At 50.3% G+C, this 523411-nt stretch overlaps 176 protein-coding genes across 176 annotated transcripts; 92 read left to right on the top strand and 84 right to left on the bottom strand.

The window, feature by feature from the left end:
• Nucleotides 1–2846: 2846 nt before the first annotated feature.
• Nucleotides 2847–4925, top strand: PtrM4_115960 (CypX, Cytochrome P450; the record flags this gene model as incomplete). The annotated part of the gene is made up of 4 exons (XM_001934970.2): nt 2847–2984; nt 3102–3389; nt 3499–4335; nt 4428–4925. 4 exons carry the CDS (start codon nt 2847–2849, stop codon nt 4923–4925), a joined length of 1761 nt encoding a protein of 586 aa, XP_001935005.1.
• Nucleotides 4926–4967: 42 nt separating this feature from the next.
• On the bottom strand, nt 4968–5681 carry PtrM4_115950 (Gly-zipper-YMGG multi-domain protein; the record flags this gene model as incomplete). The annotated part of the gene is made up of 1 exon (XM_001934969.1): nt 4968–5681. One exon carries the CDS (start codon nt 5679–5681, stop codon nt 4968–4970), a length of 714 nt encoding a protein of 237 aa, XP_001935004.1.
• Nucleotides 5682–6037: 356 nt separating this feature from the next.
• Nucleotides 6038–9423, bottom strand: PtrM4_115940 (Alpha-glucosidase, family 31 glycosyl hydrolase; the record flags this gene model as incomplete). Its single annotated transcript, XM_001934968.2, has 3 exons — nt 6038–7929; nt 8069–8728; nt 8811–9423. 3 exons carry the CDS (start codon nt 9421–9423, stop codon nt 6038–6040), a joined length of 3165 nt encoding a protein of 1054 aa, XP_001935003.2.
• A 3732-nt stretch (nt 9424–13155) lies between these two features.
• On the bottom strand, nt 13156–13765 carry PtrM4_115930 (redoxin; the record flags this gene model as incomplete). Its single annotated transcript, XM_001934966.2, has 2 exons — nt 13156–13706; nt 13759–13765. The coding sequence occupies 2 exons, from the start codon at nt 13763–13765 to the stop codon at nt 13156–13158; spliced, it is 558 nt and encodes a 185-aa protein (XP_001935001.2).
• A 1122-nt stretch (nt 13766–14887) lies between these two features.
• On the top strand, nt 14888–16681 carry PtrM4_115920 (rubredoxin-NAD(+) reductase; the record flags this gene model as incomplete). Its single annotated transcript, XM_001934965.2, has 4 exons — nt 14888–15107; nt 15158–15847; nt 15896–16530; nt 16580–16681. 4 exons carry the CDS (start codon nt 14888–14890, stop codon nt 16679–16681), a joined length of 1647 nt encoding a protein of 548 aa, XP_001935000.1.
• Nucleotides 16682–18488: 1807 nt separating this feature from the next.
• PtrM4_115910 (SPS1, Serine-threonine protein kinase) lies at nt 18489–21895 on the top strand (the record flags this gene model as incomplete). Its single annotated transcript, XM_066108193.1, has 2 exons — nt 18489–19841; nt 19907–21895. The coding sequence occupies 2 exons, from the start codon at nt 18489–18491 to the stop codon at nt 21893–21895; spliced, it is 3342 nt and encodes a 1113-aa protein (XP_065961378.1).
• Nucleotides 21896–23114: 1219 nt separating this feature from the next.
• PtrM4_115900 (Mpv17-PMP22 multi-domain protein) lies at nt 23115–23704 on the bottom strand (the record flags this gene model as incomplete). The annotated part of the gene is made up of 2 exons (XM_001934963.2): nt 23115–23521; nt 23623–23704. The coding sequence occupies 2 exons, from the start codon at nt 23702–23704 to the stop codon at nt 23115–23117; spliced, it is 489 nt and encodes a 162-aa protein (XP_001934998.1).
• A 972-nt stretch (nt 23705–24676) lies between these two features.
• PtrM4_115890 (Glucos-trans-II multi-domain protein) lies at nt 24677–25802 on the bottom strand (the record flags this gene model as incomplete). The annotated part of the gene is made up of 3 exons (XM_001934962.1): nt 24677–25171; nt 25221–25665; nt 25720–25802. 3 exons carry the CDS (start codon nt 25800–25802, stop codon nt 24677–24679), a joined length of 1023 nt encoding a protein of 340 aa, XP_001934997.1.
• Nucleotides 25803–27113: 1311 nt separating this feature from the next.
• Nucleotides 27114–28494, top strand: PtrM4_115880 (putative protein phosphatase 4 core regulatory subunit r2 protein; the record flags this gene model as incomplete). The annotated part of the gene is made up of 4 exons (XM_066108192.1): nt 27114–27123; nt 27179–27224; nt 27279–27327; nt 27379–28494. The coding sequence occupies 4 exons, from the start codon at nt 27114–27116 to the stop codon at nt 28492–28494; spliced, it is 1221 nt and encodes a 406-aa protein (XP_065961377.1).
• A 1491-nt stretch (nt 28495–29985) lies between these two features.
• PtrM4_115870 (Lipocalin-5 domain containing protein) lies at nt 29986–30555 on the bottom strand (the record flags this gene model as incomplete). The annotated part of the gene is made up of 1 exon (XM_001934960.1): nt 29986–30555. One exon carries the CDS (start codon nt 30553–30555, stop codon nt 29986–29988), a length of 570 nt encoding a protein of 189 aa, XP_001934995.1.
• A 937-nt stretch (nt 30556–31492) lies between these two features.
• Nucleotides 31493–32656, bottom strand: PtrM4_115860 (uncharacterized protein; the record flags this gene model as incomplete). The annotated part of the gene is made up of 3 exons (XM_066108191.1): nt 31493–31849; nt 31910–32468; nt 32493–32656. 3 exons carry the CDS (start codon nt 32654–32656, stop codon nt 31493–31495), a joined length of 1080 nt encoding a protein of 359 aa, XP_065961376.1.
• A 734-nt stretch (nt 32657–33390) lies between these two features.
• Nucleotides 33391–36134, bottom strand: PtrM4_115850 (HisD, Histidinol dehydrogenase; the record flags this gene model as incomplete). The annotated part of the gene is made up of 3 exons (XM_066108190.1): nt 33391–33420; nt 33488–33645; nt 33695–36134. 3 exons carry the CDS (start codon nt 36132–36134, stop codon nt 33391–33393), a joined length of 2628 nt encoding a protein of 875 aa, XP_065961375.1.
• A 649-nt stretch (nt 36135–36783) lies between these two features.
• Nucleotides 36784–38120, top strand: PtrM4_115840 (MhpC, hydrolase or acyltransferase (alpha-beta hydrolase superfamily); the record flags this gene model as incomplete). Its single annotated transcript, XM_001934956.2, has 4 exons — nt 36784–37393; nt 37444–37627; nt 37677–38025; nt 38115–38120. The coding sequence occupies 4 exons, from the start codon at nt 36784–36786 to the stop codon at nt 38118–38120; spliced, it is 1149 nt and encodes a 382-aa protein (XP_001934991.2).
• A 684-nt stretch (nt 38121–38804) lies between these two features.
• Nucleotides 38805–40505, top strand: PtrM4_115830 (Tannase domain containing protein; the record flags this gene model as incomplete). The annotated part of the gene is made up of 2 exons (XM_001934955.1): nt 38805–39313; nt 39359–40505. The coding sequence occupies 2 exons, from the start codon at nt 38805–38807 to the stop codon at nt 40503–40505; spliced, it is 1656 nt and encodes a 551-aa protein (XP_001934990.1).
• Nucleotides 40506–41006: 501 nt separating this feature from the next.
• On the bottom strand, nt 41007–42275 carry PtrM4_115820 (glycoside hydrolase family 10 protein; the record flags this gene model as incomplete). Its single annotated transcript, XM_001934954.1, has 1 exon — nt 41007–42275. The coding sequence occupies one exon, from the start codon at nt 42273–42275 to the stop codon at nt 41007–41009; it is 1269 nt and encodes a 422-aa protein (XP_001934989.1).
• An 844-nt stretch (nt 42276–43119) lies between these two features.
• PtrM4_115810 (PutA, NAD-dependent aldehyde dehydrogenase) lies at nt 43120–44711 on the bottom strand (the record flags this gene model as incomplete). Its single annotated transcript, XM_001934953.2, has 4 exons — nt 43120–43607; nt 43655–43945; nt 43999–44353; nt 44406–44711. 4 exons carry the CDS (start codon nt 44709–44711, stop codon nt 43120–43122), a joined length of 1440 nt encoding a protein of 479 aa, XP_001934988.1.
• Nucleotides 44712–45698: 987 nt separating this feature from the next.
• On the bottom strand, nt 45699–46352 carry PtrM4_115800 (DUF4360 domain containing protein; the record flags this gene model as incomplete). The annotated part of the gene is made up of 2 exons (XM_001934952.1): nt 45699–46132; nt 46187–46352. The coding sequence occupies 2 exons, from the start codon at nt 46350–46352 to the stop codon at nt 45699–45701; spliced, it is 600 nt and encodes a 199-aa protein (XP_001934987.1).
• Nucleotides 46353–47819: 1467 nt separating this feature from the next.
• On the bottom strand, nt 47820–49626 carry PtrM4_115790 (Ada3 domain containing protein; the record flags this gene model as incomplete). The annotated part of the gene is made up of 2 exons (XM_066108189.1): nt 47820–49195; nt 49371–49626. 2 exons carry the CDS (start codon nt 49624–49626, stop codon nt 47820–47822), a joined length of 1632 nt encoding a protein of 543 aa, XP_065961374.1.
• A 1101-nt stretch (nt 49627–50727) lies between these two features.
• Nucleotides 50728–52526, top strand: PtrM4_115780 (RING-finger-containing ubiquitin ligase; the record flags this gene model as incomplete). The annotated part of the gene is made up of 3 exons (XM_001934950.2): nt 50728–50731; nt 50786–51409; nt 51460–52526. 3 exons carry the CDS (start codon nt 50728–50730, stop codon nt 52524–52526), a joined length of 1695 nt encoding a protein of 564 aa, XP_001934985.1.
• Nucleotides 52527–54183: 1657 nt separating this feature from the next.
• On the bottom strand, nt 54184–54912 carry PtrM4_115770 (uncharacterized protein; the record flags this gene model as incomplete). Its single annotated transcript, XM_066108188.1, has 2 exons — nt 54184–54668; nt 54804–54912. 2 exons carry the CDS (start codon nt 54910–54912, stop codon nt 54184–54186), a joined length of 594 nt encoding a protein of 197 aa, XP_065961373.1.
• A 1718-nt stretch (nt 54913–56630) lies between these two features.
• On the bottom strand, nt 56631–57155 carry PtrM4_115760 (uncharacterized protein; the record flags this gene model as incomplete). The annotated part of the gene is made up of 2 exons (XM_066108187.1): nt 56631–56982; nt 57130–57155. The coding sequence occupies 2 exons, from the start codon at nt 57153–57155 to the stop codon at nt 56631–56633; spliced, it is 378 nt and encodes a 125-aa protein (XP_065961372.1).
• Nucleotides 57156–63423: 6268 nt separating this feature from the next.
• PtrM4_115750 (uncharacterized protein) lies at nt 63424–65076 on the bottom strand (the record flags this gene model as incomplete). The annotated part of the gene is made up of 6 exons (XM_066108186.1): nt 63424–63738; nt 63799–64205; nt 64382–64444; nt 64506–64688; nt 64722–64871; nt 64926–65076. The coding sequence occupies 6 exons, from the start codon at nt 65074–65076 to the stop codon at nt 63424–63426; spliced, it is 1269 nt and encodes a 422-aa protein (XP_065961371.1).
• A 13320-nt stretch (nt 65077–78396) lies between these two features.
• PtrM4_115740 (Trichoplein multi-domain protein) lies at nt 78397–80836 on the bottom strand (the record flags this gene model as incomplete). Its single annotated transcript, XM_066108185.1, has 5 exons — nt 78397–78402; nt 78492–78556; nt 78930–79373; nt 79409–79923; nt 79980–80836. The coding sequence occupies 5 exons, from the start codon at nt 80834–80836 to the stop codon at nt 78397–78399; spliced, it is 1887 nt and encodes a 628-aa protein (XP_065961370.1).
• A 1537-nt stretch (nt 80837–82373) lies between these two features.
• Nucleotides 82374–83744, bottom strand: PtrM4_115730 (uncharacterized protein; the record flags this gene model as incomplete). The annotated part of the gene is made up of 1 exon (XM_066108184.1): nt 82374–83744. One exon carries the CDS (start codon nt 83742–83744, stop codon nt 82374–82376), a length of 1371 nt encoding a protein of 456 aa, XP_065961369.1.
• Nucleotides 83745–100810: 17066 nt separating this feature from the next.
• On the top strand, nt 100811–102333 carry PtrM4_115720 (uncharacterized protein; the record flags this gene model as incomplete). Its single annotated transcript, XM_001934949.1, has 2 exons — nt 100811–101007; nt 101085–102333. 2 exons carry the CDS (start codon nt 100811–100813, stop codon nt 102331–102333), a joined length of 1446 nt encoding a protein of 481 aa, XP_001934984.1.
• A 10057-nt stretch (nt 102334–112390) lies between these two features.
• On the top strand, nt 112391–113704 carry PtrM4_115710 (uncharacterized protein; the record flags this gene model as incomplete). Its single annotated transcript, XM_066108183.1, has 1 exon — nt 112391–113704. The coding sequence occupies one exon, from the start codon at nt 112391–112393 to the stop codon at nt 113702–113704; it is 1314 nt and encodes a 437-aa protein (XP_065961368.1).
• A 33-nt stretch (nt 113705–113737) lies between these two features.
• On the top strand, nt 113738–117202 carry PtrM4_115700 (uncharacterized protein; the record flags this gene model as incomplete). Its single annotated transcript, XM_066108182.1, has 1 exon — nt 113738–117202. The coding sequence occupies one exon, from the start codon at nt 113738–113740 to the stop codon at nt 117200–117202; it is 3465 nt and encodes a 1154-aa protein (XP_065961367.1).
• Nucleotides 117203–120121: 2919 nt separating this feature from the next.
• On the top strand, nt 120122–120847 carry PtrM4_115690 (uncharacterized protein; the record flags this gene model as incomplete). Its single annotated transcript, XM_066108181.1, has 3 exons — nt 120122–120209; nt 120483–120667; nt 120713–120847. The coding sequence occupies 3 exons, from the start codon at nt 120122–120124 to the stop codon at nt 120845–120847; spliced, it is 408 nt and encodes a 135-aa protein (XP_065961366.1).
• A 189-nt stretch (nt 120848–121036) lies between these two features.
• Nucleotides 121037–121453, top strand: PtrM4_115680 (uncharacterized protein; the record flags this gene model as incomplete). The annotated part of the gene is made up of 1 exon (XM_066108180.1): nt 121037–121453. The coding sequence occupies one exon, from the start codon at nt 121037–121039 to the stop codon at nt 121451–121453; it is 417 nt and encodes a 138-aa protein (XP_065961365.1).
• Nucleotides 121454–123093: 1640 nt separating this feature from the next.
• On the bottom strand, nt 123094–124211 carry PtrM4_115670 (uncharacterized protein; the record flags this gene model as incomplete). Its single annotated transcript, XM_066108179.1, has 3 exons — nt 123094–123757; nt 123813–124075; nt 124131–124211. 3 exons carry the CDS (start codon nt 124209–124211, stop codon nt 123094–123096), a joined length of 1008 nt encoding a protein of 335 aa, XP_065961364.1.
• Nucleotides 124212–124440: 229 nt separating this feature from the next.
• On the bottom strand, nt 124441–125387 carry PtrM4_115660 (uncharacterized protein; the record flags this gene model as incomplete). Its single annotated transcript, XM_066108178.1, has 4 exons — nt 124441–124473; nt 124524–124985; nt 125059–125132; nt 125180–125387. The coding sequence occupies 4 exons, from the start codon at nt 125385–125387 to the stop codon at nt 124441–124443; spliced, it is 777 nt and encodes a 258-aa protein (XP_065961363.1).
• A 1187-nt stretch (nt 125388–126574) lies between these two features.
• Nucleotides 126575–128269, top strand: PtrM4_115650 (uncharacterized protein; the record flags this gene model as incomplete). The annotated part of the gene is made up of 2 exons (XM_066108177.1): nt 126575–126814; nt 126893–128269. The coding sequence occupies 2 exons, from the start codon at nt 126575–126577 to the stop codon at nt 128267–128269; spliced, it is 1617 nt and encodes a 538-aa protein (XP_065961362.1).
• A 304-nt stretch (nt 128270–128573) lies between these two features.
• Nucleotides 128574–129548, bottom strand: PtrM4_115640 (DDE-3 multi-domain protein; the record flags this gene model as incomplete). The annotated part of the gene is made up of 1 exon (XM_066108176.1): nt 128574–129548. The coding sequence occupies one exon, from the start codon at nt 129546–129548 to the stop codon at nt 128574–128576; it is 975 nt and encodes a 324-aa protein (XP_065961361.1).
• A 4331-nt stretch (nt 129549–133879) lies between these two features.
• Nucleotides 133880–135271, top strand: PtrM4_115630 (Fungal transcriptional regulatory protein; the record flags this gene model as incomplete). Its single annotated transcript, XM_066108175.1, has 1 exon — nt 133880–135271. One exon carries the CDS (start codon nt 133880–133882, stop codon nt 135269–135271), a length of 1392 nt encoding a protein of 463 aa, XP_065961360.1.
• A 306-nt stretch (nt 135272–135577) lies between these two features.
• Nucleotides 135578–138112, top strand: PtrM4_115620 (ABC-type uncharacterized transport system, permease and ATPase component; the record flags this gene model as incomplete). Its single annotated transcript, XM_066108174.1, has 2 exons — nt 135578–137726; nt 137781–138112. 2 exons carry the CDS (start codon nt 135578–135580, stop codon nt 138110–138112), a joined length of 2481 nt encoding a protein of 826 aa, XP_065961359.1.
• Nucleotides 138113–138473: 361 nt separating this feature from the next.
• PtrM4_115610 (nitrogen permease regulator 2) lies at nt 138474–140342 on the bottom strand (the record flags this gene model as incomplete). Its single annotated transcript, XM_001934945.1, has 3 exons — nt 138474–139678; nt 139734–140234; nt 140288–140342. The coding sequence occupies 3 exons, from the start codon at nt 140340–140342 to the stop codon at nt 138474–138476; spliced, it is 1761 nt and encodes a 586-aa protein (XP_001934980.1).
• A 622-nt stretch (nt 140343–140964) lies between these two features.
• Nucleotides 140965–143414, bottom strand: PtrM4_115600 (uncharacterized protein; the record flags this gene model as incomplete). The annotated part of the gene is made up of 7 exons (XM_001934944.2): nt 140965–142439; nt 142489–142636; nt 142689–142799; nt 142852–142947; nt 143009–143119; nt 143174–143285; nt 143344–143414. The coding sequence occupies 7 exons, from the start codon at nt 143412–143414 to the stop codon at nt 140965–140967; spliced, it is 2124 nt and encodes a 707-aa protein (XP_001934979.2).
• A 3951-nt stretch (nt 143415–147365) lies between these two features.
• Nucleotides 147366–148502, top strand: PtrM4_115590 (uncharacterized protein; the record flags this gene model as incomplete). The annotated part of the gene is made up of 2 exons (XM_066108173.1): nt 147366–148193; nt 148383–148502. The coding sequence occupies 2 exons, from the start codon at nt 147366–147368 to the stop codon at nt 148500–148502; spliced, it is 948 nt and encodes a 315-aa protein (XP_065961358.1).
• A 285-nt stretch (nt 148503–148787) lies between these two features.
• PtrM4_115580 (LysU, Lysyl-tRNA synthetase (class II)) lies at nt 148788–150551 on the bottom strand (the record flags this gene model as incomplete). Its single annotated transcript, XM_001934941.2, has 3 exons — nt 148788–149971; nt 150021–150191; nt 150239–150551. 3 exons carry the CDS (start codon nt 150549–150551, stop codon nt 148788–148790), a joined length of 1668 nt encoding a protein of 555 aa, XP_001934976.2.
• Nucleotides 150552–152749: 2198 nt separating this feature from the next.
• Nucleotides 152750–154135, top strand: PtrM4_115570 (Tdh, Threonine dehydrogenase and related Zn-dependent dehydrogenase; the record flags this gene model as incomplete). Its single annotated transcript, XM_001934940.2, has 2 exons — nt 152750–153105; nt 153154–154135. The coding sequence occupies 2 exons, from the start codon at nt 152750–152752 to the stop codon at nt 154133–154135; spliced, it is 1338 nt and encodes a 445-aa protein (XP_001934975.2).
• Nucleotides 154136–154877: 742 nt separating this feature from the next.
• Nucleotides 154878–156254, bottom strand: PtrM4_115560 (MBOAT-2 domain containing protein; the record flags this gene model as incomplete). The annotated part of the gene is made up of 1 exon (XM_001934939.1): nt 154878–156254. One exon carries the CDS (start codon nt 156252–156254, stop codon nt 154878–154880), a length of 1377 nt encoding a protein of 458 aa, XP_001934974.1.
• A 3046-nt stretch (nt 156255–159300) lies between these two features.
• On the bottom strand, nt 159301–160726 carry PtrM4_115550 (Acyl-transf-3 domain containing protein; the record flags this gene model as incomplete). The annotated part of the gene is made up of 3 exons (XM_001934938.2): nt 159301–159968; nt 160016–160643; nt 160691–160726. 3 exons carry the CDS (start codon nt 160724–160726, stop codon nt 159301–159303), a joined length of 1332 nt encoding a protein of 443 aa, XP_001934973.2.
• A 1294-nt stretch (nt 160727–162020) lies between these two features.
• On the bottom strand, nt 162021–163202 carry PtrM4_115540 (uncharacterized protein; the record flags this gene model as incomplete). The annotated part of the gene is made up of 3 exons (XM_001934937.1): nt 162021–162871; nt 162926–163078; nt 163136–163202. 3 exons carry the CDS (start codon nt 163200–163202, stop codon nt 162021–162023), a joined length of 1071 nt encoding a protein of 356 aa, XP_001934972.1.
• Nucleotides 163203–163420: 218 nt separating this feature from the next.
• PtrM4_115530 (putative frg1 family protein) lies at nt 163421–164278 on the top strand (the record flags this gene model as incomplete). Its single annotated transcript, XM_001934936.2, has 2 exons — nt 163421–163791; nt 163846–164278. 2 exons carry the CDS (start codon nt 163421–163423, stop codon nt 164276–164278), a joined length of 804 nt encoding a protein of 267 aa, XP_001934971.1.
• A 2782-nt stretch (nt 164279–167060) lies between these two features.
• Nucleotides 167061–168488, bottom strand: PtrM4_115520 (uncharacterized protein; the record flags this gene model as incomplete). Its single annotated transcript, XM_001934935.1, has 1 exon — nt 167061–168488. One exon carries the CDS (start codon nt 168486–168488, stop codon nt 167061–167063), a length of 1428 nt encoding a protein of 475 aa, XP_001934970.1.
• A 1043-nt stretch (nt 168489–169531) lies between these two features.
• On the top strand, nt 169532–170679 carry PtrM4_115510 (NADH-cytochrome b5 reductase 3; the record flags this gene model as incomplete). The annotated part of the gene is made up of 3 exons (XM_001934934.2): nt 169532–169576; nt 169654–169981; nt 170030–170679. 3 exons carry the CDS (start codon nt 169532–169534, stop codon nt 170677–170679), a joined length of 1023 nt encoding a protein of 340 aa, XP_001934969.2.
• Nucleotides 170680–171566: 887 nt separating this feature from the next.
• On the top strand, nt 171567–171851 carry PtrM4_115500 (uncharacterized protein; the record flags this gene model as incomplete). Its single annotated transcript, XM_066108172.1, has 1 exon — nt 171567–171851. One exon carries the CDS (start codon nt 171567–171569, stop codon nt 171849–171851), a length of 285 nt encoding a protein of 94 aa, XP_065961357.1.
• Nucleotides 171852–174560: 2709 nt separating this feature from the next.
• Nucleotides 174561–176482, top strand: PtrM4_115490 (PTR2, Dipeptide-tripeptide permease; the record flags this gene model as incomplete). Its single annotated transcript, XM_001934932.1, has 2 exons — nt 174561–174794; nt 174854–176482. The coding sequence occupies 2 exons, from the start codon at nt 174561–174563 to the stop codon at nt 176480–176482; spliced, it is 1863 nt and encodes a 620-aa protein (XP_001934967.1).
• Nucleotides 176483–176967: 485 nt separating this feature from the next.
• PtrM4_115480 (Mei5 multi-domain protein) lies at nt 176968–177863 on the bottom strand (the record flags this gene model as incomplete). Its single annotated transcript, XM_001934931.1, has 2 exons — nt 176968–177057; nt 177111–177863. 2 exons carry the CDS (start codon nt 177861–177863, stop codon nt 176968–176970), a joined length of 843 nt encoding a protein of 280 aa, XP_001934966.1.
• A 331-nt stretch (nt 177864–178194) lies between these two features.
• On the bottom strand, nt 178195–179681 carry PtrM4_115470 (DadA, Glycine-D-amino acid oxidase (deaminating); the record flags this gene model as incomplete). Its single annotated transcript, XM_066108171.1, has 5 exons — nt 178195–178258; nt 178317–178419; nt 178503–178726; nt 178810–179046; nt 179137–179681. 5 exons carry the CDS (start codon nt 179679–179681, stop codon nt 178195–178197), a joined length of 1173 nt encoding a protein of 390 aa, XP_065961356.1.
• Nucleotides 179682–180368: 687 nt separating this feature from the next.
• PtrM4_115460 (C6 transcription factor) lies at nt 180369–182982 on the bottom strand (the record flags this gene model as incomplete). Its single annotated transcript, XM_001934929.1, has 5 exons — nt 180369–181089; nt 181136–182462; nt 182537–182603; nt 182658–182728; nt 182787–182982. The coding sequence occupies 5 exons, from the start codon at nt 182980–182982 to the stop codon at nt 180369–180371; spliced, it is 2382 nt and encodes a 793-aa protein (XP_001934964.1).
• Nucleotides 182983–183480: 498 nt separating this feature from the next.
• Nucleotides 183481–184874, top strand: PtrM4_115450 (L-alanine-DL-glutamate epimerase and related enzyme enolase superfamily; the record flags this gene model as incomplete). The annotated part of the gene is made up of 3 exons (XM_001934928.1): nt 183481–183808; nt 183862–184636; nt 184685–184874. 3 exons carry the CDS (start codon nt 183481–183483, stop codon nt 184872–184874), a joined length of 1293 nt encoding a protein of 430 aa, XP_001934963.1.
• A 623-nt stretch (nt 184875–185497) lies between these two features.
• PtrM4_115440 (UDP-glucose pyrophosphorylase) lies at nt 185498–187263 on the top strand (the record flags this gene model as incomplete). The annotated part of the gene is made up of 4 exons (XM_066108170.1): nt 185498–185650; nt 185741–186322; nt 186392–187126; nt 187192–187263. The coding sequence occupies 4 exons, from the start codon at nt 185498–185500 to the stop codon at nt 187261–187263; spliced, it is 1542 nt and encodes a 513-aa protein (XP_065961355.1).
• Nucleotides 187264–187866: 603 nt separating this feature from the next.
• Nucleotides 187867–188902, top strand: PtrM4_115430 (nuclease PA3; the record flags this gene model as incomplete). The annotated part of the gene is made up of 3 exons (XM_001934926.1): nt 187867–187933; nt 187984–188450; nt 188498–188902. The coding sequence occupies 3 exons, from the start codon at nt 187867–187869 to the stop codon at nt 188900–188902; spliced, it is 939 nt and encodes a 312-aa protein (XP_001934961.1).
• Nucleotides 188903–189184: 282 nt separating this feature from the next.
• Nucleotides 189185–190433, top strand: PtrM4_115420 (Glyoxalase-2 domain containing protein; the record flags this gene model as incomplete). The annotated part of the gene is made up of 2 exons (XM_001934925.1): nt 189185–189223; nt 189333–190433. 2 exons carry the CDS (start codon nt 189185–189187, stop codon nt 190431–190433), a joined length of 1140 nt encoding a protein of 379 aa, XP_001934960.1.
• Nucleotides 190434–190639: 206 nt separating this feature from the next.
• Nucleotides 190640–191379, bottom strand: PtrM4_115410 (FabG, Dehydrogenase with different specificities (related to short-chain alcohol dehydrogenase); the record flags this gene model as incomplete). The annotated part of the gene is made up of 2 exons (XM_001934924.2): nt 190640–190685; nt 190748–191379. The coding sequence occupies 2 exons, from the start codon at nt 191377–191379 to the stop codon at nt 190640–190642; spliced, it is 678 nt and encodes a 225-aa protein (XP_001934959.2).
• Nucleotides 191380–192586: 1207 nt separating this feature from the next.
• On the top strand, nt 192587–193114 carry PtrM4_115400 (uncharacterized protein; the record flags this gene model as incomplete). Its single annotated transcript, XM_066108169.1, has 1 exon — nt 192587–193114. The coding sequence occupies one exon, from the start codon at nt 192587–192589 to the stop codon at nt 193112–193114; it is 528 nt and encodes a 175-aa protein (XP_065961354.1).
• Nucleotides 193115–193144: 30 nt separating this feature from the next.
• Nucleotides 193145–193591, top strand: PtrM4_115390 (uncharacterized protein; the record flags this gene model as incomplete). The annotated part of the gene is made up of 1 exon (XM_066108168.1): nt 193145–193591. One exon carries the CDS (start codon nt 193145–193147, stop codon nt 193589–193591), a length of 447 nt encoding a protein of 148 aa, XP_065961353.1.
• A 450-nt stretch (nt 193592–194041) lies between these two features.
• PtrM4_115380 (uncharacterized protein) lies at nt 194042–194816 on the top strand (the record flags this gene model as incomplete). Its single annotated transcript, XM_066108167.1, has 2 exons — nt 194042–194428; nt 194499–194816. The coding sequence occupies 2 exons, from the start codon at nt 194042–194044 to the stop codon at nt 194814–194816; spliced, it is 705 nt and encodes a 234-aa protein (XP_065961352.1).
• A 374-nt stretch (nt 194817–195190) lies between these two features.
• PtrM4_115370 (uncharacterized protein) lies at nt 195191–197226 on the top strand (the record flags this gene model as incomplete). The annotated part of the gene is made up of 4 exons (XM_066108166.1): nt 195191–195276; nt 195329–196120; nt 196171–196407; nt 196455–197226. The coding sequence occupies 4 exons, from the start codon at nt 195191–195193 to the stop codon at nt 197224–197226; spliced, it is 1887 nt and encodes a 628-aa protein (XP_065961351.1).
• An 856-nt stretch (nt 197227–198082) lies between these two features.
• On the top strand, nt 198083–199393 carry PtrM4_115360 (uncharacterized protein; the record flags this gene model as incomplete). The annotated part of the gene is made up of 1 exon (XM_066108165.1): nt 198083–199393. One exon carries the CDS (start codon nt 198083–198085, stop codon nt 199391–199393), a length of 1311 nt encoding a protein of 436 aa, XP_065961350.1.
• A 270-nt stretch (nt 199394–199663) lies between these two features.
• On the bottom strand, nt 199664–202315 carry PtrM4_115350 (Tymo-45kd-70kd multi-domain protein; the record flags this gene model as incomplete). The annotated part of the gene is made up of 1 exon (XM_001934922.2): nt 199664–202315. The coding sequence occupies one exon, from the start codon at nt 202313–202315 to the stop codon at nt 199664–199666; it is 2652 nt and encodes an 883-aa protein (XP_001934957.2).
• A 541-nt stretch (nt 202316–202856) lies between these two features.
• On the top strand, nt 202857–204256 carry PtrM4_115340 (CLTH multi-domain protein; the record flags this gene model as incomplete). Its single annotated transcript, XM_066108164.1, has 3 exons — nt 202857–202977; nt 203033–203160; nt 203234–204256. The coding sequence occupies 3 exons, from the start codon at nt 202857–202859 to the stop codon at nt 204254–204256; spliced, it is 1272 nt and encodes a 423-aa protein (XP_065961349.1).
• A 703-nt stretch (nt 204257–204959) lies between these two features.
• PtrM4_115330 (uncharacterized protein) lies at nt 204960–205354 on the bottom strand (the record flags this gene model as incomplete). The annotated part of the gene is made up of 3 exons (XM_001934920.1): nt 204960–204973; nt 205024–205230; nt 205279–205354. 3 exons carry the CDS (start codon nt 205352–205354, stop codon nt 204960–204962), a joined length of 297 nt encoding a protein of 98 aa, XP_001934955.1.
• A 24-nt stretch (nt 205355–205378) lies between these two features.
• PtrM4_115320 (uncharacterized protein) lies at nt 205379–206092 on the bottom strand (the record flags this gene model as incomplete). The annotated part of the gene is made up of 1 exon (XM_001934919.1): nt 205379–206092. The coding sequence occupies one exon, from the start codon at nt 206090–206092 to the stop codon at nt 205379–205381; it is 714 nt and encodes a 237-aa protein (XP_001934954.1).
• Nucleotides 206093–207402: 1310 nt separating this feature from the next.
• Nucleotides 207403–212765, bottom strand: PtrM4_115310 (RpoC, DNA-directed RNA polymerase, beta' subunit- subunit; the record flags this gene model as incomplete). The annotated part of the gene is made up of 3 exons (XM_001934918.1): nt 207403–207418; nt 207486–212341; nt 212409–212765. The coding sequence occupies 3 exons, from the start codon at nt 212763–212765 to the stop codon at nt 207403–207405; spliced, it is 5229 nt and encodes a 1742-aa protein (XP_001934953.1).
• A 640-nt stretch (nt 212766–213405) lies between these two features.
• Nucleotides 213406–215064, top strand: PtrM4_115300 (WD40 repeat protein; the record flags this gene model as incomplete). Its single annotated transcript, XM_001934917.2, has 5 exons — nt 213406–213475; nt 213544–213605; nt 213656–213885; nt 213935–214532; nt 214579–215064. 5 exons carry the CDS (start codon nt 213406–213408, stop codon nt 215062–215064), a joined length of 1446 nt encoding a protein of 481 aa, XP_001934952.1.
• A 255-nt stretch (nt 215065–215319) lies between these two features.
• PtrM4_115290 (Atrophin-1 domain containing protein) lies at nt 215320–217304 on the bottom strand (the record flags this gene model as incomplete). Its single annotated transcript, XM_066108163.1, has 5 exons — nt 215320–215530; nt 215905–215989; nt 216144–216336; nt 216393–216895; nt 216947–217304. 5 exons carry the CDS (start codon nt 217302–217304, stop codon nt 215320–215322), a joined length of 1350 nt encoding a protein of 449 aa, XP_065961348.1.
• A 626-nt stretch (nt 217305–217930) lies between these two features.
• PtrM4_115280 (uncharacterized protein) lies at nt 217931–218511 on the bottom strand (the record flags this gene model as incomplete). The annotated part of the gene is made up of 2 exons (XM_001934915.2): nt 217931–218104; nt 218164–218511. The coding sequence occupies 2 exons, from the start codon at nt 218509–218511 to the stop codon at nt 217931–217933; spliced, it is 522 nt and encodes a 173-aa protein (XP_001934950.1).
• Nucleotides 218512–220878: 2367 nt separating this feature from the next.
• On the top strand, nt 220879–224038 carry PtrM4_115270 (PTC1, Serine-threonine protein phosphatase; the record flags this gene model as incomplete). The annotated part of the gene is made up of 2 exons (XM_066108162.1): nt 220879–221035; nt 222474–224038. 2 exons carry the CDS (start codon nt 220879–220881, stop codon nt 224036–224038), a joined length of 1722 nt encoding a protein of 573 aa, XP_065961347.1.
• A 595-nt stretch (nt 224039–224633) lies between these two features.
• PtrM4_115260 (ran-binding protein (RanBPM)) lies at nt 224634–226815 on the bottom strand (the record flags this gene model as incomplete). Its single annotated transcript, XM_001934911.2, has 5 exons — nt 224634–224764; nt 224824–225381; nt 225431–225805; nt 225852–226075; nt 226124–226815. 5 exons carry the CDS (start codon nt 226813–226815, stop codon nt 224634–224636), a joined length of 1980 nt encoding a protein of 659 aa, XP_001934946.1.
• A 974-nt stretch (nt 226816–227789) lies between these two features.
• On the bottom strand, nt 227790–228518 carry PtrM4_115250 (INO80-Ies4 multi-domain protein; the record flags this gene model as incomplete). Its single annotated transcript, XM_001934910.1, has 1 exon — nt 227790–228518. The coding sequence occupies one exon, from the start codon at nt 228516–228518 to the stop codon at nt 227790–227792; it is 729 nt and encodes a 242-aa protein (XP_001934945.1).
• Nucleotides 228519–230499: 1981 nt separating this feature from the next.
• Nucleotides 230500–234074, bottom strand: PtrM4_115240 (RpoB, DNA-directed RNA polymerase, beta subunit- subunit; the record flags this gene model as incomplete). Its single annotated transcript, XM_001934908.2, has 2 exons — nt 230500–230665; nt 230719–234074. 2 exons carry the CDS (start codon nt 234072–234074, stop codon nt 230500–230502), a joined length of 3522 nt encoding a protein of 1173 aa, XP_001934943.2.
• Nucleotides 234075–235281: 1207 nt separating this feature from the next.
• PtrM4_115230 (FHA domain containing protein) lies at nt 235282–236300 on the top strand (the record flags this gene model as incomplete). Its single annotated transcript, XM_066108161.1, has 2 exons — nt 235282–236242; nt 236293–236300. 2 exons carry the CDS (start codon nt 235282–235284, stop codon nt 236298–236300), a joined length of 969 nt encoding a protein of 322 aa, XP_065961346.1.
• Nucleotides 236301–236548: 248 nt separating this feature from the next.
• PtrM4_115220 (uncharacterized protein) lies at nt 236549–238133 on the bottom strand (the record flags this gene model as incomplete). Its single annotated transcript, XM_066108160.1, has 3 exons — nt 236549–236851; nt 236877–237936; nt 238054–238133. The coding sequence occupies 3 exons, from the start codon at nt 238131–238133 to the stop codon at nt 236549–236551; spliced, it is 1443 nt and encodes a 480-aa protein (XP_065961345.1).
• A 3332-nt stretch (nt 238134–241465) lies between these two features.
• Nucleotides 241466–242584, top strand: PtrM4_115210 (uncharacterized protein; the record flags this gene model as incomplete). The annotated part of the gene is made up of 1 exon (XM_001934905.1): nt 241466–242584. The coding sequence occupies one exon, from the start codon at nt 241466–241468 to the stop codon at nt 242582–242584; it is 1119 nt and encodes a 372-aa protein (XP_001934940.1).
• A 2995-nt stretch (nt 242585–245579) lies between these two features.
• On the bottom strand, nt 245580–250406 carry PtrM4_115200 (BaeS, Signal transduction histidine kinase; the record flags this gene model as incomplete). The annotated part of the gene is made up of 6 exons (XM_001934903.1): nt 245580–246034; nt 246088–246718; nt 246770–246934; nt 246983–248601; nt 248651–248721; nt 248776–250406. The coding sequence occupies 6 exons, from the start codon at nt 250404–250406 to the stop codon at nt 245580–245582; spliced, it is 4572 nt and encodes a 1523-aa protein (XP_001934938.1).
• A 965-nt stretch (nt 250407–251371) lies between these two features.
• On the top strand, nt 251372–251587 carry PtrM4_115190 (uncharacterized protein; the record flags this gene model as incomplete). Its single annotated transcript, XM_066108159.1, has 1 exon — nt 251372–251587. The coding sequence occupies one exon, from the start codon at nt 251372–251374 to the stop codon at nt 251585–251587; it is 216 nt and encodes a 71-aa protein (XP_065961344.1).
• Nucleotides 251588–252571: 984 nt separating this feature from the next.
• PtrM4_115180 (uncharacterized protein) lies at nt 252572–253418 on the top strand (the record flags this gene model as incomplete). Its single annotated transcript, XM_066108158.1, has 2 exons — nt 252572–252644; nt 252694–253418. The coding sequence occupies 2 exons, from the start codon at nt 252572–252574 to the stop codon at nt 253416–253418; spliced, it is 798 nt and encodes a 265-aa protein (XP_065961343.1).
• Nucleotides 253419–254480: 1062 nt separating this feature from the next.
• PtrM4_115170 (uncharacterized protein) lies at nt 254481–254712 on the bottom strand (the record flags this gene model as incomplete). The annotated part of the gene is made up of 2 exons (XM_001934901.2): nt 254481–254558; nt 254644–254712. 2 exons carry the CDS (start codon nt 254710–254712, stop codon nt 254481–254483), a joined length of 147 nt encoding a protein of 48 aa, XP_001934936.2.
• Nucleotides 254713–256258: 1546 nt separating this feature from the next.
• On the bottom strand, nt 256259–257245 carry PtrM4_115160 (Mug, G:T-U mismatch-specific DNA glycosylase; the record flags this gene model as incomplete). Its single annotated transcript, XM_001934900.2, has 1 exon — nt 256259–257245. The coding sequence occupies one exon, from the start codon at nt 257243–257245 to the stop codon at nt 256259–256261; it is 987 nt and encodes a 328-aa protein (XP_001934935.2).
• A 663-nt stretch (nt 257246–257908) lies between these two features.
• Nucleotides 257909–259326, bottom strand: PtrM4_115150 (BcsA, naringenin-chalcone synthase; the record flags this gene model as incomplete). Its single annotated transcript, XM_066108157.1, has 3 exons — nt 257909–258423; nt 258492–259135; nt 259193–259326. 3 exons carry the CDS (start codon nt 259324–259326, stop codon nt 257909–257911), a joined length of 1293 nt encoding a protein of 430 aa, XP_065961342.1.
• Nucleotides 259327–262199: 2873 nt separating this feature from the next.
• PtrM4_115140 (uncharacterized protein) lies at nt 262200–265617 on the top strand (the record flags this gene model as incomplete). Its single annotated transcript, XM_066108156.1, has 3 exons — nt 262200–262342; nt 262390–263017; nt 265504–265617. 3 exons carry the CDS (start codon nt 262200–262202, stop codon nt 265615–265617), a joined length of 885 nt encoding a protein of 294 aa, XP_065961341.1.
• A 3072-nt stretch (nt 265618–268689) lies between these two features.
• On the top strand, nt 268690–269145 carry PtrM4_115130 (uncharacterized protein; the record flags this gene model as incomplete). The annotated part of the gene is made up of 1 exon (XM_001934896.2): nt 268690–269145. One exon carries the CDS (start codon nt 268690–268692, stop codon nt 269143–269145), a length of 456 nt encoding a protein of 151 aa, XP_001934931.2.
• Nucleotides 269146–269488: 343 nt separating this feature from the next.
• Nucleotides 269489–270379, top strand: PtrM4_115120 (uncharacterized protein; the record flags this gene model as incomplete). Its single annotated transcript, XM_066108155.1, has 1 exon — nt 269489–270379. The coding sequence occupies one exon, from the start codon at nt 269489–269491 to the stop codon at nt 270377–270379; it is 891 nt and encodes a 296-aa protein (XP_065961340.1).
• Nucleotides 270380–271046: 667 nt separating this feature from the next.
• On the top strand, nt 271047–272233 carry PtrM4_115110 (DnaJ, DnaJ-class molecular chaperone with C-terminal Zn finger domain protein; the record flags this gene model as incomplete). Its single annotated transcript, XM_001934895.2, has 3 exons — nt 271047–271115; nt 271165–272190; nt 272231–272233. The coding sequence occupies 3 exons, from the start codon at nt 271047–271049 to the stop codon at nt 272231–272233; spliced, it is 1098 nt and encodes a 365-aa protein (XP_001934930.2).
• Nucleotides 272234–273093: 860 nt separating this feature from the next.
• Nucleotides 273094–274355, top strand: PtrM4_115100 (uncharacterized protein; the record flags this gene model as incomplete). The annotated part of the gene is made up of 2 exons (XM_066108154.1): nt 273094–274308; nt 274350–274355. The coding sequence occupies 2 exons, from the start codon at nt 273094–273096 to the stop codon at nt 274353–274355; spliced, it is 1221 nt and encodes a 406-aa protein (XP_065961339.1).
• Nucleotides 274356–277087: 2732 nt separating this feature from the next.
• On the top strand, nt 277088–279808 carry PtrM4_115090 (histidyl tRNA-specific guanylyltransferase; the record flags this gene model as incomplete). Its single annotated transcript, XM_066108153.1, has 6 exons — nt 277088–277101; nt 277198–277287; nt 277450–277581; nt 277749–277793; nt 277850–278216; nt 278273–279808. The coding sequence occupies 6 exons, from the start codon at nt 277088–277090 to the stop codon at nt 279806–279808; spliced, it is 2184 nt and encodes a 727-aa protein (XP_065961338.1).
• A 548-nt stretch (nt 279809–280356) lies between these two features.
• Nucleotides 280357–281282, bottom strand: PtrM4_115080 (DUF612 multi-domain protein; the record flags this gene model as incomplete). Its single annotated transcript, XM_001934890.1, has 2 exons — nt 280357–281001; nt 281070–281282. The coding sequence occupies 2 exons, from the start codon at nt 281280–281282 to the stop codon at nt 280357–280359; spliced, it is 858 nt and encodes a 285-aa protein (XP_001934925.1).
• A 311-nt stretch (nt 281283–281593) lies between these two features.
• Nucleotides 281594–283097, bottom strand: PtrM4_115070 (zf-RING-2 domain containing protein; the record flags this gene model as incomplete). The annotated part of the gene is made up of 2 exons (XM_001934889.2): nt 281594–282976; nt 283032–283097. 2 exons carry the CDS (start codon nt 283095–283097, stop codon nt 281594–281596), a joined length of 1449 nt encoding a protein of 482 aa, XP_001934924.2.
• A 456-nt stretch (nt 283098–283553) lies between these two features.
• PtrM4_115060 (Metallophos domain containing protein) lies at nt 283554–284865 on the top strand (the record flags this gene model as incomplete). Its single annotated transcript, XM_001934888.1, has 3 exons — nt 283554–283704; nt 283760–284244; nt 284290–284865. The coding sequence occupies 3 exons, from the start codon at nt 283554–283556 to the stop codon at nt 284863–284865; spliced, it is 1212 nt and encodes a 403-aa protein (XP_001934923.1).
• A 757-nt stretch (nt 284866–285622) lies between these two features.
• PtrM4_115050 (dienelactone hydrolase) lies at nt 285623–287935 on the top strand (the record flags this gene model as incomplete). Its single annotated transcript, XM_001934887.1, has 3 exons — nt 285623–286528; nt 286575–286945; nt 287002–287935. 3 exons carry the CDS (start codon nt 285623–285625, stop codon nt 287933–287935), a joined length of 2211 nt encoding a protein of 736 aa, XP_001934922.1.
• A 1030-nt stretch (nt 287936–288965) lies between these two features.
• PtrM4_115040 (bZIP-1 domain containing protein) lies at nt 288966–291542 on the top strand (the record flags this gene model as incomplete). Its single annotated transcript, XM_066108152.1, has 5 exons — nt 288966–289271; nt 289538–289921; nt 290011–290496; nt 290575–291345; nt 291468–291542. 5 exons carry the CDS (start codon nt 288966–288968, stop codon nt 291540–291542), a joined length of 2022 nt encoding a protein of 673 aa, XP_065961337.1.
• A 621-nt stretch (nt 291543–292163) lies between these two features.
• Nucleotides 292164–293890, top strand: PtrM4_115030 (TOA1, Transcription initiation factor IIA, large chain; the record flags this gene model as incomplete). Its single annotated transcript, XM_066108151.1, has 6 exons — nt 292164–292208; nt 292258–292359; nt 292764–293048; nt 293286–293746; nt 293801–293823; nt 293874–293890. The coding sequence occupies 6 exons, from the start codon at nt 292164–292166 to the stop codon at nt 293888–293890; spliced, it is 933 nt and encodes a 310-aa protein (XP_065961336.1).
• An 857-nt stretch (nt 293891–294747) lies between these two features.
• On the bottom strand, nt 294748–295949 carry PtrM4_115020 (DNA repair exonuclease rad1; the record flags this gene model as incomplete). Its single annotated transcript, XM_001934884.1, has 2 exons — nt 294748–295739; nt 295793–295949. The coding sequence occupies 2 exons, from the start codon at nt 295947–295949 to the stop codon at nt 294748–294750; spliced, it is 1149 nt and encodes a 382-aa protein (XP_001934919.1).
• A 147-nt stretch (nt 295950–296096) lies between these two features.
• On the bottom strand, nt 296097–296493 carry PtrM4_115010 (UPF0197 multi-domain protein; the record flags this gene model as incomplete). The annotated part of the gene is made up of 4 exons (XM_001934883.2): nt 296097–296142; nt 296191–296245; nt 296298–296327; nt 296385–296493. 4 exons carry the CDS (start codon nt 296491–296493, stop codon nt 296097–296099), a joined length of 240 nt encoding a protein of 79 aa, XP_001934918.1.
• A 335-nt stretch (nt 296494–296828) lies between these two features.
• Nucleotides 296829–298293, top strand: PtrM4_115000 (Transcription factor involved in chromatin remodeling, contains bromodomain protein; the record flags this gene model as incomplete). Its single annotated transcript, XM_001934882.2, has 3 exons — nt 296829–297325; nt 297382–298207; nt 298264–298293. 3 exons carry the CDS (start codon nt 296829–296831, stop codon nt 298291–298293), a joined length of 1353 nt encoding a protein of 450 aa, XP_001934917.1.
• A 2637-nt stretch (nt 298294–300930) lies between these two features.
• On the top strand, nt 300931–302924 carry PtrM4_114990 (NupC, Nucleoside permease; the record flags this gene model as incomplete). The annotated part of the gene is made up of 2 exons (XM_001934880.2): nt 300931–301328; nt 301382–302924. 2 exons carry the CDS (start codon nt 300931–300933, stop codon nt 302922–302924), a joined length of 1941 nt encoding a protein of 646 aa, XP_001934915.1.
• A 3808-nt stretch (nt 302925–306732) lies between these two features.
• PtrM4_114980 (uncharacterized protein) lies at nt 306733–306834 on the top strand (the record flags this gene model as incomplete). The annotated part of the gene is made up of 1 exon (XM_066108150.1): nt 306733–306834. The coding sequence occupies one exon, from the start codon at nt 306733–306735 to the stop codon at nt 306832–306834; it is 102 nt and encodes a 33-aa protein (XP_065961335.1).
• A 2615-nt stretch (nt 306835–309449) lies between these two features.
• PtrM4_114970 (PutP, Na+-proline symporter) lies at nt 309450–311600 on the top strand (the record flags this gene model as incomplete). The annotated part of the gene is made up of 5 exons (XM_001934879.2): nt 309450–309851; nt 309898–310000; nt 310051–310569; nt 310622–310671; nt 310722–311600. 5 exons carry the CDS (start codon nt 309450–309452, stop codon nt 311598–311600), a joined length of 1953 nt encoding a protein of 650 aa, XP_001934914.2.
• A 342-nt stretch (nt 311601–311942) lies between these two features.
• On the top strand, nt 311943–313767 carry PtrM4_114960 (F-box-TPR repeat containing protein pof3; the record flags this gene model as incomplete). Its single annotated transcript, XM_001934878.2, has 3 exons — nt 311943–312278; nt 312334–313593; nt 313765–313767. 3 exons carry the CDS (start codon nt 311943–311945, stop codon nt 313765–313767), a joined length of 1599 nt encoding a protein of 532 aa, XP_001934913.2.
• A 536-nt stretch (nt 313768–314303) lies between these two features.
• Nucleotides 314304–315737, bottom strand: PtrM4_114950 (uncharacterized protein; the record flags this gene model as incomplete). The annotated part of the gene is made up of 1 exon (XM_066108149.1): nt 314304–315737. The coding sequence occupies one exon, from the start codon at nt 315735–315737 to the stop codon at nt 314304–314306; it is 1434 nt and encodes a 477-aa protein (XP_065961334.1).
• Nucleotides 315738–316305: 568 nt separating this feature from the next.
• Nucleotides 316306–316623, bottom strand: PtrM4_114940 (uncharacterized protein; the record flags this gene model as incomplete). Its single annotated transcript, XM_001934877.2, has 1 exon — nt 316306–316623. One exon carries the CDS (start codon nt 316621–316623, stop codon nt 316306–316308), a length of 318 nt encoding a protein of 105 aa, XP_001934912.2.
• Nucleotides 316624–317452: 829 nt separating this feature from the next.
• On the top strand, nt 317453–319252 carry PtrM4_114930 (WD40 repeat protein; the record flags this gene model as incomplete). Its single annotated transcript, XM_001934876.1, has 1 exon — nt 317453–319252. One exon carries the CDS (start codon nt 317453–317455, stop codon nt 319250–319252), a length of 1800 nt encoding a protein of 599 aa, XP_001934911.1.
• A 1322-nt stretch (nt 319253–320574) lies between these two features.
• On the bottom strand, nt 320575–323595 carry PtrM4_114920 (BaeS, Signal transduction histidine kinase; the record flags this gene model as incomplete). The annotated part of the gene is made up of 3 exons (XM_001934875.2): nt 320575–320715; nt 320779–322999; nt 323078–323595. The coding sequence occupies 3 exons, from the start codon at nt 323593–323595 to the stop codon at nt 320575–320577; spliced, it is 2880 nt and encodes a 959-aa protein (XP_001934910.2).
• Nucleotides 323596–323711: 116 nt separating this feature from the next.
• On the top strand, nt 323712–323858 carry PtrM4_114910 (uncharacterized protein; the record flags this gene model as incomplete). Its single annotated transcript, XM_066108148.1, has 1 exon — nt 323712–323858. The coding sequence occupies one exon, from the start codon at nt 323712–323714 to the stop codon at nt 323856–323858; it is 147 nt and encodes a 48-aa protein (XP_065961333.1).
• Nucleotides 323859–325633: 1775 nt separating this feature from the next.
• PtrM4_114900 (uncharacterized protein) lies at nt 325634–326243 on the bottom strand (the record flags this gene model as incomplete). Its single annotated transcript, XM_066108147.1, has 2 exons — nt 325634–326040; nt 326099–326243. 2 exons carry the CDS (start codon nt 326241–326243, stop codon nt 325634–325636), a joined length of 552 nt encoding a protein of 183 aa, XP_065961332.1.
• A 3461-nt stretch (nt 326244–329704) lies between these two features.
• Nucleotides 329705–330511, bottom strand: PtrM4_114890 (SPRY domain containing protein; the record flags this gene model as incomplete). Its single annotated transcript, XM_001934872.2, has 1 exon — nt 329705–330511. The coding sequence occupies one exon, from the start codon at nt 330509–330511 to the stop codon at nt 329705–329707; it is 807 nt and encodes a 268-aa protein (XP_001934907.2).
• A 3867-nt stretch (nt 330512–334378) lies between these two features.
• Nucleotides 334379–334686, top strand: PtrM4_114880 (uncharacterized protein; the record flags this gene model as incomplete). Its single annotated transcript, XM_001934870.2, has 2 exons — nt 334379–334482; nt 334560–334686. The coding sequence occupies 2 exons, from the start codon at nt 334379–334381 to the stop codon at nt 334684–334686; spliced, it is 231 nt and encodes a 76-aa protein (XP_001934905.2).
• A 693-nt stretch (nt 334687–335379) lies between these two features.
• PtrM4_114870 (RNA-binding protein Puf family, translational repressor) lies at nt 335380–339775 on the bottom strand (the record flags this gene model as incomplete). The annotated part of the gene is made up of 3 exons (XM_001934869.2): nt 335380–339366; nt 339516–339558; nt 339654–339775. 3 exons carry the CDS (start codon nt 339773–339775, stop codon nt 335380–335382), a joined length of 4152 nt encoding a protein of 1383 aa, XP_001934904.2.
• Nucleotides 339776–342148: 2373 nt separating this feature from the next.
• PtrM4_114860 (Tymo-45kd-70kd domain containing protein) lies at nt 342149–343393 on the top strand (the record flags this gene model as incomplete). Its single annotated transcript, XM_001934868.1, has 1 exon — nt 342149–343393. One exon carries the CDS (start codon nt 342149–342151, stop codon nt 343391–343393), a length of 1245 nt encoding a protein of 414 aa, XP_001934903.1.
• Nucleotides 343394–344323: 930 nt separating this feature from the next.
• PtrM4_114850 (GlcD, FAD-FMN-containing dehydrogenase) lies at nt 344324–346155 on the top strand (the record flags this gene model as incomplete). Its single annotated transcript, XM_001934867.2, has 3 exons — nt 344324–344501; nt 344553–345830; nt 345884–346155. 3 exons carry the CDS (start codon nt 344324–344326, stop codon nt 346153–346155), a joined length of 1728 nt encoding a protein of 575 aa, XP_001934902.2.
• A 602-nt stretch (nt 346156–346757) lies between these two features.
• Nucleotides 346758–349097, top strand: PtrM4_114840 (DUF1421 multi-domain protein; the record flags this gene model as incomplete). Its single annotated transcript, XM_066108146.1, has 2 exons — nt 346758–347834; nt 348006–349097. 2 exons carry the CDS (start codon nt 346758–346760, stop codon nt 349095–349097), a joined length of 2169 nt encoding a protein of 722 aa, XP_065961331.1.
• Nucleotides 349098–350660: 1563 nt separating this feature from the next.
• PtrM4_114830 (uncharacterized protein) lies at nt 350661–351052 on the top strand (the record flags this gene model as incomplete). Its single annotated transcript, XM_001934865.2, has 2 exons — nt 350661–350852; nt 350906–351052. The coding sequence occupies 2 exons, from the start codon at nt 350661–350663 to the stop codon at nt 351050–351052; spliced, it is 339 nt and encodes a 112-aa protein (XP_001934900.1).
• A 2226-nt stretch (nt 351053–353278) lies between these two features.
• PtrM4_114820 (RNA-binding protein Puf family, translational repressor) lies at nt 353279–354757 on the top strand (the record flags this gene model as incomplete). Its single annotated transcript, XM_001934863.2, has 1 exon — nt 353279–354757. One exon carries the CDS (start codon nt 353279–353281, stop codon nt 354755–354757), a length of 1479 nt encoding a protein of 492 aa, XP_001934898.1.
• A 1126-nt stretch (nt 354758–355883) lies between these two features.
• PtrM4_114810 (uncharacterized protein) lies at nt 355884–356834 on the bottom strand (the record flags this gene model as incomplete). Its single annotated transcript, XM_001934862.1, has 2 exons — nt 355884–356550; nt 356617–356834. The coding sequence occupies 2 exons, from the start codon at nt 356832–356834 to the stop codon at nt 355884–355886; spliced, it is 885 nt and encodes a 294-aa protein (XP_001934897.1).
• Nucleotides 356835–357612: 778 nt separating this feature from the next.
• Nucleotides 357613–357795, bottom strand: PtrM4_114800 (uncharacterized protein; the record flags this gene model as incomplete). Its single annotated transcript, XM_001934861.2, has 1 exon — nt 357613–357795. The coding sequence occupies one exon, from the start codon at nt 357793–357795 to the stop codon at nt 357613–357615; it is 183 nt and encodes a 60-aa protein (XP_001934896.2).
• Nucleotides 357796–358845: 1050 nt separating this feature from the next.
• On the bottom strand, nt 358846–360129 carry PtrM4_114790 (Daxx domain containing protein; the record flags this gene model as incomplete). Its single annotated transcript, XM_066108145.1, has 2 exons — nt 358846–359988; nt 360028–360129. 2 exons carry the CDS (start codon nt 360127–360129, stop codon nt 358846–358848), a joined length of 1245 nt encoding a protein of 414 aa, XP_065961330.1.
• A 1814-nt stretch (nt 360130–361943) lies between these two features.
• PtrM4_114780 (AraJ, Arabinose efflux permease) lies at nt 361944–363677 on the top strand (the record flags this gene model as incomplete). The annotated part of the gene is made up of 4 exons (XM_001934859.2): nt 361944–362189; nt 362243–362541; nt 362592–363639; nt 363672–363677. The coding sequence occupies 4 exons, from the start codon at nt 361944–361946 to the stop codon at nt 363675–363677; spliced, it is 1599 nt and encodes a 532-aa protein (XP_001934894.2).
• Nucleotides 363678–365261: 1584 nt separating this feature from the next.
• PtrM4_114770 (uncharacterized protein) lies at nt 365262–365524 on the top strand (the record flags this gene model as incomplete). Its single annotated transcript, XM_001934858.2, has 2 exons — nt 365262–365323; nt 365440–365524. The coding sequence occupies 2 exons, from the start codon at nt 365262–365264 to the stop codon at nt 365522–365524; spliced, it is 147 nt and encodes a 48-aa protein (XP_001934893.2).
• A 468-nt stretch (nt 365525–365992) lies between these two features.
• PtrM4_114760 (uncharacterized protein) lies at nt 365993–366811 on the top strand (the record flags this gene model as incomplete). The annotated part of the gene is made up of 2 exons (XM_066108144.1): nt 365993–366416; nt 366474–366811. The coding sequence occupies 2 exons, from the start codon at nt 365993–365995 to the stop codon at nt 366809–366811; spliced, it is 762 nt and encodes a 253-aa protein (XP_065961329.1).
• Nucleotides 366812–367276: 465 nt separating this feature from the next.
• On the bottom strand, nt 367277–369868 carry PtrM4_114750 (uncharacterized protein; the record flags this gene model as incomplete). The annotated part of the gene is made up of 1 exon (XM_066108143.1): nt 367277–369868. One exon carries the CDS (start codon nt 369866–369868, stop codon nt 367277–367279), a length of 2592 nt encoding a protein of 863 aa, XP_065961328.1.
• Nucleotides 369869–369972: 104 nt separating this feature from the next.
• Nucleotides 369973–371036, bottom strand: PtrM4_114740 (uncharacterized protein; the record flags this gene model as incomplete). Its single annotated transcript, XM_066108142.1, has 2 exons — nt 369973–370888; nt 370945–371036. 2 exons carry the CDS (start codon nt 371034–371036, stop codon nt 369973–369975), a joined length of 1008 nt encoding a protein of 335 aa, XP_065961327.1.
• Nucleotides 371037–371385: 349 nt separating this feature from the next.
• Nucleotides 371386–372421, bottom strand: PtrM4_114730 (MhpC, hydrolase or acyltransferase (alpha-beta hydrolase superfamily); the record flags this gene model as incomplete). Its single annotated transcript, XM_001934857.2, has 2 exons — nt 371386–372242; nt 372298–372421. The coding sequence occupies 2 exons, from the start codon at nt 372419–372421 to the stop codon at nt 371386–371388; spliced, it is 981 nt and encodes a 326-aa protein (XP_001934892.2).
• A 392-nt stretch (nt 372422–372813) lies between these two features.
• On the bottom strand, nt 372814–373858 carry PtrM4_114720 (GlcD, FAD-FMN-containing dehydrogenase; the record flags this gene model as incomplete). Its single annotated transcript, XM_001934856.2, has 3 exons — nt 372814–373311; nt 373363–373416; nt 373469–373858. 3 exons carry the CDS (start codon nt 373856–373858, stop codon nt 372814–372816), a joined length of 942 nt encoding a protein of 313 aa, XP_001934891.2.
• Nucleotides 373859–373907: 49 nt separating this feature from the next.
• PtrM4_114710 (GlcD, FAD-FMN-containing dehydrogenase) lies at nt 373908–374546 on the bottom strand (the record flags this gene model as incomplete). Its single annotated transcript, XM_066108141.1, has 2 exons — nt 373908–374008; nt 374060–374546. 2 exons carry the CDS (start codon nt 374544–374546, stop codon nt 373908–373910), a joined length of 588 nt encoding a protein of 195 aa, XP_065961326.1.
• Nucleotides 374547–379644: 5098 nt separating this feature from the next.
• PtrM4_114700 (uncharacterized protein) lies at nt 379645–381867 on the bottom strand (the record flags this gene model as incomplete). The annotated part of the gene is made up of 1 exon (XM_066108140.1): nt 379645–381867. The coding sequence occupies one exon, from the start codon at nt 381865–381867 to the stop codon at nt 379645–379647; it is 2223 nt and encodes a 740-aa protein (XP_065961325.1).
• Nucleotides 381868–382097: 230 nt separating this feature from the next.
• Nucleotides 382098–383087, bottom strand: PtrM4_114690 (uncharacterized protein; the record flags this gene model as incomplete). The annotated part of the gene is made up of 1 exon (XM_066108139.1): nt 382098–383087. The coding sequence occupies one exon, from the start codon at nt 383085–383087 to the stop codon at nt 382098–382100; it is 990 nt and encodes a 329-aa protein (XP_065961324.1).
• Nucleotides 383088–383126: 39 nt separating this feature from the next.
• PtrM4_114680 (uncharacterized protein) lies at nt 383127–384479 on the bottom strand (the record flags this gene model as incomplete). Its single annotated transcript, XM_066108138.1, has 2 exons — nt 383127–383966; nt 384000–384479. 2 exons carry the CDS (start codon nt 384477–384479, stop codon nt 383127–383129), a joined length of 1320 nt encoding a protein of 439 aa, XP_065961323.1.
• A 2284-nt stretch (nt 384480–386763) lies between these two features.
• PtrM4_114670 (uncharacterized protein) lies at nt 386764–387650 on the top strand (the record flags this gene model as incomplete). The annotated part of the gene is made up of 2 exons (XM_001934854.2): nt 386764–387373; nt 387424–387650. 2 exons carry the CDS (start codon nt 386764–386766, stop codon nt 387648–387650), a joined length of 837 nt encoding a protein of 278 aa, XP_001934889.2.
• Nucleotides 387651–388537: 887 nt separating this feature from the next.
• Nucleotides 388538–388771, top strand: PtrM4_114660 (uncharacterized protein; the record flags this gene model as incomplete). The annotated part of the gene is made up of 1 exon (XM_066108137.1): nt 388538–388771. One exon carries the CDS (start codon nt 388538–388540, stop codon nt 388769–388771), a length of 234 nt encoding a protein of 77 aa, XP_065961322.1.
• A 1110-nt stretch (nt 388772–389881) lies between these two features.
• Nucleotides 389882–390513, top strand: PtrM4_114650 (uncharacterized protein; the record flags this gene model as incomplete). Its single annotated transcript, XM_001934853.2, has 2 exons — nt 389882–390136; nt 390232–390513. 2 exons carry the CDS (start codon nt 389882–389884, stop codon nt 390511–390513), a joined length of 537 nt encoding a protein of 178 aa, XP_001934888.2.
• Nucleotides 390514–392383: 1870 nt separating this feature from the next.
• PtrM4_114640 (Atrophin-1 multi-domain protein) lies at nt 392384–393226 on the top strand (the record flags this gene model as incomplete). The annotated part of the gene is made up of 2 exons (XM_001934852.2): nt 392384–392575; nt 392630–393226. 2 exons carry the CDS (start codon nt 392384–392386, stop codon nt 393224–393226), a joined length of 789 nt encoding a protein of 262 aa, XP_001934887.1.
• A 1245-nt stretch (nt 393227–394471) lies between these two features.
• Nucleotides 394472–396514, top strand: PtrM4_114630 (HET domain containing protein; the record flags this gene model as incomplete). Its single annotated transcript, XM_001934851.2, has 2 exons — nt 394472–394704; nt 394759–396514. 2 exons carry the CDS (start codon nt 394472–394474, stop codon nt 396512–396514), a joined length of 1989 nt encoding a protein of 662 aa, XP_001934886.2.
• Nucleotides 396515–404555: 8041 nt separating this feature from the next.
• PtrM4_114620 (uncharacterized protein) lies at nt 404556–404834 on the bottom strand (the record flags this gene model as incomplete). The annotated part of the gene is made up of 1 exon (XM_066108136.1): nt 404556–404834. One exon carries the CDS (start codon nt 404832–404834, stop codon nt 404556–404558), a length of 279 nt encoding a protein of 92 aa, XP_065961321.1.
• A 1898-nt stretch (nt 404835–406732) lies between these two features.
• On the bottom strand, nt 406733–407048 carry PtrM4_114610 (uncharacterized protein; the record flags this gene model as incomplete). Its single annotated transcript, XM_001934847.2, has 2 exons — nt 406733–406903; nt 406953–407048. The coding sequence occupies 2 exons, from the start codon at nt 407046–407048 to the stop codon at nt 406733–406735; spliced, it is 267 nt and encodes an 88-aa protein (XP_001934882.1).
• A 190-nt stretch (nt 407049–407238) lies between these two features.
• PtrM4_114600 (NtpF, Archaeal-vacuolar-type H+-ATPase subunit H) lies at nt 407239–407849 on the top strand (the record flags this gene model as incomplete). Its single annotated transcript, XM_066108135.1, has 6 exons — nt 407239–407241; nt 407290–407328; nt 407380–407413; nt 407466–407474; nt 407525–407625; nt 407685–407849. 6 exons carry the CDS (start codon nt 407239–407241, stop codon nt 407847–407849), a joined length of 351 nt encoding a protein of 116 aa, XP_065961320.1.
• A 486-nt stretch (nt 407850–408335) lies between these two features.
• Nucleotides 408336–409766, top strand: PtrM4_114590 (LipA, acetyltransferase and hydrolase protein; the record flags this gene model as incomplete). The annotated part of the gene is made up of 8 exons (XM_066108134.1): nt 408336–408519; nt 408572–408579; nt 408626–408858; nt 409018–409145; nt 409192–409426; nt 409479–409601; nt 409655–409689; nt 409741–409766. 8 exons carry the CDS (start codon nt 408336–408338, stop codon nt 409764–409766), a joined length of 972 nt encoding a protein of 323 aa, XP_065961319.1.
• Nucleotides 409767–410338: 572 nt separating this feature from the next.
• PtrM4_114580 (arrestin) lies at nt 410339–411776 on the top strand (the record flags this gene model as incomplete). Its single annotated transcript, XM_001934844.2, has 2 exons — nt 410339–410659; nt 410712–411776. The coding sequence occupies 2 exons, from the start codon at nt 410339–410341 to the stop codon at nt 411774–411776; spliced, it is 1386 nt and encodes a 461-aa protein (XP_001934879.1).
• A 1647-nt stretch (nt 411777–413423) lies between these two features.
• On the top strand, nt 413424–416954 carry PtrM4_114570 (Tymo-45kd-70kd multi-domain protein; the record flags this gene model as incomplete). The annotated part of the gene is made up of 7 exons (XM_066108133.1): nt 413424–413583; nt 413639–415019; nt 415794–415935; nt 415996–416157; nt 416212–416538; nt 416601–416677; nt 416729–416954. 7 exons carry the CDS (start codon nt 413424–413426, stop codon nt 416952–416954), a joined length of 2475 nt encoding a protein of 824 aa, XP_065961318.1.
• Nucleotides 416955–417986: 1032 nt separating this feature from the next.
• Nucleotides 417987–418205, top strand: PtrM4_114560 (uncharacterized protein; the record flags this gene model as incomplete). The annotated part of the gene is made up of 1 exon (XM_066108132.1): nt 417987–418205. The coding sequence occupies one exon, from the start codon at nt 417987–417989 to the stop codon at nt 418203–418205; it is 219 nt and encodes a 72-aa protein (XP_065961317.1).
• A 547-nt stretch (nt 418206–418752) lies between these two features.
• Nucleotides 418753–419191, bottom strand: PtrM4_114550 (putative sterol carrier protein; the record flags this gene model as incomplete). Its single annotated transcript, XM_001934842.2, has 2 exons — nt 418753–419120; nt 419176–419191. 2 exons carry the CDS (start codon nt 419189–419191, stop codon nt 418753–418755), a joined length of 384 nt encoding a protein of 127 aa, XP_001934877.1.
• An 821-nt stretch (nt 419192–420012) lies between these two features.
• Nucleotides 420013–421998, top strand: PtrM4_114540 (HET domain containing protein; the record flags this gene model as incomplete). The annotated part of the gene is made up of 1 exon (XM_001934841.2): nt 420013–421998. The coding sequence occupies one exon, from the start codon at nt 420013–420015 to the stop codon at nt 421996–421998; it is 1986 nt and encodes a 661-aa protein (XP_001934876.2).
• Nucleotides 421999–422246: 248 nt separating this feature from the next.
• On the bottom strand, nt 422247–423425 carry PtrM4_114530 (methyltransferase; the record flags this gene model as incomplete). Its single annotated transcript, XM_001934840.2, has 1 exon — nt 422247–423425. One exon carries the CDS (start codon nt 423423–423425, stop codon nt 422247–422249), a length of 1179 nt encoding a protein of 392 aa, XP_001934875.1.
• A 1368-nt stretch (nt 423426–424793) lies between these two features.
• Nucleotides 424794–425819, top strand: PtrM4_114520 (DUF1421 multi-domain protein; the record flags this gene model as incomplete). The annotated part of the gene is made up of 1 exon (XM_001934839.2): nt 424794–425819. One exon carries the CDS (start codon nt 424794–424796, stop codon nt 425817–425819), a length of 1026 nt encoding a protein of 341 aa, XP_001934874.2.
• A 7781-nt stretch (nt 425820–433600) lies between these two features.
• Nucleotides 433601–435254, top strand: PtrM4_114510 (Glyco-tranf-2-3 multi-domain protein; the record flags this gene model as incomplete). The annotated part of the gene is made up of 4 exons (XM_001934837.2): nt 433601–433665; nt 433742–434588; nt 434711–435040; nt 435102–435254. 4 exons carry the CDS (start codon nt 433601–433603, stop codon nt 435252–435254), a joined length of 1395 nt encoding a protein of 464 aa, XP_001934872.1.
• A 5512-nt stretch (nt 435255–440766) lies between these two features.
• On the top strand, nt 440767–441973 carry PtrM4_114500 (uncharacterized protein; the record flags this gene model as incomplete). The annotated part of the gene is made up of 2 exons (XM_066108131.1): nt 440767–441267; nt 441563–441973. 2 exons carry the CDS (start codon nt 440767–440769, stop codon nt 441971–441973), a joined length of 912 nt encoding a protein of 303 aa, XP_065961316.1.
• Nucleotides 441974–443465: 1492 nt separating this feature from the next.
• On the bottom strand, nt 443466–444793 carry PtrM4_114490 (SrmB, Superfamily II DNA and RNA helicase; the record flags this gene model as incomplete). Its single annotated transcript, XM_066108130.1, has 2 exons — nt 443466–444255; nt 444441–444793. The coding sequence occupies 2 exons, from the start codon at nt 444791–444793 to the stop codon at nt 443466–443468; spliced, it is 1143 nt and encodes a 380-aa protein (XP_065961315.1).
• A 1381-nt stretch (nt 444794–446174) lies between these two features.
• On the bottom strand, nt 446175–447093 carry PtrM4_114480 (mitochondrial F1F0-ATP synthase g subunit; the record flags this gene model as incomplete). The annotated part of the gene is made up of 3 exons (XM_001934833.2): nt 446175–446442; nt 446512–446596; nt 446832–447093. The coding sequence occupies 3 exons, from the start codon at nt 447091–447093 to the stop codon at nt 446175–446177; spliced, it is 615 nt and encodes a 204-aa protein (XP_001934868.1).
• A 466-nt stretch (nt 447094–447559) lies between these two features.
• Nucleotides 447560–450814, bottom strand: PtrM4_114470 (MFS-1 multi-domain protein; the record flags this gene model as incomplete). Its single annotated transcript, XM_001934832.1, has 1 exon — nt 447560–450814. One exon carries the CDS (start codon nt 450812–450814, stop codon nt 447560–447562), a length of 3255 nt encoding a protein of 1084 aa, XP_001934867.1.
• A 519-nt stretch (nt 450815–451333) lies between these two features.
• On the bottom strand, nt 451334–453293 carry PtrM4_114460 (Amidase domain containing protein; the record flags this gene model as incomplete). The annotated part of the gene is made up of 8 exons (XM_001934831.1): nt 451334–451409; nt 451459–451498; nt 451554–451742; nt 451793–451997; nt 452044–452448; nt 452501–452635; nt 452683–452958; nt 453012–453293. The coding sequence occupies 8 exons, from the start codon at nt 453291–453293 to the stop codon at nt 451334–451336; spliced, it is 1608 nt and encodes a 535-aa protein (XP_001934866.1).
• Nucleotides 453294–454087: 794 nt separating this feature from the next.
• PtrM4_114450 (UhpC, Sugar phosphate permease) lies at nt 454088–455820 on the top strand (the record flags this gene model as incomplete). The annotated part of the gene is made up of 5 exons (XM_001934830.1): nt 454088–454206; nt 454259–454366; nt 454425–454500; nt 454555–454831; nt 454961–455820. 5 exons carry the CDS (start codon nt 454088–454090, stop codon nt 455818–455820), a joined length of 1440 nt encoding a protein of 479 aa, XP_001934865.1.
• Nucleotides 455821–455981: 161 nt separating this feature from the next.
• Nucleotides 455982–457981, bottom strand: PtrM4_114440 (putative nucleoporin nsp1 protein; the record flags this gene model as incomplete). Its single annotated transcript, XM_001934829.2, has 3 exons — nt 455982–456324; nt 456375–457503; nt 457558–457981. The coding sequence occupies 3 exons, from the start codon at nt 457979–457981 to the stop codon at nt 455982–455984; spliced, it is 1896 nt and encodes a 631-aa protein (XP_001934864.1).
• A 462-nt stretch (nt 457982–458443) lies between these two features.
• On the top strand, nt 458444–460089 carry PtrM4_114430 (uncharacterized protein; the record flags this gene model as incomplete). The annotated part of the gene is made up of 4 exons (XM_066108129.1): nt 458444–458510; nt 458559–458969; nt 459020–459312; nt 459397–460089. 4 exons carry the CDS (start codon nt 458444–458446, stop codon nt 460087–460089), a joined length of 1464 nt encoding a protein of 487 aa, XP_065961314.1.
• A 770-nt stretch (nt 460090–460859) lies between these two features.
• Nucleotides 460860–461084, top strand: PtrM4_114420 (uncharacterized protein; the record flags this gene model as incomplete). Its single annotated transcript, XM_066108128.1, has 1 exon — nt 460860–461084. One exon carries the CDS (start codon nt 460860–460862, stop codon nt 461082–461084), a length of 225 nt encoding a protein of 74 aa, XP_065961313.1.
• A 1176-nt stretch (nt 461085–462260) lies between these two features.
• On the top strand, nt 462261–466507 carry PtrM4_114410 (BaeS, Signal transduction histidine kinase; the record flags this gene model as incomplete). Its single annotated transcript, XM_066108127.1, has 7 exons — nt 462261–462777; nt 462830–462940; nt 462990–463265; nt 463318–465932; nt 465981–466112; nt 466165–466476; nt 466505–466507. 7 exons carry the CDS (start codon nt 462261–462263, stop codon nt 466505–466507), a joined length of 3966 nt encoding a protein of 1321 aa, XP_065961312.1.
• A 1716-nt stretch (nt 466508–468223) lies between these two features.
• Nucleotides 468224–471452, top strand: PtrM4_114400 (HepA, Superfamily II DNA-RNA helicase, SNF2 family; the record flags this gene model as incomplete). The annotated part of the gene is made up of 5 exons (XM_066108126.1): nt 468224–469195; nt 469252–469812; nt 469865–470117; nt 470170–470802; nt 470851–471452. The coding sequence occupies 5 exons, from the start codon at nt 468224–468226 to the stop codon at nt 471450–471452; spliced, it is 3021 nt and encodes a 1006-aa protein (XP_065961311.1).
• A 1260-nt stretch (nt 471453–472712) lies between these two features.
• PtrM4_114390 (Tymo-45kd-70kd multi-domain protein) lies at nt 472713–473156 on the bottom strand (the record flags this gene model as incomplete). The annotated part of the gene is made up of 2 exons (XM_001934824.2): nt 472713–472730; nt 472869–473156. The coding sequence occupies 2 exons, from the start codon at nt 473154–473156 to the stop codon at nt 472713–472715; spliced, it is 306 nt and encodes a 101-aa protein (XP_001934859.2).
• An 874-nt stretch (nt 473157–474030) lies between these two features.
• Nucleotides 474031–476224, bottom strand: PtrM4_114380 (HET domain containing protein; the record flags this gene model as incomplete). Its single annotated transcript, XM_001934823.1, has 2 exons — nt 474031–475440; nt 475487–476224. The coding sequence occupies 2 exons, from the start codon at nt 476222–476224 to the stop codon at nt 474031–474033; spliced, it is 2148 nt and encodes a 715-aa protein (XP_001934858.1).
• Nucleotides 476225–476813: 589 nt separating this feature from the next.
• Nucleotides 476814–477599, top strand: PtrM4_114370 (uncharacterized protein; the record flags this gene model as incomplete). The annotated part of the gene is made up of 1 exon (XM_001934822.2): nt 476814–477599. The coding sequence occupies one exon, from the start codon at nt 476814–476816 to the stop codon at nt 477597–477599; it is 786 nt and encodes a 261-aa protein (XP_001934857.2).
• A 1507-nt stretch (nt 477600–479106) lies between these two features.
• On the top strand, nt 479107–482743 carry PtrM4_114360 (CheY, CheY receiver; the record flags this gene model as incomplete). Its single annotated transcript, XM_001934821.2, has 3 exons — nt 479107–479193; nt 479245–482388; nt 482438–482743. 3 exons carry the CDS (start codon nt 479107–479109, stop codon nt 482741–482743), a joined length of 3537 nt encoding a protein of 1178 aa, XP_001934856.2.
• Nucleotides 482744–484043: 1300 nt separating this feature from the next.
• Nucleotides 484044–486218, bottom strand: PtrM4_114350 (ArsB, Na+-H+ antiporter NhaD and related arsenite permease; the record flags this gene model as incomplete). The annotated part of the gene is made up of 4 exons (XM_001934820.2): nt 484044–484265; nt 484327–485238; nt 485290–486059; nt 486113–486218. 4 exons carry the CDS (start codon nt 486216–486218, stop codon nt 484044–484046), a joined length of 2010 nt encoding a protein of 669 aa, XP_001934855.1.
• An 825-nt stretch (nt 486219–487043) lies between these two features.
• Nucleotides 487044–488904, top strand: PtrM4_114340 (uncharacterized protein; the record flags this gene model as incomplete). Its single annotated transcript, XM_066108125.1, has 4 exons — nt 487044–487181; nt 487248–487389; nt 487457–488128; nt 488177–488904. The coding sequence occupies 4 exons, from the start codon at nt 487044–487046 to the stop codon at nt 488902–488904; spliced, it is 1680 nt and encodes a 559-aa protein (XP_065961310.1).
• Nucleotides 488905–489920: 1016 nt separating this feature from the next.
• Nucleotides 489921–491574, bottom strand: PtrM4_114330 (ATPase; the record flags this gene model as incomplete). Its single annotated transcript, XM_001934818.2, has 2 exons — nt 489921–491494; nt 491544–491574. The coding sequence occupies 2 exons, from the start codon at nt 491572–491574 to the stop codon at nt 489921–489923; spliced, it is 1605 nt and encodes a 534-aa protein (XP_001934853.2).
• Nucleotides 491575–492108: 534 nt separating this feature from the next.
• PtrM4_114320 (DUF2029 domain containing protein) lies at nt 492109–493505 on the bottom strand (the record flags this gene model as incomplete). Its single annotated transcript, XM_066108124.1, has 4 exons — nt 492109–492694; nt 492745–492887; nt 492936–493361; nt 493410–493505. The coding sequence occupies 4 exons, from the start codon at nt 493503–493505 to the stop codon at nt 492109–492111; spliced, it is 1251 nt and encodes a 416-aa protein (XP_065961309.1).
• A 1317-nt stretch (nt 493506–494822) lies between these two features.
• PtrM4_114310 (uncharacterized protein) lies at nt 494823–495391 on the top strand (the record flags this gene model as incomplete). Its single annotated transcript, XM_001934816.2, has 2 exons — nt 494823–494825; nt 494879–495391. 2 exons carry the CDS (start codon nt 494823–494825, stop codon nt 495389–495391), a joined length of 516 nt encoding a protein of 171 aa, XP_001934851.1.
• Nucleotides 495392–496322: 931 nt separating this feature from the next.
• PtrM4_114300 (HET domain containing protein) lies at nt 496323–498636 on the bottom strand (the record flags this gene model as incomplete). The annotated part of the gene is made up of 2 exons (XM_001934815.2): nt 496323–498151; nt 498267–498636. 2 exons carry the CDS (start codon nt 498634–498636, stop codon nt 496323–496325), a joined length of 2199 nt encoding a protein of 732 aa, XP_001934850.2.
• Nucleotides 498637–500593: 1957 nt separating this feature from the next.
• On the top strand, nt 500594–502330 carry PtrM4_114290 (ThiF, Dinucleotide-utilizing enzyme involved in molybdopterin and thiamine biosynthesis family 2; the record flags this gene model as incomplete). Its single annotated transcript, XM_001934814.2, has 3 exons — nt 500594–500939; nt 500987–501200; nt 501277–502330. The coding sequence occupies 3 exons, from the start codon at nt 500594–500596 to the stop codon at nt 502328–502330; spliced, it is 1614 nt and encodes a 537-aa protein (XP_001934849.1).
• Nucleotides 502331–502354: 24 nt separating this feature from the next.
• Nucleotides 502355–504055, bottom strand: PtrM4_114280 (penicillin binding protein; the record flags this gene model as incomplete). The annotated part of the gene is made up of 2 exons (XM_001934813.1): nt 502355–503560; nt 503618–504055. The coding sequence occupies 2 exons, from the start codon at nt 504053–504055 to the stop codon at nt 502355–502357; spliced, it is 1644 nt and encodes a 547-aa protein (XP_001934848.1).
• A 2321-nt stretch (nt 504056–506376) lies between these two features.
• Nucleotides 506377–507587, top strand: PtrM4_114270 (uncharacterized protein; the record flags this gene model as incomplete). The annotated part of the gene is made up of 2 exons (XM_001934812.1): nt 506377–507167; nt 507224–507587. The coding sequence occupies 2 exons, from the start codon at nt 506377–506379 to the stop codon at nt 507585–507587; spliced, it is 1155 nt and encodes a 384-aa protein (XP_001934847.1).
• Nucleotides 507588–508087: 500 nt separating this feature from the next.
• Nucleotides 508088–509513, bottom strand: PtrM4_114260 (cutinase palindrome-binding protein; the record flags this gene model as incomplete). Its single annotated transcript, XM_001934811.2, has 2 exons — nt 508088–508206; nt 508256–509513. The coding sequence occupies 2 exons, from the start codon at nt 509511–509513 to the stop codon at nt 508088–508090; spliced, it is 1377 nt and encodes a 458-aa protein (XP_001934846.2).
• Nucleotides 509514–510208: 695 nt separating this feature from the next.
• PtrM4_114250 (SbcC, ATPase involved in DNA repair) lies at nt 510209–514129 on the top strand (the record flags this gene model as incomplete). Its single annotated transcript, XM_001934810.1, has 1 exon — nt 510209–514129. The coding sequence occupies one exon, from the start codon at nt 510209–510211 to the stop codon at nt 514127–514129; it is 3921 nt and encodes a 1306-aa protein (XP_001934845.1).
• A 1099-nt stretch (nt 514130–515228) lies between these two features.
• PtrM4_114240 (uncharacterized protein) lies at nt 515229–515555 on the top strand (the record flags this gene model as incomplete). The annotated part of the gene is made up of 3 exons (XM_066108123.1): nt 515229–515325; nt 515374–515430; nt 515482–515555. The coding sequence occupies 3 exons, from the start codon at nt 515229–515231 to the stop codon at nt 515553–515555; spliced, it is 228 nt and encodes a 75-aa protein (XP_065961308.1).
• Nucleotides 515556–517880: 2325 nt separating this feature from the next.
• PtrM4_114230 (RING-finger-containing ubiquitin ligase) lies at nt 517881–518500 on the top strand (the record flags this gene model as incomplete). Its single annotated transcript, XM_001934808.1, has 3 exons — nt 517881–517996; nt 518053–518235; nt 518287–518500. 3 exons carry the CDS (start codon nt 517881–517883, stop codon nt 518498–518500), a joined length of 513 nt encoding a protein of 170 aa, XP_001934843.1.
• Nucleotides 518501–519861: 1361 nt separating this feature from the next.
• On the top strand, nt 519862–521187 carry PtrM4_114220 (HLH multi-domain protein; the record flags this gene model as incomplete). Its single annotated transcript, XM_001934807.2, has 1 exon — nt 519862–521187. One exon carries the CDS (start codon nt 519862–519864, stop codon nt 521185–521187), a length of 1326 nt encoding a protein of 441 aa, XP_001934842.1.
• Nucleotides 521188–521662: 475 nt separating this feature from the next.
• On the bottom strand, nt 521663–522998 carry PtrM4_114210 (DUF1446 multi-domain protein; the record flags this gene model as incomplete). The annotated part of the gene is made up of 4 exons (XM_066108122.1): nt 521663–521733; nt 521793–522494; nt 522623–522814; nt 522890–522998. 4 exons carry the CDS (start codon nt 522996–522998, stop codon nt 521663–521665), a joined length of 1074 nt encoding a protein of 357 aa, XP_065961307.1.
• Nucleotides 522999–523411: the final 413 nt, after the last annotated feature.

Raw genomic sequence — 523411 nt, 5'->3', positions numbered from 1 at the left:
GCACAATCCACCGCGACCCAACTGATCGAACAGCGTTGGACAACAGAACACACGACATCAGACCAGAACAATACAATCGATCCCAATCATATTATTATACTATTATCCCCGTCTTTGATAACCCATCACAATCTGACAAAACTACATTAAAACGCCACAACAGCATAAGCTCTTTAAGGACTTCTAGCGCCTCGCCTATACTAAGCTGCTGTCTAGCGCGTTAGCGGACAATCGCAAGATCCTTGAGCCCGTTAAACCCGTCGTCACGCGGTAGAACTCGTACTACTTATGCTTTAAGCGTGCCGTAAAGCTGCAATTTGTAGTCAACGCCTACGCTACTCACTATATACAGCGGGTGCAAAGGGAGGACACATTTACGCAAAGTCGCGGCAATAAGCTGCTAGTTGCGCAGCCGTAGATACGATTAGACGGCCTTATAGGTGCTAATTAGGCAGTAATTACAGAGTATATAGACATTTTAAAACTGCTTAAGACTGCTACAAAGCGCCTCGAAGGGCGCGGTAAAAGCGACAGCTTTAGGGCTATTACTAAGATAATTCTAATATTTAAATACCTCCTTACCTACTACGAGCAGCGCGTTAATGCGTATAAGGCGGTTAACTACAACGAGCACAATAAGTCGCCTAAGGATTATATTACAATTAACTTACGCGCAGCTTAGCAGAAGGCCGATAACTACTACTCTAAGCTAGACAACTCGCCCGCGTACTACGCTGCTACAATACTCTATCCGATGTATAAGTACTACTGCGATAAGGCGTGGGCTAGGAAGCCTAACTAGCTCGAGGCTAGCAACGCTAGCTTTTAGGCGCTCTAGGCGCAGTACAACACCTCACTACGCGCGGTAAGGCTGTTAGTAGTAATCCTAAACGATATAGACGACGCAATCGATAGTATACTTAATCCTAGTACTGCTAGCAGCCTTACTAATAACGAGAATAAGTTTAAGAGGTAGAAGCGCAGCGAGCTAGCAGCTAAGAGAGGTACAGAACACGCAGATAACCCTATTAAGTACTAGGTGAGCATGCGCAATTGCTACCCTAGCCTTAGTAAGCTTGCGCTTAACGTACTCTCTATCCTAGCGTCGAGCTGTAAGTGTGAGCGCCTGTTTAGTAAGCTAGGCGACTTCTTAGAGCCGCGACGACGACGTCTAGGACCTCAAATTCTAGCGGCAATACAGTGCGTACGACGGTGGCAAAGAGCTAGCCTCGGAGGCGACGACGAGGTAGTAGAGGAGGAGGCAGCAGACGACGACAATATGGAGCTTTTGTGCGGGCTGGCGACTTAGGACGACGAAACTCAACACTAAGGCTAGCGCTAGTATAGGTTATTAAGCCGATCAATCAAGCCTTAATCAAGCTCACAATCTTAGCTTGTTAGCCCTAACAATCCAAGCTGACGCTCTCAAAAAACGAGCAATCCAATCTGACGCCTCAGCTTGGATTGGCTTGATTGTTGACAACTATGAACACTACGAAGAAGCGGGTTCTTCCAACAAGAGCCAGGAACTCTAGAAAGAGTTACGAGGCGTGTTAACTAATGAGAGCTATACGCCCAACGAGAGTTTTAGTAGAGCTATTGAGATACTCAAAGACTTGCGAGAAGTTGGGCTGGGTAGCTTAAAGGACGAGGAACGGCTTGACTTCGACAAAGAGACGCGTTGGGTAGTAGACCTCGATAAACATAGCATCTAATACTTACGCTATCTTTCTACGTGATGTCACTTCCGAAGACAGTAGCTATGATGTGATCTGGCAAACCACGTAAGCACGCAAAGCTAGCCATTCGTCTAGGCATTGAGTCGGGAGATGACGAGTTGGGGACCATTGTGGTTCAAACTCAAGAACAAAATAGTCCATGGCACCGGGGATGAGAGTGCAAGCGCCTCGCTAAGCCGTGATCAATTTTTATGTCAACGCCGGTGAGGCAAGCACATTCTGAGTATCCTAGCGGGTGCAGACAACCGAGCGTCACTGGCGGTGACAAACCTGGTGCCAGAGTGGACGAATGAGAAGTTCCTGTGACGATGGCCGGCAAATTGCCGCCTTAGAGGACATGACCTGTGCTTTTATTGCCTGTGAGTTTGTGCTTACGGCTGCCCGTAGAACTGAAGCAAACTGAATGGTTCCTTCCGGTCGCATCCAACCCTGAATATCGTCTGGTGCCCTGGCGTTATCTTGGTACACGATTGAGCGCTCCGTAATTTAGCGTTTATAGATTGCGTCTTAACATCTCGACCAACAATCGGAGGCTCTGGTGAGGGCTTGGTACAGGTGATCTAAGGGCATGTCTGGCTGCGTAGCTGTGCCGTTGCCGTAAGTAGTGCAGAGGGGGCCCGCCACAAAAGAATCGTATCATCCGGAACCGCGAGTTCCGGTGTGCGTCTTAACAACTCGAGCAAAATTGGCGGTTGTGGTGAGGGCTTGTCTAGAGGGCTGCATAGCCCGACTGGGCCGTTGCTGTAACTAGTGGAGAGTAGGCCCGCCACTAAAAAATCGTATCACCCGGAACTTGCGGATCCGGCATCATCGATACGAAGGTGGTCTGAGCTTATAAATCCGCAACAACAACAACAATCGCAGAGCATTGATCCACGGATTCAAGGGTTGATTGATCACATATAGAGAGGCCTTCACTACCCCTAGGGGCTTTCTCTACCTTGACTTAACGTAGCTCCCATTGCAAACACATCTCAGGCCGGAGCCACAACAAACACCTCCAGCGTCCTAGCACTCCGCGAGATACCACCTGACCGTCGACCACTCCTGATACATACCTAGGTACTTTCTCAACTACAACCATTGCCTGAGTATACCTAAACGACTATGGGCTCCCTATCCGCCGGACTGATCACATTGACGCTTCTGTACGTCGCCTCCCGACTATGGCACCTCAACTACAACTACAGAGTTGCACGGGCCGCGGGACTACCTGTAATTATATGCCCCTATGATCCCGACAGTGTAAGTGGTTCAGATTTTCCTTCACTTACACGCGAATGTTGAAAGGACAACCTTCACTCATTCTCGACCCCTCTTTGTACCTATAGAGAACCACCAACACTAACTGCACTTACCAAGACTCTCCATACTATACTCTGCGTACCCCTCCGCCCGATTCTCTGCAGCCTTCTCCCTGGCCCTATTTTCGCCATTGTTGAGCTTACTATCTGGGGGTGGGAGTTCCGCGATAAAGCAGCCATCCACGAAAAGCTCGGTCCTGCTTTTATATTCGTTACTACGGGACGCAACCGGCTTGTCTGTGCAGACCCATCTATGGCTCACGCTATCATGATGAAGAGAAAAGATTTTGTCCATACGTATATCACAAATAAGGCTATGGGTTTCCTGGGCGCGAACATCATAACTGTAAGTCAACGTCTTTGACTATTGTTTGCTCCTGTCAAACTCATTCAAGGTCCAAGCCGCGGTAATTGTTCTTCTGTAGCATTTATTAACGAAAAGCCATCCACTTTAGGCCAAAGATGATTCTTGGTCACGCCAACGCCGCATTGTTGCCCCAGCACTGAATGAACGCATTAGTCAGGACGTCTGGACAGAAAGTACGGAACAAGCATCTTCCCTCGCCGATACACTTCACTTGCCATCTACCACCCATTCACTCGAGAAAAGTTCAGAGGCAGTCACTGGCGTACGTACAATTGCTATGAATGTTCTGGCTCGGATTGCCTACGGCTATAATAAGCCCTTTGCTGCATCCCAATCTTCAGACCTGCAAGCTGCAAACTTTTCGTACGTAGACGCCATCGAACTCTGTACCCAGTTTCTCGCTCTAGCAGCTTTCATCCCTGGCGGCTTGCTGAGGCTACCCATCATGCCTCGTCTCCTGCAGACAATAGGCGCTGCAATGAAGCAGCTGCCTGAACTCACGCGAGACATGCTTGATCAGGAGCGCAGTAAGGGTAGTTCCACTCCTTCAAGCGGACGGTCCACCATCATGAGCACGCTTGTCCGCCTTTCAGACCAGGGGAAAGACCAGGTTTCAAGCGGAAACTCTCTCTTAGTGGAGAAGAATCAGCAAACAACTGAGGCCAGTACTTCCGGCAGTTCCTATCTCACGGAGGAAGAAATCGCAGGAAACCTCTTCATCTTTACTGCGGCAGGTTTTGACACTACCGCTAACACGATGTCTTACGCCATCACCCTCCTCGCGGCCTGTCCAGAGTGGCAGGCATGGATCCAGGCCGAGATCGACACTGTGTTTGGGGATACGCTGGGCGGAGTAGATGGGGAGAGTGCCTTGCCAGAATACGCAACTGCATTCCCAAAATTGAAGCGCTGTTTAGCCGTCATGGTACGCTAGAACTATCTCACTCATAACTTCTTTGGAGCCCTCAAGTACAGCCAGTTATTCTACGTTACATTAAGCTGACATTATACTCTTAGTTGGAGACTCTTCGCCTCTACCCGCCCGTAACCCTCTTGACGCGTTCCACCACTACACCACAAACGATCCAACTCGAAAACTCATCTACGTCTTTCCATCTACCGGCTCCAATTAGTGTCTACATCAATACGGTAGCTCTGCACACGTCGACTTCTATATGGGGCCCGGATGCGCTGGAGTTCAACCCTTCACGCTGGCTTCGACCCGTTTCTGGAGAGGGTGCAGAGCTGGAAATCATGACTCCACCACGCTGCACTTATCTTCCTTGGTCCGTTGGTCCCCGTATCTGTCCAGGGCAGAAAATGGCACAGGTAGAATTTGTAGCTGTTATTGCAACGCTCTTCCGCAAATGTACAGCTCAGCCAATAGTTAAGAAAGGAGAAAGTATGCAGCAGGCGAAACAGCGACTACTCGATTTAACGCAGGATAGCCAGGCTGGATTGACTTTACAGATGAACCGACCAAAGGAGGTATCTCTCAAATGGACAAAACGATAAGAAGTCAGGTAGCTTTAGATCAATGGTTAGGGCTCAGATTGATTATGTACTCCTCACTTCTATCTTCCTGGGCTTCCTTCTCTCCTTCGTTTCCCTGCCTGCGCTTCCCTTTTCCTCCTCTAATCTTCTCTGCTGTTCAACCTCGTTTGCAGCACGTCGTAATGCCTCCGGATCAGGTATTCCATCCGCCTCATCCTTCACTTCCTCCTCCATCTCGTTATCAATTATCTTCTCCTCGCCATCATCCTCGCTCCCTTCTTGACCCTCCTTGTCATCTTCCTTGTTATCTCCCTTGTCCTTCTTCTGTCCTCCAAGCTTCACCCAAGGCCCATGTACACCCCCAACCCCCGCGCCAACCAACGTGCCCACAGCCGTTGTAGGAATCGTAGCCACAGTCCCCACCAGCGTGCCAACTACTGTGCCCAGGCCAGCACCAACAGCCATGCCAATCCCTCCACCACCAATGCTTCCCTGGAATGCGCCTGAGCTCAGCATACGTGCCTTCTTCGAGTTGCCGTGGGCTTCGATCTCCTTGTTGTACGCATCTTGGAGGTATTTTTCGCGCTTAGCGGGGTCTTTTATCGTATCGGCAGCGGAGCGTAGTGACGAGGCCGTCTTTGCCGAGTTAAGTGCCGACTCGGCGGATGCAGCGGCTTCTCTGAGTTTATCTTCTGGGCTGTCGGATTTGGCGGCGATGTCTTTAAGCTCGTGTTCGGGAACAGAAGGGCCTGGCTGGTTGAACTTCCTGGGAGGCATGTTGGGTGATGGTTAACCGATCAAAGAAGTATTAGAATATGTTAGCAAAATCTTTCGCTGGGAGCTTTGGGAAGCCATCAAATGCTTTCGAAGGTGGCATCGTCCAAGCTGTGCTGCAATGCAGCTGTGACGTCACTCGTCGCGACTCCGCATTTCAAAACTTGGAAGACGCGTAGGACAACGCGTCAATGTTCTTCACTTTACTATGGTCGAACTTCACTTAAAATTTGACAATAAAATTTTGAGTATAAATAGATTTAGCTCACTAATCAAATTATTATCTTCCTGTCATTGGATGCCGTAGAAATAGCGTTCATCGCCCAACCATGGTTCACCCGACACGGAAACAACACGACTTATTCCCAGGTCAGGGTCCAGCCATTCTCCCAAGCTCCCTCACATGTCATATCTTCCAGACCCATAAGCTTCAATACTCTGCTAGTCTGGTTGTAGTTCATGTTTGCCGCATCAATGATCGCACCGTTGAGCTTGACTTGCTGAGCAGCTGGAGCGCCTAAGATCGTGATGTTGGCAAGCGCGTTTTTGTCCTTGTATTCGCCTTGAACATCAACCTTCATCTTTCCGTCCACGACGTTAAATGTGATATCCAGGCAGGACTCTGGCTCAAGAGACTCGCCATCATCAATGTACAGGCTACCAGATGCAGTTCCTGTGCTGGAAAGTGCGACGATGAGACCCCAAGGATTTTGACGTGATTCTGCAGTAGTGTATCCAGGCTCTTGAGTTGGTAGTACCGACCCGCCGCGGATATAGACAGGAATATGGCCCAAAGGCGCTGATATGGTAGTGTTGACGCCGGCTGCGGCCTGAACGCGCTCACCAGAGTACCAATCGAACCATGTCTCTCCATCTACGATACCCGGGAAAACACCTTTGACGGTGTCGGCCTGTGGCTCGAGAACAGGTATGACTAAGATGTTGGGACCCAGCAAAAATTGTGTGTCAACACCAGCAAGCTGAGGCTCGTTGGGGAACTCCCATGCCAACGCTCGCATAACCGTGGATCCCGTCTTGTGAGCATCGTTGAAGAGGGTGTACATGTAAGGAAGCAGAGTGTAGCGGATATGCATCGCAGTCCTCGATGCTGAAGCTACAGCCTCCCAACGGTATGGCTCCTGTGGGATAGCGGACAGCACGTTGTGGTTGCGATAGAAGGGGAAGAAGGCTGATAGCTGCATCCAGCGGGCGCAAAGCTCCATATCAGTGTTCCCGTTGAAGCCGCAGGTGTCTACTCCGAACATGGGAATACCAAACAGGGAGAAAGATAAAGCCTGAGGAATGGAGAAGAACATGTAGGCCCACTTGGAGGCGTTGTCACCACCCCAGTGACCTGCCCACTTGCCACTACCAGCAAATGTGGAACGTCCGATGATGAACGGACGCTTTCCAGGGAAAACAGAAAGGAGACCTTGATAGGTAGCGTTGATGATCTGGTGTCCAAAGAGGTTGTGAACATCGTACTCTTCCATGCCATTGGCATGAGTCGCATTAGGGCTGACAGCATGGACAGCTAAGTCAGCGCCGTCTTGTACATGGTTTATGACGTAGGGAGGGTAGTTGATGTCTCGTACACCGGGTGTAGGCGTAGAGCGAAAATAGCTGGTAGTGGAGACCGTGGGGGTGGGGGTGGACGACACTGCCATTGCCGTGGTTGTCTTGGTAGATAAGGCCTGGCTCGAGGCAGCAGCTAAAGCGGAAGCAGCTTCGGTCGAGTTGGTGATGTTGAACCCTTCAGGGTAATCGTAGATGATGTTGCCTATCTCACCCGGAAGCGAGAATGGCGGGTGAACTGGGTTGAGGGTGACGCTACCTGTGCCGCACGAGCCGACACAGAACGAGGATACCTCACTCATATCAAGCCAGAAGCCACTGAATGGCACCTCCTTGTACCATTCGGCCATTTCTTTGATCCACCACGAGGCACCGTTAGAAGACATCCAATCGGGGAACACGGTGTAGCCGGGCCAGACAGCACCAATGTAATGGCTCCCATCAGGGTTATTAAGAAAAACGCCTGAGTTATTGCCACGGGTGTAGGTATCGTACGCGTCGCTGGCATTCTGAGGGTTGGGTATATAGATGGCCGAATCGACAATAGGAACAAAGTGCTGGTTGTTGCCGTGGAGCCACCCAAAGAAGTCTGCGACCTCAGATGCAGGAAAGGACACAGGATCAACGGTGAAGTCTCTGTACTGATCCATGTAGTCGATGTCGAGCCAAATGGTCTCTGTGCAAGTGTTAGTAAGATTCGGGTACACGCTGTGGTACTGATGTTTGGATGCATTCACGAGGGCGTTTTGTTGAACGTGGCAGGATAGGCTCATCACTTTTGCACCCGACAGTGGGAGAACACTGTAGAGACTTACCCATCGGAATTTCGAAAGCTCTCAAAGTCTCAACGATCTCTCTCAATTCAGTCCAGTTGCGGTATCCCCATCGGCACTGATGGTAACCGAAAGTCCAGTACTGCTGCATGGCAGGCAGACCGACTGCCGACCTCTGGTATTCTTTGGTCACATCTGGCTGCGAGGGTCCGTCGTAGAAGAACAGATCGATGGCACCCCCTAGGGTCCTCCATGACAAATGGTCAGGCTTTAGGACAACTTCCATACCATGGGTATTTCGGTAGTAGAGACCATGGGAACGTGACTCGTAAGCGGAACCTGTGGGCTTATCATTGCTTCCGACGCTTGGCTGTTGGATTTTAGATTGCTTCAGGGGTACATTGCTGGCATTGCTGCCTTTCTCGAAGTAGCGTGTCTCCAAGTAGAACGGATGACTGCCGTACAGGTTGCGGTCGATTGGATCACCAACATCCGCAGCATAGATGGTGGCCGTGAAGTTGTTGTTCAGACGGAGGCCGTGGATACGTTCGCCAAGGCCGTAGAGGTTATAGTCTTCTGGCAGACTGTTGACAAACTCAATGAATTGATTCTCATAGATGAGCTTGGAACCCTCGGTAGTGAAGATAACATCTCCAGTGGAGTGACGGCCAACATTGAACCAAAACGATGGCTCGTTTCCCCCTACACATCTGTTAGCAAGAATTCGCATTCTCTCTGTGATAGAGCTTTTGGTAATGACCCAGCTCACATAGTAGCTACTTACAGTCGAACTTCAGGTCCGTGTCTTTGTAAGAATCCTCGGCTTGCGGTCGCGGAATAAGGTCTTCGGGGACCATCCACTGGGATTGATTCTTTGCACCAAGGTATTTTGGCACAATGCTGACGGTCAATCTTCCCTTTGCCTGGTATTCAACCTTTAAGTCAAGCTCCTCGATGTCAGTACCGTAGGCATTGCAGGCCTTTCCAGCTAGGGTCAATGTAGCACTAAGACCACGGTCACTCTTCTTGAGGTCGAATGCCTTGTAGCCTGGGCAAACTTCTTGAGCATTGACGGCTTCGGGGTCGTAGATGTTGGGAATCTGTTGGAAACCTTCGTCCACCAACGGAGGAAGGGTAAAGACTGATCGGAAGGACGTCGGTGTGCCAGCGAGCGTAGTGCTCCAGCCACTTTCAGAGGGCGAAGGTATCTGGGCAGTTGTCAACGCCAAAAGAGACGACAAGAACGCAAGGCCTGAGCGCGACATGATGTCCAGACTCAGTCTGTCAAGTGCTTTCTGAAGGTCCTTGGGCAAGCTTGCGTCTGGGAATGCCCATCGAAGCCATGCTGTCTTCTTATACTCGTTGGTTTCGCCAAATGCAGCGTTCTCCGGGTCCATATTGAGCTATGGGTAGGTTATGCAGTTCCCCGCATGGAGGTAACTTAATGACGCTGTATAACGGGTACAGCAAGAAAGCTACGTGCAGGTTGCGTACATGCACCGTGCGTAAGCATGTTGCCGTAATTGGGTGATGACGAGTCGTCGCGCCGACATTGGACGAATGGGGATGTGCGGAGCGCGGTTCGCGGGACAGGCAAGCAAAAGTGCGGGGATCGCGAGGCTCATGGAGCGACGCCTTTCAAGCTTCGATGCTTCCAGGCTTGGCTTGAGGCTTGAGGCTTGTGCAGATAGCGCCTGGAAGAATCAACTCACAAGTCTAGCGTAGAATTGCGGCACAGAATACGATAGCGCAAGAATGACGATTTCGAAGAGTGGCGGCATCTAGAATATCGCGAGGATGGGGCCGGTTCGGGAATCTAGGTGATAAGCAATGATAGAAGCTTATATATACAGGTGTGGTGATGATTAAGAGATTTCAATGTCAAGCAAATGCAGGTTGTTGCGGGAAATTCATTCGTAGTTGTGGTTAGCCTGTTGGATTGGACCTGTCAACCACGTACCAAGGTCGCTGGTAGTTCCTACCTACGACCCATTGTTGCTATTACTTCTTGCAAGTCACATTTCCCGGAGTAGCAGGCGCCATCGGAAAGTATTTCGGTTAGACTAAATCTGTGTTCCTTGCAGCGTGGCAGCTCAACGGGTTCTGGGCTGATGTTTGCGTGACGCCAACATTGTGGGGTGCATATAAGTTTCCCAGCAAGAACAGAAAGTTAACATCCGACCCCGAGAACTCCCCTGTGAACAACTGACTAGCTTCATGATGTAGTGTGGGAAAGCTCATGAATGTTTGAGGTTTGAATTCGCTCATTACATTTAGTTTATAGAGGTACAAGATAGTATGTGGTCGCGACAGTGCAGTTGTCCTGCAGTCTAATACACTTCGCTCGCATTGTATTATAGACTGCAAGCAGTCTTACTCGTCTCCTAGCGTAATTCCCACATGCTTCCTGCGCGTTGCTATAGTTTGTGGTCGCACGCTCTCATTGGCTGAATGTCGGCACGCGACTTTTTGTGGCTTTGCGCAAGCGTCGGATATGACACCCCCAGCAAGTCACAACTTTTGTTGTGGACTTGAACTTCGCATGTCTTCGCGATAGCTGGCCTGCATGGTCTTGTCTACAAAGATCCATGAATGCCTCCACCTCTGCTTGTCACAGCCACGAATGTACACGGACTAGCCTTTGGATACCCAGTTTGGTCGCAATGTATCATCACAAAGGCGAATAGCTCGTGGGTCTACTATCCTCACTCCGTCGACCAAAGGTATCGTACTCGTAGGGAGTGTATTCACCATCCTCAGAAAGATAAAGTCCGTCCTCTGGCAACCAACTCCGAGACTCATGTGTATTTCTGGTCAGTGTGCTAAGCGCAGACGCGCGTAGAGAAGCCCGCACAGAGGCCCGCAAAGAGGCTCGCGTTGAGTTCCGTCCCGAGTTTCGCCCTGAGCCTCGTCCTGGCATCGCTGTTATTGACGGCGTAGGTGAAGTATCGCGCCGTGGCGGGGGAGTGTAAACAGTTGATGGTAGACGGAAGTTTGCATTTGTTGGGCTAGGAAACGCTGCGGAGCTCGGATGTAAATGTAGCCCCGGAGTCGAGTTATGCAAGCCGGGTGAAAGAGGCGCGGGCATGAGACTTGGTTCAAGGTGTGTAGGCTTCTTCTTAGAATGAGAGAGCGGCTCCGGGAATGTGGCTGTTGTTGGTGTGCGCGCAGGACTACGTGATAGTACTGACGGCGTCCCGGGCTCGCCTATGATATCCTGATACCAATCATAGGAGCGAAAACTAAGTCTAGGGCTTGGTGGCGGAAGATCAGGAAGGGGCAGCTGGGGCGCTATGCTGTCCACGATGGGGCTCGGGGGTGCCGAGTCGCTGATGGAGCTAACATCCGATATCGATACAGTGTGAACAGATCTGATCTCTGTCTTTCGCGGATATTGGGCTAACTCGTATTCTGAGTTTCGCTTCTTCAACTCCGGTGCTGGTACTGGTGCGGGTACTGGTGCTGACACTGGGGCTGGTGTTGGCGTCGGTGCCGGTAAAATCGAGATGGGTAGTGTATTTGTGACAGGAGGAACGTATTCTTCGAATCTGTATCGTGGCGTAGGAGCACGTGACGGAGTGCTGTGCCTGGGCGTTTCGGTGGCTCGAAGTGCATTGACAGCGTTCATCATATCATCATCGAAAATCATGCTCTTGTTGATGTTCACGTTGACAGCATACAGCCTCGAATCTGTCGGAGCAGTGGCTAGCGGAACTCCGTTGAGTGGAGGTAGAGGCAGTGCCTTTTCGGTCGAGTTCCGCCCATTGACTTGATATGTTGACTGCGGCCTCCTGTGCCCCATCTTCTCCCTATTTGTTTTGGCGAAGAAGTCCGGTCCCGTATTCATGCTACGCTGAAGGTTTAGCGCTCTACTTTGAGGACTGTTTGGTAATGAAGCCACCAGGGTCTTCTGGTCAGTTGCACTCGAAGTAGACCTGTGACGATTGCCCGAGGATGCTTCGGTCGATGGGAGACGTTCTCTGCTTCCTCGGAATCTTCGAAACCAAAAGCCAAAGGTTATCAATAGTGCGACCACAGCCACAAGTCCTACACCGACACCGATTGCTGCCCCCGTGCTTAACTGTGAGGTTGGCTCTGGGCCCGATCCGCCAAAAGGGGCAGCATCGTTGAGGCCAGTACATTTGGCACTCGAGCATATTTTGTTCGCTGCGCAGTCGTTATCTGTCGAGCATGACTCTAAAGCTGCTGTAGAAGAACCCATGGGGCTAGATTGGATGTTTGTGTCGATTGTGCTGGGGCTGGGGCTGGGGCTGGGAGTCTTCGTCTCGAAGACAACGAAAGAAAAATCAGAAGCGAAATTGGTGGGTAATGGTGTAGGTGAAGTATCGGCACTTGAAGGATCGGGTGTAGTGGTTGAATACCGTAGTGTGCTGAATGTAGAAGGCTGTCTACGCGATGCAGTAGACGTAGTAGTCTCGTCTCGCCGTCTGGTGGTAACGATTGTGGTAGACATTATGATTAAAAGAGCGTGTTGAACGAGTGTAAACTAGAAAAGAATGGATCGGCACGCCAATGGTATGGCCGGGTATCGAAGTTGCGCAGGCGTCTTTAGGTAAAGATGGAGAAGGAGACAGTAGTATGGAACGTAGGTATATGAATGAACGTGGAGCTAGTAGAGATAGATGCTGACAAAGTGACGAAGGGACGAAGGTCCTCAGTCGAAAGAGTCCTCGCGACACACCATCGCTGTGCAGGGCGACGCGGGTTAGACCATATCTTGTAGGGTCCGGCAAAAGAGGCTAAAGTTTATTGACGATGCACGCACGGCGCGGTTGATCCACGTTCGGTTGGTGGTTTGACGATCCTTAGTGCGCAAACCAACGTCGCACCCCGTCAAACTTTCGCCCCAAACAATGTCTTTTTTCCATGACAGATGACATAGAAGAGTACGGCAGTACAAAAGAAAGCGCTCAATACGAACCGTAGGAAGGCGCAAATATCACATAGTGCACTCTCCGCATCTTGCGACGATGCAGATTCTTTGTTGTTCCCCTGGACTATCGACATGCCGGACACGGCAAAGATATTGAGTCCTGAGTCACGTCGGGCGACGCCTCCAAATATGGTACCCATGCAGTTTCAGGAGAGTAAAACGGTACCTGCAGGTACTATTTTCTGCTTCCAAGCCACTCTACAACTTGCCGTGCGCTCGCATCGGGAGGAAAGACAGGGTACCAGACGTTTACAATGGTCCCACCCTGGATAGCGAGCGCACATCTCTTGACCAGTGTCTTGTCCTGCCAGCGGAATGTTGGAAGTTTCAGAGTGTTTGCAAACTCGAGGTTCTCGTCCGAAAGCGATTCGTAGGGAAGGCGCAACCGGTCTTTGGCCTCGTTCTGGTAAGCAGTAGACTGGGTGGATAGGCCGAACACACGTTTTACGCCGAGTTTGCGCAAATGATCCATTTGATCGCGGAAGCTGCAAGCTTGAGGTGTGCAGCCTCGTGCACCAGGTATCGAGTTCCAATCGTCTGTAATCGTTTCACCACGCGCACCGGTACGTGGATAACAAAAGACGATGGTCAGGTCAGAAAAGGAGGAAACATCTAGTTGGTCGCCTGACGTTGCGAACAGGGGTACCGAGGGTACCCTGGCTCCGGTCAAGTGCGAGCAGGCTCCGTCATCCTGGGGTATGGGTAGATTCGAAGGAAAGGTTGTGTCTGTGCTGGGTCAGCGAGCGATCGGTCTTATGAGTACCTGCGTGCTACTGACGAGCCATAACTGCCGATCGTTATGCCGGGCTTTAGTTTAGCTGCTCACGCGTGCTTCTTCTATTAGCTTCTATAACTCATCTACGACTGAGCTAAGATGTAAGAGGCGTCTTCAACGTATGTTGAAGCAGCTTGCGCAAACCACAGGCCTTCTGCACAACTCGAAAGCTGCAACTTGGACACAGATTTTGGAACAAAATGTCGGCGATCTCAGTTCCAGAGTTGAATCAAGACCCGAAAGGAAAAACGTCAGCAGGGTTTGAGTTTGGTCCCAGGTGGATGCTCTGCAGACTGTTTGGTAATGTGGTGGTGTGGTGGTGTTTGGGAATGGTGGTGGGGTAAGCAGCTAAAGGTCCAATGTGCAATCCAACAGTATTGCTTTGCTGTCGGAACCGGGAGGCTGAGTGAGAGAGTGAAGAGGGTGTGAAGACATGTAAAAAAGCACAGATATGGCTCTGTTGGAATGTTCGAAATGGCTCAATTAATTGCTTGTTTGTTCTTGGACTGGCTGGTGGTGTGGTGGCTTTCGGAATGGTGGCGGGGTGTTCGGAAGGAAAGCCGAGACCGAGTGCCTCTGGGATACGCCACGAGCGAGCTATCACGTTAACGGAAAGATGGGATAGCGGCCATGCCCTACGCACTCCATCTACAATACGAGTACGGGCCGAGACATGAGGCGATTTCGAAGAGAACCGCATACATGTTCTGAAAACCATACTTCAGCTCGGCCATCACTTCTGCCATCTGTTCTATATTTCTCAAGTTAGCTCAGATGTGCCACACTTGCATTGCCAGATTGGTGGACAGAAATACTACGGAAATTATTCGACGGTTGAGCGATTAGGCGCCACAAAGTGGCGCCATATTACCACCGCAGCCTAAGATGAAAAGGCGGAGAAAAGCATCCAGACTCGCGTGCATTGGTGACATCATGAGTAATCAGGGCCCCCGCTATTGGCCAACGCGCAGCTGCCATGTGTACGGGGAGCTCTTCACTTCCACCGCTATATACAATACAACCGTTAATGAAGCCGTTACGGATCTTACGGCCTCTCCGTACTACACTCAAGTTTCACTTTAGCCCAACCAGCCGTCTACAAAGAGCTTCATTCATATCAACGACCGCAGCAATGGCCCAGGAGTTCAAGCTCAAGGATGTCACATCCCTACAGATGAAGAATGGGGAGAAGAAGGAGGTCGAAGTCGAAGGCGTTGAGGGCGGAAAGGTACTGCTGCTGAAGGTCCAAGATCAGGTTCATGCTACAAGCTCAAATTGCACACATTACGGGGCTCCCCTTGTCAAAGGTGTATTGACACCAGAGGGTCGATTAACCTGCCCATGGCACGGAGGTACGCGACACCTGCTCTGCAAGCCAAAGGATTTGACTAAAACAACACAGCTTGCTTCAATGTCTCGACCGGAGATGTTGAAGACGCACCTGCTCTCGATCCCATCGCGAAGTACGAAGTAGTCGAGAAGGATGGCGCCGTATATGTCAAGACGACACAAGAGGCGCTCAAGGCCAACCGGAAGTTCCTGAATATCAAGTGTTCATCAGTGAGCGAAGACAAGGTGCTCGTCATTGGAGGTGGTTCCGGTACGCTTGGTGCAATTGAGGGTCTACGAGGCGGTGGATACACTGGCAAGATTACCGTAATCTCCAAGGAGGGGTACCAGCCCATTGATCGAACCAAACTGTCCAAAGCCTTGCTGGCCGATATATCGAAAGCGGCGTGGAGGCAAAAGGAGTTCTACATGGACGCCTCTATTGACATCATCGAAGACGAGGCCAAGAGCATCGACTTCTCTGGCAAAACGGTATCGACCAAGTCAGGAAAAGAATACGACTACTCAAAGCTGGTCCTGGCAACAGGCGGCACGCCCAGATGGCTCCCTCTTGACGGGCTAAAAGGTGACCTGGGCAACGTCTTCCTCCTCCGCACTCTACCCGACGCACAAAACATTCTCAAGGCTGTTGGAGATAATGGAAAGAAAGTGGTTGTCGTCGGCAGCTCTTTTATCGGTATGGAGGTCGGTAATTGCCTTGCGAGCATGAAGAACGATGTGACTATCATCGGCATGGAAGAGGGTAAGTTGTGCACATGCCTTGGGTGAAGCAGTATTGACAATATCACAGAACCAATGGAGCGGGTGATGGGTAAGAAGGTCGGTGCTATCTTCCGAGGTCTGCTCGAGAAGAACGGCGTCAAATTCCAGATGAGCGCAAGTGTCGATAAGGCGACGCCATCAAAGGACGACTCATCAAAGGTTGGTGGTGTGCACCTGAAAGACGGCACTGTATTAGAGGCCGACCTTGTTATTGAGGGCGTTGGTGTTGCGCCCGCGACAGAGTACCTCAAGGGCAACTCGAGTGTGACTCTGGAGAAGGACGGATCACTGAAGACGGATGAGTCGTTCGCAGTCAATGGGCTAAAGGACGTGTATGCCATTGGCGACATTGCAACATACCCCTATCACGGCCCTGGCGGCGATGGGTCACCAGTCCGGATAGAGCACTGGAACGTTGCGCAGAACGCCGGACGTTCAGTGGCTCACACGATCAATAACCCGGGATCCAAGCCGAAGCCCTTTATCCCGGTCTTTTGGTCAGCCCTTGGATCGCAGTTGCGGTACTGTGGTAACACGGTGGGTGGCTACGATGACGTGATGCTCCAAGGCGAGCCAGATAAAGCATCATTCGTCGCCTACTACACAAAGGGAGAGACGGTTGTTGCGGTTGCCAGTATGATGAAGGATCCCTACATGACTCAGGTATGTTCCCAGCCAAGTTTAGATGTTTCGGGCGCTAACAGTATCCCAGGCGGCCGAGCTCATGAGGAGGAAGGTGATGGCGAGCAAGAGTGAATTGCAAAAGGGAGTTGATATCATGGAGATTGGGCTTCCTAACGAGATTAAAATGTAAAGCAGTCCAGGCCGAGTAGGCGGTGTAGAGGAAACTCAATGCGAAGCAAATGTAGATATGCGCAAACGAGAGACTGTGAGGCTATCCATGCAAAGGGAGGTCATGGCAGATGATGGCGGGGGTGGAGGATGTGTGGCATGGCGGCCGAGTAAGATGAAGGAAGCGATAGTAGTATTTACAGACGGTGTGACGTCAATCAGCTCGTGTTGTACAGGCTCGGCATGGAAGGTTGGGATGGCGCAAGTCTCGTAACGGTGCTCGGGAGGGTGGGTCCAGTGTTGCACGCGGGCGCCAGGTAATTTCCGAAGACGGGCCTAAGGCTTTAGGGCAGTCCCAAAGCAGATATTTGTACACACACTAGACGGCACGAGAAACCTCGTTCTCCCTGCATGCCATCTGTGCGTTTGGGAGAAGTCGAAACGTGGACAGGTGAGGGGGGGGAGAAACACAAAATACAAGAGACACATGCAGGGCACGTATGTCCGTCTCCCTTGCCGCGTCGGCTGACAGCGGACCAAGTATTGTCTTGTGGTCGTTTGGGCGTCTCGATGCCCTACTGTACAGTACCTTTGAGACTCTTGTGCCAGACGGCATCATGGACAGATGACGCCCAGGGGAAACCATGTGTGCTAGACGCTGCGCATGGCGTCTTGACGGCGGGCGAGGCCTTGGTACAGTGCTGGTGTTGTTGATAATGTTGATGTTTTTGCATGTTGCATGTTGCATGTTGCATGTTGCTTTTACGCGTCCGTGGTACGGGGCCTGCATCGAGGATAGGCGCACAGCATCCAACTATGTAAGTATATCGAGGGCACAGCGTTCTGCTTTCTGCAGGCCAGCCAGTTCGCGCCTGCGCCTGCGCCTGCGCCTACGCCTGGCAAGGAGAGCATAACGGGCAATTTACGCGTGCCGGGTCGGTGCTGTGTGAAACAAGCAGTCATCCCTGCTACGCCTGTTTGGGCGCTGCTTGCCGTGTGGACAGTGGACATGTAGCCGCCTGATTGAAGGGCGGGCGCGTCGAGAGAGAGGTGTCGCTGCGTCGTTGCAGAGTGGGCGCAACGTGCAATCTGACGGGCAGAGAGTCGCAGTCGCGCGTCTTGGATTCCGCATTTCGCATCTAGCAGACCAGCACCAGCATTTGGCTAGCTAACTAGTAAGTAGCGACGACGTCGATGCTTTGGCGGGCTGGTATTGTGCCGGGCCCTGGTCAATGATGTGCATCTGCATCTGCCTCCTTTCCCAAGCCACAGCCTTTACCGAAATTACCATACAGTCCAACCTCAGCCGCGCCTTCTCTCCTCTCCACTCACGTCAACCCAACACGTCCAGCAGTCTTTCGCCGCGCCCGTTAGATAGCCGACGCGCGCTGTCGACACAGTGCAGCACGTCGACGTCAACCTCTGCGCCGGCAAGCCTAGCAGTAGCGGAGAGCATCGCAGCCGCAGCCGCAGCCCCAAGGCCTCTTGTCTTGTGCCCGACCAACAAGACGGAACGTGCATGTGCATGTCCCCAGGCCTTGTATGTAACTCGATCCTCCCAAGACCGTCTCAGTCTTGCCCTCGGCCCACACGGCTTCGCAAAAAGCGCCGATTACTTGAACGCGTGCGCGCGCAGTCGATGCATCAGTCGAGAGTCGGCGGGAACTAGAGCGCCCTCACATCCCCGCCATCGCCCATTCGACAACTCAACACCGCCAGTTCGAAGCAACTGCCAGCGCAACCTGGGCCCGATAACGTAGCCTACCAGTCGGTCTGCTGCTGCACTTTCCATTTCCCCAACACTCCAAACCACTTTTTTCCTCGACACCATGGCCGCCGTGGCATCGCAGCCACCCCATGGTCAGCAGTACTATCAACAACAGCCGCCCCAAGCACAACCCTCCGCAAACGCCCGCCGTCATTCGCGTCGCCCCAGTAATGGCGCGTCGGCCAGCACGCCAACCACGCCGCAGAATCACAACTCGCCCGCTGTCTCCAACACGTCGAACATGACGACGCCGAACAACACTGCGACTGCCTCGGCCGCCAGCGGCCCCATGCCGCCGCCCAGGACGTCGTCACACGGCACCCCATCGTCTGGCGCCCCTACAGGAAGCTCTGTACCGGCCGACCGCATACGCGACGAGTCATCACAGTCACGCCGACGAACCAAGGAGGGCAGCCCCCGCCAGCAGGGCGCCTCCAGCAGGTCGCAGCCATCCCACAGTCGTTCCGCCTCGGCAATTGGCCAGACGCCCGTTGGAACAAACCTTCCCCGCGAGGAAAGCGCCGTCATTAACCGCATAGTTGTTTCAGACACACAGGAAGACATTGCCCGCGCACAAGCACGCCAAGGAGACGGCGTCCATGTCACGTCTGGCGCCGACCTCACTCCCATCACCGGCCTCAGCCTGGTTGGCAGCGAGGGCGTCGACGACGGCGGTCGCGGCGCTGGAGGAAAGAGCAGACAGGACCACTCCAAGTCGGAAAATGCGAAGCGATCCAAGTTTGGCAACTACATTCTCGGCCAGACGCTCGGTGAGGGCGAGTTTGGCAAGGTCAAGATGGGCTGGAAGCGAGACAGCCCCATCGAGGTTGCTATCAAGCTGATACGACGGGAAACACTCGGAAGCAACTCAAACCGGTTGCAGAAGATTTACCGCGAGATTCACATCCTACGAGGCTTGGACCACCCCAACATTGTGCGTCTGCACGAGATGGTGGAGACGGAGCGCCACATTGGCATTATTCTAGAGTATGCTTCAGGTGGAGAATTGTTCGACTACATCCTCAACCATCGTTATCTCAAGGACGGCCCCGCGCGCAAGCTATTTTCTCAGCTCATCTCAGGTGTTGGATACCTCCACCGCAAAGGCATTGTGCACAGAGATCTCAAGCTTGAGAATCTGTTGCTCGACCGCAACAAGAACATTATCATCACCGATTTTGGTTTCGCCAACACCTTCGATCCCAACGACGAGCTCAGCGAAGAGATCGAGTACAGGCTAGGTGACAAGGACTACATCAGGTCACTAGGATTGGAAGGAACCGACGCCGCACGACGGGGCGACCTCATGCAGACAAGCTGCGGAAGTCCATGTTATGCCGCACCCGAGTTGGTTGTCAGTGATTCACTCTACACCGGCCGAAAGGTCGATGTCTGGAGTTGTGGTGTCATTCTGGTATGTCTACCTACCTACCTACCTACCTACCTACTCCTCTGCGCACACTCACTAACACACTGCAGTACGCCATGTTGGCTGGCTATCTTCCCTTCGATGACGACCCAGCGAACCCGGAGGGCGACAATATCAATCTGCTTTACAAGTACATTGTTTCCACGCCTTTGACGTTTCCCGAATACGTTACACCACACGCTCGGGATCTTCTCAAACGCATCCTTGTACCCGACCCACGCAAACGAGCGGATCTGTTCGAGGTAGCGCGTCATAGCTGGCTTGCGGACTACTCGCATGTTGTTGGATTCATTACCTCGAGCAACACCAATGTGGCAGAAGCCCAGCAAGCTTCTGTGTACTCGAGTAAGCATTCACCAGATCATGGGAACACGGATGCTCTTACTAAACCCGTTGCAGAAGACACATTCGAGCCACAGCCCGCACTCGCAAGGAGTGCTTCGGTTCGCGAACCCGCAAAGCCACACACATCTGCCTCTCCTGCTCACGGCGGGCTGCAGACGAAGCGCGAGGCTATCAACCAGGCCCCTTCAGAAAAGCCAAAGACTACTCGCGACACGAAGCGCCGGACGGTCCAAGTCGAATATGTTGCACCGTCGTCCCAAACCACACGTGGCGAGACATTACCCCCCGCCGAACCGACGTCGAAAGCACGCGGCAAAGAACCAGAAGTGCCACACACCGATGGCTATCAATCCGCTTCAAGCGCCAGACCTCCCCGATCTTCAGGCGCGACTTACACGTCAACCAGGAGACAGGAGCCTCAACGGTCTGTTTCCGACTACACGGCATTTGGTAGTGCGCCCCCATCTGCTACTCGCCCCTCGACGAGTGGCGCTCTGGGTCCCTCAAGATTACCATCCCGAGGAAACTCGTACGGACAGCCGTCTGTGGCCACCGTGGCTCAGACGAACGCTGAAGGACGCTTCTCGCAGCCCAAGGGCAAGCAATACTCCATCTCGGCACCGTACGCACAACAAGAGCCTTCCGAGGCTGCAGAGCCACCTACTATTGGCCCGTCCAACTCTCAACGAGTGCAGTCCATGCAACTTGGGCCACAGGGCGCAAAGATTTCTCACAGACGGTCCAACACTATCAACGAGACCCTTGGTCGTATGACGTCCATGTTCTCGGGTCGTCAGCCTTCCTACACTCAGGATCCCAAGGAATCCTTTACATCGCAGGGCTCATACGGTTACCCTGAGGAGAAGAAGCAAAAAAGCTACCCTCCTACTTCCATGGCAGGGCCCATGTCCAACGACAATGTCGCAATGGCGGCCCCCAGGCAGAGCACCGAATCAAGCCGCCGAACTTCGTTTGGATTCTCTCGGAAGAACACGAACGCTGGTGACAACCCCAAGTCTTCTCGTCGTTTCTCACTTCTTCCGTCTTCGCTTTCCAGGACATTCTCGTCTCAAAGAGAAAGCTTGCCAGCGCAGCCTTCTCATGAGCGCCGCGGTTCCAGCACTCATCCTCGCGCTAGTTCGCGTCCTGGCGGTATGCCTTTTGGCCGCAGTGCGGAATCCAGGTCTCCTAGTCAGAGCACCCAAGGAAGCAACATGCCCGGCTTCTACGATGGCCAGCACGACAGCAACTCGAGGATCAGGAACCAACATGTCAATGCTGCCGGGCCATCTTCCGCGCCTCCAAACCAGACCCAATTCAAGGGCTACAACACTTCAGCGCCCGAATTCGATGAAAAGTTTCCCAACCCCCGAGAAGCGCATCCATCTGCGCAAGGAAACCGACCATACCGCCACCCCACCGACGACTCGGAGATGGGTGAAAATGCCACAGCTGGACAAATGTCACAATCTCAGCAGTCCAGCCAAAGGACACCCTCGAACCCCTACCCTCATGGTATGGGAGGCGAGGAGCTCAGCCAGCAACAACAGAGAAAGGGCGTTCTCCAGAAGAGCAGACGCTTTGCTGATGCATATGATGATCAAGGCAGCAGTAACAAGGGAAGCTCTGGTAGCTCTAAGAAGGTTATGGATTTCTTTAGGCGCATGGGCAAGCAAAGGACAAGCAGCCGATAACGCATCCGGCGTTTTGGAGAAGAATAGTTTTGGCAATTGCAGCGCAAAGGGCGAGGTTGCTGATGTGTTGGATCATCGTTTGCGATACAGGTCGCGAACGAGATAAACGTGTGCATGGTGTTTTAGAGCGTTCAAGGCGCATGGAGGGGGCTGTTTTTTCTTCTTCTTTTCTTCTTCGACCTTTTTCTTCATCTCTCTCTCGTCTCGTGTTCGCTGGATACCATATATTCAAGCACATGCATGCGGCCCTTGTCTCGTAACTCTTTTCTTTTCACACAAACTCTTTCTTTATTCTGCTCCGCTTCTCTCTCTCTCTCCCATGACCAGCAGCAGCAGCGTGGCGATGCTGAGGTAATATTGCATTAGCAGGCGTTGTCTATTTTGAACAAGGGCACAAGCTTGAGTGTGGGTTTCTTGTGCCTTGTAATCTTTTACCTCCCTCCCTCTCTCCTCCTCTCTCCTCTTGTTTCCGGGGAGATTTAACTGGGGAACCTTAGCTCCTCTTTAGTCTAGCTAGTAGTAGTGTAGTGTAGTGTATACAAGGATGAGTGGTCGGTGAATGGACATGTTTTGGTCGAGGGACTGATTTTGTGATGATTCTTGTCATTGCACAACGTGATATCTACTGCTTGGTTTATGTGTAGCGAAATTACAGCATGTTCTTATGGTTTTGCTGATGAAGGATTTACATAAAGAATATGCAGGGGATGATTGAATATTATCATCGTGATATGCGGCCTTGTTGTCCATCAAAGTGTTACACTTGGAACAATGAAGGAATTATTCCGTGTCTTCGCTGTTGATAACCATCGCCAAGCCTAGAGATGCGTTGAAGTAACATGAATAAGAATGACATGTTACCATTTTCAATTTACATTCTATTATCTTACGACATAAAAATAAATAAATGTACCGTCATGAACACGTAGTTGGAAAGCATGTCAATATCATGAAAGAATTACATCACGGCGTTGATAATCCTGTAGGTTAGAAACATGACAGCAACACATATTTCGACAGCAACACATGATGAAAAGATTGAATAAACGCATCGCACAAACTCTACACTATACCACCTTACTACATCTATACCCCGAGATAATCGCAAGATAATCCCCCCTTTCCCAAACAAGTTGACGCAAAAACCCAACCCCCTATATCCAGTCTAAAATGCCCGAAGCAAATCGCCCAACTGACCCATCGTACCACAGCCAAGGATTTATGAAGGAGGCAACTGACCACCCTCCTTAGTCTGACCAACCGGCAGCATAGGCTTCGTGCCACCACCCGAGTTCAAGAAGCTGAGGTAGCAGTTCCAACCCAGCGAAATGATATTCACCACCAACACCCTCATCTCCGCAGGCACGTACTTGAAGTTTGTAAACTGGACCCACGGCCACACCATCAGGTTCTTCTGGTATCCGGGTATAAACGCGTCTTTCAAGCGCTGCACGGGCGAGTTGCCCTCCATGTAGGCCATGGTGGACAGGAAGAGCGTCATGTTGACTGGGGCGAAGAGGAATTGATCGCAGGCGACGCGGGCAACGATGGTGCCGTTTTTCGACGGGAGATTGACGCGGCGGACGAGGAATTCAAACCATTTGGTTGCTGCGGGGCCGAAGATGACTGCAATATTACGTTAGAAAGGGGGTGTAAAAAAGGGGGTGAGTGAGATGCGCTTGGGAAGAGGGCGGTGAAGGGGAAGATTTGGGGGGGAAATGCAGTACCTCCGCCGTATGCGGCCATGCGACCTGTTCTCATGAGATCTTGGTTGGCAAACCCGCGCCTCTCTACTCCTTGTTGGGCCATTGTGTCGCCTGTCGCGAAGAGTACCTGTTGCGTGTCAGTCTCCTATCCTCGACAATGCTTCCTCAAACATCTGGTGCAGGCTTATCGGTCCGCCCACACTGCAATTGAGTCGCGTCGCGAAACGAACGGTCGAGGAGAAGAAACCGAAGGCATGCATACCGCGGTAGTGATACTTTGCGTCATTAAAGGCGCTGTTCGGAGCTTTGCTTGGTACCTGTCGCTTTATCAGTTCCAATTCGACACGCTCTTCTCATACACATGCTACGCACCAACGGAACGCCATTTTGCAATTGATAAAAAGCTGATGGCTTGAAAGGGTGGAAAGATGGATAAATATATATAGTTGAGGGTGATGCACACCGCCAGAGTCAAGAGTGGAGATGTAAGTGAAAAACAAAGTTCGATATTGTGGAAAGAATGTTTGGAGAGCTTGCGGGACCGATGATGTCGGTAGTGCAGCAGGGTCCACGCACCAGGGTTGGGGGCTTAGCGTTGACCCCTTGGTCCCCACCCACAGTCTCGATCGTGAACAAACTTTATGCAAAGCCGTCACAGTCGCGTGCGACAAAGTGCAGGCCTCCTCATGGACCACGTGGACACGATGTAATTTCAGACACGAGCATATTCTAAACGGAATTCGATTTCGCGCTCGCTTTGTTCATGGTGGGGTATAATATGAACAGACAACTGGTTACAAAAAGACCGAAGATGGGTGTACAGGTGGTCGTGGAATGAAGATGAAGGAAAAAAGTGCAGTCATGGTATAACCCGCTGTGTCTGCTGTGACATGGAACCCGAACCAAACCCACTGCTTTTCGAGTTGTCCGCAGAAAGCCCCAAAAGTATGCCTAGAAGAATGAACGCCAGCCCTGCTGATTTCACCCGGGTATGATCAGATCTATGCTCGCAGAACGCAGGTATCCAAGAAGTCATGTCGTAAATTTTGCGTAAATTGGGAATGTGGAAAGGCGACTAGTCAATCTCCATCCGTTGTGATGGCGCTGGCCCGCTCAATGACGGCATCTCGGTGGCGTATGCCTTGTCGCTGTGGACGATCTTGTCGTCGTTTACATGGGGCTTCAGACCCTTGTTGAAGTTGTGGGTGCACAGGCATGCAGTGACAATGGTCAAGACGAGGAGTAGGATGGTGAGGATGGCAAAGGCAGTCAACGACTTGCGGGCGGGTTTGTAGTCCTCCTGGCGATGGGCGTCGGCGACGTACATGCGGATGAGCTTGAAGAGGAAGTAGCCCAGTGATAAGAAATAGATGATGATGATGCCAATCATTCCGGCAACAGACTCGCGGCGGACCCACCAGGCGGCGAGGAACAGGAGGAAAAATGTGATGCCCAGGGCCGCTGCGGTAAGGGCCAATTCGACTGTCTTTGTGTTCTTTACGACGACAAGGAACTGGACAGTAAAGGCAAGGAAAAAGAAGAAATCGAACTTGAGAAGAGCAATGTAAATCTAAGCTGGTTAGTAGGGCAGCGATGAGTAGGACGTGTGTAAACCGTACCTGGTAAGTCAGATAGCGCCTCTTCAGGCGGGTGTCGGCACTAATGCGCTTGTAGATGGTCCATGCAAATTCGTCATAGAGCTTCCAGGCCTCAAAAGCAAAGAGAACGGTCGCAACGGCCATGAGCACAGGCAGCGCGATCAACATGGGCTTTACATCTTTCCAGAAGAAGCGAGGGATAAAGGCGCTGTTGTTGAGGTCGTCGGCCGCGTCTCTGATCTGGTCGAATTGAATGCCGGCATAGACGAGAATGCCGATGTTGTAGATGACAATGCCAATGACCTGAATGGTGTTCTTGAGACGCAGGGCATCCCACACGAGTACCAGCTGGTAGATGTAGCCGAACATGAAGACGGCAAGAAAGGTGGGAATGGTGCGGGTTTCGCTTGCTCCTGCACCCTCTGCGGCAAAGTGTATTTGTCCCTGGAATTTACCAAAGACATATCTGAAGTCTGTTAGTCAGGTGCGACATTTGAGGTAGCAGTCTTGGCACACGTACGATTCTAGGGCGAGACCGACGGCGACCTGGAAGATGGCCGTGAGCATAAAAGCCCAGGTCCAGCGCGTGTTGGGGATATACATCCTGGGAGGACGTCGGACTGGTGGCGGCAAGGTGGTAGGAAAGCCTTCGCGATGGTGATACCCGCCGGGCTGGGTGTCGACGGCGGGATTCACTGGGTAGGGGGACTGATAAGCCGTGTTTGCGTATTGGGGGTAGTTGCGATTGAGCGGTTGGCCTCCTAGGAGGGATGCGCGTGCCTCGTGTGGTGAAATTTTGGCTATGATGGCAGCCGCGAGCGGCGGCTGAAGCGTGGGGATATGGATATAGCGAAGGTTTGGTGGAGTGAGCTTGGTTTTGGGGCTGGGCAGTGTGCGACCAGTGGGTGTCACGACAAAGCGGTTTGCAGAGCAGCCGGGATCAAGGTGAGACGATGGATGCGCGCTTCAAAAAGGACTGAAACCCGGCACGTCGTTTTGATCGGGGATGTCTGGACACTTGTTGAAAGGGCGCGCGGCTCTGAAACTAGGGACGGCTTGGCTGGTGCGGAGAGGCCGATGATGCAGCTGGGCGTGGGCGGAAGAGCGAACGGCGGCGGGATAGTGGTCGCGGGTGCAATGTGGGGGGTTAGTAGTGAGTGAGCGAGCGAGCGACGATTCAGAAAGAGGGCAGTGTTTTGGAGGAGAGAAGACTTTAGGCGCAGTTTGATGGTAGCGGTAGTGTGGTGGATGGTAGCGCTGGTTGCCGGTCAGCCCCCCCCCCCCAGGCCCTTGTCTTGTGCCTTGTGGGGACGACAGCTGGGAAGGCTCTGGGCTGAAGGTGGAAGGGGGCCGTCGCCGTGGGACCCGCTCGCTGCTCCGTGTTTACACGCTACAAGTGCAAGCATAGAGAGAAAGCTATAGGAGCTGACAGCAAACGCGTTGTGCGATATTGCTTGCACTTGCTTACGCGCAACATGTCCATGCTCAAATCCGCTTCACGGCAGACGGCCTCCCCGTGCCTGCAGCGGCGCAGCCTGGGAAAGACTGCGCCCCCCCACAAGCCTCTGTCCATCAGCCGGCACGCAAGTTCGCCTTAGTGGTCAGATGCTCGCAAGCCACACTTGATATGCGGCTGCGGCTGCCTCTCATCATTCATCATCTTATGTGGCGCAGCTTCGGTCGCGCTGCGGAGCCCCAAGCAACGACTGACCGACCGTCATCTTGGGCCTTCAACTGCCTGTCACCCAACGAGGAAGCCGACCAATAGCACCACAGTTGGGCATATTTGAGGGACGCGCAGCACAGAGCAGCCCCGTTCAACGTCCACACCACACAGGTAGACCTGACATCCCGCCGTCCGCCCACGGTCGCGCTATCGTCGCGCACTCAGCCAGAAGCCAACGCGCCCCGGCCATGGCGTCTGGTAAGTCAATGGATCACTCACGTTCATGCACGAACTGACTGACACGTCCCGGCAGCAGAGTCCATCCTTGCCACGGCTGCCGAGCATGGCTCGCTCGACTCGTACGTGCTCACCCGCAACAGACATGCCGGCACAGCTAACACGCCTCACTACAGCGCAGACTGGCCCCGGACCCTCGAATACATGCTTGACCGCCTAGATGAGGTACCGGTATATGATTCAATGCACCAACCCACGTCTAACCCCACGCCCTAGATTGTTGCCGACTTTCCCAAGCCGCCCGCTGATTTCAACCCCAACCCGAGCCCCACGCAGCAGACTACCGACCTCCCCTCACGCCCAAATACGTCCAATGCCCTGTCGAGTCAAGACTCACATGTCACTGACAAAGAAAACGCCCCGCCTGCCACTCCACCGCGTCCACCCGTGCCTTCCTTCTCTGCCGCAACCGAGTCACAGAAAGTCCCACAGGAGATTACCACCTTCTACGCGTCCATACGGGCCACGCTCTCCAAGAACTTTGCCAAACACCCGCCACACACCATCCAGAGACTAGCCGAACTCGTGCTGGAGCCCAAGAAACGCTACCAATACCTCCCACCCTACCTTCGCGCTCTCGACCGTGTCGTGTCCGTCTCTTCCCCCCTCACCGTCTTTCCTCTTCCGCAAGCTGTACTGCCTACGGCTGGCGGGCTGCTCAATGGCACAGCATCCACCACTCCCCAGACGGTACCGCTGGGCTCTGACGAATCCTTAGGCGGCGCTCTGCTTACACCAATTCCATGGCTGCAGAACCGAGGTCAGAATGAGCTGATATCAGAAAGCACAGAGATGGTCGACGGGCCGAATGGTGCAGGCAGGATTGAGACTGTGACCGTGGGCATGCTGAGCGGTGGCCAGCGGCCCGAGTCTCCCACTTCGGTCGCCCAGATTGCTTCGTCGCATCCCGACGGTGAAACCCTTCCCTCTACCGGACCAGTCACCCAGGGTGAGCTCTTACGCCAGGAACAAGAAGCTGGAATTGTGCTCAACAATCCACACACCATGACAACTAGCCCGACAAGGACAACATTCGGCGAGATTGAAGGTGCAAGTAAAATCATGGAAACAATCGAGGGAGAGGAAGAAGTGCCCCATGCGCGCGGTCCCGAGATCATAGGCATGGAAGACACAGGTCCGCAAAAGCAAGGCAAGTTGAACATTGAAGGCGCCATCGGCAGGCCGAGTCTCCACAAGAGCCCGGAGCCTGTAGAACCAGCAGAGACGGATGCCAAGGACCAGGCGACCAAGGAAGGAGCATCCGGGAAAGTCGATGAGGCAACTAAGAAGGCGAAAGAGGGACAAGACGTGGAGATGAAGTCGGATGATTAGGCACATCCGTACTCTTCTCACTATCGAGCACACGTCATCTCAAACGCAGACGGAGCTAACATTCTGAGCATGCTGAAGGATTACATGCGTTCTTAGTGACGTCCGTCCTATTGCCGTACCACCCAGCCAACCTCGGGGCGCCTGTGTACAGATGCACAGCTTGCCATCAAGTACAATATACTTGACTGCGAATGGCATCATTACGGCGAACATGTTCTTCATACAGAGACGCCCGTGGAACATCATGTCCATGCCGCAGGAGCATGTAACTAGCTCAGTAAAACATGACTGCAAGAAAAAGGCCACGATCCAAGCTGCCCACGGTAATTGTTACCGACATCTTGATCGGGCATATCAAATAGAGCAATTAACACCAAATCTCTCGCCTAATTTGTCTATGGACTTTGCATATTGATACCTATATGTCGCTGAATCTGTCAACGGGCGCCCTCTGCCCGCTCCCATCACATATGCAACCCGCTGATCAAACCCAACATCTCACGATCTCCGCGAGCCGTATTGTAATCCACCAGTTTGATCGTCGCGCAACTGGGCATCTTCAGTCAGATCAGCCCGTTCACGGCTGTCGGGACGAGGCGAAACACGTCGTTGTCACAGCCTCCAGACTCTGGTTTCATATCGCTGCCCATGGTCTTTTGTGAACACGCAGGCAACAGCATGAACTCTCGTCACATGCGGCTGCATGAATTCGAGTTGATCTCATGGGGTTTGATTGCTCCGTCGGAACATCTGCGGGATTCGCGCAATGTTATGTGATTGGCACGTGACAAAGGTACGTAGTGAATTATGCACACCCGATGACGGGCCATACGGCTTCAATGACATGTCGCTGTCATCCGATGTATGGCTCGTCACCTTTGGACCTGAAGTTTCTTGTATCAAACTCCCATTTGAACCACTCTAGGTTTTGACAACAGTGTTAAGCCACGCCTGATTCGGTTCGTGGAAAGGTCCAAACAAGCGACCTTCCTAATCCCGGGTCCGAGGTATGCACCTGCCATTTTCGCCTACTTTTGGTTTGGTCTCAAGTACCTAGGGCCACCGCGCATTCACATCGGCCAAGTCAAGATCGCCTTCCTTCAGTATATGTAAAATCTCTCAAAACCAAACACGCTAGGTGTCATTGGCTATTTATGCCCCCGAGTATTCCAATGAGGGAAGTGCACGGGTTTTGTTTTACCGCAACGGGTTAGTCTGGCCCGAGAAGGTAAATGAAATGTTTCCGCAGGAAGGTCCAACGAAAGAACGTAAGCAAACGAAAAAAAAAAGGGAAAAACAAAAGAGATACGAACCGCTAGAATCGAGAACTGGTGATTCCCATGTTTGCATAAATGACTGGCTGGCAGCGAAACATGGTGGATCTCAGTAAAACACTGACATGTAAGAAACACACTGCATCTCGTTCATGCCATGGATGAACGTTTCTGCTCCAGTCCATCGATACATCGTCTTTTCAACTTCCCTCCTCACCTAATCTATCTTCTTCCACCAAAGGAAGCCTCTGTTGCCACCTCCCCTCTCACTCCCAATCCTCAGATACTTCACCACCTTGCCCTCCTCCATGCGGTCTATAACCGTATAATTCCTGCGCTGCCTGTCTCCAACCATTGTCGGTACGTTCGCTACAGTCAATGGCCCATGGAAGACCTGTCCACTTGTCCCATTGGCCGGTAGTTCCATGTTGACGCTCAAAGGACCTGCATAGCCGATGCTGTGTCTGCCGACCTGCGCCCACTGGGCATCCGTCTCGTTTGGTTTGAAGGGAAAACTGACGTTGGGCCTGAACTCAGGCTCTGTAGCGGTGATTGTAGCGCTCATGAAGCCAGCGGCAGTGTAGATGAGGAGGCCGACGGGGTTTTTGCCATATGTCGAGTCTGGAACGGGGACATTGTTGAAAGTGGAGGAGGTGTTCATAAGAGAGTATGTTCCAGCCAAGGTAGCGAGAATGGTGCTTTCTTGGCTCGACTGCTTGGCAGCAGCAGAGCATGATACGGCTGAGGCCAGAGAGGTTAGGGCGACGATGGGCGTGGTCATGTGCATGGTAGCGAGATGGTGTGGAGTTACAAAGACCCGTTATTAAAAGAGGAGATTATGTGTAGCGTCTGATCTGGGTCTATACGGACCAGCAGCCTCACCTCTTTATACACTCAACGTTGCTGTTGCCAGGACGGCCATCACTGCGCATTTGGGATAGGCCTCGTGGCAAGGCTGTAGGGCATAAAGTCTATATCTCCGATATGGAGCCGTTGAGGCTTGCAGGCAGCCATTTGGTCCGAGGTGTTAGTAGCACTCGTGGGCAAATCGTGGATGGGTGGCCATTCGGTGGCCGTTTTAATCTTGCTGCGGCACCTGTCATAATACTCCGGCAAGGAAACACTGGTTTCCGACATTAGCGATAACCTTGCGGCTTACGATCACCGGGATAGTTGCCGCCTGAGGCTACCCTAACTTAAGCAACGAGCACATATTGTACGCTTGCGCCTCAAACTTCCTCTTGGTTTCAATCGGCGGTGTCTTGGTCGCTGCAATTCTCGGTTTGGCTTCGGTGCGCTCCAGGGCTGCTTTACAGACGCTACGACATGGGTGACATAAAAACATTGGCAGTGCGGGGAAGCACCTAATAGGCAGGTCTGGCGCCTACACTGGCCTCCTTACACTCGTATGTCAAGTATTTTATGTTACACAGGTAGCTACATATATTAGTTTGGTTTGCTTTTGCAACCTTATCGGCGCACTGTCACATCTTTAGGTTCCCCCACCGGCAGCCGATTGTCCGCAACATTCGCATTGGTATTATTCAACCATGGCTATTCCGCCCTGAAACTTCCGATTGGGTGTCTTGGAAATAAAAGCATTAAATATTACTGTGGTTTGGATAGATCTTCCTTTCGGAAACAACACTCCGTAATCCCAATAGAAGACCAACTTATTACATCGTGCACCCAGCATTATCACACCCATCTCGTAGAAAAGCATCTCATCGAGTCCTCCATCCACTAGTGTCGACAAACTCCCACCCTGCTCGCATAGTCCATTTCCCAGGCTGATGCCCTACTCTGAATCGACGTTTGAGCTTTTGTGGAGCTCCGTCATGAGTCTTTAGTGGAATAACCTGGCGAAAGGGGCGAGGCTTCTCTATCAAACCAGGCAGCAAGTCGAGAATATCATGGGTCTTGAGGTTTTCGGTCGTAAGTGTAAGATGGGTGATGCCAGTCGAGCGATAAGGCTGTAAAATGGCGTTCCTGGAGAGAGCTTCTACGTCTGCTTCGGTGCGGACGGAGACGGCGTTTTCAAAGCGGACGCCTACGTTTTTACAACGGCGCTTGCGCTTCGGCTGCAAGTTGTCGGCGTCGTCGTCGTCGTTGTCGTGGGATGTTGAAGCAGTGGATGTAACTTGAAAGTCATTTTGTTGATCGGGTTCAGTAGCCACCGTTGAGCTGGATCCATGACGCCGCTTTCGATCGCAGATTGCACCGGCACGCTCCATTCGACCCATGAACCCACCATCTGCGTTATCGTAGTATTCATGAAGCGCACTAGTCGCGCTGTACAGCTTTCTCAACCGGACATTCTCAAACCGAATGTCTCTGTCGGATGGACCCTGCTTCTCTTCCCAAGCCAGCTCCATTTCAGAGAGTGCCTCGAGTTCAATGACCAAGTTGGCCAACAACCGCTTCCTATGGCGGTAGCTGAAATCTGTTGTATCGCAATGGATGCGGCCGGACATCGTCATCCGGTATGTTTTATAATCATCTGTCCCATGGGTGGCAAGCTTCCATGCAAGTGAGCCGCCATTGGCAAAGGCGATGTCCTGATTGGTCTTTAGGCTTGACATGGCAGTCTCCACAAGACACATTGGACAGTTGGACTTGATGTAGCGGTCACGGTAGGCTGGGTGAGTAGGATGTCCACATAGCACGGGGGGAACTGGGCTTGGCGGCTCGTCCGACAGGCTATCTCGCTCCTGAGTCCGCTACTTCTTCGTCTCTAGGCTGGCTTGCTCCTTGTCCTCGGACGCTGTGGTGTCGTCCTCATGACGCTTTCGTTTGCCCAAAGTAGTAGAGCTCTTGGTCCATGAGGCGTGTACCCTTGCGATAATTTTCGCTATACTCAAGCTGGAGAGTGTGATTGATGAAGTCATGTTGGAAAAGTGGGCCTGAAAGGTGTTCAATTTAAATTGAAAATTCATTTTAAGGAACCTTGTGGTGTAGAGAGAACGTCGGTTTGGAGCAGGGTTGCAGTGGAGGGGTTGCGATAGAGATAGCGATGAGCAGAGGAAGTAAACTGTTTGTACAAACGGGTGCGTTGGTAAGGCTTTTGATAAGCTAGTGACTGACCCACGGAGAGGAATTTCGTGCTGAGTCGCGCGTGACATAGTCACTTGCACGTATTGTACTAAATCCTGCGATTACAGTGAAAGTGAAAGGCACAACCACCTCGCTTGCAAATCTCCAGGCCTGCGTAGACAACTTGCTCCGTGACAGGCTGAACTATACGACATCTCCAGGGCTTCTCTCTCTCTTTTCTGCTACTCGGTACCGCAAAACTGCGATCCTATTGGATAAAATGATTGTAATGAAGCGTCTATGAGGAGGAGAAGAGTCGGCTTACAGTGGCCGGTTAGTATTACCATCTGTTTGCTCCTACACATTCCGGCAATCACGCGGCGAAGCTGCCGTTCGTCGAGGATCACACACAGCGATGTCGTCAATAGAGACTAGTGAATATGCCTTATCAATAATGGTCAGATTCCAGGGTCTTCCGGTACTCCAAATGCTTATTGTTGTCATTGAATTCCCCCAAACTACCACGGGGCATCTCTAGACAATGGCCGACGCTTGCAACTACTACACATGTACTATCAAAAGGAAACTTCTACCATGCCGCCCAGAGCTTTTTGATAATCTATGACCGAATATTGAAAGGCAAACCGAGTAACATTATTCTATGCGACGCCCAACCGTAAACTTACAGCGCGACGGTGGGCCTCTAGTTCTTCGACACGCGCGAGCTCCATCACAGCTGCGCCCACATTTTCCAGACCTTGTCTAGTGAGATGGGAACTGGTGATGTGCTTGACATAAGATGCCAAGTTTACACCTGAGTATTGCTTTGCGTATCCGTATGTTGCTGCATTTTGTTAGCGAATTTCAAACTTGACGTATGGGTTGGCACTTACGCAACGCATGGTTGACACCGGCGGAGTAGTCACCAACACTTTCCGGTGTCCATTCGCCGATGAACACGCTTCCAGCATTCTCAACCATTTCTGCAACCTTCTCCGCCTCGTTGACTTGGAGGATAAGATGTTCTGGCGCGTACTGGTTGCTTAGCTCCATGGCTTCATCCATCGTGCTTACGGCGAGTGTAAGCGAGTGCTCGATCGCGCCGCGGACGATGTCCACGCGCGGTAGAGCAATTGCCTGTTTGTGTAACTCATCCTCGATTGCCCCGAGCTGGGATTCATTCAGTCCAACTGCGATCAAGATGACCTGAGAGTCCACGCCATGCTCGGCTTGACTGAGTAGATCCGATGCGACAAACGCGGGATTGGCAAATGCATCAGCAATCACAAGGACCTCACTGGGTCCCGCCGGCATGTCGATGCTTACTCCGGCATTTGTGTCGTTGGAAACGTGCATTTTAGCTGCTGTAACAAATTGGTTGCCAGGGCCCAAAATCTTATCAACCTTGGTCACGCTTTCAGTACCGTATGCCATGGCCGCAACAGCTTGTGCACCTCCAGCAAGTACGATAGACTCTGCGCCAACTTTATGAGCAACGTAGACGACTTCTGGGGTTACTTGACCGTTGGATCGTGGTGGCGTAGCCAGAACAATCTTCTTGCAGCCAGCAACCATGGCTGGCACACCAAGCATGAGCGCGGTGGAGGGAAGTACAGCTGTACCGCCAGGTATATACAAACCTACCCTTTCGATGGGTCGAGCAAAGCGCGAACATACAATTCCAGGCATAGTCTCCACCCTAAGTGGCTTGTCTTCTTTCTGCGCAGCGTGGAATTTACGAATGTTCTCAAACGAAACATCGATGGCTTTGGCGGTCTCAGGGGCCAGTTGCATAAGTTCTGGTGGGAAAGGTGCTCTCAAGACGGGCGAGGTCAACGATGTAGCTTTCTCAAACTTGTGCGTATACTCGAGTAACGCAGCATCTCCGCGCGTCCTGACAGCCTCGATTATGGGTCGGCATATACCCAGAATCTTTTCGGATGAACGTTGTGAAGGTCTTTGCAATGCAGCGCTGATGGTCTCTGGGCTCTCGTTTGCGGTTACGTATCGCCTCATAGTGATGCGGCCATTCTTTGTACCTGCCGGGTCGTCTTTGCTCTTGGGTACCGATGCAGCCTCCTTGACCATCTCCTTGGTACTTGAATCACTAGTAGTTCCCTGTGTTGTCGTTGCTGCCTGTGCGGCAAATGCGGGCTTTGCATCGCCCTGCCGCCTTTTGACCTTGATACTCTTCGCATCCAAGTTTCGCTCAACATCTTCTAATGATACACCAGCAGCTATGCATTTGGTCAGGGCAAAGTAGAAGAGATCAGCTGCTTCGAATGCAACGTCCTCTTTCGTGTTGGCGTCGCAGAGCTCGGTAGCCTCCTCTAGTATCTTTGCGCGCAAAAGCTGCTCATCATTGAAGAGGCGCGCAGTATACGAGCCTTCCGGGGCTGAGGCCTTGCGACTCTGCAGTGTCTTTTGCAGTTTTGACAAGCCACTGTACTCGCCGAAACATGTAGGTGTTGCCAGATGGCAAAAGCCTCTGCCTTGTTGTCGCACCACAAACTGAAGGCAATCGCTATCACAGTCGAGCGACAAAGATACCAGCTCCTGTACGTCGCCGCTGCTTTCGCCCTTGTACCACAATCCCCGCTTTCGACTCTGGTATACCCCACGTCCTGTTCTCAGACTTTCGGCGACACTCTCTTCACTGCTGTATACGAGTCCTAGCGCGATACCCCGCTCGTCAGTCACGAGTGTGGTAAAAAGGCCGTCGGGCCGGTCGCTCGTTGCGTTGGCCATGATGAGCTTCGCGACACTCAATGCGCCTCCTTGCTTCGAAGGGTCGATGGTGAGATTTTCAGCGGATACGATGGGGATTGCTGACAGTTTCGCTAGTCTTGATACAGTGTCCACATTAGGTTGCGCAAAGGAGACGAAGAATCCGGGGCGGTCTGTCCCATAGTCCTTCAGCCATGCCTCGACAAAATCAACATCCTGCACCTGGTGGGCGTAAATATCCACATGTGTCCCTGCTATAGCCTCTATGATTTCTTCCTTTGTGTTTCCAGGCAAGCATAGGACGATCCTGTCCTGGTCTATCTTCCGCACCTTGAGCTCGTCTAGTTGCTGGCGAGTAACGAAGACCTTAGCGGCGCCGGCATCGAGAAGTGAGAGAACATCGTCCATGGAGGTGATTGAAGTGACGCCTAGGTAGTTGGCAAAACGGCCTACCGATCGCTTCAGGTGATCAAGGGCCTGATCGATAGTCGCGTCCGTGACTTGGATAAAGACATTGCCGACGTATGATAATGCCTGCGCATCAAGACCCTGGGTAGATTGTGTGTACGTAGCCAGGTCAATTGCAGCCACCAGTGTCGGAGCCATGTTGTGTATTCGTGTTGTGACGACTTGGTATGATTAACGATTTCCCACCAAGTAGCAAAGGTGAGTTGTGAGTCGACAGTAGAAAAGTTCTAGACTAGCAGCTGCCAAATCGCGGGGCCTATTCCGATCTGCCCCTCTGATGACGCCACCACCATGGCCCCCCGACCCACCTCACGCCTCGAGCCTCAGCATATTGCTACTTGGCTGGCTTGTCGAGCTCATAGGAACCATTTTGATCAAGGGATCCAGTGGTACCTCTTATGCATGGCGTCCTTTGCTATAGATTGTAATAATCGCCCCGCCTTTCATTACTGGTCGAGTTTCTCCCTCAATCGTCAACTTGATGCTATCAATGCAGCAAATGCGCCAGGATATGCAAAGGTCTAGTCTAAGCTTGCAAATTAGCTCACTGGATTAATGATCATGAAGCGGAGTTTCTTTACATTTCAGATAGCCTTTACATACCTGCATACACCAGCTCGGCCATAACGATCCCTACCATCCGGTGCTTCCGGTACCGTTTGTCACAACACCACTCAAGTACTTCCAGCTACAGATAAAAAGCTCCATTTCCGAGTTCCAAATCACAGACTTACTCCTCTTCTCATACCTCGGATACGCGGCCGCTAAGTTAGCCTCTGTTGCAACCATGTCGTACTCCCCTCCAGCCTCAGCCAAGCCCTTTACGCTAAACATCTCGGACCAAGCAATCTCGGAATGGCGTCAACTACTCCAGCTCTCCAAGCTCGCACCCGATACTTTCGAAACTCAACAGGAGGACCGCCGCTTCGGTGTGACGCACAAATGGCTGTCCGAAACCAAGGACTACTGGCTGAACAAATACGACTGGCGGGCGCAAGAAAAGCACATCAACTCTGTGCCGCATTACAAGATGCAAATTGAATTTGTCCATCTGCACTTTACTGCTCTCTTTTCTGAAAACAAGGATGCCGTTCCCATTCTCTTCATGCATGGTTGGCCTGGAAGTTTCCTCGAGTTCCTGCCAATGCTGCAGTTGATCAAGACGAAGTACTCAACCAAACATCTTCCGTACCATATCATAGTACCTTCGCTACCCGGATTCACTCTTAGCACCATACAGTCCAACAGTGACTGGACCAATAAGGACACTGGCCGCATCTTGAACCAGCTGATGTTGACTCTTGGCTTCAACAAGTACCTCGTTCAAGGAGGAGATGTTGGTAGTTTCGTAGCACAGGTCATGAGCGCAACTTACGATGGTTGTGTTGGTATGCACCGTAAGACATTCTCCCTACCTCATATGCTGTAACGCTGAGATTCGTACTAGTGAACATGCTCCCTACGGCCGGCAAGCCAGACGAGAACACTCCTTTATCCAACTTGGAAAAGGAGGCATTAGCGCGGACCCAGGCGTGGGAGCCTCTTGGGATGGGCTATGCTATAGAGCACGGTTCGAGGCCGAGCACCATCGCCAATGTACTCTCTTCCAACCCGCTCGCAATTCTTGCATGGTAAAAGCCCTGCTACCTACTGAGAAACATCTGTGGTAACATTAATCAGGATCGGAGAGAAGTTTCTGGAATGGACGGACGAGGATCCCTCCATCGATGAAATTCTCACCAATGTTTCCCTTTACTGGTTTACCAACTGCATCACTCGATCCATTTATACATACCGCGAACTATTCAGGGGTGGCGTCGTCAACATAGATGAACCAGCCAAGTCTGACAAGCCATTGGGCATTTCCTGGTTCCAATTTGAATTCAGGCCGATTTTCGAGAGTGTTGCGGCAAAGAATCACAATTTGGTCTTTTACAAGCAACACGAGCGCGGTGGCCACTTTGCGGCTTTGGAACGTCCGAACGAGCTGTTTGAAGATGTTGAGGCGTTTGTTAGCAAGGCCTGGAAGGTATGAAATGGGTCTAGTTCCGAGTAGCTCTGCACGCGCAGCAAATGGCTGACGTGTCCAAGACATGGTCGTCTCATGAGCCCGCGAAGCTGTAGGGACATCCGATATACAGTACACAGGCGGCAAACAAGGGTAGCACGGATGCGATACTATAGCCAAGGACGTGCATAGGCAGATACCTAAGGAATAAAATATTATCCCGCTTTGACCACCCTAAACTAGCTTAACGTCCGTCAAATGCACCTCTAGGGCAATTCACACGACAACTGCATGGAACCCATAGACCCGCCTTTCATGGGCACGCTAAGCGGCGTTTCTCCACACATTGGGGTCGTTTCGCCGAAAATGACGCACTCCCGACCCCATGATATCCCCCGTTCCCCGACTGCGACCTCGAGTGGTCGGGGTCATTGCGAGGCGCCTGCATATGTGGTCCTCCTCCCCGCTTTCCTGAGTCCATCAATCTTAGTGGTTTGCCAGATGCGCACCATGACTTTTCGGCAGTTGCGTGCGGCCGAATTGATGCTCGACTGGCTCTAGCAACGAACTTTTTTGTATTCGCCTCGGTACATTTGCTTGTGCCCCAGTTTTTGGTGGCTTTTTGGCGTGGTTTGGCGCTGAGATCTAAGGCAGGTCCCCCGGTTTGTACTATTCATTTAACCGCGCTTGCGATGGACCATGATTGGGGTGCCAAAATGGTGCAAATAAAAGGAAGACTAAATCCGAGAACATGGTGACGAGCCAGTCTTGTTACTACTCACCATCAATCTACTGTCAAGATGAGACTCCGACAATCACTACAGACTGCACTGCTATGTGCGTCTTCTGCGCTCGCAGCTCCTCATGGACCAAGTTGCTCAGCACCAATTGGTTTCTCCAAGAAGTGTGCCGACTTCGCCTCTGATCTCGTTATTGAGGGTGGTGTTGTCAACGGTTCTTCCTTCGTTCCTGCTGGCACAAACTTCAGTGTACCCATATACGACCCAACATGCAACACTGGTCCGCCCCAATCAGTCCCCATCACAAGGGACATGTGCCGAATTGTGCTCGAGGTCTCGACTTCTGCGCGATCGGGCTTCAAGATGGAGGCGTGGCTTCCGACCAACTGGACTGGCCGGTTTCTCTCCGTTGGCAACGGTGGACTGAATGGCTGCATCTCTTTCGACGACATGGGCTACACAGCTGGCCTCGGGTTTGCCTCCGTTGGAACCAACAATGGCCACGACGGAGGCGGGGGTTTGCCGTTCTACAACAACGCCGATGTCGTAGAGGACTTTGCATATAGAGCGTAAGTAGCTAAAGATTCCACATGGAACTTGTCTAACCATTTCAGCCTACATACTGGTGTCGTAGTCGGAAAACAAATCACCCAGGACTTTTACGGCAAGCCACACGACAAGTCGTTTTATCTCGGCTGCTCAACAGGAGGACGACAGGGTTTCAAGTCCGCACAAGACTTTCCGGACGACTTTGATGGCATCATTGCTGGAGCGCCTGCTGTCGCTTTCAACAACCTCACTTCCTGGAGTGGACACTTCTACCCCATTACCGGTCCTTCGAATTCTTCAACGTTCATTCCGCTGCCATTATGGTCGGTTATTCACGACGATGTGATGAAGCAATGCGATGGACTTGATGGCCTTGTAGACGGCATCCTCGAAGATCCTTTGATGTGCCACTACGACCCATCAGGCCTGGTTTGTGCCGAAGGCAGCAACTCTTCCGCGTGCCTTACACCAACGCAAGTCCAGACCGTGAAGAAATTCTTCGCGCCACTAGTCAACGATCAAGGAGACCTGGTTTACCCGCCTATCCAATATGGAGTTGAGACGGAAGTAGCTGCCTTCCTCGCAAATGGACAGCCATTCCCTTACACAACTGATTGGTTCCGCTATGCCATTTACAACGACCCCAACTGGGATCCAGCGACTCTAGGCCCCAAAGACTACGACTACGCTGCGAAGCTCGATCCCTTTGGTATCCAGTCTTGGAAGGGCGATCTTAGCGCTGTGAGGGACCGCGGCGCAAAGGTGCTACATTGGCATGGCCTAGCCGACGCCATCATCTCGAGCGACAACAGCCCTCGCTACTATAATCACGTCCGCTCTACCATGAACGCAACAAGTGACGAGTTGGACAAATTCTACCGCTTTTTCCGTGTCAGTGGAACTGGCCACTGCCGTGGAGGTAATGGTGCTCATGCCATCGGACAAGGCGGTGGGGAGATTAACGGCTATGAGCCCAGTAACAATATCCTCATGGCACTGGTGGACTGGGTTGAAAAAGGCAATGCTCCCGACTATATCATGGGTACCAAGTTCGTAAATGATACCGAGTCTCTTGGTATCGAGCTCCAGCGTGCGCACTGTAGATTCCCGAGGCGCAACCAGTACAAGGGCGAGGGCGACCCCAACCTCCCCGAGAGCTGGGAGTGCGTGAACACCGACGAGGCTGTTTCTTGGGAGGTGGCCCAACAGTAGATTGGTGGTAGACGACAAGAATATACTATAGTTAGTCGTTTAATATTACACGTAATATGTAATCCTGCAAAATCAGTATCTTGTGCGTCATCTTTTGAGTTCTATACTAATCTTTAGTTCTTCAATCTCAACGGTAGACCTAATAGTCTAACTTCGTGATAACTGCAGAGAAGGATGACCGCTCGTACTACAGTGCGTGTGTAGAGGGGCCAAAAGGGGTTGGAAGTATCTATAATGCTTATCAGATAGACTTGGAACTAAATTTCCGGCAAACAACCGGCTTACCGCCTGACAAATTTACAGGCCAAGAATGATGCCTCTACATCACATGCAAAATAATCATCACGAAGAGCAGCAATTCCGGCTTCTTGATTCAAGGATCAATTGAATAAAAATGTGAGGCGGTCTAACCATCTCAAGAAAGATATGTAAGTGAAAAATATATACTCTAGAACAATCATCTTCGTCTCTCTCCACCTAGACGGAAAAAACTTCTAACATCTAAGCAAGCGCGGAGCAAAGCTCGTTGTAAGCAGGCTTAGCCGAGAAGTTACCGTCGAACAACAACGGGGTAGCGGCAGCGCCAATCCACGAGTTCTTGTCGCTGACACCCCAAACGGTAACACCAACACAGTTCTTCTGGTTCAGGCAAGCGTCAAAGGCAGTCTTGTAGTCGCTTGAAGCTCCACCCTTGATGTCGAGCTCAGTCATTGCGCACTCAGGGGCGGAACCGCAGAGAAGCTCCATAGCAGCAGGGACATCAGACATGGGCCAGACACCAGAAAGATGGGACTGGGAGCCGATACCGTCGATGGGAACACCGGCGGCGATCCACTTCTTGACGTGCGAAGCCATGGCCTTTGTCTTTGCGTAGCCGGGGCTGTCGAGGTTGTAGTCGTTGATGTAGAGCTTAGCGGCTGGGTCGGCGGCTTTGGCAGCGGCGAAGGCGGTAGCGACGAAGTCTTCACCGAGAACGTTGTAGAAGACGGAAGAGCGGAAACCACCGTCTTCGGCAAAGATCTCGTTGACTACGTCCCAGGCGTAGACCTTGCCGGCATAGGTGGTCATCATCTTCTTGATATGGGCGACCATGACCTCAGTGAGCTTGGTCTTGTCGGTGATAGAGGAGACCCAGGTAGGAAGTTGCGAGTGCCAGACAGTGGTGTGGCCACGGACAAGCTTGTCGTTCTTGGTAGCAAAGTCGACAAGGAAGTTGGCACCGGAGAGGGTGAATTGGCCCTGGGTGCCTTCGGTGGCATCCCACTTCATGCTGTTCTCAGGGGTGACGCAACCGAAGTTGGCCTTGACGATGTCGGCGTTCTTGCCGGTGCCGAGAAGACCTTGGTCAGTGGCGACACCGAGGTACTTCTTGCCCTTGGCCTTCATGGCAGCATCGAGGTTGCACTTGGCGCCGTTGGCACCGTTGCCGGCGACGTTGGGCGCGGGGGCGGAGTTATTGGCGGGAGAAGCAGCAGGAGTGGGTGAGACAACCGCAGCAGGCTCGGCGATTGGCAGAGTGGCGTTGAAGGTAGGAGTAGGGGCAGCCGGGGCACCGGTGCCAATAGGAGGGACTGGGCCGGCTCCACCACCAGCAACACACTGGCTGTACCAATCGTTCATCTTGACACAAGACCAGCCCTCGGCACAGCTGCTCTCACCCTGGAAGGTCTTGCCACCGCATTGTCCGTAGGGCAGGACAGCTGCAAGGACAGCAGACGAGGATGACAAGCCAACGACGGCGAAGTAGAGAGGGGAGCTAGTGAAATGCATGATTGAGATGTTTCAATCGGTTCGGTTTGGTTCGGTTCAAAGGGGTTGGTTGGAGATGGACGAAGTAGAGAAGCAAGCTTCTGTATGGATATGTTCAAGAAAAGAATGTCAGGAAGCAAGCTCCCAGTAATAGACAGAAAAGAATAGAGATGGTACGAGAGGTGTCTGAAGGAACGACTGAACGGATGAGTGATGAAGAAAAGTGAGTTGAGTCGGGCGTCCAATCCATCTTATACTATCGTAACATTGCGGGAGCAGACAGCCCTGCCCGGTGGGTCGCAATTTGTGGTGGGCGGATACACCCTTCGAGTTGTTGTTTCATCGCATGTCAATCCAACGAAACACTATCCCTGGTCCTGATTATTCCGTCTCTACCTCGGGAAAACACCCACTTTTACCGCTCTGTTTCATACAAACAAGAAAACAAGCAAAAGGTGTGGAGACGGGTTGACAGAACCATTACGTTCCTGCGTGTATAGCCACCCTATGCGTTCATGCGATACTCTATCTTACGCACGTCCAGGTGGATTGTGGACAATCAAAGCTGAGCGGCTGGCCAGGAACTTCATGCAGTGCGTGTTCACGCTCGAACCCGCGCGCGCTTGCGTCTGCCAAGACGCTGCCGAGTCGCAGATAAATGACAGGCCAACTACTTCTGGACCGAACACCATGCGAACGGACGTTCGTTTTGTTAGCCACCGGGCCTTCTGTGCTTCATCATGTTCCGGATTCCTGGAAAATCACGCGTCATGAGCAGATGTCAGGATGGTTAAGCATCGTAAGCTGATCTTATTTCAACTAAGATATGGCCGCTCTTCTTCTTGTTTCATCATGACTCGCGAATCTACGACTTGTACACGTGAATGACGCGGGCGTTGCAGTACGCAAGCAGACCCGTTGTGCCCCACTCTCCACCGATTCCAGACTCCTTGTGTCCACCAAAGATAGCCTGGGGTGTTGGCTTCTCAAATGAGTTGACAAAGACTGAACCGGCTTCTAATCGTCGCGCAACTTGGCTCGCCTTCTCTACGTCAGCGCCCCATACACATGCGCCAAGGCCGGTGTTGGTGTCGTTAGCGCGTGCAATAACCTCCTCAAGATCCGACCATGGCTGTGTAGGCACAATGGGTCCAAATGGCTCTTCCTGGATGATGCGGGAGTCGCTGGGTGGGTTGTCGATGATTGTTGGCTGGATGAAGAATCCCTTGCCAGACTCGACGTCTGGTGCTCCGGCGGCGAATCTGTAGCCCTTGGCTTTGCTGTCTTCAAAGAACCCCTTGACGCGTTCGTATTGCATTTGATTTTGCACGGGCCCAAGCATAGTGGTATCATCTAGTAATGTTAGCGGCCTGTCATTTGAGTGATACCATCAAATTTACCTTCTGCGTTTCCGACCTTCATGTTCTTAGTAAAGTTGGTCATTTCCTCCAGGAATTCTTTGTAGATAGTCTCGTGGATGTAGATGCGCTTGGTGGCTACGCAAACCTGGCCGGAGTTCTGGAAAGCGCCCATGACAACTTGTGGTGCAACCTTCTTGATGTCGACATCGGGCATAATGATGGAGGCGTCGTTTCCACCCAGCTCGAGAGTGACGCGCTTAAGAGTCTTTGAGCATGTTGCCATAACCTTCTTTCCTGTCGCGATGGATCCAGTGAAGGAGATCTTGTGAACTGAAGATCTGTTAGTTACTGCTCATACGAAGACGGAGACTGATGGAACTTACTATCAGGGTGCTCACACATTCCAACACCGAGCTCATTGTTGCCACCAACTACCTGGAGGACACCGGGTGGGAGGATCTCCTGGGCCAGCTCAACAAACTTGAGAGAAGTGTATGGGGTGAATGGGGAAGGCTTGACAATCATGCAGTTACCAGTCAAGAGGCAGGGTGCCATCTTGCCGGCAGATAGGATGAGGGGAAAGTTCCATGGGCAGATGGCACCGCAGACACCCAGGGGCGTGTACTCTGTGTACAAGGTCTTCTCGGCGTCTTCGATCGTCTCTGAAGGAATGTCAAGGCTGGCGTGGTACAAAAAGTAGTCGCCAGCTCCCTTGACTTCCATGTTTGCGATTTGGCTCTGTTGGTACGTCAGTATGCGATGACTGTGAAGTGGATAGAATACTACATACCGGCTTTCCATTCTCCTTGCGAAGTAGGGTGAGAAATTCTTCGTGGTGTTGCTGGTATAACTCGGCTATCTTGACGAGGGCCTCCTTCCTCTTCGCAAGTGGGGTATCTCTCCACGCAGGGTATGCTTTCTTTGCTGCTGCGACGGCATCGTTGAGATCTTGCTCACTGGCGATAGGCACATCCCAAAGCTCCTGGCCGGTTGAGGGGTTGATACCGTGGTGAATCTGGTCGGATCCGCGCTGCTTGCCGTCTACAATGTTGTAGAACTTTTCAAAGTCGAGGGATGAAATCTTTCCTGGAGACATATTTGCGGTTTGTAGAGTTCGATGATGTAGGGTTTTAGAGTTTGGTCGGCTAACGGGCTGACAGGCGATGGCGCCTTTAAGCGTCTCGAGGAAAGACCCGGTGTTGTTGCCACCCAGGGGCATCCCAACGCTCCTTCGATATCCTCGGCAACAAAACTTGCTGTGAGTGGACTGCGGCAGTGGGTTTGTAATGGTAGGCGCTTTCAAAATCCTTGGCTACGACCCTTGACCCCACTTGAGTAGCAGGATCGCGGGGCTCTGAGGAGTAACTACACCTTGTATCAAGCTAGCCTCGTATTATCCCGTCCCTTAGTAAAGTCCCTACTCGGCAACTTGCCAACTACTGACTCGCCCCAGTTTCCTAGGGCTGGAAGCTACCATAGGCCTGCCACGTGTGTGCCGCGACCACGAGCCGGTCATCTGTTGCCATCTCGGACCGGTAACCTGGGGTCTCAGCTACTCTTCTGTGTTTGATCAACCTCGTGCGGACTTTTTCGTCCTAATAGTGAGGCCCCACCCGGTCAACCTCGGGCATACTGGGAAGTGGATTACCCTCCGTACTAAGATATGTAAACGTCGCTAGATAGGGCAAATACCCAGCCTAGCGCTTGGCGAGTCGACATGAGGAATAGTCGTCGCAACACGGACGTTTGTGAATAGTAAGGCGTGTACCTTTGACCCTGAAGACCCTCACGGTGGACCTGTGAGACTCGTCTCGCCCTGTATCAACCGCGTTAGCGCAGCGGGTGGACACGGCATATGCATCTAGTGGCCTTCATATCTGTCTTCTTGAAAGATGGCGAGTACATGGTAAAGAAAAGGGTCAGAGTAATAGGTCGACGTCCGGAGATTTGTTACATGTTCTGCAATGCGCACGTGTGTCAGCATGTGCCCCACACGCAGGGTGCACGTTGAACCAGCCTCATCGGGCAAAGCGAAGTGGTTTTATTTCTACAGAATTCCAAATATCTACTCTCACCGCCTAGCTTAGCACTTCTTCCATCGAACATACAGATTCGACGTGAATCTCCCGGCTTCTCTCGTCGAAGCAAGCACTCCGTTGGCAGGCGTAGCCAAAGGCGTCAAGGCAACCTCGCTGTTGACATTGAACATTGCATCCCCACCGCAGGGGGACCAGACTGCTGCTGCAACGTTATCCTGCTTGTAGTATCCCCCATGGAAGGGACCGCTGAGGCTCAGCGCTGATGAAGTTTGGTCCTGCGATCCAGAGAAGTAGTATGTGGATTTCACAACACCTGTGACGCCGGTGTCAAGATCACCCCAACCTGAGTAGTCGGCGCTGAAGACAGCGAATGAGAAGCCTGGACTGAATTGTAGGGCCAGGTTGATTTGGCAGTTCTTTCGCGACTCGTCGGCAGTTTTGTCAACACCGACGCGAGCAGTGAATTGCTTGTTGAAGTCTGAGGGTTATAGTTAGTATAGACACAAGGTAGGACCTGGAGAAGAGAGCTTACAGATGGGTAGTGTGCCGTTCTCGTTCCATTCGATATCGATACTGCCTTGTGGACAGCCGGATCCAGCAGAGACAACGTTCTTGATGCTGAATGAATCTGGCGCCTGGTATGTTGGAGCGGCAACCGCTACTGCCGCAAGGGCAAGTGTAGCAAACGTGTATTTCATCTTGGAGACGTAACGATATAAAGACCTTGGTAAGGTTAGGATGGATCAAGTATCTCAAGGCAATGATGTCGATGCTCAATGCTGACACAAGTGCAATTCGGTATAGACCTCCAACGAGCGGGTGACCGTGACTTTATATCTCGACGTAATCATTGGAGTAGGAGAGCTAGAACATTGGCACCAGAAGGGTTCAACAAACCTCACTATAGATATGGCTTCACACTAATCATCCGGTCTTGCGAACAGCAAAGAACACATTCTCATTGGTAGTGTTTTTATGGCGGATGGCGAGAATTCAGCCACTCGCTACCAACCGAGAACCTTGCCTTTATCTACCCTATCTCTCTCTCGGACATTGCGACGAACCTGGTATGGTTGCCACGAGCGCGATATGAGATCTGTCCACCGATATTGCTCGTAGACATAGCCGGGACGCAAACGATACGACAGCCCTTGAACGCAGGGTATTGTTGCTCTAGAACCTCCAAAGTCTGGGGTAAAATGCAAGCGCTAACGAGACTGCAAGCCTAATTATAGGTGGTTCTTGGACTGAAGCACAAACGTGGCGGAAATTGTATAAAATATATTGAGAGACCTGGTCGAGGGCACGAACCAGAACTGTAGCGGTTGATTGTAAGCTGGGCTCTCCGGGAACGCTTGCTTACTTTAGCGAGCGAGCTGGATCATTAGACCTTTTGTGTCAGCAACTACTGAAAAGAATTTGTTAGCGTTCGTATACTTCATCAACGATCATCTCGGTCGTAGACTAGCCCTGTGCACATGTGTTCGTGCTATATGATTGTTGGGCTGGAGTGTGCTAACAGTCCACCCTTGAATATGGTGCTTTCGAGACAGAGGTTGTGCGAGGAGAAGTGGGGTTACCGGTAGGGCTTCGAGTTGCGGTAGATATAGGCAGGGGCTGGATAAATACGTTGGAAGCTGCGACGGGTGAGATACATATACGCGTCCCTTTGTAGAACAATTAAACTCCGAAGTATGCGCGGCATTGCTCCTGATGGAACTGGGGTTGTAAAAATAACGAGTATACACAGGGATAATCTGTGTAAGGAAGTCGTGAGCATATGGGTAGTCTTGACTGAATGCGACTCGCTTGCGAGATATGCTGTATAACTGTATGAATATTGCATACATCTGAAGTAGACCGTGTACTGGTTAATGATATCGTGTGACCAACCCGCCATCTAACGCCTGATCCGTTTGCCTAATGTCCGTTTGCAACCTCCGAAGTTGCATGGAATACCGGTACCTCATAATGGACCACAAACGCCAACACATGCCAGGCAGAAGACCATGGCCACCAGGCCAAAAACACATGATAACCACACCGATTTCATGGCAGAGTGATGCCTATGGCGCTTATCAACTAAACGCCGTCTACTGCTAACCTTGATCATCACTAGATTTGCTAGGAACTTGAGCCCTGATTGCCCTGATTGCTTCAGAGTTCTATTCTTCGGCTTCTGTGTTCCAAATCTCCACCTCTCTGTTCTCCAATTCCTTCATCTTCTCCTCTCCGAATATCGTCTCAGTCGGTAAACCGGTCTTGCCGAAATTGACAACAGGTCCGATGGTGTTGATCCATTGTTGTCTCCTTTCCATGAGTGTGCGAATGGGCTCGCCAACGCCCGGTCTTGATATGCCAGCGTTTGCCACAGGATGGCTCCCACCTCCAGCACCACCAGGCCGCTTGTTTTGTTTCTTGCCTTTGCCGATGTTGCGGTTGCGCTTGAGGTAGGCGGCGTTGAGTTGGTTGTCGAGATCGTCTGCTATCGTGTTGTACTCCTGCTGAGCTATGCGCTCTTCGGTGAGCTCGAGGAGACGTTGTTTCCGCGCGCCGTTGATGATGGATTGTTTGCGCAATTCTTCTTGCAGGAATCGAAGTCGTGCCGCAACCTCGTCATCAAAATGGGCGTCGAAGGATTGTGATTCTGCATCTGCATCTGAGATTAAGCCATAGTGCTTGAGCTCCATGAGCACACGGTCTTCCATGCCCGCGTAATCGGTACGCGCATTTTGCGAAGAAGCCTTCCAGCCAGGCTGTACGAGGTCTGGAAGTTGAGCTGCCGCGGGGAGCGAGTTCGTATTGGTCGCGTCTGCCTGTGTTCCTGCTCCTTCGTCGATGTCCATAGCATCTCCGTTTACTCCATTCTGCTCGTTGTGACTGTTTTGATTGCCGCGTCCTTCTGGTCGTAACGTAGACAACAAGCGCGACAGTAGGGGGCCCGCAGAGACCTGGTCTGTCTCGAGATTATCATCCGTTATGTCTTCTGCTGCACCCCGAGGGACGTTGGGTGGTGGGTGTTGGTCGTTGGAGTCAATGTGCATGGCCCCGTCTTCTTCAGCCCATATCTCTTTGTAGTGTCGCTGGCCGCGCCTAGGCAGCACAAACGGCCCTACGCGATCTCCGCGCTCCTTCAAAAAGGCAACATCCTCCTCGGTGAGCGGGCGAATGTACGGCTCGACGTAGTTGGCAAAGACGGTGGCATTGACCTGCGATGGCGGCTTTGCGTTTGAAAAGTCCTTGTCTGGCGGAGAGCCAGCGATTTTGTCGCGGAGATCCTCCTGGGGGAACTCGGCGACGCAATATATCTCCTTCCTCTCCTCGATTGACATGCCCGGGGTGACTTCGCGAATGTGGTATATGGTCGGGTCATCGAACTTTGCGGGGTCAGGCCCGAAGGTCTGGAATTGTGGTACGGCGGGCGCAGGCGCAGGCTGGTGGGAGACATCGGAACCGCTAGGTGATGGGGCGTCGGCTGGGCCAGTACCGGTAGCAGAGGGCGGGGCTTGGGATATCGGGGACGAGATGGCCGACGAGTTGTCTGCGGGCTGAGTCAGAAATGTGTCGAAGCCTCTGACCTTGAGCTTGACTATCAAGCTGCGGCGTCTGCGAGGCATTGTGACAAGTGTGGTGGAGGCGGTGGTGAGAGTGGTAGCAGTAGGCTCTTGCACAAAGGCAGACAGGAACAGAATAGCAATCGCTTAGTGGTGACTTACCTTTTGCGTCGCCTCCATCCTGCCTGGCGACGCCATGGGCGCCTATGACGGGTGGGTGCTTACTGTCGTCGTCTTGCTTTGTATTCACTTTCTTGAGCTTGTGCTTGCGATCGCGATCCTCGCCAGCCTTGTCCCTGTCTCTTTCGCGCGGCGCCCTGTTCTTCTTCAGGCTCATGAGCTCTCGCAGTGCGCCCTCGGACTGAGTACAGCGAGCCTCTGCGTTCTTCATGACCGTCTTCTCGACGTGGTCGCGCATGACGAGAAGCTGCTTGCCCGAGGGAATCTGGGAGCCATTGCCGCCACTCTCCAGCACCTCTTCGACAGTCGTCTCCGACTTCTTCAGATAGGAGCTCAGGCGGTTGCCAAAGTATGCCGAGGCCGACGACGACGACGATGTCGACGAAGCTTCGACCGAAGCGCGTACATGAGGCAGCGGCGTCGTATTGCGGCTGCGTGGCGTCTGCGAGGGCTTGGAGCCGGGCTTCGTTGCCTTTCCCTTGCTACTCAGGCCGGTAGGCGCCATGTTGGTTTGTCCCGGCGACTATGGAATGTTGGGGTATGCGGGGAAGACAAAGACACGCCCACGGTGTACGCAAATGACTGGCGGGAATGGGCGCGGGAGGCGGTGCAGCAGTAAGTTACAGCGGTGCGACGGCGCTCAATCGTCGTCGTTGGTTCAAGACACCATTACAAAGTGAACAATGCATACAAGAGCGATGTTTGTCGTCACATGGCAGACGGAGTGAATGTGGGCATGTACGAGAGTGATACGAAGACGTCGTTTCGCATATACGCTTTCATGGGCAAACCAGCCCGCCCGTGAGTAAACAACTGGCTGGGCACTCGCAGGCCGGGGCATACTAACCTATTAGGTGCGCCAAGTCGCGCTCCATGCCCACCACCCACCGAACTCTCTCAAGACGTCATTTCCTCCAAGACAATATCATATCATCTAATGCCCTGCCCTGCAGAGACATGTGTGACTGCTGAGATGATGGTTTGTTCGCCTCACACCCACCATAAGTGGCGCAGACATGAGTTGTTAGATGCGCCACCGGGATCAAGCTTTTTGCTAAGCTGTGGCACTGGCACAACCCGGCGCTTTCACAATTGAGCCGGGAGGGGCGGCTGTTAGTACCAGCCTCTACACCTAGCCACCCCATACTTGATCCATCGTCTATCGTCCATCGCCGCCGTTATCGTCTGTCTCTCCATCCTCACTTTGTGCATCTGTAGACGTTTTTTTTGACCACCGCCACTCCCGTTTCACAACCCTCTGCTAGTATGAACTGACATAGTCGCGCAACCACACGGCCCCTGAGCATCCGACCATTCGTCGTCCAGTTCGCGCGCCAATATGTGTACGTCACACAACTTTTGTCGCATCGCTACCACACACTGACGGTCCTACACAGCTGCCCAACGCATCGGTATCTTTACCATCGACTTCCCGGACCCCCGGGTTATCGACTACAACAACAACCAGTTCATCACGCTCAACGATTCCGTCTCGTTTCAGTACCGCATCCTCAATAATATCCAAACCCTGTCCACCAAAGGCGTTGATTCCGACCAGGATCCTTATGGCATTCTCTTTGTTCCCGACCTCCAATCGACCGCGTGCAAGGAACAAGAAGCTCAGCATGTTCCTGCGAATGCGACGCGCAGGGCAAATCTGCCCCAAGATAAAGATTATGCCCTGATAGCGGTTGCGCCATGGTTCTCCGCAGATTGTACCAAAGAATACTTCGCCGCTGCCCGAGCACACACCACCAAAGCCTTCTTCACATACCAACCCGGCGAGAGTAATGCGAAACCACCCGTATTGAACGACGCCACATGGGACCTGCAGGATGGCGGCAGCTGGCAGTCAGCCAATCAATTCCCAACATATGCCCTGTCTTCGATAACTGGAAACAATGTCATGGACCAGCTGGGTCTTTACTCGGGAAACCTAACCGATGCGCCATACGGCGATCAATTAGCCAAGGTCTACGATCGTACTGACTACGTGCGCCTGTGGGCGACCGTTGGTACTGGTGAGCGGACCACGACTCTTTGCCTCGAATCAATCTAACAATCCTATTAGACTCCAGTGGCCAACTCCCAAGTCTGTGGGTATTTCTTGTCATCGTCCTAGCCATCCTCCTCGTCGCTGTCAGCATCACTTCCCTCGTCATGCACATCATCCAACGAAGACGCCGAAACGACCTCCGTGAACGCGTTCTCAACGGCCAAGTCGATCTCGAAGCATTGGGTGTAAAGCGACTTACGGTTTCGCAACATATACTTGACAAGCTGCCCATACACATATATACTGCCGGAGCTGCGGGTGAGCCAGAAAAGGCCATCGATTCGCATGCCCAGGCTCCACATCTTGGTGCTCCGTCCACATCCGTAGATGCCGAGACTGGTAGGAAGGCACCACCGCTGTCCCGCCACTCGTCCGCGCCCACAGTTCCTACTACTGGCATGTCCGGCTCTTGGTCACAGCCTACTTGTCCTATCTGCATGGACGACTTCGAGGCCAACGAAACACAAGTTCGCGAGCTCCCATGTCATCACGTCTTCCATCCCGAATGTATCGACACTTTCCTCCTCAACCACTCATCACTATGTCCAATGTGCAAGCAAAGCGTATTACCAAAAGGTGCATGTCCAGTTAAGATCACAAACGTCATGGTACGGCGTGAGCGGCATATTAATCGTATGCGAGCCCGTAGCGCACGTAATGCAACTTCACAAGCAGCTTCACAAGCAACTTCAGTGCCTGGTACCGCTCCTGTATCATTACCACTACCGAGCCGGCCCGCCATAGCTCTCGGGTCGCTTTCTAGTCGAATAGGCGGAGCGATAACAGGGCGACGCATCTTTAGTGCACCGGAGCGGGCCCAGTCGCGTCCACGAGACATTGAAATGGGAACTACACCGCCACCGGAAGCTCTGTTAGAACATCAGTCGGCAGGAATGCCACCTGCCCAACCACCATCACCCAATAATCAGGCCTGCTCACCCACTCAAAACCGGAGAGAATGGGCACGTCAAAGAGCCTTAGCCATGCTCGGACCTCGTCATGCACCGATCAGCGATGCAGAAGAAGAAGAAAGAGTTCCAAAATGGCGCCGTCTAGTCCGCAAAGTCTTCCCTATTGCTTAATTTCACGACATAGATTATTGCCTCTTGTTTATATCCCCGTTACGATACCTCAGCATAGCTTGGCGCAAACCACTTCCGTTAAATTTTACATACAGTACGGTGTTATCGGCGACTTTAGGGGTCACCCCTTGTTACATTATCTTCTTGCTCATCATTCGGGATGTATAGGAACTACTTGGGAGATTGTTGGACACTCTCGTTACCCAACTCTTCGCAGTCCATAGCGCAGTGGGTTTCTCGTTTCTGGAACTAGCTCAGACATATTTATTGCCTTGTCAATGCTCTTGGATATTCAATCTCTTATTCTTATTCGTATTCAAATGCTAATCAAGTCTAAGTGTTCTTATTTCCTATCCTTACAAAAATAACCAACATACGTAGGAGGGGTATCAAAAAGACGTTAACAAAGCCGATTACTTCCTTGACTAGTCAGAATCCACCAAAAATGGCAAAAACATACAACAGCGGGGATTCGCTAGTGGTCACCCACCTAACTACTAATCCGCCGGTATCTTGCTTAAATAGGGCTGAGCGAACGGGAAGCCTTGTTGTCACTCTGTTTGCGGTATCGCAGAAGACGTAAACTCGTTTCGCAAGAAAGGAAGGGCCCCTAATTAATGCCAGGGTCAAGGACGCCTCTTTCTCGGCAAGTAGAATGATTAGTGTCCTAGCCGCGTCTGGTTTTGCTGCTAAATTAGTACAGCGCTTATTTACTACCGCATAAACTGGAAAAATGGAGGTTTACTAGGCTCATTTGGGAAGTGCGCGGGGAGCCGATTAGATAGATGGGAAGGCTTAGTTTATCTCTATTTATACCCACATCTTCCTCTCCTCTTATTCGGGGTGGCAGAATACATAGAGGTGACGGGAGAGAAGTGATCTAATCAAACCCCTGTCGCCGCCTCTAGAAGGAGCCTAGTAAACCTCTTTTTTTCAGTTTTTGCGGTAGAGGCTATTGGAGCAATCTTAGCCCCTAACTGCCGCTACTAATACCATGTGCGCCTTTGTCTAAGTGCTTGCAAACAGAATCGAGCCATCGGCTAGAGTGCGTCCCCTATTAAGTACGTGAACTGTCCACACTTGCCCTATACACCTTGGTTGCTATCGTGAGCTATGGAGACATTTTCCTCTTCCTTCGAAGACCTCTCATTCAGCGTTTCTAGCTACGCAATCGTATCTAATCTATTTCAGCGCTTAGGCATTCATATAAGACTGCTTGCTTTAATCTCCTTCTTCGCTGTATACCAATCAGGCCAGTTTTTAAATATGGCTTTATGACATTACCTTTATCTACCCAGAATACCCTACAGCTCCTATGGCAACAGCCACCATAGCTCATACTCTGTCGTGCAGCATCTAATGAAGCCGTAATGTGATGAATACATGTAACTGCGTGAGCAGTGTCGGGTGGAGGCTGTGGATCAACGATTGTATTGCTATCTGTTGTCGTGTTGTGATGTATGTGTACAAGAGCTCTCGGCTCAGAGGTAAGTGCACTTGCCCACCGGGCAGTGGCTGTTATAATAGGATATCATGTGACTCTAGTCACGTGGTTACAACACACAGTTCAATTCAATCCCAACGCATATGTCAAGATTGTCTCATTCACTAATGACGCGGCTGGCCGACCTTTCTGCTATGTTAACCACCCGTAAAGCTAATGTCGAGTGTTATTCCGTATCCTCCGCTCCAATCTAATTGCCGTCTGTCTGATGTTCTTCCGCGTATAATAAAGCGTCACCAGCGCCACTATCAGTGCCGCTAGGGGAATTCCAATGCCAACACCGAGCGTAATTCCATTGCTCTCCTTCTGGTCGTTTCCCCCGGTGGGATTTGGAGAAGGAGATTCTGTCGCCTTCGGTACTACCGTATTGGACTGTGAACTTAGATCCGCCACCCTGACGCTGGTAGTGAAGGACTCTAGGGTAGCGGATGCGGTTTCGGATGCCGTTACGAAATATGTGGAGGTCAGCGTAGAGATGGTGTTTGAGAAGCCGGAGCCACATTTAAACACTAGGTAATCATTTGCAGCGATACCAGTCTCGGACCATGCGAAACATTGCGGGGTAGGGTCGTCGGTGTAAAACTCGTGGTTCAAGGTACCGTCTAAACAGTTAGAGGAGCGGGAGGGGTAGATCTGGTCTACGGAGATTGTACCAATTAGTCGATGAGTGAATGAGTTAAACGCTAGACGACAACCCGATTTGTGGAGCTTCTAAGCTTGACAGCAGGATAAGCACAAAAGGGAAGACGGATACTAGAAAAGTCCCAACATACACGCCTCTGATCCCGATTCGAGATAGACTTTAAACACGGAACGAAGATAGCTTGAAGGAAGAATCAAACAAGTGCTCGTTTTCAGAGTGCTACTATCCCAGTGCTGCATTGCATTGGCGCTATTGGGACAAGACTGAGGACTGCCATCGCCAGGCGAATAGGGAAATTGGCGCAGGGAGCAGCCAGCTTGAGTTTGGGGAAAAGAGATAACAAGAGCGAGTAAAGCCGCTGCCCTTGAGAGTGGAAGTCTTGGGCGAGAGGAGGTTCCGCGCATAATCAGTAATCGCGAGAGGGTCGGGTATCGTTACTTAGATATGGAGCCTTCCCGAGGTTTTTTGGATCACCGCATTCATTTATCGGTACCAAGTATGCACCTTTATCCATTTTTACATTCTATTCTAGGCGTCGATGGCGCTCTGGGGGCCATTATATTTCCGTCGAATAGATGTTGCTACAGCGTCGCGTAGAACATAGCCACCGCCCATTTCTTGGACACCTGTAAGCAGAGACACATCGAAGAGCAAGAAACCAATCATAAAAACGCTAGCAATGCAATTGTGGCTTCACTCTTTCAGGCACTAACCTTCTATCCGTTTCCTTATTAGGTACTATTAGTGCGGATACCTCGAAAACCGGTGTAGCGAAAGCTGCTATATCAGTGTACCTATTGATTATCATTACAGTAGTGCTGATGCATTGAAAACTGGTGTAGCGAAAGCGCTTCTATTCGTACCTCTATTGGGTGTTATCGGTGCTGATACTAGGGTAACGAGATTCAGACACTATCAGCTGCAGGGTAATCAATCGATTGAAGCTATCTATCGCTACACTGAGGTCACGCCATGTATGCAGTGTATGGACACGGTAACAAAAAGCATAAACTCTTAAGGTCTACATTTGTGAATACATTAGAGTATGTTCGTGACGTAAGAATATCAAATTCATTACACACAGTACAGGCTGCATCTAAGAGCATAAGCGTCATCACCGTAGCCACCAATAGTGTCGCACTGAAAAAGTGTTGAGGCAGGGAGCAGGTAAACAATCCGCATTCGGCGGAGGAGAAGGTAGTTCATGTTGTAGAGAGAGAAGTCGACTACCTATCAGTAAACGTTCTAAGCTATTAAATACTTACTCTAGGCCTACTAACTAACTCCATTATTACGTGCCTAGTTACTACACTGTATCTTCCTCCCTAACACTCTAGCTTGGTCCCTTCAAGCTGCCGACTTCCCTTCGAGTGCCTGTCACAGCCGCTCTGCCAGTCTTACCTCTCTAACCCTCATCTTTTGCTAGGAGTAAGAGATGAGGCTTACTACGAATCGCTGTCGCTCTCAATCACCGGCTCCCCTCTCCAGTTAGTCTTAAGAATGTTCTCCTTTGTGACTGCATCAATAGCTCGTCGTGGCGCATTATTAGAAGTTCTGTTAGGTATGTAGGTCTTGCTTAACCCATCTCCTTTGTAAGTCCCGCCAATCAGTCAGTCTAGCTTATCTTCTTCCTTAGTTAGAATTTCTTAGGGTGCTAGAGCTGAAGATGGCGCTTTAATAGCTATCAGCTGGAGATCAGATGGCGGGGCATCGGCATGTGATTATGGGGCTACCATCCTAATTTTAGGCGAGTAGTGTAACGGGCTAAGTCCTAGGTCACATGACTAGGCCAGGCCTAGTCGCTTCCTTCCTTCTATCACTCCTTCCCCCAGCAGACCGTACGCCGTGCGCCAACCCAAAAAAAGCGGGATGGCCGCCCACTTTCCTCTTCTCCTCTTCATCTCGACTGTGAATAGCATCTGGATTAGGTAGCTGGAATACAGTACCTACAGACCGTTCACAGGTAGAGCTTCAACCTCCCTCTCAGGATCTCGTGAGCGACAGTGCTCGCTAGTATTTTGAATCTCTTCAGCCGATCAACCATTACTGTGCTGGCAAAGGGCGCTCCATGCAAGTCCTTAAGGCGATAATACCCCTTCTCAGCGTTTGCTTCTCGCACCTTGTAAGGCCCCACCCATCGCTGCTTCCACTTCATGTCTGAACTCATATCAACAGCCTTCTGTGCGTCCCAGATTAGTACTAAATCGCCCACTACAAACGCTTTATCGGCTTCCTTTGCCTCATTCCTAGCTTCCACTACTTCTCGCCGAAGCCTCCTCGTCCGGTAAACCGCTTCTTCTAAGTTCTCCCTGCGGAATTAGAGCTGTGTTGCGCGCACCGCAAGCAAATAGTCCAGAGTTCAATCGGAAGTAAGATTTTGCCCAAGGACAAGCTGAGCTGGAGAGTAGCCGATAGGCCGTCGCAGCGTGACGCGCTCTGCCCAAAGGATAGCAGACAGATTCTCTACCCATAAGTCGCCCATCTTCGTCAGACCATAGATAAAGCTTTAATGTCCTCGTTCAATAAGGCCTTAGCCTCTAGAGTTATAAGCTAAAGCCTAGACTCGGTGGATGCTAAATAACTCTGCCAGTGCTTCAACCACCAACTTGTTCTCGGATCCTCCATCCACAGAAAGCTTGACTGGCACGCCCCAGCGACAGCAGATCTCTTCGAAAATAAATCGGGCCACTACTTCTGCAGTGTAACCTCTCACCGCCCTAGCTTCTGCCTACCCCAAGAGATATTCGCGAGCTACAATCAGGTAGTTTCTGCCATGGTCTTTTGGCATGTAGGTGATGTCAACGGTCCACCAAGCCCATAATGTAAGAGAGTATGTTGTATTTAGCTCAGCTTCCTTTCTGCTTCCCTTTATTTACTAACACACTTTGCAGGGACTAAGTTTACATTATAGAGAGAGAAGCTAACTAGCTATTAGTAAACGCTCTAAGCTATTAAATACTTACTCTAGGCCTACTAACTAACTCTATTATTACATGCCTAGTTACTACACTATAATAGCTTGGTAATGCACTACGCGTAGTAGTTAGGCAGGAGTGTCAGTGTGATGGGCTAGACCCATGTATGCCTACTTGTAGGCTGAGAGAGAGCAGCGCAGTCATGCCTCCTACATAAATATCAACTACGCAAGCTGAATCACGTTGATTCAACTTGTGCATGCCTTTTGCGCACGCGTGGTGCATGTAGTTGTGCCGCTAGTCTTATAGACTCACGCCCGCTACAGGTATTATTAGTAAAGGAAGCATCGCTAGCTATGTATAGGCCTATATCTCCTCTAAGTTGTAGTGTAAGATGCTTTATTACTAAGAGATATAGAAGGAATTAGTCGGCAGCGTCGTAGTACTTCAGTCCTGGATTTAAGAGAAAGCGGGCAAGCCGCGACGTCGCAAAGGTAATGTTTAGTCTAGTAGTTATAGCTGCGAAGAGGAGTAAGCCTATCTTACGCTAGTATTTATTAATCTCTAATACGGAGGCGAGACTATCTCTAGGTTATAGTTTAGTAGTTGCGATTAGCGTATTGTGTCTAATGTTAGTATAGTTAGCTAGTCTACTAATCTTGTCTACATAGGCTACCTACGACAGCTAGATTATCCGCGCTTTTTAGTCTTAAATAATCTTAACGTCAAGGAACTACTATAAGTCGTTTCCCCTAGTAAAGAGGTATCTATCCTAGAGGCGCTTATCTACTGTTGATACGGCAAAGGTGAGGTTGAATCAAGTAACGGTCGTTGCAACGAGTTGAAGTAGATGGTTATGATTGATTAGAGGAGGTGGGCTGCAGCTCGCGTACGAACTGAATCCCACCCCACGGCACGGGCCACGCACGTAGTCACGTGCTCTCCACGTACGTACTGTGGTGGAGCAAGTGGGAATGAACGGACCCGAAGGGCGCTCGGACAGTGGAAACCATATGGGATCGCGAAGGATCCCATCGGACATCACTCAGACACCTACACACACTCTCTCTCAACAATCTAATCTCTAATACTTACATCGAGCACACGTTCCTATAGGAAAATCCTCCACTACATATAGCGACCGATTAAAACTTAAACCTCTAGCTTCTTAACCTTACGAGGGCTGCGCGTAAACTGTTTGCGCACTCTTCTAACAGACTTTCGTGATAGCAATATCTAGGAAGTTTGTAACTAGCATATTTTTATGAAAACTAGAACCCTAAAGGCTAAGACAGCCTCGCGGTACGGATACTAAGACTAGAAGTACAGCAGAAAGATAGTTATTAATAAGAAAAAGATAAGAAAATAGTATAAGAGCAAAGTTAAGAGTTATTTAGATTCTAGAGCAGAAAGAGAAAAGCTGTATAGTAACATCTAAGAGGTGTTCGAACTGCGAGAATAGACGCGCAAAATAGGGCGGTCCTAGGGAGAGTAGCAAACCCCTAAGCTCGGCGCGAGAGGCGGCGAGGAGTTAGGAGTTAGCTAAGCGCCTTTCGGACAGGAGCTAGGGCTAGAAATTAACACATATTCGCCGCGTCACGGCCGAATACGATTTGGAAACACACAATAAGCGGTTAAAGATGCAACTTTAAGAAAGAAGATAAGCTAGCAGTGCTAGCGGAGAGTTTTAAAAGGTACTTAGAAAGTATAGGAAAGTTAGTAAGCGACTAGATAAAAGAGTTATTAGTCGCGCTTCTGAAGAGAGAGCTACACTAAATAGTATTTAATAAAGTAACGGTAACATCTTTGTGCACAACCTTTTTAGCTATTCTATTACTCTTGTTTTTTATACAACACTAGTTCTTAGCTTAGCGCCTATAAGTAGCGGCTAAACTAGTAGTAGTAGTAGATTAAAGAGGGAAATTAAGCGACAGCCTATAACTAATCTTCCTAAACAACGATTAGACACGTTAGAGTTCTTGTCGTTTAGACTAGAGATTCCGCCGCCGACTACCCCTTAGAAGAGTAAGCGTCCTACCCTAAGTATGCTAGATTACGACGTAGAGATAATAAGTGTCCCCCTTACTGCGGGCCCCTTAACGGAGTTAGCGAACTCCCCTTAGATCTATACCCCTGTAGACCCTTAGCAGCTAGTGATAGCCTAGGCAACGCAGGACGATAGCATAACGAAGGTTCTTTAGATAATAGCGCAGTCTCTAACAAAGCTAAATAAGACAAGCTGAAGCTCTACTCTAGTCTATGCGTCCTAGCTGCCTCCGTATCCTGTAGACAGTGTCCCAACGTTCGACGGCAACAATGTTACCTTGTGTCACGGTAATCACCCTAATTCCCTGACACCTGAACGGCTATAGACGCTAGGTGCTCCTGTAAGCACCCGGCACCTATTGATTAGCTAAGAGCAGCACAGGCCCCGCGCTAAGCGCACAGGCCCCGCTTATATCTGCTCACCGCAACTTGAACCTGTTCTGTTTCCTTACGCAACGTCTTGTATCTATACTAGATATTAACTACGATTAATAAAGAACTGTAAAGACTATCTTCTGTCTGTGTTCGACTGCGACGTAGTCTCCCGTGACATTACGTTGCGTCACACTAACTATGACTACTGAGGAGCCAAACTCTGCTTTACAGCTTATACTGCAGCAGATTACTAGCCTAACGGACACTCTTGCTAAGCAAGAGGCGCGTTATTATAAGGAAATAGCTGCTATACGTAAGGACTTTAAAGAGCGCCTTAATATAGTTACGCAGTTAGCAAGAACCTTGCTAAAAGCTACTTTCGATAAGACTAAAGAGAAACTAGCACCTAAAGGCACCCTAAAGTCTAGGAATAGCTTGTCTCTAACCACCTAGACCCTACCTACGACCTAAACTCCCGCCCCTAATAAGAATTTGAGGTTAGAACGACTACCTAACCCCCCTGCCTTTAGTAGCAAGAAGAAAGATCTCCTACTCTTCCTTACTAAACTCTGCTATTGTCAGATATTCACTCTCATCTGGAATACTGATGAAATGGGTAATAATCGGGATGATATTGATGATTGATGGTGTTGTGGTTCTGTCTACGGTTGTGGGCACACCTAGGGGGTGCCAAGCCTTCCTGTGATCCGATTAGCTCTCACAGATGCTAGGTTGCGCTAGTCTAACCTAGCGTCTGTACGCTCTCATCTTTAATAGTGCTATTATCTAACACACCCCTTTAGCTTAGACGCTCTTTACGCTTATAAGCTAGGCACTTAGTCCTACTTAAGGCTTACTACGAGATATTTAAGTTTTTCTTGAATTTCTTCGAGTAGTGCTGAGTTTCTCGCCAGGATTTCCTCAGCGGGGACTAGTCCTAGTTGTTCTAGGAATTCTAGCTATTTATTTAGTAGCAATAACTTGGTAAGACCGTCGGCGATCACATCCGCGGTAGGCGTGTACTCTACGGAGATCTGGCCTATCGACACCTCTTATCTAATCTAGTAGTTATTGTCAGAACGCAGGTCTACACCCACTACGCTATGCAACTAAAAAGGTACGTATAATCAGTGAACTCCTGATCATCGTGGTAGAATAGTATATATTGTACACCTCGCATTGCGTAGGCCTAACAGTTATTTATATCGACATGTCTAAGTTTAGTTTAAAGCTTTAAGACCTCCTTAGTAACTAGGCGAATAGTCTATTTATTATCGCATTAAATAGTAATACTAGGGGTGTTAAGCTCGATGTTTAGCTCCTTAAGGAGACGGGACAGGAATAGAGCTTCCTTAGCTACTTAAGATAGGGCGAGAAGCTTAGCTTCTATTATTAATATTATAATAGTGTCTTATTTGTTTACTTTCTATGCGATAAGTCTATTAGAGAGCTTAATCGCGTAGCTTTATAAGCTCTTCCTATCTAGGATATTATTAGTAAAAGAGGCGTCGCTAGCTATCTATAGTCTAGTGCCTCCTCTAAGTTATAGCGCGAGGTATTTTATTGCTAGTAAATATAAAAGAGCTTAGTTAGTAGCGTTATAGTGCTCTAGTCCTAGATTAGAGGGGAAGTAGGCAAGCTACGACGTTATAAAGGCGATGTCTAGTCTAGTAGTTATAGCTGCGAAGAGGAGTAAGCCTATCTTACGCTAGTATTTATTAATTTCTAATAGGGAGGCGAGCCTATCTCTAGGGAGTAGCTTCGTAGCTGCTATTAGCGTGTCGTATCCAATGTTAGTATAGTTAGCTAGTCTACTAATCTTATCTACGTAGGCCGCCTACGATAGTTAGATTATCCTTAATTTATAATCACTAATAATCTTAACGTTAAGAAACTATTATAGGTTATTTCCTATAATAAAGAAGTACTTCTCCTATAGGTAGGTAATGACCTACTAGGCGGATTGCTCTATGTCTTTATATTATACTAGTATAATACCGTCTACGTAGAAGAAGATAATAATGCCACCTTTAATAAGATAGCAGGGCTCGTATAGTACTTCTTAGAAACCAAGTTCTTTAAGAGTGCTTATAAACTCTTTCTACTAAAAGAGTAGGGATATACGTAGTCTATATAATACCTTATTAAGCTTAAGTATACTACCTAGCGTCTAATAGCTACGTAGTATTCTTATAAATTCTTCTTAGTCTATTATTATATACACGAAGTCGTTTACTACGTCGTATTATTTAAGTTCTAGATCGTACTTCGCCGCAATTGCGTTAGTATTCAGAATAACTAGCTTATAAGTGCTGCTGCGTAGATATCTTACGATGTAATGTTTTACTACTAATTAATATAGATAACTAGTTATACCTTACACTTAAGTAGTTAGTAATACTTATTAAGTTTATAGGTGTATACCTATATATAATCTAGAATTTATTATCTTATTTACTTAATTTTCTTTATAGGGATCTCGATCCATAAGTTTATTTAATAGTAGCTTACTAGATAAGACTATTCTACTTCTTTAAATAGTTCTCTTATTAGGTAGTCCTTAAGCTTGGTTTAATATATTAGTAAAGATAGCAGCTAACTACGATAGGACTTTAAGCCTTTATCGAGTATTCTTACAATTATAGCTTTATCTATAGCTACTTCTCTATATTCTTAAAGTTTTCTAGCCTAGGTACTTACTATAAACGCTGCTACCTATATGGTAGTTTTAGGGGTTCCTTATTAATCCTTCTTATATAGCAATACTCCTGCTATTAGCTGCGCAAGCAACGCTGCGAGTGGCGGTGTCGCTAGAGGTATTAGGTAGCTATCCTAAATTTTCCTCCCTTAATAGTATCCTAGCTAGTCGCCCTCGCTGTCCTAAGCGAGTAACTCCTCTAGTAGACTATCCTTATAGAAGGACTTTGTCTCTAGTTACTGCGCTAGTTTTAGTAGCTTAATAGTCCTTACGTATATCGCGATTTCTTCTAGCGTATTATGCATAAGGTTATCTATTAGGTCTTTAGTTTTACTATTAAAAACCTACTATTCGTTAAAGACAACGTCTCTAGTGCCTATTACTTTAGTAAGTAATAGTATCTAAATTCAGTAGATATTTAATACCTAGTATCTAACTAGGTATCTAATTTATACCTTCAGGTCGAGACGCTATAGACAAGACTTTCCTCTATAAGTATTATCTATTATAGCGAAAGCTTTGTAGCTATATACCTTAAGATAAGTAAAGTTTAGTTTTTAGAGAGATATAACTATTCTATTACTAAAAGCTACTTAACATGGTTGGCAAGCGAGCGGCCCACGCAAGCGAGCGGCCCACCCCACCAACTTTTGCAACTTCAAAGCGATACATCTCAACAACGCGATAATATTATTGCTAGATATTAATACAGTAGATTACTCTATATTAATAGTATTAGTGTTGCATGTGCGTGAGTTGTGCCCAGTCTCCTTGCACCTGGTGCAGCGCCTTTGAGCCCGCTGGCTGACGCCTGATCGTGCTCCTCCTTGACGCTCTTCATGAGCAATCTGCTGGTCAGCCTCATTTTGAGCCAGTATATCCTCTCCAGCTCCTTTTGTAAGTACTCCATGCTTCTGTATACGCCTTTTAGAGCGCCGCCTACGCGCTGACGCTGCGCTGTTGGCTTTCTCAAGACTAGAGATCCAATCCCGCATTAGCTCAGAAGAGAGCATCATCACCTCAGCGCCTTTCTTTAGCTAGTCAATTGCTATAATAATTAAAGCTGGTGATGAGCTCTTGTGCTGGCGCACGCGCTCACGTATAAGGCTTGACTGAGCCTCAAGCTCACGCGCGTTGCTCGGCGTTTGAGCTACCCAGGGAGCCTCTGGTAGAGCTGCTGGAGGAGTAGGTGTACGCAGCTGTACATCTACCTTTGATAGAACAGCCTCTAGTTGTAGAGGAACAAGGCCTGCGCCGCGGAAGGCTGAGCAGATGTTGGCTGGCGTGAAGGCGCGATTGAATGCTATCTTAAATGCTGGCAGAAACTCTAGCTTGGTGATGTGGTTGATGTGGTTGCGCATGAGGCTCTCCACCTCACGGCTGTACGCGCGCTTCAATGGCGAGAAGCAGCCAACATCAAGCGGCTGGAGTAGGTAGGATGAGTGAGGTAGCATACAGAGCGTGTAGATGTTGTTCTCTTTGCAGAGCTCCTGGAACGCTAGAGATTAGTAGCTCTTATGGCCATCAACAATAAGCAGGCGACGCGCGCCTATGCTACGAGCCTGCGTGTGAGCGTTAAAGTGCTTTAGCCACTCAACTCTAAGCTTATTATTCGTCTAGCCATTGTCGCTGACTGCGATCGCCTAGTCGCGTAGGATCTCAGCTTCCTCGTACCAGGCTGATAGGTGGTACTGGCCAGCGAAGATGAGGAACGGTGGGACTGACCAGCCAGCAGCGCTGATAGCAGCAATTAGCGTTACCTACTCGCGATTGCCTAGCTGAAGAGTCTTCGGCCTACCTCTCCTTTCTGCTCCTATTATAACTAGCTGCGTTGTAATCTTGCCTATTATAAAGCCAGCTTTATTAAAGTTGTAGACGTCCTTATCGCAGATGCTGTACTTAGCTTTTGTCTCCTCTACAAGCTTAAACCAGGTCCTAATTAGGGCTAGATCCTCACATAGAGCTCTCTGCCTATCGTACGCTTAGTTAAAACACGTCCAAAGACTGTCTGTACGCTTGACAAAGTTGGCTAGCCACTTCTGCCTAACCTGGCCAGCGCCGCGCGCAGCTAGCAGCTTATCAGCCATATCACGTATAGCTGCGTAGGTAGGCGCAAATCCACGCTGATCTAGCTGAAGTATATGGCTGATAATCACCTCCTCTTCTCTCTAGGTAAGCTTCCTTGAGTTGGGCTGGCAATCTGCGCGCGCAGGCTTACCAGCGCGTCGGCGTCGGAGCGTCGTTCGGGGGACTTCAAATGTCTGCGCAGCATCTCTTATAGACTGAATTTGGCTTCTATTAATAGCTGAGATTGCAAGGTGTATATTAACCTCAGAAGAGGTTGGTGGGGCTTGAATTGGGGGAGCCATAATAGGGAGGAGTTTACAAGGCGCAGAAAGTTGGTGGGGTGGGCCGCTCGCTTGCGTGGGCCGCTCGCTTGCCAACCATGTTAGCATAGCTTTAATAGTCTTATAGAATCTTCTATCTTCTATAGTGTCTTCGCTAGGTCTCTTACGCTTAGACCCTCTTATAAAGTATCTTATGGCTTCTAGTAAAGATAACATAGGTTCTTTAAGTTCTATTCTATCTACTATATTAAGTACTCGCTTATTATTAGATAAGGCTATAGGAGTTAGCTCTACTTATTTTATAGGCGATGTATCCATTTATTCTATAGGAGGTAGCCCTATCTCTTCTGCAGTTAGTGGTTCTACCTATTCTATAGCAGCTTATTCTATTAGTTATATAAGAGTTAATGCTATAGGAGTTAGTTCTATATAAGCTCGTTAAGTAGGAGTCAGATCTTTCCTTAGTCTTCCTCTTAGTTTTCAGTCTATTATAATGTTCTGCGTTCCTTTTAGTCTACCTAGGATATTCTATAATCGTAGTTCGACTTTTCCTCTAGGAGTGTGTTTATTTATAAATAGATAGCTTAATCTTAAAGTGTATCCTAGTTCTAGTAAGTAGAATTTAAAGTACCTATTTATTATCTTAAAATATCCTATAAATACACTAATTCTGCCGCAGTCTACGAGCTTATTATGCCGTTAATCTACTAAGATTATATTAGGGTTAATGTAGGAATAGCATCTACTCCCCTATATATAGGTATAGTTAATTAATAGAGTTTTTCCTATAAATGTCTCTTTAGGGTTAACTTACGTTCTATTAATCGTAGGTCTTATACTTATACAGTTTCGTAGATATACGTCTACTTCGACAGCTTTATCCTGGAACTTAATTATCGCCCTTATGTCGGCTTCCGTAGTTTAGATATTTCGCTTAGCTAGTCTATTCTAATTTAATAACGTAAATATAGTAGGCCATAGCTCTACTCCTTATATAACTCTTTATTCCTTAACTTATTATAAGAGTTCTAGTGCGTTATTAGTCCTAGTAGCTTTAACTTTCTCGTTAGCCTAATATTTAATAAAGATCTTCTAGGCTCTAAGTTACTTTTATGCGACTCCCTTCTACCTTAATAAGATAACCTAGTTTTTCCGCGTGTAACTATTAATAATAAGGAGAAACTATTAGTTACCGTACAGAGATGTTAGAAAAAGTCCTATTATATTAAACTATACTAGAGCTAACTTCTTAGCTTTATAGTCTTTTACGTACTTAGATATGCTATTCCTTATCTTTATTAGGGCGCAGAACTCGCAGATCTTCGTCTTTTCTAGCACTTAAATCTTCTTCTTAAGGGTTATAACTCTATAAAGTTTAGTGATCTCTATAGGTCCTAGGTGTGTAAAGCGTCTGTGGTATAGCAAGTATCTCTCCTTTTTACTAGCCTTAAGTTTAGACTTATCTAGTGTGTAAAGGTGTCAGATATTCACTCTTATCTGGAATACTGATGAAATGGGTAATGATCGTGATGATATTGATGATTGATTGTGTGTTGGTTCTGTCTACGGTTGTGGGCACACCTGGGGGGGTGCCAAGCCTTCCTGTGATCCGATTGGCTCTCTCAGATGCCGGGTCACGCTAGTCTAACCTAGCGTCTGTACGCTCTCATCTTCAACAGTGCTATTATCTGACACACCCCTTCAGCTAAGACGCTCTTCACGCTTGCAAGCTAAGCACTTAGTCCTACTCAAGGCTTACCACGAGATTTTCAAGTTTCTCTTGAATTTCTTTGAGCGGTGCCGAGTTTCTCGCCAGGATTTCCTTAGCGGGGACTAGTCCTAGTTGTTCTAGGAATTCTGGCCATTTGTTTAGTGGCAATGATTTGGTGAGACTGTCGGCGATCATATCCGCGGTAGGTATGTACTCTACGGAGATCCGGCCTGTCGACACATCCTGTCTAATCTAGTGATTGTGTATGTCGACATGTCTGAGTTTAGTTTGAAGCTTTGAGACCTCCTCGGTGACTAGGCGAATAGTCTGTTTGTTGTCGCATTGAATAGTAATACTAGGGGTGTTAAGCTAGATGTTTAGCTCCTTAAGGAGACGGGACAGGAATAGAGCTTCCTTAGCTACTTAAGATAGAGCGAGGAGCTTAGCTTCTGTCGTTCATGTTGTAACAGTGTCTTGTTTGTTAGCTTTCTATACGATAAGTCTATTAAAGAGCTTAATTGCGTAGCCCTGTGAGCTCTTCCTATCTAGGGTATTGTCGGTAAAGGAAGCATCGCTAGCTATCTATAGTCCAGCGCCTCCTCCGAGTTATAGCGCGAGGTGCTTTGTCGCTAGTAGATATTAGAGGACTCAGTCTGCAGCGTTATGGTGCTCCGGTCCTAGGTTAGAGAGAAAGCGGGCGAGCCGCGACGTCGCAAAGGCGATATCTAGTCTAGTAGTCACAGCTGCGAAGAGGAGCGAGCCTATCTTGCGCTAGTATTTGTTAATCTCTAATAGGGAGGCGAGGCCGTCTCTTAGTAGTAGTTCGGCAGTCGCTATTAGTGTGTCGTGTCTAATGTCGGTACGGTCGGCTAGTCTGCTAATCTTGTCTGCGTAGGCCGCCTGCGATAGCTAGATCGTCCGCGCCTTTCGGTCTTAGATAATCTCGACGCCGAGGAACTATTATAAGTTGTTTCCCCTAGTAAAGAGGTATCTATTCTAGAGGCTAGCAATTGCCTGCTGGGCGGATTGTTCTATGTCTTTATAGTATGCGAGTATAATGTCGTCCACGTAGAAGAAGATAATGATGCCGTCTTTGATAAGACAGCAGGGTTCGTACAGTACTTCCTAGAACCCGAGTTCTTTAAGAGTGCCTGTGAACTCTTTCTGCTAAAGGAGCGGGGATATGCGCAGTCTATACAATGCCTTATTAAGCTTAAGTATAGTGCCTAGCTTCTAATAGCCGCGTGGCATTCTTATAAATACTTCTTAGTCTATTATCGCATGCACGAAGGCGTTTACTACGTCGTACTGTTTGAGCTCTAGGTCGTACTTTACCGCAATTGCGGTTAGCATTCGGAACGACCAGCTTGCGAGTGTTGCCGCGTAGGTGTCTTGCGATGTAATGTTTCGCTGCTAATCACCGCGGACGACTAGTCGTGCCTTGCACTTAAGTAGTTAGTGATGCTTGTTAAGTTTGTAGGTGTATACCTACATGCAGTCCAGGCTTTGTTGTCCTGTTTGCTTAATTTTCTTTATAGGGATCTCTATCTATAAGTTTATTTTATAGTGGCTTGCTAGATAGGACTGTTCTGCTTCTTTAAATAGTTCTCCTATTAGGTAGTCCTTAAGCTTAGTTTAGTATGTTGGTAGAGGTGGTAGCTAGCTGCGATAGGGCTTTAAGCCTTTGGCGAGTATTCTTACAATCGCAGCCTTGTCTATAGCTACTCCTCTGTATTCTCTAACCTTTCCGGCCTAGGTACCCGCTATGAACGCTGCTGCCCATAGGGCAGTCTTAGGGGTTTCTTGTCGATTCTTCTTATCTAGCGATGCTCCTGCTATTAGCCGCGCGAGCAACGCTGCGGGTGGCGGTGTCGCTGGAGGTGTCGGGTAGCTGTCCCGGATTTTTCTCCCTTAATAGTATCCTGGCTGGTCGCCCTCGCTGTCCTAAGCGAGTGACTCCTCTATTGGACTGTCCTCATAGAAGGACTCCGTCTCTAGTTGCTGCGCTAGTGTTGGCAGCTTAATAGTCCTCATATATGTCGCGATTTCTTCTAGCGTATTGTGCATAAGATTGTCTATTAGGTCTTTAGTCTTGCCATTAAATACTAAGTTTTCGTCGAAAACGACGTCTCTAGTGCTGATCACTTTGGCGAGTGAAGGTATCTAGATGCGATAGATGTTTGATGATCGGTATCTAACTAGGTATCCGATCTATGCCTTTAGGTCGAGGCGTTGTAGGCGCGACTTCCCTCTGTAGGTGTCGTCTGTTATAGCGAAAGCTTTGCAGCCATATGCCTTAAGATAAGTAATGTTTAGTTTTTAGAGAGATGTAACTATTCCGTTGCTAAAAGCCACTCGTGTGAAGAAGACTTCGTATAGTGTCTTCTAGTGATTATTGTAGTTTAGGGTTCTATTATAGAGATAGACTACGGCTCGAGTGATTTCTAGCTATGGTTCCTAAGAGAGATTAGCGTTAAGTCGCATTGCGCGTGCCTTCTCCTTGTTCACACCCCCTAAGCGCTCGGCTCCACCGTTTTGTGCCTGTGTGTCTAGGGCTGAGGGCTCGACTATGATACCCTATGTTGCTAGCCATCGCTCGACATCTAGCTTAACGGTCGTAATCTTATTATCTGACTCGATGGTTTTAACGGAGATATTGTAGTGGTTCTTTATAAAGGAGAGGAACGTTGTGAGTAGCTAGATAGTTAACTTAGCTATCTAGTTGTCGGTAAGGTATAGGTCCTATTAGAGGCCTAAAAAACGATTAGTAATAAGCATTTAGCTCTTCTCTTTTGTGATCGCCTGGGCTTCGTATGTATAGAAGTCGATAGCGAGTCGCTCTCCTAGGCCTTCGTCGTTGGTTCGCGGTGAGCGTCGTATCTGTCTCTTAGACTTAGCTCTTCCGCAGGAGTTGCATTGTACTATCGTTACCCCTTAGACTCGCACCCCCTTAGACTACTGCACAAGGTGCTCGATTGCTGCTAGTCTTAGGTGGCTAAGTCTCTTGTGCTATAGCATCGCTGAAGCCTTCTTTGGTCCTCTCTGCGTGCGTGTTGTGATAGCTCTTGTATGGATAAATGCCTAGGGTAGAGGACTGTACTCTAATACCCACTAGCCAAAGGTTTCTAAGAGGTTGCTAATAACTTAATCGTCTAGTCCTCGTAGGTTAGTCGGGTTTAATTTAGTATCCTACTAGATTCCTCTCTGCCGTAGCAGTCGGAAGGAAACTAGATTGCATATAATCTCTGGGCAGATTGCCACATCTCGCAACACTAGCTTTGTTGTCCTATGCTGATCTTGCAGCGTGATATCTGTGGTCCCGTATCCCTATATCTAAATCTTTATACTACTAGCCTATATATAGTCTCCTAATAATAACGGGCGATAGTTGTATATCCGATCTAGATTGTTTGTGATGTAGCACGTCGCTCCTAAATCGAGAATAAATAATCGTGCGAGAGGGTACGTGTGCTCAGCTGTCCCACTCCGTGCGATAGTAGTGAGCGCGGCGTCTACATCCGTAATCTTTTAGCCTTCTAGTCATTCGATTAGTGACTGAGAGAGATCTGGGGTCGGTGTATGTAATTGCTTCAGCACTAGTGTGCGAGTACGGGGTCTGCTTTATCCGCGGATTAGCCCTTAAAACGATGAATCATGTATGCGTCTGAACTTAATAAGCTCGCTTATTGTCTTATTAGGTTGCCACTATTCTGGGACAGTCTCTAGGTAGAGATAAAAGCATGTTCTGATGCTATAATATTGTCCACATGCTTAGCATTGCACTCTAGCAGTAGTGAAAGAGTCTTGTTCTAAAGATCCCTTAAGCGTGGACTTTATGCTTCTAGCTTGTACGTTGGTATTAGGGTCTACCCTAGTTTAGCGTTGTTTACGAGGACGTCCCTAGTACGTTATTAGCGGGGTCTGCCCCGGTTTCATTTTTGTCGATAGCGCAGATTTCGAACTATAAGGCGTCCCTAATAGCTCCTAGTCGAATTCACCGCCAGCAAGAGTTAATCTATATAGTCTATCGTAAGCTGCCATAGCTGCTTTGTGCTTCCCTAATCTAAGGGGATAGTTTATCATTATATGCTCTCGGAACCGTTTCATCATCTCCTTCTAGCTCATGCCTACTGCCCCACAACTATTATCCTAAAAATTGGTAGCCTATATAGGTGCAGTTTTATTAACAGCTGCCAGGAAGTCTTTTGTTGTTGTGCTAAGCTAGGATAGCTCGGGGACATTGTACGTCTCCGCGTGGGTTGCGGCTTAGTTATACTTAGCCAGCCACGTGTCCCATTGCGCCGCGCTTCTCATGGGCCATAGGGCCGCAAGATAGCGCTCGCGTGCTCGGTCTTTCTCAGTCTCGTCATCAACCCCAACGGTCAGTTGTAGGTTAGCAATCCACTCGCGTAATGTCTTGTCTAGGAGACAGCATGTGCGTAGTAGGTGTGGTAACAAGCTTAATTAAATCAAGGTTATCATATGTTGGAAGCTCGATTGCTCCTTTTTGTACCGGTGTCGGTCGCTCTTGTACTGCTCCATCGACATACGATAGTACTCAAGATCTTCTTTAAATGCCTTTTGCCCGCTGCTAGACAGCTCGCTTAGGCGCTCTGGTTCTCCAATGCCAGCAGCTGCTTAGTATTCAGCGAATACTGGGATTCTAATGTCTTTTAGCTCCCGTAGGGGCTGAGTGGTAGATTTTAGGTTAATCTTATCCTAAATATTGTGCGCTACGCAACGCGCTTGTAGTTGCAGCATCCATCTGGTGTAGTCTAACTAGTCGCGTAAAGTCACGATCGCGTCGCGGGTGGTAAATGTGGTCATTTTGGTAACTAGGTAAAGGTAGTGAGACTCTTAATTGTCAGATATTCACTCTTATCTGGAATACTGATGAAATAGGTAATGATCGTGATAATATTGATGATTGATTGTGTGTTGGTTCTGTCTACGGTTGTAGGCACACCTGGGGGGGTGCCAAGCCTTCCTGTGATCCGATTGGCTCTCTCAGATGCCGGGTCGCGCTAGTCTAACCCAGCGTCTGTACGCTCTCATCTTCAACAGTGCTATTATCTGACAAAAGGACTTCTAAATCTAGGGCTAGTGCATAGAGTTCTGTGCCTAGAAATACTATCTCTTAGTATCTATCTATAATATATAACACTACGTAGAGACTATTTTCTATATTTGCTTTAATAATCATGTTCTTTCCTAGTTTAAAGGACAGTGTATAGGAATTAAAACAACCCTTAAGGCCTGCTGCGCAAATTCGTCTCTCTAATAATAAATCAACTTTAAGGTAAGGTATAAGTAGTACATCTAAAAGCTATATTAAAGATCTATCCTTCTATACTATTTAAGCTTCTCCTTTCTAGTCTGCGTATAATTCTCCCTTTCTAACCTAAACAAGTCTCTACTTAATCTTAGTTATTTGTCTAAACAGCGAGGGTGAGTTAGACATATATAAGGAGGCGCTGTGATGGTTTTGGGCCGTTGACCCGCACAGGCCACCTGCCAGATGCCTTAGCGTTGTTTTGATGTTCGCGCACGAGCCACCTGTTTGGTGGCCTATGCACACCCCCACTTAGATATATTCCGCGCAGAGCTTCTTACAAGCTCTGCACTGCAATTACTTTGTAATTTAACACAGTTTTAAATACCTAACCTATGTGAGACTCTTACACGTAATTGCAGTCACTGAACACTAGCCTAACGGTGCGCCTCACGAGAAGCGCCTCGTCGAACAAGTCATAAACCCTCTAAGGGCTCGTGACTCCCCTCACCCCAAGATCGTGGAACTCCCCACTAAGGAGACATCGCGCGATACTCGCCCCAGCACTACAGAACACCAAAATCCTGCCCTTAGCGTCCCTCGTTTTATGCGAGAGACGGCCGTAACTATAAACCGCTCCCGTATAGACGAGAGCTACAGGAACTTAGCCCCTAAACAGCCTTCGCGTGCGACGGCGCCTACCTCCTAGACTAAAGAAACCCTAGAGCGTCGCGCCAGCGGCCTCCCCTAAGCACACAGCAAGAACAACCTCTTCGACAAGAACGTACGCATTCTAGGACGCTACCCCTCCCTTAGCCACACCGATAGTGTATAGCAGCTACTAGACATTTCCGACAACTTTAACGACAAGCTTCTAACCACAATTACTACGCGCAAGAAAGGCGTAGCCTTTATAGACTATCGCGCCGACTTAAGCAGCCTATTAGGCATACGCTACTTATTAATAAGCGAGCAACGCCGCTACTTGCGCTAGTCTTAGGCCGAAGTCGACACTAATTATTTTTTTAAAGCGTAGCTCTCACCTAGACCCACCGCGTCCTTAGAACCCCTAGTGAAACACGCCTACGAGCGTGCGCGATTCGAGCGACAGCCCTCTACGTCCTACGTCATTCCTCGCGAGGATAACGTGACCACTTTCGACCTCTAGAAGAACGATGCGCAAGGCAACCCCTAACGTAAAGATTCTCTCTACACTACGCCTATTAGACATATAAATAGTAACTAGTCTAAGGCGTTAAACAGACTATATAATTAAATCCGCGATATATAGAGAGACCTTAGCAACGAGCGTAAACACAGCGATTAGTTAGGCGAACAGCTTCTCGCAAGAGACAAGGTTATTAAAAACCTTTACAGCAAGGATTAAGAAACCTAAGATATCCTTAAGAGTTATAAGGGCGACGTCGCTAACACATAGGCTGTCCTTAAGAACTGCTAAGACTAACTTTAGTCTTCCGTCGCTATAGTTGCACGCCTAACTAAGGAGCTTTGTGACGCGCGCGGAAGCGCTTACGAAGACTACTAGTAGGCCTAGAACTAGGCAAAGAACCTCGCCGCCCGCAAATTGGCCTACAAGGATAAATACCGACAGGAGCACGACGCCTACTAAGCCACATTAGAGAATATAAAGGAACTCTAGGCTAAGCTAAAACAGTCTATAGCTAAGGTTTCTAGGTTAGCTAGGCGCAGCCACACAGGCCCTTCCCCCCTAGACTTATTAGACTTTGAAGGCGACGATGCCAACAGTCCTCTACTAGCCCTCTCTCGCCGAGGTCAGCGCGGCACTTAGTCTACGAAAAATCGATACTCCAATAACGAAGAGTACGATCACCGTCGCCACCCTCGCCTAAAGAAACCTAAACCTAAGGCATTCTCTAGTAATAGCACCACTTCCGCCGACTATCTTAAGTGGAAGATAGACGTCACTAATTAGTTTGCTAATTATCCCTACGAGTTCGCCTTAGAAACTAAGAAGCTTAGCTACATCCGCTAGAAGACTAAGGACAAGGCTTTTAGATGCCTCTAGCATAGGTACCTTAAACCTAGAGCTAAGTTCGCGTATAGTAATAAGGCTTAGTCTATCCTTAACTCTATCTATAAGTCGCTAAACACTAGCATCGAAGCTTAGTCTTAGTATAAGAGCTTAAATTATACTATAAAGCCTACAGAGTCTATAAGTAAGTATATCGCCCGCTTTAACGTTGGCACCTTAGCCCTTTATTAGCCTAACACCCTTAAGATCTAGTTTATGCGCAACTAGCTGCCTATATAGTGGCGCGACATAACCGCTATAAAAGTCTTAGAGTCTAGCTTTACCTACCTTAACTTCTATTAAACCCTTCGTCTCCTTAAATAGTCTAACCTATAATAAGCTACTACAACTAGCAACTGTAGAGGAAATTAAAGTTTAGGAGGTAGCGAGGGCGGTAGAGTAGGCGGCAATAAGTCTACTCCCTCTAACGGACCCTGGAACGGTGGATCTAGCTTAGGATCTAGCCCCTATAGCCGCTCTAACATCTAGGTTAAAGTCCTCTATTACTTAAAATATTATTTTAACTATCTTAAGAAGAATTACACTTTTAAGGCTACTAGAGGTTACTGCTCTAAGAAGCTAGTCCCCTCTTTTAACTCGTACCCTAAAGTCTAGGACGCTCTTAAGAAGGCTATTACTAATAATAGCGTACCTATTAGAGAGCTAGCCCGCCCTAAGGTTAAAGGCGCCGCAGCTAGCGTTACCTCTACCTCTCCCTAACCTTTAGAAAATATTTAGTCTCTAGCGATAGTCGCCCCTAGAGACCTCCCTAGCATAAGAAGCTACCCCTAGTATAACTACTAGCACACCCTTTAATTCCCCTTGCCCCTTCTGTCGAAGACAGCGAAGAAGAAGAGGAGTTATATCCTAACTGCTTTGTCGACGATTTTTTAACCCTAGCCTTTTCCCCTACTATAGAAGCTAGCTCTAACGATAAGTCTAACCTAGATCTAACCCTCTAGGTAATTACGAACTGTATTAAGGCTTTAAAATAATAGAGCTAGACTAGATCTTAGATTACTATCTTAGCTATTGCTGCCGCCGCTATACGCGGTAATAAGTATCAGCCTTTAGTAGGCTAGCAATTAGTCTTTAAAGGAATTATTTCTTCTTATCGCTCCTCTCCTTAACACGTCGAAATTATAGGTAACACTAGTTGTGCTTCTCTCTTTATTGATTCTTCTTATGCCCGCGCATATAAATACGACCTTATCTCTCTCTCTTAGCCTGCTACTCTAGAACTCGCTAATAGCTCTCTAGTGGCAGGCGTTACCTATATAGCCTAGGTAACTGTTATATTTAGCACTCACACTAAAGATGTCTTAGCCTATATCACTAAACTCTCTAGTATCTAAATAATCTTAGGAACGCCTTAGTTCTAAACCTATAAACCCTAAGTTAACTAGAAAGACATGTCTCTAAGTTTTAACTTAGAGCACTGTCTAATTAACTGTATCTACGATTACTAACCCTGTCACACTTAGAGCAGCTAGCACTATAAGCAACCTCTCCTCTAGGTCCTTAACCCTTGCCAGAAGGTTGCTCGTTATCTTAAAGCACCCCCACTAATTAATGTAGCTTTTATCTCTAGCCGCGTAGCCGCGGTAGCCGTCTGTCACGACTAGGACATTTGTATCACCTCTTACGATAAAATTAGCCACATCGCCGAGCTATCTAACAAGAAATAAGAGGACACTTAGCACCTACGTGCTGCAGGAGCTAAAGTGCTCCTAGAGGATTACGAGAAGTTCCGCAATAAGATAGAACGTCCGCACATAACAAGACAAGAAATCCTTAAGTAATTACCTAAGGTCCTTTATCCCTTGTACTAAGGCTTTAACCTTAAAGAAGCGGACGGGCTCCTAGAGCTCTAGGGTAACCCTAAATACAAAATTAAACTTAAGCTCGATAATACTAGCTAGCCGCCTAAGCCGTTATTTTAGCGTCTACGCCTAATGTCCTAAGATAAAGCCTGAGCGGTGAGACTCTATATGGACGACATGATTAAGAAAGGACACGTCGAACGCAGCACTTCCGCCTAGGCCGCACCCCTTCTTGTTGTGCGCAAGCCAGGTAGAGGCATCCGCATATGCGTCGACTATCGCGGTCTGAACGCCTACACTGTTAAGAACCGAAATGCCTTACTACTAATCTAGGACATGCTTGCTAAGCTCTCAAAATCGCGATACTTCTCTAAGGTAGATGTGATCGCCGTATTTAATAAAATACGCATTAAAGAAAAATATGAACATCTCTCCGCCTTTATTACGCCCTATAGACTATACTAATACACTGTTATACTCTTCGGCATGTGTAATAGCCTAAGAACCTTCTAAGCATACATTAACGACGTCTTACACAAATATCTTAATGAGTTCTGCATAGCTTACTTAGACGATGTAATTATCTTTAGTAAGACTCTTGATTAACACGAGAAGCACTTAGTATAGGTAGTCTCTTAGCTCGCAGACGCTAGATTGCCTATAGACATTCTTAAATCCGACTTTATAATGACAGAGGTTAAATTCCTTAGGCTCATAATCACCGCCGACGGTATTAAAATAGACCTAGACAAAGTCAGCGCTATTTAAGACTAGAAGCTTCCGCAATCTCTAAAAGATGTACAAGCCTTTTTAGGTTTTGCTAACTTCTACCGCCGATTTATACGCGGTTTCTCGGATATCGCAAAACCTTTAACGCATCTTACTAAGGGCGACCTTAAGCTATTTAAGATAACTAAAGAAGCTAAGCGCTTTTTCCTCGCACTAAAAGTCGCCTTCTGTAGCGACGTAGTGCTCGCCTACTTTAACCCTAACCTAAAGACTATCGTAGAAACTAACGCGTCTAACTATGTGTACGCAGCAGTGCTCTCCTAGGTCTAGCTAGACGGATTAGTCTGGCTAGTCGCCTATCTCTTAAAGAAGATGTCGCCCACAAAGTGTAATTACGAGATATACTGTACGACAAGGAGCTCCTCGCTATAGTCTGCGCCTTCGAGGAATAGAGGCTAGAACTCGTAAGAGTTCCTAAGGCGGTAGAAGTGCTAACAGACTATTGTAGGCTTAAATACTTCCGCTCTAAATGCAATCTTAATCGTCGACAAGCCCGCTAGGCTAAGTTCCTAAAGGAATTTAACTTTCGCATACAATACCGCCCTAGTAAACGAGGTACTAAACCCGACAGCCTTACCCGCTGGACAGGAGACTTGCTAGACTTAGTTACGGACGACCGGGTCTAGCACTAATGCTAGAATATCCTAGGTTCTAACTAATAGGGCGGTAGCTATGCCGCTGTACGCCTCGCTAGAGTATGCCTAGGCGATAATTCTTATAACCTAGGCTCTATCCTTACACTAATATAAGAGAGCGGCGAAGGCGCTTTACTATCTACCTCTATAATATTAGTAGGGTTAGCCTACTTCTCCCTAAAGGGCACCTATGACCTATATAACGACATCGAAGGAGCCGACGATCGCCCCCTTAACGATGTCCTCTTAGAACTCTGCCTTAGTAACCCACGCCTACGCGATGTAAAGACAGCCCTCGCTTCTAATAACCGCCGTATCCTACATTACTTTATAGCAGAAGGTATTTAGATAGAACTAGCCGACCTAGAAGCTAGCAACGACGGCAAGCTATTTATTAGCAACGGGCGTCTTGTCGTCCCCTTTAGTGAGAAACTCCGTACGAGGATTATCGCACACATCTACAATAGCCTACCGGGGGGCTACGGAGGTCGCACGACGACGTACTAACAAGTAAGCTAGTGGTACTACTAGCAGGGCATAACGAACACAATTGCGCGCTTTACTAACAACTGTCTAACCTGTAAACGCTCTAAGGTTAACCGCACCGCTAAATATAGTTTGCTTTACCCGCTGCCTGTCCCTACTTAGTACTAGGACGACATATCTATCGACTTCATCACCCTACTGCCTAAGTTAACCTGGTGTGGTCACTCTTACCAACACATTATAGTCGTGGTTGACCGTCTATTAAAAAATAAAGAAGTTCATTGCAATAGAAAACCTAGAGGTGCCTACAGTTGTTGACAAGTTTATAGAATACATCTAGAAAGAGGAAGGATACCTAAGGACTCTTATATTAGATCGGGGCCGCTAATTCACGTTATATTTCTGGAATCGCCTGTGTGCCCAGGTGGGAACGCACCCTAAACTCTCTACCTCCTATCACCCAGAAACCGACGGTTAGACCGAGAATGCAAACGCCGATCTCAAACAATACCTAAAGGCGTACGTTAACTACCTACAGACGGATTAGGCCTAGATATTACCTTTAGTAGAATTTAAAGCTAATTCGGCTATTAGCACAGCTACTAGGTTATCTCCGTTCCTCGCTATAAAGGGACGCCAACCGCGATCTAGACTAGAGCCCGCTCACCTTCTGCGCCCCCTTAACAACCACCCTACTATCGCCTAACAGCAACGGAACGCTGATGCCCTCGCCTAGCGTATTAACACAACGCGCACCTTCCTACAACAATAAATCCTATAGGCTTAAGACAAGATAAAAGAGTTCGCAGACGCGAACTAATACCTAGCACTACGGTTCAACGTAGGTAACTAGGTGATACTAAACGCCCGCTATATTAAAACCAAAAGACTAGTTAAGTTACTAGACCACAAGAATATAGGGCTATACTAGATTACTTAGGTTATTAACAATATAGCCTACGAACTAGACCTCCCTCCTTAGCTTAAAGCTATCTTCCTAGCCTTCTACCTATAACGTGTCTGTGCGCGTGATGCCCATAATCGCGTGCCGCACACCCCACCAATATCGCGACGACGGCAAAGTTGAGGCTGTGCAGCCACGTACAATAACTATTATCGCGAGATTTTCCGGTGTATTGATCTATAGACGTAGCTCTACAACTTTGTCTATCTATATTTTGCCGGAGTATTGACGGCCCGGCCGCGTCGGGTGGTTGTTGTGGGGGAGCCGGTGCAGCCACCTCAGCCAGAGTGCCACCGCCAGCACCACCCACGCGTCGTTTTTTTGGCTGTTGCTTTGCAGCGGGCTTTGAAGCCTTACGCTTGCCCGATTGGGGTTGTTGTATAGCCTTTGCAGCGTCGCGATCGCGTCGTTTGGCGTCAAGTTCGGCAGCCTTTACAGCCTTGGCTTCATCCCGCACCTTCTTTGCCTCCTCACGCGCCGCCCGCGCTGCCTCTTTGATCTTAAGTTGATAGATCCTGTTGTTCTCCTTTGCCTCTTTCAACTCTATCTTATCAAGTAGCTCTTTCTCCTTCTCCTTCTCCTTCACTAGCTGCCTGAAGCGGGCCTCTCGAAGCTTGCACGGCGACCACCAAACTGCCCTGAATGGAACGCTTTTCGCTGCTGTAGATCTAGGGGAGGTTCGTGCCGATTGCGGGGCTTCTGGTGAACGTGTAGCGCCGCGCGCAGTGCGTCCTTCTCGTACTCGGCGATCTCTTTGGCAGCCTGGAGGCGGAGGAGTATTTCTGAGAGGTTGTTGGCCGCAATAGAGCTCGGATCGTAGGCCTGATTAATGAGGTTCGTGATAGTAGCTCTACTCACGTTCACTAGTGGCGGCGGTGCTGTTAGTGTTGACTTTCGGAACTTTTTAAGTACTACTTCGGGATCTATAGGAGCTATCCCAGTGGCTTTAAATGCCTTCAACGCGTGCTTCTTAATGAAAGAGGAGTCCCAGGCAGGCTTGAAAAGACGGTAGAAGTCATCCTTCCTCACAGCTAAGAGACCGTGGCTCGCCTGGAGGTAGTGCTGCAAGCTGAGTGAGTACGCGGCTGCCAGAGGTTTGAACATTACCACATCGAGTGGCTGCAGCGTATGGGTACTATGGGGGGTAGTATGAGTAACATAATATTGTGGGCGATCGCATAGTCAATAAACTCCATAGTAACGTGACTCCCATGGCCGTCAAGGATGAGTAAGCGTGTGTGATTGCCGGCCTTCTCCTTCGTATGGCGATCAAACACCTGTTCGAGCCATGCCAGGCCTACCTGATCATTGGTCCACCCTGAGGGACTTGAGGTAACGTAGACTGGATCGTCAATTGCGATATCATCAACCCATCTGGCGTACATGTTGCCCGAAGTAGCTTCGTATATAATCGCGGGCGGTAACGTACTCCCATCAGCACATATAGCAGCGATAACAGTGATCCAATCTCTGTTGCCGTCCTGTATCACTTTCTTAAAGCCCCCAGTCTCATATTTCTGCTTACTAAACACTCTCTTACTCCTCCCCGTCACTCCAATAAGGAATCCCTTCTCATCCATATTATATACATCCTGCGCCCGAATATGGTGCTGAGCCATTTTAGTAGATAGTAGATCAAAGTACGACTCGTACTTGTATACAGAATCAGCCCGGTGGCGATTGCGGTCCAAACCAGTTGACCAACGTGATATAATCGCGTCGGGATGACGGTGAAAGAAGCGCGTCACCCAGCTTTGGGAGGTAGCCCTTCCGGCTATAGCACTAGCAAAGTTCTGGATCATAGTCCTCGTCGGTGGTAAGCCAGCCTCAGTAAGCTCGTCAATGTGCTCTAGAAGCTGTAGCTCCTGGTGTGGGTGAAGGAGTTGCTGATTACGTGATTTGGCTTCATTTGAGCCCCGGATCTGTTGATGGCGTCGCGACAACGTAGAGCGATCAACACCAAAGCGGCGCGCAACCTCAGAGTATGTAAATTTATCTCCGGGATCACGCGATTCAATAGCTTCAATCGCAGCGTTGATACAACTCATGGTTGTGGAGTTATGGGTGGTTGAAGTGGTAAGGGCGGATTGGTGTTGATGTTGCGGGGTGTGCGGCACGCGATTATGGGCATCACGCGCACAGACACGTTAGCTCCTACAACTATACGAGGACGACGCCTTACCCAGACAACCTCGTCTAGGCGATGCCGCTCCCCCCAAAGTCCACCTTGGCAACGATGGAGTCACAAAATACGTGGTCTCCTAAGTCCTAGACTCTCGCATACGACGCAATCTCGTCGACCTTTATATAGGTGAGCGTGGATCGCTGCAATATAAGGTGGAATAGGTAGGCGACGATTAGTTAGAGCTATAGCAGCCCTACTATAACCTACGCAGCTATCAAGAGTTAGTCTAGGACTTTTACAGCCGCAACTCTAGCTAACTAGGACTACACGCTACATTTTATAACTACGATAACAACGGACAGCTCGCTATAGCCTTGCTCCAGCTACTAGATAGCAAGTACTTAAATAAGTTTGCGCCTTAGTCGGAACTTTGAGCGCTTTTCGGGGGGGACGTGTGATGGTTTTAGGCCGTTGCCCCGCACAGGCCACCTGCTAGATGCCTTAGCGTTGTTTTGATGTTCGCGCACGAGCCACCTGTTTGGTGGCCTATGCACACCCCCACTTAGATATATTCCGCGCAGAGCTTCTTACAAGCTCTGCACTGCAATTACTTTGTAATTCAACACAGTTTCAAATACCTGACCTATGTGAGACCCTTACACTTTAGTTAGCTGCGCAGTTCCTTAAAACCGTGTCTTATAGAGTACTGCACCCTAAAGACGACTTAGAAGTTAACGCTATAGATAGGCGCACGAAGGCTAGTCGACTAGCGAAAAAATAGTGGGAGCGTGAAGCTCGCCTTGGTAAGAAGCTAGGCATGCCTTGGATAAAGAACAGTTGGACCGCGAGCAGCTATGAAGATATAGACGTCGAAGAGGAGCTAGAGGTGCTAAGGTATAGAGCCTAAGTAGAGATCGACGACTCCTAGGTGCCTAAAACTCAGGTTTAACAACGTCTTGACACTCTAATAAGCAACGAGACGCGCGAGAGAGATAGTTGGAGCGCCACAGTAGACCACGATATTATACCTACACCAGCGCCTGTTCTGAAAGCCTCTTGAGCCTTCGCACCTGTGACTATACTAACGACCGAAGACCTTGCGGTGATAGCCTAGAACACAGCACCAACGGTACTTGCAAAGGCAATATAAAACTAGGAAGTCTGCGGGATCTAGCAGCTCGATTTATTAGCGTCTCCTAAAGTAGCTGCGGTAGTGACTAAAGCACTTAAGGAAGCGCGTAGGCCGCGTGTGCACTTTTAGGTTAACAAAAAGCGCTTAGGAGAGACAATAGAGATCTAACAAGCTAATAATAATAAATCTAATAACGAAAAAGCTAATAACATGATCCATGGGCGAGCGGCGCACACGGGCGAGCGGCGCACCCCACCAACTTTTGCAACTTTAAAGCGATGCATCTCAACAACGCGATAATATTATTGCTAGATATTGATACAGTAGATTACTCTATATTAATAGTATCAGTCTTGCATGTGCGCGAGTTGTGCCCAGTCTCCTTGCACCTAGTGCAGCGCCTTTGAGCCCGCTGGCTAAGGCCTGATCGCGCTCCTCCTTGACGCTCTTCATGAGCAATCTGCTGGTCAGCCTCATTTTGAGCCAGTATATCCTCTCCAGCTCCCTTTGTGAGTACTCCATGCTTCTGTATACGCCTTTTAGAGCGCCGCCTACGCTCTGAGGCTGCGCTGTTGGCCTTCTCAAGACTAGAGATCCGATCGCGCATCAGCTCAGCAGAGAGCATCATCACCTCGGCGCCCTTCTTTAGCTGGTCAATCGCCATAATAATTGAAGCTGGTGATGAGCTCTTGTGCTGGCGCACGCGCTCACGTATTAGGCTTGACTGAGCCTCAAGCTCACGTACGTTGCTCGGCGTTTGAGCTACCCAGGGAGCCTCTGGCAGAGCTGCTGGAGGAGTAGGTGTACGCAGTTGTACATCTACCTTTGATAGAACAGCCTCTGGTTGTAGAGGAACAAGGCCTGCGCCGCGGAAGGCTGAGCAGATATTGGCTGGCGTGAACGCTTGATCAAATGCTGCCTTGAACGCTGGCAGAAACTCTAGCTTGGTGATGTGGTTGATGTGGTTGCGCATGAGGCTCTCCACCTCACGGCTGTACGCGCGCTTCAATGGCGAGAAGCAGCCAACATCAAGTGGCTGGAGTAGGTGAGATGAGTGAGGAGGCATACAGAGCGTATGGATATTGTTCTCTTTGCAGAGCTCCTGGAACGCTAGAGATTGGTGGCTCTTATGGCCATCAATAATAAGCAGGCGACGCGCGCCTACACTACGAGCCTGCGTGTGAGCGTTGAAGTGCTTTAGCCACTCAACTCCAAGCTCATTATTCGTCCAGCCATTATCGCTGACTGCGATCGCCCAGTCGCGTGGGATCTCAGCTTCCTTATACCAGGCTGATAGGTGGTACTGGCCAGCGAAGATGAGGAACGGTGGGACTGACCAGCCAGCAGCGCTGATAGCAGCGATCAGCGTTACCCACTCGCGATTGCCTGGCTGAATACTCTTCGGCCTGCCTCTCCTCTCTGCTCCTGTTATAACTAGCTGCGTTGTAATCTTGCCCATCACAAAGCCAGCTTCATCAAAGTTGTAGACGTCCTCATCGCAGATACCTAGCTCAGCCTTTGTCTCTTCTATCAGCTTAAACCACCTCTTTATTAATGTTGCATCCTCACAAAGAGCTCTCTGCCTATCGTACGCTTGGTTGAAACACGTCCGAAGACTGTCTGTACGCTTAACAAAGGTAGATGGCCAGTTGACTCCAACCTGCTCTCCACCACGCGCAGCCAGCAGCTTATCAGCCATATCACGTACAGCTGTGTAGGTAGGCGCAAATCCACGCAGATCTAGCTGAAGTATATAGCTAATAATCACCTCCTCTTCTCTCTGGGTAAGCTTCCTTGAGTTGGGCGGGCAATCGCGTCGGGCAGGTATACCAGCGCGTCGGCGGCGGAGCGTTGTTTCGGCTACGTTGTAGACTACTGCAGCAGTACGGGTACCTTGGATCTGGTGCGCATTAATAAATGAGATAGCAAGCTGAATATCTGCTTCATTTGATAGTAATTGAGTAGCGCTGCGTTGAGCCATTGTAGATTAAGATCAGTAAGGTGAGTAAAGTTGGTGGGGTGCGCCGCTCGCCCGTGTGCGCCGCTCGCCCATGGATCATGTTAGTAATAAAGACAGTTTAATAGAAGTAGTCTAGCAATTGTATAACTAGGGTTTTAGAGATACTTATGTAGTGGAGACTAAGAGCTCTTAACTAGAGGTTATTACGAAAAGTATTCTAACGCTGCTGTATCTAAAGATAGATCGTAGCTAAAAAATTAACTAAGTAAGAGTGAGGGAAGCTAATAAGCTCTACGATTTCTAAAACTACTAGATTAGTAACGAGGAAGATAGCTACGTTGAAGCGCAATTAAGAATGCCCTCTAAAACGCGACTAAAGGGCGAGTTATAGCAGCAGTAGTATTTAGTGAAAGGATAGTTGCTAACATGCTAGGTGTCTCTCTATGGTGGTATAGGTCGAGCGCTTATTAATATAGGCTCGCAGCTAAACGTTATACAGCTTTCGACAGCGAGAGCGCTAAATATCTATATTACTAAGCTAGATTAGTTAGGTCTGCCTCCTAAATTGTAGCAAGGCATGATAACCGCCGATAGAGAGATAGACTCCTTTATAGGTATAGCTTATTTAGTTCTAATTACAGTTAGAGGGATTATAGTACTAACGCACTTTTAGATTGTAAGATGTTTACGGAGAGCAATTCTTCTTAGGACACTATAGTGCGCAACGGCGCGTCTCTAGATATAGTTTAACACTATTAGTTAGACAATTTGCTATATTAAGTTAATAGACGGTCGGCGTAAAGTTTCTTTTATAGGGTGTGACCTAGCGCCTACAGCTAATGCGGCGTTAATTAAGTAATAGGGAAAAGGATAGCGAGCGCGCTTACTAGGGAAGTGTGCTTGGCGGAGGAGTATTGCCTAGAACTTATACTAAGTAATATGCGGGTAGCGCGCTAGTTTGCGCGTATACCTAAGTACAGATAGTTGTTTGGGGAAGAGCTAGACCGCTAGGAAGGGGGAAAGTTAGGGTAGGTGTTGTCAGCGGAGGAGCAGAGGTCCTTCGAGGAGATAGTAAGGTAGCAGTTTCGTCTATCGCGTAATAGGTTATTAGGGGAAGTAAATACCCTGTACAAGAGAGTCGCCGATAAAGTAAAGCCTGTAGATATACTAAGAGAAGACGCACTAATAGATCCTAGGCGTAAGGACTAGAAGGAGCGCGCAATAGCTTGTTAAGCCGCTCGAATAGCACTTAGAGGACTAGATATTAGCCTATTTAATTACCTTTTCTATGTCCGTACAGCAACGTTTCTAAGAGGGCATTAGTTAAACCTAGAGCGTCTTTAAAAGATAAATATTGGCGAAGATCTCTGTCTAAATAAGGTTCACTTAATCTAATAGCTTATATTCTAGCGAGAGGATGCGCTAGCGTGGGAGTTTTAGTATATGATGTAAATCTACGAAAATATACAGCCTCCGTACAAGATTTGGACTTTTCCGCACACTACGTAGCAAGAGAAGAACTTTCCGTTACTAAAGAAGCTTATGCTGATTGTTGTTACGGATCCATAGACTCGCTCGGCCCATGGCCCCCATATCGATAAGATTCTTATCTTATCGGACTAGCGCCTTGGCGCCCACAGCATAAGTTCGGGCTCACAACGTAGATAGCTCGATAGCTTGTATCTTGTCAAATCCAATCTTTCTTGATCGATCCCTCACACTGAGAGGATATCTTGCCTATTATAAAGCCTGACTTATTAAAGTTCTAGGTGTCCTTATCTACAATACTATATTTCGCCTTCATTAATTAAACTAGGCTGAACTAGGGCCTAATAACCGCTAGATCCTCGCAGAGAGCTCGCTGGCGATCGTACGGACGGCTCCAGCGCGTGCGCAGCTTAGGTGTACGTCGTATGAAGTTGTTAACCTAGTTCTTGCCTACAGGCTCGCCGCCGCGATCGCGCAGCAGTCTATTAGCCATATCTCGTACGTGTGCCTTCGAGGGCGGTATTCCACGGAAAGACTCGTCGCGTATACGCTGTACAATTACCTCCTCTTCTAGCTTTGTAAGGCGCTTTGTATTTGGCTCATAATCGCGTCGAGGGCGTCGTCCAGCGCGTCGGTCAACAAGCGTTCTTCGGGGGACGTTATAGGCAGCCGCAGCGCGTTTATTGCTTCGAAATTAATGTGAATTGATATCTAAGATAGCAAGCTGTAAATCGCCCTCAGTATAGGACTTTTGCAATTGATGTGGTTGCGGCATTGCATAAAGTTGCTGCTCAGGCGCGGCGATTGTGTTGGGGTGGCGACTCGGTTGGGGTGGCGACTCGCTTGTGAACCACGTTAAGGCTAAAGGCCTTAGTTAGCTAAAATGCGTTATCAGCGAGGCCTACCTAAGAAGAAGCAAGAGATTAATAGAAAAGAAAAGAACCTAAGCTTTATTACTCTTAAGCTTCTTAGCAAGCTTAATAGCTATCTTACTAATATAATTAGTAAAGTCTTAAATAGACTTGCGACGAACAGCAGCGCAATTAAGAATAGCAAGACGCTTAGGCTTTTGAGCAGACGAAGGACTAGCAGAAGGCTCACGATGAAAAAAAGGATTATACTTATCCTAGCGAAAGATGCTCGCCTTCTAAGTAGGCGTAGTGTAGACAGCCTCGCCAGAGAGATTAACATAGTCCTCCTCTTTCTAAGAAGAGCAGGCATAGTATTTATTAATATTAAAAGCAATATCCTCCTCTTTAGAGACAAGTTAATTATTATTATTATTAGACACAGGGGCCTTCTTAGAAGCGCGAGTAGATAGACGCTTAGACTTAATGCGATTATTAAGCTTCTAGATTATCTCAAAGACGACATTACAGTACTTCTCAATAATATACTAAACAACCTTGTTAGCTACACACAAGCTATTAATTAACTAGAGTATTACTTATAAAGGGAGCGTTCTTGCGCTGCTTACGCATGCCTTGCTTTATAGCAGCGTAAACGTTACTAGTAATTAACTCGTCGCTAGGAATAGCATTAGCTAATCTAATTAAGATTAGGGACTAAGCGCGAAACTTATACTAGAGCATATATATAGCTCCTGTAGGCCTCGCAGCGACTGCTCTTATTATTAGCCTAATTATAATAAAGCCTATTACTATTATTTAAAGCCTGCCGCGTAACGCAACGCTTATAGGCGAACTCGCGAGGAGCACTATGTTACGAACCTGTGGGAAGGGGCACGGCGGTTAAGTTAAGGAGCGTCGGCGGGATAGCTGACCCCTCCATATGTGACACGGGAACTTAATCACGTGACCTCCTCGGCTTGGCATGCACGAGGAAAGGTCTTGGCACACTCCTCGTACATACGCCACCGAGGAGTACTCCTCGCGCGTCAGCCACCGAGGAATCCTCGGACTCCTCTGAGCGAGGACAGCGAGCACCATAGGTATATAGCATTAGGCAATGAGCTTCTATAGCTCATTGTGTTCAACTTCGAAATCTAAGGATTAGTACTTGATTCTCAACTCCCCGTATATTACATCGATCTACCAATCGTGCTATACACCCTCGTGTCCATCGCATCACTCTATCCCCGAGAACCAACCCAAGATCATCTTCGGACGACCTTCACACACTAGCTTAAGAATTGTATTACTTCTTAATAGACGAGCGGGAAAACGGGCTTATATTATCGTTAATTAGAGAGGCGGTGCGGCGATGAGACTCGGGCCTAGAGTAATTACTAGTAGTAGAATAGGGAGCGCCAGCTAAACGCGAGCTACTAGAGGTAGTAATTTTAGAGTTGCGAGCATATTTAGTATTAGCTTATTAAGCAGCCTTACCGCGAGTAGTCCTAGGCTGTATTTTTTATTAGTATCTTGCTTACTTACTACTACACAACTGCTCAAACTTACTATAACTAGAGCGGCGACGACGAAGACAAGCAGAGAGAGCGAAGGCGAACGAAGGCGAGAAGAGCGGAGAGTATACTATGCAGGAATGCGAAGGAATAATAGTGCGGAGCAAAGGCGATAGTGAGGATTATTATAATAGTAAAGTAGAAAATATAGAGTAGCTAAGTAAAGGACTAAGCTATAGGCATTAATATTAAGGATTAGCGCTAGCCTAGCGGGGGCAGCGCTCTTAGCGTTGCTAGTACAATGCTCGCTAACTAGTTTTTAGTATAACAAAAACTCTCTAACTATTTATAGCGCAAGGATTATTAATTATTACTACGCACCTTACGGAAGTCTTTAGAACGCAAGATTAACCGCTTAACCGCAAAAATACTTAGGACTAGGACATTAACTAATACGGACGTTATTTTTTAGCAGGTTTCTACACACAGGAGCAGAAGGTCTAGGATAATATAGCCTGTCTAGGACGACTTTTTAGACCGCTATATAGTTGGCGATCGATCTATTTTAAGAGACTAGTTAAATCTACTAGAAGGAACCGAGCAGCCGCACATACTAGCTGCGAACACTTGTTTTTAAGTATTTTATAGGAACAGAAAGGAGAACTTATAATTATATAGCAGGCATATTTTTTTTTTGAAAAAGCTCGAAGGAACAAGGTGTGATAGTTGAGAGCGACTAGAGGAGCAGCTATTATGCCTATAGAGGGGCGCGCCGGTTAGTGGCGGACTTACAGAGGATTAAAAAGATAGAGGGGCACCACGATAAGTGATCTAGCTTATGCGAATAGCAGTCCAACTTTTTAAGACGGCATTGGACTAGGGGGTGTGTCGCGGAAATAGACTTAATGTTGGACTTTAGATGATCACGGGATCGGATCGGGCCTTTGAGTCTCCGGATCCGTGCCAAGGGACTGATCTATTATGTACAAATACCAGACCAGCCGTCTGATCTTTCTGATCCTTAGAGCAATCAATGATCCCACTCTTGAACGAATCTGATCGGTGTCATCCCAACTATCATACTTCTTTTATTAGTTTAGTCGCTTACGCTATAGTAGCGAGATTAAAGCTTACCTCTAGTTAATAGATAGTCGTAATATATGCTCTTTATACTTATTATTATATATAGGACTTTACGTTAATAGCGTTCTTAAGTTTCTTACCTTACTTCTTTTACTATGAAGTAATAACATTGCTACTATAGCTATTAAACTTGATAGGGTTAGTATATATAAGGTAATTTTTATCCTTAGCTTTAAAAAGGAGCTCCTTATCCTCTCTATTAGTAAAGGCGTTATCTAAGAGACTAAGAGTATCGTTAGTTTATATACTAATAATGCTAAAACCTATAGTAATTCTTGCGTTAGTAGCCTTAGAGATAAGGAGGTATAGGTTATACGTAGACGTCTCTATATTAAGTATCGTCGTGTGGTGTTTAAAGTATATTAACTACTAGTAGGCACCTACTTCGGCGATAATATATAGTGGTTTTACTACGACTATAATAGTTCATTACAGGTACACTTTACAGAGTTGTATAAGTAGGTCTATAATAATAGTGCGCTAGAGGTAGTTGTTAGACTACGTACACGCCTACGTAATGTCTTAGAGCTATAACTTTATGCCTATTTAGATCAATACTAGTCTAAGAGTAATAATAATTTTCTAGCTTACGCGTTGTATTGTAGGGCTTTAGGTAAGTATAATCTTCTTACTATTATTAGCGTAGCTTTATATAACTAATCTAGATTTCTCGTATAGCTTATTAGTGGTCTTGCCTTTTACTTTATTAATAATGTAAGACTTAAAGATCTAGATCCCGCTATGCTTAGCTAGATTAAATAGCTTAAAGCGGAAGACGCTGCGAGTAATAAGAGCTTTAATCTCTATCGTAGTTAATAGCTTAAAAGGTTCTCTAGGTGTTGTAATCTTACTAGTAGTGCGTAGTCTCCTAGCTAGCACTATGTCGTCTTTCTTGCGCTATATAAGGTTAGCAGCGTGTGTCTTTAGCTTATTCTTAGAGCCTTTAGGACGGCCGCGTTCTTAGCGTTATAGTAGCTCTTCTAAGGGAACAAAGTTATTATTATTACGCTAATAATTGCTGTGCTGTTCCTTATTACTATGCTATTCCTTATTAGGTCGCGGGAGATTTATAGTATTGTCTTAATAATATAGCTCGATAGAGGTAATACGGAAACTTACTTATTTCTTATAAGAGTTAACGATAGTAGTAGTCTAGTTGTTATTTAGGGCGATAAGAGTGTGCGGGCTAGTCTATCTAAGGCTTTTACGCTACACCTTAATGTTGCTCTATAGCGGTAGTTCTAGTACTTATATAATAATATTGTTTAGTCTATTACGGGTACCTAGAGCTTTATTAACTTATTACTTTGCCTTAATCTTCTAGACTTCTGCTATCGCTTTGCGTATTGCCGTTGCGCGCGCGGTGATTAAGGGAGATAGTAGTGATGTCTTAGAGAGACGTGGATAGGTGCTAAATACTAGCAGCGTTAGTATAAGTTCTTTAGGTCTAGCAGTATTATTAATAGCCTTAATAGCTATCTAGAGGATGTTATCCTTCGTTATTATAGATGTACTAATATTAGCAAAGATAACTTTAAACGCTTATTGAATAGTAGTATAGTAGCGTTTAATTTTACTAATTAAGTAATAGGCTTTAACTAGTACTTCGTAGACTTCTATTATTATTATAACGGGGTTCACAAGTGAGCGCCCCACCCAAGTGAGAGCCCCACCAAACACCAGCGCAGCGCACCCGCAGCGACACAGCACGACACCACAACAAATTACTATACTATACGCAATACTATAGGATTATTTAGAAGCGTCGCTATTATCTACATCCTCTATTTCTGCCTTACAAGTGTAGGAGTTATGCCTAGTCTCGCTGCAACGGCCGCAGTGCCTTTCTACGCGCACCCTCTTCGCAGGCGTCTCGCCGTCCTTATACCTACCACCCTCCTTTTTAGCAATTAGGTTAGATACTTTACTAACTGTTAGAGTCTCCTCTGCGCGTATATACCGCCTTTTGCGAGTCTTACGCTTTGTAAGCGTGTTAATAGCGTCTTAAAGGCTGCTTACTTCCTCTCGTATTAATACTATATTATAAGCTATTTGCTAAGCGTCTTTAATTAGCTGCTTAACCTGCTTATCTAATAAGCTTGCTAGTAACCCTTAGTAATCTTAAATACAATTTCGAATTAGCGTAGATTGCGCCTCTATCTCGCAGGCGTTGCGCGGTGTTTGCGCCTCCTAGGCGACAGTGCCTAGTGTAGGTAGTGTTGGCGTACGCAGCTGCATATCTAGCCTTAATAGCACAGTGTCTAGGTCGTATAAGACTAGCCTTGCACTTTAAGACCTTGCGCGAATATTCTCTAGTGTAAACGTCTTCTTATAAGCTGCTTTAAAGGCTAGTAGGAAGGTTTCCTTATTAATATAGTAGATGTGGCTGCGTGCTAAGAGCGAGATTCTATTGCTATAGTAGCGCTTTAACAGCGAGTAGGGGACCACGTTAAGAGGCTGTAGGAGGTGCGATAAGTAAGGTAGTATGCAGAGAGTAATAACATTATTCTCCTTACAGTAATCCTAAAATTCTATTAAGCAGTAGCTCTTATAGCCGTTAATAATAAGTAGCCTATACGCCCTAGTAGAAGACGCCTTTGTAAAAGTATTAAAGTGCTTAAGCTACGTAAGCGCGCAGCTGTTGTTAATCTAGCTAGTAGGAGAGACAGTAATAATTTAATCGCGAGGTAGATTAGCGAACTAGGAGGTGATAAGGACCTTCCCTATAAAGATAAGCAAGGGCAGGATAACACGCCCTATCGCAGAGACGCCTTATACTAGAGTTACCTACTCGCGATTGCTAAGCTGTAGTTTTTTCTATTTCCTAGGTTTCTCTAAGCCTATAATAATAAGCTAAGAGGATATCTTGCCTATTATAAAGCTAGACTTATTAAAGTTCTAGGTGTCTTTATCCGTAATACTATATTTCGCCTTTATTAATTAAATTAGGCTAAACTAGGGCTAGATAACCGCTAGGTCTTCGCAGGCAGCTCGCTAGCGATTATACAGACGGCTTTATTATGTTCGCACTTTAGGTGTACGCTTAATAAAGTTATTAACCTAGTTCTTGCCTGCAAGGTTTCTACTACGCTCTCTTAGTAGTCTATTAGCTATATCTTGTACGTGTGCCTTCAAGAGCGGCAAACTACGTGGACTCTCTTTAAGTATACGCTATACAATCGTCTCCTCTTCTAGCTTTGTAAGGCGCTTCGATTTCAGCTCGCAGTCGCGTTAAGGGCGCTTCCTGTGACGGCGTCGCTGTATCGTCCTTTAGGGAACGCTGTAGATTGCCTTAGCGCGTTATAGGCTTTTTACTTAGTTACTTTAAATATTAGAGATAGTAATCTGTACGTCGCCTTTAGTATAGAGTCTTAGAGCTTAGTGTTGTTGTGACATTGCGTGTTGTCGCTGCGGGTGCGCTGCGCTGGTGTTTGGTGGGGCGCTCACTTGGGTGGGGCGCTCACTTGTGAACCACGTTATTAGTATTATTAATAAACTCTTTGCTTATAAAGTTTGTGCTAGCGTTAGTCGCGATAGTGTTAGGCGGTCTAACGTATATGTTAATCTACATAGCGCGCAGCGTGTCTTATATTATACTTACTTTTATGTCTATAAGAAAGCAGGCGGCTTAAAAAGCAGTTGCTTTGTCAACGGCATAGAGGACTAGTTTACTGTTAATATATATAATGTCGACGATAACGCGGGAGTTAAAGTCGAGGTTGTCATCGCGTAAAGTAAAGCGGAATCGGTCTAGTGCTTTAGCAGTGATCTAGCACTAATAACAAAACTTATTAATCTTATTAATTAGCGTCTTGTTAATGTCGTTGTAGCCTACCTTAACTAAGACTTTATAAAGGCGTGCAGCGGCTAGATGTCTAAAACGTTAGTAGAGTTACTAGAGTTCTCCTTTAGTGAGATAGTAAGTAGTAGTCTCCTACTTATTAAGAAGAAGCTATAGATATCCCTACTTGCGGATAATTGAATACTCCTTAGACTAATAAACTAGCGTATTATTAACGTTATTAAAGTAGATACTATAGCAGTCTATATTATTAAGATAGAGTAAGAATAGTGTGTTAGTAAGTATTATAGTCAATCTAATTACTCTAATAGGTGTCTAGACGTTAACGTTGCTAATAGAAATATACTCTAGGTTTTTCTTAAATTAGATCTAGTGTTAGCTAGTAGTTAACTTATTAATCTATAATAGTTAGATGCGGTGCAACGCTATAACCTATTACTTACTTACTATAGATACTCTAGCCGCGCTAGTGTTTAGTATAATACCTTAGAACTACTGATGCCTATACTAGTAATTAAATGTAAAGAGGTAGCTTGCCTCTTTAGTAATGTTATTACTAGCGTATAGATTAATCTTCGTAATTGCGTAAAGAGCGGCGGCGTTATCAAAGTTATGTACTATTATTCCTCTATTAACTATACTATAGGTAGTAGTAAAAAACTAGTACTTTGTATTAAACTAGTCATTATTAAAGAACGCGTCAAGTTCTTCGTTTATACCGCTATTATTATTATTGTTATTAAGATTAATACCCTTAAACTACGCAAGGAAAGGTTCGTAATCTATATTAATGTTGCGAGTCTACACGTACGTCTAGAAACATTATTATACTTCCTTTTGCTCCTCTCTAGAGTAACGAGTTAACTAGTAGCCTAGCTTACTACAGACGTAGCACTTTTTATTATTATAGCGCTATATATTATTATTATACTGCAATTAGGGTAAGCTAAGTTGGAAGCAGGATCTTCCGTAGTTATAGTTATAGGATCTTTTACCTTAGCCTTATGCGCTATAGTTGCGCAGTCTATTATATTATCTACTATTGTTATAGTAATAGTATCTTACTTACTAGATCGGTAGGCGATTAGCCCGCTAGAGAGTTTAATTGCGTAGCCCTAAGAGCTTTTGCGATCCAGAATGTTATCTATAAATAATACGTTACTAGCTACCTATATAGATGTACTGCTACCTAATCGTAATGTTAGCTACTTAGTGTTAGATAGGTAGAGTAACACTCGATCCGCAGCCTATTAGTGTTCCTAACTTAGGTTAGCCAGAAATCTAGCAAGTCTAGACGTTGTAAAAGTAATATTTAGGCGTGTATTAATAGCGGCGTAGAGAAGAAAGCTAATCTTCTACTAGTATTGATTAATCTTAGACAAGGTAGCTAATCCTTCTCTAGGCATAAGCTCGCTAGTCGCTATAGGAGTATTATAGAACATTATCTAATTGTCTACTAGTCTATTAATCTTTTTATAGTAGGTAACCTAGGAGAGGTAGATTAGTTATTTAGAGTAGTCCCTAATTATCTTAATCTTAAAGAACTATTATAGATCGTCTCGACTAGAAATAGAGTATTACTGCTTAAGCTAATCTATTACTTCTTAAGCCTTCTCAGATTAATCCTTACTATAGGCTAGGATAATATCGTCTACGTAGTAGAAAATAATAATTTCGTCTTTAATTATATAGTAGGGCTCGAAGGGTATTATCTAGAAACTAAGTTAAGTAAGCGTTACTATAAGATCCTTCTACTAAAGGAGTAAAGATATTCTTAGCCTATAAAGAGCTTTCTTAATCTACAGTCGGGTGACAAAAAGAAAGAGACTTTTTAAAAGTTAACTTTTTCTAAGCTCTATATCTAAAGAACTAGACTACCTAGACTAATACGTCTTGATTTTTTAGAAAGTTAAGAACCTTCTCGTTAGGTAAGGTTACTATAAGATATACTTAGTAGGCAAAATAAAGCTAATCGAAGGCAGTAAAAGTAGAGTTCAAAAAGAGCTAGAAGAGAGTTAGGTATAACTTTTTACTGAGCGTATGAAAATTTCTAAAAAAAGTTCCTAAGATACTAGCTTATATAAGCATTACATGAGCAAATCTCTTTCTTAGCTTTCTTATCTAGTTAATTTTAAAAACGAAGAATAAAGAGAAGTACGCTAAAAAAGTACGCTAGAATTACGTAATAATCTACTGGTGTTATTCTATATATCTTTCTCTTTCTACTTCCAAATTTTCTCATCTCTATTATCTCTCTATGTCTCGAGAGCTTTCTAAATTCGAAAAAGAAGTTTATACTCTATCTTTGCGAAAAAAATCTACAAGTACTGTTAGTACTATACTAGAAAAGCCTTTTAAGTCTATTCATAATACTTTACAACGTATTAAGAAGAAGAAAAGTCCTATTCTACCTCTTTCTACGCCTAAACTAGGCCGCCCTACTAAGGTCTCTAAACGAACTACTCGAGTAGTTAATAGAGACCTAGAAAGAAGTCCTAAGAAGACAAATAGGCGTATTCCAGTAGAGAATAATTTAGATTTCTCTACTAGAAGCCTACAACGCTTATTAAAAGCAGAGAAATACTCAAAATCTCTAGCTAGAAAGAAGCAGCTTTTAAACGCAGAAAAAGCTACTAACCGCAAGAATTACGCTAAGAAGACACTTAAAATTCTTAAAAATATAAACTTTAGCAAAGTTATATTTTCTGACGAGTCTTCTATACAGCGTGGGTATGGTGCTGGGCAAGAATACGTTAGAAAGAGAAGAAATAAGCGACTTGGAAAGGAACAGGTCCAAACAATCAACTCAAGTGAGTTTAAAAAAAATCTAAATAAGCTAAAATATTCTTTGAAAAATCTAGTATTTTTCTAGGAGTTAAGCACATTTTCATCTAGCTTACTAACAGAGATATAGCCCGCGATATCTCGATAGGTGTTTGGGGAGCTATCTGGATAGGTGGAAGATCTAAGTTACACATAACTAGATCTCTACAGGACTCTAGAACATTTACAAATACACGTTATATACGAGAAGTACTTGTACCTATTGTTAAACCTCTATTCAAAAGAGGTAAGTAAGAAGTCTTTCTTTCTTACTTTAAAAGACTATATCTTTTTAATTTCTTCATACTGTTTGAAACTTTCTTTTTATTCTTAAATTTAATAATTAATTCTATTTAGGTTGGAAATTTAAGCAGGATAACGCCAAGATCCATAAAACGCCAGCAGTTATCTCTTGGTTCTCCAGGAATAAAGTTCCTCTTTTCGAGCATCCTGCCTATAGCCCAGATCTAAATCCTATAGAAAACGTTTGGAGCTTACTTAAGAATAAGCTAGCAAAAAGGCCTAGTGCCTCTTTAGGCATAGGTAAGAGTACTAAGGCAGTAGAATTGTTTAAACAAGCAATTCTAGAAGAGTGGGAGCAATTACCGCAAGAGGTAATAGATAACTGTATTAGGTCTTTACCTAGGCGTTATCTAGCAGTAAAAGCAGCTAGAGGTTGGTATACTAAGTACTAGTAACTAGCTTTGGCTACTTTAATATAAAAAAAGCTTTAAAAACTTCTTTTTAGCCTTACTCTTGCAAACACAAGTAGAATAACTTCTAATTTGAACGTTGTATAGATCTATACGTACTAAGTAGCATATAAGAGTTTTAGCTAAAAGGATACTGTAGATAAAAAGTTATACTTAGATTTGTAGCTTACTTTTTTCTACTCTTAAACACTACTAGAGTTACTCAGACGTAAGCTTACTTAGCATCTTTTTTCAGTAATTTATCCCAAAGAAAATATTCTTAGCTTTCTAGAGAACTAAAAATTATTAGTCTAGCTAGTCTAGTTCTTTTGATATAGAGCTTAGAAAAAGGTAAATTTTAAAAAGTCTCTTTCTTTTTGTCACCCGACTGTATAAAATAGTGCCAGACTTCTAATAGCCCTTTAGTATCTATATATGACCTCTTAATCCAATAATACGTAGACGGAGGCGTTAGTAACGTTGTACTATTTTAGTTTAAGTTTATATTTAGCAGTGATTACTATAAGTAGTTAAATTAATCAGCTAGCTAGAGTAGCGGCGTAGGTGTCTTAAGAGGTAATATTACGCTGCTAATTACTCCGTATAACTAATTTAGCTTTGCACTTACTAAATTAATTAGCTTTATTAAATTTATAGACATACACCTATATACAGTTAAGGATCTAATGTCCTTTAGACTTAGCTGCTTAGTAAGGTACTTCTTCCTATAAATTAGTAGCTTTATAGCTGTTAAGATGTGCACGTTATGCTTCTTTAAATAGCTTTCCTAAATGATGCTAATTAAGATTAGTCTTAGCTATTAGTGGATTAGGAAGTTATAATTAACAGATCTTACCTCTTTTAGCGAGTAGCCTATAAAGTTATACCTTATTAATCAGGCCTCTATTATAAGTGCCTATAGTCCTTACCTTTAATCTAGCTATAAACGCTGTAGCCTATAGAACTGTTTTAGATAACTAGATCTTAGGAGTAGATCGAACATTTCTACTTATAAACTAGGCGAGCAGGACTACTAGTAGAGGTGTTAATAGAGGTGTTAGGTAGTAATCTTAGATTTTTTGACTATTGTAGTACCCTAGCGGATCTTCTTCCTCCTCTATAGTATTAATGCTTTCGCTGTCTTTATAAAACGACTCTATCCTAGTATCTAGGATTAGTAGTAGGAGCTTAATAGTCCTAACGTATGCTACGATCTCTAAGAGAGTGCTGTGTATAAGGCTATTTATTAGGTCTTTAACTATCTTATTAAATATCATATTTTTGTTAAAGATTACGTCTCCTGTGCTAATAACTTTAGCGAGTAATAGGATCTAAATCTAATAGATATTAGATAATTAATATCTAACTAGGTAGCTTACCTAGGCTTTTAGATTAAGCTCCTGTAGTCTTAATTTGCTTCTATAGGTATTATTAGTTATTATCGAAACGCAAAAAGACTAATCTTTGAGCGTTACGGCTAGAGAATATATAGATTTCTGCGACAGTTATCGTAAAAGCTTTACACCTATAGGCTTTAAGGTATACTAGGTAGGGCTTCTTAATTAATATAACTATCCTATTCACTAGTAATACACGCGTGAAGAATACTTTATAGGGTATTTTCTACTAGTCACTATAGTTTAGCGTTTAATTATAGAAGTGTACAGTAGCCTAAGTAATCTCTAGCTAGAGTTCCTATAGTAGATTAGCGTTAAGTCTTATTATACGTACCGTCTTCTTATTTACACCCCCTAAGCGTTTAGCTCTACTATTTTAAGCTTAAGTATCTAGTGCTAAAGGCTTAATAGTAATACCTTAGCCTCTAACCTATTGCTTAACGTCTAGTTTAACTATAGTAATCTTATTATTAGTTTGAATTACTTTTAAGGTAATATTATATTAGTTTTAGAGGAAAGGAAGAAAATTAGATAGTACTTAGATAATCGATTTCGCCGTTTAGTTTTCTGTGAGATAGAAGACCTACTAAAATCGCGAGCATCTATTAGTAATTAGTAATTAGCTTTTCTCTTTATCATAGGATTAATTCTTATAGGAGTAGAAATTAATAGCGAGCCTCTTTGCGGGTCTCTAATTATTATTCCGTAGAGCGCCGCTAATCTGTCGTTAGATTTTCGCTTAGCTACACGCATCGCACTGCACTGTCGTTACCTTTTTAACTCGCACCCTCTTAGCTTACTAGACTAGGTGCTTAATCGTTGCTAGCCTTAAGTATCCTAGTCTTTTATGCTAGAGGAAAGCAGGCGCCTATTAGGGTCGCAAGCGCGTTTAGAACGTTTATAAGTAGGCGTGTAAGGCTACTTTATCCTCTAATCTATTTAGCTAATACTCTAGTACCTAATAACTATATAGCTCTACTAGCTCGTAGACGGTTAATTTATCTAATCGCTTAACTACTATAGGATCTAATTAGGTATCCTACTAGAGTCCTTGCTTTCTTAGTACTCTAAATAAGACAATATTGCAAAGGATGTCTAGGCAGATTACTACGTTGTAGAGCACGAGCTTCTCTACTCTCTATTTATATTTAAGCTATAGGACTATTAATCTATATCCCTTAATCTAAATCTAGCTATTGCCTGCCTATATAAAATCTCTATAGATTAGTAGCTAATAGTTATAGATCTAATCAGGGTTATTCGGCATATAGCACGTCGATTCTAAGTTAAAAATAAAGGAGTTACTTGGTAGGTATTGGTGCCGATTTAGTGAAGATATAGCAGAGAATATAGTATTAATCTTGAATATCTATCGTCTATTTAGTTAATTATTTATAAAGTTAAGTGTAGGAGTTTAAGATTACTTAAGTCTTAGAGTATAAGTCCTTAGGCGATCTTGGGCTCTTAGGAGACTCTAAAACTTAGCGTTGTATTCTTGTCTAAGCTCTATAAATTAGGCTATTCTTAGATTAGGTTCTTACTACTCTAGAGCTTTCTTAGTATACACGTAGAAGTAATTATAGAAAGCATACCCTATATTATATACTAGATATTTAGGGCCTCTAGCGTCTACGATTATAGTTTTACTAGGCATAGCGTCTGCTTTAGCGGAGTTACTATAGGCGTATAATCTTACGCTTTTACCTCTTCCTCTTAGAGGGATTAAAGAGCTTAGAGGTTCGAGATCGCCTTCCTCTATAGCTGTACGTTAATATTAGGGTCTACCCTATTTTCTAACTTAAGAGTTTCCTATTTCTATATAGTAGGTGTCCCTATTTACGCGCTAGTTAGCGTTACTATTCGTAGTAAGAAATACAAATAAATTATCTACTATAAAAGCTGCCTTTTAGCTTTAATTTCGCGTAATTAGATAATTTAGTATTATATACTCTTAGAACCGTCTTATTATGTTCTTCTAGGTTACCCTAGGTTAATCTATCCTATTAGATTAGAAGGTTGCTGCCTATATTAGGGCTATTTTATTTACTACTAATATAAAGTCTACAGCTACTAATCTAAACTGAGTAGTATTAGGTACTTTAAGTGTCTCTGCTTTAGTCACAGCTTAATTATACTTAGCGAGCTAGTTATCCTAGTTATTTACGGATTAAGGTAGTTTAAGAGCACTGTAGTATCGCTGTCGCGCTTGCTCTTGTTTAGTTTTCATAGTAATGACTACATAGGCTCGAAGGTTCTTAATCTAGTTTCTAATTAATCTATCTAGCGGATAGTAGGTGCGTTATAGGTGAACCGCAATAGTAGATTAAATAAGGATTATAATATGTTAGAGATTAGTTATCTCAGTCTCATATCTAGTGTACTTTATTTTATATTACTCTATTTTAAGTTTGTAGATCTTAAGATCGTCCTTATAGGCTCGTTATCCCGCTAAGGATAGATCTACTAGTCTAGTTAGATTAGCTCCTATAGGGAGTCTAGTTAATAGCGCGTAGTCGGCGCACTCTAGGAGCTCTAGAGGGAACGGCTCTATTAGTAGCAGCTTTATCCTATTAGAATTAACCTGTTTCTATATATTGTAGGTGACACAGCGCGCTTAGAGTTGGCTATACTAAGCGCGATAGTCGTGCTCGTCGCGTAGGAGCACTGTCGCGTTCTGTTAGTTAGCTTAAGCGGTTATAGCGATTTAGTTGTTAGATTATTAGTAAGGCAGATAAGACTCTTAATTGTTAGATTGTGATGGGTTATTAAAGACGGGGATAGTAGTATAATAATATGATAGGGATCGATTGTATTGTCCTAGTCTGATGTCGTGTTGTGTTGTATTGTGATCCAACGCTGTTCGATCAGTTCTGTCGCGGTGGATTGTGCGCGCTGACTAATTTAACTGATCCACATAATCCACCGCTCCAAACACCCGGATTTTGTCCACCACCCAAAATATGCCCATATTCTGACAATAGACCGCGCGATCGCCGACTTTGCCTATCACTCAATATTGTTACTTTCCCAGCCCTAGAGGCAAATTTCAAAACATCAACTCCAGCAATTGCATTCTGCGTACGACAGGCACTACAATGGACGATAAAGCCAAGGAATTTCTGGCTAATGTGGAAGGCGGAATCGTGCCAGTGACATGTCACGATGATGTCTTGCGGATCGCATACATTTATACCGATGAGGGGCTGTGGGACGGCCAGGGCGTATTCGATGTTGTGGAGAAGCTGCACGCGCATGGCTGGTCTTTTGGTGAGGACGAGCTCCGCTTCAATCGGTGAGCTACATCCTCATATGAGAATCCCTCATACCGATGTACCCAGCACCTGCATGTGTGTGACTAAGATAAAACAGTACCTTGGATATATTTTATCTCGCCCAGATCGCAGCAGCCTACTACCACTGGACCGACCAACTAAATGGAGACGACCCTCTCACCTTCTCAGACTTCGACGCCTTCTACACTGCGCACCATGCCCTCTTGAATCCCACAGCCTGGCGCTCCTACTACTCCACCGCATTCCTTACCCAACCCAACACAGCACGCTTCTACCGCATGCCCGACCTCCAGGATCTTCCGGACTCGTCCTCCCCACTGTGTCTGCCTCGTGATAATCCGGTATCCAAACACGTCCTAAAGCTCCCCCGCTGGGCTTATACTGTGGGGCGGACTTGCCACAGGCAACCGTTCCTTCCATTTGACACGATTACTGAAATAGCCCTCCGCACGCTTGACACAGCCTTGACACGCCTACACGCGGCCTACCCCAGCACACCCCCCTTTTCAGAACCACATGCGCGCTTCTGGCTAGACGAGTACTACAAACCTCCCATCGCAGAATCGAAACAAGAAGCGTTGTCCACGAACACCAACACCCAGCTGGAGGGAGAGGAGAAGATCCCTTCATCCTCAAGCCCTATATCTGACCCATCGCCTCGCAAGGACAACCGCGAAGCATGGGGGCCCCATCATTTTGGGCTCAATGTCGCGTCGGGATTGTATGATATACACAGTTTGGAAGCACAGTACCTCGCACAGGTTTCTTCGGGTAAGATTGTCGAACCAGAACCTAGCAAGCCAGTGTTTTTCTGGTGTGGGATACCGGATGGAGGGACTGCAGATCAAGCGTTGCAGAGGGGGTGGCAGGAAGAGATTGGGAGTGAGGAGGAGGTCGAGTTCCTAGCCGCTGTTGCGATGGAGGAGACAGCCGGACTAGGAGCTGGAACAATCAAGGTGGATGAGTTGGACTGTTCAATCCGGTCACATATCCTACTAGCGGTCATGCAGGCTGCGTTGGTAGAGAACATGCAAGAGAGAGAGCATTTCTTGGGGGAGCTGGAGAGGCGGATGGTACAAAGGGGGAGGATTGGTGAGGAAAGAGCAGGGAGGTGGGTTAGGGAGGCCTTGGTAATTATGGTGCCTTATGTACGCGTGTGGCAGGGCAAATGGCCTGGTGCAGAGAAGAGAGGGGAAATGCTGCGCCGGATCTTGGTGGAGAATCCACTGCTCTTTGTACGCTGGAAGTTGTCGCCTGTTTTAAGGCAGTTCGCTTTTGACGACGCAAAAGTTGACTGTCTCGGCTGCCAAGCGGCGTACTGTTAACTACTGCCGAGATCCCTTCACCCGGGTAGTAGACAACTGTTGGCATACCCTACTGGTGAATGTAGTCGACAATCGTGTAGTATCTACTGCCTAACACGGGCCGATACCTGGGTGGGCTCAAAGCAGAACTTGTGTCGCAGGACCGTGAATCTTGCTAATGATCAAAGCTGCTTTTGAACGGCTTTTGGTATCCGCAGTCGACCTATCCAGACGCGATTGACTGTAAGCTGTCGTGGAATTCCACCGTCGCGGTTTACCACGCTGCGATGCCGCTTACATGTTTGATTGGAATTCCCTTCTCTGGAAATCCTCGTAAGCGGCAAACCCTACCTACAAAGCCTCATGATTTGCTGACAGAGAGGGTTAGGCATCTAGCGCTAGGCTACCAGAGATAGCCCCCCACAAAACTGACGTTGTATTCAAAGGAACAACGGCTAATGCGACAGCGGCTGGGGATATCCGATCGAAAGCCATGAACATGACATCCCATCATGACAAGCACGGAAGGCAAGGGTGCAAGCGACGATTAGTATGCAAGGGGGGTGGGGCATGTCACACTCTGTCAGGCAACAGCAGGGATGTTATTGGATACGTAGCTCATTAGCTACAAGCGGCTAGAGTTCGTCGGAACCCAACGAGTCGCCCAGCATGCATCGCTCTTTCCGAATGCCACCCACTTTTGATCTCCTTCCTCCAACTCATCAAGCCGCCTCGATCCGCCCGTCACAATCCTCATCAGTCAGGCTACCCATCGACGTCGATGCAGGCATGCTCGACAATCCACGCAATTGCCAAATGACATTGACATCGCTTGATACTCTTCATATCTCTCGACAAGAGCATTTCCACAGCTTTCTTGATGACTGCGAGCAAAATTGTCGCGGCAAGGACGACGGAAAAAAGCTATGCTCCTATCCAGGTCGAGAATTTTCCAAACTGGAGATCATAGGAAGTGGAGCTGAGGGTCTAGTTCTCAAATGTGAGGTGCCACAGGGGGGTGACCCTGTCGCTTTAAAACTGGTAATCGGTGGCCGAGGAAGTATACAGCGGACTCTGAAAGCTAGCAGTTCTTTAAAACCTCAGAACGTACTCCATGGCCTGCGAAGAACGAGGCACTTTACTACGCATCATGTGCGCGCAAATTGGCACGCTATTCAAGCTCAACAAAAGCCACACCTCGCCTTCCGCGTTTACCCTACGCGAAATGGGTTTCCGAAAATAACGATATGAAGGGGAATTCCTTGTCCGATGTCATTCTTACACATCTGTCAAACGCTCAACCGGAGCCCACAGAGCGTGACGATATACTAGAGGTGCTAAAAAACATGTGCGCATTGGGTTGGGTGGCGTTTGAGACGGATCACATCCATGGATATCTTCGACAACGCTCACGACGGTCATATGCTTTTGATGGCGACATTGTAATTGGAATTGTAAAACCATTTTTTGGTATCAACAATGACATCTTGCGTGGACAAGTCTTGGAGAGAGAGGTGTTGGGGAGGCAAATCCTGACCACGTGTCTGATGAGGAGATTTCATGGGTATTGAGGGAATACGAACATCGGAATTGGATCGATGGCTATCTAGTAGATGGTGGAGATGCTGACGTTCATGAAATGCCTCGGATACTGAGCTGCCATGGTGGCTTTCAGCGACATTGGGCATCAGTATTCTGTGAGCTGATCGTGTCCCACAAGCAGAGGATTGAAAACAATATGAGTGGTGTCGCATCCAAGACAAGAACGGAGAAGTTGTAGAGTAATGTATCTTGCGCAATTAGCTCCTGCCCTCTCGCGACGATCGCAGGCACTCCAACGAATATGCCTAGGCGTCTTCTTTGCGCGGTCCATTTTCTTGCACTTAGGACTTGGTGGGTGCTCCTGTCACGAAGGTTGGAGGTCGTGCCGAGAGAGAGGGGTTAAGGGCAGTAGCGATGGTTGAACATCACCTGAGTCTTTCTATGTAGAATTAAACAAAACAAAAAAATTGGAATGTATTTCGCTATAATACTAGTTAGTGTCCCACGTCTCTGGCACAGAAACGGAGGAGATGTACTAATCTTGGCACCATACATGTCATGTAACGGTTCTAGACCAGTACGTACTGTTCTGTAGTTAAGTTAAGCCCTGCAGTACAACATTTCACTTATTGACTATTAGTGTTGCTTACTGCGAACTTCCAGTCTTCTTGTATCAGCACAGGTACGGGTTGTACGCGACGGAATGCGCAAGGCTTGAAATTTGAATACAAGATAGTTTATTAACCAAATCCTCCTATAGCTACACTCCGATTCCTAGTGTTGAACATATCAGAGTGCCCTGGCTCTATGCACTCAGCAGGAGGGCTTCGCTGTGCTTAATATGCCTCATTCTTCTATGTCTGTCATTGCGCTATTCAGAGAGTACCATTTCCTGTCGGTCTATGCGAGAACGAATAGCACAGTCTTCTCACGTGATCACTGATTAGGACGATAAGTCAACACCAAATCCAATTAATATAGAAAGGAAGGTAACACAGCAACTATATAGTAGCATAAGCCTAGTATAGATTAGATTCTATAACAAAGGCAGATAGAGACTTACTATTGTGAGGGATCGATCAAGAAAGATTGGATTTGACAAGATACAAGCTATCGAGCTATCTACGTTGTGAGCCCGAACTTATGCTGTGGGCGCCAAGGCGCTAGTCCGATAAGATAAGGATCTTATCGATATGGGGGCCATGGGCCGAGCGAGTCTATGGATCCGTAACAACTATAAATATACCTTACCATAGTCGCGTAGAAGTGCTTCTACTAGTAAGTAAAAGTGTAAGGGTCTCACGGGATCAGATAGTTAAAACTGTGTTAAATTACAAAGTTTTTGCAGTACCAAGCTTAGAAGAAGCTACAGCAGAATTAAATACATAGTAGGTGTAAGGCAGACATCGCGCATAGAAGGGCAGACTGGTTGGATAACTCTTGGATTTAGTAATAGAGACAACAGTAGACAACCTCTCTAAGAAGAGAGAGAGTCTACTCTATATAGTAAGAGAAGGAGACTCTAAGCCTATAGTAGGCTAGTGTATATACTAGTCCTAATAAGGACTGGTCTATACGCTAAGCCTAGATAGGACTAGTGCGTAAGGAAGAGGGTTCTGTCCTTACATCACTTCTCAGGACTCTAATAGGACCTATACTTTACTAATAGTTAGATAGCTCAGTTAATTATCTAGCTACTTATAACGTTCCTCTCCTCTATAAAGAGCTACTATAATATGTCTATTAAAACTATTAAGTTAGATAATAAGATTACGACTATTAAGCTAGATATTAAGCGATAGCTAGCAACACAAGGTATTATAGTTAAGCCCTTAGCCCTAGACACATAGGCGTAGAACGGAGGAGTTAAGCGCTTAGGGGGTGTAAATAAGGAGAAGGCACGCGTAATATAACTCAACGCTAATCTCTCTTAGGAACTATAGCTAGAAATTACTTCGGCCGTAGGCTATTTCTATAATAGAACCCTTAACTGTAATAATTACTAGAAGACACTATACGAAGTCTTTTTCATATAAGTTAGTATAAGTTAATCTTTTAGATAAAGAAGTAGACAAAGAAGTTTATATTTTTAAGGCTTTTCTAGCAACAGAGATCGCAGGAATCTAGATCCCCTAGATATATTAATAAGCTATCCGTAACCTAAGGTACATAAATTGATAGAACGCAGTAGTAATAGAGGAGATAATCTTACTAATCGAAAATAGAACCTAGGAAGAAGTCTTACTAGTAAAAGACGCGAATATAGTTAATTTAAAGTAGGTTTTTATAATTAAAACTAAGCTAGACGAGATAGTTAGACAATTTAAGGCACATCTTATAGTAAGTAGTTTTACCTAAGTACACAGAATTAACTATAACGAGACCTTTGCACTAATAGTTTGTAAAGATACTTTACGCCTATTTCTGGCTATTATCGCAGTAGAAGACTTAGAATGTTTTTATTATAATATTAAGAACGCGTTCACTAAGTCTTATCTTAAGGAACGAATCCTTCTTAAGCTACCTAAGGGAGTTTACGTTAAGAAAAGATATATCCTAAAAGTACTCTAAAGCCTTTACGGACTAGAATAGGCTACGCGAGACTAGAATTTATTAATAAAAAAAGAGCTTCTTATATAAGGATTTATACAAAGCCTGATAGAACCTTATATATTTATTTATAAAGAGAGAGAGATTTAAATCCTAGTCTACGTCGATAACGTCCTTGCAGCGGCAAAGGAGCAATCTTAGACTAAGTAGTTCTAGAAGAAGCTTTCTAGACGATTTAACGCCAAGAACCTAGGGAAGGTACATAAGGTCCTTAGAGTGCGAGTTACGAGAGACAGAAAGCACTAGACAATCTTCCTTAACTAAGAGTAATACCTATATATAGTACTTAAAAGTTTAAAATATTAAGTAAGAAGCACAAAAATAAGAAGATCTTATCTGCTAATTACACCTTATTTAGACTAGCTACTAATAATAACACTTGAATTAACATAACTAAGTACTAATAGAGAATTAGAAGCCTAATATTAGCTATAGCTCTTACACGTCTAGAAATTGTATTTACCCTTAGAAAGCTAAGCTAATATATAAGTAATCTAGCAGAACACTATAGCTATGCACTAAAAAACCTACTATAGTATCTTCGATCGACAGTCTTAATAAAACTACGCTATAGACTAGGGGGAGCACACCCGTAATATGTTATATACTCTAATACTAACTAGGCAAGCAATATTATAGACTAAAAGAGTGTTTCTAGAAGTACTGCGATGTTCTATAGAGGCCTAATATTATAGTCCAGTAAGAAGTAACAGTTGGTTACTATATTAAGCTGCAAATCTAAGCATATAGCACTATTAACATGCTGTAAGTAAGGCTAGTAGATCGCTTAAGTGTTTAGAGACCTGAGGTTCCTAAAGTATATTAGAAAAGATACTAATAAGGTTTAGATGCTAGGAGATAACTAGGGCGCTATTATACTTATAAAGAACTCTTATCTCTATAAAAGATTAAAGCATATTAATGTCTGCTATTACTTTGTCTAAGAGCTAGCTGAGTAAGGCAAACTTAACATAGGCTATGTGCTGACTGTAGAGATAGTTGTAGATATAATAATAAAGCCTTTACAGCGAGTTGTATTTAAGAGATTTAAGAACTAACTAGGTGTTGTCTATAGACTAGACCTGTCCTAAGGGGGAGTGTTGAGAATATCTAGGTTTAGTCTAGGGTAGAAGGTGATTGAGAGTCACGTGATATGCTAGTGTAGCAGGCACTGCCTAGTGGGCAATAGCACCCACCACAACAGCAAAGTCTGAGAGACACTCAACACGATAGTCAATACAATACGTTGCAGCCACCCCGCCTTATCCCTCCTCCTACTCGGTTATCCATAGTAGTCATACTACTAGAGGGACCTTGTTCCAATACATCTATTATATCTAGATACCCTTACTTACTGAAGTAATTAGTACTAGAGACGTTGTTTTCCACGGAAACTTAGTATTTAATAGTAAGACTAAAGAACTAATAGATAGCTTTATATATAGTACGCTAGAAGAAATTACTATATATATAAGAGCTATTAAGCTGCTAACACTATCGTAGTAACTAGAGATAGATTCCTTCTACGAAGACAGTCTACCTAAGGAGTTGCTCGCTTAGGACAGCGAGGGCGACTAGCTAGGATACTATTAAGGGAGGAAAACTTAGGATAGCTACCTAACACCTCTAGCGACACCGCTACCTATAGCGTTACTTACGCGGCTAATAGTAAAAGCATCGCTAGATAAGAAGGATTAATAAGGAGCCTCTAAGACTACCCTATAGGTAGTAGCGTTTATAGTAGGTACCTAAGCTAGAAAGGTTAGTGTGATGGTTTTGGGCCGTTGCCCCGCACAGGCCACTTGCCAGATGCCTTAGCGTTGTTTTGATGTTCGCGCACGAGCCACCTGTTTGGTGGCCCATGCGCACCCCCACTTAGATATATTCCGCGCAGAGCTTCTTACAAGCTCTGCACTGCAATTACTTTGTAATTCAACACAGTTTCAAATACCTGACACATGTGAGACCCTTACAGTTAGAGAATATATAGCAGTAGCTATGGATAAGGCTATAATTATAAAAATACTCGCTAAAGGCTTAAAGCCCTATTATAGTTAGCTACTACCTCTACTAATATGCTTAACTAAGCTTAAGGACTACCTAATAGGAGAACTATTTAAAGAAGTAGAATAGTCTTATCTATTAAGCTACTATTAAATAAACTTATGGATAGAGATCCTTAGAAAGAAAATTAAATAAATAAAATAATAAGTCTTAGATTATATATAGGTATATACCTATAAACTTAATAAGTATTACTAACTACTTAAGTGTAAAGCACGACTGGTCGTCTGCGGTAATTAGTAGGGAAACATTACATCGTAAGATACCTACGTAGCAACACTCGGAAGCTAGTCGTTCTGAATACGAACTATAATTGCGGTAAATTAAGACCTCGAGCTTAAATAATACACTAACGTGTTTCCCATGCGAGTCGGCAACCCAAGCGAGTCGGCAGCTCTCCCCCACCGACACGCCTGCGCGACGACGCCGCGCAACACCACAATAATATTTTATGCTGTTCGCAATAGTGAATTATACCTTAGATTCTTCGCTATTATCTGCATCCTCTATTTCTACCTTATAGGTGCGGGAATTATGCCTAACCTCGCCGCAACGGCCGTAGTGCCTCTTAGCGCGTACCCTCTTCGTAGGCGTTTCGCCGTCCTTACGACTACTACCCTCCCTCTTAGTAATTAAGTCTAATACCTTACTAACTATTAAGGTCTCGTCTACCCGTATATACCGCCCTTTACGGCTCTTACACTTTATAAGCTCTTCAATTACGCATTATATACGCGCCTATTCCTCCTATAGCAACACTATATTATACGCTATCTACTACGCGCCTTTACTTAGCTGCTATACCTACTTATTAAGAGAATTTGCAGAGGAACCTAGGCACCTTTGCATCCTCTGTCGAATAAGCGTAGTCTAAGCTTCTAGCTCTTTAGCGTTATACGGCGTCTTCGCCTCCTACGCAACGTTGTCGCGCTATAGTAGAGTTAGCGTACGCAACCTTATATCAAGCTTTAATAATTGTCAAAACGCAAAAAGACTAATTTCTGAGCTTTCCGGCTAAAGAATATATATATTTCTGCGACACACCCCCTAGATTACTAAGCCACGCTTAATAATCTATCTAGAGAGAAATATCACAACAAATTCTCTGCTTGTCGGGACATGCGCGTACAGCCAGCCCGGCGAGTTTTTCCGGGCCGGAAGCTTGGACCACTAGTTAGACCAAGCTTCCTGCTTAGCTCGCAACCGTACATATCGAGATCTCTCCATCTAGCTCTTACTTACTACTAATTAAATACTATACACTTTGTTCGTTGCAACGACTGCTAGTATTCGACACCTTTGCCGTGTCAACACTGCTAATAATATCTAAAGTCTCTTTACTTATTCCCAGATAAGAAAGTCTCTTAAGATAATAGAGGGGGAAGACTAAATAATATATTCCATAGACTTAATCGTCTCTATGGTGCTGCTCGCTTAAGGTCACCCACCTAGGTAGACATCCGAAAACTAGTAGCTTAGGCAGCGGAAACCGGACACCGGGCTTATAACTGTCGAAACGCAAAAAGACTAATCTCGGAGCGTTCCGGCTAAAGAATATATATATTTCTGCGACAATAATACTACATCTAGGTTAAATAGAACTAATCTAGCGCCTCTAAACCTTACGCGAGCGTTCTCCTTAGTAAACATCTACTCGTAGGCAGCTTTAAAGGCTAGTAGGAAGGTTTCCTTACTAATATAGTAGATATAGTTGCGCGCTAAGGCTAAAATACTATCGCTATAAGAGCGCTTTAGTGGCGCGAAGCAGGCGACGTTAAGGGGCTGTAGCAAGTGCTACAAGTAAGATAGCATATAGAGAGCAATAATCTTATTCTCCTTATAGTAGTCCTGGAAAGCAAGCGAGTAATAGCTATTATAGCCGTTAATAATAAGCAGCCTATACGCTCCCATAGACTTCGTATACGTATTAAAGTATTTAAGCTAGTTAAGCGCTAGATCGTTGCTCGTCTAGGTATTTAGACTAACTTAAATAACCTAGTCGCGTAGTATACCTAGATTAAACTAGGTGGGGATTAAGACCTTGCTAGCAAAGATAATAAAGGGTAAGATACGCTTCCCTGTCGCGCTAACAGCTTATACCAGAGTAGTCTATTCGCGATTACTAGGCTGTAGTTTCTTTACTTTCCTAGGCTTCTCTAAGCCTATAACTATGAGTTAAGACGTGTCGCGGAAATGGACTTGATGTTGGACGTCGGATGATCACGTGATCGGATCGGGTCTTTGAGACTCCGGATCCATGCCAAGGGACTGATCCATCATGTACAAATACCGGACCAGCCGTCTGATCTTTCTGGTCCTTAGAGCAATCAATGATCCCACTCTTGAACGAATCTGATCGGTGTCATCCCAACTATCATAAGACGTAATCTTGCCTATTAAGAAGCCTAATTTATTAAAGTTCTAGGCATCCTTATTAACGATACTATACTTCGCCATTATTAATTAAATAAGCTTAAAATAGGGTAGTATAAGCGCTAGGTCTTTATAGGCAGCTCGCTAGCGATCGTACAGACGGCTCTAGCGCTTCTTAAGCTTAGGTATACGCTTAATAAAGTTGTTAACCTAGTGCTTACTAATAGGCTTCCTACCCCGCTCTCTAAGTAGTCTATTAGCTATATCTCGTATGAGAGCCTTCGTTAGCGGTACGCTACGTAGACTTGCTTTAAGTACGCTCTATAGATTCACCTCCTCTTCTAGCTTTGTAAGGCGCTTTGAGTTTAGTTTATAGTCGCGTTAGGCGCGTCGTCTAGCGTGTTAGTCTTAGATCGTTATTTAGGGGACGTCATAGATCTTAGCACCGCGTTTTACACTTTAAATTTGCTTTAAATTAATATTAGAGATAGTAAGGTATATATCTCCTTCGTTGTAGGACATTTAGACGTTGCGTTGTTGGGACATTACGCGTTGTTACTACGAAGGCGTGTTGGTGGGGTAGAGCTGCCGACTCGCTTGGGATGCCGACTCGCATGGGAAACACGTTATAGTAAATGCCTTTATGTATTTAATAATAGACTAAGAAGTATTTACAAGAATACTACGCGGCTATTAGAAGCTAGGCACTATACTTAAGCTTAAGAAGGCATTATATAGACTACGTATATCCTCGTTCCTCTAGAAGAAAGAGTTTATAAGCACTCTTAAAGAACTTAGTTTCTAAGAAGTACTGTATAAGCCTTACTATCTTATTAAAGGCGGCATTATTATCTTCTTCTACATAGACGACATTATACTCGTATACTATAAAGATATAGAGTAATCCGACTAGTAGGTAATTACCCGCCTATAGGAGAAGTACCTCTTTATAAGAGGAAATAACCTATAATAGTTCCTTAGCGTTAAGATTGTTAAAGATCGTAAATTAAGGATAATCTAACTATTATAGGTGGCCTACGTAGATAAGATTAGTAGACTAGCTAACTTTACTAACATTAGACACAATACGCTAATAGCGACTACTAAGCTACTCCTTAGAGATAGGCTCGCCTCCCTATTAGAGATCAATAAATACTAGCGTAATATAGGCTTACTCCTCTTCGCAGCTATAACTACTAGACTAGACATCGCCTTTTGTCAGAATATGGGCATATTTTGGGTGGTGGACAAAATCCGGGTGTTCGGAGCTGTGGATTCTGTGGATCAGTTAAATTAGTCAGCGCGCACAACCCACCGCGACCCAACTGATCGAACAGCGTTGGACAACAGAACACACGACATCAGACCAGAACAATACAATCGATCCCAATCATATTATTATACTATTATCCCCGTCTTTGATAACCCATCACAATCTGACAATTAAGAGTCTCATCCGCCCTACCAATAATCCAACAACCAAATCGCTATGACCGCTCAAGCCAACCAACAGAACGCGACAGTGCTCCTACGCGACGAGCACGACTATCGCGCTTGGTACAGCCAACTCCAAGCGCGCTGTGTCACCTACAATATATGGGAACAGGTCAATCCTGATGGGACAAAGCTGCCACTGATGGAGCCGTTCCCTCCGGAGCTCCCGGAGTGCGCCGACTACGCGCCATCGACTGGACTCCCTGCAGGAGCCAATCCAACTAGACTATCAGATCTATCCTCAGCGGGACAACGAGCCTACAAGGACGATCTTGAGATCTACAAACTCAAAATGGAGCAATACAAAACAAAGTACGCCAGATACAAGACTGAGATAACCAATCTCCAACACATTATGATCCTCGTCCAATCTACCGTCGCGGTTCACCTACAGCGCACCTGCTGTCCGCCAGATGGATCGATCAGAGACTGGATCAAGAACCTTCGAGCCCATGTGGGCATCACTATCGAAACCGAACGAGAGCAAGCGCGACAGCGATACTACAGTGCTCTTAAACCACCTCGATCCGCGAATAACTGGGATACCTGGCTCGCCGAGTACAATCAAGCTGTAACTGAAGCGGAGACACTTAAGGTGCCTGATACTACTCAGTTTAGATCAGTAGCTGTAGACTTTATGTCGGCAGTAAACAAAATAGCCCCAATATGGGCAGCAACCTTCCAATCCAATGGGATGGATCAACCTGGGGTAACCCAGAAGGACATGATGAGACGGTTCCGAGAGTATATGATGCTGAATCATCCGATCACGCGAAACAGAAGCCAAAAGGCAGCTTTTGCAGTGGATGATCCATCTGTATTTCTTGCTGCGAACAGCAACGCTGACCAGCGCGTGGATGGGGACACCCACCATGTGGAAACGGGAAACTCTCAAGTCAGAAAACGGGGCAGACCCCGATATCAACGTACAGCTATAGAGGAAGGCGATCGCGAACCTCCAAGCTCTTCAATCCCTCCAAGAGGAAGAGGCAAAAGCGCAAGATCGTACGCCTACGGTAACTCCGCCAAAGCGGACGCCGTGCCTGGTAAAACTGTGATCGCAGACGCCAGAGGCCCCAAATGTCCAGCATGTGACATGGGGCATGCCCTCCGTGATTGCTTCTACGTGTATACTGAGAAAGCTCCGGAGTGGTGGGAACCCAATCCAAGAACAGCCCAATTCGTGGAGCTCAGACGAGAACATGACGCTGAGTTTCAGAGTCTCCTGAGAGCCCAAGGTCGCCCAAGGACTCATACTCCAAGACTTAAGCAGTCCCAAACTCCTACACCTAATCTTATTGATGATTGACTAAATGGACGACAGATATCGAAGATCGACGCCATGTTCGCCGCTGTATCCTCCCTATCGAATCGGCACGATTACCCACTAAGCAACTCCTTCATCTTTGACTCAGGATCGACGTGCCATATCACGAACAACCCCGATCGGATCCACAACTATCGGCCACCGATCCATGGAGATTTCATATGGGCAGGCAATAGCCAGATTTGGATCAAGGGATATGGATCAATAGTCATACAGCTTGAACATAAACAGAGAGTAGAGAAACTCGTGCTCCACGACGTAGCAATCTGCCCAGACATCCTCTGCAATATCGTCTCATTTAGAGTACTGAGAAAGCAAGGACTCTGGTGGGATACCCAATCGGATCCCACAGCGGTCAAGCGATCAGATGGATCAACCGTCTGCGAGCTGGCAGAGCTATATGGTCAATGGGTACTGGAGTATCGGCCAAATGGATCAGAGGACAGAGTAGCCCTACACGCCCACTCACAAACGTCCCGAACGCGCCGGCGACCCCAACAGGCGCCTGCTCTCCTCTGGCACAAAAGACTGGGACACCCAGGGCCAGCAGCGATCGAGCACCTAGTCCAGCAAGCTGAGGGGGTGCGAGTTAAAGGGGTAACGACAGTGCAGTGCGATGCGTGTGGCCGAGCGAAAATCCGACGACAGATCAGCCGCGCTCCACGGATCAATGATCAGGGACCCGCAGAGAGGCTCGCCATTGATTTCCACTCCTATGAGAATCAATCCTACAACAAAGAGAAAAGCCAATTGCTAATTACCGATAGGTACTCGCGATTTCAGTGGGATTTCTATCTCACAGATAACCGAACGGCGAAATCGATCATCCGAGTACTATCCAATTTCCTCACTTTCCTCCAAAACCAATACAACATCACCCCAAAAGTGATCGAAACCGACAACGAGATCACCACAGTCAAACCAGACGTCGAGCGATGGATCAGAGGCCAAGGCATTGCTGTCGAGCCTTCAGCACCAGATACTCAAGCTCAAAACGGTGGAGCTGAACGCTCAGGGGGTGTGAATAAGGAGAAGGCACGCACAATGAGACTTGACGCCAATCTACCATGGGAACTCTGGCCAGAGATCACTCGGGCTGCTGTACACCTCTACAATCGAACGCCAAACTACAGTAACCAGTGGAAAACACCCTACGAAGTATTCTTCACGCGCGTATCACTAGCAAATGGGATAGTCACGTCGATCAAGAAGCCCTACCTAGCATACCTCAAAGCCTATGGGTGCAAAGCTTTTGCGATGACTGATGATACCCACAGAGGCAAATCAAGACTACAGCGGCTTGATCCAAAAGCCTGGATCGGCTACCTAGTTGGATATCAATCATCCAATATCTATCGGATTTGGATCCCATCACTCGCCAAAGTCATCAGCACAAGAGACGTGACCTTCGACGAAAATACAATATTTGATGGGACAATTGAAGACCTAATGGATAGCCTTATGCACAGCACTCTTTCAGAGATCGCAGCATACGTTAGGACTATCGAGCTCCCACCACCGATCCCAGACACCGGGACGGAGTCGTTTCATGAAGACGACGAAAGCATCAATACCACAGAGGAGGAAGAAGATCCGCCAGGGTACTACAATGGTCGAAAGATCCAAGATCACTACCCAACTCCTCCATCAACACCTCCACCAGCAGTCCTGCTCGCCCAGTTTATGAGTGGAAATGTTCGATCCACTCCTGAGATCCAATCATCCAAAACAGTTCCATGGGCCGCAGCGTTCATGGCTGGATTAAAGGCAGGGACTATAGGCACTCACAATGGAAGCCCAATCGACAAGGCACAACTTCACCGGCTACTCGCCAAAGGAGTCAAGATCCATCAATCACAACTTCCTGATCCACCGACAGCCAGGACTGATCTTGATCAGCACCCTTTAGGAGAGCTATTTAAAGAAGCACAACGTGCACATCTCGACAGCCACAAAGTCACCAATTCGTGGGAAGAAGTACCCTACCAAGCAGCTAAATCTAAAGGACACCAGATTCTAGACTGCATGTGGGTGTATGTCTACAAATTTAACAAAGCCAATCAATTCATTAAGTGCAAAGCTCGATTAGTTGTGCGGGGTGATCAGCAGCGCAATATCACCTCCCAAGACACCTACGCCGCTACTCTAGCTAGCCGATCATTTCGACTACTTATGGCAATCGCTGCCAAACACAATCTTGAACTAAAACAGTACGACGTTACCAACGCCTTCGTCCACGCATCGTTAGATCGAGAGGTCTACATGCGGATGCCAAAGGGTTATCAGAAGCCCGGCACTATCCTACGGATCAAGAAAGCTCTTTATGGGCTAAGAATATCCCCACTCCTTTGGCAGAAGGATCTCACAGCGACGCTCACTCAACTTGGGTTCCAGATTGTACCCCACGAGCCCTGCTGTATGATCAAAGACGGAATCATCATCTTCTACTACGTAGACGATATCATCCTAGCCTATGGCAAGGATCAATCCAAGAAGGCTCAAGAAGCAATGGATCAGCTCAAGCAGCGATACTCCATCACTGGTGGAGACGATCTACAGTGGTTCCTTGGGATCGAGGTGATCAGGGATCGATCCAAACAACTGATCCACCTCTCCCAGGTTGCCTACTATGAAAAGATCAATAGACTAGTGGACGATCAGACAATCCGCCACGATACTCCTATGGCGACCAGCGAGCTCATGCCCAGAGAAGGACTAGCTACCCCGTCTGAGATCAATCGATACCAGCGGAAGATTGGCTCTCTCCTCTACGCCGCTGTCAATACACGCCCGGATATTGCTTTTGCGACGTCTAGACTAGCCAGATTTCTCGCCAACCCAAGTCAGGAACACCAACAGGCTGCGGATCGAGTGTTACTCTACCTATCCGACACTAAGTGGCTGGCATTACGATTGGGTGGCGGCACCGCTATGCAGGTAGCCAGTGACGCATCATTTGCAGACAACACTCTGGATCGCAAAAGCTCTCAGGGCTACGCGATTAAACTCTTCGGCGGGCTGATCGCCTGGCGATCTAGCAAGCAAGATACCGTCACTACTTCAACAACTGAAGCAGAGCTCTTAGCACTCTCACAAGTAGCCAAAGAAGCGATCTTTACCTCACGATTGATCAGTGAACTTAAGGTTAAGCTACCGAGTCCTACGATCACTATCCAATGCGACAATCAACAGACGATCCGTCTTGTAACTCAAGCAGTATCAAGACTCACCACGAAGCTCCGACACGTAGATATCCACAACCATTGGCTCCGACAGGAAGTGACGAACCAGAGGATCAAAGTAGTATACACAAAATCCTCTGAGATGATAGCTGATGGCCTCACCAAAGTACTCCCAGTAAACCAGTGGACGGGCTTTCTGATCCAACTAGGGCTGGTCGAAGTTAGGGATCGAGAGCCACACAATCAGTCACCTGTTGTAGAGATCCAAGCTCAATTAGAGCAGCTTAGCTGTGGTTAATCCAGCTCAAGGCTCTTGAGCTGAGGGGGTGTGTCAGAATATGGGCATATTTTGGGTGGTGGACAAAATCCGGGTGTTCGGAGCTGTGGATTCTGTGGATCAGTTAAATTAGTCAGCGCGCACAATCCACCGCGACCCAACTGATCGAACAGCGTTGGACAACAGAACACACGACATCAGACCAGAACAATACAATCGATCCCAATCATATTATTATACTATTATCCCCGTCTTTGATAACCCATCACAATCTGACACCTTTACAACGTCGCAGCTCGCCTAGTTTCTCTCTAATCTAGGACTAGAGCACTATAACGCTACTAACTAAGTTCTTTTATATCTACTAGTAATAAAACTCCTTACGCTATAACTTAGAGGATGCACTAGACTATAGATAGCTAGCGACGCCTCTTTCACTAATAATACCCTAGATGGGAAGAGCTTATAAGGCTACGCGATTAAGCTCTTTAATAGATTTATTACACAAAAAGCTAATGAATAAGATACTATTATAATATTAATAATGGAAGCTAAGCTTCTCGCCCTATCTTAAGTAGCTAAAGAAGCTCTATTACTATCTTATCTCCTTGAGGAGCTGATTATCTAGCTTGATGTTACGGATCCATAGACTCGCTCGGCCCATGGCCCCCATATCGATAAGATCCTTATCTAATCGGACTAGCGCCTTGGCGCCCACAGCATAAGTTCGGGCTCACAACGTAGATAGCTCGATAGCTTGTATCTTGTCAAATCCAATCTTTCTTGATCGATCCCTCACACTTGACGCCCTTAGTATTACTATCTAATACGACAATAAATAGACTATTCGCCTAGTTACTAAGGAGGTCTTAAAGCTTTAAACTATACTTAGATATAGTAATATATATAATTACTAGACTAGATAGAAGGTGTTGATAGGCTACATCTCCGTAGAGTATATACCTACCGCGGATATAATCGCTAACAGTCTTACTAAATTATTGCTACTAAATAAATAGCTAGAATACTCAGAGTAACTAGGACTAGTCCCCGCTAAGAAAATCCTAGCGAGAAACTCAGCACCGCTTAAAGAAATTCAAGAAAAACTTAAAAGCCTCGTGGTAAGCCTTACGTAGGACTAAGTGCCTAGCTTATAAGCGTAAAGAGCGTCTAAGCTAAAGGGGTGTGTTAGATAATAGCACTATTAAAGATGAGAGCGTACAGACGCTAGGTGTCAGAATATGGGCATATTTTGGGTGGTGGGCAAAATCCGGGTGTTTGGAGCTGTGGATTCTGTGTATCAGTTAAATTAGTCAGCGCGCACAATCCACCGCGACCCAATTGATCGAACAGCGCTGGACAACAACACAACACGACATCAGACCAGAACAACACAATCGATCCCCATCATATTATTATACTATTATCCCCGTCTTTGATAACCCATCACAATCTGACACTAGGTTAGACTAGCGCGACCTAGCATCTGTAAGAGCCAATTAGATCACAGGAAGGCTTGACACCCCCTAGGTGTGCCCACAACCGTAGACAGAACCAAGACACAATCAATCATTAATATCATCACCATCATTACCTATTTCATTAGTATTCCAGATGAGAGTGAATATCTGACAGTAACATTGCTTAGGTGTAGGATTTGTTTGCCCTAAGACCCCTCTGCTATTACCTTAACTACTCTATATCCTTGTATCTAAACTCTTAAGTTGCTAGCCTAAACATAATCTTTTATCGCAGGCGGGCGTATATCTTTAAGCCTTAAGAGGTTATTACAGATGTACGTCGTCGAGCTAGAATCTAGGATAAATGCATCTTTTGATAAATATCCTTAATTACTTGCATTAAATGCCGCTTTTATTATGCCCTTGTCTAATCTTAAGAACTCGCGTCTATCTAGTTAATTAGTAACTAAGTCTGGTATTTGTGATGTCTTAATATAGGGTGTAATCGATCGTAAGGTAGATGTAATACGAGGTCACTTAGATTATTAAGATCTTTTACGCACTAATACTCATAAGCTTAGGTTATAGTTAAGTTTATACTATACTAGTTCTATAGTGCCTTAGTTTAGCTTAAACTATTTAGGTGCTTATCTATTTATATAGTAGCAGTTAGAGATGCTGTATAGCTGTTTATAAGTAGGATATATGCCCTTAGCTGTCGCTATATCCCTCTCTATAGATTGCTTATTCTTTCGTTTATTTAATAGCTTTAAGTTTCCTTAGCCTTAATTATTACTAGATAGCGCTCTTATTTCTATACTAGAGACGTCCCTCTATATATTTAAATTAGATTTACCGCCCGCCGCGTATAAAGTCTCTACTACTAAGAATATACTTTTTAGCTTTCCTGTTATTAGATTATAGAGGCTTGTATAATCGTAGAAGAGTTCATTGACCTCTCCCTTTTAATAGCTTTCTTATTATATCGTAGCCCGTAAAACGCTATAGTCTAGGTTAATACTAATTTTAACACTAAGCCTAGGAAATTATCTATTATAGCTTATTTTTACGTAACCTTAGCTACTGCAAGGGTTTCAGCTTAAGTCGCGGCCTAATCGTACTTACTTAGCTACGCTTCCTAGTTTACGGGTGTTCGCATTAGCTTAAGTGCGACGTGGTATCTTTCTCGTACTTACGCCCTTTCTTTATCTGCGTCTACTCTAACTATGTCTTAGAGGGCGGTTATCTATTTGCGCAATATTCTATGCTTTGTGTAGCAGCTTAGCTGTAAGTATAGTATTACTAAAGTAAGGATATGTTTAACTGTCTTAGAGATTTTATTCCTCTTTTTTTAATAGTCCCTCTTAAGTATCTTATATAATTTAATACAAAGCTTATAACGTGGTTGGCAAGCGAGTCGGTCAGACAAGCGAGTCGGTCACCCCACCAACTTTAATCACCTACTCTATCTCAACACATAATGCCTCCACGCCGCGCTCCTCTTGTGCCTTCAAATGAAGCAGATATTCAGCTTGCTCTCTTATCTATAGATTCTGCCCAAATTCAGAGTACGCGACGCGCTGCTACAGTCTTCGATATCCCAAAATCAACCCTAATTGACCGGCGCGCTGGAAAGCGCGCGCGACGCGATTGCCAGCCTGACTTAAGGAAGCTTACCTAGAGAGAAGATGAGGTGATTGTTAGCTATATACTTCATCTAGATCAGCGCGGGTTTGCGCCTACCTACGCAGCTGCACGCGATATGGCTGATAAGCTGCTGGCTGCGCGCGGCGCTGGCTAGGTTGGGCAGAAGTAGCCAGCCAACTTTGTTAAGCGGACAGATAGTCTTCGGACGTGTTTCAACCGAGCGTACGATAGGCAGAGAGCTCTCTGTGAGAATCCAGCCCTTATTAGAAGCTGGTTTGAGCTTATAGAGAAGACAAAGGCTAAGCTTGGTATCTGCGATGAGGATATATACAACTTTGATGAAGCTGGCTTTATAATGGGCAAGATTACAACGCAGCTGGTTATAACAGGAGCAGAGAGGAGAGGCAGGCCGAAGACTCTTTAGCTAGGCAATCGCGAGTGGGTAACGCTGATCGCTGCTATCAGCGCTGCTGGCTGGTCAGTCCTACCGTTCCTTATCTTCGCTGGCCAGTACCACCTATTAGCCTGGTACGAGGAAGCTGAGATCCCACGCGACTAGGCAATCGCAGTCAGCGACAATAGCTGGACAAATAATAAGCTTAGAGTTAAGTGGCTAAAGCACTTCAACGCTCACACGCAGGCTCGTACTATAGGCGCGCGTCGCCTGCTTATTATTGATAGCCATAAGAGCCACTAATCTCTAGCGTTCTAGGAGCTCTGCAAGGAGAACAATATCTATACGCTCTGTATGCCTCCTCACTCATCTCACCTACTCCAGCCACTTGATGTTGGCTGCTTCTCGCCATTGAAGCGCGCGTACAGCCGTGAGGTGGAGAGCCTCATGCGCAACCACATCAACCACATCACCAAGCTAGAGTTTCTGCCAGCATTTAAGATAGCATTCAATCGCGCCTTCACGCCAGCCAACATCTGCTCAGCCTTCCGCGGCGCAGGCCTTGTTCCTCTACAACCAGAGGCTGTTCTATCAAAGGTAGATGTACAGCTGCGTACACCTACTCCTCCAGCAGCTCTACCAGAGGCTCCCTGGGTAGCTCAAACGCCGAGCAACGCGCGTGAGCTTGAGGCTCAGTCAAGCCTTATACGTGAGCGCGTGCGCCAGCACAAGAGCTCATCACCAGCATCAATTATTGAGGCAATTGACTAGCTGAAGAAGGGCGCTGAGGTGATAATGCTCTCTGCTAAGCTAATGCGCGATCGGATCTCTAGTCTTGAGAAGGCTAACAGCGCAGCCTTAGCGCGTAGGCGGCGCTCTAAAAGGCGTATACAGAAGCACGGAGTACTTATAAAAGGAACTGGAGAGGATATACTAGCTCAAAATGAGGCTGACCAGCAGATTGCTCATGAAGAGCGTCGAGGAGGAGCGCGATCAGGCCTCAGCCAGCGCGCTCAAAGGCGCTGCACTAGATGCAAAGAGACCGGGCACAACTCGCGCACATGCAGCACTAATACTATTAATATAGAGTAGTCTACTATATCAATATCTAGCAATAATATTATCGTGTTGTTGAGATATATCGCTTTAAAGTTGCAAAAGTTGGTGGGGTGACCGACTCGCTTGTCTGACCGACTCGCTTGCCAACCACGTTAGTCGTTACAATCTTCCTTATATGCCTCTTGTCCTTTATCTAAAAGGTCTAATATTCGCGTTAGTATCGTCGGGATTTACGAGGCAGATATTAAAGCTTTAATTAACTCTTAGGCTAACGCTTATGCGTTGCCTCTTCTAGACTAGATTATATTAGATAATACTGCTAATGCATTGCTCGTGTTTATTAATAGTTCGTATTAGGAGATACCTAGAGGTAGTAGAAGAAGTAGTCGTAAGAGAGGCTGCTCTACTCCTTCTAGGTCTATAAGAGCCTAAATGCCTTAGGATTAGTATTTTATCTTAAGTTAGCGGTACTATAGGATCTAGCTCCTTAAGTCTAATAGGATGACTGTCGCGTCCCTTTAGCTCTAGTTTAATGTTATAGTTGTTTGCTTCGTAGAGGCAGTGAGACTCTTAATTGTTAAATAAGATGAGATTTTGTGGTAAACTAATAATTGTTGATCTCTTGTCCTTCACGAAGTTGAGGGCTACAGGGGTATATATGTCGTTAGATCCGAGTTAGGCCAACGTAGGATTTGGGCTTTACAAAGGGGGTCTTATCCCTTGCCTAGGGGCATTAAGCCCCTCGGAAGGGTTTTTACCCCTTGCCTAGAGCCGAAGTAGGATACCCCTTCCATCTGACAATTTGATAACTCGTCTACGCTAATTGTCCCCAAATCCGGTATCTAGAGATATACATAGCCACGTCAGCGATAAAGTCGCATTCATGCGGCGTCTTTAGAAGTGTTGCCATTGGATAGCTCGAAGATTGGTGTAACGTCCCTCCCTGCGTGCTGGGACAGGAACATCATTTTCGCATCCTAACTCTCTTTTCCTTTAATACTTAGAGTCGCAGTCAACGTCGTATTATTCTTTAGGTTTTAAAATGATGTAGTTGATAGGCGTATAACCTATTGTGGCAGTTCAGATACTACATTGATTGGTTCATGGCTGACTGATAACGTATCGTTGTCTAGCATCCCTGTCATTCACTCGTATGTGAAATCCAGCACTATACTCTCGGGTAGTGACTAAAGATTGTATCTTGAAAATATCATGTTCGAGAAAAACAAGGCTATTCCAGAACCTTGATATCCATGCGGCGGGTTGGACAAACACTCTCATACCCTGACCTACACAACGGCATAGATTTTCCAGCAAACTTCTCTCCGCTCATTCTGTAACTAGTACATAACCTAAACATTCCCACGCGTTGGCTGCGGACTCCTCACGGCCGAAAGCCCACTAGGCCCCGGCGTGTTCGCAATCGGCAACTCTGCACTGTTTGAATGCGGGCTACTGGGCGAGTGCAAAGGATCTCGCGGCGGGGGATAGTACGTCTGCTGCGTTTCATATTCATGCGCAAACGGAAGAGGCTGAATCCATTCCGAGCCGGGGCTATGGTGTTGCTGTCCTGTGCCGTAGCCGTGCAGCTCTGACGGCGGACGTGGCGAGCCTTGCGGGTGGGGTGAGTACATCGTGCTACCCTTCGACATTGAGAAGTGCTTCTCCCCAGCGGTCGAGAAGCGGTTGTCCTGAGCGGTCGAATTGTGCGCTGTATTTGTTATTGGCTTGGCTAGCTTGCGACGAGATCGGAGGTAGAGTGCGAGAGCAATGATAGCGATTAGAAACACTGCGCCCCCGACTGCGCCACCAGCAATGGCTCCTACGTTAGAACTGCTTTTAGACGAGGGGACAGTACTTGCTGACAGCCCCGATGTCGTTGGTGTGGAAGAGCTCGCTGGAAGTGACCTTGTTGCTGTGCGTGCGAGCCCGGCATAAGTTGTTCCGAAGCCAACAGCCAGTGCGCTTGTAGCCCATCCGGAGGTTGGCGACTTCAAGGTGGCTTTCCCATCGGTACTTCAATCACATGTTAGCGTACGGGAGATGCGTCTACATTTTCTCGGAGACCCACTCGCCACCGATCACTGCTGTGACGATGCCAGGCACTCTGTATTTCACCACATCAGCAGCAAGAGCGTGGTATACCGTCCCTTGTTCTATGCTTTCTTGTCCAGGAAACAGTGTATGCTGCCCGCCGATGGTCGCCACGTCGCATCCGGTTTTGGTTGAGTTGGTATAGAAGCCGCTCGTGACGATCATCTGTGAATTCTTGACTAAGGCGCACGATGCCCATGCTTTGCCACCAGACCATTGCTTTTGTTGGGAGTATGGATACTGTAAGCCATGTTAATGGAATTTACGCAATATCATACAATTGACATCGACGTACTGGGATCCATGTGAATGATGGCAAAGACAGAATGTAGATATCACCGAGTGCTGTTTCGTCGGAAGCGATACCTCCATACATGTATCTTCTCGAAATTAGCAATCCCATCACAAATCAAGCCCAGAAAATGCACTGACATGTTGTAAGAGGAATGATCCTTCGCCCAGACCGTATTTGCGCAGAAACCACGTCTCTTCCTGGGAATGTCATCATCGATGCCAGCGGTGGCAGTTTGCGTATACCAGCGGGAATTGGCAATGTCATAGATCTGAATCTGCTGATTTTTTGTTAATATTTAGTCTTATAAAATTTAGAATGACAAGTCACCCACACTCATATCTGTCTGCGATCAGGTTAGCAACTGCCATTGTGGACGGGCGCATGAGAACATACGTAGCTGACATTACCGTTTGCCAATGTCTCGCGGCCTCCGAAATATATCAGCATGCCTCGACTCCCGGCCGTGATGTACTGAAGCGTCCCCTCAGCTCGTGCTATCCCCTCAGTGTTGTTCGTCCAAGTTCGTTTGGTCATGTCGTATGAAACCAGGCTATTGAGCATGAGGGGCGCCCCGGCCCAGTTAGGTACCGTTTTGTTGTTGAGATAACCGCCATAATACCATGCAATCCCCTCCTCTGTGACTGCGGACCCGCCAAAGGCCGGCCACGAGATCTTTGTCTGCGAGCCATCAAATGGTGACTGACTCCATGTGTTCGAGATTGTATCGTAGTACCACAGCCCGTCGCTAAAGCTATTGACGCTTGCGTTGTTATACTCGCCGCCAAATAGGTAGAAGAGTTTGTTGACCTGGTCAGGCCACAACACGCCTCCACTCACAGAGGGTACATTCGAGCCCTATTGTTAGTTAGTGCTGTTGTCAGAGTACGTCGAGAAAGTGAAGTATCTGAAGTATCATCTCGCATCATACCTTGGAGAGATTGCCGTAGAGAGCTGGCGCACCCTCGCTAATGCTGGCAAGGTCTCCGTAGACTAGCCGGTCGTCTTGTATAGTAAGTAAGTCTATCCAAAAGTTTCATGGGCAGAAGTACTTGTCTCCGGCTGGCTATCCAGATTGACCCCAGTGCCATAGTATACCAGACCCCCATCTACATACACCTTGGAGTCGATTACACAGGTTTGATGTTGGTGACGTCGACAGAAGTCCTTGATAGGGTCATGTATGATTTGGTCTGCAATGACCAGGCCGCAAAAGGCGGAGAAGATTAACAAACGAGTCGCGAGGACGCAAGGAGACATACTAATGATCAGTTAAGCGATGCAAAAGTTCGGGCCAAGGCTTGCGCTCGCCTTATATAGGTGATACTGCGAACTTCCGAGTAAGCCATCACTATGCAGGTCGCACGCATCGAGACTATCGGAAAGTCACGTGTGCTCGTCGTCCGTGTCTGACTGGCTTGGCTGAGAGATCGGCGTATGTCTAGACTCAGCCTTGAGGCTACAAGCATTGAGAAGGTAAAGTCTCGTGCGCATGTACCAGTCGCCAGTCGCAAAATATCCGAGAAGAGGCAGTGTTCTCCTAGCCTGCAAATGCTGCGCGACGGTTCGCAAAAGCGAGACAAGGTGACTTCTGGACGGAAAGCCCATCGAATCCTTTTTATGTCTAGTTCTCCATATTGGTAGCCATCAGGCCTTCCATGGCCCTCAAAAGATGAAAGATCCGGTACGTTTCTCAACTCCAGGCTTTGCAGTCGATCATCTTGACACTCGTCTCCAAATCTAGATCGCAAGAACATAACCCCCAAAAACGCTGCAACGTACGCCTTGAGAGTTATGTGGAAGCTAGACTAGCTTGCATGTCCTTTCAGCTGAACTCGTTTGAAATAACCGCATCTGGACGATGACACTGGAAATATGCCATCTTTCTCCCTGACCTGCGAACGATGCCTCGTAGCAGACTTGTAAGAACGTAGTGGGCTTTCGAATGCAACAGGTTGTTGAAGATATTCAGGCGCGACCATCTTTATGGTAGAGGTGGAGGAAGGACCAGCTAGTGGGATAAGAAGACGTCGAGTCATGGTCCGCACGGGCCGCCATGACGGAAGTGGGGCTGTGGAAACACATAGCGCCTTCAATAACGAGGACCTCGGGAACATTCAACATGCACCTCATATCCGATGACGTGTGCTGTCTTGCGACGTATCGCAGCTGAACACCATTTCGTCAGCCACACGGCGCGACAAAGTGGATTACAGTACACACCCTCCCTCACAATATTGTGGTTTTCGAAATACCTTGAGCCGCCTGGATCTGGTTAGCTTGGTGCCCAAGAACATCAACTCCCATAGTAATTTGTTAGTAAATTAATGCAGCAGCCGTTTCCCACCTCCAGAAGCCCATGAAGCTAGTCCTGTACTCTAAATCGTTCGTGTATAGCGTTTTGTTTGTGTGGAGCTTGTTGCGAGCTCAATCTAGCTGCTGTTGGGATGCCGCCCAAGCGCCAGCGTAAGCCGAAGCAGCCATTCGATCAAGGCGTTAACCCGTCCTCCCAGAAGCGTAGAGCGCCAGCAACTAGACAAAATCCTACCCATTTAACGCCTAAACGTGTCCGCCGTGAGGCGCTGCCGTCGCCTCCAGCGACTGCCCCGCCGCGCCGTCAAAGCCCGTTGTCCGAGCCTGAGCTGCAAGCCACCCAAACAGCTGCCTCCGCGCAAGCTGAAGATATCGTTGGCGAGGATGAGGATACTTTCGAGGATGGAGATGGCGATCCGCTGCCTGAGGATGAGGATGAGATCGCTGCTAAGGGCGCTGCCGGTAGTGTTGAGGATGAGGGAGAGCCAGCGTACCGACGTCAAGAAGGCACTCCATGGCTGCCTCGCTCATCGCAAGCGCTAGAGGATGAGGTTAATCCTGTACTGCGCGTTAGGTGGAGGGCTTGCCTTGGTGGTGATATGGAGAAACACTTTATTCCTGAAGCTGCCGATAGCGAGCACGGCGTACGGCTGTACTCGCTGCATTTCGACGACCTATGGCAGTGGGTAGATGACGTTGTTGCAGAATTACGGCCAAAAAGAGCGAAGATCTCATCTGTTTGCACTGTTGTTTACCCAGCTAAGCAGGCCAAACGCGAGCGCGCGATAAAGCGATTGCGGCGAGGTGTTGATGCAACGTGGAATAGCTTTCAGCGCCTTGTTGTAGAGGTTGATAACTATGTCAGCGAGCCAGTAAACGTCGATTTCGAGCTCATCTTGGCTGAAATTCCAGGGGAGCAGCAGCCGTTGCCAACGGTTGTCGACGGTCCTCGTCGACGCACCGCAACGGTGATTCAAGAGGAGGGGCTTGCTGGTGTAATAGCAGCTGAACAAGCAGGTAGCGGGCATGCTATTGCTATCCGGGATAGATGGCGCTGTACAGATACCCATTGCGAGAACTATCCTTATTGCTGCTGGATGGCGCCAACAGCGAGGCAGCCAGCGCGCTTCGAAGATCACCTCTTTGTCAACGGCAACATTATCTCCATGTGGGCAAGAGCAATTACAGCGAGAAGGGCAACGTACGATGAGCCATCTGATGATGTACGGCTTGCAATTTTGAGAGCAAAGGACCTGCGGGTGCATGAGAAAACGCGCAAGTTGCGGGCGGCTGGAGATGGCGACGATGATATCAAAAGCTTAACAAAACTGCTCATCGTTGGACAGCTTGAGCGGATGAACAGGCAACCTCAACAGGAGTCTAACTTGCAGGCAGCTGCACCAACGATAACAAGAGCTGAGGTATCTAGTGCATCTCAGTGGGCGCCTATCCGATATGATCATGAGCAGGAGATTAACGAGCATACTAGTAATTTCTTTAACTACCTTAAGTTAAAATTTCCTACAGTTGGAGAGGACATTAACGAGCTTTATAAGACTCTTGTTATTGACGGAGCTATGGATATCAACCTCTTGATGCAGCCATCTGGTGATATCTTGAAGTTGTGGACGCAGCATTTCAAGCAGCCTCCTGGCTGGTTTTTCACGCTACAAAACACTGCAAAAGAATGGCAAGCTGGGTACCAGGGTCTCACAGATCGTAACTGGAGACGAGTCGAACGTTGTAAGAAAAGAGAAGAGATTGCGCGCAAGAAATTGGTGGTTGAACCGTCTAGCAGTGTTGTGGAGGATGATGGCGAGAATGCTTGAAGCTTAGTGGCCTGAGCGTTTTTGGTGACAGCGGCCCGTGCCCGCTATAGTGTTGAGGTTTTTCAGGCGTTTCAAATGCGCTGCAACAATAGTCTATTTGGATAGCCCTATGTACAACACTACAACGTTATGCGATTATAACAGGTTAACTTCCTAAGATAGTTCTATATGTATAGAAATAGCTCTTATTTTTTTAGAATTATTAAATCGCTTTTGTGGGTTGCGCATTAAGGTGTAATCGTTCGCATTTGTATGGTATCATCTACCTATAGAAACGTACTGTGGCATCCATTTAAAAGCACAATTAATAGGGATAGCCACACCTATGGAACCAGCTTCTGCAGTTAATATTACAGCACACCAGCTGCGCTGCATACTCAAGAAAGACCCCAAAGTCAATGAAGTTCTCCGCTTGCGCTGAATTCCTTTTCATCCACCCCTTGAGCTGCTTAAAGCTCTTCTCGATGGGGTTGAAATCTGGTGAGTATGGCGGCAGATACTCAAGGAGTACTCCAGCACTTTGGCAAAGCACCCGTACACGCTCTGATCGATGGATGGAGGCGTTATCAAGCACGATTACTGAGGCTGGCCCTGGGTGAGGATTGCAGAACGGCAGCACTTGAAACTCTAAGAAGTCTTCTAGGATCTCAGATGTAATCGCGCCTTGAAAGATCTTATAGCTTATGTAGCCATCTATCGTCATGGCTGGCAGCAGCGACCACCGTTCTGATCGCCTGAAGCTGTGTGATAGCTCCACCGGCTCCCCGATTGGAGACCAGCCATACTTGCGGTCGCCCGTACGCTCATTGCAGGCGCTCTCGTCCAACGCAACGATCTGCTCCGCCTTATAGTGTTGCGCCATCCTGGCAAGATAGAGGCGGCGGAGTGGCTCACTCTGCTCCTTTGCCCGCTTTGTTGCAAGCTTGCGAGACCATCTCATCTTCTCTAGCTCTCGGTAAACGCTCGCAAGGCTTATCCTAACGTCGTACTCGTCGTACAAGAAGTCCCTCATCTCATCCATGTATGCGCCCGGTGAGCCATTGAGGTATGCCTGAAGGCCTTCGCGCTGAGCTTGCCGGAGTATAGATGGCCGCCCAAGTCGAACGCAGCGCGGCGGATAAGGCACGCCCCAAAACTCTAAGCTCAACCTCAGCTTTGCTACTGTGTTACGGCTCGCACCTGTAGCTCTAGAGATGGCTCGATCACTTTCGCAGGCAGCAATTCGGTCGAGGATAGCCTGGAGAACAGCGGGCTGCAAGCGGTGGCCGGTGCCTGGCATCGCGATGAGATGGGCTCGAGAAAATTGCAACACCAAAAACGCGAGTCAGTAGAGGCGATCGCAGCAAACAATGAACTTCAAATACGTTGTGGGTGTTAGAAAGCGTGGCTGCATCGATTTACTAACAAATTACTATAGGAGTTGATGTTCTTGGCCACCAAGCCAACCAGATCCAGGTGGCTCAAGGTATTTCGAGAAACACCCATAACCGGAGACATCAAATCATGCAACGCGAGTCAGCAAAAACAAAGTTTCGAGAGATACACAGCACAAAAGAAGCTTGGTTTGAAAGTATCAAGAAGATTATCGATCAAGCTCTTGTCCTGGCAGACAGCAGTGCGCCTCTAGAACTCCGCCTCCTGACACCAAAATCAGGGCCGGGTTACGATGCAGGGTCGTGTCTCGATTTCGTGTTGACACCGATCGAAGAAGTCCATGACATGGAGTACATCACAGTATCTTACTGTTGGGCCCAGCCTGCTAGTATAATTCTCTGGTTACTCCTGATTACCGAATTTGGGAGTCACCGAATGCGACCTCTTCGCGGCCACTGCGATGCCCGAAAGGAGTTTTCCATCGCGCGATACAATTTGCACGGCATCGGAGTTGTCCATTCATCAGGATCGATCAGGAATGCATCAATCAGTCCGACCCCGAGGATACTAAGAAACACCTCCAGGTTATGAACAGATAACGTAGGACTCATAATAAGATTATAATAACTAAAAATGTTGAGAAAGAATGACTCTCTCAGTCATGGCATGTAAGTGTGTCAATTGCTAACTATACAAAGCTCGGCTAATATAGAGCGGTGTGGGTCACGTGACTTAGCGTCCTCGTGACAGGTGACCGGAATATTCTCAACACTCCCCCATAAGCCGATCAGCTGTACCCACTACTTTGTATAGGTCTTGCAGTCAAAGCTTCTTCTCCCTTTATATGCTTCCACTGAACGCCTTGCATGCACTTTCCAACACTCCCCCAGAAGTGCCTTGTCAACAAGAATGAAACCTCCCTGTCACCCTATAGTGGCCGTTACGTTGCGAGTCCCTCAAGTAAAGTGAGGTATCGGCCGAGTGAAGAGTTGAGGAAAGAAGGTCGAGAAAGAAGGTCGAGAGAGAAGGTCGAGAAAGAAGGTCGAGAAAGAAGGTCGAGAAAGAAGGTCGAGAAAGAAGGTCGAGAGAATTTTCGCGTTTGAAAATCAAGGTAGAATCGATATCACCAACATACCGACTCTCCCTCGACTCCTACGTGAGAGTCAGCGCTCCCTCAGCTTGGTACTCCCAGTACTCTAGCTGTGTACGCTCTCCTCTGTCCCAGCGCTCCCCAGCTTGGTACTCCCAGTACTCTAGCTGTGTACGCTCTCCTCTATCCTAGCGCTCCCCTAGCTTAGTACTCCCAGTACTCTAGCTATGTACGCTCTCCTCTCTTGTTGTCCCCGCTCCGTTCCTCCGCTCCTGCCTCCTTGTCTGTGTCCTATTCAGGGCTCCAGACCCTAACACCCTTATTCTCCCCCATCGTTATATAAGCCTTTGCTTCTTTGCGTTTATTTAACGAAATCCTTTGGAAAGAAGATAAAAATCGATCGAGAAATCGGGTGGGGGTAGGTGGGTAGCGTTCGAGAGAGTAAAAAAACTTCGAGCACCGTCAAACGGTAGGTTTTCGAGTTTAAGGAATTGAAAGTAGCTGTCGAACTGTAGCTACTAGTTTAAAAAGAAGGTCTCGAAAGGTTACTATCGATAGGCAGGCAATTCGAGTTGTTTTCGGAAGAATCGATGGTTACCGTCGGTAGGTAGGTATTCGAATCGTTGTCAAAAGGTTGGTTGAAAAGGGATAGAGCAACCATTGCTCTCTTCGACTCGCGCGTCGGAATTGGGTATAACTCGCCCAAGGTATCTTCGAGACGCTCCCAGCTTCTCCGGACGATAGTCCATTTTTCTTCGGACTTAATACCCTTCGCGGTAGCCAGGGCGACGGCCCAGTGTCTTCAGGACTTAATACCCTTCGCGGCAGCCAGGGCGACGACCCAGTGTCTTAGAATATAGAAGGCGACGACCTCCTGGGTTGTTCTGGCGTAGACACGCATATACCAGCTTGCTGCCCATATCGAAGAAACGACACTCCGGACACTCACAATGCACACGCAAGCGCGTAAGCCGGGCTCATAACCTGTTGAGAAAGAATGACTCTCTCAGTCATGGCATGTAAGTGTGTCAATTGCTAACTATACAAAGCTCGGCTAATATAGAGCGGTGTGGGTCACGTGACTTAGCGTCCTCGTGACAGGTGACCGGAATATTCTCAACAAAAAATAGTCTTAATACTAGTTAATTGACTAGGAAAGGGTGTAATAAGAATTAATGGATCGCGAGAAAGAATTCATTCTTAAGATTCTATAGTTGTATATATTAGTCTTCTTTATAGAAGATATAGATATCTCTAGTGTAGATGTTTTGTTAAATTCAGGGCTCTTACGCTCACGTCACATGTACACCAAACAAACTCCCATTTGCCATACTGTCTCCACTCATGTGCCTACCTGCCTACCACTTTTTTTTTACACCTGCGGTCCATGTTTATACCATAATATCGAGGCTGTGTTCTTACACTTCTCTTCCGTATCCCGAAACGGTATTTATGTGGCGTGCTTACACAGCAAGTAGCCTACATACGCAGTGCCGGATTGGGTAATGAGATGGCCTCAATCCGGTCTTTGACAACTGGCACTGGCCGAATGGAGGTGGGGGTGGGTTTGCAGGCGAAACGTGCCGTTGGTGGAAATGGATGTAGGAGGGTGCATGGTGGGTCAGAGGGAGGGTGGACCAGGAGCGGGAGCGGAGTCGACGGGAGTGGGAGCAAGAGGATGGCTTCAGTAGTGGGATTTGGGCCTTTGCAACGAATGTTTCAAGGTATTTTAGAGGAGAGGAGAGGAGAAGATGAGGAGATCGAAGAGCATCTACTTCCATCGTAGGCCAACCTTTTTTGTATTTCTTCTCTCTCGCGAGTATCAAGTCCATGACTTCAACATCACCCAGCAGCCTCGTCTTACAATACATGACGACTATCTATGCGCGAGGCTTATCTCTAGCCTACAGGCCTATTTTACTGAGCCACATGCGGCATCTCACTGCTTTCCGAAGATGCCCCATTCGTTCACAGTAGGTAACTGACCAGTACCGCCGCTTGCCCTGGTGCACAGTTACTTCGTGAGTCCCACGTGGGATCATGCAGGCGTGATGACTCTTGTCGAGTGCCGGTGATGGGTAAAAAGAAGTCGGTCAGAAACAGAAAGCTATTTTGGGCTCGGGGTGTTACTTACCCGAATAGGCTTAGCGGTAGTAAGCGGGTGGTGTGCTTAGGGAACTCTAGCTGCTGGTGAAGGGATGGATGTGCGTGCCGTGCCGTAAGATGCAGATGGCATCATGTCTTACTTGCAAAAACGGCACTAACGGAGTGACCTTTCCAGTTTCTCCATTAAGTGAGTTACCTTGGTTGCTGCGCCTGGTGGAGACGTGCCTCGTTGCTACTGAATTCTAAAAAGGTCATTGCTACGTTGCACGATTTGCGCTCAATCTGCGCTCAAGACATGCTCGGAAGAAGCATGACTTCCCAAATCTACCACGCATACAATGCTGGTTAGGAAGTTTCTCCATCTGTGCACCGTTTCTGTACACGAGGGTGTGCTGCCAAGTGGTGCATGCAATGTCCTGTCAGCATAGCGAGGCTGACGCAGCACAGCATCATTGGACGTCGAATCTGCACCACCACTAAATTGTTCTCTTCTCGCACAGCCGCCTTACTCTTGCATCACAAACACAAGATTTTATGTCACGAATCCTTGTAGAACAACTAATCTAGCAGAAAAACATGCAGACTGGGGCCAAGGAAGCTGCAGATGATAGCCCGGTCCGCCAGGATGAGACTCTGCAGCCAAAAGCGCCATGAGAACCAGGTCGGGTGGCCTGAAGAGTGGTCCAGGTACAGTGCGCGAGTGATCTAAGTGGTTTAAATAACCATGATAGATGGGCTGTATGCTGCGACGCACGCGCTTCACATGCGGTAGATCTTGGATCTCACCTTCAACCACAACGGCGGGTTTTCAATCCCGGTAAATAGTATATGAGCCATTTAATATATAATGGCGGTGGGGTTCAGCGTACACAGATAGGCAACATCATCACATTTGGTAGCACAAGGCTCAGCTTACTTTGCTACCCGACACCGACTCTTCCATAAAATCTTTACATCTTGTCAAGCCAATGTCTGCTTCTCTAAAACCAGCTCGTTGGCGTACACCTTTTATTATCAAAAACAAATCATCTACTCCAAACATGTCCTCCCCTACTTCGACACCGAAACCGGCGACACCGTTGAACCAGAAGAAATTGAAACTCAGAGCTTCGTGCGATTCTTGCGCTGCTTCCAAGGTTAAATGCAGTAAAGACCACCCTATTTGCGCACGCTGCTTTGCCAACAACACACAATGCGTTTATGGTGTCTCGAGAAAGCATGGCAAGCCGGGCAGATCCAGGAAGAGGAATCCGGATGGAACGCAGTTCATCAAGTTCTCAAAACAGCGCCTGTCCCCTGACAGAACCGATTTCTCCAAGTACACTCTCCAGTCTGAGCATAGCCTTCCACAAACAGATCTGGAGATGGGTACAAACTGGGCTTCGGACTGGTCAACAACGACACCAAGTTTACCAGCCACGCCAGACTTTGGCATTGAAGCCACCCCCGAACCTTTCTATACCAACCTTGACTCATCGGAAATTGGGTTTATGGACCCTGCATTCCTATCAACGGCACAAGTCAAACCAAAAACGACGCAAATCGCTCAGCCGGATTTGGTCCTTGGAGACCAGTTCGCAAAGACACCCTTGGAGCAGCTTTGCTCCCCAGAGCCGCAAGCTCGTGACGCATATATGGATACAAAGGATTTGAAACCGCTGAGATACACATACAACGATACGATGAGCACAGCACACCCACACTCCTTTTCCTCATCATCCACAATACACACACCCATGAGCCAATCCATGGGATCCTACGACCCTCCACAATTTCTAGCTGACTCCTCAAAACCTACACCGCATTGCTGCTACACGTTGGCCTATTCGACATTCCAGAGCATCAGTATGCTCGGTACAGATACATACCCAGTCCTCAATCAGGAAGCCCTTACATCTGATCTTTCGACAGCAAGACTCGCTATAGACAGTGTTTTGCAGCTTGTTCGTTGTCCATGCTCGTCGAATCCACACCTTGCCATGCTTTACTCAAGCATAACGAGTAAAATTCTGACATGGTGCCGGATAGCCGGCGGTGTAGATGGAGCTATTCCTCTGAACTCCTCTGTCACATCAACGTCACAACAGATGGATTCCGTCTACCATGTCCCATTCTCACAACCAGAGTTCCCAAGCTCGTTGATTGGAGCTGGTAGCAACGAAGGAACGAACTACGCTCTGCAGGATATGCATGCCCAGAGACACAGATTTGACGAGCTAGAGCGCCAGAGACATAGAAGACAGATGGTACTCTACGAGCTGCGGAACTGCGAAAAGCTAGTTGAAGCACTCGTTGAGTGGAGGGGAAACGGAAGATCTTGTGAGCAGGCAAAGTACCTGTATGGTATGCTGGGTGCGTGGCTAGAGAGGGAGTTGCACAAGACGGTGGAGGAGATCAAGGGGGTTGAGATACCGCATATAAGGGCAGGTTAGTTACTATTTGACATCAGTGATGCATGGAAGGGTTTGTTGGAGCTTTAGCGATTAGTTCAAGATGGGCTTTTGATAGCTTTTAGGGAGTTGTATCTAAAAGGTTTTGCTGTAATAGATCCGTGTAGATGAGTTCAAGCTCCACAACCCCGGGTTTCCCCAGTGCACGTGGCGCATTCACATGCCTCGGCTCAAAGCTGCTCCATCACTCATCGCGCTCACATGCAAGGTACACCATCTTGGAGCTTCTCTCTTCCTCTTGCCACCACGACATGATAGTCTTCCTGGGAAGCATGTCCACGGTCTACAATGGCCGCCCAGTCCACGTTGCGAAAGCCTCATGAACCTCTCATCGCCCTCTATGACCGCTATGCCACACTCCTCAAGTCCCGCGTCCGAGACGCATCGAAGCTCACTAAGATATTGTCAACCATCACTCTACTCTTCACGATAATAGGCGCAGGATATGGGGGCAGGACATGGTACAAGAGCCGGCGCGCAGAGAAGGAGACGGGTCGCCGCCTACTGAGGCGGAATTCCGGGCTCAAGAACAAAGATGGCTCGCGGACTATATACGTGCCCTATCGCGACTCGACCTCCAAGGTGGTCATTCACCCTACCAAGCAAACTACATTCGATGCGCATCGAAGACTCTTTCTCCAACCCCCGCGCGCTGCCCGCATGGCAGATGCGACATCGAGCGACCCGCAAGCGCCACCACCGCAGACGAAACCGGGCTTGAATCTTGCCTTTTTGCACCAGTTCCTCAGCTTGTTGAACATCATGATACCGAGATGGAACAGCAAGGAGACGGGTCTGTTGGTCAGTCATAGTGTCTTCTTGATGCTGCGGACATATCTCTCGCTTGTCGTAGCACGGCTTGACGGAGAGATTGTACGAGATCTTGTGGCAGGTAACGGCAAGGCATTCCTATGGGGAATAGTCAAATGGCTAGGTGTTGGCACCTTCTCGTCATACACAAATGCTATGATCAAGTTCCTGCAGAGCAAGGTCTCGATAGCCTTCCGCACACGCCTTACAAGATACATTCACGACTTGTATTTGAACGATCACCTGAACTACTACAAACTGCAGAATCTGGATGGAGGTGTAGGTGTTGGCGCCGATCAATACATCACCCAAGACTTGACACTATTCTGTGCGAGCGCAGCATCTTTGTATTCCAGCTTAGGAAAGCCGTTTGTGGATCTCTGTGTCTTCAACTACCAGCTGTACAGATCATTGGGCCCCTTGGCGTTGACGGGCTTGCTGAGCAACTACTTCTTAACCGCGACAGTACTGCGGAAACTTTCACCACCCTTTGGCAAACTGAAAGCTGTCGAGGGACGACGAGAGGGTGAGTTTCGTGCTCTCCACTCACGCCTCATTGCAAACGCCGAGGAGGTCGCTTTCTACGGCGGTGATGAGATGGAGAAGCACTTCCTTGAACGCGGTTTCAAGGATCTCAAGCACTGGATGGAAGGCATCTACAGCCTAAAGATCCGATACAACATGCTCGAAGACTTTGTGCTTAAGTACTCATGGTCTGCCTTTGGATACCTCGTTACATCTCTTCCAGTCTTCTTGCCTGCTTGGGGAGGTGCCGACGGTACAGCCGAGCTTCCAGGAGGCGAGAAGACGCATCGCGAGCGTAGCCGCATGAAGGACTTCATCACAAACAAGCGCCTCATGCTTTCTCTTGCCGATGCTGGTGGGCGCATGATGTACAGTATTAAGGATCTCTCTGAGCTTGCAGGCTACACATCACGTGTCTATACACTAATCAGCACACTACATCGCGTCCACGCCGACGCATACTACCCTCCGCCCGGCCAGCGTCCGGAGCTTTACTCCGTTTCCGACATTCAAGGCACCGTTCACAAGGGCTTTGACGGCATCCGTCTCGAACACGTCCCCGTCGTCGCACCAGCCCTCCATCCAATGGGCGGCGAAGAACTCCTAGAATCCCTCTCCTTCATCGTCCACTCGGGCGAACACCTCCTCATCACCGGTCCGAACGGCTGCGGTAAAAGTGCCGTATCCCGCATTGTCGCAGGTCTATGGCCCGCATACCGCGGCCTCGTCAGTCGCCCCCGCACCATCGGCGTAGACGGAATCATGTTCCTTCCCCAAAGACCATATCTCTCCACCGGAACGCTTCGCGACCAGGTCATCTACCCTCACACTGACGCTGACATGAAGGATGCTGGACGCCGCGACTTTGAGCTCTCCCAGGTACTCGAGGAAGCCAAGCTAGGCTACCTACCTGACCGAGAAGGCGGCTGGGATACTAAGAAAGTATGGAAAGATGTGTTTAGCGGGGGTGAGAAACAGAGGATGGGTATAGCGCGGTTGCTGTATCACGAGCCGCGGTATGCGTTTGTTGATGAAGGCACGAGTGCTGTGAGCAGTGATGTTGAAGGTTTGCTGTATGAACGCGCAAAGGCGAAGGGCATAAGTATGTTTCCCCAAAAGTTCTCTTATCGTACACCCAACTGACCAATTTCTCCAGCTTTAATCACCATTTCCACCCGTGCAAGTCTGAAACGCTACCACACCTACACCCTCACCCTCGGCATGGGCGAACATGGAGACGAATGGGAGTTCCAGCGCATAGGCACACAATCAGAGAAGTCGAGCGTGGAAAAGGAACTCGCTGAGCTGAGGGAGAGGCTGGAAAAGGTCGAGGGCTGGAAGCAGAGGAAAGAGGAGATTGAGAGTGAGTTGAACAGGGTGTGGGTGGAGAAGGAGGGTGAGGGGGATGGGGAGGAGTTGGCGCCGCCACCGTATCTTGAGAAGGAGGGCGATGGAGAAGCTGAGGGAGGTGAGGAGGTTTCTGCATAGACTTAGTATATGCCAATCTGCATGTGGATGGCGGGTTGTAAGATATAAATATCTTCAGTATACATATCACCGTCCGGTTACTGTGTGATGTCACATCTTATGCCATTTCGCTAATGTCGCATTTTCTATCCTTCTAGTTCACTGTGACAGCTCCCTGGTGGTAATAATAGATGAAACAGAGGGCAACAGACTCAAAGCCTCGGACAAAAATATCAAACACAGCGCCACGCGATCCCGTCGACTTTCCATGACAGCGACCATCGCCAACTGTCGGCTGCCCATGAACGCTCAGCCAGTCCGCAACCCGCTCCTTTTGCGTCCCCACCGGAGAACGGCGGAAACAAATGCGACCGTCTCGTCCTCATCTATGCACAACCACCCCAGCCCCCTCCCCCATGCCTCTAACTTTGCCCTCAACAACCCGCTCCGGCATCGCCAACTCAGTACAAATCTCATCGAAACAATGCATACCATCCAGGAACCTCAGCAGCGGCAACCCATTCTTATCACGGTCGTTCATCAGACTATCCAGCGTCTGTGGTTCGTCCCCTTTATTCGGGTTGAGGTGCTGCGGGTTAGATTGTTGAGCGTGGTAAGGAGTCCCCGTCGGATTGGAAGTAACACTTGGCCTATGAAGAGAAAACGATGGATTAGGAGTGTGGAGACTGGGCTGTTGGAAGTTTGGTTGGGAGGCGTGATGGACACGCTCGTTGTTACCGCGGATGGTAGCCGTGTCTGAGTCGCGGGGGTGAGCGGGCGATGTAGCGGTGCTTGTTTGGAGGCTTGTGGGTGGGGCTGGGGGGAGGGCGGTGGACGTTGCTATGGCGTATTTGTGGACGCGGTAGAGGAAGCCTTTTATGATGCCGAAGGTGATGAAGCGGCGGACGTCGATGCCGGTGAGTAGGTCGAGGTTCTCTAAGACCCAGTTCTTTAGGGTTAGGCCTTGGCGGAGGGATGTGTAGAGCGTTATTAATGTCTCGTGACTTGTCTTCCATGTGTTTTCTTCTTCGGCCTCTTCTTTCTTCTGTGCGGCGATGTGGCTGTCAAATTCGGAGACTTTGAGTGTTGAGCCTACTGTGTCGCTTTGTTGTGATACGGAAGACGCCATGGATGATATTGATCCCCGGCCATCGCCACTTCTTTCTGTAAAGTCGCTGTCTAGGCGTGTGGTCCTCGCAGTGGAGCCAAGATGCATCCTCGGTACACTCACGTAGCGCATACATTCTTCTTTGACTTCTGCATCTACAATGAATCCGCCAATTTCAGCCGTTGGGGCGTAGATTGCACCGAAGCTGAAGATATCCAAGAGCACCAGACAGCCGTAGTATACGAGATGCTGTATGGCACGCCGCGTCAACGAGAGATCAGTGTCCGCGAGCTGCGCAATATGGGCTATTGAGTTGACACCATTGATATAAGGGAGTATTCGATTGAGAGTGAGGTCCGGAGATACTGGTTGCTGGAGGCTTGAGAGGGAGATGGTGAGCAAGGGTACTTGATGGGCGAGTATAGGTGGAGGAGGCGGCCGTGTGGGAAACAACTTCAAGTTGATGGTATTCGAGTCGTCTGTTTACACTCAGCATGTTGTTCTTCATCCGCAAACTACGTGGGGAGCATTTACCGATAGGTATCATACACTCTGCGTAATTATTCAGATCCTCCAGCACCATCTCACAGAGGGCATACACCTTGCTTCCCCCGCCTACTCCAAATTCGCCAGCACTATCGTCTGGTATAGCATTCGTATACCCCCCCTCGTCGTCCCAAACCCCGACTTCTTCCTTGCTCAGGAATCCACCCTGCTCTTCCAATCCCCTCAGTAGACGTCCCAATTTTCTCACCACCTCGCCATAGCACGCCCAGTCGCGTTCATTCTCACCAATCACAATGGCGAAGTTGAAAATGAATTCATTCCTGCTGTATTTGCCCTCGCGAATACACACTGGATATCCAATGACGCGGTGATGGTTGACGCAGAAGGTGAGTAGGCGGTCGCAGAACTGCTGTGTGGGTATGAGGAATTGTGTCACAGAGGAGAATGTGAACAATGGTGTAGTCATCGCAGATGGGAGGGTAGAGGGTATAATGGCGCCCGCGGGGACCTGGTGCATAACGCGGTTTCCTGGAGCGAGATCAGCAAAAGTCAAGACTAGGTGGTGTGTCGCATTACTATACCCTTTTCATGGTGAAAGCGCGTGTAAAATATGGCTTCGATTGCACGTGTAGGCATTGGGGACTGTAGGCGGCGCTACCAAAGTTTCCCGTGGACTACATGGCGAATGTAGAGTTGGAGAGTCGTCATGTGGGGAGCGTGAGATGCGCGTCCGATGTGGTGGTCTGTGCACGATCGCCCTATTCTCTAAACCATTTTGTCTTCTTGAAAAGGCCTGGCCCAAAAATTGACTCAATGTTGGGTCTTCATGTGTGCTGCAAGTAGTGCACGTAGGTGTATACACAAGTTGGTTCTTGACAATTAATGCATAGGTAGGTACGTCATTTATAGTACACCATATCCCCTCTCCATGGTGAAATATATTTGTAGTCAAATGCAAATCACTGCAGCGAGAGACAGTCATTACATTGAATGAGAACGTGGTATTGATTATATAATGTGTCGTAGCTTCATGAACATGACAAATATACTTGCTCGTGAAGGTGTACATAGAAGTGAAAATGCAGAATCCGTAATCTACAACATGGAACTACAACATGCTGGGACCAACAGATGCGCATATTGAAAGAGCGTTGGGGGTATAAGGCGAAAACAAAATAAGGTGGTCCATCCAAACAAGACTCGTGAAGGGGAAGGACCAGGAGAATGACAACGTTACTGGGGACATGGTGACTGTGCGTTAGGCGTTGATGATCAGGTTCCGCTGGCTCGTATCCTCGGGATATGCCCCAAAGACAAATCGATATAACTCGCGCAACCACTTGAACGATTCGCTACGACCTAGCCATTGCACTGATCGCCCAATCTCAAGTGCCGTTAGCCTCCGGAGTGGTTGAGAGTGAATGCTCCGTAGCGTCGGGTCTGTGAGTACAAGCTTCCGATAGTTGTCAAATAACTGACTTTGCCATGGGTCGGTTCCAAAACTGTTCGAAGGCAGAGCACGAATGAAGTCCGGGAGGGGAATCTGACGATTATAGCCCGTATTGATGGCCGCCTTCATGATCAACCCTTTGAGGCGCACGAGATTGGGGTCCTCACGACCGGCAGTAGCGGTAGAAGAAGTATGTGCTGAAGCGTCGGAGTAGGTAGAAAGGTTGGACGAAGCGGATGACCAGCGATCATGAGTGCGTGTCATGCCGGCTTCTGGACCGAGAACCAGGATGTTCGGCACGTTAGGCTCGTCTGCTGGAGAAAATTCCTCGCGATCATCGAAGATAGTAGTTGGTGTTTCCGGCTGCATTGGGGTCGCCCTCCTTGCAGAAATAGCAGAATGGTAAGACTCGTTCACACTGGAAGATCGTCCAGACCGTTCGGAGTATGTCCCCTGGGAGCGATGTGACACAGACTCACGGCCTACCGAAAAGGCGTATTGTGTCGGTCGTGGGGTGCCGCGATCGGGTCGTACCTGTGTCCAGCCTTCACGGAACAGGTCGCACAAATCCCAACAAGCCTGGATAGCCGACCCCAGTAATTCCTCGTCAGCAGGCTTACCATCCCGGCTGTTTTGGCGGAGACTGAAAAGCATCTCTGCTAATGACCAGCATGCGTGCAGCAATGAATCTGTCTCTTCTGGTAAGGAAGTCCTTTGCTTCATCAAGCGGTGGCATAGCGTCAAGTAAAAGTCGAGTGTGCGTTCACGGAACGTTTCAGGTAGTGTGCGGTCGTGGGCGTTGTAGAGGTGATTGTTGAGCTCGAAACTGACCCTAAGGACCGAATCTGACGCCTCATCACCGCGTTGTCGCACATCGAAGAGGGCCTGGCAAAAGTCCCGGCACAGTTCAAGTGTCGGCCGGATCTGTACTGATGGGTCCTCTTCCCGACTTTCATAAAGCTTCTGGCAAAGCCGCCAACACGTCCTCCAGGCGTGCTCTTGCATATCAGGGCTTCCTCCAGAATAGTGGAACATGCGAGTTCGGTGATGCTGGCTCAATTTGGCTAGCGAGTTACATAGTGTCCAGCATTCGTCCAGAGCGCTTCGAAGGGCTGCCAATTCCTTTTCTGTTTCCTGGATACCGTGGATTGCCTGGCCCATGGTCTGCGTGCCGATGGATATTGATTCGCCGTCCTGCGATTGTGAAGACTGGCTGTCGTCCTGTTCGATGACGGAGCTTGCGGAGGAATCGAGAGTAGCATTGTCTTCATACTCTGCAATATCTGTGAACGTTAGCTAGCCTGTTGAGGTCATCGTTCCGTGCAGACATACCAGCGAGGTTGAGGCTTTTGCGGATACTGCGTCGCCGGAGATCTTCCTCGAAATCTTGTCGCGTTTGTGCACGTGGTGTACTACGATCTGGGGCAACCGAGTTTGAGACGGCAGTATCAATTGGAGTCGTGTAGGTCGAAGAAGTGTGCTGTTGGTGGTTAGCCATAGTGTTGCTGTTGAAGACGGCAGGGACGACCAACCTTGTTGTCGACATCGGGTAGCATGTTGGCTTCTGGTGTTGACGGTGATACAACAGCGGTACTATCCGATGTGTTTGCGCTAGACGACGCGCCAGACATGCTCATTCGGCTCTGGCACCCACGTCAGCCATGCTATATGTTCAGAGCAAAAAATAAAACTTACGAATTGCTTGAAGCTATCCGGCGCGTGAATGACGGATGGAGGGGCATCGTCCGAGTCTGCCCTGCGCACGGTGGTGTTGAGTTTATGGGTGTGTGGCTGTTGCACATTAATTGAGTGCTTGTGGGCGGCGCATGAAGCTTCCAAGTCGACTACTCACTTTTGTCTGCCCATCCTGGCTCACCGGACTCACAATGTCGTCAGTGGCGGGGGAACGAATGTCACTCATGCCATCTTCGCTCGGGTGGTCTTCTTGCGCATCGTCCTCGATCTGTGGTGGGGTCAGCCCCGCCTGTTCCCCATATTCATCAACAATCTTGTCTACCTCGGTGTGGTCAGTATGGCTGGTACCGTTGCTGTCCACGGGCGATGGGTCCACAGTCGCTGGGTATGGGCTAGGCGGTGGTTGCAGGTGGTCGGAGGTATGTCCCGAGGACCTTGGGAAGTCCATGTTAGCCCTCAATTCACACGGCGCTTCTGGCGAGGGCAGCCCACCTATTTGAGAAGACATGCGCAAATGTGCCCGGCGAACTGGGCGAGTCGGTGTAGGGGCTGAATGCCGACATGGACTTCAGGCCACTAGGGGAGGGCATAAGCTGCGTTGCGGTGGCCATGCCTCACAAGACTCAACAGGGAGTCACAAGAGGGACTGCGCCAGAACTGCGCCGGATCTACGCCGCGGTACAGGGCAAGATGGAGAAGCTGGCGGTCGAAAAGCCGGCTGCCTATTGACCAGAGGGTCGCTGTTTGCAAGGCTGAGCGGCGAGTCACGAATCAAAGGGGAGTGAGCGGCGCGAAAGGGCGTTGGGGGGGGAGCGAAGAGAGCGCTTGCGTCAAGGTTAAAGAAAGACGGGACGAGGCTTATCAGAGCAGGCCAGCTGCGGGAAGAGGCTCAATGGGCGGCGTGTAAAGGGTGTAGTTGTTTCAAGACCGCGACTCTGCCTCGGTGGAGATGCTCGTTCAGCAGCCAGCAGCAGCACAGCGGCTAGTAGCGAACACGCTCCGCCGTGCACCATGGCCGGTGCCCGCTTACACCTGTCCCTTCACCACAAACTTGGCGCATCAGACGAATCGCCACCAGGTGTGGGGCTGGGCTCCCAGGGTTGAACTGCAGCTTAAGCGCCCAAACACGACGCTAGATTGCGGGCGTGCTGAGCGATGCCGCGCCGTGCGTGCCAGAGACACGACGCTGGGTCTTCTAGGAATAGCATTTCTGGAAAAGCCATGGCTGGCCTTTTGGGTTCGGTACGACATGTCACATATCCGCTGACAACACGTGAGCTTCCGTTGCCATCAGACAGATGCTCGCGAACGACGGCATCCTGATTCCTCCCGGGCGAATGATTGTCGGCTCGCCCAGCATTAGCTGCAGTGAGAGAACGCTGCTGCAGAGGGGAGGGCCAGGGCTAGGCCTCCATGACACGCTAATGCACCCTTTCTCAAAGAGCTATATCATGTGCATTGAGACAACAAGTGTGCGGCACAGCAGTGAGCGAGCCTGACCGTTTGCTCCGTCTCCAGTTCCGGCCCCATCGACATCGACGTGGCCGGCTTCCAGCAAATGGTTATCCCCTCAATGTGATGGCTATCCCTACTCGCGGGAGACAAAACGCCCACACATGGCATGTCAAAAAAACTCTGTATCGTCGTGGGCTCATCTCCAGATTCTACGAGCATGTCAACATGCTCCGGTTACCATGTGCTCGGATGCCCGGCTTGGCCAATCACTCGATCAACTTTTTCACCTACGACGCAAAAGCACGCGCTTTTCCCTTTTTCCAGCCTACCACGATCTACACCGCGCGTATCTCCAGTATTCTAATCCTCTAACAGGCAGCTCCCTTGTGGCTTTGTCACTGCCCTCTTTTGTGCGACCTGTGCCGCTGCCGCGTTAGACATTAGCCGCGCCCAAGGCATGCCAACAAGCGCCCTGGAGCACGGCCGGCCGGCTTTCGACCAGCAGGAACAATCGCCCAATTTACTGCCAGGAAGCTACGGCCGGCATAACTTCCTCTTTGCAAAACGTTGGTGGTCGACTACAACCCAACTCATCCATGACACCAACCGCGTTGAATCCTTGGGAACTCTCAACAACATCAAAGCCAACATCAACATGTGCGCAAGGCAGCCTAACTATGAGTAATAGCCATGCTTTGGAAGCTGTCAAACCAGGCCCCACTCGTTGATGCCTGTGTAGGCAACCGAAGCAACCCCGCTCTCACATCTGGGCGCTTACTGTCATGGTCTCTTTGGCGAACACCTCCACCACCAACGGCACCTAAACTTGTTCGGGTGCCAGCATCCGCATAGTTCTACAGTCATCCTCGGAACACATTCGGCCGCCTGAAAGCGATCCTCATTAGCGGCTACCACGCGGTTCCAGTGTGTCGGTATCATGGCTGCCCCGAAGGCCAAAATCTTTGGCTCGTGTGTGACTTCCAGTCAGAGCACTGCTGACAAAATATAGGAGTTCTGTCACTGTATCGACCCAGATAGCTTTTGATGGCAGTAATGCGAATTCGTGCGTAGCAGTCAAGTTAGAACCACCAACAAGCGTGAGTATCCCCCTCACTTTGCCTCATATGCACGCATTTCCAATTTGCACTATCAGTCAGAATGTCATCTTGCAACTCCCAACAAGCGGGGTTTCCGGCCACCAACAAGGTCGTGATCCGGTTGGCTTCGCTTCTCAAAATCAGGCTAGGCTGACATGTTGTGAACAAACTTACTGTTAGCCGACTAGAAGGCGGCGTACAACACGAGATCAACACATGAAGCCACCGATCTATGCATGACATGGTCCACGGCATCAAATTCTCCGGTGGGCTTAGCTCTGAGAGGCCTACTCCTTCCGCGCCGGGTGCTCCTGTAACCTCAATCAGCCCGCCAGCCCTATATGGCCAGATAAGGCTTCGTCGCAGTCTGCCTTGGGCGAACAATCTGCATATACAGCCATGTGCGACTGACGCTGTGTGCAAGCATGGAAACTCACTGTTTCACCACATTTTAGGCGATTAGAATTCAAGCCTCTACCGAAGCCATGGTCAACAGTGCATGATGATGAGCGTGTTATACTTATCGTCAGCGGCTGGACATGTTGTCAATTTGTTGTTGGCTCATTCAGGCCTCATGCATTTACTTCACCATCACTGATACACCTTGTCTGGCGCATTACCCGATTGCAGCAAGTCACACTGTCTGCTTGCCTTGGTTGTTTAGGGCGTTTCAGCCATACGATAGTCTTCGCATTGCTATACTCGATTTGACAAGCCCTTGAAGTAAGTGTAAGGTACCAAGCTTTTGAATATTCGAGCATTCTTTCTCTGTAATTTCTATGGTGGAAGACTTTCCTCCAAAGTCTCTTAATTTTTCGTGTCGATTTTTTACACCAAGGAGAGTCAAACGATGTTGAGCACATGACCCTTTCAAGGTGACTATAGGGTCTAGGGACAGTCTACCTGGCTTTGGCCCCGCTTTGCATCCAAGGGAGTGACAGTCTTCAGTTCGAAAGCTTTCATTAAGGTTACTCCTGCAATCCCTGAGATGGTAGCGCATTATGTTCTGGCATCATCTGAAGCGGTGGGCGGTCACAGACATAAGGTACTCATGACTTTATTCGGATTGCTATCAAAGCACAGTCTGCGCAGAACGTTTTTTCCTCATTTTATTTCACACGATTCTATATATCTATCGCTTTCGAGAAATAGTGAAATCTTCTAAAAGGCACTTTTGGATGATGGTGTGCTGCGTTGATGGTGAGAAGCAAGCGAGACCCACGAGTAATGGTGTTGTTGTAGCCGCCCGGCTCGAAACCCCGTCTCCGAATTGATCACTATTGCGCAAGCCACTGCATCTATGGGATTTCTACGACGGTTGAACGTGTCTTTCAACCCATTTAGGCGTTCTACATTTACGTATTGTAATGAGTGTGGAATCCGTTTACATTTGGTGACCACCCACGTCGCGCCACCAATTGACAATAGCGCTGATCACCTCGTCTTGCCCCGGTCGGGACGTCAACTTTGTAAATCGTAACCACTACGAGATTTGTGCCGTCTTCACGACCTTCCTTTTCATGCCCGACGCTGCGGGGCCAGGCTTCACCGGCGCCGTATGCGGATGGTTTTCAGTCAGCCTCTTCAGCTAAGCCTCGGCAGTGACATTGATGTAGGTCGAAATATACACCAAAGCAATGTACATATGCGCTTTATGTGATTCTTCATATTTCTTATTTCTCGGTTTCGATTTCTCCCCGCTGCGTATGCCAATTGCCTGCACAGGCTCACGAAGGAGTCAGGATGCCTCTTGTTCGGCCCCCACTACCGCCACGCCCGTCCTCAGCCTCAGCAAGCCAACAGACGACGGACTGTCCTCCTCTCAAACCATGTTCACGATCCTCTTTCGTAGAAGGACACAAGGATTGGTTGCAAGTCGTATCTCCTAGGGCCATCCCAAACTTTGACATTTGTCCCGATTGCTACAACACTTCCTTCCGCAACACACGCTATGGCTCCCTCATGCGTGTGGGCCCTGCCAAGCCGGCAGGAATTTCATGCCAGTGTGATTTTTCCTTGAGTTGGATCAGAATAGCGTACATTTGGCTATACCGACAAGGCCAGCCAGACCTAAGTTTGCTGGGAGCAGTAGCAGGCATCCAACCCGACAAGGACGGCATCTGTCCCAATCTCAATCTCGAAGATGCTCAAGTAAAGCAAGGAGGAAAACCTGCCGTAACACGAACGTGGTACTGTCTCCGCGACCCACAAAGCGGCGCGCCAGTGGAAGAACTCACGGCCTGTTCCCATTGCGTATCCAATGTCTCCACCATCTTCCCCTGTCTCTCACGTATCTTCGTCCCCGTAGCAAATGGCCAAAGACTCCTCGCAACGTGCGATCTCATGAGCCTAGGCGACGCCCAACTGCGTAGTCTAGAATACCTCGACCAAATCGCCAAAACAGCCGCCTCAACTCTCGATACCAAAACCCGTGATCTCGGCCCTCTAGTCGAATACATCAGAAAATGGGGCCCTGTACCCATCTGCCGCAAAGGAAAAGAAGTCTTCAACGAGAAACGATACAGTCTCCCCACCACCGTCCCCGAATTCACCGCCTGCGAAGAATGCTACCATAGACACATATTACCACTCTACTCCGAATCACCTAAACCCGCTTTCCTGTCCCACATCAAGGAAGAGGGGGTGAAAGAAGGCGGCTTCATGTGCGATTTGTTTTCTCCGCGACTGCAGGGTTACTTCAACGATGCAGTGCGTACAAACGACACCGATACTTTTCGCCAGAAACTCATGGCTAGGAACGAGAGGATGCGCGAGATTAAGATGCAGCTTGTGAGAATGAAGCAAGAGTGTCAGCAGTTGAAGATGCAGGGGAATATGCATATGAGTCAGATGAGGATTGCGCAGATGCAGGCTACGAGCCAGAGTACAAGTTGGATGGCTACGGGATGGATTGGGCCGCCGGTAAGTTTGTGTTCATGTTTTTCCAGCCATCTTGTTGTGAACTGACATCTTGTGCAGATTGATTGGAGTGTGACGAATGCGCATATGGCAAAGGCGAATGAAAAGAATATGCAGGCAGCTGTTATAGAGGATAATATGACTGCATTGGAGAAGGAGTGGAATCAATTTTGGCAGTGAGGATATTATGCGATATACGACGGATACACAGCAGCTTTGACTGCTTCAGAGATAATACAGAAACCAGTAAGCTGTACTTCTGAGAAACGCACACGTAGTCTAGAGAAGAAAAATTAAAGGCTTAATATATTCACATTACTCTGTTTATTTCAATGTAATGTAATATAAAGTCACCCACGGATCAAAATGTTTCACGACAACAGAGAACGAGCAAGTATGTGGTGAGGCAACATGTTATTCGTCGTAATTTCCATTAATTCGTCGGCAAGACGTCCCTGACGCCTTTTACTTCTTCTTGGAGATACTCACAACGTTCCGAAGTGTTCCAAAAGGTAGAACATCGGCGATTCGCTTCTTGCTAGCAAACAGCATGACAAGTCGATCTAACCCGCAGCCCCAACCACCCGTCGGTGGCATACCCCACTCCAGTGCCTCGAGATAACTCTCATCGATGGCTCCTCCACCCTCAGTGTGAAAGTCTAGCTGCTGCATAAACTTCCTGCGCTGCTCAAATGGCGAGTTCTCCTCTTCGTATGCATTGACGTACTCGCGACCATGGATGAAAAGCTCCACGCGCGAGGCAACGCGTTGTCCAGTCGCTTCGTCAACAAATGACTTTGACAGCGGCGAGAGGGCTTCTGGATGTTGAGTAATGAAGGTCGGGTTCTTGCAGAGAGGTTCGATATACATCTCTGCAAGCGCATCGAGTAGCCGTGGGAGAGTTGGGTTTGGTGGAATCGCGAGATCAAGCTCGTTGAAGAGCTGGAGAAGTTCCTCGGAGGCATTCGGTGACGATAGATCTGGCAGTGTACGACCGCAGGATTTCTCAATTGTAGGTATAAACGGCAGTTGTGCGAAAGGATGTGTGAAGTCGATGTCTTCCGGCGCTGCGAGTGTCGGGAAGTATGTTGACCTCAGTGACTCAATTGCAGTATGAAGACCGTGTACCAGTTGTTCCGTTCTAGCGACGACAGTGGGTAGTGTTGCTCCGACCTCGTAAAATTCGCACGTAGAGAATTCCGGGTTGTGTGTGTTATCCACGCCTTCATTCCTGAACACGCGACCAATCTCGAAAATTTTGTCCTGCCCTCCAATGATCAACCGTTTCAGATTCAACTCAGGTGCTATCCTGAGTCTGATTGGTGTGTTGGACAGCTCGTTTGCGACAGTCTCGAAAGGTCGCGCGATTGCGCCTCCAGCGTTCACGTCGAAAGTCGGAGTCTCCACCTCTAGAAACCCACTCTGTATAAAGTATGTGCGCACATAGTCGTATATGAGCGCCCGGAGTCGGAGCACATCGCCGGGTTCGTCACTGGTAAGAGCGTGGATATGCGGTCGTCGAGCGAGCGTTTCAGCATCGTCGATCTTCTCCGGGAGATGATGCAGACAGGGCGCGAGTACTTGGGGCACGTCGAGGGCAAGGATTGAGAGTTGTCCAGTCAATGTCTTTGTAGGTTTGCCTCTGATGGCTATGATGCGTTAGCATTCATGTCTAGGTCTACTAAAGCTAGTCCTTACAAATCCAATCACCAATGCGCGCGACCTTCTTGAAGTTCTTAAAGCTCTCGTCAAGGTTCTTTTGTGGTGTGAGCTTCTTCAACTCTACCATGGCCTGCAGCCGTTGTGTGTCGCGTTCAATATCAAGGAACATCAACTTGGAGCTAAGCAGCCGGACTGAGCGCACCCTTCCTGACAATGTCAGAATCGGAACGATGCTCACTGGTGATGTGTCCTACCGAACACAGACACGATGTCCGCCTGCGTCTCCTGTATACCATCGTACTTTGCGTTGAAGTCGCGAACCGATAGATTTTGGACATCTGAAGAATGTACAAGCCTTGGGTGATATTTACCCAAGGGCTTCACCTTCTCCAGATGCTCAAGTCGCTTCTGTTTCTCGACATCGTACGGGCCAGTGTATGCACCAGCAGCTACACTTTGTGTGAAACGCTTCTGCAGAGCGAGATATGCGCGCGCATGTTCTGGCCTTAGAGGTCGGCTAGCCTGTTGGAGGTACGGCCGAAGAAAATTCAGCGCTGGTCTGCTCATGGTTCCTTGTGCTTGTTAGCTACTAGTCGCGTCCAATATTCTGATAAAGACGAGAATTTAATTTCGATCAGTAAAGGGTATGGTGAATTCAACCGCCCGAAGGCGTCATTCGCAACGGTTCTAAGGTTGTTTTGGATCATCATTTTGAAAAAGTGGGCTGCAGTGTGCTTCGTGGAATTTTGAAGAGCTCAGTGACAGGTGCTGGAGTTATAGTACCCGGCGACTGAGCTCATAAAGCTCGCAGAAGTAGCGGAAGATATAGAATGCTCAAACGTACCTTTCTGAAGAACATGCCCATCCCTGGAGAGATGGTCACTGGCATGTGGTTCGGGTTGTGCAAGGTGAGAGAACTTCTCACCATGGTACACCGCCGAAACTTCACCTAGCGCCCGAAGTTCCGCCGTATAGCGGCCAGCAAAGACCACTTGGGCCAGTCTACAGTCACGTGAATCATTAGCGTGCCAAGCCACCAGCATATACTTAAGCTGACCGAACCCCGTCCCCTTCGTTCGAAGGCATACTTACCTTCTTGCGACTCACTGAGCTCAAGCATTCAGTGGTCTGACAACGTCGCCTCCATTGCACAGCGGGGTGTGGTGTTGTCATGAATCTCCTTCGGGGGCTTCAGCGGGGCAATTTTTGCTGGTCTGCCATTGTGGCTACTTTTTCATTGATTCCATTGCTCTGGCGATGTGTCGAGGAAGAAGATTTGACTTTGAGTACACAGAAAAGATTTTTAGCAGCAGATTTTCGAACGCAGTGTAGGTGGAGCCTATTTGTTTCAATCTTGCTAAACTGCTGGAGGCTGATGAGCTACCGCTCATCCTCACCATTGCAGACCACGCATGCTCGAGCCAGTGAGTCGCAAGAAGGTAAGTATGCCCTCGAACGAAGGGGACGGGGTTCGGTCAGCTTAAGTATATGCTGGTGGCTGCAGCGCACCTGGGCAAGGCACCTGGGTATTAGTTTACAGTTGTAATGGGTGCGGGTGACTATTGAGGAGCTATAGATACGTTGCTAGTGTAACGCGTGGAATGCTTCGCGGTTTTGCGGTCGTGGAGACGCAGTGCGAAATATCGGTGAAGCTGACCGAGCATTACCTTCTCTCTATCATGCATTGCGCATCTAACACGTACTGTCAGCGCGACAATCGATTTGCCATATATAGTGTTTCTAAGAGGCGCGAAACCCGTGGTATCTGTCCAGCTACACCATAAGTCCTCCGCTGTTCGCATTGGAGCCAGACCCGGACAACTATACCCTCTCCCCGCGAATAAATACGCGTAAAGCCACCGAGTATGTGCCAGGCGAAGCACCGCATATAAAAAACCCACTGTCGCTCTGGACGCTCCCAATTATTACTTTTTACTTTTTTGGTTTGGCCCAACGCGAAAGAAAAGCCGTGTACCTGCATTATTGGCCGTTGCCCAGCCCGCTCCTGTACGACATTCCATACCTCGAGCCTATAGCATCATCCCTACTCGCGCAGTCCACCATCATGGTCCTCAGTCTGGAGTATACAAGTCTCTGCACTGCCGTCTGCTCAAACTCCTCATTTTCCACCTCGATCTTGACGCCCTCCTTTTCTCCCGAGCACAGACTTCGCATCCTGATCACTGTGCAACCCACGACTCATTCAGCTTGACAACATCATAACATAACGTCGAGCTGACCGAAGGCTTACATATAGACAAAACTACCTAGGTATAGCACTGCTATATGCCGAAGATGCCGTCCCGACATTGCTCGGTGTTCTGGCCAAAGCTCCCTTGTCTAGCTCCAACGGTGAACGGCCTGCCCCGCCATGACATCGCCATGACGCCTTTCTAAAATTCCCATCGCCAACGTCGATCTGAACGAGCACATGGCAGTGCCACATTTGCATGTTTCAGCTCGCGTAGCGGACTTGTACCCCTCCCCAGCAGATGATGACGTTCAGCTAGCCCCTCCAGGCGCATGTACAAGGGGCAGATTATCTGGTGGTTCGCGGTAGTTGTTGGCTGGAGACTGCAGGTTTAACGTCACTTGTGGCAATATGTCATTGATATGTCTTTGTGAGAAGTCTTCTCTAGGCGCACTTCGTGTGTTATATAGGAGCGCCAATTCAGCTTTCCTACAAACTCTTCTACAATCTCAATCTCCTCCTTGAAAACTCCATACCCTTAGATTTACAGTTTCCCACACAAAAGCCGCCCAAGATGATGTCCCAAGCAGCCATGCAGGTCGAAAAGGCCGTTGGACATGGTGACAATGCCACCACCGCACAGAATGTCACCAACCCTGGCAACGACCCCAGCACCGCCGACAACTCAGAGTCTATGAAGGCTCTTGCGTGGTATGGCAAGAACGATGTCCGGATAATCGACACACCAAAACCCAAGGTTATCGAGCCTCGCGATGTCATTGTCAAAATCACCGGATCCACAGTCTGTGGATCTGACCTACACTTGCTTCACGGCGCCGTCGTGGAGATGCAGAAGGGCGACATTCTCGGACACGAGTTCTGTGGTGTTGTAGACGAGTGCGGATCAGCAGTCACAAAGTTCAAGAAGGGGTATGTTAACTTGGTATTCTCTATATGAACAATGCTAACAAGTTATAGCCAGCGAGTTGTTGCGTCCTTCCAGATTGCCTGCGGTGACTGCTACTACTGCAAGCAGAAGCTGTCCTCGCAATGCGAAAAGACAAACTCCAATACCATCGAGAACGCAATGTACGGCGGCCGAACAGCAGGCATGTTCGGATACTCCCACTTCACTGGTGGTTTCGCGGGAGGCCAGGCAGAATACACTCGTGTTGCCTACGGCGACGTGAACCTGCTCGCCCTTCCCGATGATGTCCCAGATGAGCAAGGTCTCTTCCTGTCCGACGTATTGGCTACATCATGGCACGCCGTTGTTGACACTGGTGTCAAGAAGGGTGATGTCGTAGCCATCTGGGGAGCTGGTCCCATCGGACAAATGGCCGCAGACTTCTCTCTCATGAACGGCGCATCAAGAGTCATCATGATTGACCAAAACTGGCGCCTAGACTTCGTCAAGGCCAGATACCCCAACATCGACACCATCGACTTCTCTGCACTTGGCAAGGGCGAATCGGTCACTAGCAAGCTCAAGGAGATGTGCAACAACCGCGGCCCCGACGTCAGCATTGAGTGCGCTGCCGGCGAGTACGCAAAGGGCTGGGCACACTACTTCGAGATGATGCTTGGTCTCGAGACCGACACCAGCGAGCTCATCAACGAGATGATCACTAGCACACGAAACATGGGCCGCTGCGGTATCACCGGTGTCTACGTTGGCTTCACCAACCACTTCAACATTGGTTCTCTCATGGAGCGCGGTATCCGTCTCATCGGCAATGGACAGGCCCCCGTACACATGTACTGGGAGTCTCTCCTCCAGATGATCCAAGAGAAGCGCATTGACCCATCAAAGATGGTCACCCACCGTGTCCGTCTCGAGGACCTTGACAAGGTCTACTACAAGTTTGAGAAGAAGGAGGATGGCATGCAAAAGGTGTTTGTGGAGACAAAGTGGAGTTTCCCGGCGTCCGAGGGCAGCCCCAAGTTGACCAGGTACTAAGCTGTCGACTCATGACGAGATGAAATAATTACAGTGTAATGTAAAGATGAAGAACGATAATTCAATACCCAATTATGATTTATGATTGTCTTATTTCGACGTGCTGCAGTGTGTGGAGATAGATACGTGGTGATCTTGTGTGTTCCACTTCACGCACTGATAGAGGTTGCGTCAACGTAACGGTCCATGCTCATCATATCAATTTCCCAGTATGGCTTTAGCACACGCGTCTGAGCTTTGGCACTTGCATACGTTAAATGATGCCATGCTGGGTAAGATTGAACGGAAACGTCCTCCGACCGAATCGACACTGCACTGCGTACCATGGCGACGGGTTTTGTTTCTTTTGCATAGTGATCTGGTGACATGTATAACTCTTTAGGAAGCATTCCCGTGGTACAGTACTAAGCGATCACTTTGGTGCCACAAAATAGATAGGTTTAAAATATGTATCGACCAAGACGGTTCAAATGAGGGCGTGTCATCAACTCCATGCAAATTTCATGGCAAATTGAAGCACAGATACATGCCGGAAACCAACATCCGAAAAACAACTAGGAAATCACACCAAATCAATTCTCCGCCTATATAAGATTCAAGTGCAAATATAAGTTGTGGGGCATACTACTTTTACTTTCTCAACCCCCATGGTATTACGCCGTGTATGAAAAGACGCCATACTCCATGTTGCCTACCCCAACGTTCATGCTGCGTCTATAAAAACAACCCCACCGCCTAGCTCCTACTCAGTCCTATTGCCCTTTGCCAGCGCCACTTGCAGGTATTCGAGTCGGAGTCTCTCGATCAAGATGTCTGTCCGCTGATCCCGTACATGGTAATACATTGGAATAGACCACCCAAACCAAATTGCGACCCAAAAGTAGCCAGCCGCATATTCCATGCGGACCACCCACTCTGCATCCTCTTTGAACTGCCATCGCTTCGCCGCGTATACTCTCACGCTCCGGTACAAAGGTACAAAAGCAGTCTCGGTGATGATGGGTACCATCTGGGCCACGTACCAGAATGTGATGGCCCAGATATCGGCCCAAGGAGCCATTTGCCAGCGGACGGCCGTGTGCATAAGCCCGGATAAGAAGAAGACGGCTGTATTCTCAGTCAGGCGGGTTGAGAGTGTTCCGCGCTTCATGGCCAGCCAGCCTCGCGTGACGCATTTGATGTGGCCGTTGAAGGAGTGGTAGATGAAATTGTGCCAGTGGCGGCTCCAATAGCTCCTCACCGACCACGCATTCTTGATGTTGCCGAAGAGAGACAGAGACCATTCCTGGGGCTCGTCAAGATAGGTGACGAGGAACAAGATGGCGAAGACGCTGTGCCAGGAGTCGTATAACATGATACTTCCGAAGCACCAGTCAATCGTATCCTCGAAGTTGCAGTAAATCTGGTACAGCATCTTGACGGTGGGCGAGAATGTGTGGTTAGTGTCTTGGTATAGTATCATAGGGGACCATGTCGATTCGTATTTCGCGAGGGCAAGCTGAATAACACGCAAGACGAGCCATTTGACGATGTGATAGCGCACAAGCTTCCAGCGCGTGTATCCATGGCTATGGCCTTCCGGGATGGGCACACCATGTGAGATGCGTGTGGCAGTTCCGACGTGCTCATCGGTTTTCTTGTCAGTGATCGTGTACTTCATGTCGCCGTTGAAGGGATCCGACGCTACAGGCAAGTACTGGCCCTTGTTCTGAGCAACCTGCACATGATTGCGATCACACAGGACCTTGCGAGCCTGATAGAACCTCTCTTTCACTTCTGTTCGCTTCAGCAGGCCACTGCTTCGTCGCCCCCACTCTTCGCGATTCAAGAGTGGCTTGAACTCCAGCACGCAGATTTCGTAACTCGCGTGCGAGAGCCAGATGATGCAGGTCCGTGCAAATGTGTCGTTGATGAGGTAGTCGTGCGAGACGTGGTCACAGTATCGAAATGCGTACCATACTGGTATGGCGATGATGCACATCCATACCTTGCGGTAGATGCTCTTGCTTGGTGGGAATGCGAGGACGAAGGTGGCCAATGTCAAGGCGGCAAGGAGGCAGGAAAGGGGGAATATGGACCAAGTCCAGGTCCAGTCGTCATGTGCGTATTCGCCTGGCATATTGATTGTTTTGTGTTGTAGTGTCAAATATGGCCAGGTATTGCTAACTATTAATGCGAAGAAGTGAAATATCTTGTGTGATGTTGTGTTTGAAACGATGAATTGATTTAAATAGAATTTCTGGGATGTGAGGGTTTAGGATTCATTATCGTGAACCATAGTTGGCGAAAGTTTCCAAGTGGGGATTGTAAGTGTGGTTCGTCCAATACACGGCGCTGGAGATTCAGGGTGATGTTGAGCTGTGGTAGAGTATTACTGGGTGGCGAATGAGCAATTTTATGTGAGAGGAAATATTAGTTGCATCATTACTATGATTGCGCGTGCGCGCGTGCCCTTTTTGCTTGAGTTTTCCGTCACATCTGGTGAGGCGATGCAGGCGCATTCACTGATTCACTGCTCGTTCCTCACACTTGACAAGCGCATTTCAACCAAACAAGTGTTTCATCCCTAGCAATATTCACATATTTTCGCACTCGCCGCTTCTAAATGTGTGGTTTCAGGGTCTAAGTTCATGACGACTCTTAACCGCTGGGTAGAGCGGCCATTTCTTTGACGATTCTAGCCAAAGTCGCTTCAAGTAGGCGTGGCCGAGTTAAAATTGAGAAAACAATCAGGCGGGAAGTAATCAGAGTACTGACCGATTAAGTAGACTAAGTACAGCAAGTAATAGAGCGATGGTAAGCATTCCATTGTAAAGCCCAAGTATCTTTTTCATTCTGGTAATCCAAAGTATACTGTGTTCAGAAAATCGGGTCGGTTCTCAAGTCCCATGGGTCAGTATAAGGACAAAAGTTTCGACATCTTTGCCAGACACACTGTGTGCATCTCTTATCGGAAGTGACTATCACTACCATACCTACTGCCACGCCTGCGTTTATTTCAAACCGAAATATTCTCATAATATCTCGCATGCAAACTGTTGTATTCCCCAAAGGGACTATCTCGATGTACATCGCTATACTTACCCATACTCCACAACATCCTCGTGACACCTTCCACGTACCACCTTACTCTTCCGATTACGTCTTTCTTCTTACAAGCAGTAACCACAATCGTTTTACCTGCCAATCGCGGATAAGCGAAGGGCTCGTCGATGCACGATGGCTTCCGCTTATACTTGCGGGGAAGATCTACTTGGGCGTTGTGGGGTACATGAAGTCGTTTCACGACGGGATTCGTACCTGAGGCTAGTACGCTAGTGTGTAGTTACACGATAACCGTTAATCGGAAAATTAGGTAGTTATAACTACCTGAATTTTACACCGCTCCTACCCTGCGACCGATGTCTTCTCTTCTTCGCTGACCCACCCACCCTCCACATTACGATCGCTACCGACGCGAAAGCGTACGTACGACGTCACTCTAATACACCGAGGGAAACTGTTCCTTAGCGGCTGTTGGACATGGTAGATTATCTGTTACTAAAACACCGCAGGCATACCTACTTTACTCAGCGCTAACGTGCTTACATGCAAGGAAGAGGCCAAAAGGACCTATTCCATTATCCGCTAGTTCTCCCGGTGAAGGTGGGTACAGCCAAACGGAAAGTTCCAAAATATTGCAACTCGATGTGCAACACACGATAATTTTCAAATTACCATGCTCCACGTCGCCAGGGTCAGCTCAAGTTCAAATCTCGACTACGGAAGCATGTAAGACGGAGAGTAAGACAAGCGAGAAACCGAACCTCAGCTGCATGAAAAAAAGAGGCATAGACTTGATGCGCGAAGCGAGAAACAAGATAAAAAGCATACCACAAGCCAAGGCAACTGAAGATACACAGGTAGTCACAACCCCCCACGACAATCCCAGGGTCCAAAAGCGTACAGGCACGTCAAGATCGAGGCCCTATCAGCCCCAACCCCCTATGCATCCCTGCACCATGATCAAACTACCTGAACCTACCTTTTTTGCGCTGGTTGCTGGCTGCCCAGAAAACGAGTGCCGAGTGAAGAATAATTCCGTCTTGTCACGGCCAACGCATGAACAACAGCGAACCCACCTTCCCTCCCAAGCCGCAACCCGGACACACCGGCTACACGACCAACCCAACAAAGGCAGGTAAAAGGTTACGCCCACAATACACACTACGGTTCGCCGGCACAGCCACCTGCGCCCGCCAAGGACGGCCAAGGCCCAAGTGAAGGAGCTTAGAAGGCAGCTGTACCCCCTGGCGCGGCACTGTGTGTGTGTGTGTGTGTGTGGCTCGTGATATGCAGCAGTCCAGAACGTTTAGCGGCGACATGTTGTGAGGTGTGATGGTGCGGATAGATGATGGCGCGTTGACGCATGAAGGTCATATCTAGCAACTGTGGCGGCAGATCCCGAGGGATGGGCATGCGCGCTGATGTCATTGCGTCATGGGTCGGCTGCAGAGCCCTGGTTGTTTGCTAGTAATGCCGGAGAGGATTTTTGTTGTGCAGGATTGGAGTGGGGTGGGCATATGCATGGTGCATGTGCAGGTTTGTTGGTGTTGGCTATCGACATCGACGATTGATCTAATGTTTATCCGGATGGGGGCATGCTTTGATACGAATTCTTTGCGTGGGCATTTGGGCTGTGGTCCTCTTTTTCTCGCGATGGCCGCGGCTGTTGCGAAAGTGCTTATCGGCCGTCGGTGTAAAGGCTAAACTCTGGGCTGCAGTCGGCGTGAGGTTTGTTTGCGGCTCCCAGGCTCTACCTCGGAACATGCAACATGGATCGGCAGGAACGGTCAAGGGGCTGAAAATGTTTGTTTTGATCTATTATATGTTTTGGTAGCTGAGCTTTTCTTTGTACAAGGTGTCGTTGCGTGCTTGTCCTGGCTGCGCAGACCGTTTGCTCATCGGGTCTCTATGCGAGTTGCCCAGTTCTTTAATCCATAACTCCCTGAAATGCAATCTTGACTGGTATCCGCAAATGCTGTACCCGAACATAGGAAATCGTAACACTAGGAAAAACCAAATAGAAAAAACCCCGGCGCTGAAATTCGATTATCGCTGAGAGATAGGAGGTTCTCGTCTGTATGCTCCTATTGATATGTTGTGTGATTGTTGTGGTTTGCCGTTTAAGCCATGGTTGCTACACCGTGCTTCTCATCCTCGCTCTTCTCAAACATCATGTCCTCAAGCCATTTCGTAGCCCTGGCGCATTGTGCATCGACGTAGGTAGTCCAGAGATGTGCGATGGTGTATTCGACGACGAAAAAGAGGGGAATGGCCATGGCCCACACTAGCCAGTTGGTAGACCTGGGGATCCAATGCTGCACGCCCTCGCCTTGACCATCCTTTGGCTCTTCGACGTAGTATGGCGCGGTGCTGAATCCGTAGATCAATCGTGCGAGGCCGACCTTCATGACGGTTCCGTGCGTGAGGTAGACGGCGAAGCTATTGCGACCGACCCACATAAACAGCTTGTTCGAGAACATGCTCTGGAGAGAAGGAGATAGCCAGATTCCGGTAACCATGAGATCCCATCCGATGGCGGTCCAACGCTTGGGGTAGCTTGCCGCGCCCTGGGGGATAATGTAGTCTCCAATGTTCTTGAGCTGAACCGACCACGCGGACCATTCGGCGTGCTCTCCGGGGTAGCAAGCTACATACCAGCCAACGATGATGAGGAGAGTGGCCGCAACTCGACGGGCCTTGACGCGGTTGTTGACGAAATCGCGGAAGCCCTTCTCAGAGCCCAGGTCGCAGAGAATGACACCGTAGAGGAACTGGCACTCGAAAGTTTCTAAAGTTGTTAGACATGTACTTGAATGGGGAGGTAGTAAGACATACCCTTTTCAGGGCTGGTACGCATCCAGTACCAGAGGAACAAAACGACGCAGGTAAAGAGGCGCATGCGGACCTTCATGAAGACGGTGGCGAACAAAAGGACGTAGATGAGGAAGGCGCCCTGGAGCAGAGGAAGGAGAGCCCACTGATGGTCATCGTATTCGTTGTTGGCGCCTGACCATGATGTCTGGAAGTTCTTGATCAATCGCGGGATTTCGGTATCGAGACCACCGATGTTGGTTGGAACGGAGCGGCGGAACCAGTGGGAGTCGCTGCGGTGGGCGACCTCGAAAGCACCCAGCTGTGCGAAAAACCATGCAATGAACAAAGCAATGGTCGCGGGCATGATTAGACGGGGTGGACGACGGAAAGCCGACTTGCCCAACGTCTCCAAGGCGGCTGGGATGTTTCCGGACTTTGCTTGTCGGAGTGGTTTGATGGCGCATACATATCCGGTGAGGAAGGCGAACATGGTTACACCGATTCGGCCCTGGAATGGCAAGCGGATAAAGGGCAGCTGCAGTAACTGAGGAGTGGCATTCTCGCTGTCTCGTGGTGACCACAGACTGTAGTCCCAGGCCCTGCATAAATGTGTTACGACGACCCAGAACGAGGCTACTCCGCGAACGCCCTGCTTAAGTTTAGACCGAGTTGCATAAGCGTAGTCTGAATACGAACCTCGACCCACGTAACGTTCTGACGGTTATTCGACATCTTGCCTGGGCCTCCAGCTGGTTCCAAGGGAGTTGCAAGACTGGAGATGGTGGCACGGGCAAGCGACAACGGAGCCTTTGCAATGAAAGACATACGCATGCAGACGACTGAACGACTGAACGACTGAACGACTGAAGATTGGAAAGGTAGGACCCTGTGTCAAAGGTATAACAACACTCAGCGATGGTAGGGAAGCAAGAAAGGGAAGGAAAAAAGAGCGATGGTGACGACTATAGTAGCTGCATTGGTGGTGGATAGGATGGGACTAAGAAGGAAGTTAAGTGCATGGCCAGGGTGTAAGCAAGTTCCCCCATGCGAAGACGGCATCTCGGATACCTAGTCTTGGCATGATATCGATCTGTCGAGCAAGGACAGCGGCTCTAGCTGGTGTCATTGGTTTGGGGGCTGGAAAGGGGAACAAGCGCCGAGCCAACATGGGTGGCCGCGTCATGAAGGTCGGCGGGTGGTGGAAGCAGTCCCCACCCGTTTCAGGACTACCATGGCTTGGCAGTAAGCCGCCGCCTGGATAATTGGCCGTGGAAGTGGCAGAGATTGGGCCCAACGGCACCCGGCACCGCCAAACACATACAACATGTCTCGCTGCTGTGGCGAGCGAGTGTCGTACGCCCGCCAACTCCAAGCCGAGAAAGAGGCTAGATTGTGGCGCAAGGGTGAATTAGAATGCAACTGCGACCACGGGGTCTTATCACTGGTCTCACTACGTAGCTAAACCTCCCCCACGTTTGGCCTGGCGTCGTCTGCAGGTGCGAGGGTGCGAGGTGCCCCAGGATTGGCCTCGATTTAAGCCAGCACCAGCAGCCTCAGGACGGATGCGATCGCCCGCGTAGATTACCTGGTACCGCTATTGTGCGTGTTTCGAGGCCGCGCAATAAGTCAATCGCGGATGAGACAGCGATCTACTAGCGCCCTTTGAACCACCTCTGATGCGTAACAGACGACGCGTTGCTGTTATGCGCTGAAAGGGGAGCCGAAATGAGCCTCTTTCCGTCTCTTTTTTCCTGCTAGGATCCTCACTGCATCAAGACAACAAGCTTTGCCACTCTCCCGCCTACATGTCTTAGCGCCCTGCGTCACGAGCCACAGCAACTTCTGTCAACGTGCAGCTGCTCAGCCAGCTAGCGGATGCCGTGCGTCTCTAGGCGCGCGTAGATTTAGCGGCAAGTATACGAGTTCCACGCTTGGCACCTTGTTAGATATTGTACAGTATACCGTAAACATCACATAAATTAGCTGCGTGATGTCATTCTACATGTCCTCCACTACCACCAAAGCTTTAATGGTTCTTTTCAACTATCTCCTTGGCAAACGCTGCAAAGTCCCGCTTCTCGTCTACCTTTTCCCACAAATTAGGCTGCGTAAACACTGCCAATGTGTTCCTGGCCACCTTGCTCCCGCCAGCTCCAGCCGCGGCACCCCTCACAAAGTGGGGCACGGCTTTGAACTTGCCTTTGGTGATAATCTCAAGTGCTTCGCCCGTTTGGAAGGCGAGGCTGTCGCGAGGGATGCTGACTTTGGTGATAGCTCCGGTCCGCGAGTGTATATATAGACCTGCCTTGGGGTCCGGCGAACTGCCAAGTTCTTGGAGTGGTGAAAACGATGCACCTGTTTGCGGTGGGCTGACAGCTTCATCAACAAACATGGCCGACGTGAGTCCTGTCAGACAGCCGTGATCGAGGTGCGTGGCACACCAGTCATCTTCGTCGCCGCTGCAAGGTTGGGGTGCCGACGCGGGACTGGGGAAGTAGTGCAGTAGTCTTGCCTTGGTCGAGATGCTCGTCTTGACCACATGCTCCAGGTAACCTTTTTGATAGCCTTCGATATTGGCTTCGGCGTACTTGTCACATGCTCGCGCCACTAATGCGGCTATGTCGATGATGAGAGTGCAGAGTTCGCGAAACGTTGCCTCGAAACCCGGCAGGAGTTGCTCGGACGGCCACACGTTCGGTGCCGTGTACTCTGGGAAGGACGGGTACTTCTCGGCAACTGCCTTTTGCTGCTCCTCAAAGGCAGTAGCGCAGTTGACATAGTACGACCCTTTCAAAGTATCGTACCTGCCATCCTTGAGCGTCTCCTTTCCACACGACCAGCCTACTAGCCACTTGGAAGCGGGTGATTCAAGCTTTGCTGCCCAATCATTAGTTCTTTTCTATAATTATCATTAAGTTTGGGAATCATTACCCAGCTCATCTTTTGGTAGGTTTCCAAGGGCCGAGGCGTAGGACAGTAGTCTGTGCCGCAGTTCATGGAACTTTGACGGGAGATCCTTCACAACTATAATGCCCAAGCTGGAGGGTCCAAACGCTTCCTCGAGCACGGAGAATTCAACATTGCCTTGAAGTGATCGTCCATCAGTATCACACTCAATAGCATGGGAATCACCCAACTTACTGTTCTTCAGGTCCTCAAGGCCTACAGCAACGGCGCTTTGGCTCACTGCAGCTTTAGCGTTTGCCATTTAGTCTTTCACAGATTGCAGTGCAGTGCAGTGCAGTCCAGTATGCAGGCGTTGTATGATGACGACGATTGATTGACTATGTAGCCAACTCTGCCACTTTATCGTGCGCGTAGTGTGCGAAATAGTCCACCTCGAGTGCACCTGCCTAATTTGCCTGGGCCTCGGCCATCGCCGAACTCCAGCTCCGACAACCAAACAACACGACTGCATCCATCACCATGCCCAAGGCACTCCACTTCAAAGGCGACAAGAAGGTGAAGAAGAAGAGGAAAACAGCCGAGCCGTACGACGCCGACGATGCGCGCTCCAAGCAGCTCACCACTAACGCGCCTGCCGAGGCTGAGAATGACGACTCCTGGGTGAGCGCGGAGGCGCCAAGCGATATTTCTGGCCCCGTTGTCATTGTTTTGCCCACCGAGGCGCCGAGCTGTCTAGCATGCGATGCAAATGGCAAGGTCTTTACCAGTAACCTGGAAAACGTGGTCGAGGAGGACCTGGCGACGGCCGAACCGCACGATGTGCGCCAGGTCTTCGTTGCGAATCGCGTCGCTGGTACAGAACAAGTGAGCTTCAAGGGACATCATGGAAGGTACAAACACCACCGAGGCCTCAGATGCTTCATAAACATACTAACAACATATAGCTATCTTGGCTGCAACAAATTTGGCATCCTTAGTGCCTCAGCAACTGCCATTTCGCCCGAAGAATCCTTCATCATCATCCCCGTACCTGACAACCCCGGCGCCTTCTCCCTCCAAACTGCGCGTGACAAATTTCTCAGCATTGACGAGTCTTCTACAGACGGGGCTGAGATTCGAGGCGACACAGAACATATCAACTTCAACACCACGTTTCGCATCCGCATGCAAGCGCGCTTCAAGCCTCGATTCAAGGCGAACAAGGAGGAGAAGGCTAATTTGAAAATCAGTCGCAAGGAGCTGGAAGACCAGATTGGACGAAGGCTCAACGATGCCGAGGTCAAGAAATTGCGAAAGGCAAAGGTAGAAGGCAATTTCCATGAGACAGCTCTAGACATGAAGGTCAAGTCCAGTCACGACAAATATGCCAGTATGTAAGTATGGGCGGAAGTGTCATCAATCACATGTCTCCCTCGTAAACCTCTACAATTGCCATCATGCACTGCAACAGGGACATCCCAACGGGTCAAACAACGACGACATCCTGGTCACACAATGGCGGTGCGCCATCGGTTACCATGCTGTACCTGCAACACTGCACAGCCACGCCTTCATGCGCCAGGGCTTGGATGCAGTTTCGAAACCTCGTACGCCACAGGTTCGTGCCTTACCAAGCCTGGGCACCCGCTGCTCCCAACCGCCGATCAAGAATTGCGCCCAGTATGTCGGGAATTTTTTTTCTGCCTGGGCAGGAACTGTTTCGGGTCAGGCATTGTATGCATGGCCTGAGGCTCTTTAGGAGGAAAGTGCTCCGCCGCCTTATGTCTTGGCATTGTAGTAAGATTTGATTATGTTATTACACGTTGCATGCGCCACCATTCTCACTCGTTCCTTCCTGTGGAACCATAGACGCTGCAGAGGGGAGCTAGAAAGTACACTTGACTTGAGCTAATGCGATTAACGTGCAGTTCCGATAGGCTTTCTCTGATTGCCCGTCCTTTCCTCTTTCCTTCGTTTTTTTCCTCAATAACCTTTCTTTTCCAATAATGGACTTACGTGGCCAGCCTTTACATACCATACAGACAATAAAAGTTCCCAGAGCCAAGCCCAAACCCATCTCAACTCAACCAACCGTCCGCGTCCGCGTCTGTGTGGACCCAGCACTCGCCAACACTCAACGCGCGTTCCACCAAGGTTCATCCCTCATCTTTCCTCTCCCCATCGCACGTCTTCATGCGCAATACACAAAAAAGCATCGCTTTCCCATGTCATGCATGTGGTAGACGGCCCGTCTCCCCCCCCCTCCCCCCTACCTACCCAACTTTAGCTATCCCATCCTGTCCTTTGATGTCTCACCTGAGGCGTCGATCCCAAACATTGCGGCCCGCAGAGCTCCCGCGCTAGATGGGCCTTGGCGGCCATGGTTGCCCAGAGTGGTGCAGAGCTGGGTACACCGTTGGCTGCCTCATGTCTGCGTTGTAGGTTGGCTCTAGGGAGGTGTGTCGGTTGTAGGTGGGGCGCTTGGTGAGGGTGGTGGTGTGGGGAGTTTAGGGATGAGGGTATGGGAATTGTGTTTGTTGGTGGATTGGGGTTTGATGGGAGAAGTTGGGTCCATACTGAGGTGTGACTTGAGCGGTTTTGAGCGCTTCGGTGGATGATGTTCTTGAGTTAGATGTCATGTGGAGATGATTTACGGTGGGTGGAGATAGATGCTCGTAGTGTTCTAGACGGCGTGTCTTCCTCCCTCTTAATGAGTGGATCGCTGTCATAAAACAACAAATTACATGTGATTGTTCTATCGTTTGTCAACCACATGTGGCAATACCGTAACGGCGCTGTCATTGTTAAGCTTTCTGTATCCACCCTGAATGTAAAGATCTTTCGATGACGTTTTAGTCATATACCGCTGATGAAGATCACCACTTGCAACACGCTAGGATATTAAGGTGGGCGGAATGTCACTTGGAAGTGGATATAAAATATGTCTGTCATCTCTCGAGATTCGTAATATACGGCGGGTTGAGTAATTTGCAAGTGGACTCCAATTTCGTACACATGTATACCTGGACATTGCCCTTCGCCCGATTATTCATCCTTTATTCATTTTCCTTTTGAAATGACCTCCCTAGAACCCCCGCTTACCTAGATCTGATCCCAACCCGGGACCCAAAGTCTTCGATGATTCGTACTTGTCCCACTGGTCTCCACCCAAATCTTCTTACCCTTACTATTCGTGAAGAGGACCGCATGTATATTCTTGAAGTTCGCACTCTCCGCACTCGGTAACCTTTTCCCTTTCCACTCTTCTTCTTTCGTTGGCCTAAGATCATCGCCCAGGGGAGTCATCCACGTATCTGGATCTACACGGGAGAACACCTTGCCCTTTTGCGGTTGCATACTCGATGGAGGGAGAGGATATCTTGAATGCTCTAGAGAACGGATTAAGGGCGTTTTCTCGGGTTTTGGCAACCGATCTTTATGTGCTTTAGGTACTGTGGCCGTTTTGATGTCGGGCTTCTTTGTTTTAGGAACTTCATAAAATATATAATTTACAGTGGGTGGTTGTGGCCGGGGCTGTTGACACTGTGGCAGTCGAGGCTGCACTTGTGGCAATTCCTTGCTACTATGCTGCTGCGTCTTGAAGGGGTGCATGCCTTCCTTTTGCTAGTGTTGGTACAGGGAGTAAGGGTTGCAAAATGACATGTAAATGTAGTGATGAGTGCTGCGTATCTTCTTCTTCGGGCGCTTCAGTAAATACACAATGACTTCCAGAGTCTAGAGGATGTGTTTTTATCTACAAAAGAGAACTTTAGGTATGCTTTTCATACGGCGATATAGTGTGACCAAATCGAAGCATCGTGAAGAGGATGTGTATTCCAGTCGATCTTTTTCTCTTCCGGTGCGTGTGAAGAACTCATCGAAATTGAAGATATGAATGAAGCCATAGTTGATTCCAGGGCTTTGAATTGATAAAGACGTCTGTATCATTCTTGATATGCATACGAAAGCTGAAGCTATACGTGAAGACTAGATGTTTGTGAATATGACAGTTACAAAAAAGAGATTAGTCCTAACAGCTATAACAGACATGCGTGAAGATGTCGCTGTAATGATAGAACCTGTGAAACTAATCTATCGTCAGCTTCCTGAGTACAAGGACCATTGATGCTTTCGGGAGGTGTACATACCCATTCTTCTTCCATTCTCATGTTCTAAACACTCATTCCCGATATACGCCACTTTCTGCTGAATCCCCAGATCCACAAGTCTCGCCGACGATGTTCTGCTCACTATCTTCTTCTGTTGACTTTCCCACCTTCTTTATGGACCTCTTTTTCTTCTCCTGTGCAGACCAACAAACGTGCAACATTGAGACTCGTGCATGACCATGGCCAGAAAAGTATGCCTCCTGGGCTTCTTTAATTATCTTCTCACGTTCACGCAGCCCCATGGCTTCCTCCGTCAATGCCATGTTGTCCTTCACGTCGTCTTCTGTCTTGTTCTGTGCCCTGTTCATCGAACGCTCAAGGGCCATCCAGCTCACCCTGAAGCAGCTTGTATCGTACTTCTCACAGCCATCGGGACTGGCCCAGGTTGATGGGCTGTACCTACGCGAGCGTCGATTCCAGGTCAAACGATGCCTACGCTTCTCGGCAGCCGCATGTTCGTTGTGGGGCTGGGTAACGATCTGGTCGCCATCGGACGGAATAAGGGTTGCTTCCGGATTGATGATTACTGACTTGCAGCAACGAGGACCGAGATGTGACATGCGCTTAGACTCTGATTGGGGCATGTTGTGGGTCGCATGCTCATGATTTGGAGTGAATGTAGATGTTGGAGTCGCACTCGAAGTCTCAGACGCCTTGATGACGGTAGTAGAACGGGTTTCGCCATCATCGTCATCACTGTCGTCACCGAATGCCTCAGCGAGCGCCTTAGAGGGTTTTTTGGAGAAACTTTGGGGCCTAGCCAGGATCTTGTTGATAGCTTCCAGCTGAGCCAGGCTCTTTTCAATGGCCTCCAGCTCAATGAGAATAGTGTTTTCAGTCCCGGGCTTCTCTTCTTCGTCCTCCGACGGAAGCGACCATGATTGCGATCTTTTCTTCCATATGTGCGTGACGATAGCCCAGCCACTATCATCCTCAGGCGAGATATCCTCTTTTGGTGCTGGGATCACGATCGGTATCGACGCGGTCGACTCCACTTCCTTGGTGTCTTCGAGAGCAATGTCTTCTTCTGGAGCATCTCCCACATACTTGTATCCTGGGACCTTGCAGCACTCGTCCGCTGCTAATTCCCACAGATACAGCGCTTCATCGATACCCCAATATTCCATCATATCCGGATGCTCATCACGTAACCTCTCCAAGGCCTCTACCAAGCGGCAACATTTGATTTTCGCACCCCGCCACTTCCTCATCCAAGTTTGATGGTCAGCGTACATCCCACCATTTTCAGTCTTCGGTTCCGCCATCTTAGACTTGAAAATACCGCCGCGGCTGTCCAGAGCAGCTTGGATCCCCTTGATTTCTTCGATGTGGCTTTCCAGTGCGCATATGGTACAAGCGGGCGCCGCGGCGATTGGCGGTACATTAAGGTTGGGCACAGGGAAGTATCCGTGACAACTCGCTTTGGTGGCTGGTGCCATTGCTGTTTGTGAGTTGCGATTTCGTCAAGGCTGCAAGACGTAGCACGGATAGATCCTGCGGGTTTGATTGAGCACGAGTGTTATGGTGCGAGCTGTGTCGAGTGCTGCGTGCTATCGTAGGTAGATTCTAATACGGTGTGAGTCGTGCTCATGTGTCGGTTGCGAGGCTTTGACTGATATGGGGTAGATAGTGAGAGAGAGGGAAGGATTGGATGAAGAGGTCTTATGTACTCTTGTGGAAACAGGTAGAAGAGACAATGTAGTGAGTGCGAGCTAATATTGCTCGTCTCTCACTGCGACGCTCCGCTTGTGGGTAAGAACAGGGTCCGGGTCTAACCAATCTTGTACCAGTCTTTCCATACCTAGAGACGTACCACATATTGCGCCCGCAGTCATCGGCAAGAGAGTGACGTTGTACTTGCTCGGTTGGTCGTTTCCCGTTATCTCTGTGAAAGGCGTGCCAACGCAGTGAACTCTTAGAACCCATGAGACTGAGTAAATGAAGCGCATTTTTGAAAAACGGAAATATATATCGTATTACCGCTGAGTCTATAAGGCCTGAGACAACTGCGATCCAAGCACGTGAAGGCCATGGTAACCGCACATGAATTATCGACTTTATTGGGCATGGATCATTCCAATGCGGGGGTCAGCGAGTATGAAATAAGGGTCGTAGTATCACGACTTGACCGAATAATCGCAAGATGAACGGTGCTCTCTGTCGGCAGTCACGGTGCTGTAGGAGAGGTTGAGTTAGTGAGGTGATTTCCTTTTTTTTGTTATTTCGAAACAGATGTACAGAGATACAGTTGCAGTAACGAGATGGAATAGGACGCGAATTTCTTAGAGGGCGAGCATGATAATGATGAGCGTGAATGAGATCGGGGTTGTCGGCATGTCAAACAGTGATGACGTTTGTTCTTGGCGCTAGCTTGTAGCGAGCTCAATGCGCCCGCGTAGGAGGACCTTGATAACGCCGCTTATTCTTTCACGCACCTCAATCCCACCTCAATCCACCTTCTATCGTACCAATTCGTCTCGCCATGTTTGCCAGACAGGTATTTCGTCCGGCCAGGACGCTACAGCAGGTATGCGACCCCATTGTTAAAGATTTGCGATAAATGAATTCCCCCAATCTTCGCGCTTGATACTGATCCCGGGTTAGCAAGTCCGCCGTTATGCTTCTGAGGCACCCAAGAGTGGCGGTAACAATGGTATCCTTTACACAGGCATTGGCGCTGCTGGTCTCGCTGGTGCCTACCTGTACATGAGGGGCGGCGACTCGCCATCAGGGCAGAAGGGTAGTGCGCCACCATCAGAGGAGGCCAAGAAGATTCCTTCATCCAGCGGGGACGCGAAGAAGGCCTTTACTGGAGGCGACCAGGGCTTCGTGTCGCTCATGCTGGAGAAATCCGAGGTTGTCAACCACAACACCAAGAAGCTCCGCTTCAAGCTACCCGAGGAGGACATGGAGAGCGGCCTGCCTGTTACTTGTATGTTTACTTCTGAACGATCGATATATGCATACTAATATAGAAAAGCTGCCGTTATCACCAAGTACAAGGGCCCTGAGATGCAGAAGCCCGTCATCCGACCCTACACACCCATCAGCGACGTAGACCAGAAGGGTAGTGTCGACTTCATAATCAAGGCCTACCCCGGTGGTCCCATGTCTGAGCATATGCACGCTATGGAGCCTGGCCAGCGGCTGGACATTAAGGGACCAATTCCCAAGTTCCAGTGGAAAGAAAATCTACATGAGCACATTGCTTTAATCGCTGGTGGCACCGGTATCACACCCATGTGGCAGACCGCACGACACATCTTTCGCAACCCCCAGGACAAGACAAAGGTCACCCTCATCTACGGCAACGTCTCTGAGGAGGACATTCTGCTGAAGCGCGAATGGGAAGAGCTGGAGAACACATACCCTCAGCGATTCCGCGCCTTTTACGTCCTGGACAACCCACCAGAGTCATGGCAGGGCGGAAGGGGCCACGTCACCAAGGAGCTACTGAAGACTGTGCTACCGGAACCAAAGGAGGGCGAGAAGATCAAGATCTTCGTGTGCGGACCACCGGGCATGTACAAGGCCATCAGCGGTGGCAAGAAGAGCCCGAGTGACCAGGGCGAACTTGACGGTATGCTCAAGGAGCTTGGTTACAGCAAGGACCAAGTCTACAAGTTCTAGATGTGTGTAGAGATAGATGTACGATACACAGAGTAAACTTAGGAGGGCGTAGCAATATACCATGTCCTCAAAAGAAACAAAATCTACCTGCACATCCGAGCTAGTACTATACGTCAAGTTCCTATTAGGCTTCATGCTGAAATGTCATATCCCGTACACGCTAGACCCCGTTCTTTTCTTGCGACTAAGTACTAACAAGCACCACCTAGGAAGAGGATATCAATCACAGTTTGAACAGATTGCGGATTCTCAACCTTGCTTACTAACCATTGGTCCGGTAATAACGACCATGATCAAGTCATGACGTTATTCAATCAACTACCACTAGGGATCACTCATGAACAGGTACCGTATATTACAAGTTGCCGGCTTTTCCGCAGTATACCCAAGTAAAGCTCCCGATCTTTTCGACGCCGACGCTCATTGGACACCCCTCAAACGCAACGCTCACTCGAAGATGCGAAATCCATCTGCACGACGATATTAGCAACCATTAGATTTATAATACCCGAGCTTTAGTCATGGGTATCACAGTGTCTCACACAGCTTTTTCTCCACTTTCCATGGTCTCAACAATCATTGGCTTCGTATCTTTCACCTTCACACTAGCCACGCTCCTAAGAGTATCCTGGTCAAACTTATCAACCTTTTACGCTGCACCCGAGGAAATCAAAGACATATTATTGAGTTTGCAATAAGGTCTATTAGAAGAAAGGCGCCATCTAAAAAGAGTACGAAAGAGGTTGCGAAACGTCAAAAGAGATCAAAGCCATGGACCCGGCGCACGCAGTGACTCAGAAGGCCACGACGGAAGCAACAGTCGGCAGCACATGAGCAGAAAAAGAAGACGTAGTAGCGGGCAAGCGAGGAGCGGCAAACGCAAACCCATGTATTTCGACCGCGACATCCAAAGCATGCGCTCCATTGGCGCAAAAGATGCTCTAAACGTAATGCGTGTTACAATCCGCGATCTCACCAAGAAGTTTCGCGACCTAGAATATCCCTTTCTCAAACCTGAATACCAGGTCCGCCCACAACAAATCCCATCTTATCAAACCCCAGCCCACGCAAGCGAAGAGTCTCCCTACTCAGCCCAGTACTATTCCCCCAATACCAGCTACGAAGATGACGATAACGACGCACCTCGCCAGCACCAACCGCTTAGGCCTTGAATACACAAACTGTGACATACATCGGCGCTGTTTGTGGGAGAGGTGGCGAGTACGGTGGCGAATATTGGCAGGGATGTGTAGGATTTGATGGGGTTGGTTGAGGGGGTAGAGAGGAGGTTGAATAGAGTTATTGGGGCTAGAAGAGTTAATTGAGATAGTCGCGAGTAAGTGATACTATGTTGAGTGCTTGAAGTTGCGCTGATGTTTTAGGGCTGTAAAATCTGATTTGCGTGGTTGTATGCTAGTTCAGTCTAGATACGTTCAGTCCGTTCTTTCAAACCTCTAGCTTGCCATCTACATCGTTCAAACCAACTGTCCATGGGTCATTATCGATCAGTATCACAATATGCAGCTTACGGGTTGTATACGCCATATTGATGGTTCGGCTGTGGATAACTCGGTAGGCCCTACTATGCCTATGAGAGATATATAGGATTTCAAGTGCAGGTGCGATCCTGGTAAGGCGACATAATTGCCTGTTATGAGGTTACCAGGCCATCATCGGGGACTATATTTAGTCCTAACAACGTTGATGTACGCAATGAACCAGTTGCATTGAACTCTAGGCTGGTGGTTCAACAGAAGCTTCAAACACGCGTAGGAGACGTTGAGGTTGTGTAATCGAATGCATTATTCGGAGAGAATGTCATCGGACATGGTAGGGTAGCGTGGTGGTCGTTGCTCACGCGAGGAAGACATACTGAGTGGAGACCGACGAGTGCGCTTTTTACTGTTCGCGATAATACTCGGCCTGCTTACGTCAATTCTGTGTTGTATAGTGGACCTCTTCGTATGTGTGCATTCACAAAATGACTACAAGCACGCCATGGGCAAGAAAAAAGCGACATTTTTTCGAGATCGCGGCCAGTGCGCTGAAGGAAAATGTCGATTTTTCTCTGGACCATGGCGTGCGAGGGATGCGTATGTGACATGCTCCAAGTTTGTCAGATGAAGCTGGAAAATACGAGATCTAAGCCGAGGTAGAATTGTTGAGAGATGACAACAATCTGGCCAAGTTTAACCTGGAGAGCAAAAGATAGAGGAAAGCAGGACATACCGTTTCGTTCGGTAGGTGGAGGAAGTCGTTTGGCCGTTGAAAGGCCGGTAGGATCACCGATTACCGAAAAAAACGAGTCATTCCGACAGGACATTTGTGGTGTACTGACATGCGCACACCATTTCTAATGTATGGCGTTCTCTAGGACGTCTTAAATAGGCTCTGGATAGCTATGCTGTTTGGTTGTGTATCAACTGAGATCCTTTATGTTGTGAATGTCCTGTGCGCAAGACAGGAGTACACATACGACCTGCGACCCGCAAGAATGAACAGTCGGGTCGCGTGATATGCCGCAAGGAGAAGTTACTTTATACGATGAGTGAAATGGACCGATTCATGGGAGAGGGCGTCGCGAGAGATTCCAAGAGTAGACGCTAGAGAATCCGACCTTGAATGCGCCAACATGCCATCGGAGTGCACAATTCGTCTCACTGCACATGTTGCACCCAACCTCGTATTCTATTCACTTGAGATATCTAGTGGCGGACTCGTTATCTGGAGGAACCAATCCCATTCCCACCGAGTTGTTGGACGGGTGGACAATGGAACGACCGAGGCCGGGTATTCTACCGTCTTCGTCGTGATGACCGTTGCATGAAACTGGCGAATATTGGACCGATCGGGTGCCACCGGTTGAACGCATTCGATATCTCCAAGAGAACAGAGGGGATTGCCAGCATGGGACCCTTAACCAAGGACCAATTTCCAGATGGACGGGAGAAGCAACTGCGCCGCTCCAGTGGTTCGGTGCCGGTATCCGACCGTGGCAACTTGACAGGTGGACCTGTGCAGTGGGATGGTTGGTATGCATCATGGTGTGCCATCCGGTAGCGATTAGCGATTAGGCTTTCAGTACGGGGCCACCGAAGATAGCTTGTGTGGTGTTGGTGAGCTTAGGGCCGGTTCAAGAAGTGATAAGCTGCTCCGAGACACTTGGAGGACAAGGCAAGATAGGGATAGTGGATTAAGCACTATCGCCCAGATATCGGCCGGGACCAATCATGTGAGTTCAATACGAGTTGCGCAGGGACGAGCATGTCTTCTATTGCGGGCCTTCTCCAATGAATCGGTGCGTGTTCCTGGATAGAAGTTCTGGAATACTCGCAACTTTTTCTTCGGTACATCGTTGTTGCAGCATGCCCAGCTTGCACGGTGGATGATGAGGTAGTTGGCGCAGGCTACATGCGGCGGCACAGGCTAGGGGCGGACATGCCTCGGCACGTGGTTGGCTCCGTTGCTCCACCCCACCCGCGCCAAGCGTCGGCAAGCCCGCTATCTGCAACCCAAGACTCCCTCTAGACCTGGGCAGAGGCTCGTCGCTATCGGCGCTGGCGCTTGTATTTCTTGAAATAATTTAAACCGCCTACTATCATGCCCTCTCCTTCCTTTCTAGGAATGATCTGCCGCGTCCGCCACCACTCGTGCACCCGCTTCGGCTTCCTGCGATAAGCTCGCGTGCTGACAGCCGCGGGCAGTTGCAGTTGCAACAACACCATGTGAGCTTTCGCCATTGGACCCTGGGTCATATGAATCACGGCCGGCGTATATGAATGGCGTGCTCGCCCGAGTCGTCTTGAACCTACCCCTCTCGTTACATCCCTACCCACCTACCTTGTCTTGTCCTGCACTGCAATCGAAGCAGTTCACCAAGTATGAGTGCTCCACTCGACCAGGACATGTACGCTGTGGCAGAGGCCCACCAGCCCAGCGTCGTCGACACCAGTGCAACAGAGAAAGCTGCTCTGGCAAAGGAGCATGATGTTACATCTTCGCTGCCTGACGAAGATGGCCGTGAGCCAACAGAGCAGGAGCTCAAGACGCTCCGCCGTGTCAGTGGAAAGATCCCATGGACAGCCATGACCGTCACCTTTATCGAGTTCTGCGAAGTAAGTTATTATCCAAGTTCTATTATTTATATAGTACCAGAATACTAACCTATGATTAGCGTTTCTCCTACTATGGAACAACTGCAGTCTTCGTCAACTTCATCCAACAGCCGCGACCATTCGGCTCGCGCACTGGAGCTGTAGTTGAGAGTTCATCGTGTTACGATGCACCCGGCTGGAGCAAGGACGCCTGTCTACAAGCTGGTGGTCTCGGCCAGGACCAGCAAGCTGCCACCGGTCTTACCACTTTCAACCAGTTCTGGGCCTACATCATGCCCCTCGTCGGTGGTTACGTTGCTGATACCTACCTCGGTCGTTACCTCACCATCCAGTACTCCATCGCATTCGCCATTATCGGTCACATCATTCTTATCTGCTCCTCTATCCCTACCGTCATGGACAACCCCAAGGGCGCGCTCGGATGCTTCGTCGCTGGTCTCATCATCATGGGTATCGGAACCGGTGGTTTCAAAGCCAACATCTCGCCACTTCTCGCTGAACAGATTCCCCAAACTCGACCGGCTGTCAAGACCCTGAAGAGCGGCGAGCGCGTCATCGTTGACCCCCAAGTCACCTACTCCCGCATCTACCTCTACTTCTACATGATGATCAACGCTGGATCCCTCAGTGGAGGTATCGGTATGGTCTACGCTGAAAAGTACATTGGTTTCTGGCTCTCCTACGCGCTCCCGACCTTCATGTTCTTCTTCGCACCCATCGTCCTCATCGTCTGCAAGAAGAAGTACATCCTCGCACCGCCTACCGAATCCGTCCTTTCCAAGTCGTTCAAGGCCCTCAGGCTCGCCAGCAAGGGATGCTGGTCCGCCAACCCAGTCGCTACTTACCGCAACTTCCAACGCGAGGACTTCTGGGACCGCATCAAGCCCAGCCACCTTGGAGCCAGCGCCCCAGCATTCCTCCAAGGTGTCGATGATGTGTGGATTGACCAAGTCGCACGTGGTTTCAACGCCTGCAAGGTCTTCTTCTGGATGCCGCTCTACTGGCTCGCCTACAACCAGATGGTGAACAACCTCACGTCTCAATCCGCGACTCTCCAGCTCAACGGTGTACCCAACGACTTGATCAACAACTTGAACCCGCTAACCCTCGTCATCTTCATCCCCATCATCGACAAGTTCGTCTACCCCGCCATCCGCAAAACCGGCTTCCAATTCACGCCCATCAAGCGTATTGCATGGGGTTTCTTCATCGCCTCAGCCGCAATGGTCAGCTCCGCCGTGCTCCAATACTACATCTACGAGCTCTCCCCTTGCCCCAGGACCGAAGTCAACAGCTCCGCCGCCTGCAAAGCCCCCATCAACGTCTGGGTCCAAGCCGTCCCCTACTGCCTCGTCGCCTTCTCTGAAATTTTCGCTTCCGTCACTTCCCTCGAATACGCCTTCACAAAGGCCCCCGAGAACATGCGTGGTCTTGTTATGGGCGTTAACCTTGTGCAAAACGCCTTCTCTGCCGCCCTCGGTCAGGCTCTCGTTCCGCTTGCAGAGGACCCCCTTCTGATCTGGAACTACACCGTCGTTGCTGTCTTGGCATTCGTCGGTGGCATTGGCTTCTGGTTTACATGGAGGGGACTTGATGCCCGCGAGGACGAACTCAACATGATTGAGGAGTCGACCTACAAGGGTCGTGCGCCAGTCACCGAGACTGAGCGCGATCATGCCCATTCTTAGATGAGTTTGATGTTGTTGTAAATATTTGAAGTAATGGATGGAGAATGATGAGGAATATATGTGAAATATGGATAGGAATGTTTGAGAATAGGTCTTATGATACCCCAAAAATGCATTTGTCGCTCACTTAATTATAATTCTTACTTTGATCCCTGATGTGAATCTTTTGTTTGGAATCCAGAATTTGTGTGAAAGTGGAGAAAGGACGATCGCACTCAGATGATCGGTCTTTGGTAAAGATATAGATTTGTATTATGTCCTAAACTAAACTAGGTGCGTAAGAGGCTGTACTCATAAACAAACATTCTGCAAATGTTAGTTATCATATCGTGGATAAAGATATGAGATTCCACTTACAGTTCGTGTTAATTCATCTTATCGCGTTACTCATATTCAGGCTGTAGAGCCTCCATCCCCCTGACTTACCCGTAAGATAAAATCTGATATGCGATTTGTCGGAGTCTTGGTACTCCAGATCGATATACTCATCCATCCCACCTTTGCGCCTCCTTGCTGTACCCAATGAGCTTGAGATCAATGTTGAGTGTCTTCAGCATCATATCCATGGTAAACGACTAGACGCAAATTAGTACTGGTACCGTTCCTGCCATGTCTCTGCAATACTCACATCATCATCCGCACACTTGAAGGTCTCCTTCTCTTCCTCTCCCTTCTCCCTCTCACCATCCATCTCGGCATATCGATCATACGTTTCCTCCGACACTTCGCCGTTCCCCTTTGCTTCTTCCATTTTCTCTCGTTCTGCCTCCTTCTCCTCCTGGTCCCACTTCAATTGTCGCTCTTTGGATTCCTTCTCGCGCTCCCTCCATGCGCCTACCCCGCCCATCCGGTTGACCCGGTCTCTGGTGCTGCCGAATAGCTCTTCTGCTGCCGCACGACTCGCCATCCGCCATTTATCTACGAGCACGACTAGGTCGTCGTCCTTGGTGGAGGTAGCGAGGGTTTGAGCTTGCTTGAGCATCTGTATTTCGTTGCGCAATTGCATTATCTCACGCGTGAGGGAAGGTTTCGAGGGTATCTTCTTTGGGGCGACTCGCGAAGGGGTGGAGAAGTTTGGGCGTGATGCGAGAGGCTTCGAGATACGCGGCTTAGAGGCTACCGGCGTCGCTGGGACCTGGCCGGGAACTGCTGCATTAGAGGATTGCTGTCCGCCATTGCCGCTGGAAGCAACATATTTGGGAGCCGGAATCGTCGCGGTTGGGGTCATATGTGCAGAAGCATGAACATCAGGTGGGTCAGGCGATGGCGGGTCATCGCCTATGCTAGGCTTCAGCGGCGTGCGAAAGGGCGATTTGAACGGCTTCTGGAGCGTTTTCGCAGCTTCGTTCAGCCGGCGACGTTTCGCTTGCGGTGTCGACATCTTCGCAGCTGTATGGGCATTGGACTGCTGTGAAATCACTTGCAGGCAGGTTTCGGTGGTTGATGTGGTGAGTGCTGCTTGGAAAGCGATGTCATCGGACCCTTCTCGATTCCGAACTTAAGGCTTGGCAAATCGCGCTGTCACGCTGTCACGTGCGCGTAATACTCACAACACACACGCTGAATCGAGAAGGTGCCATGTTCGAGCACACTAGGAACTCAATTATGTAGAATTTTGCGGCGCTCTATTCTTTTCCAAGACTATGCCATCTTCACTGCTTGGAATCTACTCGGCCATCTCATCAATCTACCCATGGGCGATTTTACAAGCCTCAGAGTTTAGCTCTAGGCTCTAGAGCCTGCTTAACAAGCTCTAGCACGCGCTCTGCAGTCCCCCTAGTTGATATTAGCATGGAAGCTCGCTCACGAGGAACCGAAGAAAGAATATACATACCATGAAGACTGATACCCCGCTCCTGCATGCCCATAGCAATGCACAACAGGAACACTCCACTTCCCCTTCTCAGTCTCGATTCTTGGCCCACCAATACGCGAAGCTGGTAGCCGGTCAACACAGTCCTCCCCAACCCTATTTTCCCCTATATCCGGATAGTTTGTAAGAAAAGGAGGGGATACTCACGTCTCAACCCAATATTTCTCGCAATAACCTGTAAATCTTCTGGTTTCCCCAGCTCAGGGCAAAGCTCACAGCACCTCTTCATGATATCCTGGCCGAGCTCCTCGTCCCACTCATCGCTCCAGTCGTTGTCTTGGCGACTTCCACCAAGGATGACACCGCCGCCGAGGGGACGCGGGAAGACGTATGTGGTTGTGGGATCAATTCGTTTGGGGGAGCGAAGGTACCTGTTTTGTATTATCAGCGATGATATTCGAATGGATAAAAAGGATCGGAGAAGCAAGAAGTTCCAAGCAAGACGTTATCGTACTTGACACGCTCGAATTCGTACATTCGGGTTATCGGTTTCTTCGGCTCGGCAACGAGGAGCGTTTGCCCGCGGGTGGGATAGAGATTGGTGTCACGGATGTCGGATAGTCTAAGGGAGCCGAGACCGGTGCAGTTGATGAGAAGTGTCGTGGAAGGATGATCGGTCAGAACTGCCGAGACAGATGTGTAATGGCGGCGAACGAGTTTTACGCCTTTGGCCAAGGCTTGAGCCTGGAGCCTATCTTCACGTTAGCATAGCTCCTATACCCAGTTTGTGGGTTGGCGACGGTAGTAAGGTACTACTAGATCAGTTGAGAGCACAACGTACCACTGCAGATATACCTGCGTATTGATCCGATATGTTTGTGGGAACTCCAATCCAAACACAGCATTTTTGGGTAACTCGTTCTCAGCCAACGTTCTCAGGCCACCAACAAGTTGATCATACCACACCTTCCCCGTCCCCTCGCTCAGAATCCCAGTCTCTTCAATTGACGCATCAAAAACAGCCCACATACTCATGCGGCCAATTCCGTTCTCATTACCACCGCCATTGACGCCGTCTATGCTTTCTGTCTCACCAGCTCTCGACGATTGACAGCCAAATACGTTCTTTCCATCAATAAGCTCACCGAAACGCTTGAAGGTTATCTCGTCATATCGTTCAAGGGGCCCATTGTCGTGGGCCATAGAAGACCAGTTTGCGCCTGCCCATGGTGATGTGTATTCTATGGATCGGTCACCTGGGAAATGCTTCGCGACCACGGTGATTTTCGCGCTAGGGTAGGTGTGAGACAGGACAAGTGAGGTTGTCAGGCCGACTACACCTGCACCAAGGATGAGAACATGATGTTGGTCTGAAGATGTAGCCATGTTGGTGGTGGTAATTGAGACGATTGTTGATCGATAAGATGCTTCGTAGTTGTGGTATGTGAATCTGTCGAATTGTCGCGAGCTTGTAATCGACTTTGCTGAAATGAACAAAACGATGGTATGAATTTGTGAATTGACATTGCAGAGGCTGAGATTCTTATACATCAGGCCATCGGAGTAGTCTGCGCTCGTATCGCCAAGCTATTCCGAGTTCCCTTAGCCTATTCCGACGGTAAACGGCCCAACAGATAGGAAGAGTCACAGGAGCAAGTCTACATATGGAAGCAGGAAGACGGTCGTACCAGTACGTAAAAAGTGTGCACCCCATTGAAAAGACCTGTTAAATTGTCAAGAATTATCGTGTGTGAGCAAAATGTGAGATGCTTGTCGTGAGCTGAGTTGACAGCACCGATAACGCTGTTGCCGAGATCGGAACAGCCTTTCCGTTGAGTGCCAAACCCACGTAGGCAGGTGCGCGCCTCTTATGATTAGGAACTTAGTCAAGCACATCTGCATGTTAAAAGACCCGTTCAAAACAAATAATGGGTATCATTGCCAAATAAGCTAGTGAGTGTTGTATTACGCGACAACAAGATTCAAGCCTCCTCCCTATTAAATCGCAAACGCCTTTTTGTATTGAACCTCCTGCCTAGAAGCCTTGTATCGGATATCGATGTATTAAATATCTCAGGCAGTCTGCTTCATGAACCAGTCTGAGCTCGCATCAACCATGTAATTTGTGATGTTCGACTCATTTCCAAAACCACCGTCTGAGATCTGCATGTTGCCGTCAGGGGCAGCGTAGCTCGTAGGACCATCTACTGTCACCGGCAACCTAGGCATGTTGAAAAAGTCAAAGACGTCAAGATACTCCAACTCGTTCTGTGCTGGCGTACGAGCTGGTGTAACGGATGATATCTTTAGATTTTGGGTGCTGTTGAGTTTGGGCTGTCGGGAGATGAGAAAGTCAAGATCAAAGGCGCATCGACGCATGTCTGCCAAGATCTTGACTGTTGATGGTGTCACGCGTTCACCGTTCGCGCCTGTGGGGCTTTGCTGGCTCTCCTGGTACTCGGAGAGAACGCGGGCAAGTAGGCTTGCGTAGCGAGTGCCAACCTCCCAATACTGGCCCATCTCTCGTAGAGTGCTGACGAGGAGGTTGATCGACTGGTCGACACGGTGATCAATCGTCGACCCATGGACGAGGAGAACACGCGCAGCGACCCAAAGAGAAAACGCAAAGGGTGGGCCGAGTTTACTCAGTAGGCCATTGTCGCGTACAGTAGCGCATAGAGTGGTAATGTTCTCGACGGCGCTGAGGCACCTCTGACTGGCGCTGAAAGACGGGGTGAATATTGGCGATCGATGGGTGGGGTAGGCAGCGGACGAGTGCAGACGGATCACGGTGCTAGAAGAGTCAGTACATATAGGTAGTTTAGCGCAACTGAACTCACGTATGGAATGCTGCATGAAGCATGACCAAGCCACTGTCTAGACTGTGACCCATTCCTGGTTTTGCGAATAATCTTGCCGCATTGCCAAACTCCTGGGGCAGGTTGTACTTCCACTCCTCAATGGCATTGTCAAGCTCCCGATATTCGCCTTGCCAGGACTCGACGTCTGACAACGACGTGATATCTACTGGCTTCTTGAGGAACTTGTGTATCCGTGTGAGGATTCCCAGGATTTCCACATAGTATGAAAAGGAGCCCAAGTTTTCCGGCCGGTTCATGCTGTAATCTGACCTTGTCGAGGTTTGGAACCACCTGGTCTCTACGGGGACATTGCGTGCATACAGGTCGTCGCGGCAAGGCAGTCGGCGATCAATTTCCTTCTCGTCTAGTGCAAACTCAAATGCGGTCGCAACAGTTGCATATCGATCGAGGACATATATCATCCAGAAGAGCCTGCGTCGGCTCTCTTCCTCTATCCAATCTTTCGGCTCGGGCAGTGTCATGGCCCTCAGTGTGTAGATTGATGCGAACTGGGGAGCGACGGTTGGTGAGTAACTCTCCACCGATAGACCCAGCTGCACCACAGACCGGGTAATGAGAGCGAGTAGGTTCCAACCTGGGGGTCCATTGGAGCAGCCAACAACGTCCAGTGCAAGAATGACAAGAGCCTGCAACGATTTGACCGAACTGTTTTCGATTCCAAAGAGCAAAACCTTCTCCTTTGAACTCTTGTGGTACCGCGCGCGCTTTTCCGCGGTTAGACGCGGGTCCGTGGAAAACTTGACAGTCGTCGCGACGACTGCATGCAGAATGATTCTGTCTGCTTCCTCGAGCGCCGCATCCCCGAATAGAGAGTTTAGTGTAGTCTGTCTGTGGAGAATTGGACACCATGTGTTGATGTGCTTGAAGAACAAGTCGACTAGTCCGTACAAAAGATCATAAGGTGGGAAGTCGGCATCGGATTGGCCCAGAGTTCTTGATATGGTGGGGAGGAATGGGTCGTTGTACGATGTGTATGCGTCTCTTGAGAGGCGGCTTCCCACACCGCCCATATCCTCGTGCTGATAGCCATTCTCTGTAATCGAGGGGGTTCGCCTGCTATCCGTGACGCCATTTCCATATTGACTCTGTATCGCGTTCTGCGAGGGAAAGGTGGGCTTCTGAATGAAGAGAGCCGTCTCGGGACGAGGGATGTGGGGCGTTTGTATGACGGGCGGGCTTCGAAAGGCAGCTACCTCTTGCGGAGAGGGACCAGAAGCAGTGACTTGGTTGTTGGAAAGATGATTGATCTGCGACTGCTGCTGCACAAGGAGGGCTTCGAGCTTGTCTGCGATGCGACAGTCAGCTTGCGATGATACGACACATGGGTCGACCTCATGCAGACCTCGGCACACGACTTACCAAGTCGCGACTCGAGTTCGCGGCCGTATCCCGCTCGGAGACCTGGCTTCTTGCGAGGAAGGTAAACCTGTCGGCGATTCAGTTCAGCTAGCAGTTGACGTCAGTAGCACGAGCAGCTCACGCATGCCGAGTGGTTCTTCAAGCACCACGAACACGCAGGCGCGCCCCTGTCGCATTTGACTTTGCGCTGCTCTACAATAGCATTGTTAGGATAACCATGTTTTCGGCGCCTTTTTCGGGTGACACGTACTGCATGTTTCACAGCTTACGGACAGAGGTCTCTTTCTCTTGTTCGACGTGCCGCTCTGGCTCCTGTCGTTGGCGTCGTCGTCGCTGGAGTGCTCATCTCCGCTCCAATCGTGCGCATCGGCAGGTGAATGGTTGGAGAGCTTCGCAGTACCGTGGGGGCTTCCCGTTTGCTGCTGGGTAGTAGCTCGCTGCTCCATTGTGAAAGATGCACCTTTGGATGCGAGCTCTCTCTGCCGAACTTTCGCGCGCAGCTGTACCGAGGAAAAGCCCCGCCTACAAGCTTTAGACCCTTTCCCCAGATATGGTAGCTACGGGCTAAATGTGTGTCCGCACGCTTTCATTGGTGGCCTTGGGTGGGACGCTGGCATTTCGGTACAATGCTTACAATGCTCATGTGCAGAAACGCGGTGCTCGGTCTTGTCCTGCTTTACCCGACATGGCCGACAGCCTCTCTAACCCGACCGCGCTCCACTTGGCTGCCCCATGTGTAGTCAAGGACGCCTTCTACCCTCGTTGTAGGTCGCTGCGAGATGGACCGAGCCTGCTTCTCGGCTTGCTAATTCGCATACGATCGTCCTGATATATGATAATGTAGTGCCACCATACAGTACTGTACGCCGTGCACATAGTTACCCCTCTTTCGCTATCTGCCATCTCTTGACTTTCCCACGAGAACTGCTCTTCTCGATATTGCAATGCCTTCTTCTACGCCTTCTGGCAGCGTGCGCCCGTTTCCTACCATCAAACATGTCCGCACATTCATTACACAAGGCCCCGGAAGCGGCGGAGACTACCACAATGTTGCGGGCGGACATTGGCTGATTGACAGCAAAATCTCTACCCCCATGAGCCAGTATGAGGAGTATCGCAAGTCGAGAACGAGCTGGGGAATCAACGTCCTGGGCTCTTTCTGTGTGGAGCTTGAGGCCAGTGATGGCACTAAAGGCTTTGCTACTGGCTTTGGAGGGCCACCGGCATGCTGGCTGGTAGCTGAGCACTTTGAGCGTTTCTTGATCGGCCAAGGTGAGCCACCTCCAAATGCGCAGTGTCTAGTATGAAATCTGACGATAGTGTAGATCCCAGAGATACAAACCACATGTTTGAGCAAATGTACCGTGCTTCCATGTTTTACGGTCGCAAGGGTCTCCCCGTCGCCGTCATCTCCGTAATCGATCTTGCCATATGGGATCTCCTCGGCCACATTCGCAACGAACCCGTATACAAGATGTTAGGTGGATCAACTCGGGAGAGGCTCAACTTCTACTGCACTGGTCCTGAGCCAGCAGCAGCAAAGGAGATGGGTTTCTTCGGCGCAAAGGTACCACTACCTTATGGACCTGGCGAGGGTGTGGAGGGTCTTAAGAAGAACGTAGAGTTCCTGACTAAGCACCGTGAAAGCGTTGGGCCAGACTTTCCTCTCATGGTTGACTGTTACATGAGTCTGAACGTACCATATACCATCGAAGTAGTCAAAGCGACTGAGCATCTCAACCTGAACTGGTGGGAAGAATGCTTATCCCCTGACGATTCGGACGGCTTCGAGCAGATCAAGCGCGCTCATCCACGCATGAAGTTCACCACAGGCGAACACGAATACTCGCGATATGGTTTCAGAAAACTCATCGAGGGCCGCAACCTAGACATCCTGCAGCCCGACGTCATGTGGGTCGGGGGTATGACTGAACTCCTCAAGATTTCGGCTATGGCTGCTGCATATGATATCCCTGTGGTCCCTCATGCAAGCGGCCCATACTCTTACCACTTTGTGGTGTCTCAGGCCAATTGCCCATTCCAAGAGTATTTGGCGAACTCGCCGGATGGCAAGTCCGTCTTGCCTGTCTTTGGCAACCTGTAAGTTCTTACCTGTGATCTATTAAAGTTTACGCTGATGATTTGTAGCTTCACCAATGAGCCCATCCCCAGCAAGGGCTATCTCGATGTCAAGACTCTCGATCTCCCTGGTTTTGGTCTCGAACTGAACCCTAATGCGGGATTGATCGACGCCACTCGTATCCTGAACCCTGCGCCACAAAAGGCGTTGAAGCCTGCCGAACCCGAGAAGCAGACAGAAACAAATGGACAATCGTGATGTGGATACATGAAGGCGTTTGAGGTTTCCGTGTAAATTTTCGGTTCGGGCTTCTGATGTTCATGCATTGCGCCGGTGCTGCAAACGTTTCTTTTTTTTTTTCTCAACTCTTTTGTTGGGCAACAAGAGGGATCTAGACAGACTGTGTATGTCTGCAAATGGCGGAATAAACCAGGGTAAATACTATTCATGGCAGCACCTGGGTGACATAAAATACTGGGCAGTGTATGCCTCACCCAATGGACGTGTCTGGCGACTACAGTGGTTTTTTTACACTAGTATGTCCAGTATTTCATGACATCCAGGTGCGGGACAAACAATATTTCATTGCAGAGCTGTAACTCAAAAAGTTGTGAGACGATAGTCGTCTACCTATAATTAGTGACGATTTGCGGGTGCTGACGATCTCGGGAGGCGCGACCTTGTCCATGTGCGGCAACGACGCACGCCGAGTGGGGCGACACGACCGTCAGAGCTGAGCTATAGTCGATTCTTCGTAACGCGCTGTGGGTCTGAAGCTCTACATATAACTCTGCACGCCGTTTTCAGACTTTTGAGTTCAATTCCAGTTCTCGATTCCATTATTCAAATTACCCCACTACTACCCCACTTATAACACCACCATGGAGGCCATCAAAGACACAGTAAACAACGCGCTTGAGAAGCTCAACATTGGCGGGGGCACCCAGGGAGCAGCCCCAGCGAAGGAGCCATCAGAGGAACAGCTCAACGAGCTCAAGTCAAAGTACCAGAAGGCTGGCCAGGAGCAAGTATTTGTATGTATAGGCCTGCAGATGCATACGAGTCTTGAACACCATGAGATGCATACGAGTCGTGAACCATGAGATGCTAACCATAGGACGCAGGCCTTCTACGACAAACTCTCTGCCTCGGAGAAGGCGACTCTCTACGAGCAATTGAGCAACTTCAACCCCGACTACATCAACGAAATCACCGAGCGTGCACTCCACCCCGCCCAGTCCGAAGCCACTGAGACCAAGCTCGAACCTCTTCCAGAAAATGCCACATCCTCGGTCCTTGACTCTTCGCAGGGAGATCTCGACCAATGGTACAACAGCGGTCTGGAGCTGATTGCTGAGAACAAGGTTGCCGTCGTGCTCATGGCCGGTGGTCAGGGCACTCGTCTTGGTAGCTCCGCACCAAAGGGCTGCTTTGACATTGGCCTGCCCAGCAAGAAGAGCCTGTTCCAGCTCCAGGGTGAGCGCATCAGGAAGGCCGAGATGTTGGCCGCGAAGAAGCACAACAAAGACAGCGTAACCATCCCATGGTATGTCATGACTAGCGGACCTACTCGAGGGCCCACTGCAGACTTCTTTGCAAAGCACGACTACTTTGGTCTGAAGAAGGAGAATGTCGTCATCTTCGAGCAGGGTGTTCTACCGTGTATTTCAAACGAGGGAAAGATTCTACTAGAGAGCAAGTCAAAGGTATGTTTGCAGCAACTGCACTTCCCCTAGCCGTCGCCAAGTCCTTGATATCGTACTGATACTGTGTAGGTTGCGGTTGCACCTGATGGCAACGGTGGTCTCTACCAAGCCCTCATCCAATCTGGCGTCGTAGCAGACATGGGAAAGCGTGGTATCCAACACATTCACGCATACTGTGTCGACAACTGTCTCGTCAAGGTTGCAGACCCCGTCTTTATCGGCTTCTCTGCATCCAAGAACGTCGACATCGCTACCAAGGTCGTCCGTAAGCGTAACGCTAAGGAGTCAGTCGGTCTCATTCTCCAGAAGAACGGCAAGCCAGATGTTGTTGAATACTCTGAGATCTCAACCGAAGACGCAGAGGCCAAGGACTCCAAGGACTCTGAACTGCTCAAGTTCCGCGCTGCCAACATTGTCAACCACTACTACTCATACAAGTTCCTCGAAAGCATCCCGGAGTGGGCAAAGAAGCTTCCGCACCACGTTGCGCGAAAGAAGATTCCTTTCGTCAACACCGAGACTGGCGAGACGGTCAAGCCAGAGAAGCCAAACGGCATCAAGTTGGAGCAGTTTGTCTTTGATTGCTTCCCCTTCCTTACTCTGGAGAAGTTTGCTTGCATGGAAGTAAAGCGTGAAGACGAATTCTCTCCACTGAAGAACGCCCGAGGAACCGGCGAGGACGACCCCGATACTAGCAAGCAAGACATCATGACCCAGGGCAAGAAGTGGGTTCAAGCTGCTGGTGCCACTGTTGTGAGCGAGGATCCCAAGGATGGTATCGAGGTTTCACCGTTGATCTCCTACGTAAGTCCCATATCCTACCTGATGCCTAGACTTGTAGACCGTATTGTATACTGACTATACAACAGGGCGGCGAAGGCCTCGATTTCCTCAAGACCAGGTCCCTCAAGGCCCCGGCAGTTATTGAGTCTGAAGATTAGAAGCGCTCCGGACCGAGAAACACGTTCCTTTTTGCATGATAGCACGTCTCACATGCAACAAGAACGGTCGATGGCACTGGACTGGGAAAATAGATAGACACGAATGATATGAACCTCACGAACGACGTCTTCGAACTCCATGAAATTCCTCTTCAATGTAATAAAAGATGACTAGCAATCTTCAGAGAAGTCAACTACACACACTTAGTATAGACATCAAGTAACAGAAAGCTAGGTCATTGCGGCTGTGAAACTACATCTCAAAGCTTATCCATCTCAAAAACCTTCCCATGGACCTGTTGAAAAAGTTGCAGTATTTAGACAAAAGATTCGATCTGATCCAGGTACAAAATGTTCGCGGCTTCATGAGAGCACCGTGTTGAGTGCAAGGACCAAGGTGGGGAAGGTCGGGTGTCCCGCTAGCCTGCAACGATCTCCACCAGCCGGACCCTGGCGCGTCATCGCAATGCATCACGCGTCGACTGAAGAGCATCTTGTCTCTCCAGGCGCACGTTTCAGCACCTCGGCGCTTATGCCGCATACTTGCACCTACATCTAGCAACTTCCCTACTATACTTACCATTTTGTATATACTCAGACGATATGTTTATCAGAGGCGTTTTAACAGGAGCGACACTCCTAGCTGCCACTACAGCATGGAACACCGACGGTACATCGATGTCTCAAGCCTCGAGCAATCCTGACGCTGACTTCTTACAGTTCATAATCAGATTGGCTTCATGGCGGAGACTTTCTTCACGCCTCAAACAACGTTGATACTCGCCAAGATTCTCGAACCCAAGTATAACGGCTCAGTCGGGCGCGCTGCAGCATGGGCAGATGGGTACGCGCATACCAGCGAAGGCCATTTTTCTTACCAGTGGCATTGGATAGACACACACGATAATCAACCCGAATCGTGCCACCTCGACTATGTCCGCGACTGTGCGAAGGGAGGGTGCGTTGTTAGCGCTATTGCGAACCAAACGGGCATATTGCGGGAATGCATAACTCAGGTCCAGGACGGGAAGTTGGCTGGAGGCACCAATCTGACGTGTTCTTATGCGTTGAAATGGGTGGCTCATTTCCTTGGGGACATTCACCAGCCGCTGCATGCCAGTGGACGAGCTGTCGGTGGTAATACGTACAAGGTGGTCTTTGGAAACCATTCGACCCAACTGCATGCTGTAAGTCTTGACCCAGTGCACTTTCAGACAGAAGCTTACAGTCAAAGGTCTGGGACGGTTTCATACCATACTATGCAGCCGAAGCTAGCCATCCGTTCTCGAACCAGTCCCTAGATCCTTTCTTCGCCGATCTCGTTACCCGCATTCGTAAAGATCAGTTCTACTCGGCACCATACATGTGGCTATCTTGCACGAATCCTTCAACGCCGATAGATTGCGCGACAGCCTGGGCGAGAGAGAGTAACAAGTGGGACTGCGATTACGTATATAGTCGCGTACAGAACGATACCGATCTTGGGACAAATGGGTACGCAGCAGGAGCAGTTCCCATCGTGGAGCTGCAAATTAGCAAGGCTGCGCTCAGGCTGGGTACATGGCTTAACAAGCTTGTGGAGGGATCTATAGAAGGATCAAAGTATGCTACGGATGAACAGGAGATCATCGAGCTATAGGACAGCAATCCAAATTATGATTGATGTCTAGAGTCGTACGCTTACTGTTTACACATGGGAAATGGCATACTCAACCAGATTTGTCTATAGTGCGCATACCAACACGGAGATGGCATATGTCAGCGAGTGGCGTTCGTGGTCCGACTCGGAATCCATGTGGGGTCCCATCTCACTTCCCCACATTCCCGGAGATACTGATATATCTTATATTTCCATCGCCAGAAGCAAGCACGATAATAGTTTGCGCATCTCATTTCGTCAAACACAAGAGAAGTTTCCAAGATGGCGTTTGAGGACATGAAAGACAAAATTACTCCTTCAGTAAGTCCAATTCACTGCCCCACATACCTCACTGGTGTTGCCACCTACTGCACTATATCAAATTTCCCAGGAATAGACCTCACCTATCAAAGCCACTAACAATACCCAGAATCATAGCCGTGAGACATCACCAAACCGCGGCTCTTCGGTCCACCAATCCATTGCAATTCCTAAACCGTGCAAACCCCTCCGTCAATGGCAACATGAACAAAACATCGACCGTGATGCCCAAATCAAGCTTACAAAACTGGTACACATGCGCTACCAACATCCCAATCTTGATGAAATCAGCACCTTTCTCCGCGACTTCGGCATGAGCGTCGCAAAACAAGTCGACGAAAAAGTATGGTTCAAAGGCTACAGTGACGACCAATACGTCTATTACGCGCGACGTGGACCCAAAAAGTTCCTGGGTGGAACCTTTGAAGTCGCCAGCTACGCCGAGCTAGAAAAAGCCGCAAAACTGCCTTGCGCAGCAAGCGGTATCCAAGAACTAACAGATGCACCTGGAGGCGGGTCAATGGTAACCCTCCACGACCCAGAAGGTTTTCCCATAAACCTGCTCTACGGCCAGACGAAAAAAGAAGCCGGACCCTACCCAGAAACACTGATTACGAATTACGAAAACAACAAACCGCGTATCGCTCGCTTCCAGCGCTTTAAACCAGGACCGGCGGCTGTGCATAAACTAGGTCATTACGGTCTTTGCGTCACGAACTTCCAACAGGAAATGCAATGGTACACACGAACCTTCAATATCGTTCCCACGGATTTCCTCTACATTAACACGCCCGACGATCCATCCCAGCCCCGCAAAGACGTCGCCATCTTCGCACACATCGACCTGGGGCCAGACTACACCGACCACCACACCATCTTCCTGTCCCAAAACCCGTCCGCGCACGTGCACCACTCGTCCTTTGAAGTGCATGACTTTGACACGCAGAAGTTGGGGCATGAGTGGTTGGCGAAGAAGGGGTATGATAGTGTGTGGGGGGTTGGGAGACATATTTTGGGAAGCCAGCTTTTTGATTATTGGTGGGATACTACGGGTTTTATGATTGAACATTATGCGGATGGGGATTTGGTGAATGAGGAGACGGAGGTGGGGTGGGGGGAGGCGGGGGATGAGAGTTTGGCGGTTTGGGGGCCAGAGGTTCCGGGGTGGTTTTTGGAAGGGGTAAGGCCGGAGGAGAGGTCTGTGTTGTGAAGTTGGGAGAGGGATGTCGATTTGTTTTTTTGTACAGGGATGGAGCGTGTGTCTATTTACCATTTTTGAACTTTACCCCAGCCAACATCTGTAACCCCATCGTTCGCGTAATACCTTCCACTGACCTTCTCTCCCTCTTCCTTGCTCCCTGAACCGCTCAAACCACCATTCTCATCTCCCCCCTCCCCAACACCCCCACCGCCAATCTAACCGGAATCCTCGCCCCCTCCTCCAACGTCTTCGGCGGCCTCCCTACCAAATTCCCCATATCACTATCCACCCACCCCGGACAACAACAATTAATCCTCACCCACTCGTTCTCCCTCGCCAGCACCACAGTAAGCGCATTCACAAGTGCCTTGCTAACCTGATAAGATTTCGGCGGCGCTCCAAAGCCAGCAGCTTCCTGACTGTTAGATCTAACAGAGCTGACATATTTGTCGGCTAAAACGTTAATATCTGAAACCGTCTTGACTGAGTGAAAGCGCGATTGCGTAGATGCAGGATAATTTGAGAGAGCCGATGCTGTACTACTAACGTTTACGATGCGTGCGCCTTGTGTGTCCTTCATCTTTCCCTCGTGGAGGAAAATTTTGCATATAGTTTTCGTACTGTGGTAGTTTACATCAATTGTTTGGGCGGCTGTGTCGGCGGTTTCATTTTTGTTGTTGTTTATGCCCGCGTTGTTGATGAGGACGTCGATTTTCCCGGTTTCCGGCAGCGTGGTTCGTAGGAAGGCATTGATAGAGGCGATGGAGGTGATGTCTAGTTTAGCATAGTGGATTTCGTTGGGGGGGATGGCCGAGATGGACAGGGCGGTGCCGCTGCGGGATGTGGCGTATATGGTAAGAGGGCGTGGGTGTTGGGTTTTGGAGAGGAGGTGGATTATTCCTTGGCCGATTCCGCGGTTGGAGCCGGTGACGACTATGGTTAGGGGTGCGGGCATTTTGTGCACGTTCTGGGTGGTTTGGTATGGTGTCTGTGGTGAAATGACTTTGAGTTTTTATTGGGATGGTTGCTTGTTTATGTTTACTTGTGGAAGTCGTGATGTCAACACAGTCCATGACGTAGGGATCATCGAGTTATGTTGCGGAGGTGAAACAGATTGGGAATGGATAAGAACTGCACCGTTGTTGAAGATCGGAATACCAAGGCAATTGAATTCTAGAAATTGTAGCTGTGCCATGAATTTAGCAAGTGAGCGGAGCATATTAACCTGCTTTACCTCTGTCTCTGGTGAGATGCGGCTAGCCGAGAGATGGTTTCGACGTCCATCTTCATACCAGATATCGTGGGATGGAACGCTAGGTAGGCGCTTCATCATAATAAAGGGTGCACCTAGAGCTCTGTTGGAGATCTTGTCACAACTGTTAGCATCCGGGACTAGCATAGTCATACGCTTGTAGAGATGCTGCATCAAGGAAACCTCGAAGTCCAAGTTGTGGGAATCGCCTAGCTGCCAACGAGCTGGTGTACCAACAGCAGGCATCTTAATAGCAAAGTCCTCATCTTCACCTCTAATGACAACTCGTAGAACGACAACATGGTGATAGCCGCCTTCGAAATGTGCTATGAGCTCTATGTCTTCATGCTAGATGCCATACGAGTCCCAATAAAAGATAACGTCCTTGAGCTTTCTTACTAGATTTTTCTGAACATATTCCCAACTATGGCGGTATAGCTACTTTTTGCTTGTCACATTTTCGGCTTCCTCTTCCTTGACCAAGTAGAGACGCGGGGGTGGAACTTGGACCAATACAGCGAACTGTCCATAAGTCGAGTTCGGTTTAGTTCCTTGAACATGCAACGTTTTAGAGTAACCCAGGCTACATCAAGTCTTTTACTGTCTCAGAATTGGTTGTTCTGAGAAAGAGTGAAAGCGAGATATCAGCTGATGCCACACATTCACTACCTATTCGCTGCGGGGTAACCGGTTGACTCACTTTGGGGTCCCATTAGCGATAAGGTATGGCACTAAATATTCTTAACTGCCGTTTAATACATACCTTATACACCCTCAACCACGCATTGGACTCTACTGCCTATTGATTTGACCACCCATCGACTCGACCGCGCCTTGTGTCTACCGCAGACCCAATCCCGCATCGAGTCAACTGCGCATTGACCGAACCGAACCGGGTTCATCTGCAAAGATGGTCAGAGGACGTACAGACCACGGATTGGATTTACCGTACCTACATGGGGAGAACTATAAGGAAGCGTACCACCCACTCATGTCGAATGTCATGACATGCAAGCGAAATCAGCAAGGCTATCACTGCGCCATCTGCCACCAGGCTGTCTCAAAAGAATTCTATGAGCACCTACATCTTGCATACTGCATAGCCATAGTTACCGATATGAATGATCGAGGAGAGGCACAACTCCGTACCTGTGGTATACGACTTGCAGTAGAGTCGCCAAGGGGATGTGGAAACCATACATATGCACAAGGCTTCAACCTTATCTTCAAGCTTGCATGGAAGCACCAAGCGTTTGAGATGCCCAATTTACTCCCACACAACCTTCCGGGCTTCGTATACCCCGAGCGAGCTTCTGGGATGATGAAAGGAATGCCCAAGGTCAGGGGTATGACTGGACAACTGTCGCTCAAGTCCACAAAGATGGACATCGCGAAGGTTCAAAAGAGTGCTAATGAATTAAACCTGATTCTCTACTAGAGTCACACAGCCACTAAGGATATCCGTGGAATGGATTCCGGAGTTGATAATGTTATCCCGGCTCCTCAACATTTGGGTCAGGAAGCCTCAGCGTTTCCCTTCAACCAGATCCAGCAGAACGCTCTGGCTCGATTTGGGTTACCCCAGACAATTTCAGAGGACACAGAGGAGCTGCTGTGCAGAATGGCTGGCATACCCATCGAAGCCCAGCAGTCGAAAGCAAAAACTGTACCAGTCAAGGCTGTAATAGAATTGACAGAAACTGAAGTGCAAGATCCTGAAAGCTGGATATGCTTTGAAAACAAGAAGAGACAACAGGCACAGAGGCTGCATCGGGCACGGCTAGCGCAAAAGGAGAAAGTGTCCAAAGAGAAAGAGAGTGTCCCAGCTCGCAAGAAGGGTCAAGCTAAACAGGCCCAAAGCTCCAAATGGAAGTGTGTTCAGAAAGCCAAAAAGTGTAGTTACAGCGTTGTTTAAACAGCCGCGGCAGAGAGAGTAGCCATGTAGAGATAGGGATGGCAGGAACGAGGGCATGTTGTGCTTTGGCAATTCTAGAGGATTGGGTTACAGCACAACCCCCACCTGTAATATAATTGATCATTAAGAAGTAATTGGATAGGGCACAAATGGACAATGTTTCAAAGTACACCGTCTGTTGTCCCTGCCTGGGAGCAGGGTCGCAATGGCCCCGCATCTAATTAGATGAACTGATAGCTGTAAGCTCTTTCCTAAAATGAATCCGATTTCAACTTCACCTTCTGTTTCCCATTTCCAATCTCTTTCTCAATCACCAACCTACATACCAATTGTCTTCTTACTCTTTCATCAACATTGCGCATCTACGCGCGTCTGGACTCCTCATCCAGTTCCGTTCGCACAGAGTATCCAGCACTCACCCTAGCACCAGTCTCAATTGACTCAGTCGCCATGTTCAAGCCGCCCCTCCAGCACACGCGCATTATTGTCAGAAGCCCCATTTACTTTCCTAAGCGAGGCCTCGAGTCAAGTTCAGCATCAGACCATACCAATCATGTCAACCAAGTCGTCAACGAGTTCCAGGCGGCACAAGGAATAACAAACGCCGGCCGTGTCATCAACGAGATATGCCAACGCCTTGCAAAAGACAGGCTAACAACTCAGACCGAGCAGCTCATCTGGCTGGCGAGGTACTCACTTGATGCATCAGAGGCACATAAGCACAACGTCGACGGTAATGGCAAACCGGCCGTCCAAGAACAGCCCAAGATAGCAGACAATGGCAAGCAGCCAGCCACGTGCGAAGAAGACGACAAACAAGCCAGGGGGGTTGCATCTGTATGGGCGCACTTATGGTCAGTAGCACCATCGTGTTCGTTTCGTGTACATACTAAGATGATATTAACAGGTGAACGTCGATTCATTACCTGGCCTCACAGGCCACGAAAAGGTCATAGTGGGGCATCACTGTGGCTTTGACCAGATGTGTTGGAAGTTATGGGGGCCACAGAGAGGCATAGGGGACATATATAACGGGCTGCATAAGTACAACGGATACGAGATACGAGGCTATACGAAACATCTCAACTTGGTGCGGGGCAAGGGTCTAATATGTCTGTGTGGGTCAGGAAAGATAGCTGAATCAACCCTCATCCTAAGGAAGAAGCCAAGTAAACTTCAAGGAAAACTCATGGACATATATTCAGTGGCCCAAAGTATAAAATGAAAGACTTGAATCATTGAACAAGCATGGGCAGGCTGCAGGAAGTGGCAGTATCATTGTCTGTTCCTGTTCCTGCCAAGCCTTCGAGATGAGTGGATCTTAGGCTTCGAGGCTGTGTGAGCGATGACGCAGCCTCGCCTAGTACGCCTCAAAGTAGTCACGACCAATTACATGGCAACTTCCCCGATACTCCGTGTCATAGCGCATGCGCTTCTCTACGCGTCGAAATGCAATACAGGCTTCTAGTCCCCACATTAGTCTTCTAGTCCCTACATTGCGCCCCATTCCTTACTGTTCATCTTCAGCGACCTTACTCGGCTTGTTTTCTTTGCTATTCGCACCTACGATACCCTTTTCTTCCTGAGATAGCAATTATCATGTCAAGTTCACTTGACCCCACCAACAATGACGCGCTTCACGATAGTGCCCCACCAACACAGCAACATATACAAACAAATGCTCCGTCAGTAACATCACACTTGGATCTGAGGCTTGGATACTGATAACTGGAGTAGTATACATCTAGATGCGACACAAATCCCCGCCTATGAGGCGTCAAGTGCAACTGAGCCTCCACCCGCATACACAGAGCTCCCAGGCCAACTCGAGAATCAGGAGCTGGGCACCAATGCGGTTGTCGCAGAAGATGGGCGTGTTAATATCCGCATCGACCAAAAGGGCCGTGGGCTTTCGCGGCTCATGGTCCCCCACATTCAGCGTCAACTCACACAAGCACAAGATACCCCCGAACGTCCTCCTCCCTACGTCCCAGAATTCCTTGGTGGTGCGCCAGGTCAACGGCCTCCACCCCCTTTGAACGTTGTTATACAAGTGGTGGGATCCCGGGGCGATGTTCAGCCATTCGTCGCTCTGGGCAAGGTGCTGAAGGAGACATACGGTCATCGAGTGCGGTTAGCGACACACCCGACGTTCAAAGACTTTGTCGTGGAGAATGGTCTCGAGTTCTTCAGTATCGGCGGCGACCCGGCCGAGCTCATGGCCTTCATGGTGAAGAACCCAGGTCTGATGCCAGGTTTTGACACACTCCTCAGTGGTGATATTGGCAAGAGGAGAAAAGGTATCGCAGAGATCTTGAGGGGAACATGGAGATCTTGCATAGAAACCGGTAATGGTCTTGGTGTAGACCCTCTCCAGCAAACAGTTGAAGAGTGGATGAATGTCGAGGAGCAGCTACCAGAGCATCTAAAGAAGCCCTTCGTTGCTGACGCCATCATCGCAAATCCCCCTAGTTTTGGTCATTTGCATTGCGCCGAGAAGCTGGGGATACCTCTTCACATGATGTTTACGTAAGTCTAGTATTCCGTTGGCTGACGGTCATACACTTACACGAAAACAGCATGCCATGGTCACCTACGCAGCAGTTTCCTCATCCCCTCGCGAATATCCAATCTACAAATGCAGACCCTAGCATCACAAACTACATGTCATACATCATGGTCGACATCCTCACGTGGCAAGGTCTGGGGGATGTGATCAACAGGTTTCGCAAGGAGAGCCTTCGCCTGGATCCTATAAGCGCTGTTTGGGCCCCAGCCATGCTAGCAAGACTCAAGATTCCCTTTACATACTGCTGGTATGTCAAGATGGTTCGAGACTAGCAACATAGCTAACACTGTCCAGGTCACCCGCACTTATCCCCAAACCAAGGGATTGGAGCAACCATATCTCAATTGCCGGCTTCTACTTCCTCAACCTCGCATCTAACTACACCCCTGACCCGGAACTCGCAGCGTTCTTAGGGGCAGGAGAGCCACCTGTTTACATTGGGTTTGGTTCCATCGTGGTGGACGACCCAAATGCCATGACAAAGATGATATTCGATGCTGTCAAGATTACTGGAAAGCGAGCCTTGGTTTCCAAGGGCTGGGGTGGTTTGGGTGCTGATGACCTCGGTAAGCCCGATGACGTCTTCATGCTTGGGAACTGCCCACACGACTGGCTGTTCAAGCGTGTCTCGGCCGTCGTACATCACGGTGGAGCTGGAACTACAGCAGCTGGCATCGCGACCGGTAAACCTACCGTGGTTATTCCTTTCTTTGGAGATCAAGCTTTCTGGGGCGCTATGGTTTCGAGAGCAGGAGCAGGACCAGACCCCATACCGTACAAGGAGCTTACAGCCGAGAAACTTGCAGGCGCCATCAATGAGGCGCTTAAACCTGAGTCGCTCAGGCAAGCGCAGGAGTTGTGTGAGAAGATCAAGCAGGAAAACGGAACGCATAAGGGCGCCCAGTCTTTCCATCAAATGCTCAACTACGAAGAGATGCGATGTGCGGTCATGCCAGACAAGCCTGCTGTGTGGAGGCTCAAACGAACTCAAGTAAAGCTGAGTGCCAAGGCGGCTACCGTTCTGGCTCAACAAGGCGAAGTCAACTTTTCCGAAATGAAGCTGTAAGTTTTTTGACGACTGAATAGAATGTATCCTAATTCTCGCAGATTCCGACCTCGCGAATATGTTCCGGACGAAGGCCCTTGGGATCCTGTTTCTGGTGCAGCATCCGCCTTGACGGGTACCGCCACATCCGTGATGATGGGAGTTGCTGATATGCCCATTGAGACACTCAAACTTCTCGGCATTCACCCAGATGCCAGGAAGAAGAAAGATAAAGAAAAGTCAACGGGAAGTGAACCTTCCTCAATCAAGGAAGGAAGTAGCAGCGAGCGGCCGACGAACTCCAGAAGTGCGACGGAAACGACCCAAGGTTCAGCAAGAAGTGAGGCGACTACACCTACAGCTGCTGATGGTGCTGCTGATCTCGCCCGTATTCAAGCCGACCATGCAGCAGCCACCAGTCCTGCACCTTCTACCACGCCAAATTCCAGTGCTCCGTCTGGTTCAACGTCTAAATTCAATCTAGCGCCCAAGCCAGGGATGACCGATAACGTCGACTCTGCAGTGGATACTGGAAAGGGATTGGCTCGTATCGTTGGTGCTGGCTTCAAGTCGCCAATGGACTTCTCGTTGAACGTTGCCAAGGGATTCCACAATGTACCTAAACTGTATGGAGCAGAAGTTCGACAGGTCGATAAAGTCACTGACTTCCAGAGCGGCATACGAACAGCTGCCAAGGTAATTCAAACTGCACTATTGCGCCTGAAGCTCGCTAACATCAAGATAGCAATTTGGATTTGGGCTATACGATGGTATTACCGGCATCGTGACCGATCCCTACAAAGGCGCAAAGAAAGAAGGGGGCATCGGTTTTGTCAAGGGCGTTGGGCGTGGTATTATGAGCGTCCCATTCCGCGTCATGGGAGGTGCATGGTCAGTTCCTGGCTATGCCATGAAGGGCCTTTATCAAGAGATGGTCAAGAACAAAGGAAAGGATGTGCAAAACTACATCATCGCTGCACGTGTCGCGCAGGGCTACGAGGAAGCAGCCGGGGTTACGCAAGAGGAACGAGATGCAGTTGTAAAGATATGGGCCGACGTGAAATCTGGTATTAAGAAGAAGAGGAACCCCGGAGCTGAGAAGATGGACTCACTGCACTCACTCGTACAGCAGAAGAAGATCAAGCAAAACGAGCACTCAGCAAGACTCACTTCGCAAGCCAATGCTCCCGACGTTCAACCATCAACGCCAGGAACCTCGACCCAACAAGGCAGCTTGGTCGGCCAGTACCCCGATCCTCCAAGAAGACGCGGTGTTGAGCCTGAGATAAGATCGACGATGCCTAGCTGGCGTCAACAAGAAGCTGAACGGACACGCGCATTGAGACGGCAGGATACTGCTACTTCTGGAAGCGTAGCAAGCGCACCGCTCCAATCACCTCAGGCCGAGCTCGAAGCCCAACTCCGGGCCGAAGAGGAAGAAGACCAGCGCGAACTTGAACGAGCAATTGCAGCTTCTGTTGCAGAGTCTTCGCGCGGCAATGCCGAACAAGACCAACTTCTTGCTTCTGCAATCCGCGCTTCAGTTGCAGAACTTGAGCGCGCTCCCGCTGGCACAATTGCGTCGCAGCAAGATGAAGAAGAAGCGTTACATCGAGCTTTGACTGCTAGTTTGGAAGAAGCTCGAAAGGCCAACGTTACCGACGAGGAACAAAGGGCACTCGAAGAAACACTGAGGAAGAGTCTACTGGAAACGAGGGTTCGCCGTCAGCATGGAAGCGACTCGGAATGGGATTCTGATGCTGACACAAAAGAAGGCGAAGAGTACCGACGCATTATAGCAGAGTCGAAGGAACTCGCGCATATGCATGCGAACCACGCAGAGGATTACGCGACCTCTGCACAGGGGGCGCAGCAGGAAAGCGGTATCATGGACGCTATGAGCCAAGCCATTGCTGCTTCAACTGACGGAAGTACCGATGTGGGTACCATCGCTTCGCCACGAGAGACCCATTATGAAGACGATGACGCGGACTTGCAAAGGGTCCTTGAGGAGAGCGAGAAGGCCGAGACTGAGAGGATGCAAATGTTGGAGAAACAGCAGACTGAAGAAGACATTGTCATGGAGTATGTGCGTAAGCAGAGTCTACTCGAGGAACAGCATCGGCAGCAGGTGATGCAGAGGAGAGATACGAAGGGTGAAGGAAGTGGTGCTGCATCTGGTATGTGAGAGATTGACGTAGCTGTTTGAGGGATGGGGTGGTTTCTGTGCATGTTCATTTTTAGTTGTGTTTAGTGATACCCTGATGAGCAAATGCCTGTCTCTATCTTCCCGCCTGATGCCACCTGAACAAAAAAAGAGATCTATATGCTTCTCCACGAGTATTACATGGTAGTACTTCCCAAGATATGATACAAAAGAAAGGGAAAAGACCAACACAGAACGGGTATATCAAACGCCGGACCACGCCCCAAACACCCAAACTAGCAATCAATCAGTCTACCCCGGCGGCATCCCCATACCTGTCAAAACCCTAAACCCCCACCTCAACCACGTCTCCCTCTCGCCGAGCACATTCTCCAATTCGTCCACCCTCCCCTCGACAAACTCAACCTGTCTCTCAAACTCGCCCACGACGTCCTCAATATCCTCTACCTTCCCGCGTAATGCACTAATCTCATACTCGAGTTTATCCCTCACATTCTCCAGCTCACGGAGACTAGCCATGAGCTGACCGCGATTGTTCGTAACCGTCGCATGAGTATCTTCGCGCAAACTATGGTACGTGTCAAGGCGGGGATAATAAATACTTTCCAGCGTTTCGATATCGGCGTCTACGGATGAAGAAAGTTGCAGGACCTCTGAGAGGCGTGTGTGGACCCAATTTTCGTCTTTGGAGGAGAGACGAAGGAGGTGGTTGTGTAAGCGTTTGAGCTGTGTGGAGTGGAGGTTTTGGGAGACGTGGCGGGCGGTTAGGGCAGCGGGGGAGGTGTCGTCTGGGGCGATTGCTTCTTCGGTTTCTGGGTCATTGGCGGAGATGCTAGACCAGCGGAGGACGGACTCTTCGGCAACGCTGAAGGAGAGATGGCGGGGCCACCAGTCGTCGTTGTGGGGGGTTTGGTATAGGTTAAATTGATCGCCGGATTGGGTGCGGCGGAGGAGCGGGGGGATGGCGTTTGCCTCGTCGACGGGGAGGTTTTCGTTGAGGTCAACGCCGTGGTAGATTGAGCCGGCGACGGAACTTGCAACCGTGTGTGGTTGCTCGGGCTGGTCAGAAATATCGCTTTCTGCAATGGAACTCTGTAAATTTGATGCGTGACGACCGCCAGACGTTTTGTTCGTAGCGTTGAGTGATGTGACAGATCCGCCAGGAGTCTCGGTTAGGGCTTTTGCAAAAGCTGGTTCTTCGCCGGCTGTACTATGAGGTGACATGAGGGAGTATGGGTCGTCTGAGTGGCCTTCCTCGTAGTCCATGGATGGCCGGGAGTCTGCATACTGGAGCTGTGAGTTACCACTCTTTGTGCGATATAGGCCATGTCGACCATGATCGTCGCGAGATAGTTTGCTTGCATGAGTACGCAGGCCGACGGCGTTCTTTATGTGATGGAATCCGCTACCAGACTCTAGCTTGGCCTTGATTGCAGCTCGTTTCGAAGAGGGGTCTTTAAAGCTCTCCTTCTCGACACCTTCAGGGGTAAACGTCTCTACCTTCTTTAAATCCGACGAAGCAGTATCACGCTTTGCTATACCTTGGTGCTCCGTTATCTCCCTACGGACTGGTTTGGGAGTATGGTCATGCTTGTCGGGCGAGGCTGAACGTTCCTCCCCACCGGGTAGTCGGTCGAACATGCTATCTCCTGATGCTGTTTTCCTTGGTTTTCCATGCCAAAGCCACTTGGCATGTTCACCTCGTACAAGTTCGGCGAACTGCTCGATGTCTACAGTTTCAACCTCGGCGATACCATCTTTCTGGCCAGCCCCGACAATGCCCATGACCATTTCACCACCCTTACCTCCCAACTCAGCCACCGTTGACTTGAAAGCTCGAGGAACAGCCCAGCCCTCTTTGCTAGCCGCCTTTGCAGAGGCTCTTCGCAGCTTTTCTAGCGTATGACGATCGAGAAGCCGTGTTCTCGGCAGATGTTGCGACTTCTGGAAATGTGAGATACCGCGCTGGGTAGCTTCGATATCGAAGACGTCTTTGGCGACTGCAGCACCGCATGCGCTCAGTCTGTTGCGCGCGCCCATCAACATGCCGAGCAAGGCTGCGACCGTGGTAGGACCGAGAATGCCGTCATGGGGCTCTACTGTATAGTATTCAGACCCAAAATCTATCCACCAATCGTTGATAGCTTTTTCGGTGACATCGCACAAGAGTCCATCCGCGTACACTGATTCCAGCTTTCCAAACAAGACGAGTGCAACCTGACAGAGCTTCACAAGCTCAATGACGGACGCATTGAAGGGAATCTTCTCGCTTGTGCGATACAACTGGTGAAATTTGGCCTGCGTCGCACCGCTGGGAGGTGAGAGCTTGATGCCTAGCCGACCCGAGCATCCCAATCTCTTCAAGTTCTCGTTGGTCAGAAACAGCTCACGACACTTCTTCAGATCGCCCCCAGGGACAGGAATGACGGTAAGGGATGACGGGAAGCCACTTAAATTTGTGATCATCAGGGCGCCATATGGCGTGTCTTTTCTCCGGGCATGGTGATCGGTTAGGGATTTAAAATACAAGCGCATCTGCGGCGACCATTCCTCCTCATTCTTGGGCACGCTGATGATGGTGGCCAGTACGGTATCTTCCGGATTGCCCGTGTACGTGGTGATAAGAAAGGTCGGATGCGTGCGTGAACATGCCCATTGCTCAACCAAGTAGATCTCGTAGCCCTGAATCTTCTGGCGACGCGCAAGGACGTGGCATGAGGTTGACGGGTCCTCCTCAATGTACCGCGCGGCCACCGAGTCGGTCAACACGAAGCGCTGATGTCCATTCGGCGACGTGGGAGACATTATCCTGGCCTCTCCCGGCATCGTCTCGAAGGTAGGAGCGTTCGAAGGCGGTGGTGGACGGCACTGGGCTGTGGTCTTGGAGTCGATTGACGTCTGTAGCGACGGCATTTGCTTGCGTAGCTCCTTCTCTGTGTGCATTGTCGCCGGCGAGGTCGGAAGCTGGTACGCCATGCTAGCGTGTAGAGGAGCGGATTCAGGTGTAATATGGCCAGTACACTACGGGGAGCTGTGAGGGCGCGCTCTTCATCGTAGAGAGGTAGGCGTCGAGTCTCGCCGACGCCCGAGCGCGAGCCAACGGGCAGAAGGCGACAAGATGAGCAAAAGTGAGCCGGATCGCACTTTATGCATGATTCCAGCAGTCTTCGGTCCCGCGCTGCATCTGAGAGGCGGACGATTTGGCGTAAAGGGAGACGTGTTGTACAGATATGAAAGCCGGCCATGGGTGGACGTTCGGCCTTGTTCCTTCCCCACACGTCATGTCTCGCCCGCGGCCAACGGCCATGCGCAACACACGACCGACTCTTACTCTTCAACTCTCCATATCCGCCCATAGGACGGCCATGGACAGCAACAAGGCTTTTTGCTGGCCACACATCCGCTATTCACTATCAGCTGACGCTCGTTCCACCAGCCAAAGCCTATCATAACCACGGCCGACTAGACGGCCGTTGCCGACACCATGGACGACCTCCGAGAACAGATAGAGCTGCTGGAGAGCAGCGCAAACCTCTCGACAAGCATCGACGATGTACAAAAGACGATTGATCTGCTCACTGCAGCTCGTGCTAAGATCGCGGCAGGTGAGCAGCTTCGGATCGCTCTCGGAATGAAGCTTGCTAACCAGCACACGACCAGATCCTAAGTTGGCGCCCTTGACCCTGGCAAAGCTCCAGGACCCGTTCAAGAAGAGTTTAGATGTTATTCAGAAAGACTTGAAGCCCATATATGCCGGCCTTAACAAGTATGGAAAGGCGCTAGACAAGGTACGACTTTCCATGCGTCTCTATATGTTGAATAGTCGCATTCACGGACAATACGTCTGACGTTCACCCCTAGAAATTCAAAGACAAGCCTCTACCATCCCCCGAGAATGACGCCCTGTCATCGCACCCCTCGCTCATCAACCGCGCCATCGCCATGCACCTCCTCCGCGAAGGTCAGTTCGACGTCGCGTCCACCTTCGTTGAAGAAGCCAACCGTCACCCGCCACGACCTGAGCCCACACCCAACAACCCAGATCCATACATACAGGCATCATGGGAAAAGGACCTCGCAGAAGGAACCTTCAACTCGGAGAGGTTACAGCAGCAATTTGCAGACATGTACAACATACTTCACCAACTGCGTGTAGAGCGAAACCTTAAGCCAGCGATACAATGGGCGCGGGAACGCAGCGAGCTCCTAGAAGCTCGGGGCAGTAATCTTGAGTTCGAGCTCTGCCGCCTTCAATTCGTCTGTCTCTTCGACCCGCACAAAAACCAGGAAGCCGACGACGACGACGATGCCATGTCCGACAGTGAAACGCCCAGCGGACCCCTCGACGCCTGGGCCTACGCCCGCCGCGAATTCGCCCCCTTCCAAAAGCGGTACCATCGAGAAATCCAGCAACTCCTGGGCGCCATGGCATTCTGGCAAAACATTCAAGACTCGCCCTACGCCCGCCTCTTCTACAATAACACGGCCTGGGAAGAAGTCGCCCACTCATTCAACCGAGAATTTTGCTCCCTCCTCGGCCTCAGCGCGGACTCACCCCTCTTCATCGCCGCCACCGCCGGCGCTATTGCCCTGCCCTACCTCCTCAAGATGCAATCCATCATGAAGGAGAAGCGCACGGAATGGACCACGCAGGACGAACTCCCAGTCGAAATCCCTCTACCCAGCCAGTACCACTTCCACTCCATCTTCGTCTGCCCTGTCAGCAAGGAACAAAGCACTGATACTAACCCCCCGATGATGATGCCTTGCGGCCACGTTATAGCCCAGGAATCCCTCGATAAGCTCAGCAAAGGCCAAAGGTTCAAATGCCCGTATTGCCCTAATGAGAGCCATCCGAGAGATGCGAGAAAAGTGGTTTTGTAGGACAGCTGCCGCGACATGATGTGGCACACGGTGACCCCTGCTCATCGCCGGTCGCTCAATGGACATGTATTGTGCGTTTATGTGTTATGCTTGTTTTCTGCGTGTAAATGTTCCACCCGCTGACGAGTCCTGCACAAGACTGTGGGGTATGTGTCCGGCGACGGACGGTTCGTGTCGCCATGAGCCACCCCGGGAGTGTCCATATCTTTCGGACCGTTTGGATGATGCGATGAATTGGAGTGCGTTGTTTTATTAAGCCTTATACGTCTTTCCTCTGTCATTTTTTTTCTATGGCGCGGTTCGCTGGATAGGCGTGTCTGGTGTCCGGTGTACAGATGGACGGGTATCTATGTTTTCCCATCATCAAAGTATTATTAAATACGGTAGTTATAAGTAGCCGATAATCACTATCCCCATTATCTCATCTCGCAGCCGCCGAGCCTTAACCCCACCAAACACTTATCTACTCTTTTCTGTCTTCGCCATGTCATCTGGGGTCGTGTTACTCAACACATACCCTTCTCACACCTTCTGTAGTAAAATTACGCTGCCTACAACTTTCAAAGACTGTAAGCTCACTACCCGGTGGCATCTGCAACCGTCGATGATCAGTCTCCCCAACTCCATCGCGGAAAAGTCAAGCCAATCACCAATGAACATGAGAATCTCCCGGCTCTCGGAATCCTGAGGTGTTGAGACCAAATTAATCGTGCGTCACTGCTATAGTCAGCTACCTGCTTCGTAAATTCTCACATGGGATATCTTACAATTCAACTGACCCAGGGAACTCGATAGGCCAAGCATTTCCTCCAGTGGGTCGGATGCAGCCGCAGGAATGCCGGCATCTTCGATTTGTTCACAGCGTTGTATATACGCGTAGACGTCATGCATCATGTCTGTAAACTGCCTATGCTCAGGAACATGTGCTGATGCTGTTCTGTAGCACTCGAGGTCATCAACTGACAGGAACGTCCCTACTAACCGTTAGAATTGAGAACCTGATAACTAGGGCCGCTACTTACCCCATACGTTATCTTTGAATGCTTTCAGGATCTTGGGCTCCAGGCGGTAGCGCGGTTTGAGTGACAACAGGGTCATCATGATCACAGGACAGATGTGGGCTTAGATGAAACAAACGGCAGATAACCACTGTGCATTGTTGATCTCCTCGTCAGTTGGCACTTCTGGTGTCTCCGTGAAGGTTTCTCGGAGCTGTTGAACACGGAGAAAGAGCCGGTCTCTCTCCCTAACTTCGGCAAATGGAGGATATAACTTGTATAAGCCATGATCAATCAACTCGGCTAGCGTAGTTGTTATGATCGCATTACTGGATAGCGTGCCCTGTGAGAGATATTCGCCGTGATAATATTCATGTCGCAATTTGCCCGTACTTCCAATGTTGAACGCTTCGAGTAACACGGTAGCGGGTAAGAACGCTCCTCGCGGTGTCTTTCGAGTATCCAGACTTGTGATATATATTTTCTCTGGTGGTGAAGCTGGTCGATCAGTCTCCTCTCGCCATATGGCGTGTTGGACAGCGAAGAGAAACGAGTTCGTCCATGACATTAGGTTATCGGGTGTACAACTCTTCCACAACAAATGATTCTTAAGCATCTCCGCGGCTTCTTCCCTGTCTCGACCTAAGATGTCACTCTGGTCTATGCCATATCTTATCGCAGACGACGTGACACATGTATCAGTGGTGGTGCCGCTGGATCGAGGCGAAGAGGTGCGGAATAAGTAATGAGGAATGCAGTCAAAGTATGCTGAAAGACCTTCTAGTTCACCAGAAGGCATAAACAAGGTCGTGTGCAAGGGCACATAATATTGTGCCATTATGGCTGCAAGGCTGAATCCGCTCTGTGCAGTGGAGCAAGGGAAGCTTCTACGAGGAAGAGAATGAGAAAAAGAGAATGATATGATGGCTTGGGAGGGACGGTATTCACCCGGAGTCATAGTAGGATTGCGGGGTAAGCCATGCACTTCACTCGTACATGTACATATTGTGTCTTATCACGTTGACCGCCACTTAGACATTGCCGATCACTGCCGTCTTCTACTCCAACGAGAACCGATTCTCAATATAGTATCATAAGCATGCCCAACATCAGCTTAGTACCATGGTTATTCTATTGCGATTGGGTTAACAAACCCGATGCATATCACGTCATTACATCTCCTTCACTCACACACAGAGCAAAACTACACAATATACGGCTGATTCGACTTTCATCAATTTTCTCAATTATCCATTCATTCAGCGCATAAACTGCCAGAAGAACATACTCATCCATTCTCATTAAAAAACGCACAGACAGTGTCATCTTCTCCCATTTCACATATCCCCCTTCTCACTGTCACATCTAGTCCATCTTGCGCGTCCACCATCTGAAACAAAAAACAAAACATACTATCAAAAAGAAAAATGCCCTCAAGATATCGCACAATTTATGCAGGGCAAAACAGACTGAAAACTGGAAAGAGAACAATCATATATATTTTCTCGTCTTGACAAGACTCGGAGATAGACTGAGATTTGAGAAGAATAACAGGCTCTTGCGAAGAAGAGTCCCATGGTCTTGTTTGTGTAAAAGAAAAAGAAAGACACAAGACCCCAGATATAATGCCCCAAAAACGCCATCGCAAGTTTTTTTCAGCCGGTGAGATCTCCCCTTTCGTATTAAGAAGCAAGAACGCCGTAATGTGTAGTCCCCGCAAGATGGGGCTGTTTGTATGCAGGACAGGGAAAGGATCCAATCTTGATGCGCAGAGAAAAAGCAGGTTTTTGGGTGCCGGACTTTGCGGGTACGGCTTGTGTAGGTAATAGACGGCTGGTGTTGTACAAATTTGGTTTGGTTTCGTGTTGCAGAGAAAGACTAGTTTGCCTGGGCGGACGTGGGCCTACTCAAAGGAACGACCACATTGCGAACTGCGTTGAACTGCCGTACGAGACCAGCCGTGTGTTGGGGGGGTGAAACGGTAGAATCAGGTGGTTGAGCTTTCGACGAAGGGGGATAGCAGGCAGACAGAATGGACAGCTTGCTCGCTCGACTTCACCAAGATCTCACCCAAGATTCTCAAGGAAAGAGAACAGATTTTCATACAGTACAGTGAAGAAAGAAGAGTTCCTGCACCAACATATCCAACTATTGCTTCGGAGATCTGTAAGATGATTAGCGTATGCTTCATAACAAAGAGAAGTCTACAACTATGACCAAAGGGTACTTACGTTGGGGAATATGCAGGCCCTGGAGATGTCGGGCTGTACCGGGGTGACGTCGGAGAGAAGGATCCTGCCGGGCTCGTTGGCGAGTAGCGGGGCGAGGTCGGGCTGTACTGGGGAGACGTTGGCGATGTCGGGCTACGACGATCGCTGGTGGCTTGGTACTGTGGGCTGGTCGGGCTGTACTGAGGTGATGTCGGACTGTACTGCGGCGATGTAGGGCTGTACGCTGGGGATGTCGCTCCTCCCATGAACGTTGGCGACGTCGGACTGTAGTTGGGTGATGTAGGAGAGTATTGAGGCGACGTGGGCGAGTAACCAGCCGGAGACGTGGGCGAGTACGACGGTGATGTAGGCGAACCGTATCGCGGCGAAGTTGGAGAGTAGTGTGGGGACGTAGGCGACGCCATGTAACCCGGCGACGTTGCAGCGAAGCGCGGGCTGGCGGTTCCTGGTGAAGTAGGCGAGTAACCAGGCGAAGTGGGAGAGAAGCCTGGCGAGACAGGGCTGGTAAATCCTGGAGACATGCCGGTAAAGCCTGAGCCACCTGGGCTTCGCCCTCCATCATAGGGGCTGAAGCCACCGCTACCATAACTACCTCCATACGCAGTAAAGCCACCTTGATCGTCACCGCCACCTGCAGCAGCCATAGGCGAGAAGGACACTTGGTCGTATCCCCCGCCCATACCCATTCCTCCTTCATACGTAGGAGAGCCTAAGTCGTAAGGCGTGGCCGCACCGTCACTCAGATAGGTTCCTGCACCAGCGGCACCTCCCATCATCTTGGAGTTATCCTCGACCATGGTGAGAAGCATGCCATTGTCCATGACAACATCGAATTCTCCAGTACCCATGGGCGCGAGTTGACCCAGCATGATGTTCTCAGACACACCGCGGCAGTCATCGAGTTCACCAAAGCCAGCAGCTTCGAGAAGAATCTCGACAGTCTCTTCGAACGAACAACGCATGAGTGCTCCAGTGTCGTTACGGTTGATGCCGTGACGAGTGATGGCCATGAGGACACCACGCTGGCACATAATGTCGACGAGCAATGCCATGTGACGATGGTTGACATATGAACCGTCAAAGGACAAGACCATGCCCAATTCCTTAAGAAGACCAGCTCGAGCTGCCTCAATACCAAGCACAGCAAGGATTTCGATGAACGAGTTAGAGTACGTGGTGGTAGCATCCACACCTGGAATTGACAGTACTTCGGCCAAGGCGGTACCGGTGGTGTCGAGCACCCACTCTTTGCACTCAGGGCTGCTCTTGGAGTGCAAAAGCGACCCGTCATCCCTCTTCTTGGTGACGCAGTGTTCACGGATAAAGGCACGCTCAACACCGGGTACACCACGTAGAGTGACATCGTCGAGAAGATGCTGCTCAAGTTTGCGCATCCATCGTTCGTCTCGCTCGTCCTCATCCTCGTCGTCTTTCGTGAGGTTTTGATCCCAAATGAAACGCACGCGCATAACCTGCTCATCTGCGTTCTCATCACTAAAGATAACAGCGAGGTTGGGCTTGAACTCCTCCTTGATCTTTCCAGCAACTTCGCCGATAGTGATACTCTTGTCCAGCAACTTCTTGCGGTCGAGGATGATACGAAGCAGCCATTTAGACTGCGATTCGATGACTTCGTCCTCTTCGGGTAGAATGAAGTAGGACTCAACCATGTCTTGGTCATCTTCCACTCTAGTTGACTGAATATCAGGATCGTAGTAAAGCTCGACAGCCTGTGTCAACGAGCGCAGAGTTGTAAGCTCAATCGTACTGCGCAACTTCTTGGCATCTCCTTGGTCGGCCTTCTTGTTGATTTGACGGACAAGCATAGATGGTGTCTTGATGTTGGCGGCGACGTTGAGAATTTCCTTGAGACGCGGTACACCGAGAGTGACGTTCTTGGAAGACACACCAGCAAAATGGAAAGTGTTGAGTGTCATTTGCGTGGCAGGCTCACCGATCGACTGTGCAGCAAGGACACCGACCATCTCACCAGGCGCAACAGCGGCCTTGAGGAAACGGTCTTCGAGCTCTCCCAGGATGTATTTCAGGGCCTCCTTGTTTAGGCGGTGCTGAACAGCAAGCTTCTTGAAAGCGAGACGAGCTCGAAGATGGGCTTTGAAGAGTTGAGTCGCGCTGTTTTGCGCTTCTATCGACAGTTCATCGGTACCACGAATGACAATCAACCGGTCGAGTGTTTCGCGGACCTGCTGAATCGCCTCAATAGGAGTGAGGTTGCTGACAGCCTTTTCCGGGTTAATGCCGAATCTAGCCTGAGCAGATCGGATCATCCGCTGGATGTTGAGAGGCAATTGGAAGCTATCAAGCTCTTCCTCGTTCAATGTGTCGCGAAGAACAGCACGATCGTTCTTAATCTGCTCAAACTCTTCGTCGAGAGCTCGCTGTACGTCCACGTCACCTTGGAACATGGGAGAGCCCTCAAGCTTCCAGACAGGAATCTCGGGCTGATCAGTAGTTAACACATCCAGCTTGTACGCAGCCTCGAAGTCAGCATCGGAGCACATGATAGTATCCATGGACTGTTTTTCGATATAGGCACCGTCAAGACCATCTTCACCGTAGATGAACTCAACAATGTCTCCCATGGAGTTACGAACAGTGCCATCGTACTTGACCATAACGTCTTCGAGGGCCTTGACCAAACGACGTTGGATATATCCAGTCTCGGCTGTCTTGACAGCGGTATCGATCAAACCCTCACGACCAGCCATAGCGTGGAAAAAGAATTCGGAGGGTGTGAGACCACGGAGATAGGAGTTCTCGACGAAACCACGAGATTCGGGCGAATAGTCGTCTTTGGCGAAATGTGGCAATGTCCTGTACTTGAAGCCGTATGGAATACGCTGCCCTTCCACAGCCTGTTGACCGACAAGGGCCACCATCTGGGAGATATTAACAGTGGAACCCTTGGAACCAGAAACGACAGTCTGGACAACGTTGTTGAAGTCCTTCAAACTTGTCTGAGCCGCAGTACCTCCACCTTCACGAGCTTCGTTGAGGAACTTCTGGACCTTGGACTCAAATGTACCACGAATTGTCATACCGGGCATAGGCTCGAGCTCATCCAAAGTTGCTTGCTCGATGATCTGTTCCACCTTTTCTCTGGACTTCCGGACTTCATCGGCAATCTTCTCTGAAGTCGCAGGATCCGGAATGGTATCACCCACACCGAAACTGAAGCCGTGGTGGAGCAGCCACCAGTTGCAAATACGCTGGCAAGCGTTGAAGAATTTGACAGCCGCGTCAGGGCCAAGTTCGTTGAAGATGATGTGAATAACACCACCTGCCGAAGCACCAACAATCTTCTTAGTGACTTGCCCATAGATCAGCTGACCACTCTTGATCATTAGACTCTTGTCCCGGATATCATTCTGCGGCGAAGGTGAAGAATCATCCTCCTTCTTCTCAATGTTGACCTCTTTGGGGAAAGCCATGCTCACGAGCTGCTTTCCGGTCCAGAGAGGCCGAGGCTTGAGAATGGCAGGCTCTGGAACAATGCCATCCCAATCAGGCACCCACATGAGAATGGGCATGACTTGTTCGATACCGATGAAGTTGTCACGACGGCTCATCTTGTAGACACCGAGAAGCGTGTCCTGCACGATACCCATCAAGGGCTGATTCTTCTGGGGTGATACAATTTGCTTCGGGACCATGCACAAGTTCTGGACCTCAGCACGGGTCTCGTCGCTCTGAGGAACGTGGAGGTTCATCTCGTCACCATCGAAATCGGCGTTGTACGGAGATGTGACCGAGAGATTGAGACGGAAGGTGGAGTAGGGCATGACCTTGACGCGATGACCCATCATAGACTCCTTGTGAAGGGAGGGCTGACGGTTGAAGATAATGACATCGTCGTCGTTGATGTGGCGCTCAACTTTCCAGCCATATTGCAGCCGCAGATCGTCCAGGTTCTTGTTGTGCTTGAGGTCGAGACGGGCGCCGTCGGCCTTGATGACGTAGTTGGCACCAGGATGCTGATTTGGACCGTTGCGTACCAAGTTTGTGAGTTTGCTGATGTTGAACTTTGTGACGACTTCGGGGTATGTGAGAGTTCGGGCAATGGATCGGGGAACACCGACTTGGTCCAGTGACAGGTTAGGGTCACCAGTGATGACAGTACGTGCGGAGAAGTCGACACGCTTGCCCATCAAGTTACCACGGAGACGGCCCTCCTTGCCCTTTAATCGACCACGGATGGTCTTTAGAGGACGACCAGACTTTTGCATGGCCTGTGGGACACCGTTGGCATCGTTATCCATGTATGTCGCAACATGGTACTGGACAAGAGCTTCGAACTCGGCAGTGACGTGCTGAGGTGAACCCTCTTGCTGGCATTCGGCGACGCGACCGTTTGCGCGGATGATGTCACCCAGCTTATACGTCAAATCGTCCTCTCCACGCATACCCTGACCAGTACCGTCGACGGAGATACTAGGACGCACTGGCGGCGGAGGTACGGGCAAGACATCGAGGATCATCCACTCGGGGCGCGCATAGTCAGCGTTCAGGCCAAGCAGTGCTAGCGTGTTTTCCGTCATAAGCTTGAAGATGGTCTGAGCTTGCTTGGGGGTGATGACTTCTTTGCGGTCGCCTGAGCCATCATCATCTTCCTTCTTCTTCTGCTTCCAGGTGGCGGTGAGCTTGAGACCATCTTTGCGAATGGTGTCAGGCTGTGCACTGCCGCAACCACCGTGAGGTATCTTGGGGATCTTGTCCTTGCCACTGTCGGGGCCGTCAGCGTCGCACGTGCTCTTTGTCCGCGACATGCGCCAAATTTTGTCGAAACGCTTCTTTGCGTCCTTTGTCTTGGTAGCGGCAATCCAATCGGGGTGGTTCTGATGTTGCAGTCAGTATGTGAAATCACGCGTCTGAAAATGTCTGTCTTCACGCAGGAAGACTTACAAAGTCAGCCTTGATCAGGCCACAGGTGTGGCACACAGTCTCGAGGAGCTTCTTGATCTTGACGACGAATCCAACGTGGAAGACGGGCGTGTGTAGCTCGATGTGGCCAAAGTGGCCGGGGCAGACCTGAATGTCTTCTTTGCACGTCGAGCAGTGGTACATGCGGTCGATGGTACCGAGCTTAGGGTCGTTAAGGCCCTGCTCACGCGGCTTCTGTTTCTGCTCGTCCATGGTCTCAGGGTAGATGATATGGACAACGCTCATGGCCTTGATCTCCTCGGGCGAGAGCAGACCGAACTGGATCTCTTTGATGGTCCGGAGCGGACATTTCGAGACTGCTGGCACGCCGGGAGCCATGTTGGCGGTGTTGAAGGAGTGTGGCGAGTGAGGGAGTCGCTGGACGCCGTTCTATCGGGCGTCGGTCGCGGTGGCCACGGGGGGCGCTTCCTCGGTGTATTAGGTAGTAAGTAAGGCTGCCGTCGTAGCAATGTCGCCTGCTGTGGTCGCGGGCCGAGAGTAATGGGTGCGCGCTGCGCGCTGGAAGGATTTCGAGTTGGATAAGGGCGCCTGCAGAAAAAGGGCTGCACGGGGGGCCGGGGGCTCGCTGGCCGTGTCGCGCCTCGACGCGAGAGGCGAGCGCGCGTATTAAAAGCGCCCTATTGAGCACTATGGGGTTCGACGGAGAGAAAGACGCGCTCTGGGAATGCAGAACGGCCGGCGGTGATGGCGGGGTGGTGGGTGGTGAGGGAGACGTGCTGGCGAGACCGTCTTCACCTACTCAAAGGCAGAAGGGCTCAAAGGGTCTTGGCACCAGCTTTGGCCGCTAGTGCGTATGCGGACGGCGGAGCCTCATTCCAGTCCAAGCCCGCGGATTGCCCGACATGGGCTTTTGCGATTCCCTTCACTCTGCGCGCATGGACTGTATAAGGCGCGTCGGCGAAGATGCTGCACATTGAGCACTCTTCTCTGCACACCCCGCCGCCTGCAGTGCGCCATCATGAATTTATCCTTGGTTGACCCCTTTGTCCTTGCCCAGGACTGCCCCGATGTCATCACCGGTCGTCTACGTGAGTTTTGATATTGATATAGATGCACCATGTCACGCTTCTGCAGTACAGTGGCTCACAACGCACAGGCAGCGGCCATTCAACGTCAATCCGTTTCAGCCACCGCGGCGACCTGCTTGCATCCGGACGTGTACGCAAATATGGCCCCTGGACATGTGACGTCTGCTAATGGCACCGCAGCACGACGGCATAGTAGTCATATTTGACATTGAGACCAACGGCGTCGCGCGCAAGCTCCGAGGCCACACGCGCCAAGTTCAGTCGCTCAGCTGGTCGACCAACGACCGCTACCTCCTCAGCGCAGGCCAGGACTGGAAATGTGTATTGTGGGATCTGAAGGATGGCTCACGGGTGCGCACTGTCCGCTTCGAGGCAGCCATCTTCATAGCGGAGCTGCACCCCAAGAACCAGTAGGCGCACATATCGCACGTCCCAATGCACTGTCTAACTTGTAGCTAGCATGTGCTTTGTGGCCGCCCTCTTCGAAGACCAACCTGTCATTGTTGACATGACCGACCAAGTCCCCATCAAACACTCCCTGTCATCCGCGCCCCACCGAACCGACATTGAACGCGAGAATGCCTCTGAGAAGCAGACGGCTCAGGATGCGAAGCAAACGACGACTATGACTCTCTTTACTCCGACTGGCCAACACATCATCGCTGGTACAAACAAGGGGTGGCTGAACATTATAGATACAGAGACACACCAAGTACGCTACTCCTTCAGGGTTACCACAAACATCATTGTATACATCCGCTTGACGCCCTCAGGCAGAGACGTCGTGCTCAACTCTAGCGACCGTATTGTCAGGACACTCCACCTCCCCGACCTCAGTGACCCCAAGTTGGACTTTGACACTCTCCAACTGGAAGTCGAACACAAGTTCCAGGATCTGGTCCAAAGGCTCTCATGGAACCATGTCTCGTTCAGCCCTACCGGCGAATACGTCACTGCTTCTACCTGGATGAACCACCACATCTACGTCTGGGAGCGTGGACAGGGAAGTCTGGTTAAGATCCTCGAAGGCACCAAGGAGGAGTTGTCTGTAGTTGAGGTACGTTCGTCGGATACTCACATCACACATGTGCTAATGTTTACAGTGGCACCCCTTCCGTCCCTTCGTCGCCGCTGTCGGAGTAGACTCTGGCCGCATCTGGCTCTGGTCCATCCTGCAGCCCCAGCGTTGGTCTGCCCTCGCCCCCGACTTTGTCGAAGTAGAAGAAAACGTCGAGTACATTGAGCGCGAAGACGAGTTCGACATCCAGCCTCTCGAGGAGCTCCACAAGCGGCGTCTAGACCAAGAAGATGAAGAAGTTGACGTGCTCACAGTGGACCCTGTCAAGGCTTCGGGCACAGAACTTGGATCAGCAGTAGGAGAGGCAGAGTTCAGGATGCCCGTATTATTGGATATCGAGGCTAGTGATAGCGAAGATGAAGTGGTAGCTGTGGGCGCTGGTCAGTTCCGACGACGTACTCCTGGTGCCGCAAGAGAGTGGATGAATGACGATGAGGTGGCAGTCAGCGGCGATGAGGCACGCAGAGCTAACGGTCATGCAGTTCAAAACGGTACAAAGAGGCGGCGGTGATGAATGAAGAATACACACATGGTAGTGTGGTATTACAGAAGGAGGGATGGGTAATTCATAGGTACGCAAAAGCAATGCATCACATCACATGACCGAGGTTTCACTTTAGCCTGTTATACTTCAGTGTTCGACCACAGCTCACACAACTTAAAACAGTAGCCTGTTGGTATATATTACATTTTTGGTATAGTATCCTCAGCGACTATCTACGTTGAGGTCCTCCTCGCTCACCCATGTGCCCATCAAAGTGAGCTATCAAACACGCCTTGGAGCCCACAACGCCCTCAGAATCTTCAACTCTTCCATAATCTCGTCAAGCTCCTCCGGTCCTTGGACCACGACCATTCTCTCGTAGATGGATGCCAGGCGGGAGCGGAACTCGTCATCCTCATCCGATTCTGCTTCAGATGCAGCATCGTTCAGGCCTAGCCCAGCCATGTTGGCGTTGATGCTGTCAACATTCGTACTAGGACCTGTGAAGCCCATGGGAGGTGGTGCCGGCATGGCGGGGGGATTGGACACAGGCAGAGAGGCCAACATGGTGGCGGAGGCGCACCGCATTGCCGTAGAGGAGGTGGTGGCGCGTGGGAGGGAGGGAAGAGGGCGCGAGGGCAGGCATGGGCTCGATGGCCAGAGCGAGAGGAGACCGGAGGGGGAGCGGTGGATGGGCGGCAGTTGCGGGACCGGGGGCATCGGGCTCGCGGAGATGGTGGGAAGAAAGTTCGCCGAGGCAGATCGTGGTGCCAGCGGCTGCGGCCGGTCTGGGGCTACAGCGTAATATTAGCTTTTGTTTCTTTCATGTCCAGTTCGGACCTGGAGGAGGACATGGAAAGAACTTACTATCCGGTGGATACCTGCTCCGCGTCGACGACGACGACGCCATCGTCGCCATCGACGCGGAGCGCAACGCCGCCCGACTCCTCTTCTGATTCAGCTCTCTCAGAGCCGGCGGGAGCCTGTCGACCCGGGGCAGCGCCGGGTTCAGACGACCCGGACGACTGCCCCCGAGTGGGTCGACAGCCCGCTCGGCTCGAGAGGCCTCGTCATTGAGGACGGGATGTGGCATCCTATACACAAACGGTCAGTCTCCGTAACAATGAGTATCCAGATTTTCAGTCCAGATAGGTTGGCAGTGTGGTGGGAGGAGGTGGTTGTAAGGGCAGCGTTGTGATAGTGGCAGTGCTTTGGATGCACATACTCAGGCCTGGATACCTCTGTCTCGGTCAGTAGGTGCCGGACGGCTAAGTTAGTCAACCGGCAAGGGATGTAGCCCTATGGTTTGTTAGCTGAAGTGAACTGAATGTTGAATGGAAAGACTAATTAGTTACCTTATCGCAGCCGAGTTCGCGGACATGCTTCCTTGCCACATGATAGTTCTCAGGGCTGGTATTTATCCAGAAGGCAAAGAGAGAGAGGTGAACGTCAGCAATGGTCTGTTCGTAGAGCTCTTTTGTGAGACGTTCGAGATCGTTCGACGAGAGAGTGACATGTAGGGATGCTGGGCGCGAGTGCTGGTAGAGATTGTCGCTAACTTCCTCGGGATTGGTCTCCTCTGAGGTCTCCTTTGCCATATGGGCTTCGAGAGATCTGAGGGCAGCTGCGACATCAAAGTCTGCTCCGTACATGCTGGCACCATCGATGGTGGTGGTGGGCTTGACCTTGAGCCTGGTAGAACGACCGAAAGTGATAGAATCATCGGGTATGGATACTTGGGGGCACTGGACTTGATCTTGACCTTGCCTTCCGACTGTGGCTTGGTGACGACGTTCGAAGAGACCTTGGTGGTTATGTCTATCGTCATCTTGATAACGAAGTGCATCTTGGAAGGTGACTGCGACTTTGTCAGTTTGGGTGTTTGCGTCAGTGAATGCACTATACTTACTTTGCTCTCCGATTTCGCCCTCGCCTATGCTTTCGTGCGATGATTCAGTCTCATCCTCGAAGATGACTGGCTCGTGATAGCGCTCAGTCGTTGCGCTTGTGTCGTCATCCTCGTGGTCAGCGCCCGCAATGGAGGCCAGCTGGGTACTGCTGCCTGCCACACTGGTGCGGCTGCGTCCGAAGAGACTTCCAAGGTTTCGGAGACTACTCGAGCTCTTCAAGGAGTGCTGTCTGATAGAACCTTCGCCGTCACTCGAGCCTTCACGCATATTAGGTTGACCGTAGATCGAAGGCACTCCAGTCGTCAGATACACCCTCGCAACTATGCTGGCCTGAAGCTGGGTGTGAGGGAAGTCCATAGCTGTTGCAATGCTGTACTTGTGATGCTACTGTGGTGATGTGCGGAGCGTTGCTAAGTAGAGTTTTCAGTGCGAGGTGCCGTTGCGTAGAGTAGAAGACGAAAATTCAGAGGTGCAATTGTAGACAGCAAGGCGCTAGCGCGTGGAGCAAACGCGTGTTGACGCATAAGTGAGAGTGAGTGCAATTGCAAGTAGCCATCGCGTTCGCGAGCAACAAGTGGGAGTGAAGGTGAATGCGAGTCAGGAGCTGCTATAGATTGGATTCCATCTAACGTACAAAACAGCGTATGAATGACATACGAGGAGTCAACATGAGTATCAAGAGAGAATAATAATAAGACTAAGAGGAGCAGAAGATAATTGTAAAATGAGCAATGTGCAACGGGCACTCAGTATTTGCCCGTTCATGAAAGTGGGGCAGACTGGCTCCTCGCCCATGGATTGGCGTTGATTGCAGCAAACGATACCACCTGACATCTTTGTGCATCTTTGGATACACCTGAAGAACTATCTTCAGAATTGCTCAGACCAAAATTGTTGTTGTTGACAAAAACTTGGTATTGTCCTGTACGTCTGAGAGGGCAGAGCCACCACGGCGCGTCGTACAAGGCGTTGCCAGTTACACCTTAGGTAGAGGGCCAGCTCAGGAAAGCAGTGCTGGGACCGACTACACCGAGTAGGTTGTTTCCGGTGTGATAGAAGCTGGTGGAAATCGAGTTTGGTGGAAGCCATCCCACAGGAACGTAGCGCAACGCACCCATAGCTGTGTCGATGTAAAACTCCAGGGGCTGCTCGCTGACCTGTATATGTCTGTCAGCTGGCTTTCAATGCTGGCCATGGAACGATTGGCAAGGCTTACAGTATACAGCTTGGTGTCATCGTCTACGAACATGATGGGCAGCTTAGGGTCCCACCATTGGTTGTAAGGAGTGGCAATTGCAATGCCATTCTCCAGTCGAATCGCATAGTTGACAAACGTGCAATCAGCCGCATCACCATCTCCAAAGTTGTTGTCACTGCCTGTAGTGGCATCGGGACTGCACCCTGCGGGAATATCGACCCGGAGACTGAAGAACTCGGGATGATTAGTCTTCGGGTGCCAAAGAGTGGTAGAAGGAGAAGGAGGAGAAGCTCGAGTCTGGCGTGGGCTCAATACCCAGGCATCGGCGAGGCCAAGCGTAGCAAATAGCCAAAGATCAGATCTCATGTTGAAGTAAAGGTATAAAGGAGTGTGATTGAGATGGTAAAGCAAGCGAATGAAATCAGCTCATGATACAAGATGAGAGGAAGACCAGGATGAGTCTCATTTATGATATGACGAGGCATGTTGATTTGTTTACAGTGCTTGATCGAGAATGACAAAGGAATGAGGTGTACAACATGATGGTAGGCAAGTTATAGGAATACAACACCTCCCAACTTGCCGCCCATGGACTCACTGTGTCTATGTGACCAGAGTGAGCATGAGCGGTGTGATCTCGTTTACCTGGCAGACTCCCTCTTACCTATACACATGTTTGGAGTGGTCCAACTTGTAGTTGTCAAGATTTCCAGATCATACAAACAACTGTCAGAGGGTGTGGTACCACACACATGGAATGCGGAGGGTCAATATTCCGATTGCCATTGACTGCATTCCAGGTGAAATCAGGTGCATGATACCACACTGTTCCTCAGGCAACAAAAGGGCAAGTCAAGCGGAAGGATGGGCACTACATCCTTTGGAAAAGTATTGTTGCGATATCACGGCACTATCCGGACATGTGTCAAGGATGTGTTGGTGATGGAACGTTGACGCGTCAGAGATTTAGCAGGTGGAGCCTTCCCTTCTGTCAGCTACGACGGCCCCGCCATATTCCGCATCCGCCGTCTCTGGCTCCCGCAAAACAAGGCACTGAGCTCGGGGCATACCTGTGTCGGACAAGCTTCTCCTGCATGTCGGTTTTTCTTGGGCTTCGTCTCGGCGATCTTGATCCTCGAGTCGTCCCGACGTGCTTGGCGAAAGCGTGCAATCATAGGCTTTCCCTATCAACTACCCGACCGCGCAAGCACAACAGCTCATCGCTTACCATGACCCCTCACGCGGGTGCATCTGGCTAATCTAACCCGTGTCCCAAACACGCTTACGGCTGCTACAACTGGCATGGCATTTGCATGTCTGCACCAGTAGCTGCATGGATCAGCTTGCACGGCGCTTATAAACGTTGCACAACACCTCATCCACAACGGTTTTCTGCCGCGAACAAGACCAGCCATACCCACTTTTCAACAACACTGATATTGCGGCGTAGACGCCCCTCATGACTCGATTTGCACTATTGAGGCCTAGGTCGCAAAGACGGACAACTTGTCTACTGTTTCTTCCGACCACTCAGGCCTGCGGAGCCAACTTTTGATCAGCGAACTCTTGACCCTTGCTCAGCCTGAGCGTCTCGGGAACGAGCACCACAGGAACCAGAGGAGCTGAATGGCGGCGAACCAAAATACGAGAACGCTCCTTCTTCTGGCCGACCATTTGTTCGGAACGATCTGACCACATCCCAGCGAGCATGCCTAGCTGAGAGACCCGCAGGCTGAACTCGTGGCCTGCAAACGTGATTCGCTACACAATGCACCAGGAGCCGCTATGCTTCCACCCCAAATGACCGCAGCAGATCCCAGCCGTTCTAATCCTCACCCTATGCTGGCTTAGACCCCCAGCTTCCCAAAGTACGAGCGATGCGATTCCGCAGGCGCTGCTCTATATGAATTTGCGGCGTAGTCGATGCATCCTGTTCCCCGCCCACCAATCAAGCACTCACATTAGCGCTCCTCTGTGTTGGATTGCCAATCATTCCCTCACTTAGCCGCATATCCAACGTCCCTCATCCTCTGGGAATTTGCCATGCCAGGTAGAGACGGTGGGGTCAGGACAGCGGCTCTCGAGTCTTTTCAACGCGTTTACTCGAACGGCGTAGCTCCACGTTGCCACTACTACAGCTTGAATGCGCTGACAGGTCGCTTGCTTCTGTAATCAGTGTAGTACGCATCTATGCGGCGCGGATGACGCGTGTGTGGTGCCCTCATATACCAAACTGTAGCCTGCAGGCCTCATGTGGCACCGCTGACAGCCCTTTGTTATCGCTCCGTTTCGTTGAGGGGCGCAGTATTTTGCTCTGATCTACCCATTCTGACCGGAAACCATTGCTGTGCCGCAATATCACTCTTTCCGTACTCGCATGTGTAGACGGGTGCTGCCTTCTTTTACATCCTTCGCCGCTGCCATTCCCGTGTTTCTTTTCCTACCGCGTGTTTCAACAGACCCATACCATTACGCCCACTCTTGCTTGTCACAACTTGGCGTTGTAACACCTTGATAGATATGGCTACACTCTCTGTGCCGTCACCCGGTCTAGGCTCGGCTTCATTGGGCGGCAGCATTCACAGACCACTCTCCACTCACGGCCTGCCAAAGCAGCCTCGTACCATGTCATCCGAACGACCGCATCGTTTCTCAGCAAAAAGTTACCCTCCTCCCGCCCTCGTCCACACTCCCATGACACCAAGGTCGTTGGGGCCAATGTCGCCGCCACCAATGTCCGCAAAGTCGTTTGGCACCTTCATCGACTCTGAGCCGTCCACACCAGCCTACTCACCACGAATGGACCATGGATGGGATGACTCTTCGGTGGTCTTGGTCAGACCCATGTCTTCGTCTTCTGAACCTTCCAGTCCTACAGAGCCTGTATGGCGTATGCTGCAACCACTTCCAGCAAAGGCTCCAACCAAGCCCAAGCCTAGCTCCACCATTGTTCAGCCCAAACAACCCGCAATCACAGCTAGAGAGATTTCGTCAAACACATCGATTGCATCACAGCCAAGGCAGATCAGTCACATTAGTCATCCAAATCAGTTCAAGCTGGCAGACCTATCTCAACAAGACTATGTCTCGGACCACCATGACAGCGCAAAAGAAGAAGAGAAGAAGCAAGAAGATCAAAGTTCCGGTACACCTACAACAGCGACCTTTGGGGGCAAGCTAGCATCCAAGATGAAACTGATGCTCCGGCGCAAGAACACAAATGCCAAGAAGAAGGAGAAGAAGAAGAGGGTATACGAAGAGGTTGACAAGATTGAGGCTGTACATTGGACTGAGATGTAATATAATCTTTCGCGTCACAATACGGCGAGTCTCTCGCAACGTCGAAGAACGTCGCCGCTGCACACACAATGGAGCAAGCAACCGGCTTGTACAGAGAACATTGGAAGTGAAAGCTTAATACACGGGAGACCGAGGCCAGAAGAAGGAGGATCTCCTATCACAGTAAGAGGTGCCCATCATTTTCGGGAGAGATAATAGTGCTGCTGGATCATCATGTGTCTTTTCGGCGTCCATGGCGGGTACCACTGTTTGTTTCCTTTGCTTGGGAGGCGTTTGAACAACTTGTAACAAGAATTTAACAAGCAAGTAATGACGATACCCCTTACAACATTCTATCATTAGCTGCAATACTATTCTACTCGTTATGCTTGTAACGCTGTGTCTCTCGTCAAAAGCGCGCAACTTGTCGCACAAAGTAGCATTTGTTCGATGACATGTCGTATTCTGTGACTCTATACATAGCTTTCGGGAGGCTTGCATCAGAGAAACGGTTCTTCTGCACGACATGCTAAAAGTGTCTGAGGCCTTCCACCAGGCGCTACCCGCTTGCTCCACACCCGTGGAAAAAAGAGGGCGATCAAACTAGCGCAACGCACAGACCCTCCACCTTCCTAACATCGACAACACGCAACAACCAAGAACAACACGTTCCTCCTCGTTCACTCATAAAAGTCCCGGAACGGGATTTCAACGGCCAAAAATGTTACCAAGGCGGGGGGGAAGCGCCGTGCGGCTCAAGTCTGCAGCGCAAACACGGCTAACGTCCCGATTACGCACACCTCTGGCGCCTACAACCTGGTCTTTTCAGCCGCATGTAGAGCAGTCGGGGCGCGTAAGGACAGATGCTACATCACGTGCCTTTTCACAAACACGACTTCTGGGGCGGCTCCAGCATGGCAGGACGCAAGAAAGAGCTATACCGTTGCAGAGGGGGCCGAAGAGTCATCAACAACCCAGGATAGACCCAACAACCAGGCTTCGCCAATCTGCGTTTCCAAAGAAAACGTTTGTTTTCCTTGGTACACTAGCTGCCATTGCATACTTCTTCGTCGAATTCAAAGACTGGACAAATGCCGTCTACGCAGCCTACAGCCCGCAAGACGATGGAGGAAGGCTGGCATCAGCCCTCCATTTCTACAGCAACACGGATGAAATTCAACACCACCTGGACTACCACATCCCAGACCCCGCCGCGCCGTTCAAAAACCCCGAGGCTGCAAAGTTTATATTCGACGACCAATTCGAAAGACTCTGCTCGGGCTGGATGATGACAGAAAAGGATGCAAAAAGGGGGTATAAAGGCATGCCAGGCGTGCAAATGCCGATAACCCACGGGTGCCGCATCCGCAGCAACCAACCGTGTGAGGACTTCTTCTCCATGGGCACGAGTCCCGGTCCTGGGGGCGAGAAATTGTGGAATTACTGGACTATATTCGATGGCCACGCGGGAAAACTCACGGCGTTGACATTAACTTGGCTGTTGATTCCACGCGTTAGTTCTGCACTCTCAGCCTTAGCATCCACAGCATCCAGCCCAGAGATTGAATCCGCGCTGAAAAACGCCTTTCTCGCTGTCGACAAGAGTATCATGGACCGCGCCAAAACAGCCGCAAACTGGTTCCCTGCCGCAAACGCCGTTGCCTTCGCCGCCCTCACGCCAGCCTTCTCAGGCTCCTGTGCCTTACTCGCCGCCTTCGATCCGCAAACCTCCACCCTCCGCGTAGCCTGCACCGGCGACTCGCGCGCCGTGCTCGGCCGTTGGGACCCAGAGTCTGCCACCTACACAGCCATGCCCCTCTCCGTCGACCAAACCGGCTTCAACGAAGCCGAAGTCCAGCGTCTGAACGCCGCCCACCCAGATGAACCAAACATGCTCGACCCAAACTCCGGCCGTCTCCTCGGCATAGCCGTAACCCGCGCCTTCGGTGACCACCGCTGGAAATGGGATAACGAGAGTGTGAAGACCGCTCAGCACAAGTTCTGGGGTCCCGCACCGAGACCGGGTAGTAAGACGCCGCCGTACATGACTGCGGAGCCTGAAGTTACCGAGACGAAAATCGTACGTGCGGGTGGGACCGTCACTGCTGGCAAGGCGGAGGAGGATAAGAAAAGCGATTTCCTCATCCTAGCCTCCGACGGCCTCTGGGACCGCATCTCCTCCGACCACGCCGTGGAATGTGTATCCCGCTACATCTCCGCGCGCGCCCGGGGCTCAGGTTCCGTGCGCGCAGACCCGGTTCTGGCGGCCTCACCGCCGGCTTCTTATGCCATGGCCACAACACTAGACGACGGCGTCACGTGCGATCCGGATAACGAGAAGGAAGTCGATTGGAAAGCAACGCCCGAGTTCTTCGCTATCGAGGATGAGAATGCGGCGGTTTGTCTGGCGAGGAATGCGTTGGGTGGGACTAGGAGGGGACTGTTGATGGGATTGATGGCTATACCGAGGCCATGGACTAGGAGTGCGATGGATGATACGACTGTGCTTGTTGTGTTCTTTGATGAGCTTGGGATGGATGGGCAGGCGAAGAAGGGCGGTGTTGTGGCTGGGGAGGTGGAGGGGAAGAAGAAGAAGTGGTGGTGGCCTTTGTGAAGTGGATGAGTGTAGCATCCAAGGACGACATTGGGGAGATTTCATCCAGGGGGGTATTTGTGGCACAAACCCCAATTAGCACACGGAAGCAAAACAACTGATAAAGAGTATCATTTCCCATCCCAGCTCACACATAAGGGAGCTTCAGTGGACGACACATGAAAATATACCAAACCAACCTCCTCCATCCTCCAACCTTACAGATACTGATAACAGAGTAGTGATGATGAACCAATACAACCCTCACTCAACGCCCCGTCCTAGCCCTATGCAAATGCCACGAAACCGCACAAATAAGGACAAGGGAAATGATCAAGCCCATGACCGACGCGATAATAACCTCGACGCCTTCTCTGTGAGTTCGCGGTGGACAGTCAGCAGTAGGTGAATCCTACTCCACATCACCAGACCAAGTGTTTCTGCGCCGAGCAGGTAAAGTGGGCAAAGAAAGTATCAAGACCTTACATCCGGCGTTCTTCTGCTTAGGAGGAGACCACAAGAGCACAGCGAACTTTGTTTGGTACATTCGAAGCATGTTTCCCACACTCGTCAGATATAGCGATGTGTCTATGCGGTCCCTTGATACTGGATTATACTATTGTAAGTAGTCACTTCGGACGTTGATGAAGGCGCCGGGGCCGCCATCGTCAGCGAGCTCAGCTACCAGGGCTTCGGTTTGTTGGATTAGGCGCTCGAGCGCGGCTGAGGAGGATTTGCCTAGAGAGACTGTTTTGGGTTTGTTAGCGGGTGATCCAAGACTGAACTGTAGGATATGCAAAACGTACCTAATATCGCGCTATTAAGCTCCTCCGCCACCGGTGCGCGACCAGAGACTTCTAATAATGGCGCCAACATGCTTTCTCGTGCATCAGGGTAGGCGATGAGTGCGAAAGTATCCTCGAGAGCCTTCTTGACTTCCCGTCTGGGGTCGTTTGCGAATTCGGTTCTGAGTTCCATGCCATATGTAATCGTGTCATTCGTTGCTCGTGCGATCTTGGTCTCTTTGTCTTCCATGTCATCATCGTCGTCTAGTTCATCGTCTTGGTCCTTGTTGTCCCAGCTCGGTGGTGCGTTGTGAACGCCCAGCTGCTCATCTAGCTCCATCTCGAAATCATATTCCTCCGTCGCTGTAGAGTTCCGCTTATTTGTTGCAGAAGGAGCCGATCGCTTGGAGGCCCTGCACTGCGCTGTCATTTCACTAGATCGTCTGATCATCTCGATGAACTTTCGGCAGCGAAGTTTGAAATATATGTTCTCGTTGTCCCGAAGCACAGAGGGATAATATGCGCTTGTGTGCTTCAGTGCCTTGTCAATATCGCCATCGAGAATCGCTGTACGTATTTCTGTATCTTGTTAGCAGAGTGAAGTCGTAGGAGAGACAACAAAACACACTTTGCCGGTTCAGTGCGTCCAAGTCCTCCACTGCTGTCCGGTAAGGGATAGTCTCATCTTCGCCATTCGCAAGCGTTCTCGCCTCCTCAACAATCTCATCCGAGAAAGCCCGCGCAGTCTCCACGTAGCCATCGTGAGCCAGATATTGCCCCACTAGTTGATGTATCAACGCGTCCTCGCTGCCGCCTGCATAAGACTCAAACTTTGTCCGAGCGATCTCGGCCTGTATAGCTGCCTTCTCGTCGTGCACCATTTTGTCGATATCGAAGTTAAAGGGTTCTTGACCAAAGTTTACTCGTACTGTTTCACCTGGCTTCTTCATGCCTACTGTGGGGTAATAAGGCATGTTCGGCTTCAGATCCCGGAAAGCGGTGCCTAACCCTGTTAGTGCTGATTAGGTAGACATGCGGTGAGCTGGTACCTAGCAGATGCCCATTCTTTGTGAAAAAGGCGGTGTTGGTTCGAAAGTTGATGCCACAACCGATGATGTCCAATGTGCCAAACTTGGGCCCATATGACCTCCCCGAAGTAGTGTTACTGAATACCTGACCATCATCACCATGATATGCATACGAGTCCGGTTCCCAGCCTGGTATCCGGCTCAAGGCAACCTTTGGTCCGGAGAAGCCGATTCCGATCATTCTCCTATAAGGGAAGTCAGCAGGCATTCAACGCGGTTCCCCATGTACATACCCGTCCTTTCCTTTGGAGATGACGGTAATCTCAAAGTAATAGATGCCACACTGCCGAGGCATTGGAAAGTCTGCTCGCACCGCTGCTGCCTCATCGTGTGTCTTCTGCGTGCCCGAGAACTTGGCTAGTCTCCCACTCTCCTCGAGCTCCAGCTGATTGAACCGGTCTCCATCATTCCACCTTGTCGGCCAAGGCGCCACTGGCTCATCCACAAATACCGGTGCGCGCTCGACAACCTCATGCGTGAGACCTCGATGTGAAGGTGGTATTTTATGTAGATTCACGCTACTGGAGCTCGTTGAGAGTGACCCCGCATTGGACGAGTGCGTCGACTTGAATTCGCGATGCGCGGTCAACTTCGCCTTGTGCGCCTCATGTAGCTTCTCTGCATGCTTGGACCCTCGGAGATATGAGGGCACAAAGAAGGGAGGTACATCTTGGGCAGACCCTCCCAGACCCTGCCAATAGCCAGACTGGCTCGAGTAGGAAGGCAGTGGTCCGCCGCCCCTTCCGAAGCTTGTAGACATGTGGCCGTCGGCGTCGATGGAGCGTGAGAGCCGATTCGCATGCGCTGCCGCGGAGTTGTTGACAAAGTGTGAGAAGGGTGTGGAGCGCGCAGGCTGTTGGAATGAGTTGTTGCTGCCGACTGAACCAGCAGCGACTCTGGCCCAGCTCTCTCTACGAGCGTTCATAGCGATGGTGGCGCTGTGTGCAGCTGGCTGTCCGCGGTGACGTTCGGGCGTGACGACGGTGAGGCAAAGGCGCAAGAGTCGCGAACGAGAATGGCTGGTCTGGCGATTGCAGCGAGCGGCGAGACTTGAGTGGGTTGGAGACGGCAAAAACGCGTGGGTTGGTACTGATGCGCCGAGTGTACCGTATGCGGTACTCTGTGCTGGCAGTTGCCAACCGGTAGAAACGGGAATCAACGACGGCCTGGTTCCTGTCCAACTACATTCACAAATACATTCATGGTTCCATTTGCAGAAAGAGTTGCTTTGGGCTCAAAAGCTGGCGACGGGGTGCAGTTCACGACGTGCGTCAGTCGTTGTCTATGGTCGGTCGGTCGTTTGGAACCAGCCGAGCTATCGGTGACGATCCCCGCAGTCGATGGCTGCGATAACGCCATTCACGCCATTGCCATCACGCCCGGGTCACCCTGACGCAAAATGGCAGCCTCTGGGGACAATGTTACGATTGTTTGAAGATATTGGAGCAAAATGGTCAGTTTCATATTTCCATCACTTTATGCCGGGTGCTCTGATAGTACATTCCCTATGCAAATCACACAAAGGTACCACGAGCAACACATCAAGATGACAGTGAATGGTATACAATACTCTCGCTTCTCATCCATAATTCTATGCAAAGCCGCGTCTTCCCCGCTAATTCGAGTGATATCGGTATCCAGTACACGTGTAGTCCCATATTAAGACCGTGCTCCCGCACCCTCGCGCTATGCTGCCAGTGGCAAGCTAGGAATTTCCGAGTCAACGCCATCGAACAAACATGCAATGCGCTCCTCCAACGCCGAACAGGGTCCCAGAACAATGATTGACATAAGAAAATAGTCTGCAGTGAATAAAGCAATAGTAAACCGTGACATGTGCAGCCAGTGACGTGTTGTCGATTAGGGGTGGGTGATGTGAGTCTAGGAGGCTGACATGGCTCAAGCTGGAATGGGAGCTGGTGAGCTTTCGAGGCCGTTCATCGGCGTCGGTATTGGCGTGCTGTCGCCGTTCATGCCGCTCTTGTCGCTGATGGCACTACTTTCGTCCTTGAGCTTGGAGTCGCTGGTGCCAGTGGTGTCGCTCTTGACGTCGTCGGCGAAAGCAGACCCGCGGCCTGGCTGGTAGGTAGGTACTTGCCACAGGACGCCGGTGAAGCTGCGAACTTGGAAGCCCTTCTTCTCCCATCGACGGCACTTGGCGCCTGATCGGTCAAGGGCACGTAGTCGCTCGTTGATGGCGCCTAGGTTAGCCTTGGGGCCAGCCTTGTTGATGGCTGCTGGTGCAGCAAAGGGACCTTTTGAGTTGGGGTCGTTGATGATGTCTCCCATCTTCTTCCTCTTGGGCCCAGGCTTGGCCTTTGGTTGTTTGGGTGTGCCGGCGTTGGAGCCAGCCTCCATCTGCGCAGCACTCCGCTTGCTCCCAGGCTTGGGGCCCTTCCTCTTGGCCGAGGGAGGAGCGAGCGACGAGGGTGTGCTGGCGTTCATGTCTGCGGTCGAGTCTGCGGGAGTGGCAGCAGGCGTAGGTTCGACAATCTGGGGCGTGGGTGTTGGTGTAGATGCCTTGGCTTCCTCCTTGACGGCGGGCGCGGGCTGGTGCGGGAACTGACTTAGGGACTCTGGTGACAGCTTGAATGTGACGACGAGTGTCTTCTGTGATTTTGTGGTCATGTTCGCGTGCAGCAACGCGGTGGTGATGAAGGCTCTCTGGGGGTGGGTAGCAGAAGACTTGGTGGATGGCTGCGCGGGTGGTGTGAAGACGTTTGCTTGCAGCGGTGAGTTTAGAGGCCAGCAGGTTTGCGTATGTGTCAGCTCAGGCGTTGGTGCAGCGGGCTTGACAGCAAGTCCAGGTGTCGTGGAGCAGATGATGCGCGTTGATACAAAGACGCAGGCACGGGATGAAGATGTGTATGGTAAGGGAGGATGGGTGGTGAGGGCTGCCGCGAAGGCAAAGAAAGGGCTTCGGCCCAGCTGGGGTGGTCGGCTTGCCAGATCATATTGGGCGGAATCGCTAAAACGTTCTCTCTCTGTCGCGCTTTGCAAGAGGTGAGGCCCCCTTGGCCCCGATCATCTCACGCGCTAACCCGATTAGACATATGGGATATCCGGCGCTGCAGTTATACATGTTCAGACGCATGGAGAAATATATTTGCTCGCAGCAACTTGATTTGCACTGTTGTTCCAGCACTTGCTGTGCCCGTGATGATGTTGGCGCTCTGCCAAAGGGGTCCGTGTGGCCTTGCTTTGTGGCATGGCGAGCTAATTGCGCGTTCCAATTCCTGAACGGCGGTAGAAGCATCGCGCATCCACCCATGTGCCACCAACGCAGTTTTTTCTTTCATCCGACACGGCCAAAGACATGCTGCAGTCTGTCCACATTCGGTCGCATGTCGCAATTAGGGTTATTTTGATTCTGCGTCTAGAACGCATGCTTTGTGTCCCACGGCCGCCTTCGCCGCCGAGCCTGCCTGCCGTCTTGATGTTCGTCCAGGCCGTAGCCGAACAGCCCGCGACGCTTTTCGAGGAACTTCGCGGACGAGCGTCAGCGAGCCCATGGCGCTGACTCTCCGGCATGCCTCCCTGGTAACGACGAGACTGTGACGGAAAGAAATCGGCCCAGAACCACCAGGTTGCATGCCGTTTCTCTCTACGCCACGCATGTCACTGTAAATCAATCCCAAAAGCCAGATAGTTGGCCGACTTGCTGTTGGCGTCGCTTCCAGCCCAGGTGGTTTCCATCCAACCACCGCGCAATCTCCGTCCATCGTCGGCTGCACCACGAGCGGCAAGCCAAGGCCCCTTTGCTCCCTGTTGAGCGTCCGCGATCGTGGCACCTGCCATGACCCACAAGCAGGAACGGTGCTCCGTCGTAGCCTCGTATGTACGGGAGCCTTCTCCTCCTCGCAGTCTTGGATTCTTGGTCCCACGCACGCATCCAACCCCAACCACCGACTACGGATGCGGGGTTCAACATTTTGCCCTCGACAAAATGCCGCAGCCTTCCATGGCAATGCCCATACGGAACCGCCCACTGTCCGCCAAACCCACTGCACTCGAAATGCAGACTCCGCAATGCCCACGTAGTACCCCAATGCTCCCTGCCCACCCCAAGGTCGTATGTTGCTACTTTGCTTGGACCGCCGAGCGCCCTAAAGGCAGAGAGTGAGCGGATGCAACTACTCATTAATGCAAATGCAAGGCGAGGGCATCAAACGATGCAGACCCTGTTTGTCCGACGAGCTTGACTGGCCTCAGGAGGAAGGCGCGTATCATCTGACCGAACAGGTAGGTGCTTCTCCACACAACTCCGCACAATTTCCATAACCCTCTTTGTTTTCGAAACCACCTGCAGTTTCAACCATCCAGGTTTCAATACCATCAGTACAGTGATAAGCAATGCTCATAAGACTACAAACACAAGTGCAAACTCAAAAAAAAGGCATTATTGGATTTTATCTAACCACACATGTCTTTTCACCGCCTTTGGACGCGAGGAAAACATCTTCATAAAGGGTGTGGACTGTTAGATATTTGTACCCTATTTCATCGCAAAAGGTAACGCCAGGATACCTCTACGGCATCACATTTCCTCTCAATCTGCTAGCAAAGACCAACGCCATAACAATGCAAAATGACTAGTCCCACAAACAATCTAGTCGCGCACGCTGAGTCCAGACCGGTCCGTAAACATGCGTGTGGCAATGTTCATGGCGAGAAGCTCCTGGAAGAGCAACTTGGCCGCGTAGGGAATGTGGATTTGCGAGATGCGCGTCTTGTTGTGGCAGGGACGGCATTCGTAAAGGTTCTTCTTCAGATTCCTGTACAATCGTTAGCACTCTGATTATATGGCCATGGGGAGCAATCAACTTACGCAATAGGGCTCATCAGGCCACAAATGTCGCACACATGCACCGTGTACGCATCCGAGACCGTGAAGAGGCGCTCCTTCAAGAAAGCAGCAGCACCGTGAGCAATCATACAATCACGTTCCATCTCTCCGAAACGGAGACCACCATCCCTAGCACGACCCTCCACAGGCTGGCGCGTCAGAATTTGTAATGGTCCACGAGCACGAGCGTGGATCTTGTCGTCGACCATATGCCTCAGACGCTGGTAATATGTGGGGCCCAAGAAGATTTGAGTTCGCATCTTCTTACCCGTATGGCCGTTGTACATGATCTCAAAACCACGCTTTTGGTAACCAGCATTCTCGAGTAGTTGAGATACCTGATCTACAGTGACATCGGTAAAGGGTGTGGCGTCACCCTCTTGTCCTGTGATGGCGCCAACCTTGGAAAGCAAACATTCGACCAAATGGGCAATTGTCATACGGGATGGAATGGCGTGAGGGTTGATAATCAAATCTGGCGTCAGACCCTCCCTGGAGAAAGGCATGTCCTCTTGTCGATAAGTGATACCGATAGTACCCTTTTGACCGTGACGAGACGCAAACTTGTCACCAATCTGCGGCACCTTGGTTGTCCTTGTACGGACCTTGACGAATCGCAGACCTTCGGTATTGGTAGTGAAGAGTACCTGATCGACGATACCGTTTTCGGTGCTACGAAGTGGTGTCGACACATCGCGCTTGGTGTGAAGAGTAGTCTTCTGTCCAAGCTCCGCTGCGTCAGTTGCAATGGGCGCTGTCTTTCCAATGATGATATCATCACCAGAAACACGCACACCAGGAGCAACGACACCGTCGTCGTCGAGCTTGTCGTATGTGCCACCCTTCAGACGTAGAGTATCGGCACGCGTAGGCTTCTCAAACTGCTCTAGAACGTTGACACCAATGCGCTTCTCTTGCTCCGTGTATGCACGGTAGAACAGACTCCTGAAGAGACCTCGATCGATACTGCTCTGGTTCATGATGACGGAATCTTCTTGGTTGTATCCACCATAGGTAGCAATGGCGACAATGGCGTTTTGTCCAGCAGGCAGTTCACGGAACTTGAGGTACTCCATGGACCGGGTTGTGGCCAACGGCTTCTGAGGGTAGTAGAGAACGTTCATCATCGTCTCCATGCGCAGCGCAAAGTTGGTAAGAGCCACACCCATGGCTTGTTTACCCATGGCAGATTGGTATGTGTTACGAGGCGATTGGTTGTGATCCGGGAAAGGAATAATACTGGCGCAAATACCCAGAATCATGGCCGGGTGGATCTCGCAATGCGTGTAAGAATGGATACGAGGATCAGGCAGGGGCTTGAGACGGCGAAGACGCTGGCTGCCTTCCAGAGAGTGGTCGGTCATAGGCAGGCCCATCTTCATTTCTCGCCACTCTTCCAAGTCTTCTGGGGAGAACGTTATCATGGCAGTCTCTTCTTCTTCGGCGTCAAGGTACTCGACGACACCATCTTGGATAAGCCCTCTCCAACCGTAGGTGGCCTGTTCGACTTCCTCCTCACTCCAGCCCTGTCGCTGGTTGGCCTCCATTTGCTCGGACTTCAGTTTGTTACTAATCTCCTTTGTGAAGATGAGATGGTTGCGGTTTGGCTTCCGGACGTCGTTCTCGACGACGAAAAGTGGTCTCATGACACGACCAGCGTCTGTGAAAATCTTGAACTCTCGATCACGAATGTCACGAATCAGACTCATCTCGTAGGAGAGAGTACCGTTTCGCCGCAGTTCCTGCACAACAGTGACGAGCTGTTGAGCGTTGGAATGAACACCAACCCATACTCCGTTGACGAAGACCTTGGTCGCGTCTGGACTCTGGTTTTGGTCATACTCTTCTAGAAGCTGCATGTTTCGCTGGGTCATGAAGTCGACAATGGGTGTTGCGTCGCTACCGACACTTACGTAGCACATCAGTGACAGGTTCTTGACCAAACCACAAGCCTGTCCTTCAGGGGTTTCAGCAGGGCAGACGAGGCCCCAATGGGAATTGTGAAGTTGTCGCGGCTTGGCCAGTTTGCCGTCACGACCTACGGGGGTATTCGTTCGACGAAGATGGGAGAGTGTAGACGCATATGTGTATCGGTTCAACACTTGCGATACACCAGCCTTGGCCGAAGCAGCCTTTTTCTGGTCACCCCAGTTGCCAGTGGCAAGGGAGTACTTGAGACCGTTTGTGATGGTGCTTGCCTTGACGGCCATCTGGACGTTGAAATCCTGGTTGTTCTCAACGCATCGCTGGAGGTACTTGTAAACATCCTTGGTGAGCTTGAGGAACAGAATACGGAACAAGTTGGCAATCAAGGGTCCCGCAAGATCCAGGCGCTTCTTTCCGAAGTGATCACGATCATCTTCGTCGCGTCGACCCAACACACACTGCAATAGTCGATGGATCATGTAACCGAAGAAGTAGGCTTTGCGGGTGTCCTGGCCCTCCTTTTGGGAAATGTGAGGCAAGAACTCGCGCTGCATGATATCCCTCGCGAATTTCAAACGCCTGTCTCTGGTTCCAGAGTTCGCGCCACGCTTGGCGATGAAGTCCAGAGCCGTCTCCCTGTCCTGCACGACTGAACCCTCCTCAATACTGGGCTTCAACAGCTCCAGGGTTTGTGTGTCGTTACGGTCGAAGACGATGTGGCTCAGAATTTCCTCGTCGGAAACGATTCCGAGCGCACGGAAGACAATGGCCATTGGCACATCCGCCTTGATGTAAGGGAGGGTGGCATATGCGAAGGGTCCGGGTATACGCTTGCCGGGGCCAGCGAGCGAGTTCTCAGCCCACTTGATGTTGAAGGAGGAAATCAGGCGGGTGCCCTTTTCGACTGCACTTCGAATTTCCGCTATCCATGGGATAGGACCCTGCTTCTTTCGGAAGACCTGTACAATGTTCGCTGCGCTGCGCTCCTGGGCGATCAGCACCTTCTCACTACCGTTGATAACAAAGTAACCACCCTGATCGTAGGGACATTCGTTGAGCGCGAACAGATCAGCATCCGACTGAGCTCGCAGGTGGCAGAGCTCGGACCTCAGCATCACAGGCAGCTTTCCGATGAAGACACGGGCCGCAGCGCCATCATCCGACGACATGTTCTCGCGCTCCCACCGAATTTGGTTCTGCCCTCCTGTGTATCCACCCTCCATTTCCTCATCGTCGTCGGCGTCCGGGTCACGTCCTTCGCGGGCGACCATGACACGGTTCTCAATGTCGGCCAACATGGCGCCCGAGTAGGTGAGGTTGCGCAGACGCGCCTCGTGGGGGTATAATTGCACCGTTGTGCCATCGCCTTCCGTGTGCGTCGGGCGCGCAAGGTAGACGCGTCCGAATTTCATTTCATAGCGGCGTTTAATAATCGGATTGTCCTCCTCATCAGGGTTGTAAGGTTGGTTCTGCTCGAGGATCACGCTGCCATTCTCTTTTACAATGTCTTGTATTGTGTTTCGGGTGAACTCGTCATATGAGTCGAGTTGTTGCGAAACCAGACCTTTTGTGTCAAAGAAGGAGCTGATGACTGCCCAGCAGTCCTCGGGCAGGACGCGGTCTTCCTCATCCTCGTACTCGTCCATGCCCTCATCGTCGTATTGCTCATATTCGGCCATGGCGGCGATAGTGTGTATTATACGCGAGGTGGAAAGAAGGTGGTGGGAGGTTGAGGTAGGACGTGTAGAGTCCTTGTCTCTGTGATGGTTGCGACAGCCAGGCGGCGAGTGCTTCTCAAAGGAAAGTTATGCGCTAGTGGCGATACGGTCTAGACCCGGCGTTAGCTTTCCCATGGTTCCCCACCTAGGCACCACATTCACCATTACACACTTCGTACCATCCAAGGTTGAGCTGCAGCAGAATTCAAGTCCAGGTTATGGTAGTGACACTACAGCTTTTACGAGTACCAAAGTTGAGATGAGATTGACTCAAGACTTACATTCACATGTGATCATGCACATGCTCTGGCATCACTACTGGTAATAACGTTGAACACGTTGTGGCTGTGAAAGTTACCAATATCGCAAACACACCTACAAAGGCATCTCATGTGCATGCGTCTCCTGGCTGCCGCGGAGTAGAATGCATCATTCCTCGCCCCGGAACAGACCCCGAGTCGCCCCAAACCCCTCGGATTTTATTGACAGCTATTTGTCTAAAGTAATTGGTCGATGAGTGGCTTCACCGGAGTATGTCATTTTATCATATGCAGCCTTACGGAATTGCGTCCGCAATGGTACAGCAACCGCGGCGAGCCTTGATGCAACCTTCCTAGAACGCCAACACCGGTTTCTCTCATCAACCTGTAATTTCGAATTATATCAACATTGACCATTACCACTAATGCATGTTATCATTTTACCATACTCATGAGTCAGTTGAAACTTGAACGTCAAATAATGTCGCGCCTCACTCGTTTGCCCCCCCGTCTCGCAGGAGGCATGCATGCAGGGAGTGCTCAGCCTCTCACCGCAACATAGGTTGCCTCACCGCCATAGTTGACCAGTTTAGATCTCTCCCACAGTTCTTCTTTCCAATTCTAATCTGATCAAATATACCATGGATCCTTTATCGATCACAGTCTCTTGCGTCACATTGGTGACGGCGGTGTCCAAAGTGACATATTCATTGACGGGCTTCATCCGAGAATGGCGCGACGCTTCCCTTGATCTCAAAGTTATCTCCCAGGAGCTATTTTCGATGCAAATTGTGATTGGGAATCTCAGGAATACCTTCGTAACAAAAGAGTCTACGCTACCATCCAACCTCAGAGAGCAGATACTTGGTATTTTGAAGAGCTGCATTCAAGTTGTAAGTGGCATTGAGGCCTCTCTCACTAAGCATGCAAAGTCAAGACTAGGAAAAGGAGGTTACTGGACACTCGGTGGGGGCAAGGAGGATATGGCGAAGCACCGATCCAGCCTTGAAGCACACAAGTCCGCACTAGAAATCACACTGGAGCTCGTGTCCATCACCATTAGTCGAGACATCAAGAAAGATACGACTCAGATCCTGAAAGAGATGGCAAAGCTACGTCGGCAATTACCAATTGATCAATCTCTATACCGGCACTCAATTCCCCATCGTGCGCCGAAGAGAGAAACGGGCAATATCAACAGCTTCTCCGAAACATATCAGCACGATGATGAAGCATACGTCAGCGGCTCCAGCTCCGACATGGAAAAACCGGAAACCGACATCCGCACAGTCTCCATTGTATCCCGACCTTCAATTTCTCAAGTCTACCGAAAGACTGGATACACCCACACCAACACATCAACACCATACATACAATTCACCCCCTACTACCACCCCCAAACAAACACATCAACGCACTTCCCACCAACCACACTCTACCTCCCCGCCAACATAAACACTATCTATCTCGGCCGCTACAGCAAAAGCAGGAGCCAGGAGCAAAACTTTGTCGGCTTTGCATCCAGAGTCGTCAGCAGAGTGCACTGCGATATATGGTTCAAGGAAGGGAAATGGTACATTAGAGACAACAAGAGCTTGGCAGGTACATGGCTGAATTCTGGGCGGTTGAGTGAAGTAGGCAGGATGTCGAAGCCGTATAGATTACGAGATGGTGATGTGCTGCAGTTGGGTATGGATTATCATGGCGGATATGATGCTGGTGGCTTTAGCGGGGAAGGCTATCAGGATTTGAAAGAGAGTTGGAGACATGTCAGGATGGTTGTTCATTTGGGTCAGCGCTGATGATGATGATGATGATGATGATGAGAAGGGTGGTACTCTATGGTGAACTGCTAGTGTATTATTTTACTGCATTGAGCATCTAACCAAATAAGAAATTACTACATGTTCATATGCCTATCGAAACGTCCATTCCCCCAAGCGACCTAGCGTCGACGGTCCCGATCGTCCCGGCGATAGCGATCCCGACTCCTCTCCCGACGGCTGTCACGATGGCGATTTGGACTGCGACTTCGCTCTCGCCTACGGGCATTATATCGTCCATCATCGCCGTCTCGACGTTCTCGCGTCGGACTTCGACTTCGCTTCCGCTTATAACTATCGTCATGGTATTCCTGTCTTCGTTCTCGTCTTCGGGTATCGTCTCGTCGCGTGTCCCGACCGCTTTCGCGTGGGCGCTGTGTTGTTGTGTCTTTGGGAACATCTCGATCAGCCACCAAGTTGTCAACAACCGAATCCGACATGATCTGTCGTCCAGAGCCATCACGATATTGCTTCTTCTTCTCGAGATTGTCAATACCACCAAAACCACCAGCTGCACGTCTCCTCTTCTTGTTGGTGACATCTCGCCAGTCATCGGCGATTTTGGAGACGGATTGGGAAAAGTCCACGTGTATGCGGTGATCGTCGATTAGGACACCGTCCATTTTGAAATAGGCTTGTTCGCAGTCCTTCTGGTTGGTGTATTCGATGAAAGCGTACTGCAGGCTGTCCCCTGTCTTCTTATCCCTGATGACCTCGCAGCTAAGGATCTTACCGAATCTCGAGAAGATAAGCTCTAGATCCTCGTCCTGTGTTACTGGGTTCAGTTTGCAAACGAACAGCACGTTCTCAGGTGGTGCAACTTCGGCGAATGGTAGATCGCCGACCATCTCAAGTGTGAGGGCTTGTGCACGCGCCTCACGTTCCCTGCGAATCTTCTCCAGCGCTTCCGGGTCCTTGTCCTCCTCGAGATTCTCATCATATGCGACACGGACGGTGGCAAGTTGCGCAGCTGAAGGTGCAGGGCTTTCGGGTGGCTCAACGAGGCCGGTGGGGTCTTCATATGGATCATCAAGAATAACGGTATGCAGTATGCGAATGTCTTTGAGTGGATGGCCCTTGTCGTCGATGTATGCCGTGTTGATTTTCTCTAGCGTATCAAATCCTTCTACGACAGTACCGAATATCGCAGCCTTGCCATCCAGATAGTCAATGTTTTGTCCCAGCGTTATGATGAATTGACTGCCTGCAAAGCGCTCGTCTGGGTTGTCGGGATTCGGCGCCGTAGCCATACTGACGGTGCCCATTTCCGCATGTTTGAGCTTGGGTTTAAACTCCGGCACAAAGGTCTTCTTTGCTGTTTGTGCAGGGTCAAGCAAACCCCATATGGAGCGGCCACCATCACTGTCTTTGGAATCGGGGCCGATGGGGTCGCCGGTCTGGAAAGAAAAGTTTGGTTGGACGCTATGCACAGGCGCAAAGTTGTAATACTTGACTTTACAGAGCTTCAGAAAGCTAGAGCGACAAGTTGTCAGTGTCTGTTGTGTGCTCAGCTTGGGAAGACAGAGGGATCAAGCCTGCAGGATGCGGCTAAGAGGACGCGAGGCGCGCCTAGAGATTGAATCGACTTACTTCTCACAGCATTTTGGCGCATCGTCCACCAGCAGATCGATGGTAATGTCACCGAGCGAGGTTTCTAGAAGCACAGACATGGCCCGGGGAATGTGGTGCTGAGAGCACAAGTGTTTGTCGCAACTGTGAGAGAGTTGAGCGCGACAGCCGTCGAGCGCGTAACTTTGTCGCTTAGTCATCATGACGTAGCGCCTAAAAGAGCCTAGCCTCAGGTACATCCTTCTGTTTCCCACCTTGAGGTCTCGCAAGCTGCTCAGGCAATACTCCTTAGGCAACGTGCTTCCGCATGCCTCACATCTTCCAGCAAAATGAATGGTCCTGCCAAGTTTCCATTATCCACACCTTGGAGAGGTTCCTGATGCAGTTACAGCGTGCAGTTGCAGCGTACAGCGACAGCTCGACTTGAAGACGCGCCATGGAATGCAGGATACCATGGCTGTCAAAGCTTTGTGTGAAAAGTGTAAGACTAGCTAGAAAGAGCTTGGAAGGTCTGCATGAAGCGGGCCGTTGAGTGTCACCCGTCATCGCTGATTGCTGTACGCTGCCATCCCTGCTCAAAATTTCGGAAGCCTGCTGCCTTACCTGCATATCGATCCGAATTCCCCGGACCCGTTATGCAGAAAGAGCACTCAGCTGTACCAAGTGTCGGCGACGATCGTATCGGGTATACCTCCCCGTTAACAACTGCTGGATGCTGGACATGGGCCTTTACTTCTCGCTCTGACTGTACCCCTGTAATGGCGATAGCTCAGATCTGTGAGGTCTCAGCTTGCTACTATAGCCACACGTTCTATTAGTAATTACACTAGCAATGATCAGCTCTGATGTCCATGGGCAGAGATTACATTGGATACCAATCACGGATGTGGTGACACTGGCCGACGTCCATCACCTTTCTCGTGCACAGTTACGAAATACTGTATACAGACATATCCAGCAGCAACGGGCCCACGAGCCTCGCATTGCCCTGTCATTCTACCCTATGAAAAGGGACTACTTCTATGCCAAAGTCGTGTAACACAGTCCAAACGCCAGAGAAGGTCTAGGCACATCAAGCATTGGTCCCACGATCAATATGGACGACTCCTTAGCGTACCATCTGTGGGAATTGCGTGTTGACGTTTGCTTACTTCTTGGCGTTGGCGTTTGCTAAACCTATTGGTCTACTGCATGGAGGGGTTCTTCACTTTCTCAACGTGTGCACGCAAATGACTATCCCTATGTGGAGATTGCAACCATGATAACCACCACTATGAACCTCGAGGTGGTAAGACATGTGCGCGTCAACCGGTCATTGATCGAAAAGCTTTTGCACAGGTCTTCGCAATCTTTTGAGTCTTTCCTGGAAGTGTTACCGTTGGTCGGACTTGGATGTCAATATGAGAACCCCTGCTATGGCGAAGGACAACTGCGTTGCCCAACGCGATCCGGATTTGGGATAGGACCCGTCGGAAGACTTCCTAGCCTTCCCCGTAAGTCCGTTGTTCGTGGAGCTGTCAGAAGTAGTTGCGGCACGGTGCACCATGAAAATGATGCACAGGGCTTTGCAGCCATTAGACCGTTTAGTCCAATCCCTACTCACCGCAACCACATTCAACCATGAAGTCGGCTTCATCAGACGAAAAGCTTGTAGATGATGTATTCATGTTGTTGATCCTGAGTGGTTTTCGCTTACAGCAATCTTATCAAGGATTGTTTGCATATGCATCGAGGATCTGCAGGTACGTTTCATCCCAAGCCATACGGACATGGAAGCGGATGGTTTAACACCTATGACGTTCCCTGAGAATGGCGATCACAGAACCTGTTTAGACACATCCCACTCCGGTACCTACTCCGGGTAACCTACCTATGCTGACCCCTACATGTATTACTATTGTCATAGCGTTCGCATGGCGCAAGTCAGACGCCTCAGATACCTACAGCAACCCTGGACGCCTCGTACACTCGTATTGGATGAAGGCACATCGAATTAAAGCCCCGAATCTGTGCCCCATCTCCCTGCTCCGCGGTCGTACGATGCAGGTCGCAAACATCTGACTGATTGTGAAGACATCCGCCTGGTTGAAGGCACTGGCGCAGTGCGAACGAATGATTGCTTGCATGACCGGGCCATTTGCTGAAGCCTCACATTTCTCGCATAGTGCGGATGCATCACTATGTCTCATGTGTGGCTGTCAAGAGTTCAACACACCCCGAATACGTCTCCATCGGCTCTGGCGCTTATCGAGTGGGATCAAGACACGACCTCGGCCGTACAAGGTTTCACTGTCTTTGTTCTCCGCGGCACCTGTACCATGCTGCTTCTGAAGTGGATGCTTCTGAATCCCTGTAGAAGGAAGACGAAGCGGTGGCGGGCTATCTGCATGCAGGTTTCCGCAATAGTAGCGATCATGGTAGCCTTTTGCCAAAAGTACAAACAGTTTAGTACTCAAGCATACTACGCAGCTCTAAAAGAACTCGCAAATGTCACTCATTCGCAAAACTTTAGCCACGTCAACTTTCCCACGACATTAGCAAGTTACTCGGCCTTTCACTACAGCCTCGCGGCAGATGCACGTTCAACTCTTTTAGGCTATAAAACTTGTCCTTCCAGTCGATCGCAGTTTGATCTGCTCACCGGTCCATTTTCTTCTCCGTAGAGCAACGTTCACAACCCAGTTACCGACGATTGAGTTCCCCTACTCGATCAGGCCACTCACTTTTCGAACGCTACTCGGATCAAATTTCACACATCTCTCCTACAGACACCTTGGGTTGTAATAGCATATTGTGAGTGAATATTCCGGTATCTTTGACTACCAAGTAAGCTAATTCCATGATAGCCTTGCGATATCCGTAATGGAGTACGACAGCTCGCGACGATGCTTACCGCATAATGTCTCGTATCCGAGTTACATCTACAATGAACGCAATACTCCGCTCGCACTCGCTCATAATACGAGAGAAAACCCCCGTGGATACCCCGTTGGCGGCCCAGTGGGCAATTTGCACAGCCGAGCCCATATGGGACATGAAGAGTCTCTCTTGGACAATGGCCCCGCTAGACGTCGTATAGCAATAGCGGTAAGTCATCGACTACTTCAATGCTGCCTCAAGCACAATTACATACGATGAACTCCATCCTAAGACTTTCCCTTGGCTACGTATCGTCATTTTTCTTGTGCTTATCGCTGATATGAAACGCAGTGTGCGCGTTGCCGGAAGAGAAAAATACGTTGCAGTGGTGACCCTGGGAATGGTGCTGGCTGCCAAAACTGCCGATCAGCTGGTGTTGATCCGATGCAATGCCAGTTTCATCGAGTAGGTTAGAGCTCTTCGTATTGTGTACTATCACTGACTTCAACAGGTGGGATCCGATGTTCCCCACAAAGTCATCGATAATTACAGCTTGGCACAAAGTCTGGGCAATATGGCTCACACCCACAATGTGATGTCGATTTACTCTGCAGGAGGTAGCAGCGCCATCTACCAACGCCAGCTGCCGAATCAGCATTACCCACAACTCGATACGAAACCCGCATACTCTTCAGGCTGGACTGTTCCCTGTCCAGAAGATACGTCGCCCGTCGAAGCATACAGTATTGACCAGCAGTCTTCCTATTTACCAACTTCCGTACCGATGGCAAATGCGAACATGTATGGGCCAGCGTATCGATACTACCCAACCGTTAAAAACCCGCAGCATGGCAACACATACTTTGATCAGGAGTCGCTCAACACTTTACCTTACTCTACTACCAACGTCCGTCTGGCCACAACATCAGATATCTCCCCTTTGAATACTGGTATGTCCGCTTTGCACCTATCGATACCAGAGAGGCCTCATCCGCGACAATACAACCAATCTGAATCCAATGCGCCTCAGAGACAACTTCCGATGCCGCAGCCTAGCCCAGCTCAGAATAGCCGCAACGTCGTAGATCAAATGCAAGATGCACGCCTCCGTTCCGCTCAAGCAATTCCCGGCTCTACTACTGATAATAGAGGGTCTTTCGCAAAACCTCTTCTCCCTTGGGGTGTCGCAGGAGATGTTCAACTTAACATGTCAGGGGCGACATCCACAGACGGTACGACTCAGAGCATGGCTTCAGCTCAACTTTCCGATAGCACGGAGAATGCAATGGGTTATCTTCCGGCCACCACAATCGGGGATGGTCCGAGCGCAACAAACAACGGGAGCCAGATACATCTTAACTTCAGTACTTCTAGTCTTCTCGACGCAATGAGTGCGTCTGCGCCAGTATCTACGGAGTATTCTTGCATCCGCGAGACCCCCAATTCATCTGAAATGGCCCGCCAGAGCTCTCACAACAGCTTGTATAGCTATAACACCGATCGTAAGCGACACTCATCCGGCACTGATCCGTCGAACGACTGTACGCTAGTGAGCGGTCATCGATATACGCCTCTTGGTCAGCCACAATCACAACACTCACCGGGCAGGCACAACATACATCGAGAGTCATGCCAGAGTCGGAACGTGCAGCTTCACCGGGCTTCCATGGGCAACCTCAATACCACTTATTGACGGTGGTCGATTTCAACTTTGTTTTCTACCACCGCGGTCTTTCTGGTTTCTATTATGCTCATACGACTTCATTTATTTTCGTGTATTGAAAGCTCTCGCCATGACTTCTATCGATGCATTTCTGCATTGCATTCTTCTTTTTGCGTGGCATCGCTTTTACCCGCATAGTCTGCAAGTGCCCTTTCTTGTCATAGCCTTTGTCGCCTGTCTCATCTACCTTGTATTTCAATGTTTGCTTTGTCGATTTCTCATACATTGCTTCCAGCATCATTGATACGAAAAAAAATTGTTTAACGCGCGGGCGGCTGTTGACGATAATTCCAGACCCCAGTATCTCTTATCCTCGTCTTTCCTCACACAGAGAGAGACAACAACGTCAGGGCCACTCATTACAAAATCTCGATTCTTCGCGTTCACACTCGATTATCCAGGGATGTTTTTGCATGGCGGCAAGCTGGGTGTGTGTATACAGTTGTTGCTTGCGCATGCGAAATCAGCGTCTGGAAACTATAACCAACTGAAGAATCATGTACCCAGATACTATGTACTGATTAGCTTAGAGAGGAGGTGTCCACTGGCGAGGTAATAATAATGATCACTGCTTCCGAAACACCCAAGTGTGCATGATATGTGTAAAAATAGCTGCTGTCGCATTCTAATGCGCATCTTCCGCATCCCGCAGTCCAAACAAGAAGTATGCACTCCTTCGCTCGAGCCTGTGTTACTACAATATCGACATTGCACCCCTGTTACACTTGCAGGAAACAGCACACATGCTCGAGCCTCGCTTTCCCTTCCCCCTGCTGCTAACCCACACGTGACAGTGCCGTGCAGTGCAGCAACCCCCACATACACCGCGGAACCCCCTTCCCATCCTCTAACCCCCAAGATACCCGGAGAACGTCCCCCATCTATTCTACCTACAGCCGATATACCACGACATACATGTCACACACCGCTCTAGCCGACGACGACCCCAAACACAGTAAACAAACGCGTTTTCCCACCAGCGGGTTCTTCGGCTACATCTGGACCCTGGGTTACAGGAAAGAGACAGAGTGAGCGCGAGCAATGAGCAAAAAGATGGGGCCCCCGCCCTATCCGCAGTTACCCCCATTTAACACAGGTTACACAGGCACTTCTTGGACTGGTTACACAGAGCACAGGTTTCGGCCGGTCAGCAGCTTGGTCGTACAGCAGACACATGCACGGAGCAGCGGCAAGGCAAGGGCAATAGGGACATGAGGGGAGGGTCGTCTCCACTTCTTTTGGGCTTGTTTGGGCTGCTGTGTGTGCATGTGTGTGTGTGTGTGTATGTGTCGGGGATGCTGCTGCGAGTGGTGCAGGTGTCCTGGTTTTTCTTTCTTTCTCAAGCAGGGTTGTATGTGTCTGTGTGCTGCGGGGGTTCTCTTTTCGTAACGAGTGATGGGAGGCGTGTGGAGCTGGTGCAGGTAGTTGGGGCCGAGAGGCGGTGTGGTGTGGTGCAGGGTGGGCGGATGGGGGATGGGGGGCTGTTCCCGCTTGTGGGGTGTGGTGTATGGGTTGTACGTGGTGGGGGCTAGAAGGAAGAGAAGGTTTTTGGCTGTGATGGGTGGGATTGGGTGTGTGGGACGGAGGGTGCGGATGACGGGTGGCTAAGGTAGACTGGTTGGCAGACTCCGCAACAATCAATCGATTGACATGATTGATTCCTATATAGGTTAAAGAATTACTTCATTAGGCAGCCTTTAACCTAGATAGGAATCAATCATGCCGATCCGATTGATTGTTGCGGAGTCTGCTGGTTGGGTTAGGTACTAGAGCTGAGATCTAGTTGAAGCCAAGGCTTACACTTGACGCGTGATGGCTAACTAGGAGGTGTTTGGTCGTCAGGCGAGTGGCGTGCAGCCTTGCCTCCGCATATCGTCCGTTCCGGCTTCTTATTGCGAATGTCACGTTTTATGGGAAAGACTTGCTTGCCGAACGTGTAAGTCTTTCATGTGCTGCTAAATACAGTGCTGACTGCATATGAAGCGATTGAGTCTTTCCATCGCAGTTGCTCAGTTTAGACGTTTGCTCCAGGGGTCGCATCTGTTGCAGTATATGCAGTCAATCAAAGTGTAACCGCGCGAGGCAGTAATTAGAGTATATTGTGTATGTTTTCTTGTAGTGTTGTGTCTGCTCGCCTTTTTACGAAGGCAGCAGCAGGGTCTGTTTACATGACGTATCTCTGATGCTGGTAAGAGGAGAAGGTGCTCATGGAGGAGAGGGAGGAGCGCCAGGACAACACACGTGACATGCGCAATACCCTTGCCTCACAAACCGCAACATTTCTTCTAGACGACCATGTCGAGCTAACGATATCACAGCTTCGCCGCTGTTGAGGTAGTCTTCATTGGGACCAGTAACAGTACTGGTTGAAGACAAGGGTAATCACTGCAATCAAGTGAATAGCACGATAAATACAGCATCTCAAAACCCTCGTCCAACCTGCTTTTCTTATCCAGAATGTTGATGGGATATGACTGGGATAAGCTTCACATTTACACGCACGCGCACAGAAAATCTCCACACATCATCTTTTAATCTTGCATTACAACACACGGCATCCATCTCATCCGTGTGCATCTATATCCCGCTTTTGTTCCCGAGCGCCAAAAGAAAATCTCTCGCCCTAGGGGGTATATCTTCCTGTGCACATATGAACCTAACGAAACAAACATAAATTCCCGTTTGTCCAAAACATCAAGTTACCGAAAAAAAAGCCGTGCGTGCTTGTTAGATACCGCCCAATTCCAAAAACGAAATACGGAATACAAAGCCGAAGCAATTGGTGTAGATGCGTGTAAAAAAACGCCAACCGGAGCGATTGCTCTTCTTCATATATCCATTTCTTGCCAGCCACCCAAGAGAAAGGAAACAAAAAAAGGCATGAAAGTATCGTTTCTTTGGCCTTGAATTCAACGGCTTTCGTGGTATGTATCGCGGTGCGTATGCAATGCGTCGTGTGGGCTGCTCAGATGGTCGAACTAGGCGCCACTAAACTGACTTCGCCTGGAAGAAGCTTCGCTTTATCTTTGAATCTATTCGCCAATTCCTCGATCTTGGGTATCAACTCGCCGATTCTAAAGGGCTTGCTGACGACGTCGTCCATGCCTGCTGCGAGCAATGTGGCAATTTGCTCGCTTCTTGCATTCGCTGTGACAGCGATGATGGGAACGTGGCTTTTTAACATTCCGTCTTGCTCCAGTTCGCGGATCTTCGAGGTACATTGGAGGCCGTCCATAACGGGCATTTCTTTGTCCATGAGAACGACTGAGATATCGGTGGGAGAAGAGGGGGATGCCGTCGGAGATGGAGAGGCCCAGAAGGTGGATAACTTCAGGGCATCGAGCGCTTCGCCGCCGTGGTTTGCGACGATGGTTTGGATGCCTTGGTTATGGAGCTGTCGTTGCAGGACTTTTTGGTTGACTGATATGGATTAGTAAGCAAGAATCAACATGTAATTGAGGCCTGCGACGTACCAAGATTGTCCTCCACGATCAATACCTTGAGCTCCCTCTTCTTCAGCTTAGGCTTTGAAGCTGCACCGCTCTTGTTGTTCAGGGTCGCAAAGTCCTTGACCTTTGATGGTACGGACAATGTAGTTCCTCCTCGGTCCTTGGCATTTGATACCTTCCGTGAAAGAGTCGCTACTGGGAGAACCTCCAGAGGTTCTTGTGGCTCACTGCTTCTCCGACACTTGACGTAGAAAGCAAAAGTACTTCCCTTACCAGCCTCAGAAGAAACGCCAATCTCGCCTCCCTGTAACTCTGTGAGTTCACGGGATATGAACAAGCCGAGGCCAGATCCACCGTATTGGACGTGTGTTCGCGGGCTTGCTTGGGAGAACCGTTGGAACAGCAGCTTCTTCTCTTCGGGGCTAAGCCCCCGGCCTGTGTCTTGAACTGCAAACTCCAAGAAAATCTCTTCGCCATCGCCCCAGTCGGGGCCACAGGTCTGGTCTGTTCGCTTGGCTCGCATAGGGAAGTAGCTAACAGTAGGATTCTTGCTCGCTGATGGTCGTTCGCGGGACGCTGAGAGGACGACTTTGATGGTCCTTGTCTCCTCTGTGGTGGTGAATTTGATTGCATTGGTGGTCAGGTTGATCAGGACCTGTCTCACTATTAGTGCGTTTTCCAAGTAATTCGATCAGAAAGTCCATACTTGTAGTACTCGTGACGGGTCAATCTTGACCCAATCAACGCCCAACCGCGTGAAAGAATCTGTAAGGACAAATTCCATTTGGATACCAGCTGTCTGTACTTCTCCTTCGAACATCTTCAATGCACGTTGGACGACTTGCAATGGCTGTGTGTCAACCGGGGTCACCTGACGAGTGTGTTAGAAAATATCGCGCATACAACGTAGACAACATACCATGAGCATTGCACTGTCAAGCTTCGATAACGTCAGGACATCATCAACAATTCGTTTCTGATGCTGTGCACACAAGGCAATAGTCTGCGCCGCATCGATGGAATCGGCCAGAATACCCGCGTCCATAACTTTTGAGCCGGAAGCCCGGAAATCACTCAAGATAGTGCTAATCTCATCGGCGCATTGCAGGATAGCGGAAAGAGGATTTCGCATTTCATGACTCGTGATGTCGATGAAGTTCTCTTGTTGTCGTTTGAGCTCCACTGCTTCCTCCATTTTCCTCTTCTGGAATCCCTCTGCCCATTTCTGCGGGCTGATATTGGTGATGCTTCCAAAAACACTCTTAAGCTGCCCATGCTCATCTTTTTCTGGAAAGGCCTGGAACAAAACCCACGTGTCACTCTTGTTGCGATTTCGATCCTCCCAAGGCGCCTTGAATCGGAACTCGATATTGATTGGCGTCGTATTATTCACCAGTTTTTTCCAATGCTCCAGAATAAGGCTTTGGTCCTCCTCCTTGACGAAGTCGATCCATCTGTCGGTCAACTCTGGTTCTCTCGGCACTCGTGCGATTTCGTACCACGTGTCGTTGCAGTATGTTATTCTTCCAACGTGATCGGCGATGAAAAGACCTGCGGGTGATAGCTCTGCCATTCGAGTAAATCTCGTTTCGCTCTCACGAGCTTCTTGTGTACGTGCAGCAAGCTGAGTGGACAGATGGTACCTGTCTTCTGCGGCTAGTCGGGCTGCCCTTTGACCTCTCCGTATCTCTTCTTCGAATAGCACGACTGAAGCCAACGACGTCGCTAGTTGCCGGCTCAAAAGTTGGACGAAAAGGTTGTAGTCGTCATCGTAGGGTCTTCGCGGATTGATACCCATGATCAGAAAGCCAAGAATGTTTTCGCCTGTGGTGGGATGGATTGGGCATATCACCACATCCCTGCAAGGATCTCCGAAGCCCCGCCATTCGAGTCCTTCCATCATAGCGTATGGCAAATCCCCCGAGCCGATGCTCACGACTACCGGTTTGTCGGTCTTCATGACTTCTCGGAAAACGGGCCCAAAGCCTTCCTGTCCTTCTTTGAGATCAATTTGGTCGGGTGCTGCTTGGTGACCATCTGGTACACCCAAGGAGCCTTCGAGGAAACACTGCTTTGAGCCGAGCAAGCTGCTGGAATGCAACGAGGAAGAATCACTGTCATTCTCGTCATTCACACTGTAGAGCATGACCACTGGAGTATCGAATTCGTTCTCGGTCAATGCAATTAGCACTTGATCCCAGAAGCCTTTGACTTCACGAGCAGTCGCAGTCCGCTCTCCAACTTCGCGAAGTGTCAGCATCCGTCTCTCGGCGATTTTTCGTCTTGTCTTCTCAAAGGCTGGGTTGTACAGGCCCATGACTGTGCCATCTTCTCCGACCATGGGGATGATGGACCAGGAGAAGTAGGTTTCTTCCAGAAAGCCATTCCGTTTCATGAAGAGGCAATCATCGTCCTTCATTGTCGCTTGGCCGGTTAGACGTGCGTTCGCGAAGACGCCCTTGACCTCATCCCAGATCTCCGCCCAGGCAACTTTGTAGCTCTGGCCCATTAGCGCGGGGTGTTTTTGGCCGGCGAGTCCTGGTCTCATGATTAATGGCTGTTGTTGCGTGGAGCTGTTGCGACTTACCGATGTAAGCCTCATTGTAGATGGCTACAAGCTCTTCGCCCCAGTACATAGCTGCTGGGTGGGGACTCGCCCTGTGAGAGTCAGTATTGGGCGTCAGGCTCATACACATCAACCAGCAAACTCACATGATAAGGTTACACATGGCACGCAGGTCGTTGGACCAATATTCGATTGGACCTAAAGGCGTGGAGGCCCAGTCGATTGACCGGGCAAACTGAATGTGTCTGGGAAGAGATGGCGATACTGCTAGCCTGGTCCAATCGAAAAAGCCCATATCTTGGTTATCTTCCGGAGGACTGTGGGTTTCGCTGTGGAAAGAGTCAATGTCGCCCGCTGTATTTGCTCGCAATACGCACTCATTTGCATAAGAAAGCGAATCTTCTATTGACGGGAAGCCGATTTTTGACGGCCGAGGAATAGCTTCACTGCCGTCTTCGCCAAATTTTGGGAAGCTGGGATTGGGTGGGGGTGCAGAAATGGGAGGCGTAGGTTCTCCTTGAGGGACGATGGGCACAGTACTACCAAAATAATCTTGTGGTTCATTATTTTGAGCTGCCGATGAATTGCTCTCTGCGTTGTTCCCCGAAACGAGATCTGCAGACGGAGTTGAGGGTATGACAAAATCATTTGGTGCGTCCACGGCGGGTAAGACTATTGCAGGTGCGGATGCGACACCAGAAACGACGCGCAGGCGTCTTCGCAATGTGTAACATGACCACACAATACCGCCATGATCTACAGGCGGAGGGTTTACGTCTGAACCTTGGCCCGGAACTGTAGTACTCAACAACCAACCCCGAAACTGATGTGTTGCATGCGAATTTGAATTTTCCAGAGGAGAGTCGGCCGGCTTTCCGGCTACCAACTCCCAAGTTGATGGACTTGAACGCAGGGCACTGTTGGCAAATAATATCTGCAGGGGTGACGTATCCGGTGTGTAATTGGCAAAATCACCCATGTCGACGATAAAAGTTGGTCGCCCATCTTGCTCGAGCAATTCGACTATGCCGACGGAGCCCAGTAAGCGCAACGGGTCGCTCTTGTCGCGCGAATCCGGGGATGCTGTCCGTGCCAGACTCGAGCGCTCCGACGACCTCGCACTGGTCCCGGTTGTCGGGCCTGGCGGGCTCAGGCCGCTAAATGTGCCTCTTGCAAGCGTGACCGTCTTAATGCCACTATCCTCGCGAGTTTTACTGAGCATTCTGGCAGCGGCCTCTGAGCTAGAGAAGCGCGCTGGGAGTTGTGGCCGGGTACTTCGCGATGAGAAGAAGAGGGGCGAGGGAGGCTGATTGTTCTGCCGAATTTGGGCGGTTTTTGAGAAATCCGAATGGCGGAGGGCGTGGTGCGAGCGTGGAAGAAGTTTGCGACGCTTGTGGAGAGGCTCGCTCGCGGGCTCAGGGAGTCGCGATGCGGGCGGGGTGTCGCTGAAGAGGGGCGGCGGCCGCTTTGTCCCAAGGATAGCAGGTGGTGTTGAGGCGACAAGTTTCCCACTGTCTCGTCGACTGCCATGCAGCGGCGGCGCAGAGCCGGGGTGCTTGATGCAGTCACGATGGTCAAGTGGCGATTTGGGGGTCCATGGGGGCAGCAAGTTGGGAAAGTTGGACGATGGGTCCAGGGGACAGGGCGGGTCCGGGGTGTCTGGTGTTTTTACCAAAGATTCGCGATCTTCGCCGGTGTCGATGTTGGGCTGTGCTGGGGTCGAGTCTAGAGACGTCGTCGTGTCATTACCTGTGAAGATGGAACGCGGCTCCAACATAGAAAAGCCAAGCTACAAGTCGTCAGATCAGGCGAAGGCCTATGAAAGCTGCCTCGCTGATCACGCTGCAAAGGTCGGTGTGGTGCAGCCTCGTCTTCAGATCTTCTAACATGCAGTTTCACCGCGTATACGCCGAGTAGTTGACACGGCCTATATCGTCCCGAGCGTTGCGCGCTAGGTGTCTTTGACGGTACAGGCGACTGGCGACTTGCGACAATGGAGATGGGATGTTAATGCAGTTTGTAAATGAGGGGCGCGGGGAAGGCAAAAGGTGACGGCAGAGGTACGGAATGGCGTATATTCAGGCCATCCGAAGAGGCTCTGGGCTGGGACATGGGCGTCCTTCAGCTCTCCCTTGGGCGGAGCGTAAACAGTAGGGTCGAGCAGCAACGCAGATCTCGCTTCAACAGCTGGCCTGGCGTTTCCATGTCGATCGCGATCCAGCCGGGACTGGTGTGTCCCTGTCTACTTTTAGGCTCTTCCGCTGTGCTGGAGACAATTACTATGACGCCGTCCATGGCATTTCAAAATTCCCTGCATGCAACATTTGGCACACGCAATTCCCGCTGGGGGTGTAGGGTGCGCTGTCCCACTGCCGGGCACGTCATCGATGCGACGGTCTAGACCAGAGCCTCGCAGACCGGGCCGCAAACATGCAACACATGCGCAGCCGCGCGACACCATCATCATCGATTGCTGATATCTGCAACCACGCTTGCGTCGGCCCAAAGGTAAAGTCGTATGTTGGATTGATACATCCCTTCCGACGTGTCATGTGCTGTTGATGGATGTACAAGTCGTGTGTCATTGTACCTGCCTCAGTTTCGACACTGCCTTCCTCAGTGCGGCTAATCCTTGTCCCAGCCCGGGTAGTCCCTTCCCTGGCTCCTCGATCCCATGTCAAGCAGCATGTATACCCCGTGGATATATACCCGTGGACACCCCAGACTACAGAAGCGCCTACCATGGCGGCTCACTGGGGCCAACTATCTTTTGGAGAGCCCAGTTTGCTTCTGGAATCTCCACTTGCAACACTGGCTGGCGACATTCCGCCCCTCGACAGTATGCCCGTTCTCACCTGCCAAACGACACATGATGCAACACAACACCACTCACTCACCCCCATGCGACTGTCACGCGCAGCATCACAGTTGTTCAATGCCAACATTTCACCAAAGTAAATCTTGTTTTGACGCCCGAGAAACATTCGCCCTGACACGCGCTCACGAAACTCTATTCTCCATATTGCTTTCTTTTAGTTAATGGCACGTATGCGCTACGAACTTCGTTTTCTCACAAGCTGACACCCAGTCATGCAAGTCAGAATAAACCCATACACTCAACACTTGCACAAATGTGCAACAAGTCGCGACCATGTCCCTCTACAGGTGCTGACATGATCCGGCTGGCGGCACTTGGCGAACGCCGAACGCGGCCATCGTGACACGGACCGACAGCAGCCTCATGGCTTAGCAGTGTGGCACACGTGGCTGAACAATAAATGGCGCATGCACCGCTAAGCCTCATCTCCTCATATCAAGCGTTTGCGATCCACCAACCCATGTCACAAAATCTACTTGACAAAGCAGAATGCATACTGTTGTCAACTCTTCTGGAATCGAGCAATACGATTAGATCCGCCATAACACTCATATCCTCCCCGTCTTCCACAGACTTTCACACTGTATCGTAGAAAGACTCTCAGCACATATTGAACCCCCATGGCGACAATATCATATCATTGTACATCTCACGCCAAGTGTCATCAACCTGACAGCCACAAGTGATAGACTCCCGATTATCCGTAAAGAGTGACAGGCCGCTCCATCACCCCACTTTTTCAACCCGCTTCCTAGTGGAGAGGCCAAGATTCATCACGCTCCTACGCGATGCAGACTTTCTTCCCTTTGCATTTTGCCAAGGTTGTACGGCCTGATCAAGCTGATTGAATGGACCTGGAGCGATGCGTCCCCGAAAGTGCGATGAGATGCCCCGCAGGCAGTGGGTGTTGCCCACTTCGTCCCAAGGTCCCTTAAAAACCCCTCTGCACCCGCTCATAACAGCGTCTTGTTGAACACTCTCCTCACATTATCGTCCTTTCTTTCCTCAATTCATTGTGCTCTACCACTGTTAATTCAACTTTTGCTGAGCAATAACTCGGAACCATGGATTTCCTCAAGAAAAAGATGAAGGAGTTGCTAGATGACGATGATAAGAAGCCCACTGAGAAGCCCGCTGGTAAGCATGGCATGGAATTTGATCTGGCGTTCCAAAGTAACCCCCTAAGATACTCAAGCAAGTGCGCCTCAAGCCGCTCCCCAACAACCATATGGTGGTGCCCCAGGCGGTGCCGCTCCTGGTGACCGCGGACTTTCCGATGGCTACTACGGAGGTGCTCCGGGTGGCCCGCCTCAAGGCCAACAGCCACCTCCAGGCCAAAGCTACCCACCACAAGATGCGCCGCAAGGAGGATACGGGTTCCCACCTCAGGGTCAAGGTTACCCACCGCAAGGTCAGGGTTATCCACCTCAAGGCTATCCTCAACAGCAGCCATATGGCCAAGCGCCCACACCAGTTGGCCCGCCAGCTCCATACGGAGCACCGCCACCAATGCCACCAGGATGGACGCAGCAATGGGATCAAAATAGCCAGCGATGGTTCTACATTGAGCAAGCCACAGGGCGTACACAATGGGACCCACCCTCAAACTTGCCCCCAGGTCCTTATGCTCCTCCAGCAGTCGGTGCACCTTATATGGCACCTGCAGGCCATGATGAACGTGCTTTGTTTGGAGACACTGGAGGTCACCAAGGGCATGACTACACAGCTACTGGAAAAGCGACAAATGAAGCCGAGAAGAAGAAGGGCTACTCTACTGGTATGATGGCAGCTGCTGGTATAGGTGGTATCGCAGCTGGTGCCTTTATCGGCCACCAACTTGGTATGTTCTGCTCCTGTTGCCATCGCTCATGTAGCAGAATGGCTCAAATAAAGTATCGAGTTTTCCGCTAACAATCCCCAGCCGATGACAGCAGCGACGACGAAAAGCACGCTCCTCCGCCCGCAGCAGCCGCAGCCCCCGTAGCCGCCGCCCCAGCCGCCGCTGCATACGACGCCGACCCCTATGGCGCTCCCCCTCCATCAGACAATCCGTACGATAACCACCCAGCGTTTGAAGAGCCGCCCCCAGTTCCCACTCACGACGAGGATGGCAGCTCTATATCCAGTAGTGACCGTGAGTCGCTGGAGGAGAAGCGCCAGGAGCTCATCGAGGCACAAGAAGAGTACCAAGAGGCTCTCGAGGAAGAATATGAGGACTGAGTATTTCTACCTGTGGTTTCGGCGATGCGCTCTGCAGATTGCCTTCTCCTTGTACGGGTTTTTGTTACTGGTCGCTTCGACTGTTGACTGGTAGAATGATAAGACGAATTCAATATTCCAATATTCCAATCATTGCTAATGTATTGTGGTTTAAGTTTGCCCTTTATGTCTTGCGCCCTCAGCCCTTGGACTACCCCACCTAACTCAATTCTAAACTAAGATTTACTCATGGGTTCCATGGGTTCCATTTCATTGATCCCCACCTAACAATCAACCGCGCATCAGCCTTCATTCACTCCCAATGAGTGGAGACAGCATCACATAACAAATGAACAACAAGCGCATTCAAAAAATATCCAAATATCCAACAATCTATTCATGCAGACATAGAAATCAAAGCAAACGCATCTGGTGTATAAACTAAACAATATCACCATCAGACTCCAAGCATACTCATCACCCCAATGATGTAAAAGCCTCCGTCCCTCCTTCCTTGGTATTTCAACACCCCCCAATCCAACACTTGCATGAATATACGTGTCATCCAGTATGTAGAATACAGCGAACAAAACCGTCGCACAGCCCTCACTTGTTGTTCAACACGCCTAACAGCAATCGCAACACTCCAGACAATCCAAGCAGCATTCACACGTCTCGCCGCAAAGCCAGCAGCAGCACAATGTCGCAAGACTATTGAAGTCGAATTAGCTATGCGCTCACTCATGAGGGTGGGAGAAAGGGTGGGGAAAAGGCTTACCAGGCAGTCAAACAACCTCTGCTCTTCTTCTCTTCTTGTGGTGGCGGCGGAGGAGGACCTTGTTGGTAGTACATCTGCACGAACACCAACCGTTAGCCACACATTCAATTCATGTTTTTTTCTGTACTTTAAAAAAGTGCAGGAACGATGGGAACATACTCCTTGCTGAGGCGGCGGGTACTGTCCACCCTGGGGAGGACCATATTGTTGCGGCTGAGGGTAGCTCATACTGGCGTCTTGTATGCGAAGCGTTGACGTTGGAATAGAGACGTGGCTGGTGAGTCGCGTCTAGTGTAGATGTGGGTGTGGCAAAGGCAAGAGCAAGATGTGAAGTGGAGAAGAAGAGGTGGCTTTGAATAATGTGTGGCAAGTGTGTGAGGCGAAGATATGTGTGGAAGATGTGGCACAGCGAAAACGGGGCGGGCTCCCCCGTGTTTTAAGATTGAAAAGAGAACCCGCAACAGCCGGGGCGTGATTATGTTTTTCTGGGATGCTTGCGCGCGTCGCGCTCGCGCTCTCACTTCGGGAATACGGGAACGGCGGATGTTGCTGCTGGCTGGTAGGCTGTGTGGTACTAGGTAGAGAAGCGCGTGTGTGTGTGTGCAAAGGGGCACGTAAGCTCAGCACGAACCAAGCTTTTGGAACATGTCAATCACCGGCTTGAGGCGGTCACGCTCCGAGTGCGAATGTGAGAAGATCGCTTGCAAGTGTTTCCTACCTACTCTCTGAGCGCCACACGTATGGCTGATGAAGCCCACCCTTGCCTTGGCTGCTGTCTGCTTTGACTTGGCGGGAGTGGGGTTTCAACACACTTCTGTCACTGCGGTTCCGGGGGTTGTGCACAAGCCTTGTCATACGCGTATACCGTTGTTTTGCGGGTAAGTCGTATGACAGCGAGATTTCGAGCGTTTCGAAAGATGAACGGACATGTTCGCAGGCTTCATGATGTTGAATGTTTGTTAACTGTAATTATAAAGTCGGTTCTGCAAAACTCTGCTTTCGTATTCCAAGATCCTTCTTTCCATCTGATACTTTTGCCAAGGGGCAGAGTGCTGCTCGTTGCTGCATGCCGCCAGGTGAGGTGTTCTTCGGACATGCAGCAATGCCGTTCGTTCCGACCACTAGTGTCGAATGCGGCCTAGCTGTGGCGCTACCCCCATAGCAGGCAATAATACACGGAACCACGGAGTGTGGCTGAAGTCGTAAGATGTCGATCAGCGTGGAGACCCAACTCCCACAACTGACGTCTGTGACGTGTTGATGCCATACCAAAAGTAACCTTTCAGTGACACTGTATGCGTGGGCTTCCTTGCCAACAAGTTGCATTATCGGCAGGGAAAACTAAAGTCCCCCCCAGCAAATCGTACCACCTGGTGGCGGTGCAAGAACGATGGTGCTGAGAAAGCTCGGATGCGTCCTGCGCCAACTGCTGGGAACACAGTGGATAATCCAGGGTTCCGAAAACCGAGGCCGGTGATGAGGTGCAAGATTGAAGGGACAATGCCAAAGGGTTCATCTGAATCTCACCGACACATCGGTGTCGTATTCTCTTTCTAGTTTACTCCTGAGGCGCAGTTGATGCGTGATTTTTACGAAACGCCGAAATCCTCGAGCTGCACGTACAAATGACGCATCTAGATGTGTACTTAGCTATGGCGCGTGTGACTCGTTACTCGCTGTAATGAGAGATATCTTTAGCAAGGCTACTTCATTCGCTGTCTATCTATTCATTGTTTTGTTATAACCCGGTCGCGAAACGGCGACTTACTCGCGCTTACGTTTCCCCTGTCTTGTCGATAACTTCCTGCGCCTCTTCTGGCCGAGGTATAAAGCCTCGTTCAGCCCTTCTCTTCTGCACCCACTCGCCAAAAGGCTTCCAGATTGCCTCCTTTTCCGCTGGCTTCAGACTTGCGGCTAGACCGCTCGTACTTGTAGTTACGAACACCCTGGACCCCTTCCAGACGTTGCCGTTTCCATCTAGCTCCTCTCCGGCGTCATCCGGAGTCTTGCCCATATTATGCTTCTCGTCCTGCCATCCATACTTGAAATCTTTCTTGCTGGGGTTCTTGCCGTGACGGTAACGCCATATGGCTTCCCATATACCCTTGCCTACTATACACACAGCTTCTGGTTTGAATTTGCGAAATTTGGCTTCTAGGCTTGCCGTACCTGCCGCTGTTTCCTCTTTCGACAGCTCAGCAGCATCTTTGGAGGGCCGATCGACAATGTTTGTGTTGCCCATACAGAATTGGGCTGGGAGACTTCGGTCCTCCTCTGGTTTTAGCCGGCGATTTGTCAACCCTGATGAGTGAAGCAGCTTCCAAAAGTGGTTCGATGGGTGCGCGTAAGCGTGTCCCGCGATGGCGGTCTGGACGCCTGGATTTGTACCGACAAAGACACATATCAAATTGGGTTCGAGTATGTCGACAAGCGGCGAAAGATGGGCATATTTCGCTGGGCCGGCATATTTGCTAGGCTTCCGCTTCTTCTTCGGCGGTGGAGAAGGTTCGCTAACACCTCCGACCGCTGCTGTCACGGTCGCCCTTGTGCGCTTTGTCACTGGCATGGGCGATGCCGGTGCTAGTTGATGATTTGCGGTATCCGCGGTCTGCGTATACTTGTACTTGGTCAATTGAGCTCGGAAAGATGTCGATGGAGGTGTCGCTGGCATCTGGTCGGGTTCGGAAACATCGTCATTGCTCGGAACGCGCTTCATCGTGCCTTCCTCTGGATCGTATTTTGTTGGGCCTTTTCGTGGCATTGCATCGTATTCATGCAGTAAATCTACGTACAGCTGAGGAGGAGTACGGAGTTAGCTCAATGGCCGCTTGGAGCCGAAGAAATCACGCGTTTGAAGCACTGTCCATTCCGACAGATGCGGACGCATTGACGTCATTCCTTGGCTCGCACCATTGAACTACAGTACCACGAAGCCTACCATCCAACTCCATGTCCAGAAACACATAATGTCACGCGCATGGCTAAACAAAACGTGGATAGCACGGGGCCACTTACGCCAATCGGAATTACCGAATGACAATGTATTTATCAACGACAGAAACTTGTATAGACCATCCAAGATCTAGACATTGTTTCGTACAACCTTCCTGTCTGTCATCCCATGTTCAATAGAACTTCAGCCAATTGCTGCAGTTGTTAGCTGCGTTGTTATGTGAGCAGAGGCGAATCATTTTTCACATGATTTATGCATATTCAAGATGTCACCCAAAATCGAAACTCTTGGAGAAATGCACGTTGCATGAGGGATTAGCTCATGCTAAACGGTGCGTCCAATCATACATGTCATAGTTGATGTAATCCAATCCATCGGGCGGTTGATGACCATGAACGCCTAACTTACAAAGCATTGTCAACACACAGCCCCTGAGTCCACCATACCGTATCAACACTGTGTAGCCAAGATCTACTCGTCCATCTTCTTGACTGCAGGTTCCCTTCGCGACACTCCCCTAGAGAGCTTTGAAATCAAGGACAGCCACACCGCGCAGATCTTGCTATGCCGCTGTACCATAGTGAACACTGATCCTAGTGAATGCCTAGACCGCTTCAGGATGCACATCTCGATACTAAGGCCAGGACCAAAGCTGGTCGCTACCACCTTATCCCTGCCCTTGCCCATATTTCGGAGCTTGTCCAAGACTATGAGCACCGTTGAGCTTGATGAGTTGCCGTAATTCCTATATACGTCGAGTGAGGCTTTGATATGGTCATCGGTAAGTTGAAGGGCTTGCTTTGCACCCTCTAGAATTGCGGCGCCACCAGGATGAATCGCCCAGTCGAAGGTGGATAGCGGGGAGTAGTGGGCCGGAAATCCATGACCATGCGAACTGCTCGATGCGCTCTGAAGTTGCTTGAACATGGGGATGATAGCGCTGACGGCGGCTTTCGGAACATCTTTGGTGATTCTAGCTATCATGCCTATTTAGTTGTTAGCAATGCTTCTACGTGTATTTCTCCAATACAAAATGAGGGGGATTGACACTTACCATTCTTCTCGATGTCATATGACATGTAGCCCGACGTGCCTGGCACTGCCATGCTTCCATACTCCTCAAGCTCGAAGATCGGTTTCTGGGCTTCCCCAAGCGCATCCCCGTTACAGACCACCAAGGCTGCCGCAGCATCTGAGAACAACGCCGGAGCTACATGCAAGCTGTCGCCGTCTCGAATGGCAGCCTGTAGCTCAGCCCGAAGGAAAAGGCTACACAGCTCACAAGTCATTACTAGAACGCGAGCTGGTCGATGCTTCTGCGATGATGCGGCTACTATGCCGGCAGCTGTACGCAGTGCAGAGAGACCGCCAGCACAACCCACCCCCTGGAGTAAGACGCGTTGTACTTCCGGACGTAGACCGAGTTTCTGACACACAAACAGGTCATAGCCAGGGTTGCCTTGATCTGTGCATGTTACTGCCACGACGTGTGTGATATCGTTTGGTGCAAGGCCAGCTTCTTTGATAGCTTTGTTGCATGCGGACGTTGCGATGTCTCCGCTGACAGCGCGGAAGACGCGAGAGATTGAGTCGATCGTCGGTGGCTCAGTATCTTCTTTGGTCCATTGCGTGTAGTCATGAACGGTCGGTCGGGAGAGGATGTTTGTTTTGTTGTTCAAAGCGACAAGCTTCTGTAGACTGGGGATGTGTTAGCATTCAGATATAGGGGGGCTAGCTGGGGGGAGAAATTCTTACCCTTTTACATTGCTGTGTCCCGGATATAGCTTCTCGAGTAGCCCCTGGAACTGATCCTGCTTGACTGAGAACTGGGGGTATTCGTGGGCTAGTCCAGTGATATAGACCCCCTCGGGTTTGCCGTTGTGTACCATGACAGTTTGCCAAACGGTCAAAGGGGATGTATCAGAGACTCGAGAAGTAGTGATAAAAGGGTGTAGAGGTATTTGGTTGCAATTGTGAGTTGATTCGCAGCTGTAGTGGTTGCGGAGTTGACGAGGGAATTTTAGGGGTCGCGTTGTAGAGGTGTAGAGGTGTTTGGCTGCAGATGCGGGTTGAGTTGCAGCCGTAGTGGTTGCGGAGGTGACCAGGGAATCTTAGGGGTCGCTGAAGTAAAGCGTGGCGAGGTAGACAATGTACCACGTGCAGAAGATTGCTGAACTGAGTGAAAGAGTTGGCGACAGTAGCCTGTTTGCCCGGGTTTTTCCGAACCAAGTGAAATAAGAGGAAAATGTAGCCCTTTACACAATCTTTCCCGACGTTAACAATGTCTGGCCGCTAGATGCCGAGAAACAACACAATGCTCAAAAGGCATGCTTATAATCTTTTTCTTGACGTAGAGACTCCCGCCGTGTATTGCGCCACTGACGAGAGAAGTGCAGAGGCAAGTAGCCTGTCCCTGGCTAAGACCCAACACCCACCGGCACGAGGACTTGGTATGCCATATCAGAGTGAAGCCACCTCGTGTTCTTTCGCCTAGCCCCTTGCCATCTATTGATGGCTGCAGTGTTCATCAATCTGATATGGCATGCGCCCCTGCGAATGACGACTGCATAGGAAATACTTGCTCACTAGCGCACTAGCTCGCCAGATACAGCGGCATGAGGACTTGGTATCAGCGGCATGAGGACTTGGTATTCCGCAGAATTTGCTCCTCAACTTACAGTCAGGGCCTGGAACTAGGACAACACCGAGAACGAATGGACGTAAGGGCCTTGGTTCAGCTGTGATTGAAGCGCTAAGCAACTAGCCATGTCTCGGAGCGTCCTAATATGGCCTCACAAGAAGTTGATGCACGGGATGGCAAAAACGTACTTAGACTTGTAGGCCTTGAACGCCGTAAAGCCATGACAGTCTACCTCAACAGCCAGCTGGGGCGACTTCTGATGTCGTGGGCGTTCCGTCAACTCTAGGTGTGATCTGTCCACAGGTCAATGTTTTCAATGTTCATAAAATGTGCTCACAAACACCTCATGAAGTTCCCCTCCAACAGCAGAAGGGCGCACTTCGTCAGGGAGTGCACTCCAACCTGTTTGCTCTTCGTGCTAGTGTCCTCGCGTAGCTGCCTTCCAATGGCTTGCTGGAGAAGGCGAACATTTCTCTTGGACTGGTAGCAGATGCTCTTAGGCCCTACAAACTAAAAGACCAAAAGTCCCAAGTGGACGCCACCGAAATCAGCTGGTGGGGGCGGAGACAGCCGAAAGTAACAATGGAAGTGTCTCGCGGACCAATGCCGAGGTTTTCACGTTCCATTTAGGGTAGGTGCACATGTTGGAATCATGGAGGAAAGTACAACTTGATCTCGACCACTTTAGGAAACCGGTGAGCATTGTGACGTTGAGACATGAACACACGTACTACATCATCTATACCGCATTGCCATACCCCCTGCAGTGGGCTGGTTTCACAGACAGATTTCACTCGTGAGCGCAATATACGCCCAAACTCCTATCTTTTACTGTGGAATTCTTCCGTGCAAAAGCAGAAACGCAAACGTGATAACGTGGAAGTCTTAGATCCCGAAATCCCGTGCGTGGGTGGGACGGGACGCCAGGACGATGCGCATACGGGACTAGACAAGATGTAGAATTGTTGGGCATTTGATGAAGACGAACGTTCATGATTGGACTTTGAAATGGCGTATTGTGACTGCTCTATTGGATTTGGTATGGTTGATCACGAAGGAAGGTCATCGCGGGCCGAGTGGGCAAGTCTGGGCGATTTCCAATTGATGCTGTCAGTATCGAAGAATGCTAGATTATGCCAGCTCTCATCTCGATCTTTGCAATCGTATGCGACAGCGGCTCTAAGACATGAATCTTCGCCACGAAGGATGCACATGGCGTCTCTAGCTGCGTGCGGCACAGCCAAAGTGTGTCAGATGAGATTAGCGTCAGACGTCAGACGACGCCAGAACTCGCCGAACACTGGTTGTCATATTCAATGAATGGACAATCAAACTCGGTTCTGCGCTTCTGTCATGTTGTTCGATGATGGTTGTGCGTGTTGTACGATGCAGGGGTTTGCAGAGCCACGGTACGGTCCGTAGTGGGGGCAGGCGGACTCAACCACGTTGGGTCAGGATATCAAATACAACTGCGGCATATTCCTGTAAGACTTTCAGGCCCCAAAAGGAATTACTGATCACATGCAGAACACTTCTCATGCACGTAATGAGAGTGGGCGGGAGGGGCGCCCCGGGTCAGCAGCTTCTGGCTCAACGCTCTGATTACATCGGCGTTTCGGCGAGGCTGTGCAGTCAAGTTGTCATAAGAGTTGTACACGTAATTGAGGCGGCCCTTCTGATTGGGACCGTGAGCTCGCGGGCGTAACGCCCGTCCATTCGAACGTGAAGCAGACATGCGGTCGGAGGGTCGGCACTGTTTACTAATTAGGTCTCACTACTGTGAGTCTGATTATGGCATTTGCGGTGTTAATACCGGCCTTATGTTGCGAGGCGAAGAGTAGGCATGAATAATACGCGTATCTGGTTCCTGCAGGGCTGCCAAGGGTAGACCGTGCCTCACGCAATGCTTGCCTAATTCGGACTACTTCATCGTGGCGGCTGAACTAGCCTAGGATAGGTCCCGAACAAGCTCGCGGAAACGCATCTTTGCAGGTTAGCACGCACGTGGTAACATGTAAGTCTTACATCGACGAGTGCATATTGTTTTGGCTTGGGACACCGTTTTTTTGACGGTGCTGTATATATGATGAGAATGCGACGCCTAATGCAAGCATCGTGACAATGGCTGCGGCTACGCTATCAACCAAGCAGCGAAGAAAGACTAACATGTACGAAAATGGTAACGCACTGCATCCAACAAAGAAAATGCGACGACAGACGGTTATTCAAAACGATAATTTGGTACCAGAGCGACCTACATATCAGTGAGCAGAAGCATCTTCCAACCCCCTGAACTATGCTGACGTGCCAGAAGCGACAACACACATACTGTACCACCCAAAACAAATGACGTCGCTTTCGACATCTACTCACGTCTACCCCGCGAGCTTCGCAACCGTATATACACATTCTGTGTGGAGGGATCTTACGACAACGATGTCATAGTGCGACGGACTGCAGTAGACGATACTCACCGCTTCGCCTACCTCATCCGAGAGCCTTGTGGACAACACTCATATCAATGGGTCGAGGACCCCTTGACTGCCTGTCTGAAAAGGGAAGCTCTGGGCGGAGATGTTGCTCGAGAAATGCTCGAGAGCTACTATTGGACGCGTACGTTCAAATTCGCTCACCATGAGTTATGTCTGCTCGGACCTTTTCTTCGGACCGACGTGTTTGGATTGGGCATAATCCCAGCCCATTACATCAGGCGTTTGCAGATACAGATCCGGCCTCTTGACTTTGCATTCCTCTTGCCAGCCCAGCGACGTTCCGAAGAGGAGCAATGTTGTAAAGCGGTCGAGGCACTTGCTGCAATCCGTACGACCCGCACTGACATCCTTATCGAGCTCGATGAAGCCCAAGACTCATTGAGCGATGCAGAGTACAAGCATTTCTCAAGCGAGGCTGCCCAATTTACGCTCAAATTACGGAGTGTGGTAGAGACCTTGAGGGAGCAAGGACTGCATATAATACAGACCATGGGAACCTAGTGCTGCAAGATATTGGAGTCTGACGAAAGCTGGCGGCGCAAGTTGTTCCGGATGAAGTTTGTCGCCTTCACAAACAAAAATGGGTGGGTGCGTTATCGGGGAGCCATGGCAGAGGACCGGCTTTGGGGGTTTGAACACTGCTTCAGATTTGGGCGCTAGGTGTTCGTCACAATATGTGTCGCAGGCGACCTCGTGAGGCTTTGGTCGATATCTACCTCTGACGGAACGCTGTCGCGACGTAGAAGGCGACACGGATGAGTACTCGGATTGGGTAACACCACATGAGCAGGCTGATGGGCCGCAAAATCTTTTTCCTTGACACTTGTCATTGATTCTCGAGTGGGAGAAGGAAAGTCATAACCAAAGACATATCGGCCACACACTGTCGTTTGCCGTTAGGAAGGATGGAAGAAAGAGTGAACGGAATGCGAAGCCCTGGAGAAGAGGGGTGCGCGCAAGGACCTCTGCGCGATACCCTTTTGTGGAGCTACCAGACCGTCACTTCCCACAATATTTACAGTTAATATTTTGGAGGGTATGACGATACCTCCGAATTCTCACGTTTTATTGCCAACATTTACGGTACTTCCATACAAAGTAAGCCACCTGCTTACGATTTACGATATACATTCTGTGCACAATAAAGAGAAGGACTTGTTCAAGACTCGTAAATAGAACAGTACACTCTACTTCTACACTTCCATAAGGCTTGATAGGATGTGGAAAACCCAGAGAGCTATTGCGGTGAGGAACGCTGAGAGGAACTGCAGAAATGTTCCTAACCAAACATGCACCTGGTCTTCTTGACTAATTCCACAATATCTGTACACCGATATCTAGAGACCAAACCGTCATGGTCATTACGTCTGATAGCAAAAGAATTTCACCCGTTGAGCTTTTCTGCAATTTGCTCCTACAGATGTAGTCTTGATGAAAACAGGGGTTTTAGCCTTCTTAACCAATGTCATGTTTTTAGCAATCAGAATCACGCAATAGAAAGCTACATATATCCAAACCCCCCCCCCCCCCCCAGCTTAGCTTATATCTATTGCTGTTGATAATATAATAAGGTAACCATAGTCGTTAGAGTCTGTAGGCGACCTAACCAGGACCTTTCAGACAGGTTGAAGTAGATAGACGTGGCTACCCGGGTGGTACTGGCTTATTGGAAGATCTGCTGAATTTGGAAATCCTTGGTAATAGATTCGAGTGAAAAACTAGAAACGCTTTAAGCTGTCTTTGTTCGTGTTGGAAGCAACTGTTTACTGTTAACTATCGAATAAAGGGTAGTATATGTAAAATTTCAGTTCAATAGGGGATCTTAACCTATATAGATGTAAGAACATGTAATATGTCTTTTGCAGTGTTATTTCTACTATAACCATCCTTTGCGTACAAAGCTAGAAAACCATCGATTTCATATTCTAACCAAAGCTCTAATATAACGTTTCGACCTCATTTGACTATAATCATAGAGTACATAGTCGAAGTACCCACCACAACTATAAAAGCTCAACCTTAACTGTCTCAACGAATCCAATAACATATGAAAATCTACGGAAAGACCTAAGGTTTTGTAACTAACCCGTAACCCTCGTTAACTACTGCCAAACCGCGATACGCCTAACAATCTTCTTACCCCGCAGAGTATCTTCGAGATGAGAATCATTTTACAGCATTTATGATTCCACAGTCATGTTTCCAGCAGAGATATGGACTAGGCTAAGCCATTCCATTATAGGGGTATCGCTCCTCTAGAGCAATACAATCGACTCTCACACTGAGCGTTTTGTCACTCATATTCTAGAGATCGGAGCTGAGGCTTGATGGAATCTTGGAGAAAGAAAAATCTTCCACTATAAGGTATTACCGATAGACTGGCTCTACACAAGTACATCCGTTCCTACACATATTAGGCATCATTGTTATCTCGTTCGACACTGAGTCTCCGACCAGAGCCCCATGTATAGTCTTTTAATGGTTATCTGGGAAAGTCTCACATCGCATCTGGTCCGAGGAGTCTGACAAAATGGCCACAGTTACTAATCCCATTCGAGATTTGCCTTGGCAGTCCTCAACGAGCCTGGCGATAGGAGTCATGTGGCTGTCAACAGTCAACAGCATATCACCAGAGACGGTGAAGGAACTGTTGTTAGCATCGACTATAGCGGACTGGTAGGATACACCAATGCGCTCATCTCTGGTGATGACTCTGTTACCGCTGTCTTGTGATGTCGAGGGCATGGTCATGTAGAGGACGATCGACAGCCGCCAAGCTAGGTCTGCCCTCGTGAGACAATTGAGAATAGCAAGATTTTCTGGGTGTGGAAGTCAGAAGATAGATGCCCAGTTTTCCGGAATCAAAATGTTGGATGTAGTGGTCGTTCGGCACAGGACCGTCGATATACTTCGTCATCGCTAACCCTAAGAAGGATCCAACGAACGTTGCTGAAAAGGAGGCCTTCGTAATCCGCCGCCATCCTGACTTCGACTCTCAAACCATCCTAGTCAACGATGAAAGCGATGAGACAGATATTGTCGATTAGGACAATTGCATCGCCATACCTCGCTGCGTCAGCTATACCTCTCTTGCCGATATCCTCAACCAAGACTGAAGTTCATGGTACTCCCTCAATGATTTCCTGCACATACTGACGTGAGAGATGGGGAAGTAAGCGGACGCGATTGTTGAAAGGGCTGTTTCGGACGAAAAGTATACGCGTAGGCTGTACATCCACGGCGCCATTGCTTGTGCGGTTACTCGGCGTGTTTTCGAAGACGTTCGTCCATGTTTCTGGAATTTGGATGTGATCACGAAGGAGCTGTTCCAGCAGCTAGGACAAAGTTGGAACGAATGAGAAGAGCTTGCGAGGCTATCGAGGAGTTGTTAGAGCCTAGTAGCCACTTTGAGCAACATACAGATCCGCGTAACATCGTGTTGCCATAATCGTTTCTTGTGCATCGTTACGCCTATTGAAGTTGATGAAATCGAAATGAATGGAACCAGAAAGCCTTTCTTTCGAAAACGGGGCGATGAATTTCTGCTTGAACCCGAAGGAATATGAAAAGTACGCCCGAACGTTTATTTTCGGTGATCAACATACTCACACTGCAGGTAACCCGGCCAACTAACTGATTCAGCAGAGAAGGGCCTGAATCTCTTACCGAGACGGATGGAAGTGGTTGAGGTAGGGATAGGAAATTGGCAGACACGCAAGCCCAATAATGCCCGGTCGCTTCTCGGCTTGTCGGTTAGCGGCTACTACTAACAACAACCATAATCGAGATATGGCTCGGGAGCTTGGCAAGTGAAATGGCGGGACACACGACTAACTGTTGGGAAGTAGCGGAAACTGGAGATTGTGGGATCTCCACATATGAGCCTCCTCTGCCGTGATCCGAATGAGATTATCGGACTTTGGGAAGAAGCTCCTGAAGGGTGGCAATGGGGAAAGGATGACTAAGGAGGGCACATGGGACGGATCGGTATTGATTCAAGCGCGGCAAATGTCCCTATGTGGCACGGCGACTGCAATTGTGTCCGCAGGTGTATCGCGGCGGATCTTCCAGCGACTGAAATAGTTTCCGTGTCAAGCGGAGACGGCAGCGCTGAGTGATGTGCAAACATGTGCGAACAACGGTTTATGACTATCACCACGACCGTTTTCCCCAGTCCCAGGGTTCTGGTGATGGTCTCACGATGGTCCTCAATCGGGCATCATGAAAGCGACTCGGTGGAGGTGCGATGAAGCTGTAGTGCATGCACCAACAACAATTGGTGGATTTGGGAAAGACCCCGCGTCCAACGAGGTGGTTGTGTCTGCTTTTGAAAAGTGGGACTGTGATTATCAATGAGGCTCTTGCATAAAGCGGAGACCCCGTCATGTAATGGTACTTGGACGGCGGTTCCTGTGACAAACTAGGGTTGCGGTGTAGTGTGTGCCGCAAGACGCAAAGATGGGCTGTTTAGGCTGTCAGAGTGGGTTTGCCTTATTTCTGGGATATTTGGCGTGTTTTAGTAAACGATGAGGGGGCCGTCTTTTCCGTAGCTGTGGTATCCCGGGGACTCAATTTCCTTGCCGATTTATGGGGTTCTGGGGAGATCAGCGAAATTTTGTTGGGTCGCGGGGACAATGGGTCAGCGGATAAGGAAATCTCATGGAGGAAAGGGTTGAATTCGGGAATTTCTTGTTGCGGTACTGCTGTCTTTCCGTCTTCTTGTGTGCGTATGGTTTTCTGACACTGGAGGTGGTAGTCGCGTCAGCCGGGCCTTCCTCTTTCGGCCAGCCGGATCAGCGTATAATGTCAGCCTCCTCCCCACGCTAAGCCAGCGAACCGCTGACCCGAGAGGCTCAACCGCAAACTGATCCACACGATCCTCTCCGACAGCTGTTAGGCATCTTGCATTGGCATTTTGTCCCGCATTGGCGAAAAAGCGACTCAGGTAGTTGCGCATGCCAACGGTGCCGAGCGCGGTACGATGCCGAGACATCTGCCTACTCACATGCTACCGGCCTGGACGTACACACACACACACACACACCACATGCACACTCAAACCCGTGACGCTGGCATAGAGCGGGGAAACGACCTCGGGAGGCTTCCTACCTGGGAAGGCTGCCGAATAGCACGTGATATTGCTCCCGGCCGGTAGTCGTCACCGCTATGCTTGCCCGACATTCACCCTGCACCCTCTGTCACGACGGGTTGGGTAGCGCAGCCGCTCATCACAACAAGTCGTCACCGTTGCAAGCCTTTGCTTCTTCATCCATGCAGGGACTGACCAACCGTGCACATGCGGCTCTGCAACCTCTGCATCTTGGCCGAAGATCTTGCCCGGCAATGATCTTGGATGTGGAGCTCAAACACAAACTCGCCGGCTAAATGACGTCAGACCCTGTCATGTTGAGATGGAGACTGCTGTGTCTCATGCGACAACTCAGGACGCTATTTCATCGACGGCGGCATGTAGCCCGAGATGGTATCTGCACGACCGCTGAGTTCCTGCATCATTTTGATATTTCGTCAGAGCCTCGGTGTGGCGCTGTATGCGAAAGAAAGAAAAAATCGGCTTTCCGCTCCAACCTTGGGAACCGGACGCGAGCCAACCGTTCAGCCCTCGACACAAGCCTCTCTCCCCCAGCTACCAGCATCATCCCCAAAGCCCATGACGTAGTGTGGAGTTAACATCGGGCTAGTAAGAGGAGAGGCATCCTGTGCCGAGCGCGCTTGTTGCAGCGTATTGAGCACAAGCGTCCTCCGCCCTTCTCCAAGATTGGCCCATGTTGGCCTACTCCACCCGTAGACCCTGTTAGGTTCGTCTTGGTTCCACTGTTTATTTGCGCCTCTACCGCCAGCCCCCAAAAACTCGCAGTATAGCAACACCAGCCAAGGCCAAGATGTTGGAAAAAAATCGTTGTCTAGTTTCCGCACGCGTCAGACGAACCTCGGTAGCGTATCTTTAAGTGGACCATGGTTAGACGTCGAGGACCACGTTTTTGCCGAAGACCCTTGTGCCGGATTTGAGCATGATCATTTAAAGCTGCACCCTCTCCCCACGGTCGTCTCTCCCCAGTATCTCCTCACCACACTTCAGCTACAATCGATACACAGCAGCCATGCCACCACGTATCAAGGAGAGCGACTCTGGTGTGCCCACCTACTGGGGCCAGTCCGGTAGGATGTTGCAGGTTCTTATCACCATCGTTGCTGTTACCGACTTTCTTCTCTTCGGTTACGATCAGGGTGTCATGAGTGGTATCATCTCTGCGCCCGCTTTCAAACATGCCTTCCCCGAAGTCGATGGCAACTCTACGTACGAGGGCTTCGTCGTCTCCATCTACGCTGTTGGCTGTTTCCTCGGTGCCTGCTTCATCTTCATCTTCGGTGACAAGCTCGGACGCCGTAAGAGTATATTCCTCGGTGCCACAGTCATGATTGTGGGTGTTATTATCCAAGTCGCGACTGTACCTCCGTCGGGTGGTGCTACAGCCCAGTTCATCGTCGGACGATGCCTGACTGGTATTGGCAACGGCATCAACACCTCGACTATCCCCACTTACCAGGCTGAGTAAGTTGTGCAGTTATTCCTTATTTGCAAGAAAATACTAATTACTCCTCAGGTGCTGCAAGGCCAAGAATCGCGGTAAAGTCATTTGTATCGAAGGTTCCATGGTTGCTATTGGTACGCTTATCGCCTACTGGATCGACTACGGCTGCCTCTACGGCCCCGATGACTTCACCTGGAGGTTCCCCATTGCTTTCCAGTGTATTTTCGCCATCATCGTCATCATCATGATGATCTCACTACCTGAATCTCCTCGTTGGCTGCTCAACCATCACCACGAGGACGAAGCTGCTACCGTGCTGGCTGGTTTGAACGGAGTTCCCCGTGATGACCCCGAGGTCCTCATCCAGATGCAGATTATCCGTGACGCCGTCAACGCCTCAGGTGGTGGTGGAAAGGTCCCCACAAAGGCTCTTTTGACAAACGGAAAGTCTCAGCATCTTCGCCGTGCTATCCTCGGTGCTTCCTCGCAGTTCATGCAACAACTATCTGGGTGCAACGCTGTCATCTACTACTTCCCTATTCTTTGCCAACAGGTCTTGGGTACCGGCCATAACCTCGCCCTTCTTTTGGGTGGTATCAACATGGTTGTCTACGCCATCTTTGCCTGCACCTCTTGGTTCCTCATTGAGCGCGTCGGTCGCCGCAAGCTCTACATCATCGGTACTTTCGGTCAGATGTTCTCTATGATTTTGACCTTTGCCTGCTTGATTCCTGGAGGCACTGGACCTGCCAAGGGTGCCGCTGTTGGTCTCTTCACCTACATTGCCTTCTTCGGAGCTACCTGGCTTCCTCTCCCCTGGCTGTACCCAGCTGAGATCAACCCTCTCAAGACCCGCCAGAAGGCCAACGCATTCTCCACCATCAACAACTGGCTGTGGAACTTCTTCATTGTCATGATCACTCCCGTTCTTATCGACAGCATCAGCTGGGGTACCTACCTCCTTTTCGCCGTCCTGAACGCTTGCTTCATTCCTGTCATCTACATCTTCTACCCCGAGACATCTGGTCGCTCGCTTGAGGAGATTGACCTGATCTTCGCCAAGGGATACACTGAGAAGATTAGCTACGTTACCGCCGCTAAGCAACTGCCTCCCATGAACGAGGAAGAGATCGCCGAGGCTGTACGACAATACGACATCTCTGACAGCGATGTTGAGAACCGTTCAACAGGAGCATCAATGAAGGAGAAGCGTCACCAAGAAGAGAAGCTGATGCCCCAGGCAGGAGCTCAGGCTTAGACCGACTCCATTCTGTGAGCGAAAGAGTGAGCGCTGGTCGTAACCATTACGAATTCGTGCGCTACATTGCGCCTTCGTGTCGGCGAGCCGACAGCTGTTATGCATTATGCCTGGAGAGAATATACCCGACGCATAGACGTCAACAGATCCAGGCCGGAGAACATATTAATGGGGGGAAAACATCGAGCCGCGGGCTTGAGTAGTAGAGTATTTCTTGTTGTTTCTTGTAGTCATTGCATAGCATCGCATTATACCATAGATTGATCTAAGGTCGTTCTAACCAATATCAATGATTTTTCACTACTATATTCTTCTCTTCCTGCACTTTCTTCGATAGTGACCATCCCCGTGAATGATGTGCCTCAAACATTGACGGCAAGTTGCAACCTGGTGATTTGGTTCAATTGATTTGCCCGCATTCCTAGTACGTCGTCTAACTAAGCACCAAGCAAACACACGCAATCATAGTGAGATATGCGATTAATTGCAGGTTACATATGACTGTAACTACAGGTTTTTGCGTGGTAAATCCGCCACGTCGGTTGCGTGCATTGATGCGTGCACGTGACTTGGCGCTAACTCGGAACGGTTCCGAGATTGTTGAACAAAGACACTTGGCTTTCGTTCTTTGAACACTCACACACTACTCAACCAGTAACTACACATCATGGTGAATTTAGCTATTTCATGGGACCTCATAGGACCTTTCCTTGTGTGGCAGTATCTAATACCATTTGTACATTGGCCCTCCAACATGTGCCATAGAAAGGTCTAACGCGACACAGGCAGCAGGATGGGCGCAAACAGTCCTCTACAGCATCTTTATTCGCGCCGGCGACCCCAAACCTCAGCCGGGCTCCCCACGATTCATCAAGCATCGCCGGAATATTTTGGTTGCCGTTTATGCGGCGTACTTCGCCTTCACCATCTACGAGGTCGACTTCAACCTCCAGCACCGGAGTAACGCATATAACGACCTCGGCGTACCGATCGATGTTAGCCAGAGCGCTTTGAACACGCACTTCAGGAAGTTGACACTCCAATACCACCCGGATAAAATTGGCCGGAATGTGGATAGGGATACGGCGAACGACTACTACGTGCGCCTGAGGCATGCCAAAGATATTATCCTGGATCCCGCGAAGCGCTCCGCGTACGATCGCTTTGGCCCATGGATCTTAGAAAATTGCCAGCGTTGCTCAACAATCAGTGACTACACGAACCACGGGCTGCTTGCCGCGACGACTAATTACGGCGTTCTCACCATTTTCTTGTTTGGCGCAAACGCTCTGGGGTTCCTAACTGATGGCGCGTATTGGCGCTACCTCGGCATTCTCGCTGTCGCAACTTTCGAAGTACGCACGGCTATGCGTCCAGATCACCCCGCGTTCCTATACAAATACTTGAACCCACTCGTCACATCCACGAACCTCAGACTCGCATATCTCCCCTTCGAAATCGTCCTCATCGTTAAAAAGGCCGCCGTCTCTCTCGCCCAGTTTCTCACGCTTCTCATGCCACTTTACCGCATGGACGCGCACAAACCGGTTAAGCCCATCGATGATAGCGACGAAACGCGACACAAGCAGCTTGATCGTCTCGGTGGCCTCGTGGACGAAATCAACAAAGATGCGAATAGGCTCTTGGAGCTGGAGAGCATTCCGTACAGGGACAACGAAAGGGCAAAGACCGAGCTGAGAGATGCGCTGAAAAAGTACATGGTGCAGAATGTGGTGCATCAGGAGAGGGAGGTTAGAAATGCTATGGGACAAGTTATGATGAGGAAAAGAACGGGGGTGCCGCATGGTGCGGTAGGTACAAAATAGATATGGCGGTGTTAATGTCAGATAGTAATCCACCAGCTACGATTTCCGAAACTTTTGTACGCTTCATCTAGCTTTCGTTAATTCCGAACAGAACTGCACCATCTACACTTTCCGCCCGACAAGCATGCATTTCAACCTCTGGATCACGCGTTTGATTGTATCCACAGATCTTGTCGCAGAAGCGTACCGCAGCAAATGCCGGTACTCAGATCTTCTATTAGTCTAGTACTGACTTCAACTCCTGTTAAGATACGTATATTTACAAGCTACAGATTCTTCTCCAGCTTGGTCCTGCGCTCATTATTTACAACACAGTGGAACTCGAGATCTGACCTCTGTAAGTCTCTATTTCCAATTACGGCAATATCTCCATATTATTGTGCGAAGCCGAAATAAAGAGCTCACCTAGGTGACATAAAATACTAGACGGTGTGGGTAAGCACCCAATAGACATGTCTGGCGACTACAGTGGCTTTTTTACGCTAGTATGTCCAGTATTTTATGACACCCGGGTGAGCTACAGAGAGTTTGGGGGCGCACACAGAATCCTCCCCCACGATGCAACCCCGCAACATTCCCCGCAATAATCTGTTTTCTCGCGCCATGTCTAGGACGAATACAGCAATACCCGACACGGCATATTGGAACAATTCCCTGCCGCCGGAAGAATGTAGTCCGTTATCACCTGGATTGTAGGCACGATGATGCACATACGCATCGGCGTCGTTGCCTTTCATGGCAATTTAACCGCACATATATTGTTCCAACTCCAGCGCAGCAACCTCTAGAACAAGCTGCACACTTTCACCCGGGTATCATAAAATACTAAACATACTAGTATAAAAAAGCCACTGTAGTCGCCAGACACGTCTATTAGGTGCTCTCACAATGATTTTGCTTCGAGCCGCCGCTGTATCAGTTATAGCTACGGCTGTTTACGCCTACCCAGCGACAGACTTGTGTCAAGTCTCGAGTTTGAGCGTCCCAGGAACAGCAGTAGGGGCTTCCATCCCACATGGCAACTCGTTTGCCTCGTTCTCATTCGAGCCCGCATTCTGGGTCGATTTCTTTGGCAATGCCAGCAATCCAAATGCCCTCACTTTTAGTGTGCTGAAGAGGATCCACGAACATGGCGGAAACCCCGTCATCCGACCTGGTGGCATCACCATGGACAGCATGATCTTCGACCCAAAAGTCGTCGACGTAGTGCGCACAACGAGCCCAAAAGGTGCCGTGTACCGGACGACAGTTGGGCCTGGATACTACAAGAGCTGGGATAACTTCCCCAAGGGCACTAAATTCATCTCTACGCTCAACTTCGGCAACGAGAGCTTGACCATCTCCAAAGGTTTGGCTGTCGCATCACTTACGTACCAGCCCGACAAGGTCAACTACCTCGAGCTGGGTAATGAACCGACCAACTACGTCAAAAGCCGCTGGAATGATTCAACAGCAAGCTACGTGAAGCAGTGGAAGGAGTATACAGCCAGCATAGACGCAGCACTAAATGCGCTCCAAAATGCAACTCTACAGCAACAACGCTGGTGGGCATCCTCCGCCACAACTGACAAATCCGGCCTTGAAGTACGACCCGCCGCCCTCATCCCAGCAGGCATAGATTCCGCAAAGCAAGTCGGCATCTACAGCGTCCACTCATATGCCTTCTCGACGTGCGACCCCGCCCGCGCAAAGCTCGCCACCATCAAGAACATCCTAAACCACACGGAACTAGTACGGTACTGCGACGAGGAAATCTACCCATCGGCCCGCGCAGCCCTCGACGCAGGATCCCACTGGAACATTGGCGAGTTCAACTCGGTGTCTTGCTCTGGCGCCCCAAACGTCACAGATACATTTGCCCAAGCCCTCTGGGTCGTGGACAGCGAACTCATCTACGCTACACGCAACGCCAGTGCTACACATCTCCACCAGGGCGCTACGCTGGCTCTACAGTCAAACAACCAGGTTAACACGCCTGGTGCTAACGGCAGCCCGGGATTTAGCACCTACTCAATGCTGTACCCAAGAGACAGCGAGTTGAGAGGTCCAGCACGAACACTCCCTTCTTTCCTCGCGCAGCTCTTCATGGCAGAGGCGTTTGCCGTGGGTGACACGCGTGTGCGTGCTCTGGTGCCCCCCAGCAGGCGTGAGTTCAGAGTCTTTCTCTGCATATGCATTTTACGTCAAAGACCGGTTATCAAAAGTGGCTCTCGTCAACATGAAACCCTACTATGCAAACTCGACGACGGACTTTGCTGTTAATGTGGACTTGTCGGCCGCCGTAGTGGGGGCGACCAAGGGCAACGAAACGTTTAGGGTGAAGAGAATGACGGCGCCGTTTGTTGATACGAAAGATAATTCGTTGACCAAGTGGGCCGGGCAGGCTTTTCCGATGGGCGAGCCGGAGGGAAAGATGGCGGTGGAGACTGTTGGGGGGGGAGAGGGTGGTGCGTGTTAGGGGGAGTGAGGCTGTGCTGGTATTTTTTGATGATGATGTGTATGGGATATAAAGTTTGGTGGGTGAGGGTTGTGGTTTGTGTATATGGGTCTAGTTTAGTAGTTGGCCACAATCCAAGTACAGAGGCGTCCAGCTGAAGAAGGGTTTCCTTGCGATGGTGAAATGCGGCGTCTTCGTGGATACGGTCAAACCGGTGTATATCGTTAGGGCGGAACAGATGAGCTGGAAGATGGAGCATCTAGTTGTGTTTTGTGGGCCGAGAGGCGGAGGGCGTCCGGAGGGTTGCATCGAAGATCGTGTGGTTGCCACAGACTCGTGGTTTAGATGGAATCGTGACGCGTACGTCTAGACAGCGAAAGTGGCTTATCAAATCCAAGAAAATTCCAACGTCATGATACTATATCGGCGTTATGCTGCTTGATGTTGAATGCCGAGTGAACATCATGACGAACTGCGCCACTCGTACGCTACGAATCTGCACCTCGTTAGCCACACGCCCTCATTATTTCCAAACAACCATTCAAACACCACGGGGCGTAAAACTATGCCCGACTACATCTATAGTGCCGTCTGTTATAGCATTAATGCGAGCTGTTATTACATCACACATACTGAATCGGATGACACACGTAACATCCGTGGGGAATCGGTTCGTTTCTCCATCAGCAGGGAGCATGCCAGAAGTGTCTAAAGGAATCAGCGTTTGCGATCGACCAGAAGGCGTATCGGATCGGGTTCTTTCCGATACAGTACATGGTGCTTTGTCGCTGTGTTAGTTCGACGCCGAAGCCGTGTGATGTCGGAATATATGTTCCTTGCGCATTAAGAAAGCGGTGGTATTGATCGCTGGCCAAGGTGGCCAAATGCTCGCCAGTGTCGCCGTATCCTAGAATGTTAAACTTGGCGTCTACATGCTGTTTGGGCTTGATAGCGCAAATGACAGCATTGGGTGTGGCTTCCAAGAGCTGTGGTTGTATACTGAAAACGCCACATATGATCATCCTCTTGGCTCTCCGGCAATTGCTATGATATCGGCGAGCCATTTTCGAGATGGAGATGGCCGACCATGGGAATTTTGTTTTCGTGTATTTTGGAATCATGTAACGACGGAACAATGCCCAAGGCCATAGTATGATTCCAGGTGGACAACATGGGCTAGGCTGACGGATGATCTGAGGTCGAGGTGTGGGGAACCGTCGCTGACGAAAACCAGCGGGAGAGCAGCGAGACCGGCATGAACGCTTTGGCCCGGCCAATGGTGCCGGTCCGGTCCATGTTGCGGAGAAGCCTGAGGCTCATCACACAGTATGTAAGCAACAAGCCTAGAAGGGGGTTCTGCAGTTGTGCTGTAGGTAGTTTTGGGTTCTGGTGACAGGTAAGTAGCGTTGCCGCAAACCCCCAGCTACATTGGGACGCTTGGCGTCGAGCATTGCAGGATGAATAGACCGGCCAAGCTAGGAAGCTAGCTGAGGAAAGGGAGGTTGCGACGCAAAAGGGCGGCAGTTCAGACGGATAAGGCGGTGGCCAAGCAGGTGGATAGCAAGTCTGCGGTGGATTATCGGCAGTGCTATAATCCAATGCATGGTGTTGTTGTTTGAGGAGCCTGGTGCGCGTGCTCGTAGTTGGTGCCCTGACGGTACCAGTGTCCCGTCCATGTCAGGGCGTTCCAGCATGAAGCTCGTAGCACATGTCACAAGCACCGAGCATCTGAGAGAAATCCCAGAACGCTGCAAACAGCCACACCGCTACCGCTCCCGCTCCGACAGCCACCTATTAGAACCGGAGATTTCCGTTGTTGTTTTGTATCGCCTGTGCAGTGCGATGCGCACGGGGAAGTGACTAGCGCAGTGCAGCGCACATGTCGCTCCGATGGTTGAGATTTGCCTAGTTTTGCTGTGGATGATGATGCAAGTATGAAATAACAAGCCACAGTAGCATGTCTAGGTAATGAACATGTCGCGGCTGGTGATGGATTTGAAAGATGACTGCGTTTTACAGCTGTCGACAAGAGAGCCTTGGGAGGCGGCTGGCCCGAGCGCTGGTGCAGATGTTCCGGAACGGTTGTGCGTGCGGAAGGAAATCCCAGGTTTCCGTGGCCCAAATCGCAGAGTGCATAACGGCCACTTCGGAGGGATGACAATTACCCACCCCGATACCCGCGCTTCAATCGGCTGTAGAAGCTTGTCACGGTTCACGGTAGCTGCATGACTTCTGCGCACCTGAAACACCGTCTTTGGGCTTCGCTGCAGAGCGGTTAGTCTTGGCCCCGGACTCTTCTCAACCTTCATAACCGCACTTACGGACTCCCGAGCTGCGAACAAGCTCGCGTGGGCGTCTGTCATTTCTTTGTCAATCTTCTCCGGACTATGCAGTGTGCGTGTCTGTGCTGAACTCGAAAAGTCTGTATCGAAAACACGGGATTAAATGGCGAACAGCAAGTAAGTACCCATGGCTCGGCGAGCGGGTGGGGTAACAGCTGCGGCTGTCAATTGGAGCTGACAGCAAAACCGCGAACTTCAACTAACAAAGTTCAGATATGAATACGTGCGGAGATTTGAGAAGGATGATGGCCTGTTGGAGAACACATGGATTGTGGTACGCATCGATGGCCGTGGCTTTTCAAAGTACGTGAACAGTCCTCTATTCCGTTTGACCTTCCCTCGTCTTGCCTGCTTTGCGGGCCGGCTATGCAGGTACCCGTATCCCGTTGTACAGAGATACGAATGCTGCAGGAAAATATCTCGGTTATTGTGTTTTGTTGAGTAATCATATTAACTTTCTACCAGATTCACCGCCAAGTATGAATTTGTCAAACCGAATGACAAGAATGGCCTAGACGTCATGAACGCAGCAGCAAAGGCCGTCATGAAAGAACTGCCCGACCTTGTCATGGCATTCGGCAACAGCGACGAATTTAGGTACGATAATACCCTACGATACGCTTCTTCATTGGCGAGAGCCGTGTTTCGAGACAGAATGCTGTAACAGGTCGTACGCCGGAGCCCGACCGCGGCCTTGTGTTCCACTCCTCCGTCCTCTTGCTGGCCAAGCACATGTTTCGGACACTTGCTGACGTGTATGATAGTTTCGTCTTCCACAAAGACTGTGCCTTATTCGACCGGCGAGCCAGGTACGAAACTCCTCCACATGCCGCGAGTGGAGAACACGACACTAATCCGTATATAGTAAACTCACCACGACTATTGTATCGACTTTCACCGCATATTATGTATATTCTTGGTCATTATACTTTCCTGATAAGCCCCTCACGCCGCCTTTACCATCATTTGATGGACGTGCTGTGCTCTACCCAAGCGACGACAACCTTCGGGATTACCTAAGCTGGCGCCAAGTCGACTGCCATATCAACAACCTATATAACACTACTTTCTGGGCCCTTGTTCAGAAGGGTGGAATGGGAGCTCGAGAAGCAGAACAAAGACTCAAGGGTACCGTGTCGTCAGAAAAGAACGAGATCCTGTTCAAAGAGTTTGGCATCAACTATAACAACGAGCCGGACTGCTTCAAGAAGGGCACAGTACTGTATAGAGATGTAAGAGACGCTTAACTCATATCCTTATATTGAATCAAAGTGTCTAACAATAGTAGTTCTTTCCTAAGCCGCGCGCCATCGAGTCTGAAAAGGGATCTGCAACGGCGAGACCGATAATCCAGACAAGCTTCCCGTCAGAACCTATAGCCTCGCCAGCGCTACAGCAAGCAAAGACACACAAAACATCTCGATCCGTCGAAAAGGCGATTCCTTATCTGCCAGACCAAAAGAATTTGCTTCAATTCCCTGACACTCCACGTAAAACATTCCTCTCGGAGACATCAACACCATCGCCACCGCCATCCCCAAAGATGATTTCAAGAGCAGCATTCCCCAACCCGCTTCGCTGCAACCCTAGCAATTCCGATCTCAATAGCTACGTGACTAGCTCTATGCCGCTTTCACCGCCGTCCACTGCTACCTGGTATAACAAGTCATCGACTAACGGAAAGCCACATCTGCCCTCATTGACACCTCTACCTCTGTCGCCACCAACATTAAAGCCAAGTAGAAAGACACCACAGCCTTTGAATGTTTCACCGGAGATGACCGAGAACGACTTCCCAGCCGATTATCCCATAGCAGGCTACCGCCATCACACGAGCTCGTCAGTGAGTCGGGGATTCTCACACTCTGCTTCTGCATCTATGGGAACAGTTTCGGATGCACAGCAGGTGACACAGCCTAGGCTGAAGCAACGTTCGCCCAGTCAGCCAACACTCCCTACCTATTTCGCCTCGAGTGCCACACACCCCGTGGGACCGCCATCCATACCTCTACGGATATCGAGCATACCTGCCAACAACAAGCCACGCAAGTTGTCTCTGCCCGCCCATCGCTCAAACACCACCGGCGACGGTGACGTCAGCCCCCACGACACCGTCTCAACACCAACCCGTAGAGTCAGCCCACCCCTCCAAAAGAACAAGGCCCTACCAAGCCCCCCGATGAGCGCCGAAGAAGAGAACCGCACGCGAGAAAAGGTTATAGCCAGTAGCCCGCGTCAAGAAACTACAAAATACGCCACCACGCCCAACATAGGCGACACCTCCCCACCTCGACGCGCCAGCGAATCCAGCAACAGAGCCTACACAATCTGGCCCGACGGTTCAATCTCCCACCCTGGCCTCGCAGAGCTTCACGCCATCTCTTCCCCCACAAGCTCCTCTCCCACATCCGCCACTCTCCAGTACCCCCACGCCTCCCCGGACATGCAAGCCCTCACCTCGGCCGCGAACACGGGCCCGAAATCTCAACCTTACCCCACTACTCAGCCGTTCCCTAGTAGTAACGCGAACATCCCGCCGCAGACGAGGCTGAAGGAGGCTGTGCGGACTGCTTCGTCGACGAAAACGAAGTCTAGTGGTAATGCTAGGGAGCAGAAGACAGACAGTAGTATGGAGAAGAGGGGTAAGCACAACCACGCATCTGAATTTCCTGCTTCCGGTGCCCCGGTGCAAATGAGTCGTACGCAAAAGGATAAAGACCGCAAGAAGAAGTGTAAAGCGGCAGTGCTGATGGAGCATGTTGATGTTATCAAAGATGAGTTTTGGGAGAAGAGGCCGTGGATTTTGAGTGGGAGGACGGGATGATGTGATGGGATGGGAAAAGGAGGGTGTTGTGGTTCGCTTCTATTTGTGAATGTTTTCTTCTTCTATTGGGGTGATTGGTCATATGTATCGTATGTATGTGTGTACGATGAAGAGGATGTTTTGTTGGTGTTGATTGGATGTCCGAAAACAAGTAGAGTTAGAAGAAGAGTCTTGTTGTATAAGTAATATTCATGATGTTATGATGTTATGATGATAAGGTTTTCTTATTTTACACTACTTGGGTATCATGTTCTATGAAGTCGTGAATCTGCTATCGACCTGCTCGTTTCCTTATCCGTGACTTTTTGGTCCCTCTCTGCTGTTTACGTATGTACGGCCTTGGCCGATTGAGCGCTCTCCCTATCTGTATGACTAAACCCTTCAGCACTCGCTGACGTCGTATTCGTGGCCCGGATGGCGTATCCAATGAGGAAGGCGTGGCGTTTTATTCGACTGCGATTCGAATTCTGAAGCTGTTCGATAAATGGACTCATTGGAGTGATTCATTCTCTAATTTTTTTGTCCAATATGACTGTTCGGTCTTCTCTTTATTCCTTCTTCTCTGTCTTCTTAGACTTCTTCTCCCTCTTGTCCGACTTCTTTTGCTTTTTGTCTTTGGCCGCTTTCTCCGGCTTTTCCGCTCTGTCGCCCGATTTCGCTGGTTTGTTCTCCTTGGGCTGTTTGTCTGCAACGCCGTTTGCGAGATCTGGATTGCCTTCAAGGTCTGTGAAGAAGACACCAGGCACCGACGTTGGTCCCACAGGCTCTGGTGCGTTCTTTTCGGTCTTCTTCTGGATGCGACGGAGGACGTATTGCTCGAGCGACTGTCCCTTTGCTACTGCGCGTGCTTCGTAGTCGGCCCTCTCTGCAGGCTTCAACTTGGAAAGCTTCTTGGCCATGACATCCTGCTCAGTGCCCTTGGCGTCCGCCTTTTTACTCTTCTTGCTTGCCTTGGCATCTGACTCTTCCCGCTTGCGCTTGCTCTTCTTATCCGTTGTCTTCTTGGACGGCGCAGATGCTTCGGTTTCGGATGCGGAGGTTGGCGGCGTGCTGGTACCGGATGGAGGGTTTGAGACGTCCGTTGTGGTGGCTGATGTGTCCCCAATAGTACCCTCGATCTGTTCGCCTTTTACGAAGAAGCCATATAGACCGCCGCGGTTGATGCCCTGAGTACGGACCTGGTCGAGGGTGCTCTGCACAAACGATTAGTCCATGTGTCTTTTCTCTGAATCGCGCATAGATGAAAACGTTGGCAACATACATCTTTTCCTGTGCCAATTGTTTGCAGACTCTGGTCATATGCACGTAGCCACCACTGGTCATCCGTCGTATGCGCCGCCTTTTTCTTGCCGAGCCCCAGCTGATCATTCTTGTGGGTGATGAGCAGCGGCTTCTTAATGCCGCGCCCGGTATGATCGAGCGAGTGACCTGAGCCCTGCCAGCCTTGCTTGCGCAAATATGCCTCGGCGTTCATTGCAGGTGAGGTGAAGGAACGAGGCTTCGCGCCAGGAAATTTTGGTGGGGAAATTTAGGCGTTAACTACTTAGCGCAATTGCGGACCCCTGACGCGTTCTAACTGCACATGCCTTACTTTCGAGCACGGATTGGCGGCTGCCTCTCCAAATACTCAGTCAACTTCCGAGACACAGAAAATCCCCCTTTGATAAACCGAAAAAATCACACCATTAACTTTTGAGACATAGAAAATCTCCCCTTGAAACCCCGAAAGAAAATCTTACACGCGTCATCCTGTCTCCGTCTTCCCCCTGCTTGGCGCTTGACATCTCAATGTCCCATGGGCACGGCGAGCTTAGTCAGCGTAGCAACATAGTCTGGATCGAGAGTGACATGTCTCCATACAAGCCAAGCAACCGTATACTCGACGAACATCTCGCAAACACGCCACAACTCCTTCATCTGAGTCCCATCAAGGGTTGTTGCAACCTCAAGTATTTCTTCCGATGAAAGATCCAAACCGAAGCCGGCGTCGATGAGCTCTTCTGAAAGCAGCCTACGACAGATATCGGCAATCGGTTCCTGAACAGCTTGGCGGACGAGTCGCAACATAGTAGCTTTCAGCCCTGTCACCGAGACTAAGCAAGGAACACTCATTGCATGCAACCGGATCAACTTCTGCAAATTGATTGAGTGGGCGATATCCAAGACGTGCTTGACAGACGAGGACTGTACTGATCGAGAAAGCGCTTCATCGGTCATATACTTGCTCGAATGACCATAATAACCTGCCGGGTATTTTGTCTCGAGATATGCTGCAACTCCGTGCGCCACCTGTTCATAGCCCCATGTCGTGAGTATGATGGAGGACTTGTCGTTGGCCTTGAAAGAGGCAGTGTATACTTCTATGGCTTTATGGAGCAAACCATCGTCGAAGAATGCAGCTGCACGACCCACTACCAGTGCTGCACTCTGGTCTACCATCATATTCCCGAAGTAGAAGCGCCCGGTTCTGAGAAGCTCGTGTCGGCACATTGGACAGACTGCATTCTGATACCAAGTGTCGAAGTTGTATACGAGACACGCTTGACAGATGATATGGTCGCATGCTAGTATATAGAGCGGAAATTCTTGAGGATTCAGGCGATTCGGAAGCTTGCTCTCAGGACCGACATTGGTGTGCTCTTCATCATTGTTCTGGTCGGCTTTGGTTCCTGGTTGACACATAGGTAGGGCCTTGACATAACGGACACCTTTCTCAAGGACGACAGATCTCGATAGCGGAAGTTCTTGGTTGATCTTGATAGTTGAGGAGTTCGAGGCGAAGACTTCGTCCAAGTACCCTGACGAAAGGCGAGCCTGAAGTGCAAGCCTGAAGTCGCTGTTTTGTTTGACCTCCTTGGTATCGACCACACTTGTGCACTTCATACACATGTGTGGACCAATACTCTGTCGAAGTAGGCGCAATGGTGGATTGGAATTCATGGTCGGACTATCGTTGCTGTCGTAATACCAGGTGGCACCTCCCGATTGCAGTTCGGCCTTGCTGTTATCATACCATTGCTCGAAAGTGATGTTCCCAGCCAGCTTTATCGCCATACTCGCCATGCTCGTCTCAGGCTTAGTCGTCGCGATGATCAGCTCAGGCTTAGTTGTCACCATGCTCGCCTCAGGCTTAGTCGTCGCCATGCTCGCCTTAGGCTTAGTCGGTACCTAGTCCCGTGTCAGCTGCGCTGATATAATGCTCTTGTAGTAGATAGGTCCTTACGGTTATTCTCTTTCGAGCTTTCGCTTCGGCTAGTAAGGTGAAGTATTCTTTAGCTTTGCAGAACATGCTCAAGCTCTATCTTTGGAGATTCCTCTAGAAGATGACAGACGGGCTTTTATGTTGTGTTAGTACTACCTGTGTGCGTATGTATCCACCAAGGGCAGACGTTAGACACAGTTACCTTTGTACAGTTCAGTCTGTTGTTTGCTTCAGGTGGTTTGTGCGAACAGTTTCGTCATAGCAGAATCAAAACAGGCCCGGCAAATGATGTTGTGGTTCACCGTAAATTTCGCGCTAGCTAAGTTGCGCCCTCCCACTGTGCCTTCCCATCGTCTGGTGCCTGCCTGGTGGTCCACCCGCACGGACCGCACTCCTTCATGACTTGAGATTTCGCCTTCCAAGAGCCTTTACACAGTCTAATCTCTGTCCTACGTTACCAACCCTACTCTTGTTCAACTTTGCTACTACACAGTGATCTGACTACACCAACTTGTATCAAGTCTTCCAGTCATTACTGCCATCATGAAGCATACGGGACTGTTTGCGCTACTGGCCTGTACAGCAGGTGCTGTAGTTCTGCCAATTCGAAATGCACTCGACTACCCTGGTATTCAGTTTGGATCGGACAAGAAGCTCTCAATCAGTGTCTTCAGTGACCTGCACTTCGGCGAGCGTAAGTAAAAACCCCACCCTAGACTCAGCCACCAGTGACCGCTGACAACTCCAAGCCGAGTCTTCACGCGGTCGACTTGATGCAGACCTCAAGACTGTCGGTGTTATGAACTCGGTCCTCGACAATGAGCAACCTAATTTTGTGGTCCTCAACGGTGACCTCGTATCTTGCGAGTGGGTTGCTCCTGACAATCTGAATGCGTTGACCGATCAAATCCTTGCTCCTTTGGTAAACCGTAACCTTCCCTTTGGCGCAACATTCGGCAACCACGATGCGTCCAAGACTTGCAGCACTGCTTCGATGAGCGACCACATGTGGAACGATGTCAAAGGCAAGAATGGTCAGAAGCTATCCTACACAACTCAGTCCGTATCTGGTGATTACGATCAAGTCGGCCAGAGCAACTACTTCATCCCCGTCTACAGCTCTACCGACAGCAATGAACTCAAGATGCTGTTATGGTTCTTTGATAGCAAGGGTGGCCGCAAGTATCAACCTACAGGCGATGACGTCCAGCTGCCCAACTGGGTAGATCAAAAGGTAATCCCTACCTCCCATACTGCCTCTCATTTTCTAACATCTTAGGTCGTCGACTGGTTCTGTAGCACCAACAGTGACCTCCGCCAACAATACGGCCGAGCCATTCCAAGTCTCGCTTTCGTCCACATCCCCATTCACGCAACCTCGTCCTTCCAACACGATGGCTATGGTAGCACCACAAACCCCGGTATCAATGAAGAGGTCATCGGCCAACAAGGCGATAGCTGTGACATCTCAGGCAACAACTGCAACTACAACGGCGCAGACATACCCTTTATGAGTGCGCTCGTCAAAACTGAGGGTCTCATGGCTGTCTTCTCCGGCCACGATCACATGGTCGATTGGTGCATGAAGTGGTCTAAAGACCTGCCCAAAACATCGCCTGCTAACGGCAATGGCCTCAACATCTGCTTCAATAGGCACTCTGGATATGGTGGCTATAGCGATTATACACGTGGTGCGAGGCAGATTGTTGTGGGAGAGGATTCGCTGGGACAGAATGTGGTTGATACTTGGATTCGGCTGGAAGATGGGAAGATTTCAGGTCAAGTGTCACTGAACTCGACGTTTGGTACAGATCAGTATCCCGTGGTTGATAAGTCGAAGACCTCAGAGGTTTAGTTGGGTTCAGCTCAGCTTTTGGAGGAGCAAGTGCTCGGCACTGTTGCTTCCTCTCATGCAAAAGCAGCTGTAGCACCGCATTTACAAGGTGTAGGAGCTACTACAGGTATTTTACTTCGCATATTGACCAACGCGGCGGACCCTAATGTAGCACCTCGGATGGTTGCTCAATTATACCACAATATACTTGCTCTGCAGAGGCTATCAATGTCAAGATGAACAGTTCAGATGTTACTATGGTACCAATCTGTCTTTAGTCAAATTCCTGTAGATCTTCACAGATTTAATGTAGTCCTTTTATCGATTAACGTACTCCACCGTAGCATAACAAAACACTAACTAGGTAATCTAGCTAGCTATGTAGCCATTAACTAGGATTAACTTGGATCATTAATTCTGATTGTTGTGGCCCAACGCCAAAACACGTTGTGGAGACTTAATCGGAAGGCCCCCTGCACATTGACGTGCTGCGATAGCCGACCGAGCGATGACATCACTTGCGGGCCTGAAAACACGCGAACACTATCTCCTTAGTCTCCGCGTATCCGCACAGCCTCCGTGATGGACAATGCGTTTGTCTGTGGTTCTTGACTCTTGATAAGCATAGCGAAGCTTTCCTAGTCTTCTTCTGTTGCGGTTGCTGTTCTGCGCATTACGTTGAGCAGCACCGCTCTTGGCCTACTTCCTTTTCCTATACATAGCTTCTCTTGTTGTGATGCCCTCAGCATTTCTTTGATATTGTCGCTGATCACTCATCATGTCTTTTCTCGAGCGCCAAACAACGCGAATCACGGGCGATGACCACAGTGGTCGCCGAAAGAGCGTTATACGCGTCTCCTCGTCGGGCAAAATACCCAATGCGAAGAAACCTCGTACCCGACCACCCGCCTCGCTGCGCGACCACCTTCCTTACCCGAACTCTACGCTATGTCCCGCATCAGGACCGTACTCCATAGGGAGCATGGAAATTGAAGTCCCTGTGGAGAAGCCCCGGCCTATCTCACATATCAAGCGGAAGGGCAGGCACCTTCTACAATTGGAAACAGTCTTGTTTACACTATACTACCCGGCGTCATTCGGGAGCGGGAATGGGAAGGCACCTGGAGGAGAGAAAAAATGGAGTCGGGAAACATGGCTTCCAAGACCACGGAGGGAGACAGCCAAGGGGTATGCGCAATTCGCGGGAATACCAAACTTCGTGGGCATTGGGCTCTTTGGTGCAACTACCATGCTAACAAAACTCCGTGCATACCGGAACTGTCCTCCAGCGACCCATTGGCCACCAGAAGGGAATGCGAAGAAAGATGGATACAAGATCAAGAATCAGCAAGGCAACCCGCCCGAAGGCTTGGGTGAAGAACCAACCTTCCCGCTGTTAATGTTCAGCCACGGTCTTGGTGGTTCAAGAACAGCATACAGCAGCCTATGCTCCGAGTTTGCAAGCTATGGCTTTGTTGTGTGCGCCATGGAGCATCGAGACGGGAGTGGACCACGATCCTTTATAAACCACAAGAAGCGAAGCAAGCACAGGAAAGATGGGCACGGAGGAGGTAAAGCAAACGATGCGGACTGCGATGGTGATGGGCAAGGTGAGAAAGATTTCGAAAAGTTCCAGCACATGGATCACACCGAAGAGGAGATTGCACAGGGCTACCACTACGTCGTATGTATTCTCACTGGCTACTACTGTCTCACGCTAACGCCCACAGGACTACATCTTCCCCAAGGGCAACCCCAAAGACACCGCACCGAACAATGAAAATGGCGTTGATAGTGAACTGCGCAGTGCTCAGATCGAAATGCGTCTTTGTGAGCTCGAAGAGGCGTATCGTGTTCTCAAAGCAATCTGTGCTGGCGATGGGGAGGATATCGCAAGGCAGAATCTGCGTGGGGAAGGTTATGTTGGTGGCTCGTCGCGAGGTCTAATCGGTGTTGACTGGTCTCAATGGAAGAATCGCTTTCATGTCGACAAGATGACGATGGCTGGCCACAGCTTTGGGGCTGCGACCGTAGTCGAAGTGCTCAGACATACTGAGCGGTTCATTAACGTACAGGCAGGGATCATATATGACATTTGGGGGTAAGTTACCTCTACCTCTACCTCAATCGTCAGACATGAAGCTAATATAACTAAAGTGCTCCCATAAAGCCGCCATTAGATGACCCTAAGCATCGAATACATCTTCCTTTGCTTGGTATCGCTAGCGAAGCATTCATGTACTGGGAGAAGAATTGGGATGCAAGCATGTCCCTTATGAAAGAAGCTAGCGAGCATGGTGCTCCTGCATACCTTCTCACTGTTCGAGGATCCGTCCACGTCAATCAAAGCGACTTTTCAATCTTATACGAACATGTGTCCTCCTTCTTTATGAAGGCGACTGTTCACCCACAACGAGCCATCGATCTCAATGTCAGTACCAGTCTTGAATTCTTGAGATTGGTGACCCCCGAATTGGGAGGGGGAAAGTCACTCATCAGTCGTTGTATGACTGACGAGAATCTACTCGAAACGCCACTGTTGGAAGAAATTCCTGAAGAACATCGGCCGGACGACCAATGGATAGCCGCTCGCCTTCGGGTAGATAATGAGTTCAGAAAACGTATGGCCGCTGGTGTACAAAGGAAGTTTAAGCGCAACTTCCAAGGTGGTATGGGGACGGGTTATACAACCTCAGATGAAATGTGGTGTTTCTACAAGCCCTCGGATGAGGCGTTAAACCACTGGATCAACGAGGAAGAAGGAGGAGAGAAACGCATCGACGAGGACCGTGCCACTGCGTCCAACGAAGAGCGTCATGGTAGTAATCACATCCCAAGGGATAATGCCGAGAAAGATGGGAGCACGTTGCAGAGCGGAGACGATGGCAGCTCAAAAGATACGTCCAGTTCGCAAAGACAACATCAAGGTGCTTCACAATCTGTACGCGATAGATATGATGATGACGAGAAAAGAGATGTTGATTCTGACAAAATATCGGCCGCCGCGGGGCCTGACGAGGAAGCACCTGCGAACACCTGGATGGGTGTCATCCCTGCATTGAGACATGGACCGGGGCAAAAGCAAGCGTAGATGTACCAGTTTACCTAATCGAAAGGGACCACCCAGTTATTATGAGGATACAGGTAGATAAAAAGACAGGCATCTTAGACTTCTACACGAATGGTCCACAGATTGCGTTGTAGATATGACTTTGTACACGGATCCCATCACCTGGTCCTTGTTCAAAATCTTCTTTACAACGGAATTTGTGTACCATTCGGGCTAGGCGTAAGCATACATACCATTTACCTTATCCCGTAGATATTTCCATGATCTATATGGATGATTACTGTTTGAGGCGAACACCGTTCAAATATAGCATACCGGTACCATGCCTTTTATAGTAATACCACTGGATAACCAATGCGCATGTAAGAAATTCTTTATCGGCATCCTGGACATCTCAGTCGGCATCAGACGCGTGATGGCATGCGTCGCTACATATGTATATAATCGCCCGAAGCATCACGTGACTTGGTCCATTCTCATCACAAGGCCGAGACGGAGATTTGTGTTCAGTAATCATGTCAGCAACCATTATATCATCTTCTCTCTTGACGACACACTTCCGTAATATAAGTCACGACGCATACTTTCGAGAGTCTGACGGCCCCAGTCGCGAATGCCGTCACTGGCGATGTCTGCGTCTAGCCCGCATTGCGGTGTGCTCTCCTCCGGAAGAAGCAATATGATGATGGCACTATCCTAGCTCGCGCGCCACCACGCCCCCTCCATCCGCATCTTTCGTCCTACAGCAACTAGTGGAAGCTTTGTAAGCGCGAAGGCAAGCATCAGGGCTGTGTTACAAGCAGGCCCCTTGGTCGAAGCCTGTGAGCTGAAGCGGGAGTCGGCATCATCGGCATTGCATGGTCTTTTTACTTTTAGACGGTGGCAGGTTCGCGTCACGCTGAACCTTGTGGGCGTGGATTCTCACCTGACGGACGATTGAATACCAACTTCTCAGCTGCGACGACTCCTACTGCAGCCGATTTATCCACAGACAGTGTTGCGACTAATATTTTCACTGAAGATATCCGTACGAATCGGTTGTTGTTGAGTAATGGGATGGGGTTCACAAGAGAGATCTTCGATCACTAATCGGGAGCTTCCGCCCACTCCACCTCACCAACCTCGCGCTTCGCTATTGGTCATCAACTCTATCGTGGACAATCCCGCCTTCCATCGGATCCATATCATCAACCAGGCCAGCAAGAGTAGGGATATGACGAGCTCTGAGTCGGAAGAGCAGACACAGCCGTCGCGCAAGCGCTCGCGCAGGAGTAATAGCGGCGAAGATGGTGGGGCTTTGGGTAAGAAGGCTAGGGGACGACCGCGGGTGGATACACAGGACGCTACGGCGGCGGATGTAAGTTAATATTTTCTTTTGCTTCTGTCTGAATGGAGGAGGAGGTTGCGGCCTGCACAGGATATCTGATGGGGCCTTGTGGTTGTGGTGCACGTCGAGCTGAAAAGCTGAAAAAGGCTGGTGTCGTGTCACCAACTCAGGCCCCCGGGTTAATTCAATCATAGCAGCTAACCAGAAATGAGTTCTTCAACACCACTTTCCCCATCACATCAGCAGAAAGAAATCATTCCATCGTCTCAGAATGTCTTATACTGACAAACTGCTAGAGGCGGAGAACACAAATCCGGTTGGCCCAGCGTGCCTATCGCCAACGGAAAGAAACTACAATCGCCTCACTAAAGAACCAAAACACACAGCTTCAATCCATCATCGATCAGATGAACAAGACATTCCTTCGAGTGAACGACGCAACGCTAAAATCAGGCTTGTTGCAATTGAATCCCAATCTAGTTCAAGAGTTCAAGCTTGCTACGGACACGTTTTCAAGTCTGATCAAAACAACTAGTGAAGGTCAATATGAGGGAGAGGAGGATGCCGAACCTTCCGAGAAAATCCCAGATGGTGTAGTTGCGCAGGTACCACCTCAGCCAGAACCGGTAACTCAAGATATCGGATGGGGTTACTCGGCGATCTCAGGTCCAGTAGCGAAGGTATGTAAGGCCTATTGTAACTATGCCTGGACTTCATCGACCACAGCCTGTGGTTTGCCCAGGGAAACTTTGCTCATACTTTGATTCAGGATAATTCACAGCAAGCCCATTTGGGCCAATCCCCAACGGATGGCTACTTCTCGAACATTGTTCCCGTCTATGATCAGTCGGACTCGGGCACAAGCGGCGTTGTTAGACGCCGTCAATTTACTGTCTCAGATGTACTAAGCCATTCACGCCGATCATCATATGCTCCTTCCAACTCATCGCCTTCGCATTCAACGCCACAATCCGTGCAGCTTCCTTTCGGTCTTGTCGACCTTCTCAGTCAACAGCAACAGCCTTACACACCACACAATGTAAACGTGTACTCCGTCGACATACCAACCCCTGACGTTACTCCCCCCACAACCAGGCTGCCAACACCACCTCTCTCCGTACCGAAGATTTCGACAAAGTCTCTCCCTGCAGTGACGACTTACAGCTTCGAAGAGAGGACGTTTGCTAGGCGGTTATCACGGACTGCGCTTGAGGCTGGATTCCACCTACTCAGCAATGCCAAGTCGGTGACTCCTGTATGTATGAAACTGTAAAAACAGTCCTTTTAAGATCCTCCTCTTACCAATTGAGTACATACTGACTGTAGACATCAGATTATAAACCACATCTTCAAGTTCTCTCTGCCATACATGACCTTGGATCAAATACGAGAGCGCTTTCGAAGAACTATATTACGGACTATCGATGAGGATCTGGACTGGTGGGACTCCCCTTTTCTCCATGTTGGCGGTGCAGGTACACACTACCCGCGACGAGATCCTGCTGGTAATATAGTTCCAATAAAGAATGCATGGACTGTGAGGCAGATTGGGCCACTGGAAATGAAGGTGGCGTTAATGGAACATACGGAGGACGGAAGGAGCGAGGAATTGAATGGGGTTGATCTGAGAGGATACGAGGGAGAATGGTTCGATACACATGATGTACAGGGGTACCTGGAGGACTACTACTCGTGTAAAATTGACCCGAAAAGCTCATATGCAGAGTGCTTCATCGACGACAACGACGATCAAGTGGACCAGCATACCACGCGGCCACTAGTGAATGAGCGCGCACCTCCTCTCAGCCAACTCTCCTCGACGTCCTCGACAGGCTCTACTACTACTGCGATGACCCCGCCAAACAATCCATACAACCTTTCTTGGACCGGACCTTACAGCTTGGACATGCCGTTCGGCAACGCAACAACGCCTAACTATCCCAACAACTTTCCCAAACTCGTCAACTATACGTCCTCATTCAAAACATTAGGCATGGATCTTGCACCTGGCTTTGACTACGCGTTCGCTAGTGGTAATACTTTTCCCATGGGTGGCATGGATATGGGTCTGGGTCTCATGAGTGGGAATGTGGAGAGTCTGCCAGTAGTAAGACAGAAGAAGAAGAAGAGCGCTTGGGTTGATGTTTCCCGGCTTGTAGAAGGTGAGTCCATCTGGGTTGTGACGACGGTTCACCCCAAAGAAAGTTTGGCTAACGAATGCGGCAGAGATCAACAATTGTGCAGTTTGCCTCGGACGGGCACCTGGATACAGACGCAAAGACGTCGACAGAGCGATACTAAAGTCGCTGATTTAGATGTGTATATGACCGGCACGCTACAGTTTGAGCACGAATGTTCTAGAGGAGTAGCGGGAGCGTCGTCTTGCATGATTGACTGGTGGATCAATGAAATACAGATCCTTGATGGCAAGATAACGCGTGTAATAACCCAATTTTTGCCTATATTTGCGCGTCGCAATCAGTTATCGAAACTTAGTACGGTATATAGCCAGAAGGTTCTATTGCATTGCTATCATGCTCCAAGTCGAGCAGACGCGATCACGTGAGACGCTACGCTAGCTTGTGACGCTAAGGAATCGGCGCCCTCAGCGACCGCCGCAGTGCCGCTCACTATCACTCATACACCACCCCACGACCAACAAAGCTGAGGGCACCCGAACACGTCGTACAGAGCCTTCCGTCTGGGCCAGCAATTTCCGTAGAAGTTCCTTGATAGCGCAGAAGCTTCCTCGAGCGCGCGCACCTATTTGCAGCCTCAAGCGCTGACATCACCTGCCTGGATTGCCTGCCTATATCACCAATCAATTGCCAGCGAGCAACAACCCATCGCAAGCCCTTGCGCAGCTTTCACAGATCCCGTATCGTATACTAGATAGCCGGACCGTATCAAGCAATCGCCATCATGTCGAACTCGGTTGTGGTTAGTATTCCCAAGGCGCGCGCGTGCGTAGGAGCGGTAGAAGGTCATGGACAGGCTTGCTAACAGCGACATGCAGGGCGGCGTGTACCAGATGATCATGGAGAAGGTGATCCAGGCGTCGCAGAATGACTTTGAAGAGTCCGGCGTCGACCAGAGCACGCTCGACGAGATGAAGCAGGTATGTTGCAACCTGGCCGCTATCTCAGCTGTCGCGCCTGCATTTCCTTTGTCGCGCCTCCCCTCCACCCCGTCGCTCCATTGTCATTTCACTTTTTTCTTATTTCCATTTTATTTGTCAATCGTTTCCTCGCTTCGTTTTCGCGGGCTGCGACCATGTCGCGATGGCCGCCTTGCTTGGGGGTGATGGGCGGCTGAAAGCGGGGCTGGGGTTGCCGGTCGGTCTGGCAGCTTCGGGGGCGTCTCAGTATTTGGGTCGCCTTCTTATATCCCCTGCACAGCTCCCCCACCCGCCAAGGCCAGCGTATCACTTCCCAACATGGCATAGCTTGTCATGTGACACCTACTTTTTCTTACACATTGTCTCATCGTGCCATCGTACGGTACATAACTGACTAGAAATAGGGTTGGCAAGAGAGACTGTCTGCTCTCAAGATTGCTCATTTTCCATGGGACCCAGCCCCTGAACAAGCCCGCCAGCCGCCTACTGTGCCGTCCAATGTCAAGGTTGACAATGAAATGCCACCTGTGTCTGGCTCGCAAGAACCCAACTTTCCCAATGTGGCCGTAAAGATGGAGGGCGGGTACCAACAGCCTCTATCGAACTATCCTCAAGCTCCTCCTGCCAACAACGGTTATACAGGTTATGAGCAGAACAACGAGCTGGCACGGCAGCGTGCGGCAGCTCTGGTTCAGCAACGCGTGCAGCAACATGGCCATGGGCACCAGCAAAACTTCCCCAACCTTGCTCAGCAAGGTCATCTACCACAGATGCCTATGCAGTCCCAGCAGCAACAACAACAACAGCAGCAGCAGCAGCAGCGGATGATGGCTCCTCAACAGCAACAGCATCAGCAGCAGCGCCCGCCCCAACAGCAACAAATGCCACAGCAACGTCCTCAACAGGGTCACCTATATACCTCACAGAATGACGGTTCGGGTGATGCCATGGCGGACTGGGAAGCTCTCAAGGCTGCCCGCGCCGCTGCAGCTGTTGATCGTATGGCAGCTGACGACTTCATGCGTGCTCGTGTCGACGCCATGGCCATGCGTCAGGATAGCGGACTTATGGTACCACTCGACTCCATGCCACAGGGTAGAAAGCGAAAGGCTGCCGTCCGCGTACTCCAGGAACAAGACGCAGAGGCTTCTTCTAGTGTCCCTGGACCTGCCCGTTTCGATGGGGATGATGAGGTAAAGCCGGAAGAGGATCCCGATGATGCGATCAACTCTGACCTCGACGACTCTGAGGATGAGTTGGGCGATGGAGATAACAGCGATGACGACATGGTTGACTACATGCTGTGCACTTATGATAAGGTCCAGCGCGTCAAGAACAAGTGGAAGTGCACTCTCAAGGACGGCATCCTGACCACCAACAAGAAGGAGTGAGTTCACCCGAACCATGGCCAATGTTAATCCTCGTACTAATGATCCTCCAGGTACTTGTTCCACAAGGCTAATGGTGAATTCGAATGGTAGATCATTCGACAACCCATTGCTAATGCCCTATAGCTGAACTTGAGTTCTAAGTCGCTTGCCTCCAGCGCACCAACGAGCACGTCTCAATCGAACGCGAACCAGACACGCCTGTACTGTATACTAATGCATTTACCCAACCCTCACCCTCGTTTGCGACAGCCGCCGTGGCTCGGTTCGACCATCGATAGCGAGCAGCAGATTGGATACCACCGCTTGGAAACCTCATGCACAAAATCACCAACGAAAAGAAAGAAAGAAAACTGAATAACGCGACTTTTTACATGAACGAGGTGGAATTCCGACGGACGACAGGGCGTTTACCCGGAAGGCTCATATTTCCCGGAACTTTTCTTATATCATTTTCTCAACCATTAATGCGTATTTAAATCTGTCCAAGGCAAAGAAAGAATTAGAGGTCTGGTTTTGGGCTTTCTCCCCTGGCCAAGGCACAGGGGCGTCATTGGCATTGGCAGTATGATACTTTCCTTCCACATTTTCCTAGGTGGTGGAACAACGGCTGCTTTGAGAGGATCAGAACAGAACAGAACAGAAAGAAAGAGTTATGACTGCACACTGTGGACGTTTTGCGCATGATTTGTGACATTTTTCGCGAGGGAAGGTTTTTTTTGACAAGATGCAAAACTTGGGCTATGCGGTCGCTATTTTTCGAGTTCATTAATAATGGCTTGGAAATGAGTGGCTTTGCAGCACAAAAGCTTTCTTGGTGCGAAGTCTTTTTCACAGACGCGGACGAAAGAGTTAAGATGGGCAGATTCAGTCTCCTCTCTCTCATTTGATCGAGGGTACTGGGCAAGAGAGTAGCAAATATGAAGACATGCACAGTCGATATATGAGCATTGATCTTGTTATGTGTGTGATGAGTGAGACTGCATGTGCTTGATGCTAATCACAGCTCATCATCACTCTCATCGCTACCAATACCATTCTGCATAATCGTCTCATCCGCATCACCTCTCTCGCCCTCATCATCATCGTCGTCTTCAACAAGCGGGACAAATCTAAAATCCACAAAACTAATCTTGCCACCATTGCCGTCTGAACCCCCACCCTCCACATCAATCATAAATTGCAAACTCAACACGCCTTGGGTATCTGCGCGTATACTAACTTTAGTAGCCACACTCATAGCACGAGCAGCCTTCTGAATTAAGCTAAACTTGTAAGACGACCGAAGCACGGTATCCGGATCGCTAAGTTGAAAAGTTTCCAGGAGATTTGTGAGCGGTTCATTCGCCTCGCCGCCTGCGTGTGCATTTGTGGAAGCAGGGGTGCGGAATGCAGAGGGGTGTTGGGGCTGATTGTTGAATTCGACGCGCGCAGAACCCAAGGTACCTGATGACGAGAGGGCGAAAAAAGGTTTCCCACGCACGGTTTTTGCATACATGGTCAGCTTCTCCGGACTTGTAGATGAGAGTTCCTGCACGGCATCATAGAGCCAGCTACCGCGCATTATTACTTTCAAGGCGAGGGCTTGGCGGTCAAAAGGTATTTCGTCGCTGTATTCTGGCTCGTAGGTTGTGAGATCGCATTGTGTGCGTATACTCGCTTCTGTGAGTGTTATTGCTAGTGGAGCGCCGGGGCCGTCGTAGCTTATGCGACAGAGATTGTTCATGCCGCCCAGAATGTTGTTGCCTGTGAAGGATGTGCTGGTGGGGTAGGGGCCGTCGCGCGCCCATGGTGGTTTGGAGGTGGAGGGGTCGGTGAGGCCGAAGATTTGGAGGGTTTCGAGGAGGGCTGGGAGGGATATTTGGAAGGATGGTGTTGCAGCGGGTGCTGGGTCGATGTCGTCGTCACTGTCGGAGTGTTGCGAGGGTTCTGGCACGGCGGGCGGATTGAATGTGTAGGTTGTGAAGAGGGACTTGTCGAGGAAGGCGGATGCTGCGATGTCGTCAATTGGAGGGGTTGGGACGGCTGAGGGCGGGTGTACATACCTTCCATGATACTCGCCTCGTCAACTGCGAGCTTGATGCCTATGTCGCTGATTTGGACGTGTGCTTTATTTGAGAAGGCGATGCAACGGAGGAGCGAAAACAATTGCCGCGCAGAGCTGGACACGGCCGTGAGTATAGGGGGGCCTTGGTCGTCCATGATGCTATGTTGTGTTTGAATGTACGTGGGTTCAGGGAGGGGGAGAGATTGCGCAAGTAGATGCGAGGAATCTTGAACTTTTTATTGGAATTCGATAGATTGTACACGCAATTATGTCCCCAACGCCGGCCGAATAAAGCAACGAAACTAGACGTAGACGCCGACTGCGCAAATCATGTAGACTGCGCCGAAGCTGGTGGTAGTCAGTATGGATGGCGGGAGTATCTTGGAGGCCACGTACCCGAATGCTAATGAGGCGGGAACACCAAGGACGGGCAGGCTGACGACGGATCGGTCTATGTGTGGGTAAGTATATGTTTGCGCGACTAGAGTACATGTGTCGCATACTCAAGCCGAAGATGGTGGTCAAGACGAGGGCTGCGGGCATAGTTAGCATAGCTCAGCTCCACTCCAGCATTAGAGCTTCAAACATACATATGGCGAGCAGCAAGAAGCCAAGGCTGAATTGCGTCTCTTTTCCGATGGTAGGGGTGAAGGGCGACGAGGCAGCAGCCTCCCAGACGTCTTGAAGTGGGCTCGACATGTGTGCAGGTGGGACAATTGACTTTTATGCTCTGTGGAATCGCGTGAAGCTGCTTTGGTGGCCTTTGTCGGGTTGGCCGTAACGAGCCATGGGCGCGGTGATTGGCGAGTGGGGCGGTCAGTGCGGGAGGCGCAACATGACCGACATTCAGTCAACACCCGTCGCGGAGGTTGAGAGAAGGCGCGACTGCACAACAGGAAGTCGCTGCACACTACACATTGCACACTGCACACTGCGACATGGCAGGCGCAAATGATGATGGTAAGTAAGTCCCCGTATTCAAGCTTTCAACTGCATCTCGGCCGATAGTCCTGCATCGTCGCCATAAAGCCGACATGCCTCCCCGCAACGACATGCGGCTGCTGCGCGACGTGCTGGGCTATTCCACCTCACCCCCAACTTCACCACGCCCCGGACCTTCTCCACGTCTGCCCTCTTCTTCGCCGGAAATACCTCTCAGCAAACTGAAAGCTAACCAGCCATCTCCTGAAGCTAAACGCAAGGCAACTACCGACCCTCCCAATGCCTCCCCCAAGCGCATAAAGCAGAGTCCCTCCACGCCCACGGCCGCCGATGAGGCACCCGCACGCCCCGCCAAACGGATAGTCCCGTTTCCCGAGAAGCCCGCTGTAATCGAGGAGCGCGAGGGAGTCATTGAGTTTAGAGTTGTCAACAATGACGGGCGGAGGGAGAGCACCATTATATTGACGGGTTTGAAATGTATCTTTCAGAAGCAGTTGCCCAAGATGCCAAAGGACTATATTGCGCGCCTAGTCTACGACCGAACTCATCTGAGCATAGCCATTGTAAAGCACCCGTTGGAGGTGGTAGGGTACGTTGTACCATTCGTCTCAACTACTTGCAGACTGCTGACATACTTGACCACAGAGGCATAACCTACCGCCCTTTCGACAAAGGCCAATTCGCTGAAATCGTCTTCTGTGCAATCTCCTCTGACCAACAAGTCAAGGGCTACGGCGCACATCTCATGTCGCACCTGAAAGACTACGTCAAAGCCTCTTCGCAGGTCATGCACTTTCTGACCTACGCCGACAACTACGCTATTGGATATTTTAAGAAACAGGGCTTCACCAAGGAGATTACATTGGAGAAGTCGAAATGGATGGGTTACATCAAAGACTACGAGGGCGGTACTATCATGCAGTGTAGCATGGTGCCGAAGATACGCTATCTAGAGTCAGGCCGTATGCTACTAAAGCAAAAAGAATGCGCAAACGCGAAAATAATGGCCGTGAGTAAGAGTTACGAGGTACACGCGCCGCCCGCGCAATGGGCAAAAGGCGAGATAACCAAAATCGATCCCTTGACAATCCCCGCCATCAAGAACTCCGGCTGGTCCCCTGTCATGGACGAACTCGCTCGTGCCCCACGCCACGGTCCAAACTACAACGCCCTCCTTCACCTCCTCAACGACATGCAGAACAACAGCAACGCCTGGCCGTTCCAGCAACCCGTCAACAAAGACGAGGTCCTCGATTACTACGACGTCATCAAAGAACCCATGGACCTCGCCACCATGGAGGAAAAGCACGAAAAGGACCTCTACCCCACACCAGAGGACTTTATTAGAGACGCAAAACTCATCTTTGATAACTGCCGCAAGTACAACAATGAGAGTACGCGGTATGCAAAGTCGGCCAATCGCTTGGAGAGGTACATGTGGCAGCGTATACGTGATATACCGGAGTGGTCGGTAAGTTTTGACATTCACCTGAAGTTTGGTGATGCAATTTGCTAACATATATCCAGCATCTCGAAGGCGAGTTGACGGGCAAGTAAGCCGGCGGCGGCCTCTGTTTTTGTGCTTGTACGCTTGATCATGTTATGCTTTCTTGACCAAATTATGAAAAGTAGCTGGCCTTTATCCTCATCGCATTCTGTCTTTTTAGCGGCATTGGGAATGGCGTATGGGTGTTGTGGGGCCGGGTGGGGTTTGGGTTTTTTACTGGGCATTGTGTATACCCTCTGTCGTATGTATTCAATGCGTCCACGAGCTTTGAGCGAACATCTATAAGAATGACGTCTAGATGCGTACGTGGTTGTTATTCTCGGTATCCTTCATATTGGTTAGCAAACATATAGGTTTCACTCCACCATGTGCTGATCCATACGTTGAGACGTTGGTGGTACAGAGTTATTCAATAAACTGTATAGCCAGAATACTTCCATAATCGTGTAAAAACACGGTATTAATCTTGTCAGATTCTCCAAATGTTTGCGCACGCACCTCAGTCACAGCATACTTAGCTGTTACAAAACAGAACTGGGCGTTTGTTGTGTTACTCCATCTCCAGGTGCGAGTGGTAAGACTGTATGACGAGACCCTCTCACGTCAGATTCTTGTAATCTTATGGTGTGGTGTTGTGGCGGTGAGCGTATGTACTGTTTGCGTGTATATGGCTATCGGTACAGTAATGTAGCGGAACAGGTTTGTCAGAGCCAAACTAAGAAAATGTGTAATGTACGGTAAAGACGTGGATGTCTTTTCTGCTGGCATACATGGTGATGGTGGGAGCGGCAGCGGTACGGGTGTGGCGTGGGTCCTAAACGTGGATTTAGAGAGAAAGGCGTAAATATGATTGCTGGTGGCGTGAAGAACACGCCTGGCAGCAGTCAGTGTTGACAGTCTTGAATGTTTGACTGGTTGCAGCTGCGATTTGTTGGTGACACCAATTTGCGGCTGTTGTCGTGTCGGTAGGTCGGCCGACGAGCATATCACATGTCTCTGCGACGTTGCTCGGTAACTTCTACCCAACACCCAACACGAAACTCGCTAGGGAAACGGGCTACAGTAGGTCTGGTCAAAGTGAAATGTTGGTAAGGGCTGTCCGACTCGACAGAAAGTAGATGAAGGCGATGCACCGGACCTGTGATCATGGTAGCCGAAAGTCCAGAAAACGTAATCTGTAATCGAAGGTTGAGAGGCTCCGGGGTAAGTCTATGTCTCTGCTGACATGTTCACCCGTGACGGCTGCAGGAGCCCGCCATGCAAGGCTTCGGTATTATGTACTGAAAATTGTAACCGGGGGCGAAGCGATAGGTTGAATGAATGGGCCGACTCTGGTAGTAATGCCGACGACATACTATAGAGTGACATTCTCCGTGCCACATGGCATAGGAAGCGACGAGTATCGAGCACCTTATCCAGCGGGTTTTGGGTGGACTTTTGAGCGTTCGTGTCAGGTATGCGATGGTTATTGTTGTCAACCCACATGCGCTGAGCTGCCGCATGCAGCTGGGTCCGCTGCGGGGGAGGGTCGAGGCTAAGCGGCAAGGCTACCCTGCGGGTCATTCGAGGACAGTTCGTTGGGGTGCTCCCGCATGTCTATTGAGAGGCCTTGGGGTCTTGGCCAGCCAAGTCAGCGGCTGTTTGATGCTGTATACGCAGGCGAACTCCGCAGCAGCATTTCGGTCCATGTATCTCGATGCGTAAACTCGTGATAACAATCCCAGCTACTATCATCCTGCAGGACACGACGCAAGCGCGAGACATTCTAGTTCGCTCAGCTAGCGCATACCTGGTTATCGGATCGAATGATGGCTTTGGCCGAGACCCGTTGCAAAGATAACTTTGAGAAACGTCACTCGAACATTTGCTGATGGGGGCGCGTGCTAGATCTTACGTTGGCGTTGGTCCATGTTGCATTGCAACGTAGTGATAGGAGCTGATATCACAGTCTCCTTGCGCTACATGCTTGCTCGTGCAGCCACCAAGGGCGCGCAAAAAAGAGAAATGGTCTTGCTTCTTGGGGTTTGTTACTGGCGGCTTGCTGCGGTTGCTGGGCCATTCACCGCGTGCATCCTCCAGGGCATATCCGCATGGAAACCAGCGTTCCGGAATCGAAGACCTCGGGGAAGACGATGGTGGTCGGGAGAGAGGCTTCTTGGGAAGCGCCACACGATACCGAAAAGAGGGCGTCAACCGAGGAGGGGCGCATATTCGCCGCCGCTTATCACAGGCTACTCACCAGCCCCAGCACGTTCATCTCCGTGATTCGCCAATGCGCATGATATCGATGCTGGGGAAAGATAAGAACCTGGTAGGGTGGTGCAGAAGCGCAGAAACTTGTCGCCGGCAATGGGTGCAGTTGACACCAGACAGGTGTAGGTTTGCAGCCCGTAAGCGATCCATAGCATGCAACGGTAAACATTCCAGAAAGCGGAGACGGCCGGGAGCCAATGGAGCCCTGTACTACCGCGCTTTAGCCATTTCCAAAGAGGCAGTTGCGAAAGTGCGTCTGAGGCCCGTATGCCTCTTTGGCTGGACCATCGACGGTGCGAATCCCTCCACTTTAGTAGTAGCGCGAGCCACGGTGCGAAAATATAACTCCCGTCCTGGCCGGCTCAGGTAGAGGGTCGACAGTTCCTCCTCGTTCAAACTCTTTCTGGGAATTCTGATCGTGCCTGTCCGTCATCATGGCCGACCTCCGTGACCGACACAACGCTTCGCCTATGCCTGGTGTGGCGCGCAATGACGATCCTGCCCTCGACATCGCTCACGAGCACCAACACTCGCACGTGCACCACAGCGCGCATGCCGTTCACCCCGACAACATCGTCTACACCACTGGAACTACCGCAGAGAGGCCCAGCAAGCTTCTCGACAACCAAGTCCACCATCCTCATCGCCATATTGATGAGAAGCGTGACATTGAAAAGGCTGGTGGCTACGACTCCGAAGTTGAAAAGGCAACCCGCAGCTCTTCCGATCCCGGGGTGGGGGAGACGGAGAAAAAATCAAAATGGTCCACTGGCTCTCTTTACAGGCGGTTTAGACTGCCAGTTCACATCTTTCTCGGAATGCTCTTTACCGGGTAAGGCGCATCTACATGCCCGTAGCTCGAGTAATTCTCACTAACGTCATCAGATGGTGGATTGCCAGTGTAGTCGTACATCGCAAAGACAAGAACTGGGTCATTCCGTTCTTGCTCTGGCTCGCCATCATGATCCGTCTGATCACCTGCCACGTCCCAATAACCCTTGTTACCAGGCCAATGCATTGGGTCTGGGCCAACACTGGAACAAGATTCGCAAACCTCATCCCAGAGAAGTTGCGAATCCCCGCAGGTGCCGCCCTTACCATTTCCGTCATGATTATTGGATCATTCGCCAGTGCCGAGAGTGAAGACAACACACGTGTCAACCGTGCCGTTTCGCTATTCGGTCTAGCAGTCTTCATCTTTGGTTTCTGGGCAACTTCCCGCAACCGGAGCAAGATTATCTGGCACACTGTCATTGTCGGTATGCTGCTCCAGTTCATCGTTGCTCTGTTCGTTCTTCGAACTGGCGTTGGATACGACATCTTCAACTTCGTCTCCGAGCTTGCCCGTCTCCTTCTGGGTTTCGCCGAAGATGGTGTCACTTTCCTCACAGATAAGGATGTGGCCGCAAAGACGTGGTTCTTCATCAGCGTTATTCCGGCCATTATCTTCTTCGTGTCCTTCGTCCAGCTCCTGTACTACTGGGGTATCCTCCAATGGTTCATTGGCAAATTCGCCGTCTTCTTCTTCTGGTCGATGCGCGTATCCGGTGCTGAAGCTGTCGTCGCTTCTGCTTCTCCCTTTATCGGTCAGGGAGAGTCTGCCATGTTGATCAGGCCATTCGTTGCTCATCTCACCATGGCTGAAATGCATCAAGTCATGTGCTCTGGATTTGCTACCATTGCTGGTAGTGTCTTGGTCGCTTATATCGGTATGGGACTCAACCCCCAGGCCTTGATCTCATCTTGTGTCATGAGTATCCCTGCTTCTCTGGCTTTCAGTAAGCTGCGTTACCCGGAAGAGGAGGAGACACTCACTGCCGGTCGTGTTGTCGTTCCCGACGATGATGAGCACAGGGCCTCCAACGCGCTCCACGCCTTTGCCAACGGTGCTTGGCTCGGTCTCAAGATCGCCGGTATGATCATTTCTACGCTTTTGTGCATCATTGCACTTCTCAACTTGGTCGACGCTCTCCTCACCTGGTGGGGCCACTACATCAACCTCGACGGCGAGTATGACTTGACGCTGGAATTGATCCTCGGCTATCTCTTCTACCCGGTCGCCTTCCTCCTCGGTGTATCCCGCGAAGGCAAAGACCTTCTTCTTGTCGGCCGTCTCATCGGAATCAAGGTCATCACCAACGAATTCGTTGCCTTTACCGCACTCGTCGACAAGGATGAAAAGTCACCCTACCACACCCTATCCCCTCGCTCTCGCGTCATCGCCACCTACGCCCTCTGCGGTTTCGGAAACATTGGTTCGCTAGGTACCCAGATTGGTGTGCTCAGCCAAATCAGCCCTGCCCGCAGTGGTGATGTTTCCAAACTCGCTCTTTCGGCCTTGGTCACTGGAGTCTTCTCCACATTGTCGAGTGCGTCAGTTGCAGGTCTCGTTGTTGTAGACCAGGCAAAGTTCAGTTCAGGCTCATAAGATCTGGCTGGCTAAGAAAATTTAGAGAAAGAAAAAACGTATACGCATCGTTGTTTGTTCGGGATTGGCTGTTTGGCTACCCTTAGATATTTCTATTATTTTTATATTCGGTGATACCCACCCCACATTGAGAAATGAATATCCTTACTTCAAAACTTATGGCTGAATGATTGTGCTACGTGACTACTTGTTCTAGAAAATTGTCTAGAATCTCCCACCCTGAGAAATAAGCGTGTGGCTCAAGTAGTCCAGTTATTATCTATACCTGTTGATACGGCTAAGGTATCGGAATCACCTTCGTTGCAACGAGTTGAAATGATTGTGATTGTTCTTGTTTGTTCTATGGAGGTGGAGGGAGGTCGGCAGTAAGGCAGCAGCTAGAGCTCGGACCACACGGCTTAGTCAGCCGTGTAATCCAAGCTCGTGCATGCAGCAACCAGCTGCCTTATCTACCGCAGGTTCGATTCCCAACAATACCCGCTGACGAAAGCCTTTCACGCTCACGGCTAGGAGTTCTCTTCAATCGCAAATTTGCTGCGTCAATATAATTATTTAAGGACTTTTGGGTGTCACACTTTACGAAATTGTACAAACTTTGGTGTTTGAACCCCAGTAAAGTCTAAAAGAGCCATCGTATCCGATAGGGGAAGCCAAGCAAGAACCCGGTATTACCTATGCCCCTCATGCTCATACGATCATGTGACCATCGCTAACCTTCAACACTCGTCTGTGAAACGACCCCATCACTCTCAGCAGCTTTATCTACCGCAAACTCACTTATCCCTACAATAATGTGCAGTCGCCCGTGGCTCAAAGGATCACAAAATGGCATACCCGCGTACGTCTAGATATCTTTCTTGTATCCTGCCCCGCCGCTTTAACACTGAACCTCCTCGGCCCTTCACTGAAGCTTTAATATAACGCCACTATGTAGCCACCCCCCTTTTCCATGCGTGACTGGGGCAAATTCCAGATTTGAGATGCCACGTTCTTTTTTCACTGGATGCTGGCTGTGGCGAGGGCCCGGTTGTAGATGTGGCCGCCGTCGAAGGTGATGGTGCATGAATGTCCACTGACATGGACAGACGATAATGCCGGGCAGCGCGTCGCGTTCGTACGGAATACTAACAAGGACTCGCCAGTTGGCGATGTAGGGCAGATGTCGTGAACGTACTCAGCGAGTACGGGAAGAACTGAGGCGTGAGATTTGGTGATGGGTTGTCAAGTGGATGATTAGAGGGTGGAAACAAAAGAACCCCCCATCTTGTTCACACACGCAGTGCTCAAAGTGGCTCAGTCTTGCGGATCCAGTGATGTGAACATGGATATGAGAGGGCTTGTAGCATAGCGGAAAAGTTTCTCATTACCGTTGCAGCCTTCTTTCAACTCTGGCATCTTGGAAACGGCGCTTTGAAGACGGGAGTTGTTATCATAGGCAGCATCCATAGAATCAAGAGTTCAAGTACCGTTTAGCTATTTGCAGGTAGGATGAAGTTACCTAGATGTGCAACTGTTTGCGCGTGATGTTCGGTTGTATTCAGGGTGGAATTGCGTATTTCAGACCATGTTCTGGCTTAGTGTTGTGGACTGGAGGGTCGGTGGAATCGGCATTGTCAACGGTGAAGTACAAGCCCTTCGATGGGTGGTATAGCTGGTTAGGTCGGATCGATGCGAGATTAAGTGGATTGGCTACGGTAGGAATGGCAAGCATGATTGGGTTTTTCGGGTTTCAAGAGGAGGTTTCTATGTCTCAAAGGTTGACTCTGTATTTGGAAAGGCAGCATGGCAAGCATAGTTGTCATTTAATCACCCCAGAGCACAAGGGAAGCCGAGGTGGAGTTTTTTTGTGTACGCGCGGAGATCTTTCATCGTCTTTGCAGTACCAAGATACACCATCCTCGGCATACTAACTGGAAAATTATCGATTAAATGATGTTTACGAGAGTTCTTTACAGAATTTCCAGAAGAATTCTCGGAAGCATTGAACTTTGCAGTTGCCAATACGATTAATCTGTGGTTAGGAGGTGTCGATTCAGAACTGTATTGCCCCTTACTGACGGCTTTTATCCGTTATGAGAGTGCTTAAAGTAGCTGAATGCTGAGCAGCGGTGAAGACCTGGTCGTTCGAAACCCTGCGGGGTGAGGTGGTTTATGGTTTAATGATTTTATGCAAGAAACGGCAATTGCGGCACCACAGCGGCCCCCGGTCAAACCAAGACCTCGCCCAGTAGAGAGATTTCCATCTTTAGAATTACAGATTTATGCCCTTCAAAGTATCTCAAACGAAGAGTCCAATACGTAGGCTTCTTCATAGCCAACACAGTAGTCTCGCTGCCGCTATCGAGGTATGTTTCTAAGGTTGGTGCGCTGTCAACGTCTGGAGAGCCCAGCACACTAAGACCAAGGGATCATCAAGATGCAGTTTGTGGAAAGTGCATAGAGCTAGTCATGGTCTACCAGGCCTTGATAGATTCGGAGTAAGCATCAATGTGGCTGCTGACAGCCAAGTGGTTCAAGGCGTGGCTTAATGGTAGCGGATTTACCAGGGAGATGCTTGCTGCCCAGGAAGATCGCCGACTTGTCGTTCTATTTACGCTATAAAAATCCCATGCATATTTTTATGCGCCTGTGCCTAAGATGCACGGGACTACAGAGTATCACCTTCGAGCAATTCGATGGCGGTGTGGTAGATAGACTGCACGGTTTGTGTCTACAATACTTGGGTTTCTCTACATAGACTGATAATAGCTGAGATTTTACACAACCTTTTTGATAACTGAATACAAGCGATACAATCAGGATGAGAGGGGACAACGGATGTGAATATCGCCTTGTTGAGCTACCCGGATAATCCGGGGATAGAATGGGCAGACAATCAGACGATGTAGGGGAAAAATTGGCGGGATGTCGGTGCGGGAAGGACGGATGTTTACGCGAGGCTGCCAAAAAAGGTGCTGGTATAGTAGATCGTTGCGGGCTAATTTGTGCCATACAGAATGCCCATGTCGGCAACTGAAACAATCCTGTCCGTACGAATGTACGAGACGGTCTCGATATCACCAAGGCAATTGAAGACAGGAAAGATCGAGTAAGGGTGATCGGGATCGGGTACGAGAAGGACGGATGCTCCCCCGAGATGACCAAAAGGGGGTGGGTAAGCTGTGGGGGTTTATTTATACCATGTGTAGGTCAGAGCGCCCATGTCAGCGAGTGTAAAAGCGCCATCCGTGCGAGTATACTAATAGGTCTGGGCATTACCAAGGCAATGGATGACAGGCCGGGAGTGCCGAGGGGGTCGCCGATCATCGTCAGACGCCGAGACACGAGAGCAGACGACTGGTCCGCGACGAGCCGAACGAGGCGGCGTAAAGACACCAGACGATATTATCGGCGATGACTCATGCAAAGGGACTCCATTGGAAGTAAAAATAAAGGTTACGAGGATTATTCTGGGTATTAATGGGTAGGTGCCACTTAGTGCACCCTCTGGGTGGCATTTGCGGACTGGTATACGAAAACACTACAAGTGGGTAGGTTTCGACAAGACGAAACCTGTGATACTCAGACCATGATCCGTGCTTCTTGCAGAAGGGGTGCCGGTAGGGACGAGACGGAAGTCTTCACTTTGCCAATTCAGTCGAACGAGTTAGTCAATATCCTTGTACTGTAAGGGGAGAGGGCGACAATGTGTACTTTCTCAAGTATTTAAGGCTGCCCATTACCCTTTACCAGAGTATCATCAATCATTCTACTCTACAATCTACTCTCTATCCATCACAAAGCCCTCCCGACCTTGTGATTATTCACCATGAAGTCAGCTATCCTCATTACGACACTGTTCGTGTCTCTCGCCATCGCCGATGTCCAAACTTGGTGCCTAGGAGACCATGAACCCCTGCCGTTTGACTAGACTCCGCAACAATCAATTCAATCCGGTCACTCTCCTAGACCCACTTACCTATCTAGGTAGGGCTTAAACTCCTATAGGTAACTACTAGGCTTAAAGCGGTAATCAATCAATCCAATCTGAACCTTCTAGGACCCACTTAATTGATTGTTGCGGACTGTGCGTTTGACAAGGTCAACTGCAAGGCTGTAGATAATAAAGCTTGTAAGTAGTTAAATGTTCTGTTTTAGCTTTCGATTTTTGGTTTTTGGTTTGCTGGCACGGACAAATGCTAACATTTTCTAGGCCAAACCTCCTTGTGCGCATCAAGTTGTTTTCCCGGATCGACTGCCGTCGCCATAGCCCGAGTGTATGTCTTGCACCACCAAATTTATAGAGGAAGAGGCTTACTTCGTTTACAGGAACGGTGGAAACACTTGTCACTGCTATTGCAAGAACATGGATTGAGCATCGTTAAGGCTTTGGTTCTGATCCTTTTGAAATATCCATATTGTTTCTTTGGCTGTGGTTACCATAAAACTCAGCAGTGAGGTACAAAGCGCCTGAATAGTATCATCTAGTATCGGCATTGCGTGCTGGCCAGCACTGGGGAGTGTTGGAATTGTTTCTAGGGAATCATAGATGATCAGTTGGTTCTTGCATACGCTGTATCTATCTGAGGGAGCAGTTTTATCGAGATTAGATGAATTACACATTACTTGCTATCGTCATCATCATCAGACTCAAACAATCAATCAACTCCCGAATTACACCTATAAGCTCTGACTATGGACTTTTCAAGCTTACGAACACCTGTTCTTATACCGTTGTCTCCATATGACCCCCCACATCCCTACACGATATCCCAACCTGAGCATCCGCTCTGACATTCTCCTTTCTATATCGATCATCAGGAACATGTAGTGTCTTACAAAGATTATTATTGGTACACTAAATTGTTTTATGCTTAATACAGTCGTCAGAAAAGGCATTCTGCAACAGTCCAATATCATCCACGTGATTCTTTCAATTTCTTCGCGCTTCTCACTTCGAAATCACGCAAGATTGGTCGTTCTCTTATATTATTAGCGCTCGGCGCCCCTCTCCGCCGTAATAAAGGCTAAGTGTAAGAGTCATTTGAGCCTTGCCATGTCTTTGTCGTTTACTTTCAATCATCACTCTTCTAATGGTCATCCTTGCGATGAGGCCAAGACATCGACACGCTGCTGAACTTACGGCCGTAGGCGATCTTCGGAAAGTGGAGAATTATGCACGCATATGCGCGGTGGCTCGTGCTCGTGCTTGTGCTCTTACACAATGTATCTAAACTTGGCAAGTCATACCTGAAGGGTAAGAAAGAGTGTGAGTACACGATTTCCCGACCAGTACATCATCACAAGTGATAATTGAAGTGAGTAGCTGGCCCATCATGTGTTCTGCGTATTGGAGACGATGTGGCGCGAACCCCGAAAATTTTGTGAGCTGACCTAACCTGTAATGTTGTTGGCTCCTGCTTCACGCACATACAACTGGGAAAAAACCACTCAATAGATAGCACCATTGGAGCCACCATATTCGCGATTATGATATAAGCTGTATTCGCCCTATCGATCGTTAGCAAAAATCCCATCGTCTCTTGTTCTCGGTCTTGATCTTTTGGTCATCCTTACCTCTGCCTAACATACAATGGACCACTTACCCCTCAAAGTACCCGGACCCATCAAACCCATTGAGCCCGATACCGGTGTCATCTAGCCCAGACTCGTCGCCAATCCCACCAAAAGATAAGAATTCCATGACACCCAATAAGCAGTCACAATCGTTAGCTAAGCGAAGGCGCTAAGATTGCCGCTCGAAGCTTGACCGGAACCGACCCGTTCTCAAGCTTTTCCGCGCTCCAACGTGCTTCCTACGCCCCGCCTATCTAGCCAAGCCCATCCAAGTCAAGATACCTTTCAGCTTGCTGTCGTGGCTTGTCGCATGTGCATGTTTTGCTTTTCAAGAGTGTGCCTATTTGCTCTTGCTAAAAGCCCAGCTGGAACGGTCAGCCAGCAAGCTGTCGAGCCTGGCGATTACCGTATGCCGTGCGCTCGTATGATTGGATACGAATACACTGTGTGTAAGTTTCGTAACTCAGAAATTTGCATCTTATCTATGTAATCTGTTGCGTTATCAGCAGCGTACCAGGGCGCGCGAATCGCTTCCACTCGGGGGTGTGGACCTTTGCTGCTCCAACCCCACGAAAGCCGTTCTCAACCATGCATAATGCACAATGCTGGGATAATAATATTTACTGTCGTCGTCGGTCGTTAATGGCCGAAATGTACGCTAGCCCTATGGCTCGCTGCGGCTGCCTCGTGCGGCCCTTTGGAAAATGGATCGGCGCTGGCTTTATCTTCAAGGTCGCCCTCCGTTTTTTGCTATATCTTGACAAAGGCCTTCTCTTGCGCTTCAGCACAGGGTCAGATCGCCAACTGGACTTTTCATTCTCGAAGAACTTCGAGTTTTGTCCAGTATGAGTACTACTCCGCCGCTCAGCCAAGGCTTCGGCTATGGCATTGTCATTGGTCTTGGTTTTGCCTTCTCGTAAGTTGGGCTTACTTTCCACCAAAATATTTACTTACCAGTCTAGTTTTGGAATGATCTTGACGACATTCGTTCTCAAGAGATACAACTATGAACTTCAAACTTCAGAGATGTTTTCCACGGCTGGACGTACAGTCAAGTCTGGACTTGTCGCCTCAGCAGTAGTTTCGTCGTGGACTTGGGCAGCAACGCTACTCCAATCCAGCGCCGTCGCATATCGATATGGTGTATCTGGACCGTTCTGGTACGCTTCGGGTGCGACTGTACAGATCATCTTGTTTGCTACAATTGCTATTGAGCTGAAGCGAAGAGCTCCTAACGCCCATACCTTTCTTGAGGTTATTCGCGCTAGATACGGTACCGTGACACACATAGTGTTCATGGTATTTGGTCTCTTCACCAATATTCTCGTCACTTCCATGCTGTTGACTGGAGGCTCCGCTGTTGTGACATCGGTACGTGGACAAGAATTACTTCATAGCCGCACACTAACTCGTCAAGCTCACCGGTATGCCCACTGCTGCTGCATGCTTCTTGCTGCCTGTTGGTGTGGTCTTGTACACTATGTTCGGAGGTATCAAAGCGACATTTCTGACGGACTATGGTATGCTCTTATGTCCAAATCGTAGCTCAAAGCCACTGACACGATCTCAGCACACACTGTCGTCATCTTGGTCATTCTTTTGATGTTTGCATTCACCGCATACGCCACTAACGAGCACCTCGGAAGTCCTGGCAAAGTCTTCGATTTATTGGTTCAAGCCGCTGCGGATCACCCGGTTGAAGGAAACGCAGGTGGCTCGTATATGACTATGCGCTCAAAAGAGGGAGCTATCTTCTTCGTGATCAATATTGTAGGCAACTTTGGAACCGTCTTTTGCGACAACGGTTACTATAACAAGGCCATTGCCGCTAGTCCTGTAGACGCCCTACCAGGTTACATCATCGGCGGTCTCTCCTGGTTCGCAATTCCGTGGCTCGCGGCTACGACTATGGGTCTCAGTGCTCTTGCACTGGAGAGTAACCCTGTATTTCCTGGATACCCGAACCGCATGGCCGACGCTGACGTGACTGCTGGGCTCGTGCTGCCTACAGCCGCTGTCGCCTTGATGGGATCAGGAGGGGCTGCTGCTGTTTTGCTCCTAGTTTTCATGGCAGTGACTTCTGCGATGTGTAGGTGCAACCCAATGATGTAGAAATAGGGTCTTTACTAACTCTAAACCAGCTGCAGAACTCATCGCTGTTTCATCCATCTTTACCTATGATTTCTACCAGGTAAGCATCTTCCTCACTTTCATGATTGAAAGGGAACTAACAGTTTTCAGACATACATCAACCCCGCTGCTACTGGAAGACAGCTCATCTACATGTCGCATACCATGGTTGTTGGCTTCGCTGTCGCGATGGCAGCATGGTCAACCGGCTTGTTCTATATCGGCATCTCCATGGGCTACCTGTATCTTCTTATGGGCGTTATAATCTCCTCCGCCGTTCTCCCCGCAACCCTAACGCTCATGTGGTCGAAAATGAACTGGGCTGCTGCTACATTCACACCACCACTCGGCTTCGCATGCTCGTTGATCGCATGGCTTGTTACAGCCCAGAAAGAGAGTGGAGAGCTCACAGTTGCTTCAACAGGCGCCAACAACCCCATGTTGGCAGGAAACGTGGTCGCACTACTCTCGCCACTGATCTTCGTTCCCATGCTGACATACTCGTTTGGACCGCAAAACTATGATTGGGTCAGCATGAAGGCGATCCGAAAAGGCGATGACCACGACCTTGCTCTCGCTGCAAACGTTGATCTAGAGCGCGTTCCAGGCGAACAACGACGCGCCATTGACGCCGAAGAGGAAGAGCAAGCCAAGCTTCTCAAAGCGTCCCGCATTGCTCGCTGGTTGACCCTTTTCATGGCTGTATCGTTCCTCGTGCTCTGGCCCATGCCCATGTACGGCTCATCATACATTTTCAGCAAGAAATTCTTTACCGGATGGGTCGTTATCGGTATTCTCTGGATGTTCTGCTCCTGCTTCGCTGTAGGGCTGTATCCGCTTTGGGAAGGCAGGAAGACCAGTGTACGGACATTCAAGTCGATTTACTGGGACATCACGGGAAAGAAGAAGCCGAATAAGGCTATGGAGGTTACTGAGGGCGAAGGCACGGATACGCCTCCCGAAGCCGTGTCTGAGAAGATGAAGGGGTAGGATCTAGCTTGGGTTTCCGAAACAGCATGTAGAGAATGACTTTTTTGGTGTTAAGTCGATTTGGCGCTTCGTTTGATGCAAGATACCATATTGTGAATGAACAAATTCATCAAGTCCGCACTTACCTTTTTATATCTCGTTTCGTTCCTCACATGTACTGTTACTGGCGTTGCTCGGGTGGCAGGTGCCCCGCTATCCCCCACTAGCGCGTCACGCTTGTAATTCGACGCGTCGAGCGGGTCGATTAGCCCCTTCCTCATGTAGCACTTAGAGACTACTTCAACGCACCACACTTCAACCTTGTGGTTCTGCGAAACACCCGTACACCTTCCACTATTCACCATGGCTCGTAAGATGTCGGCAGAAGAGTACCAAGCACTCGGGCGCGAGTACTATAAGCTCAAGCAGTACGACAAGGCCATAGATACGTTTACGACTGGCATTGAGGCGTGTCCAACCGCTAGTCTTTACGATTACCGCGCTGCTACCTACGAAAAGCTAGATAACTTCAACGCTTCTGTCAAGGATGGTAGAGAGATGATCAGGCTGAACAAGAAAGACGTAAAGGGCTATCTGCGCACAGCAAGCGTGCTAGAGAAGATGAACAAGCCAGAAACCGCACTTGGTATCTACAAGTACGGCATGAAGAACGTTCCTGTCGATGACAAAAATTTCAAGGTATTGCGTCGTCGTGCACATGAATGTGCAATAGTTCGTTGACGTACGATTTCAGCTTCTCCAACAACTCCATGACAAACTTACACGCACTCTATCACCGCCAGCAGCTATGGATCCCTTCACCGTGCTGCCCAGTGAGCTCGCGGAAATGGTCTTTGAGTATCTCACCTTCCGGCAAAAAGTAAACTGCATGCGCGTCAGTAAAGGCTGGCGCGACTACCTCTCCAAGTTGCCGAAGCTGTGGCTACACCTTGACCTCTCTGGCGCCCGGAGGCCTGTTCCACGTGCATTCGTCAACACGATGTTCAAGCGGTCAGAGTACCGCATGTCGCGCATAACGATCCATCGCTTCGAGCATATGGATGTGCTCCACAACCTTGCTATAGCCGCCAAGTATCTCACCGACATGGAGTTGATTTCGCTGCCGCACAAATCCTCTCCGGCGCTCCTTGAGATTGTGCGAGCCGCAAAGAATCTCAAGAGGTGTATCATACACGAGACAATCACACTCAGCCATGTTGAAAGCATACTTGAAGCGCGACCTTTACTCGAGCATGTCCTCTTCAACGCCTCGGATCCCATGGCATCGAGAGATCGAACTGGACAATGGCCCGTAACACTAAACAATCTGCAATCATTCACTATGCACGTCAGCGGCGGGATGTACGACGAGCGCTTTGACTTCACCAGGTTCTTCAGCCGTACACCATCACTACGATCCTTCTCACTTAAAGGCCTCACTAACGGAAACAACCCTCTCAACACCTGGCCAACTGACATATCACTCCTTCCCCCATTAACAAGTCTCTCTATAAAAGACTCGGGAAGAATACGCGTCAACCACCTCCCCCCCACTCTCCAATCTCTCGAAATACACAGCCTAGGCTTCCGCGATAGTCTGGCCGTTAACGAGTTGTTACTATCCAAATTTCCCGAACTCACGCACCTCAGCCTCTCAGGCTACGAAAACGTACCCGCAGACTTCTTGCATCTCCTCCTCGACGGAATCGCCCAATTGGACGATGGCCCAGAAGCTCTGCTGTCTAATAAGCCATTAGTCTCATTGAAGCTTGGCGTAACTGTAGAGGACGGCGACGACATAGACCTTGGAACCACATTGTCATTTTCAAGGCGGGTTCTCACTCCCGCACTGCAACACCTCACTATGCCGGGTATGAAGTGCACCGACGATGATATAGAGGCACTGGTTAGGTGTAAAACGGGGTTGAAGGACATTGATCTCTCCTGTACACAGATTACGGGCGCTGCAATTGTCATGCTGGCTGACAAGGTACCGACGCTCGAAAGCATCAAGGTACATGATTGTAGGAAAATTAGTAGCCGCGAGGCGATTGAGTATGCGGCTCGTCGCGGTGTTCGTGTTGATTACCGTATGAATGAGCACAAGGGTGGACGGAAGATTCGGATGTAGTGGTCTGAAGGAGAGGGGATGGGGAGAGGGTTATCAATATTGATCTAAAGCTAGTGACTGTTAATACTATGTTATTATCGAGTCAAGAATGAGAGCATGTCGTGTCGACTACTTGCTTATATTGTTGCTACATTACCACATCAAAACCCGTCGGTATCAACATTAGCCTCACATCCATTCAGCATCATTAACAACACAAGCACAATCCATCACAACAGCAAGGGAAACAAGACACGTCTACACCAGAGCAAAGAGAAACGTTGATACCATCTACCAACGAGCACACACTATCAGTGTACAGTTCATATTTTCGTCAGCACCAGCCGCCGTTACCCCAAAAAGTGAGACCTAGAGGATCCAAGGCACACACGAAAAAAAAAGTCCCTTGCACCCGCGCAATGCAATGAACCAGATCGAGCCAAAAACGCCGCCACTATCACCCAATTAACCCACCGTTGGAGGAAAACAAAAAGAAAACACCAGCGCCGCGCAAATATGCTTGTGAAGGAAAACAAAACTGATTCGGGACGTGGGAAATACGATTCAAAGAGTTTCACTGCAAGTCAAAGAAGTCCCGCTCTCGTAAGTGGCCTCTAGTTGACGTCCATACCATCGTCTTCAGCCTCTTCAATCTCGTCGTCTTCACCACCAGTCAAGACACCTGTACTGCCTAGACTGCGCTTGCGACTGCTTCCGTGAAAAGAACGACCGGTGACTTGAGTCAGGAGATCGAGGTCCTCGCCACCGATGATGCGTGCTTCTGGGGCGGCTTCACAGCTAAGTTCGATGAGACTGGCGGGACTGAGGTTGCGGTAGCCTGCGGTGCGGACGATACGACCGAAGTTGTCCATGCAGAACGTAGCTGCGCGTTGCTTGAGCCAGTCCTCGCCAGCGGTGGCGGCACGCTCCCATATTATCGCTGCGTGCTCAATGTCCAGCTCCCTGCCTAAACGGTTTACGCAAAGGAGGCGGAGACGAGGCATATCGTAGATGTTGGACATGACGAGCATGCCTGCTACGTCGCTCAGTGAAGGTCCGTTTTGTGGGTTGGGCGCAATACTGTCGGTGTATAAGTAGAACAGGAAGGCGCGCACCGCAGAGTACGGCTCAGGTATGTGCATCTTCTTGGAGTGGAATTCGGCCATTTGGGCACTCCAAAGGCGGGCGAAATGAGGCCAACGAGCGTGAAGGATTAGCTTGTGAACATGAATTGGGCGCGAGACTGGAGTTACGACTGTTGATGCGCCGTTCGCATCGGGTGTAGCAACATCAACGTAGTCGTCGTCATCTGGATCTGCGGTGATGATAAAGTCTGCACCGCTGCCGCTCTCTGGTGGTTGATCAAACGTCAAGGATAAATCCGCGCCGATACCAGTAAGATGTGACGACACGTTTGCGTCGGAAGAGGGCATCATCTTCGAGCGTGTATCCGAGGCTAACTCGTTACCCAGGATTCCGTATTTGCGCAGGTCAATCGCCAGTACATCGCTAAGATACTCGCCGTTATGGTTCCCGTCATTCGCCGACTCGATTGGACTGCCCAGTAACCAGGCATGTGTTCCTTCGGGGTTGGTGGTGCAGTAGTGCCAGCGGTAGTTGGGGCTATACAGGTCCTTTCCTTCTGCTAGCTTCTGCCATCGCAACGAATCAAGCTCCAAGCTCGACAGACTTGTCTCGCAACTTAATTCTGCAGGCGTAACGAAATCTAGCATGCAACCGGATGAGAAGATGTGAAAGTGGGTACCCGCGGCCTGAGAGGGTAGATTGGGACTTGAGTGGAATTTGAGCGACGAGATGGATCCAGGTGCAACATAAGGTGAACGACTGGAACTCATTCCATGGTATGATTGAACACTGGAATTAGCGGTATAACCAGTGCTCCCGGTGGCTAGTTGACCTGATGCTGGCATAGGGTAGCGGTGACGGGATGAAGTTAGTTGTCGGTCGGCGGTTCCATACTTCATAGCATGCTCAAATTCGGGGCTGCCGCGAAGATCCAGCCACCATATCTCGTTGCTCTTTTCCATGTCGTCGTTGATACCTCCAAAGATCCAGATGCGACCGTTCCAGATCCAGCTGGCATGGTCGTAACGAGGGACGAATCGCCATGTCCGCGACCATGTCCATGTCTTTAGATCGAGGTAGCAGATGTCGTCTAGAACGCTGTCGTGCCCCGTCTGACCACCGCTGATGTATAATTTGTCATCGTAGATTACTGCGGAATGGCGTGCGCGACCGCGTGGAATAGGTCCGTGTAGTTCAGGCTGTGTCCAGTGGGCAGTCTTTAGGTCAAAGACGATTACATCGGCAAGATGTTGTCGGTGCTCGTTCTCTCCGCCAAATACTAGGAGTTTATTGCCTTGCCAAAGACATGCAGTGTGTCCTAGGGTGTGTTAGTGCCGGAACCAGCGGAAAACACGCGGTATGCATACCCATCCGTACTCCTGGGATATCTCCATAGTTGTCAACGAGATTCCATTGCCGTGTGACAAGGTTGAGGCGAAGTACATGGTTATATACTAGTCTAGTCAGCACAGGCTCTGTCACATGTTCGTAGCTTTCCCTGAGACAAGCCGCGACACTCGCACAAGGCGACTATATCGACGTACCCTCGTCTGTGTACTGATCAAAACCACCAAAAGCGTATATCTGGTCATCTCCAACGTACGTGACCGAGGCGTTCACAAGGCAGGCGGGCTTGGCACCAATTGTGGATATCATTTTCGGTTTGTAGCCTTCAGCGGCCGATCTGCGACTTCGGACGGGACTCGCGGACATGAGGAACGTGTTGTTATTCGATCCGGCCGATCCAGGCGTAGTGGAATGGTGGGAGAGGGCGGGCGAGGGTGTCGAGGTGACGGCGGGGTTGAGGATGTTGGACGGGAAGGCGGATCGCGGAGGTGGATGTGCCATTGAGATGGTAGTCGGTAAACAGCGTGGGGTAGGTTTGTCGTCAAAGCCCAGGTGGGCAGGATGTGCCTTTGTCTTAGGCTAGTAGAATGTTTGAAGTCGAGTTGGGCTGGACGTGCATATTGCCGCCCGTCACCGCCCAGGCTGGAAACGGAAGCGCCGACCACACCGCTGTCACTGCGCACGACTAAGCCCTGCAACCGACTCGGAAAGGAGCGACGCCGCTATGTGAATCAAGTAATCAACGCCCTGAAACAGCTCCGAATAATGCGAATAGGAACAGGCGACGCACATGTGGCGGTGCAAAGGGATCGCAAGAGTATAGGGATATAACGGAAGTTGCGCTGGACGACGTCTTTGAGCAGGTCTACTAGGAAAGCCGGTATTCATCAACGATACCCATTATAATGTGGCATCATGGCATCTGATGCAGCGATTACTGCAGGCGGCCTTCATAAGCCGGACGCAGCAGGCTCTCATCTCGGCTCGATCGCGCCCAGTCATGTGATGTCATTGTCCTGCCAGCGCAGCGCCCACGGCCTCGGGTTCGTTGCCCGGCCAACCCAAGCGTAAACAAAGAATACTTAAACGCCCCCATACCTGCCCATCTACATGCTCATTACCACTCTCTCCACACCATCCGCACTTCCTTGCATCTCCATCTCCAGATCACAAACCAATCAATTACTTTCGAATCAATACTTTAGAGCATCGATTACAGCATTGTCTAATACTAATCTTTACAACTTACAGCCCCCATACTGTATGACTACCCAGCGACAATGCGTTGAGCTCGTAACTAATACCACTTCAGCAGACGACTATTCAAGTCATGGCAAGCTCAGCAGTCTGCCTGACTCCGGTCAAGAACCGCTCCTCCGTCTTCAACACTCGTACCGCTGGCGGTCGGATACCATTGACGCCCTCTCCCCGCACCCCCCGGACACAGACTCCCGATGTGCAGGCACACGAGTCGATCCATGGCGGCAACTTCATGGCTCGCATCCAGCGCTCCGTCTCCAAGACAACCCGCGACTCCCCCAAGTCCAACATTGCTCGCAACCACACTCCCCGCAAGCTAGAGCTCGGTGTATCAGAATGGTCGCTCACCGGAACTGGTACCAACGCCTCATCAAAGGCAGCTACCAAGGCAAAGAAGGAGAAAAAGGAAGGTGTCATCCGTGCTCGCCCTACCAAGACCCGCATCACATACAACGCTGCCGACCGTTTCATCCCCAACCGGACTGCAAGCGAGGCCATCCGCAGCACTGGCGCAGGCAAGCTCGATGTTGAGCAGCGTCCCAAGTCTAGCTCCAAGGCTGAGGGCTCAGCTGTGCTGGCCAACGCTGCGAGCGCATTCGACCTTGGTGGCCGCGGTTCAGAGGAGGATATCACACTATCTCTTGAGGGCCTCAGCCTCGACGACGAAGAGGAGGAGGGCCGGTCACGCGCGAAGCCTGCTCCTGGCCAAGCTGCATACCAGTCCACACTCGCTTCAGCATGCGATATCAACACCAACACCCGCATTCTTGCATTCAAGCCTGCGCCTCCAGAGTCATCCAAGCCCATCGACCTTCGCACCCAGTACAACCGTCCCCTCAAGCCCTCCACCGCCGCGAACGCACAGAGCCGTCGTCGCATTCCGTCAGCACCCGAGCGTGTCCTCGATGCTCCCGGTCTGGTCGATGACTACTACCTGAACCTTCTCGACTGGTCCTCTGGCAACCAAGTCGCCATTGGTCTCGAGCGCTCCGTCTACGTCTGGTCAGCCGACTCCGGTTCCGTAGCTTCTCTTCTTGAGTGCCCTGCGGATACCTACATCTCTTCCGTCAAGTGGTCCGGTGACGGTGCCTACGTTGGTGTCGGTCTCGGCACGGGTGAGGTTCAGATCTGGGATGTCGAGGAGCAGACCAAGCTTCGTAGCATGTTCGGTCACGAGACCCGTGTTGGTGTTATGGGATGGAACAAGCACATTCTCTCGACTGGTGCTCGCTCAGGACTGGTCTACAACCACGATGTCCGCATCGCTCAACACAAGATCGCTGAGCTCGTCTCTCACACTGGAGAGGTCTGCGGCCTTGAGTGGCGCGCCGACGGTGCCCAGCTCGCCACTGGTGCCAACGACAACATGGTCAACATCTGGGACGCTCGCGCCCTTGCTGCCCCCAAGTTCACCAAGACCAACCACCGTGCTGCCGTCAAGGCCGTCTCATGGTGCCCTTGGCAATCCAACCTCCTGGCCACTGGCGGTGGATCCAACGATCGTCAGATCTACTTCTGGAACACCACCACCGGTGCGCGTATCAACCACATCCCCACCGACTCCCAGGTCACCTCCCTTCGATGGAGCACCCACTACAAGGAGATTGTCAGCACCGGTGGCTTCCCCGACAACAGCTTGAGCATCTGGAGCTACCCCTCCGGCGTCAAGAACATGGAGGTTCCCGCCCACGAGTCCCGTGTCCTTCACAGCTGCCTCAGCCCTGATGGTCAGATGCTCGCTACCGCTGCTGCCGATGAGTCTCTCAAGTTCTGGAAGATCTTCGAGAAGAAGCCCGGCCAGCCTTCCGTCGCCGCTGCTGGCTCTGCTTCCATGAAGCCCAGCGCCACCAAGCAGATGACCATCCGTTAAGTCCACTGCGGTTGAGTGAAGAGCTTGCACAATCTAGTGCAACCCTGAGAGGAGCATTTGGCTCAGTATCAGTCACAAATGTCTATGGACATTTCCAACTACCGGCTTGCGCAATGGAGCTGGTATCAAATCATCCGACTCTACGCGCAACGGTAAGTTGGTAAGTATCACATCTCGGTTTAAGGGTATGTGACGCGATCCTAAATCAGGACCTTCCACATCTACCCTCGGAAACAACTGTCAACAATGATGGGCTGGGTTTGGTTTTCCCAAATGGATTTTTCTTGTCCAACACATCTTAGCAAGCGAGGCGTCTCGGAAGCATTTACACAAAGGCGTTGAAATTAACAATAACTGGCCTTCTGAGCATCCTATGGACAATGGCAAAGTTCATGACTTTTTACGATATCTTGGGAAAGGAAGAGAGATGACAACCGGGCTCAGTCTTGGGTCTTTTTTTCGAGGGAGTTTTTGAACTGGTTCTTTTTACTTGGTTCCAGTGGTGCGCTGGTCTTTTGCGTGCTGGGGTGTTTTTGGGCCACATGTGGGATTGCGACATGTGATGGGCGTTAGTCAGTAAATCTTGAAGTATCAATGAAAATTCTTTGAATAATATTCTTTATGCACTGCTGTCATTCACTTGCTTCTCACGCGACGGGATAAGAGTTATAATTGTAGATGGAGAAGAACCGCATTTGAGATGCAGAAGAATGTTTGGATCGATTGGAAGCCCGGGTCACCAGTATACGTGGTGTATGAAGCTAACCCGAGCTTCTACTCAACCAACCGTATTTCTGCATCTCAAATATTGCTTTTGCATATGGGGGTTTCATTCATTCGTGACGGTAACAACCTTCTCCCTCTTCCCCTGGCCTATACCTATAAAACCACTCAGTCTGACATATGCCATTGCTTCTCCCCAACAACTCCCACTCTATCACAAACAAACCCCCTCTTCTCCTCACATTCCCGCCTCCCCAGTTAATTAACCCCGGAGTCGGGATCATCCCCGCCCCACCGTCAACTTGGGATTGGTTCGGCTCCGCGACCGCTTCCAACGCAAACGCGACCGACCGACCCCAAAGCTAAAGTAGCAATTATTGATCGTTCCACTCCATATACAGATCCTTACTGCTCAAGGCAGTCACGCTATGCACTAACGCTGCCGAGCGAGCCGATCAGTCGACCGCTGGAGAATTCCTGTTTACCGGAAAGCGCGCATTACGCTGGGGTTACGACATGTTTGTCGTCGTCGTCGGGCAGCGGAGAAATACTGCATGTGTGATGCAAAGAAAATTTCGGTTGGGAATTGACGGTGGTGTTCAGGGGATTAAGGCGCTGGAATGCATTTCCACGCCTGGCGTGGGCGGATCGATACGGAGGGGTTGTTCTAATTGCGGCATGAGGGATTTCATCATGTAGACTAGATCTGCGGCTTTGAATGGTTTTTGCATGACGCGGTCCTGTGGGTGGGTGTTAGTTTACTTCTCTCCTTCCCTACATAGCAAAGTGGAAAAAAAACTCACTGCACCAGCTGCAATAGCGGTATCAATCTGTTCCTTGCGTACATTCGCCGTAACGGCGATGATAGGCAAACGAACCGTAGACGTGTGCAATACAGCTTCTCTCTGGCGGATCCGACGCATAGCGCCCAGGCCGTCTAGGACAGGCATCTCTAGATCCATGAGTACGATGTCGAAGCGTTGGCGTTCTAGGGCGTCGAGAGCTTCCAGCCCATGGTTTGCGACGGAGACGTGACAGCCGGCTTTTCTGAGCTGGCGGCCTAAGACCTGTTGATTGATAATGTTGTCTTCGACAAGTAGGACGTGGAGTTGGCGAGCCGCAGCTTCGTGTTTACCAGCTTGTTGGAACATCTCTTTTATCGTCTTGGGCTGGCGTTGTACGCGTCGCGTCTTTACGTAGAAGCCGAATGTGGAGCCGTGGCCGAGGATGGAGGATACACCAATTTCGCCGCCTTGTTTCTCGGTGAGCTCCTTGGAGATGAAGAGGCCGAGGCCGCTGCCGCCGTATTTGACATGTGTTTTCACGTTTGCTTGACGGAATCGTTCGAAGATTTTGTAAATATCTTTTTCTTGGAGGCCGATACCTGAATCTTTTACACTAAAGGTTAGATACAGTTCTTCGCCAGTGCCCCAGTCCGGGTTGCTGGTTACGTCGCTATCTTGCTTGCCGTCTGTGGCCCAGAACATGTTGTCGGGGAAGAGACTGCGTGGTTGCGATTTACTGACGCCGAAGCGGATGGAGATGGCGGGCTCTTTCGACGGCTTGACGAATTTGATGGCGTTGGTTAGGAGGTTGATGAAGATTTGCGTCACTCGAGATGGGTCGAAACATAGGTAGTCGATATCCAGCTCCGAGAGAGACGGGTCTTGTGTGACGCTACAGGTGATCTTGTTCGTCTTGAGCTCAGCATGGAAGATGCTGAGGATGGAATCAACGAGCTTTGCGGGTTTGACGGCCACGGGCGTTATCGATAGGAGCATGGAGTCGAGTTTACTCAGGGTGAGAACGTCGTCGATGATGCGCTTCTGGTGGTTCGCACACTGCATGATGATTTTTGCGCTTTGTAAGTTGTCATCCAAAGTATCGAGAACGGGCCTGGGTGCATCGGCCAGCTGTGCCCGGCATTCTTCAACCGTGTTCGTGATGGCATCTGCACAGTGTACAATGGCACTCAGCGGATTCCGCATCTCATGCGATACCACATCAATAAAGGCTTCCTGTTGTCGTTTCGCTTCTCTGGCCTCGGCGGCTAATCGAGCTTGGAATTTCTGCGCCCAGCACAGTCGACTAATGTCTGTGGTGCAAGCCATTACACTCGCCACATTGCCATGTTCATCGCGGTATGGAAAGGCAAGAACCTGGAGCTGCGCGGGCTCAGGCTCGCCTGTGGGAGGCGTGTATAGTCGCTTCAAGCGTAGATCGGCCGTGATGTGGTCCGCGCCCTTTAGCAGACGTTCCCACATCTCTTCTGCTTTGGCGCGGTCGTCGTCGTGAAACGCATCGAGGAAAGCGAGGTCAACTGAATGATCTGAGGGGGACCTCCCAGCTAATTGATAGTAGTGGTCGTTCGCCCAGAGCATGTATCCATCCAGAGAAACATGGCACATGCCTACTGACGCATGATCGATAAGATGCCGTAGCTTAAGATCGCTAAAAGCAAGATCCGCTTCAAGTTGCTCCTGACGCCTCTTGTTCGATTCGGCGTCGGTTGCGTGGGATACAACGCTAGAGACCATGCGACTCAGGTCTCGGATGAATTGCTCGCATATCTCGTCGTGTGGGCGATAAGGATTGGTGCCGAAAACGAGATAGCCGAAAAGACGCGAACCGCACATGATGGGTAAGATGACAATCTTCTTAGAAGGCGCGCCCCAGCCCTTCCAACAGGTAGACGCGAATCGCTCGTCGCGATCGATGACCACGGGGTCCGTACCAGCTCGGCGCATATCCGGCACCAGCCCTTCCTCGCTGTCAATGGTCGCTGTATCAACTAAGAGTCTGTGGCCTTCTGGCAAACCCCTGTATCCATGCAGTTTCAACATGTTAGATCCCGCACTCTCCTCCATTTTGTAGAGCATAGCCATGGGTACATCGTAGGCATTCGTCTCGAGCGTAGCGAGAATGTGGGAACAAACCGCGTCGACGGACTGGCAGGGAACTGAAGCGAGCTTGTTCAAGCAATTTGTGCGCCGCTCGGCCAGTTTCTGACTTGTGACTTCATAGCTAGTGCTGGTGTCAGTGCTGTTTAAAATTTGTCATGCTCGTCACGAGACTGAAAACCCAGGGTCCACAAAAACTCACACGGTGTTGATGAAGCCCTCGGGTGCACCTGGCATGCCCACAGGGCTGAAGCCGCCTGAAAAGAAGGCCTCTTCGCGATATCCCTTGCGCTCTACGATGGTGGAGGTGGCAGAACTATAGTTGACACCAGTGCCAGTCCTCGTGGCCTGGTCAAAGTAGGCGCGGATGGACGGCCATAGATCTGGGTAGCCATCTTGGAAGAGAGAGCCCATGAGTTTTGGGTGGACGCCAGCGGCTAGTTGCGCATACTGTTCGTTGTATATGGCAGTGAGGTTTGAGATATCTCCCCACCAGAGACATGCGGGTCGGGAATCTGAAAGCACAAAGGTTGCGAATAGCCTCAGGTTGGAACTCCAGCTCTCCAGTGGTCCCAGGGCGGTACACGACCAATCTGTCGTCTGGAAGAAGCGCACATGGTCGGTTTGGGGCAAGCCATGGGTCCAGGCGCAGTCTTGGTCAGGAGTGTGGTTGCGAAGGCTGATACCTCCATCTTCAGGTGGTGGGGTAAGCATCTGCATGGAGCCGCAGCAGCATATAGGAGACGATCGCAGGAGGGACAAGAAGTGGCAACTGCATTCTCAAAAGGAATCGAGGTTTGCGGCCATGAGACAAGGGACCCGGTTAAGTTATTGCCATGCCATCGTTTTTAGTACTGACAGCGACGGTGCTTCTCTCGGCGCCTGTCCAGGCGTGCGTCGGGGCTGCAGAGGGGGCACGGGACTGGGACGCCAATGCAAAATATCACGATCTGCCAGTTTCCGATGCGCCACGCCTCACATGACCACGTTTGAGCCGCCTCGCCCTGCCGCTCGTGTGAACTCTGTTGAGGCCACGCGCTGTACATGGCAATTAGCACCTGGCTGTTCAAGTACAAAGTCGTCAAACAGCAGCAAAACAGAGCATGCGTAGGCGGGGCGAACCATCCGACGCCACAAGCGCTTAGTCGCTTCCTGATCATCGACCGATCTCCAGCATGCCGACGCAGGGAACCATGACCTTGGACCACGCCCTTGGGCCTTACCGCGGTTGGGCATTCTATACCGCCTTTCCGTCTTAGATTATACCATTATACTCATGATACAGATCGCCCAAGACCCTGTTTGAGCTTTCGTTTCTTGACGTACTCGTGCGAAAGCAGTCTTGTCGGCAGCTATCACGACATGCAAGCTGATCTCTCTCCACATTAACCATGCACCGCTGCACAGTGCGCAATGCCCCACCAGCTTCGAGGACGGGCGTCGCGTGCCGTGGCCTTGCTCCCAAGGCGCCCTGTTCTTGCTGTTGAATGACACCCAAGGGCAGTCTATCCTTGTCGCCAGAGTCAGGAATCCATCAAGTAAGTACATGCTGCGTGGGTACGGCAGCCAACGCACCAGACAACACTTCCTAGCGGCCTGTCACCTGTGCTGTATCATCCGTGTTGACACTCCCGTCTTCTGTGAATCGAGCAACATCCTCCTTGTGGGAAGCCGGATTATGCCCCAAGAACTCGAAATAATCTACATACTCACAGTGCTACTTTTCCATCAGATTTCGCCGGCATCATCAAGGATATCCCAGAGCCGCAAAGAACGGAAATTCTGGGGATTGCTGTTTGCGGAAATTCATCATCAGCACAAACTAAAATGAGGCAGATTGTCTCATTAGCCATGCCGAAAACATTTCTTGAGTAGCCAATTTCGAAGCTGGGCGACACTATATTCCGCTTACTATTCCATACGAGGCCAATCCGAGACGATGTGATACTGAGCGTCATGGTCATAGATGGTCTAGACCTTTCTGCACGAACCCTCGACATCCTTCACCCCCAGCTCCCCATGCGGCAAGAAAATTAAAACCTTAACTTTCGTGTTCGGCGACTTGCATGAGGCACAAAGGGGGCGCATACGAACAAATTTCTTGCGATTCTCCAGCCCTGTGGCTATACAATGGAAAACTCTGAAGCATCATATTCTTCTTTTTCATCGATACCTGAACCTATTCTTTTCCATGGTTCCGAGGACTTGGGTTTGGATAACAGCACACACGATGTTTGACAAATATCAGTTAGTTGTTGTTGTAATCAAATTCGGGAGTGAGTAGATGTTGATCTTTTTTTCAGTCTTATCATTTTAAGCGCCATGCTACGAAAGTAAATGGTCTAGACGCTGTTATCTATCCCTTGAGAGAAAATCATTCCTGCAAGTATCCAAAACGCCCCCAACACTCTAAGACTCGATGGCAGATTTCGCAGTGGCTGTGGTAGAATAACAGGCCACAATGGCAACACACAGGCCGATTGACTGTCTGTGCATGGCCTTATCAATTTGGGCAATCATTGAGATACGACTAAGTTGCACCTGCCAGGCGACGGAGTAGCTCTACGAACGATTTGTAAATTACAAAGTTATGACAGCAGGTGTTCCGCAGCTAGCCGGAAGTAGTTAGCGCCAGACAGTGACTCTCCTGTACCAGATCAACACTGGAACATAGCAGTCGTGCTGCGTCTCTCAAACTCTCGTTTCCTGCCTGAGGAAGACAGATGTCTCGATGACAAGAAACAACACCCTGAGCTACCTATTTCTGTTGACGATTAGCTTCTTTTATGTCTTTTTGTCTATAACAATCCTTGCGCTTTTGTTCCTTAATTTTCTGATGCGGATACATGCTGTCATCTACTTCGCGGCCACTTGCCAGCTCCTCTTCCATCTCTTCAACAGCTTTCCGAGCCACCTCCTTTAGGTCTACAGGTCCTTGGGCGGGGTCTTCTGTCAAAGCAATATTTGGGTTGTTGAGTTCTCTACCGTATACCGGAATTTTCCTTCGGAGCTTATCATAGACCCTCTTCATCTCGTCATTTTGATGTCTGCTGCAGCCAACTGACATTACTTTTATCTCCATGCCACATCGGACCCAACCAATATTCTTGATATAAATAGTCCCAGCAAGGACAGTATTTCTGATGTAGGCCTTGACCAAAGCAACTAGCTGTTCTTACATGACTATCGCAATGATGAAGCACTTTGGTAGTAGTGCCTTTACGGATGTTTGTGACGTTAGGTCCCCAATCGTCAGCGTCGACATTGGGACCATGGACAAGACGGTCAAACTTCTTGATGTTCTGGCCGTCTATGATTTCGTCATCCTCAAAGATATGGTAAACATGTGTACCAGTCTGGTCACGCATACGGTGTTTAGTCCGCTTCATTCTCAGGCTCGATTTAAATTTGATGAGAAGGAGGTTTGTGTTGTTATGTCACGTTGATGGAATTAGTGAACTACAAGGTCCACGGTCAAGGCGAAATATATATCTTGTGGGCACAGTCCGCAACAATCAATTAAGTGGGTCCTAGAAGGTTCAGATTGGATTGATTGATTACCGCTTTAAGCCTAGTAGTTACCTATAGGAGTTTAAGCCCTACCTAGATAGGTAAGTGGGTCTAGGAGAGTGACCGGATTGAATTGATTGTTGCGGAGTCTACTTGTGGGAGTGTCTTATATTCATGTTAATGCCAGGGGCTCAGAGCATGATGTCTTCCGCCTGATTTCGTTGGGCATGAATGCCTCTCATATACAACTCCCTTACTTCGGAAAAGAAGGTGAAACCCTCTGGGTTAGTGATGGTATCATGTATCAGGCTCCTATTTGGTGTAAGTCCAGGGGTTTCACTACAGTGATTTCAATATGGTTCAGGGCAAGAGCATTTTGCATTCTCATTGTTAGTACAAGATATACTGACGCTCGATAGGTAGCAAATCACTTCTAAATGGCAGCCAAAGGACTTGCAGACATTCTTTTAGATCATAAATCTCTACTCCTCATCAAACCCCCGTAGAGAATCACTGTCGGGTCAAAACAGCTCGCTACGGCAACCCGGCTGACATTTTCCAATTATATCACCGGGTTACGCCTAAGTGTATAAGAGACCACTTCCTTCCTCATAATATCTATTCAACAAATCACAATCCATCTCATTACACAAAACCCACTAGACTTGATTACTAGCTTCAACATGTTGTTTAGTGCTCGATCAATGCTTACACTATGACCCCAAATATAACGGCTCCAATTCATACTATTAGGAGTCAGGACTAAGCCATCGGAGCCACCGCTTTCATCTCAAGCTTCACACTCGTTCTCGAAAGATACGGTAGGACAGCCGAAGGGGCTTGACTCTCGGACTAAGCGTGCCTTCAAGGCGCTTTTCTATTGCACAGTCAACTAAATTTTTTGAAAGAAGAATAACGAGTCCATTTTAGACATCACGCAGTCGGGAATATTGTCGCCCTTCTCGTCGATCCATACGTCATCTACACCAGAGTTGTTAGGATACCGTTAGTTGCCATCTAGTCATAACGATATTGGAGCCGATGTCTCAAATTCTTCTAACTTGACATCGTCTTGGGATTTGAACCCGACTGCCTCGTTGGAATCTCCTACCCCACACTCCAGCGTTGCTACCGAAATTGCTGCCACTAGAAACGACGATGAGGATGTGCATAGCAGCAGCAGTAACAGCCACAGCAGCCACAGCCACAGCGATGACGAAGATGATGACAGCAAGTGGGAGCAAGTCCGTGTTATTCCAGACGCGCAGTACTGTAAGCTTGTTCTAATGGCACCCACTCTTTTACGCAAGATGAAGCTTAGTGACATCGCAGTCACTGCCCATCGCGAAAGCTCATTCCATCGCGCCACTCTCGTTCATATTTTCCGCAATTCCAAAGTTGAGGACTGTATCGTTCGTGTTCAAGCTCGTGGTTACCCCACAGCTGTGGTCCCAAGAAGACGAACACATGTTGGAGCGCGAGACGGATATGGTGCGTTACATTCAATCGTCACACCAATACGCCTATTGCAGAAACTTCCGATTACGAACCGACCCTTTGCAATGACCTAGGCATGCCTTATATTGTAGAGGCTCATATCAGCGGCCCCTCGGCCTACGCTCTCGGTTCTCTGATGATAAATAATATGATGTTCGAGCCGCCATATTCAACGGTGACAATCCATCCCCAGAGGCTGAAAACAAGCATTTCAACTTTCTACGCTCTTTGGCCCGTGCCATGAATGAGCTGGGGACTTGGGCGGTGGAGATGTAAAGGACTTTGCCACCAAGCTTCTACAGTCAATTCCTCTAGTGCATCGCATTCCTGTGACTGAATATCTCATTGTTTTGGGTCGTGGATTGCCTCATTAGGAGGTCCTGCTGGAGCATGATATTGCTACCATGTTGGAGCTGCAGTTGCCAGATGAGAAGTACTTTGAGCTGATTCGTTCGTTAGAGCGTGTGTCTGAGCCGGCGTCGCCTACGAGCTAGACTCTTAGGTCGATGCGTAGCAACGACTATGTGTCAACTTTGGCGAATCGAAAATCTAGGCAGTCGGTCCAGGACGGTTAGTGTGGTGCACTGTCTGTGAAGGTCGACGAGGGTACAGGCAGGGCTTAGAGCAAAGAACGTTTTTAGAGGCATCATTTTTGTGCCGTTATCAGCTTAGTCTCAAATTATCTTCTTCTCCCGCTTACACTTGACCTAAACATGGATATAAAATTGTAAATCCTATCTCCACCCATAAATCAACCTACCCATCCCCAACGTCTTCCCCACCATCCCCAGAGCTCCATCCCATCCACCTATCCCACCGCCCCACCCTTCCAATCCTTCCCCAAAATTCTCCTCAACTCCTTTTCCTCATACTTCTCCTGCGGCTGCTACAAAACACTGTTAGCTCAATTCTCTACTTAATCCCCCTTTCTCACCAAACACACATACCTCAATAAATACCGGTCCCTGATACTCCCTCCACACCCCCACATACTCACTCAGCGCCCGCAAAACAGTAGTATCAATATCCAACGGCAACCCACCAACACCCTCTTCAGCATCAAACACCATCGCTACCACCGGCCCGCGGAACGGCGCTCCCAGCGCTTTGTTCAAGGCTAACGCGCGTGTGCCAGCGGGATTGGTATCGTATGTGAGTTGCACGAAGAAGGGAAGGTAGCGGTTGTGGAAAGACAGTTTCTTTGTTTCGGTGAGGGGCACGGCGGGGAAGAAGGAGGACAAGTTTGGCGTGCGTGTTGGTGTTGGTGTGGCGTTGTTGGTGGACAAGGTGAGGTAGTGGAATGTGGGTTTTGTGGCCGAGAGCGGGAAGAAGAGGATGCGTCTGGTTGTTGTTTTCTCTGGGCGCTGGGTGAGAGAGGCGAGGTAGCGTTTGCAAACGGGTTTGTGCAAGGGCCAGTCGGTGGTTTGGCAGGTGGCGGAGCAGTAGCGGATGTTTTTGCAGGTGCTGCATTTTCGGGGGGTCGGGGTGTGGCAGGTTGCGCAGAGGTTGGGGGTGGTTGTGGGGGAGGGGACGGGGGTGTAGTCTTCGAGGATGAGGGGGTAGCCGAAGTCTTGGGGCGAGGTGGAAGACATTGTTGGTGTGGTCGTGGAGGATGAGATTGGTGGTAAGATATCAGTGGCAGTGCTTGGGGTTGCAAAGTTGTTATGAAGATAAGTAGCTAAGGACTCAGAAGAAGAGAGTGTCCGAATAGCGATATATATACGAAGTAAGAGTGCTTATCTAGGCGTCCTTCTTTCACCACGACATGTCTCACCCACGCCTTTACTTGTTTGTCAAACTCCCTGTTAATTTATCACCTGGCTCAATAAGGCTTGTAAAGCCACTGAGATGGGTGGAAGTAGACATCAAAATCCACCCCGCCGAACACACCAATCGCAGGAAACAAGTCACACTCTCCTCTCAGCCCAGTGTTACCACCCACACTCCTCGTATCAAGCTCCTCATTGCCATCCCAGCCACCCTCTTTGACTCCGTTACGCGTGAAGAACACATCGATATCCAGCATTACACCCTGCTGCGACTGTTCATATGACGGAGGATTCCTCGGAACAGAGAAGGTAATGCCGATACCAACAGTTTCACCCGGCTTAAACGCAGTGGTGAAATCATTGCCGCCCCATGCGTCATTGACGTACTTTCGGCCGTCATCGCCATGAACACCAAGACTGGCGCGCTCCCAGCCCGGAAGACGAAATGTGGGATACGGGGGCGCGACAAAGCCAATAGCGATGCCGGCGTCTGCTTCCGACAGAGAAAAGCCGCCTCTTCCAATGTTGAGGACCTTGAGTTCGAAGTAGATGGTCTTGGACCGCTGGGTGTTGAGCGGTGAGTCCCAAAACACACTGTACATCGGAAGATTGGTAAGAATGCTTGAGTCACGGCATTTGGCGTGGGTACGGCATGTCCAGTGGCCTGCTTGTGGCTGCGGACGGATGTCACCGGCGCAAAACGGTGGTTTCAGCAGAGCAAGTTGACCGTTTTGGATTGCAGCGTGGGTGCTAGGTTGGAGATTTTGCGGCGGCCAGAGAGGATACGTGTTTGTCCACTCCAACGCACGGTCGCCCTCTTCTGCAGTCGCGTTTGCAGTTGGCGAACTATCATAACCCATTGATGGCGGAGGAGGTAGAAGTGCCGTATCGGGAATCACTGTCCAGTCGTGATATGGTGGAGGTTCCCAGCTCGGAGGCGGTTGCTGTGGGTAAGAAGGAGGCGGACCTGAAGGAGGCGCGTACCCTGAAGACTGAAGACTCGGTGGAGGTCCGGGAGGGGCAGTATACTGAGTATTTGAAGAAGATGACCCCTGATTTGGGGGCGGACCAGGAGGAGCCTGATACTTCTCCGTCGGTGCGATATTATGCTGCTGCGGCTGTTGCTGCTGAGAATGTTGATAGTAGGGATTGTTCGACATGAGATTATGCTGATCTGTTCCGTAGGAGGGCTTCGAAGAACTTTCGTCTCCCTTGATCTTGTCCTTTAATTTCTTGAACACCTGCATGGTGGCTTATGGAGTGGTGATAGTTGGGAACAGTAGTGTAGAAAAGTGGCGACCTGCAGTTACTTTGAGGTGGATTGAATCAGGCAAACCATTCACTAAACTGCCAATAAGTAGGCGCAGCACAGTGATGATGTAGGACAGGTGACCGGTCGTGGCTGTGCACAGGTATGTTGGTTGCCATAGCCGACTGCGTCATAGAGGCTTGGCAGTACCCTTCCATCGCTGCGCCCGACTCCAACACTCTGTGCCACATCTGTTACAATCAAGTTTGTTAGAATAGCGCTATATAAGACCTCTAGATACATACTAGGCCTATAGGATATGATAACCTATTCAAAGCCACAACCTACAACATCCCCCTCACCCCTCCTTCCCCGCATACCTCACCCCTGCAGCAACACTTGCCGGAACCTGAACAAAGAATTCTAACGCCCAATTCCCAATGCTCTTACCAAGCGATTCTAGCCAACTACTTCAATTCCCTTGCTCAGCACCCCATGAGCCACACAGTGCAATGCCATAACCCCCGGAAACTCTATTCTTTCGACAAACTCCGAGCAAACTGTTACCCTGAGTTTCGGGATAGTGAGAAAGCTGCGTGGCTAGACCCAGGACTCCCTGTAAAGAACCTTGGAAGGTAGTGAGACGAATAGGAAGATGGAAGTGACCAATCTCTTCTACACCTAGAGAAAAAAGAGACAGTACATAAACCTATACCTCCCCTCTTCTTTCCTAGCCCCAACCTTACCTAGCATATCTCTGACATCACTACATAAGGACACATCCCCGCCCCTCACCCACGCACTAGACGATCTCATGATTCCTCGCAATAAACGAGCTGTCCACCCTGTGCTGTAGTTCAAATGAGACAAGTGACATTCGTACTTGAAACCCTTTGACAGGTCTGTTACTAGATATAGATAAGCGGCTAAATCGAACGAATGTAGCCTTGACTTAATCTGAATTACGACGTCGAGACACTACTTGTGTACAACAATTTCGTTCACCACGTCCATGTCCTCCACAAACCAGGGGCCCCTCTCCTATTACATATCCTAAACTACCAAACCTCGCTCACGGGGGTATATACATCCATCACATCACATCACACAACAAATAGCGTACGTCCATTCCATACAGCAACAACAGCAATAGCCAAAAAAACAAACTTCCCTCCATCCTCCGTCCACCCATCACTCCAGCACCCTACTCTCCCCATTCCCCATATCCTGAAACCTAACATCCTCAAACTCCGTGTCCCCTCCAGCTTCCTTCAACGCCTCCTCCAACGTCCAAACCTTCCTCCGTATAAACCAACTGATAAACCCACCTCCCCTCTTCACCTCATCATGCGTCGCAACCCAATACTTGGCCCTCAGCATTCTCTGCGCAAGGACCCCATTCTTCGCGCCGAGATTAAGCTGACTAGCATTAGAAATGGATATATCGTGAAGTCCATGCAGGAAAGCGAGGGTATGCAGCGGCGGGTCCGCCGTCGTTATCGGGGGTAAGCGCCGTATGCGGTATACCATGGGGTGTGTAAATGAGACATTCGGCTGCTTCGCCGTTGAGGTGTGGGGCGAGGTCTTCGGCGCCGTCGCCGTTTATGCTGAGGGATGAGAGGCGTTTCTTTGGTGTTGTGTTGGAGAGGAAGGGGTGCGTGGCGAACGTTATGAGAAGGGCGGAGTGGTAGAAGAGGGCGTCGGCGGCAGCGGTTAGCCGCGATATGCTGAGCCAGGAGGGCAAGGGGGAGAGACTGTAGTCGTGCCAGTCGGAGTCGTCGACGAAGGTGGGGGGTTGTTGTTACGGTGCGGAAGTGGGACCACGAGGTTATTAGTTTGGCTGCTTGCTGGGGTGGTCGTGTTAGTTCTGAGGGCTGCTGGCATGGGATGGAATGATGGTGGTAAGTCTGCATACCTCTGTTGCGAAAACAGGCACGTCGCCGTGAACTTCCAATAACGTCTCTTTATGACAATGATCCGTGAATTCATGGCTAATAGCCACACAATCGATAAAACTCTCCTCCTCCACCGTATCCTCCATCTTCCTCTTCCTGTTCTTCCCTAATCTCAACCCTCCCGCTAGAATCTCAACTTGCCGCGCCAGCTCATCCACTTCAGCTACGCTCTTCACTGCGCTCTCCGTCGCGTGGAATTGCTGACTGAACCACTTTGCGACATCGCTTTGGCCACCCACAAACCACGGGTCAATCAATACATTATAGTATATCCGGCTTCCGTGCTTGACTGCATTAGCGGGCCGCGGTATTTGCAGCAACCACGAGGTATCGGCGTTCAAGTGATGAAGGATAGGGCGGCGCGTAGCGAGAGCGCGAACGACGGCATCGCGAATCTCGAGGTGGAGTTGTGCCGAGGGGTCATCCATAATTCGATGTCTTTTTGATATTTATTATCGATGAATGTATTTCTTTCCGCGCTGATCTGAATGGTTGCGCTAGATGAGTTGCGCCGGGCGTGCGCGCATTTCAGGGCAACATGGCGCGCGAAGCGTCAGGCGGTGGCCGATGCGATGGATGGCGCTGTGGCGCTAGTGCCATGGCTGGGGAAATTCCCATGGTCGATGACGCACGGTCGGCAAGGGAAAGACTGGAAGCGGGCAGAAAAGCCACACCCGAGTAGTGGATCGCGGCGATGATGGCATCGTTTGATTTTACACCAATATTCTAATGTTGGAGGAGGCCTCGGTGGTGCGACGAGAAGATAGCATCATTTGCATCAATCAACCCTCACCGATGGCCATCTCCTCTCGCCACGACATCACCTTCCCCTCCCTCCCATTATCCCAAAGCATCTTCATCGTCTCCAGCAATCCCTCCCTTCCCACACACCACCTTCACCCATCACCCTTAGTAGCCCACTACGCCTTTCCCCTCCTCCAAATCCAATAGTCCACGTTGCACCCACACGTAGCATCTAATCCGCATCCAGCCAACCTCGCTCACCTCACTCAGAAACCAGACAAATAACAAGCTCCGGGGCGATGGTTAGGTAGGCTATATCACAGACTTCTAAATATACTGCATTGCCGATATTTCCGATATTTGCCTAGCTCCCACCTAACGCACTATCATTTCAGCCCTGGATGCGTAGTGGGTAGCCTGGCATGACTGACTGTAGTTATTAGGGCGATGCGGAAAATATTCTAGCGGCGTTTTTTTGGGGGGTGGGTTATTTGGTAAGTATGCATGTCTAGTCTGGGATTGGATAGAGGTGTGAGATGGGGTGTTTAGTATATATTCAGCCGCATACGCACGCATCATATCTATCTATCCTGTTTGTCAAATCCAACTCAGCCATATTTCTAATTCATCTCAACCTCCACATCCAACCCCCAAGTCCGACCATGCACATTCTCTCCTCTTCTCTCATCCTCCTTCCCCTCCTTCTCACCCCCACTTCCGCATCCGTCCTCTTCCTCCTAAGCACCCAACCCGGCGGTCTCGGCCTCTCAAAATCCTACATGGTCAACCGCTGGCAATGCGACACACTCGTCGCCCCCATGGACAAGAACACCAGTTGGGCCTTTGTAGCAAGTGGCTTGGCGAATGGGTGTGTTTTGTACGAGTAAGTCTGAATTTCCAGTTGGGTCACGTGTTGTAGGGGGATTGGAGGGAAGGAGAAAAGGCTAATAAGGTGATTAGGAAAGCAAACTGCACAGGCAAAAACCTCTACGTTGCGAAGAATAATGGAAACGTGCTAGGTCCTGGGCCGGTGAATCTTACGGATTTTGAGTTCGAACATGTTGCCAGTTCGTTTAGCTGTGTTTGAGGAAAACAGGACAAGGACAAGGACCAGGAGATGGCAATAATAATAGTAATGAAATGAACGCGCCGATGTAATTTGGAAAGGTATTATTAGTAATGACATGGAAGACTGAGAAAAGATCGATGGAAAAGAACTAGTTAGGTAATAATAATCACATCAAAGAATACGAACAAATGGTGGAAAACTTCAAAATAGTCTATTAGAAAGGTGTCTGCGCGACCCGAACACGCTCAACGTAATCGAAGAGAGCAAAACAAACAAGGGGCTCATAAATATACTACACGTCGGGAGAACAAAGGCACACATACAGATATGCGTGCGTGTCCCTCTTACTCATCGCTGAATTATCGTCGCCAGACATTCGATCCTACACTTCGTTTGGGGGCCCTCCTTCCCCTATCCCAGCTTGAAAACAAGAAACAACAAACTCCGTGCCATGCAATGCTAATTTCCTTTATCCTTCAAAAACACACAATATGAGGAGCTTTCGCTCAGGTTGATACAAAAACAATTACGCCAGATTTTGTGGGCAGGGGGTTCGGGACTTACGTGTAGATCGAAGAAGGGGATGTGGTGGGATAGGTGTATTGAAAAATGTTGAAAGGTGTATCGGGGTCGCGGGATAAGGGTATAATAAGCACAAGTGCTCAGCCTAGAACAACCGGGAAGGTTGTTCTAGGATATAATGAAATACAATCAAGGTAGTGACTCCGTGTACTTGGCCGCCAGCTCCGCTGCAATCTCAGGAGTCTTGACTGCAAACAAGAGTGATTGCAAGCCGCCTTCCTTTGCAGGCCTGGTGGCCATGACCATCTTCTTGCTGCCACCAGTAACAGTAGCCGGCAGGGAGGGTAGAATCTGATAGTTCAGGGGTGTAGCACCGCTGGCAAGGCGTACGCGCACACAGCACTTGCCCGTCTCCTTGTCCTTGAGGATCCACATTGGTCCTTTTGCAAGGTTGGTCCAAGCGTTGTTAACCTGGTGCTTGGCTAGTGCGACCTCGGTGTGAAAGACAATGTCAAAGGCCTTGATCTCTTCTTCGGTGAGTTGCGACAAGTCGATTTGCTCTTGCTTGCCACCTTCCTCCTCATCTTCTGCTGCCGACGCTGCACTAGTTTCGCCGGCTTCAGACAAGGGCGTACCAGCGCGAGAGGAGAATACAGACGAGTTTACGGAGTTGGCACTAGAAAAGTTGAAGAGCGAAGGTGGTGCTTTGGCTGGTGTCGTTGAAAACTCAGCAGGTGACGGCGTAGAAGGTGAGAATGAGAATTGCGGCAGGCCGCCCTTCTTCTCAGTAGCAGGAGCTTGGCCGAACTTGATGGGAGTGCCAGCTTTGAACGTTTGATCCCCGACAAATGTGTCGGACTTGGGAGGGGCCGTCTTAGACGCAGCGTCGAAATTGAAGAACGTGAAGGGCTTGTTGGTAGGGGTCGTAGTTCCGTTGGTGTTTCCGAAGATAGACGTGCTACCGGTGCTACCCTTTTCGGATCCCGAGTCGTTGTCCCGAGTGATCCTTGAAAAAAGGCTTCCCTTGGGGGCTTCGTCTTGCTTGGGCTCCTGGGTGTCTTCAGATTCCGTCTCCGACTCGCCGAATTTGGCTTTCGGTGGCGTTGTCGGCTCCGCAGAACCCGCATCCTCATTGTCATCCTCATCGGACTCGTCTTGATGGTTCGATGAAGGGGCGGGAGACAAGTGTCCGAATATGTTAGGAGTCGGAGTTTGGGAGGAGCTGGGAGCCTTGAAAATTGACTGACTACCGGTCGATGGTGCAGGACTAGCAGCTTTAGGCGTCGAAAGACCTGGCGTTGAAGTGCCGCTCGTCGGTTTCAGAAGACCAGAGAATGGGTTCGCCTTTGGAGAAGTACTACCGGGTGCAGGAGCAGTTGGCTTGGCAGCACTGGGAGCAGTGGCATCCGGAACTTTAAAGGTAGGGGCGGCAGCGATCTTCTTCTTTTCCTCGGCGAGGCGCTCTGCCTCAGCCTTGTCGTATCTAGCTGACCACTCTTCCTTAGTTTCGTCGTCCGAATCATAGTCCTCATCCATGGCCTTCTTCTTGCGCTCGGCAGCAAGTTGCTCGTAGGTCTTCGCTGTCTTTTGGAATTGAGCCATGAAGCCTCCACCAGATGTTGGAGGAGCACCAAAGTTAGGCTTGAAGCCACCGCTGCCTGATGCGCTCGTAGACCCGCTACCAAAGCTTGGTTTGAAGCCAGTAGAATCTGACTTGCTTGAAGAGTCACCTCCAAAGCTTGGCTTGAAACCAGACGATGTAGCTGGGGTCTTGTCACCGTTAGTAGTCGGTGCTGAGGGTGTGAAACCAAACGCATTCCCTCCACTGGTCGCACTGGCAGGCTCGGCAGTAGGCTTGGGAGCAAACAGGCTTGTGGATGACTGTGCCGCGGGTGTAGATGGTTTATTGCCAATAGCCTTTGCAAACATATTTGCCGTGGCTGTTGCTGTAGGGTTGGACTTCTGCGGCGTCGGACTAGCAGGTGCTTCACGAGCTCGCTTGGATGGAGAGGGGTCTCGGATCTCTGGGCTCTCATCATCAACCTTACGCTTGGTGGACAGGCTGGACTCGTAGCCAGTGACACCCCTGGCCACCGCGCGTTGCTTCTTCGCGGTGTCAATCTTCTTCTTGATATCCGTAGCGTGCTGATAGTGCCAGAGTGATACACTTGACCAATCTGCTGTCGGAGGAAGGGTGATCAATTGCTGCCGGTACTTCTCGTTCAAGACCTGAAGTTGGGCAGTCAAGTCCGAAATCTGCTTGAGCAATGCATCGCTGGTCTGCACACGAACCGCGCCTGGGACAGCCCATTCCTTGGGAACATGCACCTTGGGAACTTTCGGCAATTCAGATGCCTGCGACTCCCCGTTTGACATTGCAGCATCGCCAGTGAGATTTGGCATTGCTGGCGCTGGGGAGGCTTGAGCAGGCTCCTTTGGTGTACCGAAGAGATTGGGGCGGTCCGTGGAAGGCGTTGACAAAGAGGCGAAAGGATTGGAGGAATCCTTGGACGCGGGTGTTGGTGCCGCTGCAGCCTTTGGCGCTTCTGTCGATGAAGTGTTTGTCGGTGTAAAGGATGGAAAACTTGACTGGGGCTTCTGGAACAAGTCGCTCGAGTTGTTGGTCTCCGGCTGGAATGACTGCGAGAACATGCCTGAGCTGGTCTTGGGCTGAGCAGCACTGAACATCCCACCCTGCGACTTCTCTGTCTCGGCCTTCTTTGCAGGTTGTGGTGTACTGAAGGGCTGGAAGAGGGTTGACTTTGGTGCCTCTGGAGCCTTCGCTGTTGCGGCACCTGCATCCTGCTTGTCTTGTGTTGTCCCAAAAAGACCGAAGCTCGAACTGCTGACTGCTGGTGTCGACGATGGCTGAGCAAGTCCCCCGAATGGGTTCGACTTAGGTGCCTCAGTGCTGTCAGATGCCTTGGGTGTCTTGAGACTGCCAAATAGGTTCGTTGAAGTGGCTGGTTCCTTCTCCTGTGCTTGAGGCGTGTTCGACGTCGCGCCAAATCCGCTAAAGGGTGTTGACGGGGTTGCTGGGGCCGGGAGGGACGCAAACGGATTGCTAGAGGATGGAGTTGAGATCGCATTGTCTGCCTTTGGTGTGGACGCGGTGAAGTTGAACAGGCCCGTCGCGGGTGTGCTCGTTCCATTTGGCGTGCCTTGGGCGCCTGTACCAATCTCCCCGAATAACTTGTTTTGTTTGGGAGTCTCTATGCTACTCTCGCTCTTCTGAGCGTTTGAACCAAAGCCACTAAACATGTTCTGTGGTGCAGCGGGGGCCTTGGGGGTTTCACTCTGTTGAGTACTTGCACCGAAGCCGGAAAATATGCTATTCGCTGCTGCTGGCGCTAGCGACTGTGCGGGCTTACCGAAGAAGCCACTCGTTGCTGGAGTGCTCTCGGTGTTTTGGGCAGACGTACTGACAGCCCCGAAGGTGAAGGGCGTCGTTGCTGGGGCAGGCGTGCTCGTGGCGTTGGAAGTACCACTAGTGGTACCGAACATGCTGCCTGAAGGAGCAGCGCTCGAAGCCCCAAACATGCCCCCTGAAGGTGCACCACTGGAAGCTCCGAACATTCCACCTGAAGTTGTAGCACTAGAAGTGCCGAACATGCCACCACCTGAAGGTGCTGCACTCGAAGCTCCAAACATGCTGTTACTTGAAGGCGCTGCACTTGAGGCACCAAACATTCCGCCCGGTGCTGTGCTGGAAGTACCGAACATGCCACCTGAGGACGCCGAACTTGTAGTGTTGGGCTGGCTTAGCCCGCCAAATGGATTGCTTTGCGATGGGGCGCTGTTGAATATGGAGGACCCGCCAAACGCCGGCGCTGGTGTGCTGCCATTGGTCGCGGGGGCAGAGTTTGCATTTGTGAAAGGGTTGGATATGGGGTTGGCGCCTCCCGCAGTGAAGTTGAAGCCCGAGGATGACGGCGGTTGGAAAGCCGAGCTCTCGTTACTCGCGCCGAAGGCAGGGAAGGAAGAGTTGCTAAAGGTGTTGCTTGGGGCCGCGGGTTGGGCGGGCGGGAAACTGCTGGTGGTGCTACCACCGAAAGCGCCGCCTGCTCCAAAACCGCCGAAGCTATTCGCGCCATTGCTCGCGGGGGCGGGCGCAGAGGCGCCGAAGTTGAAGTTGTTCGACGGTGCTGCGCCAAAGTTCGCGCTCTGTGCTAAGTTCTGCGCGTGCGCGTTAGCAAACGCCTGATCGCGGAGACGCATCTTGCGCCGGCCAGCAACAGTGTAGCGCTGTGGTTGCATGGCTGCACAGTGGATGCAGTTGTGATGGCGGTTGAGAGCGCTCGTGATGTGGTGGGTGAAATACTTACGGGGGAGGCGCCGGCTGGTCGTCGAGCTTTGGCGGTCTTGATTCTGGAACAAAGAGTCAGCGTGTGAAGTGAAAGGGGATGCGCGTTACGATGGCACAGACGTAACCTCGGCACCGGTGGAGGTGTAGAGTCACTTACTTGCGTGCAGCCAACTGTGCAGCCGTCGCCTTTTGAGGAACATCAGCAGGCTCGTCGCGTTCATCATACGGGCGCTCAGGCCTGCCCTGGCCGAAAATGTTGCCCCGCTTGTTAGACGACATGGTCGCGATCACTCAGGGACAAGAAGTGATGGTTGCGGCTGAAATGGGGAATGGGCTATAACTCCATGAGACACGCGTGGTTGATGGTTGTGTGCTAGGGTACGATGTTTTTGATGGTCGGGAAAGGTGCGACCCGTGCTCGACGTCACCTTAGTCATCCAATGCCTGCCTAGCAACGGATTGGACTCTTGACTTTTCACTTTTCACTTCCTGCACTTGGCAATAACTCCAAAACCGAAAACATTGTTTTGCCGAAACTTCTTGACATTGACATGTTTCATCTTGGCAACTGTCACGACACGTACGCCTTCCGGTGCAGCGACGTGTCTTTATCATGTAGTCGGCTTGTGAGTGCAATGTAATGTGTCATGGACGTGATCGGACCCGACTACTTTATAATATATTCCCATCCAAGCTTTCCCACGGTCTATGTACCCGGACGAGCGTTTCTTTTGATCATACTTGCAGCCATATATAGGTGCATTAGTGTCCCTCAACGATGTTAAGGCCCGTGTACGTTCGCGCCATATTGACATGACATATGTTTCAAACCTTATCATGATGAAGCAGTCTAGTCTACAATTCGATAGATTCTGATGCCGGGATACACGCACGTGTCATTGTGGGACTCAGAAACGGGGAATATGGATCTTGACGACCGTTGTCAGTCTTTTCACCGCCATGAAGCTAGGGTGCTAACGTGATACCCAAGCCAAAGCAATACAGTTTGTTCTTTAGAAAGTTCTTTGGACGTGGCGTATGTTCTACAGGACCGGTGAAGAGAAAAGTGGTCGTTGGCAAATAGGACCAGAAATCGTGACCAGAGTGTGCTGGGCAAAAGTTATTGCAACATGTTAATAAGGAAAACAAGTCAACAGTACCGTTGTTTGCTCTCATACCAAGCCCAGTTCCCTGTATGCGACATATCGAGTTACATGGCATGATTGAACGCGTACCACTGGTGATGTCCATGTAGAATCGAGCAATCGGGCAACCGTGCATATGTTTGTTTGATGCCGGTACTGGAAGCCGCGTCATAGACGGTGTCGATGGCGCGTTTAATGCAAGAGTCTCGACCGCGCGGGTTCAGCCTGATGGAGGCGCGTTAGCAGGGAAGTTGTTGAGTAGAGAAAGCGGAGAGACGGAGCACCACCGTCTGAGTGTGGGGTAGACATGAGCGTGTTTCACGTTTCAGGCAGATGGCAGGCACGTGAGGCGTTTTGCGCGAGTAGCCGAAAGTTGGCTCGGGACCGGTCATGGTAGTATTGTTCCTGCTCTCAGCGTTTCCCCTCTTCCATGGGATCATGCTTTTTTGCCTGGGCTGTTGAGCAGACGCCAGAGATCTGGGCCGTGGCTTGGGATCTCGGACCAACCAGCCGCAGGTGGAAGAGCGGGCTTTTGGTGGGGTAAGAGGGATATCCTGAGTAGTGGCGGCTTAGTGAGAGCATGGGTAAAGGCCGGCCGAAGAGAAGCCATGGGTTTGTCGTCAAGCTACCCACCCGTTGCTATCACTATCGCAATCGCGAAGACGTACGATATGGGGCGTCGGGGTCCGGGATGCAGGTGGGTTGGGCTGGGCTGGCTTGACCTCTCATGATGGCGCAGGGCCCAAACCTGCTGCGCGTCCTCAGTTCTGCCACCGCCGTGCCACTCGATTGCGTCGTGTGCGCGCCGAGTAGAGGCAGAACAGAGAGGGGAAGAGAGGCGAGAGGGGACGGCACGGCCGCGAAAGCAGAATGTCACAGCTGTGGCTCTGTAAGCGGTGAGGCTCTCACGTCCAGTCGTGTCGGTGTCGACAAAGGCCAGCTTATCTCGATCCAAGTAGACGGCGCCTCCGCTCCAGCCGTAGTTGTCTTGTCGCGATCCACCCAGCCATACACCGACTAACAATGGGCCGGCAGTGCAGGTGCAGGTGCAGCATATAAGCACACTCGCCTTCTCTTACCCAGCAACAGCCCCGAGTGGCCATGTTCACCCACCACAATCGCCCATCTATCGTCTAGGTACTTGCTGACTCGCAGCCGCGGCACGTCTCGAGGCCGACCAAGGCGAACCGCTAAAACCACGATCCCGTCCTCTAAAGGCGCGATCCGGCGTGCATGTGCCCAAGCCTGCAATTGCCCCGGATCAACGCCAGCCGCCCGGTTCTCAGGTGCTCAGGTTCAGCATCCAGCAAGCCTGACACAGTCGTTTCGTCACCACTGTTGCGCACTTTGCCCTGCCGCGGAACCATCGGAACAATTCAGTCTTGACGTTGGCTTGGTGATGCCACACTGACACGGTGCAACCGTCGTTTGCTGATCCCTCCTGGTCTGTTCTTAATCCTATTTACACGGACATGCTCCGATAACACGCGCCGACCGCTCCTCAATCATGTCGGCCAGGCATGCGCGTCTGCACAAACGAGGCAACTCCGCCTCTTCTACTGCGACGAGTCCCCTCAGCCCCGTCGCTGACTACGGCGCCTTTACCTTTGACCGCTCTTATACTCCAAAGGTCCTCGAGGAGTCCTGGATAGAGACACACCACCCCATGCCTCAACCACCTTCTCACCAGCTTAAGATTAAGCCCTACCTGCGCAAGCTCTCCTCCAAGGAGACTACCGGCCTTGATCTCTCGCGCCCGGCTGCCGAGAACGACTTGTCTGGGCTGGGTATTACTGAATATGGCGCCTACTCACGATCCATTTCCGATGTCACCTTCACGCCGGTCAACCCCCGTCACAGGCACAACCGCTCCACCTCCAGTACCTCGCAGTTTTCAAACTCGTCTGCGGGCCTGCAGCGTCCTACGCCTTTGCCCACCCTCCGCCAGACCCCGCAACCCTACACGCCGCCAATAGCACGGTCCTCACCGCCATCAGTACTTGGAAGTGACCATGAGGGCGATGATATCATGTCTGATGACGAGGTTCGTCTGAAACAAAACTCGTACGATCCCGCGCGCCGATCAGGTTCCATTTCCTCGGCCCAAGGTACATCCCTACGCCTCCACACCAACAACTCGTCTACTCGACTCGCGGGCAGCTACTCTCAGTCCTCTGTTTCACTCACTTCACCCCTCAACCCGCCGAGGGCGCGGGGAGACACGCTCAAATCCATTGACACGACGACTTCGCCCAGCTCGCGCACCTCGTTCGACCAGACATACCGCTTCATTCGCGGCGGTCGCGACTCACCCGTCGACCCTGCCTCACGAGCTGCATCCATCCGCGCTGCAAGACTCAAGTTCGAGGAGGAGCAGCGGGCCAAGGAGCGCAAGTATGAAAAGGTTGCACACAAGCAGCAGGAGCGCGACTACCGGAAACAGCTGAAAAAGGAAGACTTACAGCGCCGCAAATCCGAGACGATCGATCGAACTGAAATGACGCGCGCGCGCACTGTATCCGAGGACTACCAGGAGAAGGCGCCGAGACCATCCGTTGGCGGGCGTCAATACTCTGACCACCGCCAGGCTCACTCGCACTCGCTACCCAAACTTGTGACGACGGTCGACCCCGAAAAGTCGAATCCCTTTGGCGCCACACCCAAGGTCACAAAGAGCCGCGCGGCCAAGGGAAGGTGGCTGAGGTTCGTCACATGGCTGAAGACGAGGCTATTACGCATGTCAGGAAAGTAGGTGTTCATCACGAGTGTCATTTAGGTGCATACACCGCCACACACATACGTGGCAGGTAGTCTTGCTTCTCCACACACCCTTCTCCACCCCGAGCCCTACATATTCTCATCCTCTCCTACTGGGAACCGAGCAATTGGCTTTTGCATCTTATCCCTTGTTATACCCCGAGTCATCATTATCTGTTCTTTCTTGTATTTAGCACGGCGTTTGGACCACGATCACGGCCTATCATGTCAGTCGCTTCCCAATGCATATATCGAGGGCACCGTTACGGATCTGGTATTTTTCCACGGCGCTGCAAGGTTCAAGCTGGGAATTTCCTTCAACACGTCACACGTCTCTCCATCGACATGCACAGGCGTTAAGTGCTTTTTGGGACATTGTTAGCCAGCAGCGTGTGTCTGGTTGCACTGCGCGTAAGACTGGCATTGGATTTTGGTTAGTTTGAACTTGATACATTGCTCTGGCTTCGGCCATTGAGCCCAGCAATTGCATATTCCATTTATATCCATCTCATCTTGAAATGCTACAGTGCAAACGATTGGTGCGTGATGGCGTGCATAGGCTGTGACGTTATAACCTGTCGTTTGGTCATCTTTACTTTTTCCAAACAAACCATGCATGAACTCCTCTCCACACGGCATGGATGACTTGTGAAGCTAATGGGCGCATGCGCTACACAAACTTCGGTCCACAGCATCGGGTCGGACTTAAGCTGCCGCCAAGACATGCGCATCATGCAGTACCAGCATCACCTCATCCGCGGAACTCTCCCCGCACATATCGCCAGGACAAGCACGACATGAATATTGTTCTCGTATAGTCGCAATGCCTCTACGAAACCTACCCCGGGGCGCAATTGCGCCAAGGATCGTTGGAGGAGGGGCGTTCTCGCGACAATGCGGACCTGGTGCGGGAGTGGGAAGAATAATGCAGAGACGCTGGGCAAGCAATGATAAGAAGATGGGCAAGGACGAAGAGAAGCCTTTTTACCTGCAGTTGAACGAGAGTATCTACGAGCGTGTGCAGAAAGAGAAGGCCGAGCAGATCCAAATTCAGTCTATGCAGCAGAGAACAGCCAGAGGGCAATTCTTTGCGACAGTCGTCGGTATCGACCCACAACACCTATTTACGACGACGCGTACTCATAAGTGACCAGCATGTCTTCTCACCGCCGGCATAGGCTACTACTATGGCCAAATGATACCACCCAAAGCAGACAACAGCTCGACCGCGCCGCTCGAAACTTTCAACCCTCCCAAACACAACATCTCCGAAGCGAACATGGAAGCAGCATGGGTAGACTTCCGCGACATTGTTGGTGAGGAGAACATTACAATAGACAAGAACGACCTGGAATCGCACAGTGGATCTTCGTGGTCGTCGCATCCAGCTGAACCAGGCGATGTACCGTTTTGCGTTGTCAAGCCGGGTAGCACTTTGGAGGTCAGCGCGATTATGAAGATCTGCCACGAGCGCAAGATTCCCGTTACACCATACAGTGGAGGCACAAGTCTGGAGGGACATTTTGCGGCGACAAGAGGTGGCATTTGTATCGACTTCAGTCGCATGGACAAGATTTTGAAGCTACACAAGGAGGACATGGACGTTGTTGTGCAGCCGGCAGTGGGGTGGGAACTGCTCAACGAGGAACTTTCCAAGGACGGCCTTTTCTTTCCCCCTGACCCAGGTCCAGGCGCAATGATCGGTGGCATGGTTGGGACAGGATGCTCAGGCACGAATGCGTATCGGTACGGCACAATGAAGGACTGGGTCATCTCGCTCACGGTAGTGCTAGCAGACGGAACTGTTATTAAGACACGAAAAAGACCACGAAAGTCATCGGCTGGATACGACCTTACGCGAATGTTCATCGGTAGCGAGGGTACATTAGGTCTCGTCACAGAAGCGACGCTCAAAGTTACTGTCAAGCCACAACACACTAGCGTAGCCGTATGCGCCTTCCCATCCGTTCGTGCAGCAGCAGATTGCGTGTTCAAAGTCGTTGGCGCCGGCGTACCTATCGCAGCCATTGAGATTCTAGATGATGTTCAAATGCAATGCATCAACGACGCCGGTCAAACCTCCAAAACATGGAAAAACGCACCGACTCTCTTTTTCAAGTTCGCCGGTACCCAAAGCTCCGTCAAGGAGCAAATCAGTCAAGTCCAGGGTCTAGCTAAGAAGTCTGGGTCTGTGAGCTTTGAATTCGCAAAATCAGAACAAGAAAAAGAAGACCTCTGGCAGGCCAGGAAAGAAGCCCTATGGAGTGTCATGGCGAAGGCTGGGGGTGATCCAGACATGGGAGTCTGGACTACCGATGTCGCCGTCCCCATATCAAAGTTACCCCAAATTATTGAAGAAACAAAAGAGAAGATCAAGCAAAGCGGGCTCTTGGCCAGCATCGTCGGCCACGTTGGTGACGGAAACTTTCACTGTAAGCCCCTCGATTCCCTTTTAGCGTATATGCATCAAGCTCACCACCTATAGCAATCATCCTTTACAATCGCAACCGCGACCATGCAAAGGCATCACACCTTGTCCACGAAATGGTCAAACGCGCCATCGAACTAGAAGGCACTGCTACGGGCGAACACGGTGTTGGCCTCGTCAAGAGAGATTATTTACCCCATGAAGTTGGGCAAACGACCGTCGATGCCATGAGGCAGCTCAAGAAGGCGTTTGACCCGCTTTGCTTGCTGAACTGCGATAAAGTTGTTCGAGCGACGCTGCCGAAGAAAGGCGAGGTAGCCGAATGGTGAGTGATGGGGGGTAGGATGTGGGTATGTGATTACATTGTAGGTTACATACAGAGGCTCAACAGGTTTCAATCAAGTACATTCGCTCTCTCCCACATCCGACGCTAAATCAGATATATCACTGGCACTACAGTGTGTACACCCATCATCCCTTTGTCCATCCCACACCAACTCACTCCATTGTACCCCTCCTCCAACAACAACCCACACATATACAATGTCTCTCTCCTCTCTCTTTTCAACACTCATCACCCAAACAAAGGCCATCCCCACCAAACCACCCACACAACGCCCCCATTCATCCCACACAATGTCCACCTCCCAAACTTGGTATAAGAAACCATTCCTACCCCACCACCATTCCCTTCTCTTCTTCATCTCACTCACGACTATACTCCCGGAGATTATAAAGTGAGGTCCGGGTAACATTTCTCGTCTTTTGTTTTTCTCTGCATCAGCATTAGCATCGCATCAGCATTTTTTCAGCATCTCTTCTCGAGTCGCATATTTTTAGATCGTGATCCTGGTGATCAATCCCCCTATCTATCCATCTCAACACACAAGCTGAGCTACGCTGCGCCGTTACCCGTTACCGATTACCAATCATGCCATCTTTCCCCTACTTCACCACAATGTTCTCCAGCACCACCCCCGCGTCAACCCGCCAACTCACACCCCCCACCATTTGCTCTCTCACCCTGCCTTCCACGTTTCCCGCTCTACAGCCCGTGTGGTGCTCAGCTCACACATACCGCATCTGCACCGACGAGTCCGCGTATGCGGATATGTTGACGGGTATGGAAGATGAGGATGAGGTTGCAGCCGAGGAGATGGATATGGCGGAAGTGGAGGAGCGGTGGAGTTGTTTGTACCCACTGGCTGGCGTCTTCGAGGACGCGGAGGTGAATGTGGAGGAGCAGCAGGTCTGCGCCCCTCTCCCTGTTCCTCGCTCGTCTTTTTTCGGCGGCGAGGTTTCAGTCGAGTGTCTCTTCGATGCCGAAACACCTTTCGCAAGCGATGAGGAACTTTGGCTTCGCAGCGTGTTTGACCCTGTTGCTGCGCCGTGCGCTGTGCTGGATCCGCTGCTAGAGGAGGAGGAGATAGAGGAGGTGACGTTGGTGGATACGAGCGAGTTGAAGCTTTTGCCTTCGGTTGCTGTGCGGGATTTTCGTGATCCGGTTGCTGCGTGGGCAGAGGCTGAGGCTTTGCCTGTTGAGGAGTGGTGGGTTGGTGGTGAGGAGGAGGTTGTAGTGAAGCGGGAGGGTCGGTCGTTGATTTCTAAGGTGACTGTTTCTGTACCTGAGGCTGTGCTTGACACAGAGGTGCAGGAGACAAACTCTACATGGACACTGGAAGACGACCCTGTCCTCCGCTACGTCACCTCCCAAACCTTCCTCCCTGGCCTGGACAACTTTTCGGATATTTCTATTCATTCAGCGTTCCCCCAGTACGACAACGCCGACATCGACGCCTTGTACCAAGCCACCACATCTTTCGTCAAGGACCGTTACGACGGTGAGTGCACATGCTTGGATGGCAAACCCGCTGCTCCCCACTCACCGGGCGAGAACTACCTCCTTGTTAATAACGAGGATGTGTTTGGGTTTTCTGCTGCGCGGCCTCAGGCGGAGGATATCTTTGAGCTGTTGGATGCGACTGTTGATGCGGATATGGAGGATTTTGTTGATGCAGACGATGAGTTCGACGACGACGACGACGACTTACCTCGTGCAGGCGTGTTCTACGATGCTGCGACTAGTGGCATGGTATCTTATTTCGCTTTGGACCAGCTGTTATACCCGACTACTTCTATCGCTGAGTATCCCCCGTTCATTGCATCTACTGACTCACAGACTCCAGGCTACGAGCTCACTGAGGACGAAGACCATGTCTCAGACATGTCGGACTCAGATGCAGATGATGTTTCCATGGTTCAGTCTTCCGAGTGGTCTTATTTCGATACTGACACCCAGCAGTACATCGGCTACACGGCTCTCGAGCATCTTTTGCAGACCAACCAGCCGTCTGAGTTGCCCTACTTTGATGCTGACAGCCAACAGGACGCCGGATGCACTGCTTTCGACCAAATCTTGCCGATTGACGCTGATCAGATGCCACCGCTTGTTCACCGGGATTTTGATGAGTTGTTTGACAAGCTTGTTGAGGAAGTCACTGCGCTTCTACAGGATGAGTTAGATAAGCTGGATGATATTGACCCCCCACCGCCGCAGGTGGAGACTCTAACTCAACCTCCGCGCAAAGCCCCTGTACAGGAGCGGAGGCTGCGAGGTTTCCGTCAAGTTGGGCCGTATATGATGTATTCTAGTCATCAGCGGTCTACGATGCGATCACGTCGCAATGTTCAGCTGGTACTCCAGCCTCAGCAACTGTACAATATCGAGGAGGACAAAGAGGAAGAGGACTGTCTCAGCCCCGTCTCCTCAGCCGAATCACTGGATTTCACCACTCACTTTACCGTTGTCAAGACACTAGCCACACGCCGAGCCAACTTTCTAGACGACGATGAACCAGAGTCGTCTATGCCGTCACCTGCGTCTCAGGCCACTGAGCCACCACTCACTGACAGCCAATACGAGGACATGTTTGCTGATGCCATCTGGACCATGTCACCAGATTTAGCACTCACTAACCCCAGCCACACATCATCATCATCAATAGTCCCAGTCACGTCATGGTCACAGCACGATTTTCCCCCACTCCCTGTTCTCGAAGCCTTCGCAACCGAGATCCACAACCATCTTGCCTTGATTTTCGATTGTCTGAACACTAGGCGCTCGCATGAGCTACCCGGGCTCAGCAACGACCTCACCTGGGCGCTCAACGCACTCGCATCCGAGTACCCATCTATGACGCTATTGGGCTCTTTGGGACTTGCAGTCGAGATTCTTGTTGAGCGCATGGTGGCTTCTTCCGTCGCTTCTTAGCCAGCCCACACACATATATAGCCTTTCGTATTTATGAATTTTTAGTAAACATTGGTGGCGTGGCGGATAGGCGGCGTTTCAGCTGGTTTGGATCAAGTGTTTCTCCCTTCAGCAGGTGTTTTTGGGAGAATGGAGGATGACTAAAAGTATCTAGCTCATATTTTTGTAGGAGAATGGAAATGTTGCAAGACCAAGAATTGTGGTAGCATGGTGAAAGTGATGATGATGACGTGATTAGGAAACAGGTACCAATGCCGTTATGATCGAAAAAAGGTCCCACTCGACCTTCTGGAACGACCAGCGGAGATTGCAACCTCGGACGGGGAAATGCCAATTTGGAGTCGGTCATCCTGGGCAAAGCTTTGCTCAGACCAAGGATCTGTGCGCCTGGCAACGGGTAGACACGAGATCGGACCGCTGCATCTGGACAGGGAACCCTGACAGAACAGGCCGGGTATTTTTAGTCGCGCATTGCTGTTCTTTGCTTTTTCCTAGTAGCCGGACGGGAGAAACTTTTAGCGTCCGAGAAATAAGAGATTTGGAGACGTCGTCCGGACGTTGTGGAGGTTGAGGTGTTTTCCAAAGTACGTAGGGAGGTCGGTCACGTGTGATAAGGTTTTACGCAAACATGGGTCGTGGGCCGAGACCCTTCTGATGCTAGCGTCAGCGCGACTGGCTGACTGACTGGCTGGCTGGTCGGTTGTGACAATGCGCTTATGTAGACGATGAGGGTCCTAGGTACATGTGCACAGTCAGAATAAGCCTCATTATCAGCGCTTACACATTATGTATTTCCACTTTCACGGGTTCGTTGGGCCATCTTACTGTCGATACAAGCTCGCCCAGATAACGCCAGCTGACTGGTGGAAAATCTTATCCAAGCCCCGTGTGAAAGATTCAATGATTGCGACTTTGTTTGGGAAACGAAAATGTCTTATAGGATCGTGTGTTAGCCTCTCTAAGTTGTTCGATTGTGCATGTTTTCACAATGTTTGTTGTGGATAGACTTGTCCCTAGAATGTCCCTAGAATGTCACCGGAATGTCACCAGAAGGATCTGCCCAATGGTATGATTGGAGCGCCCATATTATATTCTCTCTTATCCTTGGAAAAGGCAAACCCACAAGACTAGCCAATGGTGTAAAGAGTCCTTGGATCATGGTCGACGGCCCATAGCTTTAGGTTTATGTGAACAAACCGGTATTGTTCTGCAAGGCGAGAGACACATCTGAAGTCCGTCCTAAGAGCGCTATCATCAAATCAGCCTATATGCGTCCCATGAGATATCTTCTGATGATCTGTAGGAAAGCAACTTCTGGCAACAGAACATTCATACATATTAGCCATATTACGGCCGAGATAGGCAGTAAGAAGCTTAATAACAGAAAATTCATCTATTCAGGCTGGAAAAAAACCTTCTCTCGGCCACTTTGTACTTTGCCTGTCTGTCCATTGCCAACGCCACGTTGCCCATGCTCATAAGCGTAGAGAAGCTCTTCTACAAATACATGCGACGGTCCCTCTCACGTACAGACTATCTCAAACACTCTATCTACTTAACAAGATGCTTTTATCTGCTCTAACCGCGATTTTCCTCGCTTTCTTAAGCCAATTATGCTATGCTCAAGTTTGGATTAAAGAGGAGTCTTGGCGCTGCGTTAATAGCGATCAAGACACTATAAAGGCCTGCGAGGACGTAGTTGGCGAAGGATACATAGGCCTTGGACTTGATACTGATGGTTCTGACAACATGAAGGTAAGGAGTCTCTCATCCAAAATATGCAATATACAACTGACTAAGACGCGTAGGTATTCTGTTGTTTACCTGACAATGTGAAGGATCCTCTTAAATTCTGGGACAGGTGCCACCATTATTATCATCCTGGAGGGAAAACTGAGACAGTCAGGTCAGGACCAAACATGTGTCGAGGGCGCACGGTCGGGGGCGAGAAGTAATAGGGCTATAGTGAGGGTGGACACGAAATACGCACAAACACAAAGCTCACCCTGCCTCACCAAATAAACCCACCACAACAATGAGGCATCGTAGTGGAATCTGCTTGTTTTTACGCCAGGCAGTGATCGCGGAATAGATAAGATGGTTAATCTAGAGGTTTTTATATACGCTAAATTGCTGTTGACTTATACTGAACAGTACGGTTCAACTCTACATTAGTACCGCGGCTACTTAATAACTCCCAAAGTCTTGTTGTTACAGCAGCACCGAATACCCCTTTTAATACAAGTTCTTTCCTTGTTCGTTTACACATTTTTGAAATACGTTGGGCTAGTGTCAGAACGTAGGTCTACGCCCACTACGCTATGCAACCAAAAAGGTACGTATGATCAGTGAACTCCTGATCATCGTGGTAGAATAGTATATATTGTACACCTCGCATTGTGTAGGCCTGACAGCTAGCGGGAACTTATATTTTGTCGACTTTATAAATACAAAGTAAGTGATAAATTATTAATACTTAGTAGTAAACTTTTATAACATGGTGTTTATAATGGCATTTTGCCAGCTTTATATTTTAAAGTATAGGTAGCTTCTTCCAAGAATCTTAAAATTATGCAATATCTTTCATCACTATTGTAGTTCACTAGTTTTTTAGTAGACCTGATAGGAACCTTAGGCTGTTCTTCTTGCCTTTCTATGAATTTTGGATATAGTGCTAACCGAAACTAGTTTCTAGCTCGCGCACATTGTTTGTTCTCAGCGCATGGCTACACTTCAAGACACTCACTAGAAATATCATACCGCTACGCAAGGGCTTTGCTGTGTTTGATCATCTTAGTTAGTAAATAGATCCGGTTTATTATGCTAGTGCTAGAGATAGCCAATTGCAAAGCAGCCCCGAGGGTTGGTCGTCGAAATCTATGGCCAGGATTTTATGATCGCAGAACACCTGCACTGCGCTGTCAGCCCTGTAGTACCGTCTAGAATACAGGCAAGGCAGGTACGAAGTGGCCGAGGCGATAGACTAGTAGAGGTTAGTGCAGCGAGAGAAGGTGATTGTGGCCGGATACGGGAAATGTGGACCCGTCAATGCAAACAACTCCCTGTATCGGCCGACGGTCTACTGGCCATAGAAAATCTTGACTCTGATGTTCGCGGCACGTAATGTGCCTCTGCAGGACTGTTACGCGAAGAAGGGCTGGCATCAGATATGACTTTGTTGACTATTGCATCCAGACGCACCACTAACAGCGGTGTGATGCTCGTACTAGGTGATTTTTCCGCTGTAATGGAACAGCAGCGAAGCTTGTTTACCGCGTGGGATCCCCAAAGAAGACAAGGAGAGGATCTCATAACTGCAGGTCAGCATATGTGGCGTCGCTCGTTGTGGAGCGGAAAAACATTGACTTTGGGATTAGGATGGAGCGCGGGACATAGCTCACCGAGGTTGATTTCTATCAAAAGCCAGATAGAGCCTAGTCTTCGAGTTTAGAATAGCGCACCAGATCTGGAAAATCGACGCTCGGACGGCCGGCAGTGTGGGCTAGTACTTGGGATCTCCAGGAACCTGGCTAATATCATGCGTGGAAACAGGGATGAAAAGAGAAATTGCTTAGCAGATTCGGAGCTGTCTCCGACTAAGCGAGCGTCTGCTGTCTGTCAAAAAGATGGCGGGTGACGAGGGAGGTTGGGATCCGAAGGGACCGGCACATATCGAAGAGTCCGTGCTCGAAGCTAAGCCTAAAACAGGCAAAGCTCTCGACAAATTTAGAAGTCTCAACGGCAACGCCAGTAGCGCTGTCACGGTGTTGTGGTAGGGCTGTGCCGTTACTTGCATGTCCCGGGCTGTATCCTTGCTGCTGATGAATCTACCTAGGTAGTCTGGCATGTTCTCTCTCGTATCCAACTTCAATCGCTCGTACGTGTAGTGGGGCTTTGCAGATGGTGAGAGACTACGACGTGTTGAGCGGCTGATACTACATCGATTTCAGCCGTCCTCGATGTGTGGCCGCTTAGGGTGAGTGTAGTATATAAGTTTGCTCTCATCTCGTCCTTGATACCCATCATCATCCGCAAACACACTTTCCTACCTATCCACCTTCGCTTTCCTCAGGCCGACACTCGCTATAGTGCCATCTTCAGACAATCTATAATACTTAATCTCAACCCAACCCAACTTCTACATAATATAATCAAAGAACCGACAAAGCGAAACTGACAAGATGCGTTATTCTTTCATCGCCGGTGCCATCATCGGGTCGACCTTTGCCAGTCCCGTCGCTCAATATGGCTATTACCCTGCAGTCACGCCTTCCGGCTACTCTGCATCATCGACTCCCGTAGTCAGCCCACCTTACCCGACCAGCACGCAGACACCAAGCTCTTACGCGGCGTCAACTCCAGCGTCAAGCTCAGCACCAGTTAGCTCTTCAGCCTACAATGCTTCACCTCCAAGCTCAAGCGTTGTGGTTCTCTCCTCATCCAGCACACCATGCAGCAGCTCGACAGAGTACTCCCACGGACCCTCCTCTTCCGTGCCTCACCCGATGGCGTCCTCTTCCGTACCTTACCCAGTGGCGTCCTCTTCAGTGCCTTACCCAGTAGCATCCTCTTCCGTACCTAACCCGGTGGCATCTTCTTCGATGCCCCAGGGTACTGGATACCTTCCAGTGAAGCCTTCCTCCACCCTGCCCCACGGCTACCTTCCAGTACAGCCTTCCTCCACGATGCCCTACGGCACTGGCTATATTCCAGTCAAGCCTACATCTACGACGCCCGCGGCGCCTGGAACTACTGAGTACCCTCACTCTGATGTTACTACTACCTACGTAACCACCGTGACAGGTTTCGTTCCTTGCAGCACTTCTGTTGGACAGAACGAGCATTCGGTCCCGGTTTACTCAACCTACTTGACGGCAAGCTACACAACCGTAACTCTTACATCGACCATCCATGGATGCGGAGACAAGTGTCCCACGCCTACTCCCCAGGTACCAAAGCCAACCACCGTTGTGCCTGTCCATACCGATGTGACTCCTGCCCCTGGCCACCCTTACCCAGCTGAGACCAAGTCGGTCTACCCAGACAATGTGCCCCACCCCGCTGAGTCCTCCAAGCCCCAGCCTTCCGCTGTTTCTGGGTGCCCGGCTCCTCAAACCGTCACCAAGACTGAGGTTTACACCGTAACCGTCGGCAATGGCTACACTCCTGTTCCCACAGGCCCGGTCACCACCATCGTCGTCACTGAGGCTGGACATCCCCAGACATACACGGTCACTCTCCCAGGGCCCAAGCCCACCACCACCGCTGAGGGACCCAAGCCCTCCGCTTCTTCCACCAAGACTAATTCCCACGGAGCGCAACCGCCATACCCTACCTCCAAGCCTCACCAGTCCGCTACCCCATCTGCCGGTACTTCCATGAGCTACGAGACCTCATCTGCTCCCTACCCTACTGTCAAGCCTTCATCTGGAACCTCGATGAGCTATGCGACCTCGTCCGCCCCGTACCCAGTCCACACCCCTAGCTCCTCGTCAACCCCTATCCCATCATCTACCAGTGTGAAGCCCACTTACGTCAAGCCCACGGAAACCAAGTCATACCCTGCGAGCACTCCTTCATCTTCCGCTTCGCCGACTCCCCAGCCCAGCGGTTACGGAGCCGCTTACCCAGGCGGCTACGGCGGATACGGAAACTACTAAATGTAGTCGATGATCAAGTCGAGACGATTTCCTTCATTTCCGAGCAACGATTTTAGGGTGCACAGGTGTTTGTTACAGTAACTGCGGTAGCTGTAGCCCCTCTTTTAGCAGGGAATTCACTCCTTCACCTAGATAGCCACGGCGTTTTTGTGATTCACGGTCATGTCTGACAAGCCCTCTAATGCTTAGATGTTTATATTCGGTTCATAGCATATAGATCTTACGATGGACATTTGAATTTAACTGGAAAACTATAAAATATCTAACTTTCGTCCCTCCTTCAATTTCTCTTCATCAACTATCCTCCATGCCAACCGTGACGTACTTCATCTGTCGTAGGAAAATATTCGCGGACCCCGCCACACAAACACGACATCGCGCAACCACCAGAAAGTCTCACGCAAAACTGTCCGCCAGCTCTTGCTGTGCAGGCCTGGACCCACCTCGCGCGTATGCAATGCCAGAATCAATACACCCTTCTGGGCCCCGTATTCGTATCAGGCTCAACAACCGCTTTGGGAAGTTCTCCCGCACAATCAATAGTCTCGCTCGTATCAGCACTGAAGTTTCCAGCTCACAACAGTGCAACCTTGCCAACGAGGAATCTGTGCAGAAGGGTTTCCCGCTGACTCCCACGATAAGGCGTGCAGCACTCACTTTATTGATTTTGAATGCTGACGGGAACTGATAGGAACGCGCATCGTGACCCTGGTCAGTCTGCTGCCGTAGAACTTTCGAAGCGTTCGTATTGACAGGGGTGCTAGGCCGTTGGCGTATTCAAAGCTGCGCGTCTCGGTATATAATCTGCGCATCTTGTTTCCAGCCACCTCATCATGGCGGCTGGGGTGGAATGATGCTACTGTAGTACCGCTAGAGTGTGCGCTTCAAACAACAACGCCACAAAATATCGACTAACGCCGGTAATCTATTCGCATTATTGATATCTACTTTTTCAACTCCAATGATCGCCATACGGGAGAAATTACCGCAAGCGAGCGTTTTTTCAATCTAGCGGGTGGGTGCAAGATAGGCCACTTCACTGTTACCTAGGTACTTCATGATTATTTTCGTTTCTGAGCATGTCAGGGGATACAGGTGAGCGAATAGACGCGTAACACGATACAGACTAGAACCCCCAATTGCTGGGGTGCAAATGACCAGTATACCGACAGTTCGCCCACTCCGCCGAAGCCTTGCGCTGTTCCTCCCTGACTTGCGCCTGCGTCTGGATCCGCCGTGCCACAAACGTGATCTCATCGTAGCCTTGAAACCGCGAGCTGGGCAAGTCCTTGCTCCGGAAGGTAATTTTAAAAACGTCGGGCCCCAGAAACATGACATTGATGTTCACAGACTTCTCGTCCATATTGTGAGCAGATCCCAGCTCGATAAGACAACCTATCTTCATGGGCCTTGTGGACGCCCACTTGGGTGCTTTGAAGTCGAACTCAACCCGCTCTGAGACGAAGAAAGTAAAGTCCGACTCTCCGGAGAGGTCTGCACCCACCATAGTACTATATGAATCGTCTGATCTGCTCATGCGGAGTGGTCCAATGTCGAAGTCTTCGAGCTTTCTTGGACCCCATTTCGGGATTTTTCTTTTCATGCAGTCGAGGTACGCACTCGAATACAGGGTCCACTTTCCCTTAAGACTGACCAACGGTACTTTCTTCCACGGTTTTCTATCGAGGTAGTCTTCGATCCGGTCCGCATTTGCTTCCTGTCTGACGTAGTGTTTCCTTGCTTTAGTGAAGAGCTTCTCAAAGAGTTTTTCGTCGTCTTCTTCGTCCGTCTCACTAGAATCATCTGTCGAATCTTCCTCTTCCACCTCCGTCATCTCTTCATCATCCGTTGCATCTCACACCTCCGTCATCTCCTCATCGTCAGTTGCATCTTCCTCTTCTGTCATGGCTTCTTCTTCTGATTCATCATCCTCATCCGTCTCATCCTCCCCTTCTGTTATGGGTTCCAACTCAGACTCAGACTCATTCGTCAGATCCGTCATCTCCTCGTCCGTGTCCGCAAGCTTCTCATTAACCATCCTCTTAGCAGGCCTCGCGCGCGCAGCGGTATGTACCATGGTGTATCAACTTCTCCAGATTGTCGAATGATAGATACGTCGTATGTTCTGACGACAACTAGAATAACATACGTAGAATCTTCTAGAACTGTGTCATCTCCAAGGGTCATATCAGGTGGGGCACCTCCGCTCTAACCATATCTGTCTACCTGGTTCGGAGCCGTGCACACGTTACGGGTGGATAGGTACCTATCCTGGAGCTTGGAGATGAATTTGGTTCTTCTTCCAAATATCGGAAGTGGTTTTATGGATTGCCTACAGGTTGCAGTACATAATATCTTGGACGTCAGAAGACATTCATCTGGTGTGTGCTCCGGTCTGACGGCCTCACTGCGGGTCAGCTGTCCACACGAGAAAGCTTCAAACAGAAGGAACAACATGTCTGTTGGAGGCGTTCAATTTTGAATTAGGGATGAGTTGTAGTTGTAATCGCTTTGTTTTCGTTTAAAAACGGAAATTTTGCGTCGCTTGTGAATGAGTGTCATGGTACTCGAGGGCATGAAAGGAACAGCACGGAAGAATGTATATTGGCTTTTCTGAAATATGGGAAAGGTTGAAGTTCATTCTCATTTCTTGTCCCCGCATGCTGGCAACCCGTCAGTACCAGAGTCATCGTCATTAAGCCCACTGTCAGTGCCGGGCCTCTGTGGCTACTTTTGTAACCCGTACTATTCCATGAAATTCTTCGGTTCCCTGTTATTTTCTGGGTGCAAGCCACCAGTATAGCGACAGTTCCTCCATTCTTCATCCATCTTCTCCGCCTCGCACTTTACTGCTTTCATATCTTGGTCGTGTATGCCGACGAAGTAGACACCGTTGATCGCATCTGTCTGTTTGAAATAACCAACTCCAACAGACCATTCCTAAGGAAGGTGAGCTTCGTGGTAAACTTCTCTGCCTCTCCGTCGTCGTAGAAGGATACCTTAACAGCATCAAGAGACGCGTACTTTGGTCTTTTCATATTGATAGCAGTGGCTTCTTCGGGCCCGCCGAAGATGTCGAGTACTGCTCCCATCATTCCTTTGCCTATGCCGAAGTTGTATTGTGGGAGACGCTTGCCGAGCCGGAGGGTTCCCACTCCGTCATCCCATTCGGTATCGTCGAGGTCTTGGTCCGGTTGTGACGTGTATATATCGATGTATTCTGAGGAGTAGAGGTTCTATTTCCCACAAATATCGTCCAATCGAACTTTCCCATCGTTCTCCAGCTCCACCTCAAGTTTTTCTCTAGCTTCTTTCGCTTGCTCTTCCTGCTCAGCTTGCCTGACCTTTTCTCGCTCAACGAATCCCTTCATTTCGATCTCTTCTTCAATCTTATGATCAGTCGCGATTTCTTTCTCGTGATGCTCTAGCAAGAGTGAGCTGACCAGGCTGACAACCAGACAATCTTCAAAAACCTATCATTCGGTTCTAACAGTTCAGAATCCATGTTGATTCTGGCGGATAGGTACTTATGGCTGTGATTATCTGTTTGGGAAGCAAATTAAACGAGTACACAATTCATGGAGGGCGAACGATTCGCATGTGTTTACGTCCGAAGCCGTGACGTAGTCGTGTGACGTCACGCTACACTCGAAATATACAACCCTGTATCTTCGTCGAACAACATCATCTCGCTTCTGCAGACTACACGACTCATCAACATGATTTCATTATTGCCATTATATCCTATTCGCTGGTTGGCCATGTTCTTGCGGATGATAGTGCTGTGTACCTGCACAATCGCAGATCGCATGTCGCATCTGTACCACCCCGCTGATCCCAGACGAGCAAACGCTTCGCCATGTTATATGTAGAGCTCCTCTCAATCATCGTGGACAAACCCAGGTATCGCCATATAGCCCTAATTAGTCCCAATATACGCAAAACTCTGAAAACCATCGTAGATCAACCCAGACATTGACATACAGCAAGTAGATTCGTCGATCCGCGCTATCGTTTCCTGGTCCTCAATCCCCTCTGAACTCCTTCAAAAATCCTCGCAGAGTACAGTCAGCCTCTTCAATGCTCCTTTAGGCCTCTTCTTTCTTCTTCATCTGCCTCATCTCTTCCACCAATTTCTCCAAGTCCAGTTTCGGAACCACATACTTCGCCCACCAAAGCACCACCCAACAGCCAGGAACAAGTTTCAGCTTCTTCACAAACCCCATCTCTCTCTCTGCTTGTTGGAGGTCTTCTCGAACAATTGCTTCCATCATCCTGGGGTTAACACGGAAGAAGCTGGTATCAGCCTTTGGGCTATCCAAGTCTTTGGCTGCCCATACACCGGGAACATAGTATCTCCCACGATGAAACTCTCCTCTTCGGCGACGATGTTCGGCAACTGTGTGTGTGGCATGAGGTACGCTGATCTTGGTGCGAGCGAGAGGTTCGAAGGGTGACAGGTTGACAACATTGAGGTGTTCGGGCGATATAGTCACGCGATCTGCGATGCGGACGCGTTTACATGTATGGTTCATTGAGCTGGGTGGAGTGTCAGGAGTATCGACGCGCGGGCGCTTGAGACTGGATTTAGGCGTCGCAACCTCTTGCTGGGTCTTTACAGACGGCGGCGTAGTAGGAGTCTTTGGAGTAATCGGTGGCGTACACTTGGCTTGGTGTGGTTCGGATAGCATCGCTAATGTCGGATTCGATGTGGATGTGGTTACTGGCAATGGCTGCTGGGATTTGGCGTAAGAGCCTTGTTGTGGTGGAGTTACAGGCAGAGTAGTTGACAGAAGAGATTTTTGGTGACGGATAGGTACATCTTGCCGATGCAGTTTCGATGGTGTTGATGTGGCGGCTTCCTCCAGCTCTTCTTGCGACATCTCCTTCTCCAACACCATCTTCAGCCACACCATCAACAGCCGAGCGAACTCCTTCTCTTCCTCGGTCGGTTCTTCCTCTTCTGCCTTGTCTGCATATGGCACGCCTGGTACCTCTTTCAGCTCGTCCGATTTCTTCTCCCATACTTGCAGCACTTCTTTCAACATTGCTATATCATCTTCTCCCATTTCCTCATCCTTGAGCAAGTCTTCAAGTCGATCAATGGTGTTTTGCATCTCCAGTTTAGTCGTGACCCATTCCTTCCTCGCGAGTGAGTGGATCCCTGGATGTGTTTCCTTTTGCTTGAATATGCCACCGCGCCTGGCGATCATGCGTTGTAATAATTCGAGCTGGTGTACTAGCCGCGTTATCGCACAGTTAGGACATACCTTCATCCATTGGTCAAGCTTGCGGGCAATAGACGAAGGTAAGCCATGTACGCATGCGCACATGAGGGCAGTGTAGGGTGCGGGCTTGTAGACTCTGGCCATGTTGCGCTCAAGTGAGGCTCGCTTGCTTCGATTTGCTGTCTCTGCGAATGTGGGGAGGCGAAGGTCGCGACAGTCGTAAGTAGAAAGATTCAGTACATGGGAAGTAAGAGCGTTTGCGATTAGTCGCCCCGGGTTTGATTGCTAGGTGAGTGCCAAGGCCAAAGCGTCATGACGTAAAAGTCCGCGAGTGAAAGGTAGACTCCGCAACAATCAATTCAATCCGGTCACTCTCCTAGACCCACTTACCTATCTAGGTAGGGCTTAAACTCCTATAGGTAACTACTAGGCTTAAAGCGGTAATCAATCAATCCAATCTGAACCTTCTAGGACCCACTTAATTGATTGTTGCGGACTGTGGTGAAAGGTAAAAGTCGGAAGTGATTGTCGCACTTTGCGATTGCTTGGGGCCACTGAGTAGAGAGAGTGAGAGTGGCCTAAGGCAATGGTATAATAGAAAATGTTTTTATGGCGTACCTGGGTGTCAATAAATACTTAACAATGTGGGTAAGCGCCTACCAAGCGTGTCTAACGACTACAGTAGCCTTTGCACACTAGTATGTCAAGTATCTTATGACACCTGGGTGGGCGCAAAGTTCTGTTGGTCCAGGGCGCAAACGTGCGATTCGGGCGGATGATATATAGTTAAGTGGTGTGACTAGGGGGTGAAAAGGCTCAGTAAAAATGGAAATCGAGCATGTGTCACATTCGCCCTATAGATGAAATTGTTTGCTTCCGAAGTACTGCGACATATCAGCCAAACCGGATCATCTCTTGCGTATCTCCACCTGCTTCTCAAATAGTCAAAGAAGCTAGGGCGCATTGAAACCTGAAATTCTTTCAGTTCGTTTGTATTGGACATAAGTGTGGCGATTCCTGTGCACACACGCGAAGATGAACGAGCACATGACTGTGCGAGTCAGTACAAAGCATATGTACGCGTCAATGAGATGGTCTAGGTGACAACGTAACGCTCATCGAAATGGATATTAGTTCTGACAAACGATGACTTAATCCACGTCCGAGAGGCGATGCAACTTTGTATGCGCTGAGCAGAAAAGATTGATTTGACAAGAAAGGAAATGAATGCCTCGATTATCCCGTAGACAAAAGCCGGACAGCAGCTCCTTACACTATATTAAACATGCGTCGCTCTGTGATATATACGAGCTATATAAACATCGGCAGCTCTGAAGGTATGTTGGGCGTGTACGATTTAGTGGGAATAAGAAAATGAAAGGAATATTGATGGGGGGAAGTGGGCAGCCTCATGACAGCCGAACCGAATGACATACAGGAAACATGACACTTAGCTCGCCACGCGTTTACTGAATTGTCCTGCCTGAGTGACTTATCATTTTGCATCTCCTGGTAGACGTAGGCGGAGTTCTCTAGTAAATCGTAGTGCTGGAAAGAAACAATTGAAAGCTATTCCCCTTTTGATCTGGCCGTGAAATGAAAGAGAAAATCTTCGTATATCACAGAGTCATCAAAACACGCATTATTCTTATGGTAAATCAGCCAGATAGAAGACATGTCGCATTCTGATGAAAGGTTTTCAGTCTCGAGATGATGTCATCTCCTCCTGGTGGGTCTTCTACGGAAATTGGCGAGAACCGCGGCGCCGCGGAAACCGCGGACTGCGTGGCGCCACAGCCAAGAAGATCGCGTCAGGAAGATCTCTAGCAGACAATGGTGATGGCATTCAAGACATCACACCCCCTCTTACATAATCACGTCAGGATACAGGCTTTGTCAGAAGAAGAGAAAGAGTTGGAAGTTCGGGTGTTGCTGCACAATAGCCACAGTGGAGGAATATGAACGACAACTTCGACACTAAGCAGACTCAGGAGCGTGGCAAAAGTCAAGAAATCAACGGTACTGAGACGAGCGGTGTACAAAGTGATGCTGCAGAACGTGACGAGGAAGTGACGTCGAAAAAGAGGACGCGGCCTACATGGCTAGCTGTGTTGACGCAGCATGGCGAGAAACCTCCGTTTATGCTGAAATTCAGAAGTTCAGATGGCTTCATCATTGGGACGGTGTCGTTGGCTGTCTTCACAGTAGGTCATTGCTTCGTACAGTTCGCGCAAGATTGTGGAGCTAACTCAAGTAGGACATGTTTCTGTACGGTGTGATTGTGCCTGTCATTCCTTTCGCGATACGGTCACGAAGCCACATTGAACAGGACCGAGTGCAGTACTGGGTATCGGTCCTGGTTGCTGTCTACGGTGCTTCCCTGTTGGCATTTTCACCCGTATGTGGCTGGCTTGCGGATCGTGGTTCGTCACGTCGCTCTCCGCTTCTTCTGGGCTTGCTCGTCCTACTAGGTGCGACTATTTTGCTTGATGTGGGAAATTCCATCGCTGTTCTCATCGTCGGCAGAGTGCTGCAGGGAGCCTCTGCTGCTGTGGTGTAAGACTACCGGAGCCTGGAAAACAAATCCATTGACTAACATGGCGCAGATGGGTCGTTGGCCTCGCTTTGCTGGCGGATACTGTACCGCAAGACCGACTGGCGACAGCCACGGGGTGGCTGAGTATAGGAATGTCGCTTGGATTGCTAATATCTCCGCTGCTTGGTGGCTTGGTATACGACAAGGCTGGGTACAATGCTGTTTTCGCCATGTGTTATGGCTTAGTCGGATTGGACGTGATTTTGCGCTTGCTGCTCGTGGAAAAGAAAGTAGCTGCTAGATGGGATCCTACTGTTGTAGGGCGTCTGGAAGTACAAGCTGAAATTCGTTCGGACGAAACCGCGAGACCAGAGGTTGGTGCCTCGACCCAAAGCCCCAGCTTGGAGCCTACCAAAGGCCCAGAATCAGAACCGGGTGCAGCGGAAGCGCAACAAGACATCCGCCCGCAACGCCGTCTACGCGATCGCCTTCCCCCGGTTATCTCACTTCTATATTCTCGACGTCTACTCGCTTCACTCTTCTGCGCTCTTATCCAAGCTCTTCTCGTCACAGCGTTCGACTCAGTTCTCACCATTCACGCGGCAGACACATTTAACTGGAACTCGACGGGCGCAGCACTTCTCTTTCTCCCTATCGTTATACCAAGCTTCCTAGCGCCACTATGGGGTTGGATATGCGACAAATACGGCGGACGCTATCTAGTCGTGGTCGGCTTCCTGTGTGCATGCCCCCCTCTCGTCTGTTTGCGCTTCGTCAATGAAAACACCATCAAGGACAAGGTACTTTTGTGCGCGCTACTGGCGTTGACGGGTCTGTTCATAGGTATGACTTTCGCGCCGGTCATGGCAGAGATTTCGGCGGTCACCGAGGCCAAGGAGAGAAAGATGCTCGAGAGTGGGCGCCCAGGATTTGGCAAAGGCGGAGCTTTTGCTCAAGCTTACGCGCTGTTCAATGTGGCTTTCGCTGGAGGATGCATGGCTGGTCCTTTACTGGCTGGTTTCATCGTTGAAGACAGTGGATGGTCGACCATGGCGGCAGTGCTGGGCGCGTTGTCTGCCGTCACCGCATTGCCTGGTTTTCTCTGGTTAGGTGGCTGGGTGATGAGACCTTAGTCAAAGCATGACATTAGGATTGAAGTGGCCAGGATTGCTTTTACCCAGAGTCAGCAGCTCCGTATATCGATGCTTACTGGGTTGTACCATATGTTGTGGTACGTTGTATACATGTCAGCTGCACGGTGGTCCCGTTCGCGGCCGCTACCGAGGCGCCACGCTTTAATCGCACCTCCAAGCCTAACCATCGTCGTGGTCGCATCCTCCCGTCCTTTCATCCCAACCCACAACGTGTGTCGCCAGCATCTTCCTTCCATGCCAGTGATCTAAACTCATAATGACATGTACAACCGCAAGCTGTCATGCTTTGGGTTGGTGAGAATGAGACATGGTCAGATTCGTCAAACCCTCTTCTCCTCCATGATTCGCCTCGGGTCTGTTCTTGAACTATCACCGCCACTCCCCACCCGTTCTGGGCGCAGCTATATCCCGCAAATCTGTCGTCCAACTCCTGAATCGTGTGGGAACTCCGTTGTACACGTGCCTTCCGTAGGTGACATCGCATGTAAGCCACGATGCACGTCTCTTCCACCAACCAAGGCTCATTAAGCCCTACACCGGACGTCACACTATGTCAGGCGCCACGAGAAGAGCAATCGAGAACTCTTCCACCAGATGACGATCCCCACGCTTACTCCACATTACGCTATCGCTAGCGCGTCTTGGAGGGGTCGTGCCCAACGACTATACCGCGACGCCGAACTCGACCGGCTAGGGATTTCATACTAAATGGCCTGGTAGGCTGTAGCTAAACAAGCTCGCAAAACTATGATCAGGCGATCTGCGTACCCTGCATCTTACTCGCTATAATCGTCAGGCACGGGTCATTTGCCGTGCATTAATACGCTGTACTAAGTTTACCATGGTCACTTGCAAAAACTCCATGCAGTCACCTGCTTGACCGCTTGTCCTGTGTGACACCTGTTAACGTGTTTCAAGCCGGTAAGCAATCTCGGTGGTTTTCTATCTCCGCGACTAGGCGGTACATGTATGTACAGTACTTGCTCTCTCCGCAGGTATCACATGACGCCGAGAGCCAGCGCACCTTTGCATGATGCTCGGAGAGCACCAGTGGCGCAAGAAACTCTTTTACCGCTCCAAGCACTATGGGTATACGGCAGGCCTAAGGGCATATCCGGGGCATGATGCGTCACATGCGCTCTGACCGCGTCCGGGGTGCTCGGCATTGTTTGGTGTTTCCGGTCGATCGATGTATCATGTTGCTTTCAGTCAATGCTTGTGCACACTTGTAACCTCTTCATAGTTCGAAACATAGATTATACATTGTAAATCAGTGCGGAAGATCAACATCGCTTCGTTGCTAGACTCCCGAGGTTGGGTTTGGGCAAGAACTTACCCACTTGCCATGGCCCTTACCAACTGCAGTCGCAACTCAGTTAGGGACCGGAACCTGCAAGTAACTCACGCGCCCAACCTTAGAGGGGCCCCGCGTGGACTATTTTCTAGTTCCGGCAGCTTACCTTGATGCGTTGACCCTGCTACCCATTCCCCGGATATCGCACAACCTTTTATAGGGCCCAGTGTCACCACATCTTACAGTCTACACTCATACCCACAGTATCTCATACTACTTCAAGTGCGACATCATGATTTTCTCACGCACAATCATTGCGTTATCGCTATCCGTCGCTGCACTTGCTGCCCCAACGTAAGTGTTTTACACGAGGTGGTGGAATGCACACTTCACATTCCAGATATAGTGGTCGCGACCACCTGGAGCATTCCTTCCAAATTTTGCGAACATGTTGCTGACTCGTACCCAAGTGAGAAGCGTGGTGTTGCCTTTAATTGGGGCACAGATAAAGTCCGTGGTGTGAACATTGGCGGATGGCTAGTACTTGAGCCGTAAGCATTTCAACCAAATGTCGAAGCGAGCAAATCATTGATCATCACTGTACAGATGGATCACACCGTCTATCTTTGACAATGCGAATGCGAACCGTGGGCAGAAGGACATTGTTGATGGTAGGTCATAGCTATCTCTTTCAATCACTTCAAGGCTTGGCACTGATACGATACAGAGTACACATTGGGGCAGAAACTCGGCAGCGCGGCAGCGGGCTCCATACTCCGCTCTCACTGGGACTCATGGGTCACATGGAATGACTTCAACAAGATCAAGCAAGCAGGCTTCAACATTGTCCGTATCCCAATTGGATCATGGGCGTACGACACTTTCGGCGCGCCTTATGTATCTGGAGCCGGTGTCTACATCGATGCTGCTGTCGACTGGTCTCGAAGCTTGGGACTAAAGATCATCATCGACCTGCACGGCGCTCCGGGATCCCAGAACGGATTCGACAACTCTGGCCAAAAGATGCCCACGCCACAATGGCAAAAGGGAGACACCATCAAGCAGACCCTCCAGGTTCTCAACACCATCCAGAAAAAGTACGCCCAGGAATCCTACCAAGACGTCATTGTGGGTATCCAGCTACTCAATGAGCCCGCCCTATACAATGGTCTCAACCTCGATATACTCAAGCAATTCTACCGCGACGGATACGGTCAAACACGAGCAGTTTCCGACACACCTGTAATCCTCCACGATGGATTCAACAACCCCAACACCTGGAACGGCTTTCTCACGCCATCAGATAACAACGCCTACAACGTTGTTATGGATCACCACGAGTACCAGGTGTTTGACCAGACGCTTCTCAAGATGTCACCTGCGCAACATACCAGCTACGTCTGCAGTAACTCTGGCACATGGAGCGGTGCGGATAAATGGACTATTAGTAAGTCTCTATTGTGGCGCAGTTTAGTTTGGATTTAGACTAACTTTACCTTTCTAGTTGGAGAATGGACATCCGCCATGACCGACTGCGCAAAGTACCTCAACGGCTACGGAATCGGCGCTCGCTTCGATGGTACCTTCCCCGGAAGCAGCAAGATTGGCGACTGCAGCTGGCGCAACGATCTTTCCAAGTGGCCCGCTTCCTACAAGGACGACAGCAGGCGCTACATTGAAGCTCAAATCGCTGCTTTCGAGAACAAGGCCCAGGGCTGGTTCTGGTGGAACTTCAAGACGGAGGGTGCGGCCGAGTGGGATGCATTCCGCCTCATTGACGCTGGCGTCTTCCCTTCGATTTCAAACGGAAAAGTCAACTACAAGTTCGGCGGCTCATGCTAGAAGCTAAATGGGACGTTGGATTACGAAATTACGATAAACACGAAGACATCCCACGAGTCTGGGGCTATGAAGGAAACGAACAGGAGTACATACACATGAGAGTAACGATTCTATACATTGTTCAACTGGTTGATGACTTAGGCAATGACATACTACAATTTCATATTCAAGCAATGTGCTTTATGACAAACAGGATTGCCAGAGTGAGAGAAATAAGAAGGGGGTCAAACATGTCAGGGCCCGAGGGCATACAAGCACAAAACACCTGCCGTTATGCCATCTATCCGCACCATCCGCACCATCCGCACAACCAGTTGCGGAAATAAAATCCAACTAAGCCACACAAAAAGCGCAGTCAAGTCTATCCTATAAGCTTGCAATTCAAGCCCCATATCTTACAAAAATAACCCAGCCAAAACACCAAAAACACAAGCCTCCCGTACCCCAAGATGCAAAACAACGCCATCATTTATCTTCCAACGGCCCCAACAGCGGCATAACATCCTTAAACCTCACCGGCTTAAGTAAAAACTCATCAAACCCACAAACACTCGCCTCTCTCCTCGCCTTATCACTACCCAAGCCCGTCAGCGCAAAAACAAACGCTCTGAAAGGTCTTCTCCTCTCCTCCCCATGGTCAATACCCTCATTTGTATTCTCATCCCCATTTACTCCGCCCACCCGTCTAGCCACCTCATCCTCGACCTTTCGAATATTAACCACAGCCTGAAATCCATCCATGACCGGCATACTAATGTCCATGAAAACGCAGTCAAAAGCGTCGCGGCTACCGGCAGCAGATTGGTACAGCTGGACTGCTTCGGCACCGTTTGTGGCGCTGGAGTAGCGGACGTTGAGGCGCTTTGCAAAGGCCGAGAGCATTTTGAGGTTGATGAGGTTGTCGTCTACGAGGAGAAGGTTGTGGAAGCGGCAGTTTGGGGGTGGTGGCTGTGAGGGGGGTAGGCGAAGGGTTTGTATCGTCGAGGTGTGCTGTGATTGGGTTGGTTGGGGAGGACGGGTTCGGATTGCGAGGACGGTTTCTTGTTGGAGTTTAAGGATTGGGGTCGCCGCTTCGGTGTTGTTATTGTTGTTTTCTGGGATTGCGGTTGGCGAGGTGTTCTCTTTTTCTGTGCCATTTTCGAGCGCCAAGGGTGCCGGTGATGGCGACGATAGCGATAGTTTCTTCTCGTTTGCCTCATCTAGCGCGGAAACGAGCAGTGCCCGTAGCGACTTCCCAGTGACTAATATCGTCATGTGCGTAGCTTTCCGGAAGCCAACCTTGTGTGCTACAATCTTACTGAAACTATCCAGCACTACCACTACCTGCGGGGCATCCTTGGATGTATATCCAGTCAACAATGTTTCAAAGTCGGGCGTTGGTAACGTACCAAGCGTATGCGCATCGATGAGTAATACATCTGTTGAGGACGCGTCCGCCAATGAATTTGTAAACTTCATCCCAAATCGATCCTCGCAAATGTTGCGGATTGAATGCTCCAGAACCTCTGGAGGAGACACTACACGTGTACTAAAGCCTTCATTTGTTGATCTGTGTCGAGATAGACTAAGGAGGCCGACAGTCTTCCCCCGCAATATGTCCAGGGGGATGGAATCGTTTTCGGCTCCTGGACGACTATTTTTCAGGGGCCTTCGGCTGGTCGGGATTTCGATTGTGATACGGGTTCCCTTGCCCAGAGTGCTTTCGACAAGGATCTTGCCTTGGAGCGATTCCACAATACTCTTGACTAAACTTAAGCCTAGGCCAGTGCCTGGACTCAAAACGTCTTCTTGTGTAAAGGGTGTGAATAGGTGATATTTGAGAAACTGCTCGCTCATACCAACTCCTGTGTCAGTCACAATCAATGATATGTGCGGCAGGCCGCCGTCTACAGCCTCAAGGTATGCCAACCTCACATCGATGTAGCCTTTTTTGGTGTACTTCAATGCGTTGCTGATGACGTTAAGTAAGATGCGCTTCCAAGCACCTTGTTCAATAGGCAACACCCAGTCCCGGCCCTTTTCGACGTGTGTAGTAACGACAATAGGCTCGAGTGACACCGTTTCAGACGGCGGGTCCAGCCCGCGCTGCCGCTCTTGTTCGAGTCCGGATACGATTCGTGAAGCGTAATCATGGCCCAGCGAGACAGTCTCAAGAACTTCCTCGACCATGGAAACCAAGTCGACAGGCACAGAGCTCGGACGAGCGTTGGTAGCAGAATGCTTAGATACCATTCCGCCTCTTTGTGCAGCACCAGCGCGGCTGTTGACCTTGGAGTATTCCAAAAGATGGTCGAAAGTATCTAGTAAGGTAGAGGCGCATGACTCAATCATGGTGATTTCTGGGAGCAGTTCGGAATCCTTGTGTGTGTTTTCCTGTATGAGCTCGATACTGGCCAGAATACCGTGCAGCGGACTTCGCAGCTCATGACTAATAGAAGAAACAAAGTCTGACTTGGACTGAGTATTGGCTGAAGCCTCCAGGCGGAATATTTCGGCCATGAGTGAGTTGCCAAAAGCTACCAACGAGTTGAGATCACCAGTGTCTAGAGTCTTTCCAGTGTCGGATACCCAAGCTATACAAGTGGCGTAGCAGGATTCTCTTTGGTAATGCCATAGAGGTATAAACATGACGTATCGAGCCTTGGGTATATATTTGAAGAAATCGCTCCAATTATTGTCCTCGGAAGTCGAGGTTTTGCTTGAGTCTTGTGCGTCTTCGCCCCCATGTTGGAAGACGCCGTACTCATCCACTGCAAAAACATGCCCTCGGGTGTAAGTAGCTGTCAATCGCTGTATCAGCGACTGGCTTGGTCGACCCTCCGGATGTTGTGCGGCTACATCGTCCTTTCGATAATAGGATAGCGGTGTCGCTAGAGTGTCTTCTTGGCGCAAAGAAGATGCATCAGCAAATAAAGAGCGACCCTGACCACTGCCGTGCTGGGTGCCAGTTGCGACGACATCAAAAAAGTCGAGGCCGTTCAGATCCATGGCATGGCCAATCTTGTCAGCGGCAATGGAGAAGAGATTGCCGATTTGGGTGGATAGGACAGAGCTCATTTGTCCTGTGTAAGTGTCTTGCCGGGAAGCTGGGGTGGGAGACGGATCATCACCGGACGATTGTATAGCAGGGGCTGGGAGTGCTAGTGGTAAGGCATTTTCGGTCAAGTCAGATGTAGTGGAAGAATCATGCGGGGCGTCAGCTTTCGTATTGACGGGCTGACAGCTTGGTGAGGACTACGGAACGTGAGTGGTTGAACCGAATGATATGTATTGATGCTGATGCCGCTTACATTAGACGGTTGATCAGATGCTACTGTATCGGAGTCTCGTGTGCCAAGATCTCTTTGTGATGCTGAACTAAAGACGTCAAGATGGAATGGACTTTGCCCAACTGCCTTGGGCTCTATAATGCCAGACTTTGGGGTGACTTCGAGCCGACCGGAGCCTACAAGATGGCGAAGACTATCCATCATCCTCTCTGATCGCGATTTGCCGGCTTCGACGCGTTTCAGATTAAGGTAGGAACTAATGGCATCGCCAACTTCGCGGAGGGTGGCCAATGCCGCGGGATCCAAGAAGTCGCGTTCCTTGTTGTCGACGACACAGTAACTACCCAATATATGTCCTGATATAGAGCATAGCGGGACCTCCATGTAAGAGACCATGTGCGGGTAACCAGCCACGAATGGACGCGGTGCAAACATGGGCACCTCGCGGAAGTCTTTTATGCAAAAGTACGACTTGTCAGCGACAATGTACGGGCTGTCGGGTAAAGCCACTGGTCTTCCATGGAATATAGACATGGTATACGGGCAAACTCCCCACTCTAGCGCGATATGTGAAGTACCCAGAAGAAGAGGATGTGTCGGGTCCGGGCTCGTGAGAGATTGATGTTTGGTCATCTCGGCGCATATGTATTGGTTTCGATTGTCGATGAGGGAGAGGAATGCGCGATCGCAATCCAGTCTATGTACGCCATGTTGGACGAGCGCGTTGAGCGTAATGTCAGTGCTAGGGACGGGGTTTGGCGGCGGGCCTCCTTCGATATCGAACGGGAACGAAGCAGCGGAGAGATATCTAAAGTGACCAGTCAGCACTGCTGTATCGATATGCGCGTATTCCAGTCGTCTTACGCTGCGATTTCGTATGCTCGTACTCGTTCGTGGTTATCGATTGCCGCTGACGACGGCGTGCACGCCGCGGGGTCCGCGATGGGAAAACTCATTTAGCACACATTGAAGGCGCGTAGCACTTGGTCTCCAATCTAAGCGGAACTCCAGACTTCGGGCCTGCACTCTACAATCTGGGCCGTAATATGCACGCATGTTTGCGAGAGAAGGCGGATCTGGGGCGATGATCTCAATCCTCGCTGTGCCGCCTTAGCGTTGACAGGCCGAGTCGCATCGCGGCTAGCTGCATGCATGATAAAACAGCCTCATAATGTACTAGTCGTTAACACATCCGCCCGAAGCCGCAGTTTTCAGACACAACTTTTGCTACCTAGGTATTTTGATGATATGCTACAGACAGCAGATATCGTGCCGACTCGAGTTTTATGGGGTTGTATCTCTCTCTCATATTTTCACGGAATTCGCGTACGCGTCACAAGCCTCTCTCAGCTTTGCCTTGGTCCCGGGCTCCGTGGCGCTGTGCCCAGCATCGTCCACAAAATACAGCTTGCTCTCCGGCCACATCTTGTGTAATTCCCAGGCTGTTATTGGTGGGCATACCACGTCATACCTGCCTTGCACAATTGTTGTCGGGATATGCCTGATGCGATCGATGTTCTCCTTCTTTAACAGTTGTCCGTCTGTCATGAACCCGCCATTCGTAAAGTAATGGATCTCGATCCTTGCGTGTGCCAGCAAATAAGCCGGCTCCTTAAGTTTCTGAGCAATGTCGGGGTCGGGACGGAGCATGCTTATAGAGAGTTCCCATGTGTTCCAGGCTGTGGCTGCCGGGAGGCTGACTGAAGGGTCCGAGGACATGAGCCGTCTATGGTAGCTGGCAATATGATTGGAGCGCTCTTCCTCTGGCAGAAAGTTGATAAAGTCGTCCCATCGATCAGGGAAAAGCATCGAAGCACCGCCCGGATAATTCGTCCATTTTAGCTCAAGATCCCGTACAGTGAAGATGCCGCGTAGGACTAGGCTGCCAACACTTTCGGGGTGGGTTTGCGCATAGGCGAGGGAAAGGGTAGAGCCCCAAGAGCCGCCAAAGACAACGTGCCACTTGGGGATAATGAGGTATTTCCGCAGCGCTTCAATATCAGAGACAAGATGCCAGGTGGTGTTGTTGGTAGTGTCTGCGTTAGGTCGAGATTGACCACAGCCTCGCTGGTCGAGCAGAACCACTCGATATTCCGCAGGGTCGAAGAAGGCAGTGTTGCCCTTGGAACAATTGCCACCTGGGCCGCCGTGAAGATAGATCACTGCCCAGATTTAGATTGTGGCAACCAAATCAGATTAGGAAAACTCCATGCTTACCCGGCTTTCCATCTCTTTTGCCATACTGCTGATAGTGCAATTCATGCACATCGTCAACGCGCAACCAGTCGATATTCCACGCGTCTTCGTGCTGATAGCCGGCGATTTGGGCTGTTTGAGACATTGACGTTAGTGATGGCTGTACAATTATTAACCAACGTGAGTTTGAATCGATGACAGCGCAAATCACGGATCTTGTAGTCAGGATTAGAGGTTAGGTACCTAGGTGGTCCCGTGATAAGGAGTCAGAGTTGCATGTAGGTGCCTATGTACTACCCCGCTATTAGCATAGTGGGCCCCACTGAATATCTACAGGCCACCTTCCCATCTTAGCTCTCGCGATGGCTGCACTATTTCCGGGGATAAGGCATCGCCGATGAACCGAGATTTTATACGCGCTACGGGTCTTGGTTCATTGAATATCGCCATGATACTCCTGCCCACAAATCAAAACGCTTCCAATTGACAGTCACCCGACCAAACCACAGAGCGATACTACTCTCAGCAATGTCAAGACTAGAACTTGAAGCCGCCTGACCTGGTACTGAAAAAGCCGTTTGGATCAACACTCTTCTGCAACGCCTTGAACTTTTCATAGTCCCTGTAGCTCTGTAAGACAGGCTGATCCCACATGGCATCGTTCATGAAGAGTGGCAAATACAAGTCCTTGGGCATACCAGCCTCCTCCAGCCATTGAGGTACGACCTCATCTAACCAAGCCGTGATCTTCCTAGCGATTCCGTATGCCAACTCATCATCCGTTGCCAAGTTCCAGGCTCCTTGGTAGATTAATACGATGCGGTCGGGGTCCGAAGATGTAAGACCCATGGCGTTGCCGCCTTTGGTTGCCGAGACCTTACCGAAAATGGACGGTAGTGGCTGAAAGTCAACGCTGAACTGGATGGCGCGAACAAGGGGTGGTATGGTGAGGAAGGGACCAGAAAGGTTAGCCATATTGTCACGGATCTCTTTATACATTTGAGGACGAGAGGGAATGTAGGGGATGGTGTATGTCTATACATGATTAGTATGCGATATTAGGCATATGGTATGGGAAATCCTTACGCGAAAGAACGATCGAGCATTCAAGAGACGGACTGGTTCGCCATTTGTTTTCAACTGCAAATAGTCAGCTCGTGGAGACGGCGATGTGACTAGAGAGTAAACTCACTAGCTCGGAGTACTTTTGGGTTCTGGGCACGCAAGCCACGTTAAGAACTTTGAAAAAGTCCGTAAAAGGGCCGGACGTGGGCGGTTTGGGATTGTCATAAAAGTAGAAGATGAGCTTCGTCTTGACACCAGCGGCAAGGACTAGATCCGAAAATATGATGGCGGCCTTTGGATCTTCGGCGCCATGACCAACAAAGTTATGTAGAGCAGCATACAACTCGTCATCTTTGGTGGCATCATAGGCGCAGGAGCCACCCCATATATCACCCATGTGGTGGACCTTTGCCTTGAACTGGGTAACGATGCCGAATTGGCCACCTGACCCACGCATCGCTTGCGCAAGGTCAGGATGTGTGTCAGCATTTACGTTTACCACTGAGCCGTTAGCCATGACTGTCTCCCACTCGATAATGTTCTACTACATGTCAGTACACAACAAGTTAGGATGGATCATAATCACTGACATCAGCCGCGAGCCCTTCTTGAGCATTGAGAAACGAGAGTCCGCCTCCGAGCAACAGTCCACCCACACCGACAAGTCCTATGCTGACTTAGTTGCATCCATATTAAATTGGCGAAAGGGCAGCCTTACCAAGTCTTCCGCCAGAAATAGCCACCCCGCTCTTTTCGAGATCACCAATGACGTCGTTCCATTCTCCCCCTGGTCTGACATAGGCAACATCGTCGTCTGAGTCATACGTCGCCCCTACCAGATCAGTCATTGTGATTACAACACCGTCCTGAACGGTAGCGTGTCCATTGTTAGGGTCATGGCCTCCACTGCGAGTAGCAAACTGGACGCTTGGGTACTTGTTCAAGATCTTGACAACGATTGATACATCCTGAGCAGAGTTTGGCTGAACAATGCATGCGGGATCAACCTCGCGGAGGTTTGTTGCCCAATACTGTTGCGTCTCGTATGTATACTCTACCGTGAGGAGGCCAGGAGTGAGAACCTTGCCTGGGAGAGCATTGTTGATCTCAGCACAGGCTTTCTTGGTTGCATCAGAGGGGGCAGCGAGACCGAATTGGGCGCCCAACAGCAGTGTTGCAAATGTAAAAGAAGCAGATTTGGCCATGACGACCAGAGTGAACGAAGAATGAACAAATATGTCAATGCTGATAGTGGAATTTGCTTGAATCTGTCTGCTGATACATGTAGAGACGTTTAGATTACATTTTATACTCCCCTTCAATCATGGCGCTGCCTTGAACCGTATTGTGGTCGATTTCACGCCGTATGGTCACGCACTTGTGGCGTTCCACCGAGCAGCTGAGGACGCGTCGGGTACATGATATGGCGTCGGATACGAGACACCTTGTCCAATAGAGTTCCCCAGGCACGTGCTAGCCTATCGTGAGCGCGTGTCGGCAAGCCTTAGTGATGCGAGAGAGTTTTTAGGGAAATCAATGCATATTGGTGGTTCCTCTGGATACATCACTCGCTAAGGTGTGTATATGGCATGCATGAAAGTGGGTGTGAAGTCCACATAGGGAAGGATAGAAATCCAGAATTGCGGTCCTCGTATAGTGGCATGACGATGGTCCACGTGAGCATTTGAAAAGACTTATGGTGGGTCACGGATCAGAGGGAAAGGCTCTCTTTGACAGCAATCCTTTTTTGGCGATTCATCAGATATGCGAAGTCGTACTAATATATACATACGCGGTGTGATTGAGTAAGCAGATGTGAAGCCGGACATGAGCGGCAGCAAAATGGCGGCGATGACGAAATGGCTGTAAGGCTGACATGGAGGTGGAGTCGTGGCGACGAGTCGTCGCGGATGCGGAGCTAAATTAAGTTATCGGTGATTCGGCACGCGCCGGCACGCGCCCGCTCTCCGTAGGTACCACGCCGGTTAGCGACATGCGGAATGTCCTCATGTCTCGCCCACATCGAGATTATCGTTCGTTGTCATCTATGCACGAAAGGCAATCGACTCCTGTATGGAACCCGTATATATATGCGACTTTGGTAATCTAGTCCTGTTCGGTATTGGCATGACCAGCAACCGTCCTTGGAGTTGTGAACGGTCTGTAGGTACTGTATTCCAGCTACCTAATCCAGATGCTATTTACAGTCGAGATGAAGAGAGGAAGAAAGTGGGCGGCCATCCTGCTTTGTTTGGGTTGGCGCACGGCGCACGGGCTGCTGGGGGAAGGAGTGATAGAAGGAAGGAAGTGACTAGGCCAGCGGCCTAGTCATGTGACCTAAGGCTCAGCCCGTTACAGGAGTACTGTGACCGTGAGCACTACACCATCTTTTTCTTCCGAGCCCGAATCGCTCTGACGCAGAAACCAGGATCTTTCCGTGGCAGCTACGATACTCTGATCGTCTAGTCGTACAGGGCCCTTGCAAAGCTCAACTTGCTTGCCATCCACGCGCACAATCCCGATATCAAACTGAACACACCCATAGCCGCGTGGTAATCCGGTCAATAAGTGACTACTATCTCTAAGATGGGGCAATAGAGACGTGGTCCATTATCGTTTCTTTCAGAGCCTAGACCACTTGCCGTATTGTGCCACTGAAGGGTAGAAAGATGTTGCTTAGTAAGCACCACGTCTACACAAATGATCAGAATGCCCGCAACCATACGTCATTGAGTGCCTTAAAATGTCAGCATATTCAATTTGAGATTATCATGTGATCAATCTGTCGACATACGGCATCATTCCTCATGGGCGTACCTCATCAAGGCGGTCGCGGCGCATACTGAGCAAACTTCTGGTCAACATCGTCGATGTTTAGGACGGAGGATGACTGTCTACTTACGGTGCCTTGAGCAAGAATTTGAGTGATAGCAGCAGTTGAGGTAGTACAAGCCATACTAGACAAGTCGACTGTGGTCAGTTGGCACGAGATAGTCATTATATGGCAGCTATTGGTATTCAAAGTGCCAGAGTATCAAGAGTGTTAGCGAAGCATTGGTAAAAAAAGGTTGTTCTTATTCCATGCTAACGAACTTATCAACTCCTTCATTTTCCAGTCCAGCATGGACGGTGTGTTGCGAGCCAACCACTCGGTAGGTCGGAGCGAGGAGTCAGACAAGATGCAAAGAGAGCTTTAGTATGACAGGTCTCGCATTGACATACGAGCAACGAAAGAAGGAGGGTATTCAGATGTATACTAGTTCAACGGCAGGGACGACGTTGAAACGACAAGGCAAGACTGCGCAGCTGTAGCGAGACGCATTTTCCGCGAGCACCCGTCGCTAGTGTATCTTGAGACTGGTGCTGACTTCAGGCAGCGATCTTAGCTAGTTAAGCGACCGAGGCGTCCAAGCGGTGGCGCAGCAGCGCTGGGAATGACATATAGTTGCTTGTTTACGAGTACGACAGATACAGCACGCCGAAGCTGTCAAGGTCTAACGAGCTGGGCATGTTGGACATCCGGCCGTTTCTTCCTCAAGCTCATCGAGGAGGTATACTGACTATTATGTGGCCATCTCTGCCAAGTATTGCTCATACTCAGCAGAAGTAGAACTCTAACGTTTTGAAGATGGCTGTCGGGTTGCATAGCCTTGCTACGGTTAGCACCTACCTTGATCAAGTGTCAATTATCGTCTCGCCAATTCCTTCAGCTGCCTAGGTATACAAAATGACGTGCTTGCGGCTCTGGCAGAAGACGCCACAGCTACTGTCGTACCAAGATGGAGCGTATCAAGCTTTTTCAAGACAGAGCGCTGGTATCAACGTGGAACATTTCACCGACGTCATGTTGGATCTGAGGTGAGAATCGGCTCAGCCTCTACTATTGCTGCTGCTGCTGCTGCTGCTGCATCTATTCCGGTCCGAAATGATCTCAAGTTGAGCATACAGGCGTTTTTTTCTCTCGGAGGGTTTGTGTTGCGAGGTTACAGTATGAACAGCTGCGTGCACACTTGAAAGAAGCCTGCCGTGAGCGAAAGATTAAGTCATGGTATGATTAGGCCTACACCGAGTACATGCACCGGGTACACTGCAGTACTGAGGAACGCAGCCGCGGCTGCTTCGGAACAAGAAGCACTCTTGGCGATCTGTGAACACCATGTTGGAAAGACAAGAGAAAGACATGATTGAGATGAATGCGGTCCACGGCCTGGGCGATCCCAACGCGGATCAATGCCGATCTAGCCGCAACCCAAACTCGACGTCTTAGTGCTGATCTCATCTGTTGGACCACGCTGTCACCCAACACAGATCGTGTCATTCCCGGTGAAATCTGCTTGAAGACAATCGGGCTAAATCTTTCAAGATACGGAATACTTGCCTACAGCGCTCGCCTGTCCAACACAACGTTGTAAGCAGACCGAACAGCCAAGTACCAAGCCCTGCATAGTCTTGGAAGCAGAAAAAATAACTCAAACTCAAAGACAATAATAGAAGTGGTGATGACACACACATTACTACAACCAGACAGCACGCAGCGATGTCCGGCTTTTGCTCGGTCATACCATTTCTTATGAACGTCCTGCGGCCTCTTTCAGAGAGCTCTTGGCATTGTCTACTGCGACCAAGATATGTTGTCAGATGTGGCTAGGCCATGGTCATAGAGGGCAGACTTGCTACCAGTCAGTCTATTCAGTTTAGACTGACTGAACTGACTGAATTGGACTGAATTTGAAACCTTGTTTTGCAGTCACGATAGCAACTTCTAGTGTTGCTTAGAACACGGTTTGTCGATGCAACTAAACTTAGACAGGAAGATACTAGATCTGTATAGGTTAAATAAAATCCCTAAGCTAATTAGACTCTGCTAATCGCGTTAGGGCCACATAGCAGCCTTAACGCGTCGCGCCTACTCCAGCAACTTAATGCTACAACACTCTCGCCACTCTCGCTACTAGATATTTTAGTGTACTTTATGTCTACTTCTTTAAAATTAAGCCTCCACCGCCTTATCGAACGCGATAAGTGCAGTTCTCCTCTACCGTCGCTATCGAACGCGTCCACTGTTGGGGATACTGCGAGCGAGGCTTAGCCTAACGAGTTCTAGCCTGACGAGCCCGTGGCAATACATGCGGACTTACCTAACGACGACAACTATTACCTTAGGCTTAATTTTAAGCGCGTGCCGTACCTCGAGCGACGCTAAACAGAGCGCAGTCGCGGCACAGTAAGGAGCTAGATCTACCGCCACGGCTAGGGCGTATAGCACCGCAAGAAGAAGAAGAAGAAGAAGAAGAAGAAGAAGAAGAAGAAGAAGAAGAAGAAGAACTATTAGCTTTGCTAGATCTACCATAAGTAACGGCGGTAATAAGAAGCCTACTACGAGGCTGATAGCACTATAAACGCTAGTCGACACCTCTTAAGTAATAGGTCTAGGCATTCACTAGGACCTAACGGACCTATACTAATTACTAGCTAAGAGGGTAATATCATAGGCGCGCTCGCAAAATTATAAGTCTATATAATAAGGTCTAGAAGTGTAGAGGTCTCCTAGGAGGTTACTAATAAGATAGCGGTAAGCTTTTTATCCTCTTAGTTTTAAGACGCCCTAAAGGACTAGGTAATTGCTAACAACTAGAGCCTACGCGTAAGAGAGACGCCGTAGTTTCGAAATATAATCGCGGCTGTAAGTCCCCTAGCGGAAGCCTTCCTTTAGCGTAGCTACTTGTCAGATATTCACTCTCATCTGGAATACTGATGAAATAGGTAATGAATGGTGATGATGTTGATTATTGATTGTGTGTTTGTTCTGTCTACGGTTGTGGGCACACCTAGGGTGTGCCAAGCCTTCCTGTGATCCGATTGGCTCTCACAGATGCCGGGTCGCGCTAGTCTAACCCAGCGTCTGTACGCTCTCATCTTCAACAGTGCTATTATCTGACACTACTAGACGCTCTGCGATTATATTATTACTAAGTATAACGCGTACGTACCCGCTGTTGCCGCCTACCTTCGCGAAGCCTAGTCGCTTATATATGTTTCCTTTAACAACTAGACCTTAACTAGTGGATAGTACGCTTTCACTACTGTCAGATCAGATAAGATATTGCACAAAAGTGATGGATGTTTATGATTTCTTTGTTCTTGTGTCTGTTCTAAGGTGCACGCTGAGAGTTTTGTTCTGCTAAGACGCTAACCCGTTATTAGCTAGCGGTGTCGGCACTTTCGGCTCGACACGCCTGCTATCTGACACACCCCCTCAGCTTGGAAGGCATATTGCAAGCTGCATAAACTGGTTGATCGATCCTACATAATGAGGCCTTCCAGTTGCTCTTGCACCTCCTTGAGCTCAATCTCTCTGAGCGGGGCTTCTTCGCGCTCGACGAGTCCCAGTTGATCAAGGAACCTGGCCCATTTATTGGCTGGCAGTGGCTTTGTGAACCCGTCTGCGATCATGTTGTCAGACGGCACATACTCTACCTTGATCACCTTTCGGGTAACCTCCTGTCGTAGCCAGTGATTGTGTATGTCAACGTGCCGAAGCTTTGTTTGCAATTTGGCAACGTCTTCATTTACTAGACGGATCGTCTGAGTATTGTCGCACTTGATTGTGATAATTGGATTGCTTAGCTTTACCTGAAGCTCTTTTAACAACCGCGACGTTAAGATTGCCTCCTTAGCAACTTGTGATAGGGCAAGCAGCTCTGCTTCTGTTGTTGATGTTGTCACAGTATCTTGCTTGCTTGCTCTCCAGGCGATGAGTCCTCCGAACAGCTTGATTGCGTATCCCTGCGAGCTTTTCCTGTCCAGTGTGTTGTCTGCAAACGACGCGTCACTTGCTACCTCGAGGCCATCGCCTCTACCGAGTTCGAGGGCTAGGGATTCTGTTTTCTTGAGATACAGGAGCACACGGTCTGCAGCGTCTTGGTGTTCTGTACTTGGATTGATTAGGAAGCGAGCAAGTCGTGATGTTGCAAAGGCTATGTCGGGTCTTGTTGTGACTGCAGCGAATAGAAGCGATCCAATCTTGCGTTGGTACTTGTTGACTTCAGCTGGTGCTGCGAGTCCTTCTCGTGGTCGGAGTTCGATGCCTGACATTGGCGTATCATGCCTTACATTTTGGTGGTTGATGAGTTGACTGATTTTGTCGACGTATGCAGCTTGAGATAGCTGTATGGTCTTCTGCTTGCGATTGCGCATAACCTCTACACCGAGAAACCACTGTAAGTTGTCTCCTCCCGTACAAGCGTATTTTTCTTGGATCCAGTTGATGGCCTTCATGGCCTCTGATTCTTGCTTTGAACGGTACGCAACGATGATGTCGTCCACATAGAAGAAGATGATAACTCCGTCTTTGATCATGCAGCATGGCTCCTGTGGTATTTGTTGAAACCCTATCGAAGCAAGAGTTGCGGTGAATTCTTTCTGCCACAGTAATGGTGAGATCCGGAGCCCGTAGAGTGCCTTTTGCACTTTGAGTAGAGTGCCAGGCTTCTGATATCCTTTTGGCATCCTCATGTATATTTCTCTGTCGATTGCAGCATGCACAAAAGCATTAGTGACGTCGTATTGTTTCAGCTCAAGATCGTATTTGGCGGCGATTGCCATAAGCATTCTGAATGAGCGTCCTGCCAATGTTGCTGCGTATGTGTCTTGGGAGGTGATGTTGCGTTGTTGGTCTCCCCTTACTACCAATCTTGCCTTGCATTTGATGAGGCGGTGATGCTTGTCGAGTTTGTAGGTGTATACCCACATACAGTCTAGGATCTGGTGCCCTGCTCGTTTGACTGGTGATGCTTGGACCTCAGTCCATGACTTCATTTGTTGGTGACTCCGAAGGTGTGTCTTTTCTGCTTCCTTGAACATTTCGTATAGTGGATGGTCTTCCAGCTTTGAGTATGCTGTTGGGAGTGGCGGTAGCTGGTTACGATGGGGCTTGATTCCCTTGGATAGTAGTCTCTTCACCTGAGCCTTGTCGATTGACTTTCCTTCGTGTTGACCAATGTGTCCTGATTCGGTGCCGGCCATGAATGCGGCTGCCCATGGACTGGTCATTGATGTTGATTGGTTGGACATGTTCGTCATATCCTCGTTGTTCACCTCTCCTTGAACTAGCAAGGCCACAGGTGGAGGAGTTGGTGGCGGGGTTAGATATGCCTCTACCACCTTCCTTCCTTGGTGGTATCTGGTTTTCTGAGTGCGCGGGCTCTCTTCCTGCGTCGTATCGTCCTCGTAGAACGTCTCGGTTTCTGCTTGTTGGCTCTGAGTACCTGGGAGTTCGACTGTTCTCACCCACGTTGCGATTTCCTCTAGGGTGTTGTGCATGAGATTGTCCATCAGGTCCTCAGTCTTGCCATTGAAGATTGTTTCTTCGTCAAACACTACGTCGCGAGTGCTGATTACCTTTGCCATAGATGGGATCCATATGCGGTAAATGTTCGTCGACTGGTATCCCACTAGGTATCCAATCCAGGCCTTCGGATCTAGTCTCTGTAGCCTGGACTTTCCTCTGTGGGTGTCGTCTGTCATTGCGAAAGCCTTACACCCATATGCTTTTAGGTGAGCTTGATTTGGTTTTCGAGGTCCGGTGACTATGCCGTTCATGGCAGCTGCGTGTGTATAGAATATTTCGTATGGTGTCTTCCAATTGTTTGGGTAATTTGGCGTTCGATTGTATAGGTATACCGCCGCTCTGGTAGTTTCTGGCCAGAGTTCCCATGGAAGGTTTGCATCCAGTCGAATTGCGCGTGCCTTTTCTTTTATAACACCCCTGAGCGCTCAGCTCCTCCGTTTTGAGCTTGAGTATCTGGAGCGGAGGGCTCGAGTTTGATTGATAGGGACGTGCACCATTTTTCGACCTCTTGTTTGACGGTAACGATCTCGTTGTCAGTCTCGATGACTTTGACTGTGATGTTGAATTGTTTCTTCATGAACTGGACGAAGAGGCCTAGGAGGCGAATGATTGAGCGAGCCGGTCTGTTGTCCTTGAAGTAGAAGTCCCATGTGTATCGGGACCGTCGGCAAGTGATCAGCATTTGGCTCTTCTCCTTGGTGAAACTGCCGTCCTCATACTCATGGAAGTCGATGGCTACCCTTTCACCTGGCCCTTCGTCGTTCAGTCTAGGCGTCCTGCGTATTTGTCGTTTCGATTTTGACCTGCCGCAGGCGTCACACTCCACGGTGGTGATGCCCTTGATCCTCACCCCCTCAGATTGCTGCACGAGATGCTCGATCGCGGATGGCCCGGGATGTCCGAGTCGTTTGTGCCATAGTATGGCAGTAGCCTTTTGTGGTGATCGTTTGGCTCGATTCATACGCACATGAAAGGCTGAAGTTGATGTAGTAGGTGGCTCGATAACCCATTGCCCATAGTGTTCCGATAAGGTGGCAATGGTTGAACCATCCCATCGTCGTAGGCTTGTCGGGTCTCCTCGATTGTCCCACCATATACCTTGTCTTCGGAGCAGCCTGAATGATACGAGGCTGCAGAGGAAGTCTGGGCACCAGGCAACATTGCTTAGGTGTAGAATTTGTTTGCCCTGAGCCCCCTCTGCCGTCACCTTGACTGCTCCGTATCCTTGTATCCAAACCCTTGAGTTGCCAGCCCAAATGTAATCTCCCATCGCAGGCGGGCGTACGTCTTCGAGCCTTGAGAGGTTGTTGCAGATGTGCGTCGTCGAGCCAGAATCCAGGATGAATGCATCCTTTAATGGGTATCCTTGATTGCTCGCATTGAATGCCGCTTTCATCATGCCCTCGTCCAGCCTCGAGATCTCGCGTCCATCTAGTCAATCAGTGACTGAGTCCGGTGTTTGTGATATCTTGATGTAGGGTGTAATCGATCGTGATGCCGTAGTTAGGCGTGGTCGCTTCGTTTCCAGGTTTGTTTCCTGTATTATTCTTTGTAAGTCTGCATCATGCTGAAGTTTGTACTGTACCAGCTTTGTGATGTGTTTGTTCGGTTTGAACCAATCTGGGGTCTCCAAAGTTGGGTTGACATAGTAGCAGCTACTGATGTCATGGCGTTGTTCACAAGCAGGACATATATCGCCAGCTTCTGCTGTATTCCTTTTCTGGAATTGCTTGGACTTGTTGCCAGGTGCATTCATTTTGCGTTTGTTTGTTTGCCTTTGGTTTCCCTGGCTAGGGTTGGTAGATGGCGCTCTAATTTGCACACTTGAGGCGTCCCCCTGTGTGTTCGAGTCGGATTCACCGCTCGCCGCGTAGGCTGCTTCACCCGTCATAAAGGCACTTCTTGATTTGCCTCGTGTTGGGTGAGCTAGGCTCATGTGTTCGCGGAAGAGTTTCATCATCTGCCTTCTTTCTATATTGTTCCGGTCGCTTCCCGCTCCAGTGAATGTTGCCATCCATGCTGGGGCAATCTTAGAGATTGCTTTTAGGAAGTCGTCCACAACCAGCTTGCTTTGTATCACGTCCCCTATCTTTAGGGCTTCGGCGCGAGTTGCAGCTTGGTCGTATTCGCTGAGCCATGATTCCCAATTTTGCGGGCTTCTCATAGGTCTCAAGGAATCGTGGTACCTCTCTCGTACCCTTCTGATCTCATCGTCGAGGTCTACTCCAACTGCTACCTGGAGGTTTGTGATCCAGGTGCGGAGAGTTCCATGTTCCTCAAAGCAGCTCACTTAGAGGTGTGGGCTAACTGTTGCATTTAGGTGTCTGATCATTGCCGCAATGTTTGTGCGTTCGTCTCGATAGTTTCGTTCGCGTATTTTGTATGATTCAAAAACCATCTTGAATTCCCTTGAGTCCCCATCGTATGCCTCCTTCCCCTCCGCTGAGAGTTCTGAGTATCGAGCTGGTATGGCTGGAGTTTGAACAGCAGGGTTGACTATGTCAACTGTATCTTGTGTAGGCGCTCGGGCATTGGCTCTCGCGGTTCGTGTAGAGGAGGATGGAGCTGATGATGTATTTCTCAGAGCAGCGGCTGGTTCATAGTCGGATACGAGTGGAGGGAGAGGTTCGGTCGGCTTTGTACGAGGCTGTGTGTTGCCCGCTGGATCTACAATGTCCCATATCTCTAGGGCTTCGCATTGCATCTTGATTTGGCGGTACCAGGGGATCCATTTGCTCGAGTCGGTTAGGATAACTGTCGCGTCCCTCTGGTTCTGGTTTATCGTCATTATTGCGTGTTCGTTGCTCTTTATAGAGGCAGTGAGACTCTTAATTGTCAGATCAGATAAGATATTGCACAAAAGTGATGGATGTTTATGATTTCTTTGTTCTTGTGTCTGTTCTAAGGTGCACGCTGAGAGTTTTGTTCTGCTAAGACGCTAACCCGTTATTAGCTAGCGGTGTCGGCACTTTCGGCTCGACACGCCTGCTATCTGACAACTACGCTTTCACTAGCCTTTGCGTACACTACCTTAACAGCGAGGGCAAGCTAGTTAACTACTTACTTAGGTTACCTAAGCTCTACAGGGCGTATACTATCAATAATATTGCCTTAGTAGCGGCGATAATACTACAGCTATTTAGTGTTAATGTTGAGAATACAGCCCGTAAGTGACTTGGTGGTATCAAGCGGAGGAGTAGTCACATGATTGGTGACACGTGCAGGTGGGTCCTAGCGGGGAGCTTGGACGCAGCTGCACGCAACACGGATCTACGAACGTGTGAATAGCTCCTTAGTCAATACAATACGAATCTGTACCACCACTACCGTTGTGCCTTAGAGAGCGCTCTATTAGGTAGTCATACTACTACTAATAGTGTCAGCTTCTCAATAGTTAATAATATAAGCGTTAAATACTTTATGCTTAACAACGTAAGTAATAATAACACTATAGTTAAGTCTTTAGCAGAGGAGTTTAACTTTACTATAAGCGAGCGATAGCTGCGCTGCTACTACTACATCCTTAACCTAGGCGCGTAGTTAGTAATTTAGGGTAAAGATTGTAGCGCGTACAAGAACGACGCCGCTTACCTTAATAATAAGGAGATGTATATAGATAAGTAGCGTAAGTACAGCCCTATTAGCGTCCTTTTTAACGTAATCGCGTCTATCTATACGCCACAAACTTAACAGCTATTAGAGCGCCTACAGCGTAATAAGGCAGAGGTGATAGGCGTTATAGCTAATATCTAGCAACTTATTAAGCCTATTAAGACGCGCTAGAATAGCTATTTTAACGCTTTTATATGCGCAGTTAAGCTATATATGTCAGGCCTACGCAATGCGAGGTGTAAAATATATACTATTCTACCACGATGATCAGGAGTTCACTGATCATACGTACCTTTGTCAGATATTCACTCTCATCTGGAATACTGATGAAATAGGTAATAATGGTGATGATATTGATTGTTGATTGTTTGTTGGTTCTGTCTACGGTTGTGGGCACACCTGGGGGGTGCCAAGCCTTCCTGTGATCCGATTGGCTCTCTCAGATGCCGGGTCGCGCTAGTCTAACCCAGCGTCTGTACGCTCTCATCTTCAACAGTGCTATTATCTGACAACCTTTTTGGTTGCATAGCGTAGTGGGCGTAGACCTGCGTTCTGACAACTAGTTAATCTAGTTTAGGTTAGTCTAGTTTAGTCTAGTTAGTCCGCAGCAGCAGCAAGTTCAGTCTAGTTTAGTTAGTTTTTATTTACCTAAAAAGTCTTGGCAGTCAGTTCAGTCCAGTTCAGTGACCTTCAAACATCAGTTCAGTCAGTCCGGAGCCCTCCGGACTGACTGAACTGACTGATAGCAAGTCTGATAGAGGGATGTGAAGCAGGACCACTGTATGCCAAGGTAGCTTTGAGATGCAGATGAAACTTCCCGAGATCTTCAATTGCTGATCATGTCCTATCATCTTGTCAGATGCTCCTGTCGTAAGTCACTGGCGCACTTTTCGGTAGGGTCTTCTCCAAGAATAACACTTTTTGTCGTGGATTATTCGCGGAATCAGGACGCTCTAAGATCCGCGATTTCGTTCCATTCAGACGTGCTTTGCGCTCATGCGTGACAAAGGCGGAGAAGCACTTCTTAAGGAGAGATAGAATGCATAAGCACTAACTGTTGTTCAGGTACATCGAGACTTGCTAAGAATTGGCCGAACATATGTTCGATGCAGAAACTTTGATGATATTCGGCCATCTCGGTCTAATCATGATCGTACTTCTGGATCGCCTGCTTTAGAGGCGAATCTGCGATTGGCGATAAATCTACTAGCGATAGCCACTCGGCGTAGAAAATATCACAGAACGGTGGTATGGAAAGGTCCGACATGTAAGCATTCGAAACAAGGGTAAGAGGATTTTTACAGAAGATACGTCACCAGCTTGGAACCGGAGACGGACGGAATGATATGTTGGTAGAAGAGCTATTGACTATAAAGCTCACTGTTCCAGTCCCTCCCCGAGTTCATCACACTATTTACATTCCATCATTACCATCACTTCCATGTCTCCCAATCTTTACCATGGTTGCTCTCAAGCTGGATATTCCAGCCCTTATCATCGGCTCTCTTTTGGCCATTCCGGTCTTGTCGGCACCGACCGCAAATGTTGTCGGACATGCCCCTACCGTTGAGGACATTATCCCAAGGGAATACATCGAGGAAGTCCGCGCCTACCATGAAGAGTTAGCACAAATTAAGAAACGGGCTGAGTGGAACCATGCTAAGCGTGCTCTATCTGCGCTGGAAAAGCGACAACCGGCTCAAAATACCTGTCTTAAGGGCGAAACTTGGATACAACGCGAATGCAGGTCGGATGTCAGCCCTCGAGCCTGGCAGGACGAATGTGAGCCTGCGAATGGCGAAGGCTTTGGCGTTTTCCGGCCCGGCGAGTGCCCCGAGAATACCGTCTGTGTGCAGCTTAGTATCCCTAACGGAGTGGATCCTGGAGGTGAAGAATCATTTATCGAGGATATCCTTTGCCAGCCAAGTACACCGCCCAGGCAAGGCGTCCGAACTGCCAAGAGACAATATGGGTACAGAAATTACAAGGCAAAGGACAAGAACGTGGTCGCCATTGGTATCGAGGTATTAGAGGATAACACAGAAGCGTCCGTGAGTGCCAATGTACTAAGTAAGTGACCATATTGTTTATTCCACGACAATCATTAACATTTTTTAAAGGCAGCGATCGGACGTTTGTGGTCAAGCCCATAACCCCTATCACAGCGAATCTCCGCGGCTTCAACCTGAAACTCTGCCAAATGGACCCGGGCAACACACAACAGAATAGCCCTCAATGTTCCCCTATTGGTAGGCCACACAATCTTCGAATGGGCCAATTCGTCGACTTTACGTTCGCGCTCTCGGCCGGCCAAGATTCGTTGTTATTCTACTCCATTGCGGGCTAGATGCAGGAGGAACACTCTGTTACTCTTGAGATGGAGGTACCTCTCTCTTATCAGAGAAACGCCGAAAATCTTGTATCTTAGACAAATGTTGGTTGTAGCGCAGCAGTCAAATAACTCTATAGCGATTAATTTTCCGCATCCATTGCCTTTTGCTGCATGGTAATTCTAAGTTATTCGAGCAAATTGATGTTTTACTTTGGAAGGCTTCGTTGATAGACTGGCGTCATGAACTACTGCTATATCCACAGTAATCTGTCTACTGCTACTACTGGGTCTGTTCTAGATCAAACTGATCTCAAATTGAGCATGCAGGTTATCCTTTTTCTCCAAAAGGACTGTGTTGAGTAACCTAACCACAGCGCGCATACTTTAGGCTACACGACCTGGGCATGATTTGAAACTGAACAGACGGTACTAGATCTGACAGGATATACGAGTTTGGAGTATTGAAGCCGTATTTATGGTGTTGATGACATGTTGATGGCATGTGAGTGGCATGTGGGTGGCATAAAGTTTGGAGTTTCTCACCAAGGTCTACGTTACCTAGGTACCAACCACTAGCGTCTTGGCTAAACATCAAAACTCGAACAGGTGGTCTTGTACAACTGTTTGGGCGAGGAAGTTACCACGTGGCGTGCGATAATACTTATCTACGAAACGTCCTCAAATAACCCATCTCTTCAGTGATGTTCGCATGCTAAGATGGTGGTGGAGTGGTGCTGTCCACGAGTTGTCGCGGAGATATCGGTAGTTCGTGTCAGGAACCTGGTTAGCGCGGACTGGCCGGTTGCTCCTTCCGCTGGATTAGGAACACTGGTAAACAAACATTGGACGAGCAGCCTTCCCGACGACGCTGCCGCCCACGACGCCGAAAGCCGCCCATCAAGATGGAGTCATATAATCTTAAGACTGCATCGACCTACATCAACAACTTACTTCTTGCGCGGGGATTGTTGCGCAATGGCAAGCCCATTGAGTTTGCGCACCCATCAAGGGGCGAAGGAGGGAAAGAAGCCACCATGGCTCAGATTATCAACCTAGTCCACGATTTGATACTGAAGCGCGATGTATGCATATGCCACCGTGTTATTTTCGACGACATACCCCTAACGAGTGCATAGCGCGACCACGAGTACCGCGAATCCATCGCCGAAACGCTGCGAAGCCTCCGCTCGGAATCGACGCGCCAAACAGCTGCTTTGGAAAAGCAACATAACCGCAATGCAGACCTCTCGCGACAGTTGTCGCTCGCCCAGGCGCAAGAACAATCGGCGCGCAAAGCTTTGCAAACCGCTGAATCATCGGCACGAAAGTTGCGCGCAGAGATGCAGCGATTGAAGACGACGGTTGACCAAGTACGGACAAGTTGCACAAACGACGTGCGAAAACGCGATAGAGAGATCTCAAGGCTCAAGAGTCACCTAACAAGCCAACAGCGGGGCAACAAGACGGGTCTGGTGGGCGCAAGTATCACAATCAACCCCGGAAGCGTGGGCCTAGGCACTACCAGCACTGTACGCGACGAGGTGCCAAATGTCGACGACCCTGAGTATAGTCTCAAACAGGAGACGACTGAGTTCTTGACTCATCTAAGCCAGAGCTTGAGCGATGAGAACGACAATCTGATCGGTCTTGTACGGAGCACACTCCTGACACTGAGGGAGCTCCAGGGCATGTCAGAGCAGAATGGGAAAGGGGGCGAAGAAGATGCATCGGTTCTGGATGAAGACGACGACAGCGCACGACAGGGCATGCTCCACGCGCTGCCCACCAACTACGAGACCCTAGCCGATGACATGGACACAGTCCTGGACAATCTGAAGAATCTGCTCACCAACCCGAATTTTGTGTCAGTGGAGGAGGTCGAGATGCGCGAAGAAGAGATACACAGACTACGGGCCGGCTGGGAGAAGATGGAAGCTCGTCTACGCGAGTCTTTCATTTTGATGGACTCCTGGAGGAAGCGCATGACCAATGGCGACACTATCAACCTCGAAGAGCTTAGGATGGGTCTCGGTTTTAGTCATGGCCTAGAAGCGGCCAACCATGAAGGCATTTCCATCATCGACGAGGACGAGGACGAGGACGAGGAGGAAGAAGAGGATGAGGCTGCCAGCTCAGTCTTTGACGAAGATGTGGATGATTCTGACGAGCAAAGAGAGCAACAAGACACAGAGCGCCATCTTTCACCCAGAGTAGAGGAAGCTCCGGAAAGGACCAAGGGACCCGATATGTTCAAGATCAAGCTGCAACCCAGTCAATCAGCGCTTGGAGAAACCAGCGGCAACAAGTCGCCCAGAAAGGTAGCCTTTTCACCATCCATACCCAACACACCCTCTCAAGTCGAAAACGAGAACGCGGATGCCTCTGGGATCGACCTAGTTGGTGCGGAGAAGCCTAGTCGCCCAAGCTCTGCAGCCAAGCCACCACAGTCTCAAGAACGAGCATCGAGACAAGCAAGTCGAGATGGCCGGGCACCACGCCATGTACGTTACCATGATTTTGACGAGCAGCAAAGTTTTCTTTCCCTTCATCTCAAGCACCTCTTCTTCCAATATCCAATACTAACAACCTTCATCAGACCAAGAAACGCCTCTCTAGCCCACATGCCCACCCCGATGAGCCGTCACCCAAGTTGAAGGTCAAAGACAAGCTACGAGAAGCTGCGGAAGCTGCCGCCGTAACCGACGGCCAAAAGTTTACCAGCCCCACCGCACAGGTGGATGACAGCGTCGCAGTCTCTGAAGACGTAACCACAAGGCGCGCAGCTAGGTCTCCAGTCAGGACAAGAGTCGGTGGCAGGCCAAAGAGGAGAAAGAGCACGTTGACGCCAGAGGAATTGGCCAATCTATTGGGTTGCTGAGTCGGCAAGCTTCGGACAGAATGCATGTACGATATTCACGATACCAGGTCATGGCGGCGTTGAACTACTCGAACCTGCATGTAATATCAAGTGGCTTCATGTCAAGATGCGAGTGCGGGCCTTGCATGATCATGTTGAGGAGCTAATAGTGAAGTGGCTGTCTGCGTGACCAATACTCGATCTTATTGGGCAGGCCTCCGGTGACGGTGCATCTGTAGCGTTCATGTCCTGGGTACGGCGCGTAGGCTTTCAAGATGAACCTCACTCTTTTCAGTCTAGTCTTGCTGGGCATCCATGTGGGATTGGAAACTGTCCGATTGATGTGCGCCATGGGGCGTTGGGAGTTGAGGGACGCAGACGCAAAAGCAAGGCCACATTCTCGGCGGATCTATTCCAAGTCGAAGCAGGAAGCTTCGAAGAGCACAACAGTGACACAGCATGTACCCTGCTTCTTGTGTGCCCAAGGAATTCATCACTTATCCATACCCGACGAACAATGACGTACCCGAGGTGCAAACTCCCGTCATTGAGCGATACAGCCTTCATTTCGCGTACCTGGTGTCGAAGCGCTGTGCCTCAGCCGCACCGAAGTGCCCGTCCTTGTTCCGTCTCCTGACAATGCATGATTTCGACACTTACGAGGCTGTATGCAAGCCCACCCTGCATGGCATTACGATATACGTTTGCTTCCACATGGCGGACGTTGTGACCGCAATGTGGCCGGAGATGTTGCTCATATGGTATCCAAGTGAGGTTGGTAGAGAGATGCTGTGGTTGGATGGCGCTGCAAGCCACTAAGTTTATTAGCCGCCCATTGTCCCCTTTGGGGCATTTGGTGACGAGTAAACTGGCCTCGGAGTGATGGGATTGGGTGGAGTGGGAGATGTGGGTACGGAATGGCTGTAAATAGGACTCTATGTAGCAGGGAGGATAGCTGCAGGTTGATCAAGGTAGCAACCTTGATAAGCAAAATTTTCTGCATCCGTCATCAGCCTTCAAGCCTAAGTTCCCCCGTCGAGCATGCAGTGTGACAGAAAGCGATCTGCACCTCGCACATCCCGACATCACATGGCTCACCTCGTCGTCATTTCTGATTGGATGCATGTTTTCACCTCGGGCCCGTGCTCTACGTGACGACCCACTCATGTATTCCCCGCCCGCGCTGACGAATGAGGGGCCAGAAGCAAGACGCCCGGCTACACACGACGAGTGGTGCACCACTCTCGCATCACCGTCAAGCGCTCGCCGTACATTCGATAGACTGCTCTCCACACCCGCTACCAGCTTACACCCTGCCAAAATGGCCTGTGTGCAATCAATCGCTACCGGGGCGCAGCGACGTCTGGTCCACTGTGGGCGTAGCGCAGTATGCCTGCTTGCTAGCCCCTCGCTAATGCCCAATGGTCGCCCAGCAGTCGTGCAATGCAATGTCTGTAGATAAGTAGGCCTGTGGCCGCTCATATGTCGTCTTTTTTTTCTTCAGCAAGTGTGTCAAGTTCAGAGCTGTTGTGTTCGTTTTTTGTCTATTCTTTTTTACCCTCCCCCTTCTTCTCCTCTCTCCTCTCCAGGCCTGGTGCCATCTAATTATCACTACTCTACCGACAACCCTATACCCACCCTTTTCACAGTAATTCACTTCCCTTGTGGCCGGTCCACTTCACGTAATACGCAGCTCTACTTGCTCGAAACGAACATTCACACCAAACGACAACGCAAACTCGCAAACTTTTACGAATCTCTCAACACCCGCACAGCTTCTTCAGCAATCTCGACGTCTATCCATTAGCTTGGCATCGGACAATTTCGAAAGAAAACGATACTTCATAATACCAATTTTTACTTCAGAAAGAAAGAAAGAAACAATTTCACAATGGCCGCTATCCAGCTTAACTTTACTCTTCGCACTTCCTCCAACTGCAAGACCGTGCACTTGCTCGGCTCATGGGACGGCTACCAAGGACAACTCCCGCTCTCAAAGGACCCCAAGAAGTCTGGAGGCTGGGTCGGATGCTTCAAGTTCCAAGGACAGACTTTGAAGCAGGGACAGCGCTACTGGTACTACGTATGTTCATGTCACATCCATGTTGCGATGGGAGGGATGCTAATTAGGACATAGTACATTATTGACGGCTACCACGTCTCGCACGACCCCGCTAAGGACCACACCACCGAGCCCACCACCGGTCGCAAGCTAAACATCATCGACATCCCCGCCGCCAAGTCGAGCTCAAAGACAACCACATCCAGCTCAGACCGCAAGTCACGCCGCGTCTCGACCGCCACCATCCCCAAGGGCCGTGGCCTCAGCCCCGAACGCATCGTCGCCCCCAAGCCCCAGCGCCCGCACGAGACCCGCCAAGTCATCAACACGCAGTACGACAAGACCACACTCGAGGCCCTCAACGCCCGCTTCGCCAAGCAAACCATCGAAGAGTCGTCAGATGACTCCGAATACGACTCCGATGAGAGCTCAGACGTTCCCTCGCTCACCAGCCGCTCCACAAACAGCTCTAGCCCGTCCAGTGTTAGCTCTGGTAGCTCATGCTGCACGTGCGAACGCTACGGCATCACCCGCGCTGGTGACCGCGTCAAGCTTGACTGCGGCGGTGCTCGATGTGGTTACTCGGATGACTCTTCTGACTGCTCTTCTGAGGACGAGTACGTCTACGAGGAGAAGACTACCCGCCGCCAGGGTGTAGTCATCCGCTCTTAAGTGCTTCCATCAAACAACTTCTGGATAAAACCATTGCCCATGCTGTCGTCGTCGAAATTCAGTACCCTACGATGACGACACCGCGGACCCTTCTTCAACACCCCTCTTTCTTCTGTGCATATTATGATTACGAATCTTCTTTTCTTCCTTCTTTGTTCCTTCTTTATCAATCAAACCCACTCTTTGGATCTCTAACGACAACTCAAGTTTATTTATTGCTGCTGGTTTATGGGAAGCTGCCCACACGAGTTTCTTTCAAGTTTAGTTTTTTTTTCAACGCATCTTCCGTGGCTTTGTTGCCCCCTGAGATATGGGGGTGGCGTCATGGATGGCGGGGCATTTGCGACGAAAAGATGAGGACTTTTGAAATGGTCTTTGTCTTTTGATCAACTACGGTTTGAGGGGGAGGACCCTCGGACTTGTGCGCCAAGGCACGCTTCATGTAGAGATATCTATGTAGTCAATGATATGGATTTGCATGGGCTCGTGCTCAAGGAAATGGGTTTTGTTTGACTGAGTTTTGGGTGATGTGTGATTGAGTGACTGACTGGAGAGACTGGATGATCCGGCTTTTCAGTGGGATGCGGCGTTGTCGGATGGCGGGGCGTGAGGCAGGCGCTGAGTGGGTGCGCCTGCCTTCGATCTTGGCCCATCAGGGTTGTTGATCAGTTGTGACTGCTCTGCAGAAATGCAGCTTGACTGTGCCGCAATTCCAGGTAATCGTCTACCCCTCCTCTGTCTTTCTCATTCATCATCTCATATTTCACACTTCCTCCTTTGTACCTCACATTCTTGCGATAACTCTAAACTGCCGTCACGGAGGCTGCCGGGTCAGAGAGCGACGTTGACTGCGATATCTGCCCGTCGTTGAACCTAAAGCATAAGAAAAGCGACGGCAATGAGAAGCGTCGATTCTTCCACGAGGCCTGTGATCGATGCGATAGCAAGAAGTCGCAGATTCGGTTTAACCTATGTGCGAAATGCCGACATATTCGTATCTGGCACCTCCTTGGTTGCTTTAATGACGAAAACTGGACCTTTTCGTACAAATGTTCTAGAAACTCAGAACAGTGCGATGTTTGCAGTTTCATGATTGCCTGTGAGGCAAAGTGGAAAAAAGAGGAGGAAGATGCAAGTAAACATGATGAAGAATTTACGGTTTACCTGGGAACGGTAGATGTGCTAATCAACAATGATCCCGAATTACATCAACTCGAAGCGGCTTGGGGGGTAGAATGGGGGAAAATGGATCTAACCACTACTCTACCCGAGGAAAAAGCAGCACGTCCCTGGACATATATCGACTGGCCTTGGCTACGCTCCTACCTCTCACCTTTAATGGAACCACAGAAGCGCGAGGATACGACGCATATATTGCCCGTATACGAACCGCTTCGCGACATCCGCGTGATTGACGTTGATCAACGCTGTGTTATCCAGCTACCGCAAGGTGCACAATATGTTGCACTATCTTACGTGTAGGGAAACGACTCTGTCAACCACTTCCGGACATTGCGCTCAAATGTCGATAGTCTCTCCTTTCCTGGCAACCTAGAGAACATAGATTTGGCGCTCACGATATTGGACGCTATGACAGCGTGTAGGGAATTGGAGCACCGATATTTGTGGATCGACCGCCTCTGCATTGTTCAAGATGAGATCGATGCGAACTCCATCGAGTTGAAGCACATGGGGAGTTTGTATCACCATGCAGCATTTACTATTGTTGCAGCGGCGGGTTCGAGCGCTGCATGTGGCTTGTCCGGCATTAGCCGTGCAAGACAGAAACGAGAATACCTAGACCTACAGAACGGACTTAAAATCGTCGAACCTGCACCAGATCTGCCAAGAGTCTTCTCAAAATCCAAATGGAATCAGCGCGGCTGGACTTACCAAGAGCATATCCCATCTTCGGTTTTGGTCTTCTTTACCGACTATGGGCTCTACATCGAGCATAAGACACCCCTTCAGGAATATATCTCTGCAGAGGCACCTGGTTCGAAATGGCGCATAGAATCGGGTGTCATCGAATATTTTCTGGCTCATATCCAGGAGTATATGGAAAGGACACTGAAAAATCAGGCTGACGTCTTACAAACCTTCTCTGGTCTACTTGAATCAAGGTATGGCCATCGGACGTCTTTTGGCCTACCTTGGGATATCTTCAATCTTGCAATCCTCTGGGTGCAGAATGAATCTTGTCCCAAACCACCAATAACCATAGGGACGGATGTCTTTCCTACATGGTCATGGATATCAGCGAGGAGTGTAAAATTCCTGCAGTATAATTGGGACATATGTTCTCTTGCATATTGGTGCACAACAGTCCAGAGTGATGGTACAAGTACCAGGGTAGCCATTGGCGGTTCACATGCGTCGTGTCCAAATCTTCTGGTGGGACTCGCATGGGCAAATGGCTGTATACGTTCTACACTACCAGAGTACTTCAAACTCGACTGTTCTAGGGAAGACTATTCAGCTCGGCTGCAAGAACGATCGTCCGACAACTCACTTGATTATCGACAGGAGGCTTTCCAGGAGTATGATGAGAAAGAATTATTCAAGGACATCCCCGAAGAACTGACGGAAGTACCCGGACGGATAATGGTTCATACACAAAAAGCTTCATTTACGTTAGACTGCACTCCTTATGGATCTCACGAGCATCCTATTCTTATTCGAAGCAATGGGAGATTTGCAGGCGTAGTTCATGCAGATCAGAATGCAAGGGAATTGATCAACACTATCAATCTAGGACAGTCCCGTGTTGACTGCATAGCCCTCTCCATGTCTCAGGAACATACGTCCTATATCAGTCTTAGCGACATTTACTTTACCGAACTCCCATCCATTAGTGAATTTTACGGGTGCCCTTGTTCTCCCAAACAAGAAGCGGATATAACAACATCGACGGACCACGTTGCCGAGTTCCCAAAACATGCGGATTTCCGAGAAACGGTATCCGTCTACCATCCTGGTGCCACTGTTGCTAGGACTGACTTGTATCATTGGGATGTTAGTGAGAATAACATCAGCAAACTTTATATTAAAAACGGGGACTGCGGAATAGCACTGTCCAAACATTTGTCCGGTCAAAGTTACCTCGACATTCACGGAAACCTGCTCCGTGTCTTCGAAATGCCGCCTTGCTTACATGTAATGTTCATTATACCAAGCCCTGTTCAGGGCAATGTCGGTACCGTTTACCAAAGACTGTGCCTCGGAACAGTTTACCTGAAGCAATGGGTTGAAGCATCACCAAAATCCGAAAGCATTGTCCTCGAGTGAAGACTAAAGGACGTAAGTGTCCTTATCTGCTCGGTGATTGGCAGCTGGACTTACTCAAGCAGACTTGTATTCTGTTGCGCAACAACACACTGGCCAGTAAAACAATCATGACCATTATCTTCCTACACGCGCGACACTACTTTCATAACTCATCGCAAAGACATCCGCTAGGAAGCTACTATAAACCACCATCCCGACGGCTCCCACGCAACGCACATCTCTCCATACTAGCAAGGCGAGCTTCTCTCCAACCCAGTAACCCCCGCGGGTAACAAATTCTATCCACAACTCGCCATAGTCCCTTCTAGACCACCCTTCCAGCCCTCCAGGCACCCTCCTGACTCACGCCCTTGAGCCAAAAACCCCCCGTAACAATCCTACCCTACAATCCCACCACACAACGCCCATTCCGCCCTCACCATCCCTTGTGACGGTGTGAGGAGAGGAGGAGGACTGCGTTGCATTGTGTAGCTATGGAGGAACTGCAGCTATATAGGTGTGTGTGATGAGAAAGTGTGGTAGCGATAGCCGTACCCAACTCTCACCCAAGTCGGTCTTGGCAAGTCCCAAACCGTTACATCCCTGCTCCAACCTTGGCAAGCAGCAAACCTCGCACTATCTACCACACACACCAAAAAACACATGAACCTCCCTCGCTGCAAGGCCCCCCACCCATCCCAGCTCAGTGGCGTAAAACTCCGCCCCCCATGTTTTCAGCCGTCAAACACTGCGCCACATCTGATCGTAGTACCACTGAGACCGCGATCGTGACCGCGAGAAAGAGTGAGAGCATCTATAATGGGTGTAGGGGCTTGTCTCATTCGCCACAATGGAATTACCCGTTAAGCGCTGGGTATTAGTCCGGAAGAGGATAATGAAGAATGTTTGGTGGAAGATATGGGTGTTAGGATGAGTAGGGCTTTATTTCTGTATTAGATGGGCTGATGTAAGGCGGGATCTGTAGTCTGCCAAGTGTTCTCGTGTATAGGAGTTGGGCGCAAGGTGATTGGAGTTTAGATTTGACGAATCGGATTGCTACCCTTGCTAAAGCTTTCTTGATGGTGTATCTTGTGGCTATATTGTCGTCTAAAATTCAATGCTCTTCTACGTCATCAGTCGTGACAAGGGATATGCGTAATATGAGTAATCATGGCCTGGTCGTCAGGTAACCGTGTAGACATGTTCCCAAAACAACCGGTTGAGTCAGCAGCGGTGTCACGTGCTAAGTACTACAACACAAGAATAAACTTCCGATAACCTATCTAGGATTTACTCGTGTATACATGGTCGCAAGGCGTCCACGAGCCTCCAACCTCCAACCAGTGGAAGTTCCACGACGACACAATTCGACGAGATCATGTAAGCTAGGCGGCCACCCAGTTGTCCAATATCCAATGAGAGAAGTTGTATCGAATATTCCCTTTATGGCATATCCCATTGGATTTGAAGGTCATGCTAGTCGATCGAACTAATGCAGGGGCCAATATAACACCGGCGAGCTGGCGAGAGACCCATGATCCGTGTTGCCGTTGTACCCACAAAACGTTGATACAACGTTGTCGCGCCCGCGAGGCTGAATTCGCATCTCGGTAGGGGCCGCTTGGGGAAAGCTGAAGTTGTCGGCTGTTTGACCGGGGGTGATGCATCTCCACCGACTCAATGTAGCAAAACTATGCCGAGTTGTCAAGTCTGTGGGAAATAGAAAACATGACCAAGCCACGTAACCAAAACACCCTACAACAACTGCCAAGAATAGCTTGGGGGTGGAGAGGTGTGCTGGGATCTACAGTCGGCACCAAAGTTAAATGAAGCAAAAGACAAGCTGCCAAGAATGCGGAAGCCGGACAGATACTTGAGCGTGCGTACTGTAGATTGCGAAAGCAATGCCGAAACAAGAAAACCGGCATATAGCTCAGCGGGACCACGCAAGAAACCAAGAATTTATAATCACCAGCAATACAAGGGAAAAAACACCGCAACATCACACCATGTACATGGTCCCAGACTGCGCATCAATACGAGGTCGCCGAGACAAAACAAGAGGGGAGCTAACAAAAGGACGAAGAAAAACAAGTACAGGTATCCTGGCATTGGGGGAGGAAACCGTGGCTAGAGAGCCGCGCAAGCCCATAGCCCAACGCATACGCAGCTGCGGGAGCTACCATGGCCGAGCGAGGTAGCTGTAGTGTCCTCGAGGACGCGGAACGTGACGATTCTCGCCCTGCGCCCGGGGACTCCGTGTCGAGATGCTGGCAGCGGAAGCAACGGGCCTCGTAGAGCCATGTCAATGCGACTCGCGTCCAAGGCGTCATCTGCATTCCGATGGATAGCTGTGGCGCGATAAGCCGATTCGCCGAGACAAGAGGCTGCCGAAGCTGGTAGTTCACCGGCACGGTCGGAAACGCCCGTATAAATGAGTCAAACATCACAAAGACACTTGCATCTCCAGAGTGGAGTTATCGTCTTATGTGTGTGTCATAGGAATTGGCAGTGACCTCGCAGAATACGTTGAGTTGTGTGTAGGCCTACTTGACCGGGTGGCGGTTCTCACACCGTCCGAGTGGATGGGTGTTGAGTGTATACCAAGAGGCTTGGGTCAGGGAAGAGGCGGTAAGGTAGCACGTGCACGTGCAGAGTAAATGTGGGGCAGCTTAGCGAGATGACGTCGCGGCGAACGTCGTATGCACTGGATTCACTCTTCTCCAACGCTTCGGTCCGTCAAAGTTTAGATTACGATTGAAGTATAGCATGGCGACACGTCGACTCGTGTACGGTATCGAGACTAGGACAGTACGAACTCGCCTCTTCCGCCCTAGAAGTGTGGGCTTTGTGGCTGCTGTCTTTTCTTTACGCAAGGCAGACTTGAAGGTGCTTGTAAAAAATAGTGGGATTGACAGCGAAACACGGCGCTACTACACGAGTAAAAATAACGGATTAGAAGAGAAGTTGAAACTCATTCCTCCTACTCCACTCAATGCCGCCGAGATCCAGTATAACATTATACCCATGCCCTCGTAATCGTACAACGTCCTGCTCTTTCTAATATGTATCCCATGATGAAGACTCCAGCCCCAGATAAACTCCTTGTTAATGCGTGTATTGTTAAACGTGACGAAGGTGTAGAAATGAATGTTCCAAAAGAAACAACAGTCGCAGGCTCGAACGAGAAGATGGTTGGACAAGAGACAAACGGTCAATCGGAAATGTTGAAGTGAAACGATAGATATGGTCGTGAATCGTGATGAGGTCGGAAACTTGTCTCTTCATCCTAGGAACGAGGGAGGATATGTGCCGCTTCCGTAGCCCGAATCAGGGTGGACGCTGGTTTGATGGGCGATCTCAGGTCGGCCGTTGCTATGTTTGCTGCATGTATATCCTACAAGAACCGTCTTTTCTTGGATGGTATGTCCGCGTTGTCCGTGGGAGGCACATGGGTCGATTGAATGTTTGTGGTAGAGACATCGGCAGACCGAGTAGCGTTCGATGACTTGGTAGCACATGTTGGCGGTTTAAGATGTTTGGGAAGTAAGTCACTGATGTTCAGTGGAATGTGTAAACGTGGGTGCGTATGAAGATTGAGACCGACGATATGGAACAACTGAAGAACTGGTGTTTAGGGGAATGGAGACTTGGGGTAATGAATGTACTCGACGTGGCAAGGGACGGCATATATACGGAAGGGATGAGGATAGAATAGAAAAGCATAGGCCAGAGTGGGTCACCCATGGTAGGCATCTTGTCCATCTGCAGGTCCATCAGGCAACTGGAGACGTGTGTAGGGATGATGTGCACAGTCAGCCGGAAGCTACTAAGATGGGACTGTCAAAAACAGCCATTACAGCCGTTAGTTTCCAAACTGTATAGAAAGAGGCAAGGTCTTCGGGTGTGGCAGGGGTGGGTACTTCGCTTCTTAGATGCTCTTTCAGCTTGTTGCAGATGATGCGTCTCAGAAGCTGATTGGCATGTGGCTTAGCCCATGCAACATCCGCAGGGTCGCGGAGAATTTAGTAGGAAAAAGGACAGGGCGTGGAAGCGGGAGCAGGAAAACATACGATGTATTTTGCGCATAGTGAGCGAACGGGGGCGGCAAAACCCCTGTAGTGCGCGGGCCACGCAAGCGTACCATATACATTACAAGAGCCCATGTTTATATCGGTTCATACGTCCTAGAGCCGAGTGACACGATCTCTGCGTGACTCGAATCGCATCTGACAGCTCGAATTCAGCCACAATTCTGGATATAGCGCCTGGGTAGTGGGCGGGAGCGGAGCGACGGAGGGGCAGTGACTTTTCTGACGTATATTAGTCAGGCCCGGAGCTCTAGCTCCACTGCGCTTCCACCGGGGTCTAGTGCCCCATTCGGAGCGGCTATCGCGCCCGTCGGCGATTTCATGTTACGAGGTTGCGAGAATCATTTTGGCGATGAATAGCAACTTGGTCGTTGAGGCTGGTAGTTGGCGGTACGTGCGGCTCTCGAGAAATCCCGCGCCGGGTGGTGGCGGTTCGCGCTTGGTGGCTACGTACGTACCGACCGTGAATCCCGACCGTGAATCCCGACCGCGACTCCGTGTTCCGAAGAGGACCACCAAAACCTCAACACCAACTTCCATTTCCAGTCATCTACCACAGCTAGAACGGCAAGATTACTCTGCACCTTCATACCAGCTGATCAGCCTTACCAGCGGATTCCAGAAGTGTATGGGCGCTTGCCACTGCCTAGCGCTTCAGGCTGACCAGCTGAGTGCTGCCTGGCCATCTGCAGATGGACACACGCAACATGGGGTTTTCGAAAGCCATCTCCGGCTAATCGTCCAATTATACATACAGAACTCTGTCCGTGGGTCATGGGGTAAGTTGCTCCATCTGTCCTTCACCGATTGATGGGTGGGCGGTGGAAGACGCCGCTAATGCTACTAGGTAGTATGCCTAGAGGGAAGTTCCATCTCATTGTAAAGAATTGTCTAGAATGTTGGTAATCTTTGTCCGTCTTTTGGTTGGGCTATCAGAACGCCAGGTTCGCTGTGAGCGCTAAACTCCTTGCCATCGGCGTGATTGCGCGCTTCGAGGCTTACCTGCAACGGTTGACCGTTATGCAGCCCTATGCACCCTCCCGTGCGATGGGTTCACGTGGTGGCGATCTGTACATCTCACGCAGCACTTCCCGGTCTACACGGTTCTCAATGATCTGCTATCTGCCAATGACATCAACCTGCATCCACCCTCGTCCCAGTGTCGATACTGCAAGGCTACGCCTACCAAGGAAAATCGGAAGACTCCGCCTCAAACTAAACACCGGGAACCTTTTCCAGTTTCAGAAGACGAGGGTCTAACGCCCTGAGCATATTTTCACCGTACCCGGCCCCAGTCCCGCATCTGTCTGCAGTTACTATAGGAGACTGTTACAAGGCAGATTTCCCAGAATAATGTTTGAAATGAGTCAGGGGCGAGTGGCTGTTACCAGTTCTCATCTTTTTGCAACATCGTACTCACTTTGACCAGTTTAGAATCGGCCTTCAGTGCGTGGCACGACTGCAACCTGGCTGGCTCAGGGCAATAGGCAACACTACAAGATTGGCACATACAAGCGCAGTGCCGAACGGCACTACGGCCGGCACACGTAATTTCGCCCACCAATAATGACTGCAGTTGTCGACGGTGCATTGCTTGGCTGCGTCTCGCTTCCTTGCCCACGTCATGCTGAAAGCTTTGCGGCTCTTCGAACATGTCTCTTGTCACTTGATGAACGTCGAGAGTGCGAGCTTTCCCATATCGTTCCATCCATGCTACAGTGTGTTATTAAGCTGACACCTCACCACTGATATCGGTGCCTAGCCAGGTCAGGCTGGAGCGTGCTCCAAGGCCCCATCATGTCCCGAGGAATTACACCCAAGGTCGTCACAACGCCGTTCAGAAGGCGCTGCGATCCCACGCATCAGCTCACTTGCATACAATATACCCCACGGAGCCTCACCGCCCGATCGTACCAGAGACTCGCTGCCGTGGATCTGGAACTCAGGCGGATGACTCGGATGCCATAGCGGCAATTTCCATATTCCGATTGACCGGAATCTGGACATGGGACGCTGGTGAGGATCACTCCATGGATCACCTCCGACGTCCATACCGATGGGATCGTGGCATGTGCTCGCGCTCTGATCACTATATACACCGCCTGGTCGCAGTCACCGATCTCTATCTGCTTTCTCTGCGGTTATAGTAATTGTCACGGGGTTGCAGCGTCGCCCTAACACACAGCAATCGGTGAGTATCTGTTGTAGCGGTGTCAAACTATTGACCGGAATTTCTAGCAAACGGATGTGGAAAATGTGCAGTTTGAGATGCTCTCGGTGATTGCGGGTCCGAAGTCCGCAATTGCATAAAACCCATCACTGGCCGCCCGAAGACGATACGAAACCACACGTGGTCATAAGTACAGTTTGAGGAAATCCATCAAGCCAGCATAAAAAACCTGACTGACCGGGCCTTTTCGGCTCGCATCCAGAACAGCGGAAACTCGTAGAGCACGAATGTAAGCCGGTCACAGTCCCAAGCTGACAACGATACATATGACCATCTTCAGCGCAGCAGCCAAAAAATCATATATGTAAATCGCCATGAATTACGCCCACAAAACTTCCCTCATGATATTTCATAGCCACATCCGTTTACGCGTCGTTCTCTTCCCGTACCCAGACTACGTCTAAACCCCACCCCACCGGAACCCACCTACGCTCGACAGAGTAGGAGAAGAAACTGGAGGTAACAAGATAAGGACAAGGTCTTTCCATTATAGACAATTAACTACATGGAGTAACCGAGTCATTCCGCAATACACCCAGCACCAACCCCAGCCTCCCCCTCAACAAGTAATTAACACCCATACATACGTTACAAGGACTATAAAACAGTCTTTCCCTAATCGGAATGTAAATTACATACAAATCAACTCACGTGCACGCCTTTACCTCCGCACCGCCGCTGTCGAAGCGTCGACCATCCGATGCTCCGGAGCCGCTAAACCTAGTTTGACGAATCGAGGCGTTCATCATTCTTGTATTGTGATACTGCGTAATCTGTGACTATTGCTTGCGTAGTCTTGTCTCTGGGCCAAGCATGTAGAGGCTTGACATTTTAGTATCTAGCATGGATGAATGGGTGGGTGAATGACGACGTGGAGGGTTGGCCGGGGCGGTGAAGTTGCGAGACTGCTGCACCTAGCTATTAACACTTTTGTATCTGTGAAGTGCTAGGCGGAAGCGGAAAGTGTTGGATAGATGCTGAGAGTGTAATTTGAAATTTGAGTTCAGGGAGAAGTGCAAGGAAAGGCACGACGATGCAAGTTGCGTGAGTTGATATGGCTACCGTGTAAGCTTTATGTTGCAACCTCGGTCTTAAAACCGTAAAACTAGGAACTCTTTCAGAATTGAAGTGTTTGATGACAGCGCGGAGGCCTTTATACAGAGCAGCCTCTCAGAGAGTGATGAATTCACGAGAGACAACTCTCCATCTACGCGTTCGCTCCTTTTTCTCATCACTTACACTTCCATGCACAGCAGAAGAGAGATATGGAACGCAAAATAGCCCAGATAAAGATCAAGCTTACTTCGTCTCTTCTTCTCATACCAAACTTCACACAAGTATCAGTACATACACCCATTCCCATGTCACTCAGCGACCCACTCCTCCAAGCAAGAAGGCATAAGCAGTCATGCACTCGCACTACCCATCACACCAAACTCAGCAGACAGGGTATTGGATAGAAACGTATGATTAAGTCTAAAACTCGTATTTGCCCAAAGGTCGGGAGAAAAAAAGCCAACTTCGGGGGTATATATCCATAAGCCCAGCCTAATCCAGTCCAAACCATCTCAACCGACAGGAGAAAAAGGCCTTTCTAAAAACCAATGATGCCTCCCAAAACGCAATCAAAAACAAAACAAAACACCGAAAAAGAGAACCTCATAGCTTCATCATAGTAATACAACCCCCTAGGTAATCAAAACCAGAGACACCATCTTCTGCAGGTCCAAGACGGATGGGTTTACATGAAGACACCAGCAAGAACCATGACACCAACGACATAGTACCCAGTGTACTTTCCAACCTTCAAGTCAACGGCCGCACTACTTCCCGGCGCGGTCGTTCCCTCAGGCAGGGTACCGTTCAAAACAAGCGTCTTTGTGCCATTGACATCAGACACGGTAACGAGAGACTTGTCGAGGGCGGGGTAGCTTCCGTTGCCAACAAGGTCGTCAACGTACGAGTAGTCACCGTCGTTCTCGTCACAACCGCAGGAGCTGTTTTCCTGGCATAGACACATGACGGGGAGAGTCTCGTTGCGGCCCTGAGTTTGGCGTGTCCAGAGGTCGCGCTTGTTGTTGTTATTGTTATCGTTATCGTCGTTTGTGGCGGACTGGTTGTAGAAGCGGTAGGGGTTATTGTAGTGGTATGGGTATACGCTGGCGAGCCATAGACCGGGCATGATGAACAGCATGGCTGCTGGGAGAATCAAAGCGCCGGCAACAAGACCCTTTCCAGGTGTGCGACTACCGGCTCTGTATGGCTGTGCTGCGCCAAACGATCGTGGTGCACCGGAGCCTGAGCTGGTGCGTCCACCACCACCGCTAGATGAGCCGCTTGTGCGTCCGCCGCCACTACCACCGCTACTACTCCCTCCTCCTCGGCCACCACCTCCTTTGCGACGCTCTAGTGTGTGCTCTGGTGAGAGGAGTTCTGAGGGTGGGACGACGCGGCGCTCTTCGAGTGCGTGCAGCGCATTGTTTGTTTCGGGGATCGAGGCAGCGGTGATTGCCTGCGCGGCGACGAAGCAAGTGAGAAACTGTGAGACCTTCATGTTGAAGGATAAAGTATGATGATGGTGCGAAGGAGTCGCGGAACCCTGAATGTGCAACTTGAGTCTAGTTATACAAATGAATCCTCAAATATAATGTAAGGGGAAGTACAGGAGCAAGATTTGAAAGTTTGCTCGGTGATTGTATAGCCGTCTGCTAGGGTGAGGTTGAGGATGAAAGTGCGATTTTGTGGAGAGGCAGGCATGGGTCTTTAAGCCTTTGCAATCTGCGTCATGAAAGAAGGACCCTGACGTAAACTGGAAAGAAGGGTGGAACCAACGCCACCACGCAAAGATGGTACTAGGTAAGAGCCTAACGGTGTGTTGGCTTGCCTAACCAATCTGAATGATAAGTTTGGTGGCTGATGATCCTTTGACAGTCTTTCGCCGCCGGGCTGTGAAGGCGCCGTCGCCGAAGAACTGCCTTGCAATCTGCGCAAGGGAGCATAGACACTTGGCGAAGCTGACACTGAAACTGATAACCACGAGATTTCACTCCATTACCAGCACAATCTGCACTCCTCTCCATTTCGTTGTTGGTGACGCGCGATGACATCCAGATCCGTATGACCTCATAGGTCACTACATGCCAAGACGTTATAGTACAATACCTGAACCAAGTGTGTGGCCACACGCATCATCGGGCAACCAGCCAACGAACCAGGGGAAGCAGACTTAGCCGGATACCCGATCACAACTCGATATGGTTCAATAGCAAGTTATGCACTGCCATCGCTAGGAAATGCTATCATGACTAGGAGCGCAGTAGTGCTCCCGGGCATACACATTGCGCAGATCACATGGATACCAAGGAGAAAGATATGCACATTTGGGGCAGTGTTTTTGACGCTGGCAATATGTGCTTGGTGCTTTGTTGGCACAAACGAAGCCGATTATAGACAATGGGTAATCGCCTAACCGCGGCCCAAACCTTGGCAATTGTGATAGACGTTGGCCTTGCCACGATACAGGGCGCCTGAAGAATGAATGATGCTTTATCCTTGTTGGCATTCATTTCACTTGATACATGTCGTTTGTCTCTTTGACTTGCCGTTGTGTATCAGAGCCAACTGGTTGAATCTTGCTGTCCATCAGCCGCCATCAAATAATCAATCCATAATTCTGCTGGATTCGATTGGTAGTCCTATTGTATAGACAAATGTCGTGTCTACCATTTAGTCGGCGGTCAAGAATATGGCCAACAAGGCTGCATGTACTCCGGTCCCTTGGCCTGGGAGAACGGGTGGCGCAGCTAGGGCACGTGGGGAACCTGAGGCCTTCTAGAAGGGCTGCGCATGCAAGGCTGGAGCGGCAATATGACTTTTGCTCACCGGCTACAGTTGCAGTAAAGTGGCGGATGTTGAGAATCATCGCCCAGAGTCACCTTGTGACCGTGGTGCAGTAGGCCCCCCTCCATCCGATACCGTCTGGTATTTTCTGTATTCCTGTTCCAATTCTCGCTGCATCTCAAAGTCGGCCTGTCGCTCGCGCTTGACCCGTTGTTGTTCGTAGTCGCGGATAACACCCATATGCATTGCCTGAAGATATCAGCAAAGACGCATGCAGCCGCATATTGTGTATACTAACTGCTTTGTCGGCTCTCTGCGACCAATGCACGAATGCGACAATGCTAATCGCCGAGAAACATGTCGTCGCCAACGTAATCTGAGAGGCTCGAGACATGTTGAGGGCGGTGAAGAAGTTGCAGTGTTGGTGACTGAGTCTGTGTAAAGTTGTAAAGTTGCAGTGGGGACTTATGGCGGGAAGGAGCTTGGGCCGCCGATGCACCATCCGCCAAGGTCATTCGCTGCATCATGTCTCTCCGCAACTCTACCTTGATATAACCAACATCCCCGCAAACCCAACACCAAAGATGGTGAGCTATTCGGAATACGTGGGTTAGAGTGACCGCTGACAGCTGTAGTCCGCCCAAAACTCCGCGGGTATCCAGACCCTGCTCGACGTAAGGCAGCGCAACCCACTATAACATCCGCATAGCTCACACGCGATACAGGCCGAGCGCGAAGCTCAGAAGATTGTCCAGCAAGGTATGTCGCAGTTCGAGTGTGTTAAAGATAGCAGTCGCTAACACTCCAGCAGCAAGAGAATGTAAATGAAGCTTCCGACACCCTACCGAGACATAGCTCTAATGTACCCAGACCGCACCAAGCGAGTAAAGGACGCCCGAAACGAAGCACAAAAGGAGATCGAAGACTACAGGAAAGAAAAGGAGGACGAGTACCAGAAGTTTGAGAAGGAGGTTCGTCAACGACGTCAACACTCTACAGGCTGGGGGGCATGAAGCTGACAACGGAACAGCACAGCTCAGGCAACCAAAAGGCCGAGGAGGATGCAAAGAAGGACACCGACGCCAAGGTCAAGGAGATTGAAGAGATTGGCAACAAGTCTGGCTCCAAGGTCGTCGACCAACTCATCCAGGCCGTCATAACCGCCAACCCCGAGCCGCCGCGAAAGGCAAACTAGACCGCTGGTATAACGTCTGGGTGATGCGCAAGGGCAGCTGCACTTTACTACTTTATGGGGAACCGGACAGGAGGGTACAGTGGTGGAGATGGCTTCCTGTATATGACCTGGTAGCAGTCAGATTCGGACTGCGCCAGTTGAGTTCCAACCAGTATACGATGCATTACGAAAATGTCCTAGCAACTGCAGCTTCATGATGGTGTATGTTGTGCCATTTCTGCTTCAACTGCGACTCTTCTGAAAACTTCCTGTACTTAAAACTCCCACACACGTATCCCGTCGCACTGCACGCATGGGATTGCATAACGTCTGCGGGTCTGATACATGTTTCAGCCTCGATCTGTATCCATCAGTTGTACCCGTCACAGACCCTGGCCGGCAGTTGTCGCTAACGAGCCCTACGTACGTCATCCGTGGAGCGCAACGCGGAACTTCGCAGCTAAACTCCAAACGCGTTCTGGAGTCACATACAATGACAACTACCCAATGATACGAACATGTACTCGGGCGACTCTTCGCTCGCCTATTTCGAGGCCAGTGACATATACTCTAATACCAAAGTATGCCTGTCGTCAGTTCAGCAGCTCGCAATGGCGCAAAGAAGACCCGCGCATCTCAGACTTTGGTCGCGAGATTGTCGATGAGTTTGCTGTAATGCGCGAGAAATATGGTACTTGGGATTATAATCACTTGATTTCACGAATATGGCTAACAGAATCAAGATACTCCTGTACGAGCCCAAGTCCACCCGTACTTTGCAATTCTGATTCTCGCAGAAAAACACCATAGTCCTGGCACATGGGCTCCTTGGATTTGACGAATTGCGTCTTGCCGGCCAATTCATACCAGGAATACAATACTGGCGGGGAATCACAGATGCACTGGCACATAAAGGCATCGAAGTCATCGTCGCTGCAGTGCCACCCAGTGGGAGCATCGAGGCAAGATCAGCCAAGTTGGCCGAGAGTATTGCGCTCAAAGCAAAGGGAAAGCAGGTCAACATCATCGCGTATGTGCACGTATCTCCAGGCAAGATACATATCACTGACTAGTTGCAGACACAGCATGGTAGGAGGATAATCAAGCTGGCACAATTCCTGGTAGCTGACATTGGCTAGGGGTAAACATCATAATGTCTTCCAAGAAACATTGTATTGAGACAACACAGGGGTCTCGACTCACGATACATGATCAGCCAACTTCGACCGACCGACTTCAAGATCCTTTCCCTCACCACCATTGCGACTCCACACAGAGGCTCTGCCTTTGCTGATTACATGTTTGAGACAATAGGCCGTATGTTGACCAGATACATCCATGATTCCAAGCTAAAACAAGGTAGAGCGCCGTATCAAGCGAGTTTACAAGGTCATGGAGTACTTTGGCCTTGAAACTGGCGCCTTCTCACAGCTCACACAAGCATATATGAAGAATGTTTTCAACCCCAAGACACCGGATATACCGGACGTCAAGTATTACTCGTATGGCGCGTCGCTGGAGCCCAGCAAATGGTCCGTCTTTTCGCCTTCGCATGCGATTATCAAGCCAATAGAGGGGGTAAACGATGGGCTGGTTAGGTACAAAAGACGCAAGACTGAGGATGATGTACTGATATCTGACCTTTTACAGCGTCCATTCAAGCCAGTGGGGTGATTATAAAGGTACTTTGATTGGCGTAAGCCATCTTGACCTGATCAACTGGACGAATCGTCTCAAGTGGTTCTTCTGGGAACTCACGGGGAGCAAGCGCAAGTATGAAGGATGCTGCTCATCGACCGGAACGAATCTAGCTGACAAACATGTAGTTTTAACGCTATTGCATTCTATTTAGATATATGTGGTACGGTGACAGCTCCACAACATGAACCAGTAGTGCTAACATAGCCTCCAGATATGCTAGCAAAAGAAAAGCTGTAGTGCACCAAGCGCAAGCTCCGGAATGTTCCATCGCAAAAGTAGCCGCATTCGCCGCCGAGAGAATTGGGCAAGAAACACGATGCTGAAGTAAGACTGGGCATGCTCCAGCTCGGAACTGCGGCTGGGGTGCGATTGTGGCTGTGTACGGCATATTACCCGGTTTCAAGGTGCGACATCGCACCGTATGCACCCAGCTATTGAGCTGAGATATACGGAAAGCAGTCTAGCAAGATCATTTCCAAATATTTGAAATCATTGCTTGCGGCTAGATAGCTACAAAAGACGTCTTGTTTGCTTAGTGCTTATGACGTTGTTGGATCCTGGGAACTTCGCACCCCGCCCTGCTCAATCCGTTTTGTGCCCTTCAGCCTGCGCGCAAACACGCTCATGACTTGACACGCGTTCTCCTGGCTTAGCCTCTGCATTAAAAACAAAATCTATAACATGGCTCCACACTCAAGACTTTTTAACTTCTGACATGTTGCTTCATCTCTGCAAACTGCGCGATTTCCCTCACTCAGACATCGTAGCCTAAAGCAACACAATCGCAACCCCGCGCAGCACGCCTCAAAATGAATGTCAACATTGTGCTCGAGCATCCGCACGAGCACTATACAAATCTCGACCTCATACAGGGCAAGGTCATTTTGCGTGTGCCCCATCCGGCCAATGTAAGCAGCATCATTGTGAAGCTTGAAGGTGAGGGCAGGACACGGCTACTGGCGCCCATACATCCGAGCAGGCCGGACAAACAGAGACCAGTCCTAGAAGTACACAAGTTCTTGTACCAGACACAGGTCTTGCTCCCACCGAATACACGTCAAGAAGACCTCAATCCAAAGGCTATTTTCCCTTTGAATTCTGGTTCTTTTGAATATCCATTTCAGTTCAAGGTAGGCATCCAGTGGTGGCAGCGACTTCCCACACCGCTGACGCGAACAACAGCTTCCTCTCAATACGCAATGCCAACAGTCGAACAACCCCATCTCCAGTGTCTCCTTTACAAATACGATTCCCGAATTCGCAAAAACACCGACACAACACGTCAAGGCTACACTTCCACCAACGCTTAGTGGATTCCCAGGCGAGGCAGAGATTCGATACTTCGTCAAGGTGACGGTAGGAAGACCACAGTTCTTCAAGGAAAACCCAAGGGCAATTGCAAACTTTACGTTTTTGCCTATTGAGCCTCCGCGGCCCGAAAAGGCAGACGGAGAAGCGTATGCAAGAAGACAACATGAATTTTTGGAGAATCCGGGAAGCAAGTCTGTTGCAGGAGGTGTGCAACCGCGCGTAGCCATTGATGCGCGTTTGCCAAACCCTGCGATACTCACGGCCAACCAAGACATACCGCTGCGGGTTCTTGTCAAGAATGTCAGCCCGCGTACAAAGAACATATATCTGCAAATGCTCCAGGTTGAACTCATTGGATATACCAAAGTGCGGGCGCATGACGTATCCCGTACCGAGTCCAACAGTTGGATCCTGTGCTCGTTCAGCAACATGGCGATACCAATTGGCGCCCCTTCAGACCCGCTAGAAACCGAGGTACCCATCAACCCAGAGTACTGGTCTGGAAAGGTTGTACCAAACACCGTCTCGCCAAGCTTTACATCCTGCAACCTCTCGCGCTTCTACGAGCTCGAAGTGCGCGTCGGACTTGGCTACGGAAGCTACAAGCACGGTGAAGATCAGCTCATTGTGCTACCCCTCCGCTTACCGGTCAAGGTCTACTCTGGCATCGCGCCCCCAACGGCACTACTAGCAGCTGGGTTCAATGCAGAATCGGGAAAACCCCCACTTCATGCACCACCTCTTCATACTCCTACCACGGGCTTCAGCGGCCAACCTTCCCAGCCTCCGCCAGCTCCTGTATATGATGATGCCCCGCCAAGCTACGAAGAAGTCGTTGGCCAGAATCTACCGCCTATTAATGGGTATAGGGGAAGTTATATGCCTCCTCCCGTTCCCGAGGGCGCCCCAAGATTCTCCGACGAGAAGAGACGATGAGGAATGCGCAGGAAGCCCAATGAGGCAGGTCCGAAGTAGTCCCATTGCGTCAGGATGATGAGGAGACTGGATGCAAGCGGCTGTATTCGGTCAACGTTACTCGACGGCAACTTGGGGATCGACAAAAAGTAGTTTGGGTCGCAACGGTACGGCCAATGGTGGCCACGAGGGCGTGCGTGCATACTGTACAGCGGGAAGGTGGAGACCTCCCACCTGCAGCTGTTCCACTGTTTCAAGACGATGTGTTTTATCTTTCTTACCCAATAGTTATACTTGACTAATGCTGTTATGAGGATGTCTGTCTGTCGGTGCGGTGGGGAGGTGGAGAAAGTAGTGGAATGAAACGAAACCGGGTAGTATACATCATGTTTCATGTAGTTTCTACATCCAATCATCAATTTGTTTTCGATATAATCTTGAACGCCCATGTGCTTTGGTAGGGGCAGGATGTACCCAGTGCGGGGCCCGTCCCGTGTGACCGGTCAACCTGTAGAAATGATTTGCTTGGTTTGTGTTGTAACGCCACTATGCGGGTGAGGCATTTTCGCGGTGATGATGCTTTTGGCCAAGAGATTGGGAAGGTGGTGTGTAAGCAGAGCAGAGGGAAACGCGTGGTTGTGATGTTGTGGTTTTGCGCGAACGCGTTCTTAACATACACTCGAGATTGATAGCTGCTGTGATGTGATGTGATGTTGTAGCTTAGATCTTGTCGGATGATGTATTAGGAAGGATTTAGTTGTCATCTATCACGAGTTGTACTTATCACGTCTTGGAGTCCATCTACAAGACGGAAGCAGAAGGACGTCGCGATAGTTGTATGGTGTTGACTTTCCATGTACCCAGCCACACCACGCCTCCGGACACTAATCGATAACCTTACATTGACTTGAAACAGACGCGAACTACCAAAAAAAGACATCATTTGTTTATTGTTATTGTCTCCTACGAATCGCGTCTCTCGCCCGCGCAAACTAACAGACGCGTCGTACCTGGCCCTTGACTCAATCAAGGCGCTTCCCACAACCCCCTGCACAAGTACACAAGCCCTACACGCGACTCCGGAGCGCTGACCGCCAGTCCTACGCACTCGCACTCGCCCAGCCACTGTCCCCCAAGACCGAACAACGCACACTACTGCAGGCGCCGCAGACACCATCCCGTGCATGCCAGCCTACGGTTGGCCGAGCGGTGTGAAACGTTTCAAGCCGACGGCCCCACATGGATGGCTGTGTCGAATCGTCGCGTCAAACACCATATATACACGTCTCTGCACCGTGGTGTAGTCGTGTTTTTGCGCAGTGTTGGAGGCTCCATCGAGGTTAGGTGATGGGGTGGCGACTTGGTTGGCGATGAGGGTTGACAAAGTGGTTTTGACTCACACTTGCATTCGTGTCAGTTCGCCCCGCTTTTTTAGAGCATGGCTAGTTTGGGTAAATAGGACTGACTGCGATGGAGGTTCAATTTTTTGGTATCCTTAGGATTTCTCTCTCGTCTTTTTTTCGCTTTCATCTCTGGGAAGATTGGATGTTTGAAACGACGAGTACGATTTATTTACGATTTTTCACCAGATTGATACCTTGATTGAAATCGATTTTTTAAACACAACTACGCTATACTACATTTGCATGAGATTGTACAAGCTTGAACATGTATCACTCACAGCGACAACCACCGTCGCTAAAGCGATCGAATTCCAAAGAGAGCCAGAATAGCTATGGTAGTGCTGCGACTACGGTGTCGCGCGCGAGTTCGAAACTGCTGTTTGGAGAGATTCCATTGACGCCGGCGACGACGGCGGATGGTCGATGTAAGTGCTCCCTCACTGTTGGAACATGCAAGATTCGGGTACTGACAGCACAAAGCAATTCGCTCAAATGGTTCCATTTGTAACCTGGTTCTTTCTACAAGTTCAGTCTTCTTGCGCTTCTGGCTTAATGATGCATGCCGCGATAATTTGCTCGACCATATGGAATCAGAGGATCTATCAAGCTTCCGTCTCGTATGCCATGACTTTTCTGCCAAAGCAGCGCCCCGGTTGTTCGAAAAGATGACTGTTACATTCAAAACATCTACATTTTCCAAGCCTGCGCGAATTGATGCGCTGTCGAGGATAGGCCGCCACGTCAAGACCTTCACCTTCCACATGCCCCACGGACCAGAAACATGCCTTCCACCCATCATCGACCCCTTGACCGGCGCAGAGCAACAGTTCATCTACGAGCCCCAAGTTCAACTCCCCCAACATGGACCTGCAAAGGACAAGGCGCCAAAGTACGGTAGCTGGGAAATGCAAGACCTACTCATCAAACAATACCCACCCCTGTTCCACGCCGCCACAAACGTCCCCGCCTTCTGCGCCGCCTTCTCCCAAATGATTAATCTTACACATCTTAAAATCTCTTGTCCCGGATCCAACAGCCCACGCCATCGCCGTGGTGTTGTAGACTACGCCCTAATCTCGCTCCGCATCGCCATCGAGCGTGCCCCCTTGTACAGTCTCTCAGCCCTATCCCTCCACCCCATCCACCCGTGCGGCCTCCTCTACCTGCACCCCCTGCACAACTTCGGCAGCACACCTTCATCAGCCAAGCGCTGGAGCCAAATCCGCCATCTATCAATCTGCATGGAAAACATTCCCTCGTCCCCGCGGTCTCGCAGCAGCCACTCTACAGAACACCTCCGCGTCCTACACGCCTACCTCTCCACTCTCTCCCGTAGTCTGACCCGTCTTTTCTTCCGGTGGAAAGGGTCGCGTGGTCCTTGTCCGTTGAGTCTGGATCGTGAACCTTGTTTGTCGGGGCAGTCCAGCAAAGCCAACTATGCGGATGAGAGTAATATTCACCCCTCCCAACGAGTAGGAGGAGCAGGAGGTGGTCCCACACCACTATCTTTCCCCCGCCTTCGCACCCTAGCTCTCGAAAACGCAATCATGGATTCCTCACAGATTGCGGATTTCATCACACGACATAAGCGGTCGCTTCGCGAGTTCAACTTTGAAGACGTCAAACTGAGGGAGGGCGATTGGGACAAGGCGCTTGAGCCGCTGACTACGATTACTGGGAATGATAGCTGGAAACAGTATCAAGAGGTTGAGAGTATGGATGTGCCGGTTATGTTGAGTCCGGTTGAGATTGCTCCGCCGCCGAGGGAAATGGCAATGCCGAGGGAGAGGGAAGTAAGGAGCGATGTCAGGATCATGGGTCCGCTTATGGAGGAGGTGCAGGAGGCGATTGAGGAGGTGGGGTACATGGAGAGGAAAGAGAGGGAGAGGGTGTTGTCGAGGTGGTTGGGTAGACCGGTTAGGGGGAGTGCTGCTGTTGTGGGAAGTGCGGGTGGGGGGTGCCGCTGCGACTGGTGGGAGGAGGGGTAGGGAAAGGGAACACGTTCATAAGGATAAGTTTTGGGGTGGTGGGGGCAGGAAGTTGTTGCATTTGAGTACTTGGAAGGCGAGTAACGGGCCCATGTTGGTGTTTTAGGTGGATGGTGGGTGGTATGGCGTCTCTTTTCCTGTTTGTCACGGTCGATCGCTCTCTTTTTTCTCTTTTCTTTTACGGTTATGGCTAACGCTCCTCACGACTTTCATGTCTCTCATTCACGGCCGCGTCATGATAGCGCATGCTTTGTAGTTATATTACTACATCACGATCTTTCAATAGAATTTCCTTTGTATACTTTGAATCTCGACTTGCTCTTTTGCTTCATGTGCCAAGCATAAATGCGTTAAGAGACTACAATGGGACTAATTTGTTCCTCTAATAGATTGTTCCTGTTGACTGCACTGTGTGTTCAGCAGTAGTGCCATAGTCACCCACAGGTACCTCAAAACTTCCGCTTCCGAAACCAAAAACAAAGAATGACGATTAAAGCTACAACTCGACCTTAATTCGAGTTTAGACGCCTCACTCAACCTGTAGTGGTTGAGAAAATTCGATTAGAGAGCCGTTAAGGTTAACTCGGTAGTATTGTGGTGAAAGTGAAGGTGAGAGAAGCGCGATTGTGGATACCTAACCGCGCTAGTGAAGTGAGAGATCGGCTTGCCGTCAGGCGAGGATGGGTGCCGCCAGACTGTCGGGAGGCTGTCACAGGAAAGAACAAAGACAAGAGCCTCGCTGAGACACGGGATAAATCAAAGGGCACTGTTGAGTCTATTTGGAAACAGGTAAGATTTTGCAATGCCGCAACTCGAGCTGGTAACTGACACCACTAGGTGCATCATTAGCTGTACGGCATGAACTCATACATCCGCAACTTGGTGCCAGGCGAAGTTTCACACGAGGACTGTGTCGTGAAAGTCACCAACTGGAACTTGGCAGCACGCATGCTCGGAGAAGCACCTACAAACGAGACCCCTCAAGAGCAAGAGTCCCAGAAGGCAAAGTTCGTAAAACTGAATGACACCATAGAGGAGCTGCAAGTCCTGCTACACGAAACATAGGCAATTGCGGCCCAAAAAGCAACACTGGAGTCCACGGCGGTAGGCCGAAAGGCGAGCAAAGGTGACCGTGCTTGGGCAGGAAAACGGGCACAGTTCTTTAGGAAACGCCAAGAAGAACGAATCGAGCCTCTTCTGTTTGACGCAAAACTTGTCAGCGCAGCTCATACACGAGCTGCCATACTCCTGCCATTGTTTATCCGCGCAAAGGCCAAGAGGGCTCCAGTTTTGCAGAGATGTCAACAAGCAAGTCAAGCTGGCTTGATTCTTATCGATTGCAGATCACAGACCATTCTCTGGGACGTGCCACTGTGCACGAGCCTCTATATTGTCTGTGATCTGCAATCGATAAGAATCAAGCCAGCTTGACTTGCTTGTTGACATCTCTGCAGTTTTGGAGTGAGAGAATCAGCGGTGCTGACTTTATCCCGTCGTTCTTCATGCACATTGACGCCTTCGTGGATGTAGTGTAAGCCAGCTGCTCCTATATCGAATACTTATACTAATCACATATTTGTAGTGCTCTCATGGACAACACGCAGTTGATGAAGATATGGAATTGGCGTATGCTGATTACTTGCGATCTCATCCGTCGTTATATTGTTGCGAGGGATTATCTCCAACATTTCGTGCAGCGCCAGCTTGCTTCGTTCGCAATTCGCTCCTATGCCGTCGTATCTTCTAAAGAGATAGAGGTCAAGAAGGTCATCTTCCATCTCAGCCGTAAGCTTACAGAGGCCAAGTAATCGTCGTGGAAGAGCGTCCCGGTACTGGCCAAGAGAGGCCACGAGAATAACAAGTGGCTTGACAACATAGAAATGTCGGAGGACGAACCGGACTGGTCATCTGAAGCCTCGCCTTCAGAGGATGGAGAAGATGGTGACGATGGTGGTGAGAAAGCATTGGCGCAGGCTAGCTGTAGAGGAGCGAATGTACCTCAGTAATCTCTACGCATATGTCAATATCGTAATTATGAAGTGGTGATACAGTACCGCGGAGAATACATGGGTCCCAATGTTGTCAGAAAGAGTCTATGGCTGTTCACCCAGGAGGGCTACAATAATCCGTACTGGACATTCCATAAAGCGAAGTGGTTGCGCTCGAGGTATTTTCTGTCTTTGAAGTTGATGCATGTGCAACATACTTCCTACATCGCATATATCCTGAAGAATCGACTGTCTGTGCCCCCCACTTCTGAACGCGCTAGACTTACGCGTCAAAACTCGGTTCCAACTCTCACCATTCAATCTTCTACTCCTTCATCTCATTCTACTCTCTGCCAGCTTCAGCAGACGGCGATGGACGATTCACTCCACGAAGTGATTGCCAGAGAGGGATTTCCCGTCCTGGGAGTCGATGCATCTGCAACGGAGCTGGTACGCCATATGTGCCCGGACAAAGCTACCACTCTACATGCGCTATCGTATTTCGACGTAGAGTTCGCCCCAAGAATGATCGAAATCCTGACATCTCCCTCACCTCCTACAGTTCAGACTCTACTTGAGTGCACAATTCCAACCGATACCAAGTCAAAGTGGCTTGTATATTTGCAGTTCCTCAAGAAGGTGGGCGACATATAATACCACGTGTACTGTGGCTCTTCGACGCATCCAGAAGGTGGCCCGACGAGACTGGACGAACAAGATGCATACTTCGAAAGGTCGAAACTCTCGAAAGAAATTCAGACAAATTTTACGGATCTCGCTGACAAAGGATACACCCGCTGTGAAACTAGCATCATCGCCGTTGCAGAGATCCCAAAGGACGGTCTTGACTTCATGTTCCTTCGCGCTTACATCTTGATCTTGGGTGCCACACTCACTGTCAAGCTATGGTTCTTCAAGACAGCCACGTATGGCATAGGGTCTAACGATTCACTTTGGAACCAAGCGGAGGTTGTCCATGCAGGCATATACAGCTATGCACAGAAGTGGCTGCACCAAAGGTACATGATGTCTTTGATGAAACTAACATGCGGAGAGACTGGGAAGAAGTAATGAAGGAGGGTATCGAGTGAAAACGATCTTGGAGGCCATACAAAAGAGTTTCAAACAGATGGGGCAGCATACAGCGAAATAATGGATATTAAGTCAGCCAGGATAAAGCACTCTGAGGCAGATACAAGATGGACAGTGATAGAGATGGGTATCAAGAAGGCACCCGCGGAAATCGACAAGGGAGGATGAGCAATAGGTGTTGTGGATGAAAGATGCGTAGAGGACTACACGGCACCAGAAGATCTGCCCAGTTGCATGCTTGGCCGAATCGAATCAGGGAAAATGTAGTTGTGTTAAGAGCCACTGTTGAGTTCCTGTTTAAGTCAATCTTACAAGATTGGATTTCGGCACGTGACCAGCTCTTGGCATGTGACAGTGAGCTTGTCGGCATACATACTACACACACCATGGTGCTCTGGACTTGTCTCTGGGCATTAGATCCCTAGAGACTGCCTGCTTTCATGTTGCCAATCCATATGTATTTAGATCCCCATATGGGGTATTATATACAATGTGACCTTCACAATACCACAACCACCACAACCACCTACAACTTCGCCTTTGTCTGCACCTTCTTCAACAGGGGCTCTATTTTAGCGGCCTTCATCACAGCGCCTTTGACCTTCAATTTCCCTGACATGAACATCCTCTGTGCATTCGCCTTGCCCGCGACTAGCTTTGCGAAGTCGGCATCGTTCGTGATCAGGGTGACATCAGGAGTCTTTCCATCAGGCGCGGCACCCTTTCCGACTGTGCCCGTCTCCTTAAGATCAATGTACCATGTCTCCTGTGCGCCGTTGTTCTTTAGGGTAAAGGCGAAGATGGCGTTGGCTTGCTTGATAGCGTCCTTGCGGTCGGCTTCGGAAGAAAGGGACTGCGCGATCGCGTCAAAGGCGGCGGAGGTAGGGAAAGCGTCTGCGGCGATATTAAAAATGATGGGCTATAGTATGCGATCCAACGGATAGCCTACCGTTCTTGAGAGACATGATGGCCGTGTGTATTGTAGGATGTGTTGGTCAACTCGAGTTATGCGTGAAGGGCTTCAAAGCGCAAGTCTGTATATATCTGTACGATGATTGTGGGGAAAGATATGTCAGAGGCGCAGCGCGAGAAGTCTGGGGTATATAAAGGTGTTCGGAGGCTCGTGACAGCGGTGATGAGGTATTGAAGTGGATCCGGGGAAACATGTGAATGCATGCAGGGGCCACGAACTCCGAACAGAGATGCCGAGGCATGACCGTTTTGGGATTGTGCACGTGGATCGTGGCATCACCAGGTTGGTAACCCCGTGGGGAGGACTCGCATCTCTTGCCTTGCTGGGTATGAGGGAAGTAAATCAAGTGCTTCGAGTTTGTACGTCATTTTGTCTTTCTTTGCTTGTTTTGGATTCGGCTAAAGGTGCGTGGTCGATGGATCTTCTCCTGCTAGACGTATGACAATGCTCTTTCTTCACACAAGTATCTTTCCGTGACCTACCAGCACCCAGAGACAGATTGAAATATCTAAAATGTCGATACCAAGCATGTACTCATTGTACAGCTTATCAACTCCTGACAGTCATGATTCCGGCTTATCCACAACACTTCCGCGCCGCGTTCTCTGGAGTACAGTACAGAAAGCGGACATTGTTACACAGCATGGAATACAGCACATCTGGTTGGTTGTACGTTCTGAGAGGGGGACTTGATACCGGTGAAGACGCGCTAGCACGCGGCTGACATTTAACAACGCGTCCTGCTTTTATCGTCTCCACTCAGCTCAGCTCAACTGAACAGAATAAGTTGACACCACTCTTATTACCTCCCTTATGAAGAGCGATCTCAACAAGACCTTTCGCGAGATCTTCGACAACGATGGAGCAGCATTATATAAACAGTTGTTCCAGGTCCGGGAATTCCAATTAGATCGCAAGGAGTCCGAGCGATGGATGCAACGACCGAGGTTTCTGAAATTGTACAAGCCATCCGATTTCGATGTGGTTGGGAAGGAAACGGACGGCTCTAGGCCTAGGCGAACCATAGCGTTGACGTCTCGGGAAGAAGACAACGAAAGGATAGGCAGGTACATTGCTGTATCATGGCGATGGATCAAAAACGAGGACGTACGAGCTGTTGGCTGCAATACGCAGGCACGCTTTGATTATTATATCAAGAGACCAGGGGAGAAGTCTTACAAAACCGAGTTTCCAGATTGGTTCATGGACCGTGTATGGCGCTTCGCGGAGAGTAAAGGTATTCACAAGATATGGATTGACACGGACTGCATATTTCAAAGGCCAGGAGACGAGGGAAAGTACCCTGAAGATAAGAAACATGGCGTGCAGGCCATGGATCTTGTTTATGGGGGCAGCCTAGCTGTTGGGCTGCTCACAAAGTCTCTTACGAAGCAAGCCGACGTCGACATGCTGGCTGCATTGCTCTCTGAGCAGACATTCACCGGCTTCCAGCTGAAGGAGGATACTGTTCAGGGAATGCTCAAGGTTATTCGTCATGTTCTCAGTGATGATCGTTGGGATCGAGGCTGGATTTTCCAAGAGGATCATCTGGCTTCAAAGAGAATGACATTGCTCATTCCGCACTCTGAAAACATCTCCAAATCTCATCTTAGCGACGTATTTGGAGAACTTTTGGGTGATCTCACCGTCAATCTCGCTCAGTTTCGAAGAACTGTCACCATGTTCTGCCAGGCATGTTCCAAGAGCGGAGAGCACAGATCGCTAAAGGACATCCTGGATAAGGTGAAGCAGTACAACCAATACGACGTACAGACTACCACAACTCTTCGTGTCCTCGACGACGTCTGTAGCCGCTCACTAAAATTGGAAAACGACAGACCCGCCATATTTGCAAATGCACTGCGATTCAAATACCGTCTCGATACCAGCGAAGACTCGTCACTTGCGAAGTCGGACAAATTCAGCATGTCCGTAGTATTCCTCACACTGATCTTGAAGAACGGCGAAATATTCAACAACAACATCAGCACGCTCGACATCCTGTCCTACACCCTCCGCTCCTTGCTGAAAAAGTTGGAATTCAAGATCGATGCCCCACGTCCTGATTACAAGCAAACCTTCGTCGACCATTGCCGCTTTCCAAGCCCGGAAATCTGTGCTCAGGGTATCAAGACCAATGGAATCCTATGGAACCTACGCGATTCAAAGCTCCTAAACCTCAATCCCGGTGAAAAAATGCTGCTCAAACGATACCAGTCCATGCGGCACAGAGGCGCCAGACTCAGCGAAAGAGGCAAAGCAGCAATTGAACTCCTTGCCCGCAAGCTAGCAAGGAACAAGAAAACAAAAAGACTATCCATATATCTCCGCCGCAAAATCAAGCTAGACAAACCAGGTGAAAAAGCCGCAGCATCAACAAACTACATTCTCAACAACCTCTACGCACTATCCGGCGCCCTCCTCAAAGGCCACGAGCTAAGTCTCGGGTCCCCAGATACAGAGACCTACGGAGAACCAGAAGATACGGCCATATTCATAACCAAGCGCAGAGACTTCATGGCTTTCACCAGCTGGGAAGAAGGACCAGATCATGGTCAAGAGCGTTTGGCAAGTCTTCTAGTCACCACGTTCCATGGTTATGAGGGAGTGGGAAAGAAGTACGCGCCACAGGATTCGGATGAAGAGGATGCGCCGTGTGTTTTGAAGAACCGTGGGTGGGTGAATGGGGTGTGGGTTGCGAATAGTGGGGTTAGGGAGAAGGTTGTGTTTCCTGTGCCGGGGATTTTGGAGGGTTGTAGGGAGGTTGGTAGAGGTGTGAAGAGGAAGAGGAAGGCGTGATTTGATGATGATGGTGAGTAGAGTGTGGGTTGGAACTGAAGGATAGTAGATGTTTGCGTTGTTTATGGTAGCGGTTCGGGGTCTCCTATTTTATTTAGGTTGTGGTTAGGGTACTTGCGTAGAATAGAGGGGCGTTCATGATTTGCAAAGGTCTAAAGTCTATTGTATCTTCTAATCATCATCTTCGTGTATCCGCTCCAGGCCTTCTATGGGCCGAATCTAAAACGTCCACTACATTACATCTACGTCTATGCCCATCCTATTCTATAAAGGTTGTATCCACTTTCGTCACCCCGTCCAATGCCCTTCCTCTTTTCCACAAATTCTCTCTCCAGGATCTTGAATGTTGCGCCATACTCATTCTTCGGACATGACTCATCAGCGAATACAGCTTCCACTGTATCCGGTATACCCTCAAACTTCCCCGTCTTGCGCATAGTAACCATGAGCCAGAAAGTACCAGTCGGGGAGAGGAGATGGGCCGCGCAGTCGCGTAGCCAGTTGGCGTGTTCAGGGGCGTAAACAACGTCGGATGCGATAAGGAGATCAGAGGACGATTTCAAATGGGCAGGGGGTTCCGCCCAGTCTAATATCGCAGTTTCTACAGGCGGTGAGCTGTACGAGTTAGGTGGGAAGTTGGTGTCAATATTCGCTTTGCAGTTGTCCAGGACTGCAGGGTGATAATCCGTTGCAGAGATGCTCATGCTTTGGATACCAATCTCAGGAAGTAGTTTCGCCAGCACCAAGCTTACAAGTCCAGTACCGGCACCAAGTTCTGTGATGCTTGCTTGCTCATGAAGTCGAGTTTGATCGAAACCGAATAGGTCCGGATCCGCACACATCATACTGCTCAGTACGATACTAGCACCCCACGACTGAAGTCCGACGGCCGTATGATCTGTCGAAGATAGTGGCGCATCGTTGAGTGTGACTTCAACAGCGTGTCCAGATGAAGTAGGAAAAGAGAAATCTCGTGTGATTGCCTCTTCTTCCTCATCATCGGGGGAGTCGAACAACTTTGACAGAATAAAGCCTGCGTCATCAACAATCTTTTCCCGGACAGACTCGTCAAATTCCAACTCCTCAGCACATGCAATCAGCGAGGTGAGCCATTTGGTGGCAAATGTCCGTTCAAAAGGATCCGTGCGTAGGGCTGCTGTCACCTCCTCGGCATCAGACTCGTCGTCGTCATCTTCGTCCTGCGATGCGTAACCAGAATCAACCGGCTCCGGTGGGGATACAATGGAAGTTTGTTCTCGCTTAGAAGTTGAGTCTGATATGATAGTCGGCAAGCGTACAGGGCAGTACAACGCCTGCAAATTCTTAAGCGCGGTGGCGACCTGGTCCTCGGATGCCACAACCAGCGATCGGATGGATGGTAAACTGCTTGAAGGTGCCAGGCAGTTGCCTGATAAGCTGACACTCATCGGACGCCTCGCCAAACAGCAGAAAGGACACGTTGGCAAACACACCCGCAGAGAAAGAGACAAAGGAACGTGGAGACGGAAGGAAAGAACTGGAGGAAACGTGGAGGCAGGGTCCGAACAAATATAAGAAGCGAGTGACTCAGTGAAACATCGGACAAGGACACGATACTTAGTCTAGTATCAAGCCGCGGACAAATTTGCGTCTTCTAGATCTTTTCACCGCCTGTCGATTGGCATCGTGGGCGCGTGCTTGGGTTCGGGGTGCTTTTGTGCCGATTGGGCTTACTTTGTGCTGTGCGCAGAGCCTCCAACGGTAGCGATACCATGGTACCAATACGACAGTCGTTGTACCGTGGAAATGTGGCCATCTTGCAATGCTTTGATGCGGCGAATTTTGCGTGGGATGGATGCAGCGTGGGTCGCTAGAGCCGCATCGAAATAAGGGATAGCGTAGAATCACGTGCTAGACACCCAAGATATCTCCAACGGACATCCCCGGCCAGCAGACCACATTTCGACGGAACCTAAGAAATCTTGAGCATCTTGGTATACCACAATGGGAACATTTGACGGGATCTGTTGATTATAGCGCTAGTGGCTTGGAAGTGCTTTGCGCGCACGCTGTCCACGATGAACAGCGCAGGCGACGGGTCGGCGGTACTCTGTAACCTTCTTTTCAGCCACAACTCATGCCACAGGGGTGCGAAAATAACTTGTGGTTCGAGTCTTTGGAGAACGCGTTATCTCTGATTTACGCCTTGGATACGAAAAGAGCCACAGCGCAGTTACATTATATGGAGAGACCGGAACGGAGCGGTTTTGTGAATATTGGCTTCGTCGGTCAGTCGACTGACGCGGGACAACTCTCCATGTGGGGCCTAACAATTGTCCGAAGGAATGTCAGAACGCGATCGAACCATTAACAGACAAGATAATACTTTCATGGATACGAGAATCAGTGATTTCGTCTGTTTACGCGCCATATGTACCATTAATTTGGGGGCGTAATGGGCGGGCTGAACACCTGTCCAGCCAGCGCGGCTCGGGGCGTTGATCCAGGCGTCCAGCGCTTCACACCTGCAGTCAACAGCCGTCAAGAGCTCCCTTTCACCCTACGACCGCTCTACAACTACATAGAACACTACCAGACTCCTAAGAAGCTTTGCGAACCTTTCAGCTACCTAAACTCGTTATAAAAGCTCTTCGTTCGCGGTTTGAGCGTGTCAGGAGGCCGGACGATCATGTATTGAGAGTATCGTGAGGGGCCTAACTTGTGCTTACCTACGGACACTGATGACGACACTACTGTCCCTGCACCTTTGCTGCATGTGAAAGTCGGGTCGGTAGATATAAGATTCCATAAAAAGAATGGAATCGCCAAACCTCACCCCGCAGTGGCAGTTCTGGCAAACACAACCGTACCAGCAATCGCCTTCACCGCCAGCGCAATCACCTCATGGCTACCCACAATCTCACGGCCCCGAGTACACACAGTACATGCTGGCGGCAGGATCTTACGTTCAACCGCACTACAGCAACACATCTGGTATACACATGATCGCTGAATTACCGGCACCACTACCGCCATCACCATCTACAACGACCCCAGAGGAGCAGTTGAAGCAAGATGAACTACTTGCGCGCAAGATGCATCAAATGGAACTTGAAGAAGCCAGGAGAAAATCAGAAAGTGCGGTTGGTCAGCATCAACGCCCCGTGAGCATGATGCCACAAGCCTCGCAACAATTGTCACCACCGCTTTTACACCATCACCAATCTGCGCAAACCCTCCGGCCTCATTCAAGAAGCTTCTCCTCAATTCCCAACCAGCGGCCAGTCAGCATGGTACCACCAAATACCCAGCAACTTGCGCCGTTGCCTCTTGCACACCATCGCTCAGCGCAGTCACTACGACCTCACTCTCAAAGCGTAGGAGCAGCGACCGAGCCGTGGAGTCCTGAATCGTTCGCTTCACAACCTAAGCCGCCTCCTATACCACAGCCTACTCCTCAAATTGACCTAAGTCGCTACAGCACATTGCCCGAGGTAGTAGTGGAGTCACACCCAGTATCTTACTACGAACCAAAGCCTCAATCTGAGAGCTTCCCAATTCCCGTCCTGCCAGCCCCACAACAACCAGCCAGACGTCCATCCGTCGCGCTCGATCCATCATCCTTACCTGCATACCTCGAGCAATACCGCCAAGCACCCTACCCACCCCAATGGACCCCCACCACCATCCCTCTCCACCTTCTACGCCCACCGAGACCCCCAAACCCTCTTCCAGCACAACCTGGCTCGATACCCCCTCAACCTGTTCCTGGAAAACAGTCCGACACTCCGATCCCTCGGCCTCCACCACCCCAGCAGCCTACACCTTCAAATTCAAAGTAATAAACGGCACATTCCGCGCCCCGAAGTTCTCCTGGACAATGACGTACACTGCTTCAGCCTCCCTTTCACCCAGCACCACGAAGAAACCCCCCAAAGACACGTGGGCCTACGAACTCAAACTCGACCCGCGCTCCAACCTCCGCAAATCAGAAACCCTCATCCATGAGAACACGGCTGAAAGACCAATCTTAACAACATACGTTCATGCGCTAAACTACGATTCCTTACGCTTTATCGGACCCGACGGGCGTGCGTACATGTGGGTTTCTAGTTCAAAATTGTCCTGTCTGAATGGCGCTAGGTATGATACGCTGCGGCATGCGTTGTTTGTTGCTACAGGGAATGTACCGGATCCGCTTTATGGACAGATTGTTGCTGATCATTGTTTTTGGGATGGGTATGGGGCTGGGGCTGGGGATGTATTACCGGATGAAGCGCTTAATGTGAGGGCGCGGGATGTAGATCCAGCGGTGGTGGTGACGACGTTGCAGATTATGAAGGATTGGGAGAAGACGACACTGCGGGCGGAGAGGGCGCGGTATAAAGAGGCTTTTAGGGTGGGCGAGGAGGAAGCGAGGAAGGGGGTTCTTGGGAGGGTTAGTTATTGGAAGGGTTGAAGGGGGGGTCGGAGTATAATGGGGGGGATTATATGATCATGTTCGTTTTTATGTATTGGGTTTGGAGTGGGTGGGGGGTTAAAGTGTCGGTATTGTTATGGAACTTTTTGTATGAGGTTGTGGTCTAGAGGTCACGATATATTTGGTATACTTTTTTTAGCTGTACCTCCTGCTTTTATCGGTGAGATCGACGTTAGCAAGGCGATCATGTTGGAGAATGACGTGCATGTCCGAGACCGGTGAGCTCGCTGATCTTTTCTGTGGGTGGGATCCATGCCACTCTTTCTACACGGATCTTCTTTTGTCGCCTATAGCATTTTGATCGTTACATAACTCCGTTCTATCTAATTGTCACAGAGAGTAAATTTTGTAGTCACATCTAGAATACATCGCTCGTGAATATAAATGTCGATACCAAATGGAAGCATTGATATGATTTGTTTCGGATTATGTATATAGTCTTGATCATGTAAGCCACTACATAGCGTTTGCTAGAGCACCGCTGTAGCTACATACTTGAACCGTCAGTGAAACTATTTCGCGAGCGATGGAGAGTCCAGTAGTTGAACTCAAGCTTCATCATGGATGACTCGTCTGTTGACTGAAGCAGTGCTCGATCATCACTGCACAACTGTGAAATCTAACGTTAGCACCCACAACAAATGAAGGCAACCACAGAAGCGGTAGGTCCATGCACAGGCTAGATTAATGATATATATTGACCAACGGGAGCCACATTGCTTACGAGAATTCAGGGGTCGGCATCAACAAAACTGGTAGCGAGCGGGGCGAACACTTCGGCAATTGACTGTTCACACACGCCATTGCTTCCGGGGCAGTGGGCATAAGATAGCTGGTATTCTTTAGAAATAATGAATTTATGCAATATTCAAAATGTTATCGCTGGTTGAGACCAATGGGTATGTTTCATGTATAAAAGATTTGTTGACGATTTACCACGTCCAAGGTTATATTCTTGGGGTGATAATGGGATTATACTTCTTGATTTATAGGTGTCCCGATAATCATACCGAAGAGGTGTAACACTTGTGGATGATGGCGTATTCTTGGCGAACGGATGACGGGAAGTAGATTGGTGATGGCATAGATTACCACGCGTACTTCCATACAGACTGTACCATGCATCCGAACGTATATACAATCTAGAGATGAGGCTGTTGGGAGATATACATGAGTGTATCTGGCGAACAGGTCGTACCTGGTACAAGCAGCTCTTGCTGGGGGCCAAGAGGCCCCGCTTACATTGCGCAGATCTTGTCGATCAATGCGACGTGGTGGGGAAATTTCCAGATGCATATTTCCCCTCACAAAAAGACCGATATTCTTTGCTTTGCAGTTGACCGCATGGCAATCCTCTGCCGACGCAAGCCCGTTCTATGCAGCTTGACACCAATCCCGCTCTTGCCGCTGAATCGATCGATCGAGGCCACGAGGAAGAACCCTTAAAATTCTTGACGGTTTACCCGCCCCAACATCGTTTCTGAGAATTCGAGAACCATGATGGTAATTTCTGCATACCGTTCGCCTTCGTACTGCTCTCGTCGTATTGGTTCCGGGTCCAAGAGCCGCAGTTGAGGGTGTGAAGAGGTATGCGAGCTTTGTGTAACGGGCGTCTCTCCCGCTCGTTGTTGATCTAGGTTGCTTGAAGTCCAAATATGCGCCATTAGTATAGTTCGTGCACTATGAGGCCCTACTGGTCGGCAAACAGCTCCGGCGACCAATCCAGAGGCTGTTGGTGCTAGCGACTTCTGCACTGCTGACAATGGCTTCGTTCAGTGGTCGCCGAGATTTTAAGATCATTGGAAAGGTGAAATGATGCTATGACATCTTTGTGTGACGAAGGAGTATGTGGAAAACAGTGATGGGACAAGACAGCATTTTCATGTGTTGCTGGTTGCAGATCAAGCTGGAATCTATCGTGCAAATAGGGACGAATGCATGAGCAAGCGTCACTGGCGTGCTTCGCTCAGCTGACAGACGGTCTGGACATCGGCCAGAACGGCGTCTTGGTGCTCGTCCTTCACCCCGCAGCCACTAGCGTAGTAATTGCGTAGCCAATAGACGATGAGCGATTACCCTGCGTTGTATACCTGGCTTGCACACCTTTTGCTCCCCCCATGACTTCTCTTTGAAGGATGTCGGACTAGCAGTGAAGGTTTTAGTGGCCGTCTGTCCGCGGAACTTCTCCAGACGGTTGGGTAATATCGATCGCCTATCGCGTGTTATTTCAGCCATGGCGTTCTGGCTGGTACGGGTACGGGTAGCAGCAGGATCGTAAAGGCGCCGCTGTTGTGGCTAAGTTACACTGCCAAGCAACGTGGAATAATTGCCCGTGCAGGAAGCGACAGTCGTGTAACATGAGTTGCAGGAGTAGCCCAATACAGCCTTCTGCGTTGATGCAGATTCAAAAGTCGCTTTCTCGGCCGGATTTCCTATTGCATAAGATTCCTCTTACTGTATGGAGTGGTGTATTGGATTGTTACCGCGTCTGACCGGGCAAACCGGTAAGACCTCGTACGGCATGTTCCTCCTTTTCACCTCCTCGCTTGAATCCGACTCACTGACCGATGTCGTGCATGCGAGTCCCTGATTAGGCGTAGACCAATCAAGACTGTTGAAATAGAAAGGGTACTAATCCCGGATCGTGCATCTTAGACCTGCTTTCGAGCCGTCAGTCAGGTTGGCTGCTTACCACACTCTATCGTGTATGCAAGGGGGTTCGCCGCACAATCGAAGCCCTCAAAAAATTCATCGCTTATCCCTGTTAGCCGTTGAGACGTCGTGTGTTGTGTTCCAGACCTTGAGCAACAATCAAGATGTTGGCATGACTTGCTGCTGATGGCGCTCAAGAACTTCTGGAACCTGGTTTGGAATCGACCTAAAGTCGTTGCATCAATATTTCACATGTAATGCCATATGCTGCGGGGTCTAAAGCTGAAAACCGATAGAGTGTTTCACCAAGTAATCGAGGAGAGTCGATGGCTGTTGAGATTAGCATGCTTGCATGTGACAGCGCGTATCGTTCGATGCGGCAGACCATGAGGCTTTCTTGTAGATGTAGGTTCATGTTCCAGTTGGTTTAGAGTATAGTTTGATCGAGTCAGTTGACTTGGAGACCAACGCTTGTTCCTTGCTAGGCATGCCGACTACACACTATGTCGAGCAGCTGCTGGCATTTAGCGTCCCTCATGTACGACATCAGACTAAGATCGACTAAGATCGCATTTTATCCTCTCTCGCATTGCCCAGCCGTCATTCGTAATCTGAGGGCTCATGTCAAACGAAGGCTGCATGGAAACGGCAGGGTCATCTGCTCCCTCGATGGACAAGGTTGATGTCTGCCCTGAACAACAGAAAAAATTCTTCACGAGCATACGTACGTATACTTTACAGGACGGCGCAGAATGACGACAACGCTCCAGCCGCTGCGAATGACATTGCGGTAATTGAATAGGCTCACCTTCCCTTATTTTCGTGGGATGGGGGTATGCAGCTAAAGCTTTTTCACACCGGTCGGGAAAGGCAAGCACAGCCATGGCTAATTGTCGGACAAGAGGCCCTCCGAGCGATTTCGTAAAGAGGGATATGCAGACAGTGCAGAGACATGCAGAGTGTGGCTAATGGTATTCACCTTGGAAAGCTGGCCGAATCACAGCAGGCCTCAATCTCCGGTAGCGCGGAAGAGGTCCCATGTCATCTGAGGCAACCAACAGAAATCCAGTTGAACCTGTTGACGTCTCTGGAAGATCCTTGGTCAATACTGTGGTGTACGGGGTGTACGGGGTGTACAACGGTGTCGTGCGCTGTCCAGTGCTAGTTGTCAGCTCGCCCAGTATTACAGCCCACATGTGGTGACGTATGGGCCTTTCTCAACCTGGCGAGAAGCTGGTGTGAGTGTGTGGGGAACAAGCTGGGCGCCACCCCAAGAGCGTCTAGGGCTCTTTGAGACTGGCGATGCGAGGGAGTAGCGCGGTCAGGGATGATTCCCATAACCCTGGCCCCCGTGCCGACACTCGTGCGGCACTGCTGCAATATGCTGCTCACTATAAGCTCCGGTGTTTACCATGTGTGTCTGCGCTTGGCTGTATGCGCTGTTTAGCACAGATCTGGTGTGGGTGGAGGGTGTAAGATAAGTAAGGCATCCATGTGATGGATTCGCGCTAGGGCCTTCTGTCGATCGTACCAATGTAGCTTGCCCACCAGCAACCACTACCGTCACTAAGCCGCTTCTCGCGACCTAAATTTACCATTATCTGCTTGTATCGCGACTACTCCTTCGCTTGGGACGAGCGTCTAACCTCACAGGAACTGCATGCCTTGGTGTCGCTGACAAATGGCGTGGATGTCGCGCCACAATTCGAGTTTCGCCAAGTGTGCAACCCTGGGTACAGGGAACCCTAGGCTTACTACTCAATCAACAACAGTGCCGTTGGTGAAAGAGTAGTCTCGATCAATGTTTTGCATCCCGCTAACCAAACGCCACTTGATTCCGGGGTGTGAGGAATGCCAGCCGCTGCCCATTCAGGCCAGCAGCCTCCTCAAAGCAAGATTCGACATGGCCTCATTACACGGCTTGGGTGTTGCACTGCGAAGTTGTGGAAACACTAGATTGCTAATAACCAGCATGATCTGCGGCATTGGAATGAAGTCGATAGTAATTGCTAGCTCATTTAGCCGCGAGCGGTCCTGGACCCGAAAGGTCATTCCAATGATCTTTGACCTAACTCAAAGTCCACATGGGGTCAAGCAAAGTGCCTGAGTGTGCATGCTTCCCTGCACATATCCTGCGACTATCTTCCAGCTAAACAATGGAGAATGCGCATGGTGATGTTTATGGCAAAGTCGGATGGGAGTGTAGGAGAAGCAAAAAGCATCCGCAGATCTCTTGGCTAGATGTGAAATGTGCTTCCAATGTCAGGGTCGAAGGCCGTCCTATACTGACAGGCGAGCCAAGCACCATGCGGCTCACTGCAGAGCCTCACAGCAGGCCATGACCACATCCAGCTGCATGGACCCTCGCCGGGTGGATGCCAACAGCTCGGGTCGGTGTAGCATGTCACTGATTCTCGAGCGAAAACGAGGAAATCCCATCAGTTTGCCATGATGGCCACAGGAGAAGGCAGCTAGCAACCGGGGGAGTATGCCTGAAGTTCTACACGCGGTCAATTTATCGGCCTCATGCTACAGAAGCGCACAGCCGCAAGTAAACGGCTCTGGTCTCGCGAGGAAGCGGCAACTAATCCCGCGAATACGCGGAGGATCATCGTCGTCCCTGCGCCTTGTGTTGAATGACGCAATGTCCAGATGGGTTCTGGCAGCTGTACCTAGGCGATGAGATCTTCGTCGTGTCAGAGTGTCTCGCATGACCAGCTACCCAGGACAGCAAATGGTCTAATTGGCACTAGAGGGTTTCGGGTGCTGACGTGAAGAGACGGGATATTGGTTGACATACACCAAACAACGAGCTTGCCATGTAGCAGAGTTGGTACAGAGGACTCACGACCAAAGACGGGTGTGTTGGCCTGGAGGCTGACTGTGGAATGTGCATGTCTACGAGGCGGTAGAAAGGTAGGTTTTCCATGCAGGGAAGCGCCAACTGTCATGACCCATAATGGACACCCACCCACCGTTATTAATTACATGCAGCATGCACGAGCAAGCCGTCTACATGGCTAGCAGAGAGGCCATTGGGCGCGCGTATGTGATTCCGCGGGCCGAAGACTGGATCTGCAAGAGCATGGTAGGAACCCCGTCTCTGCAGCGGTCGTACATGAACGTGAAGGGTGAGTGGGAGCGGACACGGACCAGGTTGCTCTTGATCCGGTGCAGGTACCTTTGGATTCGGCTGGCCGCAGCGGCACAGTTGGATTGATTACAGCCAAAGCATGATGGCAGTGCGAGAGGTGCTGAATATGGCAATGTGGCCGACCAGGAGGCCATGGGCCAATGTACGACATGTTTAGTCGGTTAGTGGTTGGGGGACGGAGTGGCTTGGTTGTAGCCCCGACGGGCGAAGCACATGACATGGCAGCACCCGGGTTAATTAAGTTTGGGATTTGGTGGTATGGAAAAATTCCCGTTGGCCAGACGCGGGCATGAGTGGACGGCAGTAGAGGGCGGGCTCTCATTGAGTGTTGCGGTTGTGTGTTTTGGACCATGGGCAGGTAGGTAGTAGCAGGTATTGGTAATTAGCCGTGCCGGAAGCATGTAGGAGCGGAATCTGGAGATAGAGAGAGAGGAGAGAGGCGAGCCCGAGCCCTAGCCCTTGTGCTTGTGCTTGCCGCCATCAGACCCTCCCAAGCGCCTATTCGGTCTACTGCTACGGTATTGCGCCACGGCTGCTAGAGTTGCTAGAGACTAGAGTCCGCTTGCAGCGGCTAGCGCATAGTAAAGCGAAGTGCGCAATTCAGGCCTAGAGCCAGTGGATGGATCTCAGTTGGTCTCACGCCAAGCGGGGTCACTTTGTCGACTTATTGACCAGGACCCATCCACCATTCGATCATCAGCCGCATCGTCTTCAGCCCGCGCGTCGGCAGCGTATCGCACGGCGCCGTGCCCCCCAAGCTGTGGCCACTTTTTTTTCAGACTTGCGAGGGTCGACGGTAGACGCTCACTTTGTGGTGGGATAGAGTGGGGAGGCGTCGTGCTGTCTCGTGCCCCCATCCGCAAAAGCACCGGAGCGGCCGCGGGGCGGTTGCACTTCAGGCCCTGGTCAGCAACGCACCTGGCACTGTGGTGCAGTCGATCCCTGAAGGCGCTGCGTCTAGGGTGCCTAGGAATATGCGAGCGATTCAACGGCTGGCGGGATCCAAGCATGACGCTCGAGCTCAGTGGGCGCAGCTGCTATTCCCGACTTGGGCCCACCCCTGGTCTCCTTTGGAATTTCGCAACTACCTCATGCTCCAGCCATGTTCACACTACCCCAAAGTCTGCTAAGGGAATCTCATGCAGCTTAAACAGCGCCGGGAAGCGAAACATGACCTCGCCGCCCTAGCCCGCTGGCAAGCATGTGTTTAAATACCTGTCACTTCCGCTGCTTCCCCGATGCAAGCGGCTTTTCACTCCCACCATTCGATGTGATCTTCGTTTACCGTCCACCGTCGTAGTCCACGTTCTGTACTACCACGCTCGTTGGCCGTTGCAATGTTTCCCTTCTCGTTAGCATTGTTCCCTAATTGGAGTTGGTTCTGTATCTTTTTGGCGCTTTTGTATGTCGAAACTCCCGCTGCGGCCTGTCCCAGACTGCCGTCCCCGCACGCCGACGACACTGACTCGCTACCACAGTTTGTTTCGATATGTCAGACTATGGGTCAACCTCGCGAGCAACTGGACATACACACCCATCCAGCCCGTCGACGACCCGACCATTACTTCCAAAGACATGACCGTCATCATCCCCACCGTTGCCGAGGATCTCCAGCAGTTGAAAGAGACGGTCCAGAGCGCATATCGGCTCGAGCCCCTTGAGCTTCTCCTCGTGACGCCCGACTCTCGGGTAAAACGCGTGTATCAAATGGTTGAAGAGCTGGGGAGCCCCAAGACCATCCAGGTATTGTCCGTCAGCCAAGCCAACAAGCGTCGACAACTATGTCGGGCTATCCCGGAAGTTGAGACCAAGATTACACTCTTGCTTGACGACGATGTATGGCTGCCCGAAAAGTTCACAAAATGGATTCTGGCCCCCTTTGAAGACCCCAGGGTCGGAGGTGTGGGCACCAACCAGCAAATCCGCCGCTTCAACCGGTCAAGCATCTGGGAGTTCCTAGGTGCTATCTACCTTGTCAGGAGAAACTTTGACTGCACTGCCTGCAACTGGATAGACGGAGGGCTGCCGTGTCTGTCGGGTCGGGCTGTCGCCTATCGATCCGAAATCCTACAGGACCCAAACTTCACATACGGCTTCACACACGAAACATGGGGAAGCGATCACTTTCTAAACGCAGACGACGACAACTTCATCACCCGCTGGTTATTTTCGCACAACTGGAAGATCCAGATGCAGAACCACCGCGAATGCGAGGTCGAGACGACGCTCGAAGACGACGCAAAGTACCTTCGTCAATGCCTCCGATGGGTGCGCTCTAATTGGAGGAGCAACCTGACCAGTCTAACGGAAGGCTACATGTGGATGGTGAGTTCAGCTAGTTTTCAATATTTGCACAAAACTTGTGCCCCGACGGCGCCAAGCCAAGCCCCTCTTTTCAACTGCGCCGACTTGCCTGTGCACCTGTGCTAATCATGTGCGCGCCACAGAACTACCCATGGTCTCTCTACGCCGTCTTTCAGACAACGCTTACGCAATGGGCCTTTCTCCTCGATTGCGCCCTGGTCGCATCCGTATACTTTGCTCTATCCGAGGCAGGCTACTACGCCGTCGAGGATGACAAGATGTCACACTCGGAGAAATGGCAGCGCACACTTTTTTGGGCCCTGTTCCTGGCACACTGGATCTTCGCAAAGACGATTAAGCTTGTCCCGCATTTATTAAGAAATCCCGGCGACGTCCGCTTTGTCCCGGTCTCAATTCTGTTTGGTTACTTCCACAACCTGATCAAACTCTACGGCTGCATCACAGTCACCGAGGTATGCTGGCTCCCCCTATTCCGTGCGCTTCCAAGTTCGACGGCTAACATGTCATGATCAGACCACTTGGGGTACGCGCGAAGGCGCCGATGCAGACGACAACATAAGGATGTTGCCCATTCCGCCGATGGCGGCGATTACTCCCCCTCTGACGCCTCCGCCCGGCGGTCGCGTGCTTCGCGAACGCGGTGCGGGATTTCCAATGATGAATTAGATGACAGTTTCCACTTTTTGGTCAGCATTCTAGGCCTCGAGCCACGGTTTTTATTTTTGATGCGGCAATGTTAGACGCATGGGAGGTAGAGCAGCATCGTGTTGTTTCTCACTATAGAGCGTGGCAGCTCTCGGATACCAAAAATGGGCCCGGTTGGTTGCATGGCGTTATGGCGTTGAAGCCCAGGTCGAATTTGCAGCGTTGGGCAAAGTGTTGGTCAATACCCAACCGTGTAGTTTATGCAAAAAGTCATAATGACATTTCTGTTAACTCGATGCTCGATGCTCGATGCTTACTGCTTACTCTTCAGTCGGCCTTGTTGCCGTTGGCCGCCCTCTCGTGTGTCGCGCTTTGCACCAGCCGGATGGCGCTTTCCCTTGGTCTCAAGGTCGAGCTTTCCACTTTGTGCTCGCGGACCCACAGCATCCGCAACCCACTCGTTCCCCGAGCAACGAGCGAGAAGGCGTAACGAGCGAGAAGGCGCAACGACGCGGCCAAGGCCGCACATATCCCGCAGCACGTAGCACGCAACACACACACACACACATACACACACACAGTAGGCAAGGGGTTACAAAGATAGATAGGGCGGCGCTCAACACCTGTCCAAAAGGCGCAACACTGGGTAAACACACCACATGATAAATCAGAGACCCCGGTCAGCCGTCTTAGGCGTCTTACCCGCGCCCCACGGACTACTACGTATAGCGCGAACCATCACCCACATCGACCTGGCGGCTTCAAAGCTCGTTTGTAGAGTCTGGGCCGCATCGACGACAATAGCGGCACGTTATCAACAACGGAGAGACTACCAGCAGCATCAACAGGCAAGGCAATACAACCGACGAACCACTCCAAGACGGCAGGTGCGAAAAATGGCGTGTACCTAACCTAGGTAGCCCTCGGCTTACGGGATGCGGACTACGGACTCGATTGGAAAACCCACTACCCACTCACCTCGTCTGTCTCGGAACTACTTCGTATCTCCGCTTTCGGCCATGGTCGCCAATTGCGCCTACGGCTACGGCTACGGCTACGGCTACGGCTAACGTTACGCTGTCGCGGCGGAAGCAACCTCTGCCATGCATGTGCAGATGGGTCATGATGAGCATTGCGTCTGCTCCGTCACAGTCACATTCCGATGGCGCTGACAAGTCCATGGGGGGGGGGGGGGGGGGGGGGGCTTCTCAGTCGCCATGTCCATGCCCATGCCACCAACCGACACGTCTTTTGAAGCGGGCCCGCATGCTGCACGGCCTAGCTGGAGCTTCAGGGAAACCGTGCCGGCGCCGAACTTCTCATGCGCACTTGCATCGCGCTCGCCCTCAGCCAACATCATCGTGCGTTGCGGCAAATTCATCTCCCACCACAACACGACTTGTTACGCGTCGTCTGAATTACGATGACGGATGACAGATGCATGAGCCCTGGTCTTCTAGCGAGCCAGCAAATCCAAACAGACCCTTTGTCAAAACCTTATGCTTGTCATCCCGCTCCCGCAGGCCTGTGTGCCCAAAGGCAGGCTGGGTGCGCTAAAATGGCGTCGACCACGCGACGCCGCTTCCCCTTCTCCACTGCTCGTCATAACTGCCTTTTGATGCTGCTCCCAGCAGTTGCAGCATGTACATACAAGGGGACTGGCACCAAAGTACGTAGCCTCTGCAAAGTGCTTGCCTCGAGCAGGCCAACGTGGCCCGGATCCCCGATGCAACACGCTGCAAGATGAGTTTAGACAACCAACCTAGTCCGGCTTTCTCGTATGCTAGGAAGCACTCACCAACACCGGACGGAACATTTTCATTGGTACCGGCGGCGATCAAAGTCCTCCAAGTGCTCAGGTGCAGCCTGGGCGCGCGCCACATGCTAGCCTTTTCGGCAGTCAAGACATTTGATCGAGATGACATGGCTGCTGTCAATCTACCTAATACCGTAGACTGCTTGAGATGGCGCAACATGGCTGCATCCCGCATGTGCTGTGCTGGTGCCATGGTCCTGCTCGAGCAGCATGGCAATCACAGTCCTTGCATGCGCACACATGTTTTTTTGTTTTTTTCGCTTGTCATTGCTTGTCCGTTGCTAAATGGCCGCCCACGCACTTGGGTCCAAGGCGAAAACTCTGCACATCTCGCTCCACGCGCGATACACGCTGTCGGGATTCGAGACAAGCAAATGCAGAGATTCATTCGCCTAGCTTTTATCCTTCCTCTAGGAGTCATGCTTCGGACCTTTATGGGGAAAAAGACAGATTTACTAAAGTGGGCGCACCTGTAGATGCAACAGGAAATGTCAGTCAATGGTACCTTTGCCAAAGTGGGATGCACTACCGCCAAACACGGTGAGGATGACGATGGCAAGGATGTATAGCTAACCTGGCCTATGTATCTTCCTAGCCAGCAGCGGCCACTGGTCTACTATACGTGCGGATCCCCCATGCCTGTGACGACATCGAACATCTAGGCTTTGCACAAGGTCCAGGCCTGCCCACTATGTAGTCTGAGCGTGAGGCATATCGTATGTTTTGCGATCAGCTCATGGACGCCGACCCCGATGTTGAGGAATGTTTCATACCACAGCGCTATGAAGATCGGGGGTTCGGACAGATCTTGGACGCTCGACTTATGCAGTCAGATGCACACGCTTGTAATGTTAGGCGTCACATGACCATCCGCTTCCAGCACCTATGCCAAACTGGCCAAATACGCTATACAACGACATCACACCTCCAGAGATGACAGGCTGTCGCGACGACTATGCCATCTGAAGCTTGGATGGGTTTTAGATAGCGCTCGCGCCGTGCCGGTCGTGAACCGAGATCGAGCGGCAAGACCAAGCACGAGCTGCAAATCTTGTCGAGTCAGGCACTTCGCTTTGACCGCACGCGCACGGGTTTGCCCGGCCACCCATCACTTGCGGGAAATTTCGCGACGTCTCCAAGCGCCCACGGGACAAAGGGCACGTGACTGCATGTCTTCGCGACATATTCATGGACAATGCACCGAAACTAGGATTTTGATCCACATCTTGGTCGCCTTGTCGCCTGGTCTCAGGCTGGTCGCCTTTACATCGGCTCAGGCACACTAAAGCGCCGAAGAGGTGCAGTACGTGGGGTATGCCTGGCTGAACAGCCGAGACATCATCGTCATAGCCCAACGTCGCGGCTTCCAGCCTGTGGATTGCGCGTCGCATAACAAGAGAGATATAGGTGGGTTTTTTCCCAAAACCCTTGTTAGCAGCGGCGGGCTCGGTACTACCTTGGTATCTAGTTGGGATGGATCCGATCACGCCCGATCCAGACAGCGCTAACCAAGTTCCCGAGCTTGAGTGATTGCTTTTCCCGTCGTTCGTCGATCTTGAATGTTGACAGAGTCGCATAATATCGTCAAGCGCCCGTACCCTTTACCCATTGCTTGCCCAGCCACGGCCTCGTCAATTAACTTTGTGCAAATGCCCACGCCCACGGCAAGTCCCTGCATTTCTGCACGTCAGAATCTCGCGCCACCACAGCCACAATCGATCCACAGCCGCATCTCCACGTCCTTGACCTGGAAAACCTACCCTACACAGCATCATTGACTGTCGGCCACTTAACCCGAGCGAGCCGCAACGCGTACCTCTACTCCACAGCAGCATACTGTACTATGCCGCACTAAAATGTCGTGCAGTGTGACTGAGCTGGGAGCTGACTCGGTATGTGGCTGCTGCAAGGGTCTGGCCTGTATTCTCCACACTCACGGCTAACTTGGCTGCATCCAGACTTTTCACCCCACCCTCTTACTCACCTTGGTGTCAATTAATGCCAAAACAGCCGGTTAGCCTTTCTGCCCTTGGTCGTAAATTTAGGCATATGATGCCGCACGAGTCACCATGCAAACATTCTCAACGTCATCTATTGTTGCTACCATGGTGCCGTAAAGCCGTATCGATCTTGCACTTGCACACCACTCCCCGTGTCAGATTCCGTCTACCACGGCTAAACCAAGGTGTGGGTACGAAAATTCCCTAGTGCATCGCAAATTTGTGCCATGGCGCACGTTCGCAACAAGTGATGAGGTGATATGGAGACGTCCCAACATCGACGGTCCAACCGTAGACGCGCTCGTGTGGAAACAGAGGGTCTTGCTTACCAAAGGTGGAGTGGCTAAAATATGGGGAATTCAAAAACCTGGACCTACTCTCGCACTCACAGGCTGAAAATCGGCGCGAGCAACTTTTGTCGTGCATACTGCGTTGTGCCGATACCAAACGGTCGGCAAATGCAGATGGCAGTAAGCACCGGCTTCGCATCACATGTCAAGCCCCCATCGGCACTGGGCGTGACATACTGTACGTAGCAGAGCCTCACGGATCAACTTGTTCTTTCTGTTTGTTGAGCTGCGGGATGCTTACTCGGCGCGTCTTAATCGGGCCTCTTTGCTCCGCTTACCCCTCCCTCGCTTCCACTCTCATTTCGGGAATTACTTGACGATAACGAGCATGAGCACAACCGTGCTCCAGCCAACGCGCCAGCACAAATAGCTCCAGGGTCGATGCCGCCCGCACTCGCTTTCCAAGCGAAAGTATATTGGTACGAGAATCCGTACTTGCCATTACCCCACATTTCTGCGAGACCTCACAGGCGCCGCTCTGGACGGGACACCTGTCCTATGTGGCTGCGAGGCGCGGGACGACTAGCCGCCTATCATTTTGCCTGCTTTCCTGCTGAGCTGCCCTTTGGAGTCATTTCCAATTTGGCATCGTGCGTACAGTAGGATGCGCGACTACAGCACCTCGCATTCGAGTATGTAGTATTATGGTTGTATTCGGTATGTATGGCGTTTCGATTGTGATGCCAAGAGGCAACTCTCGCATGTGTCTAGAACTGATGCTCCGTCGACGCCAACAGCCACATGCATGGTGCATAGCCGATAGGCTTCAATTTGCATTGTGTGGCTCCAAATCGACGATACTTCTGCGTATGCACCAACAATCAATTACCACTGAAATACATTCGCGGTTCGGGCGCTGTAGCCGGTACGCCATCATGAACCAAGACGAACACATGTATCAACTCTCACCAGCCCAACATGGTCAAGGTAAACAAGGACACGATGTTTACGAGCAAAGGCCGTATTGTAGACCAGGTATTCGTTGGCATAAGCTAGCACCATGTCCTTTACCTCCAGTCCCTCCATTCCCCGCATAGCTATCCGTCCCTCTCTGGAGACCCATACTCTAGTCTCGAGCCATCTGAAAAACCTCGAAAACGGCTATAGTTGTCACCATGTCGTAATAACGACGAAAGCAAAACAATTGGCGGACGCCTAAATACATTAACCCTCGGGTACCGTTATCCCGACCACCGAACACCCAAGATTGCCTCGTCTCGTGGCATAGCAAAACAGAGCAGTTCACGCGACCCTAATCATGTAGAGCAAGGCAAGCGCAACTGAATATTATCGTACCTGCAGAAACAACCCAATTCCACAGCATCCACCATTCTACAAGCACAAACAACCATAACCACCCATTCATCATGGCTCCCCAGCAAATCCTAGACACACATATCCATTTGTGGCCCTCGACAGCTACCTCATCTTCGAATCACAGTTGGATGACGCGGGGCAACATTCTCGCTAAACGTCACGGCATCTCAGACTACCTAGCCATCACCTCGCCCCCACCCCAAGGCTTCATATACGTAGAAACCGATCGTCGGCTCCCCAGCGCCGAACCCAACATTCCAGATAGCGCCAGCTCTTCCGAAATCCGCAAAGAGCTGGAGTCATGGGCCAAAGAGCCTTTGGACGAGCTGCGATTCCTGCGACGAATTGCCGAGGGTACCCCAGAAGAAGGCGATGGGTTCATGCAAGAGCATGGAAACCGCATGTTTGGATGCGTGATTTATGCACCTTTTCACCTTTCTCCCAAGGTTTTCAACGAGTATTTGGCAATCGCAAAGGATGTTGCGGGAGAGAAGTTGTGGAGCAAGGTCGCAGGGTTTCGATATTTGCTCCAGGGGAAAGGAGACGGCGCGGTGAGTAAAATGCTAAAAGAGCAGGGGGAATGGTGGGAAAGTAACCTTTGTGCGTTAAAAGCGCTGGAGGGAACGAGCGACGCGTGGTGTTTCGATGTTGGTGTTGATACGCATAGGGATGGAGTGGAACCTATGGAAGCCGTGGCTTTGTTAATCAAGAGGGTGAGAGCGCGTGAAGATAGGGAGGATGCTGACGGTAAACGTGTGAAGTTTGTGCTGAGTAAGTCTCCTTATCCCCTTTGTACTATAGCACGGCATCAGAAGACAAACAGCAAAACTAACATCACACCAACAGACCACCTCGCCAAACCCCCCCCTATCAACAACATCAAGCAACCAACCAAACCCCCGCTGGCTATCCGCCCTCTCAACCCTCTCCCCCGACAAAAACATCTACATGAAACTCTCAGGTGCCCTCAACGAATTCGATAACCAGCCCACCCCCGCTGACGTCCCTACGCTACTATCCGCTCTGACCCCCTACTTTGAACATGCGTTCCATTGCTTCCCCCAGCGGGTCATGTTTGGCTCTGATTGGCCGGTTTGTAATGTCGGGGGACCCGCGGGTGAAGAGGGGAATTGGGGCCTCTGGAGGGATGTGGTGGAGGCGTGGATGGACAAGGTGGGGATGGCGGAGAAGGAGAGGGAGAAGGCTTGGTGGGGGGCGGGGGTTGAGGCTTATGGGTTGGAGGGGTTGAAGGGGTGAGAATTTTGAGAGATTGAGAGGGGTTGCTGTTGTGGTGGGTAGATGGTTTCGATTTTTTCCAGGGGTTAGGGTGTATGGAGCTGGCTTGGCTGTTGTTATTGTGGCATTTCTTCGTCCTGGGATTAGGTACATGACTTTACCGTTTGTTGGTTGCTCTTAGTTTCGAGCCACCGTACGTACGTGGCGAGCACGTGACTACGTGCGTGGCCCGTGCCGTGGGGTGGGATTCAGTTCGTACGCGAGCTGCAGCCCACCTCCTCTAATCAATCATAACCATCTACTTCAACTCGTTGCAACAACCGTTACTTGATTCAACCTCACCTTTGCCGTATCAACACCGTTGATATTAATGTACTAGATCTAATCCCTATAACTCTTTTTTACGCGTTACTTGTCTTTGTCTATATATATCTATGTATCCAAACATCTCTCTTCGCCCGTCCTGTCTTCCTAAAAGCTTGTCACGCTATATATATCTCGTACCATTACTCACTCCTAAACCGCCTCCATGCCTACGCTAACCGTAACACAACTGTCCGTCTATAGTCCAAAAGAAGGAAGAAAACAACACTTTTGCTACTATCCTGGTATTTTCATTTCTGTAAAGGAACTCGCAAACTCGCCTTTTTCGCATGCCTCTATTCCCTTCTTACCTCACCTAGATGTTATGAAATACTTGACATAAATATTTTAAAAGCGCCACTGTAGTCGGCATATAACGCCTGTTAGATGCTTACCACCCTATACTGTCAAGTGTCTTATGTACACCTAGGTGACCTTGTTCATTCATACCCACCCACCTAAAACCTCGCATAAATCTCCATTTTTCTTAGTTTCCCTTTCTCCTTCCCTTTGCCTTTGCCTTGCATAACACCCTCCCCCCCCACACACACACTCTCTCTTTTCCCTCTCTTTCTGTCTTCTTCTTCTTTTTCTTCTTCTTCTCTATCTCCCTCACCCTTACCCCACCCATACCTTTACCTCCCTCAAAGACGAGAAAAGACTAGCAGGACAGTGAAGTATACATGCAATCTCATAATAATTTTCTACCACCACTATTACCATTCATGTTGTTCCTGGAGTGTGCACTAGGACGTGTATGAAGAGGACTGCGAGGTATGGGAGTGACAGGGAAAGTGAAATATGTAAGTAACGCACGGAAGTGTGTGGTAAGGCGAGGAGGTCTGATGGAGGTAGGTGAGTAAGTGGAGACAGAGGGGACTAGCAGGATAAGCATTAATACGCTACGTGAAGGTTTTTATTTAATCTAGGTTTAGGCGGATGTGTTATACGTCTTATAGAGAATGTGGCTGGCTGGCTGATTAAAGAGCTAAGCTGGGCTAGGGGAGAACAAGGCTAGAATGAAATGTGAATATTGAGTTGATAACACATGTGGATATCAAATACCACGAAAGAAACTAATTTTATCCAGCATAAAACCCTCTCTACACTACACCCTCTCTACACTACACCCTCTCTACACTACACCCTCCTACTCAAACCCTTCAAACCCGCTCTCCTCGCCACCAGCACCAGTACTACCCTCATCCTTCTCATCCTTCTTCTTCCCCCCACCAGCACCACTCTTCTCCCTCCTTACCTTCTCCATCTTCCCCCTCCTCATATTCTCAATCTTCCTATCATACCCACTCTTACTACTAATCCTACCCCCCTCCTTCCCCTTCCGTCTCGCCTCAACGCCCCTCCTCTTCAGCGTCTGCTTATCCCTCTTACTAGGCACCGGCAACGCATCCAGCATCCACTGTTTCACGCTCCCCTCGCCCTCTGTACCCCCGTTACCTCTCAGCTTCTCTGACGCCTTGATAACATTCGCCACAAGCCGAATATACGGGATATCTTCTTCTGTGTAAAACGTAACCGCAACGCCACCTTCCCGTCCCGCTCGCCCCGTCCGACCTACACGATGCACGTACGCGGCCGCGGAAGCAGGGACGTCGTAATTCACCACGCCGTTTAAGCCGCGGAAATCTACGCCGCGGGCGAGTAGGTCCGTGGTGATGAGGACCCAGATTTCGCCTTTGCGGAAACGCGTCATTATCGTGTCGCGGGCGGAGGACGAGAGGTCGGCGTGAAGCACGGCGATGCGGGTGCTGCCGCCGGCTTCGGGGGGGGATGTCGTAGAGGAGTTCGGAGTGCAGGGCGATGGCGCGGGGGATGGTTTGTGTAAAGACGAGGAAAGGGGGGCGGAGTGTGGGTTGTGTAGAGCTGGTGGATACGGCTGTTGGGTGGAGGAGTTGCCGGAGGCCCAGGAGTTTGCCGGGCTCGGTTGCCGCGTAGGTTAGTTGGTGGGTTATGTTTGGTATGGCTGAGTCTTTGAGACCGACGACGAGGCGAATGAGCGGGGGTCGTGGGGGGGAGGGACAGCTGGGATGAGGAAAGGGTGGTCCAGCGGGAGTTGAGGGTGGAGATTGTGAGACTTTCGATGTTGGAGCCCATTGTTGCTGACCAGAGGCCGATGCGTAGTTTGGGGTTGCTGCATGCGTTCCAGAGAGCGAGAGTCTGGTCGCGGAATAGAGGGTCGAGGAGGACGTCGGCTTCGTCAAGGACGAGTTGGGACACGCTGGGAAGGTTCGCGACGGTGCCATCTCTGCGCTTTAGAGCGTTGAGTATGGCGAGAGGCGTTGCTACGAGGATGGCGGCTTTTACAAGCTCTGCTCGTCGACCTGCCTGCTTTTTCTTCGGTTCTGCCTGTTCCTCTTCATCGGAGCTAGATTCATCATCCTCATTCTCGGATGCAGACCCTACTACATCATCGTTCGCACTATCTGACTCTTTCACCACTTGCATGCCCTTTCTCATAAGCGTAGCCTTTATTGCTGTGCCCTTTGCCAGTTTCCTCGCTTCATTGACAATCTGCGCTGCAAGCTCTCGTGTAGGGGCAAGAACTATAGCGCGCGGTCCTTGCTGGCCATCTGCAGGTTTGCCCTCGGAAAGTAGCGCATTGACAATGGGTATGAGGAACGCTATCGTCTTTCCGCTACCCGTAGGCGCAACCGTCAGAAGATCAATGTCCCCGTTGTATTCTGCGCCCGAAGTGCTCTCGGCTTCCTGCGAAGCATCGTTCGATTCACTCCGTCCCTTCTTTCCCAATAACAGTGGCAATGCTCCAAGTTGAACCTCAGTAGGCAGCTTGTATCCCTGCTCCGCTATGTTCTCTGCCAGACGTCTCGATATACCGTACTGAGTCCGTAGTTGCGCAAACGATGTGAGCGGTCGGGGGTAGAGTGCCTTGTGTGCTTCCTTCTTCTTCTCCTTGATATCCTTCTCCTTCTTCCGCTTCTTTGACTTCTTCTCTGAGCGCGGCTCTTCTGCTTTCGGCGCAAAGTCTTCTAGCACAGCAACCTTCAGTTTGTGCGAACGCAGTATCCTCTTGCACTCGTCCACATTATATGGCTCCTCTTCTATCTCGTCCAATACATTTTCCAACTCCGCCTGCTCCTGTATTTCTTGCTTCTTCAGTTTCTTCCTCTGCTTCTTGGACAGCCCATCTCCGTTACTCTCGGTGTCTTTGCTTGCGCCCCCACCAAAGAAGTCGAGATCTGCGGGCAATGCAGTTGGACTGGATGGTGGATCTGCAAGATTTTGCCCTCGCTTCCGTTTCCGACTCGTATCTGAGGTTTGCGACGGCTTTTCTGGTTCATCATGGCCAAACAGCTGTGGGTTGGCGGCGGCGCCCGAGGAAGGAAGCTTTTGCGCGGGCGAGCTTTGCGCCGCCTTTGACGATCGCGAAAGGAGCTTGAAGACGTTCATGGGGATGATTGTGCACGCAGTAGTCAATCCAGCGGGTCTTATACTACACCCTCTGTAGCGTCGCGTCGTGTAAGCCGGCCGCGGTTGCAAAAGTTCAGTACTCTGCACAAAAAATAACTGGGCCGCGGCGTTCGGCCAAACTAGTGCCGATCACCTCTCATTCACAGCATGGGCCAACACTACATTGTGCTGAAGTAGAAGCATTGCCAAGAATTGCACATGGAGAAAATGGAATCTAAATCAGATGTATGTGCAGTATACAGTATCGGATCCCAGCCATCCCGAATGCACTGCAAACACACTTGCTTAGCTCATCAGCCGCGAAATCGTACAGTGTTTCCTCGTCCCATCCTCCCCGCTTCCCTCTCACTACTTCTAACCCCAATGCATGTGTGAATTTCGTATCGTAGTTTTTCCAGACTCAACGCACTCAGTGGTGGTCGTCACTCTTCGTCCTGTAGCCGACAAGCTTGAATCGGCCGATGATCTCGCCTACCGAGAAGAAACCAATGACCTCGGCCACAACGACACCCATCGAGTACCACTGTTCGCGGGGCATGTTTCGGACTTGTTGGAGAACGTTAGCGGGTGACTGGGCGGCGCTGTTGGCCTCGCTGGCGACGCGGTTGAAGAGAGTGCTGGGGTTGCGGATGGCGTTCAATGCGGGCTGGATGTAGTTTTGCATCGTCTGTACAGATCTAGAGATTATTAGTAAACTTCGCTCCATGCAACAGATTGACAGTCTGCCATGTTGTTGGGAGGCTTACGGGGGCTGCATGCTTCGTTGGTGGGCAATGAGCTTGCCGAGCTCGAGTCCAACCCTTCCGTAGTATGTGGCCTTGGGAACCAGTCCTGTGATATGTCAATACTCCATTCATGTCAAACTTGGTATCCTGCATCGCCATCTCTGAGAGCCCTTATAGCGCGAGTAGCAGTGCGGTGCCCGCTCCACCTGATAAGCCATGTAGAGCGCACTAGTCATGCCATTGAGCCTCATCAGATTGTTTTCCCCCTCTTTCCGGGGCGCACAATTCTACACACGCCACCTGGTCGCCCGCTCCCCCTCCACAAAGTGTGTATGACTGACCTTGGACAAAGTTAACCATGCGTCCTACTCGTCCGGTGGCTTGCTGCGACGCATTGTTGACAGCGGAGCCAGCGCTTGACGCCGCAGAGCTCGCCGAACTTGTGACCTTGGTAAGACCCTCTGATGCCTTTGACTGTGCCTTTGACGCTGTGTCCTTTACCGCGTTGGTGGCCTCGGCGGTTGTGGAGGCATTGCGGATGCCAGCGCGGCGGACGGCAAACGTCGATTGCCGTAATACGGCACGTGATGCAGCGAGAGACATCCTGATGCTGATTGAGGGAGGGGAGATGGGTGGTCGCCGGTCGTCTGCTCGTGTGGTTGAATGGAGCTCGGGCAGAGAGGTGACGATTTTTCCGAGCGGGCCGTGCGCGCTTGTCGGATGGCTCAGGAGAGCGTCACGACAACATCAACACCAGACGGCATCTAAGAAAAATTTGTAATCACGAGCCTCAAAAGATTTCGCTTTTTTGGAATTTCTCGCTGAAGTAAATACCGCCAGCATGGCCTGTATATCAACTTACACTGCTCCCAATTGTTGAAATGGTACAACTCCACAAACATTCAACTACGCCTACGAACCGAAACTGGCACGTGAGAGCATGATATCAATCCACAAAGCAGCCTCATGAAACATAGGTATAATTTGGTCTTATCACAACTCCTACTTTCCAACATCATACTCGCCTTCCCTACCCACCCAGACTATCCACTTCTATTCAATCTTCTCACTACCAACTCTCCCTACCCCCCCTCTTCTTCTCCTTCGCCTGCCCCAGCATAACCCCACTGATCAAAAAATTCAACTTCCTAATTTCCGTCCACCGACTCAAAGCACCCAACTCCAGCACACTCATACTCCTCATCTTGCCACTCGGATTACCAATAACTACAGCCTTCCAATCGTTCCCTCTGCCCAGTTTCTCTAGTTCTTTGAATTCCTCCCATGCCGCTGTGTCGCGTCTGGTACCGAAGGTGTGGTTTGGTATCACTTGTACGGATTTGAAGCGCCAGAGGACAAGGATGAGGAGGATCGTGAGGCCGAAGAGAACGCTGGCTGTTACACCTGTGGATGTGCGTGCGCCGTAACGGCGTGTCATGTTGCCACCGACCAAGGTAGCCACGGCAGCGAGGATGAAGCCGATGATTTGGGTGGCGAAGATACCGGCTGTAACACGAGGGAAGGATGTGTAGTTTGTTCTTCTTCTGCGATCTTGTACGGCCATGCTTTGGAGTCGATGTCGTGTATTGTCTCCAGGCTGCAAGTCGCATGTATCGAACGTCTCCATGATGAGGCCATAGCACTCGGCTATGGCGAGGTTACTGAGGAAGCCTACTGCACCGGCGAAGATGATGGGCACAAAATATGGTTGAGGGCGCCCGGCTGAGGAGACAGTGTATGCCATACCCATCAGCGGGAGTGTGAGAGTAAAGACAGCGCGGCGGACGAGATGGCTAGACCAAGTGACTTGTTTCTGGAATGTCATCGAGTCGGTACGGAATTCGCGTTTGCGTTCTCTGGAGAAGATTCCAGCTTTTGTCAAGGGGATCGCGAGGAAAGCGCCAATGGCTATGGACATGACGCCCGCGCCCACTTTTGCTGGCTTCCAGCGGTAGCTTCGCGACAGAAGCGCACCGAGCAGAATAATGACAAGCACGACCTGTGCGTATATCCAGGCCACGTAGAGCGCCAGGGCGAGGAATCCCGGTTGACAAAGCATCATAGCCATGAGCTTCATACCAGCCCAAACTTCTTGGAACCAATACTGCGGTCCCTCGGTTTCAATATGCAACTTCACTTCGCCTCTGCTCACACGTCTGGTGATGTAGTTTTCCTCCCTGTCATACACCTCAGTCACCGATCTCCGGTACGGTGCGCGTCGCGTCTCCGACGACATGATGTTGAGAATCAGTGACATAGCGAGAATGATGACGACAATATAGAAGCCCCAGTCGGGAGTCAGATTCTCGATAATCGCAGCACCAATCTGGAATCCTAGGGCAAGAGATCCGATCCAGCACCAAGACCAAACACCCAACCACATGCCCATTCCGCCCCCGTGACGTCGCACATCATTCACAACAACGAACTCTTGGTGTGGGTTCTTGGATTGTAAAGACGCGCCGAAGAGGTCGAGCAGAACGGTGATGTAATTTACATTTGCGAATCCGAGGACGAGACCAGATACTGCACGTGAAACCATGAGTCCAACACGGTATTTCGCATCTTTGTTACGATAGCCGCTGACGACGATGGCCTGGGGGAACTGAAGCGGTAGAGCAATTGCTAGGGCAGTTAGGATGTAGGGTTTGCGTCCATGCAGAAGAGGTAGTGTCCAGGCGAAGAAAGTCGATATAGCGAGCCCGGCATATAAGACTGCATTGCCAATAATGGTGATGTGTCGTTCATCCGCAAGAGAGTACTGTATCCGAGGTACCTCTCCCGCATATATCCCAACGATAATCCCAAGCAGAGCTGTGTTGATACAGGCAATACTAGCAGTCAAACGTTTCTTTCCTTTCGACCAATTTCTCGCAATCGGCTGTCTGCGGTGATTACGTCGAAGACTGAATGTGTGATGATGTGCTTCTCGAACCGCAAGTTGGGTTCCATATGGGTGAGATAGCAGTTCCCCAGTCTCGTACGAAGAGTCGAATTCGCTGTAACCTGATTCTGTCTGCTGGTGTCGAGCCTTGGGTCTCCCTGTGTGTTCATGGCTTCTGTGACGTCGATGGCGATGATGGTGTTGATGAACTCCGATGTCGTCAGCAGATCGTCCGCGCGGTCGACCGCGAGACTCATCTCGGCCGACCGGGCGAAGAACGAAGTCTACGTGTTCTCGTGGAGCTGATTGAACGAGCTTTGGTAGGAGTAGATCGCTTCGTGTTCCCAGTTCCGAGATATCTTCCTCGTCTTCACAGCACGATGTCGATGACCCATCATTCCCTCGATCGGCCCTGTTTGAGTAGGCCCAATCATATGATACAGAACCTCTATGCTGATGAGGGTCGTGATGCACATTGGGAGCGATATCATTATTGTACTGTGTCGGACCACCAACGTAACCCGGACTTGAGGAACTGGATGCCTCCAGTGGAAGTGAAGTGGCCATGAGATGTCTAGGCTCAGCAGATGCTTCTTGGAGTGCACCCCGAGCTCCTTCGATGATTCCGTATATCTCCTCAACCTGATCTTGATCATGAGTATCCTCGGCAACTCCTACGGCCTCTTGTACCATATGCTCCAGGTCATTCACTGCGTTACTTATCCGTCTATTGGTAGCTCTTCCAAACGCAGTGCGAGCTGGAACTGGCTGATTGGGAGGCATTTGAACGCGCGATACGACCGCAGGAGGTGTTGATGCGGACTCTTCATCACCCGGGAACGTCACTCGGACAGACTCGGGTGAGCTGGAATGCTCGAGATGATCAGGAATAGGAGCGAGGCTGTCAGCGCGAGGACGAACATTATGGCGAGGATTTGATCCTATCTCATCCGTGTCTTCCTTGAATTGCACAACTGAAAGTCTCTTCTGTGGTCCATGTGATTGTGCTATGGATGATCGACGTGCTGATTTTAACGGCGGCAGTGTGTTGGTTGCAAGGGATGTTCGCCGAGCCTGGGATAATCTATGTCTGGTTACTGGCGATGGGCTACTACCGGCCACCGATACAGCTGTGGGGCTTAACGTCTTCTTCCGTACTGATGGCTTGCCCGCCACGTCAGGGTTGGAAGCGGTGCTAATGGATATCTTGCGATTAGAGGGACGGGCGTTTGGTGAGGGAGATTCCACAGCGCTAGATTGCCCGTCGCAAGATATACCATGCTGGCTGCCCATTGATGCACTGTTCTGCCCATCCACGGATACCTTTGGTGCTCTGGGGGTCTTGCCGTTTAGCCATGGAAGTCTCTCCGCTGTCGTGCGTCGTACGGGCTTGTTGCGGGCGCATAACCTAGTCGATTCGTTGCTAATGGGCACAGCCATGTTGAGAGAGGAAAAGTTTTTTAGGACAGTGAAGAGCAAGGGCACATGTAATGTGAAAGAGAGTGGCTATGCCAGGTTAGTGTAGCACTGACGTGAGGTTTGAAGATTTCAAGGTGATCGGTAGGCGAGTAAGACAGCGGTCTGCCTGAAGTATGGAATGAATGACGACAAGAGCCGACCGACTGCTTGCGGCTAGACGCAAGCAAGTCGACGGAACAAAAGGAAGTTAAGGAATCTAGTTGTAATATCGATGAGACGTGAAGGATGTATGAGGATGGTCTGGGCATGGCATCGTATTGGGACTGTAAACGCAGAATTCATGCTATGAGTGCTTGTTTACTTCTTTGGCAGATGCACGCTCTTTCTTTATGCTGCGGCGAGGATGGTGCAGCTTTGCGAGTGTCGTGGGAAGGAGCGTTCTAAAACCATGGCGTCTTCAGTCAACATGGAACACAACGTGACTATCACATCTCGAACTTCAGTCACCCGAACCAGGTCTGGTGTTCTAAATCCAAGTCTCTACGATTGTATAGCTTGCAAGACTGTTTCAGTCATAGCAAGCACCTTCTCCTCTTCTAGTCGTTGTGCAACCAATCTGAGGACGTTAGTAACATGATTCTCAGAGACACGAATTCTATACTTACTGAAGACTAACAGGTAAGCCATGTAGTAGCTCGGGGTTGTCTGTCAGAATTTAGTCACCACTTATATCAATAAATTGCAAGACGTTGTAACTTACAGCTATCATGAGCATCCTTGCAAAAGTCACTCAAAGGCTTATAATCACCTACATGCTTGTCGATAGCCTTATCGACAGATACTTTGCAGGGAAAAGACACAGCTGCGTAATCCACGACATTATACACGCCAGTGTATCCGACGTACTTGAAGTCACCGTGGGCCACACTGGAGTAGGGAGTCGTAGGCGCTATTTAGCGTCAGTACCAGCCATAGCATCGTTGCAGCAGCTGAACTTACCCAAAATAGCGTCAATACTCATCGAGATCCACTGCTCCAAGTACTGCCGCTGCAGCTCGGATCTCTCAGTATGCAATTTCCACATCTCGTAGACACCCAACTCTTTGGCTTCTTTGTACTGTTGCATCTCAGGTCGATACGGTTCACCGGTCATACCAAGCAACGCTTCAACACTCTTACCACCATCTGCGACAAACATGCGTCCCTGTAACAGTCAGCTCAAGTTCCTGTAAATCTTCCAGAAAACGAACCAGAAGTTGCAGAGCAGTCGCATGGAGCTTAGGATCCCATTCCACAACATCATGACCAGCCTTCTTCAACTTCTCAACCGTCTCCTTTAGCGCCCGTGTAACAGGAGGCGTGGGTAAGCAAATACCATCGCTCCAAAGCACCGCTATCCTAAGTTTCTTTGGAAGTTCCGCTGGCCGCCAGGGGATTGGTAGCATCTTTGGATCGACCTTCCACGGCTGTGCGTCAACGATAGCTTTTGAGTACATGGTAATATCCTCGAGTGTTTTTCCCATGGGCCCATTCACACTTTGTACTGCTTCTTGGCCCGCGAGACCGGATCGACACCGTTGTGTGGTGAAACGACCGAAGGAGGGGCGGAGGGTGAATATACCGGTACATGCTGCTGGGATGCGTAGACTACCGCCCTGTTTGTGTTGTTAGAAATCACAGATGTGTGATAGGGAAGAGAGACGCTACTATGTCTGTTCCGATGCCCAAGGGGCTACCACCAAATGCTATGAGAGCAGACTCTCCTCCTGAGGAGCCGCCAGAAGTGACCTTGCGATTTAGCGGATTGACGGTCCGACCGAATGTGTTGTTCACAGACTCTGCCTGTTTTTTGTAAGCATCTGTATCGCTGATCATACGGGGTTACATACGATCATCATGGCTGTTGGCACGTTCGTTTTGCAATACCGCACTGCGCCGAGTTTCTCCAACATGTCCACAAGAGTGGAATTGTATACTGCTGGATCATTCACCAATGAAGTAAAACCAACCGTACTATCCTTCCCCTTGACATTGAAGTTGTCTTTGAGTGATATGGGTAGGCCATGGAGCGGCCCTACTGTCTGTCCGGTACGTCGGAGGTATTCGTCGAGGGATTTGGCCTGCTGAATTGCTTCATCGAAGAACGCATCGCTGAGACAGTTCGTCTGCGTACGTATTAGAACCGCGTCTACAAGTCTAGAGGAACAAAATGTCGTACCAATTGCTGAGCAGCAGCAGCACGTTTACAAAACGCGCTTGTAACTTGCTCTGCGCTCCATGTCTTTGCCGCGACCTTTTTTAGAATGTCTGATGCTGTGCTGTCCGTAATCTCAAGCTCATTCGCCGTAAACCAGCCGGATTCCTTGGGCCAGGTTGTTACGTCAAGTTGCGACTCTGGTGGTATCTTGTCTTGGGGTATGCGATACTCTATCGGAATGGATTCCGCGAGAGCTGCGCGCTTCCCCGCAGCGATCTTCTCCCAGTTTGCGCCGGATGACATGATGTTCGAAGAAGTTATTTGCGACACCAAGGTTTCTGAAGATAGTCAAGAGTACGTATTCACGATATAGTTTCAAAGGAAACGACTATAGGTCCTGGGTAGCCCGTCTCTATCCCGCGTTGCTGTTCCTCCCCACTCTCGGTATACCTGCGCCGCGGTTCGAGGCTGCCCATGCCGTCTCCAGCCTGACTTTTACTACTATTCTCCGCATGCGTCATACCCGCCTGACCAAGGCTAGGCTACTAGCAGTATTCCATAAACTCGGCCGGGAGATACTATTACTTTTCGTAAGGATACACCTGCCTTGTTGAGCGTCAGATACGTTCTACCGATATCGGCAGTCGCGTGTGCAGCGGCTTGGTGATCGTATCCCCATTGTATCTATCGCGAGTCAGCCATAGGCGGCATCTGTCCTATCTTTCGTATCTCGCTCGTAGTATCGTCGTATCCTATCATGCATGGGTCGGAACATTTCTCCCGAAAGATCAACTACGGCAACGGCTTTCTGGCAGAGGCGAAAGGCAAATAACCGGGGTCTTTTGCGAAGGGCACGTTTCTGTGATTGGACGATACCGGACTTGGGAATAAATCTGATAGGCTATTAAGACTACTCTTCGTGCTCTTCGTGTTTTTGGTCCGTTTGTCATCCTCCCTCGCCGCGTGTGAGGAGTTGTTGTACAACCTCGACAAGACGCTGGGTTCCGTAAAAGTTACCTGCGTCATAGTTCGCGCCTCTGAAAGATTCTGCTCTCCACCACAACAAGCATCCTGTAGAGGTTCTGGCGACTAAAAGCATGGCCAACGGCTTCATCGCCTATCTCCGAGGCGACCAGAATGCGCCTGGAGAGCGCAAGCTGGTTCAAAAACTCGACTTTTTTATTTTGTCATTTTGCTGTCTTATGTACTTTTTGAAGTAAATTGCCCTAGCCATCAAATCTACTATGAAAAGCTGACACGGCATCAAGTTACCTCGATCGCACCAATTTGAACAATGCATATGTCTCTGGTATGAAGGAAGAGTTGAACTTCAAGGGAAATCAATTGAACCAAATCAACACTGTATTCACCGTAGGGTATGTCAGCGTCAGAACAACAACATAAATCATCCACTAACCTGAACTCCAACCCCAGATACACCATCGGCCAGGTCCCCTGCAACATAGCCCTCTACTATATTAAACCGCGTTACTTCTTCCCAGCATGCATGGTATCGTCTCCCAAACCTCTTTCCAGCCCCCCTCCCAACTAACAAACCCTAAAGGTAGCATGGGCGGGCCTAACCATGGCAACAGCCGCGGCCCAAAAACCACAAGATATCATGGCCATCCGCTTCTTCCAAGCAATCTTCGAGTCCTCAACTTTCGTAGGAACACACTACATACTAGGATCCTGGTACACAGAGAAAGAGCTTGGGAAAAGGTCTGGAATCTTTACTGCGAGTGGGCTTGCAGGCACGATGATTGGCGGGTTTATTCAGACGGGTATTCACAGTAGTATGGATGGGTTAAGGGGGATGAGTGGGTGGAGATGGTTGTTTGGTATGTTCATCACGTCATTTTCACTCCTAATTCTCAGGTTCAATCCCGAACGGAACTTTACCAGAAAAACTTCAAAACTCCAAGGCAACAGAACAAAAGGACAAGGATAATATACTAATTGCCTCCAAGTAATCGACGGCATCATAACCCTCCCAGTCGCCCTCTACGGCCTCCTCCTCTTCCCAGATACCCCCCACACAACCCACGCCCCCTACCTCACCCCCTCGGAGCGCGCCCTCGCAAAATCCCGCATCCCCCCCGTCCCCCACCGCACCCCAATATCCCTCTCCTTCCTCAAACACTGCTTCAGCACCTGGTACTGGTACTTCTTCGTCGTGCTGTGGATCCTCGCTGGCGAAACAGAATCCTTTTCCTCAAACGCCCTGCTACAACTCTACCTACGCTCGCACCCTACGAAAAAGTACACCGTCGCACAAAACAACAACTACCCGACGGGTGTGCCGGCCGTGGGGATAGCAAGCACATTGTTCTGGGCGACGGTGACGGATTATTGGGGCGGCAGGAGGTGGATGGTGGGGTATTGGATTGCGGGTACGGGCATTGTTACGTCTGCTGTTATGTTGGCGTATCCGGAGAGTACGGCTGTGCATTTTGCCATGTATTATTGGGCGGGGAGTGTGTATGCGTGCCAGGCTACGTTTTTCGCTTGGGCGAATGATGTGCTGAGGTATGAAGAGGATAGTCTAAGGGCTGTGGTGATTGCGAGTATGAATATGGGGAGTAATGCGGTGAATGCTTGGTGGAGTATCTTGTTCTATGGGGCGAACTTTGCGCCGTATTTCACGAGGGGCATGTGGGCTATGATTGCGGTTAGTATTGCGATGGGGGTTTGGACGGCGGGGGTGGTGTGGATGCAGAAGAGGACGGAGGGGAGGAGGGGGGTCGATGGCGTGGTGGGCGAGACGGTTGTGGGGAAGGGTGCGGTTGAGGGTGGTGGTGGTGGGTTTGGTCAGGGGGAGAAGGCGTAAAGGTGGGAATTCAACTAAGTTCTGGCTTCTGTACTACTAAATTTGCACGCACGTATATCCTCAATATGCGGCTTTCTTTATTAACGCCAATGGGAATGCATGTCCAAACAACCAATGACCTCTCCTTCTTTCGTTAATCCTACATGTTCAGGCCGAGACGTCTACGATACTCCGCCGAACCGCTGCGAGGCACGACCGCCCCGAACGCTCTTCATAAAGTCGGCCGAAGGGTCCGAACCAAGTCCGTTCCAGCCGTTAGCGCCAACGCTGCGTGTCTCGCTCTGTGCCTCTTTGATCTTCTGCTGAAGCTGAGAAGCGCCAGAGTCAATAAGCTGGAGCTGAGCGAGCTGTGTGTTGAGAACGCGGACGACCTTGGTTAGGGGATCATCTGGCTTCCCGGTCTTGCTGAGGGTTTGCGAAGTGTTGTTGATTTCTTCAATCATCTCCGTGAGGTCCTTGTTAAGCTCGTTGAGGCGGTCTTGAAGCTTCTCGGCAAGCTTGTAGCTATGTGTTTGTTAGTTTGAGTCAATTAAATCATGGTTTCAGTTACTTACGTCCTCTCACGCTCCTGATCGGGTCCACGCAAAGTTTCGTTCTTACTGTTGACACCGTGCATCTTCATGAGGTTGTCAATTTCCTTCTCATATCGGTCCAGGTACGAGTCAAGCTCGTTCTGATTATCCTCCACAATCGTCAATTGTCTCTCGACCTCCGCAGCATCTCGCTCTGCCTGAAAGGTCTTTGAGTACAGCTGTCGAACCTTGTCTGAGTTTTCCACCAAAGCTCGGTCCCACGAAGCGACTGTCTCAGCTTGTGCTTGGAATTCCTTCTGGTACTTTGACAAGTCGGCTGCCCAGCGGGTAATGATTTCGTCCATGGACTTGTTCTTTAGTCGTGACTGAGCTGATGGTGCTGGCCCAGCTGTCGAGGCAGCTAATCCAGCTTGAGCAGCATTGTTTCCCGAGGTACCGCTAGTGGCTCCAGAAGTAGATGCTGGCTGTGTGGTTGTGTTTGATGATGAAGCAGGAGCTTCGGTTCCGGTGGGCCTGCTGGACACATTTGGAGCGGTGCTTGCGGAGGTTGTAGCTCCAGAGGTGGCAGGTGCTGAGCTTGCACCACCCGGGGCTGGGAACGCTGGAAGGGCAGGAGGTGCGGTTGTGGTGGGCGCACCGCTTGTTGCTGTGGTGGTAGCTCCAGTAGTCGCCGCTGTGCTAGCAGCAGTAGTGCCAAAGCTGAACCCGCTGCTGGCTCCTCCTGCAGAGGACGCTGGAGGAGCAGAGGTTCCACCCAAAGACATAGCCGGTTGCGCGCTCGAGGTAGCCTGCGAGGAAGCCTGCTGTCCCGTAGTTGTAGCGCCGAGGCTGAATGGGGAAGGTTTTGCTGGTGTGGAAGAGGGAGTTGTGCTACCGATGCCGCTGAAGAGACTACCTGCGGGTTTAGAGGTGTCCTGTGCAGCGGATGTTGCTTGGTTCCCGCCTAGAGAGAAGGCAGGCTTCGCAGCAGTTTGTCCAGAGGTAGCGCCACCAAAAAGACCAGGGCCAGAGGAAGTTGTTGTGGTTGGCTTCGTGTTGAACAAAGAGGATGTACTTCCGGCCTGATTATTCTGACCGAACAGACCACCGGGAGGTGGCCCGGCTGGAGTCGTGGATGGTAGTAATGACGTCTTGTTTACTGCGGGCGTGGCTGTTGGTTGTGTTAGCGGCGCGTTGGACGTCTGGAATGTATTTGGATACTCACCAGCGGATGTACCGAACCCAAACGAGGGTCCCGAAGACGTCGCCGCTCCGCCAGTAGAAGCACCCGCTCCACTGAACAGTCCTGTGTTTGCTGGCTTGGACGCATCTCCCTCTTTCTTGAATCCTCCTCCAAATCCCATACCAGGTGTTGACGACGCGCCCGACGTAGCTTGGCCTCCGCCAAATAGACCGCCCGGCTTGCTCGCAGGTGTGCTCGATACGCCGGCGCCGAACAAATTAGAAGTGCCTCCACCCGCGCTGCTGAAGAGACCGCCGCTGCTGGGTGCGCTGGTCGTGTTGTTCGTCGTGGTGCCGAAAAGCGTCGTCGGTCCACCGCTACTTGAGGCAGGTGCGCCAAAAAGATTCTTATTAGGCGCGCTACCTCCGCTATTGTTGTTGTTGGTGTTGCCGAATGAGAAGCTCATGTTGGCGGTTGTGGAGGAGAAACGGCTGCGGGTGGGTTGACGGTGAAGGAGCTGGGTTGTTTATGTCGGCGAGTGAGGTTGACGCGCTCAGTCTTAGGCGTGTTGCGCGCGTAGAAGCAATTGCTAGGCCGCTAATTGACAAACTGGAGTGAATGCGCGGAAAGCGTGACGACTGTCAAGCGCATCAGTCGTCGTGACCAAAAGTTGGGCAGGCAGTTGCATGGGTCAAGCTAGCTCCGGTGAATTGTTGTTCCCACCAGGGAAGGAGCGGGCTTCCAGACCGCTCCCCGCCAATCGAGTGTGCCTGAGTCTCAGCGACGACAGCAAGCTTGGAAGGAGGCGCAGTCTTTCGTATCCGCTGTTTTCGCCAGTCTCTCTTCAATTTGACACACGTCTCCTGCTCTCTTGCACGATTGCACCTGAAATCATCCACACGTAGACAAATATCCAGTGACACACGACATGCCCGACGAGCTAGCACCGCCCCGCAAGAGCGTCGAGCTCGAGGACCCTGGTGCGAAGGAGCTGGGTATGTTCTTCTGCCTGTGCCGGAAGTCATGTCTCTAATTGTACCCAGCCGAGTCCAGTGACGAGCACTTCTCCGATGCTTCAGAAGGCCAGGCTAGGCGGTCTACCATTTCTTCGCCCATTCCCATTACACGCGTCGAGCGAGTAGACGACGAGCCTGCACACGGCGAGGTGCCGGGAACAGAGGCGTACAACAAACGCACCCAGGACGCAGTACCGGACGAAGTGGAAATCGTGCCTGATGGCATGCGCAGTCGTAGTGCCTCGCGTGTCAGTGTAAGCGACCGGCCTCTGACGCCTGGAGGAACGCCAATCCCCAAGACGATCGTCGAGAAGATCGACCCCGATAAGCCCAGCTACGGCGATGTCCCCGGTACGCTCGCGCATCAGCAGCGTCTCGCAGATGCTACGCCTGATGTCATTGTCAAAGCACCCGAGCCTCCTCAGCAAAACACCCCAGGTACGTAGGGCATTTCCTTGGTGCCTCCTGCGTACCATTGACGGAAGAAGGGTCACCAACCTCGCATCACAGGTCTCCCGTAAATTCGAGTGATGAAGCCGCCGAAGCCGTACCTGAAGCCGACGACAAGTTTGAACAGCAAGACGACGACTTTGGCAACGACGCGGCAGCAGATGGCGATGACGATGGGTTTGGCGATTTCGATGACTTCGAAGAGGGCGAGGCGGGCGACGACGATTTTGGGGACTTTGACGATGGGTTTCAGCAAGGCGAAAACGAGGCAGAGACTACATTTGTTAAGCCCCCAGATCAACCTCCTGTACCTGCCCCTTCACCAGGTCCTGTAAGTTGCAGCAATTCTAGTCGACATATATTACTGCCTTGTCCGTTTGCTATGGTGATACTCTACTAATGTCTAATGGCGCAGCCTGTCTTGGACTTTGGCCGCCTTACCTCACTTGAAGACATGGTCACAGCAACACAGCCATATTTAGATGAGATATACCCGTCCCAAAAGGACATTCCCAGCATATCTACAGATGTCGAGGCTACAAGATCCATCTTTCTCTCTGAACGAAGCCATTCGTTATGGACACAATTAGTCGCCCCACCACCATTGCAGCCGCCTGATTGGGTCCGTTCGCGCATACGGCGGTTGTTTCTAGTCTCGCTGGGTGTACCCGTCGATCTGGACGAGATTCTCCCCGCTTCCAAGCAAAAGAAGCTCATTCTACCCTCGATACATATTCCCGGTGACCGCTCTCCGCGCCCTTCGTCAGATGGTCGTAATGGAGGTCCGCTCGGACGCGTCAAGCGAGAAAATGAATCCTCGACATCAGTCGACTCGTCAACGTCGAAATCAAAACGCAAAGGTCCTCCGCCGCCTCCGGAACTGGACATTACCAGCACAATGCAACTGTGCGCGACGACAGACGCAGCACTGGAGGGCTTTACGGACGAAGAGCTGAGGATGCACATTGACCATTTGAAAGCGCTGCAAGAGAGGGCTAAGGAGGTGTTTGTGTACTGGCAGACGAGGATGGAAAGTGCGCTCGGGGACAAGGACGCGTTCGAGCAGGTTATCGAGAGCCTGGTAGCCCATGCCAAGAAGCTCAGGTAGTGGCAAGGAGGTTGTATTGGGTTTGTTTCAATTGCAACACAGACTTGGGAGCACTAGGTAGGTAGTCTCGAGGACTGTGGTACAAAATATAATCACATGCCAATGCCTGGCCAATCGGTTTTAAGTCGCTACTTGGCTGCAGTTGTTCATAAAGTCAGGACGAGGAGAGGTGAAGTTGACTAGACTGATACGGATAGATGTAATTCACAAAGAGGGATATCACGTGTTGATTGGCTATCAACAAGCCCCGCCATGAGGCCTTAGCAGATGCTTGACTATGATCATCGATGACTATCAAACGAGGCGCAGCCGACATGAAATGAAGAAAAAGTAACACAGACGTTGAGCGGTTCTGCCGTTGCATATCACGTGCGGTTACAGGCCCTGCACTAATGCCCTCCTCACCGGTTGTTTGGCCAAACGAAAGCGTGGCTTGCACAGTTTAGGAGCGCAGTGCATAGTTAAGACACACGTACTGGAAGTAGTCGTTCGACGTGGGCCGATGCAGTCAATCAATGCCTCTCCTGGTGTCATGTGGATCTGCTTTTCGCCGTTGACATTAATGTTTGGTTGCAGGCTCCGGAGGACCGGTGGCTTCGGCGGCACGTGGCTGGGCAGTGAGTGGCTGAATTTCGGCATCTGGCATGCAGCGACCAGGTTCCCCAATCTTGGACCTGGCAAGAGGGCGAGTGCCAACGACACGGAAACATGGGAATGCAGTCGTGAAAAGCGGTCATGGCAAGGTCACGGTAAGAACCGTCCGCTCCGAAATGCGCTTAGGCAAAGCTACTATAGCAGGCTCCGCTCCGGGAAGGACCCTGAAGTGGCAGCAACACGAAGCGATGCCTCACTGGTGGCAGTTTGACCCCACCACGCCCACCCGCGGACAAGACACGCCCGCCATCTCAGATGACCGCGGCGGGCAAGACGGTGAGGGAGGGATCGACTGGGACTGGGGGACTGAGGGGGACTGTGCGTGCACGACTTCTCCGTGACTTGGACGATCAAACAGGAGAGCATTGCAACATCTGACGGTTAAATTAGAGGGCGCATATACACTTCACCGCGAACGTTGACGATTAACGTATCCGACAACGTCGTGTGCTAGGCGATGCCTGTCCCGCCCGCCAGTCAGCAGCGAATAGGGGTAATTTGCCACAAGGTCGGCGCCAGTGCTCACTCGGCCGGTCCTGGTCCTGGCAAACGAGTTGGCGCTGTTCGTATACTCAGACGTGCTAACACAGACGTACATGCAGTGCGGAAGAGCGGTCATGGTCGCGAGGGCAGCCCTCTCGGCGCAGCAACAGCCATGCACACACTTACAGAGAGATCAAAAAGGACCTGAGACTCATTTCGCGCAGTCGGCGAAAAAGGGGCCACGGGCCATGGGCTATGACGTCTAATGCGGCCCTAGGCAAAATACGAAGAGCGAAAATGCCTCTGACAGTGTGTGGTGTGGTGTTGGCCGACTCGCAAACGAAAGCCTTTGACCTTTGATTGTCCTGTGGCGCCCGCAGCCGACATGCCCGCCGCCCGCCTTTGAGAGGCCGAGGGACGGACGCACTGGTACCGGGCGTGGCACTCGTGCGGCGCCATGGATTTGGGTGGACCGACGTGCTTGTTAGCCCTGAAGTGACAGGCGCAAATGGATGCCATGGCAGTGCTGCTTTGTATCCAAGACGGCAATCACCAGGCCGATCTTTCCATGAGGCAGCCTATCTCGCGTCGGGCTCGCATCTACACCTCACTTTCCCATCTCTGCTCTGCTACTGCTACCCTCGTGCTCAAGACAGACAGCCTGCACCCGTCTCCCCCCTCGTGCCCAACTGCTGTCTGTGAGACGTGTGGCTTGCGGGTGCTTCAACGACTACGCCTGTCCCTACTCGTGTCGGCTCCATCCTAGCAGCGCTTGTTCGTTTCCAAGGTTTCCCGCGCCCGCCAACTCTCTCGGTGGGGCCTCCCTACGCTGCGCTTCTACGATACCCTGACTTCATCATTTCATCTCTCTACTTGCCTATTCAAAAGTCTCTCCTCCGAGCACCCTCTTCAGCCGCGCCGTGCCCTCCTGCTTTGCCGACGCCGCCGTACTTCGAGCCGTCCTTGCCGTCCACCCATTCCCGATGCGCACGTAGCAGACCCGCGAGCCCTCCACCCTCACACCTGCCGCCAAAATGGCAACAGAGACGTATGAATCCGTCTCAGCCATCATCCGCAACCTCGCCCGCCAACACGACCCCGCGCGAGACGCTAGTTTCAGCGCTCAAGTCTCCGCCAATGGAGCAAAGACTGCCGCCAACCAAATTGCCCTGCCCGGTCCCGACAGCGACGAGAAGGCACAATTAGAGCACGAGTTATCTGCCCTCTGCGCGAGGATAGAATTCCTCGAGCACAAGAGCAGCCACGCTGCCGCCAAGCATGGCCAGTTTCCCTTGACGCCCGCCCAAGAGCCCCCCGAGGACGGTGTCTTATATACCCAGGCGGGAGCCCTGCGCAACAGCAACGGCCCGCAAGGGCGCCGTGGTTCCAACAAGGAGCGCGCCACATGGGTTTCCAACTGGCTCGCTGCAAAGGAGCCCAATGGCGACTCGGAGCAGCCAGCCGCAGCCCTGACTGAAGAGCAGCTCAACTATCTGCGTGTGCACTTGAACCAGCAGGCCGACCAGATCAAGAACCAGCGCGAGCACATCGGTAAGACGTCAATCTCCATCCGCGCATAGCGCGCCACACTGACACTGTGCAGATAACCTGAGCCAAGAGGTGAACAAGCAACTGACGACACAGAGCATGGTATTCGAACACGGAATTGAAGACATTGGCGCACTGAAACGCGAACTCGGCAAACACCAGCAAGGTAGGCGACATACCCCGTTCAGCACATGACAGCCTACTGACCAACCCAGCCAACTTGGCTTTCCAAAAAGCACTGCGGGAAATTGGCGCCATCGTCACGGCTGTCGCTATGGGCGATCTGAGCAAAAAGGTTCTGATCCATGCCAAAGAGATGGACCCTGAAATCACCCTGTTCAAGCGCACAATCAACACCATGGTCGACCAACTCCAGGAATTCGCTAGTCAAGTCACGTTTCTCGCCCGAGAAGTCGGGACCGAGGGCAGACTTGGCGGTCAAGCCAACTTACCAGGAGTTGCTGGTATTTGGGCTGAGCTGACTGATAGTGGTACGTCGTGATTAGGGTTCCACTATCGGCCCGATGCTAATGTTTCTAACAGTCAATGTGATGGCCAAGAATCTTACCGAGCAAGTGCGAGAGATCGCCGTCGTAACCACTGCTGTCGCTCATGGCGATCTCAGCCGAAAGATTGAACGACCGGCCCGAGGAGAAATCCTACAGCTGCAACAGACAATCAACACCATGGTGGATCAGCTACAGTCATTTGCTACCGAGGTCACGAAAGTGGCTAGGGATGTCGGTACAGAGGGCAAGCTTGGTGGCCAGGCTGAGATTGCTGGTGTAAAGGGCATGTGGAATGAGCTGACTGTAAACGTGAATGCCATGGCCCAGAATCTTACGACCCAAGTGCGCGATATCGCACAGGTCACGACAGCCGTCGCGCAGGGTAATCTTACGCGCAAAGTCGAAGCCGAATGTAGAGGTGAGATTCTGGAGCTTAAGTTGACCATCAATCGCATGGTGGACCAGTTGCAGCAATTTGCCCATGAAGTCACCAAGATTGCGCGAGAGGTCGGATCCGAGGGTCGACTCGGTGGTCAAGCTACTGTCCATGGGGTTGAGGGTACCTGGAAAGACCTCACCGAAAATGTGAATGGTATGGCCATGAACCTGACTACACAAGTGCGAGAGATCGCAGAAGTTACGACAGCCGTAGCCCGAGGTGATCTCAGCAGGAAGGTCAAGGCAGAGGTACAGGGTGAGATTCTGTCTTTGAAAATCACCATCAACACCATGGTTGACCGTCTAAACACATTCGCGCAAGAAGTTAGCAAGGTCGCTCGCGAGGTCGGAACGGATGGTATCCTGGGCGGCCAAGCGCAAGTCGACAACGTCGAGGGCAAGTGGAAGGACCTCACCAACAACGTCAACACCATGGCCCAGAACCTTACACTGCAGGTACGCAGTATCTCGGAAGTTACACAGGCCATCGCCAAGGGAGACATGAGCAGGAGAGTACACGTCGACGCCGAAGGAGAAATACGCCTACTCAAAGACACCGTCAACGACATGGTTATGAGACTGGATGAATGGTCGCTTGCAGTGAAGCGCGTCGCCCGCGATGTAGGCGTAGATGGCAAGATGGGCGGCCAGGCTGATGTAAGAGACATTGACGGACGCTGGAAAGAGATCACCACCGACGTCAACACCATGGCCCAAAATCTTACCTCGCAAGTGCGCGCTTTCGGCGACATCACCAACGCTGCCATGGAGGGCAAGTTCACCCAGATCACAGTGGAAGCTTCTGGCGAGATGGATGAGCTGAAGAGGAAGATCAATCAGATGGTGTCCAGTTTGCGAGAGAGTATCCAGAGGAATACGGCAGCCAGGGAAGCCGCCGAGTTGGCAAACAAGACCAAATCAGAGTTCCTCGCCAACATGTCCCACGAGATCCGAACTCCCATGAACGGCATCATTGGAATGACGCAGCTTACGCTCGACACCGACCTCACGCATGCCCAACGAGAGATGTTGACCATTGTCCATAACCTGGCTGGCCAGCTATTGACTATCATCGACGACATCCTCGATATTTCCAAGATTGAAGCAAACCGCATGGTCATGGAAGAGATTCCGTTCTCGATGCGCGGCACGATATTCAACGCCCTGAAGTCGTTGGCGTCGAGAGCCAACGAACGCAAACTCAACCTTGCTTACGATGTCTCCTACACAGTACCTGACTACGTAGTCGGTGATTCATTCAGGTTACGACAGATTATCCTCAACCTCGTCGGCAACGCCATCAAGTTCACCGAACACGGAGAAGTCAAGGTAGCCATTTCCATGGCGCAAGAGCAAGAGTGCGGCCCGGATCACTATGTGTTCCAGTTCGCTGTCTCAGACACTGGAATAGGTATTCGTGGCGATAAGCTCAACCTCATCTTTGACACATTCCAGCAAGCAGATGGCTCCACTACGAGGAAGTTTGGTGGTACCGGTCTGGGACTGTCCATCTCCAAACGTCTTGTGACGCTCATGGGCGGTCGTATGTGGGTCGAATCGGACTTTGGCAAGGGCAGTGTGTTCTACTTTACCTGCAGAGTCCGTCTCGGCAAACCTGAGATTACCGCTATCCAGCCTCAGCTCGTGGCGTACAAGCAGCACACAGTACTGTTTGTCGATCAACGCAACACTGGCTTCTCGGATCAAGTTATCGAGCATCTCAAGGCTCTCGATCTTGTGCCCATGGTGGTCAACTCTGTTGAAGAGGTGCCAGAGACGAAGCAAAGAGCCGACATGCCGTACGACTGTGTCATTGTTGACAATGACAAGACGGCACGAGAGCTCAGGATTGCGGAGCGATTCAAGTATATCCCACTTGTCATGCTTACACCGCATGTGTGCATAAGCCTGAGGTCTGCGCTTGAAAACGGTATCTCAAGCTACATGACTACACCATGTCTCCCGATCGACTTGGGCAACGCGCTTATCCCGGCGCTGGATGGTCGTGCCGCACCTCTAGTCTCGGACCACTCCAAGTCGTTCCAGATCCTCCTAGCAGAAGATAACGCTGTCAACCAGAAGCTTGCTGTCAGGATTCTGGAAAAGTACCACCACAGAGTCACTGTGGCCAACAACGGTCTGGAGGCGTTTGAGCACATTCAAAAGAAACGCTACGACTGCGTGCTCATGGACGTGCAAATGCCGGTCATGGTAAGTTGAATGCGGCTGACGCGTGGATGACAGCTAACATTGTTCTAGGGTGGTTTTGAAGCCACAGCTAAGATCCGTGAGTGGGAACGTGAGAACGGCATCCCATCAACGCCCGTCATTGCTTTGACTGCACACGCCATGGTGGGCGATCGAGAGAAGTGTCTCGCAGCACAGATGGACGTATGTTGGTCCTCGTTCAAATACATGTTCAGTCGCTGACTTGATTCTACAGGATTATCTGTCCAAGCCCCTTCGCCAAAACCAGCTCATTCAGACAATACTCCGCTGCGCCACAGTTGGCAGCACCATTTACGACCATACCAGCGAGCCTCGCTATACTGCGTCCTCGCACCTCCCCAACCTCGAACTACCAGGCAATAGCAATGACAAAGCCAAGAACGCGGCAGCGTCATCGTCTGGTGCGTCAAGCCCAAATAAGAAGCGGCCGCAACTGGAAGCCCGAGGTTTCACAGAGCGAGGAGGGGGCGCTGATAGCCCGAATCTGTTAGCCGTGGACCAGACGGATAATGGTAGTGTCGAGAGAGTACGTTCCTTGTCCGCTAGTTTGTGAGTAATTGACCCTAATATTCTATTGTAGCTTTTGCTGCGGAGTCACAGTAGCTGAGTTTGTGACCTAAAGGAAGAGGAGAAGGCTTGAATAGCACTCCCAGTCTCGGGCCAGCAACACCGCACGACGACGACCACAACGACGAAGACTAGTGTTCTCGGACTGCGACACCAAAACTATCGATCTCTTTCGAATACCCCGTTATCGAAGCGAAATGGCATCAGTGGCCGGTTGGGTGGATGGATTTGGGATTGAACTGGAGAATATTGGGCACATGGGGCGTTTCTGTTGCAGAGGTCAGAATTGTGCAGCAGCTGCCCACGCCTCTGTTGTATGCTTTTTTTTTCTGTTCATTGTGTGTGTGTGCGCGCTTCTTGCATATCTGGGCGTTTAGAAGTTTGTGTGAAAGATTTGGCTTCACGGTTGGCAGGCGCGTTGTGATTCTTGGGGAAGACCACTTTCGCTGTACTTTGGGAATATAAGAATATTACTTTGCATTGTTAGATGCTACTCTAACATGTGGCTCAGCTTGATTTATCATGTGTAGCTTAATGTCGGGGATTATCACGTGAAAGCGAGATGATACCCCTCCTGCCGACCTTTTTAATCGCTTGATTTGGGCGTCCGCGTTGCTCGGGATGCAGCTTTGGTCGCTCGTACACGGATATTATGGACCTCGTGACATGCGTGGGTCAGGTAGCGTGTGCTGCATTAAGAAGGATGATCTATATGCCTTGTGTGTCTGCTTTTTCTTGTGGCCGGCGGGGTGGTTGAAACGATTTGATCAGCACACTGGTCGAGTCGGGTTCTACAAACCTACATTGAGCGAGGCGCAGATATCAATGTAATGCACCGGTTGGACTCGATGGCGTCCTTTGGATAGACACCGTGTACTACTGCATTGAGCTAGGGGAGTCAGTCTACCTCGTGTCTCTCGCGCGCCTCGCTTGATGTCGTCGTACGCGGAGATGCATGCCAAGCGGCCTATAGGGCAGAGGTTTGCTTCACCGGAGGGCTGCAGAACAACCGTCCTTCAGCTTTCAGCCTTTGGCGTTGGCAGCCCAAGCCAGCTGGACAAAGGCGATTTTGGTTTTTGCGCCTCGTACGGCCGTTTGGTTCACGCAGATCTGATTGATCGTTTTGTTGATTTCAATGCACCTGATGACATCAGACGGAGGCCCAAAGAAGCAGGGCTATCGGTAATGAAGACGCGACGGGTTGCATGTTGCATCTTTGTGCATCTCAGTCATCCCAGATCCCTCGTCCTTTGTCGACCCCACTGCGAGGCTGTGGGCTGTGGCTCCGATATGGTACCACAGGAACACGTTGTCCTCGTTTCCCTTTCACTCTCGCTTTCATTCAGATGGTCGTGTTGATTGATTAGCATCAGCAATATCTTCATCGCTCCTTCCGCCGTGCGCACGTTTGGGGAAGGCCCGCGCAACGCGTCGCGCTCACTATCGCAACTGCCCCCCAGGCTCTTCTCCTCCCGGCTGTGGCCCGACGGCAGCCTGGTTTCACTGCTCATCGCTAATCATCGCTTTCTGCTCGTTGCTTTGCTTTGCCACAGTATTTCTCGCGCCTCCCTCTATATAAGCACAGCCCGCGCCGCACCCCTTCGCACCGCTGGCAACACACCCCACCACAAAGTCCCCCAACAACCGCCCCCGACCCCTCGGTTCATCGCAACACAATACCACGGTAGCCAGTAGTCCGAGCCCTGATGGACCCACAACCAGGCCCTGACTTGAGTGTCCAGGCAACCATTGACCTGATCCAGGACGTTCTTCCTGGCATCGACCACGCTGACAGACCCTACTACGAGAGTAGGCTGAACGAACTCTACAAAAAACTTTACGATCAGAGCCACGTTGTGACCGTCAGCGAGAGTTCGGCCATGGCAGGAGCATATCATTATCAACCCCCTCACAACAATTTCCCGGCGTCCATGTATGCACCGCCGCCCTCATACACGACGCCATCCTACGGCTCCCATGTGCCATCGCCGCCTTATGCCGAACCTACCCTGAGTCGCAAGCGAAGCCTGGGTCCAGTCGACTATCCAGAAGCAAAGCGTGTCAGCGGTCACCCAAGCCCAGTTACGCCAACCTCGCCAGTTGGGCCATGGTTATACTCACTCCCCAACCGGCAATCACAACCTAGCAGGCAGTCGGGCCCAATACCCATCGTTGACCTGACCCGGTCTGGCCCTCCTACACCCGATTTCTACGTCGAAACACCAAACCAAGTGTTTTCAGATCCATTCCTGGAGCTCGAAAACGCCTTTGGCCCACATGGTTCTTTCGTGCCGAATTATGACTTCAACCAGGCTTTCATGCAACCAGATGAACTCGCTGCCTTTATGGTTGCACCTACACCACCCCCCGTTGGCTATGAACACTTGCAACAGCCCGGTTTCGACTATTTCTCGGATCGGCAGATGCCATATCACAGACGCCCCGGAGGTGGCTATGAGGCTCCGCTCTCTCTGGTTACAGAATCAGAAGCTATAGAAAAGCTTTTGGAGAATATCCAGGAAGATGATGGCGCCATCCAGGAACGTGAGCCAACACCAGCCAACATGACTTGTAGTCTCAAGGAGTACCAGCGCATTGGTCTTACATGGCTACTCAAGATGGAGCGCGGCACCACCAAGGGTGGTATTCTGGCAGACGAGATGGGGCTGGGCAAGACTGTAAGTTTAACAATCCTACCGTCTCATTGTTGTGTCGTCGCTAACAAACTTTGCAGATACAAGCTTTGGCTCTCATCTGCCGCAACCCACCTTCAGACCCCGCTATCAAGACAACGCTCATAATCGCTCCTGTCGCGCTCATGCGACAGTGGGAGAAGGAGATTGAGCGTCATGTCAACCCTCGTCATAAGCTCAGCGTCCATCTCTATCACGGCCCTGGCAAAAACGTCGACTTTGCCCATCTTCGTAAATTCGATGTTGTCCTCACCACCTTTGGCTGCCTTACATCAGAGTACAAACAAAAGGAGTCTTCCAAGGAGTCGATGCTACATGACCAGGAGCGGCACAATCCTAGCCTGCGTCGTAAGCCCAAAGACAGGCTTGGACTACTAGGACACGAGTGCATGTGGTACCGTGTAATCATAGATGAAGCTCACAACATCAAGAACCGTAACGCCAAGTCATCAAAAGCCTGTGCGGATCTCATGGCTAAGCATCGTTTGTGCTTGACAGGCACACCTATGATGAACAGCATCGATGAACTATTCGGCTTGATCCGCTTCTTGAAGGTCGAGCCCTATTGCAATTGGAACAAGTTCAACTTGGAAATTGTCAAGGTAGGCATAACCAAGTATTGAGCTTTTGGAATCGTATGCTGACAAGCTGTAGCCAATGAAGAACCCCAGTCAGTCTACGAAGAAAGGTGGAGTGCAGCGCGTGCAAATCCTGCTTAGGTCAATCATGCTCCGGCGTCAGAAGAGCTCTCTAGTGGACGGAAACCCAATTTCCGTGATCCCGCCTAAGCATGTACGCGTCGACAATGTTTATTTCGAGGAAGAAGAGTTTGCCATCTACAAGGCTCTGGAGGACAAGTCGCAGATCTTCATCAACAAATATCTTGAGAGGGGCAGGGGTTCCACAAGTGAGTTCGTTCCTTGAAGCGATGCAAGTCTCCACATAACTAACAAGCCTAGCCAACTATGCAAGCGTCCTGGTGGTACTGCTTCGACTCCGTCAAGCCTGCTGTCATCCGCACTTGATCAAAGATCTCAGCCAGCCAGCCACCGATGGCATCGCTGAGGCTGACCTTTTGGGTCGCGCTAAGGAGCTGCACCACGACGTTATCGTGCGGCTGAAAGAACATGACTCATTTGAGTGTCCGATTTGCATGGAGGCGGATCCCAATCCAACCATTATCGTTCCTTGTGGACACACGGTCTGCGGTGAGTGCGTCCAGAAGCTCATCGACCCGGCCATGCGAGCGGCGCAGCAGGATGGAAATGATGAGACCACTACGCCCAAGTGTCCTCATTGCCGAGGCGAACTAAAGGCAAAGCTCATAACCGACTACAAGCACTTCCTTAGGGTCCACTGTCCTGAGCGTCTCGACCCGGAGGACCTAGAAGAGGAAGAGGTTTCAGACGAGGATTCAGATTCCGAAATCGATTCTGAAGATGACGACGACGGTGCGCCCGATGTTGATAAGAAAGGTAACCTCGTGGGTTTTGTTATTGACGATGATGACGAGGACGACGATGATTCTGCATCTGATGCCAAGGTTAAGTCGAAGGCCAAGAAGCCTAAGAAGAAGAACAAAGACAAGAAGGGTAAGGGACGCGCACAGCCTAAGCTCAGCCTCGCTCAGCTCAAGAAAGAGTCTCTTCGCAGCAAAGCTGCCAAAAAACGCTACATGCGCCGTCTGGACAAGACCTACATCCCATCTGCCAAGATCAGCAGGACCATCGAACTGCTCAACGAGATTCGCGAAAACGACCCAACAGAGAAGACCCTCATCTTCTCTCAATTCACCTCTCTACTCGACCTGGTTGAAGTCCCCCTGTGGCGCGAAGGCATCAAATACCAGCGTTACGACGGCAGCATGAAAATGGACGACCGCGCCGAAGCCGTGAATCTCTTCATGGATAACCCCAACCAAAACGTCATGCTCGTATCCATCAAAGCTGGCAACGCTGGTCTCAACCTTTGGAAGGCATCTCAAGTCATCATCCTGGACCCCTTCTGGAACCCCTTCATCGAAGAACAGGCCGTTGACCGTGCTCATCGTATGCCGCAGACCCGCGAGGTACACGTCCATCGTATCCTTGTTCCGGAAACTGTGGAGGACCGTATCGTTCTGCTCCAGGATAAGAAGCGCGAGATCATCGGTGATGCACTGGATGAGAATGCTTCAAAGCGGTTGACGCGTCTGGGTCCGCAGGAACTCAGGTACCTGTTCGGCATGGGTCAGATAAGGTAAAGTGGTGTGGAATATCTTCTCAGCTCATCATGTTTCTTTCTCGGGAAAGGTTGTACATGGAGGAGTCCTCGTCGTACATGACACGCTTTCCTTCGTACAGATTTCTTTTTCCACCGCGGGATTTCTCTTAGACTTGTGGATGTGTGCTATATCCAGCAAACATGTTTTAGACGACACCGCCGCGTATGCGCGTCGTGTGTCTGTGTGTTCCTTCATTTTTGATACCCGATCGCTTATGATCAAAGCGGCGGCGGCGGCAAGTGCTTTTTTCCTTGCCCCGCTGCTTGTAGTAGGGTTATCCGGCGTTTTCTTCAGTGGATTCGAAGGTTTCATTCTTGTTCTTCGTCTCGTTGCAACAATTCATGGGACTGGGAGGGGGTGGGGGTGTGATGGGCATGAAGGGGGGATAATACTAGGGGATGAGCATGGGGAAGGGGGTGTGGCTTTGTAATATCGAAGGTATGTCGTTTCAAACCCAGATTAGCTGTTTACACATGCGTCTTTGGAAGTGTTGTATTGTTTTGTGAGTGTGATGTAGGTGACATGAGATACTCGACAATGTAGATAAGCGCATCTAATAGGCGTGTCTGGCGTCTACAGTTACCTCTGTAGCCCAGTATATCAAGTATTTTATACTACCTGGGTGCGTACATGTGTTGTTTTTGGTGATGCACGGTAAACTAGCCGCTATCTAGGAAGGCCGACAGTGTGGATGAACGCCTGTAGTCTATATCCTGATAGGTATATCTGGCGTCTACAAGGGCTTTGGCGTACTAGGATGTTAAGTGTTTTGTGTCACCTAGGTGTATACATGCAGAATGCAGACATAGGGTCGGAAAGAAAAGAAAAACTCGATTAGCATCACTACCTCCTATGCCCTATCCTTTCATCCTGTCCGCTTGTCCGCTTATTGTAATCGTACAGATGAAGAAGAAAAAACATAAGAAGAAAAAATCAAGAAAGAAATTAAGAAGAACCGCCTACTCCGCCTCCGCCTACGCAAAAGCCGTTTCTTCTTGCAAGACTTGGAAGCAGGTAAGCAGGAACGTAGGAAGGTAAGAAAACAAGACACCCGCCTAATTCAACCCTACCCATCAAGATCCGTTCTCCCACCCCTCTCCCCCTAAAAATCGAAAGCAAGCAAGCAGGCATGCAAGAAAGTAAAAAATCAAGACGCCAGAAGATGTCGTAAAGAGAGAAGTCATAGTCTTACCTTTTCCTTGTTGGCAGAGAAAAGAATCAAGCGGAGTCTGGGCGTACTCAGACCTGCGGGAGTTTCTGCACAAAGATTAGCACTCCAACCCAAGCCAGCTCCCTCCATCACCCCTCCTCCCTCCTCCTCCTATCAATCCGCAACGCCAAAGCCCTCCAAAAACTACAAAACAACAAACAACAAACAACAACATGATAACTTACCCCCCTCAACCCCACAAACGCGCCCCCATCTCCCTCCATCACCCGCTTCAAAAACCCCGTATCCTTCAACACTGGGTACAATATTTCCAGATCCTCCAACACCGCGTCCGCCCTCGCCTTATCACCCGGCTCAAGTAGTGCGTGAATCTCCGCCACAAATTCCACTTTGCGCTTGAGGTAATCGTCCTCCAAAAACGCAATGGTGGAGATGCATGCGTTTACTTCCGCTTCGTTACAGTGCGGAGAGGGCTTGGAGGTTTCGTGCCACCAATCCGCCCACATCGACATGCGTCGAGCGCCCTCTGCCTGGATATAAGCAAGACGGGCGTTGTAGAGAGTGAGAATGCGGGTGTATAAGATTTCGAGGTCCGAGACAGGGGGTGTGGCGAGCAAAGCCGAATTAGCAGCGATAGGCAGTCTGTGAGCGGCGGGAGTGGCGGCGGTGGCGGCGATGAGCGCGTTCTTGAAGTGTAGACGCTGGGCGAGGGTTTGGCTTCGGTCGGCGTACAAGTCTTCGACTTTGGTGGCGATGTGCGGAACTATGACAAGCGTTCGATGCCAGTCAACAAAAGAGTGTGGCGAGGTCGGGACATGATAATTGAGTAGGGTTCGGCGGCGGGCGACTTCGATCTGCTTTTCTCCCCAGGTTGGGGGTGGTTTAGGTATTGGCATGGGGTTGCGCTCCATTCTGCTTCTGAAGGGGTTTCTTGGATGTTGAGTGTGTCGTGTCAATGTGGGTTGAGTTTATAGCTTACCTCGCGGAGGGGATTATCATGAGTTACCGGTGGGATTGGAGCGCTCTTAGACAGCTGAGAAGCAGTAGTTATAGGAAGCGGCAGCGAGAGGGTGGTCATGTTGCGGATTAAGTGTTGTTGTTGTTGTTGTTGTTTACCCTGACGTATTGTCGAGCAAACGGGCTGATACTCACGCTCACCTGCGCTTTCTGGCCTTGGCACCAATTTCAAAAGACTAGGTGAATCTGAGATGACTAACCAGAAAGAGCGGAGAGCAGGAACAAAAGGTAAAGAATTACATCCAACCCTATTGGCTCTACTAGAAGCGTGCACCCTAGTGAGTGACCAATATCTAGACGTGCGAAAAGAGATGAATATTGACAGGAAAATTAAACGACAAAGGTGTACTTGAAATACAACATTACAGCCTACTGAATAACAATATTCTCTCGCGGAAGACCCATTTGTAACACTTCACCATGCATGACGCCGTACACAAACGACTCGCCGATAAGACGGTATCGACCATTCGGAAGCGGACGAAGGACAAAAGGAAGACTACCACGGTGTAGCACCCACACTTCATCACCTGCGCGCAACGATCGTGCACCCGTACCCATGAAGCCTCTACTTGTCTTGAACAGTCGGCGCTGTTTCCCCGTGCTCTGATCAAGCTCATGTTGTAGTTGCGCCAGTCCGATGGGCGAGTACGTGCCGTTGAACATACTTTCCACCACAACAGCCAGACGTTTAATATATAGATCCAGGCAGTAAGAAGAGTCTGGCGGCTCGAGTTCGAGAAGCTTACGCCATTCCGGGTATACCAGGTCCGACAACGGCGAGTGATGAGGTTGGAATTCATCGGCGCTAGACCATGGGGTGAGCCTATGGCGAATCTGCAGGTTGAGGATGTATTCTAAGAACAAGGATCCTGTTTCTGGGGGAGCGGGATAGGTATGGTTGTAGATGTCGGTTGTTAGCGTCCGCCAAAGTACCTCGACACGAGATGGCTTTTTCCCGCTTTTTCCTGGATCCGGATACGGCAGCTTGAGTGCAAGCGCAAGCTTTACTATACTAGCCCATGTCGCCGATGAATCTGCTGACTCGTTTAAAAGTATCGATGTCTGGTCAATACGATCCAAATGATAGCCCACAACTTTGAGCAGGCCCCTCTCCATACTAGCGATATCCGGGCGCCAGGCACAGTGGCTAGCTGCTCTCCAATGGCCAGGACCACGGTAACTCAAAGAGTAGGGATCGAGCGGCACACTAAGATCGGGCACCCAGGAGGGAAGTCCCGGTATCTTTCTTTGCGAGGAGTCTTCGACATGCGACAGCCAGGAAAGGTTTTTGTAGGAGAACATCAAGACAGTCGCTGCTTCTGTGAAAACTTCCTGTACGCTGAGATTGTAGTTTGGTACAAGTGCTTTGGGGAGCATATGGAAAGGAGCCATGTTTCTGTTGGCCAGGCCGAGAAAAGCGTATACTTTGTCTCGAGGGTCCGTCGACTCAGTGAAACGATGTTTGCTCAGCAGATTCGTAAAAGGAGGCTGTCGGACTGGGCCGGTATTCTTCTCGTCCAATGCAGATATTGTAAGCCGAGTCTCATTGAGAAAGAGAGAACTAATATTGACCGATAGCTGTGATTTAAGAACTTGCTTGTAGATGCCTGGATGCTTCCGCAGCTCTCTCAAGTGTCTCAGCTTCTCTGTAGAGAGATGATGATACCATCTTGTAGCTTTTACAAACGACAAGGTTTTGGACAGCATGTCCCAAGTGAAGACTTTGCTACCGCACACGACAATAGCAGATTTGCCAAGCGCAATCTCTTGCACCACCTTTGTGAGTCAGTTTTCATTCGACATCAAGAGTAGGCAGACATACCCATGCCCTCCTAAACCACGGACGGTTGAGAAGAACTATGAAGCCTAGCCAGTTGTAATAGGTAAGTTTTGTAGCCCTTATCAAGTCGCTATCTTTCGGGTTGTAGAAGGATGTATAAGGTACTAGTCGCCAGTCACTTTCAGGAATGGTCGATATCCTTTGCATGGTAGTAATGGCGTCCTCTATATACTCATCCTCTTTACCCAGCCATACCACAACACCTTCTGCTCTCCTGAACACATCCGCCATTTGGGCGACTTGAGTGTTTCTTTCGCCAATGTTCTGTTGATCAACGCACAAGCTGTCAACCCAGTAGTAGCTTGGAATCTTGGGCATCTGCGGCAAGTTGATGGCATTTGCGAGCATTGCCAGTGCATCCCGGAGAGTGTCGGTGATATTTATAAGCTGTCCATCACAGATGATAGGATGACGGCGGGCCGTAGCTGCCTCCTCAGTCAGGTTTGATCGCGCCTTCCTTCCCCTCTGTGTTCGCGGTTTTCCGATGACTGTCTGGGCTGGACCCCAAGTGTAAGACAGAGCCTTGAAAGGAGGCGCATACTGTAGTTCAAACGTCTTCAATGCACAACGCAGGCGATATCCATGTGCATATGGCAGCAGCTCCAGCAAACGTATGCAAGTGGGCGAGGACAAAGCCTCATATCGGTAATTGCCGAAGTCACAGGCCAGCTGAGTGCTGCGGTTGACACGGGCGTGCTTTGTGATGCTGCGCAGTCTCATGAATGAATCGGATAGCGGCGGAGTGCATTGGCCATGATGAAGCATGCGGCAAGTTGGCCCCGATGATTGTGAGGCGGGGTTGGTCAAGATAGGCCGACATGCTACCTAGGCTAGCTCTTTTTAGTAGGTATGGCTTCTTGGTCTTCGTGGCATCTTGTCATTTCTTACAACAAGCAGGGTACTGTATGAGCAAAAGACAGGCGTGGGATCAAGGGAGTAAGGGACTGCACCATGATTTGAAGCGGTTCGACTAGCGGCTTTCCGACAGCAGGAGCCACCAGTCTGAGAGGTAAGAAGGACCCTATCGCGTAAAGTCACTCGCAAAGTCGATAATAAAGGTACACGCGTGTATTCATCGATGCAAAGGTCTGAAGTATGCCAATATTGTGATGTGCGATGGGCGATGTTGGCACACGCGTGTATTACGGATGACTAACGCTATGGTTGGTGGAAGAGACTTGGACGGTCTTGTCCCCGTCAGACGCCAACACCGCTCACGCACACAATGTATACGGTCGAAATGGCCGCCACGGGGATATATAGGCCAGAGCCCTTTGATTAGCAGCCTGCGCAATGCCCAAAACTCAACATGACGACCACATTGCACGTAGATACTTGGGACCTGGGCGTTGCCCACGACGATGATCTCCCCGCCTATGACGAAATGTCTACTCCGCCTCCTTACGATGGCGGCGCATTCGACGGGCCGTTCATCACGTATCGTCTTCGACAGTACGACAGTAAGATACAAATGCTGGCTGCGTACGATGCGCCCGCCGCTTCCTCGTACCGATTCACGACAAACAGCTTCCGCGTATTCTCGAAGAAGCCCGAGCTGGAGGTGCTACACACATCACACGACTTCCGACAGCGCAACATAGCTGCCATATCCTTCAATAATAACGGGGGGTTCCCTTGGCGTCCCCGTGCGTACTTTGACTATACTTCTGCGAACGGCCGGAGCACAAGACACGACATGGAGTCGCCGAACTTTGAGGATTGGACTGTTGCGGTCGGAGACGAAACATATGTCTGGATGCTAGAAATGCGACCCATTGCCTTGGTACTGTGCGAGAGAAGTTCGGGCACCGTCATTGCCCGCTTTACCTTTTCCGAGAAAGGGGTGCTGGCATCAAGGGGAGCCTCGGTTGGAGAGTTGACCATATATCGCCGCGGTCTGGCACTGCAGGAGGATGGTATGCACAAGCTGGCGTGCAGCATGATGGTAGTGCTCACCTTTTTGAAAAGAATGGGCAGAAACTATATGAATCCTAGATCGGACGGGCCGGGTCGGTCAGGCTCACTGAGCAGAGACACGCGACTTCGGTCGCTGCATCGGGGCTCGACGGCTGGGTACTCGACCATGGGCAACTAGGTGGGGTCGTGTGGCATAGCGGTCAGCTGAGCATGTCGTGCGTGGCATTGTATTCGAATTACACGTTTCCCTATCATAATTTTAATCAGCCCACTGGCCTGTAGAGAATGATAAACTATGGCGCATCGTTGTATCAGGAGTCCGCGGGTGTTTGACAGTAATCGTGCGGCTACGTCAGCGCATAACGTGACAAAGATGCACCGTGTACGTAAGACAGGATTCGCATGCAATCGGAAATGGATAGGGAAACGTCAAGGCGGTATAGTGTCGATATGGCGCTGTCCTGGGGCGGGTAGTAGGGCCGAGGGGAGTAGATCCGGGGCATGATCCAGCATACCGGCGCGTGCAATTGAAGATGGACGGTGTTGCAGCTGGTGTCGGTAACAGTAGTGAGCATAGGCGTGACAGCGGCTTGGCTACGACAGCGGCGCGGACCGGCCGTTTGAACGACTGTTAGCAGGAGAGTAGTAGCCGTTCGGAGTTTATGCCACCCACCACCACCACCACCACCACCACCACCACCACCACCACCACCAGCAAAACTGGTCAAAATTGTTGACTGGAAGACGTCTGGCCTTGCGACCGGGGTGGGGTCATGCTCGAGCCCGCAAGCGAGCCGACGTCGCGCGCCGTGTTCTGGATCATGGCGAATCTGCTGATGGCGCATTGCACAGTGGATCAGGCTTGCTCAGCATGACAAGGCCATCCCCGCCCGCCAAGCGCACCCGAACTATGTCGGGTCGTCGTGTGGGAACGGCGTCAATCTACCTTGAAAGAACAAAACATGTTGGTGCCGGAGCTGTGCAACATATCGTGTGGCTGAAGCACATAGAGTCTAGATGGCCTATCTCTGCAGCAACAGGTGTCCTGGCCTGAACCACCAGTTGTGGCGAAGGCGACCAGTAGGTCTGGAACTCGCGCAGCCCGTAAATGCAAGCAGCAAGCGAACTGCACGCCAGCGACCCTAAACCACAAGGGACGGAAACTAATCTCTCGCGAGGCCCCGGCTGTTGTCCTGTTCCCACGAAGCGGACGCGACAGGCGTAGTCAGACCCGGTGCTCTCTTGGTTCTCGCCCGTCTTCCCGTACACTTGGTCCGCCACCTCAGCCGCCAGAGCAATCTGCTCGTCCTTTCTTTTCGCGCCTGCAACACCTGCTTTCCTGCTGTACCGGCCGTGTCTTGCTGTTTATGGCCTAGCTGCCTCTGCCGTGTGCTTTCACTCGAGCCCTCCCCCACGCCTGCCAGTTGCGCCTTCCAGCCCCGATCGCATGGACTTTAACGACATTCATCGCCCACGATATCACCGGAAAACGTCGTCGTCATAATACTGTAATCCATGGGATACGATAACCCCACAGCCAACACCGCCCTTCGACCACGCACGTCGTCTGCGCCCCTCAGCTGCTCGCTTTTTCCGCACCTTCCTAGGCCGCGGCGCGCCTTCCCCTACCACTTGGAGAGGAAACCACACCCAGCGGGACAAGCGTCCCCTGCGGAATGGTCAAGATGCGGATTCCCATTCGCGAGCAATTGGGATGTTTAGTTCTGCTAGCCTCAATGATCGGCTTGGCCGTTATAGCAGTTGCAACTTGGGTATATAGAGACGTTCTAGTTTAACATGTTGCATCTTGCTGACTTTGCCAGCTCACCAACCACAATTTTGTGCTTGACGTGCGCTCAACCCGCCTGACGCTCACAGCCTCGCTCAAGGCCGCACAACTCTCCTCGAATCTGGCCCTTATGCAGATTCTTGTCCAACAAGCTGCGAATCGTCTCTCTCCACAGTCCGCACTCAACCGCTACTACGCCGGCAATGCCCCTGTCAGCTGGAGCCGGGTCGAGGAAGACTACGATGCCATCTTCTCCGGTGATATGAAGACGCGTGTGGCCGTACAGGCCCAGATATTCCCCTACAATTCCTCGGAGCGTGCTATATTCAGCAGGACCGCTGTTAGTATGTTGGACGTTGTATTGCCCATGTTGAAACCTGATGGCCAGAACGCAACGTTAGGCGATTCTGACTATGGCTTCATCTCCGAGCTCTACCCCAAGTTCAATATCGAGAAGATAGCCTACAACTCGACCGTGTCCAGGTACAAGGCACATTATAAAGGGAGGACCATCGACAATACAAGTTATCTCTTCTCTGGTCCGTTTCGTGTCAATGGGACCCTCAGCCTTGTATCAGTCACCTTGCCCATCATCAATAACACATCGAACATTGAAACGCTTGGATGGCTCGTTTTGGTAATGGACGGAGCGCTCATCACAAATGTTGTCAACGCCATCGAAGGTCTCGACGATAGTGGTCTGACCCTACTCTTCGGACCCGACAATGCTACCAATACTTTTCCACCCCAGTACTTGTTTGATGCTGCGGTACCCGAGGAGGCGCCTGAGAATTTCCAGGTCCGTTACCTTGCTCCACCAACAAAAAGGAACGGCGTACAGCGTCATGGTCTATACGACACTGCCCTTGATCTGCCACCTTTTGACTGGACAAGATATCCTGCCATCCGCACCGGCTTCACCCGCGCTACTGGCGCTACCAACAACGCAGGCAGCCTAATCTCGACCAACAATGAGGATGGCGATAACGTTGCTGTTGGATATGCCGTCGTCTCCAGCCCTATGGTGGATTGGATGGTACTGGTAGAGCAAAGCCACAGAGAGGTCTGGGGCCCCATCTACCGCCTTCGCAACGTCATCATCGCTTGTGTCTTTGGAACCATGGGTGCCATGTTGCTCCTGACCTTTCCAGTCGCCCACTTCTCCAGTCAACCCATCCGGAGATTACGAGACGCCACCAGGAAGACTGTAAATCCGCAGCTATACGACGACGACGACGATTTTAGCTCGCAGAATGACGGCGCCAACGAAAGTCCGAATGGCGACGATCTTGCTGGCAAGGAAGGCTTCTTTGGTCAGATTATCCATTACCGGAGGAATGCTAAACTCAACCGAGCTGAGAAAAAAGAGGCCGAACGTCGGAGACAGTTTCGTATTCCGAGCAAAGTAAAGGACCGGAAGCACTTTATCCACGACGAACTTACTGATCTGACAACAACGTTCAACGAGATGACCGACGAGCTCATGATGCAGTATGAGAAGCTGGAGGAGCGGGTCGCACAAAGAACAGCAGAGCTGGAGCATAGCAAAAAGGCAGCCGAGGCAGCCAACGAGAGCAAGACCTTGTTCATCGCGAACATCTCTCACGAACTGAAAACTCCGCTCAATGGTATCTTGGGCATGTGCGCGGTGTGCATGTCCGAAGATGACCCTATCAAGCTCAGACGATCCTTGGGCATCATCTACAAGAGCGGTGATCTGCTTCTCAACCTATTGACAGATCTTCTGACGTTCAGTAAGAACCAAGTCGGTCAGCAGTTAAGCCTAGACGAAAAGGAGTTCCGGTTGCGAGACATCAGTTCGCAAGTCTTGGCCATTTTCGAGAAACAGGCTAGGGAAGGCGAGATCAAACTCAATGTCGAATTCGAGGGGCCGTACGAGAACAACCTAGATGGAGCGGGACGGCCCAACGAACTACGCGATCTTGGACCTTTCGGTCTGGGCCGTCTAAAAGACATGGTCTTATACGGCGATCAACACCGAATACTCCAAGTCGTCATCAACTTGGTATCGAACAGTCTCAAGTTCACTCCACAGGGTGGATCTGTCACGCTCACCATTCGATGCCCGGGAGAAGCTACCATGTCTGAGAGTCGCAAAGCCTCGTTACAATCACGGCAAAGCTCAATGCGCAATTCGAAAACTCGCATAAGAGCGTCGGCCTCGGAGGTTGGATCTGTGTCAGTGACGACACCAAGCCATTACGACACTGCCAACGTCATCAACGTCATGGGAGATAAGGGAACCGCATACTCACGCTACATGGCTCAAGAAAGAGCCACGACCCCTCCACCTGGACGTTGGCTATCCTTCGAATTTGAGGTTGAAGACACTGGTCCGGGTATTCCTGAACATCTCCATACCAAGATTTTCGAGCCTTTTGTCCAGGGTGACTTGGGGCTGAGCAAGAAGTTTGGTGGCACCGGTCTTGGGCTGTCGATTTGCTCACAGCTTGCCGGTTTGATGAAGGGCACAATCGGTCTTAAGAGTGAGGTCGGCCACGGGAGTGTCTTTACCATGGTTATACCACTGAAGCACCTATCAAGTCGAGCGGACAGCACAGCAAGCTCAAGAAATATCAATATAGAAACGGGGACCCCACGACGTAGTCTTTCCATGGACGAACCGCGCGGTCGATCGCACGACGATGCGCTGTCGGCTCGCTCAATACAGTCTGCTACGAGTGGTCCTATCGTCGCTGGAAATACTCCCGCCAACGCACCAGCAGGTCCAGTATCATTCGAAAGTGATACGAAACCGCGTCTAGTTGGTCTTAGTCAGCCCTTCTTTGCCTCTCCCGCGCCTCTAGAATCGCCAAATTCGCAAGTAGCTGCCATGAAGCGAGTGGAAGCGGAAGCAACGAAACGCGGGGCCAAGGTCAAGGTGCTTGTTGCTGAAGACAACAAGACCAATCAAGAAGTTGTGTTGCGCATGTTGAAGTTGGAAGATGTCTACGACGTGACTGTTGCAAAGGACGGCCAAGAAGCGCTCGATCGGGTCATGGAGAGCATGGAGCGTCAGGCTCCGTACAATCTCATCTTCATGGACGTCCAGATGCCTAACCTAGATGGTCTGCAATCCACGCGACTGATCCGACAGTCAGGTTTTTCAGCTCCCATTGTCGCCCTGACAGCTTACGCGGAAGAGAGCAACGTCAAGGTATGCATCCAGCCCTCTATTTTATATCACAGAAGCTAATTTATCATAGGAATGTCTCGAATCGGGCATGGATTTCTTCCTGTCAAAACCCATCCGCCGCCCAGCCCTCAAGCACGTCCTCAAGACATACTGCCAGACGATCCCGGAAGAAGAACCAGATACGCCACCGGGCAGCATCATGGGCAAAGCGAACGGCGCGCCGGCGAACGGCACACCCACAAGCGGTTCACCTCAAAAGCCCGCAGCAGCGTCATCGCCGCCTACGGCACCGTTCACTGTAGCCGTGTCGACAGAGGGACGGCATACAGATGAGTCACCTGCCATATCGCCCCTTTCCTCGCCTGTCTCGCGATAGCCGTGGCTAGCTTTCCCGTTCTTCTTCCAAAGCCCATTTGACGAAATCTACGCACGAACAATACCAGCTAATCGCTACCTTTCTAATCATGATTACTCAATAATTCTCGCTTTTGCATTTTCTTTCTTTCCCTCTCGACCTTTCTCTCGTGTAAATAGCAAAGCATGGCGCTGGTGGGTAAATGGGTTGGTTTTACTTGATATTTTCATTGGCTAGTGGTTTAGGGGTTCATACAAAAATTATCTGGGCTAAGTAAGGGTTTCTACCTTCTGGTGGCGTTATAAAACAGAGGGCTGTTCTCTCTCTGTCTCTCTCTGTGTGTTTCGTGGTACATACACTCGCTTTTTTTTCCTTGAATAATCGTTATTGTTTTGTTTTGCGGGATGGGGACGGGGGTGGAGATGGTTTGGTCTTTTCTTGTGTTGGTAGATTGGGCACATTTTCACGTACTACGTTTCATCACGTATGTTGCTGTCGAGGTTAATGACAATCAAACGAGAGGACTTTTTGGTGACACGAGTTTCGTGTTGCGATGATATGCTGCTGTTCTTCTGCTTTGCTTACTTCTGATGTGCTGAAGCTGATGTCTAGCTGTTTCCATTACGCTGTCTACCTGGCTTTCACCCTGCTTTAATAAGCTCTCCATTTTATTCCTTCTCTATCTAGAAGCTCCTACTCTTTCCCTCTCTCAGCCACTTCCCCTCCCTCGCTCTCCTTCTGTTCCACCACATCAACACCTCTCTCAACCCCTCTAGCCCCCGCATACTCCGCCCTATACACTTCTATATTCACATAACTCCCTTTACATACATCAACCTCCGCCCCTCAATTCCTTTCATCACACTCGTCTACACTAGCATATATCTAACTACTCCAGCTTCTTCCTCCCGCCGCTGTCTGACAAACAAACCAGTCTTTATCTGCCATTGTAGCAGTTTCCTTGTCTATTGAATGTATTGCGTTGAAGAGCATATCTCCAGGTAACAGGTGCTTGAAGGAAAGAGGAGGGTTAGTATGAGACAGTGGGGGGATTTTGTTCCTCTCCTATGTTCTGATGTTGACGCCAGATAGGGGCTTGCCATCAGATTGGTGCGCATCCCTAAAGGCAGTCGTGAACCAACTGTACAAGCAGGTCACCGGCACGGAAGAGACTTGGCGCAACATCGAACGGCTACTGGAATCCAACCAGACTGCGACGAATCCCAGCCGTGGACTCACCATGATATATAACTAAGATAAAACCAATTCTTTTGTCTAAAACCACCTCCCATCAAAATATCACCAATTCCAGCCATCATCGTTAGCTATACGGCGCATCAGTCCTCATGATATAAATCTCCGCAACCAGCACAACAAGCCCAACAACCATGGTAATCGCAATAATAGGAAGGTTGACGCGTGCAAACTCTAATCCACCAACACGAATGTGTTTTCGACCCAAAATATCGCGCCACAGCATTCCAGCCAATGACGCACTAAACGCCAAACTAAACGCGCCATAGTTGACACCAATCGCCATAGCCTATCCACAACATTAGCAAAAACATTCCCTCTTCCCAAAAAACCCCCATGTGACAACTTACATAAATGGTGCCCCAAAAAGTCCGATCAGAAATCGGAATCCCATTCCTAACATGAATCTCCTGCCACGCCTGCACGACCCTAGAGATTAAAATCGTAGTGCCGATGTTCGTGCCGGCAAAATTACACAGGATAACGGATACGAAGCCCATGCCGCCGATTGCGCCGACGGTGCCTGTTTTCTCCACCCAGTGGTCCCAGGCGTGGGCGAAGACGGGGACCCAGCCTTTTGTGACGAGGGCCTGGACGAGGACGAACATGCAAAAGGCAAAGGGGACGAGGGCAAGGGGTAGGTGGTGGAAGACTGTCATTGTGGTTGGGAAAGTTTCCTGCGCCCATTTGTAGCGGTTGGTGATGAGGGTGGAGAGGGTGGTGGGTTCGGGTTTGTTGTGAGAGTGTGGGGATTTCTCGCTGTCGGAGGAGGTTGGGGTGGGTTCGGGGGCTTTGGTGTGGAGGATGTGGGCGGGTACTTCGGAGAGGGAGTGTGGTTTTTCGTTTAGCGTGTGCATGTCTAGGCTGCCTTGGACGATGGAACGGCGTCTTGCTTCTTCTCTTTCGGCCTGTGCGGTTTCTGCTCTTTGGCGTCCTTCGTGCGCGATCTTGCGCGTCTCTTCGCGGTTGCGCCAGCCCATTGTGAGGTCGAAGATTAGCATGATTGTGGCAGCCGGTAGTGTGACCCAGAAGACTGGTCGTTCGTGCGAGCTTTGAGATGCGGCGTTGATGGCGAGAACGGTCACTAGTGTTGCTGCCATGATGGCTGCGCCGAACATTGCACCGCTCTTGTCGAGGAAGGGATTCAGAATCTCTTCGAGTCCTTGTACCTTTTCTTCTTCAGTGGTCTCATCAGGATCTCTTTCATTGTCTTCCGGAGCACCCTTGGCGTAGGGGATGTTTGGGTTGACTGGTTTCTTGTTCTAATCACGTGTTAGATATCACGTGATGGTGTACACTTCCGTCGTACATACCTTGAGTTCATCTGGGAGATCCTCCATCTTGATAGAAGATGGAATGAGAGATTCGTCGTGGAAGATGATGTAGAGCAAGAAAGGATACAGTACGACACCTGTAACCAGAACTGGCACGATGATGTTTGCCGTGTACTTGATGAAGGTGATCTTGAACGCGCCTGCCAAGACAAGATTCGTAGGGTTGGACGAAACCAGGATTGCAGAGGCGATATTTGCGACGGAGAATTGTGTGAAAATCCATGCTCTCGGGTGCTTGATGTTGCTCGATACACGCGTCATGTATGAGAGAAAGGCGGTACCAGACAAGATGATAGGATCGTTGCCAATGCACATGGTAAGCAAGAAGAAAAAGGCGTACAAGTAGAAGAAAAGCCGATGACCGACTTTGCCTCCCTTTTGCAAGACCTTGAAGGCCAGCCACCTAATCAGACCAGAGGCGTCGACGGAAATGGCGATGTAAGCAAGGGAGAGGAAGAAGAGCATGATGTCGTATGGTACGATGCCCTGGTCTCCGAGAGTACCTCCGGATACCTCCTTCTTGCCAATAGCGAGAATGGCAAGCAAGAAGAGGTCGGCTATCAGAGGAGCAGTGATGAAGTTCATGGGAAAGTCGAAGCGCACAAAGGCGCCAAGCTTGCCATTCCGGACTCGCGTAGGATGCTGTGCTGGCGGGATGATGCGCAATGCACTGCACGTGTTGAGGAACAGAGTCCATAGTATCCTAGGAGCGTAAATGGGTATGTGGAAAGGAAACAAGACATTAATGTCTGCAGATATCGACAGTTAGCTGGGATCTATGATGAGCATTCACTCGACTTACTCGTTAGGATAAAGACTATTAGTGTGACTATTGAACGCCATTCTTTGATCTTGCTAGTATCAAGGTCTGGTCTCTCCGTCTCCTCGGTGGCACGCTGAGTAAACATGTTGGGCCTTGTAGCAATGCTGAAAAGCCACACTGCAGAGTGGTCTGAATATAAGGGTCTTACAACGCCTCCCGGCGGTTGAGGTACTTGGCCCCGATTTTTCCCTTAAGGGCCGATTGAGGGGTACATGCGCTCGCAAGGTCTAACAGTCGATCAGGGAGCCGCAGTGCACGGTACGTTGGGTCCGAAAAGCTTGATTGGGTTCGCAACGATCAACGCCCAAAGATAATGACGGCGCGATACGAACATGGCAGGCAAGTGAGGCTCTTGTATAATGCCGGCGGATATGAGCTAGGTGGCAGTGTTGGATTCTGGTGCTGGTATAGTGGCTCAAGCCTTGCATCTCGGCGCCCAGACGGGGTCCCTGGCCATTCGGGCTGCTGGTCTTGTCCTCCATCGGCGTAGTCAACCAAGCAATACGACGACCTAAAACACCAGCCAGTATAGCTCTGCGCCATTCGCAAATTTGCAGACCGATGCTAATGACGTCTTGTCGATAACGACGCTTTATTGTCATGTCCGGCCGCGAGTTTATGTGTGACGTCGTTTGCGAAATACCTGCCTGGGCAGGTCACACCCTACTTCGCCCGCGACTCAGCCTCTCGCGCCTCACCCCGCGCTGCACTATTCCGCGATGGTACACCGGTGGATGACAGAAATGACATCTGTCACCGCCCCGGATTATTCGAGCGATCTCCATGCACGTCTTATGGAACCGAGTCTTGCCTGCATGCGCTGCACGCGAAACTATGCCTTTGCCCTTTCTTCACGACAACCACTATGTAACGGGTCTATCGCGTCCGCCGAAGACTGCACTGTCGAAGCATGTCGGTTAATCAAACGTTATTCAACTTTACCACGAGTAACATCGCAACGCCCACTTCCACAGCTCCACCTGCCAGCGTCACGCTGCAAGTCGTTTGCGCCTGGCCAATATCGTCCAACTATGGTGCTGGTTCGCGTGTCAGTATCTCCATACCGCCTCGCAGTGCAACCCGAACCTATCAGACCGCTCACACATGATTCCAGATTCTGTACTACATCCTTGTGGCCGCCTGTGTAGCTTTCCGCAAAGCAGAATGGTTGCGGAATACTTGTTTAGCTGCTGTGTTGATTCTGCCCGCTGTTTCGGCTCTCCAGGGCATCGTGCTCGCCTCTGCGCATACCAATGGTCAGCATTGCCCACCGCAACCATAACACACCATCTTGGCTACCTTGGCTAACAGCTACTCATCCAGGCGGAATCGATATGGATACTCTAGGCGCTCTGCAATTTTGCGCAATTGGAATACTGGCCGCACCTTTAACAGTGCGGCTGTCTGCTACCTACTTCCATGCTCCGGGAAGAAACATCATTTTTCTGTGGACTATTCTCATTCTCATGGGCCTATTGGCTCTCTGTGTCGAGTTCTATCGAGTGACTACCACGGACTGTAGTAGCGACGATCATGGGACTCCACTCCTGCCCAACCCGGCCAAATTTCCGTACGGGAATGCCTCTTGCGGCCTGATATGCGATGAGACTAGAGGCCCCTTCTCGATTATGCGAGGTGGAGCAGCCAACAACATCTACGTTATCCCAGCGCCAAGGATTTTAACCTTCAATACCGCCATGCTACTAGCCGCTGGGTTTTGCATACCGGGCATTCTTTCGCTGATCTTTACTTGGGATAAAGTTCTAGATCTCAATTGGAAGAGGCGTCGGCATGTGGAGGAGTTGGATGCTCAAATTGAGGGCGCCAACATCACTGTCCGAGAGCTGAAGGGCATCAATAATGTCGTGAGATCATTCCTAAGCGTGATAGAGATTCCCCTCTTCGGGGGTGTCATCCTCACCATTATCGGCGTCGGTGAAGCAAACTTCTTCAGTCCACAAGTGTTATACATGACGGAGCCCATGGCCTCTATCGGTAAGAAGAGTCAAGCAATCCTGATGCTGATACTAACATCACGCGCAGGCCAATGGTCGCCAATAGCTGGAACTATACTAGCTGGGCTGGGGTCCTTGTATCTGCTATGGTCCATTGGTGGTGACGACGACATTGCGGCCCAGGGAAAACGTCCGGTGAGATACGAGAATTCAAACGCGTCACCCCACAGCCACAGCAGCGAAAGGCAACCTTCTCCGCGTCCGCCATCCTCCGGAAATTCTATCCCAAACGGGAATATGGGGGGTGATGGACTAGGCATACGTTCGGAATCGCCGAATGACATTGGACTCATCCCTACCATCACGCACCCAGTCTCTGACCGGAACTACCCAGACGATACTTCGCAGGAATACCACCAGAATGACCGCCAAAACAACTTACCAACTGCAGGCAGGTACAAAGTGCGTAAATGGTTAACCTCGGCCGGCAATTACCTAGGCGACACTGTCCACGAAAAGCTCGACCCCAGCTCTCACAGCACCAACGAAGACATGCACGGATTTCCAGGAATACCAGGAGAAGAGTTTCGCAATCCTGATCTGGACCGCATCAGTCGAACGTTTAGCCAGCTTCGCAAAGATAGAGCGGGTAGCACGTATACGGCAAGCATCAGATCTGGTATTGAGGAGAGTGCGTCACCAACGTCACCTGTTCATGATTTACCCCGCCGCGATACTAGTCCCGTGGAATTGCCTAAACGACGTGATACGTTGGAAGTGCCAAAAGAAACTCATGGGAGGAGTGAACCTCATTGATGCATGTTAGTCATGCTACCGTACAACCACAACCCGACCAGCCCTGAGAAACACAGAGAGACAGAGCACGCCATAGCCATACCATCCCGCCCAAAATCACCACATACGGGCCTCGGTCACCCATACGAGGATTCCCAATAGGTATATCCGCCGTCGATTCAATCGACATAATACCCCCTCCCCCAAAAGTCTCGTTCCCTCGGACTGCTAAGTCAACACATGATCGTTTCGGATCATCGTTTGCAACACAACGGTGACATTGAGACGATCATGGCGTGAACCTGGCAATATTAGGGGGGTGAACTTTGTCGGGTACCTACTTACTATTACCATTACCATGGCCGCGCACTCCTCTCTGTGATTTGTATGTCTACACTAGACTGTCATGTGGTAGTTTGGGCGAGTTAGACGGGTGCGGAGAAGGTGAGTGCACAATAACGCCGCTGTTAGCTGTGAAAATAGCCCAGTGTCAAGCACATTGAAGGGGAATGACGGAGAGGAGGAAAAAAGCAGAAGGAGAAGACCACACAGATATCTGGTTTCACGATTCCGCTACATTTCACACTGGCACTTTGAGGACCGGAAGGAGAGGCAAGATGTTTGTATTATCATATCGTAAATGACAAGAAGAAAAGAAGAAAAGAGGACATAGATTAGGTTTTGTGGCTGGCATAGACGTAGATATCTATTAGATCTGAAAATAGAGGCTTGCAGACTAATGTCGCTTACCGTTGATTGAAAGGGGAGTGAAGTGTTGTTAGAGGTGGACAGTGTAGCTTTATCTGTGCAATGGTGTTGCCACGCAGTGTGGTTTGCGAGGTGATGTGCTATTTTGTGTGTCATGGGCGACATATTCCATGGGCTGTTTTACTGCAGTGGTACAGTATGCCGTCCAAACTCAAGAACATTGTTTATGAAAAGATTGATTCAATAGGGTAGACAATTACAACTTTATCCCCAAAGTACACACAACTCAGTAAACCATCCCGCCTATTCATCCCCCCCCCTCCCACCGCTCAAAGCTTCGCACAAAACTCCTGCACAGGCACCACGCCCCCGCTCCTCCCCGGCGCCTCTCTAACCGCAACCTCCCTCGTCCTCGCCAAACTCTCCAGCTCATCCAACCGATTCAGCGTCGCCATCAAATGCTGCTCGAACCCCGGTTGCAGCACCACATCGCGAAACGCGTTTTGCATAGGCACCGAGTCTGCGCGCACCATGCCGTGCGCATCAATGTGGAAGACGTTGATGTGGTCGAAGAGGTGGATGAAATCCGCGCGTGTTATAATCTGGCGGGCTTCATGGAGGGGGATTTGGGGGAGGGAGAATTGTTGGGGGGAAGAAGAGGGGGATGGAGATGGGGGTAAGGGTTTTTCTCGGAGGACAAGAGCGCGGGCGAGGATGATGGCAGCAGCGCAGTATTTCTGCTGTTCCTCCACGTCGTCATCCATGGAATCACCTAATATCCAGCAGTTATTCAAAAACCAAGATTTCTCTCTCCTGTTGATTTGCTCGCACGTATCCAGCATATCGCGTGATTTAGCGACTTGGTTTAGGAAAATCAGGCGGCCGCCGACTTGAGCAAAGACGTGGTCTAGGATATTCTGCGGCACGTCTTCGTTGTGGTAGCGAGCGCGGTACTGTTTCAGTGCTTTTGTGACGACGTCTTTGCGGACGTCGCGGATGTTCAGGACGTGCATGTCCGTGGCGTGTGGGGTGAGGCGTTCTAGGGTCCAGAATTCGTCAGAGGTAAAGACTGTGGTGACGAGCTCGTTGCCGGCCCAGATTTCTGCTCGCTGCTGGAGGATTTCTAGGAGGTGTTTTCCGGCTTCGTCGTCTTTGAAGAGGTGGATGTTGTTGATGATCATGAGGAGAGGTTTGCCGCGTCGTTTTCGTAGTCGCAGGGCTACCTTTTCCATTTGATTGAGCGCTCTTTCGATGTCTAGTAGTGGCGAGCTGTCTCTTGGACCTCTGATGCTGAATAGCCCTCCGATATAATCTTCATGGAACTCGTAGTCTATGGCTTTTCCTAGCCGCGTGCGGAAGACTTCTAGGTCGTTGTGTGCTTCTAACATAGCAATACCATCGCCATTGACCTTCCGCATAGCTTGCAGGAGCAGCGCTCTCTTGCCCGTACCTCGTTCTCCAATCACGAGATAATACCGTCCTCTTGCTTTCCCATTCACAATATTATCGATTTCCTCCTGCTCAGCTCGTGGAACCCAATATTCTCTCTCCACAATCTCCTGTATCTTTTCTGGTTCCGTACCGTACGAGATGCGACCGAGAGCGACGCGCTCTTGTGAGCTATAGCCTGTTGCAAAGGCATTTTCAATCTTCTTTGCCATGGTATGCTTGTAGAATAAGCTGTATGCGTAGCCGCCAAGGCCCAGCCCAAAGAGTGATATCAGAGCCACGGTGCTGCCTTCGAGGACGCTTCGAGCGAACTTGCTTCGTTCTTGCTTGTCACCATTGGGCTGGCTATCCTTTTGTGCTTCTTTGGGCGTAGCATGGTTATCTAAAGGCTGAAGGATGAACGGCGTGGATCGAAAGCGAGCGGGGTGTCTGCTGAGGGGCAAGAGGAGCCATCCTGCAATTGTTAGCTTTCGTCGCAACTGATATCGAGTGAGATTATGTACCACGTCGAACACGTTGTAATGAGCGTCTCATGCGTCCTGCACTGGTCGAAGCCGGTAAATGGTATAGAGTGGATAGGAATTACGCGTCGTCCTAGTCGGAGCATATTCGCTCGTGGAGCACGTCCTGGCTGGGCGTTTGACAGCGTGCCGCATAGCCGAACATCTTCAAGAAGCGCATGCCAAGGAGTTTAACAATCAACACATGCGTGTATGACTCGTTCGAGGTGTCCAAGAGCTTCAGCCAAGAGTGAAGGCACAATGCACCGAGACGGCGCGTCCCGAGATCCGCGCTAGAGACCCTGAACCAACATCAATTCAGACTTCAGACTGATGCGCTGCACCACCATTGCGAGTTGTCAAGACGACGAATTACTGGCATCTTAGATGTACGCAATGCCCCGCAAAGTCCATTTGGTCAATAAATCTTGTTTAAGAATAAAAATCCAAGTATATGCACAGAAAATACAAGCTTCATGGGTCTACCACCAGCTTTTTTGGTCAAGGAACATTCAGCGTATCGTCGTCGTCTATTTTATCATAAATCAAAACGCCGTGTATAGTTTTCCTAGGCCACATTGGGCCTCTCGATTCTTCCCGCCAATCTTACGTCCCGTCCAGGCAGGTTGCCAAGCAATGTCACCATGGGCGGTTGTTGTATAGTGATGGTTGTTCCATAAAACATACTGAGATCTGGTCTTTGCTCATCGGTCGGTGGTGGTGGTCTAGGCGGTGGGATTCCGTATCTCATTGGCGTTGGTTTATCCGGTAGAAGGATGCTCTTGCCCAGCGAGCGATGCGATACTGTGGGAGAGTTTGGCATGGACATGCTTGCCTGTATGGATGGGAGTGGTTCTCTTATGATGTGGAAATCCGCCGCTAATGAGTTGTATGATTCGTATGGTGTACCGACCGTGGTATCGGCCCAGTATTTCAAGTCCCCAGACTCGAGCTGTGGTTCTGAGGGTTTGGGTGCTCGGAGCACTTGAAGGCGTGAGTAGGGCTTTTGCCACAGTGTACAGGCTAGGAGGACAGCGAGAGTGCCATGGGCCTGTGTGGTAGTAAAGTAGGGTATCGAATCAAAAGTTGGGTCCGCATCGCGGTTGAGAGCCTGCTCAAGGAAGATGAGGCGAATGACTGATGCTACGATCAAGCTTAAGGGTAATGTTAGATAACTCATCACAAGACGACGGTAAAGTCTTACATTGACCGTAGTAACAAAACCAATGTCGCCAAAATCTTCTGACGACGGGATTCGGGTAGCTTCCAGACGGTATGAGCGGAAAGGACCATCATAGCCGTGTCAAGGACAATGTCAAAGATGATGGCTATGACCCAGAATTGCACCTGAATATTTGTTAGATACATGTAGTTGGTGCCAGACGTTGAACATACCAATGGAACACAATTGCCTGTCCATATCGTCCAGGGATTTGGCATCTCGCATTGGAAGACCATGATAGCCAACACAGCAATAGTCCATAATAGTACAAGGGCACCAACAATTGCCACATACACCCTTCGCAAGGTACTCTGTGCCAGGCGGTACAAGAACAACAGGACCGAGCTCTTGGAGATGCCAATGGCCAAGACAAACAGTACTGTCGAAATGAAGAGCTTGCGCTCAATGTTTTGCATGTCGTTGTCACTCAATAGGCATCTTCTTTTTCCAAGACCCCAGTCGTAGGCCGTAGAGGTGATGGCCGTGCTTGCCAGAGCACAGAATCCCGCAATGAAGATGACGACATCGCCAGACGAGGACAGATGACGAAGATGTGCCAATTTGCATCGAGCGATGATTCTTGCTACGATTGAAAGAGCCTACACATCGGTCAGCTTGTTCGTCGCCTGGCAACAAGGGAGGCTCACCAGCAAGCCGGCAAGGAACCAAGCTACAATTACCAGAATCGTGCCATGGTTCTGAGAAATGAGGGCAATTTCCTGTTGGGCTTGTTGGTCGCACATGGTGAAGAGAAGGCGTTCGGAGATTTCATCGACATGAGTTGGATTAGCGTTTATCGATATAGCATCTTGGGCGGCGACATGTGCGTAGAGGAGGCCGGCTGTCTAAGAAGTTCGGACAGGCGCATATGCAGTTCGTCATGCTCCCTTAAGGCCCGAGTCACTTGGGACCACACGTGTCCGTATCTCTTGCGAATGATTGCCTTTTGTCGCGGCGAAGAAGGTGTGCAGTTCGTATAGTTTCGTCTAGGGGCCCAGAAATAGCAGCGGAAGGGAGGGTACGGCCGACGGGAGCGAATGATAGGGTGCCATGGCTAAGAAGGGAGGGGCATGATGCAGATCTGTCGTACGCGTGCCTGCATCTAGGCTGGACGGTTGTCGTCGAGCTGAACCCAAGTCCGTAGTGCCGGGACCCCGACAGCTGCACAAGGATACCAAATATGCCGGGAGCTTCGATTCCGGGTGTAGTATGCAATTTGACCACTGTATCGTGTTTCAGGGGACGTTTAGAGTGGCAAAAAAAGCAAAGTATCTCTACATGTCCCTGGCAAATCAATCAGGATCTTGCATCTCAACTTGGCCTATGCGATCTGGAGCGGAATAAGAAACAATCTGGTAATGCACTGCCGCGCATTGCATATGCTACGGGAATTATCACCGTATCTGGTATTCGGTAACCAGTAGGGTGGTGATCAGGGACGAGCCGTAGCTAGCGAGGTATGATGAGAGAAGTGGCCTCAACAAAGCTGTCCAGCGAACACCAAGCAGATCAGTCAGGATGATACGAGTTCGGAATAGAAGACGCCTTCATTATCTGACGTGCAGTACCAACCCCCCTTCACGTCTCCCCCCACTTGGCAGCGCCCCGGGTCTAAGATTGGTGGCTTAAGCCACCACGATCCTCTACATAGGATGACGAAAAAGCATTGTTACTTCCCTCAAGATCGTGATGAGGGCCTGTGGGATTGGAAGGTTCTCTGCATGTCAACAACAATAGGTATGTCCAGCGAGGCAACATGTCCGCAGAGACATGACATTCAATAGCTGAATGACGCCACTTTCCGAATCGCATCCATGGAGAAAGTGTCACAGCGTCAGCTGTGCATAGATGCGAGAAGGCTGTGCAGAGTGCCGGGTGGATGAAAACCGGGTGGGATGTCGTGCAACCACAGTGTTAGCTGAAGTTGGGTCAAGGTGGTGGTACGACAGCCAGTTGCAGATCTTAGGTCGGAACGACTCGCTATCGATAAGGATTTTCTTCCAAGAGCACCAGGCCAGTGCTATCGTCGCCAACCTTTTTCCCCCACACGCAGCACAGTCATGGTATGCTTCTGTTTGACAAGCCATATCCTGGTAAAATACTCACGGATGCATAGGCACCGATAAAAAAGCGCACCACAGCACGCGCAAAGTCCGCCCGCGCCGCCAGGCCTAGCACCACCACGACGCTTCCTCAACCCACAGACAACGTCTCGGCCTTCCCGTCGTCCAAGCGCGACAAGTTGAAGATCAAGCACTCGTCATTCGTCTCCAAAATCGAAAAGTCGTCTGCCAAGACACAGAAACGGCGACGGCCGAATAAGAAGCTCGTCGCAAACCTCGAGTCGCTGGCTGATGCGCTTCCCGACGGCGGAGCCGATGGCGACGTTGAGCTGGGCCAGGCCAGAATCGTCCAACCAAAGGTGAAGCTGGAGAGCATGAAGAAGTCAAAGGGGGCGAAGAAGCGCAAGGAGAAGCTCGAGAAGTTGGAGAAGGAGCGATTTAATGCGAATTTAGTGCAGTTGGCGAGTGGCACGCAGGGCGCTACAGCAGTGCAGGATAGATGGGCGGCGCTCAAGAACCACGTGCAGAGCAACATGGAGGTTAGGCCCGAGTTTGGCCAGAAGTGAGAGCGCGTGATACCCAGCCGAGGATGCTTATTCGAAGACATGTATGCTGTCGCCGGTATACAAGTGCGACTCTATTCAAAAAGTACGATGAATACTATTGAACCCGTGTACCGGTACGTAATTTTGGAATAAGCATATCCATATTCAAAGTCTGATAGCCTTGCATAGTCATTCTGTGCCTAGATATCACACCTGCGTCTTCGTTCCTCGGAAGCTCCGTCCATCCCCAGCTTCTACTAGGCACGACCTTCAACGATGTATAAACTAAACTAGCCAAACGAGCCGTACTCCCCCCGTCGCGCTCCGCCATGCTCGGTCCCCTGTATACTGACACCGTTGTTATCGAAGGCGGGAGTGTGACAGACTAGAAGATTAGCGAAAAGTCCTCGCGGTCGAGGGAAGTGGTAGCCGCTTCACAAGCCGAACATCGTGCAAGTATGACTAATTAGCTGGTAAGAATTTGCCTTATAGGGCCATCAAGGGTCGGATTGCGGGGCATCATGTTTGAATTGCGGAGATGGAGGCTGTCGCTGTCACGCTGTCAAGAGTGAGATGGTGGTGGGGATGACAATGATGGATGGGACGCTGATGTATGGACATGCTATTCAAGTTAGTGCAATGGAGCCCCGAGGCTTCGCACCAATGACACCCACGTACTACAAGCCAGGCGTAAAAAGCTGCAACGAATAAAAAAGTACCAAACATATAGCATACCAGTCTAGCACTACCATAACCCTCCCACGAGTGACCAGAAACAAAAACTCAGAAATTAGATTAACCATGACAGCAGCGCTGCCGCTGCGCAATTGCAGGAACAACTAGGGGGTATCGAATAGAAGCGAATGAAAAGGACGTCGTGGTCATCTCGTTCCCGAAAAAAGCAAAATCGCGGTTCAAACTTTTTCGAAAACAAATCAAAGGGCGTAGATTCTCAGACGACGGTAAAGGTCCGCTGGGGATAATTGTCCAGCTGCGTCATATCCTGGATATCAGGAAACCAGTGCTCAAAAAGCGCTTCTGCGTCTTCGCTCATCTCCTGCTCTGAACCTTCGGGTGTGCATTCGTAGCATTCAAATCGACCCACGCGCCGGTACACATTGTTTCCGGTCCAAGGCTTGAGCACTATACCGACAATGGACGTACGAAACGTCATGCTGACAAGGACAACAACGAGGGTGTCACCATCTTGCAGGGCATCGTCTCCATGTGGCGGCGAGACATCCGGTATGAACTCGGCCGTCATACCGTTCCTGGCTAGAATGTATGAGGCCTCGTCTTGCAGAGATCCACCGGAAGAGTGGAAGACAACTTCCGCTGCCATTGCACCAGATAATTCAAGGGGCTCGCCCATAATCGGTGACCATGCGGATGCGCGTTTCCCTTTTGGACCGAAAGATGCTCTGCACGCGAGATCCATGGCGGAACTGTTATCGAAGAAGATGGGGGAGCCTTCCACAGACGCCCAAGACCAGCTTGGTACGTTTTGTCCTTGTGGGCGGCGACATTTCGTAGTCTCGTTTGGATACCACAGGAGCCCGAGGGTACTGAATGTCCATTGCCCTGCAATGTAGCCTGATTGTAGTGTTGGAGAGAGTGCCTTTGCGATGCTTGCTATAGCGATAAGCCGGTCGCTGTCGTATGTCAAGTGCCGTGCAGTGTATTCCGTGATGATGTAGGACCATAGTTGTAGTGCTTCTTCACGTCTTCGTAAAAAATCTTGAAGAGCGCCGTTTGTGAGGTTTGTGGACGCTAGTTGGCTGGTTACGCTATCCAATCGAGCATGTCCATTGGTACCATTGCCGCTGCCATTGGGTTGTTGGGGTCGGTTTTGTGTGTCCGCAATGACCCTAGCAAGCTCTCTCTTGACTTGGTCAGTAGGACGCGAATCGCAGGTGTTATCATCAATGCGCCCGCATTCGCATTGGTAGCCATTCCAGCATTCCAGGATCATTTCGCTCTTGGTGAAATGTAATACCCGTGGTGAAAGCAGACGCTCCGTGTACGGCCATGCGCGAGTCAGAAGAGGCGTGTGCAGATTGGCTTCTTCGGTCATGTTGAATGGCAACTCCCACTCATTCATATGCGAGTTCCCGTCAAAAGGTGCTTCAAAGCTGTAATGGCTCGGCTGCTCTCTGACGTTAATCTTGTAGAGTGAACCTTTGTTGTCTGTTGTTTGGATCTTGAACGGCGGTGTCTTGGCAGGAAGTAGAGGTTGACTACTACTATCAGATGCGGACGTAGCTGCAAGTGTGAGGAAGGCGTTGCCAAATATCTCGCCCATCTTGAGCGAGTCTTCAAGCTTTTCTTGCAAGTCATCCTGGACTAAACAAAGACTGTCTATAAATAGCCAGCGGCAACCAAGCGCTCTTGTGAAGAAGATTGCTTCTTGATATGATCTCGGCAATGCCGCCCATGAAATACTCTTCTTATGTGAATCCAGTGTTGCCAGAGTGGTTTTCGGTATACCGGTTTCCACACCCCATACATGACTCAAGGCAACATACTCGCCATGTTGATATCCCCTTTCCTCGTGGATATACTCACTTTCGTGTAATCTTATGCTTTTGGGGTCGTCGCCACCCGGCGATAGGTCTAGTACGCGCTTCGGTAGAGCTGTTGGTTTGCCGGGATGACCACATGTACCATGCGTTTCAAGACAATTCTTGACCAAGCTCCGTGCTGTTGACAGACCCGTGGTTTGCAATGGGTTTTCTGTAATGTGTCGACCTCGTCCAATAGCGGAAAAGGGTGACTGTCCCTCTGTCATGATGTCAGTTTGCGCGTTTCCGGAAAGAGCGAGCTAGCAGTAGTCGCCCGACCATCCCTGAGGTCAGAAAAACTGGGTCAAGCATCCGCGGATGAGTCTTGTACGTACCCATATCTGTGAAGAATTCCAGCTTGAGATCTGCATGCCCTGCGGCGTGCAACTGTTCCTCGCTGTCCTCGTCGCTATCCTGCCACCGAAGCTCGACTGGCAGAGGGCCCTGGGAGCCCTTTTCTGGTTTTTGTTGAAACGGTCCTGCTGTTACCCGAATACGATCCTCTGGTACGCTTGCGAATCGGTCGTGGTGCAGTAGAATGCCATTAAGTAGGAGCGCACATGCGCGACAAGAAGTTGATCTCAGCCTCAGATTTGGCAGCGTTGTATCGACCCAGGGCAAAGATTTGGTCACGTTACCTTGCGCGCCGTCGAGCCTAAGGTGGTTCTTCTGCAGGCCTTTGCACGTCACGCAAACAGATACCATGGCGACGAGGTTGAGATGAGAAGAGATGGTTTGGTGATCGGCTAGGCAGAGGCGCGCGAGAGGGGTAGGTAGGTAGTTCGTATCGCGGGGCAGGGCGGCAAGTCCGTGGAAAGGGCCTTTGGACTGCCACAAGTCTATGGCCGGTGTTGCTTGTGTAGGTCAATTGCGCTCACGTATCGAAGTTTACAGGGGAATCGCTAGAGATCAGAGCCAGTGGCAGCAGTTGACCTGCGCGTACAAAATCCAAACTCCTCAGGCGACCCAGGCTGGAAGGTAAGCTCTAATAGCCAGACCCAAGGTGTGGAAGCGTCACACTAGGCTGCGTGTCTCTCCCGCTCTTGTGGAGACTGCCCAGCCATTGATGGACAAGGGAACATGTAGTTGCCCCTCATCTCACGTCATTCACCGAAAACATTGGGTCTCCTTCCCACCATGTTCGACTTTCGAGATGCTGGTGCTTGGCCCGTGCACGAGACATGTGCCCGGCTTCTCCCTTGGACCTTGCTAAGTCTCGTCTGATAGCCAACGATAGACATGACCGGACACTACGCAGGCTGATGTCACCAACATTTTTCCCCGCTGGCTTCCGCTGCATCTTTTTACAGAAAGGGTCGAGGCCGCGTGAATCTCCCGCGGACACCACTCGGTCGTAGCCACTGTCCCGGGTCTGGAGATCAATCAATTAATTTTTCCGGTTGTTGAAGCCTGCTGTGCCGCCTGTGGTATTCATTTTCCAAGCATGTACCAGCCCTTCCAATCAACAGAAGTCTGACAAGACTCTTTTTCTCTCTCTTGGCGCAGGAGCTGAAAGAGCTGATTCACTGGGTCGTACCTGGATACATGTGTAGATGGCTATAAAACTCCATGAATCTTTAAGCTTTCGGCTTCCAGAAACCAAGGCAGGTTTACTCGGTAAAGTGGGCAGATGTGGAGGACGCCCCGACGGGTCGTTCGCTTATCTATCCCATTCAATAACCAACCACTCGTACTGGGAGTTTTCTTACTTGCATCCCCAGATCCAGGATTACCTCTGCTCGCCATGTGTCAAAAGAACGGTCAAGAGTCAGCAGGCCAGGCGCCTCATTCGGTTCATGATCCGTAGGAGTCCTCCTGGCAAGATTTAATCACTGAGGCTGACTGCACGTTGTCACTGGTACAAAATGACGCGAAAAGAGCTAGGCTCTTCCACAGTCGACTTGTATGTACTCGTGTTCTCCACCTGCATGTCAGCTTCTATGGTTCCAAAAGCTGGTCAAGGTTCATTGCCCTGACGGAACTTGTTCCTTGGATTCCCACCCCGCCAGTACCCGCATGAGCCGCAAATGGAGCCGAAGCGTACAGTCAGATGTTGGTTATCCCTCCGATTTCCATTGGCCACACACTACCATTTGCAAGCGGAATCGGCGCCCGAACCAATGAAGATTAGTTAGGGGACTTCTTGGCTTAAGAACTCAGCACCTAGCCCTGTCTACAGTATTGAGAGTGGTACGTTTTCAGACGTCTACGCGTCAACCAAGCTAGAATTCCAGGCAATTCCTGGATGGTTAGAGAAAGTTCCTATATCTCTCATCCGTCAACACGCCCTTTCGAGTCTAGAACACAGTAACATACGGCGCATCAATCACATTTCCCATCACATACGTGTCATACTGACTCGGTCCTTCAAAACTCCCCTTTAGGATCTACAGGGCTGATGCACCGGAAACATCATGCCATCACCTGTTTCTTACAGGCGGTTGGTCAATAATACCAGGCTGATAATCCCTCCGTCTTTGCACAGAGAATCGTTGATCGGTGAAATGCGAATGCACGTGCTATGTGCCCCACATCAAGGCTAGCGTGACTCTAAGCCCGAAACGGCAGACCCCACATCGGGCCGCCCCTTGCCATTTACGGTGGCACGAAGTGGCATGAACGTGACGCCGCGGACGTACAGTAGTTCTCCGTTCACGCCGACATGGCTGGGGTAGTCGACTCCTTACGCAAGCAGATCACTGCATGCGAAGCTACACTACAGGATCTCCGCCGAGAATTGGCAGAAGCTGAGCGCAGTCAGGGCCAGGAAGCAAAAATCGTGCCCCACAATGGACCACAAGCTACAGATCCGACCAACCCGCTGGATCATGATATGAATTTTGGTGTGCCAGATGATTTCCGTTCGGAGATTTTTGCCATCTTGGACCAAGGAGAGGACCCGTCACAGGATCCTGCTGCATCAAAGGGGACTTCGCGATGGCCGCTCGAGAAGGAAGAATACAAGAGATATGGAAGGCAACTGATTATGCCTGAGATTGGGATGGAGGGTAAGGTCAACCACAAGGACTGAGTACACTGGGCTTATGGTACCCAGGTCAACTACGTCTCAAGCATTCCCGAGTCCTTATCGTGGGAGTGGGAGGTCTCGGTTGTCCTGCTGCTGCATATCTGGCAGGAGCAGGTGTTGGCACGATAGGTCTGGTTGATGGTGATACGGTTGAAGAATCCAACCTCCACCGACAAGTCCTACATTCTACAGCAAGGGTTGGAATGACAAAGGTGCAAAGCGCAATGGTGGCCTTGAACTCGTACGTGGAAACAATGATTTTACCGTGCTTGATGTTCTTGATGTGCTTGATACGCCTGTCTAACGCATCAAATTAGGCTCAACCCCAATGTGGAACTCATGGCCCACGATTTCCGAATAACCCCTGAGACGGCTATATCGACATTCAAAGATTACGATATAATCCTGGATTGCACAGACACTCCGGCGTCTCGCTACCTTATTTCCGACACCTGTGTCTTGCTGGGCAAGGTTCTTGTCTCAGCATCAGCCCTACGCATCGATGGACAACTGATAGTTCTGAACAATCCACCTCTACCACAAGGCGATGCAAATGGGGGGCCCTGCTACCGTTGTGTATTCCCCAAGCCACCGCCTCCGGAATCAGTCGTATCGTGTGGCGATGGAGGAATCCTAGGACCTGTCGTCGGTGTGATGGGTGTTTTGCAAGCCTTGGAAGCAATCAAAATTCTGGCTAGGAACCCAGAGACGACATCACCTGACCCGCCGAGTCTGCTCTTGTTCTCGGCGTACTCAAGTCCCATGTTCCGCTCTATGCGCCTCAGAAGTCGAAAGGCCAAGTGTGCTGCTTGTTCATCCCATTCAACCGTTAGCGCAAAGGCATTGGAGAACGGGAGCTTGGATTATGTCCAGTTTTGTGGCAGTGTGTCGGCGATTTCGGATCCGCTGTCCCCAGAGGAGCGTATATCACCGCAGAGCTATGCGCAACTACGATCAGGCGTCAATCCTTTTACGGGGACAGTGTCAAGCAAAGACAGTCATATTCTCGTCGATGTACGTGAGAAGGTACAGTTTGATCTGTGCAGCATTGAAGGCAGTGTCAATGTACCGTTTTCAACAGTATCAACAACGCAAGCGCCAGCCTCCAGCCCGTACAGCGCTGGGTACAGCCCAGGGTACAACTCTGGAAACAGCGGCATGGAAGTCGATGAGGACTACTGGGTCACGTGGCTTAGGCAGACAGAAAAGCCAATCTTTGTTGTCTGCAGGCTTGGCAACGACTCGCAGGTTACAGTCAAGAAGATGAAGCAACTCGGTCTTGACGCTGGCGGGAAGAGATATATTGGAGATATTAAAGGGGGCTTGCAGGCCTGGAGGAAGAACGTCGATCATGACTTCCCAGATTACTGAGATGTTTCTTACATACACGAGTGTTCAATCCACCTTGATCAAGTTCACCCTCCAACCGAGCAACTCCACACTAGCCACCTTGTCACCCTCCATGTGAAAAACAAACGTATCAAGCGGCCCACCCACGTACCTCAGTGGATCACCCAAATTCCAGGCCATGCACTCCATATCCCCGAACAGCTTCTCTGCCGGTACCTTCTGATCAAGTAGCATCCTCCAACTCTTCCGATCCGTACCCAGCGAATCCGGATCCGTAGGATACAACCTCGCGCTAAAGTTCTCCACCGGAATCCCCTGGCTCGCCGCAAGAGCTGGAAGAACAGCCACATTATTGATAGTCATAGCGTCGATAGCCAGACCAGGTCCATCAGTACCAGAAATGACGACAGAGTCGTTGGACCCAGATGTACCACCCATCTTGTACGCCCCAGCATACTTTACCTCCGCCTGCTCCCTCGCCAACACATCAGCCCAAGGAACCACAGCCTTAACAATCCTATCCAGCAAATCCACACAAATAAACGACGTCGCAGCCCCCGCCCCGCCAGCCGCATTAATCGTAATCGCAATATCAAACTCAGGTATCAATACGAGATAAGACCCGTAACCCGGCACACCACCTAGCTTAGTGTAGACATCTACAGCGCGCGGGAACGCAAGAGGCAGGTCTGTGATGCGAAAGATTTCCCACGCGATACCCACGGCTTGGCTTGTTCGGCCTAGAAATGTCGTGGGTTGCATCCAAGCTCTCAGTTCGGCAGCGCTGAGGAGGAGGTTATTCTGCAGGGCGTGCAGCAAGAGGAGCATTTCGCGCGGTGTAGACCATAGACCACCAGACGGGTTCAAGTTCCCAAAATCAGCGACGAACCAAGGTTTATCTTCTGGTCGTCGGGGTAGAAGTGCTGTTCCGTCGTCTGTGGTGGGTGAGGCAAAGGTTGATTTCTCCATGCCAACGGGGTCAAGGATGAGCTTTTGGATGATGGTTTCATAGGGCTGGTTGTGCGCTGCTTCTAGGGCGAGACCGAGGAGGATGTAGCCAATGTTACTGTATAGGGCGCGTGCGTTGGGCGAGTGTGGCGCGTAGGCGGGGTTGTTGAATTCGGCGAGGAGTTCTTGTGGGGTACAGGTGCGGCCGCCGGGGATGGGGTCACAGCCTGGGAGGGTGTTGGTGATGTTTGGTAGACCTAGGGCGGTTGCGCCTTTGCTGTATGCAACGTCTCCCGTGTAGCCCTGTTCAAAATGGTTAGTTTACATGTTGAGTAGACATGATTTTGGGTAAATACATACGAAGCGGCCTAGTCCGGATGTATGGTCCGCTAATGCTTTGATGGTAACATCACCGTATAACTCCTCCTTTAAACCAGGGATAAATTTGGTAATTGGGTCTTCGAGACTGATCTCGTCCCTGCTGAGCTCAATTGCGAGTGCAGTGATGAGTTTAGTTGCACTAGCAATACGAATCCTGGTCTCGAAAAGAGACTGGTTGACTTGGCGCCCTGGGGCAGAGTGTTCATATTGGAAGATGGTGGTGTTACCGATAGCCGCCTGGATTGCAAAAGAAGTCTCTCCCAGGTAAGTCAAGTTGCTGAAAAGCGACTCCGGTATGTTGAATTCTGATGTGTTTGGAGCAAGTATCGGTGGCGGAAGTATAGAGCCAGGTGGTGGACATATGGAGAGAGTCGTAGGGACTAGCAGGGAAATAATAGATACAATGGATATAATCATGTTGGATTGCTTCGAATAACTTTGAAAAATGGTCAGGGTATAATGCTGTTTGGATTTCAGGAGCGACTCCGGCGATGCTTATAGCTCTCATCTTAGCAGTAAAGCTTAGCGCCACATGCGCTATTCTGTATACTCTAATTCTAAATTGATAGGCAGCAAGACTACCCATTCGCACCGCGTACCTCTATTCGCCTGGCCTGACGTCGATTCTGGGGTTGATCTGCGCCGCTTATTTGGGCCTCAAGGTGCCTTACGCCCCGTGGAGCTAGTGATGTTATGTTGATCTGAAGGAAAGGATTTCCATGTCTCAACTGTGCTTATTGAGGATCGATACGTGCGTTTGGCTGATGACTGCTGTATCAATAGCGTGTGAAGACTGATCAACGTTCTCGATATTGCAGAAAGATATGAACTACGCGTATCGTAGATGCGAATGCCAAGGAGTTGAAACTCGATGAGGCTGTTCAGGTAGTCGTACAGGGTGTGGCTTTGACTAACATACGAGGCGGTGTGCACTAAGTATGATTGGCTCACTCGTACATGATCATACAGAGGTACGAGCATAACGCTCGCACACTAACTAGAGGTGACGACGTTTTTGTTATTCGTACGTCGTCCGGGAAGTTCCTTGAATACTAAGCCGCGTGGTGTTAGTTAGGCAAATATGGAGATTTTACGCCTCGCCAACCCACAACCTTGGGGCACATGCTCGTAATCGACCCCAAAGATGTATCCTTCCTCAAATTCTGATGGAGAGGCCAATGAAAAGATGATTACACTCGTCCTTGAAGAATCCGTGGTTCGGCCAATTGATCGGAGCAAAAATGTCGGCTCGCCACATCTCGGCTTCGGGAGACGACTTACTTAACTACATTTCTCATATATCTTAAGCCAGGGGGTAAGAACGCTAATGACGTCCCTAGCCCATACGGTCCCGATGTGCAATGGACGCCTAGCGACTACGGCAACCATTGGGTGCCTTACCTATGCATGTCATACTCGGTTGCTGTACCGGGATGAATCTCGGGGCCATGTGGTACAACCTCACATCTCTCCGACATATCCAATCAATCGCCTGTCGTGTACTCGGTTTCGAAAGCGACTGCATGTCGGAATTGTTGAGGCCCGTATAGGTTTGGATATCGGAACATTCGCGATTTTTTGACAGGATACTAAGGCAACGTCGGCTGAGGCTGTGCTGGCATGATAAGTCCCCGTGTTGGAGTAATAAGCGAGCGTTGAGATGACACGAGAGTAGATAGGAGGAAGTCGCGTTCGGTTTGCCCAGCTGGGTCATCCATCTCGTCTGTGCTCCGAGGTCCGCCGATCTCACCTCCACCACACTTTTCGCCCGTTGCAGTCGTATGTCACGTACATGTCAGCGCATCCTAGACGCAAGTTGTTCACAGAATCTTTGGAAAAGCACTGCAGCGCCCTTGGATGTCCAGAAATCTCTCACCGCAGCTATGACATCCCCACTGTAACTTGAACTCAGTTGGGGTCCAGAACGCAAGAAAGAAGGTGTGACAGCTCCGGCATACCCAAGCATTTGGCCACTCAGGAATCGCGGATCACATCTTGCGTGACTCTGTAAGCCCGGTTGTAGCGTTGACTAAAAGGATACCCCTTAGCAAGCTCCCGTCAAACCAAACCACTAGCGACACAGCCACGCGATCCTCGAACTATGGACAAACTCCCAAACGGCACAGTAAACGTAAGGGTTCAGACTATAACCGCCATTATCCGTGGCCTATATTTGCTGGTGATATAACCATTAATCGAAAGGATGCGGGTGACTGAGGTTCACATCTGTAATGGTTGCGTTAGTGTAAACATCCAAGCGTCCACGAGTCAAAGACCAAAAGTTGCAAACTTCAAAAGTTACAAGTAAACTACACGTGCCCCCGAAACATACTAAACCAAATGAGCATCGTGATGTCTTCATTTCAGTTTGCTCTAAGACAGCTGGATGTTTGAATCCAATGGGACATGCGTAATCTGTCAGCTCCCACGAGTTGTGGGCATCCAATGTACAAGTTTCTATAAACTGCACTTGCTCTCCTCTCACCAACCACCCTTTGTATTGAAAGCTTGGCGATCGCATCCCCCATCCCTTACAGATACACCCCTTCTCCATTGTTACGTCGCATCCGCGGGCCTGGCGCCGTAGTCTATTTCCATCCAGTCCATTTTCCTGCAAGAAGAGAAAGAAGAAGAAGAAGAAGAAGAAGGAAGCAGGTCCTCAAAACCGTCTTATCTGCCATGTCTTAACCTCCACACCGGTTACCACGCACCGTACGACCCAAAAAAGCACAGACGGCATGGACTTGACCACCCTGCCAGCGGGCGCGCCACCCCCAGGCGTGCAACCAAACTTCACCAAGCCACAAACCCTCCTCGCCGCCACAATCGCCACCGCCATAATCATCCACATCTTCACCCTCGCCTTTGTCCTCGCACGCGTCTACACAAACATCTGGGTTCGACGCATCTACCCCGAAGATGTGTTTCTCTACCTCGCCTGGTTGGCGTTCATCGCAGAAACAGGTCTTACGATATACAACAGCGGGACGGGCATGATGGCCCGCCATATGTGGGACATGAGCGTCGCCACGGTGACTCAGGGGAGTTATCGGTACACGAATATCTTTGTGTGTTATGCCATCTCTGGCGGATTTGCCAAGGCGACGGTGTTTTTGCAGGTTAAGAAGATATTTACGACCAAGCAGCACGGTGCCGTGTATTGGGTCATTATGGTTTCGCTGGTGGCGAATGCGGTGGCCTATACGGCGTTGTTGTTCATTTATGTCTTCAACTGCTGGCCGCTTGCTAAACGGCTTAATCCAGAGCTGCCGGGCCACTGCATTGACTGGCAGTCCTCCATCATTGCCATTGGGGCAGTGAATTTGGTTTCTGATATCGAGGCTTTTGTGGTTCCCGCTTGGGCTATCTGGCAGCTGCAGATGGATGTCAAAAAGAAGATGGAGGTGTTTGCTGTTTTTGCGGTGGGGGCCGTGGCGGTAGGCACAGCGTGTATCGGACTGCATTATAGGGTCTTGGTGTTGCAGGCTTATGATACTACGTGGTACCTTGCGCAGACAGCCATGTTATGGTATGCAACGCTCCTACCTCCCAACATCCTCCACGTCCGAGCTAACATGTGCATAGTATGGTCGAGCTGGGAAGTGTCATCATTGTTGGCTGTTGTCCATCTATCCCACGTATACTCCGTCGCCACCAGATTAGGTTGACGTCTGATTCGAGCGTCTATAGCGAAACTTGGGGAAACTTGGCAGCAAAACCCACGCCAAGGCCGAGAGCTGGTGTCTTTGAGCCACATGATTTGCTTATCCATCACAGGTCTGATTCGATCGAGAGGCTGCAGATGTACAGATATGGAAGTGGTGTAGAGCGGAGAGACTGTGAGGATATTTTTGCTGGTGATGGGGCCGTGAACATCACGGGCACGTTGCAGATGCCTGCGCATGTATATAATGTGGTAAGGAAAGAGAAGCCCGAGGGCTGGATTTAGAAATGTTGTCGCTCTGCAAAATGAATGTACGAAAATCAACGACTAAAAAACAAAATACAAGCAACGATACCACTCAGAATCTGAAGACCGGGGCGAGATGATATTGCATAGCACCCAAACAAGGCTTCCAAAAAGTAGAGATCTTGTGTTGTCACTATCTGCAATACAGCAGTACAAGAATGATGGTATCAAGTGCTCAGCCCGGGTGTATCCAAGGTCCCCAGGAACCATATTTTCAATCATCACAAGAATCATCGGCCCAGCAAATGTATCGCGGTGAGACATGGAGAGAGTCAGACGGAGCCATGAAATAGAAGACGCCTTTATAATGCCCGACCAACCTGATTGCCCTCTCATGCCAGATAAGAATATCGATGATAAAAAGTAATGATTCGCACTAAGACGCCAGGTAGAAAGCCGGATTAAATCGCTAAATTCTTTTGGTGAACTGGAAGGGGTAGTTGCGTAGAGAGGGAGCAGGCAGTCGTCGAGGCGCTTTCTCAGCTGCTGCCGGTGCTGTTTTGCATGGGCATTGGTGGCGTGTGCATCATACTGCTTCCGCTGAGCATACTGGGGGATGGGCCTTGCTGCTTCTTCTTTTCCTTCTTCGCCCAGCGCACTGTTATTTGTTAGCAGGTCGGGTGACGGTTGGAAATTGATAGACCCACATCCGCATGCATTACATAGCGTCTTGGGCCCATTCGGGCCTTTACGCCATTCTGGCGAATCCAAGGTACCGCAGTCGGTACATACGTATTCATCGGCGATTTTGAGCTTCTTCTTCTTGTCGGAGGAATTCCTGCCGTCGCGGTCCATGGATATCTGAATGCCTGCGTCGCCGCGTATGAGATTGGGACTCGCATCACCTGTACTGATACCTTGTGATCGCTCACCGTCTCGATAGCGGAGACCTGTCAACATTTCAATTGTCTCGAGATGGTTAGCGCCCTCGTATCGAGCCATTTTGTCATTGATACTGTCGGGCTTGCTTGCGGCGAGGGCTTCGTCGAGATTTTGGCGTGTGAGGGCGGTATTGGATATGACGGGCTTCGCAGGTGGGGGCATCTGCGCATAGGAAACGGCATCCGCCTGGCTCATGTTCTGCGTTACATGTGACTCTGAGGGAGTCATAGATGTGCCCACTTCCTCCGTCTTCTTGTTCCAGTCGTCCTGTTCATCCTGCTCCTCGCGCTTAAGCTCGGCTATGCGCTTCATCAGCCGCTCGTTCTCAATCTTGTGTTCGAGGAAGGAGTCGAGGAGGGCGGCGTTCTTGGTCGGGTAGGGGCGGGCCATCATGAAGAAGCCGCGACAGTTGATCGAGTTGGGAGGGGCGAACGAGTTGGTATCGCTGCTGAGATGGGGGTGGCCATGCGACTCGAAGATGATCCACGAGTCGTCCGTCTTGCGGAAGCGGTAGAAGAAGCGCAGCGGGTTGCCCGACGCAATCGACTCGTTAAATTCCTTGACAAAGATGCCAATATCGTCGGGGTGGATGAACTCATTAATGAAGCGGCCCATGACGTTTGACGGCTCCCATCCCGTCAGCACCTTGCACGAAGGCGATACGTAGAGCACCCTCCCGTCAGACGTCAGGATGTGCAGGAGGTCGCGCAGCTCTTCCAGCACGCGCTGCGACCAGTTCCGCCGCTTGGTAAACTCGGTCAGGGTGCTGCCAGAAGGGTTCATATTGGGAGCGCCAAAGCCCGTGGGCAGCGGCCCTGCGCCTGCACCCGTCAGTTGCATCTCGCTGCCCGTGGTGCTGTTGGGTGGTACGTTCTGCATCTGTGGATCCGCGAAAGAGAAGCCGCCGTTTGTGCCCTCGGCTCCGTCGAGCGACGACAGATCCAGGTCCATTTGCTGCATCACATCGTCCATGGGCATACCGTGCATGCTCGAGGGCTCCGGATTCATGGGGAGGCCCGCCATAGGGTTAAGCCCTCCCATCTACAAGAGACATTCTCTTAGGATTACCACGCCTAGTCATCATGTGGGGTTCGCTCGTACCTCAGCACCGCCATTCTGGTATTGCGCCATGGCTTTGGCTTCGCAGATGCACGACAGCCGGCCGTTGCATGCAATGTCGTACGATTAGGCAGGGAGCGACAGGCACGGGATACTTTCCCGAGCTGAGCGGAGAAGATGGGATTTGTATGCATCTGCATCCGGCCTTTGGCATGACAACTTAGATGACGGGCACACGCCCACCACCAGCGCGACAGGTACGCTTGCGGCCTAATAGCGCGCTTCCAGGCCTGTCGCAGCCCAGCCTGCACACATGCACGGCACCCCGGCGCTGAAAAAAGCACTGCCATACACGACCTGTCTAAATCCTTGATTTGCCATCATGGTGGCGCCGGGTGCGTACAACTGCAGCGCGTGGTGCCTGTTCACTGCCCAAGCAAAAGGATGCATTTACAGCACACGTGATGTCATGTGACGGCGCGTCTACGCTACGCTACTTCTGGTCATACGCTAGCTCCGTTTGTAGCTAATGCAACGCGTCCTTGTTCCCAGGCAACACCCACTCCACCCTAACAAACAACCACGTCCCGGCCGCACCAAAGTAAAACGAGTGCACAGGTGCGCCAGCAGTGCGCCGACGCTGACTGCAAACCGCCATCATGTCGAAAATTGACCGTATGATGATCCAGGGTGTCCGTTCCTTTGGCCCCGAGAAAGGCGAGACAATCCAGTTTACTGCACCGCTCACTCTCATTGTCGGCTGGAACGGCTCCGGAAAGACGACCATTATTGAATCGCTCAAATATGCAACCACTGGCGACCTGCCCACGCAAAGCAAAACCGGTGGTGCCTTCATCCACGACCCCAAACTGCGCAACGAAAAAGAGCTACTTGCCCAGGTCAAGCTCTCGTTCCGCTCTACTTCCGGTGTGCGCATGGTCGTCACTCGCAACCTCCAAGTCACCGTCAAGAAGAACACTAAGAGCCAGAAGACACTAGAAGGTTCGCTGCTTATGGTCAAAGACGGCGAGAAGCACTCCATCTCCACTCGCGTTGCCGAACTGGATCAGATCATCCCTCAGTATCTTGGTGTATCCAAAGCTATCCTAGACAATGTCATCTTTTGCCACCAGGAAGATAGTTTGTGGCCTTTGAGCGATGCAAGCACTCTCAAAAAGAAGTTTGATGAGATCTTCGAGGCTATGAAGTACACAAAAGCCATCGAGAACATCAAAGGCATCAGAAAAGACCGGAACATCGAACTAGGACAGCTGAATATCATCGAGGCCAATGCCAAAGAGGACAAGACCCGAGCAAAGAAGAGTGAGGACCGACAGGCCAAGTTATTTGACGAGATAGAGAAGCTCCGAGACATGTACACCGACCTGGACGCAAAGTGTACCGAGGCTCAGCAAAAGGCTAGCGACTCTTACAATCATGCTGCACGGTTCGAACAGATCGTTGCGCAGCTAGAAGCCAAGCGCATGACCCTCAACATCAACAAACAGAACGTGGCCGAACTCCAAGATAGTATGAAAGAGTTGGGCGAGTCTGATGAGGAGCTTCAGAGTATGCTGGACCAGTATGAAGAGCGCGTTGCTACCTATGCCACACAGGTTGCGGAGCTGAAAGAGGAATATCATGAATTCAAACAGCATTTGGAGCAGAATCGCGGTGCTCTAGGGGCAAAACAAAGTGAGATTGGAAAATACGAGGCGCAGAAGGAGCAGCATGAGCGTCAAATGCAACAGCGTGAGAACACCATCAAGGAAGCCGCTAAGCGGCACGCTATTCGAGGTTTCGACTATGACATCACAGAGAAACAGGTACCCGAGTTTCAGCAGATACTGAGCAAGATGTCGCGTGATCAAAACAGAGCCCTCGAACGAGCTCGAGAAGAGACGCAACGGGACCTGCGTGATGCTCAGGGGGTTCTCAACAAGCTCAACACGCGCAAGTCGGGACTCAGCCAGAGCAAGGAGGCTGCGCGCAGTCAAATTATGACTAACGACAAGCGCATCTCCGAACTTCAGAGGACCATGAACCAAATCAAGGCGGACGAAGGCAGCGAAGCCATCCTTCAGGAAAGGAAACAGGATGTAGAGAAGCAACTGCAGGATGCAACAGCTGCGTCCGCTTCCGAACGCTACGAAGAACGTATATCGGAAGCTGCCAGAAACTTACAGACACTTGAAGACCGAAAAGAGCGCCTGACGGCTGAGTTCGGCGACGCATCAAAGCAAGCACGTGAATCTGCCTCCATTGATGTCAAGCGAGAGGAGTTAGGGAGGCAGCAGCACAGCTTGGCAACCATGAAGAAGGTCCACGGCAAGCGTCTTTCCCAGCTTGTTGATTCTGAATGGGACCCCGCTACCTTGGAGGCGACCTTTCAGCAGGTGCTCTCAGAGAAGGCCGGCAAAGTCAAGGAAGCTGCTTCTCGCCGCGACATTGCACAGACGAAGCTGGACAAGGTCAACTTCCAACTGTCAAGTTCAGAGTCACAAGCAAAACAGAAGCGCAAAGAACTGCAAAAGTACGAGACCAAGGTAAAAGAGGCTATCCAAAAAGACGATGTTTCGGATTTCGATGAAACCCTGCAACAACTTGAGGAGGAATATGAAGCAAGTTCCTCGGACAAGGCAAAGTTTGATGCACAGATTGACTACATGACCAAGTGTTTGGAATCCGCCGAGAAGCATAACATCTGCCGGCTTTGCACAAGGAGTCTTCACGATGACGAAGATGAAGACTTTACGACGGCGGGCTTCATTAAAAAGTTGAAAGACATCATCGCGAAGGCGAAAAACACCATGCAAGCCGACAATGCCGACGAGATTTTCGCCGAGCTGGAGGCCGCTCGAAATGCTAAACCTAGCTACGAGTTGGCGACTCGTCTACGACAAAACGAACTCCCTGACATCCAGAAGACCATCACCAACCTGGCATCGGAACGCGATACCCTCAACAAGCAGCTCGAAGAACAGGATGCCGTTATCCATGACCTGGAGGCCGAGAAGCAAGAAGTCGAAGCTTTGTCAAAAGAAGTGCAGAGTATTGTTGGCTACTACACTCGGGTTCAGGAGCTTGAAGTTGAGATCAAGGAACTTGCACAAAAGCAAAAGTCCGCTGGACTATCACGGGGTATTGATGCAATCCAGTCCGACCTGCAGCAGGTCTCCGACGACGGCCGCAGTGCCAGGAATACGCTAGACCAACTTGTCGCTGCCCGAGACAAGGCACGCAACCTCATCACGTCCCTGGAGTTGAGTGTGCGTGACATTAATGCAGAGCTGCACAACGCACAATCCAAGTTGAAAGAGAAGAGAGCCCTTGCTGAGCGGATTGAAGAATTCAAGAGGGAGAATAACAACCAGCGAGAAGCAATGCGCAGCTTGGATCAAGATATGGACAACATCAACCCTGAGATTGAGCAGGCACAGTACAAGTACGACGATATCAACCGCCGGGGCAATGACCGCGTCCATCGCACCCATGATGAAGCTTCCAAGCTCTCCGAAAGTCTCCGCCAGCTTGAAAAGGCGAACGAAGAGATTAATGCTTACATTAGTCGTGGCGGCCCACAGCAGCTCGAGCGCACGCATCGTGATATTGAGAATCTACAAGGCGAAATTGTACGCATCGAGACAGACATGGTAAATCTGACGAGGAAGATTAAGAAGCTCGAGGACACTATGCGCGACACCGACATGAGCAGGCGTACGATAACTGAAAATCTACGCTACCGAAAAGCGAAACGCTCCCTCGAGACTTTGCAGATTGAAATTGAAAAGCTTGAGGGAGAAGGGGCTGAGCGCGACAAGGAACACTACGAGCGAGAGGCCGAGCACTGGGACCTCAAGTACCGCCAGCTCAACATTGACAAGACAGGTGTCGAACGCGACATGAAGAACAAGGACGACCAGCTTACCGAGCTTATGGAAGAGTACAGTAACCTCTACAAAGACTCTGCGCAACAATACCGCGAGGCACATATCAGGGTGGAAACCACCAAAGCCGCCATTGAGGATCTGGGACGCTATGCTGGTGCACTTGACAAGGCCATCATGAAGTATCATACGCTCAAGATGGAAGAGATCAACCGCATCCTCGCCGAGCTCTGGCGCAATGCGTACCAAGGTACCGACGTAGACACGATCCGCATTGCATCCGACGGTGACGGCAAGGGAAACCGGGTCTACAATTACCGCGTCGTCATGATAAAACAAGACACAGAGATGGACATGCGAGGCCGATGCTCCGCTGGTCAAAAGGTCCTGGCTTCCATCGTCATTCGATTAGCTCTCGCAGAGTGTTTCGGCACAAACTGCGGTCTTATCGCGCTCGACGAGCCAACGACGAATCTGGATCAACAGAACATCAAGGGTCTTGCGGAGTCCCTGTCTCAGATCATCCAGACGCGCAGGAAGCAGGCCAACTTTCAGCTTCTGGTCATTACTCACGACGAGCAGTTTCTGCGTGAGATGAACTGCGCTGATTATACCGATTCTTACTGGCGTGTTGGCCGGGACGTGAAGCAGGAGAGTTATATTGAGCGTCAGAACATTGCGGAGGTGACGTAATGCTGCTTATTACGGTTGTGAGGTTTCGTCTGTGGAAGTAGGCGCGTGTAGTTAGTGTCTGTCATCTTCATCAGGATGTATGTTTACACTGCGTGATCTTCTCATCTTTTTGTTCGCCCTTGGCCCTTATCGTGCATTGTCACTTCGGATGTGCAGTATTTACAACATCACCGTTAACTTGGCTCTCCTATTTCCCTTGTGGAAGCTTTCAGTCTCGTCTCGGACAGTGACAGTCAGTATAGGATTACGGGGAGGGTGCTGATGGAATTTCAAGGCTATTGTGCTACCCGCGCTTATGATAGCTGTGCGGCACTAGCATTGACTAGCTATAGGCATTTCTGCCTATTCCGCGCTATCTTGCCTTTTACGAAGAAATACGATAACAGTCAGTTCTCGGTTGATCTGCAGGAACAAATACCGCATTGCGTTCACGAGATTGTCAAGGTAATGCTGGCAAGCCAGGTTTTGCGATGGATAACCAACACTAATGCATTCCCTCCCTCCGCCGACCTCCGCATTCAGTAACTACCTGTCTCTTTATGCACTACTTCCTGGCGCAACCGCCTTAGCATTACGCACGATTTGATAATCGAAGTAGGCTAAGAGTATTACATGCATCGAACTACAGACGCCAATCTTAGTCCTCGTGTACAGCTGATGAGGTCGCAATTTCCCTGGTCGGAGGCATGATATTTTTGGGTTATCAAGGGGGGATTTCTATGTCTCAAAAGTTGACTCCGTATTTGAAAAGGCAGCCGCTCAACAATCCGCGCTCAGACGCTGAGATAAGAATATAAAGATCATAAAGCGGGGATTGAACAGTGGCTGGATCAACCTGATATAGCTCTCCTTAAGCGGTGAGTTACGCATACCCTAACACTGAAGAAGGACCGTATCAAAATTATTAAGCCTGTTCATTAGCTACTTATACGTAACAGTGGTCGGTTAGCTCGCAATGCCTCTTTGTTCGCGAGATATAGAGCATGCCAATTGATAAGGTCGGTGTTCACTATAAGAACGGGTAGTCGCTCTACCTAACAGAAGATATCGACACATCGTCACCTATACTTTACTACCTACGTCGACTTCGACCTATATCATGAAGCTTACTTCCATCGTCGCCACTATCGTGGCTATTACATCAGTAGCGGCCCTTCCCGCAACACTCCAAGAGAGACAATGTCTACTCAATGGATGTACGTAACCATCTATTTAAACTGACTTTCCGCTGCTAATAGATATAGTTCCGTGTGACGGTGGTAGCCCAGACCAGGGGCAGTGCTGCTCTAGAAACTGCCAGGGTAGGCAAACCTTGACGCTACCTATAGTATATCATACTAACGCTGTACTAGCAGTTGTTTGTGAAAATAGAAGCACCTTCTCGTGCCAATCTCCAACTGGACCGAGCTGTATCAAGGGTGATTAAAAGTGATGTATTAGACGGATAGGTTGGTAAGATAGACAAGTGTTGGAGTAAAGCTTATAAAATTGTTAGAATATAGTTCACTCAATTTCTTATATGCTATTCTCTTTGAGCTGAGTAGTAGTACTGTTTTTTTTTCTTTTTCGTAGCAGGAGGAAACTGAGGTAGCGGTACAGCACACGACACCTTGTTTGCTGTTACCAGATAGCTATGAACACGAGAACCTGCTCCTAAGAGTTACTGCTATGAGCGTATGCATATCAGCCTCTCTTGCCTAAAAATTGTAGTCGGTGTTTAGCACGTTTGCCCCCTATAGCTGGTCTGATTCTTTTGGGAGATAATGGTTGGGAAAGAAGTAGTGGCATATGGCCAGTCTGGCTTTATAGATATTCGGACGCTTGTTCGGTCATATGTTTCTCGGAAAACGGTAGAAGCGGAAATTTTATCTAGTTCCTCTTGTACTCGTACCTTGTGAGCATCTAACTGTTTACAATCTAGTCAAAAGTATAATCATGACGGTATTCTCGGCAGGTAGGTCTAGAGCACCATGGCTCGGAATATGCCGCTGCTCTCATATTGTATTCAGAAAGGTATGAGCTCGTATTATCGAAGCATCTCGCCAAGACAAGACTCCAAACCACCAGATCGTCACTTGTAAGCGGAGAAGGCGGCGGGTATGTAAGCCATATATGACTCGTAGAGATACCCCTTACCGTCCGGACGAGGAGAACATATAATCCTCTTCCATTCCCCACCTAAGTCAGACCACACCAACTCCGACCTATACTAAAGCTAAACAATTTACTCTTGATCAAAATGCAATTCTCGACTCTCCTCGCTCTTCTTCCGCTTCTTAGCATAGCCTACGCGGGAACATTGGAGATTATTGATGATGGCTGCATCACAAAATGCCAGCCCTGTTCGGTTGCAGACCCCATAGTATGTTGCTTTGATTACGTGTAGAACATAGCTAGCTTTTGTGATAGGACGGAACAGTGGTATGCTGGTTTGATAACGTGTGTAGTACATGCTTAACGAATTGTTCAAATAGAAAGACGTCATTAACGGCTGGTGTCAACCTGCCGCAAATGGAGGGGGCCTTAGTTGCAGTCCCAGCCGTGATACATGTGCCTAGTACAAGTAAGTAAAACATAGTCTATTTTCTGATGAGTTACTAACTTCAAGATGTAGAGGAGGCGGAATGTCAGCATGGCACCTCAGTTCACAAAGTACATGTGAACTGCATCTCTCACGTGACTCTACGTGACCTGCTTATTCATCTTGGTTGTGTATATAACCGCTCTCTGTAGCTCTCTCAATACAACAACCTTCTTCTCCCTTTTACCTCGGCCCCACATCCGACACGGAAGACATGTCCAAGCATCGCGATAAACAGCTCTCAAGACAACAGCCCTTGGGCTTATTTTCTTCTCTATCCAAGTCACGATTCGACTCCCGAAGGGCGCCTGAAACTACCGGATCTTATTACAGCCTACACTTCGTTTGCCATGTTGTCGTCGCAACTATGGCTCTACAACAATTCAATAACAACTATATACACTCGTTATATCAATGATATTTGCCTTTTACAAAGCTGTCAAATGAAATGTCGTCCATGAGACTATGAGCTGTAGTATAAGTGTTAGATGCACGGCCAGCTACGCTGAAGGCTAAAAGAGGCTGGGCTGCAGCACTGTATGGTAGCACACAGCTCATGTGCAACCACATAAACATGCACCTCAAGTTTGAACGTAAAAGAGATGCTCATTCTAAAGCTCCCGTGGTATATCGCGTCTGCGATGAGAAACCCAAGAGTAACGTCTGTCCCTACATACCGGAAAACCACATGGGCCGAAAGCGATTAATTAGATTACAAGGGTCACACGATGGTTCACGATGCCTGCGACCCAATCGGTCATGTTCGGCTCATGGGGTTTCTCGTAATACAGTGACGGATGTCATCTCCGATCGAGAGGGGGAAATGCCGTAGACCTTGGCATCTGACAAAGTTACGAGGTACCGAAAAGCCGGGCTTATCCTCGATATGAAATTCCACAACCACCTGTCTTCTTTGACTTGCATCGTCTATAAGTTTTGCGGCGTCCATGTGCACGCTGTGCGCTATTCGTTATAATACCATACGTCGGCTGTGGGGGTACCGCATACGCTTGGTCGATTACTGCGACACCCAGAGTATGCATTAAGCTCGAACAGTCGACGACGGATACATCTCTTGTTGTATATACGCTCTACATCGAGCACCGTCAATCTTGGGACGCTCATATATCTTTTTCCCCAAGACGGCCGTGAAACCTGGTTTTCATCGCAATGTCAAACGGCACAGAGGCAGCTGGCGGAACACCGAATGCGAAAAGTGGCACCATCGTAGTCGCCATCATTGTGCCAGCGGCTTTGATAATCGTGCTCATAGTGCTGATATTCATGTCAGTTTTCAAAATTGTGCGCTGTACTGTGTTCACCTGTCTAAGCTGACGGACAGTAATCGTCGCAGGGGCTTCATCATCCCACGACTAATCCACAATGAATCGACTATCAAAGAAGAGAGATGGCAGTCGCGACAAAACGAGCTAGACAGTCATATCAAGTCGCAGAGTTTCTACGTTTGGCTCGCGAGTCAGAAGGAAAAGAATCCGGCATCGCTACAAATGAGCGATCCAATATGGTGAGTTTGGGCATCGTGCGATGGATAGCGCGATTTGGGCTAACGACACAGTGCCATATGTCTGGACGAGTTCGTCGACGACGCGCAAATACGTGGGCTTGAATGCTCTCACGCTTTTCACTCGCACTGTCTAGACGAATGGTTTACAAAGTACAACGAGTACTGTCCACTCTGCCATAGGCCGATCATACCCGGCTCTAGAGCAGCAAGACGAAGAACGCGAGAAAGACTAGACCCGACAATACCCATGATCGTCATGGTCTGAGGACGACAGATTGTATTGATAACGAAGGCGAGCTGAGACTTGTCTCTTGCACTCGGGTCCAGTTGCTCGACATGTAGGCTGAATGAAGCATCTCGTCCCGAGCTCGGTTTTGCGCAGCTGCGGAACGAGCTGTAGGCTGGTTCCAGACCCTCATAGGAGCCATGTGAACAATATCCATCAGTGAGACTGACCGACCTTATTGCGCCAGTCTGACTGCCATAGACTGCGGCTCAACGTGCATGTGCACATTGTCGCAGCGAATGCGGATAGGAAGAAGTGTTAACTGGTGTCTTCCATGTGGCGGAGATATCTTACATGGCATGTTTCGCGTCAACTAGTATATCGATAACAGCGTGAGGTGGGTTTGAGTGGGGGTTTCGCAGTATGATCTGACCCTTACCGAGGTTATGTTTTTATAGCCCATGTAGCCAGCCGCCCGACCTGGCACGACAGCAGTTGTGAGGAAACCCACCATGTTCGCTATGCATCTCATGAACCTTGCCAGTTAACAAAAAAGAAGAATAAACTCGGATGAAATGCAGGGTCTTGACAAGGTGGCCCTGGTCTTCGTGGGGCAACCGGGGCCGCTAGCGGGAATGCCACTGGCGCCCGCCTTAACGTGGTATCGTCTTCAAGACATGCTCTTCACGCAATACCATGCAGATTGGTGAAGATCAGGCACAGAGCATAAAGTCGACCATGTTTCGTGAGCGGCGTGGCGATGCTGTGGCTCCCGCATCACGATGAGCTGCAAGACGCTAGCACGTATGTGGCACTGGAGCGGGGCCCAGGGAAATATCACGCCACCTCCCAGGTGGTCTGATCAGGACGACCTAGACCCGCTCGCACCTTTGCGCACTCCGGCTCCCGCCTCATGATGCGCCGGAACACCTGTTCGAGCTCTGAGGTCTTCCTCAGCCTCTATCTCTTTCGCCTGTGCATCAGATTCTGCACCTGCACGCCTCTTGACCAGTCGGGAAATCATACCCTAGACAGCCCGTACCATCCTATCCACAAAGACGCGTGAAGTTCAAGGGTAACGTCTTTGCAGCAGTCGCCAAGCTCTGCTGTTTTGTGTTACTCATCACTCTTAAACAAGCCAGGCCCCGGCCAAACCGCAGGAAACCCTTCTCCCACGTTAAACTACACCCTCACTCTTTGTCGTCGACTGAACCGAGCCAAGTGACCCTGAAACGTGACTCACGCGAATAAGACGCAGCTGCACTTATATCCTCGACCAGACCCTGTCCTGCACTTCGCCTGCTAAGCACACTTTCGGATTAGCCAGCGCACCTTGGCAGTCATATCTCCTGATCAACGCGTGACATCCGTGGTGTAACTACCACTCACCAACCGTCATCATGGCCTTCAATTGGGATGCGTATCTCAACACTGAGTCCTTCAAGATACCGAGCGACGAATGGGCGAATCTTGTAGCACAACCCGTTGCCCCTCCCACCTCACAGATGCCCAAATCCACAACGACCGACACGTCAGGATCTTCTCCTGAAGACCTCAACAACTTCGACTCCTTCCTCGGCCCACCCTCGGGCGATTCCTACTTTGACGATTCACTGTTCTTGTCCAACGACTATTTCCTCGGCGACCTAGACGTCCTCAAACCCTTTGGCAACAACTTTGCTGTCGGCAAGTCTAGCACAGAACAGTCTCCAGAGCCCGCCCTTGAGACTGCTAACGACTCAACATCACAAGCATTTCAAGCGTCGATGAATGAGCTGAACCAATTAGCCCAGATGTCATCGGCTCAGAGGCAAGCACTACAGCGTGCAAACACTTTCCCTAACCCTGCATACGAGTCCATGTTTCCCAACAACTTGGATTCAGGTTTCGTGGAGGATCTCACCTTCCCCGATGGACCCAAGGGAGCATCAAACACTGCAAATCCGAGCGTGGAGCGGAAGACATCGCAAGCGGCCAATACCACCTCCAAGCGAATCAAGAATAAGCCAGACATCCTCTCTGCCTGCTGGACTTCACCACTGTGTCCCAACCATGACGTGAACGGACCGCCTCCAAATCCATCAACGTGTGGCGGAGGCTGTGCACCGTTCTTGTTCGCCGATCAAGACGCTCTTCCCAGCATTACCAATCTGCTCAACGAGCCCCAAGAAGTCACTGCTGAAGACGGCATAGTTGAAATCCAGCCACGACCTAAGAAGCGATCAGAGAGCGATGCATCCGCCAATGGCTTCTCAACTCGTCAATTCGAAAGCCAGCAGAATACCACATCGCCCGCTGAAGAGCAGCCACGGCATAAGAGCGAAACTGCAGAGGAGACGTCTGCGAAAGACTCCCCCGAAGGCCCCGATGATGGAAAGTCAAAGCCCCGCCGGCGCTTACCACACAACCAAGTCGAACGAAAGTACCGCGAATCTCTAAACACCCAACTCGACTCCCTCAAGCGTGTCGTACCGTCACTACAGCAGAACCGAGGATGCGATGGCGCTGACATTGAGGACCTGCCCACGCCTTCGAAGCCCAGCAAGGCCGTTATCCTAGCCTCGGCGACTGCCTACATCAAGCAGATGGAAAAGGACAAGAAGAACCTGGCAGACGAGAACGAACTGCTACGCACGAGGGTCAAAGCACTACAGTCATTAGTCAAGTGTGACGACTGCAGCTTGATGCAATATGTCATGAACCTCAAGCTCAAGCAAGGAGGTTGAGATTAGAGTGCACTGTTTCTGCTCGGGATGCTGGCGTCTACATAACATTCATTCGGCGTCAGAAAAAGACCGAGCATAATGATGGAAAAAGCGTTGCATCTTTCATGTCTGTGAGACGACTATTAGTTGACAGCATACTTCCCTGCTTACTCTTTTATCCTGCTTTCTTTCACGGCCGTACTGTACTGGCTACGTGCAAGCAGATCAAGACTGCTATGACTGGAATGGCGTTTTATGGCACTGGGGCTGCATCAGGTATGCGCTGAGGGAACAGCGCTCATGACGTTTCTGTAATACTTTTTCGCTGGTGTGCAAACAGGTCTAGAGTCTTGAGAGTAGTTGAATTCATGACTTGCTTTTGAAATGCCATGTACGCGCTGAAAAAGGCTTGGAGTAATGTATTGTGGGATCTTCACTGTATACTCTCATCTCAAAAAGAGAGAGTAAGTAATCGATTCCAACACGATCCCCCCGTCTAAATCCTCCCCCTCTCCAAAAACTTCTTTGGCAAATCCACAGTCTTCGCACGCATATACTCCATAGCATCTACAACCCCGCGTTAGCAAACTCACAGCCACACACCCACCAGGGACAATGCCACTTACTTTTGCCCAACGTATCATACGTCTTACTAGCATTATACCCCCGATCCAAATGATCCCTCAGCAAAAAATGCACCGCCCGAATCCCACTCAACTCAAACCTCTCAATCTCACCACCTTTATACTCGTTTTCGCCCAACAACGCCTTCACCCTCTCAACCGTCATAAAACTCCGCAACCAATCCCACTCATCCTCGTGTCTCACAAAGAACCCACAATTACAATCTGACGCCTTATCCCCCGAGCGACCCGCGACAATATACCCCAAGGGCGCATGAACGGTTTCTCCAAACTGCCCCAGCGGAACAGGGTTACTCGTCTCGTAGGACGGTTGCCGTTTGCTGTATATTTTCGTCACCGCCGGCGGCGCTAGATCCATCGTCTTACCCCCTTCCCACAGCGCGTGCACGCGTAGCGGTAATTCCGTTTGCGGGAGTAAAGTAACCCAATACTCGTAGTACGGTTTCGGCACGACTTGGCGGAGGTCGTTGGATAGCGAGAGGCCGGGACAGCATTGCAGGAAGACTTCTAGACACCAGCGGTTGAAGGCTTGGGGGGCGTCTGGACGGACGAGGGTGGCGTCGTGGGTTTGGGCGAATATGCGGAAGTCGACGGTTGAGGCGTCTTGGGTGGGGGCGTTGAGGGGTGAGGTGCCGTTGGCGTGGAAGTGGAGGGTTGTGAAGCGTGTGGTGTTGGGGCCGATTGCTGGGTGGGTGGGTTAGTTAGGGAGAGGGAAGGGAAGGGAGAGGGGGAAATACCATATCTAATCTGTTCCTCGGTCATCTTACACTTCTCTTCGATATCTAACCCGCACATAAACATATGCCACTCACACTGCCACCCCGCCGGCGCCGTAATTCCTATTTTCGTAGTCGGCGGCGGAGGCAGCCCTTTGATACCTGTCACTCGCACGACGTCTTCGCTGATTTGCTCCATTTGCACGTCAGTGATGTCGGCTGTGACGTCGCAGTTGTAGTACAGTGGGCCTTGGATTTCATAGAGGAGTTGGGATGTACATGTTCCTACTGTTACACAGCCTATGTAGATGAGGTGGCATGGGTTAGTGATAAAGATGGGAGGGGGAATGGGGGTTTACATACCACCACTATCCTTCTCCTTTGCAATATTGAAAATCCCATCAGCCTCGACCTCCGCAATGGGAAACCCCATATTTATATGTTTCCCACTCTTCATCAAATCCTTGAACATGGAGTAGTACCCCCCACAAACGTAGCTTGAGCATTCGATCAAATGGCCCGCAATGAGTGCGCCGGCAAGTTCGTCGAATTGGTCGTTTCGCCAGTCGTGCCACCATCTGCATCGGGATATCAGCCCCCACTCCAAAAGGAAATCTCCCCGTTAACTTGGCTGTTGAAGCAAACGATGTTAAAAAAAAACTCACGCCGCAGCCCCAATAACCGGCGCAGCATCCGCCACCCGTCCTGCAATAACAACATCCGCCCCCTCCCTCAGCGCCTCCGCAATACACAACCCCCCCAAATAAGCCTGCGCACAAACCGGTTCCATACCCCACTCCTCGAGCGCCTTCCCATGCATCAAGCTCTCAAACTTCTCCCCTTTTTTGATCAGCCTGTTGACCTGACCGGTTACATCGTCGCCTT

The sequence above is a fragment of the Pyrenophora tritici-repentis genome, chromosome 6 (assembly GCF_003171515.1).
Source record: "Pyrenophora tritici-repentis strain M4 chromosome 6, whole genome shotgun sequence".
Lineage (NCBI taxonomy): Eukaryota > Fungi > Ascomycota > Dothideomycetes > Pleosporales > Pleosporaceae > Pyrenophora > Pyrenophora tritici-repentis.
This window is presented reverse-complemented; position numbering and strand designations above follow the sequence as displayed.